The 493,845-nt window shown below is 40.4% G+C and overlaps 1 protein-coding gene across 2 annotated transcripts; it reads left to right on the forward strand.

Moving 5' to 3' along the window:
* The first annotated feature begins 78,192 nt into the window (after positions 1-78,192).
* Positions 78,193-475,422, forward strand: il1rapl2 (interleukin 1 receptor accessory protein-like 2). Of its 2 annotated transcripts, XM_026331028.1 has the most exons (18): positions 78,193-78,298; positions 269,728-269,897; positions 272,124-272,227; positions 314,828-315,014; positions 315,100-315,253; positions 403,020-403,094; positions 445,142-445,274; positions 450,468-450,613; positions 463,467-463,607; positions 466,469-466,529; positions 466,651-466,760; positions 470,569-470,714; positions 470,908-470,985; positions 471,104-471,220; positions 474,398-474,520; positions 474,659-474,898; positions 475,046-475,076; positions 475,324-475,412. In XM_026331028.1, the coding sequence occupies exons 1-18, from the start codon at positions 78,208-78,210 to the stop codon at positions 475,410-475,412; spliced, it is 2,196 nt and encodes a 731-aa protein (XP_026186813.1). In that variant the 5' UTR covers positions 78,193-78,207. The 2 variants fall into 2 exon arrangements, with proteins under 2 accessions (XP_026186813.1, XP_026186814.1); XM_026331029.1 differs by lacking the exon at positions 475,046-475,076 and having other exon boundaries at positions 475,324-475,422.
* The last annotated feature ends 18,423 nt before the right edge of the window (positions 475,423-493,845 follow it).

A 493,845-nucleotide genomic window follows, 5' to 3' on the forward strand; every position in this document is an offset into this window, starting at 1 on the left:
TAGAATTGGTGAGATGATGGCTGTCTTGAGTGATGGGGGTACGATGCCAGAACTGAGGGAAGTGTGAATAATGTGGGTAAGATGAGGAAGGAGAGAGGGGAGACAGAGCTTGACGAGGTTGGTTGGTAGGGGGTCAAGTTTGCAGGTTGAGGGTTTGGATTTGAGGATCAGGGAAGAGATAACCGTGGTGGGTGGAATGATAAAACTCGAAAGCAGGGAGGATACTGGTAGAGAGGGAAGGGTACAGTGGAGGAAGTTCGCAGTGTCACAGATGGGGGGAAATTGCTGGTGTATATTTTCGATTTTTGATGAGAAGAAATCCAGGAAGTTATTGCACAAGGTGGTGGAGAGTGAAGGGAAGAGAGGAGTATCGGGAGGGCCCAATAAATTTTTGACAGTGGAGAAGAGGGAACGCGTGGAGCCAGAGGCGGATACAATAAGCGAGGCATAGAAGTCAGATTTTGTTTGAGTAATGGTTTGCTTGTACTTCAGTATGTGGTTTAGGTATAAGTCCTTGTGGGTGGATGAACCGGTTTTTTTGAAGAGACGTTCAAGGCGACGGGCTTGGGTTTTGAGGAGGCGGAGTTCGGGTGTGTACCATGGAGCAGAGTGCGTAAAGGATACAGATCTAGTTTTGAGTGGGGCGAAGGTGTTGAGTAGATTTCGTAGCTCACAGTTGAAATTGGATAACATGTTGGAGAGGGACGGTGTGTAATTAGTACATGAAAGGTTGTTGAGAGCAGCAGTGAAGGAGGGGAGGTCGATGTTCTTTAAGTTACGGAAGGTGATGGTGCGGGAGAGGTGGGTTTTGAAGAGAGGTAGTTTGGAGTTAAAGCAGACTAGTTTGTGGTCGGAGAAGAAGGTGTCGAGGGTAGAACATGACTGAACTGTGACGCCAGAGCAGCAGACTAAGTCGAGGGTGTGGCCTAGAGAATGTGTTGGGGAGGTGATGTATTGTTGGAGCCCAAAGCTGTCCAGACAGGAAATTAGGTCTTTTGTAGCGGTGTTGTTGGGATTGTCGAAGTGGATGTTAAAATCACCAAGAAGAATTATGTTGGCTGACAGAGAGATGAGGTCAGCTAAGAGGTCAGACAGTTCGTCCAAGAAGGTCGGGTTAGGTTTTGGTGGGCGGTAGATAGTGGCCAAGAAGGTTGGTGTGTGACCATGAATACGTGCTATGAGAGCTTCAAAGGACTGGAAGGTGATAGTGGGGTGGATGGATATTTTGTATTTAAGGTTGTACAGTATGGCGAGGCCGCCACCGCGTCCCGAGAGGCGTGGATGGGTGAGATATGTGAAGCCAGGAGGAATAGATTGATTAAGTTCAGTGAAGTCGTTGGGCTGCTGCCAGGTTTCAGTTAAGCACAGGATGTCGAGATTGTGTTTAAGAATAATGTCAAAGATGAGGGATGCTTTTTGAGAGAGGGAGCGAACGTTAAGAAGCCCAAAATGAGTGTTGTGGAAAGGTGTCGAGTCCATGTTTCTGGGGATGTTAGCTAGTACAGAGTGGTTGATCTGGCGTATACCTGATTTTCTAGGCTGAGGTCGGGAGGATGACCAGATGGAGGGGATTGGTAGTATGGAGTCAGATAGTCAGGCATGTGGGACAGAATGGACAGATTGTCCAGTGTTAGTGTGTGGGGTACAGTGAACTGCATGTTGAATGTTGGTGGAAAGTATATGGGAGCCCAGGCGGTTAGGATGCAGACCATCTCCTGCAAAGAAGGCAGGTCGGTTCCAGAAGAGGTTGAAATTGTCGATGAATTGGAGATCGTAGGACAGGGAGACAGACTTGATCCAAGTGTTGAGACTGAGGATTCTACTGAAGCGGCCAGAGCCTCTTCCAAACGTGGGGATGGGACCAGACATGAAAATAGTCTTACCACAGTTGCTTAGGAGGTGGAGGAGAGAGATAAAATCCTTTTTAGTCAGTTCAGACCGGTGGAGTGACGTGTCACAAGTTCCAATATGAACAATCACTCTAGAGATGGAAGACGGAAGTGTTGGCAGTAATCCAGGAAGCATGGCCAAGATGTCAGAGGCCATAGCTCCAGGGAGACAGTGAGTAGTGGCGTTGAAAAAGCGTACATTCCTTATAATTGAGTCTCCGATGATTAACGTGGTTGGGGGGAAAAGGGGGCGTGGAGAAGACGCCAGTAGTTGGCCGTTTGAGTCGTGTCGTCTTGCTGACTGGCGGGGAGGCGGGGCGGTGACATCGGGTGCTGAGGTGGAAGATGGAGGCGGCAGTTCGGTTGGTCCGTAGCTAGGGAGCCCGTGAGTGTGCCTGAGCACGGCCTCGCGAAGGATCCTACGGCGCACTGATGTAGTAGCTGAGCGGGATGGAGACTGTTTTCCGCCGTGGCAACGGGCTCCGCGAGGAGCACTTGGACTATGGGGGGGGCGGCGGGTGTCGTCAGAGGGGAGCGAGAGCAGGTGACGGCGCTGAACGACATTGGCGGGTGACGGGGGTTGTTGGGAAACCGGAGCGGAACGATCCGGTACGTGGTTAGCGGATGAGGCCGTATGTAGGTCCGGGGTGGCAGAAGACAGAGGTGCAAATGGATTGGAGAGGTCTAGAGAGGGACGCGGAGACCCGTGGTGAAATCTTTTCCGCCCACGAACCGCAACCTCGGTCCAGGAGGACCGAAGACATGGTGTAGAGGAGGAGGAGGGTCGAGGACAGGTTGACGGGTCCCATGGGGCAGTGTCCTGGAGAGTGAAGGTAAGTGTGGAGATCTTCCTCGACTGCTCGAGGGCAACGTCCCTGAAGCTAGTCAGTATGGAGTCTTTCTGTTGGAGATCGTGAGAGAGGCGGCGTATTTCCTGCTTTAATTTGGTGATTTCATTGTTTGCTAGACAGAGTAGTAGATTGGCATTGTCCGAGTTGGTATTGTCAGGTAGTGTTGGCGTTGTTGTTGTTGCTCTTGGTGTTGGTGGCGTTGTAGGAGCCTGGCTGGTTGTGTCGATCGCCATCTTGTCGGTCGCCATCTTGTCGGTGCTCCAAGCATCGTTGTTCAGCTCATGGCTGTCGATACATGCTCCTTGACTCTTTTCCATTAAAAAACAATATACATCAAACACTTTTAACTTGATTTTGAAAAACACAAAACATTTAGAAAAAACACGTTTCATAATTTTTTTAAACAGCTTGATTTATTGTAGCTGTATGTCTGTTAATTGACACACCACGTGGTCAGCACGCACATTGACTAAAATAGCTCATAGACATTGTCAGCGTCTGCTAACGCTACTCTCTCAACTGTTTAAAAATCATACTAAAAAGACATGATAACATTAGGGCCGACACTACTTAAAAATAATATTACAGCATTAATTTACTTACTGGTTAGCTTTCTGGACTATCTGGACTGGCTTCGACTGAATAGCAGGCTGTTAGCTGCAAATTTTAGCCTGCGGCAGTGTCCTTCTTAGACAGAGAGAAGATTCTGAAAATGGACAACCTGGAGAGGAAATTAGAGTGAAAATGTGTGAGGCGGGTTAGCACTGTTGCCTCACAGCAAGAAGGTCGTGGGTTCGCATCCCGGCCTTTCTGTGTGGAGTTTGCATGTTCTCCCTGTGCTTGCGTGGGTTTACTCCGGGTACTCCGGTTTCCTCCCACAGTCCAAAAAACATGCATGTTAGGTTGATTGGTGACTCTAAAATTGCCCGTAGGAGTGAGTGTGAGTGTGTGAGGTTGTCTGTCTTTGTGTGTCTATATGTGGCCCTGCGACAGACTGGTGACCTGTCCAGGGTGTACCCCTGCCTTCCACCCGAGAGAGAGCTGGGATAGGCTCCAGCAGATCCCCGTGACCCTGAGCCAGGAAAAGCGGGTATAGAAGATGGATGGATGGATGTGTGAGGCGTTAATTTATTACAGATTATGGATGTCGGACACAATGCTTCTTCTTCTGTTGAATGCACTAAAAGCCTTTTGGGACACTTTCGCCCCCCACAGGTGGAGGTTGGATTTGCTGTTACCAGTTAGTTGAAATTGGTGGGCAGCAGCGCAGAGTTGTATATATATTCTCTTCATGAATCATTTACTTATGATTTATTTATTTATTCATTTAGGCTTTGCATTTATATCTTGATTGAAGATGACTGTATGGTTTGTATGCACTGAGTATGATTTATTAAAAAAGTGGAGCTTCCTGGCCCTTCCCCTTGGGGGCGTCATTGCCTGCACGGTAATATTAATTTTTCTAATCAGCATGCCTCCCAGGCCAGCAGCTAAAATGTAAACACGTATATGTCTCATGTATTTGGAAGTCATCCTGGAGGGAAAGCAAGGTCTTGGACTCTCTTTATACTTAAAGGAGCAATATGTGATATTTATAGGAACCTATTAGCAGAAATAGAATATAGTATCCATAAATTTGTTGTTAATGTGTAATCACTGAAAAACTGTTGCATTTTCAACAAGAGCTTTAAATCCACATAGGGAGCCATGCTAGGATGGCCTGGCTCTTTCTATTTGAAGATTTTCAATCAGGATTTAGAGCACATCATAGTACAGAAACAGCACTGTTAAAAGTCACCAACGATCTTCTCTTAGCCTCAGATAATGGACTTGTTTCTATACTTGTCCTCCTAGACCTTAGTGCTGCGTTCGACACCATTGACCATAACATCTTATTACAGAGACTGGAGCATGTGACTGGTATCAGAGGAACAGCGTTAAAATGGTTCCAATCCTATTTATTGGACAGATTCCAGTTTGTTCACAAGGTTCTGTGCTAGGACCGATTCTGTTCACCCTGTACATGCTTCCTTTCGGCAATGTCATTAGGAAGCACTCTATTAATTACCACCACTATGCAGATGACACTCAGCTGTATTTATCTATGAAACCTGATAACACAAACCAGTTAGCCAGACTTCAAGTGTGTCTAACTGACATAAAGGCCTGGATGACCAGTAACTTTCTACTGAAACTTCTACAGAAGTTATTGTATTTGGGCCTAAAAACATCAGAAATAGCTCTTCTCAAATTATAGCTATTTTTATTATATTTATATCTAAATTTTAAATCCTTCTTCTCACATACAAATCCCTTCATGATCAAGTTCCGTCATACTTTAAAGACCTCATAGTACCATATTATCCCAATAGACCACTTCGCTCTCAGAGTGCAGGTCTACTTGTGGTTCCCACAGAGTGGGAGGCAGACCCTTTAGCTATCAAGCTCCTCTCTTGTGGAACCAGCTCCCAGGCTGGGTTCAGGAGGCAGACACTCTGTACTTTTAAGGCTAGACTTAAAACCTTCCTCTTTGACAAAACGTATAGTTAGGGCTGGCTTCAGGCAACCCTGAACCATCCCTTAGTTATGCTGCTATAGGCCTGGACTGCCCGAGGGCCATCGGTGCACTGAGCTCCCCTACCCTAACCCTCCCCTCCCTTCCCTTCCCCTCTCTTCCCTTCCCCTTTCTTCCTCTCCTCCCTCCTCACATGTATATTCCACCACTGAATGTCACTAACTTCGTGCTCTCTCTCTCCCCTAGTTTGTGCTCTTTCTCTCCCTCTCTCTCTGTACTTTCTGCAGGTGTCCCTGGTCCTGGAGCTGTATATTGCTGATGTGCAGTTACTGGCCCCACCAACCTGCAGTGTCTATTTGATGTTTATTGTTGCTGTTCTTTTCTCTCTCCTCTATCCACTCACCCCAATCGGTCGAGGCAGATGGCCGCCCAAGTTTCTCCTCTCCACTGTCGCCAAGTGCATCAAACAAGTGCACTGTCGCACAAATCATAAGGGATTTGTTGGGTTTTTTTTGTAAAGTGCCTTGAGATGATTTGTATTGTGATTTGGTGCTATACAAATAAATTGAATTGAATTGAATTTTTTGTAAGACCTGTTTTTTGTCCTTCCAATGTAATCTAAGCAACCCATTGTACTGTAAAACAGTGTTTTGTTAGCAATGCTAGTGGTAGAAATAGAACTGGGTGGTACTGATAAAATTTCTGCTGGCGTCTAGAAAACAATATCAAAAGAGTGTCAGTCACTCTGTACAGGCATCATAGACCTTTAACTTTTTGTTGAGAACACACTCCAGTCACTTCCTAATATTCACAGTCACTAGCACTGTTAGTGTGGCTAATCAGTTAGCTGTACCCCAGATGTTCTGTGCATCCAGGGGTCATTTTGGCTGCAGTCACTTTCCTCTAGTCTCTGTCTGCTCTCTCCTAAACTGTGCTAAGTCTGGGCCACTTAGAATGTGCCAGATAGATCTTCAAGAGCCAGCCCACTGTGCGTTCACGTGTATGTGACAGTAGTAATAGAATGAGTTAGTCTGTGCATTATAAGTGCAAGTAGCCAACTGTGGGTGGATCCATATAACTAAAAGGTTAGTGATTGGCCACCTGCCCCTCTGTGCCTTTGGGGTAGAGCCAGTCACATTAGCAGTTTGGTGTCCCTCCAGAAAGCAATGGGCCAGATGAATTGCTGTTTGACCTGACAGTCATTCAAAGAGGCAAAAGTGAGGAAATGACCTGGATATCCACCAGATGTATAGTTAAAAAAGCAATAGGAAACTGTGCAGAACCTTCCTAACAGCATAGAGAAATTTACGCCACTGCAAATCACTGTAGAGATACCTAGTGAGCATTTCACAGATGGCACAGTGCAAGAGACTGCCAAATGCTTAATACTAAAATAGCACAAACCAAATGTAACCAAATGATATTAATTCACATTAAAATAAGAGTTTTGGAGAATGGCCTAACAGATTTTAGGAGGATATTTGAGGGAAACTAGAGATAATAGTTGCAGACGTAAAGATTATTGTACCTTGAAGGCTTTCAAATTCCATACTTCAGTAATTTTGCTGGTGTTGCCTTGTTCTTTGGACATTAGGTCTTCACAATGTGATAGAAGCCATAAAGCATTATCCATTCCACTCGTAAGTCACTTATCCTTGATATTAGACACCAAACTTATTAATACTGTACATGCACCCATACATCCAAATTTTGGAAACAAAATATAGTAAGATATACAAAGATACAGAGATAGTATGTAGTGTATCCAGACTATACCACTGAAACATTACTGTTCAAGACTGGAAATGTCAGCTGAGAATATACCTGGATGAGAAAAATGTTGAACTGCTACAATAACTGCGTGACAGACATAGTGTAACCCTGGTTCTCTGCACATTTAGATTATACAGTAGAATAGATCATTAAGTTTATGGCCTTTCAGAGGTAAAGAGCATAATTAATTTGCAGGACAGGCCTAATTGTGATCTCTGTATAACTGGCATGAATACCACGGAAGCTACTGCAAATAGCATATAGGAAAATGACAGGGTTGACAAGTTTTCACTTTTCAAATTCTATGTTTTACAGCAGCTGTCACAGCCCTGCCATTTGTTGCCTCTCGCCAGGAAAAGGAGCTTTATGTCTTTATGGCATACTGTATTAGAGAAATGAGACACTCTTGCACTGTCAAGTGTATGTGAGAATGTATAGCAAGTCCCTCTGCATTCATGTGCACATCATGTAGAGGGAGTGAGACAGAATCAATAACTGTCTCCAGTTAGAAGGCAACTTTGAATCCCTGTGTTATATGGGCAGGTGAGCTGTTTGCATGGTGTGCACCAGCTCATGTACATACTGTATATTGTGATAGTGAGCAAGTCTGTTAAACTTAGAAATGAAAGTTCAACAGCTGCCTTAAATATGTGAGTAAACTCAACTTAAGAACATGAGTTGAATTGATGTTGACAAACTGAACAAAAATCAGGACAATTTAGGCTTCTGAAAATTTATAGACTTAAGTTCAGTGTCCAAAACTCATTATACCAAGTGGAGTTTAAGAAATAAGTCCATATAAACTAATGGGGCTGTCAGTTTTTCCAGTGTGAAGACACACCTACTGGAGTTGTGTTATGGCAAAGAGTGGGTGTTAAGACGTTACACTTTATACTTTAACTGCACTTTTGTAAACTATATTAAAATCTTGCATGCTAAAAGATCCTTAACTTTGGTGCCATTTGTAATGATGAATTTGTTTGTTGTGATAATGTTTAGCACCAAGTCATCATGACAATCAATTTTTAGCATTATTATCTAACAAGAGTGTGTTGCTCACTGTTTCTGAATATGATATAAACTGCTTTAGACAGGGACATAGCTCAGTCCAGTCTGAAAGTCTTTTCTGCTGTGTCAGAAACAAACATATGTCCTGATATTCTCATACATGTTTTAGCCAGGAGCTCAAAGTTGGCTAGAAAAAGCCAACACAGTGTTCTCAGAGGATCACTAAATGCCCCCAATACCTAACACAAAAACACAAGAGGAAATACATGCACAAATGCACACACACACGCATCAAAAAGAAACACATGGACGCACACACACTCATGCACCATAAACAAATCAGAAGTGACGCCTCTGCCTGTGCATGCCAGGCACATGCTGAGAGTGTGCTGGAGAGAGGGAGGAAGATTGGGAGTGACTCTATGTATGTATGTACAGGATGTGACTAGTGCATGACAAGGTTATATAGTGCCCACAGTATGTGCAAAAGCATATATGCAAGAGCAATGGGATACAAGCAGTAGGAGATTTAAACAAATGGGATAATGAAGGAAGATATATTTATTACTCTGTGTGTTTGTGTGTGTGTGTGTGTGTGTGTGTGTGTGTGTGTGCGCGTGTGCGCACAGGCACACTTAATAATTCAGGAGTGTGTTAATGTACAAAGGACATGCTGACAAGTTCTCTCAAGGGCAGAACAACTTATTTATTTTACAGGAGAGAAGTCATTATGCTACAAGACAAAACAGAAAAAGGAGGAGATCGTTTGTAACTGAATAAGAGTAATGTCAAGTCAAATACAGAACAATTCATCCATCCACATTTTCATCTTTTTAAATTCTTGTGTACTATATTCTCAGGTACAAACCATAAACTCCTTAGATAAAGTGACTTGCATGGAATTAACTAATGAAAAAAAGTAAATGAAACCCAAAGAGAGGCAGGTGTAAAATATGTAGAATAATAAAAGAATCACACTGTACAGTAGATAATGGAAGTGGTGAAAATTAAGAGCTTCCAGGCTTCCAGTCTGGAATTCAAAGCTTTATTTAGCTGCTTAATAGGTACCTGGAGTGAGTCAAAGTTACCTCAAGCAATGACCCAAGCTAAAGAAAGCTCTGTAGTGTCATCCTTTGTGGACCAATCACATGTCTTTAAGCAGTAATTAGCAAACTGACTGTATTAAAAAGGTAGTAGCATTATATTTTTATATCGCTAACAATAATCCACAGTTTCACTGTGTAAGGAAGCATTTTGCTTTCTGACTGATAAAACAGCTGTCAACAATTAAATTGCAGACTATACTACAATTTCTACATCATAAAAACAGGATTTTCTGTATGAAGTTTCATAAACAAGGCAGTAAGTGTCTTCAAACCTTGTCATATATATGAGGCATTGTATTCAAAAGACTGCAGATGCAAACCCCCATTTGAAAAGCTGGAAAATACCCTGTGTCTATAGCTGTCCTTCTACAGGCAATGTTGAGTGAACACTGTGTTCTTTCCCAGCAGTACACATTGTGTAGATCACATATATTCACCTGAAGGAAGCTGCTCGAAACAGCTACTGCAGCCTTCACCAGCACTTCACTGTTAACAGGTGGTGGATAAGTGCTTTGCTTGAGGGTACATTATTATCCCAAATGGCTCCTTTGGAGAAGTTAGGGTCACAAACGTCTTGAAGCGCTAAAAGCAATCAGGAAAACCATCAGGGATTTGAGGCTATAAGGATTACTTTGGATACTGTTTGTTATTGCAAAGGAAACTATATTAGCATGCACAGAAATGATTTAGGGTCATATGGAAAGATTGATGTCATCTCTAAACTGTAGTTAAATAATAAACTGCCTGGGTTAGCATAACGACTAGAAACAGCTAGCCTGGCTCGCTCCACAGTTAAAAATATTACTGTAGCAGTGTTACCAGCATGTCTAAAGCTAGCGAATTAACAATTTGTATGTCATCTGTTTGATAGCTGCAGCAGTTGATTGGAGCAGTTCTCTTGTCACCACAGTGAAGTTACAGAGACACATACCAAACCTGTGTTCAATGTATTTAACAACTGCTACTGTAGGTGTAGATTTACTTTGATTTTGTCCGCCTGCAGTTTTTCATGAGCTGTATCCTTTATATCACTCTTGAATCGCATAATCTGTCTTAAACTCAAGACATCCAGAATATTACTGAAAAACATAATGAACGTCGTAGGCATGCAAAACACACACAGGCACTGATAAAGTCTTCTATAATATATCCATTTCATGCAAAGGATTTCAGACACTGTCTTGCAGTTTTAGCAACCAAAACCTAGTAGGCAAATGAACAGTTATATACTGCCACTGATATTGCGTACAGTGCATTTGTCAACATTGTTTACTGAATGGTGAAAAAACACATATATACAATGACTGATGCAATCCTGAGAGGCAGCTCTGAATCTCATGGTGGGTTCCTGCCACTGCAACAAGAAACTGTTCAAATAGATCACTGCAGAGGTGGAAGATAGCTGCCATACAATCACACTGTCATTCACTCTTAACATTGAATGCACATCATATGCTGCCTTTTTATATGGTCTTATTCTATGGGATTTTAATGGTAGTCTCTATATGTTGTATCTGAAAGAGTTTGTGTCCACTCTGCAAATATTTTTTGTCATGCCAGTGGAAACCAAGTGGAAGTGACTTCACTGTATGTATAGATCCTCAGGTACAGTATGATGGAAACTCTTTTGTCACCTACCTACTACAATGGGAACACACACATAGGGATGTGTGCTCATATTCCTACACATGAACACATGCAGATGCTCACACACCATGTACACAGAGAGAAAATCACACAGTATAGAGCATAGAGCTAATCAGCTGTCTAATCGTCTGTCAGTTCTCATATTCATTATCAGACTCTGGTCATATGGCTCTGCTTAGATCAGGAAGCTGTGTGTATTTGTACCATAAGTGCATGTGTATTCTGGTACCAAAGCACAGACTACAAAGAGGTAAAGGATAGATTTCAATAGGTTTATTAAAAAACACAGCAGCAGAATACAGAACACTTAAACTATATCACCAACAAGGCTGTCATATCAAGTTCATAGCACAAACTGAGCTGTCTCACCAACAGTCAGTACACAACAACCCAGAGATTTACTCTACAAACACAGATGCAGTGAATAAATTCCACTGAAGCTTGTACCAAGAATCCCACAAGACCGCCACATTAGCAACAAAATACGTTTGAAATGTCATCGTTTGTCTGTCCCTTCCAAGACTGCCTCCACTGTGAGTGTGTGATGTTTTGTTGACCCAGGCATCTACACTGACATCCTTCCTATATAGATTTTATGATAATGTCAACTGACTTCGCCTTTGCTGTTGTCACAATGATTACAGCCTATTGAAGGCTTTGCCACTCTTGTTCTTGGGCACTTGCTGAAACAACAGATGCTGTTCGTCTTTAGAGAACATCAACAATTTGAAAATTGGGCAAAGTCAAAAAATGTCACGATTCCCCTTTGGGACTTCCTGCCGGGGACCTTTACTTTGTAAAGACTTCCTTTTTCCCCCCTGCACTGGTCTGCTTTGTATTAATTACCTCAAGTGTTTTCACCTGTGTTCATTTATCCTTTGTTTCTCCCTATATATATGCCCTGCTTCCCTGTGTGTGTGTGTGAAAGCAGATGTTTGCGTATGCATTGTGTTGTGCCAGATGCCGTCCCGGATAGTCTGTGCTTACTGTGTCATTTGGTTATTATTTGTGTTGCCGTTACATTCAATTGTTATTTGCATTGTGCCTGAGACCTGGAAATCCCACAAGTGAATAAAAGGCTTGTTTCTTGTCCTGCAATTGGGTCCTACGGCTCTCCTTCTCCAGCACATCACCAACACGTAACAAAAATGGAATATGAGTAAAAAGTAAGTTTCTACAAAATGTTCTCATCCAACACCAGCACCCAAAATATATACTGAATACATGTAGGAATTTTACTTGTTTTAAAACAGTGAGCACATCATCACAGCACTGAGACTACACTCAACAAGGTGCCAAATGACATTCATCTGAACACTGACCCTGGCAGAGTCTCTCTCTCATCTTGGTACTGCCCTTAAATGGTTTAAATCCTATCTTGAAGACAGGAAGTACTTTATTGAAATTGGTTACTGTGTCTCGGACCAAATGGCTATGACATGTGGGGTCTCCCAGGGGTCTATCTTGGGACCCCTTTTGTTTAAAGTTTACATGTTTCCGTTAGGCCAGTTAATACACAGCAATAATATGTCCTACCATAACTATGCAGATGACACTCAGATTTACATTTCACTTATAGCTGGTGAATATGGATCAGTTGATTCACTGTGTCACTTCACTGAACAGATTACTGTGTGGATGCAAAACAACTTTCTCCAAATAAACAGTGACGAGACTGAAATAATCATCTTTGGGCCACAGAAACAAAGAGCAACTCTCAGCAGTCACCTCGAGTCTCTTTCTCTAAAATCTAAAAATCAGGTTAGAAATCTAGGGGTAATCATAGACTCAGACTTTAACAGCCTTAAATCAATTACATCAGCATTTTGCCATCTCAAAAATATTGCAAGATTCAAAAGGATCATGTCTAAACCAGACTTGGAGAGACTCATCCATGCATTTATCTCCTGCAGGTTAGATTACTGTAACAGCCTGTTCACGGGGCTCTCAAAATGAGCTGTAAGGCAGCTGCAGAACATTCAGAATGCTGCTGCTCGGGTCCTGACTAGAACCAGGAAGTACAACCACATTACTCCTGTTCTCAGGTCTCTGCACTGGCTTCCTGTCTCTCAGAGAATAGACTTTAAAACAGCACTGCTTGTGTATAAATCGCTTCATGGCTCAGCTCCACAGTATGGCACCACTGACATGTTGGTGCCATATGAACCATCTCGGACTCTGAGAACATCAGGGACAGGCCTTCTGCTCATGCCCAGAGTCAGGACTAAACATGGAGAAGCAGTGTTTCAATTTTATGCAGCTAAAATCTGGAATAGTCTCCGTGATGATGTTAGACAAGCCTCATCTCTGACAATGTTTAAGTCCAAGCTAATAACTTTTCTTTTTAGCTCAGCATATGACAACTGAAAGTGTTTTATTTGCACTGATTCTCTTTTAATTTAATTTAATTTCAAGTTCATTTTATACTATTTGCTGTTTCTTATTTTGATTTTGGCCTATGTACTTTTAATTTGTCTTTTATTTCTCTAAAGCACTTTGAATTACTTGAATTAAATAAGTGTGTCCTGGCTATACTAACATAGGGCTGGTGATGCAACTGAAAATCAACAGACCAATCTCTGATGGTAGACAAGCAAATGCACTATTGGCTGGTTGGGGAATGATCATGCTTATGCTTAATAAAAAAGGAAGCATGCAGGTTTGAAACAGATGCAAATGTGGTCTACTACATGAAACCTCTGCCATCAGTGCCAAATGGTGGGTGAGTTCATCCTCTATTGAGTTCTAAGTGCTTGTGGAACATTTTACAAAGGACTTCAGTTTTACTGATAAGATATTTGCCTACAGTGATGTCCTACAACTGAAGCGTGGACCAGGCAAACTTGAATACAGTGGTGTTCTGCCTTTACTGTTACACCTGGGTGCAATTATGCAGACAGATAACTCCGTGACAGGTGTATTATCCCTTTATTTAGACTTTATTCTTCACATGCATATGGAGTAAAACTGGAAGAAATAAAAACATTTACTGTCTCAGACACTTCAACAGAAAATGTATGAAGACTATGGTTCTCCTATATAAACATAAATTAAACAATGCAAAAATACATAACATGTGCAGCCAAGCATCAGGTACATAAAGAAGTGCAAAGTAACAAATGTCTCTTAAACTTATATAAATAACATTCAGCATCTCAATAACACTAAAGGTGAGCGAAGTACATTTGCCTAGATGTAGAAGCCCATTCGTCTTTGTTGCCAACATAAAAAAAGCTATCTGCTATTTTACTAAACATTTTCTCACTACTAATCACTGATAACTGTTTCTAAGACACTCTGGTAACTAAATATACTCACAGGCAATGCTTTCCATGAGCAACAACAAAGGATGGACCTGGATTCAGTTGCAGCAATTCTGAACTCTGTCAATCATACGGAACATGTGCTTCCTACTTCCTGTTTACCAACCTAAGCCCCTCTTGTTAACTACGGAAACACAAAAGTCTCAAAACCTAACGAACATAACACCACCTGCTGGCGAGGAATAATCCTGTCCAGCACAAGTGGGGAATGTCTTCTACCGCGGCTTACTCCAGGGGACACATAGCTGGTATGTCAAGTCATTTGTGGAGAGTCAGTTTCATTAAAGTATGTGCTACATTACTACACAGCAAACTGCTGAGGACAGGATTAGTAACATGAACAGAAACCATGAGCCCAGGCAGGATAAGGACCATGGACAGTGACAGTGCTTCAGTGGTTTTCACTAAATCACAAGGTTGTTTATGGTAACCATCAGTAAAATGTATTTCAGTTAGTTGTTTCAAAACTCACCACTTGCAGTCTCAAAAGTGTCGTTGTGCACACACATGCACACACTATGTCATGTCATCAGTGAGTTAGCTAAGCCTGCCAAACTGGAAATTTTCCATTATAGAATGGAGCTAACCTTCACCATGGCCTGCTTATGCATATATATTTGTGTGTATGCTCAGAAATATGTGAGGTGTGTCAGATGGCTGTGCGGTGAGTGTGTGTGTGTGTGTGTGTGTGTGTTTATATAATCACATTTCCGTGAGCTCTGGCCAGTTTTCACAGAGCTTGGTGGTGGTTCAGTGCCCTAAGTGCTCATTACAGGCAAAACAGTAATACATGTGTGTCTGTATGTGTGTGTGAGGGAGAGAGACAAAGAGAGAAGCTGAGAATGAGCCACTGTTGGAAAGAGCAATTAAGCAATCTTTCAAATGCCTGTTTACACTTTAACCCATTTCCTCTTACCTCTGTTTATTTTTTTAACCTGTCTTTCTTTCCACTTCCCACTTCAGCTGAGCCTCTAACCATGTACGCCTTCTTTCTCTAGGACCCTTTTAAACAGTTTCTCAGCTCCCTAATTGGAAAACCATCTCTAAAAATCTAATTATAATGTTTTGAAATCTAGGGAGAGACAGGGTGAGACTGTATGTGTGTATGTGGTCATGCATTTTATTAAGAATGGTTGGAAAGCCCAATCCCAAAATTAGTTTACTGATTTCCTCAAGGCTAGCCACATATAAGGGTTTGATATACACATAACCAGATGAATTTGATGAATACATAGAGTACAAAACATCAGCTTTCTCACAGGTCAAAGATCCTGTCTAAAGTAAAGAACAAGAAGCATAGCTGTTCTGTTGTAGGGTAGAGCTACATACTCAAGGTTTATGCAGAAACATGTATTTGGATAAGCAATATAGAAGTCAGATTTTAGCATGATTGTCTATAGTTTTCACTTACACAAGAACAAAAGGTTTGCTAATGAGTCATAATGTCTGAGTTTGGCCAGATTTCCCTAAAAGAGCGGGCCACGGTCTCCAGTAACTCTCCTAAACTCTGATTAGGTCCCACACAAAGTAGTAATCCTTTGGTGACCTATACATCCAGACATAATAATGTAGTTTGATATTTATGTGTTTTTTAGTTTGTTGTTATAGTAAGCTAATAAGTCAGATATGCAAATATTGGCACCCAACATAAATGCAGGCAAACACACTTTTCGTTTTGGAAAAGCAGTAACAAAGATGTGATCCCTCAAATTTCACAGTAAGAACATTTTTGCTTCAGCATGTGGAAAAGTCAAAAGCTTGACAGGCTGATTGTGCCTTTGGTTACTAAGCTATGACTGAACAGGGACACTTGTTTTGAGCAGCCTAGTGTAGGTTAGAATAAAAGACACATGGATTATGGGTAAGTCACTTGGTATAAACTACCACTAATAAGATTTAAAATGAAAAATGTCTTAAATCTAATTTGGTTCTGGTCTTGGTGTCAAACAACATCACATCAAATTAAAGCATACTGTTTTTCCTGTTGACCTTTTGAATTTACTGTTAATGTGACTCTCAATAAAATTAATTTTCCAAAAGATTAGTGTTATTGCAGGCGTTTGTGTGTGTGAGAGAAATCAACCAGTGAACACAACTGGACACAGCTGTTACATTTTTGAGCAGTTTGGGGTCAGTTGGAAAATGCGGTTATTCTGTTGGGATTTAAACAACTGTACTGTGGGCTATGGTTTGAGGAAGTGGTTAGATGTATACTTCAGACACACAGAGCCATAAACACAATCCTGAGCAATAATTATATGATAATAGGTTTAATTAACCATAACTGGATGGAATCTCAGGTTTGTTGCTGTGCAGACTGAAAGTGAATTTCCCATTTAACAGACAGAGCTGTAGCATTCATGTAGTGATGTAGCTCAGAGCAAACAAGTCAGTAATCATATTTCCTTAAACATCAATGTATTCCTTTAAAACAAATGCTGGCTCTTCACTGATGGGGTTAAACCCATTCGAGGAACACAACTAATTCTGTTTTTTCTTAAAAAGACTCTCACATCTAATCTCTTCCTTCTATTAAAAGTTGCAGATGCCACACTCTTTCCTTTTGGCAAAGTGCAGTTTTGCTCTGAATTTTGTTTTCTCTGCCATGCCATGTGAAACTGCCTCTGAATACCAGTTGACACTCTGCCTGTTGGCTTTTATCCACACTTCTGAGTTCTCCCTTGGACATTTTAACCAACAGCTGTTGATGAGGTGTGGATTCCTTTCTCAGATCTGTATAATTGGAGCCTTGAGAAGAAGTAACCATATCAGAATTACTACCACATTACTGCTGGAGGACAGCAAAGTTTCCATGCTATTCTTCCTTGAGTGTTCAGTGTTTATACTGAAAGCAACAAAATTAATAAATTACCACGTGCTGACCAGGACCTCACTTCAGAAATATATTTTCAGGAGAACTGGTCCTCTTTCAACTCCAGTGACACTGTGGTGCTGCAAGAGTAAGACACTGATTCAGGCAGTGTGATACACAAGTCAGCAACAAAACAAAAGGGAGGAGGTGTATGTTTTAGTATCAAAAACAAGTGGTGCTCACATGCGCCAACTGAGTACAACGTAGCTGCCTCTCACTACAAACGAGGCTTTTTCTCTGCAAGCCATTTTGCTCACTCTGGGGCTTTGCCTCAATCATTTGAGCTGCTGTGTACACCCTCCTCAGGCAAAAGCAAATGGCATGCTATGCCTGCTATCAGGACAGATAATAAAAACCAAACATCCTGCATTCTTCATTCAGTGTAACTGGAGGAATGGATTCCCCTACCAATAGGAGAGAATATAGAATACAGAAGAGCTTCTTTTACTCCACCATTAAAGGTTCATTCCCCTCATTCTCCCAGGTCCTTTACGGCTGATAGTTGAGGCTCAGATGGTTTCCGACATAAACTGATGCCAAAGGCAGACAGACAGTCTACACTTCAGTTTCACAATAGATCCAGGCACAGTTGAAGAGAGAAGTGACTCCATCATCACCACAGTCTCTCAGGTACGTGCAAACAATTGTCAGCGGGCCCAACTGCTGAGCACTCAAAAGTCAGGTTTGATTTCTATGTGAAGCAATGAGTCTGCTCATCTTCCCCAGGAGATGAAGAGCTCAATTGTCAAGCTAACTGAGTCATTCCAATTCCTGGTGAAAACCTTTACCAACAATCTTAAATGGGATGAGAACATTTCCCACAGAGACCATTTTACCTCAAAGTGAAAATATGTTTTCATCTACTCACCCTGTGCCTCAAACTTGGTACTGCCACTTGATACATAATGTGCCTGATACAATACAGCATCATGAAGCACAAACTGAAGTCTGTGGCATCTGGACGTTTCAAAATGCCTCCTACATGAAATCTGACTGACATAATCCTAACGATGGTGATGATGACTAAACTCTCAACAACTTTTGGATCGACTGCTGTGAAATACATACATTCATGTTCCCCAGAGAATGAGGCTTTTATCTAGTCCCGTCAGCTGGTCAAAGTTGGTCTTATCCACAGAAATATCTTTATGCATATATGGATAGGCACAGAGTTTTACAGACATTTATGTTCCCCAGTAGATGAATCTTTCAGTTTTCCTTTAAATGCACCCATGATGTTGATATGTGTAGCTGAAGATCCATCTCAAAGATTTTATTGTTAGTCCAATGTTTACTTCATGCAGACTTATCCCTCTTTATTCACACAATATTACAAAACCAAAAAAGGCAAACTCAGATTTCAAAATGCCATTTTAGTAACACCACATCCATATATTCCAGTTGTTTTCCTGGAAACCTTCCTATAATTTTTTTAAGTATTGCCAAATATTTGAAATGCCACACAGCTTGGTACTGGCTATAACAGAAATGGAGAAGATGATATCATATTTCATCATATTTTTTTTCTTAAAAACAAGAATATAACAATAAGAGTACAATGATCATTATCTCTGGTTCCCTTATTTTTACAATCGAACTGCATAGCCAGCTTGATAGTAACAATGGATGGTATTTCCATATTTCATGGAAATAATAATTTGGTGTTAATTCAAAAGGTGATTACCAGAATTTATGTGGAAAGTTTCAAGGCAGTTGGTTGAAAAATACAGGACCTGTAAAATAAGTTGTTACCATCATTTCAGCACTTCATAGTGACTTTACTCTGGTGTGTAAAAGAGGACCTACTTTATCATCATGCAATGTATAGTGTATTGTCTGTGTGAGAACATACAATCTGGGTGAAAATGAGATTAAACCAATCAGCACAATGAACATTTCTTTCTGTTAATATTGATAAAAACTGAAAACTGCAGAAACAATTGATGTTGTTTACACTGATGCTGTCAGGACATAGTTTGCAACCCAGCATGCAGCAGGCAAAAGCTTATCTCATGGATGGTGAAAGAGAACAGCCCCTTGTCTCATCTTGTTTCATTTGCCACACTAGATAAGACAACTGTTCTACCTCAAATATTACTATAGACTGAAGTAAGTTCAGGTCCTCTGGACCCAGATCAGACTTGTTTGGGTAAAAACGTTCTGCAGTGGTAGCCACCTAGTAACATTTAATACATAAATATGATTTGGTTTATTTGGAGATTCCTTCTTTTTTGGAGAGGTTTCAGTTGTGTGTGAGTAAAAAAGCTACAGAATTATGATTTTAGTAAAAAGTTTCCTTTGGAAAGAACAAATACTCACTTATTCTCCTCCCCATCCATCCCAGTCTCCTCTGCTTCAAGGGAAGAGGGCCAAGATATTTTCTGCATGGTGAGAAGCTCATTGGCTGTCTGCTGCCTTCCATCTAGGAACTGCATGACACCAGGGTGAGGAAAAGTGACCCTATACATCTAGACCATATACATCCCTATACATCTAGTTAAAGCTATACCCTATACATCTGTTTCAAAGCTCTCAATTTAGAGACATTCCACAATGCCCAAAGTCACCTGTCCACACTAACGTGCTCCTGGCAAGAACTAACATTCAAGCTGACCTGCTTTAACAAATTTATCATACACATACCCTCACTGTGCAGTTGTCTGTCCTTAATATCTGATTATATTTAATAGAATCCATGGTGCATGAGTTCACAGTATTTACGGTCTGTGGAAGCTCAGTCTTTGCAAACACTGACATATCTTACCCTCGAAAATGTACAGAACAGTCTCCAATGGGCCAAATTTCATCTGATGCAACTTATTCTTTTTGCTGTGATTTTTTTATGGTATATTGGAAGCATACATTAATGAATATTCATTATACTCTCTCCTAGAGCTACAGTTGTACAATTTGCAAAACAGCTCAAATGCACATTTGTAATGAGGCCTGGATGAACAGTGTGCATGTAGTCTTTTTTTGGTGAAAATGTCACCGTTTTTTGAGGTTTGCTCACCTCTGATGACCATTGTACCATCTGTGTGCAGTGGCTTTCTGCATAAAGGGCAGTGTTGGAGACTCTTTATGACTGAGCTGTGCATGGGCTGTCTGATAACTTTTATTTCACAGTGTAGTAACAAAGCCATCATTTGACAGACACGGTCGTTAAATCGGGAGGCTCTAAATGACATATGTTTACTGCATGTTGAAGTGACCATAGTAATTATGATACAGGAGACTGCTATCTGGTTCCCATTCAGCCATGATTTCTTTGAACCATGGTCAAGATTGTTTTCTAAGCTTAAGCATATATTTATGATTACTATTGCAGTGATGGTCATCTTACTTCAGGGAAATAAATATCCCAACCAGCTCTTTACCTAATCCCAACCCAATTAAGCCTTAATCATTGTGATGTCAGACCGTTTTCCTTTTTGCTTTTGGCTAAAGTCACTGACAGAGCACATTACCCTGGAGGGTCGTTCCATCAGGGTATTGACAAATGACATTTTGTTGTTTAACACAGTGTGATGTTTTCAAGAAAGATCCATCTTCTATAAACAAAATTCAGTCAGCTGCACATGTAAATGTCAAAGTTTCGAATTATTCGTTATTGTCTACAAGAGCAATGTAGAGCATATTTCATACAATTACCACAGTGGATTTTTTTGTATTAGTTGTCCAGTGTGTCATTTTCAACTTCCATCTGCGTCCATTAAAGCACCTACGTCCTAGTTTTTAGTTTTAGTTCACTTGCTAGTTAAGATTTGAGTTATGAATGTTTTATTGAATATGTTTTATCCACCTCCACCTTATATCTACATGAAAGCATGACTGTCTACAGTCACCTAATTCATTCTTTAGACATGCAAATTCATTACATTTTCTTTCGGCAGCAGCACAGTGGGTGGGTGGTCAGCACCCTTGCCTCACAGCAAGAAGGTTCCTAGTTTGAAAACCAGCAGGGGCCTTTCCGTGTAGAGTTTGCATGTTCTCCTTGTGCTTGCATGGGTTTTCTGGAGGTACTCTGGTTTCCTCCCACAGTCCAAAAACATGTATGTCAGGTTGTTTGATGACTCTAAATTGACCATAGGAGAGAGTGTGAGGTTGTTTGTCTCTATGTGGCCCTGTGATGGACTGGTGACCTGTCCAGGGTGTACACCTGCCTTTCACCCAAACAGAGCTGGGATAGGCTCCAGCAGATCCCTGTGACCCTGGTTAAGGAATAAGCGGGTATAGATGATGGATGGATGGATGGAGTTAAGTCAAATCAACACGACAGATTTAAAATTTTTAAGACACTCCTCTACCTCAACTACTACTCATTTTTCTATGTATCAAATTTAACAAATATAAGTTCGATTTGACTCTTTCTCCTCGCTTTGTACATTGTTACTGACAACTGTCAACACTGATTTACTCCCATTGTAGCAGTTTCTCAGTGACTTCGCTTACTGAGCTGAGATGCTGTGTTTCACCCTCCCTCCTCCGGTCTTTCCTGTCTGACACTTAGTTTTGTACCGCTCTTCCTCTTCTTCCGTTCCCCAGATAATTCCTGTCCACTGCCAAAAGGGGGCAACAAAGCGGCACTTTTCACCATCCTGAAACGCCAAAAAGCCCCAGGGGCAACACCTGCATAGTTTTAGTCTCTCTCTCTCTCTCTCTCTCTCTCTGTCTACAGTGGAAAACTCTTCTTATTTCTTCTTTAACCTCTCGTCTAGCTCTTGATTGACCTCTACCTATTTTTTCACTTTACTCCTGTCACTAAAATCAGTTACTGAATGTTAAAGCCGTAAATACAAGAGGAAAGTATGAAAAAGGCTTTAAAACACTTTTTGGACACACAAACGTCACACAAAGATAAAACTTTAAAATGAATCAACTTGCGTGCGTGCGTGCGTGTGTGTGCGTGTGTCTTGCAGTGCTGAAGGAACAGCGCCCTTCACGTGGGGAGTGAGAGCAGCTGAGTGAAGCAGCCGCCTGCCTGTCCCTTTCATTTCTGTTGGCGTTTAATCTCCAACAACACAATCTTTTCTTCCTTATCTGGGACATAACACTATTTGGCATCTGGAAATGTACGTGGGGGTTTGAATATCAACACGCACGGAGGAAGGATATTTCTCCTCTCTCTGTCTCTGGCTGCCCTGCGCTCTCTTGTGGACTCTCTTAAAGCACTTTGGATAAAAGCCTCCGCCCGAAATGGCATGTTTTATGTTTCTTATCTGTCCTTCACTGGACAGGCGATGAGGTATCTGATCAACACGAATAAGGGAGAAGAAGTGTTATATTTCTACAAGAGCAAAAAAGAAGCGCGTCTGATCCCTTCTCACCAGTTCTTCAGCCACGGAGCCAAAAGTGGGGTTTCTCTTTTCTAGTTGAAGCACAGGAGAGGACTTCTTCCGCCGGTCTTCTACTGCTCCTCCTCCTCTCCTTCATCGTTTGGCCTATTCTGTAGCTAAAAGCGAGGAGATCCGACTCCCTTTCCTCCTCTCCCGCTCTCCTCCCCTCGGGTTTGGAGGAGAACCCAAAAGTAGCGGCTCAAGGTTTCACGCTTTTCCTTCTCTCACTGCTAAAAGGGCTGACTCTTTCCAAAAGTAATTTCCAGTGGACCTTTTTGCGAGTTTGGCAGTGAAGTGCAGCTCGGGAGCGCATCCAGGGAAGAGAAGGTAAAGCACTGTGACCTGTTAGGAACGAGTTTTTAAAAGAAGGGCAAAGAAAATCGAGAGCAAACGCAGGAGAGAAATGGAGAACAAGCGTCGTCTCTTAGTTCCAAAACCGTATGTTCAGGTGGATTAGAACGAAAAGAGGAGAGACTTTTTATATTGCCCTTTACTGGACTGATTTTATTATCAGCTGATTGATTGAGTGTCGGGCATTATCATCCGGGAAACTTGGATTTGTGTTGGATTTTAAGACCAAAACTGACCCCCTCCACTACGTTTTCTGTCCTTTGATATGATCTTTCTCTAACAGCACCGAATATTCATTAATCAGTTTACTGAAGCGGCAAAGTAGGATCCTATTGATTGATTGTCTCATCATTACGGTCTTTTTTGCCTCCAACTTAACGCACAGAACAAAATATCCTGCTATAAAACTTATAACGCGGCTTAAAAGTGCGTTTATTAACAAATGATTATGTCCCGTCATGAATGTTACGTAATCATAAAATAGTCCCCCCTCGTTAGAATAATACCTGTTACCACGAGAGCAGAGAGTAGCACAAAGTGCTGTAAGAACAACTATAAACTTTGCCACAACAGCTCCACTGTATGAATGTACTAAGAAATTAATAAGGATTTTATAGCGCAAGTGCTTCGCCGGATTCCAGTTTGGAGATTGGAAGTTATTTTTGGCTACGCAAAGTAGAGCGACTCTTCCACACCACTGCCCGGACAGACAGAGACAGACTCAACACAGAGGTCTACCTACTTGTGTCTGTCTTACATCCCGTCCAGGACGAAAGGAGTGGGACATAAAGAGGGCGGAGGAGAGAGAAAGTGAGGGAGAAGGAGGGGATGCGTAACTGCGGTTAATTGGAGCAGACTTGAGCCTCCAAACATCTTAGAAAACAGGGACACAAGAGACAGGGATTTTTTCTGTTTTAGAGCCAGAGAAGCTGCCCGTTAGAGGTTACAGGGTTTTTTGGCCGAGGCGAGAGGAAGAAAAGACCTCTTCCATCCTGTTAGGTTTCCGTCTATCCTACCGTCAGGTTGGAAAGCAGAATTGTGATTGAAGAGGGAGCCAGAGGTGGGATTATTTCAGTAGATTTCAACATTTTCGTCTGGCCAAGATTCTATCACCAGCGCCGACTGGATTCAGGATTAGTTAGCCTGAAACAGCAGGTAAGAGTACGTCACGCTCCGATTTTACGCATGTGTGCACCCATGTCTGATGAGTTCACTTTGTGAACTGTTTGTGTAGATGCGGAGAATAAAAGAGGAAGAGACAGAGAGTTACATCCCTGGAGTGAGTGTGAGCGCGCCTGGTCCGTGGGTGTTCGTGAGAGGTGAGAGTGGCAGAAAGTGTCTTTACGCACAAGAAGAAGATAGATAGATAGATAGATAGATAGATAGATAGATAGATAGATAGATAGATAGACAGACAGAAAGAGAGAGAGCGGCATCATGGATGAAACACATCCCCAGCGCAACGCTGAGCATTCAGCAGGATAAACACACCTAAAGTCAGCTACATATGCGACCCCAACCCAACAGTGAGGGGCTCACTGTTCAGGGGGCATCCCGGCCTGTGTTTGAGCCCATTCAGTAGTCTTTCCACATGTTACAGAAACTGATCTGCTCAATTTATGCTCGACAAACTTAAGCCTGTAGTTAAGATGTACAGGTTGCATAGGCAAAATCTGCATGTTGTCTATGTGTAGGCACACACACTTTGAATAATAAAGTAGTGAATATATGCTGCATGAATTCCCTTCAGCCAGTCCTCCTGATACACCTTCAGGTAAAATGCTGCCGTTTTGGTTCCAATGTATAATTTTCCCATTTGTTCAAGTCTTCCCAAACACAGACCCTGTTTGTCTGAGTGCTTTACAGCCCAGCAGCTGCTTTCTCTCCCTCCCTCACTCTCAATCTCTCCGCCTCTTTCTCTCTCTCTCTGAGTGTACAGAGAAGGAGAGATTGTGCGTTAAAGGGCAGCGACAGAAACTGTCTTTTTAGTGTAACAGTGTGTGTTGATGTATGTCTTCTATTTGTGTGTGTGTGTTGATTTATATTGTGAACCCAGTGTCATATAGATTTGACCAGCAGGTAGATGGACCAGCAACAGAACGACTCTGTCACACTGACCAACCTTGGCCATTTATAAGTGTGGTGCTGGGTGAGATACAAGGCTGATAGAGTCTGATAAAACAAGAAAAATTCTATGTAATTAAAGTGAAAGTGCTTAAAGCGTAACATGTAAGATGAGTTTTTCTGCTGTCAGATTATTTTATCACATAGTAATACTGCTGCATTTGTGTGTTATTTGCATTTCACCATCGTAGCTGGAGCTAAATTTTATATACTGTAGAGTCTGTTTCCTCCAGTGGTTCCCAAACTTTGGGTCAGGCACCTTTGAGGGGTCACCAGGTCAATCTGATAATTAAAAGGAGAAAAAGAGATAAAAAAAAAACGTTAGCTACATAACTTTGTTTTCAGTTCTTTGGAGTTTTCTCTTGGGTAAGATCAGACAATCGACCCTCTTTGGCCTTAAACATTTACTCAATAAATAAGCGAAGTCTGTTAACAGTTCAAAGACATCTGAAATTTGAAAAGGCTGTTGTTTTGTAAGGCAATGCTTACCAACCTGAGGGTTTGGACCCTTCCCACAATAAATCTGAGAGGTGGCAAGATGATTAGGTATATATGCATTCACAGTGTAGGAAGGCACAAAAGTATTTCTGTTTTCCACATTTTTTTATATCTTTTGCAATCTCAGTCTTATTTTTTGGGCTTTACTGGATAATTTTACATTCAAGTCAATGAAATGATCTGAACCAAATTTAAGGAGTCATAGTTTCTTCACTTTTTTAACACCACTGCATACGATCAATTATACCACATGACTATACAGAGGCAGCTAGAGCTAAAATCAGTTCAGTGATGTTGATTTTAAAAATATATACTTTTCTTCAGCCACAAGGGACAGATGATAAGACAAAAGAAAAAATTGAGAGTTAAAAGAAGGTCAGGGAAGTGGAAAGCAAAGGAACAGGAAGGATCAATGTAAAAAAAGGAGGATGAGACGTAGACTACGGAGGAAGAGCAGAGGAGATATAGTGAATTGAGAGGAGAGGACAGATTTAGAGACATGAAGATGGGAAAGAGGAGAGAGAGATCCATAAATTCTGGAAGGAATGATGAAGCACAAGAGACAGGAAATATATGAGAGAAGGACGACTGGCCGAGACGACAGCAGGATGAAAGAGGGAGAGAAAGTGGGACGGGTGCTGGGACCAGCTGCTATTGAAGAGCTTTAAGCTGCATTACTGTAAATTTCAAATATTGTAAAATCAGCCTGTTCACACCAATTATTCTTACTACGGCCTGCATGGTTTACTGGAAATTGCCTCAAGAATAAGCTGAAGAACCGATGATTGAAAACTAAATTCAAAATGGGTTCCTAAACAGAAGAGAAGGAGCAGTAACTTCTAAACAAAGACTGACTCACAACTTTGCAAAAATCACCTCTAGCTGTTCTTTGGAGCAGTTTTAGTTGGAACCTTAACGCGTCCCATTGGCTGAAAAAACAATCTTGGCTCATTTTGTAGTTATTCTGGAGTTTTGCACATGTCACATGGTCTTCCTCACCAGATGGAAATATTTACTTTTTGGCTTGGCAAAAAAAAAAAAAAAAAAAAAAAAACTTCACAAACATGAACTATGATAAATTTCATCTACTGAGGAAGATCATGTGATATGAGTGTAAAGTCCAGAAGAATAACTGACAGTGCTTAGTTTGTTTTCTCAGCTTCCATCTCCAAGGACAAGTGAAGAACTTTGACCCCCAGTGGTCCCAGTGTTGCATTAATTGCTCAGTTTTTCATTGAAGTTATTTAGTTAATTAGTTAGTTCAGTCGCACGCGACATCAACAGAAACAGAAAGAAAGTCCGCCTACTCTAACAAGCTTCAACATTACACTTCACAAAACAGAAAAATAGTAACAAAAACATTAAATATTTTCATTTACATACATAACTCTCAGAAATAGAAGTATACTATGCTCTGTTGAATATTGAAAAAGAACTACATGTTTTTAACGCAGAGTTAGCACTATTCTATAATTTAACCCCAGCAAAAGAAATACATCTCCTTTTGATCCACTGTTCAGCTTTTTGTAAAATGACTCTACAAGTATCTCTCAAATCACATTTACTCTCAGGAATTGAAAATAACTTCTGGATACAATCTGGAAGTGATTTTGTTTTTGCTTTAAACATTATTAACATTATTTTGTAATAAAACAAATCTTTGAACTTTATGACTTGTAATTTTAGAAATAACTGATGAGTATGATTGTAATATCCAACCTTATTTATAATACTTATAGCACATTTTTGTTGTAAAATAATTGTCTATTGTTGTTTTAAAAGTCTAATCCCCACGGTTCTACATTTTATGTTAAATAAGAGGTATCAGTGAGCAATAAATTAAATGTTAACCATGATGATTTCACATGTCCCTGGCTTTGAACAGGATCACTGTTGACTTTCCCTTTTCAATATGTTGTTTCCTGGTTAGTTTATGATCAATCACAACTCCCATAAATTTAGTCTCACAAACCCTTTCAATTTCAAAATTACAGATTTTTAACCACCACCGCCATAAATACACCACTACTGTATGTTTACCTTGCTAATGACTGTGTTGATATAAAAATTCTAAAAATCAATCACAACATATAAAATGATGTGGTTCCCAGTGCAAAATTTAGTTTTATCTCCACTCTTTTGAACCTGGTTTCTTTGGATCTCTGCTGTTCTCTTGGCTCTGATTACCTGTCTTCTGCTTTACATAGAGACTTCTGATCAGTCATGTGTGATACTATTATGACTTGTGTATTGCACAGTTTCAAAGGCCAATTTTGATCAAAGTAATACCATGCAATGTAAGAATCCCTCCATATCTGTGGAGCTCTCATGCAAGCTGTAATGATGAAAGACTCTTTATTTCTGTGTCATTTGAAAGAACTTGCTCAATGGCATTTTGGCACAGAGAGAAATGCATTCAGCCTTGTGGTTAATTGCATATTGAATATCTCAAACACAGAAAGCACATCTTCCTGAGACAGACTAGAAATGGCAAGGTCATAAAAGTCAAGTTTAATTTTACTTTTGAGTTGTATTTTCAATTATAAATGTTGAGGTGTCAGGAACACAGGGCTTTAATGACAGCAGGGTGCTCTGTTAGTTGTCACCATCAGTGATCCATCACATATGGCTCAAAAGGCAGTTAGCATTACTAGTAATCAGTTACCTGTCACATTTTTTTTTATTTTCAGCCCACACACACACCCAGAGACACAACCAACATGTGTTTTTAGCATGCAGTAATAATATATAGTAATAAGTAATGCTATTGCAGTTTAAGCAGTCTATTGTTCTGACCAATAGCAGCCATTAGCCTGCTGCCTGCACTTAGCTCTTCAGCAGTATGGGGCTATTATTGAAGCATATTTATTGAAGACACAGTTGAGAGTTTTGTACTTGTGTCCCAGTCCGTGTGTGCAGTCAGATATGTCTGTGCACATGCCCCGATTTGTATCTCAATTTGCAAATCTGCAGAAGCCGATCTGTAAATGTGTATCTCTGTGTATATCTGTAGATGCAAAACATAATTATTTGTGAAAAGTCAATTTCTTCTGTTAAAGGGAGTTTTTCCTCTCCGCTGTTGCCAAGTGCTGCTCATAAGGGATTTGTTGGGCTTTTTGTAAAGTGACTTGAGATGATTTGTATTGTGATATGGTGCTATAAATAAAATTGAATTGAATTGCATTGAATTTACACCACCACCTGGAAAACAACACCATAGTTAGTGACTATATTGCAGCGGTTGCCTTACAGTGGCGATGCTAAACACAAAGCTACATTTGACATGTCACTAACTAAAGGTTAGGTAGTGGCACAAGTAACCATATGGTTCAGCCTCATCCGTCTGACCCAAGCAGCACTGGGAACATGGTAACTAAAACGTATTGTCTGTACAGCTTTTTTCTGGGCTGCTGCAATACAGCATTATAAAACCGTTATGTCAGTTCACATCTCTGCAGAGGTCAGGCTCGGCTCTGATTGGAGCCCTGCAGCTGATAAGGATTCAGTGATGCATTGTGTTGGTCAGCATGGTGGATGTCTGCTGACATGAAGGTTTGAAACCGAGATTCTCTGGCTGAAGGCTGGTGTGCACCACATCATGAAGTGTGTGTGTGTGTTTTAATTAGCCTAACACAAATGTAAAAGGGTTGTGAAATTTGGGTCTAATGGTTGATTCTGATTCATATTTCCAAATGGACAGCAGACTTTCCATACTTCAGGCTGCAGTATAACACAGGCCCCCAAAGACCAGAAGTGCCATTTAGTGGTTTACTACTATAAAGTTTAGTGTTTCTCACAGCATCCCTGAAAGTAAACACCACTGTCCCTCACTGCATCAGTCATCTTGCCAGTCATAGCGTCTGGATTGCAGGTATTAACTGTCATTGTGTTGGACGTTCTGGTCGCAAGCCTAATTCAGCCATGTAATATACTTGAAAAAAGGGCAATATGCTTTAATGAGAGTGGATCCCACAGTGAGGCCATATTTTTCTACTGTGTCCTGGCTTGGAAAAGCAAACACTTGGCAATGGAGTAATACCAAAGGGTTTTATCTTGCTTCTGGCTTTTTCAAGTCAGGGAAAAAGAATTTATGGCTGAACCTTATAAATATTCATTAGTATAGTATAGTACAGTATTTAAATCACAACAATTTACAAACTTCAAAAACTGTGGTTTCTGAAACTCCACATGTTGATATTTACTCTGTCTTCAAACATGTTACACCATCCCCTTCTTCTATACATATGGATACGGTCAAATAGGGTTATAGCAGAAATAAAGTGTGCATCTACACCACCTCATAAATATCTAATGAAAAGAGTTCTGCTGGGGGTGAATGCATCAGATTACACACTAGTTTATCAATCGTAATAATGCATCTGATATTTGCTAACTCTGTGTGTTTGTGTAGAGGGTGTTGCTGGGAGCACAGGGGTGGGGTGTTTTGGGGACTTCTGCCCCACCATCAAACAGCAACACACATCAGTTGTGATGGGAGCAGAGTCAGTGCACTGCCTGTAAGGAACACATCATAGCTCAGCTGATGTGGGTACACACACACCCTCACGCACACACGCACACACACACACACACACACACACACACACACACGCACACATATTCTCCTTCATATTCAGTGTTTATAGGGAAACTGTACATGTTTATGTGAGTTCTTATTGTACAGTCGGTTGTTTAACAGCAACTTGTGGTTATAGTTTTTTGCAAAGCTCATTCATGTTCTGCCAGGATAAACTGTGATAACTTTAGTGAACCGTTTAATTTTATTCTCTCAATTTTACTTTCTTATAGTTACAGCCTCACCTGTTAGCATGAACAGAGTGAACATTCTAACTGATTATAATGTAAATATAATAATTATAATAATTATTATTGAACAGTCGGACATTTAAGCCTTATCAATATTTCCTTATTAAGTAGTTTTTGCTGCCAGAATTTCTCGTGTGTTTAAATACAGTTACATCACTCTTCAGGCCTTATTTTCTTTAGGAATGTGGTTGTAGATACTGTGCATACTTTGGTGTATTAGTTTTTACCATTTAATCAATTATATTCTTAGCAAGTTGCAGTATGGGCTCAGTACTACAACACTCTCTTTCACCTCTTTCAACCTGCATCTTTCTTCTCCTTTAACAGCGTTCTGCCGTTTAGCATTTCACACTCCCTCTGTCTGTGTTTCATCCTCCTCTTCCTCTCCCTGCTACCTTTTTCTTCATACTGACACCATCTTCCTCTATTCTTCTTATTCAATCTCCTCCACTCTTCTGTTATCATGTTGAGTTGAATAGTTTTTTTATTTAAACACATAAAGAAAACATTAATTAAGAAGTACAGCAACAATCTGTTAGCAGTGGGCCCTGCATGGATTTTTTTCTCTGTGTATTTATTTCTATTGTCTTCCCTTCTCTTATCTCCTAACCACCCTGCTCTTCCTCTCCACGGCTCCCCAGTTCACCCTTCAGCACATCTACCAGTGTGCATAGCCTATCCTTAGTTGACTTAACATGGTCTGACAGGCCAATCCCTATGGATTCTGATCAAATAGAGCAATAGTATACACAGCAGCAACAGTGCAGCCTGAGCCTGCTAAAACAACAGCCGTTTTATGGCAAAGATCAGCGTCCTGCAAAACTGATTTGACACGTTTGTCTGCTGATTTTAATACAAAAGATGTGGTTAGCCTAGTATTAGGCTGGTAGCTCATCAGCACACCACAAGTCGTTTTTTTACAGTTAAAGGACCCACCTGGTACTCTTCATGTTTTATTAATATAGTAAATACAGTATATTTGGCATTATATTTCAAGCAGTTATTGTAGTCAACTACATAGGAGATTATTTTGTAAAGTTTATCTATGCAGATTCCACCACAGTTGTTGCCTATAAATGCCAAAAATAAACAACTCAGCAAACTGGTTTATCAGTGTGTCTCTGAATGCACCAACAGGAAGAGTTTTCACATCACTCCTTGCTATGTAAACATCTGAACAGAAATCTCTCTCTTCGATGAAACAATTGTCTCAAGCAAGATTTCACACACACAAGATTTCAGGCTGCATGGAAGTTAGGAAACCTATAAACCTTTAACATGGTAAAATTGGCTTAAACATGCAAAACCACAGCACAGCAATACTTATATTTGTGCAGACCAAAAACTGGATGTTGCGCCTAAAGTTCCTTATCTTTCTGTCCTATGTTGAACATAGCCTGTGTTTTTTTTTCAAACACAAGCTTGGGTGAATTCCTCAATAAAATCACCTGCAGAGGTGATTGGTTGGAATGAAAACCTGCAGGCTTCTGGTTTAGACTTTGTTAAACAGTCTGGTGTGCGGTTTTACACTTGAGTTGCTGCTGTAAATATTTAGTAACAGTACAAACAGAGATGGGCAATATTGTTGTTCTGCAAGCCTCTAATCATGCCTATAAGCTTTCAGCTCGAATTTCTACTCAAGACAGGTACATACCAAGTAAAGTCTCAGTACTCTACATATTTCTTTCAAGACCTTTGTGTTTTGGTCATGCAACATTGTGAGCTGTTGTTGGCTTTAAACTAAAATCTGGCCAGTTAGTTAATGCACTGCTGACATTTTGTAATTATTTTGGGGGCATTTTTGTTCTTTTATAGGAGATTTGAATGTAGCGGGATGACAGAAAATAATGAAGAAGATGGGGAATGACATGCCACAAGGGTTCCCAGCCTTGATATTTGTAGCTTAAGTCCCCAGGACACTGAAGCATTTTACATTTTATATTCCAAATCAAACTGCTTCAGCCCAGGTTAAAGTCACTAATCACTGGAGCACTGGTTGAGATTCAAGTCTTTCTTTTTCTGTCTGAAGTCATCCGATTCAGGCTGGAGCATAGTTGCTGAAGTTAGTTATTGACTGGAGTCTCAGGTGTAGATGCTTCCTAAATTATGACAATGGCTTGCTGGATTTAGACTGTTTTCTTTAAACACTCTGTACTAGTGAGCATCATCACCTGGGCAGTGCACGGTTCAGTTTGCTGTGTAGATCTTATAGACTGTGCACTTCTCAGCAGCTTCACTGAGCAATGTCTAGGCCTAGCTCTGATCAAAGACAGCTGCAACTAAATTTAAGTCAACCAGGATTACACATGTCACAGTCAGTTTAAATGGCTTCAAATCAACAGCAGAGCAATTAAAGCCAACAGGCATGACACAGTCACAGCCAGCTAAGGCCAGTGTTACTACATTTACATTTTATAAAGCCCCAGGGTCAACATTTTTTCATGGAAATAGTTTAAAAATGGATGTACTTATTATGTATATTTTTCCAAATATTCTCATTCTGTAAGATGAAACCACCATTCTCTGTTTCAGATTTAACATACCTACAATGTTTTTGATTTTTGATGCAATATATTTCAAATATCACAATAAATGAAGATGGCATTCACAAAAATATTGAGACCCTTGACCTAAAATGTTGTATTTTTAAGGCAACCAGTCAATTTTCCTAGCTGTTAACTACTACTACATAGTTTGACCTGTTCTTCAGCAAATTGCTCTAGTTACCTCTGGTTTGACCAGCGTCTGAACCACTTTCACCTCTAGCTTAAGATCAGGACTCATACCAGGTCTGGTCAGAGTGCTTCTTCTCATCCATTCTTGGTGTTTTTCTATGTTGTATATTATCTTGTTGGTGGAGCTATGACAGGTATGAGACAGACACTCTGCACTATGTTTCTGTCTAACCTTCAGATTTCATTGCATCTTGTGCAGATTCAAGGCACGCTGTGGCAGACACAGCAAAGCAACTCCGTAACATCGCTGAGCCTCTTCCGTGCGTCACAGTGAGGATTATGTGTTTTTTCTTCTGTGAATATATGAAGCTGATGTGACCAAAGACGCTCTCATTTTTTTTGATTTGTTTAAAGGACAAGCTCTCTCAGGAGCACTCTGGCTTGAGAAACATGCATTTTAGCAAGCTCCAGTCAGTGTTTTCTGTTTCTCTTATTAATGTGGGCTCAGTAAGTCAAGTTTGGATGCTGGTGATTTTGTTCTTGGAAGTCAGATTGTCTCTGTTTTCCTTGCTTCTTTTTCCACAACCTGAACCCTCCTTCTGTTCAGTCTGGGCTTGGTTTTCCTGGGAGGTTGTGTTGTGACACCATGGATCATAAACTTCTCAATAATACTGGCAACACTGGTCACAGGAAGATCAAGCTGTTTGGAGATGGTCTTATAGCCTTTACCTTGACTGGCTGTGAGTGTGTGATTGTGTGTGCGGAGCCTTTAAAACAGTAGGTTAAACCTGTTTGTCCTCTGGAGACTTTTCTTTCCCTGTGCCCTCAGTGCAACAGAAAGCAGCAATGGTGTATTTGCATGTTCGTGTTTTTGTATGTCTACCTGTGAAAAAAGAAACAATGGAGCCTTCTTTCATTCCCGAGTGTCCAGCTCTCGAGCGCACCCTTCCCTCCCTCACTCGCTCTCTCCTTCTCTCTCTCCATTTATCTCCGTCAGCTTCTCTCCAGAGCAGCCATGGCTTTATTAATGGAGAAGAGAAGAAATACAACATACTTTCTGGTTTCATTAAACCAGAGTGCAAACTAGCAGAGGGATTTATGAGAGTTATGGTTAATGTGATGTGAAACTTTCAGTGTAGTCATTTGATCATACTGAAACTGGCTTTCTTTAGCCTTGGTGACTAAATTTAAACATAGGCTACAGACTGCAGCAGGTTGTGACAAAATGCAGTTTGGAAAACAAGTTCATCTGTGTAGCTACACTGCGTTGACTGCAGCTGGAACATTATAATGCTGAGCTGCAACTCCTCCTTGGCCAGAGACTCTGCACTGGCATGAGCTATGGTTACTGTGATAGTGCCACAGTCAGAATGAAGCTGTAAGACTTTTGCTAAAATTGTCAGTCAGTTACCTTGTCAGAAGGTGCTCTCTGGCTTCTTCGTCTCTGCTGAATTTCAGGGATAAAGTGTCTTGGATCAGCATGTTACAAAAGTGAGCGTGTGTCACTGCCCATGAAAAAATTAGATGAAAGGGCTTTTTAAATAATGAAGAGAGAGAGTCCAGATCATGGTAAACCGAAGTTAAAGTCTTAATTAATGTGGTCACAGTTACTAGAAAATGTGTGTAATTGTAGGTGTTGATTTTTTAGCGCACAAAGCTAGGACAAGACAGTGATGAACCGGCTGTATCAGACTGTGGCTACATAGAAAATAAACAGATAAATTCACTGTTGGCTTTGGTCTTGTCCCTGCGTTTGTTGTAAGTAATGATAAGATAATACCAGTGCTAGTCGTATCCCTCCAGAAGCACAGCATTGGAACAGATAATGATCAGGTATGTTTTTAATATGATTTATAAGCTGTAGGTTGCTGGGTAGTACAGTGTATCAGTTGTTAGCACTGCCACCTCTCAGAAACACAGTGCTTGGTTAGGTTCCACCTGCTCTATGTAAAGTAATGTGAAGAAAAGCAGATTTGGTGTTGTTGAAATTACTATACACAAAGTACATGTGATAAAATTTGGTTGTTTTTGTTTGGAAAACCCATTTGTGTTGTGATAAACTCTCCTGCAGATCTTGCAAAACATACACAAGCATAGTATGATATTTCTATATGATATTCTGAATAGAAGAGGGACATTCTTGAAAGTTTTTACTTTATGCATAAATAATAAAATGTTCCATTGCTGCTAAAATACAGCTTCTCAGACTTTAACAGAAATAAATACATTTAGGTAAGGACCAGACATATAAACAAACCAGTATAACTGGCACAGCAGCACTTTAAAGGAAAAATGTGGCACCTCGCTTACATTAGTGGGTGACTTGCTCAAGATGGAGAGCAGCTTGTCCAGTAATCACCAGGTTGATGGGCCGAAGCCCCCTTTGCCACATATCAAAGTGCCCTGGGGCAGGTCGGTACCTTGCACGGTGTCTTATCCACCATCAGTCTTTGAGTAAGGTTTAGGGCACAGGTCTTTAGGAAAACAACAGCAAGAACCTGACGTTTGGGCTCAGTCAAACAGGCACACTAGCCGGCTCTGTAGAGTCGAACCCTGACTGTGAATATGTGCAGACTGGACAAACAAAAAAGAAAAACAAAATAAAATCATTCAGTTTAAATGTCTTTACCTAATACCATGTAATTCACATATTAGCCTCTTTATTACAACAAGCACTGGGCTTTACTTTATTGTTTTTTAAATTATGTAAAATCCTACTGTGCGGTGTTAAGTGTAAATTAGGAAATAGTAATAATAAAAGTATTTTCTTAAATATAATAAAGATTGGCAGTGTGCTGAGTTGTGTGTGCAAAGATTTAATTCAGGCTGCAAACAGCCCCAGCAAAACTTCATGATGCAGGGACTTTCCCTGAGATGCAAAACCCAGGGCAAGAAAAGTTTGAAAAACACTGGCCGCACCACTTTTAATACTTCAAGGAGATGATATAACATTATCTCACCTGGATTGTCATGGATGGCTAGAAAGAAGGCAATGATTAGGAAGGTTTTAGTGGGAAGATCAACCTGAGCCAATCTTCAGTTGAGACTGGAAACACCAGTAGGAGGGATTGAAGATCTGCATCAATGGCTCTTAGCTCAAAATTAAGACTAGATACCAATAGCAGCAGTGATTGCTCAGTAGCTTTTCATTATCTTAGTTTTGAAGAACAGTACCATCATGTTCTGCTGGGTAGAAAAAAAGCAATATGATGAAAACACTTTATTCAGTAATCACGGTTTTTCAGTTACTATTAATTTACTCAGTTTTGTGTACACTTTTTCAACAATGCGTACAAGTGTGACACCTTAAAACAAAGGTAGGGGAATGAGAGAAGAGAAAGAAATGAGGAGAGAGAGTTTAGAAAGAGAATCTGGCAACTGAACCCAAACCTGTTTATGTAAACATTAATCTTGGCTAAACTGCTGATGGGTTGGCTTTACAAACACACACATACGAACATGCACGCAGAAGCGAGGTAATAGCTTCAATCCTGCGTCTCTCAGTAGATATACTCCCATAAATACGACACACAGAGAGAAGTGAGGCCGCTTGTAATTAAGTTCTACATGTGCAAATCCAGTTGTGAAGCATTGCTTATGAGATCGGCTGTATAATCACATCGCCCCAAAAGGGAGAGTCCGCTTACTTAGCATTTAAATAGGTTCCTTTTCTCCACAACTGTGTGTGTATGTGATACGAATATTGCACTAGACACACACATGGTGTGTGTGTCTGTGAAAAAGAAAAGACTGCATATATGTGTGAGAGGGGGTGTGTTTGCGTGATAAACACTGTTTTATATATATATATATATATATATATATATATATATATATATATATATATATATATGTGTGTGTGTGTGTGTGTGCATCATAATGTATCATTTTAGTGTGAGAGTGTGTGGGTGTGAGAGTGTGTGATAACATATTCTCTTATGGCAATGTGTGGGTCTGTGCAATAAATCTTACCTGCACATTATTTCCTAGGGGTCCCAGTGGAACACTGTAGTGTCAATAGAGCAGGTTTTAAAGAGATGCAGAGGGAATATCAGAGAAAATTAACTGTAAGAGTACGAGCACGCGATGGTGTGTGTGTGTTTCCTATGCTCTCATGAAGATCATAAATTAGCAGGATGTTTCATTCAGTCTTAGCTTTTTAAATCCAAGGGTTTTGATGAAATTAAATGAAGGTTTAGGAAATCAATGTATGTCGATTTAACTATTTGTGAATGCACAGTAAATCATTATGTAGTTGGTGCCTGCATGTTGCCCAGTGGCGATGTTGCCAAGACAGCCGACTTCACAGAGGCATTGCTACAGAATTGCAGCACAATGCCAACTTGTGTCCTGAGGCTCATCTACTCTACTCATGCTCAGGGATTAGGCCTCATAAAATGCAACAGTTGTTCTATTTTCTTTTCTCCCAGTTTATTTCACTGGGACTTCAGTGCAAAATGAGTTGGCACCATTCCATTCTGAAGAAGGGGGGTCTTTAAAATGGATTATTAAGGGCTTTCACACTGTTACAGACTCCTAAGTCTGTGTTAGGTATTGATCAGGACAGGTGGGGCAGTCAGTGTGTCAATCAGGCAATCATAACTCTGACTCTATTCCTTCAAGAAGTAGCCAAGGATTGAGTGAGAATAAATAACCACTATTTATGTTTTGCTTCACTTTAGAAACACTGGAAGTCCATGTTTCTTAGAATCTTAGTTATAATATGAAATTGCAGGGCTAGTAAAAATATCTCTGTGCATTAGTGAGATAGTACTGTACCCACTTAGTACCAGGGGTGGAACAGATATACTGATGGAGTAGTATGCTTTCCTAGTGGCCTGGTGGTTATTGAGAACAGGTTCTCACATGATAGAAATCATCTAAGAAACCTGCTTTTTGTTTTTACTTGGCAGTACCTAGATGTATAATTTGCATCCCTATGATACATTTTCATTTACCTTTATTACCTTTATGGCTTTATTTACAGTTCACACGCAACTTTCATGTTTTAAATGGAGCTATAGTTGATATAGCTACATGATAACTGAACAGTCTCCAGCTGCTGTAGAAGAGATGCAGCTTAAAGCTCTGATAAAAGCTAGACCTCATTAGGATTTTTTCTTTTTTTTTTTTTTTTACTGTTTTCAAATGTCAGAAATTAGGTTTTATATTTCAGTTTGCCCAAAATGCAGAAGTTGCCTGTCATGTGCAACTCGCCAACTCATTTTAAATGTCATCACTGCTGCCTGCAACACATCATCACATCATTAAATTGTAGCACCATCAGCATCATTATGGAGCAAACATCAGTGGCCGTGGGTTTGCATGTCACTGCTGTGGGTGTTAGTTATTGCTGCAGGTTAATATGTCCTGACACAGAAAGCTGACCAGTGTTCATCAAGTGCAGACTGGACCATTGTTGGTTCACTAATAAAGCTAATGTTGTTGTTGAAATGGAAATGGACGCTCAAGGGTATGGAGTGATACTATTTTTTTTACACTCAGAGTTTAAATTAATCCTGAAGATTTTTCTGCACCTCATGGGCAGATGCGTCTTTTTGTGTTTGTATTGGTGATGCTTATTGTTTTTCTAAGTGTATATATTATCATAGCATGACAAAGATAACTGTCCACTCTACTGGTACCAGAAAACCATCATTTCTCATCATCATGAGTTTCCTCTTGGGGATTAATAAAGTTTATCTTATCTTATCTTATCTTATCTTATTTATGTAGCTAAAAATGATATCCCTACTCGAAGAAACTTGTATATAGGTGCAAAAATCATCACAATAACACACATACACATAATGACTCTTGGTTGGAATCAAATTAACTAGTTTTTTCCCAGTGTGTTTACTGACTGAGATCACTGCTTTTAATACAGATTTTCATGACTATTGAAAAGGTGTTGGACATAACCCTCGTGTTGTCTTCGGGTCAAAAATGACGCTAAACTGTGTTTAACAGCAGAGAAAACCCCTTAAATGTTGTTTTTTCAGCTTAATATTTTTTGACTTTTCCTATACAGTTTCTATTTCTTGATAACAAAAAAAAAGCACATAAACAGACCATTCACGGTTTCTAGTTTTCCTTCTATGGGTAAAAACGGCATCTCAACATTTTAGCTAAAGTGGCATGGCTCTAGGTTACTAATGGATGGATTGACATGAAATGTTGTACATAAGGTACCTGGGAGGAGAAATCCTACAGATTTTGGTGTCCCCTATAGAGAACAAATATTTCGTTAATCATTTTGGATTGACAGTATTGGCCAGTATTCCCATCAGCCTCAGCTGTATTAGTGCATTTGCAAGTGTTAGCGTGATAACATGCTAAACTGAGCAAACTTCCCCAATAACCAAATGTGCAACTTTCAGGTTTACTTTACTGTTGGAGGACTATGCATATTGACCTGGATAACGAATGACATCAGGGTCTTCACTCCACATGCCAAAGGTACGAAAAGTAGGGACTCATCTTCTTTATCCTTCACTGTAATCTAGTTCTCCCTATTCTGCCTTCACCCTTTACCTTTCTGGAGTTCACAGCATATGCAGTTACCACAGGGATTGTGTACAAAATATAACTACATATTTGCCCCTAGTGCAAATCAGGACCCAATGTGCCAATAGCTTTCACAACTCTTGTCTTCATAGCTAACATAAGGAAATGCTGCATTCTGCTCAGTCATCAAATCCAAATAATTTGTTAAAAATCCCTTTCCAAGTTCAATCTGCTCAGGACCTTGCCAGTAATTCTAATTGAACCTGCTGGATACTTAATGTATCACCAGCTAGTAATTCTTAATTGATGAGCTTACCAACACCAATCACCTTGATTTCATGCCTTTAACTGGAATCTGAGTAGATAATAGTAACAGAAAAGGTGGTGTTGTATGTGAAGACCCATTCCAGTGCAACTACATGGTGACCGTGACTCAGATTCCTGACAAAAATCCAGCTGATAACAATTCACAGTTGACAACTTCACATAGCTGCCTTCTGTTATTGTGTAAATATATGGTGGTAACTGCTGATTTTAACATTCATACTGCTAATGACAAAGGCTCCTCCTAGGTGAATAGGCCCAATCTACAGCTGTGATTCTTAAAAAATAAAAACCCAGCAGGTTTCTTAGCTCTTTAGGAAGCAGTCAGCTGGAAGAACCTCGAGCCAGAACCAAACAAGGTGAAGCTGCTTTTGACTGCTATGTTCCAAACAAATGGAACCAGCTTCTAGATGATATTAAATGTGCCTCAGCTTGAGCCGTTTTCAAATCTGAACTAAAAACTGTTAACTGTCAAAGTTTTTCTGTTGAACGTTCATTTACAACTTATTGCTGTACTGTAACTGCACGGTAGTTGTGTATCCTAGCTTCTTTTATCATGATCTGTTTGTATTTCTTTTGTATTTTAAACTGCTTTTCTTTGCATTTGTAAACTATTTGAAAATGTACAAAAATTGTGAAGCAAAAGAAAAAATCATTTATGGTATTTCTTCCCACCCATTTCCACGTGTAATACATCTCAGAGCTCTCAGTCTTGACAGTTTTTCTATCTCCTGTTTTACAGTTTGTTTCTCTAACAATCCAATTTCCCGAAAAGCTTGAGCTTTAAAACTTCAGTACCTGATGTGTGAGGTGTTTGAAACAGAAATGGAAAAGACACACATGTAATCTCCCTTACTAATAAAACAAGCACATACAGAAAGAGAATTAGAGATGATCATAATAGACATCCTGCCAGTCATTTTATCCCCTTCATTTACTCAAATATGCCACAAGGTGTCTGTAAATAATAGGAAGTGGGAGAGAAGCTGTTTATTATTCTTAAATGTCTCATGTTATCAAAGAAACATGCTGCCACGTTGATTTATGACTATTGAACACTGTATAAGAAGGCAGGAGGAGAGGGGGCAGATTTGAGGAAAAAGCAGTAAAGAGAGTTGGAGGGAGATCAATGTGATAGCAAGTGGAACCTCTGTTAGGCTCCTGAAGATAAATAAAGATAGGGGGATAGAAGGCAGGGAAAGAAAAAAGAAAGAAGAGAGGAAGGAAAGCAAAAGGAGGTATAGGGCTTTAAAGGGATGAGAGAAAGAGGGATAGGAGGCAGGGAAAGAAAAAAGAAAGGCAGAGAGGGGCAGTGGAAATAAATAGGTTATATCTGCTTATATTCTGCACAGCTGTCAACATATTGGTAGAAAAGAAGCAGATTGGTAAGAAAAAAGAAAAACTGATATTCAAAGGAATTTAATATCCTTTTAAAGAGCAGCTTATAGAACTCCTGATAAATTGAAAAAAAAAGTATTCTGGACTCTCCACACATTCCCCTACAGCCACTGGTTCGTCCACTACTCTCAGCTCTGTCAGCTCATTTCTCCAGGATTCCTCTAAGTATAGCATGTCTCCATCTGATTACTGTTGCATAACCATTCATTTATCAGGCCAGGAAACTGCTCTTTTTCACCAGCTGACATTTGAATTGGTCACTTATTGACAGGGCTTCACTGTCAACTGCTGACTAAAGGCAGTATTATTGCTACTGAATTACTTCTGGCTGCATGGCTGCAGTCTTTCCACACTCTCCATACTGTTCACCCTGTGGACAGGTGAGTAGTGCATTGTTAGGGTTTAAAATTATTTTAACTGGTCTACTTTTAAAAAGATGTAGGAAATAGATGTTTAAAATGGTCTTAGCAATTTTAAAATCTGCCTTTTAATTTCACTTATTTTTTTAAAGTAGAAACTATATATTCATATCAATATATCCTAAGGATACAAACTGTGAAAAAGAGGCCAGAAAAATAATGAATATGGGCTATTTGAGCTCTGATGAGTTGGAAAATAGCAATTTGGGGTTAATGCTCATATAATCATACTTGAATTTTCTGTTCAAGTTTTAATTCATGTTTACAATATAGAACAAGAGATGGAAGAAAGTGTGAGAAATGAGAGAGGGACAGTAGGAGAGAGAAATTGAGAGGATCAGGGTTACTAGGCATGTCTGCAGGTAATAAATCATATCACCATTTAGACTCCTTTTTCGTTTTACTTCTTTTAGCTGTCTCTTATTTCATTGCCTTTCCCCTCCAGTGCTCTCTTTCCTGACCTTGAAGTTTCTTTTTTCCTTTCCCTTTCTCTCTATACCACCCCTCATTCTCTTATTTAGACTCCCATTTTTCATTCCCACCTTCTCATTCTCATAATTGCTGATGTGTGACCTTAGCTGACATCTAGTTTATAGGTTCACCCTGTAGAGTTAGTAACTGAAGCTTGAGTACATAGACACCCAGCATGTAGCACTTGCCCACACACAACCAAAAGCCTTGTTTCATAGTTCAGGCTCTGGCAGGTTGCTCTTACACTTACTGTATGTGTGCCAAAGTGTGAAAGTAGGTGCACACTCATTTGTTTGCTGTTTGTTTGTGAGTGTATTCATGTGTAAGGGTCAAAGGAGAGTGCACATTAACACTGTCATTAAAAGTGCATTTGGTCTGTCGTTCATGCGTGATGTGTGCATGGTTTTACCCACAGTCCCACCCACACTGCCAACTCTGCTACAAATAGTGATTCTTCTCACCATGTTGGACAACTTTTAAGACCTTTTAAAAAAAGCAGCAAGCGACAATGGGGAGACTTTTTGACCACATTTTTTACTCCTTTCCTTTAAGAAGAATCACTCATTTCTCTGTGCATGTGCTGTCCTATGAATATTAACTGTATGTCAGTGAGTGTTGAACAGCAGCAACACATTCAGCAGGCCAGTGACCAAGAGCTTTAATCTAACCACATTATTTCTGTTGAGTGGCCTTTCGCATCTCGTATCAGCAAAAGGGTTATCTTTTTCCTCATGCACCGATGCCTTGTTCAATTGTTACCAGTAATGACAGTGTGTGGGACATTGGGATGTGAACGTGTTGCATAGGTTGGTCATCTGCCCTGGGTGTACTCCATCTCTCATCCAGTGTCATCTGGGATTGGCTCCAGCCCACTGTGGCCCGTGATAGGAATATGTGTCATAGAGGATGGATAGACAGAAGAGAGTCCAAGCTTTTGACTGGTGGTGTTTATATGTATGTAAAAAGTAGACAATGCTCACCTTTGAGGGACCAGAGAGCTGGAGAGTCCAAAAGAACATAAAAAACCCTCCTCTGGAGGAGTATAAACTGATCCATGTGGTCTAAAGGCTGGAGAAGTGTGCTGGTCACTGGAAGGTCACAATCTCTGGACTTCCCACTAATGACAACACCACTGTGGTCCCCTCGAGCTAATGCAGAGGTGCTCAGTGACACACAGATCAGGTTGCAATCAGCAGCCTCCATATGTATAAGTGTGTGAATATGATCAGGAAATGTTTGTAAAAGAGAGGCTGCCCTCAATAAATAATCAAGGACAAAAAGAAAATAACATGTTGAAGGTATGGATTGTACAGAGAAAGTAGCATATAGTACAGATGTGAATACGTTGCCTAAGTTGTGTTAATTTGTTGTCTGGGTAGAAACTATGCTTGCTGGCTAAACTTGGGTCACTTTACTTCATTGTAAGCTCCATTCGTTCAAAAATGTTGCTTCTGAACATAATCCAGCCAGCAAATACATTTGCTACCACATTGTTCATCCATCCAGCCAAGCCCACTTTGAAAAAAGGATGAATATATGGACACAGATTCTATCAATAGCTAAATTAGTATGTATTGAGTGATGGGACATTCTGACTGATAAAGTAAAACATCACTGTAACTGTCATTTACCTGATTTCTGTGCGTAAACTGAGATGTTGCAGAAGCAAAAAAGAAAAGGATGTAGCAGAAAAATGCTTCAAAAGTGTAAATGTTCATATAGAAGAATGCCAGTGACACTAACTTTAGTGAAATTGGAGTTATGCATTGTTAAACTTTTGTTTTTCTTTTATATTTTGTGCTCTCCACAGACGTATATTTGGAGTGAATCGTTATGAGCAAATGGATCATGTGTGCTTTACATTCATTAACCGAGCCCTGCCCTGCTCGCCTGCTGGATACACATCGTTACCTTTGCTCCTACTGCATGTTCTTTATGTTTTTAACTTTGTAATGATGAAAAGGAAAGCTCTGAAGCCTTTTCTCTCGGCAGGAGTTCGCCATCATTCTTATCAGACTGCTTCCTGGTTGATAATGACATAGCATAAAGTACAGGCTGTCACCGCCTGATCCTCCCTTGAGAAGTGCAAGAAGGGAAGGAAAAACATAAAAAGCAACATGACTGAAAGGATAATTTGGGGAGATGTGTTTATTTCTTTTTTCTTAACATGTGGAAAACTCATTTTTCATTGTCAGTGACTCCAGAACTTTTTGAGGGATTATGTGTGTAGACGTTTGAGTGGAGTGTAGACTCAAAGAAAAAGAAGCTGTTTCAGTGTTTATGGTAGTTCACACAGTAACAGGAGGGACAGTGGGAGGAGAAAACAGAATGACAATGCTGTGCTGAAACAGGACAGGCCATCGGTTGTAAGTGCTAAAGAGAAGCCTGCCTTCCCTGTTTGCTCACTGTGTCATAGAGAAAATTACTAACATCCTGACTACAAGTCTTCATTTGCTAAACAGATGCTGTTCAATGCCAACTGGGTCATTACACCAACTAAACTGTGTGTGAGTTGACTCGTGTTTGTGCATGCTATGTGTGTGGCTGTTGTGCTTTGACGTCCATATTTGTGTTATTGTGCGGCTTCGCTGCTGCATGTGTCATTTTGCAGACTGTGTGTGGGTATGTATTATGAATTAGTATGTTGTATTGATGAGGACATATGGTGTTTCCATATGCGAGTGTCATGGTTTGGAAATCTCAATTCTGCAACAGCCAGTTGCTGTGTTTTCTTCTTATGATGGCACCATCATACTATGCATTGTTTTATTGTTGATGTTTATTTTTTTAGGAGCTAACAGGGTCATTCAGGGGATCAATTGAACAGTCTCAGGTCAGATCCTCACTTGACTGCCACCATATGTTGCCTAACCAATCACATACCAACTGCCTGGTATACATTTATATTGAAAGCATCTGCCTTTATTAAGTGTGCACTAAAAACAACAAGTAGAACACAAAAAGTGGAATAAAAGAAATTTAATTTTCAAAAAGAGAAAAAATTGAAAGGCTGTTTTGCTTTAAATTAAGACCTAAAATCCTGTACCTCACATGGAATAACAAATAATATTGCTATCATAGCCAAAGCTGGTTATGACAGCAACACCAAATTGTTGCTGATGTTAGTTGGTGCTACATAGGGTTTTCATAGTTCAACTATATGTTGCAAAAATATGAAGCCCAGTAAACTACAGCCCCAGTCCTTATCCTTATAGTCTCAGCTTTAGCTCCTTTTCTGCAGTTTCAACACAATCCTTGTAGGAGCCTGTATTTAAACTGGCCATCTGTGGAGTGACCTGGTGATCTAAGGGTTGTCTGGGATCTTTTTTGCATGTGAGTCCCCACATCGCACTCCCCTTATTGCCTGTCATCTCTCTACCAATGCTTCAATAAAGACACCATGAAGCTAAAACAAAAACACAAAGGTATCCCTTAGGACCATTTAAAAAAAAAAAGTATGACTATGGAAACTTAGCATATGGCAGGCTTTATCTGAAATGAGCTCATGACTGAAGACATTGTTCCCCACGAATGAAAGTGATTTCTTAATGCCAACCCACCAACACTTGTTGCTTGAATCAGATTGAATTCATTTCATTCGCTTGTCAGCAAAGAAATGGCTTTACACTGTCATTTTAAACTTTTTTTGACATTACCAATACCTGCAGGAAAAAAAAAATAATGAGAAATTGAATATTTTAGTTGGCTATTCCTAACCCTCATTAACTTTCATTGTGTGCTGCCCTGGAGCAGAACAGATGTGGTACAGATCTGAAAGGAAGCTGCTTCTTTCAAAAGCAGCCCATAACAGAAGGCCAGTAAGATTGTTAGCTGGTTTGAATCTCGTTTGAATCCATTTCTGTACTTCATAGTGATGTTGTTGGCATCTACACATTATTTATCTGTTTATTCTTATGTTTTCAAGAATTGGGTTCAACATTATAGGCAAAGGTGGGGATTGAAATATTTACTGCTCTCCTCAGTGATGTCATTCATCATTCTCTACAGCATTTTAACCATCTGGAAAATACAGGGTATGGTCTGTAACAGACATGAATGTTCCACATGACAAAATGAAGGGGAGGCAGAGATACTGTCTCAAGTGAATATGAGTCAAAAGTCATACTCCTCCTTGAAGTCACAGCTCTATCTTAACACACTGACATGAAATGCATATTAATGGTTAATGTGTTACATTTCTCAAGGAAATTATTATTTCAATATAAATTGCAAATAGTTAGGCCTTTTTGCACTCAGAAGTGAAGACTGCTGCATGTTTGGCAAAATGTAGGATTTAGTTAACCTTCCATACTCTTTAACTACAAGGATGTAATAAATTCATATCACTCATTTTTAGCACTCTATCTAACACAGTCAGCATTGGCAATTAGTTATCAGAAGCACACACACAATCTCTTTACTTATACACACACACTCGCATGTAAAAAAAAAAGTAATATATTCACAATCAGGCTGCATACACATATGCTGTATGTGTAGGTATACCTGCAGATATGTACCGACATAAGCACACCTACATGAATGCATACACAGGGTAAAGATACACACACACACACACACGCACGCACACACACACACACACACACACACACACACACACACACACCCTCACACACACACACACACGCACACACACACGCATACACACATACCCAGGCCTTCACACAGACCACTGTGGTCTTAGAGGCTCCATGCTAAATGTGATGTTATTAGAAGTGGCTTAATGGTGCCATATTGTGTCCCTTCTCAAGCACACACACACACACCATAGACTTAGCCGTGACCACAGAGCACACACAATGGTTCTTGTCTTTGTCTCTCGTCTGTTTATTTATTCATTTAACAAGCAAAAATACATGTTCATAAGACTCATTACTGTGTGATGTAAATGTTCTTATTTTTATATAGGTAGCTATATATATATATATAGGTATATAGTCAGGTCAAGTTTTAAAACATACAAGTATAAAGTAATAGCCCTATTTGAGATGAGATAACCTTTATTAATCCCTGAAGGGAAATTCAGAATATTATTCAAATAGGAATATTATTTAAATATAAATACTTCTTCTGTAAGGTCCAGGGTCATAGTGGGTCTTGAGCCAGTCCTATGGACCCAAAAAGGGGCCTTATGTCTTTAATTTGGGATTTTCTACACTTCTTTGTTTTTTGATGGGTTCAAGATCAATTCTAGTTTTCAGATGCAATTTTGTTTTCTAGTTACAATTTTCTTTGGCTCTATACAATTAGATTGTATAGTCTTACACACTCATAGAGGATACAAAGTCAAAAGAACACTGCTTATTATCATATTTGTGCAAACTTGCCAATTGTTAATAAACAGAAACTGTTTAAATGATGTGAATGGAAGTATATTCAAACCACCATGAATGGCTCGCAGGTGACTGTGACCTAATGACTAGGTCAGTGACTTAATGAATGGAATACGCTGACAGTGACTCTACAGATGACTGTACAACTAGTTCACTGATTGACTGACTACTTGTAGCCAACTAAGTGACATGGTAACATGGTTACTGACTTGTTGACAAGATGCCTGACTGAGGAGAAGAGGACTGTACTATGTAAACTGCTGGGTAAAGTATTTGCCCACTACAAATTGTAGTTTTTAAATGGTGATTTCATTTATTAAGGGAAAAAAGCTGTCCAAACCTGCCTGGCCCTTTGTGTGACCCCCCCAGTTGCTAAATCATTAATTAACGGTGAATAAAGACATTATATGGAAAGCTGACTTGAATGTCACCTGCCACACCCAGACCTGTTGAATCAAGAAATTGAACCTGTCTGAGAAAGTGAAGCATGCTGAAATATCTCAAAAAGCAACACATCATGCATGCTAAAGAAATGTAAGAACAGATGAGAAACAAAGTAACTGACATCGGTCTGGAAAGGGTTACGAAGCAATTTCTAAGGCTTTAGGACTCCAGTAAACTACAGTGAGAGCCATTATCCACAAATGGAGAAAACAGTGGTGAACCTTCCAGGTAGTGGACAGACTACCAAAACTATTCCAAGAACACAATGACGACTTATCTAGGAGCTCATAAAATAACCCAGAACAACATCTAAAGAACTGCAGGCCTCAACTGCCTGCAGCTGTTAAGGTCAGTGTTCATGATTCAACAATAACAAAGACACTGGGCAAAAATGGCATCATGGGAGAGGTCCAAGGCAAAAGCCACTCCTGACCAAAAAGAACACTGAGGCTCATCTCACATTTGCCAAAAAAACATCTTGATTATCTTTAAGACTTATGGGCAAATATTCTGTCGACTGATGAGCCAAAAGTTAAACTTTTTGGAAGGTGTGCGTCCTGTGACATATGGTGTAAATTAAGACGGGATTTCATAAAAGAACATTGTGCACATTTGAGATGTGCTCACACTGCAACAAAGGACTAGTTTTCTTTGTTCTTTGCTGTAGCATTAGATAACTGACAATTGTTAGTTTGCTTAAGCCTCATGATTGCGTGTTGCAAGTGTTTGCATGTAGACTGTCTCATTCGTTCTTTCTCTAGTTTTTTCCTGTCTCACTCAGAGATTTTAGTTTCCCGTTTAACTCGGTTCTCTTTCTTGTATTTTTTCCCTATGCCCTGGCGATCCTAGGAGCAAATAAATCCCTTTTTTATGTTCTGCATTTGGGTCCTACCTCTCCTTCTTCGCTCCAGCACCCCGCACCACCAATTCATAACAAAACCAGCCGGTCATGCTCTAAAACCCTCCAATGTGGGTGAATTAAAACAATTCTGCAAAGAAGAGTGGGCCAGAATTCCTTCACAGAGATGTGAAAGACTCATTGCCAGTTATTGCAAATGCTTGATTGCAGTTGTTGCCACCAAGGGTGGCACAACCAGCATTAGGGTTAGGGCCAGGCAGGCCTTTTTCCCTTAATAAATTTAATCATCATTTTAAAACTGCATTTTATATTTACTTTATTTTTATGTTCGGAATCATTTAAGTGTGACAAATATGCAAAATAAATAAAATATATAAAAAATCAGGAAGGGGGAAACTAGTTTTTATACAGCACTGTAAGTGGCTGAACAAGTGACTTGCTGACTAAAACAGAGACTACACAGGCGATTTAATGGCTGATTTAAATGATGGTATTTGATTGTCTGACTAGATAATAACTTTATTTATTTATAAATGACTAGATATTTAGTGGGCCCTGCAATGGACTGGTGACCTGTCCAGGGTGTACCCCTGCCTTCCACCCGAAAGAGAGCTGGGATAGGCTCCAGCAGATCCCTGTGACACTGGTTAGGAATAAGGGGGTATAGGTGATGGATGGATGAATGTTTAGTGTATAAGTAATAACAAGGTGACTGTGTAGCTCAATAACATGATTACTGAAAAGTTGATGAGATGAATCGCTATGGGACTTGAGCAACTAGGTGACAGGATTACTGAGTGTGACACTAGATGACTAGCTGTTAAATTGTCTGGCTAGTTAATTATAGGTCTTACTCACTCAAGACTGGACTAATGGCGTGAACTGATTGTCTAGGCAATGTGGTGATTGATTTTAAGTGACTCAATGACAGGATGAATGGATAGGTTTATAAAGACATAATGAAAAGACTCAAGACTCAGCAGCTGACTATATGAACCCTGCTTACCAGTTATGTGGCCTACAAAGTAACTGATGGTGTTACTGGATGACTCTGGTTAACTGATTGATATTGGGATTGTGTGGTGACTGATCTAATGTTAATGTGAAATTATAATGACCAAAAAGAAAATTGTCCTGTGAAGGGAAAAATGAAATCCTCTGATTGAAACTAAAAAAAAAAAACAATGCTTGCTGGCTGGCTGAGTGACTCACTGGGTGTGTGGGTGTGTGTTCAGTCTGGTATAAAGTGAGGTAATTGTAAACTCCGCTCTGTAATCCAGGCTGACTAGCAATCAAGTGATTGATGCTGTGCTAAGTGCTGAGCAATAGCCGTCGATTTGCCCCTTTTACTTCTTTGCCGTGGGTGTAATATGTCTCATCTATGCCTTTCTGTCCTTCTATGTCTTTCTCTTACTCTTCAGTTTATTGCTCTCTCTCTCTCTGCCTCCTTCTCACATGCTCACTCATCCCATTACTCCATCTGTTGCTGCACCTCCTCCTTCTGTCACTTTCTCCCCCTCTTACTAGCAGCCTTTGCAGAGCAGTGACCATTTAAGGGAAAATCCATTTCTCTTTACCCAGATTATCACATTGCTCCTCTTAGTAATAGAACCAGGCTGCCTAGTCAATGGGATTGTATTGGAATACAATACCCTGCTGAATGGAGAAGTGGTGGATCATGAATAGCCAGAGGTAACACTAAACCTGTCTGGGTGTTGTACTGTGCTATAAAACGGAAACTCAGATTTAACAGGGCCTTAATAGAAAATAACTACTTTTCAACACAGGCTTTCCTGATCTCCATGCCTTTTCAATGGTCTTCTCAATGCTGGATGAAGAGCGGTTAAGGTTAAGCAACATCCACATTCTTTAACAAGTTTTTTTAATGTGATTTGTAACAAGAGCCACCGTTCATGCAAGATAAAAGGCTCATGTTCCAGGAGAAGCTGCAGCCACAACTGTAAAAGTCACCTATGACTTTTACAAGTAAGTCACGGCCAATTCTGTAATTGTCTGGTTTACTCCTGCATAGTGTTTCTCACACCTATTTTTCTTAATGGGGTAAATCTCCTCTCAGCTCTCTGCAGTGGTACATTTTTGCTGCAAGAATAATTTTAGACCTTTTTTCTTACATCTTCAGCTTTTTGTCCTTCTCACAAGAGAGATGAAAAATATGCTTTGTGTGTGTTGCAGACCTCGGTGCTTGAAAATGTCTCACTTTCAGAAATCTGTGTCAGCAGAGGTGGGTTTGCACTGCAGAGACTTGAGAAGGGGAGACCCTGGATGTCTGTTATCGCGGACAAAAATGTGGGCACTTGCCTGTGTTGCCACAGATGGTGTGTGTCTGCATGTGCCATGTGAGACTCCAGTCCAAATCAGCAGTTGCTAATTACTTCAAATAAAATCGCTCTTTGTCTTCTCCAATATCCATCTTTTGCTATCCTTTTTGTCTTCTATTTTGTCCTTGTCATTATTTACCCTCATCTTTCATTACCATTTTTTTTTACTTTTTCACCCTTTTTAAAATTTCAGTGTCACTTTATTATATCATCTTAACATGCATCCTGCAGTCCATTTCATGCTGCTGTCAACACTAGTCTGCACCAAAATCCCCCTTCCTTCTCCTCCACCTGCATCCATTCCTCCTGTCCCATTCTCTTTCAGTCTATTGTTATTTTTGTCATCACATTCTTCCACTCCTCTCTCATGGCTGAACTCCTATATTTTTCTAGTTCTTCCTTTCTTCCCTTATATAAGATTAACTCAACTGAACCTCTAGGTCCATTTTATTGCCATCTGTAGGTATTAAAAATACATGCAGGGGAAATTTCAGGGGGCATAAGAGAAAGTGCATATGATAAAAATACACAACTCTCTTTGCTTTCCAATTTTTCTTCCTGTTTCCTTCCAGTCCTTTCTCTTCCCCTCCACTGGACTCCAGTGCTCAACCTTCCCTTATGCCATGCCCACTACCTTTTCCTTTTCACCTCACCTTCAATTCTTCATCATTCTGCTCATTCTGAATGACTAAAAAAAGACAGAAAGCTTAAATATTGCATTAGAAATGAATGAGAGGAGTGAATCAAAAATTTCTGAATGCCGTTAGTAAAGGAAGAGTGCAGCTGAGAGAAACTACTCATCTTACTTTGAATTGCTTTCATTTTCTTGAGCAGTTTTACTACCTTGTTCTTTCATTCTATTTTAAATATAGTAACAGACATACTGATTAAAATATTGAAACTGTTCCAAAAGTGAACAGAGAGCTCAGTCAGGAGAAAACAAGCACCCGTTAAACCTCTGGCTTCTGCAGCAAAAAGACCCTGATGGAAGTAAAGAAGAAAGGTGAAAAAGCCCCGAGAGATGTCATCACACCTTTTCAGTTGACAAACATTTTGACACAGAAATTTAACGCTTCAGGAATTTGCAATCTTTTCTTCACTAGAATAAATGCTAATTCAACCAGCACCAATAATATGCGTGATTTTGCATGTGTGTTTTTTTTTCCTCTTTACATGCTCAGCAGGCACAGAGCAACATTAGCATTCAGTATCTGTCCCCTTAGCTGCTAAACACTTCACTCTTCACTAGCTAGTCACTAACTTTGTCTGGTGTTTGATGTTGATTAAGTGATTTATCACAATGTTGTAAAAGTGTGTGACACACAGTCACTTAAGAAATAGTACATATATCACCAGTTCCATGATTAATTATTACATTTTACAATATTATTGTACAGTTTACAGTGCAATATTTTCTATAATAGTTTGTGTGGCTCAACTTTAAACTTGATATTGTGTTAACTCATGGTATTTTGGACAGGGTCGCTTCATGTACGCTGCCGTCAAATACACATTGAGCCATTTCATTTCTCGCCCTCATTTGCTCTTCTGGATCCAGATGAGATGATCTGTTATATGCCCCTCAACCTCCGCTTACTACACTGAGCAAGTGAGAGTGGAGAGAAGGCAATGTTTACTGGCAGAAGCTCTTCTCTGCTCTGTTGCCCTGGGGGGAAACAATGTTTTACTCTCCTCCTGTCCGTTGGCCAAAGGAACACAAGATACTGGAAGAGAAGGAGTAAGAGTAGGGGAAAAGGAAGAGAGCAAGAGGGGCGTGAGCTGTCTTGGAACACACTCCTTTCCTCTCCTCTGCGCTTGGAAGACAAGCTATGTGACACAACTGATTACTTATCTCATTACAGTCTGACCTGTGTGTGTGTGTAGGAATGACCTCATATTCATGCTTGTGGACATGCGTCTGCTACAAAGTGACCTTTTTTTGCATCTTGTGTATATGAACCTGTGTCTGGCACACCAGGAAACATTAGAGGATCAAAGAACATTTGATCTGATGTAAGTGGGTTTAGTGTGTTCTCGACATTTGTGTGTGTGTGGTTAGCATCTCATATGTCGTATCATGTTAACAGGAATGTCTTCAGGCTCATCAGAGCAAATGCGTAGCTTATGTCACGTGTGCGTAGGCACTGTGCACTGGCCACCATTGCATGTGGTGTAATTAGTTCATCTCTGTGCATTCAGAATAGGATTTTGAAGGAAAAGACAGATGAGGGCAGAGGTGGAGAAAGCAAAAGCTAAGGAGGAGACAAAGCACTAGAACTGAAGGTGATCTTTGGCACTTTAAACAGGAGTATATGCTGAGGACAAAATTATCCCATGATACCTCTTACAGAAAAATGTTGCACTCATACAAAAATGATGTAAATCCCATGTTTCTAGCAGTAGGCTACAGTAAACTCAATTGTATCTGCAACAGCGTAATAGCAAAATATTTCAGAATAGAGTTGGTGGGGAAATAAAATCAATAGAATTGAGGAGAATCCCTTTTTGCACATAAAATTTGTGCTGTTGACAAAAAAAAACATCTTGACATTGGTAACTTTTGAGGCAAGTGAGAGCTAAAGAATCAAGAACACAGGAAGCCACCCAGGTTTTATTTAACCTGCCAGGGGACAACAGACAACAAATATACCTGTTTAATACACCATGTATTAACCTAGTGTCTGGTGAGCTAGCAGCTGTGCTGTAGCTTAGCTTGACTAGTTTGCTAGCACACTAGCTGTTCATTTACAAGCTACAACTGTTCATTACCAAGAGGTGAGAGGTGGCATGGAAAGTTTCTAAAATAAGAGCTAAAAAGGAGTGATAATCCCACAAATAAATTTTACTGTGTGCCTTTCTGGTGTCCATGCCTCTACTATATATCATAGTTATTTTATTACTATCACGGTGCTGTAAACAGCCCAGCCCAGTACAAGACAAATGAGATTGTGGTAGTCTATCCTGTGTACCCGTGGTCGGGCATTTGCTTGTGTGCAGGTGATAATATTCTGTCCTTTAGCTTAAGTGCAATGTCTCTTTTCTTTCTATTTTTCTGTCAGTTGCTCTGTTTCTTTTTCTCTCATCAACCAGAAGGTCACTTCTTACCTGCAGTCACACAACATAATAAACTGAAGCCTTGTGTGTTCATTTATGAATTTGTTCCTTTTTTGTTTGTTTGTTGTTGTTCCTGCATGTTTTTCCTTGTATGTGCATGTGTGCACAGAGCTGACAATTAAATTCATAGGCCCCAGATGGCCTCCAATCCCAAATTATCCTAATGTGAGTTTCCTCTTTGCCTTTAAGAGACATAATGCAAAAGCCTTAGCACTGGGGCCGTGAGCTGAAGCTGGTCTTTTTTGGCTTGAGCTGACATGACAATGTAACGTGATCCCCGGAAAATCCCCATGAGGAGTCCTATACAGTCTCCTCCACCATCTTTTCCAGTTCAGTCACTAAGGCGGGGGTACATTGACGTGACACTACAGATAAAATGGGGAGACAAATCTCCCCTCTCATTCATGGCCAGGAGAGACAGCGGTAGATGTTTAGCATTATCAAATCTGACTGCTGGAGACATGAGGGGAGCTGTTGTAAAACACCTGCTAAATTCACAACACACATACTGTAGCAGTTGATTTGTAAATTCATGCCATAACTTGGGGGTCAGGCGGGGAATGGGGGTGGACCAAGGCAGTACAGTGTGACAGAACAGAGAAAGAAATCAAGCAGGCGTGAAATAAATACAAAAACCTGACCTCGTCAAACACACTGCGGGTTGTTTCCAAAGCCTATGTTTGCTAAAGTGAAGAGCACTGAATTTGTTATTGTTCTTGAGAAAATAAGGCTATAGTTGCTGCTAAATTAACCTACTCTTTTGCTGCCACAAATTGCTACACTGGCAGGGTAGCAGTGTGAGAATGTTTGCTAAATAATAACTCTAAAAATGAAATTACTGTAAATGTATTTAAACTTTATTTTATCAGGGAGTCTCACCAGATATTAAAGCTCTGAAGTCTCCAGTCTGAAGTGTGCCACCACATAACCAAACACTCTGCAACTTTGCAATGTCACTTCCAATTCAGGGGCTTCTTGAAGCTTTCCAACATCCTGCAATTAGTATTATGCTTCCAATTATGAGCCACTGTAATGTGGGACAAGTGCATCTTAATAAGGAAGTTCTAAATATTTACATCTTCACTAGGAGCAAATTGGCTTGGGGCAGAGAGCAGGCCTGGGTAGTTTAGAGAGTATTATGAGAGAACGTTGTTTGATCTCGACAGACGGATAGATAGATAGATAGATAGATAGATAGATAGATAGATAGATAGATAGATAGATAGATAGATAGATAGATAGATAGATAGATAGATAGATAGGCAGACAGACAGACAGACAGCTTTATTACTTATTAAAAGTGACTTCTTGACAGGAATATTAATATGGTAAAATTTCAAAATGTTTGGTAACTGAAACAACTTGGTAATCATGACGAACAGATCATTATCATGGTTAAAAGAAACTGCAGACAGTTGGGGTTCAGTTCAATAAGAGGTAACCATTTGCCCACAACCACAATGTCATCTGTGAGTACGCCACACAAATACCAGTTTTGGTTTCAGTTTAATTAACAAAAATTTGCAGTATTATCTTTTAATCCAGATGGGACAATCACTGAGTCATATTTAGTGCATGGTTGAGGCCATTAAGGTCTATTGCAACTTGAGTGACTCTTTGATTGGGTGCAGAGAGAATAAAGGCCTGGAAAATGTGCTGCCATCAATTGGTTAAATAAAAAAATATATACAGGTTAGTTGAATTTAAAATCAGTCAGAGATGGGCATTACACAGTGTACACAGAATGTATAATTTTATTTATTGGTCTACCATTATTTTGGAAAGATTAATAATAAATGTTGCCATAATCATTGTAGCGGGTATAGAAAATGTATGGATGGAAGACATGTGAAAGCCATATTAGGGCTCTGGACCTGAATGGCATCCCCCTTTAAGTTCTACCTAAACCATAATTTTTTATTGATTGTGTTTTAACACTCTGAAGAGCAGTATTGAGTGCTGACTTAGTCACTGACTTCTGTAGCTCAATACATAATATGCATGTGTGTGTGGTAGCTGTGATTGCATCTATTTGTGCATTCCTGTTGTGTCTTAAATTGAACTAAATAATTACAAAAGTGGGTGTAAAGTGGACACCACAACACCTGTTCTGAAAAACTGAGCTTTGCACAGGAAACAGCAAGGTAGCATGAGCGCTGGTAAAAACAACACACCTTGAAACACTTGAGAGCATGTTTGATCACCTGTGCCTTACAAAGAAAAGTTAAACTCAGCAGTTCACAAGAAATGACATGTTCCTTTGTTGTGATTCCCTTCTCTGTTCTCTATTCTATTCTTCTCTCAGATGTTTGAAAAATGCCTCCGATAAATATTGAATGAACAAACGTCAGCACAACAGCTTCAAGTGTTGGGGACAATTCAAATGCCAGCCCGCACAGTGTGGGAAACATGCATCTTTTGGTGACTTCAGGTTCTCCATTTGAAAGAAAATGTGCTGAATGTAAAGCATTAAATGGTGTTTTCCCATAAAAGTAAAATGCTTAGTTTTTAACCACAAAAAGAGCTCTTCCAAAAATCTGTCATGCAAACTGTTCTGTCCTTTCACAGGGGTTTCCTACCAACTAATTTATTTGTTGTTGACAGAAAAATAAGACAGAAATGGAAGATAAAACACTGTGCTCAGTTTTTCACTTTATCTACATGTGAGAGAGTAGGCGTGACAGACAAAGAAATGAGGAGAAGAGACAGGGACAGAAAAAAACATGATTAGAGAGTTAGCAGAGAGTTAGAATACAGTTGTTCAGAGTTTTTTGTCATAGAGGTTTGATGGTTTGCAAAGCAGGACTCTAGCAGTTGACTAAAGTGTGGAGACTTGCTGTCGCCTCAGTTTACAGTACATACTGTATCTGCACAATTCTTGGTTTTGACTTTGTTGGGAAAAAAAGTGAATTTAGGTAGAAATCCTTTATTTGATGACTGTTGGTTTTTAGCTTCTAAATGAAGAAACATCATTAACCATATATGGAAAAACACAGTAGGCCTTTTTCCACAGAAAATATTTTTGAGCCAATGACAGAAAAACTCTTATAACTAATGATGGCTCTGTACGTAGTCATGTCGGTATGACAGCGAGCCAGCATGCACAATACCATAATCTTCAAACTGAATAGAAAATGCCATAGAAGTGCTATGTTGAAATGTCTTTGGAGAAAACGATTACCTGAACCTGTGGGGTGAAAGCAGAGGATGTCCAGTCAACAACCACAAGGCTTATTAATCATGTGTGCAATGAGATCTGTCAGTAATGGAGGCTGTATGAGAAGTTAATCAAACAGCTGTTGAACAAGCAGAACACAAATGTGCAAAGGATGTCTTTGCAGATTTGCCATGGTCGGCTCACTGAAGCCCCTGTTTTACCACTAAATCAGTTTGAGTGTATGTTCACACACCGCTCCAGTTATGCTGATTCGTCAGATGGCACTGGTGTTTTACTGGTGACCGCACAAAAACCCTTCTCCGCGCATGTACCTGGAACTTGATTTGGTACTATCTCCTGAGGGCTGCCGAAATTTAGCTCCTATTTTTATAGCATGCAGGGCATCACCTATGTGTACTTTCTCATGCTTTATACTTAAATCGTTATACGTTCCGATGATAAGTGCACCTTTTAGCCTGCTGGTAGTTGCAGTTTTAACCTTCTGAAGATAACTGTGAGCATTATAACAGATGGAAATGGCCATTTAATGGGGTGACAACATTTGGGAAGGCATCATAGAGATTAGAGAGACGTGACAGTTGCACGTTTTCAGCCAGTCTCCCCTAGAAGATATTTAAAGATTTGCACGTGGCTGAAAACATGAAAAGTGACAGAAATAATTGTGTAAGAAATAGAAATAGGGTTTGAGAGAGAAGTTCTGCTGACTTTCTCATCTCATGCACACACGGCCAAACCCCTCCAATTCAAACACCAAGAAGGTGAGGGGGTTGGTCTGAGGTTTTTTGACTATGTAACAAGCAGCTTTGATAAAATAAATCAGTAAATACTTTTCTTTGCTTTAATGTAACTACACTGTAACCATACAATGATAGAAGAGGATGAAGAACAATTGCTGGTGTGACAACTTTTAATTGTGAGGATAGTTTTCTTTAAAGAAGTCCTAGCTGGTCTGGTTTTGAGCTGGGTGGCTCCAGTGCATCACACCTTTATGTTTGAGTGTAGGTTTTTCATCTATTACACTGTATTGTCTTGGAATACAGGCTATTACAAACTCAAAGACCTACAGTTAAAAGTAAGGATAAAACTGACTTTAAGCATCACTTTAGAATTGATTTCTACTTCTGTTTATTGCAATATTTCTCTGTGGTGAAGGCAAGCGCTGCATAATGAGTATAGACAGCATACAGTATATACACTGTATGCATACAGACATTACACCACTATTATCCTGGTGTTGGCTTCAAACACTCTGTATATAGGAATGGGTAGTGCTGCAGTTTAAGACTGACACCCTTTCTGTGGTCACATCATATTGGCTTATGCTAATTTTTGCAGCATAAAAACACAGTTGGTAATGAGAAATTTCCACAGACATCAGTCTGAGTTTCTCAGTTATTTGTGTTTTGTTATTTCATTTCAGTATAAAGGGAAAAGGGGAGATTTTGTGTCAAGAGTGTTGCTCTCATTTGTTGTGTGAGGTATGATATCACTGACTCTTTGTCCAGATTTAATGATAAAAGTAAGTAAGTAAGTAAGCAAGATAGAAGGAGGAAGGGGAAAGAGGTAGGCTGGCAGGGAGACAAATATTGATGTTTCTTAACACAATATGTTGAGCTTAAGGAGCTAAAGAGGATAATAGTCAGAGATCAGGAATATTGACAGGTTGCACATTCTGCAGTGCATGTGTGCAACCTAATTAAATTATTCTCAATAAACCTAGACGCTCAATTACTGCCCGCAAGAACAATTATCGTACACATGTACTGTTTATATCTTCTTACATCACACATTTCATGCTGCTTCAGGTCAGGAGTCTCCAACCCTGGTCCTCAAGTGCTACTGTCCTGCTTGTATTCAAGCAGTCCCTGCCTTTACCCACTGCTGATTACCTGGATCAGGTGTGTTCAGCCAATCTGAGTTTTGGTTTTGTATCTTTGACTATTTCATGTTTGTAGGCAACATGCTGGTGCAATACACTGTGGCCTCACAGCAAGTAAGGTTTGACTCTCTGGCCTCTCTGTGTGGAGCTTGCATGCTCTCCCCATGTCTGTGTGGGTTTTCTCTGGGAACTCCTGCTTCCTCCCACAGTTCAAACACATTAGACTGAATGATGGGAATATGAGTCTTTCTCTGTCTCTCTGTGTGTCAGCCCTGTGATAGACTGGTGATCTGTCCAGGGCGTACTGCATCTCTTGCTCAGTGTCAGCTGGAATTGGCTCCAGACCACCAACCCCCATACCACAATGGCACGGCCCTGGATAGGAGAAGTGATTTAGGTAATGGATGGACTAGGCTTCGTAGACATCACCTTCACTGTCATGTAATATTTGTTATCCAAACAAAATTCAAATGGATTGAAAAGGTCAAATAAAAAAAAAATAAAAAAAACAAACTCTTGAATTAGAAACTTCATTCAGGTGATAAAGCTGATCTTCACTGAATTCAGCTGTTACTACAACCTCATTATTGTTAACTTGTAAGTCCTGTAGTGGCTTTCCGTGTTATTTTATTAAAGTTTCAAATCATTGTTCATTTACTTTTGCTAAGGCCTGTGCAAAGGAGAAATACATAAAAAAGCTTGTATCCTCCAACTTTAAAGTTTGAAATATGAAGAAAAAATACTGTATTTAAGTTTTTGTATATTGACAAATTTAAAGTAGTCACACCAGGATGTGAACGCTTCCAGCTTTCTTAGGATACATGTATGTACAGTAGTATACCTAAAGCGACAGCATCAAGACAGAATCAAAACCAGTATTGTTTTTTATCAAAAGGAAACCACTTTGATGTCTCCTTTTTTATATGTAAACTTTGGCATGTGTCAGTATATGTATGGTACTGTATGTATATCCTGGATATTCATAAAAACTTTTAGAGAGGATGGTGTCTGTGCTGAATGCACATTTCTACAATGTTTGTGAATGTCTGTGTATTGTGTGTGTGTGTTTGGCAGTAGTGGGTTGAATCAGCGTGGCTGGTGCCCTGTGTGGGTGGACAGGCAGACAGCTCCCTGCCTCCAACCTGACAGCAACTATCCAGAGACAGGGGGGTGGTTGGAGAGAACAAGTGACAGGAAGATAGAAGAAGAAATGTGATGATTGTAAAAGTTCTCAAAACGCTACAGATATGTTTTAGTCTACTGTAAATGTAAATATTAGGCCCCCTTCTTATATTAGTATTCAGATTTCAGCTGTTTTAGTCTGATCTCCCATTTCAATATTATAATTACGTTAATGCCAGCTTAACTTCTTTCGTGGTTCCCCTTTGGGACTTCCTGCCGGGGACCTTTTACACTGAAAGGACTTCCTCCTTCCCCTTGCACTGGTCCCTGGCAGCTTCACACTAGTTTACTTAATTTGTTACATCTGTTGGCAATTAGGTTTTGTGTTTTCGCTATAAATACTTCCCGCTTCCCTTTGTGTTTGCGGAGGCATTAATTGATCACTCACTGATTATTGCATATGGCAAGTGTTTAGTATGTTATGCTACCGTTTCATTCAGTCTACTCTAGTTTCTTCGCCCTCAGTCTGAGCCTCTTCTTCTCCCTCAGCCCAAGCCTCTTCATCTCCCTCAGGCGGAGCCCCTTCATCTCATTCTCAGCTTGAGTCTTCTGTTCTGCAGAATAGCCACCGGCGGCGGTGTCGTCGGAGAGGGTTGGTCGCATCTCTGGTCCTGCAACCTCAGCCCAGTGCCTTCTCACCACCAGAGCCCCGAGCTGCCTCCTCGTCTCCTGAGCCACCTACACCGCAGCAGTTTGAGCACCCAGCACAGCAGCAGACAGAACCTCTGGACCGCCAATGTGCGCCAACGTCCACGTCCTCGCTGAGATTCCAGTCCTGATTCCAGAGCTTCAGTGCGCCGACGACAGTGTCCCCGCTGAGGCTCGAGTCCTGATTCCTGAGCTTCAGTGTGCCGACGATAGCGTCCCCGCTGTGGCTCCAGTCCTGATTCCTGAGCTTCAGTGCACCGACGACAGCGTCCCCACTGAGGTCCCCTTCCAGTCTCCAGCCAGCCCTTCATCTCAGTTTCCAGCAGGCTTCTTCCTTGAGTTCCTGACTAGCCCTTTGTCTCAGTATCTGGCCAGCTCCTCACCTCAATCTCTGGCAGGTCTTGCGCCAGGTTTTCCAGCTGGCCTCTTGCACAAGTCTCCAGTGCTCAAATCTCCAGTGCCCCAGTCTCCAGGGCCTCAGCGTTCCGACGACAGCGTCCCCACTGTGGTCCTCCTCCAGTCTCTGGCAAGCCTGGCACCTGATTTTCCAGCTGGTCCTTCACCTGAGTCACCAGCAGGCCTCTCCCCTGAGTCTCTGGCTAGTCCCTCGACTCAGTCTCTAGCCAGCCCTTCACTGCCCAGTTTCCAGCAGGCTTCTCTCCAGAGGTTCCGACTAGCCCTTTGTCTCAGTCTCCGGCCAGCTCATCACCTCAGTCTACGGCAGGCCTCACCCCTGAGTTTCCAGCAGGCCCCTCACCTGAGTGTCCAGCCAGCTGTTCACCTCTTCAGTCTCCGGCTAGTCCCTCATCTGATCCTCAGGCTAGCCCTTCACCTCAGTCTATGGCCAGCCTTTCTCCAGAGTTCCCGACTAGCCCTTCGCCTCAGTCTCTCGGCCTCGGACCGTCTCTCGCCTCGGGCCGTCCTCCCGACCGGCCTCGGACCATTGTCCACCTCAGGGGTCGTCCTCCCGAACGGCCCTGGACCTTCTCTCGCCTCAGGGGCCGTCGTCCCGAACAGCTCTAGAACCCAGGATTCTGCCCTGATGGAGCCATGTTCAGGCTTTTGTTGCCTGATGGGGGGGTCGGAGATGATCCCCTTTGGGGCTTCCTGCCGGGGACCTTTTACACTGAAAGGACTTCCTCCTTCCCATTGCACTGGTCCCCGGCAGCTTCATACTAGTTTACTTATTTTGTTACACCTGTTGGCAATTAGGTTTTGTGTTTTCTCTATGAATACTTCCCTGCTTTCCTTTGTTTTGCAGAAGCGGATGTTTTTACTCTATATGCTCACACATATTTCACATTAGAAACCTGCACAACAGCTCAAAACTAATACACTGCACATTTTCTGGCAGGATTTTAATTTGGCATTCAACAATCTTTTACAGATTTTGGATTAAAAAACAAACCCAAGGCAGAAGTCAGACATATGTTAGTGGTGAACAGAACTATTCAGATCACTTAATTATATAACAAAAAGTGAAATACTGCAATATGAAGGTGCTCCATTACATGTTAACATGCTGAAATAAAACAGTATATCTGTGAAGTATTATCAGCAAATTCAAAAGTACTCACAATAGCCCTGTTATACTATCACAGGGTACATTACATAATTATGCTGAATATTAATGATGGATTAACAATTGCTATATAAGTACAGAATTTTTTTAACTATTTGCTGTTTAATATATTAAGATGCATAATATTTTATAACATCATCCAGTGTCTTGTATGAAAAATCGGATTCAGTAAAATTAGCATTTACTAAACTTCTCAAATAAATGTATTACTTTCAAAAGCACAGTGCTAACCTCTGAACTAAGCTATCTCAAATGTGTGCAGAACTTCAGTAGATACACTCCACCACTACCTACATATCAGCAAACTGCAAAGCCATAGGGTGGAATCTGAAACCCCTGTTGCATGTTATTCCTCCTATGTTTTCCCTCATTTCATACAGGCAGCTGAAGTACTTGAGTAGAAATACCACAGTGTAAAAATACTGTTCAAAGTAAGTCTACATTCAAAATTTTGAGAAATATTCAAATACACTACAAAACTGCATAGTACTTGAATAAATGTATTTAAGTACTCACAATTACTGCATAAAATGTGTTTAATGATAGTACCTCGTGGGTATTACTTGTTTGAATAACATTTATTAGCATGCAAAGCTTCTGTTTTACCTAGGCTTTTAATGTGAAACATATTTGAGGAGTGGAGGAGAGTAGTTTTATGATGAGTGATGAAGGAATTACAAATAATTAGTAAATGGCTTATTGTTGGTTTTTGCGCACTCTTGTTTTAGAGTTTGCCTATACTTGTATTCCAGTCTTTATTTTAGAATAAAACCCCACACTCGATCTGTCTGAGTGTTATTTGTGAGAGTGTATGGAGGGAAAACAGTGTGAGTGTATGGGTTCAGAAAAGGAGAGAGGGAGTGGGAGGGAAACATCAAAAGACAGATTGAAGAAGAGGAAGGGGCTGAAAGAGAGAGAAGCTGCCTTCTGCCTTGACAGCCCATATTGTATCAGTCTGATCTGAGTTTGGTTCTGATTGATGGCATAATTACAATATGGATATGAGGTATTTACATAAGGCAGTCACAATTATTCACAGCCCCTCCACCACCCAAGCACATTATAAATTGTGTTGGAACAAGAATTCTGTGAAGAGGCACTTCCTGAAGTCGTACTCTGGTTTTGAAGAGGAAGGTGTCAAGTGATCAGGTAATTACGGTGTATAATTAAATGTACATGAGCTACGCACATGTATTTTTTCCTGGGTTTCACCGGAACAATGTTTGGCATTTCCATGATCATTGGCATTTTGTTGAGACATTTTATGTCAAAATATTTGAAGGTTACTGAATATTGTTGGTTTATATGTTTATTTGTTGTCATGACAATTTCATGGCCACTTGGTAAAAAAAATACCAACATTTCTTAATGTTTTAAGAAATAACACCATTCCTCCACATTCATTTAAAACATGTGTGTCCAAAAGGAACAGGAGCTAAGAGGTCCAAGGCCAGATTTGACAGATAATGCTGAGGTAATATGCTTGATTTACATCTAACTTTTATGTATAATGATCAGGCATTTATGAAATTTCAAGATGTCATGAGTTATTTTTGACCCGTGAAGACATGAAACCCAGCACACAAAGGGCGACATGTGCTTTTAGCTTGGGCAGAAAGTGAAAAATGTAAAATTTTCAAATGTCAGAGTTATCAGAGAAGGTTAGCATTGAGCGACGGCATGTTATTCCTACAGTCTTAGACAGCTCCAATGATATTTGTGTAGCGCAAGCCTGCTTCCGCTCAGTGCTATTTTGGCAAGGGTCGCAGGGCACCATGAGGATGAACAAATCCCATCACCACTCATTCTGGTAAATCTACATAGACACAGTGAGTCACTTGTGAAAATGTGATTGTTGATGTGGCTGCAAAGGAATATGGCACCACCACGCAGAATACTGTGATGCATAACACTGGTCCATCTCTGCAGAGGATATCACACCAGTCATACTTTTCTACCAAAGCTTTATAGTTGACATATTATTTAGGTAGAAACGTTTAATAAAAACATTTTCATGTTATGTTGCTTAAAGATAAAAAAAAATAAATACATAAGCTAAATCAGGTGCTATATGCGCACATTTTTAGAGCAAGTCATTGAAAAGGTAAATGGGAGGCTTATCTACCAGAAAGTCTGCCTTGAAGGTCACAACATAAAGTGTTGATCTTGCATACAGAGAACAGCAACACACATATAAATTAAATTTTTGCATAAACAAGATTACATAAAATCAACTTTGACCAGTTGTTTCAACTGCTGGCCTGGTGCATATACCATGATTTTTGTGTACAGCTTTGTGTGTTTGTGTATGCGCAGTACTACTCACACTGTTGGGTCCAAAACCTGTTCATACACACTGTGGGGCCTTCCTCATCTGGTGCCCAACCATGCAAACCATGACATGAATTTTAGTGATGTCTTGGTTTATGTATCACTGAATTTAGGTCACCTTTGAGGTAGGGGTTAGCTAAATATTGGTTATGGGTTAATGATATGTTCAGTCTTCAGGAAATAAATGAAAGTCAAGGTTCAGTGCCAAAAGGAAAGAAAACAAATTTGTGTGTGTGTGTGTGTGTGTGTAAAACAAATGAGCAAACATGTGAGAATGGTATTTAATCAGTTCGACTGAAGCACTGCTGAACAAATGGCTTTTCCCTCTCCAACCTAACCTCATTTCTTCCTCCTTTCTTTTCCCCTTTTCAAATCCTCCTTTTTTCCTCTCTGTACCCCATTTCTCATCTCCTTGACTCTTCCCATGCTCGACAAAATGACTGTTGCCGTCTGACGTGACAGGAAATGTTGACTTAGCAGAGGTATGAGGACAGGGATGGCTCTGCAGAAACCTTTCTTACCTGTTAAATGGTGCCGTTAAACAGTGTAATAGTGAGGAAATGGGGATCTGCTGTGCATAATTAGATCATTCACTGAACAGGTGGCACTGCATACATTAGCACACACCTCATGCCGTGTATTCGTGCGTGTGTGCACATGTATGTGTTGTTAGTGTCCTGCAGCCTCGTATCTCTTCAGTATCTACGAAAGAGAAAAATGCGGGTACTGTAGCAGAGTTTTGCCCTTTGTTGCTTTCCCAAATATTAGACACAAATTATATTCCACTGAGTTTAATAAGCACCCCTGTTGTACTTCCTCATAATTTCTAAATATTTATACTAATTTATTATTTAGTGTCCCTTTTCCACCAAAACAGTGTGGCCACAGGAGATTTCTGTTCCCTGCATGTTGAATGCCGCCTCTGGTGCCACCAGCTCAGTTTTATTATCCATGAGAAATGCACTGAGCCTCGTGTTTACATAAGTTCCAGTCAATGTTAATTGATTCATCAAGTTAATGCAGATACAAATTATTCACTAATTTAAATTACAAAATTAGCAGTAGTAGTTCATCATGTAAAAAATTAACTACCATTTATATGTGAACCTTGTTTATGTGACTAGAGACTTTGATCCCCAGCTGAAGACATGAGGAAAAAATGTTTTGCTTTGTAGTGGTTTGGTGAAGAATGGAGTCACTGGGTGAAACGGTGTCAACACTCACAGAATAGAAATCGTTTGATATTTGCCCAAAAAGTCACAACTGATTGTGTCTATTAAAGCTTTCTACAGATTTTCTAACACACATTTTTGTTTTCGTTTGAACACGGAACACATGATTAGATATGATAGTCCTGCGTCTAATTGATATTCGTCGAATCAAGAACTATATATGTCTGCTTTTCACTTAATTGTAGTTTCAAACCAAACATTTAAAGCTTTAAATATCAGTATTTTTATATTAATAATGGACAGTTGTTAAATATTTTATTTGGAAAATTTGTTTTCTGGCTCAAAGAGACAACAAGGTCATAGAATATATGCCTTTGGTTACGCCTCTTATAATTGCTTTCAAGCATTTAACATGTCTCCACATTGGATTTTGGTCCATTCTGTTCAGTTTTGTGAAAGTCTCCAGGTCCTTGACGTCAGAAGGCTTCTTTGTCATCACTGGTGTTCAGCTCTCTTCACAGATGCTCAGCTGGATTCAGCACCAGACTCTGCTTAGGTCACTTCAAAACATTCACATTATTACCTTAGCAATACTTAGAATCATTGTCTTGCTGGACGGTCCAATACTGACCAAAGCCATTTTTTCTGCACACTGCCTGATGTCTTTCTCCATTCTCATGATGCCATCCACTTTGACATGGTTGCCAGGCCCACTGACTGATAATCATCCCCACATTCCCACCACATGTTTGACCTTTGGGATGGTGTACTTTGTATTAAATGCTTTGCCTTTCTTTCACCAAACAAAGGCCACATCCCTGTGGTCAAAGAGCTCCATTTTTGTCTCATCCAACCACAAAAGTGACAACTAAGACAAAGCTACATGTTATCAATGGACCAAATGAACTGAACCATGGACTGGAGACATGCAAAAAGCTAGTAAGCAATTATAAGAACTGTTTAGAGACTGCAATCAAAAACAAAGGTTTTGCCATTTATTACTTTCAAATTAAACATTATGGAAATACATTGTTCCATGTTGGAAAATAATGTCTTATTATTTATAAAATTATTTAGTTGTTATTGCTTAAACATTTTAATTGCAGTTTGTCATGTGTGCAGCCATCCTGTGATTGAGTTTGCACTGCTGACTGAAATGCCTGTAATACATAAAACTGATTGCCATGTTGCTAGATGTGTTGTATGAAGGTGGTCAGCTGCCTTGGTGTTGTATTGTGCCCTTATGTAATTTTGATGTGTAATTTGTTTCAAAGTACATGTCGTTTGTAAGAGGGACTGTGGCAGCATATCAGGCAGTGTGTGTGAACCACAACAGCTGTTGCAACAGAACACAGGTGTGAAAATGTGTTAACTGCCTCTACATTCACATGTCCCCCACCACCACAACCCTCACCCCTGCCTGAAAGCCACAGTGTGAGTTGAACCTTAAGGGAGATATAAACTTGCATGTGGGGCAGAAATCATTGACAGCGTCTGTCAGACTGGTAAAATAGCAAAATGAGGTCTGTGTGTGGGAGACACAGGGAGAAAACACATGGAAGAGACCATGTATGAGATGTCAGCTGGGGACATGTTTTGGAGCGACCCTTTTGTAGTTTCAGATGTGTCAAAGCTCTGCTTCCCTACAGTCTATTCCACAAGGGACTTAAAATCCTTTCAGGGCAGATAATTTGACCATGTCCTGTCATTCGATCCCTCATATCTGTTCCTTCGTTTACCCAGCAGATTCACACATCTGACCTTGAAATCTATTTGTGAAACCACCTTTATGATAAAATCAGACACAGTCCTGGAACATCACCTGAAACTAGTATTTTGAACCCCTTGCACTCTCTATTTCCCTGTTTGCTCTCTGGTGTAAAGCCAAGCGTTTCATTCACTAAGCAATACGATTTAAGTGATTTTGAATGTGATTGCTGGTGTCAGACATGCCAGTTTCAGGCCCTCCAAAATAGCTGCCATTCTTGCTCTATAATGTCTAGAATTTCCAGAGATTGGTGTGATAAGCACTTGTAGTCCCGGGGGCACAAGACGCCATAACAAGAATGTCAGAAAGAGTGGCAAGGCTCATACAAGTTAACAAATATGCAAATCAAACATCCTGACAGTGGCGTGCAAAATGGCAGCTTAGAAATACAGCTGGCAGACTTTGAAGTGAATAGGGTCCAGCAGCAGAAGGTGAGAATGAATCTGAGGACATGATTCGCAGCAAGGGACAGCAGACTATAGAGACGCTTCTTCATCTTTCTGCAGCTACATGCTGATGATGGGGTCAGAAATAAGCATAAATAAATGGTTCCAACCTTCCTACTGTCAGATCTACAGACTGCTGGTGGGTTAATGATGTGAGAAATGTTTTCTTGGCTCACATTAGACCCAATTAACATTAACAGTTGTGCTTCTCTGTGCACTCTCAAAGTCCTCAAACATTACTGCTGAACATGTGCATCCTTTTTTTGGCCACAGTCCTTTTTAAACACACTTTCCCAAAATAGAATAGCTGTGCTTTTATTTACAATTAATACAATACTACAATTAGGGGGAGAGTTTTATCCAACAAATAAATTTAAGTTAAATACTCTTTATAACCCTTAAGCCATCCATGGAGGAAGGGTTTGGTTGACAAAATGTCACACTTCAAAATGGGTTGCAGCTGTTTATTTCCCCTATTTATGTTTTCCTTAATCCTGTCAATTATCATTATTTCCCATTTTAGCCAAGAGCCTGTTATTGCAACCACGATGACAAATGTACCCTAATCATAATTTCAGTAGTGTGGAGTGTGTATCCTGCGCTCAGAAAATACTCCTACTCCTGATGGTTCTTGTCCTGTTCTGACTTAGAAAACAGGGTTATAACTCACCAGTTTGCCTTGCACACAGGACACAGATGTTCCTGTAGTTATTTTTGAGAGCCTTGTGTTAGTTGTGCAAGTTTTAATCAAGGTGCTCACATTAGAAGATGTGTGCATAATTGCACAGGGCTTGATGAGTGTGTACCACGTCACTCAAATTAAGGACTGTGGATGGAACGGTCATAACTTTCACGCCTGGTACTGCTTCATTTGGATGGGTGCAGGGACCTAATCAACTGAAATATATCTTATAAGCATATGTGAGTGACAGATGGTGGTCAGAACCTGTGCCTGAGCTAACTGCATTTTGTCCGCAGTTCATTTCTATCACTACATAATATGAGAAGATGGAGACAGGATCTAGTTTGTGAGTTAGGGGATACACAACTGTTTATAATGTGTGTTTATAGTGTTGCTTTAAATCAGTGTTGATTATATGTTCATGATCCTAATCAGAGTAAGCAACAATTCTTGATTCAAGTATTTGTTTAACATTAACATAATTGCAGTACATGGGCTCTGCTGTACACATATTATAGCTTTTATTTTTGAACCATCACACAGTATTTAATTTGCATGGAAACATCAGCAGATAACATCCAAAATGTACACATTTAGGCAATCTTAGCATTGATTAACATTTATGGGACATCCATATCTAGGTTATTAATGGCTTAATTGTGGCTGTCCTAATTTAAAGTCAAATTGAAATTATAAGTTTTTTAAAGCACAAAGTGCTGGTGTTACAGAACTACTCATTGCTATGATTTTTGACAGTTTTTTTGCCATCACCACAACTGGATAGCTAGAACATTTAATTTCTGTAATGTAACAGTAAATGAACAGAAGCTGATGCTGACATGGCAAGTGATGAAATAACAAGTACAAAAAGAAAAGTCTAGTGGAAATGTAATGTTTGCTTATACTGATAAATTAACCCCTAGAGCATTCTGTACATTTTTAACTTTCCTGTATTTTCTGAGCTTTATATTGAGTGTCATTTCATTGTTTTCCTGTCTAAACCACTGTTTAGACAGTTTTACTGTTTTGGTTCACTTTTGCTGCTTTCATAGCTTTGTTGTCAACCACAGTACCTGCTATGCAAAACAACACAGTCACAGTTTAGGCACTAAAAAGCCAGTTATTTCTTTCAGAAACAGGTAGAAACCAAAACAGAGCTAAAAATAATAGACTGAGTATTGGATTACATTAGCCAGGCAGTTGGAAACATGATTCCAATTATATAATAGCACTGTTAAACTGTTTGCTAACATGTTTGCTACATCAGTTTAACTTATGTCTGCTGCTCCCAACTGGCCCAAAATAAAAGTTATTGCAGCTTTAAGATGGGGATGTATTTTTGTCACAGTGGTTATTATTGTTCCTATTTAGAATATGAAATGGTTAGAATAAACCTAGTTATTGTGCATCTTTTGAAAAATAAGATACAAGTGCTGCAACAAAATGACCGACTTAGTGCTGAGCTGAAATTCTGCTGTGATTTCTATTTCATTGAAACTAATAACACTATTGAGTTTTTGCTAGCACATTTTATATAGCTGGTTGTGTTTGTCGGGGCTGCAGCTGCACTAAATTCTAGGGCCGATCTCAAAATTTCAAATGGGCTCAAATTTTGAACTGCAGACCTGAAGTTAGCATGATACATAATCCATTGTTGTTCAAGGAGATTTGAAATACTGCAGACAATGCACTTTGTCCCCTTGAAGGAGGGCTTCTGTAACCCAAGAGGCCAATGCTACAATAATGCATGTCCATTGATCTAGAAAAGTGCTATATTCTAGAGTAAATAACTTCCTGAGAAACACGAAAATATTTAAATGAAAAAGCACAAAGTATGAAAAGGTAAAAAAATATTCCCTATACAGTAATTTACCATGCACCATACAAGCATGCATACGAACTGGACAACAAAATTACATGACATCCAAATGAAAACAGTTTTACTTCTTGCACACATTAAAGCTTTCATCAATGACAATGTGGCTTAAAATTAAACCAGTTATTACAATCAGCATATTGTTTCTAATTATGATTTGAACTTTTCACCTTTCACCAAAATGTGCAGATTGAAACTGTGGGATTCAGAGCTTGACTTTTTTCCTATAATAACAAGAAAATACCACAAAGATGTGGCGTCAAGGGGCAAATGTAGGATGTGTATATTTCTGTTCATCTTGCTTCTGCACATTCAAATTACAGACCTTTAGACAGACACAGAATACATGCCCCACATTTGATATGATTATGCCCTTGGAACCTCAGAATAGTAGTATTTTATTGAGTGAAGACCCCTAGCCACAAACACACATAAAAGCAGTTTTTTCTGCATAGCACACCTCTTTGAGTGCATGTAATGTATGAGACTTTGGATTATACACACTCTGACCCTGCTTAGAGCTCCCTGTGTGCTGGTGTTGGGATATCATTATCAAAGACAGACAGGCAGAATACTGAAGCAGCAGAGAGGATGAAAGATACAAGGCATTGTAATGCTCTAATAGTGTTTGTTCTGCTCACTCTCTCACAGTGTGTAAGAGAGTGAACAGGGCAGATATCCTTTCACCCAAAGCCAACATCCACTTTCTTTTTCTCTCTGTCACACCAAGAACACATGTGCTGCTAGGAGCTTCCATTTTCATAGACCACACATTCATGGTGAATCAAACATCAGACAATCTGCTGCTGTTGTTTTAGTGTGTCAGTGTTCACATGTGGAAAAGAGGAGAGAGGGAAATTGACCTTCGCATGTGTGTGCGCGTGTATGTGATGGATCTGAAATGGTGCAGAGGGGGCGATGTCCAACAAACAAGATAAAGAGAGCTCAGTGTTGGTGATGAGGGGTCCCATGTGGGTGTGTGGAAGGCGTATAGCTTAATGTGTGTGTAGGAGCTATCAACTATCAGTTCGCCATAAAAGTTGTCGGCCTATCTTTTGTTTCTAAAAAAAACAAAAGATAAAATGCAACAATAATCAGTTCTTACTATTGTGACAACAGGCTTCATTATGTCACTAGCATTTTTAAGTGTGAACTTTTTGCATAGCTAAAAGAATAAAGACAAATTATATGTGATATACTAAATTGTGCAAAACTGTGCAGTAACTACAACTGAATTATTATTCATGCCTTAAAGTGACCTTTCACTAAATATACAGTTGCCAGTCAAGCCACCTAATCTAGTATGGCATATGCTTCTGATGGTGGCAGATTTACCTACTTAAGTTTATATATCAGTGGGTCTTAAGGTCTGACAAAAGCACAGCTCTCATTTTTCTCCAACTGTTTCTCAGCTGAAATCACTGCTTTGCTAACATATGCTGCTAGCTGTAGCAAGCTAGCTAATTACCAGTTATTTTGTGACTTAAAAGGCAGGCAGAGTCTAATGGCTGCTCAGTAGTTAAGAAAATGGGTGCTGCAATGTAACTGTCCTATATTCTCTTTTGTAATTAACATATACCATGTAGAATATGGACCAGTTGATTCACTGTGTCACTGCATTGAACAGATCACTGTGTGGATGCAAAACAAACAGAGACCATAAACAGAGACAAGACTGAAGTAATCATCTTTGGGCCACAGAAACAAAGAAACTGTCAGCAGTCACCTCGAGTCTCTTTCTCTAAAATCTAAAAATCTAACTAAGGTTAGAAATCTAGGGGTAATCATACATGGATTCATCAGCATTTTACCATCTCAGAAACATTGCCAGACTCTAAGGGATCATGTCTAAACCAGACTTGGAAAGACTTGCATTTATCTCCAGCAGGTTAGAACTGCTGGACTGTAACTGCTCACAGGGCTCTCAAAACGAGCTGCAAGGCAGCTGCAGTACATTCAGAATGCTGCCTCTCAGGTCCTGACTAGAACGAGGAAGTACAATCACATTACTCCTGTCGTCAGATCTCTGCACTGGCTTCCTGTCTCTCAGAGAATAGAATTTAAAACGGCACTGCCTGTGTATCAGTCTCTTCATGGCTCAGGACCAATGTACATCTCTGACATGTTGGTGCCATATGAACCATCTTGGACTCTGGGAACGAGCAGAAGGCCTGTCCCTGATGTTCTCAGAGTCAGAACTAAACAGGGAGAAGCAGCGTTTCAGTTTTGTGCAGCTAAAATCTGGAATAGTCTTCCTGATGATGTTAGACAAGCCTCATCTCTGACAATGTCCAAGTCCAAGCTAAAAACTTTTCTTTTTAGCTCAGCATATGACAACTGAAAGTGTTTTATCTGCACTCATTCTCTTTTAATTTAATTTCAAGTTCATTTTCTACTATTTGCTGTTTCTTATTTTAATTTTTGAATTTTAACTAGTCTTTGATTTCTGTAAAGGACTTAGAAATAAAATTACAGAATTATTTGTGCTATACAAATAAACTTTCCTTGCCTAGAAAGGCCTACTGTCACGAAACGAGGGTGTGGTGTGAAGGAGGAGAGGTGAGAACCCAAATGCAGGACCAAGGAACTTTATTAGTCCTGGGATCTCCAGAACAAACTCACACACGAAACAGGTACCGGATGAGACGGCAGAAAACAAGGAGAGACCGGGTGAAACGGTCAATACAGAAACACACTTATTCATTAACTTACTTCCTTCATTCGTTAATGATCCGGCGGGGAACAAAGGAACGAGGGAGGTATAAATAGGCGAAACCCAAAAGGTAATCAAACACAGGTGAACATAACGGGGACAGGTGAAACTCATGAACACAATTACACATAAAGCTGCCAGAGACTAGAACGGGGAGAAAACAGGAAGTCAATACAAAATACGAGTCCTCTGGCAGGAAGTCCCCAGAGGGACTCATGACACTTACTTGATTAAAAAACATTGGCTCTTCACTTCTTGCAAACCTTAGCCACTAAAAGCTCTGCTTTTGGAGCAAACTATGATTCTATAGATACCAGAATACACACACACACACACACGCGCACACACACACACGCACACACACGCACACACACACACACACACCACCTTTCACAGTTGCCTTAGGCCTGTGTTTGACAAAAGGTTTAGAAAGTGGATCAAAGAACTGTGATACACTCTCCTATCTGTAATGCTACAGGGCCTTTGTGTCTTCAGCTCTTTGTACTGCTTGTTTAATATAGTCTATGTCCTACTTAATTTAGTCTTTACATCTTTATTGGGAAGTTTTTGGCAACATAACACAATCACTACTCTAACCAGATGATTCTTCCAAAAGCAATTATGCTGTTTCTCAAAAACACTCAATTTCAGTGAACAACAGTTCAGCTTTGATACAAGTTTTTGTTGCCAAGATAGTTGGCAATTTGTCTTAGATTCAGTAAGCCAACATTCTGATAAAGTACGAAGGGGAAATATAAATTTTCTTCCAACATTTGATGATGTACTTTATTACTATTTCTAAGCTTTTAAGGGTCTGTCTTTTCATGATATGACTTTTCCAAAAGAACCTGATAAACACTTCCTACGTACAACTGCCTCACACTTTCTCAACAACAAGAAATGTTGTTGCCTAATTGACTCTCTTTACCTGACAACAGGTCTAGCTTTTTTCTGTCATAGTATAAACATAACCAGACACAATCTGTTTATCTTCACTGAGAAATGAAGACTGACTGTAGGCTTTGAGGCCAGAAAGAAGCAAAATAAAAACAAAGAAAGACTTGCATCTCCAAGTTCTGCTGACTGGTTTGTCCCATGTGTGTCTCACACTATGAACTGATTTGAAAAGAATCGTAAAATGCTGTGACTTGTATTGTTACTTGTCTTGATGCTAGTTATGCAAAGTAGCTCCCAAAGTTTTCACTAATGCCTGTTTTATCTGTCACAAGATTATTTTTGCAGTACTTTAGGTCTGACTCCCGAGCCTTGATTTGACTTTGTCTGTTTTTATCATAAATTACTCTTCAAGTGGTTCTGATGGTCTACACCACCAATAAAATAAACTGGTATTAGAGGTGGAGGAAAAAATGGTGGCGATATTGATGTCTGGCATTCAGTGTGTGTAACAACTATGGCCAATAATGACCGGATATTACTAGATTTTATTGGAAAGACTCATGTTGTAACTGTCTTGTAAATAAGTGAATCCCACCTTGCAGTGCAGGAAGACCCCAGTCCCTGTTTCCATCCTTGGAGACAAAGTAGAGATTGTGGACTGGTCAAACAATACAGATGCACTCTTCAAGAAAGGACAGAGCAGACTGTTCTTCTTCAGGAGACTCTGTTCCTTTGGTGTGTGCCACAAGCTACTAAAGATGTTCTATCAGTCTGTAGGAGCGAGTGCACTGTTCTTTGACTAATTCTAAACACAGACTAATTCCTCCTAAAGCCAAGACTGAGAGATTCAGGAAGTCTTTTGTGTCCACGGCCAAAAGACTCTATAATTCAACAATATAAACAACAACGCACACACACACACACACACCACATACACATGTATGCGCGCGCACACACGCACACACGCACACACACACATACACACACACACACACACACACATACACACAAACCCCCCAAAATAAATAATTAATTTATTATTTTTCTACATACAAGTTAATTACTTAATTACTTTATTAATTACATTAATATAATTTAAATAATCTCAAATTTAATAACTTTGAATAACTGCTGTAACAATTGAATTTCCCCTTGGGGATTAAAAAAGTACCTCTTCTTCGTCTTCTTCAAATTAATTTCACAGAAAAAAATTAACTACTACTAGTAATACTAATAATTATCATCATCATAATCATAATAAAAAGGACAATGGAGGAAAAATAAAAGCCATCATTGGAAAAATGACATTTTGACAAAGGTAGAATTTAAAAAGAGGGTGTAAAAAGGGGTTTTGTGTAAAAAATTAAAGCAATTTCATGAAAATGAACTGAATTGTAAACATTTGTTTAATTATTTTTCGAATACATGGTCATATTATGAAACGTTTGCGCTCAATGGTATAGTTTGTAGTTTTTATATTTAATAAGAAATATCAGGAATACCCATCCTGTTCTCAGGTAGCAAGAGGGGCATGTCCATGTGCATTTTGACTGACAGCAGCTGAGACCCAGCAGGTGGAGCAGACTTGAAGCTCAGTTGCTGTGGCATTGAACACCAGCATCTTAATGCACTGTAGTTAGACTTACAGGTATTTTTACAGGTTGAAACTTACTGACTAATTATTTACCAAACTGAGTTAGCAGCACTCAAGGTTTGTTTAGCGGCTGGGAACAGCAAGCTTATGAGCAGCCCAGGCTAAGGTGAGGATGGCTGTTCTAAAATTCCCACAAAGCTTGATATTAATGCTTGATAAAATGCAAGTGTGTATTATCACAGTATTAGCTTTCAGTATGACTAACATTGTGTGGCAATTGATGTTTATTAAAGGAGTCAACCACAGGTGCTGCCAGTAACCATAGATATGGTGCTGGGTATTTCAGAGGCAGTGCCCTGGCTCTGTGCATGCTGGCTTATTGGCACACTCCACAGAAAAGAGGATCTCATTTAAACAACCTGGATTGTTGGAAATTATTAATTCAAATTTGAATATGAATTCAAAACGTTCAAAATGCATCTGTGATTCTGGCAAAACACTGGTGAGTTTTTTTAATTTAGCTTATTCTTTTTTGGTTTTGCTTTTATAGCTAAGAGATTTTGACCCCCATCACATTAATCGTCAAAGGATAATAACTGTGTTTCACATATGAACCCCATCTCAGGTTTTGTCATCAGCTCTCCCACTGTTCATGTGAGTGAAATGTGATTTGAGTCAGCTCTGAAGCTGGAGTTCAAGTCCTTTTATTGTCATAGCTATGAAAAATACAATGAAAAGACTGCCGACATGGATAATCTTCTTCGATATTTCCCTGATTTACTGTGTGTCTCTCTGTGTACATGCTCTACAGTTATACACAGTTCTATTAATGTGATTTCACATGGCTGGCTCAGAGATGCTGTGTGTTTACGCCCACAGAGCTTTTGCCGTCTTTGTATTCATGGCCCATGGTCAAATCTAATTTAGCTCCAGTATTTTGATTTTAATCAGTTGAAAAAGTAGATGTTTTCAAAACCCCATCAAACCAGTGTTTCAGATCAATATTAATACATTTTTCTGCTATTCCTGTTGCTGTACTTCTAATAAAGCATTTTGTTTTTTCACTTTTAACAGCATATCTGCAGGGTTGCCCTGTTTTAGCTTTTGCCCTGTTTTCTTGGTTGTTAAGAGTGAAACAGTCAAACAGAAATCTAAAACAATATGAAATTACTATCAAAATGTGTTTACTCTCTAAATATAGCACCTGGAACTACAGTAAAGCATCATCTGACCTTTTTACCCAATTTTCAATTGACTTTAAAATGAGAAGTGGACATTTTGATAAAATATTGTAATCCTCTGTCAATTTAAGGCAGCAAATATTTTTGTCAGGTATATCCATGCAGTGTACACTTTACTATATTACAATTCCCATTAATGTGTAGCTCTCTTTATTTTTATTATTTTGCTTTTTGTTTTTGATAAGCGGTGAGGGTTGCTGACTGATTCGGTAATTTATATATTAGCGTGATACTGCTTACCATACTCATACATAAGCATGTATGACATTAGCATTAGGCCCACATATTTGTACTGTATTTACCAGAAAAATGGCATTAGTGCTTTGTGAATGTGGTTCACAAGGTGATGAACAATGGATTGCTTTACATAGTGGTCAAAACCTAAAGGAGACTGTTAAGAAAGTTTGATATAACCATGGACACAGGTTTTACTCACTAATACACCTGCATTTCTCTTCCTGGCCCTGTTCACCTATAAGTTCACTTCACAGCGTCATTTTCATGTTGGTGCTTGAGAACAGGTGCCTGTGTCATCGATGTGCCTATGTATGCCTTGTTATGGGAGCTTTTGAGGTCAATTTTTCTCTTCAAGGCACCTTGGCAGTGTGTGAGGTTGTGCCTCCCCACCACTCACCATTTAACATTAATGTTTTTATTCACAACTCTATGGTCATATTGTTCTAGTGGCTTAACCTTAACCGTAGAAGTGACCGACTGAGAAAAGTTCACTCTGCCTACTTTGTTGTTTACTCACAATGACAATATAACCTGCCAGTACCACATGATTTTTCGTGTGACTTAGTGTCAGTTTATCCAAAACCTATGACAACCCTATGAGGAGGACAGATATGATTTTAGTGCATGTTGGCAAAGACTGTACTTGTGCTGCCTATTTGGTACTGCCAGGTTTAAATGAAACTCAGAATGATGCATGGTATGTTGGCTTACACATTTTGTCCTCATCGTTTTCTTAAGGTGCCAGTGGAGAACAGAGATGAAGACTTTATCAATCTTCTTCCTCCTCCTCGACCTCCTTGCCTCAGGAGCCTGTGATGACGTTAAGTACATCTCCAAGAGGAACTCAGGTAAGATGAACAACCACGGTGTGTGTTGTCTCCAGCTACACTTGAGGCCATATTATTTTGCTGAAAATAAGCCTCTCTCTTTGTGAAAGTTCCCAGGTGTTGTCTTTTTTGAGGTTTTTGTCTTTTGCTGATATTCCCTTTTGTTTTGTTTCTCTTTTATCTGCAAACACTCTTCAATCTTCTCTCAATAATGCTACCTCTTGTCTTTTCTCATACTGCGCCTCCTCACCCTTATTTTCTCTATTGCTATCAAATTCACTTTCCCTGTCTTCTTTCCCGGCAGTCATCTGCTGCTTGTTGTGATGCATTGATATCTCTTAACGCGATGCAGCGGATATATATGTCTATTTTGCTGTAACAATTTCTTTATTTTTCATATTCCTAACTCTTTCTTCAAACTCTATCTCTGGGCCTTGATGTGTGCCTGTTTCTTTGCTTCCTTTGAGGCTGTGTAATAATCAGCCTGTCTTACAGCTGCTGTCGTTGTTCCTGCTGTTGTGTTCATTTGTGTATCAGGGGCCAGCTGATGACAGATCTGCTCATGGTCTTTTATTCTTGATCGATTTGTTGTGTCTCGCTGATGAGCCTGACACAGCGAGTCTGAGTGGGCTATCGATGTTTGTCAAGCTGTCTCAATAATGCTTTGTATGATACTCTGTAACTTAAAAGTGAGCTATACATTTCTGCTTAGGCATGTTTACATGTGACAGGCTGTGCTTAAGGTTCATGCTATTTATGTTTGAATAGTGTCACTTTTGATACAGAGACAAGTGTGAGCCTAGAGGCTCTGTGATTATCAATATTGCAAACAGCATTTGTTAATCTATTCTCACACACCCGTCTTCAAATTGATACAAACACTGAAAATTACTTTTTAGCAAACTCAGGTCATCTGATTACACAATCCAGTCAGAACTGGTAAGTGGTAATTAAACACATATCATCTAACAATTACATTACAAGACTTCTTCCAGCTACAGTACTGTCACAAAGGTCTATGGGCTATGAAAACATATTTCTCAATTATTTTCTCACCAAAAGAGATTCGATCATTCACATGGACACAATTTTCTCAGATAGAACAATACTGGGTTATTTAATTTGTGCTCTTTTAACTGATTTTAAAGTTAGCAGGACTGCAGGATTGCAAACCAATCACGCTGTAGCAATAGTCTGATATTTTTGACTGTGAGACTGTGTATTGTGTGTACTTGTGTGTACGCAGGCACTGGTATCTTTAGATCTACAGTAGTGTCGGTGTTTACCCTAACTAAGCCAACTCTCTGCTGGCTTTAGCTAAACATTTACCCCACTTTTATGGGGGTGGCACCAATTGTCTTGTTTTCTCTGGAAAGAAAGTGAAAAAGTATATAAATCTCCCCAAATGCTACAGTATTCCTTTAATAAATAATATTTAAAACAATACTTTTTACTTTGGTTGTTGTTTATTTAATGATGAATATTTGAAATCAGAGGGAAACACTTAAGACTAAGTCTTCAGGGACTTTAATGTTTCACAGATAAAGCTAAACTACAGTAGTGACCAACTATGATAATCTGATAAACCTGTGATAGTAAGACACGTTAAGCAACATACAGGTAACAGGATGCTTGAGTGAGGGGAAACCCAACCCTCTCTTGACTCCTTCCAGGAGGTGGTCAAAGGTCTATGTCATTCACAGAACAGCAGTCTACAGCTGACATTGAGTAGTGAAGTTGAGTTAAGCAGACTCATGGCAAAATTTTACAGGCAACCTACCTAAAGCATTATGTGGCAGTATGTCCAGGCTGCAATGTTGGAAGAGTTGGAAGAGAAAAGTGATCCACTTTTACCCGTTGGTGGGAATTAAAAATAACACAACACAGTTTTGTTGAAGTTGTTTTTTTGGTAAGAGTTTTATTTCTAAATGAGGGTGAGTTTCACTGCATTCTCTGCTGTTGTACTTTCTCTTCTCATCTCTCTCACACACAATGTGCTGACTATGTGGGTGAGCGGGTGGGAGCTGTTTGCTATTTGCTGTGCATGTACACTCACAGACATACCTGCAAGCTTCATGCCATATTGAACAGTGACTGTACAGTTGGGGGACTGTACATGTCAAGTGTCTGTGTGTGTCTATATGTGTGTGTTTGGCAGAGAGGTGTGGACAGACAATTATGAGATCAGAGCAGAGCCAAGCGGACATTTATGTGGGCGACCGCTGCATTTGGCCGAAGATAGACTGTTAGATATTTTCTTTCTCTCACTGCTTGTGTAGGTGTGTGTGTGTGTGTATGTGTGTGTGTGTGTGTGCATGTGTAACTGGACACCGTATGGATAGGAACTACCATTTCCTCGTTTTGGTCTCCCTGCTGTGCTTTGATGTAGCACCCGCTGCAGCAAAAGGGGACAAACTGTGATGAGACACAGCAGAGAGCACGGTGGGAGTAGGTGGGAAGAGACTTTGAAGTGAGTTTTATACAGATCAAGGCACAATAATAAATAAATAAATGTGATGCTTAGAAAGACTAATACCAGTCAATGAGATACTATGTGATCCCTGTAGGAAAATCTTCACTCCCATCACATGGAGGTCAGAAATCAGCTGTTCCAGGTTCAGTTTCAGGCTCAAGGACAGTAGGATTTTCCTACACTGACACTGCATTAAAAGCAAAGTACATTATAGGTTAACAGATGTGGTTAAGCAAAGAAATATTAGCAATTATGTGTCTTGACAGCTCAGAGTGAGCAGCTCAGCATTAAGTACACATACAGCAGCTCTTATGTAATTAAATGCAATGTAATGAATTAGAAGGTAAGGTCAAAGAAGATGGAAAGAAATAGCCCTGTGTAATTATGTGCAGAATGTGTTTTTCATATTTCTTCTTGTGTTTTCTCAGGCCTTTCACACCCTGTGGATTATTCCAGGATAGATGCTCTGTGCATCTCACTTCTTGGTGCATTGTACATTCAATATATCATTTGGTTGAAATATTTCAGCAGTTTGGTTCCAGCTCCTCAGTCATATCAGATCTTACAATTCAATCTGTTCTCATTTCTCTGAACAGCTATTTGGTGAAAATCTATCACTCTCATGGTAAAAGTTCTGTTTTAAAGCTGCGTTCAGTTGGAAAAGTTTGACTCTGTTTGTTTGAAAACATAGCAAAGATGCAAGGTCTTTTTTTGCTGAACATAATTATACGTCAGACTTTCTGAATGTGCTGTAGAGCATACGAGCATTCAATGACATTTCCTCTCCCATTGCCAACAAAGCAAAGGAGTCTAATATGTTCAAAACTATTACAAGTCTAATGCTGCATAATGTCCCATATGCAGTATCTCAAGAAGCTAATGGAAAAAATCCTGAGGGTTAAAGTACTGAAGGACTCCTGACTGATATATAGCCAGGAGTGCTGCACCATGGAATGTGAACATTAAACTGCATATTTGTATGCATATGTTTGTATATGGATTGATGACAGATAACAGAAAAAAAACTACTTGTGTAGGAATATTATAATACTGTGGCATTCACAACTTTCCCTCAGCTTGTGCAGTTCTTTCACTTTAGCAGGGTCATTTTCACAAAAGTGTTTTTCATTGTATCAACTATTAAGATGCCTCGCAGTTCCCCTCGCTCTCCTCGTCTTTCCTTCTCACTATTTCAGCTTGTCTAAGTCTCTCTCTGTATGATAAAACAGCCAAAGATTTTACACCTGTTGGAGCAATATCTTCTTTTTGTCTTTCTGTACCATTTTATAGTCATTTTGTGTGTCAGCAGTGTTTTTGTGGCTGTGGTTGTTATGCATCTCTTTATGGTCATTCTGCATTTATTTGTAGTAATTTGTAGTGTCTTTCTACCATTTGTGTACCTTTCTTCCAACAGTCACTTCAAACTGAGGCTGAGTACAGGGAGGGCCTCAGTAGTCCATCCATACGTTAAAAAACACATAACTACTGTATTATACAACACATTGTAGAACTGTAATGGAGGGGTTAACATCTCTCTCTAATATGCATTATTGCTGTTTAGTCAGCTCCTTTTCAGTTTCATTAAAACTCTCAGTATACATTCAGATTCTTATATATGTAGCGGAAGAGGTCTTGCATTTATTGTTTTTCCACTCATTTAGTCCGTTTTTTAGATCCAGTTTAAATGTTTTTTCATCTGCATTTCCATTTCTGAGGCAAGACGTATAATTGTCCTCCAGACTGTAGGCACGTTGTATTGTAAATCACAGTGAAGCTAATGGTGTTGAAGTAACTGCATTTACACAAGGGCAGAACTGTTTCTTAGATTAGCTCATTTTTGCTGAAAGTGCTAATGAGCTCAACAGTTGCTACACAGGCATGACGATGCTGAAAATAAAGCCTGGAAGTCTCTGTGTATACACATACACACACTTTCTGGACGCATTGATGCAGAATCACACTCATGTTTTTTACATAAACAGTAAACTTGTTTCTGCATATTAACACTCAAGCAGCCACACACAGACGCCTGAGTTCCATCAAATGCCCTATGTGTGTGTGTGTGTGTGTGTGTGTTCTTGTGAGTGCAAGTGCATTTTCTGACACATCTAAACCCTGAGATAAAAGAGCAATTAAATGTCAAAGCAGAGCTGAGATATTAGTGAACTGCTTGTGTGTGTGTGTTTGTGTGTGTGCTTCAGTGTGGTATGAGATGGCTGCACTGTACAGTATATAACATAGAAACTGTTTATATGTGTGGGTTTCTGAGTGAGACAAAAAGGACGAAACAACCGGAGATCTATCTCTCTCGCTGTCACATACACTCACACACACACACATGTCCTCTCTGACTGCACACTACAGCTGACTTTGCATTACAAAGTATTTGACGTTGAGCAGATTTTTAACTTCTGATGCAGACATTTTTCCACAGCAAAATGTTGACGCACTTGGTTTTTACGCTCGGCTGTGATCGACTTTGCTGCAAAATGAACATGAATGTCAGGCTCAATGAAAGAGTGACTTCTTTAAAAAGACTGTTAGAAAAATGTGCATTAACATGATTCCAAAGTAAATAAAAAAATTAAAAAGCAATAAAGTCAAAAATCCAGCAGAAGGTTCAACTAAATAACATTTTGTCCTGGGGATTTTGAATGAATGTTTTGCTGTTGCTTTGAATGCTGAGGTCAAAATGGCAAATGATTTGTTCATAACATTCACAGAATACAGACAGTGACAGAGAACAAGAGAAATAGAGCAGGGGTGAGAGAAAAATCTAAATTTTCTTGCTCTGCACCGCGTGGAGAAACAGAGAACAACACTGTCATGCTTGAGTAAATGGTGCAGGTGAATGACTTAATGTAACTTAATGATGAAATCACAGATAGTAAGTTAGATGATTGTTTTCCCCAGTTTTATTTGCAAATGAGTTTCAGCTTGTTGTTTCCAGAGACCAGATTGGGTAATTTTTCCAATTATCTGAAAATGTCAGTATCAAAAGCATGGACTCATTAGAGTTTTTGCAGTAAACCAGTGGCACAAAGGTTGAAAAGTGTAGATTTTAGTGTTTGCAGACCATTCCACAGCATCACACATTTTATTTTAATGAGCAGAAAAAATGGACAGTAGCTGTTCATTTACATTGTGATGTAGAAGGGTCAAAGGTCGGATGGAGACAGCATAACATGACATTGTCAAGTTATTTTCCTTACTCCCTCGATTTGTGCACAAAGTTCAGCAGTGTCAAAATGTGGCAAATTCTTGGAGTTACCAATGGCAAACATACTTGTACATATACAGTGGGTACGGAAAGTATTCAGACCCCTTTAAAATTTTCACTCTTTGTGTCATTGCAGCCATTTGCCAAAATCAAAAAAGTTCATTTTATTTCTCATTAATGTACACTCAGCACCCCATGTTGACAGAAAAAACCAGAAATGTAGAAATTTTTGCAAATTTATTAAAAAAGAAAAACTGAAATATCACATGGTCATAAGTATTCAGACCCTTTGCAGTGACACTCATATTTAACTCACATGCTGTCCATTTCTTCTGATCCTCCTTGAGATGGTTCTGCTCCTTCATTGGAGTCCAGCTGTGTTTAATTAAACTGATTGGACTTGATTAGGAAAGGCACACACCTGTCTATATAAGACCTTACAGCTCACAGTGCATGTCAGAGCAAATGAGAATCATGAGGTCGAAGGAACTGCCCAAGGAGCTCAGAGACAGAATTGTGGCAAGGCACAGATCTGGCCAAGGTTACAAAAGAATTTCTGCAGCACTCAAGGTTCCTAAGAGCGCAGTGGCCTCCATAATCCTCAAATGGAAAAAGTTTGGGATGACCAGAACTCTTCCTAGACCTGGCCGTTCAGCCAAACTGAGCAATCGTGGGAGAAGAGCCTTTGTGAAAGAGGTAAAGAAGAACCCAAAGGGCTTATGGCAGAGTGGCCCGACGGAAGCCTCTCCTCAGTGCAAGACACATGAAAGCCCGCATAGAGTTTGCCAAAAAACACATGAAGGACTCCCAGACTATGAGAAATAAGATTCTCTGGTCTGATGAGACCAAGATTGAACTTTTTGGCCTTAATTCTAAGTGGTATGTGTGGAGAAAACCAGGCACTGCTCATCACCTGCCCAATACAATCCCTACAGTGAAACATGGTGGTGGGAGCATCATGTTGTGGGGGTGTTTTTCAGCTGCAGGGACAGGACGACTGGTTGCAATTGAAGGAAAGATGAATGCGGTCAAGTACAGAGATATCCTGGAAGAAAACCTCTTCCAGAGTGCTCAGGACTTCAGACTGGGCCGAAGGGTCACCTTTCAACAGGACAATGACCCTAAGCACACAGCTAAAATAACAAAGGAGGGGCTTCGGAACAACTCTGTGACCGTTCTTGACTGGCCCAGCCAGAGCCCTGACCTAAACCCAATTGAGCATCTCTAGAGAGACCTGAAAATGGCTGTCCACCAACATTCACCATCCAACCTGACAGAACTGGAGAGGATCTGCAAGGAAGAATGGCAGAGGATCCCCAAATCCAGGTGTGAAAAACTTGTTGCATCATTCCCAAGAAGACTCATGGCTGTACTAGCTCAAAAGGGTGCTTCTACTCAATACTGAGCACAGGGTCTGAATACTTATGACCATGGGATATTTCAGTTTTTCTTTTTTAATAAATTTGCAAAAATTTCTACATTTCTGTTTTTTTCTCTCAAGATGGGGTGCTGAGTGAACATTAATGAGAAATAAAATGAACTTTTTTGATTTTGGCAAATGGCTGCAATGACACAAAGAGTGAAAAATTTAAAGGGGTCCGAATACTTTCCGTACCCACTGTAAGAGGAAACGTCTGACATGGACCTGCTTAAACTGTATTTCTTCCATGTGCAACCACATTAGTGAGCAGTAAATCACATCCTGTGGATGTACACACTACAGGCTCTGACCCCTATGGTAGATGTGACAAGACAAAAAGAAACTGATGCAGTACGTAACCTTTGATCAGAACATGCAAGATGATCCATAAAATTTGTGTGTATTTCTAAAGGAAAGTGTCTTAAAGCTCCTCTGTACACTTACACGGTACACAACATTTACACCAAAACTGCCATTCGTAAATATTGTCAAATATTAGTTTGCCCCCTGATCATCCAGCACTCTGTTACTTTGGCCACACGGTAAGCATGTAACACGCAGCTAGTGCATGCTGTATAGTAACCATGATGTGGGATGACATTGCATCATTTTTCTTGTTTTTGTGTGTACATCATGTATCATGGCATTCAGGAAAATAAATCTCTGTCATGTCTCTACACAGCCTGACTAATTACCACAAGTAACTTTGTCACAGACCATGCACCTGACTTTTCTCCACTCTGCGTCCAGCATGGTCCAGCTCACCATGCTCTTTCTCTCTGTTGCCCTTATTTTCCTGTTTGTGAGGCTGCTGCTTTCTGTTTTTTTCCTGTCTGTCTCAGTAACCCACACTCAAGCCTAAGTCATAAAAAGACTCATAAATGCTGTATGTTTCTATATAGTGGCTATTTCATCATCTCTGGACATATGCCAAACATTAGGCTCATTTATAATTCCTTACGCTGGGCATTTGACCTTTTGAGACCAGTGCAACATGATATTTGCTGTGTTCCTGCTCGTCCTGAACAAGAACAGTCAAGATCAGTTTTCTCTCAAGAGAAGCTTTGGTGGCCAAGCCTCTTCAGGCACTTCTGTCTGTGCGCCCACTGTGACAAAACACTGGGAGGGATGGGAGAAGAGAGCTGTTTTCATTGCTCCTGACTGCTGCCAACCTTCTTTGCATACACTGAGGATTTATTTCCAAATCCCACCATGTTTTAGCTGTACAGCACATTATTTAGAAATTACCAGAAGTCAGCACCATAGTCTTGACAGCAGCTTGTAACAGGAACCTCTGAATAATGCAATGTTTTTTTTAGGAATAGCTTGACATTTTAGTAAGTATGCTTATTCACTTTCTTGCTGAGAAGTAGAAGAAAGATTGATACCTTTATTTAGCTTAGCTCTGCATAAATCCTGGAAAAGGGAGAAACAGTTAGCCCAGCTCAGGCCAGTGGTCAAAAAACACCCATGCACCTGTAAAGATCAACAGTGAACAATTTTGTCTTGTTTGTTAAATCTGAGCAAAAACTGAAATGTATAGCTCCATATTTACAGTACAGAGAGGAGGGAGTCATCGGTCTTCAACTACCAACAAGAAAGCAAACGAGCAGGTATCATGCCCCCCCTTACAAAAAACAAACAATCAAACAAAAAATAGAATACATGTGAGAGCATATTGAGCAAATGACTGAAATATTTAAAAGTTGTGTATGTCAGATGAAAAATTAAACCAACTGAGAGAGACGTCTTTTGTCTTCTAGTGCACTGATGAATCTACTCTGCTTAATGTTTTTAATGTCTTTTTGTTGTTGCTTTCTCCTCTTTGGTGCTTCCTTCCCCAGTCCCTGCTAGTCTCTAACTGCAGTGTCCTTCCTCTTTTCTTTTCCCTCTCTGTTTTTGTCACTTTTTGTCTAATCGGCTTTAGAAGGGGGTTACTGGCATGTACCTAGCAGACAATAATGTCAATGAAGATGCCTGTTTATTGCAACAGAGAAAAGGAAGTAGATATGCTATTGTATGTTTCTATAGACCTTACCGCTACAATGAAGGTGGACATGAACTTTACAAGCTTAAAATGTGCCAATTAAAGCTAGGTAGACAGTGTTTATGTATGATGTGTTACCTTAAACATTTTTATTGGCCTTCCTGCACAGCCTGAACCTGCAGCTTCTCTGCTCACACATGATGTCAGAGCTCATTCTGATTGTTTAAACAGAATCCCTGAACATGTTTGTTTATTAACAATTCCAAAGTTCTGTTCGAACAAGTGGTTATATCCTTAAAGCTGATGTCAATTTTTTTTTACTTTGTACAGAAACCAGAACAAACACACAGACAGTGATTTAAAAGACATGCAATAATATGTCGAACAACAACCGGTCTGGGTGAAACTCCACACAGTGTCTTCCCAACTCAGGGTGATCTGAAAATGCCTCACCTTTACTTTTGCCCTCTTCTTCACTCTTCTTCTTCTCTCTCTCCACACACCTGTACTTGTCTGTCACTCTATATCCCCTCTCTCTCACGCCCCCCATGCCTTCATGTCTTTATTGTGCTCCAAGGTTGTATTAAAGATTCATCCATTCTCTGGTTCTGCAGTCAAATATTGATAAAGGCTGACACTGCCTTGACTCTGCACACCTACAGGGTCCATTCTGCACACACACACACACAACCTTTATTATCCATGCATTTATGCTGTGCCGAGAAGATACCGATATGACAGTTGCACAAAGAGCAAACGATGTTCAAACACAAACATGCTTGCATGTTTATGTTGCATAAAATCTAAACACAAATCATTTATTATGTTAGTGTGCCATTAACATGCTTTTTTTCTTTTATCAACTGAATGTACTGTAGTGTAATGTCCCATCACATTTTTGTGTGACATTTTCATGAAACTATGTTCAAGTTCAAGTTCACAGTTTGTGTGATGGGTCTCCCGTCAGTCATCCATGACGCACAAGAATATCTTCTTACATGTTTATGCTGCATTCTTATTTTGCATCAATATTGATTGATGCCAGCACATTGTTGCTGATACAGGTGCAGAGAAAGAAGGATAATTGACTTGGCAAGTGCCACTGCAACTGTATTTGGTCTTCCAAAAGCAGGTAAAGCAATAAAATCCATGTGATATCCAGGGCAGGAAAACAGAATTATAATATAACACATTTTTATTAGAAAGGCAAACTTAACTTTTACCTAGTTATTTTACATTTCTGTATTTGACTACATCTTTGTTATAATTTATTTATAGATTCTGAAAATGAGCAGAAGTGCTTTTAGGGCACATTTTCATTAGAGTCAAATCATTTAACGATGTGTGCAAATTGCACAAACTTAAAACCTCCATTGCACATTCACCGACAACAGATTTTTCTGTGAGACTGGAAAGAGTTTGTGTCTGCTGGTTAAAACATGTTTGTGTATGCATATATGCTGGGACTTTAAATGAGAGTAAAGAAGTAGATTTGCTTTTAAGCAATCCTTCTCAGCAGTTTATTGAGCATTTTAATGAATAAACAATATTCTAAACGATAATATGGAGGGAATCTGTAACTTTTTTGTAGCTTACACACTGTAAAGCTACATGTCATAGTGTTGGACACTAGACTGCTACAACAGCTGTGCTGGTTTAGCTTTAACACTAACAACTGGTTGACTTCATGCTTTTGCATGTCACTTTTCTTTTTCTCTAATATGGTTCAGTGGTGTTTTTACTTGAGCTTGAACACTTGTCTACGTGCATGTTTGCTGAGTTGTGTGTGTGTGTATGTGTGTATGTGTGTGTGTGTGTGTGTGTGTGTGAGATAGAGAGAGAGAGAGAGTGTGTGCCCACTTGACAGTAATGAATTTGGACAGGGGGCTCAGGGGAAACAGACTATATGCAGCCCACTATAAATTACCCTCTTAACACATGCACATGCCCAGAATGTGCAGGAAGATGCAAGCATGGACAAATATATTCCATCTGTATCCCACCAGCAGATAAGTGTACAAACACACACACACACACATACACTCACACACACACACATTTTTATCTCAATGCATTTCTCAGTCAAAGGCGTACATTTATTATAGTGTTATGAATTATAGAAACACAATCTCACAGTGGAACTGACCCACATCATATATGCACATATGTACAATAAGCACCACACACAAATACATACACAGAAAACAAATAAATGCACATAAGCACATTTGCAGTGGCAGCACTAATAAATAAATAGATTATATTTGCTGTGGACAAATAAGCCTGAGAAATTAATGTTGGAACACCTGCCTTATGCAAAGAACAAACACACACAGAGCGCAAGAAGAAATACACACAGGCTCAGCATCATGAAAACTGACCTCGTAAAAACCTAAAACAGCACACACAACCACACTGCATATATATGTACATACTATTTACACACAAGTGGAGATATAATAATAGAGATAGAACAAAAAGCAAAAATTGATCTGTAAGGCAAGACTTTGATGCAAATATATGATCCACACTGGAGCTCAGTCAAAAACTTCCATTAGATTATGTGTAGACAATCTGAGCAGCTTTTTGTATTTTTGCTGGGTGTCCATGCTTTTTTTTATCTTACATCATGTTACAAGAAAAAACAATGTTGATTGTCAGGGCTAACCAAATGCATTACTCAGTATACTTGTACGGTCAGAAAACTGAGAAAAACTGTTATGCTATGCTCCTCCTATGCTCCTATGAGACCCAGAAAAATTTTTTTTTCATATTTCGATTTTTTTTTTTTAAATAATTTTTTTTTAGTCTGTTGTAATGTAATGTCCCTTGTAGTAGACATCGGGTCTTGCTTTTTTACAAAAACGACAGAAGAAGCATCAATTTGGTAATTATAATTTTTCAATTTCTGTGCATTTCTGTCTAATTTTCCCATTTTATGAGCATCAGAAACTAATGTAAAACATACTGTATTGCATGATTACAAAATGACATAGTACTCAAAAATCTTTAACCTAATTTAATATAAAACCTGCTTAGTTGGCAAGAACACAGTGCATATGCATCATAAATATTACATCAGAAAGCAGTTCTCATCCTGTTCTTATTCCACAGGCCTTCAATACTGATACTGTGAAGTACCTTTTCTTGTTCCTAAACTTAATCAAGCAACGTTTGTTCCTACCCCTTATCCATGAAGTTTTTATCCTAAATTCAACTACGCATTTTTTGTGCCTAAACTTAGGCAGCTCTGGTTACCTGCCACTACCTGTTCCTAATCCTAACCATGTGCACTTGTTGTGCCTGAAATAAACAACACAGTTTTTGTTCCTAAACCTAGCCAGATAGATTTTGTGAATTACCTTCATCACGACATCTGGCATCGCATAAGAATGCCAAAAGTACCTTTTAGTACCTTTGTCCTGGATTGAGAATTGTTTCAGTTTTTTTTATTTTTTGAAATGCAAGGGAAGATTTTCTACTTCACAGTTTTTTATCAAAATTTTCCCTGCCCCCTTTGAGGCTCTTTTTCCAATAAAGAAAGCTGGTGTAAATGAGAAGATGCGAAAATGAGAAGTCTTGTCCCCTACAAAGGACATGGAATAAAATATGTATTTTGAACACCCTAAAACTAGCATACATTTTAAAACCTGTAATATACAATACTGTGAAAAAGTTTTAGGCACGTTACATGTGTTAGATTCTTGTCACAAAACACCATCAGGTCTTATTGATCCCAGGTTTATTTTGTAGGACACCAAACCCATAAAGAACCCATTAGAGTTCATGAAGAACTATTTTCAGAGGCCAGAAGAGCCAGAAGTCCTACAGCAGATGGTCTGACCCCCACAGAGCCCTGATCTGGGCAGTGTGGACTCAGTGTGGGATCACAGGAAGAGACAGAAACACTGGGACAGCCTGAATCTACAGAAGAACTGCAGCAGCTTCTCCAATGTTCTGCAAAGTACCAGGAGAAACTGCAGGTCAAACAAGAGAGCTGCTACTGGTTTAAAAGCGGAGAGCTGCAGATACTGATTAGATTTAGGTTTGGTTCCCTTTACTGTACTTTGGATGGAGTTAATTGATAAATGAAAACACCATCTATGTAATTTATATTAAAAGCATCCCCTGAGATTTTTGCACAGTATTCTAATATGGTTAAGCCTTTCATAAATAAAAAACAGTTTAAATAAATTTGATAATTTACCTCCCTTACTGCCTGGGAAGGTATTTGCAGCATTTATCACCACCACAAAAGACTTGAGTGACATCATTAGTAGCCCAAGATGTCCTTTTTACCGGGCATTAGGACACAAACTGAGTGCAAGCATGTGTCTAAAATTAAGTCTCATGTCGCCCACAGAGGCCATGAATTAGCAGGATATACCAGAAACAGCTGACAAGGTTAAGATGTATTTTTATGTTTTACTTAGTGTTCCCTGAATAAATATATTGCACCATGATAACACTTCTTTAAACTAAGATAATATCCAGAGTTTAGGTTTTTTTTTTTCGTTTGCTTTGACAATGCTAGACAAAGTCTTTGGCACTATGTTATGCTTGTCAATCACTAGGATCAGCCCTTCAGGGTAAAATAATAGATTTTTATTTGGTTCTCCCAACCAGTGAAGCAAAGGTTGTAATGACCAGGCAAGCATGTGCATACAAGGCTCCAGAGGATCACCTAGTCAGTGCTGGGTCTTGTGATATTTTATCAAAGATGGCGCAAACAATCTGGAATAGAGACTAATGACACCAGAGGAGTACAAGGAGGCAGCTGGTGGAATGGACAATTCCCAAAGACCCAAATTTCATGGCAGACTTTTGCCAGAAATGGAGATGGCACAGTAAAGTGATACTCAGAAAGTGATGCTATTGACTATGAATACAGGGCATTTTTACACTTCCTAAACTGATTGCAGCAGCTAGATGCAGAGAGGAATATCACTCCCAGCCAAGCCCTATGACACAATTTTATTACAGTGACCATAAAAAGAAAGATCATAGGCACTCTGCTATGCAGCTGCCCATGAGTTCATGACCGCCTCTGTCCTGAATGATTCAAATGAATTGGAAGATTCTCTGACAAGCTGACATAGACAGCTGACTTGAATGTCAGGTACCAACAGCTCCAGTTAGGAAGACTAACACGCTGGGGTCTACTATGATGATGTTTCAAAGACTGCACTGAACACTGACATAAAGGGACATCCATCTACTGCCAGATCCTGTGAAAAAGATTACTTCACCTAGTTATCGTTCAGACATTCTAGGTTGCAGTGGTGATGATGTAGAGCCACCAACACCTCTGAGTTTTAGTAGTCCCAACTTTGAGCTGAACTGAAATAGGATGCAGTCCCTGAACTGGGACAAAGCTCCTGACAGGTCAAATGATGGACAATCAAAGACTGTGATTCCAGAGTTGTACAGAGTTGATGCTGTATCATAATAGCTTTCTCTCTGTTTCTGATGCATCATTCTTTCACTCTTTTTCTTCTCCCTCTCTCTGGAGAGTATATTATAGTGATCCACGTTTTCTGTCTTTAACCTATTACTGCATCAACAAGACAATGAAATCAGTGATGAATGGCGACAAATTGGACTAAAATGCAAAAACATCTCATTATCTCCTGTTTCTCCACTCATGATTTGACCTTCTGCTTGGACAAGAGATACACTGTTTTCATCATGCACATTTGGTGTGAAGATTGTGGCAAACTGCTTTACAATGTGGTGTTTTGCATTGCCTTGTTTTATATGTTTATACATCTATTCCTCTTTCATTTTATTGATAAAGTCTTAAGACTGTATGTAGTTAGTAAGTAAAAATAACATTGACACCTGCACAATAGACATTTTGACTTAGTGGAAAAGGCCCACATGCTTATACTGATGGTGTTTCCTTACAAGTTTCCATTTGTTGTGGTTCCTATGTCTTCATGTTTAAATCATTTTCAATAGAGAGCTGGAACATGATGGTACTCTCTCATACGCAGTGAGGAAAAACATTTCAGACTTGTTAAAGAAATCACCTCATAACTCTTTTCATTTATTAAGGTCGAGTAGACCATTGGTTATTTTAAAGTTACTGTGGCTTAGCCACAGCTTGTCTCTCTCATATATTATTATCATATTCAAGTCACAGTGGTAAGTTTTAGTTCCTCTGAAAAATAAATATCTGAAAATCTCATAATGTTGTTTAACAGAAGCTACCACTTTTCTGATGCTGTTTGCAGAGTTCTTAAAGACTCCACAAATATTCTGGCTGCTGCAAGTCCTTGCTGATTTTGTACAAAACAAGAGAATTACTAGCAATATAAACATAAAACGTGATACAAAGTAATACAGACAAATAGAAGCAGCGTACATGCCATGTGTTTCATTGTGGAGTTTTGAGGGCAGTACAAACAGAGGAGATACATTTATCCTGCAGACACTGGGTGAGAGGCGGGGTTCACCCTGCACAGATCTCCAGTCTATCACAGGGATAACACAGAGAGGAAAATACATCTCAACACTCATACAACTACAGGCAGTTTAGTCTTCAATATATAAACTATCTATCTGTAATCTGCATGTGTTTAGACTGCAGGAAGAAGCCAGATTACCTTGAAAAAACACAAACAGACACTGGGGTAACATGTTTGTATGCATACATAATAATTAGAAGGTTTGAAAAGGGAACCCTCTTGCTGTGTTGACCACTGCCCCACCATTCCACCCTGCACTCAGTCCTAACAAGGTCTAATCAAATAACAAATGAAAGCACTTGTACTGGCCAAGGGTGTGTAAGGTGCTTTAAATACTGCATTTCCCATTTAAAGGTTCAGATCTTTAATTTTCTACGGTGAAGTCTGACCTGGCAACGCTGAATGTTAAGTGAAAGTGAACAGTTTCACTGGCAGCTTTGTGACACTTGCAGCGCTCTGCAAGCCAGCTGGAAAATCTGGGTTTCTATTCAATTATCTGCTGCTTTGTACTCATCTCTCCTCTCCTCTTTTTCCTATTGTCAACTCCTTTCTCTTCTTCTGTCAGCTCCCCTCCACTTTCTGGATCCTTCGTACGCTTCCTTTATCTTCTGCTTCCTCCATCCCCCTCTCCTCTCTTCTTTATTATTTCATTTGGAATCATCTCTCCCTCTCTCCTTCTCTTCCTCCCCTCTGTCCCCCTGTCCTCTTGTCCCTGCTCTCCCCTCCTCTGATCTGCTCTCCTGGCTCAGGCCCTGCTAAATTACCAGTTCTACAGAGCATTGGTGACAGAGTGCAGAACTTAATTACACACTGGCTGACAGCAAGGACTATGTGTTAGATTTTCTCTTTCTCGCTCCCGCTGCTTCCTTTCTCCTTTCTGCTCCTCCACACCCCCGACTCTCATCTCTGTCTCTTTGTCTTCTGTTTCCATTTCATTTCCTCACTTTTTCCCCACTGCTCTTGACTTTCTCTTTGTCTTCCTCCCTCTTATTAATGGCTGGTATAGCACTCCATGATGTTTCTATGTGCTTATTATTGGTTGGTGTAGTCTGGGGTGGCTGTAGGTGGAATGGGGGGTAGGGGGGGGTCAAAATGAGAAAAAAAAAAGCATAAGTTGAAGACAGGCTCCAAGAGAAAGAGAGAGCAGTGATGTAACCAAAAAATGAGAGGGAGGCAAAAGGAGCTGTAACACAGTAAATGGCTTTCCGCTGTGCAAGTCTCGAGGGACAAGATAGAGAGAAGAGAGGGAGGAACGTTAGAAAAAAAGAATGGACGAGGTGTGACACTGATGAACCCACTACCAAGTTTTTGACCTTACGTGTGAGTGTGTGCATGTGCATGTGCATGCCTGGATAAAAACACAGTGGGGGGATAGTAAGAATGCGGCAGATTTACTCCATGGGGAGTCCGAATGGATGACTGCACAAGTGGGACTGTGCGTGTGCGTGTGTGTGAAAATAAATGCTAAAGCATTTGACTGAAGGGCAATTAAAGGATAGTGTGTGTCAAGCGATGGCTGGTGATAGTGTGAGGACATGCTGCTGTGTAGCTGTGTATTGACATTGTAATTACCAATGAATAATGTATGTGTGTATTTGAGACTTTCTATTGGCATTCTAATTAGAGTGAATGATATACTCTACTTCTGACCAAAGCCACGCTGCAGTGTTCGCAAGCCACAGATACATGGCTGCTGTGAAGTAACTGATAGTTTTGTGCATCCTCCTCTCTTAGCACAGATTAGCCTGCATATGTAGCTTTGGGTCGTTGGGTTTGCTTTGTAAAGCGCTTTGAGATTGTTTTTTGTTGTGAGTGGAAAATATACAAATAAATTCAAATTGGATTGACGTTGCCACATTCAGACCTAAAAAAGATGATGGAAATGATATTATTTAATAAAATTTGGTACTACACTTTTTGCTTTGTTGCTTAGACTTAAGTGCAAAGCTGTATACTAATCTTAAATAAAGCTAGAGTCAGGAGACTATAAATACTATAAAAGTCTAATTGCTTTCCAGTTCTATCTTGATACTTAACTCAAAGACATTAATTTTCTTAAAATTACATTCGCTGGTTTCACTGGGTAGAGTTAAAGCATTACTGCCAGCCAGAGCATCATCTATCTGCCAATGTCAGTGTGTTTGTTAAAGGTTTTTAAAGTTAAAAGTTTTATGTTGTCTCTTATTTAGTATGTTTTACAGGGTTTTGATTTATTTATGATGTACTGATTTAACTGAGGACAAGGTCATGGATTTATGTGTATTGTTTATATTTGTGTTGTTTGTGACAAGACAAGCACCCACAAAGTCCCAGTGAGGTTTTTCTTGTTAAATAAAAGAAAACAAATATGGGACAAGAAGCATGAGGCAATTTGCTTAGCTTAATAAATTTTTGAAATGTTACTAATTAACAGCTGTTGTGTTAGGTGCACTTCTGAATGTTCAACCGAGCCAGGCCACCTGCTTGGTCCTGCTTCAGTCTTAAAGCTAAACTTTGCTAACCACCTCCCAGCTGTAGATGTATAGGCCCTACTTAATGTGCAGTCATGAGAGTGCTCTTCTAATCGGATTATTGCCAAGACAGCAATTGAGCCTTTTACCCAAAATTCAGACCTTAAAATTTATAAATAACAGTGATCTGAAGTTAAACCTGAACTTCCAGGTTATGTTCCATAAGTAAGAAAACTCAAGGACATTAATACACAACAGTAGAGATTTTCATCTCCAGACATCAGTGGTGTATTACACCGCCCCTGAGCGTCAGGACAGACAACACACATTACACCGCCACTGAGCGTCAGGACAGACAACACACATTACTCCGCCACTCTGCGTCAGGACAGGTATAACACATTAATCTTCAGGATGTCTATATACATTCAGAACAAATGACTAATAAAACACAGGTGACCCTAATTCAGGTGATGAACATTAAGCAACCATTGATTAAACAGGTAACACATGATATACACCAAAATAACAGTCCTTACTGGAAAGACAAATACCAAACCATAACCATAACTTATTGGTCAAGTTATGTAGATGCAGAGATTTATTCTGGTTTAGTCTGGATTTTTTTAACACTTTCAGCTCACTTAGCAATATCTCTTTACACAGTAGGTGTCTTATGGTTCCCCTGCAACTTCTTGTCTTGACCCTCCTTATTTTTTTGCATTTCATTCATTTACTCTAGTGGTTGACAGGGAATCATTAGCTGCATAATGAAAAGCAGCAGACCAGTCACTGTCTATTACGGCCTCCTTAGCCTAAAGACCTAAAGTGTAAACAAGACTATATTATGTTCTGTTGAAGTCTGAGTGGTGGGTGAAAGTGGCTTTATAATGCTTTACAGACACAAGAAAGACAATTATTGTTGTTTTCTCCTTGGTAAGTGATGAAAAAGCTGCTTAATATATGCCACACATAGTAAGCAAATAACTGAGGAATTATTGCAGCTTTTTTGTATGCTAATAAATGTATCTGTGCATATGTTGGCATGTTGGGGTAAAAGACTTTTTATTTCATCATAAATTATTAGATGAGTAGATTTGTATATTTTGTTCATTCCAGCTGTCTAATGTCTACTTAACTGTTTAGAGCTCAAGCATTTCAGGACATAAGTGAAGAGTCTTGAAATGCTCAATTGTATGAGTTTTTCACAAACTCAAATCCTCCATTTTCTGGGAAACCTATATGAACATTAACAGATGGTTTCCATATCTTCCAGGGTCCTTGCTTCAGGCTTGCATAACTGTCATAACTGTCCTGTATGTAAAAGCAACGTAAATTGTGATAGAAGACCAAACAGCACAAAGTCCCAGTAAGCCTCAAATCTTACCTATAAGTCTCTCATAGAGTCAAAGTGAAAACATGTAAAACACGGTCTCAGCTCTGCTAGCTTCTTGCACTCTTAGGTGTGTGAGATATTACAGTGGCTACACAAAATGTGTTGTAGAAATGTAAATGTAGAAATTCACTTCCTTATCCTTTAACATTAATAACAGGCTTTCACAATGCTCTGCCATTGATACTTGAAGTTATGCTCAAGTGTTTTTAAGTTTTGCCAAGCCTTAAGTCATCACATCCATGACTCAAGTCTGACTCAAGTTCAAGCTGTGTGGCTCATGCCCTCACCCTGGTGAAAACAAACAGAGAAGTTAGCATCAAAGTGTCCATTATTCTACCTATAAAACACTGTCGTGTACCCCAGAGCCAACTTAGCTCTAGCAGCTTTTGCCACCCACATTACCAGTTCCACCTGCTGGGTATATTATGGCTTGCAAATTCTGGTGTAAATGCAGCTTGAGGACAAGATTCTTCAGCTTGTTGGATCATTTTGGAGGATACTTCTTAGCAACACACATGCCAACCTTGAGACCAAGAAAATAGGGGGATGTCTAAGCCAAATTGGGGGGTCAGGGGATCCTGCGTTTCAACGACATTGTTACCCAGATTCTGGCAACTTTAAATGAATCAAATAACAAAATAGAGTACAGTGCAACAGCATTTTTTTGTATTTTTTAATTCTCAGTGAATACAGAGAAAATTATAAATAAAAATTTATAGGTTTTCATTTATCCAGGGGTGTCAGACTTGTTTTATTTCATGGGCCATATATAACACAGTGCTGGAAAATATGGAGTGTTGGCAAATATGCTTATCAAGTCAGGAGCGAACATCTCCTGTTTGGATTGAATCCACATTCTTTCATTGATTGCACCTACAGTGTTGAATTCTGTTAAGGTCTACCACTGCTTCTGTGGGTGTAGCATCTGGAAACTCTTTCAGTGAAGCCAAATGTAGGCCTGAGCACTTCTGTTGGTGTTTCGGCACCTGAGTGCTTATATGTAATGTTTTATGTAATAGCATGTCTTTATAGACCTAGTATTGCTCTTTGTGTCTGGAGCTCTGTGTGTGTGTGTGTGTGTGTGTGTGTGAGAGAGAGAGAGAGAGTGTGAGGAAGGTGTACATGACAACACACACACAGAGAGGTGGGGAACAGGTACATTTTCACAGCTAACAGCAGTTGGAACAGATTGGAACAGTAATAGACATATTAAAAAAGCTGCCATATACACATACAAATGGATGCATGGACCTCAGGGCTATATGGTTTTGTACACACACAAACACAGATACACATTGACCTTTCTAATGTGTTGTCTGCAAAAGAGTTTAAAGAATTATTAGCTGAAATGTAATCTTAGTGTGACAGGATTTTAGACTCCTTCTCATCCTGTCTCTATGCACACACATGTACACACACACGCTGACGTGCAAACAGAACCTATTTTCTTGTCTGTGTACCTGTATTACAGTGCTGTTATTGAGACACCCAGGAAAAGTGAGACTGAAGACGCTGGGGTGAGAGAGGTAATGAACATGTAATGGAGTGAGAGAGGGCCAGATATCGTTTGTGATTTGGGTCATACAGATTTAACAATACATATAGAGCCCATCTACAGAAATACAGAGTGTTCAGGTAAAGCTGAATAGGAAAAAATCACAGCTAGGGGTAGGTGCTCACTGTTGTTGCCAGTCAGCCAGTTTGGAGCCATATTACACAGGAAAAGATGCAAAATGTCTTCAGTATAGAGTGGTTTGTCATGCATATGGAGGGAACTGGTTTGATGCTGTTAAAAACACAAAGGGCTAAATTCAGCTAAAGCAACTGGAAGTAAGACACTTAACTCCTTCTTAATTGGATGTTATTGTTATTATGTCATTGTGTAACAGACAAAAATTATTGTCTCTAATGTCCAGTCTTGGTGTTGCACCTTAATGTTTAAAACAAACTGAATATATACAGCCTCAAAGGGTATATACATATAATTTTACCACCTTTCATTTGTAGCATGGCTATATTTTCAGAACATGACCAATGGTTTGTAATTTAGGTTTATTTCAACTTTAATACACACATCATCTCTTTTATATAATGATAAAATGCATCATTAGGTAGTAGCTAAGCTTATCAGGATTAAGTAGTGGGTAGATTTTATCATTCCAATGTTGTGCTTTAAATATAGATTTTATGTCCAACTATTGTGGGGGTTTTACATCATGTCAAAGGGTTACTTGGACCATGCATGGTATGTGGTTTTTAGTGTTTTATTGGTTTAGTGTTTTAGGGTTTTAAAGGCTTGTAAATAACTGCCAACAATTTGTTTAGTGCTGGTGGAGGCCTGAAGATAAGAGGACACCTGAACAAGCATGTAGGGTCTTTTCAAATATGAGTCCACCCCTTTTGACAAAGATATATAAACCTGATCCTGTAACACAAAGTCAGAGATTTCTGTAGACTTCTCTCCGGGCGAAAACCTGAGATGATTCATCACACTTGTGGTTGTTTCTGAGAATTAGCAGCTCTCAAACTTAAAGAAATTTCCACAACACTATCCAGATTTTGCAGCACTTCAGCAACATTTGCCTTCACTAATGAAAGCTCGACCTTTATTTCCATTGTTTAATTATTGTTAATTGGGACTGTGGAAGGGCCTTTGTGTGTTTTCTAGTTAAGCTATTTTTTGTGCTACTTGGGTTATTTTGGACAGACCAGGGAGCTCTCAAACCACTGATGTGTAATGGAGATGAGGGAAGTCTGTTTATTTCGTATGTGTGTGGACATACACAGGCTAACATGGCTCCAGCCTAAACATCAAATCAAGCTCTTTTCATCAGCTGTAGTCCTACAGCTGTGTCCACGACATAGATAAGACCAATTAAATATAGTGCTGTGTGCACTTCCTTCCACTGGTCCATAGAGGCCACTCAAGCTTGATGAGAAGTTATAGTACTTTCCAGTTCATGATTCTTAATGGGTGGGTTTAACTAACAATGTTAATAATACATGGTGTAATAGAACAGACACAACCTCTGTTTGTGTTACTTTTTGTGTCTGTTTGTTGTCTGTGTTTAATAGTGGAGAAATCAATTTTGGTTTTGCTGGGTCACAAATCACTGTTTCAGATTTGGTCAATTCCATTTACAATTTTCTCCCATCCCACTACACAGTGGAAAGCTCATTTCCTTCCACAATGATGAACTCCTATCATCACAAGAGTATGTCGCCCTCTCATGACAGGCGCACATTTTGACCTGTGGTTGTCCTTCCAATCCAGTCTTGACTTCCACTCCAATCTAAAAAGGAGAGCTGCTTTGATCACTGCACAGTGCAGTCTTCAAACCTACCTGAATTTAGCTCAAGTAGCCGCTCAGGAGAATTTCTGCTGTTTGTGTGTGGTGGGTGTGTTTAGCGCTTTTTTTGTCTATTTTCTCCTGTGTGTCGGGCCCTTCCAGGCAACATCAGGACTGTTGCTGGTCTTCAGTTCTGATTACACACTTCCTTAATCAAGGCTTCAGATGCTCTTTGAACCAATTCCTCCTTCCTGGGGCAACACATGCACACACATGCACACACACAGCTGGCAAGGCCATTCTTTGTGAGGTACCTGGCATTTTAAGTTAAAACTAGAAAAGACAGATTCCTAATGGCTAGGAGGTGCATTATACACATACTCTAAAGTCTATTGCGCACATACATTTCTACCAAATACACACAAATTATTCTTATACGATAACATACACATGTTAGCATACTGTACATAGTGCATTAAAGTGACTAAGTAAAACTAACACAAAGTAGATATGTGTAATGGAATAGTATGTCTCAAAAAGGATGACCCCAGAGAATTATCACTTGATTTTATTTGTATTAACTTTTTTAGTCCAGTCCAAGTCTTAATAAGCATTAAGTTGTCTTAAGTGTCATGTATTTATGCTGCACAGGAACAAAATGTGTCTTTTGTCTTTTGTTTAAATTGTTTATAATTATATAAATATTGGGATAACAACTGCAACAAGAAATGGACATAAAAGTGAAGTGTATTTTAATTCTTTAAGTTACTATGTAAATACGATGATGTTAATTGTAATGGTTGTAATGAAATACCTACTTTAATAGTGCCTCCTTTGTCCACTTAGTTCAAAATTTATTGTACTTTATACCCTAATTTTTGGTCAGTGCAGTCCTGAATAATGTAATTGTTTATACCCTGTTTGGACTATTGGTGCATGTGCTTCTGTAATGTGTGTGTGTGTGTGTGCAGCCTTATTGAAAATAGGCATTTTTCCCTTCCGACCATTTTTCAATTAAAAAACACTTATATCCCCAAGACTGCTTTGCCCTAGTTATTAGACAAACACACACTATCACACACACAGTCTTCAATTTATCTTAGCACTGTTCTGCCCTGAGCATCTTCTCCCACTCATGCCTAACTACACACACTGCTTGATTGAATAAGAGCACTGTATGTGTGAGTGCATGCATGTGTATATGTGTATGTGCGGGGCATTACATTTAACAGTGCACAACACATACATGCATTTCTGGTGTTATGTGTGTGTTTATTTATTTGCACCGGTCTATGTGTGTGTGTGTGTGTGTGTGTGTGTGTCTTCTGGCATGTTCTTTCTCATTGTGTCTGAGGTTGGAAGATGGTGCTTACTGTCAAAAGGAAAAAGAGAGCAACATCTATGTGGGAGCTGTCTTTAATTTGCCTGCATGTTTGTGTGTTGACCTCTGTGTACCTCCTGTGACAGTGTTTGAGACTAAACCCCAAAGGGATCCCTATGGTCAGGCCAGTGCCTTCCATGACAGCATCAACAACATTGGCTTTTAGATCAATCAGAGGCAAATAGGGGTAATAGTATTCTGTAGCTAGGGCTTTATGTTGAGCCTTGATATAATACTGTAACTTGAGTACCAGAGGAAGTACACTAAGTGACAAATGCAAAAAGCTGCAGTGTGATTGTTTACTTGTTGTTTTGCTGTTTACTTTAATCTATCAGCTCCTTGTTTCATCCTCCCTGTTATGGAGTGAGTTAAGCATACAATATACAGTGTTATTGTCAAAGTAGGTTTGTAACAGTGTACATCCTCTGGTTATGTATTTATGATCACAGGTTTCAGTGCAGCACAAATATGCATGTTAATGGATTCATGAAAGTATCATTGTGCCACTAGCTGTAAAATGTTTCCATGGAGTCAGAAATGTAGTCTGGCTTTTCTTTTTTATTTTCTGTCTTTATTTGCCTTTAGAGAATCTGCTTCATAAAAGGTCAATCTAGTTAGAATAGACAGCAACTTCTGAAATGTTTTTTTTTTGAGTTACTACTGAGTAGATACATTGACACTTATTTCTGCCAGCAATAAGATGCACATTCTTCTGCAGTATGAAGCCTGTGTGTTCCAGTTCGAATGACGGATGGTTTTAAGAATGACGGGTTTGAGGTGTCTGAAGTAAAATGTCACTTGGCTTCAAAATATGAAAGGGGAACTCCACAGATTGGGCACTTCAAGCCTGTTTCAAGGTAGTGGGGAGAAACTACTACTGCATGTTTTCAAAAAGTTGTGAAAAGCCTTTTATGTCTCCAGAGGAAGCTCCACAATGTCTGATAAATTGCTTTAGGTGATGTCACTGGAGTCCATTGGACTGCAAGTGTGAAAATGAAAAAAAATCTGGGGGTGTGGAGTTAGAATGACGTGAGCTTACCAAACCTCTGTAGTCTGTTTCTCGCTGCTTGAGGCTATGGGCTCTGTTAGCGCCTGTTAGCATAACACCTTTGAATGTTAGACCAAATTGTTGGTGGTTGAGTTGCATTGGGAATAACACAGACATTAGGTTTTGACAAGAGAGACGAGGATTTTGTTGTTTTTAAAAAAATGGCCATCATGAACTTTTAATTCTTAAGGTAAAGTTTTCCACAGGCCATTATGTTTGAAGACAAGAACTCTAACACTAAATATTAGGAAATTTGTGTTGAAAACAAAATGTGAGATGTTAAAAATGTTAGTGCTGAAACTTGGGTATCATATTGATACTGCCCCTGAATGTTGTCTTGCTGGTGCTGTGTTTTTTTTTCTGTTGTTGCCAGTGACTACAGTATAAAAGACATGTATATATAGATTCATTATAATATATACACACAGACACATCGGTTCATTCAACTGAGGGGACGCTACGTTGACTTCTATTCATTTCTTGGAAACTTACCCTACCCTTAACTGTAACCATAACATATCTAACCCCAAGCCTTACCTTACCCTTAACACAACCCTAACTTTGAACCAGGTCATCAAAATCTTAATGATTTCCACGTGGGGCCCCACGAGGTGAGTAATACACTGTACATGCACACACATGGGAGGGTAATCAGCTAGACAGAGGCAGGCACTGGAACACAGACACATCCAGCTCGTGCAGCTCACAGTTGTTCTGGGTAAGCATGCAAGCTGAACAGTAAATGCTGACCTTACAAATATAAACCTATGAACGCAGACTCACTCCATGTTTCCATCAAACACCAGTTGGCTGTGGAGAAAGTCACAGGTTCTCAGTGACATGCACAGGTCCAGTGAATCTATTTCTTATTAGATCATCTGTTTTCATAACTCAGGAGTCTGCCATAACTGAGCAGATGCTGTTTGGCAAATGAGACAGAAAAACTTGGGAGCAAGTGGGATTGACAGGGAGGAAAGACTATTATATTCACTCATTTCAGGAGCCAAACTGGTTTCAGAACATTATGTTTTTTTCTGCCAAACAATTGGCTAATCTAATTAGCATCACAGAACCAGGAAGCACTTTTCTGTCTTTTTTCAAGTGTTTACTTGAAATAACTGATTGTCTGTCTGAATGAGTGATAAAGTAGACTGTAGAAAACAGTTTATTTCTTGGTTTCCCCATCACTCTAACTGTATATCATTGTAATGAGGTTCTCCTTAATTACACTTTAATGGGTTGGAAACAGCTGCTACTGGTTTATAGCTTCACTCATCCCTCTATCTCTCCCTTTGCTTCATCTCTTTGCCCCCCACATTTGTCTTCTGTCTTTGCTCTGGGTCACAGTTTGTCTCACGATCAAGGTCAGGCATCAGCCAAGCTTAAATGTTCACTACCCATCAAAGTTTTTAGCATTTAAAAGGGAAACCCCTCATAGGATGAATGTAGGCTGCAGCAAATGAGCTTCTATCTATTTTGTGGTTGAGGCAATGAACAAGAAACTCACCAAGGCTATAATCAGGGAGAGGTAATGAGCCTGAGAGGAAAAGAATACTAGTATTTACAGGTACAATCAGAAGCAGTGACAGAAGTATATAGCTTGGTTTTACTGGTTATTTTTCTTCTCATTTTCTAAACATTTTTAATTTCTTTGGAAGAATCTGGCATGAAACCATTAATTCTCTATAAAATGTTGAGGAAATGAGATTTGGTAACTTTTGTTTTTGTTTGCTGTTCTATAGTACTTAATTCAGTTCAATTCAATTCAATTTTATTTGTATAGCGCCAAAACACAATACAATCATCTCAAGGCACTTTACAAAAACTAAAAACCCAACAAATCCCTTATGAGCAAGCACTTAGTGACAGTGGAGAGGAAAAACTCCCTTTAACGGAAGAAAAAACCTCCAGCAGAACCAGGCTCAGTTTGGGCGGCCATCTGCCTCGACCGGTTGGGGTGAGTGGATAGAGGAGAGAGAAAAGAACAGCAACAATAAACAACAAATAGACACTGCAGGTTAGTGGGACCAGTAACTGCACATCAACATCACCAATATACAGCTCCAGGACCAGGGACACCTGCAGAAGGTACAGAGAGAGAACAGAGAGAGAGGGAGAGGGAGAGAGCACAAGGTTAATGACATTCAATGGTGGAATATACATGTGAGGGGGCAGGAGAGGAAAAGAGGGGAAGGGAAGAGAGGGGAGGGGTAGGGGAGCTCAGTGCACCGATGGTCCTCGGGCAGTCTAGGCCTATAGCAGCGTAAGGGATGGTTCAGGGTTACTTGAAGCCAGCCCTAACTATAACTATAACTACAGTATCTCACAGAAGTGAGTACAGCCCTCACATTTTTGTAAATAATTAATTATATATTTTCATGTGACAACACTGAAGAAATGACACTTTGCTACAATGTAAAGTAGTGAGTGTACAGCTTGTATAACGGTATAAATTTGCTGTCCCCTCAAAATAACTCACACAGCCATTAATGTGTAAATTTCTGGCAACAAAAGTGTTGTGCACTGCCATAACCCTCTTGGGCATGGAGTTCACCAGAGCTTTACAGGTTGCCACTGGAATCCTCTTCCACTCCTCCATGATGACATCACAGAGCTGGTGGATGTTAGAGACCTTGCACTCCTCCACCTTCCGTTTGAGGATGCCCCACAGATGCTCAAAAGGGTTTAGGTCTGGAGACATGCTTGGCCAGTCCATCACCTTTACCCTCAACTTCTTTAGCAAGGCAGTGGTCATCTTGGAGGTGTGTTTGGGGCCGTTATCATGCTGGAATACTGCCCTGTGGCCCAGTCTCCGAAGGGAGGGTATCATGCTCTGCTTCAGTATGTCACAGTACATGTTGGCATTCATGGTTCCCTCAATGAACTGTAGCTCCCCAGTGCCGGCAGGACTCATGCAGCCCCAGACCATGACACTCCCACCACCATGCTTGACTGTAGGCAAGACACACTTTTCTTTGTACTCCTCACCTGGTTTCCGCCAGACACGCTTGACACCATATGAACCAAGTAAGTTTATCTGCTTACTGCAGTCCAATCAGTTTAATTAAACACAGCTGGACTCCAATGAAGGAGCAGAACCATCTCAAGGAGGATCAGAAGAAATGGACAACATGTGAGTTAAATATGAGTGTCACTGCAAAGGGTCTGAATACTTATGACCATGTGATATTTCAGTTTTTCTTTTTTAATAAATTTGCAAAAATTTCTACATTTCTGTTTTTTTCTGTCAAGATGGGGTGCTGAGTGTACATTAATGAGAAATAAAATGAACTTTTTTGATTTTGGCAAATGGCTGCAATGACACAAAGAGTGAAAAATTTAAAGGGGTCTGAATACTTTCTGTACCCACTGTAACTTTGTCAAAGAGGAAGGTTTTAAGTCTAGCCTTAAAAGTACAGAGAGTGTCTGCCTCCTGAACCCAGACTGGGAGCTGGTTCCACAGGAGTAGTAGTGTGATACTATTGAACTGTAGGTAAGAAAGCAACAGCTGAGCTTGTTTTGTATACACCAAGAACCAAAACAAAGATTCTTAGTAAGAAGGTCACAAATGTCACTTTAAAAGTGTATTATATGTGTAAATCTAAATCAGCAGTAAGAAGAGAACAAAGGAAACATAAAGCAGAGGCCTTAACATTAGCCACAGTGAGGTAGCAAAGGAAAGAATAGAAGACCAGAGAAAATAATAGAATATGTGATGTTATCTCTGCTGGAGATACAGCTGTAATATAACAGCTAACATTATGTAATAATGTTAGAAACCTCTGCCTTTCCTGATGCTGCCTAGCACCTTGAATGAATGGCGGCAATTCTGATGTTCACAGTCACATGTTATTATGGTTAAAACAGGTAGGATTGGCTAAAAATAGTTATATTTTGTATAACAACTAATTTAACAACTGATTTGGTTATGACAGGAGTAAAGGAGGAAGTTAGGTGATGTAAGAGCCACAAAACCATTTAACCAAGTTGTAAGGTGGACAAGTAGCCTACAGTAAATGGCTGTTTAGATTAGAACATTTTCTATTTGCTATTTTGCTACTATTTCATACCCTAACTACTCTAGTATAAAGAGTACCTACTTAACAACTTTACTTTCTGGACACATTCTGCATTACGCAACCATTTTCAATATGAACTTAGAAACAAGAGAAATAGCAGGTTAAGAACAGCTAAAAGGCTCATTTGCCCTACACAGAAATACAAAGGTTAAGTGAGATATTCTGCACTGCAGCACACACACACACACACACACACACACATACAAAGAACTTCTGAAGCCCCTCCTATTAGAGGCACCAGCTTTGTTCTGCTGAATTAACCATGTAAAACTGCACGGTTTTTTTTTTATTTTCATTTTTACTCTCTGACCTTCCATGCTCCCTTTCTTTGTCCCTCTTATTGTCCCTCATCTCTTTTGTGTGTTATCCAATAAGAAGGCCAATAGAAGATATGGTAACAGTAGAGACATGCAGAGCTGCTATTCATACAGAAGGTTATAAAAGTGAAATTAAGGACACAGAAAGTGTGTGTGAAATTTTTTTCACGCCATGCAATACTTCTGATTGAACACTAGCATTCAAGCATTTCAGGTTCAAACATCCACACACACACGTGCAAACACAATTATACGCTCCTACTGTACACACACACCCACGATGTGGTGTGTTTGGCGGTCTTAATTAGGCACTCCAGGGAAAAGAAGACACTTAACTGTCTGTAGCTCCACAGCAATTAGCCTATATCGATCTACCAGAGAGAAAGTGACACTGTAGGAAAAAGAAGACGGAAGAGACACCCATAGACAATAAAGGACAAAAATGAAAGAGAGAAAGTGATGGGGAGGAAATAAGCACACAAACACAGATTCCCAGTAATCCTTACACAAAATCACCATATCACATTTGAAAGAATGCAGTGTCAGCTCTTATTGTCATTTTTAAATTGAATTAAATTGAATCTACCCACAAATAAACAAATGAAGAGATAACCCTTCCTTTCGCTGGTTCTTACAGCAAGCAACAGGTTAAGCATCTCTTCGTCTTTAGCTTGTTTCTAGACGTATGATTCAATTATATTGTGTGATCAGTCATCACTGTGTGTGTCTGTGTGTGTGTGTGTTGTTCTTTTTGAAATAGATCATACAGAAGCCTCACAGACAAAATAACTTTCCATTGCCAGTGATGTGATAACCTTTAAGTGGCACTGTGAATGGACTAATCTTAAACTAAGCTGCTAATCTTAAAATGAGGGGATAATCTCTGACTGTCTGATAATCCAATATTAGGATTAAAACTTCATGCCAATTCATGCAAGGGGCTGGGTCACAGTAGACTGATAAGGGTTGTGTTTGTGAGCTATTAAAGAAGGTGACAGTGTGTGTGCATATGAATGGGTCAGTCTTCAGTTCAGTTTCGAAGTGTGTGTGCTATTGTTTAAGCTTGTGTGAAAGAGGGTGCGTCAAGGTGACTGTCTGGGGGTTAATAACTAGTGACCCATAGAAGGGACCAGAATGGGGTGCTTATAATGTGCACACAAACACAGAGAACAATACTCACACTTCACCCACACCTTGTCACTTCATTTCTATATTGTGTGTCTATTAAACTGTTCTGGTCCTGCCCTGTCCAAATTGATTTAACAGTTTTATTCTCATTAAAGATCAACACAATACTTTCTGTGTGTGCAGACTGTCAGTGAAAATAGATCCTCAGATTCTCTTCATTTCTTTCTTTCATTTTGGGTTTGAATTAAAGTGTTGACACCAAATGTTTTAGTTATAAACTTTTGACCAGTACAGTACTGTGCAAATGTTTTAGGCAATTTAGATGTTTTTGTTTCTTATCACACAACACCATCAGGTATCATATTGATCCCAAGTTAATTTTGTAGGACACCAAGCCCATAAAGAACCCATTAGAGTTCATGAAGAACTATCTTCAGAGGCCAGAAGAACCAGGAGTCCTGCAGCAGATGGTCTGACCACCACAGAGCCCTGATCTGGGCAGTGTGGAGTCAGTCTGGGATCACAGGAAGAGACAGAAACAGAGGGACAGTCTGAATCTACAGAAGAAATGCAGCAGCTTCTCCAAGGTGCTGCAAAGTACCAGGAGAAACTGAGTACAGGTCAAACAAGAGAGAACTGCTGCTGGTTTAAAAGGGGAGAGCTGCAGATACTGATTAGATTTAGGTTTGGTTACTTTTACTGCACTTTTGATGAAGTTAACTAATAAATGAGAAACTATTTATGTCATTCACATTTAAAGCAGCCCCTGTGTGTTTTTAGTGCCTAAAACCTTTCCTCAGTACTCTGGATAAGCATTTGGTTATATTCTGCATTCTGTATAAAATCATACACAAAGAAATTTTAACATTGTAACAGTGTTTTGTACAATGTTGCATTGTGGCAAATGCAGTTTCTTGTAGAGAGTTGGACGAGATGATTGAGACCATTCACATACAGACCATTCACATAGCTGGTTTTCAGTGAAATGTGTTCTGCATATTCACTGTCCCACGAGGATGGCTTTATTTTTCCATAGAAATGTCAAACATACAGATGTCGACAGATGAAGAACAATACTACGATATGACAGTTTACTATGAATATTCTCTATTTGCCTCTGCTTCTGCACCTCTCATGCACACTATCAATGAAGACCTAAAACTTTTCAAAGACTGGGGTAGAACTAACCAAAACTGTTTACAGAAATATTTAATGTATCACATTTATGCTGAGGAAGAAAGCCACAAAATATAATACTAATAAATGAGTCACACTGTATGCCTGTGTATGTGTGTGTGTGTGTGTATGTGTGTCTTAAAGGGTAGTGTTATGTACCATGAAAAGCGTACACACATACACACAGCGTAATTAAGTACATGCTATAGTACAAGCTTCTTTGTATGGAGCCTCAGAGTCCATTTAACACTGGAAATAGCTGCAGGTCAGGAAACTAAAACACTGACTTGTATATGTGTGTGATGTTTGTGTGGAGAGTGGTAGGTTTTTGTATGTTTTGCCCCTCGGTGTAATTGAGTTTTCAAGGAGCTCTTACTCTTTAAGGGAACAGTGTGTTGTGTCTGTGTTTATGGGAGGGTTGTGAGTTACATGCACACTTTTGTATATAGTTTGTTCTCTTATACATGCAAATATTCTTGCTTTGTACACTGGCATGCAACCACACAGTAACAAAAACATATAAAACTGCAAAATATAAACGTTACACTTTGTAGGGACTAGACTGCAGATTTTGAGTGACTGAAATATCACTAACACAAATAAATGCTGTCAACATAATAAAATGAAAATTAACATGCCTCTGTATCTTCTACGACTTACTGATTTTATCCTCTTTTCTTTTTCTCCCTCTGTTTCTCCTTAAATATTATGTCCATAAACCTACAAAGACAGAATATTATTTCCTTTAATAACATCTCCCTCCCATTATTTCTGATAATTTATTTCTCTCCACTTTGCTGCTTCACTCAAGGACCATGAATTGGTTTATACAGCACACACACATACACTGTTTAAATGCAACAATACATATCAATCAACATACTGAACATGCACACACACTAACACACACAAAGTAATGTAACCAAGTTGTTATGAGGTGCACTTGCTTACTGCTCAAGTGCCTGTTTGTTTGCAGGAGAGGTTTTCACTGTTAATCTCTTTCTATGACCTGGCCACGGGCTGTGTCTGTGCATCGCATGTGTGTGTGTGCGTGTGTGTGTGCATATGGCTTTCTGTTATTGTGCAGACAAATCTCCTGCAAACTGAGGGTTAAGACTTAGGGCACAGGTTAGATACAGACTTAGGTTAGGGTAAATCTTGGGTTAGGCATTCAGTAGTGAAAGCTGAGGTTGGGGTAAGGGCCTTGGGAATGCATAGTGTCAACGAGTGTCTCACAAATGCAGAAAGAGGTGTGTCTGTGTCTGCCAGAAAGGTCATTGTCTACCCCCCATTATTTTACTGCCAAAACTCCCCCCCAACTATTTTCTGGCATCAGCTTGTGGTCCCTGTTTCCTGTAACTGACACTACACAGGACTCCTATCATTCCTGCTGCACCTCCCAGTTGCTTTATAGAAATAGATAAAACTAAACAAGCTTTACAACAGCAAACATGCAAAGGAGAGCATTTTAATACACTTATTAATTTACATTTTATTTACCTATTCATTGTAATCTACATTGCATTGCTTCCATTAGAGGCAAAGCTATTGTAACAGTCTCATTTTACCGTGTGTGGGTAAAGTTCTTTAACTGGATTTGTATCACATTGTGTATGACTTGGTGGTCAGACAATTTCCTACGAAAAAAAGCTGTTTTGCAGACCCTGTCTATCCTGGGAGATGATGCCAATAAAAACTGTTGATAGAACTGAAAGAGTAGCACACTGGCAGTGGCAACTTTGTTATTTCACTCTTCAAAAGCATCAGAATTTACTCCTAAATCACCTGATTTTTAGGTCATGTGTGCAATTCAACAAGCTATAAATGCAGTATTTTTGAAAGATGCTTAATGAGACAGTAGCATTCATTTGAAGTTGTGTTTCTTGCAAAGTCCAACATATGCCCTATCTTTAGTACTTTCTTTAGCTAGCCAACATTAGTTAATACAGTGTATCACATGGGCTACTGTTGTGTTGAATAATTACTAATTCAAGGTTTGGTAAACATGAACATGTAACCTCTGAGTTGATCTGAGAACATAGAGATGGCATTTTAAATGCTTTCTAGAAGTTATGAGGCACTGGACCAGTAATGTGGTGGGTCAAATGCCTGCTCACCCAAATATATGGTCTCATATATTTACAGTTACAAAGAAAAAATAATTGCACTGTTTTCAGTTTATTGGTTTTCTGCATAAATTGGTCATGAAATGTGATCTAGTCTTCACCAAAGTTACAAATATCAATAAACTTGTTTGGGAAGAGCATAACGCCCTGTGCAAGAAGAGAAACATGTATTATTCTTCCCAACAGTGAATGACAGTGGATTGATTTTGGGCTGCTTTGCTGACTGTTGACCTGGACCACTTGCACTGTAGAGGGTACAATGTATTCCCAACTTCATTAAAGCATCGTATAGGATGATATCAGGGCTGAGCTGAAAGCAGCTTGTAAGGAAGAATGGTCCAAAACTTCTCCTGAACATTGTGCAAGTCTGATCCACAGCTAGAAGAAGCACCTGCTTGAGGTCATTGCTGCCAAAGGTGGTATAACTGGTTTTTAAAGCACTGGTATTATGACTTTTTCCAGCATTACTGTGTATATTTGATAGGTGTGTTGAATAAAGATATGAAAGGTCATGACTGTTTGTGTTCTACCTGCTTAGAAATATTGTGTTTTTTGATATTTGTGACTTTGGTTAAGATTAGATCACATTTCACGGCCAATTTATGCAGAAAACCAGGAAACAGAACAATAGAGTAGGTACTATAATTAAAATAACAGTGACATAATGGTATTTAATCATGCGTGCAACACCTTTATAATCATTTAAATGTAAAAAAAAAAAGAAATACTGGTCAAATGATATTTTTCCTCATCTAATCCACCTTATATCATGAAGAAGGCTGAGCTGACATTTTCTAAGCTAATTTATTGCCATGCTGTTCAATAATTATTTTATCGAATCAAAGTCTTTTCTGACCTCCTCTTAATTCAGCCCCTATTGGCTCAGATTAAATCACAGACACATCTACACACATTCTCTCTGTAACTCTGGCTGATGAGAAACATATTAACTAACTAATGACTACAACCCTGCTGGCTATTGATCAACAGCACTTAATTAGGAATGGTCAGCAGTTTCTACAGCCCTTCAGAGGGTTGTTAAAACACACAAATGTACATGGAAATTGCTTTAGATATTGCTCAGCATGCAGATATCAAAAGCACACACTGCATAAAGAGAAAGAGCAAGAGAGACAACTACAGCAAAGAAACAGATGAAACAGAGAAAAAACGATTTTGTGGGTGGCGTAATTACTGGTAATTACTTTAATTCAGACTTTTAAAAATGCTAGCTGTCAGCTCAGGATGCCAGTGGTGTGTTTTTATTGATTTGACACCATTAACAAGATGTGGATCAGCCACTAAGAGTTTAGATAACTGAATTTACTAAGTTGCAGTGTTTGAATTTATAATGCCTCAGCCATAATAAATTCAGTATTCATGCTAATGCTATGCTATTGTAGCTATATATAGCCTACACAAGCTTTGGAAGATACTAAATAGGTTTACGATGCACGTGCTTTTTCGTAAGACGCATTGTAAAAGTATATCAGGGTAATTTGACAGAAATAAAATGATTTTATCATGTGTTACAGAGGAAGTTCTCTGATTATTAGATGTAGCCATACATTTAATTCCAATTAACTTGTATTTTCCACAAGTGCCAAAACAGTTCAGTTTGTTGTAAATTTGTTGTAATGAAACTTTGCAGGCAGTATCAGAGAATTTTAACTTGTGCCACACAAATACCTCAAGGTTATATTACGGCAGCTTTATTTGAAAGCACTTTCCAAATAGAGGGTAAATCAAAGTGTTTTACATATAGAAAAATAAGGATTAGAATAATTCTTAGATTATTATGTGTTTGATGTGATTTTAATTTAACTTAGGGAACTCAGGGAAATCAAATTATAAATGTAAAAACACTGATATCTGTTACAATCAGCCACATTTTTAAAACAAGTGAATAAAAAAGTGACCAGCGGAACTGGTGGTAGAAAACAAGGGAATGAAATCTTAATGTTACACAAAATAACTTAATTCATTTAACTGTTCCATAAAAAGTCAGAAAAATAGCAACAAAGATATAACACAAATCATCAACAAAAACAAGTTCAAACACAAAGGAAATACATGAAATTATGTGCAAAATAAGGGGAACATCAAACTTAACTGTAACCAAGACAACTATATGACAAAATGAAACAATGACAGAATATATGAAACGACCATAAGAAAATATTACTTAAGACAACCAGAGATGGTGCCTGCTGTCATCTTCTTTTCCCTCTGGTTGACCTTTATCTACCACTAGTGTGACTAAAATGTTCCTGAGAATCTGTCTTCTTCCTGCTTTTAGTTCAAGTGGGCCTGAGGAGTGCACAGAAACACTTTCCACTCACTATTCTGAAACAAGTGTCTACTGGTGACCTGTCCAGGGTGTACCGCTGCTTTTCACTCAAAGAGAGCTGGGATAGGCTCCAGCAGATCCAGCAAAATTCCCTCTGACGGCATTTTGTTGTTTTTTCACTGAAAGTGCTTCATTCATCAGTAAGAACAGGAAGACGGAGGAAGCAAACCATGTTTCAATGTTCATATGGGCTACTGATAATTTGAGACAGACACAGTCAGTGGACAAGTCCATAAATTTTTCTAGATTAAAGTCTTTTGACAGATATGTTGCAAAAGAACATTTTGTGATTGTGTCAATTAAAATGTTTCCTTGTTACCATCACTTCCTATTGAACTTTACTAGAATACAAACTTAATCTCGCCCTTCAAATTGGCTTTCCTCCTACTCAGTTAATGTTGTATGTAGGAATGGGTTTCAATGGCTTGTTCTATTTGTATACATTTATTTGTTCCTTACCTGTATTCATTGCACTTTTTAACCAGCTGCTAGATTGAATACAAATGTTACAGTTTTTGCGTAGCTATCGGTGCATTCATTCTTTGCGTCATGGTGGTGAAAAATGATTGTTCCATTAGATATAAGTTTAGACATAAAGTATACATTTTTTTCTTTAAAAGAGACATCCCCTAAGTCTTTTACCCGTTGTCAAAACACCCATTTCTTACACTTTCCAATTTCACTCTCAGTGGCCTGCTACATTACTGTAACATCAGCACACAGTTTTGAGGAAGAATGTGTGTGTACAGGTAGAGATTTAATGGAATTTAAAAGTTTTTTTACTTTTATGATTTGATTGAAGCAACAGAAGTAGCAGAGCGCAGCAAGATGGCTTGTCCCCATAAAATGAAATGTCATACTGTGGCATCAAACGAGGTTTGTACATTGACACAATTTTAAGAAAGCCCAGAAAACTGAAGGGAGTACAGCGAGATGTGTGACAGAGTCACCACACAGGTACAAGAAGTCATTAAAGTGTAATCTTGTTTGGTGTCGAGAAGATGGGTGCGCACACACAAAGGTAGAAACACGAGAATGACTGCATGAGAATACACGCGTGACGGCAAAATGATCTCAACTCACAAACACACACAAACATGCACATCCCAAATAATGCATTTAAATATAGCTACACTATGTGATTCACAAGACCATGGTGGGGTAAGACTCCAACATGAGAGAAAATTGTGAAGTGAGTTTAGCCCCCTGCTGTTACAAAGAGAGAGCCATAAAATAGAAAGCTATGACAATTTTTCCAGCTGAGACGTGAGAGAGAGAGATGGTAAGGGACAAGATGACAAAGTTTTAGAGGAAAGAAAGAATGAAAGGCAAGAGAGAATCAGGGGAGGAGTGAAAGGACATTGATTGAGGGGAAACAAATGGAAAGGTGTAGAGTGACAGAAAAAGAAAAAGAGCCTTAGGTGGTAGGTGTTCCTTCTGTGTGCACTTGCACTCACACACACACACACCAGAGCACTTAGAGACACATTCCCTGCAAAACCTGAGGTCATTTTGGCACCCAGTGAGGTGTTATTTTGGCATATGAATCTTGGGCAGAGAGAAAAGATGAAACTATTAGGGTCACATTTGTCCCTCCCTCAGGGGTTGGAGAGGAAGAGACATAAAAATGGTTAAAGAGATGTAGTGAAAAAATTGGAGATTAAATGCCGTATTCTGTTATATTCCATATATTCTGCCATATTCCATATTCTTGAGGTTACCATTCTTCTGCAACAGCTTAATGTCACCTGATTGGCTAACCCCAGCTGTTTGTTTCTTAAAATTTGTATAAACGTGGACAGGAACTGACATGAGTTTACATTTTCTTGAAATTACCTTCAGAGTTGGCTGGAAACTTTTACCTAGTTGTGCTTGACATAGTGTAAGAACGTAGGTCTGTGCAGATGTGACTCCATGTTTGAACTTTTCATGAGTTATCCAGCATTACTCCCATCGCATTATGACATTTGCTCAAATGTGCTGTTTTTCCTCATATTTGTCTAGGCTGACCTGTTCAGGGTTTACCGCTGCCTTTCACTCAGAGAGAGCTGGGATAGTGACCCTGGTTAAGGAATAAATGTCTTATAGATAATGGACAGAAGGATGACTGTCTAGGTCATTACAAAACTCATTCAGATCTTGTTCAAACCGTATCCCTGTCACTAAATGTTGACTATACACAGAAACTATAGAGTCTCAGTGTGAAAGACAAACCCACACCACCCACTAAGCCTGAGCTGATTTCAAATAATCAAATTACTTAAACTGGGGAAAAGTCACCAGTTAGCACCAGTTAATAAACCTCCCACAGCCCGGGACCCATAATTTAACCCCGGATTTATTTTGATGTCATTACTAAGGGAAACATTCAAAAGGGCAGACTCGCCGCCCACCACATTAGTTTAGCTTGCATACCCCTGAGGCTAAATGAGGCTGTCAAACTGCAAGCAGACTGTGGCCACATATTGTTGGAGCTAAGAGGCCAACAGACGCCGATGATGAGGGAGTTGGTGCGTAGCAGCAACTGAAGGAGGAGAAATCACAGCCAAAGGGCTGGAAATGCAATATTTCAATGAGTGACACAGAAACATCTTTGCATTTAAAGCTCACCACTTTTTCAGACAAATTTGTGTAGGAGTGTACATTTTCCAGCTGTTTAGAACTGACACATTTTACACCTGTCAATGACAAGACAGTTGAAGAGACCATCTCCAGTCTGAGTTCATCCACCTGCTGCCTCAATGTTTAACCCACTAGATTTCTGAAATCATTACTAAGCAGTTTGTTACCACAACTCACTCATTTAGTTAATAACTGATTACAGTCTGGAACAATTCCAAGGGCCTTGAAAACTGCTGTCATCAAGCCTCTCCTGAAGAAGAGCAGTCTTGATGCTATAGTACTGAACAACTATGGGCCCATATCAAACCTGCTGTTTTTAAGTAAAGTCCTTGAAAAACTTACTGACTTTCTCCTGTTAAACAACTGCTTTAATGATCTTCAGTCAGGTTTTAGGCCCCATCACAGCACTGAGACTGCACTCATCAAGGTGCAGTCTCAGTACATTCGTCTGAACACCAAAAATGGCAGAATCTCTGCCTTAGTACTGTTGGATCTGAGTGCTGCTTTTGACACAGTGGACTATGTGATCTTGTTACAAAGGTTAGAGGACTGGATAGGCCTCTCTGGTACTGCCCATAAATGGTTTAAGTCCTATCTTGAAGACAGGAAGAACTTTGTTGAAATTGGTAACTGTGTCTCACACCAAATGGCATTGACATGTGGGGTCCCCCAGGAGTCTATCTTGGGACCCCTTTTAATGGTTACATGTTTCGTTTAGGCCAGTTAATACACAGTAATAACAATGTCCTACCATAACTATGCAGATGACACTCAGATTTACATTTCACTCACAGCAGGTGAATATGGACCAGTCGATTCAATGTGTCATTCCATTGAACAGATCACTGTGTGGATGCAAAACAACTTTCTCCAAATAAACAGAGACAAGACTGAAGTAATAATCTTTGGGCCACAGAAACAAAGAGAAACTGTCAGCAGTCTCTTTCTCTAAAATCTAAAAATTAGGTTAGAAATCTAGTAGTAATCATGGACTCAGACTTGAATTTTAAGTCACATTAAATCAATAACATTGTCAGCATTTTACCATCTCAAAAACATTGCCAGAATCAAAGGGATCATGTCTAAATCAGACTTGGAGAGACTCATCCATGCATTTATCTCCAGCAGGTTAGATTACTGTAACTGCTCACAGGGCTCTCAAAACAAGCTGTAAGGAAACCACAGTACAACCACATTACTCCATTCTCAGATCTCTGCACTGGGTTCCTGTCACTCGGAAAATAGACTTTAAAACAGCACTGCTTGTGTACAAGTCTCTTCATGGCTCAGCTCCACAGTACATTTCTGACATGTTGGTGCCATATGAACCATCTTGGAGTCTGAAAACATCAGAGACAGGCCTTCTGCTCGTGCCTAGAGTCAGGAATAAAGAGGGAGAAGCAGCGTTTCAGTTATATGCAGCTAAACTCTGGAATAATCTTAATAGCACTTTGAGTCACTCCGTGTAGGAATTGTGAAATAAACTTCCCTTGCCTTCCCCCGCTTCAAAGTCCATTCTTCATTCTTTTATTCTCTTGACTTTGGTCTAAACCATTTCCAGAGGGATATATATTGGGCGATTTAGCTGCTACATGTTCCACTGTGTTCACCAGCTCGTTACTAGTTTTGTTAGACTCATTTCTTGATGGTTAGTTAATGTGCTTATGAGACTGTGCCTGAAAACAAGACTGATGAGAGCAATGAGACTCAACCAAAACAGCAAATACTCAGGCTGCAAAAACAAAAGAATTAACTAAATGATGCTAACGTCTCTGCAGAGGTGTAGAGGACTGGTGGGATGGGTGGGTAATTTCTCAGTGGGAGTTACCCCCATCACAGTGCACATTTACAGTCCACTGAAAATATTAAAATATTGAAGAAGTGCAGCAATAAAGAAGAAACTTGTTAGAATAACATTTTTTTTATCACAATACACACATCATGCCTGAGTATGAAAACATGGAAAAACACTTTTAGTATAAAGGATGCAAACTTTTTACTCATTGTTGATCATCTGCATTTCTATAATTTACTCATGCAAACTAGTGTTTCTAACATTTTATCTTATACTTATAAAAGTAAACAAATTGCAGTAGTATTCCCATGTGTTCCCTCTCAACCAACAATTCTAATGTGTGAAACAGAAGGCAAAAAATAGACAGATCTTTTAGAAAACTTGCTCCAATCACATTGTTTATCACCTTTTGATAACTGTTCAGGCCAGAGTTGTTTATGTGCTGCACTGAGACAACTTTGGCAGAATGTAAAGGTCGGTGGTAGTCCCAAACTCTGAGGGCACTTTCCTAACAGTATAAATTGCGATTATACTTTCAGAAAAGTTTTAGTGTTTAAGTGTTATATTCATTCAAGTACTTCATTTAACAACTGCAATTTTGAGACAGGTCTATTGAGGTTGACTACTACTCAGAAACAGAACAGACTCTAAATTTCTTCCCGTTTTCAGTCATTCTTTATCTATACACTGTGCAGATGGATGTATATGTATGTGAAACACCTGTGAACTTAAAATGGAAGCTACTTACATCAATATGACCTCAAAAATACATAAGGCTCGTGTGTCTGTCTGTGTATGTGTACTTGTATGACCAACAGTGGGATGAGCATGTTGTATTTTATACCATGGGTATAAAATACAACATATTTGGTTGTCACTTTTCTGACACGTCTAGGGCTATTGTGAGGGTTCCGACTTGGTTTTAAGGTTCAGGTTAAAATAAGGTTTGAGTTCAGCCTTGAGGTAGGTGATAAGTATATAAGGCGTAGGGTAAGTAGTAGCTAGGGCAGTGGTTCTCCAACCCCCCCCCCCCTTTGGAAGTTGAGCTTTGAGTTGGTGAAGACTCATCCTCACCCGTAACGTTATGTTTAGCTTGGAGTCCTCTCATGTACCTGTCCGTGCACACCACCAGCGGGATATAGTGACTCCTATCACTCCTGCATGAAATTCAACAACGTTAGCGAAACTTTTAATTTGATCCATCCATCCTTAGGGGTCCCACCCTAACCATTGGGCTCGCGAATGCATCATGTCAGTGAATGTCCTCATAAACATAGATGTGCATGTGTGCATTTGTTATCACTGTGAAGTACTTTTATAGCTGTCTCCACCTCTATACAGTAGATTCATTAGAGCAGTGAGGAGGATATTTTAAACCTCTCTTGCATACAGGGTAGTCCGCATTGAGCGTATACTTGTATAGGTCTATAGCAGATAATAGGGCCATGCACTAACAATGCTACAAAACAAAGGCATGTATTTCCTGATTTTTAAGTTTGGACTTTATAATAGCAGTGATAGCAGTGTGAAATTTTTTAGTTTGGACAACATATTGCTGGATAAATAAACCATCTGTGGACTGCTTTAGAGTAACACATACCCAATTTGTATCCCTGCCTTGTTTCACTAGGGGAGGCAAAATGTTCCATGTAGATGTACTGTAATGCAAATTATCTATGGTTTAACATATTTTACCAGCTTGTCCCTCACACACATGCACACATACATTTAGTAACACACACACCTCTGGTTATGATAAATTGGCTGCATATAAATGTAAGGGGGAGACAATACGTCTTTGTTTCCTCATATTCTGGCGTATGATATGAGACACGCACACACACAGAGTAGCGTGAAAGCACTAATGCCTGTGTACAGGCACACACCTACACACAGACAGAATGATTTGTCTACTGCCATATACACACTCAAAGTTAATTTGTTACTGGAAGTATCATAATCCATCAAAGTACTCAAGTGTGTGTTTGTGTCTGTTGGGGACTCGTGGTACGTATGTTTGAGTGACCAACAATTTGGTGAATATGTTTTGAGGCTAATTTGAACCTTTCTACATTGATATGTGTGTATTAATAATACACAAAGATTAAAATAAACTTGTATTTGCAAAATAATGAGACATGCCATGTTAATCAAACATACAGTCAGTATTGTGATGTCATTTCTTCTGCACTGTAAGGGTAATTTAATGGAAATGTGGAAGGACATGTAAGTAATAAGATTTCTACTTTAATGGAAAGAAACAATCAGGAGAAAGAGGATGCGCAAGTGAAAGTAGTCAGAAGTTAAGCCACACTGCTAAGCTGTTTTTGCCAATCAGCTGAGCTACTTTTTCCTTTTATAATGTAAATGTAAATGTAAATGTAAACTTTAACATAACCATAACAGGCATAGTCAGTATAACTGGAAAAATAACAAAAACATAAGATTTGCAGCAGTGATTATCCAAAAATCATTATAGTGACTATGATTCATTTGCATGCTGGCCATACAGCTCTGTCTATCAGCTGGTTGGTCCAGACTGAAGTGTTTCTGCAGATGTGAGCTTGATGGTCTGTCTCTTGATGAGCTGTTATGATCTACAGATTATTTTTCCCACCAACTTCACCTGTAGCAACATCAGTTGCTCAAAATTTCCACTTGTTCGTTGAAATATCAGCAAAACATTTATGGTCTGTCCCTTTTTCCGGTTGAGAACCATGGCCTTGGACTTGGAGGTGCTGATTCTCATCCCATCCGCTTCACACGCCCCAGTTTCTCTGCCCCAGTGCACGCTGAACGTCCTGGCTCAATGGAGCCAACAGGATATCATCATCTGCAAAAATCAGAGATGAAATCCTGTGGTCCCCGAACTGGACTCCCTCCGGCCCCTGGCTGAGCTTAGAAAATCTGTCCATAAAAACAGTGAACAGAACCGATGACAAGGGTCAGCCCTGCCAGAGTCCGACATCCACTGGGAACAGGTCTGACCTACTGCCGGCAATGCGAACCAAGCTCCTGCTCTGGTTGTACAAAGACCGGATAGCCCTTAGCAAAGTGCCCCAGACCCCATACTCCCGGAGCACCTCCCACAGGATGTCACGAGTGATGCGGTTGAATGCCTTCTCCATATCCACAAAGCACACGTGAACTAGTTGGGCAAACTCCCATGAACTCTGTAGCACCCTGAAGAGGATATAGAGCTGGTCCAGTGTTCCATGGCCAGGACAAAATTGTTGGCATTGTTCCTCCTGAACCCGAGGTTCTACCATCAGCCGGATTCTCCTTCTTTTTAACCGGAAAAAGGTGGCTTGTCATCACCAGGTCAGGGGAGAGATGCCTCAGGCCATCAGGTGGAGGAGTTTAAGTATCTTGGAATCTTGTTCACGAGTGAGGGAAGGACAAAACGTGAGAATGACGGAACGGTGTACCATTGTTGTGAAGCAGAAGCTGAGCCAAAAAGGTTGAGGTGGCTCGGGCATCTGTTCTGGATGCCTCCTGGTCGCCTCCCTGGTGAGGTGCTCTGGGCATGTCCCACAGGGGGGAGGCCCCAGGGAAGAAGACCTAGGACACGCTGGCGGGACTATGTCTCTCGGCTGGCCTGGGAACAACTCGGTGTCTGGAGGAGCTGGAGGAAGTGTCCAGGGAAAAGGAAGTCTGGGCATTCCTGCTTAGGCTACTGCCCCAGATATAGTTTATATATTGAAGATTAAACATGACCCGGCTCCAGATAAGTGAAAGACAATGGATGGATGGATAGACATTCACAGTCTCCAAATAGGTTTGACTGCTGTCTTACTATTAAATAGGCGTTTTCTGCGCACGTCAGTCCTTTTTATATAGGTCAGTAGGTCCCTACTCACCTACTGGAACCTACTGCAACCCACTAGTAGGTTCAGTAGGTTGTTTTTATCCTACATATTTTCATTGTCTTCATTATGTACATTATGTAAGTTACGTCCTTAAGTTTAAACACGACAACTAAATATTTAGGCATTAAAATGTTGGTTGGTTATAGGCAATTAAACGTCTTGATTAGATTTAGGCATTAAAACGTCTCGGTTAAGGCTAGGAAATAAAACATGTTGGTTAGTTTTACAAAATAAAACTTTTTGGTTAGTTTTAGGAAATAAAACATGTTGGCTAGTTTTACAAAATAAAACGTTGGTTAGTTTTCAAAATAAAACTTATTGGTTAGTTTTAGAAAATAAAACATCTTGGTTAGTTTTAGGCAATAAAATGTCTTGGTTAGGTTTAGGTTAAAATGAAGAAAAAAACGTACAGAATTAGCATTAGCATTAGAAACTTACATCGCTAATGCTAATGGTAATCACCATCGACTCTCATAGCCTCCAATAAGTATAATAGGCTCAATAGTAAGACAGTCTTACGGCATCTCAGTTTTGTTTAGTTTTGATCAAATATCATTTTAAGAAATATTAGCCTGTTAGCACATTAAATTTAGATTAAGATAGTTAAATTAAGATAGTTAACATAGTAAACACTGTAGCTGCAAAAGCATGTTAGCATGTAGTAGGAATATAATCATGCCTAAAGGCAAAGAGAAATCTATTGGTCATTGTAGATAGATCTTTATGTTAGAAAGCAAAGAACTTTGGTCTCACTTTTGAGAAATACAAGGAAGGAATAGCCCTGATTTGAGGATGAAGATGTCAGTATGTCTGCATTTGGATGAAGTAGGATTTTTTATGTTGTTTGTTATTCATGTCTTATTCAGAGGGGCAGAGCAGTAATGTACTACTAGTAATCACTTAAAGCAGACATTTTCATCTTCTCCAAATAGGTGTTGCGAACATAAAAATGTACCAATGCACTGTAAAAGGGAATATTTGAATGACATGTAAATGACAAGTAGTTCAAAAAAGTTTTTGAAAAACTCGTTAATATCTCAAAGAGATCCATTCCAACTTCACAAAGCCAAGAATGAAAGACTGCAGAGTTTGTCGACACTGACAATAACAGCCAACTGCGCTGCTGACATTCTAGCAGCCAAGTTTTGCTGTGAAAACATACACAAAGACACTTTTGGAGCTGTGTGTGTGGCCGTATTTGTATGTATGCTTGGATGTCTTTTCAAAGCTTTCTTTCACTGCTTATTTGAGATGAATATGAACGCATGGGTGTATGGAGAGAGTCTGTGTGCATGTACTTTTGTGCGTATGTGTGTGTATATGCTTGGATATTGAACAATCAGCGGCATGGAAATGATGAAGCCCACTCACTTCTGAACAATCTGTGTCTGTATTAAATTTTCTACCTGATGGCGCCCTCACATGAACACACACAAATGTGTGACTGATCACACACATGGATGAAACCTACAATTCTCCCAGGCAGTATTACAAGTAGACCGGCGTCTCACACACACACACACATATTTATCATGTGTGCTCTGTCACATTTGGTCAGAGCAGAGCACATCTAACAAAATGGACGATTCTGTGTATATGTGTGTTTGTGTCTAGTGTAAAACACAATGCTTGGCCTGAGATTTTAGCAGAAGTCCTGGATCCAGATCACACACACTGGAAGCAAGAACAATTCCCACCTGCACACCCACATATGCATGCATGTGGTACACACATGCACATGTATTAGTGTGAGAAGAGAACTCTGTTTGATTTACCCTTTTCTACTCTTACTGCACATTCACTTTGTCTTTCTTAAGTACTTAACTTATATTAACTTAGTACTTAACTATATTGTATTAAATTCAACTGATCCCTAGCTATAACTGTGATACAAATATCCACATTATATGGAATTTATAGTTACTGTGCTCTAATGACAGATTTCAGTCCCTGTAGAAAGGCTTTGAACAGTCAAAGCTGAGGATTTCATGTTGTCCATGCTTTAGAGGCCTCTGAAATTTTAAGCAGCAATTTTCCACAGTCCCAACTCAAACAATAAAGGAAAACAATTTGCCCTGGTAGCCCCCTACTGTACTCCACCAATGTCTATAATATTGTTCTCTGACCTTGATATTTTTAAAATGTGTCGACTTTATAAAATACCATTTTATAGCTTGTAAACCATCTTCATGCTTCATGGTTTTATACAGCAATTCGACACGCATTGCTGTCACTAATGCCAGTGATTTGTTCTTGATGTATTTGATTTCACAAGTTTAAAGAGTCATAAAAGTAGAAATGCTGACTGTATGCATAGTTATCTGATTTGAAAAGATGAGTACTTTTCACCATGTGTCCAAAGGTGCATGCTATTCATTTATTGTTGTCATGAAAAACAACAGTTTATAAATAACTATTTTAAAAGAAAGCTTGATCTTAACTTACATTGTGACTAAATCAAAGCTAAGAATTCAATATTCTGCAACACAGAAAAAAACTGTTGTAGGCTAAATTTGGCTTGCGGCTTTCACATTTAACTGCCAGCCTCTGTTGAGCAGAGGTCCTGGAGCATTTTTCTCCCTCTCTCTTTTCGCTCTTTCTCACTGTCACACACACACACACAGACACAGGGATGTTTAGACCGAGACACTGACATGCTTGCATGGACGTAGACCAAAAATAATGTAACACATAATGATGAAAATATATGTGTGTGTATGTGTATGTATGTGTGTGTGTATTGGGGCGAAAGGAGCTGTCTCTTCTGTCACAGACAGGTACACCAATTACCTCTCCATATCTCTCTGTCTCTCTCTCCATCTGCCTCTCTCTCTACCTTTTCCTCCTTCTTCCCCTCTATTCACACCTGCTAATTATCTTTGTGTGTGTTCATGTCTGTATGTGTGTGTGTGTGTGTGTGTGTGTGCGTGTATATGTGACATTCTGTCTCCTATAGTGAAGCAGCCTTCTTGGGTCCAGCAGCAGCGTTTGCATTGTGGTCTCATACACACATATATAGATCAAATATAGATGTGAACTGGACCCATTTATTCCTAAGGTGTCACAGCAGGATTGATGCCGGAGGCTACGTAGGAATAGCTTTCACCACCACCATTAGCTTAAAGCACATACCTTCTCAGTTATAGAGCACATACATTTACCAGCAAGTTCCTTTAAAATTGAAAGAAATAAATGTATTATATTAACTCATATTAGTTGGCATGAATGGATTTTCCGAACTATAGCAAGTTGCATTATATGTTTCTTTGTTCAACATTTTCTTCTGCATAGTGTTATTTCGATATAAAGGACTGGCATCTTTTAGCAGAATGTAAAAAATCTGGAGTTTTCTACTGACCTCAAGTACTTTATATTTCAAAAAGAAAAGTACTTACAGTTCTTCAAAATGATTAGTTACATAGGCAAAAAAAACTGCATATAAACACATGGTTGTAGATTGTATGCAATGACATTGCATCTACATTCAGTTTTAGATTTTTAATCAAATTTAAAAATGTCTAAAGACATGATTTCACTCTGCTGTTATAAGGTATAGGGCATAGATTGATCTGCAAAAAGTTGCTGTATGTTTCTCTGGCAGATGAAAATGTTGTCATTCGGTCAGAGGGCTTGGACAGAAAACCAGATGCTACTGTACCAGAATGCTCTCTCCATCTCTTTAAGTTAAACACGACAGTGTTTGGCAGCTAAATGTCAGTAATGAAAATCTGGCTAATAACACAAACACACACACGACTTGAAATCCATCTGAACCATCTCCTCTCACCCTCTTCATCTTCTCCCTCTGAGCTGCCACCCTGTCGTCCTCATTAGATCATTTCTCTCCTCTCTTTAAAGGTCATAGTGAATAAGGGCAGTTGGTAAATAAGTGTGGTTTTAGCTGACTGCTAATAAATACACACCAGTGTAGATGTCTGCTGCCAAAAGAAGACCGAAAGAAGGATGGAGGGATGCAGGGATGCAGAGTGGGGGGAGAGAAGAAAAGATTAAGATTGGCATTTTCATTTTATTGCGGAGACATATAGATGGATGGAAAGACGTTGTTATGGACAATAAGACTGTGTATGCACACATACCCTCAGTCACAGAGATATGGCATTTAGCAGCCATTGTCTTTTATAAGCAGAGTAAATCTAATTCATGGACCGGAGTACGACAGCAAACAATGTTGGTTTGTCATCCAAATGTCAGCTAGTGGAATTCAATATGCAAATGGCTTAGACCAAGAGGGCAGACTGACTGACAGACAGGTTTGCAGCCGTTTAACTCTCTTAAGGTATGTTCTACCTACTTGAAGACCAACTTGAAGAAGTCATCTTTGAGCCAGCGAGGGAAAAAAAGAAAAAGAAAACAATATACTTAGCTACTGCAGGACACTGAGCCACATGTTTTCACCTGACCCCTCTCAGCCCAGTGTGGAGTGGGAGAGCTGGACAGTATCACAAATCAAACGTACGATGGTGGCGAGACAAAAGGACAGAGTGGGTCACAAATCAAATGCGCTGTATTGCAGGGACGAGGGGACAGCGGCTCTGACAGCAGGACGGTGCAGGAAACAAATCACGCTGACCCCCAGCTCATCTGACACTTGTCTGAGTGAAGGGGGTTGGAGGGATGTGTTGCTGCTGACATTAAAAAGAGAGAATGAGAAAGAGAAGGAATGATGGTGAGAGATGACTGTAGCATGACTGTTGACTCTTACAGAGGGAGAGGACAAAGAATGATGAGCTCTCTAGCCGTCTGTTAGCCTGTGGAGGAGTGTGGAGTGTAGCTGCACACACATGCACACACACGCCTGTGTACGCATGTTTGCTTCATTGCTGCCACTGAATGCATGTTTGTCATGCTGTGTGTGTGTGTGTGTGTGTGTGTGTGGTTTGACTGTAATGGTATTCCAATTGGGAGGCAGCCATGCAGAAATGGTGAGTACTGCCTGTCAGCTCAACATGCTGTCGATTACGGAGACAGAAAGAGAGAGAAGGAGAAAGTATTTGCTGATTTCTACACTGAAATTCTTCCACCCATCTCAGTTTCTCTCTCTCACCCTCAACATTCCCCATGATTCCCTTTGTGTGTGTGTTAGAGTGTGTATTCACCTGTGAAATGTGTCCTTTGTTTCCAACAGCATGCTTGACGGGCCTGCGGACAAGATAGCGCAGTCTGTGGCTGCAGCCCCCTCCATCCCTGAGCTGTGTGAACACACACACACAAAAACCCACACAGGTTAATTCAGTTTTATGTGGAGAAAGAGATTGTAACCAGGAATGAAATCATTTGCTAAAGTAAAGACAACAAGAGGCATGATAGAAAGCAGAGCTAGGAAAGAGATAATGCAGGCATGCAATAAAAGCATTTTAAATGGCTAAATGAATGAAGGCTTGCCAGATGCCAAAACTCTGCCAGTTAGTTTATAATACCATCACACAGAATATCACAAATATGGAAAGTTATTACAACAACATACATTTATATTACAAATGTATGACTAGGTATGTGGCTTTTCACAGAGGTTATTTGACTGGTAAAAAATGTCAGATTGAAAAGCTACAGCTCTAATACAAAGCAGGGCTGAACATAGAACAAGAATGAGGCAAAGATGGGCTGTGGGGATAGATCGCACCTTCCTGAAAACTTTAAACATTATCTTCATCTGTAGAATAGCATTCAGTTTGTGTGTGTGTACGTGTGTGTGTACGTGCACTGTTGCATTTTGACAAATCCCCTGTCGTTATCTGATCAATATACCACATAATTGAGACAAATTATATCAATATAGAAAACTGAATCAGAATCACTGCATGATTGACCCTAACAAGAATCCTAGAAACTCTTTTTGCAGCTTGTGACTCAAATGAAATTTTTTTTCCACTTTATCCTCTGGAGTATTAATTCAGCTCTACATTTCAGTCAGCACACGGCTGACTTATTTGCATGCAGTTTGGGTTTAGTTCAGCCTTTCATTGAACATGAAATGGTTTTTCAAAGCTCAGCTAATGCTGCAACTTAGATCAGAAACTAATATAAGCTGCAGCAGAGCTGTAGCTGAAATCAATTCAGTTTACCCATCTATTTTAATAGTTAACTCATCACTTTTGTCTGAAATGCACCCAATTAGTATAAAAATCTCATGTAAGTTAAACGAACATGGGCTCTTGAGTATCACCACTTCTACTTACTGCTGAGCTAATTTTGTAACAGAACTTGTTGCATTTGAGGTTATCTGTGCATTTTTGAGTGTGCAGTCGAGTGTAATGTGTTCTCAGGAGAGAAGGTGGAGCAGCTGTAGAGATGCCACTGAAAATAGTACTCATTCAAACTGAGATTGAGCTTTTATTTTCTGAAATTCTGCATCATCTTATGTTGTGGAATATAAAACGACTTAATAAAAAGAACATTTTAGAAAAACTATTGCTAAATAATCTAGGATCCAGACAATAGCGAGCAGTATAATTTTGCATTTTCTATGTGATTTGACAATTTATATATCGTAGCTCACTAAAGTAAATCAACCAATATATAAGCAACTTGAAATTATTAATGGTAATGTCCACAGCCTGAAATTCTGATCTTGAGATTAAGTGGGGTTTTTTTTATTTTAGGAGCCAATTATTCACTCAGACCTACACGCAAAAGAAACTTGGTGTTACTGCTCAGGTACTTCTCCTGATTGCTAAATGAGGACAGAGGACTAGAAGGCACAGGATAAGAAGGATAAATGCATTTTAGTGGATGTAATGTATCTCAAACCTACACTAAAACAGATAAAAGGTTATTTGAGCTTTGTACAGCTACAACATAGACAAACACTATGTAGAGTGCAGAAATGTTACGAGTGCTATCAGGGTCATCATATTTGCTTTTTGGGAAGATCAGACCTCCAGTTTGAGATGATATCTGCTGTATGGAAGGAGCGACAGAGATCACTGCCTCTGATTTTTAAAAAAACAAATGTCTGACTGCTTCCTAAGGAATTTAGGCCTGTTTCTAGTTTTATATTATGTTTGTTTTAGAAATCATTGGTTATTCCATGTAAAAATCTGTATGGCAGGGTGGTAATGAAAACTAAATGCACATCAGAAGCTTCAGCCCAGTCGCTGATCTGACACCAAATCCATCTTCAGTCATTATACATAGGCACAAAGACGCAACTCATAAAAGCATCCCATGAGCAATGATTAAAAATAATAGTAATAGTAAAACACCCCGGACAGGTCAGACATTACATTAGAAATGTTAAGACATTACATTAGAAATGTTAATTTTGTCTATCAGGTTTGTAGACACCCCACAGCTGACTACTTACACACAAACACTCATTTATAAGGTATGGTACAGTGTTGACAATTCTTCAGGCCATAAATGTGAAAATATGTTTAAATAATTATGAATAAAGCTCCAAAAATACATAATTGTCTCTCATGCAAACATTTACAAACACTGTGTACCTGCCAATATCAGCATATATGGCAGAGAGCACATAGGATTAATTGTAATGCTGTGACCATATGAGAAGTGGATAATTATTAACTTCACTACAAAGACACAACCACATTCTTACTTCCATGCAGACCCATGTTGAGATCATTGTCCTTACAGTCTGTCTAGCACAAATGAAAGTTCTATGAGGTTTAAAGCAACTTCTGCATTTTAAGCAATGCTTAAAAGCAAGACTTATTGCCTGTTGCTGCAGTGCAGTTTGATTTATTCAGTTTGATTTTGTTATGTGGTGTGGGGTGTGGTGATGAAGGAGGAGAGGTAGGAGCTAAATGCAGAACACAAAAGAATTTAATTTCCACCTGGATCTCCCAGGGCTCAGGCACAAAAAACAAGGAATACACTGTCCGGGAGAAAAACTGAACAGGTAAGTCAACACCAAACCACGACGAGTTCCTCATGAACATAAACAAATTGGAATGTGTCCAAAAAATAAGATTAGAACCAATTTAACGCTGTTCCCTTGATTCCAGTCACATGCTCCAGTCTCTGTAATAAGATGTCGTGGTCTGTAGTGTCGAATGCAGCACTAAGGTCTAGGAGGACAAGTATAGAAACAAGTCCATTATCTGAGGCTAAGAGAAGATCGTTGGTGACTTTTCACTGCGCTGTTTCTGTACTATGATGTGCTCTAAATCCTGATTGAAAATCTTTAAATAGTTAATTCCTGTGAAAGTGGTCTGATAGCTGCCTAGCAACAGCTTTTTCAAGGATTTTAGAAATAAATGGTAGGTTGGATATTGGTCTATAATTAGCCAAGACTCCTGGATCAAGACTAGACTTTTTGAGTAAGGGTTTGATTACTGCAGTCTTAAGGGCTTGTGGTACATAGCCTGATACTAGAGATAAATTTACCAAGTCCAATAAAGATGAGTTAATTAATGGCAGGGTGTCTTTAAGCAGTCTAGTTGGGATGGGGTCTAAGAGACACGTTGATGATTTAGATGAAGCAACTACTGATGTAAATTCAGAGAGATCTATGGGAGAGAAGCAGTCTAAACATAACTGAGGTCCTACAGATGATTCAAGAGCTACTGTAGTAGAAGATTCATTTATTGCAGGTATAGGAAGCATCTGCTGAATTTTATCTCTAATAGTTGTGATTTTATTTGTAAAGAAACTCATAAATTCATCACTGCTGAGAGCTAAGGGAACACTGGGCTCAACAGAGCTGTGACTTTTTGTCAGCCTGGCTACAGTGCTGAAAAGAAACCTGGGATCGTTCTTATTTTCCTCTATTAGTGATGAATAGTATGCAGTTCTGGCTTTACGGAGAGCTTTTTATATGTTAATAGACTAAATAAATTTGTGGAACGCCACTTCCTTTCCAGCCTTCGTGATGCCTGCTTCAAGGTACGAATATGTAAATTATACCATGGGGCTAATCTCCTCTGATTCACTAACTTCTTTTTCAGAGGGGCCACAGTATCAAGCGTTTCACGCAGTGAGGCTACAGCACTGTCAACAATATGATCAATTTGGTAGGGAGTGGGATTGAGGCAGCTGCCCTCCACTGTGTTGGCAAGTATTTGCAAAGTACTGCAGGCATCCTTTGGTTGTAGCTAATAGATGTTATTTTTAAAGACAAGTCCTACTGTGGCCAACAACATAGTGGGTTGTTTTCTATATATTAGCTATGCACCGCTGTTATAAACAACTGGCAGTCTTTGCTTCCGATCTCTGTTGTTTAGTACCTGGTCACAAACAGGCTTTCCGGATCTCAGTATGTTTGAGAGGATTACTAAACATGAAGCAGCAGGAGTCATTGAGTTAGTAATTGATGTTGCAGAATAAACATTGCTACCCACATTGACTGTGCATACAAATGGGGAATTGTGCAGCATAACAAGTTGAGTTGGATGAACCATCTGTTTTTGCATCTGTGTAAAATAGTTGCTGTTGCCTCACCATTGTTGCACAACAAATAACCTTCATGTGTTGCAAGTTATTGTAATTTCTTTTCTTGATAACTACACAGACACTGCACTTTATTCTTTAGAAGATGAATGTCCATTCTTGACCTAAGAAATAGTAGTTAAAAATCATCTTAATGACTTACGAGTGGGCCTTGAACTGAGCAAACAACTGAAAGAAGTGCGCAAACGCCATTCACTGATGAAGATGTGGTTGAAAGTGCTTGGCGAGTTTAAAAGGATGTTGAGAAACTCTATATGTTACAATTTTCCAAAATCTATGGAATTTAACATGATGGTGTGAAAACTTAAATTTTTTTTCGATATTTATTTTAGAATTAATTTTGGTGGGGTTAAGTAAACCTGTCCTCGGGGAATAGTTGTACACATGACACAATAAAAAGTACACACTAAAAAACTCTATGTAGATAAAAAATATCAACCATAAGCTTCCCATGATTTAAATAAAAATAGCTCATCATCCTGGCTAGCAGTGACTTAAATTAGGAGATATGACAAATAATAAATGTCCTGTAATTGTTGGTGTAAGGTGACGGTACAATATAAATGTGTTCATTATTCCTCAAGACACGGTTTGAGATGGAGTTGAATTACCATGCTCATCTCCCCTCTTGGTGCGTGCTTCATCTTCCACTTTCCATCTAAGTCTGTCTTTGTCCCACTCTGCCTTCATTTCTTTCTATCTAATGCCAGTCCACCTCCCTCACGTTCCTTTCCCTCGGCCCCTCAGTTTCCTCCCTGCTGTTTGCTAAAGAGTGTGAAGTGTGAAGATATGATGAAATATTTCTTGTCATCATTATGAATTAGCCTCTGCATGGATCTGCACGCACACACATGCACAAACGCACAGAGAGGCCCATGCATCATATCAAGGTCTCTCGAGTCAGTCTAACGGTGATGACATCGATCTCAGTCGGCTGTCAATGGGGGGACTGCCACACAGCAAAACAGCACAGCCAGGACATTTTCGTGAGAAGAGATAGGAGGGTCTGAAACTGTGTGTCTCACTGTGTGAGAGAAAGACTGGGAGGTTGAACTAAACATGCCACAGCTGCTCCTCATGACACAGAATCAAGATCAGATTCAAGCCTGAAAAAGCCGCAGTCCGTATTCCTTATGTAAACAGGAAACAAGCTAAAATACAGACTTGTCCTCGGTGAGTTTGACAGAAATATCCAACTGCCTACCTTTAATTATGACAACAGCAAAATGTCACCTGTCATTCAAGGGAGGGACTGGTACTGCAGGCAATGAATTATTGACTTGTAGGCTGTATGTTAGACTTAAGTCAAATGAGAGACAATCAAATCCGGGTTTTGGAACAAATGACAGCCCTACTCAGCCTCTGCTCAGGCAGTGAATAGAAGCTCAGTTAACCTGAACTGAATAGATTCCTTCATTTATTCTCAACCTTGAAAATAGTAGTTGGACCGAAAAGCTGAGAAGTGGACCCAGAACAGACTTGAACTCCTTTCCCTTGGGGATGGTGGTTAATATTTCACTGTAAATGTGCACTTATGTGGCTGTGGCTCCTGGACACACTGTGCAGCATGTTCAGTCCACCAGTCAGCAGCCAGCTGACTGAACCATCGCTGTAAATGAGCCTAAATGACCAATCACTGATTCCCATCGTTTGTCCACGTAAACTATTTCTTTGTTTTTGTTCCATGCACTTAATTTTAATGTGACTACTGACTACAGTTTTACATTTTTAAAATAATATATAAAAATGCAGATAATTGTAATAATTAATTAATTAATATGTAACTTGGCACATATCTGCTGACACTTTAACTTTTTGAGTTGGTTTGAGCTACTTTCCTTTGATAATAATTGGCAACACTGGTATGATGATTAGCTAAACAGCCACGTGTACTACATGGGTGGCTAGATAACATTAGCGAAACAGTAAAGTATTTATATACTGTATAAGCACTGGATTTCCCAGTACATCAGCAGAGAATTAAACTATAATGCTGTTAATGATGTAAAAAATAAAGCTGGTGAGTCTTCAACATGGATGTCAAATGGGATTGATGTTGCTTTAGAACTTTCTATAAGAGCAACACACTTTTGCTCTGACTATCTGTTACTGTCCAACTCCTCAGCAAAGCTGTACAGCCTGAAACGTACAAAAATTGTGCATCAGCTGGGTGTAGAGTAACTGGAGCTACATGAGCTAAATCTGTTCTTCATAATGGAGAGAAAAAGTCTTTTGCATGTTTAGTATATGGCAATATGCTATTTTTCTTCAGTGTCAGACAATGTTGGCCACATTTTATACGATTTCAATGTGAAAGTCAAAGTGCACCTTGTATTATACTCACATAGTGACTGAAAATGCAGTATTAAAATGGAGCCATATGTGTCACAGTGGCCAATATTTCACATACAAATGATGTTTTAATGTTATTTATTTGACAAATGCATCTATTCCTATCTCTCACTTGACAAAGAATATGCCTGGATACAAATTTAGACAGAGGGGGGAGACGTTATATGCTACATGTAGAAAAATGATTCAGATCAACCTAAGCTTAAAAACTTGCTGTTAAAGCCTTGCTCTAAAAGCCACAGCACAACAGCTCATTCACTCAAATCCACAACATGCAAAGGCCTTGCTGTGCAGGCAACAACTGCTGAGTGGAAAGACACACCATTCTGATTCAGGACAGAAATCAAAGTGACTTTTCAACCAAGAAACTAGTGTTATGCAATGAAAAGACATGAAATGAAATATGAAAGATAATATTATGGTGATTAAATTGCAAAATATGTTTTGTTTAGATTATTTTTGCAATCTGCACAGTATTTGCCTATGTAAAGTACCAATCAATTACTGTACTGTATTGTTTATTATTAAGGCAAAACTATACAAATAAATTTGCCTTGTTTATTATTAAGAGATTTTATTCTGAATGCTTGCGATTTGAATAATGACCTCTGCGAATGATTGATATTTAATGATCATGATTGAGATCTCAGCAATTATGGTCTACACTATAGCCACAGCATGACAGCATAAATGTGTGCATAAACACAAGTCCTGGAATTTTATGCATCTGGCCCCTATTGTCTGGACATGGCAGTAAAGATGAAAAAAGTTATGCATAGAAGACATTTTCGTTGTGTAACTGAGAAGAGTTTTCTGCTTTGTTAAGCCTAAATTTGCTGTTTAGTTTTGTGTAATCACAATGTTTTTCTTGGTGCTAGTGAGAGAAAAGGAATTTTTAAATCAAATTCAACAAAGAGCAAGTGGGTTTTGTGATAGCTAAATGAATTGCTGCTACCAAATATTAATGTTTTAGCAGTAAATATGACTAAATTCATTTTCATTTTTTGCTCATGCTCATGAATGCTGCGGAAAGGAAAACAGGCAAATCGAGCTGCTGTACAAAAGTCTTTTTAACCATTTCCTGCTATAGTGAACGGATAGTAGATGGCATACTTAAAGCATTACATTGAAATAACAGGCAGCAGCAACAAAACACTTATGACTTCACAGAATAGGACCTCAGTATATTGACATTTCAGATTCATTAGAGGGTCTACGCTTGGGTTGAAAAGAAAATCATAACAACTTGTGCTGTTTTGATCTGTAGCATAATTTGGTGGTTGGGAATTGGTTTCGATACCCATATTTTTTCCAATTTTGGATCCATTTTGGTCCCAGTGGTTCCAGTGTGGTGGCTGAGTGGTTAGCACTGTTGCCTCACAGCAAGAAGGTCGTGGGTTCGCATCCCAGCCTTTCTGTGTGGAGTTTGCATGTTCTCCCTGTGCTTGCGTGGGTTTACTCCGGGTACTCCGGTTTCCTCCCACAGTCCAAAAAACATGCATGTTAGGTTGATTGGTGACTCTAAAATTGCCCGCAGGAGTGAGTGTGAGTGTGTGAGGTTGTCTGTCTCTGTGTGTCTATATGTGGCCCTGCGACAGACTGGTGACCTGTCCAGGGTGTACCCCTGCCTTCCACCCGAGAGAGAGCTGGGATAGGCTCCAGCAGATCCCCGTGACCCTGAACCAGGAAAAGCGGGTATAGAAGATGGATGGATGGATGGATGGTTCCAGTGTGCTGTGTAGTGATAGCCTGTATTAATTTGTAGAATAAATTGTTATGTACCTCGTGGAGCGGCAGATAAGTGAGAAATGAATCTTGAATAAGTGTAAGAACAAACAAAATCTTTCCATAATGCTCTTTTCTACAGCAGCTGATTCTAAAACAGATTTTTAAAGTCAGACCTGCTGGTGGGAATTTGTGTATAGAAAAGAGAGAAACAGGTCAGAAAATAGAAATGTATAGAAAACTCTTAGGCCCAAGGGTTGTGTTAATGTGTGTTTATCAGAACAGATCCATACACTCGTGGCGTTCGGGGACAGTACCCCTGGATTGGCAGACCGGGGTGGGTGGTTCCTCTTTTTAATAAAGGGGACCGGAGGGTGTGTTCCAACTACAGAGGGATCACACTCCTCAGCCTCCCGGGGAAGGTCTATGCCAGGGTGCTGGAGAGGAGGATCCGGCCGGTGGTCGAACCTCGGATCCAGGAGGAACAGTGCGGTTTCCGTCTCGGTCGTGGAACACTGGACCAGCTCTATACCCTCTCGAGGATGCTCGAGGGCTCATGGGAGTTTGCCCGACCAGTTCACATGTGCTTTGTGGACTTGGAAAAGGCATTCGACCAGGTCCCTCGCGACATCCTGTGGGAGGTCCTCCAGGAGTATGAGGTCCGGGGCCCTTTGCTGAGGGCTATCCGGTCTCTGTACAAACAGAGCAGGAGCTTGGTTCGCATTGCCGGTAGTAAGTCAGACCTGTTCCCAGTGCACGTTGGACTCCGGCAGGGCTGCCCTTTGTCACCGGTTCTGTTTATTACTTTTATGGACAGAATTTCTAGGCACAGCCAGGGGCCGGAGGGAGTCCAGTTCGGGGACCACAGGATCTCATTTCTGCTTTTTGCAGATGATGTTGTCCTGTTGGCTCCATCGAGCTAGGATCTCCAGCGTGCGCTGGGGCGGTTTGCAACCGAGTGCGAAGCGGCTGGGATGAGAATCAGCACCTCCAAGTCCGAGGCCATGGTACTCAACTGGAAAAAGGTGGCTTTCCATCTCCAGGCTAGGGGAGAGATACTGCCTCAGGTGGAGGAGTTCATGTATCTTGGGGTCTTATTCACAAGTGAGGGAAGGACAGAACGTGATGACAGACGGATCGGGCCATCGGCAGCAGTAATGCGGTCGGTGTACCGGTCCGTTGTGGTGAAGAAGGAGTTAAGCCAGAAGGCGAAGCTCTCGATTTACCGGTCAATCTACGTTCCTACTCTCACCTATGGTCATGAGCATTGGGTCATGACCGAAAGGACAAGATCTCGGATACAAGCGGCTGAAATGAGCTTCCTCCGCAGGGTGGCCGGGTGCTCCCTTAGAGATAGGGTGAGGAGCTCGGTCACCAGGGAGAAGCTCGGAGTAGAGCTGCTGCTCCTCCACATCGAGAGGAGTCAGTTGAGTTGGCTCGGGCATCTGTTTCGGATGCCTCCTAGGCGCTTCCCTGGGGAGGTGTTCCGGGCATGTCCCACCGGGAGGAGGCCCCGGGGAAGAAGACACAGGACATGCTGGAGGGACTATGTTTCCCGGCTGGCCTGGGAACGCCTCGGTGTCCCCCCGGAAGAGCTGGAGGAAGTGTCCAGGGAGAAGGAAGTCTGGGTATCCCTGATTAGGCTACTGCCCCTGCGACCCGGTCCCGGATACGCGGAAGAAGATGGATGGACGGAAGTTGTAATTTCCTCCCACAGGTGGGAAAACACAAATCACAGTTCACACATTCAAATTGTGAACTGGAGTTGCAGGTGTGTTGCTCCAAACTAGCCCACCTCTCTGTAGGCTTTAAAATGCTTATCAGTTAGCAGTGACAAAGAGAGCTCTTGCTTTCATTTTTAATGGCTTGAATGAGTATGGAGTTCATACAGTCATATTTCAGCCAGAAATGTACTACATTTGTTTAAAAATGCTAACTTTGATTGCCATAATAAAACAGCCAAGAATATATTAGAAATTAAAATTTTCAGCATTTCAACTAAAAATTGAAATTGTGCCAACACATCAAGCTAGTTTCATGTTTTTTCATATTTGTTCTCTGACAATGTGAGCGCTGTCTGAACATTCAGACCTGAATTCATGTCAATACTGCTCTTATCTGCATATACTGCCAGTAACAGCACCTCTCCTAATGATAAAAATAAATATGGAGCAGACCAACAGCAGCAATGGGGGTCAGTGGAGAGACATTTGACATTTGTTGGACACTCCTGTCCTGTCCCTTCTAGCTTGGACAGGACAGGAGTGTCCAACAAATGTGTGTGAGGTTGTTTCCATGAGAACAGTCATGTCAAGGCATGATGTCAAATCAAGAAACTTCCATTGATAAGAGGTTTAACATAGTTAACCAAGGAAAACAAACTTATCTAAAATCAAATTACATGTGGAAAAAACTAAAACATGTTTTTTAAAGTAAAGCTTGACAGAACCTAATTTGGTTACTTTATTATAACCGACCAGTTTCAAAATCCCACATGTAGTGACATTGGGGCTAGGAAAAGTAGTCCAGGGTTAAACATTTTTGTGAGATGCTTTTAAAGATACGTGGGATGTGTTGGCCTTGTCATTGTAAAATAATCTAGTTTTGGACCGTCCACCTTTCAGCTGGACTGAAAGGTAGGACCGTGTGAAAACAGCTTATGTTGTTGATGTGTTGGAAATCCCAACAGGCCAAAGCCCAGAGGGGCAAGACAGCTCAGCCCATTGCACAAAATCCTCACAATTTTGTCAAGGTCTGAGTCCTAATAGCCTGTTGTCTACCCCGCCCCTTTTTTTCATACAGCCGAACAACACATAGCTAAATTAAACTAGCTGTTGTTCTTACATTTTAAGAGTTATATTGACGACCTTGGTGTCGTTTGAAGCAAAAGCGTCCCAGTTTTCTATCGGCGCGCTGTAAAATGTGAAATATGACTCCCCTCCCCCCCGATGTTTGCCTAGTGTTGTATAGGCATCATTTACAGTAGCGGTGGGGGTGCGTTAAAGCCCACTGTTGCGTCATCTAGCACGACGTATCATATGCTGTTGTAAAGGTCTCATCATTGGCTACAAGATGCGTCAGTCACCATTGACGAACAATTTGACTGGCTAATTCTCCTGTCAATCGAAGTTAGAATATGCCCCCTGACTGGGATTTTGCTCTGAAGCTGTGTATTCTATTGGTTTTACCATTAGTGACGCTGTGAAACATAACAAACAGGTTTGATTGAGGCCTCATGTGATTCACAGAAGCTTGCTATGTCAAACTTTATTGAATAAACGGACAAAACCGTTAAACGAAGCGGTTTACGGCTTTTTATGAGGAGGACGATGGATTTATGGATTTACTGTACAATATTACGTCTTTTGGACTAAAACATGGGTACACTTTGTTCTATGGATTCTAACAAACAAAACGATATGTGACACTCCATATTTGAGTACACATATGAACTAACGCGACAGAAAGGTAAGGAGCAGCGTATTGTACTGTATTTATACTTTTGTTAAATATTAAGAAACTGTAGTCACTGTGATTATTCAATCCAAAATTGCTTTATGTCATTTGAATCGTGAGACTTTAAGGTTTTATTAGACATAAAATTTTTTAGACTGTATACACATTTTCCGACGATCTTTTTGAGACATATCTGGACATACAAATATCGAAGTGGATCCGCTCTGGGGTAGGACTAAAAGGCTAATGTTTTTTTCTTCTCTTAGTGACACAAAATACTAAATTGATTGTAATTTTCCCTGAAACAAGTGACGCAATCTGCCTCATATTATGTTATTATTTTACAGTTTTGCCTGTTTTGAGAAATAATATTTTCACATTTATTCTGGAATAAAGTCTGCTTCTTTCTGAGACTGGAGGGAAAGGGTCGAGGGAACACCTAGACCACCTGGGGGGAAAAGTATCAAAAGTGAAAGTACAAAAGTATAGTCACACTTCACTTGCTCATCATTTTGATGTTCCAACTGGTGACGCTACTTTGAGCTACTTTTAACGACTGTATTTGTTGTTTTGATGACGTCTACCTTTCAGTGAAATTGTTTTAATTTAAATGACTTTACATTTTGAACTTCCAAACAAGGAATCAACAAAATCTTATGATTATATTGTAATTGTAATCTGATCCTGAAACATTTACATCTTGTTTGCCTCTGAAATGTAGGGAAGTCAAAGCAGGTAGTAGTAGAATCAGAACAATGAAAACATTCAAAAGTAAAAATATCTCAAACTTCAACTTAAATACAAGACTTGATGACCAAGTAAATTGTAAATAAAAGTCTTACCAACTAGTGATCTGCATTTGGGCCCTCTTTCCTCTATACATGTAACATTAGTCTCTAAGATCTGATGGTGGGGGCTGCCTAAATCATTACGATCATTAACAGATGAAATAAATAACACTCATTATCTCAAAACAATGGTGTTTGTCATGGTCTGGGGTATATTACAGGCAGGTGAAAGACCTGAGCAATCCTGACAAGCAGCAAATATTTATGGCCAGACAACGTAGTCAGTGCATGTCCAATTGTAGCTATAGGTTTTCTTATGGAAATGGATCAAGTGAAACATCATATAATGTCTATAAATTATAAACTGTTTCATTATGTCTGTAATCTTGAGGTTTAGTTCTCGATCATTTTCTTAGAAATTATATGGTTCGTAGTAAGTGGAAAGTGACCTTAAATGAAGACGTATTGGAGGTTGCTATTTTTGAAATCCTGCTGTTACTAATCATTGAGAAAAAGTCATTGATTTTCTTTATGGTGGTTGTTGTTTTAGTTCCATAGATTCTGCACATCTGGTAATGTTACATTATCTCTGATGACTTTAACTGCAGTCAGGTGTTTTTCACAAAGTTCGAAAGATTCAAACAACACGCACATCAAAGCTCCTATTAGGGTCACAAATGCTCTGTTGAGCCATGTAATTTTCAAGCATTATGTGACAGATGCAGAGGGCCTTCTGAGAACTCCTCCTCTCTCCTTTGCCACCTATGGATTATTTAATATTCACGACTTGAGATGAGAGAAAGGTGGTGGTGACAAGGGGAGACGGGAAGCATCCTAAATGTCACTTTTTTTCTGTGAGTAAATAGCACCTGTTGTATGATGAGTCACCCTGCACATTCATACTATTACACAACACTATACAGAAGGCTTTCATATAACACAACATCACATAAATAGATTTCTGCTTTACCTATAGTGCATGCAGCAGTGAAGGATATATAATTGGTGTTGAGTGTCAGCTCAGGTGCACCTGTGAAGGTCTGCTTTTATGATACACCCCTGTGTGTGGGCCAGACTGAGAAGGAGCAATTTCCTTTTGCATGGTTTTATGCCAGCTGAGTAATCATCTCAGTTTGATGTGGATGTATAAACTGCTCTTTGTTGGATTTTGCAAAGTGATATTTTGCATTCAGCTTTGGCAGTGTTATTTCTTGTAAACAGATGTAAAAATACAGTTAGTGCAGGTGTCCTGTAACTTGCATGTTTTGAAGGCCAAAGCATCTAGAGAGAGTTTTGACTCACAATCACTGCCCTCTTTGCCTTTTAAAGACTATCTTTTCCCCCAAAACAGTTTTTCATTACCCAGGGCCCACCTGTGGGCCCAAAGCTGTAGAAACTGTGTTTCCAGATGTATTACCAAAAATCGTTGGCCAAATTTGAATAGTAACAGTAAATTAGAAAGTGTTTCCTTTCCAATGATACCAAGCTCATCAATATAACCCTTGAAATGTAAGTACAACAGCTAGTTTAACTGGGTATGTAAAAGGACGGTAGGTAACTGTTTAAGTGAGCTACAAATGGGAAGATAGATATGAAAAGTGTGTAGGTAGAAAAATACTGTGTATACAGTAGAGTTCATGCAGTACAAACTTGCATACCAGGTCAAGGCCTTCGGACACTGGAGGTGATTGTAGATTGATGGATAGACAGTAAATAAAAAGATAGAAAGGAACAGTAATCAGCAAATTAAAATAGAGCGCTTATAGTCAGTGATGCTGATCTTAAAAGAGTTGTAATATCATATTGCTTACCACAGTATTTGCACTGTAAACTATGAAGAAAATTGCCTGTATGTATAGAACAGGATCAATAAACCCCAGTAATTACATGTACCCCATATAGCAGTATGAATGCCGTGTTCTGAGCGACTGGTCTGAAGTATGTAGAGGTGTGTCTGGTTATTTTGTAGCAGCTTGGTGTCGTTGCTGATGATTTAACTAAGCTAAACACACTGGATCATTGTGAGTAATGGCACTGTACTCTGGTGTGGAACACCTTAAATCAGAGGCTGTAAGCTTTATCACCACATCTGTCCTGCATATCATGTAGAATAAGGCAGCTACCCCTTGAAAGTGTTTGATTAAAATAGTTTCCTTAAATGACATTCTGTTTTTTCAAGAATTTAATTCGCCTTTGCTCGTAAAATCACCTAAGTGCCAGAGGAGCAATGATGCTTCAGGAACAGACCTGCCATATAGAGAAGTCTATTCTCAGCACAGTAACACCACCAACTCATTTCACACTCCCTTATCTGCATAAACCTCCCACCTGTTTGTTCCTCTTCTTCCACTTGTACACTGTACACGCTGCACTCGGCACCACAGGTGCTTGGCACTACAAAACACAGACAGGGAGAGTGAATTTCAAGGTCAGGAAACATTGGGAGCACTGCTTTTAGTGGTTGTTACAATCAGCAGCCTATTTAGAGGCCTCTGTCTCTCCTGCTTACTCTCTCACTAAAGTAACTGTGTTAGTCATTGCATACCAACACAATTACCAAATCCGTGTAAATCACTAAAAGCTCTAGCATAATATTTTCATGACCAGGGTTAGCTTTTTCAAGTTTCTTAAAAGAACTGCCAGTTCCTTCCTGTAGGTAGTGTACATGTGAACTGTTTATACATTTACTGAGGAAATCCTGTAAACCTGGAAATCGTTGCCATGCGTGAACTACCAAACTGAGCAGTGAAAATGAACTAACAGATTTGTACTCAAAGGAAAGTCTGTAATTTGTTGCAACAGTGCTGTTATTTCCTGTGATTGATTTTTACAGCGGATGCGTCTCTCGTTGTCCTATATGGATTCTGTCTCTTTCAATGAACAATGTACATACATAATACATGCATACAAAATGTACATAAACTTGACCAGAACCTGTTTCCAATATGACCCACTGATGTAAAAATGGTCAAGTGTATATATTCTGTATTCTGAGTGTGAACTTGCTTTAACCAGCAGCTATCTGTTGAATGTGAAACCCAGAACACATGGAGCAGTCAGGAGTTTCTATTGTGGTGACAAGAACCAACTAATCAGCTTCAGCCTTTCCACAGGACCCTCCAGTTCAAATCACAGCCAGGATGGAGGGACAGGTGGTCATTCTAGTACAGGGACACCAATTCTATTCAGGAGGAGGCCTATAGCAAAAGCGTCCCAGTAAGGCCTATAGCAGCATAAGGGATGGTTCAGGGTTACCTGAAGCCAGCCCTAACTATATACTTTGTCAAAGAGGAAGGTTTTAAGTCTAGCCTTAAAAGTACAGAGAGTGTCTGCCTCCTGAACCCAGACTGGGAGCTGGTTCCACAGGAGAGGAGCTTGATAACTAAAGGCTCTGCCTCTCATTCTGCTTTTGGAAACCCTGGGAAACACAAGTAGACCTGCACTCTGACAGCGAAGTGCTCTATTGGGATAATATGGTACTATAATATGGTACTATAAGGTATTTAAGGTATGAAGGAGCTTGATCATGAAGGGATTTGTATGTGAGAAGAAGGATTTTCAATTCGATTCTGGATTTTACAGGGAGCCAATGAAGAGAAGCTAATATAGGAGAAATATGATCTCTCTTGCTAGTTCCTGTCAGGACTCTGGCTGCAGCATTCTGGATTAATTGGAGGCTTTTTATGGAGATACTGGGACATCCAGATAGTAATGAGTTACAGTAATCTAGCCTTGAGGTAACAAATGCATGGACTAGTTTTTCTGCATCATTTTCAGGATGTTCCTAATTTTAGCAATGTTGTGCAGGTGAAAGAATGCAGTTCTAGAGATTTGTTTTATGTGTGAGTTAAAGGACATGTCCTGGTCAAAAAATAACTCCAAGGTTTTTCACAGTAGTGCTGGAGGCCAGGGCTATGTCATCTAGAGTAGCTATAATTTTAGAAAAGTTATTTCTGAGGTTTTTAGCCCCAAGAGCTTTACAATTTGTCTAGGGTGTTTTATTTTGATACCAACAAGAGAAAAAATGCTTGGAGACACATAAATGTGGAAATACATTTTTACATTAATTCAAACTCCAAACTGCTACCTGTTTCTGCTGGCATTAATTAATTAGCTGTTGGTTGTAATGGTCTTTCGTAGGCTAAACAAAATTTTAAATGCTGGAAATCCATTTTTATTTCATGGCCCTTCATGTCATGTCTTTGTCATGTAACAAGAGATAACCAATCAGCTTCATCCTTTCTGTAACAACATTCAGCTCTCTTGTTGTGTCACAAATGCGGGTGGTGTGGTGAGAAGGAGGAAAGGTGAGGACCCAAGTGCAGACAATACAAGGTTTTATTTTCCAGGGTTCAGGCAGGAAACTCAAATCTCCGCCGTTCGGCGGGCAGGCAGACAAACATGAATGGCACTACTCACACTAGGTGCTGTAGACAACTAATGATCCGGAGACGAACAAAGGAAACCAGAGAACTTAAATACTGAACACAAGACACAGGTGAAAGCAATCTACAACTGATAACGTAAAGCCACCTGGAACAAAACACAGAACAGAAACAGGAAACTAACCAAAATAAAACGTCAGGCAGGGCTAAGAACCGGAAACCCGGTTAGGATCCTGACATGTTGTTTTTGGGCTTGAAAGATGGGGTGCAGCCAAATACAGTGTTTTTTTTATTTTTTCCATGGTCTACATATAAATCTAGTAGCAGGGCTACTGCAAGGAATTTTTGGTGCTGGTTATCCATTTATATCCATACCAGTCAGCAAAATAACAAAATCCAGGAGACCTATGGGAGGGTTATGATTATAATGCAACTTATGTTTCTTATATTATTACAAATTTTAAAACATAAACCATCTGTAACACAATTTCTGCCTCCACTTGTCCTTTAGTGAAGAAAGTGTGTGCCATTCTGTGCCCCCGCTGCCCAATTGTGTTGTTGTGATTTAATATGCTGAGTAGTGTCATTTTTCCCACTGCCCATTGTGAATTTGAGAACAAATTCTCAATAAATTCTACCAGTGATGCTTGATTCAACATCCCGCGGCTAGTACCTGTGCAGATGTCAACAGTGCAACTTGGGTTGCACGTTGCCAGGTTGAGGTCACAAATGGGTTGAAGGTTGTAAGATGTGTCTATTGTGTGAGTAGAATGTGTTTCATACAAGCTCTGACAACTGAACCTCATAATAATTAAGTTGATAAGATTATTCACATAACGAGGTTGGGGCCACACTAAACGGGAGGGGGGTGGCAGATGGGTGTGAAATACGGGAGAGTCCTGGGAAAAACCGTCGTGTTGACAGATATGGTTATATTCTATAACTTCCTCATTATGATGCAGTGCACAGGTTATGGTTGCATAGTTGCAAATGCATGCTTGAAAGAAGGGGAAAGCGATGTGGCTGGCATTTTCCACGGGTTGTTAGACACAAGATGTGAACAGCCCCTAAGACAACTGCATAAATGGCTGTGCTAAATAAAGTGAAATGTTGGAGTCAAGCATGTGTATGGGTTTTGGTGGAAATATGTGTTTTAATGTGCGTTTGCACATGCATGTACTATCAGATTTGTATGTGTGCATATGCAGTGTCTATGTACTGCACATATCACTTTTTAGTTTATTTTCAACTAAATAATTCAAATTTAAAATCCACATCAATCACATTTAAAAATATTCTCAGACAAACTAGACAATGAGAGCACACAGTGAGTCATCTGGTCAGAGGAGGACAGATGTGTCGCTCACAAACAAGCGTCTTTGTACATGCACATATACAAGCTTCTACAAAATGCCCTTTGAGAAAGATAAAAGCTTACTTGCACACATGAAGAACAGTTTAAACACTTTTCACTTACTCTAATACTGTGTAGCAGCTATCACAACAAGAAATCCACTTACTATGATCTCTCATCTTACGCTTAAAGGATTTTCTCCCTTTGTCACAACTCTTTTTCTCTTTTTTCTTTTCAAAACTATATAAAAAAATCACTTTCTACTATTGTGACAGAAAACTGTTTTATCTCCTCTCCACCTAAACCCTAAGACAACATGGTGTTTTTGTTATGTGTCTACATCAATATAATTAATTGTCATGATTTCAAAAGAAGACTCCTTACTTCTGTGTTTTTTCCCCTCAATTTCTGCATTTTGCCTTTTTTTCCTTCAGCTTTTCAATTCTCTGTCTGGGCTATTGATTGTCTGTGGTTTTTGCTTTGTCATGTATGACTCTGACTGTTGAGTGCTTTGTGTCTGTAGGCGACTCCTGTCCTCAGTAATGAGTCCCTGTCAGCTCTGGTCACACAATATCTGTGCACTTCAACATCCAACATTTCATTTCTCTGCTCATCTGGGGGAGACGAGTTTAGTTAACAGTCACATATACAGAATAATATAATGTCAGCACCTTTATTATACCATTCAATATAATTTGATACATCACCTGGAGTGTAAGCATAGTATATGGTCCCACTTGTTGCTTGTGTTGCAGAGTAGCAGTACATTTAATAAAACACAAAAGCATTCAATATTATACACCTAAACATTAAGTGAACATGTAAATCACAGATCAGATCTTGGTGAATAAATTATTGAAGTTGAAATCTTTACTATTGCACTTCTGCCAGTATTCTTTCCCAACTGGGCATGCTCCAGCAGATGGTGTCCTGGAGGATCTGCTTCCAGACCTGGGTCAGGGCCTGTGATGGTACTTGGTGGCGTCAGATGCACCAATACATAATGTCCCATATGTGCTTGGATTTAGGTGAGGGGAACATGAGGGACAGACAATGGGATCACTGCCTTCGTCATGCAGGTACCGCCCAACAAGCATAATAGCAAAATACAAAACTTGAGAAGAACCAGTCAGGAAGGTTAAGGAGAGAGCATTTGTCTGTGACTATCATATGCAAAACTTATCCCTTTTTGGACACTGTCTTGCTTCTATCTTTCTGTTGTACCAGCTGTAATTTGATTCCACCAAAGCAGGTAAAACAAATTCATAATCACTTGTATTTCCTATATGGGCAGATTGATATCCTTGGTGTTTAATTGACTTGGTGTTGTATTGTTGTGATTAAGTGTTCCTTTGATTTTTTAAACAGTTTACTCCTGCAGCATTAATGGTAAAGCAAGCTAACAGGGTGAGCAGTCTTCTATTTAGAGCATGGGAATGATTTGGCTAAGAACAGGAAGATGGCTGGTGGTCATGCGATTGGCTGAGGGAGGAAAATCTCAAAGGGAGACAATGCAGGCTGCCTGACCACCCTGTAGACCATTCTCATGGTGGTCTCATAGTATTATAATAAATCCAGCACAGGTGATCACATTAATAATGACTGATTCCATGTACATGTAGCTCTGGGATGTTCTCAGGTATGGGACGAAGCAACGTCATTAGATATATATGCCTTCCCTGAAGCCACTTACCTGACCACTGTAGTCCAAAACGCTGTGAGAAAATTTTGAACTGAATGTAAATCAAAGCTAAGATTGTACTCACATTAGGTGATCTGTTCCATGCACGTTTGACCCCTGAAGTCTAGTTGATTTGACTAGTGTGAGAGCTGGGCCTGTTAAAGAGGTGGGCCAAAACGAATTCAGTCAAACAAAACAGCTGTGCAAGTCTTCCTTTCATGGTGATTCTGTAAAATGGCGTTTGTAGCTCTTTTAGTCCACCCTGTTCATACAAATAAGGCTATGCTAAACAACATCCCACAGTACAGTTCACCGACAGCACAAACAACAGCCTGAGAAAATGATCCTCTAGTTGAACCAGCACCTCTCTGAAACACAACAAAAGCAACATTCAACTTCATTAAGGATCATTTATTACACAACTGTTAATCTGCATTAGTTTTACCTAGGTTTACATACCTGCCAACATACATACATAAGTAAAGTCTTATGGGCCTGGTACCAGTTAGAATCTATATTGGTCACCCCACTATTTTGCAGGTTCTTATCAGTGCAAGTACAGCAGTACGCTTATATGGACAACAATAATCAACTATTGACCTTATTCCAAATAAGACTGATTAAGGTGTTTACATTCTCTCTAATCTCACGTTGGCATTGGCTAACATCATACAGTTTGTTATGGTACCATATACTGTTCTGGTTATTTCATTTTTAATTTTACTGAGGCTTAAAGTGCAGTTAGGCCTATTTATTTGTTATGCAATACGTGCACATAGACGACGACATCTTCTCCAACAATGGGCATATTCTGTACTTTCATTCTGCAACATTATGGCACCACGACATACACAGACGTACTGGATGAGAGTACAAAGTAAGGACTGGTGGGAAAGAATCGTTCTAATGGAATTTGATGGCACAGAATGGAAGGAAAACTTCCACGTGTGGTGTGTGTAGGTATCGTGTTGCAAAATGCAGCGAAAACTCTCACAGAATGTTCACATTGTGATTAAGTTTACATGCGTTTCATATCATATCAGAGTATTGTCTTAATCTGATTAATATTATTTTGTTGTTGATGTAAACGCACTCATTATCAGTCTTGGATGGAGATGTGGTAATACTGCCTGTTCCTGTCTCTGCTTCTTATCCTTATCTCCTACATATGTAACACATGCTTTCACCCAATTAGCTCATTGTTTTTTTCTTTTTCTGATGCATCTCTACTGGTAAAGTTTTTGTTGGATACTCACATTGGAAATGTGTGGGACTAGACCATCCATCCTTTAAGTTTAAAAGCAGCATGAGGTTTAAAATTTGCCAGAAACCATTTTTTTTTGCTGGCTTATAGAAGAAGTTATACAGTATGTTCCTTTTTGTTTGTTTGTTTGTTTTCTAATACTTCATTCCTAGTGTTATTCTTCAGCAGGTTCTGTATTCTCATAAAATTGACAGCAGCATGCTGTATGTCTTCTCTGAAGTTTCATATAAGCATGTAAGCATTATTCTTGATATTATGGCACCCTTTAAGGCCCAAGGAGCAAATATGCAACACAAATACCACTGTTTTTTTTTTTTTCCTTTTCATTGCTGTCTGAAAGTTTTCACTTGTGATAAGTTTTGGAAGCTTTTAGGACTTAATGAATTCATTAAGCCCTAAAAGCTTCCAGAACTTACTTTTTTAATTTCAAAACATGCACAAAAGGTGGAGTTGTAATTTTAACAAAGTACAGTTCTCAGCATAAATTAATACACCCCACTACATTTGTCAGAAAATCTTTAGTTTCCTTTCAGAATAAACATTTTCTATGAGATACTATACTACAAAATACTCCCACAAATGTGGGCCATTGAATGCAAACAAGATTTGTTCATTTGCACACACAAAAAAGTGATTTTCCTAACAAATTCATTCAAGCACACATGTTGCAAAAATGAGTACACCCCAATTATAGTCTTAAGACTACAAGATTCTAATTAACAGGCATTTAACCACAGGTAAGTCTAATGATTCATTTAAGAGGTGTCCAGCAGACAGGTGACTATAAAAGGACATTACTTAACAAAGAAAAGCCCTTCCCATTTCATACTGTCAGCAATGGCTCCCCATGGAAGAGAAATGTCACAAAATCTGAGAAAGGAAATCATTTCTTTACGCAAAAAAGATGAGGGCTACAAGAAGATCAGCAAAGCTTTACATATCAGTCAAAATACTGTAGCAAAAGTGATCCAAACATTTAAGAAAGATGGAAGTGCAACCATCTTACAGAGACGTCCAGGCCGTCCACGGAAGTTAACATCTCGACAGGAGCGTCTTCTGATGAGAAGGGTTGAAGAAAATCACCATGCAAGTTCACTGCAGTTAGCTAAAGCAGTAGAAAGCCAAACTGGAGTGACCGTTTCCCGTGACACCATACGGCGCACACTGCAGAGGAATGGCATGCATGGGTATCGTCCACGAAGGAAGCCTCTCCTAAAGCCCATGCACAAAAAGGCACGCCTAGAATTTGCTAGGGCCCATGCTGAAAAAGGTGAAGACTACTGGGACTCTATACTCTGGAGTGATGAGACAAAGATCACTGTTTTTGGAACTAATGGTTTTAAAACTGTATGGCGTCGTAAAGGTGAGGATTTCAAAGAAAAATGCATGGTGCCTACAGTGAAACATGGTGGTGGCAGTGTCCTTATGTGGGGCTGCATGAGTGCTGCTGGTGTTGGGGAGCTGCATTTCATTGATGGTATCATGAACTCAACAATGTACTGCTCTGTACTGAAGGAGAAGATGCTGCCATCACTCCATGCACTTGGTCATCGTGCACTTTTCCAACACGACAATGATCCAAAACACACATCTAAAGCTACTGTTGCATTTCTGAAGAAGAACAGGGTGAACGTGATTGAATGGCCAAGTATGTCTCCTGATCTGAACCCAATCGAACACCTGTGGAGAATTCTGAAGCGACAAGTTGAGCATCACTCTCCATCCAGCATCCAGGCTCTAAAAGAGGTTATTCTTGAAGAATGGAAAAAGATAGATGTTGCAATATGTCAACTTGTTCATTCCTTGCCTAGAAGAATTGGTGCTGTCCTTAAAAATCACGGTGCTCATACAAAATACTAGATGTAGTAGTTTTTTGTTGCGGGGTGTATTCATTTTTGCTTCAACCAATTTGAGTAAAACTGAAGATTTTGTGATCTAAGTTAGATTATTAACCTTAATTTCATGTTATGGAGTTAAATAAGTGTTCAATAAAACTCAGCCTTGTGAAAAGTTTGAAAATTGTTCTTTTGTTCATTGAGCTACTGATTAAATTAGTACTTTTTAAAGGCGGTGTACTCATTTATGCTGAGCACTGTATATTCCATTTGTCATTCACACTTACCAGATCTCTTATAAAATTTTGGTGTTTCATAGCAGATGCAAAATGCAAATGCAGCCTTACTAATAAGATAGAGCCTCATATTTATCTTTTTGAGAGGTGAGATAGAGAGTCATTGCCAGGGTGTGAAAGTTTCATCAGTCTGAAATAATTTTCTTACTGATTTTGAAAGTCTTCTTTCTCCTTATGTTGCAAAATCTGACCAGAAAGCAGGGATTTTGACTTATTTAACCTTACTAGAGATCCTTTTCAGATAGAAGAATATTGCTGAATGTCACTGCCTTAGGTTGGCAAAGGCATACACCAATACTTTTGATGCCATGGTTTTTAGCTACAGTACAAAATTCAAGCCACAGTCCATCCCATCAAAATCTGCATAAACTTCAAACATAAGCCAACTGAAAGCCAACACATGGTAATATATAACAGAGTTTAAATATAAAAGGCCAATAAAATTTTATTACTTGCTTTTTGATTTGAGTTTCCGACTTTAGCAAGTGCTTAATAAATAGCAGCAGGTAGAATACTCTAGACAGCTTGCCAGAAGGTCATCTGTCTTCAGCTGGAAGATCCCTAAATTAAATTAAATTAAGTGATAATCAGCATATATGTATAAACAAATTATTTTTAATTAATTTGTTTTCATTTTTAGTGGTATATTGTCTTACACAATATTGTCTGACAGAGCAGCACAGACACAACATTTACTACTAGTAAGCAGGTACACTGATCCCTCACATATCATAATGAGATATAAATAGACAATTCACTAATAATATTACAGTTACTAATCCTAGTAGTGTTCCTTTGTCATTTTTCTTCTGTTACTTTGGCTGCTGCTGCCCGATGAGGGTGGATGAAAGTTTCATTTCAGGATCACATCTGAGCTTTCAGATGACAGACTGCTTTGAATGTTTGCCACTGAAGTGTCAGGAGACCTCCCAGTAACTCTAACAGCTTGTCATGTTTTGCAGTCGATGCGTCTCGTGTGTCTGACAGCACAGATACTTTCACTTGCACAATACAGATGCCAGTGCAGGTCAAAGAGTATTTTATCTTCTGTGCATGTTACTATAGTAAATGCGTTGGGCTCCAAGCATTGCCAATGGGTCAATTATGTTCTGCTGAATGCATTTAGTCCCAACACAGATGAAGGACTGGACAGGCACATCCCTGCTTGGCTTCCAAGACTGGACTTTATCAGGCACTCACACTGCCTAATAAACACAAGGGAATATCACAGATTAAAAAAAACACTCAGGAATTGAAAGCTGGCCTCCTATGAGAGTGTATTGTTCTCCACTTTTCAAACTCTTCCTCCTGTTACCAAACAACACATCGCAATGTGCCAAGAAACAGTTGAGCTTTCATATGGAAGCTCCCTATATAGATTGCCTCCCTCCTCTTTGGGACCACATGATGGACTTGAGGAATAATGAGGACTTGAACTTGGCTTCACACTATGTCAGCTAACTTCCATGTTTGTTGTAGTTTTGTGTTTCTTTTGTTTGTATAAATGCATTTTTATTTTTGAAGCTTATGTATTCAACTTAAAGTTTCCATAAATGCTTCTGTGTGGCTCGAGGGACGGCTTGGTTCAAACATCCCCAACAGGATGAATTTTAATAACTTTGGAGATCCCTTACATTTTTATTGAACACTATTAATTAGGCAAAATGTGACCAATACTTTGGTTTTTGAGCAAATACATGCAAAATTAATGACAGTCCCAGTGGTCTCGACAAGCTAACATAGTCATGAAATGATATGAGACTGGGTTGGAATACCTCCTTGAACAGAAAATGATCAGGGTTTATCCTAAAAGTAAAAAAAAAAATGTGTTTCATAGCAAAATAAGAAAAAACACATACATTCTCAAATTAAATGTGATGCATTATTGTAATTGCCCTGAACAAATATGAACCTGGTTGAGATGGTTAGTATTTTGCACCATTAAAACATCACCAGCCTTCTTACCTCCTTTTAGCTCGTCTTTTGCTTAAATATGCCTTAAATCAGCTTTTGGAGTCAAAGCTGAGACTTTGTTGTGGTTGGTCTTGACAATCATGTAAATGCATCAAAATGTGGTTATGGTTTCATTATGAAGCCAGAATGCAACATACAGTACATATTGCAGCTCAGGAAGACTTTGTTTCCTGATGTATTCTGTTAAAAATAAACCTATACTACATGTTTTACAGTACAAGAGTGAGCTTTTGGTGAGTATGTTTCTTTTCTGACAGAGAGAGGTAATGTAAATCCTGAGGGAAGATAGGGTCTCACTAAAAGATTGACACAATCTCCTGTCAAAATATATCTGTCTCTACTCTGTGTCAGCCATGCTTTCTCCTAAACACACACATGCATGGTCCTGCACAAAACATACCCACACTTTATGAAGAGATATATGTCAAAAAAATCTCTCCAAGATTTGGCAGGTTCACCCCTTTTGTTACGATATGTCCTGGACACAGACCTGCAAACACATGCACAGCCACAGATAGACACATACATTTACACAGTCCATCTTTTTCTTTATGCACATGCACACCCATAGACACATACAGAGTCTAGTGGGAGGTTGGTTGACTGGTAGAGATTGTGTCAGGGCTGTCTCTGTCAATCAGGATCAAACTCCACCCCCAAACCTCTGACCTCATCATCGTCGTGACAACGAAAGGCTGTCAGAGAACTCTGCTGAGATGGCAACTTCATTGAGGCATGGACCTTTTGCATAAATTTGTGTGTGTATGTGTGTACATGAAAATACATGTGTGAAATATGAAATATCTATCTATGTCTGTCTGTCTATCTATCTATATCTATCTATCTATCTATCTATATCTATTTATCTATCTATATCTATCTATCTATTTATCTATCTGTCTATCTGTCTATATATCTATATCTATGTCTATCTATGTATATCCATCTATCTATATCTGTCAATCTATCTATGTCTATATCTATCTATATCTGTATATCTATGTATCTATCTATCTATCTCTTTCTCCCCTTGACTATAGTGAATATATAATTAGTAATTCATTAGGAGCAGTAGACTTATGCCACCCTGAGATCTTTTTACTTATTTGAGTTTGAAGTAACATACTTTTACTAAGATTAAAATTGTTTCCTTCACGCCAAAAGAAGTAGTAACATTAATATCAATAAATATGCTGTGTATGGTTTTACATATACTCCCTTTTACACGCCACATACTGTAGTTTATCTCTATGGTTTTGCTAAGCTGAGATGGCTTTTATTAAGTTAAAGTATAATGGTTTAGATTCCACAAATAGAAACAGGCCCACTGATGAGGAAAGTAGAGAAAGATATGGACCAAACAGACATCAGTAAACAGGGATTTTGAGGGATAACCTTAATTTTGAGGCATCACATGTACATCATCAAGCTTTTTAGTGAGGTGTTGCTCCTTTGACCTACAGCGTCTAAAAATGTTGATTAGTTTTCTGTTATTGTGGTTATATGACGACTGACATTAACATTAATAATTCAATAATAAAAATGTCTAAATTGGCCAGCTCTGCTTCAGCTTTTTTACATGTTGTGCCTGCTGGAGCACCTACAGTTGCCTGGATCACTCCATGCTGGCTCACCTATTGAAATAGATAGTGCCACCCTGCTAGATTCCAGTATCCTCTCATCTACCTCAGGCCAGGGAGCAGTGTCAAACCACCATCCGACCCATTTTTAGCTGTATAATGATGTGAGATATGAATAGCTAATGGGTAGCATGCTAATCCATGTTCCTCTTATGCCTCGTAGTGGCTGGTGGTTTAATGTTAGCGTGCTAACATACTATCTATTTTTGTTTGTGTGGTAGGAGGCAAGCTGTGTTTTTAATGCTAGCATGAAACAGAGACACAAATGTGGGTCTGGTGTTCTGTCATGCCCCCCAGGCCAAACACTGACTCACTATGAGCTTTTCTTTCTTCCTCTAAACACCTTTGCACCAAATACCATGATACTGGCAAAATGTTGCTCTTAATGAGCATGTCAATTTTTTGTTTAGTCTAACAATGTTTAAACATGTGAAAACAATCTGCCAACTGTGCTGAGCTCTTATTACTTTTTTTATTGCACTTTAAGTGAGATTCCTCCTTTCATAGGGCCAAGTTATGAGTAACTCCTCCAGCCTAGTTTCTAAAAGCATCACAGCCCTAAAGGCCTTGTTCCATTGGCAGTTTTATTCTGCTGCAATGAAACTGCTCAGTGGCCAAAAGCACAGGAGTGTGACTGTGCTGGGCAGCTTTGATTAGCCAAAAATAAAAGACTAGCTGTCTCCCATGGATGAATGTGTGCATATGAATGTGATTCAGGGTGCTGAATTTGCATTCTACACAAAATGAGACATTTCCTCTAGGAAGGGCACAGAAAAATTAGGTTTTGATAACATAGTAAACTATAAGCTTTAATGCTGACATGATAAGAAATAAATAAAGCAATTGCGTTACAAAGCTGCACACATGATAACGTTAAATTTTTTGTAAAGCCATTTCACATATATTAATATTTAGTTAGTTACTGTATGAATCATAATCTAGTGCAATTGGTCAGCAGCTGGAACAGGTGGTATGCTGAGTGGAAAGTGTCTGGGATGATTTGTTTGTTTTAGGTAGTGATTTAGTTACAAAGGGCAGGTACCAAAATTGTTGAACATGCACTGCAGTTATTTCGGATGCAACAGAAGATGTGAGCATTATTGCAGTGTTGCAATGGAGGTTTTGTGTCACTCTAAATGTACTGAGTTGGTTTTCAAAGAAACATTTTTGCTAAGCCTTTTTAATTGTGGTGGTGACATACTATTCAAGTGAATTAATGTAAATGCAGGGAAGTTTCAATGGTATTATCAGTGCCACGTTATGGGGGTTTATAGGTGTGTGGTGTCACCTGGTATCAGTGATGAGTTTATGAATTTTACACATTGGCAAGAAATGATATTAATTGGATAGAGCTCAAGACCCTCTTAGGCCCCCAAATGTGTTTCCAAAGCTAATTGTATTACTTGCACTATCTATTCATTCACACAATGTCAGCAGAATGGAAAGAACAGAAAAAACTTCAAGAAAGTCACACTCCTATCACACAGATGGCTCAACTCAAAAATTATTTATTGTAATTTTAGTAAACTTCTATTTTGAGTAGGAGAACCATAATCATATGCTATAAGAATAAAGATTGAGTAGCCCTACAATGAATAATCCTGTGAATTACCTGACACAAACATGGGTCAAGGCAGCATTACAATTTAGGAATTCTGAGTGGTTTCTTGGGCTGTAGACAAAAAATATTTAGGCTGCCATTTGTAGTCTTCTTGAGCCGGACAAGATATCACAATACACAGAGTGCGAGAAGAGTGGGGGCTTAGTAGGGGTCTCAGCTCATTTCTGGCCCTGGCTCAACCTGGTGGGTTATTCTAGCCATTTTCACTGGAGAGGATCTGGGTTGATAGATACGGTATAGCTTGAAGCTGAAAACTTGTAGTACTGTAACCAGACATGTATTAAATGATTTGCTTTAAGAATGTGTAAGTAAATAATCAAATTTTCAATATCATAGCAAAATCAATACAATATTTCAACTTAGTAATTTGTCACAATTCATATTAATGTCCACTAAATGCATTAGAGTTATTGATGTGTTTGGTCATGCATGTAATGAGGGATTCTGTCAAGGATTCTGAAGTGAATCTAGATGGACCAATTTTCCCCAAATATCAGTACATCAGCAGACCTGCTCAGAATCCACCCACACACAGACCCAGTCACAGTCAGTACTGTGGAAAGTACTGTTTGAACTTCTATTACCTTTACTTTAGGCTGTGTTCATTTATGCCTTTCATTATATATCACCTTTGATTTGACAGAGGTTGCTGCATTTATCAGCGATGGAGACTGTCTGTAAAGATAGATAGATAGATAGATAGATAGATAGATAGATAGATAGATAGATAGATAGATAGATAGATAGATATTTTAGTCAATGTAATAACATTTGATTTTCTTACACATTTACTGTCTGCCATTTTATCATATGATGACCACAGTCAGCTGTGCACCTCCATTAAATGAAACAGGACACTCATTTGAAGACAGTGATGTACATATTTTGGACAGAAAAGATAGAGGGAGCTGAGAGAGGGGTCAGGGAAGCTATATATGTCAAGGTGGAAAAACCCTCCCTTAACAGGGATGGAGGGCTCAGACATAACCTGTCTTGAATCTACCAGGCTGCCCTTTCATCTGTTCCCAGGAAATTAAGGAACAAATCAAATGTTGTGTGTTGTCCCAGGGAGGACAAATTCTTGGTGAATCAGAGGGGTCACATGAGACTACCATTAGATCCTGACCCTCAACTTCTATTGTTCACCTAACGAGCTTATTCAGACCAGGTGTGAACTCAGGAGTGTGGGTCTAACGACTCTCACCTGATTTACATATCTCACCTAATGAGCCTATGGGACTAGGGGTGGAGTTAAACCAACCTGAAGGACAAATTGGAGGTTCCATACCAGCTTTCTCTTAGACTGATGAAACTACTTGGATGGGTGGTGAAAAGTCCAGTTGCCATGACTCAACCTCTAGATAGAGGTTGAGTCATGGCAACTGGACAGCAACAATTCAAAGAACACACGATAGAACACACAAACCAAAAACCACCGAACATAGAAATCATCAGCAAACACCAAACCCAGAGGGGAAGAATAAAAACATAAACTGGAAGTGAAGTTCAAAGTAGAAATCCAAAAAGCAGATACTGAGACAACCAAGACAAGACCAACAAAGAATCACGCTGGCAAGAAACACAGGTAAGATTGACAAGAAGGATCTAGCAGAGAACAAAGGGACACAGCAGGCATAAGAACAAAAGCTGACTAATTAAACACAGGTGAAAGCCATGAGGAACATAAAGCTTCAGCACAAAACTAAGGCCCAAGAAGTAGTAACAAAATAAGAGTCAAAGTCAAAGTCTGCTTTATTGTCAATTCTGCCACATGTAGAGCACATACAGAGAATTGAAATTTTGTTTCTCTCAGACTCTTGGTGCATGTACATAAACTCTAAACACTAAATAATGCAATGTAAAACCAACTTCAAACCAGGAAGTCCATGGGAGTCCTAACAACATTTAAAGATGATTTCATTAGCCATTTTCTAAGATGGTTCATTGCCTTGGTGAGCTTCTGGGTAACTTGTTTTTTTTTTTGATAGAGGTAAATCACTCTTTCATCAACATATAACAAATAGACAAATAGAAGGCAGGTCTTTAAAAAAATGAAGTAGGTGAGAGTGGTCCATATATAGATCCTTGTGGAATACCAGCACGGATATTAAAAAGAATATATTTAGAGTGGTGCTTAAACTAAACAAAGGTATAGTTTTGATCACTATGGAGCTGAAATCTGCAACATAAAATTCTTTTTAAAGGTTTCTCCTATTTCAGTTTGGTCTTGGGTTATGCCTAGACTGAATTTTAATTTTTTAACACTCATTCTAAGTCTTGTATCTTGAGGTTACAGTGTACCTTTAGGGATAAATTTCTTGCTTTGTGCACTGCCTCCCTTTTTCATTTACCAGTGTCCAGCTTTAACTGCACTGATATACTGTAGGTGTTTTTCATACTATTTATTGTATTCTTTATTATACTTGCACAGTACTTGTATTCCTTAATGACCTTTCTCTCTAAACAAGGGATTAAACTGCACTGCTTAAACAACAGCAGTGGCTCTCTGGGATTCCCCCTGCTCACACACACACACACACACACACACACACACCCTTAAACATAATGCACTCCCAAGACCCTAACCCTAAACCTTAACCATCACAACTAAATGCCTAACCCCAACCCTAATCCTAACCCTAAACCTAATTCTAATTTAAGCCTAAAACCAAGTGTGAATTATGTGTTCACAGTGGGAATCTGAGAAAGTGAGAATTGTAAAAAATGTTCTTTGATAGAAATATACTTAAAATGGTCTTCACAAAGATAGAAGTATAAGTACAAACACACACACACACACACACACACACACACACATACAAACATTCCCCTATACAGTAGGCCACACCCTCTCATCCCAGTGTGCACTTCCCAAAAGATGGAGTCGAGCAAAACTGTCAAATCCCACAGACAGTGGTGTACTGGGCCGGTTCGTAAAGAACTCTAGACACACACACACACACACACACACACACGCACACATCAAGCCAGAATACTGAGGTAAGCGGGTATTTGACAGTAGACCTTCAGGGAGATAGAAGAGCTTTTGCTGTCCAGAGGGAGGGACAAAGGAGCTGGAGGGAGGTGTTGGGAGGGATTGGGGGGGGGGTGAATGGGTGAATGGTACATGTACCCTTCACAGGAACACTACAGTGACTGAGAACAACGTTGGAACAGTTAATGCTGCTCATGCCGTTAGACCCTTTTTATGCTTGGAGTCAAAAATATGTTAATTGGTGGTGTTACTCCTATTGTTCAACAATTTGGTGTGTCCATTTGGTTCTGTTGTTTATTAAAGAACATAGTTGAAATACAAGAATCTTCAGGGTCCTATGTGGGCAGGCTTGAGGCCAACTCCGGCAAAAAGGTTGAATAGAAATGAACACCCTTCAGTGTTGGAGAGTTGCATGAAAGACCGGTAGCAATGGGACATTTGACGTTGGAACATGAAGGGAATATTTAGGGAAAAGAATGAGTTGCTGCTCTGGAGTTTTGGTAAAAGCGAGACTTAGAATAGGGGAGTGTGTACATGCGCACGTCTGTGTGTGTTACACCTCCCACATTTTCAGGCTGTTGTCCTCTACCTGTGTCCTGAATATTAATGAAAACTCAACGCTGGCCCAGTCTTTGTTGTTTTGTTGGTGCTTATGATGTTTGCTGGTCTTTGAGCAGCAACACAAACTGAATCAGGATCTAATGACTTGATAGTAACTTGTAAATTTTCAGTGCATTATTCAAATAGTTAACATTGGCAGCCAGTGTGAATTAATTGTGTATTTAAGGTTTGATCAAAATCTATCTTTCTTTCTTTTTCCATTCTTTCTTGCCACGCTGACTTACAAGTTTAGCTTTCATTTCTTTGACTTTGGGAGAACTTAAAAAGTGAAGAAACTGCTGGGAATGAGCTTCATTAACAAAGCACATACTTTAAAAATATAAATTCAGCTACAATACTTTGTAAAGAATGATCAAACACCAAAAGGGGGCTTGGAGTGTTTTTTAGTTAGTGTAGATTTTTTTAATGAGCTATAATGATTCAAAGGAGCCTTTGATTCTTCCAGAAAATAAATAAAAAAATATGTAGTAAATCATAAGGAGGCCAAAAAGGATTTTTGTTGCTGCCAAAACATTACAGATGTAAAGTATTTCTATCGTTTCTATCGTTTATATCGTACCTTTGTATTGTGTGCCCATAATTCATAATTGGGCTGTGAGACACTGCTTGGATTGAGTCATGTTTTAAACTGAGAAGTCAATTTGATGACCATATTAAGTAAAATTGAATTCAAAGAGTGAAGTCTTACAGTAGAGTATGAAAAAGTATAGCATTTCAAAAGCTCCACCTCTGATGCAGCATTTACCTACAGTTTTTTCCAACAAGGGATGGGTAGTGATGAGGTCAGAGCCCTGAGGCCAAATCAATCAATATGATGTATATTCAAATATTACTGCTTCTACAGGCTGGTTAATTATTGATTAGAGTGCTAATGAAAATATTTGAAAGGGACATTCACTGTCATATATTTACTAGTTAGCCTTGGTGGCTATTCCTGCTAATGCAAATGAGCCAGTTTGTCCTCCACATGTACTAAACCACAAACAGAAAGCAAAGACAATGGACATCCAAGCATACAATGACACCAGTGAATTAACTGATATCTACCACAAAGCATTATACATTAGCTTCTGTATGTTATCAGAAAATTAAGGGTGGAAGAGAAACAATAGACAAATTACACATTATCACACATGGGGCTGAGGCTGTGGACTCTGAACGTCCTACTCATCACCTCCTTCACAGGAAAAAGTGTTGCCAGTGAATATAATTCCAGCAACAATTACATTTCCTTCAAATGTTTATTGAAAGACACGTGGTTATTGGATGAGTAGCAAACAAGATGAATAAAAAATGATAACATTATTTTGACCAAAAAAAAAAAAAAGACAGAAAGCAATGTTTCCTACATCCTACAGTATGTTTTGTAAAATAGTCAGCAGTTGATTAAAGTTTATGGAGTTGTAGTCAATAGGCTAAAAGATATAAAAACACTGGCCCTTTAAATTTATCTGAATTACTAGTTTAATTACTTGTACTAGTGAGGTTTGGTCCAAAGTCCAACACTGCAGTTTCTTTGAGTAATTCTCTCTTGTCAATACTCTCCCCTCCTCGTAAACAACTGTGTGTGTGTGTGTGTTCTCATACACACACACACACGCACTGTGACATTAGTGGAAAAATACAGGTAAACAGGCACAGAGAAAGTTCATATACACACACACAACACTCAACCAGCTATGCTTACATACAACATACATTACATACAACTTCCATTCATAGAGGCAGTACTGGAAAAAATACTGTTTGCGATGAAAAATACATAGCAGTGAACAGAAACATGCCAAAATACACATGCACATACACACAGCAGAGTAGATGAGGCTTATGTAAGAAATTTTAGAGAGTGGATGGAGAGAGAGGCTTTTAACCAAAGCAGAAAAAGCAGTGGAAACATCCACTGAGAGAGAGAGGGCAGAGAAACTTTCCATCCTTTTCTGTCATCTCTGTGTTTTAAATGGTCCTCACACTGTAGCGCTCCTCTTCCTCCCTTTTTCTTTTGCCGTTAAACCTCATAGCGTTGTGTGACTTTTATCTCTGAAGACTTTATGGATTTATAAACTCTGTCCCACCACGCAACCACACACAGGTGCGATACAAATCTGTCTGTTTTTATGGAGCTATCTATTGCGCTGTCCAAGACTGAGACTCTGTGTCTCTCATCTCTGTGAGGAATGGAGGAGAAGCTTTGACTGGAGAAGGTGTGGGAGAGGTCACTCAAATTGCCATGTTTATATACAGTTCTCTGCTTCAGGAAGCATTAGTCTAAACTGTGCTGCTGATTTACTTCAGTAGCATATCAGTAAGCAGCAAACACAAATTTGAAATTATGTCTGGACAGCTAAATGTTGCTTACTGTCAATGTGACATTTACTGTGAGTTGCACAGCTTTCATATTTGCCATCATCTAAATGTCACAACTACCATTTATCATATCGTACTCACTTGCAGTTTTTGCGGTAAATCCAGTAGTTACTTTGTATGCCAAACCACCACCAACATGAGTTTTTTTTATTACCATAATAACTGCCTGTGGCACTGTTGGCACAGTAGGACAGAGATGATAAATTCAAAAAATTGTCAAGGACTGAAACTTTTCAAGTTTCACAATTTTCACAACCCCCCCCCCCCAAAAAAAAGAAATTTTGCAAATTTGTCCATCTTTGTGTCTCGTACCTGATTGGAGTCTGCCTGTGGAGAACTGAACTGATTGCACATAATTTAGAAGGACACGTACCTGCGTATATAAGGTCCCACAATTCCCCCTGCATGTCAGAGTTAAACGTGATGAGGCACAGATCAGGGCAAGAGTAAAAAACATTTCTAAAGCCTTAAGTGTCCCCTGAATTGACCTGAACTCACTTTACATTGACTCAACTGGTGCTTGTTGATTTGGGGACAGACATGGTTACTGGTGTTAACAGAACATTGTGGTTTCACAATAAAAGCCACCCCATTTTTTGCAAGTTGAATGCTTTTATTGTGATGCAGAAGGAGTAAAATTATTTGGTTTGAAGTAGTCGTAACTTGAACCAGCTCTGCAGGAGAGGAAACAGTAAGGCTTGTATCAGTGAGACCTAACTACATTATCACAGAATTGCATCCATTTACCACTAGCTATGGCAACTGCTAATGTCTATAGCTGGAAAATTATAGAATGACAGCTGCTGAAAAATTGCAGACCATCACCAATGGGTAAAGATTTCATCATACTCTTCAAGTTTAAAAATTGTAAGTATTTAGGTAGATGCTAAAACAAGTTGCAGATCCAAGCATTAGCTTTTCCAGAAACAGTGTCAGAGGTAATACTGTTCATTGGAACTAGGCTTCACTCTACAACAGAACCGGTGATTTTTACTTTGTAATTTGCACGGACTCACCCGTAACACTATTTGCTGTTACGTAGTAATCATGTCAGGACACAGAATAGTTTTCTGTCATATTTCTCCCTTTGTTTGTGTCCAGTTGATTTGTAAAGGCTGTCTATCCAACAATGCTAAAATGCAGCATACAAGTCATGTTCAGTGAGTCTAGTCCAGTGCGTGCGTGTGTGTGTGTGTTATAGAGTTTATGGGCTGCCATTAAACCACTCCAAAACAAGAAGAACTAGAACAGGCCAGAAGCCCTTTCTCTGTGTCTTTTTGTTTCTGTCTTTTGCTGTTTCTCTGTTCTGCACTTAATTGTCTTCTTTGCTTTATATGTTCTCTCAGTGTTTCTTTCCTCTTCTCATTCATCCATCCGCTGTGTACATCAGCCCAGCCTTCCAGCTATTTCCAGGAGAATGACACAAGACTAAAGTCCAACTGAGTTCATGTATTTTAATGCACACACACACACACACACACACACACACACACACACACACCCTCACACACACACACACACACACACACATACACACAAACTCAGTCAATTACAGTGCTGTAATGGGAAGCCTTTTAGTTAGCCTGACATGATTTCAACTTCAAGTCTCTTAAACTATAAAGCTGTAACATACGCTGCCTTCAAATGCTGTGGAAAATTTCACCACTCCATAAAGTTAAACACCATATGATATGACCATTAAAATTTCTTGTGATGAAATATGATTAACATCAACTGTTTGTGAAACACACATCAGAGCTTCCTGCTATGTTTGAATTTGAGAGTAGGAGTAGAAATGATGGTTAGCACTGTTGCCTCACAGCAAGAAGGTTCCTGGTTCGAAACCCAGCAGGGGCCTTTCTGTGTGGAGTTTGCATGTTCTCCCTGAGCTTGTGTGGGTTTTCTCCAGGTACTCTGGTTTTCTCCCACAGTCCAAAAACATGTACAGTATGTCAGGTTGATTGGTGACTCTAAATTGCCCAAAGGAGTGAGTGTGAGTGTGTGAGGTTGTTTGTCTCTATGTGGCTTTGTGATGGACTGGTGACCTGTCCAGGGTGTACCCCTGCCTTTCATCCAAAGAGAGTTGGGATAGGCTCCAGCAGATCCCTGTGACCCTGATTAGGAATAAGTGGGTATAGATAATGGATGGAGTAGAAAGAGTCTTGTAGATTATGATTTTTTTTACATGCTCTTACACAAGCAGCACACAGCACAATCAAAAACCAAAGTCCATCAACAGAAGTGCTTCTGGTGGTTGGGACCTTCAGATGACATTATGCTGTGAAGCTTCAAAATGCTTAATTTATTAAAGGTGTTTTTAGCTGTCAGAGATGGCCTTCCCTGTTTAAAGAACCTGTATGGGATGTAGGTCTGCAGTGACTGACCTCACTGACTGCACATTGGCTTTCAAAGTCAGGATAGATTACTTCCAGGCAGAAAAACTGCATCTTCACCCCCCCCATCCCCAACCCACCCATCCCATAATAACTTTTATACCCCATTTATGACAAAGCTGAAAAGGATAAATGGAAAATAGTAACTTTAATACCATGACCTGTTTATACATCATCCCATTTTCTGTTTTTTTCACCCTCTGCTTATGCCTTGTTTACATGGTAATAATATTTGATGTATTTGGGGTATGTGTAACTGGAACATTAAAATTCACATGTAAATAGATTAGCCTGTGCAAGACTTTATTAGCATATGAGCTTTTATGTGGGAAAATGAGAGCTTATGAAGACACTGAACATCACACACACTGATGTTAATTACTGTTACAAGTTGTGGTGGGACCCAAACGTAAAGACAACTGGATCGGCTTTCAGTTGCCTCTACTCCACCACATAACCCAGAAAACCTACAGAAGTGGCATGAAAATCACATTTTTCTTACTTTACATACGGTTTATTTTCCATTAGCCTCTGTACCACAATATGTTGTAGATGTGAGAATGAGAAGAAAAAAAAAACAAAATATCCAAATACACAAAAACAAATTTATTGAGTATATCTCTCAGCACATCATTTATCAATAATTGAAAAACTGTGGGAGCGTTAGTCCAAACAGCATAACTAAATATTCAAAATGTCCCAGAGGTATATTAACGCCCTCCCTGATGCACACCAGATGTTAAGCATTGCATTGCAGAAAGCATTGCATAAGTCCATTTTTTTTAAAAATGGTGGCATCATGGAGAAAATCAAAAGCTGAGTCAATTAGTGGAAGCAGATATGTATTTTTCACAGTTATGTCATTAAACCTTGATAGTCAAAGCATGGACTTCTTTTTTCTCCACAAAGAAGCCACACTGGGGACGAAGAAGGCCTGATAAAACCAGTAGCTAAAGACTCAGAGATATATTTCTCCATAGCTTCTCTCTCAGGTTTAGAAAGGCTGTACAACCTGCTGGTGGATAGAGGCATGCCAGAACCTAGATCAGTTTCACAGTCCTAAAACTAGTGGAAAAGATGGAGTCTCTAATACAAAAGGGGGATCATTTCCTGATGATTACCTGACACTAATAAGGATACTGAAAGGGTTCGATGGGTCATTTCCCCTACCAGTCTTCCATCCAACACAGTTACTTCTGTTTTAGCAGTCAGAGGTTCCAAAGGAATATTATGTCCAATCAGTAAAATTGTTGTCTGCCCCAGAGTGCACTAAAACCATTTTAACACATGAATTAGAAAAACAGTAATTTCCATTTCCAAGGCAGCATTACTCACTAATCTCCCTTCAACAATTAGTGAGCTTGATCTTTTAATAATGATGGGCACTTTTGCTTTGTAGGGTCTCTGGTCTCTGCAGTACAGGCACCAACGTTCCAGTCTTCGCCACTACCAATCTTTGGGTTTAAGTCTTGTGCTTCCCAGCTGCATGGGTTCTTCCTCCTGAGTAGAAGCAAGAGCTGGCATTGAAAAATCCACTATCAGAAGAGGAGCTGGCCTCTAGTCTTCACCGGGAAGTCGCCTGCCTTGGCTTTTCCCTGTCTCTCTCGAAATCTATTGTCTAGTCATGTAAAGAGTGTAATAATCTGCTTAAAAGAACTGCAATCTTCGCTAACAACTAACTCATCTTTCAGTTTCTCACTCAAACCTCTGAAGAGTTCCTCTAAGATGCTTATCACTCCAACCATTTTTAGCTGCTAGTGTGGCAACAGAATCTCTACTTATCTGGCTACTTATCTCTGAATCTTGTACCAGAAAAATCAAATACCTTATATAACTCTGATTGTGTCTAAATCTCCAATTTGGTTGATTTATTTTCAGCAAAGCTACAGCCCAAGTCTGAGAGGAGACTCATAATGAACGCAAACTTAGATTTAGCTGTAGAATAGTTGACAGGTTGTTGATCAGAAACTAGCTTACACTAGTATAGGAATTTGGTGCACACTCCAGTTTCTCCCCCTGAATATCAGAATCAGAATCAGTTTTATTGCCAGGTACAGCAAAGAACACTTTACAGTACTAGGAATTTGTCTTGGTTCTGGTGCAAACATATATACAGATAAGTGAGTTTGTGTGAAAAATAGTGCAATTTAGAAGGTGAAAGTGAAAGTTGTGCAGACAGTGCTTGTCTCATCTTCTCAACCTCTGCGGGGTCCATTTGGTCAGAAAATTCTGTTATGGTTTGTGGTAAGACCCAAATTCAGAAACGACTGAGTAAGAGCAAAGAATGATTTATTTACAAAACTGAGAACTTGAAGGACACAAACAGAAGAACTAGCTAGCATAGCATCAGTGTGCACCACACAGGCAAAATGAATCTTCCACGCTGAACCAAGAAGTGTAGCTTAAATAGGCCGCTGATTATAGATGAGGCACAGCTGCGCCCAATCAGCTGGTCTATCACAACTCTCTCACCACAATCTGCAGAGAGAGAGAGAAAGGGAAAAGCCAACACACAAGCAACCCACAACACAATCATAACAGATTATGTTGCATTTACAACATGGGATTAAAACCGTAATATCATAAAAGCAGGCTTTGTTTCCATAAGAGCAGCCTCTTACATACATGTCCCTCAGCTCCTGCCTACTGTTGCTTCTGTCATACTTTCTGTTTACAAACAACAGTTTAGATGACAGTAGTAAATTTATGACCGTCATGTGGTTGTGAGATCATCCTTAGCCCAATTTGGGACCAACATAGACAAAAGCAAGGCTTCTCATTCCTAGCTCGCAAACAGCTGGTTAGTTATCTGATATAGGCTGTTGTCAGTACTTTCAATTTGTGTGAATTTAACTTTACAAAAACAAACCTCTTGGATGAAAAGCCATGTGTTTGTCAAATATCGGGCTACAGTAGCTCCGATAGGCCTAACGAGTTTGGCAGGGTTGTTGGAATGTTAACTTCCCTAAATTCAAGCAGGACAGAGACAGATGTTAACTACACCCTGATAGTGAACAGAGCTTAAATTTAATTCAATTCAATTCAATTTTATATGTATAGTGCCAAATCACAATACAAATCATCTCAAGGCACTTTACAAAAACTAAAAACCCAACAAATCCCATATGAGCAAGCACTTGGTGACAGTGGAGAGGAAAAACTCCCTTTAACGGAAGAAAAAACCTCCAGCAGAACCAGGCTCAGTTTGGGCGGCCATCTGCCTCGACCGGTTGGGGTGAGTGGATAGAGCAGAGAGAAAAGAACAGCAACAATAAACAACAAATAGACACTGCAGGTTGGTGGGACCAGTAACTTCACATCAGCGATATACAGCTCCAGGACCAGGGACACCTGCAGAAGGTACAGAGAGAGAGAGAGAGAGGGAGAGAGCACAAACTAGGGGGGAGAGAGAGCACAAGGTTAGTGACATTCAATGGTGGAATATGCATGTGAGGGGGGAGGAGAGGAGGAGAAGGGAAGGGAGGGGAGGGGTAGGGTAGGGGAGCTCAGTGCACCGATGGTCCTCGTGCAGTCTAGGCCTATAGCAGCATAACTAAGGGATGGTTCAGGGTTACCTGAAGCCAGCCCTAACTATATGCTTTGTCAAAGAGGAAGGTTTTAAGCCTAGCCTTAAAAGTACAGAGAGTGTCTGCCTCCTGAACCCAGACTGGGAGCTGGTTCCACAGGAGAGGAGCTTGATAGCTAAAGGCTCTGCCTCCCATTCTGCTTTTGGAAACTCTGGGAACCACAAGTAGACCTGCACTCTGAGAGCGAAGTGGTCTATTGGGATAATATGGTACTATGAGGTCTTTAAGGTATGAAGGAGCTTGATCATGGAGGGATTTGTATGTGAGAAGAAGGATTTTAAATTCTATTCTATATTTTACAGAAAGCCAATGAAGAGAAGCTAATGTAGGAAAATATGATCTCTCTTGCTAGTTCCTGTCAGGACAGTTACTATTGCTAATTACAGCTATGGAAATAATACTAAGTTACTACTGAAGGTGGTAAGCTAGTGAGGTGGAGTGGTGTTTGCATCTTAGATTAGAACAAACCAACACTGTTAAACCAATTTCTTAACACTTTTCAAAGTGTTTGTATATGGTGCAGTGGTTGTATATGCTGCAGTATACGTCAGATCCCAAGGCTCGGGTGTAGGCAGTTATCATGTATGGAAGATATCATGTCTGTGTCAGGAAACAAACTTCACTTACCTAAAAGTCTACTCCTGAGCTTTGGGATCTAATGACTGTAGTGTATATTATAGTATATAGGCTATCACTATCACTACAGCTCCACATACACTGCTTTATAATGCTTAATCAGAAGGAGTTAAGTAAATGCCCAATTAGAGAGTAAAAAATCAGATAATACACTGATTATACACTTTTTATGCACCTTATATTCTCTACACCATATTTCACAGTATGAAATCTTTAATTTGTCCCTCCCCCTACACAGCCCCATCAACAGCTATCTTAAGGCCAAAACTTTACTGGCTGTTAGGGCCATCAGACCATGTTATGTGCCAAGGCTTTATACCCAATGTTTTATTCACTAAAGGTATTTTTGGCTGTCAGGGGAAAACAGCCAGAGAGGGGGGCACATGCATCTATGTGCCTACATTTAAAACCACAAAGGTAGACACAATGTTCTTACCCTAATCAAATTATTAGTGCCCACACACACAGAGTAGGAGCTGGTCTTTCACTTTAAAAATCATTTAAAATGCAAACAGAGAGTGGACGCCCATCCAGACGGAGCAGGTTGATAGAAGCAAACATTTACAGACTGGGAAAGCAGCTGCATCATGGAAACAGCTTAACGGTCAAGTGCAAAACTAAATGCTTTTTGGATAACAACAAACATACTGTTTCAAGTCCTTAGCATGTGTGTTGCAAACATTTCAGAAGAGGAGTTCAGTCTTTGAATAACTTGGCTGATTTAGCGGGTTAAAACTTGTATTTGAACACATGCATGTTCCCACAGCCAGATGTTACCTGCTTAATTGTGATTAAGGAGTTCTCAAATTAATTAGTTTCTACTTTGCTGTATTATTGTTATGACACACTCACCCCAAAGAGTAATCCTTCTCCTTGCTGCAAACAAGAGCATGAAATCAATTAAATTTAAATATAACTTTGGGAGCTTGATAAATTTGGGCCCTTTTCTTTATGAAACTCACCATTCTTAGTGATGGACTGTATGATACTGCCCTTGAGTACACTGCCTACTTGTCTGTCTAGTTTTAATACTTTCTTTCATTTTATATTGTATTTTGCTTTTAATTTACTACATCAAATTGAAACACTGTACTTTTTATTCTAATACATTTATCTGACCAGTGACCACTGAGGTACTTAATGATTTGTTTTCTTCAAAATATACTATCACTTTCTAAATTATGAACTACTACACCTGAACAATAATAAAATGCTGCTTAATGCTTAAAGTTAATGCATCAGCAGTGACGTTTAAATAGTCTAGTAGTGACCTCCAATAGAGTACCTTACAGTGGGTACGGAAAGTATTCAGACCCCTTTAAATTTTTCACTCTTTGTGTCATTGCAGCCATTTGCCAAAATCAAAAAAGTTCATTTTATTTCTCATTAATGTACACTCAGCACCCCATCTTGACAGAAAAAAAAAGAAATATAGAAATTTTTGCAAATTTATTAAAAAAGAAAAACTGAAATATCACATGGTCATAAGTATTCAGACCCTGTGCTCAGTGTTGAGTAGAAGCACCCTTTTGAGCTAGTACAGCCATGAGTCTTCTTCGGAATGATGCAACAAGTTTTTCACACCTGGATTTGGGGATCCTCTGCCATTCTTCCTTGCAGATCCTCTCCAGTTCTGTCAGGTCGGATGTTGAACGTTGGTGGACAGCCATTTTCAGGTCTCTCCAGAGATGCTCAATTGGGTTTAGGTCAGGGCTCTGGCGATGCCAGTCAAGAACGGTCACAGAGTTGTTCCGAAGCCACTCCTTTGTTATTTTAGCTGTGTGCTTAGGGTCATTGTCCTGTTGAAAGGTGAACCTTCGGCCCAGTCTGAGGTCCTGAGCACTCTGGAAGAGGTTTTCTTCCAGGATATGTCTGTACTTGGCTACATTCATCTTTCCTTCAATTGCAACCAGTCGTCCTGTCCCTGCAGCTGAAAAACACCCCCACAACATGATGCTCCCACCACCATGTTTCACTGTAGGGATTGTATTGGGCAGGTGATGAGCAGTGCCTGGTTTTCTCCACACATACCACTTAGAATTAACGCCAAAAAGTTCAATCTTGGTCTCATCAGACCAGAGAATCTTATATCTCATAGTCTGGGAGTCCTTCATGGGTTTTTTGGCAAACTCTATGCAGGCTTTCATGGGTCTTGCACTGAGGAGAGGGTTCCGTCGGGCCCTTCTGCCATAAAGCCCCGACTGGTGGAGGGCTGCAGTGATAGTTGACTTTGTGGAACTTTCTCCCATGTCCCTACTGCATTTCTGGAGCTCAGCCACAGTGATCTTTGGGTTCTTCTTTACCTCTCTCACCAAGGCTCTTCGCCCACGATTGCTCAGTTTGGCTGGACAGCCAGGTCTAGGAAGAGTTCTGGTCGTCCCAAACTTTTTCCATTTGAGGATTATGGAGGCCACTGTGCTCTTAGGAACCTTGAGTGCTGCAGAAATTCTTTTGTAACCTTGGCCAGATCTGTGCCTTGCCACAATTCTGTCTCTGAGCTCCTTGGGCAGTTCCTTCGACCTCATGGTTCTCATTTGCTCTGACATGCACTGTGAGCTGTAAGGTCTTATATAGACAGGTGTGTGCCTTTCCTAATCAAGTCCAATCAGTTTAATTAAACACAGCTGGACTCCAATGAAGGAGAAGAACCATCTCAAGGAGGATCAGAAGAAATGGACAGCATGTGAGTTAAATATGAGTGTCACTGCAAGGGTCTGAATACTTATGACCATGTGATATTTCAGTTTTTCTTTTTTAATAAATTTGCAAAAATTTCTACATTTCTGGTTTTTTCTGTCAAGATGGGGTGCTGAGTGTACATTAATGAGAAATAAAATGAACTTTTTTGATTTTGGCAAATGGCTGCAATGACACAAAGAGTGAAAAATTTAAAGGGGTCTGAATACTTTCCGTACCCACTGTATATGATAGCATTAGTACTGTACCTTTATTTGAGTTAAACCTCTCTGTGCTGTCTCTGCATGTGTCTCAGCACCCTCCTGTCAAACCATCACCTTACATGTGCACACATGCTTTGTTTTGAATATTCTCAGATTCCTTCTCCATCAAAGCTACTCTTTTAATCTGAAATTCATTGCATTTATTGGGTTACTCAGGCAAATTGACTTGGCAACCCTCCGCTAATGGATAATGGAAGCATAGATTTATATGTGCGTGTGTCTGTCAAGACTTATGTGCTACTGACCAATGCAACCTGATGCATGTATTCAAATTTGGGGTTGAGTTTCAAGCTGTGTGTGTAATACATTAATGAAAGTTTATATTCATGGGAGAAAATTGCGTGTGTGTGTGTGTTTCGAAAATGGAAATGTAGAATATGATCGTATACAGACTAGAGCTTGGGCTTCATATGCACAGTCAGACAGGACTGAGTCAGGTCACACTACCTACAGTGGTTTACCTCCTTTTTTTAGTTGACATGGTGCACAGCATTATGGGGGTTTTAGTCCAGGGCTTTGCTCGGATTGGCTGCCTGGAGACTTTCTCAAAGGCATGCCTGTTAACCCGTGTGAAACAAAGGAAATAGCATGTCGAGTGTCAGCATCCATGCAGTAAAGCGTGTGTGAACTCCTGCATATATTGCCCATATTTGAGCTGAGCCACTAAGTTTGTCGGTCTGTTTATTTCATGGCGTGAGAGATTATTTTCATATAGTCATGGTGGTGTGCCGACCTTACTCATAATGAACATCACACCTCGCTGAGTTTGTTTATGAGCATTGTTTACTGTTTACTGTTACTGTACTCAGTTTACTGTTTTTTATTTAATGAGTCGTGTTTCCTTCTCTTCCATTTCCATTTCTCTCTTTGAATTTGCTGGTGCCCAACTGAAATCATTGGTTTATTTAGCTAATCGGATCATTTAGCCATTCTAATTTCAAACTTCAAAATGAATTTAACCACACTTCCTCTTCCTTTCTTTAATCCGTGTCTGTCTCTCGTTCCCTCTGGGCTTTCACTTTTTTCTCTCCCTCATTCTGTGTTTTGCTCTCACATTTCTGAGCTTATTTATATAATCAACTCATTCAGCTGGTTTTCTTTTAACAGCCTCTTTTTTCTGTCCGGATGTTCCCTATGTCTCTCTTTCATGACTCACTACTTTGTATCTGTTGTCTGTTCTTCTATTTCTGTCCCTATTGCCCTCACCCTCTCCGTGTCTTTTTGCCATTTTGAAAAGCCCACTAGTTGAGCTTTATGGCAGTCTGTCTAATGCCTCGATAGTGTCTAATTACGTACGTTACATACACAATCTGTCATCCCTTATGATGCCTCCTTTAAGATGTCAGATGGTTTTCTAGCATGTGGGGGCAATAGGAGATGCTATTCAAGGTGAGGATTACTACATATTGAAAGAGGAGATGTGGTTATATCATGTCTTCTGTGACTCTGAAGTCTCAGAAAATAACTCTGATGAATTCATAGTGATGTTATCAGGGGTACTTTTAGCTTGGAGACTACAGAAGGAATTCTCTGTTAACAAGCCATCCACATGAAGTTTGAATGTTTACCAGGCTATCTTTGGGTCTAAGGAGGAGAAGCTATGTAGTTGCATTATGGGGATTTTAGGATCCAGAAATTTTAAACTCTTTACAACCAATCACATGGAAGTTGACTCTTCCATATGTCTTAGGCTGCACCCAGTAAAGATCTGAGGAGGCAGAAAATGAGGAAATATGTTTTTTTTTAGAGATATGAGTATCCTTTCCTCTGAAGCAATGTCCATTTGTGATGATAGTCCACAGCTATCAGTCTGATTTCTGCTGTAAACTATTTAACAAATATACAGTCATTAAACATCAACTTTATTCTGTATGTCTGTTATACTCAAACTACACCATATTTACTATGTGAATATTCTTTACTGCACCGAGGCTGTGTGCACATAAACCATTTATAGTGCAGCAGAAGTTTTTGTGAATTGCATATTGATGATATATTGATACTCTGTTTTTATAGTTAGAGTCAATTAATATGTTTATTGCCAAAACACACTAGACTCTTCCCTTGGCCATAAGGTCCAAATAGGAATCACTACCAAGTCTTAAAGAGAAAAACCTTTGTAATGTATGAAGGAAGTGACTGGTAAAGGATGCTCTTGTTTCCTTACTGATGGTTCCTCAAAGATCCCTCCTCACACATTGATCCTTGCTCCTTAGAGGAGTAATGAGAGCTCTGAGGCTGCCTTCACAATGCAGTGCCTGAATGTTTTCCAGGTCAGGTGAGGTTCCAGGTGTGGGGAATGATCAAATAAGAGAATTGGGATGTACATAAGACTTAGGACATACATTTTGACCAGTCTGTTCTAAATCTGCCTTTTCTTTGCCCTTAGTTTACACAAGGACAAGGTCTGCAAACTACCATCAGTATCTTATAGTCAAGTCATTACATCAGGTAATAAATTCAAGTCAGTACAAGTTGGTGTCAAAATCAGAGCATCATATCAGCACACAGATTACACTACTTTAAATATACGTCAATATATTTTAAAAAATCACTACTTAAAATAGAAATCCTGTCAGCTCTGTTCAGACTGCTCCCATCATGGTCAACCACAGGAACCTTGCTCATCAGTGCATAGAGAAAAGTAATTAACCTGGACAGCTCCTGCATCTCATCCAGTCCCTGGATCAGCACCCTGGACAGCAGTTCTAACACACTTTATAGCAGAGTGTACTAAAACATCCATCAGAGCTGCATGGCAAAGTGAGGCTGCTGCAGACAGTAGCCTGACCTGGTAATACTTCTGAGCCATTAACACATCTTCCTCTTTATCTACATCACTAATCAGTATTTTACATGGTTAGATGGTTAGTTTTTTTCCTCTTACTGTTGTTTTGTGAGTTTATGGTGAACACACTAGCAGAGTGGGTATTCTGTAAGATTACTGTGATTTCACATCACACTAACTTCCTGTATTTCTGCACATTGACACTCACAAAAGCTCAGATGTCTGCACCATCAGAACACAATAGCTACGCACATGCTGAGGTCATGCAAGTGGATGAGGTCAGGATCACACATTGCCATGAGCGATGCATACACACACACGCACACACACACACACACACACACACACACACAAATACAGATACTTTCTCTGTCTCATACATACAAACACCTATTGTCTGCATCCATTAGGTTTGTTTGCTGCACTGACCTAGCTTGGCCTAGACCTACTTTGTGTGTGTTTGTTAGTGCGTGTTGTGTTCTGCTGTGGTCTGAAGGTACGAGGCACTGTTGCTGCCTGCACATGCACAGACCTGAAGAGGGGTGTTGAACTACCTGTCCTGGTTGAATTATTGTCTGTTCAAATAAAGAACACACTGCACCTGAAGAGCAGCATTGCTCTGTGCGCGTGTGTGTGTGTGTGTGTGTGTGTGTGTGTGTGTGTGTGTTGCCAGTGGGGACGTGGCTCTGACAGCGGAGACTCTTGCTCTAGGGTGAAGCTTTTCTTAACCTCTATTAAACCTGGCTCTGTCACTGAGGGCTCTTTCTTCTAAGCAGGCTGCAGCAGTTTAAAAAAGAAACGCAAAAGAGAACACAAAGAGATCAGTTGATTACAGGACGTCTGCAAGTATGATTAACTTGAACCAAAGGTGGACAAGTTGTCTTGTCCTTCCTGCTCATGCTGGTGTGTGAACAGAGATGGTGTAGCTGCAGTTATCAGGAGGGTTTTAGCTAGAAGCTGTAACAGCTCATGGTGTTTTTGTGCAGGAAGAATGTGCAGTAAAGAGAACCTCAATTTCATGCACTTGTGTCAACACAATTGCAACACAATTTTTAGCAACACATGCAGGTTTACTGTGGCAAGCTCCAAGCTGTGGCTTAGTTATGTTGCTTTAGATTGGACATAGAATGGCTGTAGAATTTTCCTTCAAGAGAATGAGCATGTGTACGTGTGTGTCTGTGTAGGTGTGTGTGTGTGTGTGTGTGCTGTTTTCGAGGTAAACCTGATCACAGTAAGATCCTGTTGCCTTTATCTATTCCTGTAACCAAGTCAACATAGGACTAATCCGTATTGTTTTGGTTTTAAACACATTTTAAAACAGTGTTAAATTGCTCTATTTTAAGTAATGTTTTAGAGCAAACCTGATAGTAACAAAAAAATGTGCATATCTTGTTGTTTAGTTAAATTTGCAAAATCACATCAGACACACAGCATATCCCACAATTGCTTCATAGTGAAAGTGGTGAAACCCAATGGTTTTGTAGTGGAAAGCTTTCAGTATGAAGCAGAATCTAGAGGAAAATCTATGGTTTGCATCAACAATAAAATAACAAATGTAGTTCTGACAGGAGCTGCTGGCATGAAGAGTGATTCCAACACCGATTGGTTGTAAAGTAAAAACAAAAAATCAGCTACAAAATTCCAAGCCAAACGCAGCGAGACATTTAAAAACTACATATTTTCTCAACCAATCAGTTTAGCAGAAGACCAGAACCTGTCTTTGTCAGATTGTTTATTTATTCAGGTGAAATATAAAAGTCCTTTATGTTTTCTCCTGCTTGCAAAGTTAAAATCAAAGCTATTTGAAATATCAGATCAGATTTACAGTAAAGCATCTTGTCATGGTTTAGCTGCTCCAATTCTGAGATATGTTTTTATATTGCACAGGATTCAGTATCAGTGGTAATAATTATTATTATCAAAATCAATATACATCATTCAGAAGATTGTTACTGGACAAAGCATTTTTTGTTACCGAGTGTGACGCCATACGCATGAATTATAACAAGTGCTATTCCTCACCTAATCTCTGTATACAGTGACACATGAAGAACTGGGTAATGCACACTGTGACATCATTTATCAAGGCAGCACTTAATGCAACGGTGCACCAAGACAATTCTCATGCACAGGTTGATCGGAATATTAATAGATTAGCTCATGCTGTAATCTGCATGCAGTATTGATTGTGAAACAACTTTAATGGTTTTTAATGGTTTTATTGATTAGTCAATAACTGTGACAGTCCCCATGGGAAGAATGCATTGATTGTGCATATATAGTAAGAAACACAGCACAGCAGGTGGGTCACAAGAGATAAAATAAAGAATAAATCTGAGACAATCTAACTGGAGAAAGTTTCATCTTGGGAAATGGATTTTTCCATTCTGGTTTCTATGTGACATGTTAGGTCTTTAATACCACCAATTCACCAATAACATGGGCTGAAGCAGGGGAAAAAATACATAATAGGTTGAACTTTGACCAAAACAGCTGTCACAGGTGTTTCTGGTCTTTCTGCTGATGACAGAAAGACAATGAACAACCTTGGGGTGAGAAATTAAAACTCGTCACAGTGGAACTTAGGATCTTTTAAAGTGTCGGATTTTTGTGTGTGTGTGACTTAATGCCTGACTTTCACACTGACTCCATTTCACAGCTCCACTCAAGTGAGGAGCAGAGTGCTGGACTTTGTGAATGCAATTAAAATAAAGGAAGTTGAGAGAAAGAGCTTTTCATTTTCCTCTCTGAGAACAAAACAACAATAACTGGTGAACACTGGGAGAGAAACACACACACATTCAGTCCATTAAAGGTGTTATTGTTCCTTGCTTTATTGTTACCTTGACATTTATCTCTTTTACTTTGTTCTCTTTACTTTTATAGCCTCTATTTCTTTAATCTCAGCAACTATGTTGATTCTGCTGCTGTTATTCCTGCTGAATTCCCATTCACGACTCAGTATTTGAATGAAGCAACGACAGTGAAGGGTAAGAGAAGTTGTTAGATATGATGGCAACAGTGAGAACAGTGAGATATGATGGCAGAAAGAGGGCTGAAGAGAGACTAAAGAAGAGAGAAAGCAGATGACGTATTCTAGGAGAGAAAACAGGATGCCAGTTTGCTGTGAATTCATCCTGGGAAGGATGGGTGGGTTTACATGTAATATAGAGAGGGGGGGATGGTGTAGAGATGGAAGGAGGAGAGTATGTGAGAAGATGAGCAGAGGGAGACATTCAACTGGACTTTGTGCCTATTAAAGACAGGAAATCAGATCTACTGTGATCTACTAATGTTCTGGGCAGCTCAGCAGAATATAGTTACATCAGTAAAGCCTGGTTTATTTGGTGCCACATAAAGACAATGGAGGTTTAAGACTACAAGTGTCTGGAAGCACTCCTTGAGCAGCTGTTTGGTTAAAATTCAGGTAAGCATATGAAAGTGCCACAACAATGATGAACTACTATATTAAAATACAATTATTGGTTAAAAATAATGTCGGTTGCTAAAAAATGCATGGTATACATAGGTTACTATGATTTCATGAAAATTGTTTTAAGTTTATAGGTTATTAAATTCAATAGTAAGAAATCTGTTTGAAGAAGCCTCTTCTCCTGTTTACAAAATCCATCACGACTTGTGCTTTGGCTTACAGAGTGTCACTGGAAGATGCATCTTCTCTCCATTGCAAACAATGAGGCAAACTTTGACCTTTGACTGTGATTTTAATACATTTATGTCATTTATTATTCTCATTCCCTATGTGAATTGTTTCAGTGGTATTTTACTGTCTGTGTATGTACAATCTTAAGGAATGACATTAATCTAGACACACATCCATCCATCATCTATACCCACTTATTCGTAATCAGGGTCACAGGGATCTGCTGGAGCCTGTCCCAGCTCTCTTTGGGTGAAAGGCAGGGGTACACCCTGGACAGGTCACCAGTCCATCACAGGGCCACATAGAGACAAACAAGCTCACATACTCACACTCACTCCTATGGGCAATTTAAAGTCACCAGTCAACCTGACATACATGTTTTTGGACTGTGGGAGTAAACCGGAGTACCTGGAGAAAACCCACACAAGCACAGGGAGAACATGCAGACTCCACACAGAAAGGTCCCTGATGGGTTTCAAACCAGGAACCATCATCAATCATATATCAATATTAAATTTAATGTTTTTAACAAAAAACTTTTGACTTTTGAAGCTCTTAGTAATTGACTCAAGGCACAATACTGCAGCCAGACCACCCTGGTCAACAGACCAGTATTTTGGTCAATATTAGCTTATTGCACATCAATGTTGCAATATATTTCAGCTGATTTAAAACAAAAGATTACAATAGAGAAAATCAGCTTGTGTGAATGATAATTTATTGCTCTGTCTTTCCCTCTCTCTCTCTCTCTCTCACACACACACATACTGGCATTTCTCACTTTCTCCCTACTACCTTTCTTTCTGGCTCATTATCCCTCACTCTCCCTCTGCTTTGCTTTGCTTAGAAATCATGTGTCTTTTCTGTCAATACGGTATCTACCCACGCTCACCGCTATATATAGGCCCTGCCGCCTTCCCAGAGTCCCCCTCTCCTCCTCCCCCACCCCATCCTCCCCCGCCTCCTCTATGCAGCTTCCCATCAAGCACATTCATTTCACTTCAAAATAAAAGTGGAGCACTAGGAAAGATATGAAGAGAGAGGGAGAAGAGGGGAAGAAAAGAATGGGAGGACTTTGGAGAGAGAGGTGGAACAGGAAAAGACAGAAGTGCAAAGTAGAAAAAAACAGAGGACCCTGATTTGGAAGGAGAGCAAGTAAATGAGATGCTTAGGGAAAAAGTTACGAGAGGAGGTAGTGGGTAAGTTGGAGTGATAAAATAAAATCACACTCAATTTTTCCATCTGTTCTGTGTCTTTTTCTGGCATTTTGCTCATACATGATCATTCCATGGTCACCTCAGACCTTCTAACTTTTGGCTGCCTGTAATCCTGCTGGTCTGGGAGCTGAAAAGTGCTCTCCTCTAACATTTGCTGGAACTGTATCTGCATGAGAGTGCCAACTGAAAAACTACACAGAAGGACCAAAAAAGTTAGAGTTGGAGCAGCGAAAAGTGATTCAGGGTAGAATGTAATTAAAGCCCTAAGTTCAAGTCCTGCTATTGGCAATCATCCCTCCTGCTGAAGTGTCCTCGAGCAAGATATTGAATCTCTTGTTGTTCCATAATGCTGTTCCATAGCTACCCCTGAACTTTCAGCACAGGGAGGAAAGAAGATCCTTTTTCCTACCAAGAGAAATAAATCAGTAAATAAAAGTAATTATTTAATTAGAAGCTTTTCTTGCTTTTAATTAGTGAAGAAATAATTATGAATCAGATGTGATTGTTAGAACCAGTTATCACTTAAAGGTCTAATTAAGCAGAAGACTGTAACTGAAAACACCTATGTGGACAGGCCAGTGGTGTGCACATGCTTTAAAAGAAATTGTTCACTGGACAAATTTACAGTGATTAGAAAAAGAAAAAAAAAAATTTAAATTCTTAGATTAAAAACATTTTATGCATTTTAGATTTTAAATAAAGGACCACAGTTGCAGTTAGTGTTCTGAAAGCAGCAGGAAGTTTGTTATTGCATTTCTTCTTCTTTTCCTTTCAGCTGCTCCCTTCAGGGGTCGCCACAGCGAATCATCTGCCTCCATTTAACCCTATCCTCTGTATCCTCCTCACCCACACCAACTATCCTCATGTCCTCCTTCACTACATCCAAGAACCTCCTCTTTGGTCTTCCTCTAGGCCTCCTTCCTGGCAGCTCTAACCTCAGCATCCTTTTACTAATGTATTCACTGTCCCTCCTCTGAACATGTCCAAACCATCTCAATCTGGCTTCCCTGGCTTTTTCTCCAAAACATCTAACATGAGCTGTCCCTCTGATGTACTCATTCCTGATCCTATCCATCCTCGTCACTCCCAAAGAAAACTTGAACAACTTAAAGTTTGTTATTACATTTGTCTGGCTGATTTGGTTCACAGTTTGTACCATAAGTGCTGTTGGCCCTGGTTTGGTGACCGGTCCTCCCTTGACTGGAAGATCCCTGGGGATCTTTGAAGGTCCGTGAAGGTGTGTGTGTGCAGGGGTCACATCCAATCCCTGCTGGGGCAATGGCCTGTCGGCTCTGTTCGCTCAGTCCTTCTTCAGTGGGGAGGTTTCCTGCTTCTTGCCTGCCTGTTGTTCCAGGGCCTCCCTGGTCAGTGCCGTCTGAGTGGGTGTTGGCCACCTGTTGGGGTGTGAGGGCCCAGGGGGGGTGTGGGCCTCTCTGGACGGGATTGGCCCCTCACTGGGGGGGTGTGTGGTGTCCACGCCCAGTGGGTCTCCGGCTGGGCTGGATGGGCTGGGGTTTGCCTGTCATGGTATACACCTGTCTGCAGCTGGGGCCAGGGTGGTGTTGTGGCCTCCTGCTCTTGCTGTGTATAACAAACTCACACACACACACACACACACACAAACTCATATATACACACATATACGTATGCACACATTAACACATTCACATGCAGATACTCTATGGTAGTTGTCATCTCTGTGAATCATTGCCGACACTGTAAATTGTATTATTAATATATAATAATTATTATAGTCATTATAATTGTTATCCATCCATCCATCTTCTATACCCGCTTTTCCTGTTCAGGGTCACGGGGATCCGCTGGAGCCTATATAATTGTTATTATTAACAATATTGTATTGCAATGTTATCATTGACAATAGTGTCTCACATTGTATTGCTGACATAGTATAATCATTTATATTGTTTATATTGTAAATGCATGACTGCAGTTGTTTTTATTGTTTGTCTTTCTATATTCTCTATCTACTTTCTCTCTCTGTCCCTGTCCCTTCTGTCCCCTGACTCTCTGACTTGTCTTGTAGCTGGCATCATCAAAATAAACAAGATGTATTGAACAGCAACAGTTGGTTCAACACCTCTTGGAAAAGCAGCTCTGTTGGCTCAACAAGGCATCCAGATTCTCATGCTGTATGCCAAGCAAATTGACAGGACACGTTTAAAAGGGGAAAAAAAATAACACGTGGACAGAATACACAGTTTTATAGATTCAATGTGACTTATACTTCACATAGTCCGTTCAGTAACCTCAGAATATTCATATGTACAGTACACCAGCACGTACATTGCAAACAAAACAACTTTAAATGTTAGTAATTTGACAAAATGTGAAAATACTGTACAGTATGGAATTTCAATATTGTGCAGTTCTGCTTCTACTGGAGTAATGAGATGATGTGTAAGGATATAAACAATTCAACCATGAAATACAGGAAGAAAGAACTATAACGTAAAATCAACATGTAAAAGCAGTCCAGCTAAAATTAAAACAGAACAATGACAGGATAATGATAGCTAATAAAAACTCGATGGAAATAAAAAAACAACAAAATGTAAAAACTCACTGGTGTTTGGGGTGTTCTTCAGTGATGCCTGACAGTAAATCTTTCTTTTGCTGGTGCAGCTGTACGGGTCACTGATCTGACCAATGGATTACTTTTGAACAGCTACATTTTCTAGTGTAAAGGAAGGGAAAACGTGGTGTTGATGTGTACAATTAAAGTGAGAACTTAGTGACCCTGGAAGTACCGTGTGTTACTCCCCTGTCAGTAATGAGTAGGACACAGTGTTGTTTGTGTATATGTGTGTGCTGACTCAGTTTTAAAACTTTCTAAGTGTATTTCCCTATTACATGCACTTGAGGTGGAATAAGTAATAAATGCTCTAACCTATTCTGTAATCTATCTGCTCAATCGCCTGATGTTGTTGAGAATTGCACAGAAGTTTCATGAGTTAAGGTAGCATGTATTTTAAAACACATGCACACTCCTTTAATAACATACTCGACCTGCAGCCTCTCATTTGTTTCCACTTGAGTGAAACTCCCAGCCTATAACAGCTACAGCCGTTTACATTCATTGTTCTTTATCTTAAGGCCTCATACAGAAACCTTTATGATTTTAGTAGTTGAAGTTGGCAAGAAGCTGACACAAATCTTGTTTTATTATTATCTTATATCTGCAATGTAGCAATAGAACGCATCTTTAGATTTCCATAGAATTAAAGTATCATGTATTTTACATTAGTATTAAAACACCATATAGTATCCACTGCACATGTGTTTATGTACATCACTACAGGAGTAAGTGCTAAAGGACTCATTTTAATGTAAACAAATGAATGTAAACAAAAGAAATTTCATAAATTTAGCAGATAGGTTTTGTGCCTAAACCTAACTGAACCTTTCTGTGGGTTGTATTCACAGATGGAGAGTAGAGACATACACTGTCAGTTAGGTTGGTGTACTTGTTTAAGTATGATTCCACTCTCAGAGAAGGTTAAGATTTTGTGTCCAGTATCTCTTTACAGGTACTTCTTTACACTAAAAAGATGTGTGGTTTCATTTGCCAGCAGCACTGAAAGATTAGCATGTCAACTGTCAAGAGCCCTTGGTGATAAACATTGTGTTTTTCACACAAGTACTCTAAGCGACATAAAAGAAAAGGCGGTGTTGTTTTAGATAATGTACTCCTGGGGGCAGTCATGGCCTAATGGATAGGGAGTCGGACATGTAATCTGGAAATTGCAGGTTCGAGTCTCAGTGAATAGCCAGTGCCCTGTCCACCTTCAATACCATGACTGAGGTGAGACCCTTCAGCAAGGCACTAGACCCCCATCTGCTCCCTGGGCGTTGCAGCACTGGCTGCCCACTGCTCTGTGTGTGTGCACTTTGGGATGGGTTATATGCAGAGCACAAATTCCAAGTATGGGTCACTGTAAGTCACTTTCACTTGCACTGAATGCAGCATTGTGGCTTGTGGTGTCTCCTGAAATATCATCTATGCCTTTTTGATGGTCATGTGTCTAAAATGAGCACCCTGAATATATATTCTCGTCTTGATTTGCAAAGCTGATGCTGCAGTGGATGTAGGGACAATATGTGCATCTCTAAATAAGCAAATTCTCTGTGTGCCTGTTACATACTAAATGTGTGTGGAAAGGCAGCATTGTCTGGGTGGTAAAAAAGAAGAATTGAAAAGTTGCACCTGCATGTTCACCCACATACTTTACCTGCACTTTAGTGCTGCATAAATGGTTAAAAATTGAGAGGGAACCCTCAGCTGTTTTTTCCCACCTGAATCTTAATGGGCCACTGCTCCCATTATAATCCATTCAGTGTCATTCTAATGTTGAAAATGAGACAGTGTTTCAGAGAGATGCAGCTCATGTGCTCAAACCTGAGGTGAGCAGACTCCTGACTCCTGTGGTTACAGGTCAGACACATGGCTGCCCCCTGATGCAACCTGGAGGGAAGAAAGACAGGAAGGAAAAACAGATCCGCTCTGTTTTTCCTTCCTGTCTTTCTTCATTTAAGAATGAATAAACAATCAAAATTTTTAGTTAATGTAGTTGATATGTTTGTGGGATTCATTCTAGTATAGACACTACTGTAAAAGCTCACAATAAAACCTCTGTTTATCAATTCTAATCTCAGTTTCCTTCAGTAGTGGCTTATGATTGAATACTCCTCAGTCCTTTGGCTACAGTCATGTATCTGGGTCACAGAGAAGACTGGGTAGGAAGGAATTCTTTGACAGAATAAAAAAAGATAAGAGGGAGGAAGAAAGGAAAAAAATCAATGTTAGTTATGATCCATCATTTCAGTTTACATTGCTGCCCCTGGTCTAATTGCTTATTCTTAGTCTTTAAATAATAAGAAGAACCTTTATTTGTCACACAGCAGGGAAAGTTACAATAAATAACAATTTAACACCAGCTGCAAATTTTCAATGAGCTCCAGTGGTTTAATGTCCTCTAGCCACCTCTAGCCGCAGTGATCCAGCGGTGAACAGTGTCACACTATGCTGTGACAATATGCGAAAGGGAGATGTGTTAATTAATTTGTTTATTAACATTAAAATAGCGTTTGTTGCAATACATGGTAATTAATTGTCTAAAAGTGTTTAAAAGATAAATAATGTTGTTAAACATGATAAATCACTGTAATTCAATTATCGGCTATACAGTATAAGATGTTCTAAAAGAAGCAAAGAAGTGATGAGGGCTCATTTTAGAAAATGAAAGCTATCAGAATTACTGCATTATTTAGGCATGTTTTTTTTTATCTGATCAGGCTGCACCAACTAATTGATATTACTGATAAAAACTGATTATTAAAACAGTTGGCACAAAATACATTTATCAGTTGAAATATTGACTGAAATATCAATTCAGGCTTAGATTTGATTCCATCCCAGGCCAGCGATATTGGTGGACAACCAGGTGCACGGTTTCTATGCACTATGGTTGCTATGTGGTCGTCAAGAGATGCAGCGAGAGTGAAAGTTGGGCTTGATGTGAGGATACAGAGAATCCATCAACTTATCCTGCTGTTATGTTATCACCTGCAGGCCAGGATAGGGAAATATCCTGGTGGTCCCCATTGTCTGTCTGCTACTGGCTCACACCACAACAATCGAGCTCTCACGAGCCAAGTCCAGCTAATGTCTAGTCCGTGTTACTCGGATAATTGTGTTTGTACATGCAGATTACCATGATAATTTCAAGCAATGTTTATGCATGTCTGAATCTGAATCAGAATACATTATTAATCCCTTGCAGGAAATCGTTTTGTTGCTCCATATGGAACCATATGAGTTATAGAAAAAAGAATGTAGAGTGCAGCTCTCCCACAACATGACTGGCCTCGTGGATGAATTTTTTGAGTACTGGCACGGACTCATGAAACATCCCCAGCATCATCTGGTATATTACATATGTAGCAAACCTGTTGTTTAAGGTTCTTGACAATGAGACATTGAAAACAGACTCCTCTATATTCTTTTGTAAAAATCTGATAATCAACCAGATCTGCTGGAGCCTGTCCCAGCTCTCTTTGGGTGAAAGGCAGGGGTACACCCTGGACAGGTCACCAGTCCATCACAGGGCCACATAGAGACAAACAACCTCACACACTCACACTCACTCCTATGGGCAATTTAGAGTCACCAATCAACCTGACATACATGTTTTTGGACTGTGGGAGGAAACCGGAGTACCTGGAGAAAACCTACACAAGCACAGGGAGAACATGCAAACTCCACACAGAAAGGCCCCTGCTGGGTTTCAAACCAGGAACCTTCTTGCTGTGAGGCAATAGTGCTAACCACTAATCCATCGTGCTGTGCCCAACTGATTATTTGAATATTAAAATAAAAGAGTTGTTGCAACTGCATGATTGGCGATAGCGACCCCAGATCAGTGAAACTGTGGACTAGGTGGTGTTGGTGTCCATTCTTTTATCAGTGGTTGGATGGGATAAGGGATGCTACACATTCATGGCATTTGAACTCATATCAAGTCAGACACGAAAATCTGTTTTGCTTGAAACCCAAAGACAATTTGATATTAAATGCCTTTCCACTAACCTGACACGATGGGTGGGTTGTGACACAGAACGTGAGGATTTGTTAGACAGAACTATCTGGGAGGGCACCCTAAGACAGGGCAAGAAAGGGAAGGTGCTTTCAAACAATTATTTGGCAGGTGACTGGGTAAATCATCTGTCAGTCACTGGCTAAAACTTAGTAATTTTAACCAATCACAGCAGTCAGTTACATGTAATAACCGTGCACCTAAGATTAAACACAAGATATCACTGAGAACACTAATGAGCTACAGTTGCTACCTAACATTATCACTGATAAATATGGGAACATTATCTAACACGTTGTTGCTGCCACTGTTTTTTGAAACAGCACCACTATGAAATTACAAACTGCTGAAACATGGATTCTCAGGATTTTGTGAATTTACAAACTTACAAAACTTAAAGTACTGAGAGTAACCTTTCCACGGCAGAAACCCCAGGTTGTGCAAAGCAATTTGATATTCAGCATTTGAATTTTTAGTTGTCGAACGTGCAACTGAAGAAACAGTTCTGAAAAGGCCACTAGTGTCACCTAGTGTCAAAGTGGAACACTACAGTGGTTTATGGAAGAGTTTATGGAAGTTTATCTACGGACAGCTATGTACTCAGCTCATGACGGAATGCTGGTGTCTCACTGTCTCATTCAGTCTCCCTTTTAATCTACTTTCTGATTTTATGTATATTCAGCCTGTTCCATTATGCTGAATCCATTGAAATATTACTTTTAAAGTTCTAATATTCATAAAGAGACTTGTGATTGCTACATCATTTTCATTATTTTGGCTGTGTAGACCACCAAAATGGACTTAACTTGTAGCCAGCCTGTTTAAGTTTAGGTCAGTTTTCTCAGTAATACTGCATGAATGATGTAGGAATTTCAACCATTTTATACATACAGATTTTCTTTCCACAGTCTATGGGAAGCATGTTCTTTATTTTTAGAAACAAAGCACAAAGTTTTCGTTTCTGTCTGCTGGACCTTGCTACGGGCGAGTACAACTTGCAACCTGGCACATCACTGTTGAGCCCTGCATGTACACAGACTTAGGCAGGCATCTTGTTTATTAGCATATGTCCCGCAGCTACAATACTTTATAACAGTAATCACTATGTCTTGTTGCTCTTGAAAAAATATTAGCTACATGAACACTAACACCCACCTAAACAAGCTGAAGTCCCACAGGAGCTTAACAGAACAGGTGTGTTGTGTTTTTTCACACTGTGTTCAAACTGATGGTAATATTAAGATTCAGAGCCACCGTACAGTTCATTAAGATGCATCCCACAGCTAGGTGAATTCACCTAAAGTCATAATATTTAGCCGCACCTGAATATTAGTCTGGTCCAAGGTTGAAAGGAAGCAAACGGGATGTTAGAAGTAGTGCCTGTGCGTTTTGAATAGAATGGGACTTGATGTCTTACTCATATGAGTGTTTGGAGCTGCATGTAACAATATTAGAATAATTAACAGCTTCACAATGTTTACTTTGATACGCAAAAACTAAATGCTTCACTTGCACATATACTCTATATATACGGGTATGAAGCACTTGCACATATATCTATCTATATTCTCATGCATATACATTCATACAGATATAAACATACATACTTGCATATGCATACTGTTACATATGCATATATAGAAATTGGTTATTCATTCATTTTTTGATGGTTTACAAACTGATTATTAACTTCATTCAAACCGTATTCATAATTCATTAGTGACTATAATACTCTCAGCCCTTTGGACAGACCAGCTCTTTAATTAGCTGCTGTAAATTAATGTAATGAGATTACATTTTATACTTTTGGGGAGTGACACTGGGTGGAGTAATCCAAATAAAAGATGTGGTTATGTAGCAGTATGAATGAACAGAATACCTTACTGTCAGTGGAGCAGGGATTATGGTGAACAGTGTTATAGAGCAGGGATACCATGTTCCTGTGTGTCTGTGTGTGTGTGTGCGCGCGCGTGTGTGTGCGTGCATGTGCGTGTGTGTGTGTCGTCCTGCTGGAAGGTATTTATTTAACGTGGATGAGCTAATAGTCAGATTGTTCTGATTAAAAGATATTTCTTCTCTCTCTCTTCCTTTTCCCCATATAATATTTCTGACTGTTCCATGTTAGCAGTCTTAGCTTTTTTTTCTTGACTTTCCTCATGTCCATGAGGACTCAAATGTTTCTCTTCTCTTCTGTTCTGTTCTCTTCTCTTCTGTTCTCTTCTGTTCTCTTCTCTTCTCTTCTCTTCTCTTCCTGTTTTCTTGAGAATGAGCTGCTCTGTTTCTATCTGTCCTGCTATGTATGAGCATTTTTCCCATGTGTGCAAGCTTTTCATCGCGATGTCTATGCATCTGGTTGTGTGTGTGTATAATGTCTTTCTGTAGGCATATTTTTTATATCATTGTAAGGACATTTTAGTCTGTCCTCACATGTTGTCCTCACAGTTTTGGGCTCCAAGTAAGAATTAGTTTAGGGTTATAGTGTCCTCACAACTATAGTATGCATGTGTGTGTGAGTGCATGCCTGCTTCGATTGCTGGGGAGAATCGGTCCTTGGAAACAGAGACAGTAATTTTATGTCTCAGCCACACACACACACACACACCAGCCTATTCTCTCTGTCACAGTGTAATGAGGCAGAAATCAGAGTCAAGCTGTGAACTTATGAAACAAGATGTAGATGAATGGAGGTCTTGCCAAGACTAGAAGGCCATCAAGCTGTTCTGTTTATTGCCGTCTCATCCCCCTCACACATACACGGCTGTATTGTCAGTGAAAAAGGCTGTTAGTGTTTAAAGGCACAATCTGGAGCGCCTTTGGATTGAAGTATTTCCCATTTGTGTTTCTGATGAGTTTGGTTCACACACAGAAATGAGATTTTTGGAAACTTTGTCTGCTGTGACTTTAACTGTTGGTTTGTTTACAGAACCCAGTGGCGTATGGCAACCTTCAGGATACGTGTTAGAAGCGATGCAGTTGTGAATAGAAAGCTAGATAAATTATCATCTCCAAGGATCATCAAAAGACCTCACAGTCAGCAATTAACGCACACATGAATCTTCACAGGGATTGTATTTGATTTATTCGTTTATTCATATCATTGTTTTGTTACTGAACTTGCACAATCCTCATATACAGGTTGCATTTTTACACCCATTCAATACACATTACTGTATGAACTTGTGTTCGCTCTAGAAATATAGCTCATACTTTGTGTTTTTCCTCCTTTATCTCTAATTTTCCATTAGTTGAAGAATAATAATGGGGGTTGCTTAGTGGTTAACCTACCTAGTAATAACATACATTTCCAAAATCCCCCAGTTTTTATTCCTCTTTTTCCCCTTAGGTTTTACTTTGTACAATGATACTGAGTAATAAAATAAACTCTATAAATCTGTCTTTTTCAGTAAAACATTTGTATTTTTGAATGAATGCCAATGGCATGCTGCAGTTTCAGCTCTGCCACTGTTAAGTGTGGCTGTGTGCAGCATGAATACTGCCTGTCACAGTGAGTCACAGGAGCGACGACAATCAGTTTTCTGCATCCAGCTTGACTCATAATATGAGATGACACACACAAACACATAGCCAGAAGAGGACCGAGGCAGGCTAACCACAAAAATCAGTGAAGTATCCTATTTATAGTGATTACGTAACTATTCTATTGGCGCTGCAGTGATCTAAGATGATCATTATCAGTTGAGGTGTTAAGGCTTATTTATAGTAGGAAAAATTTAAACTCAGTATTTCTATATTAAATGTACAAATTGCTTCAAGAACTACTTCAATATTTATGGAAATTCATTTTAACATTAAGAACATTAAGAAAGACACCAACATCACATCTTTGGGCTGAATGCATAGGGCTACAGGACCAAAGTAAAGTCACACAATAACAGAATAATTTTGTCTCCCATTGTGTTTGTGTCCTGTGTTGCAGAGCTTTATCTCTATGGGACTTTGATTTACACATGCACCCTAGAACATAAGAAAACAGCAAAAAACATCCCTCTTGATTAATTACAGTTTATACTTCCTTAAATTAGGACTCTTAAAACAGCACATGCCATTTTAGTTGGAAAGGTTTTGAAAATGGCATTTATAATTTCTAACTTGTACAACATGTACAAGGCTGTGACTAAAATCCTTCATTATTTCTTTGGTTTTTCATGACCATCTATCAGATGACACATGTTGGATCAATACTGTGTGGGATCAATAACCAGTTTGATTATAATTAATTAAGTGGGCAGCAAGCAGCATCCCTATGGCAAACAAGACAGTGGAGTTCAACAGAAACTTTCCTGTGTTGTGTTCTGATTATGATCCTCAATAATCTATTCACATGAAGTAAAAATGAAGGAAATATTTCTTAAAGTGAAACTCATACAAATTTTAGCTTGGGTTTCTGTTGTATGACAATAGCTGCTGCCATGTTCCTTCCAAACCTCATTTAATGTACTGATTAGTTAGACGGCTGTTCTGTAATAACACGCTGAAACCTTACAGATTCTAATGAAACCTTTTTGTGATAACTGAATGAAGTTTGTTTTCCTGATGTTCTAAAAATAATGCCACTTTGACACAGACTTTGGTCTTATTTCTATCATTCCCCCGTCGTTTTGGTTTAAAATAACAGTCAGCCCCGGATTAGCTAACTTGTTCCAAACTGACCCTTTTTAATGCTGGGTTTAACATTTAGGGCTGGCAAAACAATTCCATTTGGATAATTATGCCTAATATTAGGAGAATTAAAGAGAAGAGTAGAAGAGTAAGAGTAAAACATTATGAGATCTTTTGATTTCAGTTTTTAAGACAGTTTTGTAATGTGTCTAGCTGCGCACATTTTAAAGAGACTAATGATGAAACATGTCATTTATTATAGATATAAAAGATTCATCTGGACTAATAAGGTTTAAACACCTCATGCTTAGACTGTGAAAGTTTGAACCTTAATTGTACAGAGAGCTGAGTTCAGTTCAGCTGTGTTTATTATCAGAACCATGATGGCAAAGGTCATTGGAACCAAAACAACAATCTTTCAATCAAAATCTGAATCAAAAACATGTGTATGTGCATAAATGTAATGAAACAGTAACTGTGTGTTTATGATGGTTTCCATGGTATAACTACGTACGTTTGCGGTTTGCGTAGGGTTGGTACTCACTGCTCACTCAGGGCACTGGGGAAATGACGCTGAGAACTGCAGTTGGAGAAGGTATCTAACTAAACTCTACAGGTTCCTCCGTGTCCTGGTAGCCTGGTTTTTGCTTCTCTTCATTTCATTCTCTTTATACTTTTTATGTCGTTTTTCCTATAACACTGTGGTGAGAAACAGGCAACAGGTCTGTCTGTTACAATTGTTGTGTGACAAAATATTAGATTGAATGAATATACTGACATGTGAGTTAAATGCATTCCTGGTGTGTAAAGGCTAAAGACCCAAGTTGCGATAAAATATTTCCCTTTAGACACTGCTGCTCCCAGCTTGTAATAAGTTCAGAGTGTATGACTTATGCAGGTTTAAGAGGCCAGTAGTGCCTGAATAATTGGAGAATCTGAGTCCAGACACATCATATTAGATGGTTCATAAGTGGTTTAAAGGTTGATGTCCTTTATACCTCTGGAAGAGGAGAAGAGGTCTTGAGTGATTAAAGAATCATAGGATCGATCAATAAAGCATGGAGAGGCAGAGAAGGAATTAAAGAAGAACCTATTTTTCAGTGAAGACTGACATATTTCAACCTGTTTATTTCATTTTTTCATTAAACTTTGGATTCAGAACCACTATATGTGAAAGACATTCTGCATTTGCCACCCTCCCTACTTCACCACCACCTCATGATGGTGGTGGTGATGTCACAACAAGACATAGCAATGCACACACCTATTTCTCCACATGTATACACAAAAGCCTTTTCATTTTGTACAAATACAGATTTGTCACATACATCTTTATATCATGCACCTAAGCTGTCATAGAACCTCCATTAGCTACTTATTCTTTGCCTGATTACAGAATTGGCCAGTTGTAGACACTTTCTCAATTACAAGTGCTTTTATATTCCTGTTCTGAATGGCCAAACTTGAAGGCAGAGTGAAGGCATGTTTATATATAAAGGGACAGAAATGGAAGCAGAAAAAAGATTAGAAATCATGGAAATTGGTGATGCCAGGGTATGTTGGTTGTTTGAATTTTTGAAGGCTGCGAAAATTGTTGGGTACAGCAAAAAGTACTATACAGGGCATGAAGGGTCACTGAACACTGTGATGAGCATAAAAATGATCAGAATAATAAACTAGGGCTTTCACAGCAGATCTCAGGTCAGTTGATGACCTCTCCATAAAGGCCTGACATGTGATAGTGTCTTCTGTCCCTTTTCATCACTAAGACTGACAGAATATCTTTTGGTGGGATGGCGTTCATCTGTCCAGTAGGGTTCACGAATGCTGGCAGTGGGCTGCTGGTCAAGTGTCATCTAACCACTGAGTCTTAGTCATAAACATTGACAGCAGATTTGGGAATACCTTGAAGCTGAGTCAGAAATACTGTTGTGTTTGCTTGTCGATAGTCTCCAGGCATTTTGTTGGTCATTTGCAAAGATATTTAGCACCAAGATTTTGGAGATTTGTATACTGTAAGCATTCCACTGGCCCTCTGAAAATGACCTGTAGGCATTCAAAGCTCATGAAACCATTTACAATCCAACTCACATACATGGACATTAAACAAAACTCTGGCTTGATTTTCTTTTAGATTTATGAAAAGCATTTTGATGATGTGACAGTTTCCCTTGTTTCTTGTCTGTAACATGCCAGTTTCTATTTGGGAACAAAGAGCCTCTTTCATCAACTCTGCATCACATCTGTCAGCAGGCCATTCATCTAATTGTGTGTGTCGTTGTTGGTGATTTTTTTTATAGGTGAGTCAGTGTTGGTGTTTTGCATTTTTGGATGTACATTTTGTGTCTTTTCTAAGCAATGAGTCAGTGTTTGGGATGTGATTGTGCATTATCTCTTAGTATGTCATTGCATCAGGCTGTTGAATAAATGCTTTACAAATCCTCGTCCAAAATACGACAACAATAAAATAATTAAGCGTAGTCGACTTGTTGATTCATTTACACAGCAGTAAAGCCTTAGGCTTATTTGGTTAGGACTGCAATCAGCTACAGTTTGATTGGAGAGATTTCGTACATACACGCATTTCTCAGCTAACATAAGGATTCATCCACCCACTCCCATATCACACATACAAATACACACACACACACACACACACACACACACATACTCCCAACAATACTCAAATAGGAGCATACACTTGCAGCTGGGTAAAAATAAACACACACTGTTTGTGGGTGGGATACATATCTAAAAATCTATTTTGTGTTCCAACTCAAAAGCTTCCAAAACAGCGACTTCTCAGCAGCACATATAAACACTTTCTGAGGGATTATGTGCATGTTTGGGTGTTTTTCAATACGTATGTGTGTTTATATCATATCACTGTTTGCATTTGTTTACCCTCCCAATCCTCTGAAAACTGTCCAAATCTGTTTGTGCAGGATTATTTCTGCATCCCAGCTTGTAGGAAACTTTTCTCAAAGAAAGCCTTTGAAGGCTTTACCATACAAAAAGCGTTACCATACGTGATCACTAGTTTATCTTGTTTGCAGGATCTTTTAGTACTCTTTTCTGCAGGTGGAACATATTTTCATTTTCATTTACTATAATGTGATAAGAATGAACATGTGGATGATGTGGTGATATTGAGGAAAATTCCAGCTTTTCAGGAAAAACTGAGTGATAGTTGTGGGGAAAAACTGAACAATAAAGCATTTGTAGTGGCTGCACTAGGTGCCAGTTTCAGAAAATGTTGTGTGCACACTGGAGACGTTGTCAGCCCTAAGAAAAAGATGAAAACTGGATGTTGCTCCTATAGGGTATGAGCTCCTATAGGGTAACAGCTTCTTTTAAACAGCAAATATTAAGGTACAGAAAGAATAAACAGAAAATCATAACGGGAAGGTCTGGAGGAGATGAAGTGTAATGCAGTTGACAGTGATATGACTGGAATGTACAGTAGTACATTTTTTAATCTACTTTTCTACCCATCCATCTATTTTTGGTCACTGTGGCTAACTAGTCCACACAGACCATTCCCAAACCAAGCCAAACTAAGCTCCAAGACATTTCCAGTCTAGAAAGAACATAGGGTTTGACCCACTTGAATGTTCCCTCTAAAGGCCTGGTCCAAGAAGCAACACTGTTGGACACCTGAGCCACATGTGGCACTTCTGCTTTGAGCTGCTTCTCATTGTCTGAACTCACATCAACAATAATGTGTAGCCTGTGATGGTGTGATGATAAACAGTGTGTTCACTAAAGGCCACTAAAGACAGAAATATTGAGTAAACAACAAAATTAAATCATATACAAAAGCAGAAGACAAGACATGCTGTTGAGTAAGCGTCCATTCCAAGGTTAGATTTTTAGTTCTCGGCTTTGTCCTAATTTTGAATGAAGTTTTCTATCGTGGACTAGAGTATTGATTGACTGGTAAACTGGCATCTTCATCTTTAGGATGCGATCAATTTGAACAAATGGTCAGATGCCTGCATTGAATGAACGTAAAAGTGTGGAAGTAGATTAATCTTAGCACAGTGCCTGGACTCTGACCAAAACTGTCTAAGAACAGTTTAGAAATGCCATTAAAGCATGAAAATCTGAACACATGCAGTGTAAAAATAAACTGCTCTAATATCTGCCGGTCTATTTACAATGGATAGTCACGTGGAAGAACAGTGGAAGCAACGGGTTTCTTAGGGACAGTGGTGTTTCTTTTCCTTGGTTACACAAGCAGCAGCTGCCAGATTTAGCCCCCAGTTTGATTGCCGTTCACTACATAAGTGTAGTATTTGTATAACTATGCCTGGGCCTATTCAACTCTGAGTGTAGTTCTATATACAGACTCGACTATACCTCGGAAAGGCATCTAGCCCAGTCAAGGGCCATCTTCATCAGCCAGCTCTGCCGCTGTTCACCCCTCTCCTTTTTCTCACCAGCCTACAGTACTGAACACAAGAGATCATGAGAGCCCTTGCTGGAAACACAAGGGCCAAACTTCATTTTAGAGACAGTATTATCATTGAATACCTTTGAGCTTAAGATTCAAACTAGAAAACATTAAATATATAGACTGTTTTACACAGAAGTCATTGTGAGAATGAGTTAAAATCACCAGAAAAGTAAGTTTTACTATAGTATATACTGATATAACTAACTGACTGGCTTCCAGTCCTGATATCTCCATACTATTAAACCTTCTCCTTCCAGACCTTCGCTATTTTCACATCATACTGAACACAGTACATTTTAATCCACCAGAAGTGTATTGATTTTTGTGTAGGCCAAAACTCCACCTCTCTCCTCCCAGGTTGGCTATACAATAGTTTTTGGTCATAAAATTACCCACTAAGTTGTTCATCATTATAAAACATAATAAGGCCTGTTCTCTACTGTTCAATTTCCTCACAGGACACCAAAATTCATATATTGACAAGAAATAATACTGAGTTGTAAGACTTGAACAGCCATTACAAAAACATAATCTCAGACCAGCAGCTGTAGATGAGGCCTTCCCAGGCTGGTCCTCGAGGGTCACTGCCCTGCTTGTTGTCCAGCTACTGCTGATTATACAGATCAGGCGTGTTCTGTCAATCAGAAACTGGAGGATACCAATTCTCTTTGTTTTCCCCACTCTACCCTCACCTGAGATAGTATCCCCCAGCTTCTGATTGACATTACATACCTGATCCAAGTAATGAGCAGGACAGTAGCCCACAAGGAACATGCGTTGCCCACCCCTGTTGTAGAGTTTTGCACTCATGGTTTCTCATGTATGCTGTCAAGAAACTTGAATGAACACCAGGCAAAGAAAGTAGAAACAACAGTAATTTGTGTCCCTAGAGATCCCAAAGATGAGTCAAGAGTTTAAACAGCTGATGCTGAGAAAGAAGAGAGACACATGCGAGTGGACACAGGAAGATAAGAGGAGCCATGAAGTGAGTCAGAGAGGGATGATTTGTGGGTCATGACTGCATGATTTTCTGTGAATCTGTCTCTTCCTCTTCATTACTCAGATGACCTGCCCTGACTGGTTGCTTCAACTAGACTCAGCACTCGCTGACTGGATGGATGGGTGGCTAATTGACTGGCAAACTGACAGATGGATGACTGATCCGGTGTTTGTATGCCTTTATTCAGGGTGGATGGACAATGATGATAAATGAGCAGAGATGTATGGATTGATGGATGACAGTGCAGTAGATGTAAGAAGAATTGAGCTGATAAATGGACCAACAGAATTGTCCTTCTGTTTATTGGAATTTAGTCTCTAATAGTGTATTTTACACTTATTTTATGGTCATGCATGAATGAGAACCTCTGATTAAATTAACACATAGCTTCTTGTTGCATGCTTCTTTATTGAGTTGATATATCTCTGTGTAAAAGGCTTGCAATGCCTGCTGCTAGTGAGTGAACACATTTTACCAACATCTCAGTTCATTATCAAGCCCTCCTGACTACTCTCAAGAAGTTGCTACAACTTTGTCTATTTAAGCGCACCACCAATGAAATTAGGGATGAACAGTACTCATTTCAGGTTGGCTGCTTTGGGACTATTCGTCAGTGGCTATGGCATCATGACCAGCTGGCAAAAAGAAAGGAAGGGAAGAAATTGGCATAACATCTTGTCTCTGTAGCACAAAATCAGCAGCTGCTACTTGTCCATCAGTGTCTACACAAAAAGCATTCAGCTACAGTACTCCGGACACTCAGAGGTATTTTGACAGAGCCGATGGTCCAATTAATCCAAAATAGGGGAAAAAATGCACGAGGTGTAAAGGGAAGGTGGAATAGCAGGTTCATGCACATAAAATGTGAATGAAGCTATTATGTTATAAACAGCTGCTATAGTTAAAATCTATACTGAGCTCACATGCTCACATCCCTATTACCAAAACAGCATCACAGATATTGAACGATCCTGAAAAATCACACCAGACAACAGCCTCAGTGTTTAAGTTGTGTCTTCTCTGTGTGTGATATTTTAAAATGTTATGGAAAGACTGTGGCTACTAAAACAGGAACATCCAATGAGCAAAGGGACTGACAGCACAACCGCTCTGTTCTTGTAAAAGCTCAGTGTTCTTCCTGTATCAGTCACTTTTCAAGTTTGCATGGAAATTTGCACCACTGAAGTGCAATATCAGCAGGATCCTGCCTTATTACTATTTCAGGTGATAAAATAACCATAAAATAACTGACATACAGAAAGCCTGGGACAGATCATTTCGAATACTGGTTGTTTTCTGCATCTCTGAGCAAAACATAATGAACCACTTTATTTGATGGAAACTTGGCTGCAACAGTTGCATAACCACAAATGTCTGCCACAGGACACCTTTCTCTAAAGATGGTGTGTTTAACAATAAAAAAATCCTTTAGGTGAAAATGTTTTGGTGATAAACATAAATGGTGATGTGCTGACATTTCTGGTTAGCACAGCCTCTGCTGTACAGCTCTCACTGCAGTTTGTGTTGTACAGCCTTTTCTACATGAGGTTAGAATGTGAATAATGTATTTGCAGGGTGGGTGTTCAAGGGAGTGGAAATTAGTGTGATACTGTCCCAGGCTGAGTCTGTGTCAAGACACTGCACACTCTCCCATCTCAGATATTCCTCCACCTTTCCAACCATCCCTTTTTTCCACCTCTGTCCTGCCTTCCCCCAGCTCTTTTTTCCTCTATCTTCCTCCTTCTCATTCAGTGACTCCCTCTATCTCTTTGGGCATCTCTTCATCCAGCTATCATTACAGCATCAGACACGTGAGGTCACTGAGTTCATTCAAACAAACAGATAGAAGAATATCAACTTCTCATCAGGGGAATAAACACTGTGGTTTGTCCTCATGTGGTATCAGTGCTCACATCCAGCTGAACTCTGGGTGACTGGCGCAGCCTTCATAATCTGGCTGTATAATGAAATGGTACTAAACAACAACAACAACACACTGCAGTGGCAATGGCTGGTGTTGATGGATGTCAGTCAACTGCAGTGGCAAACTGCTTCCCACTTGCCTGAAGGTGATTTTAATTTACAAGGACAAGAAAAAGGACAGAATAGTGAGAGAAGTACTTTTAGTAGGGCTGGATGTATGTTCAGTGTGATTATGCTCTGTTTTGAGGACTAAAATTAAAGTTACATTAAATGCTTACTGTTGATAACAAACCAGTTAGAAATTTCATGTCACTTAATCGCATACCTATGAATATGACCTTCTCTTGATTTGTGTTGGGAAACACACTGTGACATTGTGCTTTGTTTTGGGATAGTGCACCTAGTTTTTGTTGCAATTGTTGGTTTATGGAATGTTAGGGTTTCCTACCAAAATCTGGTCCCTTTCTCTCCAAAATGCTCAAACCTAGATTTGTTAACCTGCAAGTATAAGTTCCCCTAGCAAGGTTCATTTGTCATACAAAACTGTAACTGTATTGAGATTATGTTTAGTCACTCTGCACTTTATTCCGCCTCAATATTTGTTTTTTTCTGTCATAAAGTAGTTTACATGGCATATAGTTTCTCTTCACAATCCCACAATGCAAAGGTCAGCATCCACCCATCCATCCATCCCAGACTTAACTTTTCTCAGGGAATAATCATTTTTGCGTCACTACTTCAACCTGAGCAGGTGAAATGGTAAGCACTTATTTGACTTCATAGATAACAAACTGTCTGGCTTCCTCATGTTCGTTAATCTCCATTTTACATTTCACATTTCAAGATGCCACTGCATCTTTCATATGACCAGTTTCAGGCCCATTTAACATTCTTTTGAGAAAGACCTTGTGAGGGACCGACCGGTTGACAAACGAGCCACAGGTAGATTCTTAAACAAGAAAAGGGATTTATTTTCCCCAAATGCACAAAAATAAGACAAATTTGAAAGAAGTAAGCAAAGTTCTGGGCCCATAAAAAAGGTCAACTGAACAAAACTTAACTCAGGCAAAAAAGTTTAACCTAAATGTAAACTGAGCTGACTGAACAAAGAAAAAGACTGCCTCTCTAACTGAACACCTAAAGGAACTTATATACTGGCTGATCAGGCCAACTGAAACGAGGGGGATTTACAAGATAAAACATAATTAACTAAATTACACATACTTATAACTAAATTTACAAGTCTGTCAGTTTACAATTAATTAAACTAAATAAACAACAACTACATCATATCTAAATGAAACTTCACAAAAGAAACCAAATCTTTAGACTAAGGACTTCATCTTTACCCCCTCTGGTTTTCCAGTCAGTGGTCTGGTCCTCTTTGTTGCCCTCTGCATAAATTCAGGCTCCACCTCAGCAACCTTTTTTGCCAAACCAGGAAGAGAACAGGTAACTCAAAGACAAAGAAACATAAATTAACAAATAGACAAAAGACAAACCAATGCTAACTAAATGTGCGCGCTTCATTTAGCAAACAGGGCTGTCTTGAAATAAAGTAAATTATAAACCAAACAAGGTGACTTATTTACCCTACTAAAGTATTAAACAGGTGACAAGCTGTGGGTGAGTAGTCGAACCTTTATTGGGTGGCTGTAGATGCAGCCATCACAGACCTACTGAAGACAAGTCAATGCATATTGAGAAAGACTGCAGTGAGTCTATGAATCCAGATTTCATTAGGCTATGGGGAAATAAAACTGTAGATAATGGACATCCCCACGGAGCTTAGTGTGCTAACAAGGCTCTGTTCAAAACCTAACATTATCACCTTCATGGAGGAGCATTTATTACAGGACTATTAGATTACATTAGTTTTAGCCAACTGAGTGTCTCTGGAAACCAAATTGTCATAGGTCAGCTATGTAAATACATTGAGATGGACTGTTAAGATGACTTAGATGGCATTTCTCTTTGCCAGTATATGACAGCTCTTCAAGAATACATGAAACCCTCTACAAGTAGGGAATGAACGTTACACTACCCCCCATTTACTTATTTATTTTTTATGTCAATAAAAGTTATGCAGCAACTCAATCTACAAAGATAGCTGACAAACTAAATACAACTCCTGTGACAGAGTTTCTACAGAAAGATAGATCTCTGACTGGTAAACCAGCAACAAGAGCAGTGTGTGTGAAATAAAATAACTGGACAGTAGCCTGTGGCCACCAAGTCTGAACAAAGAAAAGAGGAACACTTCAGGAACTGAAAATTCATGTGACTTTTCCATGAGAACAGCGTGGAAAAAAATAAGGCAGTATCAGTACCTAGTATTAGGAATTCAGAATTTCCAAGTTGTTGATCACACCTGTTTATGCATTCAAAAGCCTTGGGGCTTGCAGAATTAATTCATTTAACTTGGTGACCAGAGGAATCTGCAGCATAGGAGAGAAGCCAGATCATCTGTTCATTCAAATCGTGCTGACTCTCTATTGCTTCCTGCCTCAGGGTGGTCACCTAACCTCCACAAACAACAAATCCCATCGCTCGCTTTCCCCACTTCATGAATTCTGGCATTTTCATTTGAGGTAATTATGTGCATCCTTATATCCTCACAGCATCCTGTCCAGCAGCACTGCGCTGATATGTGTGGTTGTGCACTACTATAAGTGTGTCTGTGTGTGGGCATACATAAGCGAATCTGTTCATCTGTTGTACAAATGTGCCTTTGTCTGCAGAATTAAGCATGTGCCACTATGTGGAACAATAATTGCACAGACATGGAGGAGAAAAGAGAAATGGAGGGTAAAAGGGAAAATCAGAAAAACAGAATAAGAAGAAAAGAGGGGAGAGTACGGAGGAAATGGTACAAACAGGTGGAAAACAAAAAGAAAATAATTAATGATCACTGAAAACCATGGTGTCAATTATGTGCTGTTATCAGCATCTCCAACAATAAAGACAAACAGCAGAAAATCCAAAAGAGAAAATCCACAAGCCACTGAATAAATTCCAACTTAAAGCCAGCTATGGACTATTGGAAAGACAAAACAATGTCACAGATGTGAACTGAACCTAAACATACAATGCTTGTTGAATTCAGTACAGGAACCTCCAGGCATTTTAATTCTATAGGTTAATCACTGCAAGCTAGCAAAGTAGCTCGTAATGCTGGGGATGGTTACGCTGCACCATAAGGCAAACGCCGAACAAAACCATCACTGTTTAATCAAGAGCCTGTATCATGATGAATTAATTTATATAAAAGCCTAATTAGATATATAGCCTCATAGAGAAGATCTAACAGGAGGATGAAAAAGCACATTTCCATTTGCTTAAAACATCTGACTCAGTCTGTTTAGGGTTTTTAATTTGATGTGAATGCCTCGATTACAGGACTAATTCGTTATGCAATGAGGATTCTTGCTGGTTTGCTCTCAGATGAATGGAGTTAGTTGTATTTCAAATCATTTTACTAATGACAGACAAACTTAATTTCCCTCAGCTATTAGTTTCCTCATCTTCTGGCCATTACACAAATTTTATTAGTTAATCTCAGTGGGGATAAAGATTATTTTCCACTTTAGTCTTAATAGTAATATTGGCTTTAAATTCACTTCAGAGAGGATTAAAAAGCTTTAGATGAGTGTTGAATTTGTACCTATTTGTTAACTACATTTAGTTAACAGTGCAGGACCCACCCTAACGGGAACTTAGCATTTCAGTTTTTATTGTGTTTTAACTAGTCAAAATACCACACAGATGATCTAGAACCGTTTGGACCCTTGAAGGCTCCCTGGCTGGTAATCTACCTTTGGTTCAGGGCTATAACTGATGTGTTTGTGTACAGGAATGGTGCTGTTTCAGACTTTGTGTTCAGGAATGATGTTGCTGGTTGATGAGCACACAGATAATTACCACCAAACTCTGCAGTTCCTCTCAGCATGTTTCAGTTTTATAGCACATTTCAGCTTATTGTTCAGATTTTCTGGCCCACAACTTTACCGCTTTGGTTCACTCTCATCACTCTAATTACTGTCATTTCTGGCCACGGCCAAAAACCTGTTTCCAGCCCCAATAAAATCTGCCTAGTACTGCATAGCAGACAGACACAGCCCTCTACAGTAGCTACTGAACAAAGTTCAGCATTTAGCTTCCTTCAGGATTTGTTGGAGACCAAAAACAGAGCTAAAAAGACTGTGACAATCAGACTTGCATACCTTTGGTAACCAGAAATAAACCTTCACATGAACAATAATGCTTCTCTTTTTCTGCTGTTTGCACTGTAACACTTTGCAGAACTTAAAAATATACCACCTTGGTGGTGCCACACTGGTAAACAGCACTTTGTGCTTTTAGCTCTTCCTGGATTTGTCCTGGGAACACTGAGAACGGAGGGCTAAAAGCAAAACATACTGCACAAATTTTATCCACTAAAGTCTCATTTTTCTACACAGAAAAATTTGCAGTATGCAAGGCAAGGAAAGATTAAATCATTTACAGAAATGAGAAAGTTAAATTAAGTTTCACTGTTGCCGTTAGAATATAATAATAAGTATACATATACTGTCTGTCTTTTTGATTTTATTCAGGATGATGAAATATTTAGAAATTCTTTCATGTGTTTCTCCATTATTTTGCATTGACATAAAATCCTGGTTGTATTGCAAATATATTATATGAAACTTCAAATCCACTATCAGTGAAAACCTGGTGTAAACATTAGAGTGCTATAGTGTGGGTGATAAATCATGTCCTAACAGTGGCTGAAGAAGTGTGAGCTGGAGAAACATCAGAAACAGAGACAGAAAAAAACTGAAAAGTGACAATCAAAAAGACGGACGGGAAGTTAAAGAGGCGAAAAGCGATGAGTTTCTCCTCAGCTGTATAATTGACACCATCTGCCACCACCACAAGCCACATAGACAAGTAGCTCAAAGACACTGCCCTTGTGTGTATGTTTGTGTTTACTTAGCTAATGATGACAGCACTGGGGGCTTAGCATTTTCACACGTGTCTACCTGTATATTCTCTGCTAATGATGAGTTTGATGGGGTGCAAACCCAGACACATACATACACAAAAAAAAGAAAAGAAAAACTCAAAGGCAGCAGCCTTGACTATAAAGTGCTGCTGTATTTGTTTGGTGGGGACATTTTAATTTGACTGTAACTTTTCTTTTAACACAGTGATATTCAGCTTTAACAAGCACAGATAATCATCTCAACTGAGCGGGGCTTATTATTGTGTTTTGCAGCCCCGTGTTCAATCAGGATTCTCTGTGGCACATGAAGCAAAATTAGAGACTTTGAACCGCAAATACATGTCAAAAAATATCTTAGCCAATAACCAAGTCAGCTGGAATGTGCTTATTGAAATACACCTTTTTAACGAGTGTCTGCACTGTTTAGTTCTGAATCAGATGTGTTTTTTTTTAAGTTGGGAATTTATGAGAGAAGTTTGTTCTAACAGGAAGGAGTTGAATATATGTTTCATCAGAACTGTGTGTTTTTGCATTATGAAACTTTTTCACTGCAGACATTTTGTCATAGCAGCAAAAAGCTCAGTAGCATCAAGTGACCAAGTAAGCCAAGACACTGAGCCAGCATGCACGATATCAACTATAGCTCAGCTAAATGGAATGCAGTGTTTTTAATGTTATCAATTGAACCTTCTGCTTTTCCTGCTATGAAACTGTCTGCTGTATAGAAGTATTTCTTCTGCATTGGTACTGCTGAGTGTAGACAGATTTGTAAATACTGAGCATGCTGTGGAAAGATTTCTTGACTTCTTTCATCTCAGTTAGCTCCTCTGTGTCTGTTGCCATTCTAAATAGTGCATCCTGAAAATCATTCTGTTGAAGTGTTTATCCATAACTATGTTGAGAAAAATTACTGCAGGCTCATTCAAACTCCCAGCCTACAGTTTTGCAAATATGTGGGTCACTTAACACATGGATGTATTCCACAGAGGGACTTTCAAATTGGTGACTGAGGGAAGGATGGACTGGCAAAGGGATGAATGAATCAATGCATCTTCTCACTACCAGCTTAGACAAATAAAAGACACATTAGTGTGTGTTTACAACGGCTGCCTAATTTACTCTGCCCACTACTGTCAAATCACAGACACACACTATATCTGACTCTGTTACACACACACACATACACTTGAGAAGTATTGGTTAAGTAGATAGTGCAGTGTCAGCAGTAGTGACATGTTATTAGCTAGAAGAGGAGAGCCTTTTGACATGTGATTGTGTGTCTGTGTGTGTGCTTGTCAGTTGTTTGACTTCCATTGTTGTTTGCTGTAAGACTGCTGACACTTCATTAGGCATCCATTGCTATCTGTGTGTGTGTGTGTGTGTATGTGTATGACAACTGACAACTGCAGTTTCTGTAATCACAATATAATGGCAAGGCTACAAAAAATCAATCAGTGGACATAATTAAAATAGACAGAAAAGTGAGGACAGGTATAGAACAAAATTCAACAGAGAGAGGTGCAAAATGAGACAGAAAGATGAAGAGAAAAGAAGCATGAGGACACAGCCAGAAAAAAGTGAGAGTGAGATAATGGCTGCTGAGGGATCATTACCACTTCCATAAAAGTAAAGTACTGCAGTTAGAGTAGTGAGCCATCACCCATACTGATGTTAATCCTAAGTGCTTCAGTCATGCTAATTCGATTGCACTGACAGCCATGACAGACTTGAGAATGTAGAGGACATTATCCATATGATAACTGACTCCTCTGACACCCTGTGGGCTTAATAAACTACTCTCCATACAGTTAACAGTGATATCAGGGTAATATTAGGGCTGCAAAGAATCCTTGAGGAAATCAATGAATTCGATTACAAAAAATCATCGAAGCAAATACTTTGCGTCTAGGATTTGTTTAATTACAATCACTTGCATTATCGGACCACACGGACCGTAATCACTGTTGCACAATGCATTTCGGTATCAAAAGTTGGCGCTATGGCAGAGAGCAAAACCATCAGTAAAAGGCAGAAAATATCCAAAGTTTGGGATCATTTCAAACTTTAAAAAGATGACAACATGGTGCAGTGTGTGTATTATAAAGTAGAACTGGTGAACCACAACAGCACTTCGTCAATGCTTCAACATCTGGACAGAAAGCTTCCGGTTGTGAACCAGACTGGCTCAAAAGGTAACATAATTTCAAGATAACCTGTCGCTTCTGTCATATATTACACAATAGTGTTATTGTTTAAAAATGCAAAAGTCTACTTTATCCGATTACTCAAGTAATCGCAGAAATATTTGGTAGAATAATCGACTCCTAAAATAATCGATAGCTGCAGATCTAATTGATATGCAGTCCCCCAACATGGCCGCCTCACACCTTCAGTAAAGCTTGGGGAATCAATGGTATGCCTGTCGTTTGCTTCAACAGCCACAGCCAGCACTAATGTAGGTACTAAGTGGTGTTGTTGTGCTGTGACAGTCATGTCAGTGGCTGATGTTGAGACCATTAGCAAAGTGCTTTAAAGCATTAGAAAGGACAACAGGCAGATTATTAAGGTCATTACAAACACTTGTCACCATGCAGCCTGATGGGACCATGGTCCCACGGTGTAGTGGGTCCTGATGGAAGAAATGTCAGGTGTTATTTTTTCATGCTCATCAAAACAAATGCTCTTGATGAAGTTGCCTCAGCAGGTTCTGAGTTCAAGGCCTTTGAAAATCTACTAATATTTTCTTTCCTTTGTGTATGTGCAGGGTTGTAAGGCAAGGTGCATATGCATACATGCATATATTGCTGGTAGATGACTTTGTTAATTGAATAGCCTAATTGTATACCTACAATTCTATATATGTAGTTCGTAATTGCAAAAAAGAAGAATGTCACATTTGCCATCAAACCTTTCACGTGTTAAAGTTGGCCTGCAATATACCAATATGGTGTTTTATGTCATGACATGAGATAAGATAAACTTATTTCCCAAAGGGAAACTCATGCATAAGCATTCAAAACTGTGAAGTGAACTTATTACTCAAACAGGACTTCCATCAGTCGAAACAACAGCAACTCCTCAATGGTAATTTGCTTTCTAAACAAAGCAACATTCCCACACAGCTGCTGGCCTTTGATTTTTAATATACAGTAGATGATTTCAGTCTACCTTTGAGTTTAATTTATGGGTAGAAATATCGTGTTACTTTTAAAAAACCATTCTGAGAATAGCACAGTTTTGATAATTACATACACTCATTTATTTCCTTGGCAGATATGTTGCAAACCAGGCATCATATACAAGGAAAGTTTTTTGTTTTTATGAGAGCCCTTGTGTTATTAAAAAGAATATCTCACACAAAACTGCACTCTTTTGATGGTTTTAGTGTGTATAAGAGCAGTCTGCTGGTGTTACTGCTGCAGCAGCCTGAGGACACGGGGCCGTAGACATTAGGTCACTGAACAGGTGTTTAATGGAGTCTGGACAAATACACTCAGACCTCTGCACTCACTCCTATCTATCAAATGCAGCCACACACGTGCAGTAAACAGTGCAGGACAATGTGAAAGAGACCTGCTACTGACATCTATCCATCATTTATCTCAGCTGGGGACGTTCACAAACTCATGCACACACACCTGCAGGTTTTTATATCCGCCTCACTAAGGGAGGCCCAATAATGGACAACAATATGTTCCATCCCAGAATATTTCCCTCTGTCCACTCCATTAAAATGTCATAGGTCTGGATGTTAATATCTCCCTGCTGTTGTTTAGCATTGACATTTCATGACTGTCCTGTAATTTTCTCACAACTGCAATCAAATTATCTTATGTTCTTATTTATTTCATTGAATCATATTTATTCATATGCAAGAAAGTCAAAATTTTAGTGAAGAATAACCTGCAAAGTTTAATATTTTACAATAATGTGACATGGCATTATGATTGTTTCCATTATGAATAAGTCAACAGTCAGGGTTAAGTAACACAATGGATCATGGCAGTGACAGAGGTGATAAAAAGGTGAAAAATGTTAATCACACAAAGACTTGATTTGATGGAGGCTAGCTGAGAGGAAAAGATGTGTGGCTATGGTGTTACCCAAAGGCAGACGACACCACCATGTGCACCACCAATGTGAACTCGCTATGTTTGGGTGCTCTGTGGAACGTGCAGAGTGCCTCAGCTATTTTGTATCAGATTAAGGTGTGTACATACAAGAGTACTCCCAACCACATTATCTGCGTGTGTTAGTCCGGTTTTGAGAAAATCGATTTAGTACGATATCCGTCAGAATAACATTTTTATTTATATTTCAAAGGTCTGACTGCAGTTGAACCAACTCAATTGACTAAAACAACCTCATGTAAATATGGTATATGTCACCAAATACCCCCAAATGAATAAAGGGTTTCTCCTGTGCCACTATCTGGTGTGAATGGGCATTAAGTCAGAAGAGATCACTTGCCAATCAGAACTAAGAACCATATGCTACACATACATACAACATCACTAATACAGTAAATTGTGGACTACATGTTTCTCAGAGAGGAGATTAAATTCAGAACCAATTTCTGTGTTTGAATAAAGACGAATGAGAGGATGGACTAGCTTAAGATATTGGGGCATGTATGTTCAAAATCAGCACTGAGATTGGATGCAAGAAATGATTACAGATTAATCACTGTGTGCTGCTGAGTCTATTAAAAGCATGGGGAATTACAAGATAAGGACAAGAAACACAAGAGACAACCAAAATCAACATAATGGAAAGATGCAGTTGAGGCAAAATGTGTAAAGGTTAGCATCAAATCAGAAATACATAGAGCACTGGAGTCAAGAATATGGAGACATTTTAGCAGTGACACTAAACTGGGATTTTACAGCTTTAAGGGGAAAAGGCAATGAAAATCTAAGCTGTCAGTGGTACAATGTTGGATCCCGACCATCACATGTAAAGAAGTACAAGGTACCATTGTCTTGGAGTGACTTATTGATGAGAACAGACATCAGAGCCACACATCGAGGAACAGACACTGATGTGAGATGGATTTTAAGAGGTCTAACGTGGAACAAACAGCAGCTAAAGTACTGGTGTTCTCAAAACCTCATCTGCCTGAAAAAAGCCTGATAGCAATAATAGATGAGTTATATTTATTAGTAATGCTGATTACCACTTCTGTGTCACAGCTGACTGCTGTACCTTTACTGGTTCATCACCATTAGCAGGTGAACCTTGAGAAGTGTCCATAGAAAAATAAAAAGGAAAACTCCATGTATTGTATATCCACATACTGAAAGCTTTAGACCATTCATCTGTGATTTTACACCATTATACAGGTGAAATTGGGCTCTAAAGGAATAGCTTGAGATTTTAGGAAAGTGTTTGCTTTGTTGCCATGAGGTAGGTGACAACATGGCAACTTGAGTGTGTGTCCATATAAAAGCACAATCTGTCATTTTCATGTATTTATGAGTTTTTTATGGATTGAACAAATTTAGCATTGAAAGTCTTTTTGTCTGGACTGCATGGTATAATTTCTATTTCTGATTTCAGGATAAGCAGTAGTCTTCAGTCATTTGCACCACTTACAAAGATCACTAACCTTGTTGCAAATATTTTTGAGAGAGGGATAAAATCTGATATACTACTAGCACTATTTAATAAAATAGATATGAGTCCAAAACCAATGAATATGCAAGTGTTTTAACTGTTAGACACATGATTTGCATATTAGACTGTTGTCTCCTATTCATATTTAAGTTAAGTGAAACCTTCACCTTTAGCAGATGAATGTGAAAGAGCTTTCTAATGTCAAATTCTGCACATTCAGCACAGTAAAAGTCAAAAATCCAAGTGTGGAAGTATAGTATAGTATTCTTGATTATGGGTTTCCAAAAAACATAATTTAGCTAACGATTAGAAGTGCAATATTATATAAAGGACTTGACATCAGTACTCACACAAAATCACACTCTATTCAGCCAGCTGCTTCTAAAAATCAATAAAATGCCTATCGCAATAAATCAACATCAGTAAAAATTTCATTATCAATGGCCTAGGGTTAGCTTAAGGGATAAACATCACCAGCATATTATCTTGTAATTCTCAAGAGGTTGTCTTCTCCATTCAAACAATGACATTGTTAATTAAACTAAACTCATTTGGAGAGCCTTCTCCATCTTTCTCCCTCTGTTTCTGTTTGCTGTCTCTCTCTCTCTCTCTCTGTCTCTCTCTCCTCTGTTCATCGGTTTAAAAAGGAATAAACTGACTTTTAATCCTCTCCCTCCAAAACAAATCAATGGCAAGATTAACCAACTTCTAACCATTGTACTGTGAGACAAATATTGAAGCCATTCTGTGGTGAAATGAAGGTAATATCAAAGTAATTATACACTGTAAATGTGGATGGGCAATGTTATAATTATAGAGTGATATTTTACTCCCTTTAAACCAAATCTTTTCCTTATGGAAACGTTGACTAAAAAAATGAAATGACACATTAGTAAATTCTGTTATGATGAATAATTTATGAGTTTTGGCTGTATTTTTTCTTTTGCTCTTGGCAGCCAGTTGTTTTTGATAATTTGAAATTTACTTCAACTGTGTAATCCATCACAGCAAGCATTAAGTTCTGACCCATGACAATGCAGTGGGCACACTAATTTGCAGTAAAACTACATAGCAATGATGTCACATATTATACAACTTACATATACAATACTGTGCACAAGTTTTAGGCATGAAAATACACAGACAATATTTTTAATTCATTTAACTTCATCCAAAGTGCAGTAAAAGAAATCAAACATAAACCTAATCAGTATCTGCAGCTCTCCCCTTTTAAGCCAGCGGCAGTTCTCTGGTTTGACCTGCTCACAGGTTCTCCTGGTACTTTGCAGAACCTTGGAGAAGCTGCTGCAGTTCTGCAGTTCAGGCTGTCCCTGTCACGGGGAGTGGGTGGTGTGGTGTGAAGGAGGAGAAGTGAGGACCCAAATGCAGGACAACAGAGGCGTTTATTCTCTCCTGGGACATCCAGGGCTCAAGACAATGCAAAAACTAGAGAACCGGATCAAACGGTAAAAACTAAGAAAGACCGGGTGAGACGGTCATCACAAAAGCGCACTTCTACTAGCGAACACCAACTAAAGGCAACTAGCAACTAATGCTACGGCAAAGGACAAAGGAAGAAGGGAGCTATAAGTAGGGGAGAACACAACAGGTAATTGAACACAGGTGCAACTCATAATCAACAATAACTAACATAAAGCTGCCAGGAACTAGAACACGGGGAGAAGGAAGTCTTAACACAATAAAGGTCCCTGGCAGGAAGTTCCCAGAGGGACTCATGACAGTCCCAGTGTTTCTGTCTCTTCATGTGATCCCACACTGACTCCACACTGCCCAGATCAGGGCTCTGTGGGGGTCAGACCATCCTGAGATCAATCAGGCACCTGATGGTTTTGTCTGACAAAAATCTAAAACATCTGAAGTACTTAAAACCTTTGCACAGTGCAGTAGATAGTGTTTTGGCCCATTGCATGACTTTGCTTTATAACAAAATATTTCCAAAATAACTGACATTCACCCTAAATTGTATGTAATGTTTAGTGCTAATCTGTAAAAGGTAGCATGCTGAAATGGTTAACATATTAACACTGCAAAAAATGATTTGCAGGGGTTTATTTTGCTGAGACTGTCTGCAAAGAAGCTATACGATATTAGCATTCAAACAGGCAAATCATCAACCTCACAACAGGCCATGCTTAGTAAACTTTCTTTGGAATTCTCATTCAGAAGGAATTAGTGATTCTGTATGTATGCAAAGCCACTGTGGATAATAAAAGGGAGAGCAGTACCATGAAAAGTATTGCTGCCATAGAGACTGAGAATATGTCCATCTGAATTGTCTCAAAATGTCGAGACGTTAAAATCCAGATGATAAATCTTAGCAAAACTGAGAAATTTGGACAAACCGTTGAGCATTCTCGTCCACTGCTAAATATACTATAGCTGTTAGCATTGATGTGTACTGAGATGTGTGTGTGTGTGTGTGTGTGTGTGTGTGTGTGCAGGGCTTTAGTAGTGTAAGCCAGGTTTTGAGCCTGTCAGTGTCTCTATAGCCTCTAATCCATGTGTGGAGTGAAGGGTGACCATCTCTCCCTTGCTTTCTCTCTCTCTCACCCAGTCTGTCTATCTCTACCTAAGCCTCTTTTCACCCCAATTTAACACCAATCGTCCCTTTCACAAAGCTGCCCATAGCCCCAGTGTAACCTCTGCATGCACGCACACCTGCACACTTGCTGTAACACCTCTATCATTCCATACAATGGCAATAGCCTCACCCTCCCCCACTGTAATCTCATCTGTCTAACAATTTCTTACAATGTTAATCACTATCAGTTTATCTGTCTCCCTTTCTGTCACTCTTTCTTGCTCTTCTATTTGTCTTTCCATCAGGAGAATGATGAAGAACCATCTGAAGTAAGAGTCTAGAGGGAAGGAAGAATGTGATTTTGGGATAAAGGCAATTTTGACGAATTTCACAGTCTTTGTCAGAAGTTAGACGTGGGTCATTTTTATTAGAAGTTGGGTTGGAGAAATCTGCTATCCAAAGCCTCTCCTGATTGTATCAGGAATAAACCTGATGGGCTTGCACAGGTTATTTGAGGGTGCAGATTCGGTACCTTTCTGTTGCATTTGCAGTATTTGCAGCTTTTTGCTGCCCATTCTGTGCCATACTTCTAAAAGATGTCTTAACTTTTGGTAGGTCTACTTTGTGTGGTATTTAGCTCTTTTAACCAAAAGGTTATCAGCCTCTGCCTGTGGTAAGCCACCATGTTAGTGTGTTGGTTCTGGCCATCAGCAGTAAGTGAGAGTTCACTGTTTTGTCCAAGGACACGTTGACAAGGGGTAGCTGAGAATTAGATTGTAGCTCCTGAGCCACACCATATAAAAGTATGGTTTCAAAACACTGAATCCTTTGTTAAAGACTCACTTGGTAATAGAGGTTCTTTCCAATCTCAAAAAAACTAAATCTTTTCTAAAGGGAGAAGCCATTGGGGTGTGGGGAAGGCATGCAAAGTACAACCCATGTTAATTCAATTTAAACATTATTTTTTATATGAAATGTTATTGGATGTAAATTTAATTTACATATACACACAGTATTTAATCATGTATAGTTTACTTGAGAGAGATATAATTGATTTACAGTATATGATGGATGGTGGTGTATTGTCACTACACAAACTCTGTCTTTTACTGTTACACTTGCTACTGCTCACACACATTTGCTCTGGATGCACAGTAATGTTGAGGCTGGACTCAGATGAGTTTTCATCAGTTTCTCACTTGTTTAGAGACATTTTCAGTAAGTAAATGAAACTAAAGCTGTAATTTTTCTAGTGGAAATTAGCCCCTTGTATGGAATTATCAGACGCTGCCATGGTTCAATCAAGCTCTGGTCAGCCAAACCAGTTATGGATGATCAGAGACCTCATTTTGGTTAGTACACTTTAAGATGAAAGCTGCATTTTCCTGAAGAAAAATACAAGGTTTTCAACTTTAAAAAGACTTCCGATTATAAGGGTGTGAGTCAGATCTGAATGTCCAAAGTAGAATTACAATCCATGTTAATGTTGTGTGAAAAGGAAGCTTGATACACACACAACACAGAAACAGCATTCTCAGAAAGGGAGAAAAAAAATTAAATAAATTAAATTAAATAATAAAATAATTTGTCTTCTCTCTAGCTGTGGAACCTTAGCAATGAAGATTATGTAAGGAGCTCCATAATGTATCTCCCCAGAATAGTTGACTGTATGAACACATATTTTACTTCCTAGAATACTTGCATAGAGAGAGAGGCCCCAGATGAAAAATGTAGTGTGTGTATCGGAGAATGCAGGTCTTCCTACAAAACACATGAATTTCACTGACTGATCGAGTGAAACTTTTTCTTCTGTTTCAAACCCTCATCTTTGTCAGGTTGAAGGGATAAAGTATCTTCAGCAGTTTATAGAGAGGAGTATTAAAAGAAAAGCAACGGCACACAGAAGGATGATACAGATGTAGATGTAGATGATACAGATTAAGAGAGCAAGATAGGACGTGTAAGAAGAATAGATACGGAAAGAGTAAGCAAGATGTAAGAGAATATATTTTGTCTTTCAAAGTTGCCCTCTGTGCAGTTGGGAGGAAGAAACTCTTCATGCCTCCCACGCATTTTGGCCTCAGGCCTCAGTATCTGTGTGAACATCCCTGTGTTCACACCCAGTCAGATCACTTCCAGTGCTACAGTGGACTGCAGCGTTTGGCTGGAGATGCTGGGTGCAAACATCTCTGTGTGATTATGGTATCTGAGAGGAGGCCCAATCTTTACAGGGAATGGGCTCTGTATCAAGGCCAAATTGAACTTTGCAATAGTGGTGCTTTGTTGTGGTCCAGCATGAATGTGCATGGATACGCAGAAGAGGTTTAAGGCACAGACGCTCAGAAAGAGATGCTTTTGTGACTTACAACTGTAGCTACAGTGGAACTGCACCTTTTACAGCACCATGGTTATGAAATGAACTTGGATGGGAGTTTTCATTCAGTTAGTTATGCTTCTTCTTAGCACCTGTGCATGGACACAGAAAGGATTTCAGCCACAGAAAATTGGTATGGTATTGGTAGGTATAGCAGAACCTTAATCCCCCTGGTTAAACACATAAACCAAACTAGAGCTGTGATGTATTATTCCCAAAAACTCCTGAAAAACCCTACAACTCTCAGGATGGCCCGTGCATCCCAGTGTCACATCAATTGTAGTTATGTTCAAAGCCAATATCTGCTTTAAAGAGAGACAAGCTGTAATGGATGAACATTGGATTTTCTAGACACTGCAGATCAGTGATAAATGTTTTAATCATCATTGTGTCCAGGCTGAAGTTCCTGTGGAATTTTTGCTTTTTCCCATTGTCCGAGTGACAAAAATCAAATAAGTGTTGAAGTGTTTACAGAGAGGTCTACACATAGGTGACACAGTGTAACGTTTAATGATATTCACTGATATAAACACTCCATGATAGAAATAGAGAAATCTAGTTGAACAGCAACCTTTTACAAAGTACTTATCTCAACCCAAGTATGATCTTTCTACTAAACAGATGTGTTTATTATTTATTTTCCAGCAGAGAAACATATGCTAATTCTTAATTTATGCTCCTATCAGATGTGTCAGAGGCTACAGTAGGGACAAACAACTTGTACTGCGGTTTAAGAGGATTGATTAAAATGTGTGTCTTTGCAACAGCCTTTATTCTTCACAACAAACATGTGGTAACAGATGTGAATCAGAAAATGTGTTTTTAGGACAGGTTGTGGTGTGTAGAGCCAAATAAAATTAAATGACAGAGAGATTTTTACTCAGCAAGATAACATTTCTTTAGGTCATTTTGCCCCCCATGAATCCTTTGATTGGTCAGCTCTTAGCCAACCAGCTGGAGACAACAAAGAAGGCGCTTGTAGATCCCTGTATGGTAATTGGCTCCTCACTCTTAGAAATCCAGAGAGGAAGCGAGCAGGGCAGACAGATGCACATATTAAATAAAGAAAATAAATGTTAGTATATTTTTAAATACTGCACGGAATATATCATTGAAAAATCCTGTTTTGATGGTCCCATATGGGGCAAACATGAGCTGCATAGCTAAACCAATAGTGTATGCATGTATGTGCTGTGCAACTGTGTGCTGCCTCTAATTGGCGACTGCAACTAGGCTTCCTGCAGTGATTCAAGCTGACTGCACACACACTGATGCACATATGTGTGTGCGCAGAGGCGAGACTACAATTAATGATGGCAATAATGTCAATACAGTCACACCAGTTAGGGAAATGAGAGGAAAACAAGATGGAGAGAAAAAAGAAAGAATGATTTGATATTGTCTTACAGTGTCTCTGTGATTCCACAGTCTAAATTTTATCTTCGTATAATTTTCTATTAGCTCAACAGCTGCTACAAGTTGTCATTTTCTGACATTTGAGATAATGTATGCCACTCAGTGCTGTTTAGAAAATTAAATACCCTGATGCTCCCTCTTCATCTGTTCACAAAGATAGACAGCGATACAACAGTGTTTTTAAGTGGTCCAGCAAAATCTGCTTACCAGCACCTGTAATGCTCACAGATTAACACATAATATCTTGTCCAAGACATAGTCTGGCACAAAATCTACTGTAAAATGGCAAATTGTCATTGTTTTTCTAAGGAAGAAACATAAAAGATGTTACATGTGGAATCAGTCTACTCATGTCACTCTTCATTAGCAAGTAAATAAGTGTGTTTCAATAGGTTGACATATCAACATTTAGTGTTTTCAACTTCATACATAGCACACGTCGGTGATTCGCTGTGCTTCGCAATGAGATCAATAGAATGAAAGAGTCAAACCGTTTTCAGTGAGGTCATGCACTGCTGTAGCAGTAATGCAGCATCATGCAGTAAATATTTCCCAGCGACTCTCATCCATTAAATAACTCAGTTTTGCCCTTTTATATGAACAAGGACAAATGGACCATATATTCATGAACACACACATCCTCAGCTGAGCTACAGTATGTGCCTGATCAAAAGTGAAGCTGACTATTAATAAAAAGAGGTGTCTTTATGTTTGTATAAGGTTGTCATTAGCTCCTAGCATTTCATGGGACTGAGCAGATTTTCTGCTTCTCATGAACCAATTAAGAGTGCAAAAGGGAAATCCTCTCTGTCTCATGTTTAGATTTGCTTCTTTTCCCCTCTTCTATTGATTTGTTTTTCCCTGCCCCTCTTCCATTTTTCTCTTCTTCTTGATCAAGTTTCTATAACTCGTTTATCCTTATTGTTTCTATTCTTCTTTAATCTCCTGTAGTTTCTTTGCTTTCGCCATTTTGTCTTTCCTGTTCCATCTGTCATCCTACCCTTCTATCACTTCTGTTTTCTCTGTCCTCATCTCCTCATTTCATTCGTGTTCTCTCCTGTACAAACCTTTCCTCCTCTTTGTCTCTCTCCTCACTCTTCTCCTCTTCTCTGTGTTTCCGATTAGTTTTTATCATCTCTTTATTATGTTGTAGCTGTAGGGGAGAGTGTTTGTGATAGTAATCTCTGCTGTCCGATTATATCTTGTTGCTCTGTTGCTGAACCATGAGATGGTTTATTGATATTTTGTAAGGGAAGATATTTTCTAAAGACGAGCGTCTCTTGATTTTTATCCCAGATCTAACTAGGCAACTTGGGGATTAACAGCTCCTTTCAACTAAAACATGCTCCGGGGCTCTTTGTTCAAAAAATTCTAACACTTAAACTACAAGTGCTGTATCATTTTATAAAATATTTTAGGATTGCATACCAAAAGCTCTAGGGATGCAGTCAGTTTGAAGAGATAAAAGATGTGAATCTTTAGTTTGTACTGCAATCCAGTTAATCCAAATGTTAGACATTTAAATAGTCCAGACTGAATTGGATATTTGATAGTACTAAACGTTTCAATTCAATTCAATTCAATTTTATTTGTATAGCGCCAAATCACAATACAAATCATCTCAAGGCACTTTACAAAAACTAAAACTAAAAACCCAACAATTCCCTTATGAGCAAGCACTTGGCGACAGTGGAGAGGAAAAAACTCCCTTTAACGGAAGAAAAAAACCTCCAGCAGAACCGGGCTCAGTTTGGGCGGCCATCTGCCTCGACCGGTTGGGGTGAGTGGATAGAGCAGAGAGAAAAGAACAGCAACAATAAACAACAAATAGACACTGCAAGTTGGTGGGGCCAATAACTGCACATCAGCGATAAACAGCTCCAGGACCAGGGACACCTGCAGAAGGTACAGAGAGAGAGAGAGAGAGAGGGAGGGAGAGAGCACAAACTAGGGGAGAGAGAGAGCACAAGGTTAGTAACATTCAATGGTGGAATATGCATGAGGTGGGAGAGAAGGGGGCGGGGGGGTAGGGTAGGGGAGCTCAGTGCACCGATGGTCCTCGGGCAGTCTAGGCCTATAGCAGCATAACTAACTAAGGGATGGTTCAGGGTTGCCTGAAGCCAGCCATAACTATATGCTTTGTCAAAGAGGAAGGTTTTAAGCCTAGCCTTAAAAGTACAGAGAGTGTCTGCCTCCTGAACCCAGGCTGAGAGCTGGTTCCACAGGAGAGGAGCTTGATAGCTAAAGGCTCTGCCTCCCATTCTGCTTTTGAGAACTCTGGGAACCACAAGTAGGCCTGCACTCTGAGAGCGAAGTGGTCTATTGGGATAATATGGTACTATGAGGTCTTTAAGGTATGAAGGAGCTTGATTATGAAGGGATTTGTATGTGAGAAGAAGGATTTTAAATTCTATTCTATATTTTTGCAGGGAGCCAATGAAGAGAAGCCAATATAGGAGAAATATGATCTCTCTTGCTAGTTCCTGTCAGGACTCTGGCTGCGGCATTCTGGATTAATTGGAGGCTTTTTATTAAGATATTAGGACATCCAGATAGTAATGAGTTACAGTAATCTAGCCTTGAGGAAACAAATGCATGGACTAGTTTTTCTGCATCATTTTGAGACAGGATGTTCCTAATTTTGGAAATGTTGCGCAGGTGAAAGAATGCAGTTCTAGAAATTTGTTTTATGTGTGAGTTAAAGGACATGTCCTGGTCAAAAATAACTCCAAGGTTTTTTACAGTAGTGCTGGAGGCCAGGGCTATGCCATCTAGAGTAGCTATAATTTTAGAAAAGTTATTTCTGAGATTTTTAGGCCCAAATATAATGACTTCTGTTTTCTCCGAGTTTAAAAGTAAAAAGTTATTGGTCATCCAGGCCTTTATGTCAGTTAGACAGGCTTGAAGTCTGGTTAACTGGTTTGTGTTAACAGGTTTAATAGATAGATATAACTGAGTGTCATCCGCATAGCAGTGGTAATTAATAGAGTGCTTCCTAATGATATATCCTAAAGGAAGCATGTACAGGGTGAACATCGGTCCTAGCACAGAACCTTGTGGAACTCCATAACTAACTTTTGTTCGTGTGGAAGGTTCATCATGGACATGAACAAACTGGAATCTGTCCGATAAATAGGATTGGAACCACTTTAACGCTGTTCCTCTGATACCAATCACATGCTCCAGTCTCTGTAATAAGATGTTGTGGTCAATGGTGTCGAATGCTGCACTAAGGTCTAGGAGGACAAGTATCGAAACAAGTCCATTATCTGAGGCTAAGAGAAGATCGTTGGTAACTTTCAACAGTGCTGTTTCTGTACTATGATGTGCTCTAAATCCTGATTGGAAATCTTCAAATAGTTCATTCCTGTGTAAGTGGTCTGATAGCTGCTTAGCAACAGCTTTTTCTAGGATTTTAGAAATAAATGGCAGGTTGGATATTGGTCTATAATTAGCCAAGACTCCTGGATCAAGACTAGGCTTTTTGAGTAAAGGTTTGATTACTGCAGTCTTAAAGGCCTGTGGTACGTAGCCTGATACTAGAGATAAATTTACCAAGTCCAATAAAGATGAGTTCATTAATGGCAGGGTGCCTTTAAGCAGTCTAGTCGGGATGGGGTCCAAGAGACACGATGATTTCGATGAAGCAACTACTGATGTAAATTCAGAGAGATCTATAGGAGAGAAGCAGTCTAAACATAACTGAGGTCCTACAGATGATTCAAGAGCTACTGTAGTAGAAGATTCATTTGTTGCAGGTATAGGAAGCACCTGCTGAATTTTATCTCTAATAGTTGTGATTTTATTTGTAAAGAAACTCATAAATTCATCACTGCTGAGAGCTAAGGGAACACTGGGCTCAACGGAGCTGTGACTTTTTGTCAGCCTGGCTACAGTGCTGAAAAGAAACCTGGGATTGTTCTTATTTTCCTCTATTAGTGATGAATAGTATGCAGTTCTGGCTTTACGGAGAGCTTTTTTATATGTTAGTAGACTGTTTTTCCAGGCTAGAAAAATTTCCTCTAAGTTTGTGGAACGCCACTTCCTTTCCAGCCTTCGTGATGCCTGCTTTAAGGTACGAACATGTAAATTATACCATGGGGCTAGTCTTCTCTGAATCACTAACTTCTTTTTCAGAGGGGCAACAGAATCAAGCGTTTCACGCAGTGAGGTTACAGTGCTGTCAACAACATGATCAATTTGGTAGGGAGTAGGATTAAGGCAGCTGCCCTCCACTATGTTTATACTTGGCATGGATGCAAATAAAGATGGAATCATTTTCTTAAATTTATTAACAGCGTTGTCGGGTAAACATCTACTGTAGTGGAATTTTCTTCCAGACGCTGCATGATCCATCATTTTAAATTCGAAAGTTATTAAAGAATGATCTGACAAAACAGGATTTGGGGGAAAAATTATTAGATGTTCAATTTCGATGCCATAGGTCAGAACAAGATCAAGGGTGTGATTAAAACAGTGGGTGGGTTTATTAACGTTTTGAATGAAACCAATTGAATCTAATATAGAATTAAATGCAATGCTGAGGCTGTTATTTTCAACATCTACATGAATGTTAAAATCTCCCACTATAATGACTTTATCTGATCTAAGCACTAAATCAGACAGGAAGTCAGGGAATTCAGTTAAAAACTCTGAGTAAGGAACAGGTGGACGGTACAAAATGACAAGTAGAACTGGTTTTTGTGTTTTCCAGTTTGTATGTGAGAGACTAAGAGTGAGGCTCTCAAATGAGTTATAACTGTTCTGAGGATGAAAGTTTAATAATAAGTTTGACTGGAAGATTGCAGCTACTCCTCCACCTCGACCTGTGCTTCGAGGAACATGATAATTTTTATGACTGAGGGGGGTTGATTCATTCAGACTGACATATTCATCCTGCTGTAACCAGGTTTCAGTAAGATAAAGTAGGTCAATTTGGTGATCAGTTATCAAATCATTTACTAACAGAGATTTAGAAGAAAGGGACCTAATATTTAATAATCCACATTTGACAGTTCTGTTTTTCTGTTTAATAAGAGGAGTGGTTTTAATTTTTATTAAGTTTTTATGAATAACTCCTCTTCTGTTAACTTCTGATTTATTTGATTTATATGTTCGAGGGGCAGACACAGTCTCTATGTGGTTTAAAGGGGGCGGCGGCTCTAAGGAAACTGCAGAGAAGCGTTTTAGACTGAGTCTCTGCATCCCGGTCCCCACCCTGGATTAATAATAATAATAATACATTTTATTTCATGGCGCCTTTCAAAGTCTCAAGGTCACCTTACAGATAGAAAAGGAAGCATACAGCATGATATACATAGAGTGCATTAAAACAACAGTAACAAGAATACATAAACGGCGGGAGAGAATGTAAAGGCAAAAGCGTGGATTATCTAGGAAGTGGGCGAAGTACAGTACAAGTAAATTGAAATACAGAAACCCAGATGACAGAACAACAAATATGAAACAGTATGAGACAATATGAAATAGGCAGAGGGTGGTAGGACATCACGGGCTGCTTTGAGAAGTTAAGAGAGTTAGGTGGAAAACGCTATACGGAACAGATATGTTTTGAGTGATGATTTAAAAGTTGATAAGTCCGGAGACGACCGGATGCGATGAGGGAGAATGTTCCAAAGGCGGGGCGCAGTGTGGCTGAAGGATCTAGCGCCCATGGTGGCCAGGCGCGCTGTAGGGGTGCAGAGGAGAGTGGAACTGGAGGAGCGGAGAGGACGAGGCGGAGAATAGATATGAAGTAGTTCAGTGATGTATGGTGGGGCAATAGAGTGGAGGGCTTTGTAGGTGAGAAGGAGGATTTTATAGTTTATACGGAAGGACACAGGGAGCCAGTGAAGTTGTTTAAGGACAGGGGTGATATGATGTGAGGATGGAGTTCTGGTGATGATTCGGGCAGCAGAGTTCTGGACAAGTTGAAGTTTGCGAAGTGATTTGAGAGGTAGACCAGTGAGGAGTGAGTTACAGTAATCCAAACGAGAGGTGACAAAGGCGTTAATGAGTATTGCCGTGCTATCGGTGGTGAGTGAGGAACGGATGCGGTTTATGTTACGGAGATGGGAGTAGGCCGACCGGGTAGTGGTATTGATATGCTGAGTGAAGGAGAGAGTACCGTCTAGGATGACACCCAGGCTTTTAACTTGGGGGGAGGGGGGGACAGTATTGTTGTCAATTTGAATGGAGAAGGTGCTGGTTTTAGAAAGGGTGGATCTGGTGCCCACGAGGAGAATTTCAGTTTTGTCAGGGTTGAGTTTCAAAAAGTTATGGGTGAACCAGGATTTGATATTATGTAAGCAGGTAAGGAGGGAGGGAGGGGGGAGGGTAGAAGATGGAGCAGCAGAGAGGTAGAGCTGGGTGTCGTCTGCATAACAGTGGAAATTGATGTTATGTTGCCTAAGGATATTTCCGAGAGGAAGGAGATAAATAATAAAGAGGAGGGGCCCCAGGACAGAGCCCTGAGGCACGCCACAACTGACAGTAGAGGGCTGGGAGTGGAAGTTCTGGAGATGGACGGACTGGGTGCGGTCAGATAGGTAGGAGGTGAACCATGAGAGGACCGAGCCGGCTATGCCGATGGAAGCAAGGCGATGGAGGAGAATATTGTGTGAGATGGTGTCAAAAGCTGCAGTTAGGTCAAGGAGGATGAGGATGGAGACAAGGCCAGAGTCTGCGGCTACTAGGAGGTCGTTGGTGATTTTGACCAGGGCAGTTTCAGTGCTGTGAAGTTGGCGGAAACCAGATTGAAAGTGTTCGTATAGGCTATTGGCGGAAAGGTGGGTATGGACCTGGTGGTGAACAACTTTTTCCAGGATTTTGGAGAGGAACGGGAGATTGGAGATAGGGCGGAAGTTGTTAAGGTCGGCAGGATCGAGACCAGGTTTTTTTAGAATTGGTGAGATGATGGCTGTCTTGAGTGACGGGGGTACGATGCCAGAACTGAGGGAAGTGTGAATAATGTGGGTAAGATGAGGAAGGAGAGAGGGGAGACAGAGCTTGACGAGGTTGGTTGGTAGGGGGTCAAGTTTGCAGGTTGAGGGTTTGGATTTGAGGATCAGGGAAGAGATAACCGTGGTGGGTGGAATGATAAAACTCGAAAGCAGGGAGGATACTGGTAGAGAGGGAAGGGTACAGTGGAGGCAGTTCGCAGTGTCACAGATGGGGGGAAATTGCTGGTGTATATTTTCGATTTTTGATGAGAAGAAATCCAGGAAGTTATTGCACAAGGTGGTGGAGAGTGAAGGGAAGAGAGGAGTATCGGGAGGGCCCAATAAATTTTTGACAGTGGAGAAGAGGGAACGCGTGGAGCCAGAGGCGGATACAATAAGCGAGGCATAGAAGTCAGATTTTGTTTGAGTAATGGTTTGCTTGTACTTCAGTATGTGGTTTAGGTATAAGTCCTTGTGGGTGGATGAACCGTTTTTTTGAAGAGACGTTCAAGGCGACGGGCTTGGGTTTTGAGGAGGCGGAGTTCGGGTGTGTACCATGGAGCAGAGTGCGTAAAGGATACAGATCTAGTTTTGAGTGGGGCGAAGGTGTTGAGTAGATTTCGTAGCTCACAGTTGAAATTGGATAACATGTTGGAGAGGGACGGTGTGTAATTAGTACATGAAAGGTTGTTGAGAGCAGCAGTGAAGGAGGGGAGGTCGATGTTCTTTAAGTTACGGAAGGTGATGGTGCGGGAGAGGTGGGTTTTGAAGAGAGGTAGTTTGGAGTTAAAGCAGACTAGTTTGTGGTCGGAGAAGAAGGTGTCGAGGGTAGAACATGACTGAACTGTGACGCCAGAGCAGCAGACTAAGTCGAGGGTGTGGCCTAGAGAATGTGTTGGGGAGGTGATGTATTGTTGGAGCCCAAAGCTGTCCAGACAGGAAATTAGGTCTTTTGTAGCGGTGTTGTTGGGATTGTCGAAGTGGATGTTAAAATCACCAAGAAGAATTATGTTGGCTGACAGAGAGATGAGGTCAGCTAAGAGGTCAGACAGTTCGTCCAAGAAGGTCGGGTTAGGTTTTGGTGGGCGGTAGATAGTGGCCAAGAAGGTTGGTGTGTGACCATGAATACGTGCTATGAGAGCTTCAAAGGACTGGAAGATGATAGTGGGGTGGATGGATATTTTGTATTTAAGGTTGTACAGTATGGCGAGGCCGCCACCGCGTCCCGAGAGGCGTGGATGGGTGAGATATGTGAAGCCAGGAGGAATAGATTGATTAAGTTCAGTGAAGTCGTTGGGCTGCTGCCAGGTTTCAGTTAAGCACAGGATGTCGAGATTGTGTTTAAGAATAATGTCAAAGATGAGGGATGCTTTTTGAGAGAGGGAGCGAACGTTAAGAAGCCCAAAATGAGTGTTGTGGAAAGGTGTCGAGTCCATGTTTCTGGGGATGTTAGCTAGTACAGAGTGGTTGATCTGGCGTATACCTGATTTTCTAGGCTGAGGTCGGGAGGATGACCAGATGGAGGGGATTGGTAGTATGGAGTCAGATAGTCAGGCATGTGGGACAGAATGGACAGATTGTCCAGAATAGTGTGTGGGGTACAGTGAACTGCATGTTGAATGTTGGTGGAAAGTATATGGGAGCCGAGGCGGTTAGGATGCAGACCATCTCCTGCAAAGAAGGCAGGTCGGTTCCAGAAGAGGTTGAAGTTGTCGATGAATTGGAGATTGTAGGACAGGGAGACAGACTTGATCCAAGTGTTGAGACTGAGGATTCTACTGAAGCGGCCAGAGCCTCTTCCAAACGTGGGGATGGGACCAGACATGAAAATAGTCTTACCACAGTTGCTTAGGAGGTGGAGGAGAGAGATAAAATCCTTTTTAGTCAGTTCAGACCGGTGGAGTGACGTGTCACAAGTTCCAATATGAACAATCACTCTAGAGATGGAAGACGGAAGTGTTGGCAGTAATCCAGGAAGCATGGCCAAGATGTCAGAGGCCATAGCTCCAGGGAGACAGTGAGTAGTGGCGTTGAAAAAGCGTACATTCCTTATAATTGAGTCTCCGATGATTAACGTGGTTGGGGGGAAAAGGGGGCGTGGAGAAGACGCCAGTAGTTGGCCGTTTGAGTCGTGTCGTCTTGCTGACTGGCGGGGAGGCGGGGCGGTGACATCGGGTGCTGAGGTGGAAGGTGGAGGCGGCAGTTCGGTTGGTCCGTAGCTAGGGAGCCCGTGAGTGTGCCTGAGCACGGCCTCGCAAAGGATCCTACGGCGCACTGATGTAGTAGCTGAGCGGGATGGAGACTGTTTTCCGCCGTGGCAACGGGCTCCGCGAGGAGCACTTGGACTAAGGCGGGGGCGGCGGGTGTCGTCAGAGGGGAGCGAGAGCAGGTGACGGCGCTGAACGACATTGGCGGGTGACGGGGGTTGTTGGGAAACCGGAGCGGAACGATCCGGTACGTGGTTAGCGGATGAGGCCGTATGTAGGTCCGGGGTGGCAGAAGACAGAGGTGCAAATGGATTGGAGAGGTCTAGAGAGGGACGCGGAGACCCGTGGTGATATCTTTTCCGCCCACGAACCGCAACCTCGGTCCAGGAGGACCGAAGACATGGTGTAGAAGAGGAGGAGGGTCGAGGACAGGTTGACGGGTCCCATGGGGCAGTGTCCTGGAGAGTGAAGGTAAGTGTGGAGATCTTCCTCGACTGCTCGAGGGCAACGTCCCTGAAGCTAGTCAGTATGGAGTCTTTCTGTTGGAGATCGTGAGAGAGGCGGCGTATTTCCTGCTTTAATTTGGTGATTTCATTGTTTGCTAGACGGAGTAGTAGATTGGCATTGTCCGAGTTGGTATTGTCAGGTAGTGTTGGCGTTGTTGTTGTTGCTCTTGGTGTTGGTGGCGTTGTAGGAGCCTGGCTGGTTGTGTCGATCGCCATCTTGTCGGTCGCCATCTTGTCGGTGATGCAATCATGTGATGCAATGTTATGATGGAGTATTTACCTTCCACTTATACACTATGCCATGTTGGATTGTCAGGCTTTAGGTCGGCTAAGAAACTCGGCCAAATTTCTAGAGATGAGAGCTGCACCATTCAAAGTGGGATGGATGCCATCTCTCGCTATCAGACCGGGTTTTCCCCAGAAAGTGGCCCAATTGTCTATGAAGCCCACATCGTTTGCTGGACACCACCTAGACAGCCAGCGACGGAACGACGACATGCGGCTAAACATGTCATCGCTGGTCAGATTGGGGAGGGGTCCAGAGAAAACTACGGAGTCCGACATTAATTTAGCAAAGTTACACACCGACTCAACATTAATTTTAGTGACCTCCGATTGGCGTAATCGGGTGTCATTGCTGCCGACGTGAATAACAATTTTCCCATATTTACGATTAGCCTTAGCCAGCAGCTTCAGATTTGACTCGATGTCGCCCGCTCTGGCCCCAGGAAACATTTGACTATGGTCGCTGGTGTCTCTAGCTTCACGTTCCTGACTATGGAATCGCCAATTATCAGAGTCGGTTTCTCAGCCGGTGTGTCGCTGAGCGGGGAAAATCTATTAGAAACATGAACAGGCAGGTGATGAGCCGTGGGCTTCTGCTTAGGAGTATGTTTCCTTCGGACCGTCACCCAGGCTAATTCTCCGGGCTGCTCCGGAGCTGCCCTTGGACCGCTAACAGACCCTGAGCTCGGTGGCTCCACACCAGCTAACGGGGCTAGGCTAGCTGGCTTTTGTTCGAAGGTGCGGAGCCGCGCTTCCAAATCAGTGATCCTCGCCTCCAAGGCTAACAGAACCTTACACTTAATACAGGTATCATTATCGCTAAAGGAGGCAGAGGAATAACTAAACATGTGGCACACTGAGCAGGAGAGAGAGAGAGAGGGAGAGGCCATGTTAGCAAGCTAACTAGCTAGCTAAGCTAACCGGTAGGCCAACGAGCGCTAAGTCAGGAAATAGCAACAAACACCGGTCAAAACAGAAAGGTACCCGACCAGCACCGAAATGCAGCAGCCAGTGAACCGTTCAAAGTCTAGCCGGTTCCCAGGTGTGCCAAACCACAGCTAGTCTGCCGCCAGTCTGCAGACGAACCACACAACACACACAACACGACACGCCTGCAAGACAAAAGTGATTCGCTTACCCGGATGTTCAGCTACCACGTTTGAAGACAGTGTCATGTTGTGAATACCAGATATTTCTCTACACGCAAATTAATATGGTTTATTCAGATTTTCCTGTGAAAACACAGCAGACAAAAGCAGCTCAGCAGTGACATTTCATGGTCCCCAGAGGATGAACCCAGCAGACTTTGGTGATGCATTGACTTGTCCTCTGATGCCACATGTTGTCAACATGTTGAAAAGCATGTTGACTTTTGTGGATTTGAATGACATATCTAGAAAATGGATGAAATGCCAAACATTTTAAAATTCAGTTACATCCTTTTTAATCATCAAATTTGAACAAACCATAGAAATATTGAAAATGTCAATAAATCAATTTTTGCTCAAATCAGGGAGCTGAATTTAGTCATTTCTATTATAATGCTTGAAAGATTGCCTTCACTCGGGCCTTTCATAGCCCCATCCCAAAACTGACACCAATTTTGAATTGCCTGTTACAGAACTATGCAAACATCTAAGTTTTAGTGCTTAGACAACTTTGGTAAGAACAAAGACAGCAGGAATAAACAAAGAAAAAACTCATCAAAAATAAAAGACCTTTTAGGTTGGTTTTCTCATAATTTAGCACCTGCATGGTCTATCTCTATATCTAGTTCATTCTAAAATTGATATTACACTTGGCTATTCCTCTGTTGCTCCGTGCCTACTACAATGAGCTAAGTAAAAACTGGACTAATTTTTCAAATTAATTATTTCCATTGTCAAACATGTATATTTTAAGCAATCTTTACTTTTCCTTCCTACAGAATTTTGCATTTAACCCTTTATAACCTACCATAGAACAAGTCCACCAAAGCATATCTTTCCATTTTTACATGTTGCAGCGCCATTTTTGGAGCACTTCAAAATGGTATTCATCAATACAACGCTTGTACCACCAATTTTAAGGATATGTACTAATTACATAAACTACATACCAACTACATGAACAGCTAAAAAGTGCAATAAACCACAACAAAAAAAGAAAATCTTTGTTTTACGTGACAACATATGGAATGTAGGAAGTGCTGCTGCAGTACAAGAACTGGCAGAGCAGATCTTTAGCAAAGCCACGGTTTGCATTATAGTGGTTTTGTTGTGTTTGCGTTTTTATGAAATTTGTGCAAACTCATCTTCGATGGGAAAGAGAGCTCTGGGACATGTTGACTACATGATATGAAAGTGTAATTCCTCCACTTTTATATGCAAAAAGAAATATTGCTCGAACTTATTTGGTTGCAGTTCTACAGGCCTTTAATAATAGATATGTCAATGACATTGCAGGTGCTTCTGTCAGTCTAAAAGGGTTAATTATACATATGCTAAAGTACATAAGTTTAAAACTTTTTGTGCTTATGGTTAAAATATACGCAATCGTTGTAATGTGCTTTCAGTGTACTCCTTAAGTTTCTTAAGATGCACATGATTATGTTTTCCCTCCCACCACCTGGAACCAGTGGGTTTGTTCCCAAATGTCCTCTCATCCACCTGGTGTGCAGGGGGGAGTAAATGAGGCGCTCCCAAAATGAAACTGTTTGGAAAAACAAAATTTCTCACATTCTGACCTCAGACCTGCTGTCCCCTTAATACCCAATTCTCTGTCCGCAACCCACTGCTTCCTCTTAGCTTTCCTCCTCCTGCTCTCAGCATGCACATACATGGGAGGAGATGTCAGCTAAGATGGATGTTTAAGTTGAACCAATGTCCCATAAGGCAATATGTCCTTTTATGTGTGAGTGTGTGTGTGTGTGCGTGTGTGTGTGTGTGGGCAAAGAGCACATCCTTTGGGCTGTGCCATAGAATTTGGCACTGTTCAGCTCTGCTACTTCCAGTCTGCTATTGAGATAGTTAAAATATGCACACACACACACGCTCAGCCTCAGCCAAACATCTCTATCTTACTGCTCATCAGCTTGGAAACTTTTTCAGGTACTGTGTAGAACTGCAGCTTGGAATAGTGACTGAGATCATTTGAAATCACTGAAAACCTGCCATTGTTATTCAAGAACATTGGGTATAGCAGCATTTTGATTTGATTTGAATTGTAGCTATGTTGTAATTGTCTCGTGTTCATTTAACACTAAGCCATGTCAGTGTGTGTTTATCAGGCTACATTCCTAATGAGGTAAGGAAGGTATAGTAAATGACACATACTTTAACCTGATACATGATTTTGTCCTATTAGTCAGCCTGCTACTTAATATTATGTGCACATTATAAGCATATGCAGGGCATGAATAGCCTGCAGCATGAACAGTCCTGTAAAATAAATGAATGAGCTTTCTCATGACTTTGACAACCTCTCAGATTTCGTTATGCCTGAGATGATTGCTGCTTCCTGCTTCCTGCTTTCTAATTTTATTGCAGTATCCAACAATTTGCAGATCAGATGTTACATATTCATGAATTATTCAAAATATACTTTCTGTGTGTCAGCACTGATTTCACACCTTCTTTGACACACATACACACACAGTAAATCATCTGTATACTGTAGAAGCAGAATGTCACAGCCTAGACATGTAGCCACAGCGCAACATGTACATGTACGTACTGTACTGTACTGCATTCTCATACTCACATACCCAATAATGCACTTTCCCTTCATAGTGAATGCACTCACACATACAGACACACACACACACACACACACTCAACACCTGCATACCTTTAGTCTAAACCTTGATGACTAGGTCTTTTCCTATGTGATTGGAAGTGCAGTGTCTGCAACTCTTCCTGTGTCCTTCAGAAGCAAAGAGAGAATCACTCTCTCTGCTCTTTTCCCTCTGTCTTGATATATATCTTCAGCTCTTTTACTTTTTGTATTTCCACTATATTTTCCTCTACTGACAAGGACTTTTTACCTCATTCTTCAAACTTCTGCCTGGCAAAAAAGCACAATTGAAAATGCCATTTAGGAATTGGTATCTCATGAGGAAAGTGTCACTGGTTTGTATTAGGATGTATTATGCTGCAGCCTAATGAAATGTAACAAAACGTTCTTTCACAAGTGACCTACAACATGTGCAGCAACTGAATAAACTTAAATTTCTAGATGATATTAAACTGGTTAGAATAATGATCATAACCCTGAGACCCTGAAATTAAAATGTATGCAAGATTTTTTTGTGCAGCATAAAAATAACAAACCCAGGTTTGACGAGATTCACATCTCAGCCTAATTTAACACCATGTTTGAAAAATGAAACTCTTCAGCCTTTGACACTCAGCATGAACAAGGGAAAAGTCCCTGCATGAAAGATTTGTTTATTATTTCTTTATTTATGCAGGTTAGTCTCATGCTCAGTACACACTGATGGAACAATGAAGGTAACAAAAGCCTGTGAGCGAAAGCTGTGATGGTGCAGTTTGGGTGTCATACAACAAATATGATGGTCTTTCACAAAGAATAGATTTGGAAATAAATGTGTACAAGTGTAAGAGTCTGCAGATGTGTAGTGATGGCTAGTTGACCAGAGAGTATAGGGTACAATGGTGAGTGAGAGCTTCGCTGCCTGTAATGAATCTCAAAACTCCATGATAGACAGTGTCCAGCATGTCTAAAGAGCTGGCAGAGGTGTACTTATACTCAATGTCACCATAGTCAAAAGAGCCAAAAGGGTGACAGAAACAAGCTGTTTCCTGGCATTAAATGAAACACAAGATTTGTTCCGGAAGAAGCACAGCAGTTTTAACTTAAGCTGCTTCAGAAGGTTATCAATGTAGCACTTAAGTGAAGTTTTCAGTAATTGTTATGCCAGGAAGATTTTTATGATGTTACAAAGACGATGGGTAACCCCTTTGTAGTGGTGATACGGAGGACTGCTGGCACTTTCTTCCTGTTGGAAAATAACATACCTTTGTCTTACTGGGAGTTTCGACCATTTATCCATTTCTTGTTTAGCCCTATTTAGTGCTGTGATAAAGTTTTTGTCAAACTAGCTGTTATAGTTACATGTTACACATCCTCCCAAATAACTAAAACTATCCTTGCTGACTGTAAAAGGGGAACCCCGAAAAGCCATTTGCCAAGCTTTCTCATCAATTGGAAATAGAACACTTTTAGTCAAATTTAGCTTGTACACTGACACTTGTCCAAATTTAGAGATAAGGCCAAGAGGAATCGGTATGGTGGTATTGGGATCTGACAGAAAAAGGAGGAGGTCATTGGCATAAAGAGCCAATTTGTGTACTTGCCCTCCTCTTTGTATACCAGCTAGATGAATTGATTCCCTCATCATAATTGCCAGTGGTTCAATTGCGATATCAAATAGCAGAGGGCTCAGAGGGCACCGCTGTCTTGTACCACGGGATAGAGGAAAGAAGCTGGACATCACCTTATTTGTTCGTACTGATGCATGGGTCAGTGTTCTGACCCAAGAGCAAAAAACCGGGCCAAATCCAAACTTATGAAGTGTAGTGAACAAGAAATTATATTCAATCGTATCAAATGCTTTTTTGTGCATCGAGGGCGATTACTACTTCAGGTTTGATATTGTTACATTGGTAAATTATGTTGAATAAATGACACAGGTTGTCGACGAGTTACGTGCTATGTCAAACATTAAACATTGCCATCTTCCCACAACAAAGCCCATCTGATCCGGGTGTATCACAACATTTTCAAGTCTACCTGCCAGAATCTTGTAATCGCAACACAGCAAACTGATTAGACGATAAGACTCACATAGCAAGGAGTCTTTTAATTTTTTTAGCAGCAGTGTAAAAAACTTTTGTCATGGCTGTTGGCAAAGACTTTTTGTCTAATATCTCCTTAAAGACTTTAAATAATAGTGGAACTAATTTAGGGGCGAACTTTTTGAAACACTCTATTGGAAACCCATCCGGGCCTGGGGCTTTAACGGATTACTTTTTAGTTTTTTTTATAGCCTTATGTATTTCTGATTGGGTAATATAATTTTCCAACATAGATTTATCGGAATTCTCTAAGGCAGGCATTGACAAACCACTGAAGTCCTCCACTAAGGCTGCATCACTGGCTTCAGAAGTGTACAAATTCTCATAGAAGGATTTAAACTGGGTATTAATGTCATTTTGGTTTGTGAGTATCTTTCCATGTTTGTCCTTAATCGCTGTAATAAAACCTACGGTTGCTGATTGTTTAAGTTGATGGGATAGCAATTTGCTGGCACGGTCAGCATGCTCATAATAGGTGACTTCAAGTGAAAGTCTGTGGCTTTGTCATTAGTGACTGTGTAAAATTCTGTCTGAAGCAAAATTCTCTCCCTGTATATGACGTATGAGGGTGATGGGGGTTCATCCACTACTTTAATCCGATCTATAAGCTCTGTAGCACGCCTCATCCTCTTCCTGCCTTACCCAGTGACACAGGGTATCATTTGCCCTCTTAGGTAGGCCTTCAGGGTTTCCTAAAGTGTACAGTTGCTTATCTCAGGTGATTCATCTATCTCGGTAAATAAATCTATTTGTGTGTTAATGAAATCAACAAATTTTTGTTCAGATAGCATTGTGGAATTAAACCTCCATGAGAATGTGGAAGATACATTTTCCGGAAAGCTTAGCTGTAAAGTTACTGTAGAATGGTCTTATATTACAATACTGTTATAATCTACTTGGGTGACCCTAGGCAACAGTTTTTGATCAATCAGAAAGTAGTCTATTCTTTAATAGGTTTGGTGCACTGGGGAGAAGAAAGAAAACTGCTTGGAGGTTGGGTGTTTGAATCTCCAGGGGTCCACCATTCCAAATGCTTTAAGAAACGTATTGATACACCAGGCAGATTTGCTGAGCGTGGTAACTTTGAAACTGGACTGGTCCAAGACTGGATCTAAGGTGCAATTTAAGTCTCTAGCCAATATCAAATTATGTGAATGTGTGAATCACATTCTGTGGGATGGATGGGTACTGGAACAGTACATCAGTTTACTATATAAATTGTGTTAAATGCTTACCATGCCAGCCCACACAAGAACCCATGTGGAAACTAATGTTTGACATAGCACTTAACGCTTCAGTCGGCATTATAGCAATATAAGAACACAACACCCTAAAGATACAAGGTATAGACATGAAAATTATATCACTTAGCCAATCTCAATCTCAAAACTATGTATTAAATGCATCTCACATTTTAAGGAGATTATACACCATGTCATTCGTCCTGTATAGGCGTTACCTGTAAAGATTAAAAGTAGATGCTAATGTTCATTATTATCCTGCTCCGAAACTGTCCACTCAGAGCCGCTCTAGGCTCACGCTTCCCCTTGCATATCCAGGTGAAAGGAACACGATCACAGTCAATTTCAGGTTTCACACACTCTTTAGTTCTCTCATAATAAACTCCTTTGCCAACTTTGGATCCTTGAAGGTCGTTTCTTGCCCATCCGCTGTGGTAATACTTAGCGTCGCTGCATACTTCAGGCCGTAGCGGACTCCATCGCAGCCGCAGAGCAGATTTCTCACCTTGGTAAAAGCAGCGCACTCTTTACTCACGGCTTGGGTGAAGTCCAGCAGAATACGGATGCGGTCACCGTCAGCCGTTGTTGTTAATTTGGCCTCGGTTGCCTTCTTCAAAAGTAGTTCCTTTTCTGTGAAGTAATGACATTTCACCACAAATGCTCCTAGCCGCAGGTCGTCTTGTGTAGGCTTGGTGCAGAGTGTCCTGTGAGCCCATCCAGAGTCAGCAAGCTGTCCAGTCCAAGGGCTTCTTTCAGTATATTAGCCACATATTGAGATGGATGCTTGCCCTGCTCACGCCCCTCCTTTACCCCGGTGATGCGGACATTATATCCCAGTGATCTAGCCTCCAAATCCTCGCATTGGGCTTTCAGCCGGGTAACGTCTTTTTCCATAGTGGACAGGCTTGACTCGAGGGCTGCAATGGAGTCCGCGTGAGTGTCGACCCTTCTCCAATTTAGGCGTTCGGCTCTCAGCTCTGTCCATTCTTTTATTGAACTGCTCAATGGTGTTGCAAAGCTCCATCTGAGTTTGTGTTGCTTTTTCCTCTATTTTCTCTAGCAAGTCTTGCCTTAGTGAATTGATAGCGTGCAATATGACAAGTTGATCGCCAGCAGTGGTCTCTGTATTGGCTGAACAAGCTATGTCAGCTGAGTTAGCATTAGCTTCGGAGGCTCTCATCTCCTGATCCAACCTGTTGCTGTGAAGTTTTTTAGGCATTATGCCCATAAACAGGAGTAGTCGTAGTTTAGGTTGCGTATATATGGTTGTGTGAAGCTATATCGCGTGATCTTTAGAGAGTAAAGATCACGTCCTTACATGGCGCTGCATCACCGGAAGCCACACCAAACCAAAATAAGGTGAAAAGACATGGACTAAGTCACAGGTGAGGTAGTGAAAAGTGTCCACTTGGTCAGCACGTTTCTCCAGACTGTCAGTGGCCACACCAAAAATTGAGATGAGGATTAGCAAATATTTGCAAATACTTGGAAATGGATGGATGGAGGCTAGCAGAGCAGACCAGGCTCATTTGTGACCTTCCACTGTGTAAAACCAAAACCCAGAATATCGATAAAGTAAAATCAACAAAGAGACTGCCATCTTGTTTTTGTTTTTTGCAACCAGTTTCTGCACAGTACTGACCTGAGGTAGAGCTGCAGTATCAGGTGAACACACTCCTATGACCTGCTCCCTGTACTTAAAAAAGCTCCCCTCCCCTCTTCAGCTAAATCAGATCCAGATTAAAGTTGACAGAGAAAATTCCCAAATTCAGATGGTGCCTCTGGGGGCTGTTGTGCTGCCATTCTTTATATACAGTCTATAAACCCACTGCACGTTGGCTATGTAGTGAACTAGCCTGTGAGCAAGCAAGATGGCAGACAAGCTAGTGAGTGAAGGTTTTGTTCTACCCTAAATGTACATGCGAACATACAACAAACTATACATCAAGCCAATAATTGCTGATCAGAAATTAGCCAGCCGGGAGACATAATCCCTCCAGCGTGTCCTGGGTCTTCCCCGGGGCCTCCTCCCGGTGGGACATGCCCGGATCACCTCCCCAGGAATGCGCCCAGGAGGCATCCGAAACAGATGCCCGAGCCACCTCAACTGACTCCTCTCGATGTGGAGGAGCAGCGGCTCTACTCCGAGCTCCTCCCTGGTGACCGAGCTCTTCACCCAATCTCTAAGGGAGCGCCCGGCCACCCTGCGGAGAAAGCTCATTTCAGCCGCGTGTATCCGCGATCTCGTTCTTTCGGTCATGACCCAGAGCTCATGACCATAGGTGAGAGTAGGAACGTAGATTGGCCGGTAAATCGAGAGCTTCGCCTTCCGGCTCAGCTCCTTCTTCACCACAACGGACCGGTACACCGACCGCATTACTGCTGCCGATGCCCCGATCCGTCTGTCAATCTCACGTTCCGTCCTTCCCTCACTCGTGAACAAGACCCTGAGATACTTAAAGTCCTCCACTTGAGGCAGGATCAGATACTTAAAGTCCTCCACTTTAAGTATCTGATCCTGTATCTGATATATTTAAACAAACCGCATTGTTCCTCCTGGATCCGAGGTTCGACCACCGGCCGGATCCTCCTCTCCAGCACCCTGGCATAGACCTTCCCCAGGAGGCTGAGGAGTGTGATCCCTCTGTAGTTGGAACACACCCTCCGGTCCCCTTCATTAAAAAGAGGAACCACCACCCCGGTCTGCCAATCCAGGGGTACTGTCCCCGAACACCATGCGAAGTTGCACAGGCGTGTCAGCCATGACAGCCCAACAACATCCAGAGACTTGAGGTACTCGGGACGGATCTCATCCACCCCCGGTGCTTTGCCACTGAGGAGCTGCCGAACTACCTCAGTGACTTCGGCTTGGGTGATGGATGGATCAGCTTTTCGAATCCCCAGCCCCTGCTTCCCTTATGGAAGATGTGTTGACGGGATTGAGGAGATCCTCGAAGTATTCCTTCCACCGTCCGACAATATCCCCAGTCGAGGTCAGCAGCTCACCACTTCCACTGTAAACAGCGTTGATAGAGCACTGCTTCCCCCTCCTGAGGCGCCGGACGGTTTGCCAGAATTTCTTCGGGGCCGACAGGTAGTCCTTCTCCATGGCCTCACCGAACTCCTCCCATACCTGAGTTGTTGCCTCCATCACCGCCTGGGCTGCAGCACGCTTGGCCCTGCGGTACCTGTCAGCTGCTTCGGAAGTCCCACAAGCCAACCAAGCTCGGTAGGACTCCTTCATAAGCTTGACGGCATCCCTTACCTCCGGTGTCCACCGCCGGGTTCGGGGATTGCCGCCACGACAGGCACCCGAAACCTTACGGCCACAGCTCCTAGCCGCCGCGTCGACAATGGAAGTGGAAAACATGGTCCATTCGGACTCAATGACCCCAGCCTCCCCCGGGATCTGGTAGAAGCTCTCTCGGAGGTGTGAGTTAAAGACCCCTCTGACAGTGGGTTCGGCCAAACATTCCCAACAGACCCTCACAGTACGTTTGGGCCTGCCAAGTCTGTCCCGCTTCCTTCACCGCCAGCGGATCCAACTCACCACCAGGTGGTGATCAGTTGACAGCTCTGCCCCTCTCTTCACCCGAGTGTCCAAGACATACGGCCGAAGGTCAGATGAGACGACTACAAAGTCGATCATTGACCTCCGGCCTAGGGTGTCCTGGTGCCATGTGCACTGATGGACACCCTTATGCTTGAACATGGTGTTCGTTATGGACAAACTGTGACTAGCACAGAAGTCCAACAACAGAACACCACTCGGGTTCGTATCGGGGAGGCCGTTCCTCCCAATCACGCCCCTCCAGGTTTCACTGTTGCTCCCCACATGAGCGTTGAAGTCCCCCAACAGAATTACGGAGTCCCCGGAAGGAGCACCTTTCAGCACCCCCCCGAGAGACTCCAAAAAGGCCGGGTACTCTGAATTGAGGCCGAAACAACAGTGAGAGACCTATCCCCGACCCGGAGGCGCAGGGAAACTCTGGGGGGAAAACTCCAACACATTGCGGCGGAGCTGGGGAGCTATGAGCAAGCCCACACCAGCTCTCCGCCACTCACCGCGAGCAACTCCAGAGTAGAAGAGAGTCCAGCCCCTCTCAAGGAGCTGGGTTCCAGAGCCCAGGCTGTGCGTGGAGGTGAGCACGACTATCTCTAGTCAGTACCGCTCGACCTCCTTCACAAGCTCAGGCACCTTCCCCCCGAGTGAGGTGACATTCCATGTCCCTAGAGCCAGTTTCAGCATCCAGGGATCGGGTCGCGGAGGTCCCCGTCCTCGACCACTGCCCGATCCACTATGCATCGGCCCCTTATGGATCCTCCTGCGGGTGGTGGGTCCACAGAAGGGCGGCCCCACGTCGCTCTTTTGGGCTTTTCCCGGCTGGGCCCCATGGGGGGAGACCCAGCCACCAGGCGCTCGCCTACGGACCCGAACCCCAGGCCTGGCTCCAGGGTGGGGCCCCGGCTTCGCCATGCCGGGCGACGTCACAGACCTCATTTGTCTTTCCCATAAGTGGTCACTGAACCGCTCTTAATCTGGTCCATCACCTAGGACCTGTTTGCCTTGAGAGACCCTGCCAGGGGCATATAGCCCCAGACAACATAGCTCCTAGGATCATACAGGCACTCAAACCCCTCCACCACGATAAGGTGGCGGTTCAAGGAGGGGTGCACCAGAAGTGAAATTCCCAAATATATACATCCATCCAGCCATCCATCAATCATCTATACCCGCTTATTCCTTTAACCAGGGTCACAGGGATCTGCTGGAGCCTATCCCAGCTCTCTTTGGTGAAAGGCGGGGGTACACCCTGGACAGGTCACCAGTCCATCACAGGGCCACATAGAGACAGACAACCTCACACACTCACACTCACTCCTATGGGAAATTTAGAGTCACCAGTCAACTTGACATACATGTTTTTGGACTGTGGGAGGACACTGGAGTACCTGGAGAAAACCCATGCAAGCACAGGGAGAACAGGCAAACTTCACACAGAAAGGCTGGGTTGCGATCCCAGGACCTTCTTGCTGTGAGGCAACAATGCTAACCACTCATCCACTGTGCTGCCCCCAAATATATCCCATTATCCCAAATAGAACTGCTGAGCTGAGGACCTCCCATATGACTGTCTTCACCTGCAGTCCCTCTGAGCAGCTATTGAAGCAGCTATTGAAGAGATGACTTTCAGCACTTGTATTACTTGCACAATAACATGTTTTCTGTTGCAATTCATAGCCTACTGTCTCATCTGAAGTGAAAGGCATGGTTTACCCATGGCCACTGGTGTCTGAAAGCTCTGTAACTGGGTGATCCAGGATGATGCATTCTCCCCTGACCAGCATCATTTTGATCACTGAGCCACATTTTAGGGATAAAAAACCAACTGCTAAGATAAGACATTTTCCCATCCAGAAGCGTCTTAGTTAAAATTTGAAAGATAAAGATGTTTCTAATGAATCAGAACTTATAAAGTAGCCAATAACACATAAAACATTATAGCTGTTTGTACAAATAACTTCTAAATTATAATAATGGAATGATTTTTAATTTTCGTATAAGGGAGACATAACATCCAGTAAAAAAGGGGCACACACAGAGGAAACTTACAAAATACCAATTTATCTAATCTAATTTTGAATGAGAATCATCTCTGCTAAGATTAGTTGTTGATTTTTTTAATAAATCCCCTTAGACAACTTGTTTCTTTTCACAGTTCACCATTAAGACAAGCTGTCTCTCCCTCTCTGTCTGGCTCCTTATCACTCTCTTCTTTTCCTGCTTAGTCTTTCTTCCTGCCACTCATGTCCATCTTCTTTTCAAGAAAACATGTCTGTCATCCCCCGTTGTTTCTCTCTGCTCGCTGCTCTACACTTTTTTGAGAAGTCAAACATCTCTCAACCTCAATTTGCCCTCCTCCATTTCATTCCTCTCCATCTCATTGTCTTTTCTTCTCTTTCCTCCCTCTTTCCTTCCTCCACATTCTGGACTTTTTCTGAGATATTCTGTCTACTAATCAGGAACGTGTTGGAAACCTGTTCATGATTGACTCAGCCATCATAATGGTCTATTTCTGACCAATATGACACCCAGTCTTACAAACCCCCTTCAGCTGTCTGGCTACTTCTGCCACTCACTTTGCATTATTCAGACTGACAGACAGTGTGACAGCCATTTACAGCAGCAGAGCTGGACTTGGGCCTGACAAATGCTGTATCAATCTAAAATTTGAAATAAGAGGGTCCTTTACTGACTTTTGGGTCCAGTTCAAATTATGGTATTGATATTCGATAGTTAATTATGTCATGTATGGACTTCCCACAAATCAGTTGTCAGTCAGATGTGTGTGTCCAATGTCACTACACATTTTCTTACACTTTTAGTTTTCAATTGCTGCAACCTTCTCTGAATTTGCTCAGCCTTGAGGGCCTATGTTTTCCATTTGTTTAGTGCTCATGATGATGCCTGTGGGTTAGTGACGGCTCTTCCTGACAGCTGAAAGAGAGACTATATGAATCTGGGACGTGTATAAATACTGCTTTTTTTTTTACTGCTTTGTATACTACTAATTACCTAAAAAGCACCAGTTTAGTTGCTGCTGAACTGCATTTTACCATGTAAACAGTCCTGATCAACACTCAGCCCAGTATAAAATCCTTTAACATTGATGTTATCTTGTTTGATGTACAGTGTAGAGCACTATAGAAATAAAACATCCAACACCCTTACTTAAAGCACTTAAAGTATTAATTCATTATTATGCAGAATGTCAAATCCGTCAGTCCTGTTTGGTCATTTTACTCAGTTCTAGCTCCAGAGTGCCAGGTACAAATTAATTGATTTTTAATCATTATTCCGGTGAGATGATTGATGATATAATATTCAATTCAATTCAATTCAATTTTATTTGTATAGCGCCAAATCACAATACAAATCATCTCAAGGCACTTTACAAAAACTAAAACTAAAAACCCAACAATTCCCTTTTGAGCAAGCACTTGGCAACAGTGGAGGGGAAAAACTCCCTTTAACGAAAGAAAAAACCTCCAACAACGACGGTTGGGGTGAGTGGATAGAGCAGAGAGAAAAGAACAGCAACAATAAACAACAAATAGAGGGTAGGGGAGCTCAGTGCACCGATGGTCCTCGGGCAGTCTAGGCCTATAGCAGCATAACTAAGGGATGGTTCAGGGTTGCCTGAAGCCAGCCCTAACTATATACTTTGTCAAAGAGGAAGGTTTTAAGTCTAGCCTTAAAAGTACAGAGAGTGCCTGCCTCCTGAACCCAGGCTGGGAGCTGGTTCCACAGGAGAGGAGCTTGATAACTAAAGGCTCTGCCTCCCAGTCTGCTTTTGGAAACTCTGGGAACCACAAGTAGACCTGCACTCTGAGAGCGAAGTGGTCTATTGGGATAATATGGTACTATGAGGTCTTTAAGGTATGAAGGAGCTTGATTATGAAGGGATTTGTATGTGAGAAGAAGGATTTTAAATTCTATTCTATATTTTACACGGAGCCAATGAAGAGAAGCCAATATAGGAGAAATATGATCTCTCTTGCTAGTTCCTATCATGCTGTGGCATTCTGGATTAATTGGAGGATTTTTATGGAGATATTGGGACATCCAGATAGTAATGAGTTAGAGTAATCTAGCCTTGAGGTAACAAATGCATGGACTAGTTTTTCTGCATCATTTTGAGACAGGATGTTCCTAATTTTGGAAATGTTGCACAGGTGAAAGAAAGCAGTTCTAGAGATTTGTTTTATGTGTGAGTTAAAGAACATGTCCTGGTCAAAAATAACTCCAAGGTTTTTTACAGTAGTGCTGGAGGCCAGGGTTATGCCATCTAGAGTAGTAAAGTTATTTCTGAGATTTTTTGACCCAAATATAATGACTTCTGTTTTCTCAAAGTTTAAAAGTAAAAAATTACTGGTCATCCAGGCCTTTATGTCAGTTAGACAGGCTTGAAGTCTGGTTAACTGGTTTGTGTTAACAGGTTTAATAGATAGATATAACTGAGTGTCATCTGCATAGCAGTGGTAATTAATAGAGTGCTTCCTAATGACATATCTAAAGGAAGCATGTACAGGGTGAACAGAATTGGTCCTAGCACAGAGCCTTGTGGAACTCCATAACTAACTTTTGTTTGTGTGGAAGGTTCATCATGGACATGAACAAACTGGAATCTGTCCGATAAATAGGATTGGAACCATTTTAACGCTGTTCCTCTGATACCAATCACATGCTCCAGTCTCTGTAATAAGATGTTGTGGTCAATGGTGTCGAATGCAGCACTAAGGTCTAGGAGTATATAAGTATAGTATAGTATAGAAACAAGTCCATTATCTGAGGCTAAGAGAAGATCGTTGGTAACTTTCAACAGTGCTGTTTCTGTACTATGATGTGCTCTAAATCCTGATTAAAAAACTTCAAATAGTTCATTCCTGTGTAAGTGGTCTGATAGCTGGTTAGCAACAGCTTTTTCTAGGATTTTAGAAATAAATGGCAGGTTGGATATTGGTCTATAATTCGCCAAGACTAGATTAATGGCAGGGTGTCTTTAAGCAGTCTAGTCGGGATGGGGTCTAGGAGACACGTTGATGATTTCGATGAAGCAACTACTACAGAGAGATCTATGGGAGAGAAGCAGTCTAAACATAACTGAGGTCATACAAATGATTCAAGAGCTACTGTAGTAGAAGATTCATTTATTGCAGGTATAGGAAGCATCTGCTGAATTTTATCTCTAATAGTTGTGATTTTATTTGTAAAGAAACTCATAAAGTCATCACTGCTGAGAGCTAAGGGAACACTGGGCTCAACAGAGCTGTGACTTTTTGTCAGCCTGGCTACAGTGCTGAAAAGAAACCTGGGATTGTTCTTATTTTCCTCTATTAGTGATGAATAGTATGCAGTTCTGGCTTTACGGAGAGCTTTTTTATATGTTAGTAGACTGTTTTTCCAGGCTAGAAAAATTTCCTCTAAGTTTGTGGAACGCCACTTCCTTTCCAGCCTTCGTGATGCCTGCTTTAAGGTACGAACATGTAAATTATACCATGGGGCTAGTCTTCTCTGAATCACTAACTTCTTTTTCAGAGGGGCTACAGAATCAAGCGTTTCACGCAGTGAGGTTACAGTGCTGTCAACAACATGATCAATTTGGTAGGGAGTGGGATTGAAGCAGCTGCCCTCCACTATGTTTATACTTGGCATAGATGTAAATAAAGATGGAATCATTTTCTTAAATTTATTAACAGCGTTGTCGGATAAACATCTGCTGTAGTGGAATTTTCTTCCAAACGCTGCATGATCCATCATTTTAAATTCAAAAGTTATTAAAGAATGATCTGACAAATTTGATTTGGGGGGAAACTATTAGATGTTCAATTTCGATGCCATAGGTCAGAACAAGATCAAGGTGGGTGATTGAAACAGTGGGTGGGTTTATTAACATTTTGAATGAAACCAATTGAATCTAATATAGAATTAAATGCAGTGCTGAGGCTGTTATTTTCAACATCTACATGAATGTTAAAATCTCCCACTATAATAACTTTATTTATTTTTAAGTTAAAAACTCTGAGTAAGGGACAGGTGGACGGTACACAATGACAAGTAGAACTGGTTTTTGTGTTTTCCAGTTTGGATGCGAGAGACTAAGAGTGAGGCTCTCAAATGAGTTATAACTGTTCTGAGGATGAAAGTTTAATAATACGTTTGAGTGGAAGATTGTAGGTACTCCTCCACCTCGACCTGTGCTTCGAGGAACATGATAATTTTTATGACTGAGGGGTTGATTGATATTCATCCTGCTGTAGCCAGGTTTCAGTAAGATAAAGTAGGTCAATTTGGTGATCAGTTATCAAATCATTTACTAACAGATTTAGATGAAAGAGACCTGATATTTATTAATCCACATTTGACAGTTCTGTTTTTCTGTTCAATAAGAGGAGTGGTCTTAATTTTTATTAAGTTTTTATGAATAACTTTTCTTCTGTTAACTTCTGATTTATTTGATTTATATGTTCGAGGGGCAGACACAGTCTCTATGTGGTTTGAGGGGGGCGGCGGCTCTAAGGAAACTGCAGAGAGGCGTTTTAGACTGAGTCTCTGCATCCCGGTCCCCACCCTGGATTGTCAGGCTTTAGGTCGGCCAATAAACTCGGCCAAATTTCTAGAGATGAGAGCTGCACCATTCAAAGTGGGATGGATGCCATCTCTCGCTACCAGACCGGGTTTTCCCCAGAAAGTGGCCCAATTGTCTATGAAGCCCACATCGTTTGCTGGACACCACCTAGACAGCCAGCGACGAAACGACGACATGCGGCTAAACATGTCATCGCTGGTCAGATTAGGGAGGGGTCCAGAGAAAACTACGGAGTCCGACATTAATTTAGCAAAATTACACACCGACTCAACATTAATTTTAGTGACCTCCGACTGGTGTAGTTGGGCATATTATCCTCAATATTATCCTCTTTCTTAAAAGGCAAAATATACACACTTGGTTTAATTTTCATATAAGAGTGTGTGTATAAAGGGACACATCACAAACTGTGAAGACAAAGGAGATGTGCCTGTGATGGACTGGTGACCTGTCCAGGGTGTACCCCCTGCCTTTCACCCAAAGAGAGCTGGGATAGGCTCCAGCAGATCCCTGTGACCCCGTTTAGGAATAAGCAGGTATGTACAGTGGGTACGGAAAGTATTCAGACCCCTTTAAATTTTTCGCTCTTTGTGTCATTGCAGCCATTTGCCAAAATCAAAAAAGTTCATTTTATTTCTCATTAATGTACACTCAGCACCCCATCTTGACAGAAAAAAACAGAAATTTAGAATTTTTTGCAAATTTATTAAAAAAGAAAAACTGAAATATCACATGGTCATAAGTATTCAGACCCTTGCAGTGACACTCATATTTAACTCACATGCTGTCCATTTCTTCTGATCCTCCTTGAGATGGTTCTGCTCCTTCATTGGAGTCCAGCTGTGTTTAATTAAACTGATTGGACTTGATTAGGAAAGGCACACACCTGTCTATATAAGACCTTACAGCTCACAGTGCATGTCAGAGCAAATGAGAATCATGAGGTCGAAGGAACTGCCCAAGGAGCTCAGAGACAGAATTGTGGCAAGGCACAGATCTGGCCAAGGTTACAAAAGAATTTCTGCAGCACTCAAGGTTCCTAAGAGCACAGTGGCCTCCATAATCCTCAAATGGAAAAAGTTTGGGACGACCAGAACTCTTCCTAGACTTGGCCGTCCAGCCAAACTGAGCAATTGTGGGAGAAGAGCCTTGGTGAGACAAGTAAAGAAGAACCCAAAGATCACTGTGGCTGAGCTCCAGAGATGCAGTAGGGAGATGGGAGAAAGTTCCACAAAGTCAACTATCACTGCAGCCCTCCACCAGTCGGGGCTTTATGGCAGTGTGGCCCGACGAAAGCCTCTCCTCAGTGCAAGACACATGAAAGCCTGCATAGAGTTTGCCAAAAACCACATGAAGGACTCCCAGACTATGAGGAATAAGATTCTCTGGTCTGATGAGACCAAGATTGAACTTTTTGGCCTTAATTCTAAGCGGCATGTGTGGAGAAAACCAGGCGCTGCTCATCACCTGCCCAATACAATCCCTACAGTGAAACATGGTGGTGGGAGCATCATGTTGTGGGGGTGTTTTTCAGCTGCAGGGACAGGACGACTGGTTGCAATTGAAGGAAAGATGAATGCAGCCAAGTACAGAGATATCCTGGAAGAAAACCTCTTCCCGAGTGGTCAGGACCTCAGACTGGGCCGAAGGTTCACCTTTTAACAGGACAATGACCCTAAGCACACAGCTAAAATAACAAAGGAGTGGCTTCGGAACAACTCTGTGACCGTTCTTGACTGGCCCAGCCAGAGCCCTGACCTAAACCCTATTGAGCATCTCTGGAGAGACCTGAAAATGGCTGTCCACCAACGTTCACCATCCAACCTGACAGAACTGGAGAGGATCTGCAAGGAAGAATGGCAGAGGATCCCCAAATCCAGGTGTGAAAAACTTGTTGCATCATTCCCAAGAAGACTCATGGCTGTACTAGCTCAAAAGGGTGCTTCTACTCAATACTGAGCACAGGGTCTGAATACTTATGCCCATGTGATATTTCAGTTTTTCTTTTTTAATAAATTTGCAAAAATTTCTACATTTCTGTTTTTTTCTGTCAAGATGGGGTGCTGAGTGTACATTAATGAGAAATAAAATGAACTTTTTTGATTTTGGCAAATGGCTGCAATGACACAAAGAGTGAAAAATTTAAAGGGGTCTGAATACTTTCCGTACCCACTGTATGTATGTATGGATGGATGTATGGATACATGAAGATTTACCAGGGAGAATATGTCTATTGAAAGTTACAATTACATTATGGTAACTGTAGGATACAGTTTGAGTGTGACTCCTACAGAATCAAAGTTTATCTGGAAAGTCATAATGTGACTTTTGAGAGCTTACATACTTACAAGCAATATTAATTTGAATACTCCATCTTTGCATCATATGAAAAGATTTGTTACTTATGTTAAATTTGGAATAACTGTGGCTTATGTATAATAAGAAACAATATAAATAAGAGCCTATTCTTTGAAAAGTGTTTCCCTTTCCTTACATAACCAGTAGCACATTCATGTGCAAAACCAACGGATGTAATAATATGTCAGTAATGATGTCTAAACAATTCGCCCATATCTATTTATTTGCTTGTCTGGCAGCATGAGCTATTATTGTGCTCAAGTCTTCCATCAGGAAATCACAGGATATTTTTTTTCTGTTGTAAATCAGAGAAAAACATAACTCTCACTGCCACTCCAAACATGCAATCTGTTTTTCAGAGCTGTACTGTATTTGAGTACATCACACTAGCTCACATCAGCAGACTGTTACTACAGTTAATGTGAAGGTAAATGACAGCTGTCAAGGGAAAGCCTGCACAACCAGCAGTCTGAACAGGTACAGGCTATATACAGTGGTGTGAAAAAGTGTTGGTCCCCTTCCTGATTTCTTATTTTTTTGCATGTTTGTCACACTTTAATGTTTCAGATCATCAAACAAATTTAAATATTAGTCAAAAATAACAAGTAAACACATCATGCAGTTTTTAAATTAAGGTTTTTATTATTAAGGGAAAACAAAATCCGAAACTACATGGCCCTGTGTGAAAAAGTTTTTGCCCCCTAAACCTAATAACTGGTTGGGCCACCATCACACTACCAACACCACCAGATTTTATTGTTGGTATGATGCTCTTTTTCTGAAACAGTGTTACTTTTACACCAGATGTAATGGGACACACACCTTCCAAAAAGTTCAATGTTTGTCTCGTCAGTCCACAGAGTATTTTTCCAAAGGTCTTGGGGATCATTAAGATGTTTTCTGGCAAAACTGAGACAAGCCTTTCTGTTCTTTTTGCTCAGCAGCGGTTTTCGTCTTGGAACTCTGCCATGCAGACCATTTTTGCCCAGTCTCTTTCTTATGGTGCAGTCATAAACAGTGACCTTAACTGAGGCAAGTGAGGCCTGCAGTTCTTTGGATGTTGTTGTGGGGTCTTTTGTGACCTCTTGATTGAGTCGTCGCTGCGCTCTTGGGGTAATTTTGGTCAGCCGGCCACTCCTGGGAAGCTTCTCCACTGTTCCATGTTTTCACCATTTGTAGATAATGGCTCTCACTGTGGTTCGCTGCAGTCCCAAAGCTTTAGAAATGGCTTTATAACCTTTTCTGGACAGATAGATCTCAATTACTTTCTTTCTCATTTGTTTTTGAATTTCTTTGGATCTCAGCATGATGTCTAGGTTTTGAGGATCTTTTGGTCTACTTCACTTTGTCAGGCAGGTCCTATTTAAGTGATTTCTTGATTGCGAACAGGTGTGGCAGTAATCAGACCTGGGTGTGGCTAGAGGAATTGAACTCAGGTGTGATAAACCACAGTTAAGATATGTTTTAACAGGGGGGGCAAACACTTTTTCACACTGGGCATGTAGTTTTGTATTTTGCTTTCCCTTAATAATAAAAACCATTTAAAAACTGCATAATGTGTTTACTTATGTTATCTTTGACTATTATTTAAATTTGTTTGATGATCTGAAACATTAAAATGTGACAAACGTGCAGGAAGAAACAAATCAGGAAGGGGGCCAAAACTTTTTCACACCACTGTATATCCAGCAGATACAAGTGCACCCAGCATCTGTATCTGTTATTTTATCATCAGTAGTGGTCTTCAAAACATGTGGCTTATAGGCTGGCAGTGTTCTAGATGTGTGTTTGTGTGGGTAAAGTGTGTGTGTGTGCCTGTGTTGACTGGTTGTAGATTGTTGTTTGAGAGTTAAGAATTAAGAGAGAGTAGTTTATTATGATGAGTGTAAACTCGTCTGAACATCCACTGGGAATTTTGACTAGTTAGGTCAGTATATCCTTAAGGCAAACAGACCATGAGCATACACACACAGAATATAGGCACACTGACATTCATCATAAGTGGATGTATGGCTCAGTTTAACATCCTTCCATCATCTATACCCCCTTATTCCTATAGCCTATCCTAGCTCTCTTTGGGTAAAAGGCAAGGGTACACCCTGGACAGATCACCAGTCCATCACAGGGCCACATAGAGACCAACAACCTCACACACTTACACTCACTCCTATGGGCAATTTAGAGTCACCAATCAACCTGACATACATGTTTTTGGACTGTGGGAGGAAACCAGGAAACCTGGAGAAAACAGGTTACCAGTACATCACAGGAGTAAAAAGGGTAATGATAAAATAAAGGAAATGCATAATTTAGACAGTTTGTTTGTGACATTTTTTCTCCATAGAAGTTCACGGTGTTGCACTGGAATGACCACTATCTTACTGATAACATGGGCCTCACTTCCATTGAACAGGGAAATGTTACGTTACACACTGCCAAATCATTTCAGCTATTTGCTAAGTATTACGAAGCAAAATTGTGTTTGATAACAGTCAACATCACCTAATGTAAGAAACACTAAACATGTCACTTGTGCAATTAACAGGCTGGCTGGCGAGCAACCTATTAATAGTGACCCCTTTCACATTACGCAGGCATCTTATTGCTCGTTAATATAAAAATATTGGTTACAGTAACTTTCAGTGTCATAGTCACTTTCAGTGGCATAAAAAGATTATTCATTTTACTCACTGAATTTTAAAGTCTTGTACCGAAGCATGAACGGGTAATTGAGATTCAGCACCCTCAGTGACATTACTTAAATCAAATAAATAATATCAAGTAAATGTTTAATAGTCAGAGCCTTAAGCAATACTATTTTCAAAGGAGGATGTACAAGCCAACAACCTGACAGAAATCGTGCCCTGAAGAAAAATAAACTGGAAACATTCTCAAAGCAAACTTTGCTCGAGCATGTCATTAAGGTGTAGCTTCTAAAGATATACTTAGGGGGTGTTTTCAAGGGGAATTTAAAGTTTTTCTTGAGTAAATGTCAAACTCAACAAGACATTAGGATGAGACCAGAAAGTTCAAGCAAGTACACTCATCGAGTTAATGGGGACTGTGCTGTACACATGAAGTCCAGATGAGTTTTGTGCCAGCAGATTATCATGAACAACAGTAACAAGTGGTCATTTAGTGACTTTTAGTGACTGTAGGGTTAGTGATATACAAACTGGTTTGGTGATATACAAACACATCAGTGTGTTTGTAATGGTTTCCATGCCAATGACGGTCTAGTATGGTTGCCATGAAACATGGAGTGTATGATTGTTACCATGACTACAAATAGGTAAGTGTTCTGCTTCTGATGGATCATATTCTTGGTAAAAGCCAACCTTCTCACTTAGGTTGGAGGACTTGTTGCTTACATTCTCTGTTAAATTAATCTGTTTGAAAATCTGGTTAAACTGTTTACAGCCTGTCTGAATAGTTGAAACTAAGGGTCAGTGACCTCATTACATGTTACAGTGATGCCACAGCAATTATCTAAGTGAGTGTGATTTTACTATAACACATTGAAATGATCACATGTCTTACAGTGGTAACAAAGGTCTGGTAAGCATGCTGTTGGGCGGGTCCTATAGGCTCGTATTCTGAGGTTCTGTAGGAACAAATAATGTATATTTTTGCCCAGATTTATGTCTTGTTGGGTTGAGTACAGTTGCTTGTCCAACACTTGCATAACACTCATCCCTACTATCACCCAATAATTATTAGCCTGAGCTTCTCTTTTCCTCATCCAGACTCTTTAATTGGATCACTTGTCATATTAATTTCATCAAGGGTGTATGCAGACAAACAAACATGGTCTTTAATGAATGCAAGAGTTATTAAACATTTGTACTGTCAATTACATGCATCTCATTAAATAACAATGGTAATTTGTGCAGCACTTCACTAAACAAATACTTGTGACAGAATAAATGCTATTTATGGAGCAGTGGGATGGTTTCATGCAGGATAAATTAGCTTTCTGATGGGAAAATTAATTTTTTATTTGCTTTCAGTAGAGAGGACCACAACTCAGGTTTTTACTTAAGTAAGAATACTGTTACATTAACATACAATACTCAAATAGCAGCAAAAATCTGGCAACTTCTCTAAATTTTAAATTTGATAAAGGGCCAGATTAATTTTAAAAAAGGTATTTCATTTTTTTATTTTATAAGATCATTTTATGTTTCAATGTATTTAAAAAAGCCCAAAATAACTAGTAATTACTAGGGGTGTGAATGTTTAGGCATTACAGTTCCTTAATGTTTAATACCCAATAGGTACACCCCCTCCGGCACACGGCTGAAAAACATAGCCAAATTAAACTAGCTATTGTTCTTACATTTTAAGAGTTATATTGATGACCTTGGTGTCGTTTGAAGCAAAAGCGTTCCAGTTTTCTATCGTCGCGCTGTAAAATGTGAACTATGACTCCCCTCCCCCTCTAGCGTCGAGCGCTGCTTGCCCAGCGTTGTCAAGGCAACATTTACAGTAAGGAGAGGGTGCGTTAAAGCCCACTGTTGCGTCATCAAACATAACGAGTCATATACTGTTGGAAAGGTCTCATCATTGGCTACAGGATGCATCAGTCATCATTGACGAACAATGCGACTGGCTGATTCTACTGTCAATAGAAGTTAGTCTATGCTCCCTGACTGGGATTTTCTCTGAGGGTGTGAATTCTATTGGTTGTAGGGTTAGTTACACTGTGAAACGTAACAAACAGTTTGATTGGGGCCTCATGTGGTTCACAGAAGCTTGCTATGTCAAACTTTATTGAATAATTGGCGAAATCAACCGTAAAACGAACCGGATTCCAGCTTTTCACGAGGAGGACGATGGTTTTATGGATTTACTGTATAATAATATGTCTTTTGGACTAAAACATGGGTGCACTTTGTTCTATGGATTCTAACGATATGCGACACTAGATGTTTGAGTACACGTATGAAGTAACACGACAGAAAGGTAAGAACCAGCGTACTGTACTGTATTTGTACTGTTGTTAAATATCAAGAAAATGTAGTCTCTGTGATTATTCAATCCTAATTTGCTTTATACCATTTGAATCATGAGAATTTAAGCTTTTATTAGATATAAAAATTGTTAGACTGTATTCAAATTTATCCGATGATCTTTGGCGATATATCTGGACATACAACTTTCAGATCGGATCCGCTCCAGGGGCACCCAAGGAGCTTTAGTACAAAGAGCACAGCAAAACGGCAATTCTTATCTTTGCTGATATGCTCCACACATGGACTGAAACGTCAAATGTTGCATATCAGTTTCTTTGTAAGAGGGAACAAAATGCCTCCAGATTTTTAGTCCAAACGACGTAATATCCTTCATTAAACCATCGTCCTTCACTTTTCAGTCCTCATTAAAAAGTTCTTATTCCGTCTGTTCTCAGGTTGTTTTCACCATTTATTTACCACAAACAGACTTTCATTCTGATTCAAATTCATAAAATCCAAAATGTAATAATAGCTTATAATAATAATAAATAATAATAAATAGCTTTTAATGAAGCGAGTGCCACTCGTTTCGTTTGTTCAGTCATTTCCTGACGTAGCTCATGCACCTAAACATACAAGTCATACATACGTTTTTGTAGCACATGTGCTATATGCATGCATGCATGTAGGCCATTTTCACTCTGGTAGTGTCTGACTGGTGGACTTTATTCAAGCAAATATAAAAATCAATTATTAACTTGTCTGAATCGATTCAGAATCGTTTCAAAGTGAACAATGATGCGAAAAAATAATTTTTCCCACCCCTAGTAACTACAAATTGACAAATATATAAAATGAAGTCAGCAGTACAATATTTCCCTCTGAAATATAGTAAGGTAGAAGTATAAAATATTGTAGAATGGCAATATTCAAGTAAAGTACAAGTAACTCAGAATTGTACTCCAATAAGTAAATAAATGTTCCGCATATACACCATATCAGCAGTGTGTGTGTTAGCCTGTGTGTATTAGGGGGAACTGCAGGGGCAGCAGCAGGTAATTAAGGTGACCGGACAAGAGTGAAGTTGCCAGGTTTGGTGGCATAGTATCCCTCAGCTGCACTTCCAGATTTCAGAAGGACTGGCATAAACACAATCAGCCAACACCTGCCAACCTTTGCTGTTCAGGTGCACAAAGTCCTGTACACGTCCTTTCTTCTTCATTCCTCTTTTTAAAAAATCGTGTATATGTTATTTTGCATATACATGTAAATTAATGTTTAACCTAAACCCTAACCTTTAATTAGTAATAGTTCTAAATGATCATTATACAAAGTTGCCATTTCCAACTTCCACTGGTCGAAAGACTGGTGTGTACTGGCATTGCCACACTAGCCTCTCTTAAACTTTCACTTTCATGCAATATTTCCATCTATGTCTATTATTTTGTCCTGAAAATAAATCATGTGACCTTGTCTGTGACCTTGATGAGAGAGAGTACAAGATGCAGTTTCCCTAGAGTTGATAACATAAGATTGATAAGGACAAGCTCATAGGAGAGTCAGTGAAATATAGTACAGTAAGTATATATCAAGTAACTACTGCTGTTTCATTGGTGTTCTCATGTGTATTTATTAGTCCTTAAGTGCACCTGACAGCTCACATAGACAGAAAAAACACAGTGACATGAGTTGTACTTCCTTGTAAGGAAGTTAAGGCTGTTTCTGCTGCTGTTCAGCAGTTTTACCATAAAACAGGTGCAATTTCACAGTGGTTCATTTAAAAGATTCAGCAGATAGACAGGTAGAGAAGGCAAGCGATAAGGAGAGCGAATTGGGGAGGGGGGATCAAAAATGATGATAAAGCTGAGGGATAGATAAGTACAGTAGGTGGAGAGAGAGGAAGGTACAGAGAAGAGATTTGGAGAGTGACAGGAACAGAAAGATGGAGAGAGGAGGAAAGATAAGCTCAAATCTGTCAGCAGCATGTAACAGGTGTAGGAGTCCATTATTCTACATACATCTCCCTTTCTCTCCCTCCTCTGCTGTCATGAGTGTGTTAGAAAAAGGTCTTTGTTCTCCCTGTTGTCTGCTCCCTCTCTTTCTTTTCGCACATGGTATCACTAACATTGGCTTCATCTCTCTGCTAACTTAATGGCCTTTTGTAATTGCAGACATACAGCAGGTCTTCATCTCAAAATGCTGAGCAGCGCTTTTATTACAAGCAGTCATATTTGCTCCCTGGTGCATCAAAGGGAGCATTAGCACTATGACTGATGGACATGTAAACTTAGAAGAGTACTCCTCAGGCAGCATGGTGTTGTGCTGGTTAGCACTGGAGGGAAGAACGTTCCAGCTCTGAATCCTGTTGGGCACTTGAGCTTTTCTGTGCGGAGTTTGCATGTTCTCCCTGTCTGCATGGGTTTTGTCTGGGTACTCCGGTTTCCTCTCACAATCCAAAGGCATGCAGGTTGCTGTTAGAGTAACCGGTGACTCTAGACGTGACTTGTGATATCTCATAGGTGTGAACGTGAGTATCAGTGTTTGTATGTCCCTATGGATGAATCCCAATTCTCTTATTTTATTGTTCCCTGGTCCTTGCTCCTCGGTCAACCAAAAGAAGTCATCCAAGTCCACCGTGATATAGGTCATCCTAAAGCTCTTATTCCTGCTCTGAGTGCTGAGGAGGCTGCCTGGAGGAGCTCTAATCAAGGATACATAAATTTATCCTCAATGGAAGTCAGTTAAAGATTAAGTCAGTTACAGATTAACATCCCTCTTTATCTCAAATCCTTGCATTTTACACAGGTGGGACTACAACGCAAGGAAAAGAATCAAGTGACAGAACTGTGGATGTATTTAGCGGATTCACCCTACAAGTCAGCTCTGTGATGGATTGGCGATCTGTCCAGAGTCTACCCTTCCTCTCGACCAGTGTTATCTATAATTGGCTCCAGTCCTGCCACGTTAGAAGGATAAAGGATGGATGGATGGATGGATAGGAATTATATCCCCCATTTAGCTGAACCATATGTTACCAGGCCACTGAATTGTCTGTTATCAGTTGTAGGGTTCTGATGGGTCAGTTGGGCCCTACTACACCTACCAGTAGGCTTAGTAGGTGCTTGTCAATCATGTGACTATTTATTTTCATCTTTATTCACAAATATGAATTAAGTAAATCTTTTCCTGAATCGTGATAACAGTGATGAGTGATATAACAGCCTAATACTGTAACTGCAATCCTGATAAGTGAGAATGAGCCATTGAAAGGTGTAACAACATCCGAACTGGGTTTTTAGTCAAAACTTCTTGTGTTACCTATAGTAGCTACACAACCCACAATGCAACAAGCCGCTGAGAGTGATGAAAATGAACCAAAATGGTAACTTCACTGTAAAACTAAAGCTGAGCTGAAAGATTCAGAGCTAAATGATGATAGTGGTTAGGACACATTTCTCAAATTCATTTGAGCCAGTGTTTATATAGGAACATGGACCAGTGAAGTGGTAATTATTGAGCATTCTGAATGTGCAGATTGTTTGCCCTTCTGCTCACTGGTCTAACTAACGAAGATGCCCAACAACAGCACAGGCTGCAGTCTGTAAACAGCTTTACTGCATTGATACTCTAAACAGTGGACCCAGATGAGAGATGATCTGATGATTCTTGTTTGCCCAAGATTTTTCCCCACAATTACTTTGTAATTTGGAGGAAAAACAGATCAAAGACTTGTTTTAAAAAACTGAGTGGACATATAAAATTGGCTCATTTGCAGTATTTTGTAATTTGTTAAACCAATTTTATTTTTTCTTTAAATAAACCACTAGTTGATTACAGTGCACTTAATAAAGCAGAGCATGATGTGTACTTAATATTTTTGTTTGTTTGATTGTTTTAACTTGTACTGCTGTCGCCTTAGCATTATTGTCCCAACATTCAGTTCAGACTTGTGTTACAGAATCAGTCTTGTAAAACTGTCATCAAAACCTTCAAAGAAAAGTGAGTCTTACACTTATTCATTTATATAATGAAGTTCATGTGTAAAAGCATCTCTTACTTATTAGTTATTCATTCTCAGGAATCCCATCTCACTTATACCGTTATCGAAATTTGTCACGCTCTACTGCACTGTTACACAGCTCTCTCTCACGCTATCTCTGTAGGGTCCTGTCAGTGAACAGATGTGCAGCTACTTCTCTTTAATAATGGTGGGCAGGGGGAAAGCAAAGCAAAGCAAAGGGTACCCTGTGTGTGTGTGTGTGCAACATTGAAGAACTGACAAATGCAGGAGTGACTGTGCAGCACACTCCATCGACAATGACAAATGGAGCTAGCAGTAGACATGTATATCTAAATCCATGCATGCATTGACACAGAGTAGCAGCTTGAAGGAGGACAGCGTGTTTAAAGCTTGAAAATTATTTACCTCTGTTTAAAGAATCGTTTTTGGAATTCATTCAAAGCTGAATTTTCTTATGTCTGTCATTTTGATGGAATACTGCAAGCATTTCCACCTTGGCAAGTTGTTTAAACAAATATTGAATCTTAAACTCGTGTTTGTGAAAAAGTCTCATTGTGATGAAATAAGAATTTCCATGTGCGGCTTGGCCTCTACAGGAAGTTGTATTGGATTGTAAATCTGATGCAGGGTGTATGTAGAATCATATGTCATCCCTGGCATTGGGATCGTATAGCATTTTATACAATCAATTAAATCGTTTTATGGAATCCAAACCCCTTTTCCATACCCTATACCACACTCATTTGGCTTCATCATCCAATAATTTTATATATTTACTTTATGTGGCTGAGAAGGCCAAAACTGTTTTAAGTGGCAGTGTTGGTATTGCTGACAAACTAGATAACATTATATAAAGAACCTCATATATATTAAATGTAATTTAAAAAACATCTGACACAAAAATAGAAGATATTTATAATATATTTATAACAGTATCCTGCCTAATTTTCACAACATATTTTTTTGAGAAATCTGAGGAATGCAAGACCACTAAACTGATAAGCTAAAGTTATTAATATGATGATTATTTGAAGAAAGTTTAAGTGGAAGACCCCAGCTCCTATAAGACAGTAGGATTTTATCACTAGAGTAGGTACAGCAGGGTAAAGTTACATTTCCAGCACTTTGTTTCCCTCACAAACACTCTGTGTGAGTACAGACACTTTCTCACCTAAAATAAGTTTCATTTTGGCCATTTTATAAGCAGTTTATTTGTGTTTACAATGTGATTTTCAACAAGCCCTGCTGTTTGTCACTGCCTGGCTGCCAGTCACATGACCCTCCAAGAGCTTATTGAACAGTGTGGCGAAACAAGTTGTTTTTGTTATTACTGTCACTTTTTCTTTGTCCATCAAAAGCAGCTCTCTACACCAGTACAATACACACATTGAGTCAAACTATATTTTTGCAGCAGCAGTTTTAGTTTTAATAAATGTCATGTTTTTTTTCTTTTGTCCGACAACATGGATTATGTGAAAGAGCAGTCACTGAATGGTGTGTGTGCAAATAAATTTCAGTCTGTTTGGTAGCATTAGACAGAGGTCAGATTGTGGTCAACTCCATTTATTCAGCCCCAATGCTCATGTGTGAACATATGTTTGTGTGTTAATATGAACGTTATGTTGTGGGCATTGGCTATAGGTGTTTATGTGTGCACGATGGCTTTGTGCGTGTGTGTGCGTGTGTGCCTTGCCACTATAAGCCTTGTATACTGATATATGCTGTTACTCCATAGCACTGAATGAAGGCCATCAGCCACACATACATTAATATATTCATACAACCCACAAAATAGATTGCTGTATTGTGTATGTGTGCGCATGTGTGTGCGAGCGTGTGTGTAAGTGCACAGAGTTGACTGGTTTGAGTGACTCATTTTGAGGAGTAATTTTGAAAATGGCAAACACACTTTCTTTCTCGCACTTCTTGCTCTTTCACATACACAAACACACACACTATGTCCTCTCACCATATATAAAGCTCTATCTAGGCTGAAGCCTTTTCTCATAAAATGTGTTCAGAGAATAGAAGTAACCATCAAGTTGGCTGTGTGCAGAAATTGAACATCAGCACAAACCATTGGGCCAAATGACGGGTACAATACTTCACCTTGCTTGCCTGCAGTGGTGATAGTGTGATAGAACTGTGTGTATCTATATATGTATGTACAAACATTATATACATATTGTAACGACTGTGGGTTCTTCTTGGAGCTACACTAAGCTATCTGGCCACTGGCCCTGAGCTATACGGCTAGCAGGGAGCTAGCACCTATCGCCAAACTCTTTTCGATAGCCGAGAGAAAGAGAGAGAGAGCGCTCGTGTCCCATACACTGCACGACCCCGAGTGTCTCTGACAGCTGGAGCAATTGCTTCGAAAAACCAGCAGGAGGCAGTGTTGTCTTCCCACAGCTGATTTATTAGAAAACGAACAAGCAGAATTCGCTCTAACACATGCATGTGCTGTCACCGAGCCCCTTTTCCCCACACGTCACTCTAAGTCACGGTGACAGCTACATTTCCATAACCCAACATGAACATAACCCAGTTCCCAAAACATAACCCAACCTAACACAGTAACATTGAACATGACACAGTGTTAACCGACAACTAACATTTAACAACACCCATAATGCACCTGGCCGTCAACTGCGACTGCCGGGTCATTACAACATATATATATATATATATATATATATATATATATACATATGTGGCGCCATAACCAAGTGGCCGCATAGTGTACAGGAATTTCTGTGTGGAGTATGGGCTGGAGGTCAAAATGGGACACACCTCCAAAGGTATCGGAGAATGACCGAGCTAAGATCCTGTGGGACTTCCAGATACAGACCGACAAACTGGTGATGGCTAACCAACCATACATAATAGTGGTGGACAAACAGCATTAGAAAGCCGTAGTGGTAGATGTAGCAATCCCAAGTGATAGCAACATCAGAAAGAAGGAACATGAGACGCTGGAGAAATACCAAGGGCTTAAAGAAGAGCTAGAAAAGATGTGGAAGGTGAAGGCAACAGTGGTCCCCGTGGTAATCAGCACACTCGGGGCCGTGACCCCCAAACTGGGAGAGTGGCTCCAACAGATCCCAGGAACAACATCAGAGCTCTCAGTCCAGAAGAGCACAGTGCTAGGAACAGCCAAGATACTGCGAAAAACCCTCAAACTCCCAGGCCTCTGGTAGAGGACCCGAGATTGAGGAAGACACACACCCCACCCATAGGGGTGAGAAGGGAAAATTATATATATGTATATGTATACATATCGGTGCGGGTAGACCAAATGGTCGGGGGTTCGAATCCCGACCAGGGCATCACCAGTGTGGGCCCTTAGGCAAGGTCCTTAACGCTACTAGCCTACCTCAGTACAAATGAGTGATAGAAATACTGGAGTCATACCGGCTCGGACGTCGCCCAGGTCAACAAGGTCCGTGTCAGGTGCTAGGGGACCAGGGCAACCTGATGAGAAATGGGCTACTGGAACAAGACACTCGTGGACGAGGGCTGATAACAGAGAACTGTTGGAATGCTACTACATGAGTAACCCCAGTGATAGGGGCTACATGAAGAGGATGTGGGACCTATGGAAACTCCGAAACCCACCATCCACACTAGGGCCAAAGCATCTAGTAGCTCAGTGTTCCAACATCCGCAAACGGCAGCTGCTATCACAACTAGAGATTGAAGAAATACAACACAAATGCTACGGCAAGGGGGAGCCAGGACGCCAGGTCAGGGGGGAAACAACACCACCCCCACCCGAGATTGGGTACCAAGCCCCAATGACAAGCCCCGACATGCTCAACACAAGAGCAGCTGACCTGAGAGTGAAGATCGTAGGCAAGATGGACACCTGGAACCTCCGCAGCCGGTTACCAAGACTAAGTGAAGTACTCTCTGAAAGTCTACTAGAAGATGTGAATGCAGCATTACGAACAATCCCCACTGTGACCATCACCGAGACCAACAAGCTGATATACACCACGGCAACAGTGATCCTTGAGATGCTTGGCCACAGAATACATTCCACCACCAAGGAGCAGTACCCTGCCTGGAGAAGGAGGTTAGAGGCAAAAATAAGGGCAACACGGAGAGAAGTCAGCCAACTATCAGAACTGCAGAGAAGGGGGATGAAGTTGGGTAAGAAATACAGCAGGCTGTCCATACCAGAGGCCCTGGAGACTGCCAAACAACGACTCACAGCCCTGGCCACACGCCTGAAGAGGTACACCAGAGAAATAGAAGCACGGAGAATAAACAGGATGTTCTCCACCGAACCATCCAAGGTGTACTCTCAGTGGGAGGGCAGTAACACGAGGGCAGACCCACCAAGGCTGGAGACTGAACAATACTGGAAAGACATATGGGAGAGGGAGGCATCACATAACACCAGTGCCCAGTGGCTGGCAGACCTGAGAGCAGACCACAGCAACCTCCCTGAACAAGAACCAGTAACCATCGCAACGGCAGATATCCGAGAAAGGGTCTCCAACATGAAGAACTGGACAGCACCGGGGCCTGACATGATCCACACCTACTGGCTAAAGAAGCTAACTGCCCTCCATGAACGCCTGGCAGCTCAAATGAACCAGCTGCTAATGGATGGGACTCACCCAGAGTGGCTAACTGAAGGCAGGACAGTCCTGATCCTGAAGGACCCCCAAAAGGGAGCAGTCCCATCCAACTACCGTCCGATAACCTGCCTCTGCACAACCTGGAAGCTCCTGTCGGGCATCATAGCGGCTAAGATGAGTAGGCACATGGCTCAATACATGAGCGGGGCCCAGAAAGGAATAGGTAAGGACACCAGGGGAGCAAAACACCAACTACTGGTGGATAAAGCGGTCGCTCAAGACTGTAAGACCAGGCAGACCAACCTGTGCACCGCCTGGATTGACTACAAGAAAGCCTACGACTCAATGCCTCACACATGGATCCTGGAATGCCTGGAGCTGTACAACATCAATAGGACCCTAAGAACCTTCATAAGGAACTCAATGGGACTGTGGAAAACAACCCTAGTAGCCAACCTCAAGCCAATAGCACAAGTCTCTATCAAGTGCGGCATCTACCAAGGAGATGCTCTGTCCCCGCTGCTGTTCTGCATAGGCCTGAACCCCCTCAGCCAAATCATCACTAAGACTGGCTTCGGATACCGACTGCGAAATGGGGCAACCATCAGCCACCTCCTGTACATGGATGACATCAAGCTGTATGCCAGGACTGAACGAGACATCGACTCACTGATCCATACCACCAGGATATACAGCAACGACATTGAAATGTCATTCGGACTGGACAAGTGTGGTCGAATGATAACAAAGAGAGGGAGAGTTGTCAGGACTGAAGGAGTTGAACTCCCAGAAGGCAGCATAGCGGATGTTGAGGGCAGCTACAAGTACCTTGGAATCCCACAGGCAAATGGGAACCAGGAAGAAGCAGCAAGGAAAGCAGCCACAGCCAAATACCTACAGAGGGTAAGGCAAGTCCTAAGAAGTCAGCTAAATGGGAAGAACAAGGTCCAAGCCATCAACACCTACGCCCTGCCGGTCATCAGATACCCCGCTGGCATAATAAGCTGGCCAAAAGAGGACATAGAAGCCACTGATGTCAAGACAAGGAAGCTCCTCACAATGCATGGAGGACTTCACCCCAAATCCAGCATCCTGAGACTGTACGCTAAGAGGAAGGAAGGAGGCCGGGGACTGGTGAGCGTCAGAGCCACCATCCAAGATGAAACGGCCAAGATCCATGAGTACATCAGGAAGATGGCCCCAAGCGATGGAATACTTAGTGAATATCTCAGGCAACAGAAGCCCGATGCAGAGGACGAAGAGCAAGAACCATCATGGCAGGACAAACCCCTGCACGGCATGTACCACCGACAGATACAAGAAGTGGCTGATATCGAAAAGTCCTACCGGTGGCTGGAAAAAGCTGGACTGAAAGACAGCACAGAGGCACTGATCGTAGCGGCACAAGAACAGGCCCTGAGCACAAGATCGATAGAGGCCGGGATCTACCACACCAGGCAGGACCCCAGGTGCAGGCTGTGCAAAGATGCCCCTGAGACAATCCAGCACATAACAGCAGGTTGTAAGATGCTAGCAGGCAGAGCGTACATGGAACGCCATAACCAAGTGTCCGGCATAGTGTACAGGAACATCTGTGCCGAGTATGGGCTGGAGGTCCCAAGGTCAAAATGGGACACGCCTCCAAAGGTAAGGGAGAATGACCGAGCTAAGATCCTGTGGGACTTCCAGATACAGACCGACAAACAGGTGATGGCTAACCAACCGGACATAGTAGTGGTGGACAAACAACAGAAGAAAGCCGTAGTGGTAGATGTAGCGATCCCAAGTGACAGCAACATCAGAAAGAAGGAACATGAGAAGCTGGAGAAATACCAAGGGCTTAAAGAAGAGCTAGAAAAGATGTGGAAGGTGAAGGCAACAGTGGTCCCCGTGGTAATCGGCACCCTCGGGGCTGTGACCCCCAAACTGGGAGAGTGGCTCCAACAGATCCCAGGAACAACATCAGAGATCTCAGTCCAGAAGAGCGCAGTGCTAGGAACAGCTAAGATACTGCGAAGAACCCTCAAACTCCCAGGCCTCTGGTAGAGGACCCGAGATTGAGGAAGACACACCACCCATAGGGGTGAGACGGGAATTTTTTTTTTTTTTTATATATATGTATACATATACATATACATATATGTGTGTGTGTTTTGGATTGAGAGCCCCTTTGCTGTAGTGTGTCTGAGTCTTTTCCCCTTTTTTGTGTGTGTGTGTGCATAGGTGTTTGTACCTCTTCCGAATGTTGAGATCATTACCTGTGTGTGTGTGTGTGTGTGTGTGTGTGCGTGTGTGTGTGTGTGTGTGTGTGGGTCAGGTCAAGCTATTATTATGGCAGCAGCTGTAGTGGTGTTGCAGGGGATTGTGGGAGGTGTGCGAACATGCTGGAGGCTCTGAAGGGCTTTATATTTGAGTGGCAGGCCTGAACTAAATAAGCTATGCCCTGCACAAACTATACAACGATGAATGGCCCTCGCCGCGAGCGAACCACCTCCCCGAGCGAACTGCCTCCCCAAGCGCCATCCTGAACGGACCACCCTCCCAAGGAGACTGCCCCCCCTCGATTGTTACCCCCGAATGGACCACACCCCCCGTGCGCCCCCCACCCAAGGAAACCACCCCCCTGTATAGATCACCACACTGGCAGAGCTTGTAATCCACATAGTCCCACTTGACCAAATGCCCCTCGCAGCATATTTGAAGGATGTCCCAAGGAGTGATAAATGAGAGTCTGTGGTGGCTTCCTTGTCTGTGCTGATCTACTGAGCGTTGTCTCCTGTGATGCAGCATGTCCGTCCTGTTCTGACTCCGTTTCAGAGTGGTTCAGTGTCTCTTTCATGTTCCATCTGTTCTCTTTGTTCATTGTCATTTTCTGGGTTATGGACAGGTTCGCTTTCACTTGGATCTTGATCCACAACTAAAGTGTCTCTGTTTGTAATCCCTGGGGGTGAGTTTCTCACCCCCAGGCATACACACTCCTGAGTGTGTTGGTTGAGCTTGAGTGATTTCATTTCTCTGTGGCCCAGCTATTGTTGGGACTCTAAGCCAGTAGTGTGTTCTGGAGTCACTCTCAGAGTCTGATGTGTCATTGCTGTCTCTGTTACTTAGGCTGGTTCTGCGAGCTTTGACTCTGTTCTTAATAGGTACTTTGTCTCTCTCCTGATTTATTGTTACAGGTAAGTCATTAGCAAGGTGGAGTAGGTTTCTGTGGAGCACTCTGATTCTCTGAGGGTTGTTCTCAGGGTGCACCTTGTAACCGGGACTGTCATTGATTTGCTCTTTGACGATGTGTACAGTTTGCTCCCAATATGCCCTGAGCTTTACTGGCCTAGGTTGCCTACTACAACTCTATCTCCGGGCTGCAAGACAACTCCTTTCACATGTTGGTCATAATATTTTTTTCCACGGGCACTGGACTTCTGGCTGTTAGTAAAATTAGAAAAATAGATTAAATCCATAAAACCAGACCTTACGAGTTCTCATGATGTTTCAGCTATGAAACCCCATGAGACTTCCTACACTAGGGAAACCTCAGTTTTACTGAAAGTCTTCACCGACTAAACTTGCAAAGTATTAGCGACAACGACCAAACAAATATACAAAACAATACGCTACACTGGTAAAGAATTAGGTAATAACCTTATAATATCGTCTACGGGACGTTTCACCATTTACTGACCTGAAAAACACGATATGTTGTAAAGAACAGAAATTGCACGGTGCGCTGCCATTCACATCCAGATTACATTTGCGGGGAGGACAGGAAATCCCACCGTCAAACCAACCTGGGGCAACACCTCCCTCACAAGGTCCGCTTTACCGTTTTACCGTTCTCTTAACCTTATTAAATCCAGGACAGCAGACTACTGAAATCACACAGTAATATGTCTTAAAAATATAAATGGTGGCATCAAAATAAGATGTACATGTAAATGTTGTAATTACCAATTATAAAATAATAAATCAACTAAAACAATGTAGTGACATTTTTAGGAGCGCCACAAAAACATGACTAGTTCCGCAACACCACGCATTGTCTATTAAATTCCAGTGGACTGACTGATAAGGAAGACTGTTTTTATTTTTTTGTAAATAGTGCAAATTTGTTGCAGAAATACTGCAATTTACACAAATTAATTCACTGCTATTTGAAATATATTTGTTTCTTTGAAGATATAAATCACAGAGAAGGAAAATACCTATTTTATATTTTGTATTTTTTAGTGTTTTTAATTTTTACGCTTATTTTACACACAAAATAAATATAACCCAGTGTCTGAGTTTTAACTTTGTGTGCAAATGTGTATGTGTTTTGCCTAAAAACTGCACTTTTTCCAAACTCTGAAACTTTGCTATTTTTCCAGGGTTACTTTCATCCTGCCATTGGGAGCAGCCATATGCAGATAGAGCTGACGGGGATGATATATCTGCCCATGCTAACACCTCGCCCCCACATTTAATGTGTCTACAGACACACATCTGCACTCTCCTGCACATACGCACACTGCAGGCTGATACACACACACACACACACACACACACACACTTATGAACACACACACTCACAGGCACAAATGCAAAAGCAGTGATGAATGAATGATTGGGACTTTGCTTTGGTTATGACCTGCAGCTACATATGGCCCCATCCTTCTAATGAGTTTGAGAATGTATGTGTGTGTGTGTGTGTGAGAGAGAGATTCTGACCTGTGTTAAACATCTTCTAAAACAAAAGGCATTAGTCCGATAGACCAAACTAATGTAATTTTCTACTAATGTGACACCCTGAGTACATTTGGGTGTGGGTATGTCTATGTATGGGAGAGATGCTCTGTGTTGGGTAGTATTGAATGGATGTACCTTTAATTTGTGCCACCTCATTACTTTACATCCACCAAGTAATGCTGGTCTCTTCATCATTTCATTTTAAAACAACATGTCACAAAATGTGTTTTCATTCCTTGTAAGTACATTAAATTGCCTAATTTAATGTACTCCAGACTTACCCTACTCATAAGTCTGACCCTAACGCTAACTCTAACATTTCCCTAACCTTCCACCAAGTCGTCACCATGAAATTCTCGGATTTACATGGTGGAAACCAGCATCGGTCCCCACAGTGTGAGTGTGTAAGTAGGTTTTGGTTCCCATCTGATGCCAGGTGCACACACAGAGACACACACACACACATAGACAAAACAATAATAATCTCCATCAACCTTTCTCAATAATTAAATGACTGTTGTCTATTATTGTGTATTATTGTGTATAAAAGAGGGAGAAGACATTGTGAGAGTTGAGAATTAAATCATTTGCAAGGGTGAGAGACTAATTGTGTGTGCAGGAAATGCGCTTGTGTGTGTGTGTGTGTGTGCGCGCAGCAATACTACTAGTAAATCTCCCCTACTGCTGTATAACTTAACGCATATTGCTAAATCCATAAATATAATAAATATAATCTTGTGTGGCCATAAATATGCACCACAAACCCATGCAAATGAAGTCTTTAAATCTTTGATGGTGACTTAACACAAATTACACCTGACACATTTTGCAGAGTGCTAAAACATGTTTTTAATGACTTACAGTCGTAGCCACAGCAACAGTTGACATCCCACTTCTTGATTGGGGGAAATCAAATCTATAACTACTGACTTTTGACTGCACAGTGCAACAAGAATCTAATGATAATGCTACAGCCTTTTATGCATTATGTGTTGTAATATACAGTAAAAGTTCATTAGTAAATTACTGCTGTCCATCTCAAAGGAGTTAGAATTAGTCAGCTGCTTCTTTGAGTTAAATTGTTGTTCTCTGCTGACATTAAACTCTTAACTCATATTTGTACAATTCATATTTCTAGCATCAGAAAGTATTCAGACACCTTCACCCTTTGCACAATTTGTTGTGGATTTAAATTGAAACTGACTTAATGTCACTTTTACAAAAGTATTCAGACTATTCAATGTGATACTCCCAATTCTGGTCAAGTGCATTTCTCTCGTGTTTGGTGTTCACCTTTGACAAACTGAACTGACTGATTATAATTTGGAAAGATAGCTTAGTATTGGTTGAACAATTCACCCTGCATGTCAGCATAAACCATGAAGTCCAAGGAACTCTCTGTAGACCTCTGCGTAAGGCAAAGATCAGAACAAGGGTAGAAAGCCTTTTCTAAAAGCTTTTGAGTGTTCCCAGCACAGTGGACTCAAGAATTTTAAAATGAGAGTAAGATCCATCCAGTCTGACGGAGCTTGAGAAGCTCTGCCCATACCAAGCTGTGTAAAGCTTGGTGAATTTGAAGAACAAATGTTTAATTACATATTTTCTAATTTGTTTTTGTGTTATCTAAAATTGCAACACAAGAATTTGTGCAACTTTCAAAACACACTATAAAAAATATACTATATACTAATATTCTAGGTATCTATACTGATTAATGCATAAAATATGGTTTGTACTTGAACCCTACTTACAAAAATAGAAAGAAAGGAAATGAGTTTTGTGTGAATAATGGCTCAGATTGAAATTAATAGTGAAAAATGAACAGGGCAGAATATTGAAACAAAAATTCAGATGGTGTTTGCTCCTATTCAGAGTCCATTATCAGTCTATATGAGAATAATGTATCTGTACTTATTTACACCCCTAGTATACACACTGATTGCTGCCAGTAGTGCATAATAAACAAGCATCAGGCAATACTGATTCAAGGCTGAAGTGCTGTGTGTTTTAGGCGGGATGTTAGATCCAGGGGCTTTACTTGTTGCTGCATGGAAGAGGCTGTAATTCAGAGAGAAGGCCTTGTGTCAAGTGCCTAAGAGCTGCAGTTAAAACAGAGCACAGCTATATGAGCTAAAGACAATGAGAAAAAAATTGACTGAGGGAGGAGGAGGAGCAAGGGGGAGGAGGAAAGGATGGAAGTACATTTAGGAAAGCTCCTTGTCATTTTCTGTCCTGACCTCTATGTCTCACCAGCTCCTCCATCTACAACCTGTTTTCTGTTCTTTCTGGTTGACCTAGTCCCACCCCCAACATCGCCACTGCACACTTCCTCTTTCTTCTTTCCTCCCCTTTGATTTGGTCTTGACCACCTCTTTTTATTTTATTTCTTGGAATTATCTTTTGCCATGTTTTTTTTTTTTGTTTTTTATTTTTTTGCAGTTATTGCTCATTTTCTCTCTCTTTCTAATTTTAATTCTAATTCTAGAATGGCACCTGTTAGGTGGCAGCCTGTTACAGCAGCTCCTCTGTTTGTTTTTCTTTTTTGCAAGTTTTTTACTGAATTATCATCTGTTAATCCAAGTCAGATCAAGATATATGCTTTCTCTCTGATAACGGATGAAAGTGGATGAGTTGGGTTTCTCGAATTCCTGTGGAAAGATATATGGAGATTATGGAAACTGCATCAGAAAATATACATTTCTGTGGCAACGGCATCTATACAAAGGAGCGACTGTTAGCTCTCAAGGGAACAAGTCTGCTTTTTGGTTTAAAACCTGAAATCCCCCAAGACCTAAGGAGGCATAGGAGGGGCTGCAGAGCAGGAGTGAAGCATCAAGAAAAACGTAGGAGATTTAAACCATTTCTCCCAAAAATTATTATGGGGAATGTGAGGTCACTCTGCAACAAAGTGGATGAACTTACAGCTTTAGCTAGCAGCCAGCAAGAGTACAGAGAGTGTAGCTTGCTTTGCTTCACCAAGACCTGGCTGAATAAAAATATACCGGACAGCTCACTTGAACTGCCTGGGTTCTCACTAGTGCGAGCGGACAGAGGGAAACAGAGTGGTGGTCTCGCAGTTTTTGTTAACTCTAAATGGTGCAACCCTGGACATGTAACAGTGAAAGACTGTATCTGTACTCCAGACAATGAGCTGTTGGTGGTTGGACTGAGACCATACTACCTGCCCCGTGAGTTTTCACACGTTTTGTTGTGACTGTTTACATTCCTCCATCAGCTGCAGCACAGAGGGCATGTGACATCATCCACACAGTTGTCGCCAGTGTCCAAACAAAACACCCCAGTGCCCTTATACTAATTTAATGGGGATTTTAACCATGTCAGTATTTCGGGAGCTCTGACCAACTTCAAACAGTATGTGGACTGTGCAACACGAGAAAATAAGATTCTTGATCTCCTTTATGCCAATGTGAAGGAGGCATACAGCTCTTCAGCCCTACCCCCACTTGGTGGATCAGACCACAACTTAATATATCTAGTACCAACATACAAGCCTGTAGTAAGACAACAGTCTTACTACAGAGGTATGTGAAAGTTTGGTCAAAGGATGCTGAGGAGGCCCTGCAGGAGTGCTTCAGGGTTACAAACTGGGACCTTTTCATGGACGCTCTGGTGAGGATATTGAAGGCATCTCTCACTGCATCACAGATTACATCCACTTGTGAGGACAATATTGTTCCATCCAAAAAAGCTTGTTGTTTCCCCAATAATAAGCCATGGATAAATAAGGACATTAAAGGCCTCCTCAATAAGAAGAAGAGGGCATTCATGGCAAGAGACAAGGAAGAACTCCGAGCCGCACAGAAGGAACTCAAGAGGAAGCTGAGGGAGGCAAAGCAGCTCTATAGAGACAGAGTAGAGCACAAGTTGAGACAGAACAATATCAAAGAGGTGTGGAATGGGATGAAAATAATGACTGGTTATAAGAAGTTGCACACTGCTGTGGAAGGAGACTCAAAGTTTGCTAATGAACTTAACCTGTTCTTTAATAGATTTGACACCACCTCTGCTTCTTACTCTGATCCATTGTCCTCACACACCATCCCTCCTCCCTACACCACCTTAGCTGATGCCTTGGGGTCTCTTCACATCCCCCCCACCCAACATCTCTGTCAATGCTGCCTCCCCATTGCCCACTGATACCATCTCCTCTATCAGCAGCCATACAACTTTGAAGTATACCTCACCTCCAATAACTCCTCCCCTGCCCTCATCATCTGACTCCTCATCAACACAATACACAGGCCCAGCCTTTGCCACAGAACAGGTGAGGAAGGAACTAGCTAAACTAAAGGCCAGCAAAGCAAAAGGACCAGATGAGATCAGTCCCAGAGTACTTAAGGTGTGTGCTGGACAGCTTGCAGAGGTTTTTCAGAAACTCTTCAACCTCTCTCTGAGGCTCAAAAAGGTGCCTAAGTTATGGAAATACTTCCTGTATTGTCTTATTACCAAAAAGAACCCGTCCCAGTACCCTTAGTGACTTCAGACCAGTAGCGCTAACATCACATGTCATGAAAGTGTTTGAGAGACTGGTCCTGCAACACCTGAGGTCCCAGGTGTCTGAATTTCTGGACCCCCTGCAGTTTGCATATCAAGAACACATCGGAGTGGAAGATGCCATCATCTTCTTAATGCACAGAGCATACTCCCATCTGGAGAGGCAGGGCAACACTGTGAGAGTCATGTTTTTTGACTTTTCAAGTGTTTTCAACACTATTCAGCCCCACCTGCTAAGTGCAAAGATGCAGGATATGGAAGTTCCCGCAGATATGGTTGAGTGGATCAAAGATTACCTCACTGGGCGGCCACAGTTTGTTCGCTTAGATGGCTGAGGAACTGTGGCGAATGGGAAGTTCATTCAGCCACAGACTAATTCCTCCTAAAGCCAAGACTGAAAGATTCAGGAAGTCTTTTGTGTCCACGGCCATAAGACTATAATTCCTCAATATAACAATAACGCACACACACACACACACACACACACACACACACACACGCATGTACGCACACACACATACACACACACAAACCCGCCCAAATAAATAGTTAATTACTGTATTACTTTATTAATTACTTTATGAATTACTATTAATCAATATAATTTAAATAATCTCAAATTTAATAACTGCTGTAACAACTGAATTTCCCCTTGGGAATTAATAAAGTACTTCTTCTTCTTCTTCTTCAATGTCAAGTAATATATGAAGGGGAACGCAGCATACAGAGTCCATAATGGAAACAGGCAATCATGTAATCCACTCCATTATCTATACTGCTCATAAAATTGAGGGTCACTGGTGGGGCTGGAACCAATCACAATCGACTCAGGAGAGAGGTGCCGTCCACCCTGGACAGTTCACCAGTCTATCACAGGACAGATACACAGAGACAGACAAACAGTCAATTAGCCAATTAACTTTGCTAAGAAGTAGCTGAGAGTGAGTACTCATGCTGCTAGTGGTAGCAACGGTCTGTTTGCCTCAACAGAGAGGTAGCTGGTTGTACTTGGTTAAGTTAACCTTTGATGTAGGGTTGTGTTGGGCTGTGTTGTAGGTCCTGGGATATGAGGGCTGGGAGAGTGGTGGTTCTGGGTTGCTGAAACTCACTTTTGAGTCTTCTCAGTGTCATGAGCCCAATTCAACTAAACAGCAATTAGCCTATTCAGATGGTGCAGAGTCAAATTATACAGCGATGGTGCCTGGCCAGTGGGGCAGGCTTGGCTCTCTGGTCAAGCTGGAGTTGGACTGGTGGAGGAAACCAGCATACCCACAGAAAACCCATACAAACACTATGCCCAGGTTCAAATAGTGTCCGCACCAGGAACCTTCTTGCTGCTGCTGAGGTAGCAGTGTTAACCACTGACACACCCAATCACATTATTGTAGAAATCAAATTAAAAGATAGTAAATTAAGTTTATCTGTTCTTGATCAGAGGATTAATTTACTTATTCTGTTTAATACAGTATGTAAGTACAGTACAGTAAGTTGTCTCCATGTTCAATATTTCTTTCAATATGTTGCTCTGATATTGCCTTCCCAAAAACACACAAACATATTCTCAAATTTATATTCAATATTATTTTTGCCTTGAAGGTAAAGTGCAATATTGCCAAAGAAACAAGATAAAATATGCTCCCTGTCACTCACAGTCCATCTGTTTCTCTCACAGCCTCTCTCTATAACTCTACATCTTTTTTCCATGGTATGAAGGCTTTTTATCTCATGTAAAGTTCTATGTGTTTCTGATGACTGCTTATGTTTTACTTCTCAAGCTAACTGATAGAAACAGAGAATATTAGAAATTCACTGTTCTCCATTTAAAGTTGAGTCCTGTTTGCTTGTCCACTTAAAAGTGGACTATGTAGTGTTTATCTATCACCATGTTCACATCAATCTGTCTTTCTCTCTGCTCTTCATAGTGGATGGCTGTATAGACTGGTCGGTGGATCTAAAGGAGTACCACGTTCTGGCAGGTGAACCTGTTCGAGTTAAATGTGCCTTGTTCTACAGCTACATCCGAACCAACTATACCATGGCCACCAATGCCAAGCTGCGTCTCATCTGGTACAAGAACAAAGGGGATGCAGAGGTAAGATCTTATTGAATTATAGCTAAGAAAGCAGTAAAGAAAATGTAAGCATGCAAGAAAGATGGACAGTAAAGCAGAAATAGCTTATTAACAGATTTCACATGAAGAATCCTGAATAATAGTAGTGAGGAGAACAATCTGAACAATCTCAGCAATTGGGAAGTAGACTCAAGACAATTTACAGGCACAGGCAGCATTTAGACACAGGGCCATTGTAGGGCGGGGCCAGCATGGATAGGTTGGCTTGGTCTAAGCATATTACAGCTTTGTAGGAGCAGCTGGGAGGAGTAAACTGGTAGGAGAAGAGATTCAAAGGCAACAGGAGGCTGCTAGATGTGCAAGAGCAGTCTGGAGAGATGAGGAAATGTAGACATGAAGAAACTCAGCTGGAGATTAGTGTAGGACATAGGGGTCGGTTCAGACTAGATTTATGCTAGAACAACCAAAATCTTAGCAGATCAGTGGGCAAGGATTCAGTTCCAGTGTAGCTTCACTTTGATGCCTTCTTTCAGAGTATAAAACAAGCGTATCTCAGGGGGAATACACCTGTGGTAACAAAGTACTGAGGAGTCCAGCAGGCGCTTTGAGGTAAACTTACTGGAAGCTAATGGATGGTCTTCCAACTCCTCACCTCACACAGTTAAATTCAAAGGCCATAACCTGCATCGCACATACTGTTATGAAGTGGTGGTGCTGCAATGAAGGTGAGGAGATGTAGTACCCAAATGCAGGACACAAAAAATCTTTATTTCCCTCAATAATCAGGGCTCAAGCACAAAACATAGAATCCCTGTCCGGGAACGAAATGCCACCTTTGGCGAGGACAGGCAGGCAAAACATACAAGATCATCGCAAGTATTGTCTGACACAGTGCTCCAACAAAGAACAAAGAAACTGAAGAGGCATAAATACCTTCAGAACAAAAGACAAAAACAGGTGAAAGAAATCACACTAACAAACACAAAGCTACCCAAGATCAACACAGGAGAAAACAGAAAACTAACCAAAATAAAAGTCCAAACCTCACTCCATGACACATACAATAACACAATAACTCATCCACTACTACTTCACCCCGCTGCCATCTGGACGTAGATACACCACCTTTAGATGTAATAGAAAATGCTTGAAAAATAGCCTCATACCATCAGCCATCTCTGCCCTAAGCCATTAGTAACAGTATTTTTCTGTTGTTTGTAGCACACGTGCATTTCCGTTGGGGTGGTCTTATCTTTTGAATGTAGTGTGTGTATGTGTAATTGTTTTTCACCATGTAGAGAATCTGTGAAAATGAATTTCCCCTCTGGGGACAATACACTAACTAACTCAAAAGAAACAAGATAGGATTTTGTTTGTTCATGAGAGTGGAAGAGTCAGAAAGCAAGAACCTTTGAACAGACTTGATGCATGGCACTTAAAATCATGGTCAGACTGGAAAGTAATTTAAGATTTACTGTAGGAAAACAGGTCGTGGTCCCCCAGGAAGTAGCTATCAGTGATCTAAGATGAGGTGTTGTGGTCAGAAGCCCAGTGACTTTTATTGCTGACAGTACTGTCAATAATGCAGTAGAAGTTTAGTGTTTCAGAGCGAGCAACAGAGGCAGAAAAGTGGGGCCAGCCAGGGAAGGTCGACTGTAGGGGTTTTCTTCTCTGTTAACTCAGTTGTGTATAAAAGGGCAGAGCTTAAAGCAGGTAGTGAAAAACACTTAGCCACTTGCACTGAATGGTTGGCAACACATAGAGGGGGTTGTGAACATGATGTATGAGCTAGGAATAGGATGGAATTTGCAGGGGATATTATGGATGGGTGAAACAACTTGGAAGTGCCTATTTTTACATGTTTTAAAGATACAGGACTAGAATAGGATAAATTATTAAGATTTATTAAGAAGAACAAAAAACCCTGAACCTACACACTCCGGTACAGTAAGGGGCAGGATACACGTATATGCAGTGTTTGTAAGATAAGAAAAAAGAGGAACGCTTTCAAAAAAAGGTGATTCTGTTAAAGGTTCTAATCTCATTAAACTGTGTTTCACATACATTGAATTCTGGTTACTGGTTTTCCATCATCTACCCACTTAATCCTAACCATGGTCACAGGGATCTGAGATATGTGCGTCATTTACCATGGGTGCATTTGCATTTATTAGTGAAATGACAGTCAGTACTTTAGGTTCAATAGTAAATACAAATGTCTTTTTGTGTTTGTGGTATTTCCTGTAGGAACCCATTATCTTCTCAGGCCACAGGCTGAGTAAAGAAGATGACTCCATCTGGTTCAGATCTGCTGAAATAGAAGACAATGGATTCTACACCTGCGTGCTAAGGTAGCCTCTACACAAACCTACACATAAGGGCAGCTTTGAGCACTAATTTGGCACGGCCATGAAATAACCCTTAAGTAAAAACGGCTAAAAATTGGTTCAGCGAATAAATCAAATTCTCCAAGGAAGTGTGATTTAGGATTATTCCTCAGTCAGCTGGATGCATTGCTGATAACACTTCATGACATGAAGCTCCCAGGTGGGACCTAGGTTGAGGTGCAATGAGCAAAACACAGACTCTGTTTTGAAGTTGCACTCCCAACAACACTATGCTGGCTTCATAAGAGTAAATATTTTACCAGCATGCTAACAAAATATTTCTGGCCTGAGTTTGACCTGCGGCAGGGCTCTTATGGGTGCCTCTGTGTTGTTGATTTCATACCATGTGAGCAACCTTGGAACAGATTTAAGAGTGATTTGCCTCTACTGAAGTTGTGCATTTACACTACATGTACATCAACATCAACTATTTTCAATTCTATTAGCGAAATGTGTTTTCACAAAGGCTGTCTCGTCATTACTCCATTTGATCTACTGAGGCCTCTTCTGTCTAGGTATTGCAGGTGTTTGTCGTGTGTGTGTGTGTGTGTGTGTGTGTGTGTGATCATTTGCTCTGCCAGTTATGTGGAGCGTTGCCAGTTTAGTAAATTCAATATTTACATTATGGCTGTTGGCACCCTGCAGACTGGCCTGAGTCCTGTGTGCTCCTTCAGGGGATATGGCTGCATGTGAGTTAGTATTTATAGTGATGATGGGGGATACTGGAGCTGTTCCCTCTGTAGCCTAAAACCTTAATTAAGTCCTCTTGAAAATCTGTAAATATTTGCTATTTTAACCATCATACTCAACCATTAGAAATGATTTATGTAACAGTGAAGTTTTTTTGTGTATGTCAAATCTCTGAAGAAAGATGTGGTTGTAAAGAAAGCATGACCATAATTATGAGATACAGACCTGTGTGTAAAAATCACAGCATTTTCCTTTAATTTATTCCAGTTTATGGAAAATAGACTAAACTAAGACCACAGTGGAAATCATTATAGGCCTATACCAAGCACTTGTAAAACTGATAACCCCCAGAATTTAGATAGCACTTCTATGTGAAATAAAATTTGAATTTGTAACATAATTATTATTTGAATGGTTGAAAATAAATTGTGAAAGTATAATGTATGGTTTTAACAAATCTACAAATTGTAATGGATGTGCCTTATTTACAGCTAGATTAACAGATGTGCAGACAGACAATGCTTTCCACGCACTGTATTTGTGGTATCCAGTACTTATTCATGTCCAGGGCGACCAAAGATTCTTGGCAGCTGTTTGGCTTATATTGTTTTAGAAGCCACATACTTGGCTGAGTGTCTGTGAACTCCTGTCAAGGTCTTTCTGCACTTCCTTTTTTCAGCTACAAATCTGTTCCCCATTGAAACAGTGCAAGAAAAAGCTGAACATAAATGCTGGAAAGTCTTAAGTCACTGAAAAAAATTGGTTGAATCTGTGTGGATGGTGCTGAATGACTCTAAAGCAAGATTTAAAACTTTGAAATACCAATTTGTAACAGTGAAAAAATATATATTTGTAAATGTTATTTTCAGATTTGCAGCACTGCCTTTTTTAGCTTCACATCATTTTTCCCTGTCAAAACAAGGTTAGAAAGGGGAAATTTGAAACTTTGGAAAGATAGTGTTGACACAGAATCTTATTTAATTTTTTTCACATATTCACATATTACTTTCCAATGTGTGAATGTTTTAAAATCAAATTTATTTTCACCTTTTCAAATTGTAATTTCAATGTTCTGTCATTGATTTCACTGCATACATTTTCCACAGACCTTTTAACATCTCGTGAAAGATCTTATTTAAACTCTTCTTTTTAAGCAAAAGAGGAAAAAAGAAACTAGTTCACTTTACATTTTCACACTCAAATTAGGTATTAATTAAATGGTTGTGAGTGTCTGTATATAAAGGATAATGCCTGACAACTTGTAATTCCACTATCATTTTGATTAATGTATACAGGCAAAGAGCCATCACACAAGAAGCAACAAATTGCTCCCACTGTATTTATACTGTCCACTTACTAGAAAATGTATCCACACCTGCCAGCCAATTAGAACTGAGAATATTCAGCGATAATGAAATAAAATTACATAGGACTGTTGCTGAGATCTGTCAAAACACCATTGCTAGAGCCTGATTTTGCAATGCTGCGATGTTCCCAGATCCCAACGGGTCAGTATGTTGTCATAACTGAGAAGAATATTGGCCAAAACTATGAAGCCCTGAACCAAGTTGTAATAAACCAGAATTATCCGTTAAACAAGTTAAAGTTATTGCCCCAGATGAACAGCTCTCTTGTTGATCTTTACCACAAATCACCATCTCCCCTCTCCGCTTGATCTTCCCTGTCTTCCTCTTCCTGCATGTGATGCCTTCACCCACCCTCAGTGTCTCCTGCTGATTTCCTTTTTCACTTCTCCCCCATCACCTTCTTCCACCTACTCCATTTTTTCCCACACCTAATCTCCTGTCCCTTCATTTCACCAGCTGCCTCCATTTTCTACACCTTTTTCTCCTCCACCTCCTGTTTTTCTTCTCTGCACCATGCTCCTGTTCCACCCTCCTCCTGCTCTCTCCCTTCTACTCCTCCCTGTCTGCATACAATCCTCTGACTTTAGCTCCCCTTCATCAGCCTCCCCTTCCTCAGCTCTCCACCCACCTCATTTTCCTGCCAGAGCCTGACACCTATCCTCCTTAATAAGGTCTCTCTCTCTCTCCCTCTCTCTCTTTCTGCCTTTCCCTTGCTCTCTCAGCATGACAACCTAATTAGGGCTTGTTGTCTGTCACTGTCTCAGGTCCTCTTATTAACACACACAACAGACACACACACACGCACAGAGGTGCAGAACCTCCTGCCCTAGTAGGGAGCTACCAACTCTTACTTCGAGGTTAACTCTCGGGTTGTTACCCTGCAAAGGGAGAATATATATAGTCAACTGTATTTATTGCTTTTGATCTGATGCATATTGTTGTTGCTGTCATAAGGAATTGTCAATTGGTGCCCTTTATATGGGCTCACTGCCAGTGATGCAAGTCATGTCCATCTGACATTACTAAATGACTGACATGAGGTGAAATGTGTTTGTGCGAGAGAGACAATTTTTTTGTTTTTTTTGTTAAACAACCTGAACAAACTAAAAATAGTTTTATATGGCACTTCCACTTAGTTCAACATTGGTTTCATTCACTTTTAACAAAATCAAACCAAATAAACAAACTAAATTATGACTTGAATAGTTCCCTTCCAAAACTAGTAATGTCCTTCACAGGAGACAATCCCACTTCAAAGTGGTGTAATAGCTTAACTTTAGCATTCACAGTAGCAACAAATACAAGTCCAATTGTAGTAAAATGCATTGGGTGAACTCACTGTATGTATGTTTAATTTTTTAGGCATTGTATGAAAAAGTACTGTTGATCGTAGCTCATGAAATGCTCACATTGCAGGAATTAAACTGGCTTCTGGACATATTTTGTTCCATCCAACCATCCATCTTCTTCCGCTTATCCGGGGCTGGGTCGCGGGGGCAGTAGCCTAATCAGGGATACCCAGACTTCCTTCTCCCTGGACACTTCCTCCAGCTCTTCCAGGGGGACACCGAGGCGTTCCCAGGCCAGCCGGGTGACATGGTCCCTCCAGCGTGTCCTGGGTCTTCCCCAGGGCCTCCTCCCGGTGGGACATGCCCGGAACACCTCCCCAGGGAGGCGCCCAGGAGGCATCTGAAACAGATGCCCGGGCCACCTCAACTGACTCCTCTCGATGTGGAGGAGCAGCGGCTCTACTCCGAGCTCCTCCCGGATGACCAAGCTCCTCACCCTATCTCTAAGGGAGTGCCCGGCCACCCTGCGGAGGAAGCTCATTTCAGCCGCTTATATCCGAGATCTTGTTCTTTCGGTCATGACCCAATGCTCATGACCATAGGTGAGGGTAGGAACGTAGATTGACCGGTAAATCGAGAGCTTCGCCTTCCGGCTTAGCTTACACCAACCGCATTACTGCTGCCGATGCCCCGATCCGTCTGTCAATCTCACATTCTGTCCTTCCCTCACTCGTGAATAAGACCCCGAGATACATGAACTCCTCCACCTGAGGCAGTATCTCTCCCCTGGCCTGGAGATGGCAAGCCACCTTTTCCGGTTGAGTACCATGGGCTCGGACTTGGAGGTGCTGATTCTCATCCCAGCCGCTTCACACTCGGTTGCAAACTGCCCCAGCACATGTTGAAAAAAGCAGAGATGAGATCCTGTGGTCCCCAAACTGGACTCCCCCTGGCTGCGCCTAGAAATTCTGTCCATAAAAGTAATAAACAGAACAAAGGGCAGCCCTGCTGGACTCCAACATGCACTGAGAACAGGTCTGACTTACTACCGGAAATGCGAACCAAGTTCCTGCTCCATTTGTACAGAGACCGGATAGCCCTCAGCAAAGGTCCCCGGACCCCATACTCCTGGAGCACCTCCCACAGGATGTCACGAGAGACCTGGTTGAATGTCTTCTCCAAGTCCACAAAGCACATGTGAACTGGTCGGGCAAACTCCCATGATCCCTCGAGCACTCTCGAGAGGGTATAGAGCTGATCCAGTCTTCCACGACCGGGACGGAAACCACATTGTTCCTCCTGGATCCGAGGTTTGACCACCGGCCGGATCTTCCTCTCCAGCACCCTGGCATAGAGGTGAGAGTGTGATCCCTCTGTAGTTGGAACACACCCTCCGGTCCCCTTTCTTAAAAAGAGGAACCACAACCCCGGTCTGCCAATCCAGGAGTACTGTCCCTGAACACCACGCGTTGTTGCACAGGCGTGTCAGCCATGACAGCCCAACAACATCCAGAGACTTGAGGTTCTCAGGGCAGATCTCATCCACCCCCGGTGCTTTGCCACCGAGGAGCTGCCGAACTACTTCAGTGACTTCAGCTTGGGTGATGGATGGATCAGCCCCTGCTTCCCTTATGGAAGATGTGTTTAGGGGATTGAGGAGATCCTCGAAGTATTCCTTCAACTGTCCGACAATAGCCCCAGTCAAGGTCAGCAGCTCTCCACGTAAGGAGAAGTCCGTTTTTTCCTGTCTCACCTCATTACAGGTAATGCGGTCCCACCTTGTACACTGTCCACTGTTCACATGTAAATAATCTCAGGTGAACCAGGTAAATATGTGCACACCCCCGAGAAATGACATAAAACCTCAAACTTCATCATAGAATTTACTCACTTTTTCTGCGCGTTTGGATGATGGCGCGTCATGGACGTGATGAAGCGCTTCTTGTATTCCACACAGAGACAAATAGTTTAGCTTGTCCTCAGAGTAAAAACACTGATTTTAACTCAAATGAGGATTGTTTGGCTCCTCATTGTGTTGTATTGTGCTGCAGTAATCCGTCCCATCTACATTGACTGAAAGGCTCATAATGCGCGTCTTTGTCTGGTCGTTCAGTGCGTCTTTTGTCTAATCAGGTAAATCACATGACTATCCATCCTCAGACACTCTCCCTCTTGCATATGGCCTTTCTGGACAAAAAGTGTCTTAGAAAATTTAAATCAGTGTATTGTTTACTGTGAATGTGTGAACAAGATGACATTCACAGCACTCTGAAGTAAACACTTTAGCTTACAACATGCTGGTCTCCAAAGTCTTGTGAACCAATGTTCTGTTTGTGTTTTATGGTCTTATTTCAGTGAGTAAAAAATTGTAGTTTTTCACTAACCATGCATAAACACTTTTTTCTCAAAAACACAATCATGTATAAACTTGCTGCTCACATATTATTGTAGCCAATTTTGTGCTGATTACAGTGTTATCAGACTTTAGACATTAATATGTTTAAAAAACACTGAAAAAAGCACAAATGTCAGGACATGTCAAAATTTGTCCAGGCCCCAAAAACCCCCTCAGACCCCAGAGGGTTAAGGCCAAAGCTCCTAGTTGCTGCGTTGACAATGGAGGTGGAAAACATGGCCCATTCGGACTCAGTGTCCCCAGCCTCCCCCAGGAACTGATTGAAGCTCTCTCGGAGGTTGGAGTTAAAGACCCCTCTGACAGCGGGTTCAGCCAAACATTCTCAACAGACCTTCAAAGTACGTTTGGGCCTGCCAAGTCTGTCCCGCTTCCTCCTCCGCTAGCGGATCCAACTCACCACCAGGTGGTGATCAGTTGACAGCTCTGCCCCTCTCTACACCCAAGTGTCCAAGACATACGGCCGAAGGTCAGATGACACGACTACAAAGTCGATCATCGACCTCCGGCCTAGGGTGTCCTGTGCACTGATGGTCACCCTTATGCTTGAACATGGTGTTCGTTATGGACTGTGACTAGCACAGAAGTCCATCAACAGAACACCACTCGGGTTCGTATCGGGGAGGCCGTTCCTCCCAATCACGCCCCTCCAGGTTTCACTGTTGCTGCCCACGTGAGCATTTAAGTCCCCCAACAGAATTATGGAGTCCCCAGTGGGAGCACCTTCCAGCACCCCCCCAAGAGACTCCAAACAGGCCGGGTACTCTGCACTCTGGGTACTCTGTGAGAGATCTGCCCCCGACCCAAAAGCGCAGGGAAACGACCCTTTCACTCCGGGGAGAAAACTCCAACACGTGGCAGCTGAGCTGGGGAGCTATGAGCAAGCCCTCACCAGCTCGCCGCCTCTCACTGCGAGCAACTCCAGAGTAGAAGAGAGTCCAGCCCCTCTCAAGGAGCTGGGTTCCAAAGCCCAGGCTGTGCGTGGAGGCGAGCCCGACTATCTCTAGTCGGTACCGCTCGACCTTCTGCACAAGCTCAGGCTCCTTCCCCCCCAGTGAGGTGACATTCCATGTCCCTAGAGCCAGTTTCAGCATCCAGGGATTGGGTCGCCGAGGTCCCCGCCCTCGACCACTGCCCGATCCACTAAGCACTGGCCCCTTATGGATCCTCCTGCGTGTGGTGGGTCCACAGAAGGGGTTGCTCTTTTGGGCTTTGCCTGGTTGGGCCCCATGGGGGAAGACCTAGCACCCAGCTCGCCAATGGGCCCCGACCCTAGGTCTGGCTCCAGGGTGGGGCCCTGGCTTCGCCATGCCGGGTGACATCATGGTCCTCGTTGTTTGCTTCATAAGGAGTCAATGAACCGCTCTTAATCTGGTCCGTCACCTAGGACCTGTTTGCCTTGGGAGACCCTGCCAGGGGCATATAGCACCAGACAACATAGCTCCTAGGATCATTCGGGCACTCAAACCCCTCCACCACGATAAGGTGGCGGTTCAAGGAGGAGACAGATTTTGTTTTCTGATATAAAATATTTCCACACTGCAGACATTTTATCCATGCCATGTTACAAATTGACTTAAAACAAAGGATTTGGCCCAGGTTTGTGCTCAATAAAGCTGATACTGTTCTGGTAAAAAAAAATGCCTTGAACAGTCCCAGTAGCAATCTTTGAGATCAGATCGGGACATTGGAAATGCAAGGCAAGTTTATTTATATAGCACAGTTCATACACAGAGTAATTCAAAGTGCTTTACAGAAATAAAAGAGAAGTTAAAAGTACATAGGCAATAATTAAAATAAGAAATAACAAATAGTAGAAAATGAACTTGAAATAAAATTAAATGAGTGCAGATAAAACACTCTATATGCAGAACTAAAAAGAAGAGTTTTTAGCTTGGACTTAAACATTGTCAGAGATGAGGCTTGTCTAACATCATCAGGAAGACTATTCCAGATTTTATCTTCATAGAACTGAAATGCTGCTTCACCATATTTAGTCCTGAATCTGGGCTCAAACAGAAGGCCTGTCCCTGATGTTCTCAGAGTCCGAGATGGTTCATTTGGCACCAACATGTCAGAGATGTACTGTGGAGCTGAGCCATGAAGAGACTTATACACAAGCAGTTTTTGAGGTGTGGAGTCAACTGTTTATCATGTTATGAGACTGTGGTTTGTGCTGCTGTTAAACTGTATTGCTTTCACAGTTCAACTGCACCACAATCTGCAGCTTCCAAGATGACCATAAAGACAAAAACCCAACATATCTCAATAAGGGTCACATCAAGATAGTAATTTAGTATGTTGTCATTTCAAACACATAACAAGACTCAGGTTTAATGTGCAGGCTCGTGTGTTTAATATCATTCTGTCCCTTTCTTAATCTCATTTTGTTTTGTCTTAAATAATTTTATTCTTGTTTTTATTGCTAATTTTTTTTTTCTTTGCCTATGTAAAGCACTTTGGATTGCCTCTGCGTTTGAAATGTGTTATGTAAACAAACCTACCTTGCCATATGTCCACTATAATGGGACTCTAGCAATGTGTTTTCAAACCCACATGCAGTATGCATAGCCTTTATTGTAAATGCTGAGCTTCTCTACTTTGGTGTCTGACAGCTTACTCTGTCCATCGACCTCTTCTTCTGTAGCCCTTCATGTATTCACATATTCATCCATCCATTCATCTGTCCATGCCTTGTACTTGTCAGTGGTAGTGGGTGTGTGTGTGTGTGTTGTCTATATCTTATAATCTCTATTGAATTAACAAGCTGTGAGAGAGAGGGTCAAGGGGAAAAGAATGAGCATGTCTGTGGACCTTTCTTTTATATACCTTCCATAGTTGGCATTTCTATTGCTTTATCGCTCTCTGGCCTCCCAACGGTTTTTTTTCCAAATTGTTTGTTCACTAATTTTAATGTTCTTAGTGTGTGTGACATAAGCTGGTTCCAAGAGACACAGCTGCATTAAAAGCATGAGGAACTTCTGCTGGTTGTAAAAATGTGTTTCTGAAAGTCAAATGGTGTTCTAGAGGTTGAGTCCTGGCAACTGGACTTTCTGTTCTTTCTCTTTCTGTCCAGTTGCCAGGACTCAACCTCTAGATAACCTCTCCTGGACGACTGAGAATCTGCACAGTCAAATGGTGTTGTATCAGCCGAGTTTATAGTCTTCTTTAATGTGATGGATAAACTTCACACAGAAGCCATTCCTATTGTCCTGTAAGTCAGAACAAATGGTTTGCAGGAACACAAAATATTATGGCAACTTTTTCTCAAAGTTAAATTCTCACAAGACACAGCTCTGTTGGTGGAGGGCAACATGATTGCCATTGACTGAGCTCTAAGCCCTTTCAGGACTTCTACAAAGAAGCCATATAGTTCAGCAGTATGTCCTGGATTCTCCCAAAAGAAAGCAAATGAGAAATCCTGTTCTCTCTGAGGTCACCAACAAGGTCCTGAAGGACTCATACATCCTGCCTTCAGTGTAACTAGTGATATCAGCGTAAAACAAGACAGAAAACTGCTGAATGTAAGCTGCTTTCACACATTTGATGCAGTTTTTAGATTTTCAGTTTCTAGACAAAAAATTGTCATGTTTTTACGCCACTGCCCACCTCTCAAATTTGTTTGGCAAGTCAAACGAGGTTTCCTGGTCATTAATAGCTGGAAGAACAATTAACCAGTAACAAATCTGGAGGCAGCATTAAGGACTGAAAGATCATTTTGCTACATAGCTACAGTTGTAGCTATTTACAGCGTCATACTTTTTCACCATGTTGTGTTTGTGGTGCCCTGGCGGTGGCCACTGGCCAACACCACCAGCCCGTGCAGCCATCTGTGGTTCCGTTGCGCATGTTTGCTGGGAGCGGTAACCAGAGGCAGCATCCTGCCACCCACACGGACGACAGGCCAGACTCCCACGGGACATTTCCACCGCCACCCTCTTTGTCCCCTCCAGCAATTTCCAGCCACCACTGTCTGTCACAGCTGAGACATTCTCCTGTGATGACCACTGGCTGCCAGCTCCTCCTGTTAAATAGCCAGATCATCACCAGGGAACCAGACTTAGCTGCTAAAATCAAGTCCACAGGCAGACTCCCTTGCACCAGTCTCATACAGTCAAAGGTAAGATTTAGCATTGATATGAGACGAGCAACTGTTTGACACCTTAAGAATGTGTTGCTGAATACTACACAAATATTAAGAAGCATCGTGTCTACAATACACTACTGTAAATTTCAAATGTGCAGATATATAGTAGCAGCAAGAAGATGGATTTAGAGCCAGCTAAAAGTTATTTTAGTATAGTGTCTGACCAAACATGGTAAATTTAACTAATTGGCTACATTGTGATGTTGGTGTTGATATTTCATTTGTCTCTTCCATTTGTTGTGCTAGCAATATTAGCATCACTGTTGTTATACTAATATCCTTACTTCATGTTAAGTGGCCATTTAATATAACCGTGTTGAAAAATGATACTGAAGCTTTCAGGTTGAATCAACAATATCACTACTGCTGCCACTTACAGTGTGTAGTTGATTTTTCTGATAACTGATAGATGCATATGCAGTAACTATGCATACAGTATGTGGGTTGTTCAAAATCTAGGTTTTAGATGTTCAGCCAAAGTGAAGCATATTGGTTATCCAGTCTGATTATCAAGCTAAATTAACTTCTCAATATCAGGCACAGAGCAAGTTGTTACATAAATGTGTGACAGAAGGGGTGAGATGTTGGCATTAACCCTGTACACACCCTGCAATGATGCAGTGTGTTTTTGTGTTTGTCCTCAGTTTGACAGTGACGTGCCATAGCATAGATATCCCAGAGAACCAATTCAATAAAGGAAATTTGACATGTAAAATCACATTCATCATATGATGCATTCATTTTTCTTTCAGGATAGACCTTCAGCACTGGGCAATAGATGACAATCTTTAAAAGTGTTGTATTTCAATTTCAATTTCAATTTTATTTGTATAGCGCCAAATCACAATACAATCATCTCAAGGTACTTTACAAAAACTAAAACCCAACAAATCCCTTATGAGCAAGCACTTGGTGACAGTGGAGAGGAAAATCTCCCTTTAACGGAAGAAAAAACCTCCAGCCGAGGTCGGGCTCAGTTTGGGTGGCCATCTGCCTCAACCGGTTGGGGTGAGTGGATTGAGGAGAGAGAAAAGAACAGCAACAATAAACGAGAGAGAGAGAGAGAGAGAGAGAGAGAGAGAGAACAAGCACAAGCTTAGTGACATTCAATGGTGGAATATACATGTGAGGGGGAATGAACGTAATTTAATCGTAGCACCCATTCTGCATCTAATCAAATCAAATAAACTTTGTTTTGAACATGTTATATTAACACAATATACATTTGTGGATATAATATCATTTTAATGTGTAAATCTAATTTATTTGCATTTTATTGAATCCAAATGTTTGTTTTTCCTTAGTCTAATCAAATTCATTTTAACTCTCTCTACATCAGTAAAACACTTCAGTAGAACAAAATTCCGACTTATTACATCTAGTTACTTTCTAGTCTGTTTTCTTAATATAATTTTTGTTGACTGAACTTTGGTAAATGTAATAATATCTTGTTTCAATTAGATTTGTTTTCGTTGACGTGTTCACCATGCAAACTGTCACTATTGTTACCCTTTCTGTTCTAAGGAGGGATGATTTATTCAAATTTCAAGTTATTAAACATCTGAGAGGGCTGAATAGGAGTTCAGCAAATAACAAGCAAATTTACAGCAGTTTGATTCAAAAAGTGCAATACAGATAGGCACTACAAAACATGCAACATGAACTTTGTCAAAGCCACTGGACAAGTGCTGCAAAAGTTGTGCAATTATGTCATTAAATGCTGCTGAAATAACTGAGTCTAAAAGCAATGTCCCTAGACTGTGTATAACAATAACTACATTTCAAGTTTTTAAAATGTCTTACATTTAAACACTACCCTTTTTGAAATTGCTTAACTTTGACCTAGAATAAAAGATGACCTTACAGCAAAGTACTTGTGAGTGCAAGAAAATTTTCCCAAAAAGACAAGCAATGCAAAAAAAAAGTCTGATGAAAAACTGTTTAAAAAAGTGCACAAAAATGAGCACATTGCTATGATGATACCACATCAAAAATATCTTTATAACTTACTCAACAGTGTAGTTATTTTATTTAACTGAATCAAAAATAATCACTGTATTAATTTTTGAGAATGACCGCTCCACTCAAATTATTTGCAACAAGTGTGTAACAACTGTTTCAGTCACAGTTGTCCGTGCGGTAAAGCACTGTGATTGTAGTGATACTCAATTAACAAAACAAAAAAGTTCTATATCCAAGACTTATACTGTCAAAATGGTGAGGAAAAAAAATACACTAGGGGAATACAAACAAATAACTGTGGCATGAATAACAACATCTGTCCATTTACATAGGGATAAGGAAAGATCTTTTGTACAACTCCAAAAGTACATTTGCCAGACTAGACTGATATCAGTCTTGTCCAAGCACACTTATTTCAGAAGCTTGCTTTAGAGGAACTGTGCCTTGGATGACAACCGTTGCCCATTAAGGTTCAGAAAGATCTTCTGCAGGACTTCAAAAGTGCATTTAAGCTCTGATGGGTAGGTTAGATTCAAACAGTATATCAGTCCAAATAGCAGAGCACAAGCCAGTGCAATGCTCCCCAAGCCACTTATGACTGTGTTCGATCAGCACACCGATGTCATGTGGGTCATCGTCAGGCAGTGCACCCTCCTTTAGGATGACGTACACTCCCATCACAGTCTGCTCCATGGCACTGTTTGGCTCATGGTCTGTGTCCTGTGGTATAACATACAAGAAGGGCAACAACACAATGTAGGTGCAAGAGCAGGAGACAGGAGGCAAGCCCAGAATTGACTGAAATATGCATTTTGAATAATCCCCTTTTTTTCACATAACTCACAGAAAAGTAAATGAACTTGTAGCTTTCTGAGATAAATGAGATATATGATCTGTGTACATGTGGGTTTTAAGTCCAGCCCATGTCTTAAATGTGCATGGACAACTTAAATACAGTGGGTACGGAAAGTATTCAGACCCCTTTAAATTTTTCACTCTTTGTGTCATTGCAGCCATTTGCCAAAATCAAAAAAGTTCATTTTATTTCTCATTAATGTACACTCAGCACCTCATCTTGACAGAAAAAAACAGAAATGTAGAAATTTTTGCAAATTTATTAAAAAAGAAAAACTGAAATATCACATGGTCATAAGTATTCAGACCCTGTGCTCAGTATTGAGTAGAAGCACCCTTTTGAGCTAGTACAGCCATGAGTCTTCTTGGGAATGATGCAACAAGTTTTCAGGGCTCTGGCTGGGCCAGTCAAGAACGGTCACAGAGTTGTTCCGAAGCCACTCCTTTGTTATTTTAGCTGTGTGCTTAGGGTCATTGTCTTGTTGAAAGATGAACCTTCGGCCCAGTCTGAGGTCCTGAGCACTCTGGAAGAGGTTTTCATCCAGGATATCTCTGTACTTGGCTGCATTCATCTTTTCTTCAATTGCAACCAGTCGTCCTGTCCCTGCAGCTGAAAAACACCCCCACAACATGATGCTCCCACCACCATGTTTCACTGTAGGGATTGTATTGGGCAGGTGATGAGCAGTGCCTGGTTTTCTCCACACATACCACTTAGAATTAACGCCAAAAAGTTCAATCTTGGTCTCATCAGACCAGAGAATCTTATTTCTCATAGTCTGGGAGTCCTTCATGTGTTTTTTGGCAAACTCTATGCAGGCTTTCATGTGTCTTGCACTGAGGAGAGGCTTCCGTCGGGCCACTCTGCCATAAAGCCCCGACTGGTGGAGGGCTGCAGTGATAGTTGACTTTGTGGAACTTTCTCCCATCTCCCTACTGCATCTCTGGAGCTCAGCCACAGTGATCTTTGGGTTCTTCTTTACCTCTCTCACCAAGGCTCTTCTCCCACGATTGCTCAGTTTGGCTGGACGGCCAGGTCTAGGAAGAGTTCTGGTCGTCCCAAACTTTTTCCATTTTAGGATTATGGAGGCCACTGTGCTCTTAGGAACCTTGAGTGCTGCAGAAATTCTTTTGTAACCTTGGCCAGATCTGTGCCTTGCCACAATTCTGTCTCTGAGCTCCTTGGGCAGTTCCTTTGACCTCATGATTCTCATTTGCTCTGACATGCACTGTGAACTGTAAGGTCTTATATAGACAGGTGTGTGCCTTTCCTAATCAAGTCCAATCAGTTTAATTAAACACAGCTGGACTCCAATGAAGGAGCAGAACCATCTCAAGGGGGATCAAAAGAAATGGACAGCATGTGAGTTAAATATGAGTGTCACTGCAAAGGGTCTGAATACTTATGACCATGAGATATTTCAGTTTTTCTTTTTTAATAAATTTGCAAAAATTTCTACATTTCTGTTTTTTTCTGTCAACATGGGGTGCTGAGTGAACATTAATGAGAAATAAAATGAACTTTTTTGATTTTGGCAAATGGCTGCAATGACACAGAGTGAAAAATTTAAAGGGGTCTGAATACTTTCCGTACCCACTGTATATACAAAGAGAATGATGGCCGCTTCCATAATAATGATGTAGTTTATAATGTTTAAGTAATGTGTACCTACAACTCTCCTTTGCGACACAATGCCTGCACTGCCACATACATGTCACGGAAAGAGAAAGAAAAATAAAATTTAGTAGTCAAAGATGGTTAGTTACAAGATATGAGTGTTTATATAAAACTACTAAAATATAGAGGAGACACAAACAAACAGAGCATGGGGACAGCCTTATTTTGTCATACATTTCTGGTAAAGAAAAAACAGAAATTCTAAATTAATTCAACTGATACTTCCTCTGTGAAAGGCTAAAAGTGTGTAAAAGTAAAGAAAAGGTGAATTTACCTCAGCAACTATTTAAGCCTTCATGAAGAAAACAGGAAAACAGGAAAACACAACTAAGCAGTATTTCACAGAGTCTGGTTTCAAAAATTGGGCCAAATACCAAGAGAAAGATAATGTGCTAATGTAATGTTACATACACAGAAAAAAAACACTGTGGGACACTATGACAAACTTACTGCTTGTAGCTGAATGTTCTGTAAAATAAAAATAGAGACTGTAGACATTGTATCCTTACTGAAGTTTTTCACTATTGACTGTGTGTTGAATTTATCATTATTTTCCCTGCATAGAACAGTGCATAGTTTCAAACAGTAACTTAACTTTCAGTTATTTTCAATTGAAAGATATTTGACTGCTTCAGTATATGGCTGGCTGAATTGCATCTTTGGATTGACAGTTAAAATTTTAATATTGTATTCAACAGGTTTTATAGTGTTTGTGGTATTTTGTAAACCTGACAACAGTGTCTATGCAACAAAAACGTTTTTATGTTATATATGGTTGCCCCGTTCTAACATACAGGTCAAAGTTAGTCTGGCGATTAACAACAACAATACAAACATTGTGGCACACTAAGTGAATTTCTAATCGGCCTTTGAACGTTAGCTTGACTGAAAAGACTTTGGACATGATGTAAGTTTGGGAGCTAAACACCAGCAATTAGCGTCAATGTACCCAGAGGATAGTCACAGACACATAAAGCTAACTGTAAAACAAACTAACGTTAGCATTAACATACTATGTGCTGTGTTCAGGTCTGCTTGTCCCCTTTCCCCAGATGTTTCACTTGCGTTTTCCCCCACAGTTGCGATTAAGGTTTAGATTTTGTTACTGTTAACGTTAGGCATAACAGAAACACCTGGAATTTAACGCTAGGTTGAACATATCAAAAGATGACTGGTTGAGGCAAGGAATACGGTTAAGTTAAGGTAATGAGAAACTTAACGACGGGAAGCAGATTATGAAAAGTAGTCTGCCATGAAACATCACCAAAGTGTCTAACTAATTGTATTAATCACCAATCCCACAATACTAATTACAAACAAATATACATTTATTACTTACCCTCATTATCAAGGATGCCAAACGATTAGACCCAGCGCGCATGTCCTACATAACCTCCTGAAATTCGAATCCCACTCGTTTGGACCTGCGTATTTCTGGGGTGTTGAACATGCGCAGTAGTTACCGATAGCAGAGTCATTGGTTTGATGCGCTTCATTCAAACTAGATCAACAGGTGTTGATCTAATTCATCAGATTTTTTTGGGATTTATTTACAACTAACAAGAATGAATCATTTAACAAACGTAAACACATTATATTCTTATTATTCAAACATGATTCTGTCTTGCAAAGCAAACACAGGCCTTAGTTGATTTTTTTCAGCAGCTCAGTGCACCAATGGTCCTCGGGCAGTCTAGGCCTATAGCAGCATAACTAAGGGATGGTTCGGGGTTACCTGAAGCCAGCCCTAACTATATGCTTTGTCAAAGAGGAAGGTTTTAAGTCTAGCCTTAAAAGTACAGAGAGTGTCTGCCTCCTGAACCCAGACTGGGAGCTGGTTCCACAGGAGAGGAGCTTGATAACTAAAGGCTCTGCCTCCCAGTCTGCTTTTGGAAACTCTGGGAACCACAAGTAGACCTGCACTCTGAGAGCGAAGTGGTCTATTGGGATAATATGGTACTATGAGGTCTTTAAGGTATGAAGGAGCTTGATCATGAAGGGATTTGTATATGAAAAGAAGGATTTTAAATTCTATTCTGTATTTTACAGAGAGCCAATGAAGAGAGGCTAATATAGGAGAAATATGATCCTAGTTCCTGTCAGGACTCTGGCTGCAGCATTCTGGATTAACTGGAGGCTTTTTATGGACATACTGGGACATCCAGATAGAAATGAGTTACAGTAATCTAGCCTTGAGGTAACAAATGCATGGACTAGTTTTTCTGCATCATTTTGAGACAGGATGTTCCTAATTTTGGCAATGTTGTGCAAGTGAAAGAAGGCAGTTCTAGAGATTTGTTTTATGTGTGAGTTAAAGAACATGTCCTGGTCCTGGTCAAAAATAATTCCAAGGTTTTTCACAGTAGTGCTGGAGGCCAGGGCTATGTCATCTAAAGTAGCTATAATTTTAGAAAAAATATTTCTGAGGTTTGTAGGCCCAAATACAATAACTTCTGTTTTCTCTGAATTTAAAAGTAGAAAGTTACTGGTCATCCAGGCCTTTATGTCAGTTAGACAGGCTTGAAGTCTGGTTAACTGGTTTGTGTTTAGAGGTTTAATTTGGTTAATTTGGTTTGTGTGAGGGCACCCAGCCCACTCTGCTGTGTAGCTGCAGTTTTTGCGGTCTACCAGTTTTACCTTGAACAGCGGGAGGAGGTGGCGTGTATGTTCGAGTTTATTCAGAGATACAGTATGTGTTAAACTAACTGTTAGTTCTTCTTGGCAACCTGCCTTTGAGCTCATAAGGAATAATTCAAATCCAAAAACGTGATTATATGCTGGAGAAAACTGATAGCCATCACTGTTGTATGGTTAATATCAGTGTTGAACAATTGTTAATGACATTTGCAGTTTTATATAATATTATCAGGATGAATACAGAAGCAGCCAGAGCCAGTCTTTGTCCCTGACAGGCTAATTAAGTGAGTCCCAAATTGAGGTGATCTAGACAAAAATGCAAAATAAGAACAAACAGGTGCCATAATAATTTGTACTATAGGCATCTTCATACGAGAAAGTCTGCACAAAGTTTATGAAGTAGATTTTCCATTACAGTAGTGTCCTAAAAATAAAGTTCCCAGTACTTAATCATGAACCCAGTTATAAAGGAAATGCAGCATATTTTATTATTGCAGCATTTTTATATTATTTTCTTCAAATATAGAATAGTCACACCATTAGGTAATTACAAATGTGTACAAACAGCAGCATTATATTAAAAGAAATTAAACATTAATTGACAATTGACAAAATTAAATCAATCCAATTAGTAGAATTAAAGAATTTGCTCTAACTGTAACTGAATTACAATAACATCTCTAAAACTTCAATAGCCTTGCTGCCAGTACTTACTGATCTAGACCTACTGGCTTTTAAAATTCTGAAATGAGTTTCTTAGATGGCATCCTACATTTAACAGCCCATCCACCCATCCATCCATCTTCTATACCCGCTTTTCCTGGCTCAGGGTCACGGGGATCTGCTGGAGCCTATCCCAGCTCTCTCTCGGGTGCCTCAACAGGTCACCAGTCCATCACAGGGCCACATATAGACACACAAAGACAGACAACCTCACACACTCACACTCACTCACACGGGCAATTTTAGAGTCACCAATCAACCTAACATGCATGTTTTTGGACTGTGGGAGGAAACCGGAGTACCCAGAGTAAACCCACGCAAGCACAGGGAGAACATGCAAACTCCACACAGAAAGGCCAGGATGCAAACCCGCGACCTTCTTGCTGTGAGGCAACAGTGCTAACCACTCAGCCACCATGCTGCCCCATTTAACAGCCCATTAGTTTAAATTATTTTAGATAAAAAATATTGGAGATATTTTTGCAGTAATAATCATTGAATGTACCATGTAAAAGCTCCGTTGTATGACAGTTTTGGGTTACTGGGGTGTGTTTCACACCTAGTACCTAATACAAACTTATAAAAGTGAGTAATGGGGTCAGATAATGATATTTGAGCAGGCTCCAATAATATCTTTTTATAATATAATGAACCTGTGGGATAATCTGGGCTCATTTATGGTGTGTCCTTTGAATTGAAAGGCTCTATCTGTTGCCTGGTTATGTGGATTCTTTTGAGCTAGAAAGAGGGGTCATCCTGGAGACACTGTTAAAAAAGCCATTAAAGCATTAAAGATGGAGTGACATTCCCTGTCAGGAGACAATAACTGGAAAATAACATTGTCTGAAACACAAGGTACAGGGAAAGAGAAGGGTGCACAGGGAGAAGGGGAAAAAAATGAAAGCATGTGGGTGGGAAAGAGAAGGAGGAGAGGGTGAAGAGAGATTCAAGGAGAAAGTTGTTACATGAGGGGCACTGGAGAGAGAAACTGGAAGCTGATGAGGGTAGAATCACACAGAGACTGAGTGAAAGATAGAGATGGAAGAATGAATGAGAAAAAGAAAAAAAACAATTTTCTCTGCAGGTCCAAGGAGCTCAGGAGGTGGAGATGGCTTGCTGTGACTCCTCAAAGCCCTCTATAGACCCACTATGATTAGGACTCAATCGCACACACATACCTTAGCACATATATCACTTAGAAAGAAATTGATACACACAGCAAGAAACCTTTTTGAGGCTGCAATGCTGTGAGAAAGACTTTGCAGCAATCGTCTATCCTGCATTACTCTACTTTCTGCAGGGACGAATAATAAGAGATACACTGAGATACACACAGATGGGGATGAAGAACGAAAAAGATGGAGGACAAAGTGACAGAGGGAAGGACTCAGAGAATGTAGTATTAAGTAGCAAAGAAGGTAGGGTGAGAAGAGAGATTTCATGAGATAAGATCATTCAATTCAATTCAGTTTTATTTGTACAGCGCCAAATCACAATTCAACCATCTCAAGGCACTTTACAAAAAACAAAAAAAAAAACCTAACAAATCTCTTATGAGCAAGCACTTGGCGACAGTGGAGAGGAAAAACTCCCTTTAACGGAAGAAACCGGGCTCAGTTTGGGCGGCCATCTGCCTCGACCGGTTGGGGTGAGTGGATAGAGCAGAGAGAAAAGAACAGCAACAATAAACAACAAATAGACACTGCAAGTTGGTGGGGCCAGTAACTGCACATCAGCGATATACAGCTCCAGGACCAGGGACACCTGCAGAAGGTACAGAGAGAGAGAACAGACAGAGAGGGAGAGAGAGAGAGAGAGAGAACAGATAAGATAACCTTTCTTCTTTACTTCTTCTTTACTTAAACTCATAACATTAGATGAAATTGTGACATGTTCGTTGTGAGAGGCCAAAACTGTCTGACCTCTGTTATGATAACTGTATGATCTGTTTGTCTGGCTGCTCAGTTGTGTGGGTGTGTGGTTGTTTCATTTGGTGACATTTGGCAGGATGATTGTAGTGGTAGGGTTGGTGGCTGATTGGGTTGGCAGTATGGCAGGCAGTTTGGCTTGCTGGTTTGTTGGTGAAATAACTGACAAGGTGACTGGTTTTCTGTGTGTTTATCTGCCTGGTTGACTATTTGATTAGTTGTTGGGCAGGCGGTTTGGCTAGCTAGCTCAGCTGTTTTTATGACGCTGGCTTGCTGTCTGGCTGGTTGTTTTACTGTTTGGCCCCTTCACTTAATTAGTGGACTGCCTGTGAACATGAATCGTTTGTGATGTTGAGAGTTACAAAGTTGGTTTCATAGTTAGATTAACAGAGGTCAATAATGTGAACAGAAGACAGAGGAAAATTAAAAATGATATACTAAAGAAGATAAATAAACCTTAAAGCATAAATCTTTTTTAGAATAAGGCACCAGAGTGTTCAGTCTAGAATCAGCACATATCAGCCAATTAACAAGCAAAGCTGCGACACAGAAATGACAATGATTGTTTATATTCAATGTGTTCTCGTCCCTTGGCATCAAATGCTTACCCTTTGTCAAGTCTATATGAGACACCAAAGTACCTTTGGTGATGCTGTGAGATGCCAGACATCAGTGAATGTGTTAGCTATAAGCACAAAAATTACATGGTGCAGTAGTTTTTTTTTGCTGTGGGGGGTTGATTACTGGCACAACTGTGTTAAGACTGTTTTCTATTGTAAACACTGAATCAAGTTACCCTTTAAAACACACAACATACCTGACAAACATCAGTATATTTTTGAGTGAAGGTATTACCTTATTTTAGTACCAAATGCAAGTCATATGGAGGTCAGAGCAGTAGTTTTGGGCTTATACAACATGGGAGTTTGAGACCAGAAATCAGGGTTCACATCATGATCCATGCACACAATAAAATAAGGATGTTATGCCTTCTGTTTAAAGTCACTGTGGACCTTTCTGTTTTAAACCAACAACACAGTTCCCTAACCTTAGCCATGTGCTACCTTCCTAAACAGAGCCATACAAAAGTTTCATAAAGTTTTAGTGGAAACAAGTACATTTTCTATTCCAAGAGTGGAAAACAAATTAATTGCATTGTCAGTGAATACTTTACTGGTGTATTCAGTTATAATATATTGTGATTTCATTAATCACTCTTCATTATGTTGCTAAAAATACATAATCTGGGTGCCATTATATCTCAATGCCAGGGAGCCATTAAAAGACACTTAACACTTTCCTGACAGGGGGCTTTTTGTGCCTGCGTGAAAAACAGTATTCCTTTAGCAGCTAAAACATCACTAGTGGCACATTTTTATACCTCTGCAACAAATCTCATGAAGGAATCTTGAATGAGTGTTTTGGCATGCTGACTGTCTGACCTCTGCATTGGACACCAAGTAGATTTTGTTCTCTAAAAGTAACCAAACCTCAATGATACAGATAGCAGGCAAAACAAATTCTTGCCCAGAATCACCTCACCTTCTGTGAATCACATTCACCTATTTGCAGTTGTTAGTGAAGTAAAACTAATTTCCTGTTTTTTCTTGTAGATCTGTATACCTCTTTCTCACACTTAGCAATTCCCTTGTGATATTTCTAGTAAGCTGAACCACCTGTCTCTGTTTGCATTAGATGATATATATACTCTCCATGGACACTCTCCCACAGGACACACACATGTATTTGTCACAAGGGTGTTTTCCAATGCCTGCCAAACGTTTAACCTTTCTCTTCATCAGATTGATAGACTCAGAGCAGGTGATAAAGCCATAGAGATCCAAAGAGAGCGTGGAAGAGAAACAGACAATGGCAGCGAAAAACAGAGAAATTGAAATTGGAGCAGAGAAGGATAGCAAGCGGTCATTTAAAGTTTCTTTGGCAGTCCTCTCTGACTTGGCAGCCACTGAGTCTGTACCACTCTCTTGCCAATGTGGGCCAACATATGCCAGTGCATGCCAATTTGAGCCAATGCCTGCTGCCCTGGCCAGTCTTTTGAAAAAAAGGAGACCTTGGTTTTGACACTTTGATGTTGAAAGGGTTTTAAGGTGCACAGAAATACGGTCTGACTGGGTAGAGATATGGAGGAAAGGAATAACACTGAGGTGAAATGTGGGCAGAGGAGAAGGCATGAAAACCATGTGTCGTACTAGTCTACTATTAGACAGTGCTGTATAAAGCAAAGGGGGTAGTTTGATGCTCAGAACAGCCTACATGTCCTTCAGGAAGACACTTATCAGCATATTCATTCATTATTGGTAAAGTGAGCATGATTTCACCTCTTGAAGTAGCATACATTAACCGTTAAATTGTCTGTACTCAGTCTCTGACTGTGGCCCAGTGGCACATGATTACATTTGTTTATTTGCCAAAGCGTTTTTCAGAGGGATGTACAAATGGTTTTCAAGAAATAATGCAAAAAACTGGTCCCATTTTCTACCTGATACGTGGCCCCTGAAGATTACAGGAGACATAAGCACATAGGAAGTTACATTTTGATAAAAAAAAAAAAAAAAAAAGTAGGACACCATCAAGAAAAAACATATAAGGTGTGTAAGTACTGTTGGAAATGGCAGATATTATAATATTTTTATTTAGTGAACTTCATAAAGGCAGCGATAGGGAGAGAGGGCAGAGGGAGAAAAGGTACACTGATATTGACCAAACATGCAGCTTCATTTTGGACCATTTGCAGAGGTTATACTGTGCATGATGGTAGCCCTGCCATAATGTCTTTACAGTAGTTCAACAGCTGAGCAGTGTATAACACCTGATGTTTCTGTTGTTTTAAGCAACAATTAAATGTTATTCATGGTGCTGAGGTTTCTTGCAGACTTTACTGGAGAGAGTGAGAGCAGAGTGATAGGCTAACCAAGACTGTTTCATCAGCCAGTCATAAAAGCAATAGTTTGAATATAACATTTCTTTAAAAAAAAAAAAAAAAGGGAAACTGTTTGTAAAATTGTAGATGTTTTTAAATCATATAATTTGAAAAAAAAGACACATGAAAACATGACAAGACTCTGGCTTTATGGTCAGAAATGTGTCTGTATACCTCACTCTCTGCTTCTATATCCAGACAAACTAGAAATATTCTGTAGGACAATTCTTTAAAATTACATTCAATGCAAAACTCACTCAATTCTCACTTTCTAAAACAGTGATTACCACATGGTGTGCCATGAAGCAATTCCAGGTGGGATTATGTAACATCCACATGAAATTTTGCACTGTCATCCATGGTATGCGCAGCTCCCTAAAATGTTTTAAGCCACTTCCGCTGCTTTCCCCTGCCATAACTGTTGTCTGACTCTGCACAACAGTTGAGTCTGTTTTCCCATGATGATCCCTGTCTGACAGTCCTTAACTAGCCAGTCAAAATTTCATACAATCTTTGGAAACTTTATAAGAGAATGTGCAAAACCTCTAGCAGTATATATATGCAAACACTAATGTGTGATAGTTGTTTGGTAGTTTAGAGCTTGTTCAGTCACTTTCTGAGTTACAACAGAAATGTTAACCTTTCAAACAGCTTTTGAAAATCAGAATGAGTCCAAGGTCTGGTGTCCCAGATATAACTCATCCATGTCTAAAAGATGGATATACACTACCCTCCCAAAGTTTGAATAGACCTCAAAATTGAGAGGTTTTAAAACGTAGCTTGCTTTTATATCATATATAGTTTATTGATATTCTATATTATTTTGGAAACCTCATGTCTTGACATAGCAAAGTAAAATGGACATGATGTTTCCTGTCATTACAGACCAGGTGAAGGGTATGATAGAAATTCACTGCCATATAAGAGAGTAGGAACTGGAATTGGTCAGATTTCTGGCAAAACCCAGCGTGCTGTCCTGACATGTCATTCAGTTTTCTGAGAGCTAAGAGGCATAAAAACCTGGTGTGACAATTAAGAAATTTAATTAAAGCTACAATTTAAAATCTCATTTCTACTACACAAGAATTCACAGATACAAAATCAGTGATTTTGTGAAGTTGCATTTTAGTTTTGACTTACACTACATAAAATGACAAAAACATTTTGAGGAAATCTACCACTACACTGTCCCATAATCTCTCTCCCTATAGTAAACCAACTGTGCAGTGAAGTCTACATTACAGTACAAACACACACATTAACATAAAAATAAATACATAGGCATAGGCACAAAATGGGGCTTTTGCATCAATTTAATTTTAAATATTGGCCTCTGGGTAAATGCACTCAGCACCACACATAAATTGTGCACACAAACAAACACCTTGTCCAGGTGACTCCACACACTGCCTTTCATGCTGCATAACACAATCTAAACCAGGGGTGTCAAACTCATTTTCACCGAGGGCCACATCAGCATAATGGCTGTCCTCAAAGGGCCAGATTCAAGTTACAAGTATAACAGTTGCACAGAAAAAATATGTTTGCTCGTTCCTCTGTTATAACATAAATCCTTTTAATTTATCAGGTTATGAAACCCAGATAACTCCATCAATCAAGGATCAAACTATCCAAGTGAATAAAGAAAAATAAAATCAAACACAAGTTATGACATTAACTTTGTTCAAACGTCCAACAGCTCCTCAGTGACAGAGAGATCCGACTTCACGCCTCTAATAAAAATTGATAACTGCGCTGTATCCGTGTTATCTGTGCTTTCATCAACAGCTAATGAAAAAGCTGTGTAGCTGCGTGTCTCCTCGGCCAGCTGTGTTGCCAGGTTTTCTGCTAGTTCTGTAACTCGGTCCGCGATGGTGTTTCTTGATAAACTGACATTTTTAAAAGTCTGTATCTGGTCGGGACTTACCTGCTCACAGACCTTCAGCATGCACTGCTTCAAAAACGCTCCCTGCCGTGTAGTGGCGGGGAGCCGTTACCTCGCGGGTATCACAGTCGACAGGCACTGTGGGAAATGTAGTTTTTGGTCAAAGCACGCTTTTGACCTATTTTTTTTAGACACTCAGACCTTTTATGCTCTCGCGGGCCACATTAAATGACATGGCGGGCCACATTTGGCCCGCGGGCCTGAGTTTGACACCCCTGATCTAAGCCTTAAACTAAAGGGATTTTTTTTTACATGTTCACTCATGTCTAACCTGTAGAAACTACAAAGGCACAGTGACTTTAGAAAGTATTCCAATCTCTTCACCTTTCTTCAGATTCTTTCTAAAACCCATTTGGCATGTTCTTCAGTACGTTGGTGTCACGTCCGTGTGTAGTGCAGACCAGAGAACAGGATGAGGACCCAAGTGCAGACAACAAGGCAAGCTTTATTCCAGGCTCAGGCAGTGAAACCAAAATTCTCTGCCACATGGCGGGCAAGCAGGCAAAGGCAGATACAAGACACTCACACACAGGTACGGTGAACTTAACTCAATGATCCAGCGGGGAACAAAGGAAACCGGAGAACTTAAATACTAAACACAAGACACAGGTGAAAGCAATCTACTATTGATAACTGAAACATAAAGCCACCTGGAACTAAACACAGAACAGAAACAGGAAACTAACCAAAATAAGACGCCAGGCAGGGCTCAGAACCGGAAACCAGGTTCAGATCCTGACAGTTGGTACCAGCTTTGCACAACTGCATTTAGGCAGTTTGTTTCATTCTTTTCCCAATTGTTTTCTTTTCCAGTGTTTATAAAAGCTGTTGCACACTGCACCCACTCCACTGCATGCTCCACACGTGCAGACACAGGGCATTCTGCAATTGGCAAACAACAACAGGATTGACTGTGTATTTGCTAAAACCACTGTAAATAATTTTACTTGATAACCACAACCACAGGGGGGGCAACCACAGGGGGGCACAATCCAGTGTCTTCATGTGCCTATCCCAAGTCCAGGCTTGTATCAGGAAGGGCATCCGACGTAAAATTTCAGCCAAATCAAACATGCGAATCACAAATACGACTTCCATACTGGATCGGTCGCAGCCCTAATTAATCAAATTAACAACGACTGCCACTGGTGCTGTTGACCTACTGGGTGCCAGTGGAAATTGGACTACTGTTGGTCGAAGAAGGAGAGGAGGAAGGCATGTTTGTAGGCAAAGACAGAAGACGAAGGGCAGGAGTGGAGGACTCAGAGCAGGGACTTTGAATGTAGGGACTTTGTCAGGGAAAACTAGAGAGTTGGCTGATATGATGGAGAGAAGAAAGGTGGATATCTTGTGTGTTCAGGAGACCAGGTGGAAAGGTAGCAAGGCCTATAAATTAGGAGCAGGGTTCAAGCTGTTTTATCATGGTGTGGATGGAAAGAGGAATGGAGTAGGAGTTATCCTGAAGGAGGATTTTGCTAGGAATGTTCTGGAGGTGAAGAAAGTGTCAAATAGAGTGATGAGTCTGAAGCTGGCAGTTGAAGGTGTGATGTTGAATGTTGTCAGTGGTTATGCCCCACAGGTAGGATGTGAGTTAGAAGAGAAGGAGAAATTCTGGAGGGAGATGGATGAGGTGATTCAGGGTATCCCTAGTGGCGAGAGAGTGGTGATTGGGGCAGACTTCAATGGACATGTTGGTGAGGGAAACAGAGGTGACAAGGAAGTGATGGGTAAGTTTGGTAGTCAGGACAGGAATGCAGAAGGACAGATGGTGGTAGACTTCGCAAAAAAGATGGAAATGGCTGTAGTGAACACATTTTTCCAGAAAAGGGAGGAGCATAGGGTGACATATAAGAGTGCAGGCAGGAGCACACAAGTTGATTACATCTTGCGCAGACATTTCAACCAGAAAGAGATCAGTGATTGCAAAGTGGTGGTTGGGGAGAGAGTAGTCCGACAGCATAGGATGGTGGTGTGTAGGATGACTCTGGTGGTGAGGAAGATGAAGAGGACAAGGGCAGAGCAGAGGACCAAGTGGTGAAAGTTGAAAAAGGAAGAGTGTTGTGTGGCTTTCAGGGAGGAGCTGAAACAGGCTCCTGGAGGTCAGGAGGTTCTACCAGATGACTGGGCAGCTACAGCTAAAGTGACCAGGGAGACAGGTAGGAGGGTACTTGGTGTCATTTGGAAAGAGGAAAGCAGATAAGGAGACTTGGTGGTGGAATGAGGAAGTTCAGGAGTGTGTAAAGAGGAAAAGGTTAGCTAAGAAGAAGTGGGACACTGAGAGGACAGAAAAGAACAGACAGGAGTACAGGGAGATGCAGCATAAGGTGAAGGTAGAGGTGGCAAAGGCCAAACAAAGGGTGTATGAGGATTTGTATGATAGGTTGGACACTAAGGAGGGAGAGGTGGATTTGTACAGGTTGGCGAGGCAGAGAGACAGACATGGGAAGGATGTGCAGCAGGTTAGGGTGATCAAGGACAGGGATGGAAATGTGTTGACAGGTGCCTCAAGTGTGATGGAAAGATGGAAGGAATACTTTGAAGAGTTGATGAATGAGGAAAAGCACAGAGTAGAAGAGGTCTCTATCTGGAGCCTATCCCAGCTCTCTTTGGGTGAAAGTCAGGGGTACACACTGGACAGGTCACCAGTCCACCACAGGACCACGTAGAGACAAATAACCTCACACACTCAGACTCACTCCTATGGGCAATTTAGAGTCACCAATCAACCCTGACATACGTGTTTTTGGACTGTGTTTTGGACTGTAGCTTCGATGGGTGGTTATTGGTAAATGACATCAATATTTACAGTGGGAATTTGCAATAATTGCTTTTTATCTACCTCAAAAACCACATACACCCAATTATAACATGCTTTTAACTCTACCACAGTGTTGTCCTTCAATCTATTAAATAAAACTTTAAGGAAACTGGCTACTGAAGATGTCTTGATTTTTATAACATTTGGTTTGGTTGGGATTTAGAATCATGTACAAAAAAAATGATTTGCAAATCTCATAAACCTGTATTTTATTCACAACAGAACATAGAAAAGATATAAAATGTTAAACCCTTTGTGAGATTTGATGTGTAAATACCACTATATGCATTACTGGAAAGGAGTAAATGAAAATGGAACACAGCAAAAATAAAAAAATTTCAGTGTCACCTAAAAAAAGGCACTTTCAGGATGAGTATATTTTGAGAATGATGCTTCAATAGCCCTAAAGCTTTATGAAATCATAATGAAACATATTAACATTTTATCTGCAAAAGTTTAATCTGAGAAATTCAATTCAATTCATTTCAATTGTTTATTTGTATAGCGCCAAATCACAGTACAAATCATCTCAAGGCACTTTACAAAAAGAAAAAAACCTAACAAATCCCTTATGAGCAAGCACTTGGCGACAGTGGAGAGGAAAAACTCCCTTTAACAGAAGAAAAAACCTCCAGCAGAACCGGGCTCAGTTTGGGCGGCAATCTGCCTCGACCGTTTGGGGTGAGTGGATAGAGGATAGAGAAAAGAACAGCAACAATAAACAACAAATAGACATTGCAGGTTGGTGAGGCCAGTAACTTGCACATCAGCGATATACAGCTCCAGGACCAGGGACACCTGTAGAAGGTACAGAGAGAGAGAGAACAGAGACAGAGGGAGAGAGCACAAACTAGGGGAGAGAGAGAGCACAAGGTTAGTGGCATTCAATGGTGGACTATACATGTGAGGGGGGAGGAGAGGAAGAGAGGGGAAGGCAAGGGAGGGTTAGGGTTAGGGTAGGGGAGCTCAGTGCACCGATGGTCCTCGGGCAGTCTAGGCCTATAGCAGCATAACTAAGGGATGGTTCGGGGTTACCTGAAGCCAGCCCTAACTATACGCTTTGTCAAAGAGGAAGGTTTTAAGTCTAGCCTTAAAAGAACAGAGTGTATCTGCCTCCTGAACCCAGACTGGGAGCTGGTTCCACAGGAGAGGAGCTTGATAGCTAAAGGCTCTGCCTCTCATTCTGCTTTTGGAAACTCTGGGAACCATCCATCATCTTAAATTCAAAAGTTATTTGTCAGAATGATCTGACAAAATAGGATTTTGGGGAGAAACTATTAAATGTTCAATTTCGATGCCGTAGGTCAGAACAAGATCAAGGGTGTGATTGAAACAGTGGGTGGGCTTGTTAACATTTTGAGTGAAACCAATTGAATCTAATATAGAATTAAATGCAGTGCTGAGTGTTATGTTCAACATCTATATGAATGTTAAAATCTCCCACTATAATGACTTTTTCTGAACTAAGCACTAAATCAGACAGGAAGTCTGGAAATTCAGTTAAAAACTCTGAGTAAGGGACAGGTGGACGGTACACAATGACGAGTAGAACTAGTTTTTGTGTTTTCCAGTTTGGATGTGAGAGACTAAGCGTGAGGCTCTCAAATGAGTTATAATTGTTCTGAGGATGAAAGTTAAATAATAAGTTTGAGTGGAAGATTGCAGCTACTCCTCCACCTCGACCTGTGCTTTGAGGAACATGACAATTTTTATGACTGAGGGGGGTTGATTCATTCAGACTGACATATTAATCCTGCTGCAGCCAGGTTTCAGTAAGACAGAGAAAGTCAATTTGGTGATCAGTTATCAAATCATTTACTAACAGAGATTTAGATGAAAGAGACCTGATATTTAATAATCCACATCTGACTGTTCTGTTTTTCTGTTCAATAAGAGGAGTGGTCTTAATTTCCTCTTCTGTTAACATCAGATTTATTTGATTTATATGTTCGAGGGGCAGACACAATCTCTATGTGGTTTTGAGGGGGGCAACTGCTCTGAGGAAACTGCAGAGAGGCCTTTTAGACTGAGTCTCTGCGTCCCGGTCCCCACTCTGGATTGTCAGTCTTTAGGTTGGCTAATAAACTCGGCCAGATTTCTAGAGATGAGAGCTGCACCATTCAAAGTGGGATGGATGCCATCTCTCACTATCAGACCGGGTTTTCCCCAGAAAGTGGCCCAATTGTCTATGAAGCCCACATTGTTTGCCGAACACCACCTAGACAGCCAGCGACAGAACGACGACATGCGGCTAAACATGTCATCGCAGGTCAGATTGGGGAGGGGTCCAGAGAAAACTACGGAGTCCAACATTAATGTGGCAGAGTTACACAATGACTCATCATTAATTTTAGTGACCTCCAATTGGCGTAATCGGGTGTCATTGATGCCGATGTGAATAACAATTTTTCCATATTTACGATTAGCCTTAGCCAGCAGCTTCAGATTTGACTCGATGTCGCCCGCTCTGGCCCCAGGAATACATTTGACTATTGTCGCTGGTGTCTCTAGCTTCACGTTTCTGACTATGGAATCGCCAATTATCAGAGTCGGTTTCTCAGCGGGTGTGTCGCTAAGCGGGGAAGATCTATTAGAAACGTGAACAGGCAGGTGATGAGCCGTGGGCTTCTGCTTAGGAATATGTTTCTGTTGGACCATCACCCAAGCTAATTCTCCAGGCTGCTCCGGAGCTGCCCTTGGACCGCTAACAGACCTTGAGCCTGAGCTCGGTGGCTCCACACCTGCTAACGGGGCTAAGCTAGCTGGCTTTGTTCAAAGGTGGGGAGCCGTGCTTCCAAATCAGTGATCCTCGCCTCCAAATCTAGTAGAACCTTACACTTATTACACGTATCATTATCAATAAAGGAGGCAGAGGAATGACTAAACATGTGGCACACGGAGCAGGAAAGAGAGAGAGAGGGAGAAGCCATGTTACTAGCTAGCTAAGCTAACTGGTAGGCTAACGAACGCTAAGTCTGGGAATAGCAATAAATACCGGTCAAAATAGAAAGGTACTTGACTAGTAGCGGAATGTAGCGGTTAATGAATTGTTTAGTTAGTTTTTAGGAGTGTTAGACTATAGATAGTCTGTTGCTAATCTGTAGATGAACTATACAACACACACACCACGACAATAGGAAGTGAATCACTTACCCGGAAACAGTTCAGAGAGTGAGATAGAAAAGTTGAAGGTAGTGGTGGGACGCTCAAGCCCGTCTGCTCGACACAGTATCGATCTTTTGAGCCGGAAGTGTTTTTAATAGACTGTTTTTCCAGGCTATATAAAATTCCTCTAAATTTGTGGAACGCCACTTCCTTTCCAGCCTTCGTGATGCCTGCTTTAAGGTACGAATATGTAAATTGTACCTGGAGCTAATCTTCTTTGATTGACTAACTTGTTTTTCAGAGAGGCCACAGTATCAAGAGTTTCACGCACTGTCAACAACATGATCAACATGGTAGGGAGTAGGATTGAGGCAGCTGCCCTCCACTGTGTTGGCACATGGCATAGATGAAAATAAAGATGGAATCATTTTCTTAAATTTATTAACAGCGTTAAACTGAAACAGAACAAAATTTGAGAGGTTTTAATACAGTAAAGTCCAGACGAGGATTCCAAAATGGCCATGTTGGCACAGTTCGGCACTGCTACATGGGGTGGTGTTTAATTTCTCCCCTGGGTCCTAGACTCCACAGAGACGCTCAGAATGATTTGAGTGTAACACAAAACATCTTTCTGAACACAATGTAGTGTGGATTTACTGGTAAAATAGAGTTTTTCACAGCAAAACAACCAAGGTAAGAAAAATTTTACAGATATCATTTGGCAAAGGGATTTCTGCTGTTGCTGTGTTTTGACTTCTATCTCTCCGATGCGTTGTTGTACCGTGTTTTCACATCTTCAGAATCTGTGGAGTCTCTGCTTTCATTTGAGGTGCATATTGTGTGCAAGCAGTAGACCTGGAAGATCAGTAGAAATGTGGCAAGTGGGTTGACACAGTGGTGCTTTGTGGAGTTTGATATTTAGTAATTCATTTGTAGCCCAGGCTCTGCTGTTTAATTTGATGTGGAATATCACTATACTCTTTTGGTGTCACTGTATTGTTTCATGCTGTGTTTACTAATTGCTCCCCAAAGTCCCCATATTTGGGGACCCTCTGGCTCAACTTAATCATCTACAGTACATAATATTAATATCAGAGAATCAGGCCTGAGTCTGTGATGGACATCACTGCATGGACTCAGGAATACTTCCAAAACAAAGTACCAATCTGTAAGATGTTGTGCCTGCAAGATGGCGGCACGCACAGACGCAGCGGCTCAGAGCTCACTTTTTCAGTGCTATGTTTGTGTGTTTTTATATATCTTTTTAATCTTTTCAACCACGGTCAGTCGGGCGAACAACTTCTACAGCCGACAAGACCTTCTGTTATTGGGATTACAGAGCGAAGGGACTGTTACAACAAAGTTTCTTCACAACCACAACATACCAGCGGACTTAGCAAGAACACTGGGATCCCTGCGGTTTCTAATACCCGGAAACAATGGGAAGCGGCGACGGCGTTGGGGCAGGAGGCAGAAACGAGGCCGCAGAGCGGGCGCGTGGGAGCGGCTGAGGAGAACACCACACAAACCTCTGCTCCCCAGCCTTTTCCTCACAAATGCCAGATCAATTGTCAACAAAATGGACGAGCTGAGGCTTCAGCTGGTAGAAAACAGACTCAGCAGGGACTGCTGCGCTCTGATAATAACAGAGTCGTGGCTACACCCAGGAATACCTGACACAGCCGTGGAGCTAACAGGCCGCATCCTACACCGCCACGATAGAAACCAGCACTCACAGAAGCAACGAGGTGGCAGTCTCTGTATTTACATTAGTGAGAAATGGGCTAATGACACCAAAGTCACTGTTCTCCAGACTCATCTGACAGTCAAATACAGACCCTTTTTTCCTCCCAGTCAGATGTTTTTTTTTTTCTTAAAATCCTACATTTTCTCAGTTTAAACATTTGATATGTTTTCTATGTTCTATTGTGAATAAAATCATGGTTTATGAGATTTGAAAATCATTGCATTATGTTTTTTATGTAAATTGTATACAGTGTCCCAACCTTTTTTGGAACTGGGGTTGTAGACTGGTCTGTAGCAATGTTTTTTTTTTTTTTTACTGGTTTCTGTACTGAAATGCAAAAATCAGTCTAGGAAGATCAAGGATTATACATTTCCCATTGTGCACATGTTTAATTAAGCTGGTTGACATATTTTCCTTACATTTCCCTTACATTTATGATCATGCTATTTCTGTTGGAACTTGTCCTTCAAGAGAAAGATGAGATTTTTGCTGAGCTTACACATAAAAGAATAGATATGTCCTTTTGACAGTGCACTGACATCTCCTAAAGTGGAGCATGAGTTGCAGCTTCACCTACACACACATTCTGCACAGGAAACACACTGATACAACATGGAACCACCATTGTCAGGTGTTTGCAGCACTGAACAATTTAATGTAATTTTTATGTGGCAAGCTACTGTGTTTCACTGTGTGCACGTTGTTTGAATTGTGTGGATCCTATTCAGTTACATTATTCATCAAAAGAGTGCAATTATTAAAGAAGTTCCTGTGTATTTTAATTTTACTTAGATTTTTTTAAAGTCACTGTAAAATGACTCACAGTTGTACTCTGGTGTAATGAATGAATGTCAGCATTAGCTGTGACTTTTTTTTAAAAAAGATTCAATTTATTTATAATACCCTTACAGTTCACTGATAGAAACATATACTTTGCAGCCTTTGGTGGAAAATGTCTGCATTAAACACAGAAAAAAGCTATGCACAAAGAGAATTTAAAATATTTTAAATGAGGCATATACAACCTGTGGGATAATACATAACTTTATGCGTGTGTGTGTGAATGTCTCAGCATGCACAGGTGTCTGGTCTCTCTCTGCTTGTTAGTTAGATTGATAGTCAAATTAATCTGCAGCTCTGTCCAGGTATAAACACGCTGCCTGCTGGCCAGGATACGTCCCCCTCTATTAGCGCCATAATTCAACGCAGCCTCCAGCAGCCTGCCCTGATCATGGAGGGTAATTGCAAGGAGGGTGAACTTAATTTATTGACAGGAAGATATGGTGGATTACAAGTTGACCTGGAGATTCATTTATGGCTCATTTTGCATTTTAGGCAATTGGAATTGTGTTTTTTGTAAAGGGCTCTGCAGCATGCACAAACACACACGTAGTAGCTACACCAATATGAAATATTAGTGGTCAGGCAACAAGTGCCTAAGGTTGTGAGAGTGATGCTGTCTTGCTTGAGGACACTGGAAATGCCTGTGGATACAACACACACTGTCTCTGTGCCACAATGATGCTCTTAAACAATATGTTCAAGCTCAAAGTGTCACACTCTGCCGCAGTAAGATGCCACTTTCACACCTAGTGGCAGAAAGGGGAACTGCATTTTGGATTGTATATTAGCCTGGTGAAGAATTAAAACTTTTGAGATGAGGGCTACAAGTAATCCAGTTACTAAGGTGTCCTGTTTTAATTAAGTCTTTGTTGTTTAAGTTTGAAACTGAAAATTGCAACATGTAATGTCATTTCAAGTAGTTTTTGTCTGATTTTGCTGCCTTTTCAGTTGGTTTCTGAAGTTTCTCAGTTGCATGGAAAGATGTTTTTGCTCACCACTGGCATGTGTTTCAGCATTGCACCACATTCCTTGTTTTTCATGTTTTATTCATGGCTGTCTTCAAATGCAAATAAAGCTGACCAACTATACCCTTACTGCGGCATGTTGCAAAATAACAAGCCACACACAGAGGACAACACACAGACTGTATAGAGACCAGAGGTGCTATGTACCTGACTTAATAGCATAATGTAGAAATTAGCTGATAACAGAAGGGTTATGAATGTCAGCCACTCATATTAGGTGCAGAATGGCAGCCACAAATCTTTTAACTGTTTAAATCTATTTTTTCCTCTCTTTTGCTTCCAAGAGGACATAATGCCACTTTCCTGGACAAATTTTAGTGGCATTAAATTGTTAAGCCGGCCCAAATTTATTTGTAAGGCTTGTCTGTTACAAAGGTCCTGCACTGAGCAGCAAAGGACAATTCGGGGGAGAGTTACCTTTACAGCTATCAAACAAGTAGGAATTGTGGTGTTTGGACATATAAATTGGTGTGCTTTCCATCATTTACTGTACAAGTTTAGAAAAGGTCAGGTCACTTTTTGCCAAAAGTAATATTACTCTCGCGTCAGCATTATAAATATAAAGATTGTCACAGTTAGCTTTGTTTAGCATAAAGACTGGAAAAACAGGAAACACAAATCCTGTTTCCAGGATTTATGCTAAGCTAAAGTTAACTTAATTCCCTTACTAGTCCCACAATGTGGAAATTCTATTGCCACCCAAGGTCGGCACACAAGCCTGGGGCGGTGGGCAGCTGGTGCCTTTGTCAAGGGTCTCACCTCAGTCATGGTATTGAGGGTGGACAGGATGCTGGCTGTTCACTCTACCCACCAACAATTCCTGCTGGACCTGAAACTCGAACCCATAACTTTTGGGTTACAAGTCTGACTCCCTATCCCTACTGGCTGTAATTGTATTTTGACTGTATAGTTACGAGAATGAAATCTGCCTTGCAGGGGTTTTTCAGACACACTGGAACATTAAACCACAATTTCTTCTCATAAGAGATGAAACATATGTCCTTGTGATGTACAAAATTAACTGAAATGGTTTGACAGGAATTTTAAAGAAGTACTTTGCATAGTTTACATTGTTCATGCAACCAGATAACTCTGAGTGTATGTAAAATACAAAGGAATAACCCTTCTCACTGGCCAGTTCAATTAGAATTGTAATTTGTTTTATCTTAGCATTAACTTAATTTAGATTTTATAGTATTAAGTCATTGAGATACAAGTACAGGGAAACACAAACAGCATCAGTTTAATTATGCACATTTATTTCTAACAGTATGGTGACAAATACTAAACCCTGACAAATACTAAACCCTGAAACACAAAAACAAGGGAAATGGAAGGATATGAGTCAGTGAATTAATGCCAGGGTTAAAATCCGGTTGAGCCCTAAAACCATTTGTTACTGAGAACCTTACCTTGTTAGATTCCTATAGAGTATTCAAAAATCTAGAACTACATCTAAGAGTCTGTGGTTTTATCCGTCTTTGTCTTTGGAATATATGTGTGTGTCTGGATTAGGATCTTCCTGCTTTGTGTTGCAGGGAGCTGATATGTGGCATTCTCCTACTTGGTGATACCTTTTAAACTGACTGCTGCACTTATGTTGGTTTGCCAGTTCATCGGTTTGCAGTGCAGACATTCAAGGTTGTTGGCTCTGTGAAGGTCTTGAAAAGTAATTTGTGCCATAACGGCACTGCAAGACATAAGACATGATTTGGGTTTTTATTTGTTTGGCAGGTTTTGGAGGAGTTTTGGAGGAAGTACTGGTTTCTCTGAACCCTCCCCTACAACCTTCTCTGTCAATTGAGCCTTCAACAAGAAAGTTAATATGCATATCAGAATAGTCCTTTACTAAGTTTGCATAGAGTGTATTCCTGCACAATGCAAATTACACTGAAAACAACTGTCTTGTATAATGTGGAGTTTCAAATCAACCTAAAAACCCAGGTACTTTTTTTTATTTGAGTGAACTGGCCCTTTAATCTTGTACACTCCTTACAGGCTGACTGGTGGATGTAATAATCATATTATCAAATCTCTTTTTTCCCTGTTGTACAGTATGTGCTCTGTGCCCTGCTAGGGGACAAGGGAGGCAAACTGCTCTCTGTATATCACAGCTGCCATGAGCGAGCTCAGAAATGTCCCTTTTCTAGCCCATAGATTGATAGAGCAATCTCATTGTGATCCTATGATAATAATCTAAAACTGGACGTCTGATGTAGCTCCACCTCCAATCCCAGATGTAGCAATCTTCCACCTCCACCTGTGATACTGCAGGTACCCTTGCATCGCTGGCTGCACCACTTAACAGCAGGCACGAAAAGGAAAAGAAGAACAGAGGGAAGAAACAGAATCTAAAAGCCCAGGGAGAAGATTAGATTAGGACTTTATTTCCTGAAAAGCCATTATACTGCCAATAACATGGACATGTGTCTCATCAATGACCCTAAATACAAACGCTGTTAGCACTGCTTTGTTGGCTTGCAAAGTGTGCACATCTCATGAGAGTGAAATAACCTGAGGCTATGAAATGCAAACACACCTCTAATATGATCAAGATGAACCATGAACACCGTGCCTGCTCAGTCTTTTCTGTGGCATGATATTAACTCTGTTTTTCAGTGTTGCGAGATTGTTGCTCATTTTCCTTTTTCTTGCAGCAGGTTTGCTGTCTACTTAATGAAGTCCTGTGTCACATAAATGTCTTCTTCCTCTTGAAAGACATTGACATTAACAGCTGTCTCTAGGGTTGAGATGTTCCATTAACATCTTTAGTGTGGAAATTGGTAGAATCACTGCTCCTGGCAAATAACCCACCTTATACCTAAATCTGTATCAAAGTGATGTAACATCAGTTATTGAATTTTAGTGTTGCTGACCATCTCCATTTAGCTTATCAAAGGTAACTGACTAGTGGTAACCTTGCATTTAGAATACACACTTAAAAGGGGCTATTGAGCATCTTTCGTTACTTTTGCAGAAAAAAAGGTTATGTTTTTTTAAACATATTTTAAATAAATACAGTAGTTGGTGACATGAGCTGACAAGGGCACAATTTAAATGGGTTTAAAATGGAAACTGATCATGACAAATCTTGCAGAACAGGGTGTAGTCAAAGAGAAACACTAAACATGTTTGACTTCCAAATTTGATCTATGAGGTTCAAAGGAATCTAGGAGATATTTTGGAATAGATAATAAAGCAATTTGATTTAGTGGTACCTTTGCCTTGTCTGTTTTAATTAGTGACTTCTTGTTTTTTCAGAATGCCTCAAAAGGCATAAACATAATTATGTGTGGGTCATGTACATTATAATTAGTTTAAGGTTATAAGGCTATATGCTTGTCCTCCTATAGCAGACCTAAACAATATATAGCCATCATCAGCTACAGCATTACTTGTTTGCCTTGCAGGTACTGTCTAACATCAAAGTAACATTTTTATTTGAGGTGCAAAGACCCTTTTGTCATTAAAATACACCACTGAAACAAGGTGTGCAGCTCTAGCACATAGTCTTCAGGGCTGTTTTACTAACTGAAGCATTAAATGTATTCCACACAGTGCCAGATATAAATACACACCCACACAAAGACACACAATTTACATTTGTAAGAGATGCACAGCATGCAGTAAATGCATCTGACAGTGTTTGCATTGTAGTCCAATTAAATCATAATGTTTATGACGAGGTATGCATAATACATTCTTCTTTACATAGATGCTGTTTTGCCATTTAGTATTGGGCTTCTGGTTTCTGGGTTGGACAGACACAGGAGGAGACACAAAAGCCGATGCAACCGTGAAAAGGAGAAGAAAATATGGAAGGACACAGCAGAGAGGAAGACGAGGAAAATGTTTCAGTTCACCTTTTCTTAGTTCATCTCAGTTCACTGTGCATTACTGGCATGAATGTATAGAACAGTGTCATCAAAGCAACAAGATAAAAGAGCGTTTTAACATAAAATCCGTTTCTGCTTTCCAAAGTGCTTTTGTATCAGTGCATTTGCGAGGGTGGACCTACATTTCTTTCAATTGAGATATTTCATCACTGATGTTGAAAGTTCATGTGAAAAGTTAATGTGTGATTCATTCACATGCATCACACATAATTGCATATCAGTATGGAGTATAATATGTATTACTTACAAGCAGATTTGGGACAAAACCATAGGTTAATTATGACCTACCATAGAACAAGTTTATTAGCATATCTTTCCATTTTTATATGCTGCAGTGCCATTTTTGGAGCGTTTCAAAACGCTATACATCAATACAACCCTACAAAATTTTAAGGATATGTACTACATGAACGTGAAAGTGCAATAAGTCACAACAAATAAAGAAAATCTTTTTTTGCAAGTATATTTTTTTTCATAATGTGGAACGTAGGAAGTGCTGTAAACGGCAGATCAGATCTACAGCAAAGCCACGGTTTGCATTATAGTGGTTTTGGTGTGTGTGCATTTCTATGAGATTTGTGAAAACTCATTTTCGGTAGGAACCAGAGCTCTGGAACATGTTGACTGCATGATATGAAAGTGTAACTCCTCCACTTTTATATACAACAAGAATTATTGCTCTTATTGTTCTTATTTGATTGCAATTCTACAGGCCTCCCGCCAGCTTTTTAGGCCTTACCAGGCGACCAGCTGAAGAATTAGGGAGGGACTTGTGACATGTCCACAGCTGGATCTAAACCATGGACAAAACACAGACAATGTGCATCCATATGTTCCTTGATCCCTCTGCTAATACGGCACCATGTTATGATTTTGAAATTCCAGGTCAGGTCGAAAGTCAATAAAATATTATTTTCTTGTTTACCTTAAAGATTCAGGTAACATGAAACCTGAAGGAACAGACTTTGTATGTCATTACCTGAGTTCCTATCTTGTGAGCAAGCAGTTTTCTATTCTCACACTAGACACAGACATAGAGAGACATTAGCATTTATTTGGGGTGATGCTTCTGGATGTAATATTCATTATCCTTATTGGCTCTGTTTTTCAACTACCTTGGAGAAATATATGTTTTTGCTTTTTGGGACCCTTTTTGCAAAGTGGTCTAACCCTTTTTTATATAAAAAGTGGTCTTTTAGGGAACTAAAGTAAGATTTAGTAATTACCCACATCATGTACTCATTTCTACAGTCTTTCTGTGTAGATAATGATAGATAAATAATAGCAATAATGCTCTCAGCCTTATAATATCAGCATGATACCCTGCATGTTTGTGCCAGCTGTCTTTTATTTTTCAACATTTTTTATTTATTTATTTCAAATCCATTTAATCCATGAATCTTTTTTTTTTAACAAGAACTGACAGTGTTAACTAAAATGACTAACATTAGGAGCATAATATGCTTCATCAAATTATGTAATACTGTTGTCTATTTTTCACATTATTTCAGTTCCCAAAGGTTACTATTATTTCATTTTAATTTCATTATTTTAGTGGAAAATATGACATCAACAAACTTTTTGTCATAGTCTTAGACACAGCTTATTGAAATGAACACTGGCAGTAATATGGACCATGAAAAAGTCTAGTTAAATGAAAAAAGATATCATAAAGTGCTGGATGTGTGTGAGAGAGAGAAAGGGTCAGATAGTCAGCCACATAAGAAGCTGACTGAATCACTGGAGGAGAAAACAAGATGCTACAGGCTGGAGATAGATTGATGAGGAGGTGAGTGAGCGATGGGGGGATAAATAGCTTTGCAGGCCACCGGTTTAAAGCTCAGTGGTCCTGGTTAGGTCAATGACTAAAATAAAATCCATGTGTCCCCTGTAAGACACATACACACCTAAACACTCATACACAGCACTGCCGGGATAAGTGGTTTAGGTTCAGTTAAATGAGAGGTTGTGGTTAGGGGACAATGAATGTGGTGCGTGTGTGTGTGTGTGTGTGTGTATGTCAGAGAGCAAGTAAGAAGTAAGAGAGATCAGTGTGGGCTTTTGTGTTTGGAGGTGAACTTGGAAGAACACACACAACAAGGCCTACTCACACACACACATACACAATTAAAATCACCTTGAGCAGATTTTCGGTCTTCAGATCAAAAATGATGTTGAAAACATTGCATCATCCACATCATAATAAGTTTGTTTTTTTATTTCATTCAATAATTTGGCTCAAGGACACAGAGTCACACATTTAACAACATAACAGCGGGATGCAGAGTGATAGCTCTGTGGTACTGGGAGGGTCTTACTTTCCTCACTGTTACAGAAGACTGTAACACCAATACAAATAATAACTCACATTTTCTCAGTACAGTGCATAGAGGAACTGCCTCAAAAATTATTGCCTCAGATCTGTTCTTCTACTCCTGATCCATTTAAGAGCGGAACCTGAATGGTATCAGGAGTGCAAACACAAAGCAGGATTGAATAAACCCTGCAGAACAAGTAGATTTTAGGACAGGTTTGGGATTGCTGTATATGTCCCAGAAATAGCAAAATTTCATTATTTATTTTGGTGGAATTAACTATGTTTTTGACCACTTAGGAGCAGAGCAACCAGCCGTAAACCAAAAACTAGCATAATATCACCAATATTTTTGCTGAACTCATTAGCAAAATGCATTATTATTTAAGTATCCAGCAAACATGGAGCAGCTTTATTTGGAGTCTTGTCTTTGGATGAGTTAAAACGTTCACTCCACTTTTAGCTCAGTTTTGGTTTCCGCCAACTCTTGGGTCAAAGTCTTTAGCTTTCTGAATGTTCTTGTTTATTAGGTAATTGCCCACTTTTCTGTCTGGTCTTGGGTGCAAAGCTCACAGTGGATTTCAGAGCTTGCTCACAAAGATAGTAACAATGTGACAATTGAAAAGAGGTTACTGAGTGGACTCAAAGACTACAGTTATGCATTATGGACCTAAAATAAGTAAAAGATGCTCTGTAAAATTAGTAGGAAGTGAATATTAGAGACAGCCTGGAGTTCCCAGTTATTCAACTTGTATGTCTTGTAAACTCCACACAGAGTTGGGCAGCAGCTTGTGGCTACAGTAATACTGTGACACACCCATTTGCTGCATTATTAATGAGAAACAAAGATGAGCTGTTTATGTGTGATACTTCTGTAAATTCCTGTGTGAAGACACAACAAAGTATAGTAATAGAATATCTTTAGTTTGTAGGTTGGCGATGTTAAGGTTCGTGTAAATGCTTGGTTTGTCTGCCTTTTATTTACACATCAACAATCCTTTCAAATATTATATTCAAGTTGACTTCAGAGGTGTAAGATGGCTTCAGTATCCATGTGCTGCTCAGTGATGCTGAGTGTGGCTTTAAATTTGTATCATGTACAAAAAAACAACAGCTGGGCAATAATCCTAGGCAACAGTGCTTCCATTTAGCTACTCGCTGCACTTAGTTTCTCAAATTTAGCAACAAGATACTCTCCAATAGCTTTGCTGCAAAGCTTACATTTTAATTCAGCATGAGTATTACAAGGACAGACAAACTGTGTTGATCCTGAATTGTGCTAAACCATATTGCAAACATCTGTGAAGATATGGCAACATTTGCATAAGTAGCATATACTATGAAATCAGTGCATCATATATTACATATTACACTGATCTATTTGAACCGTCGGTACATTATCATGTAATACGATATCACGGTTACTGGTAAGTTCAGCATCATCATTTTTTGTGGTGGCTCTGGTCGAAAGCTCTGTCAAATTCATATTGTTGCATGGAGTGGAGGAGGTAACAATTGACAATCAGCATTATGAGAAAAATGAGAGTTTACTCTAAAGCTTTAGTCAAAGCTATAATGGAAATTAAATTTAACAAAAAAATCACCATTAATGCCAGAAGATTTCTTTTCACATGGCAGCTTGCCGCCCTAATACTATGTTATTAGTAACACCTTTACTTTTCTTGACAGTTCTGACAGTTTAATTTTCAAATGGGATGAGAACTGCCCATCCAGCAAAAGCTGTGTGGACAGAAGAGGTTATAGGGAACAATTGCCCGAAATTATTCCTGCACAGAGTTTAATTCTTATGAAATTATGTTTTCTTTCTGTTTTAGAGGTTGTACAACCTATAATTTGTTCTTGAAACCAGTGCCTATAATGTTGTCAATGAAACGCTTCTGTGTCAGAGGGCCTATAATTTCACCAAAATACCCACAACAGTGACAAACAGTTTACCCAATCCTTCGACCATGAAAGCAGCTCTTACACTGTTTCACATGAACTTCCAGTGTTGGACAAATTGAAAAATGGCTCATGTCACTGATGTTATTGACTCTTACAGTACACAGATAAACAAATCTTTCAGAACAAATCCACTCTGATTCATTCGAGGATAAAGCTGAAGACTGTAAACATGTTCTTTTGTAATGTTAGTTTGTAATTGTTCACATCCACAATTGAAACCTCAGGTTTCATTGGTGATTTTTCACTTTTTACACAATTCTTTTTCTAACTGTTTAGGAACTCAACATACTGCATGAAAGTGTCCATGTCGATGACGGTGGAGGAGAGTGATGAAGGAAAATGCTTCAGCAGCAAAATCCGCCATCTGGAGAAAGCTGAGATAACCCACAGCAAAATGATTACCTGTCCTGATATAGAAGACTATATGGCTCCATACAAACAGCCACAGATGACCTGGTATAAGGTAACACACACACACACCCAAACACAAACGCTGAAAGCAACCATCCTGTAGGCAGTTGTTGATGTCTACCTGGCTCTTCTGTCAGGAGTGTGAACGGGTTGAATGGAGAAGCTCTATCAGTGTGAACACCACACACATCTGGATCCCTGAGGTGGAGGAGGGAGATGGAGGAAATTACACCTGTGAGTTGCAGTATGGATCCAGACTGGTGCGGCGGACAACAGAACTCAAAGTCACAGGTAAGACATGCTGCATGGATTTATAGTCCATATATAGCATAGTACATATATGTCGTGTGTGTATTTTTTGGGAATGTTGCACATTACAGAGTATGCAAAAAATTATTTGAATAATTAATAAAAATAAAAATAAATAATTAATTTACTGATAAAAATATTTTTAGTAATTTCACTTTCTGAGAGACATTCAGTAAGCAGTCTGTGTGGCTGTGGAAGTAATAACAATAATAATAATAATACATTTTATTTGTAGGTGCAAATTCTCAGCACTCAAGGTTGCTGCACAATTAATTAAAACAAAGAACAATAAGTTAGACATGATAAACAAGAGAACAATATAAAAAGTGGACATTGTATGCTGGGAAATGTGCTGGCATTAGCCAGTTGCTAATTTATGATGTAAAAATAAACAAACTTTTAGTCAATAATTGTGTTTGGCATTTTGGCTGGAAAACATTTGGACAGTTAGCAAAAAATTAGCAGCAGACCACAGGCAGCCTCGGCACTGATTGGTTCGTTGTCATCAGCACTACTCAGGATTTAGCATGCAAAGTTTTCTTGGCTAAGTCTGTACAAGTCTCAGTGGAGTTTGAGCTGTTTTTATCTTTATTTATAACAGCACAGAATATGCATAATGTGATTTTTTTGGTGACCTCGGGGTAAAAAGACCTGTTTATTAAATGGCAAAATTCTGTGTGACCCATGTGTCAAGTGTTACAGAGTATGATCTTAATTTTTATGGTTTTCAGGGACTACATTTATAATACAGCATGGTTTGACAGAAGATCCTATACATGTTTTTTACCTGTCTAAAAGTAAAATGATCATAATATAGTTACATTTTAGTTACTGCATTGGCTTACAAGTGAAATGCCACTGAGATAATGTTGGTTCATCTGCTTTTATCTTTACCCTAGATTAGTCTACTGTATATGCTGCATGAACGCATGGCATTCACCTGGTAGGGCAGGATTGTGTATATTACATCAATGCAGGGTTTGAGTCAGGTTCACACATTCAGTATGTGGAAACAGTGACCTAATTCTGTACTTTGGCTCCATCTAATATTTCTGATTTGAAAGAATTGTACAAATAATGAAATGTATGTACATTATACTACTCAGAATGGTGTATTATTAAACTGACAGCCATCACAGAAACAGAATGGTCTTAAACCATGGTAGAAATATTTACTCTACTTACTTTCAATATACAAAGGATCTCTCAGTGACTCCAGAGCATCCATTATTTTGACAGATGCCTAGACTCAGCAATACATCATTCATCATTACCACAGCACTTTTAAAGTTTGCGGAAAGTATTTTACAGTATTTTAAAAATACCAAAATGCAACACACCAAAGTATTTTGATACAAAATATGAAGGCATTTTCCTTATTACTGTCAAATACAAATTACAAAATAATATTTGAAATATGTATTTTAAATATATGTATCAGAAATACTGCCCATCCCTGTGTGCACATGCCTGTTTGTGTTTTGTTGTTCCGTGCGCTGTGTGCATGTCGGCATCTGTGAGCAATGGCAACATACCGTGCCTATTCTCTATGATGCACACACTTTAATGCGCACCCTGCCTTTGCTTCTCTTCAGACACTGTTCTGCACTTGTGCTCACACACATGTGAAAACATACTGAGTGATCATCCTGCCTGACATAATGTGCTGTGATAAGCAGCAGAGAATCAAAGATGGTAGGGCTTTAACGGTATCCTGTTAGAGTATGCTGTCTTGCATTAAGGGCTCCATATCGCTTACATTTTGAAACATGCAGAGCTTTTTCATCTTGCTGTTTGTGCTGTGGTGCAGATGTATAGTTACTTTTTTCAGTACAGTTGATATGAGCATGCATTGCTTCATTTCTCAAAGAATTATTCAGCACCACATTTCCTTGGTTCTTTTCATCTGCTGTCATGTGGAGGGAGATAGTGGAAATGGGGAAACCACAGCTATTGATGCATATTTTTCCACCATGTATATATGGTTTATGTATTGTTGAAGAAATTAGTTTCTGTTGATTCCCCTGATTGTTGCATTGGATCATCTCTTGATCAGATAATGTGTGAGTCATTTCCTCTGCATGCAAAGTTTCCTTGGTTAAGTCTCTAGAAGCTTGGCACACCTGAACTTGGAACTATTCTGTTAATCCTGAAAGATCTGTCAAAGCTCCATCAGATTGGATGTGTCTGTGAGACTTTCAGTTTCTCCACAGATGTTCTGGGGGGCTTAGGACTAGGCTTTGACTGGGCCTCTCATGGACAGTCAGAGGCTTGTCTTGACTTGTCCTGGTTGTTTGCTTCAGGTCACTGTTGTGCTGTTACATGAACCATCACTACAGTGTCAGGTTGCTCCAAACTAGAGCAGGTTTTCTTCATGGATCGCTCTGTATCTGGCTGCATTAATTCTTACATCAAATCTAACTGCTGTCTGCCTGAGGCTATGTCATCAAAGGGATGGATTATCCAGGTGGTAAGCAGTGCCTGGTGGTCATCAGACAGAGAGCTAGGAGTTCTGCTCAGAAAGTTCCAGATATGCCTCATCAGACCAGAGAATATTTTTCCTCATGCCTTCAAGTATAATTTGTCACACACTAACCAGGCTGTCATCAGCCTTTTACTCAAAGTGGCTTCTGTCTAGCCACTCTGCCATTAAGGCCTGATTGATTGAGAGTTGCTGAGATGGACGTCCTCCTGGCAGGTTCCACCATCTCTGCAGAGGATTTCTTGTGAAGTGACTGTTGAGTTCTTGGTCCCCTTTCTGTCCAAGCTCCTCCTTGCACAGTTAATCATCTTAAGCAAATGGATGACTCTAGGAAGAGTCCTGGTTGTTCCACATTTCTTCTATTTTACAGTCAGTGAGTCTACTCTGTTCTTGTGACCACCCAGTGCTTTAGAAATGGTTTTGCTCTGATTTGCACCTCACCACAGTTTTATCACAGTGGAAAGGTTCTTTGGACTTAATGGTTTGATTTTTGTTCTGACATGCAGGTTGAATTGTGGAGTGCAGACCTAGTAGTATGTAGATCAAAACATTTTTAGATAATTTTATCTCTTTTAAATGAAATGAAAACATTATAGTTTGCTTGTGTTACGCTGCATAAAGCTAATGTGTGTGAAACCTGTGCGTGTATGTTTGTGTGTGTGTTTTGTGTTCAGTACTGAGTGCATTTAGCCAGAAGCCTGTCTTCAATGGAAAATTGATGTGCAAGCTTGATTTTCTGTCTATGTACTGTATGTCTGTCTTGGACTCAAAACTGAAGTCAAAAGAAAGTGTGGAGAGACTGAAGTTAATACCTTATGAAGCAACTGTAGGTCTAAGGAGAAATATAATGAAATCATTTTTAACAAAAGAATCCATATTGAAATATCTTACATCTCTTTGATTGTTTTTTACCATTCACAGTCAATTCCTGTCTTGAAGTTTTATGTCTACATGCTACTCAGTTTGCCTTCTGTTATATCCCTGTGTGTGTTCTTTCATCATCAGATAAGTTGCAGAAATGAGCAGGGAAGCGCACTAACATATGGGGATAGACTCACTTAATGATGTAATACAGGCATGGATGAACTGAGCTCCGCATGTGTGTTTCAGCTGGATGCTGCACACGCCAACTGCTGTGAGGCCAATTTATCTCGTCTTGTTTAGGAAACAAGACTCTGACTCTTATTACTTTCTTTCCTCTACCGGCCGCTCTCTATGTTCATGCACATTAGATGTGTGAGCCTTTCTGTCTGCCTCTTTTCTCTATTTCTGCACACATACACACACAAAGCTTCAGGCCATTTCTGTGGCCGTTCCTGGCTGATGCTCATGGACCATAGCAAGATGTGTCTGTGTGTGCATAAATATACAATGTACTACATGTGTGAGTAACTGTGTGTATGTACATCTTTGACATTTAACTGCTTCTTCTTCTTCTTTTCCTTTTGGCTGCTCCCATCAGGGGTCACCACAGCGAATCATCTGCCTCCATTTAACCCTACCCTCTGTATCCTCCTCACCCACACCAACTATCCTCATGTCCTCCTTCACTACATCCAAGAACCTCCTCTTTGGTCTTCCTCTAGGCCTCTTTCCTGGCAGCTCTAACCTCACTACAGATGACAGTGTCATCTGCAAACATCATGGTCCACAGAGATTCCTGTCTAACCTCATCTGTCAGCCTGTCCATCACCACAGCAAACAAGAAGGGGCTCAAAGCTGATCCTTAGTGCAGTCCCACCTCCACCTTGAACTCCTCTGTCACCCATACAGCACACCTCACCACAGTCTTACAGCTCTCATACATGTCCTGCAAAACTCAAACATACTTCTCTGCCACTCCAGACTTCCTCATACAAAACCACAGCTCCTCCCTCACCCTGTCATACGCTTTTTCCAAATCTACAAAAACACAATGCAGCTCCTTCTGGCCTTTTCTGTACTTCTCCACCAGCATTCTCAAAGCAAATATTGCATCTGTGGTTCTCTTTCTTGGCATGAAACCATACTGCTGCTCACAAATGCTCACTTCTGACCTCAGCATAGCCTCCACTACTCTTTCCCATAACTTCACTGTGTGACTCATCAACTTTATTCCTCTGTAGTTTCCACAACTCTGCACGTCTACCTTGTTCTTAAAGATGGGCACCAGTACACTTCTCCATTCCTCAGGCATCCTCTCACTCTCCAAGATCTTGTTAAGTACCCCAGTCAAAAACACTACTGCCACCTCTCCTAAACACTTCCATACCTCCACAGGTATGTCATCAGGACCAACTGGCTTTCCACTTTTCATCCTCTTCAACGCCTTCCTCACTTCATCCTTACTGATCTTTGCTACTTCCTGCTCCACAATAGTCACCTCTTCTACTCTGTGCATTTTCCTCATTCATCAACTCTTCAAAGTATTCCTTCCATCTTTCCATCACACTTGTGGCACCTGTCAACACATTTCCATCCCTGTCCTTGATCACCCTAACCTGCTGCACATCCTTCCCATCTCTGTCTCTCTGCCTCGCCAACCTGTACAAATCCACCTCTCCCTCCTTAGTGTCCAACCTATCATACAAATCCTCATATGCCCTTTGTTTGGCCTTTGCCACCTCTACCTTCACCTTACACTGCATCTCCCTGTACTCCTGTCTGTTCTCTTCTGTCCTCTCAGTGTCCCACTTCTTCTTAGCTAACCTTTTCCTCTTTACACACTCCTGAAATTCCTCATTCCACCACCAAGTCTCCTTATCTGCTTTCCTCTTTCCAAATGACACACCAAGTACCCTCCTCATTCATCAACCTGTCTCCTACCTGTCTCCCTGATCACTTTAGCTGTAGCTGTCCAGTCATCTGGACGAACCTCCTGACTTCCAAGAGCCTGTTTCAGCTCCTCCCTGAAAGCCACACAACACTCCTCCTTTTTCAACTTTCACCACTTGGTCCTCTGCTCTGCCCTTGTCCTCTTCATCTTCCTCACCACCAGAGTCATCCTACACACCACCATCCTATGCTGTCTGGCTACACTCTCTCCAACCACTACTTTGCAGTCACTGATCTCTTTCAGGTTGAAATGTCTGCGCAAGATGTAATCAACTTGTGTGCTCCTGCCTCCACTCTTATATGTCACCCTATGCTCCTCCCTTTTCTGGAAAAATGTGTTCACTACAGCCATTTCCATCTTTTTTGCAAAGTCTGCCACCATCTGTCCCTCTGCATACCTGTCCCGCATACCAAACTTACCCATCACTTCCTCGTCACCTCTGTTTCCCTCACCAACATGTCCGTTGAAGTCTGCCCCAGTCACCACTCTCTCACCACTAGGGATACCCTGAATCACCTCATCCATCTCCCTCCAGAATTTCTCCTTCTCTTCTAACTCACATCCTACCTGTGGGGCATAACCACTGACAACATTCAGCATCACACCTTCAACTTCCAGCTTCAGACTCATTGCCCTATCTGACACTTTCTTCACCTCCAGAACATTCCTAACAGTACAGAGAGTGTCTGCCTCCTGAACCCAGACTGGGAGCTGGTTCCACAGGAGAGGAGCTTGATAGCTAAAAGGTCTGCCTCCCATTCTGCTTTTGGAAACTCTGGGAACCACAAGTAGACCTGCACTCAGACAGCGAAGTGCTCTATTAGGATAATATGGTACCTGGTAGACCTTAAGGTCTTTAAGGTATGAAGGTGCTTGATCATGAAGGGATTTGTATGTGAGAAGAAGGATTTTAAATTATATTCTGTATTTTACAGGGAGCCAATGAAGAGAAGCTATTATAGGAAAAATATGATCTCTCTTGCTAGTTCCTGTCAGGACTCTGGTTGTAGCATTCTGGATTAACTGGAGGCTTTTTATGGAGATACTGGGACATCCAGATAGTAATGCGTTACAGTAAACTAGCCTTGAGGTAACAAATGCATGGACTAGTTTTTCTGCATTATTTTGAGACAGGATGTTCCTAATTTTGGGAATGTTGTGCAGGTGAAAGAAGGCAGTTCTAGAGATTTGTTTTATGTGTGAGTTAAAGGATATGTCCTGGTCAAAAATAACTCCAAGGTTTTTCACAGTAGTGCTGGAGGCCAGGGCTATGCCATCTAAAGTAGCTATAATTTTAGAAAAGTTATTTCTGAGGTTTTTAGGCCCAAATACAATAACTTCTGTTTTCTCTGAATTTAAAGTAGAAAGTTACTGGTCATCCAGGCCTTTATGTCAGTTAGACATGCTTGAAGTCTGGTTAACTGGTTTGTGTTAGGTTTCATAGATAGATACAGCTGAGTGTCATCTGTATAGCAGTGGTAATTAATAGAGTGCTTCCTAATGACATAGCCTAAAGGAAGCATGTACAGGGTGAACAGAATCGGTCTTAGCACAGAGCCACTATGTAACGGTACTTCAGCAGTTCACATTGGCGGCTGTAAAGGAATACATGTACTGTATCTCCCATGGTGGAATCAGGGACTTCTACAACTTCAGCTTGGTTGCTCTGACAGCACACCTACTGTAAATCATTTTTGGTGAAACCAGCGCCCAAGACATTTGTCAGTGTGTGCCAGGCCTTAGCTAAACTTCTCTGTTCTTGATCCTGCACAGCAAATTTGAAATCGCAAATTCAACACCCTCAGAGTTAAAATTAACATCTTCCCAGTGTTTATATGGGAACCACTGTAAAATTGTTAAATTAACACTTTTGAAAGAGTTAACATTAATAACACTGACAGTGTTACATAAAAACTCTTACGGTGTAAAATTTTAACACCACAATGAATAACAAGAACACTAAGTCAGTGTTCATAGTTCACTTATTATGGACTCTTGTGGAGTAAATGGTCAACGATGGTAATCAGGTAACACTTGGTGGTGACAATTTATAGTAAACTAATATGTTACTATATACAGTATTGTTCAAAATAATAGCAGTACAATGTGACTAATCCAGGTTTTTAGTATATTTTTTATTGCTGCATGGCAAACAAGTGCTGGCTTCATCCTTAAATAGGGGCCACCTGATTCACACCTGTTTTTTCACAAAATTGATGACCTCACTGATTGAATGCCACACTGCTATTTTTTTGAACACACCCCTTTCAACTAATTGCCCAATTGCACAGCCTTAAGAGCGTGCATATCATGAATGCTGGGTCTTGTTTGTTTTCTGAGAATCTACTGCACCTACTGGTAACTTGTTTGCCATGTAGCAATAAAAAATATACTAAAATCCTGGATTATTCTGGTTAGTCACATTGTACTGCTATTATTTTGAACAATACTGTATAGCCTACTCAGATTAACACTATTAGAGTTGAAATGCATTATCTGTCAGGTGTAATCATCCAAATATCATTGTGCAATAATCACTCAGAAAAGTACTACAATTAAAGTTTATTTTTCTTTAAACAAAAAAGCCTTGCATTAATTTTGAGAAAGCGGGGTAACCCTGTAGGACCTTGTATAATGCCAAAAACATGTCACCTCATTGCCCCTATACAATACTCCCATCTGGCACAACATAGAAAAATGAGTCTGTACCATAAGACATCTGGACAGCAAAGGGCTTCAAGTATCACAACTCATGAGGTGACACAATTGAAACATTATGTACTTGGTCAACAACATGAAAAGCATGAAAATGCTCTACAAATGTAGTCTCGATTTCTGAAATACAAAAAAACATTTTGCAGAAAGATGCAAACAATCTTACTGAACACTGGCATCTCATGTACATAATCTGTGCAAACAACAAGACCTGTGTGAAATTCAATCTCATTATATTTAATCCAAGGTGTGACACTTATTTCACTTAACATATCAATTTGAAAATGCTCTGAAATCAAGTCACCATTTTCAACACCAGTCAGTGTTTTTGATTTGACAGGCCCAGACTCAATACCCATGGCAGTAAGTGATTCCCAGTGATAAGCAACAGCTATCTGGTGTTTCTTCGCAAGGGACTTTGTTATATTCTTGAAGTTTTTTATACTAGACTTAAAGAATTTGTGTTTAGCTTCATACCTCATACTCCAAACATGTACTAAAGGGCCGATTTGATGAATACACTCAGGATAATGGATCATGAAGTGATGTTTTGGGATCAAATTATTTTGAGGATACAAATCTGTAAATAACCTGTGATGCTCTTCAATAAGATGTTTTAAAAACTCAATCATCCCTTCTGTAATGCATGGGGAAAAGACAATATTAATAATATGCAACAAAAGTAACAATAAATGCCAGTGTCTGTCTCCTTCTGGGACAGCATCGCCAAAGATTAGTAGGAGGTTACGAATTAGGCATAAAGTTTGACTGGCATTAAGCCCAATACCACTGCCAGTACACAACTTGTTTATGTATGTTGGACAATTCTCTTTGTCCATGAAACCATAGTTGAATGAATAGACACGTTGGAGTATGTCATCATAAGAAATAAAGTTGTGATTCTCATACTCAAACAACAACTTGATTTCATACTGTGCTACACCTTCTTGGATATTGTGCATTATGTCGAACACAAAGTTGTCTGATATGTTATAGTATGCCAAGGAATTGAGTATACTATTGCGTTTTATTCCAAAATAAGAATTTTCCCTTGGATTCTCCACAAGATAACTGTAATGGTCCTCAGTACTTGATTTGGTGCGCAATGTCACATGTGGATCATTTTCACTAAACACTGTTGAAGCTGTTGCTTTGTCAATAAGATACATCCTACAGTAGTAATTTGCAGTGAAAGATTCCACATAGCCAAGAATTGAATTAAGACCTAAATTGTCACCTGTTACTTGCGCAATGGTGCCATAAAGAGGTTGATCAGTAAATGACACTTTCATTCCACCATGTTCTAATACCTTTACATCATCTACAAATGGAGTTAGTATTTTGTCAATGCCGTATTTTTTGGCATCTTGGGAATGGAACAAAGAAATGAGATGGATATTCATCAAGGATTAATTTAGACGGGGTGATAAATTGCAAAGTGTAAAATATAAACATCCAAGTTTATGAATGCCTTGTTTTGACCCCAGTGGATTTGATGTTTCAAAATCATCATAATAAACTTGAATTTGCAGGACATTATTTGATTGCAAATACAATGGATGATGTCTGTAGTATTTATCATCACAAAAATCCTTGTAAAAGTTACCTAGAGCAGGAGATTGTGTGGGATTAACCTTTGAGCTAATCTGATGACACAGTTCTTCGTTCTTGAAAATGAACTCTGTTTTTAACAAAGGTATATAAATAAAATTGTCATTTACTGGTACCTGTTCATATACTCCAGATACTTTGTTTCTTTTGGAATCATATCGCACTCCTAAATGAATTTCCACCAGTTCAACAACATCCCATTTCTCACTTCTGCACTTAACACTTGTTCTTTAAGATTTGCATGAATTTCATTGATATACTCCTCCATGCTTTCAACAACAGATAATACAACATTGTTAGCAACACCGCTGCCCTGTAACTTAGCTATAATAGAAGCACACATTTCTTCAGCTCCTGTTCATGAATGTAGTTTTAACATCTTTGCCACTAGTCTGTCTGTTTTGTGCTAACACAATTATATAGTTTTGTTACAGAGTATTTGCTAAAACGTAACCTATACAAAGATTTGACTGTTATCTGGAGAAATGTGTACATGTTGTTTAAAGCATTGTCATAGCTTACACTGAAAACGAAGTGAGCTTTAAAGAGTTCATCAAAGGCTGCCAATGACGTGGTTCCCTGGCAGGGGATGAGCTTCTTGTCCATCACAATGTAGAAAGTGCTGATGGCCTGCTTGCTGATTCCAGATGCGAGAAGGTATGGCTGGTGATGCCCCCCTTGATTCTGTAGGTGTTCTTCTAGGCTCCTGCATGACTGAGGGAAATATTACACAGCAAGTTACACTGTAATAGTCTTTAGTGTTTACTACATTTTTCACTTAAATCACCTGCTGTGGCACCAGTATATACCTTGTGAAACACAACTAGGCGGTCCATAGCCTGAGCAGCACTGATCTTCTGTGTTTTCCTTTTACTAGGCTGAGGTGGTAGAATGTGCAAGAGCAGCAGGAAAGATGCCATATCACTGTCCCACTCCAAATGAGCCAAATGTCTCAGTTTTACTTTCATCACAAGTATGTTTACTTTCAAAACCTCATACCATCTTTTTGTTTTCTGTTACATCACAATTTAAGTACTGCAGGTGACGTGTTTGAAAATAAAACTGATTTAGCTGAAGACCTGGGCAATCTTCTGAGTACTCATCATGGCACTGATTTCTGGCAGACTTCAACAAAGTCTGGAGCACTGGGGTGGATGTAATGCTCTCTGCTTCTCTGATCACCTTTCCTTTATAAAACAAATGCCACTTCTCAAGTAGTTTGGCAGCTGTCTCTAGCCCAAAGAGGAGCCTAAAATACCTAAAAGTATCTGCAGCAACACAGAAAACCACCCCCCAAAAAAACCACACTGAGGCAGCTCCCTGTCACATCTTAGGCCACATCCTCCTGTTATCTGCATTTTTGGGTCCTTCGACACAAGTTTTGTCTTTCTCTGAATTGTCTTCAGCCGCCAAGCCAAAAATCCTGAGCCACTTTGGCTGTCATAATAATGCTCCTTACCAAGAACAGAGACATTACTAAGATAAACTTCACAACCAACCAAATAGCAGGAACTATTTGACATGCATAGGTAGAGCTATGCAACTAGCTGAAAACAAGTCATTCTAATACAACATTCCTGTAATAAATCCTCCCTCATGGTAATGTTCGTTTTTTGTCCAAACTGTTTCAGAGAGGTACTGATTCAACTCCACATTCTGTAGGCTACAGTTTGTGCTGCTGTTGAGCTGTACTATACTGAGGAGGAGAGTCATTCTAACATTTGGCCTACCCCATTTTTTAATCTGTGGATTAAAATATTAAAATGTAAATACTGCAAACACCTCTCTCATCACAACACAGTTAAATTGTAGCTCGTCCAAACTGACAATACATTTGAATTAACACCTCTCAAACTGTTAAAACAAAGCATCACATCGTAATTTCTTATTGCAAATATAAATTAGGTAAAATAAGGTTATTTAATTAAAATAACTCATGTATCCTTTTGTGGACAGGGGATCTATGAATGCAGGAAACAATGTCACAATTCCAAGTGCATATTTCTCTTTAGTAACTCGCTGAGTGATTCTCCTTCAGCGATAAAAAGAGAAGGGGAGAAACTGTTAGTACATTACGTACTTAGGACATTACAGTCTACTGCAGGGCTGAGCACACTACTGTCATTGCAGCAACCACTGACGTCGTAGGACAATCGGACAATTTTACTCGTAATAAGCCATCAGTGACTGAACTCCAAAGCAAAAATACTTTGGTCCATGTAAATTTTAGTACTCATGCAGCATTTGAATTTATTTTAAAGGCATTTTTTTTTTCTATTAACAACTTTATTGATCCCTGGGGGAAATTGCTGTTGTACAGCTGTCTGTCTACATGACAGTTCTGCTGTGACTGTTGCATTGGTTGTTCTCCCATGGAGTGACAGCAGACACTGACAGGCCGGGACGCTCAGGAGCTGGCACGTAGGCTGCTGAGATCACCACTGTCTCACCTGGCTGAGCAGATCTAACGGTGGCCAAGATGTGTGATCAAATTTACATATAAATTTCATCTGGATAAACTCACCACATATTCTAAATCTAAATTGTCTAAACAGGACAAAAATCAGAACAGCTTTGAGTCCGCTTCAAATTCTCTGCCATGTTTAGTGTCATGTGTCATCGGTCACTAACGGTCCAATGAGTGTCGTAGTGTCACATTGCAATTAGTTATCAGATGCCATTGGAGAAGACTACAATTTAAAAAATATATATATAGAAAATTCAACCCGCCATTGTGGCTAGTGGGAGTGACTGTATTACTTGCCACTGCTGAAATCCACCCACATTTAACGGGTTGGCGGGTGTTAATGTCAGCCCTGCACACAATTCTGCTTATCAATCAAATCTATGCCCTACTATCACAAACTTACCCTTGAGTTTCAACAATGTGTGCTGCAAGAATATTAACCATCTGCTGCCTTCTACTGTCACACAGCGTTCCAGTTTCTTCATATTCTTCAAGCAGTGCTGTCTCTCCTGATTTTGTCCGTAGAATCGCTCTTATCAGCTAAAAAGATGGAAACATTGATTTAGAGTGTAATTTATTATGAGGTACTGTATGTAGTATTTCTAAACAGTTTGGCTAGAGTTTATCAGTACTGAAATTTAAAGTTGTTCTATGGTCCATAAGAACATGATTATCAGTGCAAGTGAAATACTTCTGCTAAAATTAATGCTTTTGCAATTTTAATTTAGAACTAGAGTAGTATCTACTTTCAGTCATTAGCATCATACTAGAATCATAATACTTAGCAAAATCTGAAAGGACAAATTTAATTTTAACCCTATAACGCCAAATGTATCATATATGATACATGAGTTTTTGAGCCCTCAAAATTACTAAAAAATTGCATTGTATCACATATGATACAAATTGAAACTCAATAATATTTAATAATAATAATTAATATTTGAATTTGTTTTGTTTAGAATGACCAATAAAAGCTCCACTTTCAAAGAATTTGAATTTTCTGTCAATTATTTAATGGCTTGAGCTTTACACGGTTAACACTAATTGCTGGGGATGTTAACTGCTTTTGAGATTGGTTTGTTTTATTCTTATTGTCAAATGGCAACAAAACATGCAACAGCATTAAGCAAATCAAAAAGATGACAGCAATACAATGCAAATTTAAACAGCATCTAAACAATCTATATTTAGTTAGACATCTTATTATAAACGCTTATCTCTGGCTGAAGAACTCTGCAGTGCCTCTTCATCACTTCTAATTCGCTTGGGTGGTCTTGATGTTTCACTGTCACTGCTCATAGACACAGAGAGTAAACTCCCACTGGATGAGGACTGTGGTGTGGATGGAGGTGATGACTGAGATGTACCTGATTTTAAGAACAAAAGATATAATTAACAATTGACGTAATTTGCAGCATAGTGGTGGATAAAAAAACAAATTTTCACAGTGGACATGACCCTTGCTTTCACTCATGCATTAAACTGTGGGTATTTTGTAAGCTCGTTCATTTTCTGCAGTGAGGACTCGTCTCAATAAATCAATTTTCAGAAGATTTATTTGCATTGAAGAATCATCAACATGTACGTGGACTTATCTTTGTTCAGAAAATCGCAGCCTGCAAGCAGTTACCTGCAACCAACTTCACAAAGAGAGAAGTGCCTAACTTAGCATAACACAAACTTATATATGGAAATGTGCTTCTATCTATTTAATCTAAACAGTTGGGGAGGCACTGTGGTTTAAATTTAGCCCTCCCATCGTTGGTGGCCCCTCGGCACGATATCGCATCCCATCCGATGAGCCTACACCCTGTAGGTGGCTTCAGTCTTCTTCTGTCCAGCAACCCTGTCAACTAGAACACTATGTATTCTAAGAAATTAATGCTAACTCCGTGTTACACCACATAGAGCAACAGTTCTAACTAGCTGGCTATAGCAGATTACACTAGTGAGACTACACCTTTCCTGTTTATGCCCTCACACAGGAGCTCACTGTTTGACTGTTGCTTCCCTTTAAGCATTATGCAATTAATCAATACTATCAATAGCTTAATACTATTATTATTACTACAAATATTAAAGTATTCAATTATTAAAATATTATTATCCCAACAATATCTATCCAGACTGAGCAGTAAGAGTTCACAGAGAAACATCTACTTTGCTCATATGACCTGCCACTAACAGACAAAAACATGTCCCATTTTGTACAACAGACATTTCTTGTTTTTAAAGCAAACAATTATCACTACAAGTTAAACTTGTTTCTACTAGCTGTCTTAATATTTTAAGTGTTAATCTTAAAATTGCATGATATTTGAAGTCAATGCAATGGATGCATATGAGATGAGTAGTGCTGTTAATGCAGTATAAAACAACATTATTTTTTAATTCACCTTCGTCATCATGACTGTGCTTGATAACAAAGCAAATCCCCTCCACGGTGGATAACTCTGCAAACACTTCTTCATCCACTTCTGTGCCAGAATCATCTTCCACTGTAATCTTGTTCACAGGGATGGAGAACTTATCTCTCACTAAGTGAAAAGACAAAAAAAACAAATATAACATTGTTTAAATTAAAATATTTAATGATCTACAATCCTTCTGAATTCAATCCTCTAGTCAGTCATATAATTGAGAATTTACCTTCAGAAATGAATTCTTCAAAATCAGCAGCCTGTAATTTGATCTATTTCTTGTGGGTTTGATACTGCACCTTAATTATCATTTTAGCATCTATAACATCTGTCTGTAGAGTAACAAAGGACAAATGGACATTTGTTAGATATCATTTCAATGTCATTTCTAAGGAAAAATAAATATTGGGATTGAGTCTACATAACTATTTAAAAAAATTTAACTACACTCAAATGCTCTCTCTCTCTCAATAAGATACTTTTTGAAGTTGAAGCTGATGGGTATGAAGATGTTCTCTTTCTGCCTGACAGGTCTGGAACCTTAAATACTGCTCTTCACACTTCTTGTGGTGACTCTTGTACCTTTGTATCCCGTCAAACAAACGCTCTAAAACAAACAGAATATACCCCTTATGACTTCCCCCGTTATGGCTCTCTAGCTTTACTGAATACCAAACAAATTTACAAAGTGCATACAGCACCTGTTCATCAACTAACATTACACGTTTTTACAATAACTTAACAAGTACACGTTAAAATTTCAGCTTAACTTTTTTACCTGAAGAATGGGTTCTTGACCAGGCTGACTGCTATAAATTAAGAGACACATCAAGTTAATAAAAAGTTGATTAACGTTAACGTTACAATTGAAGTACAATAAAATAAATTACAGTTATGTCTGTCGGATCACGCAGTTTGAATGCCATAACAGACATACGTTAATTTAAAGTTAATTAACTAGCTAGCTAACTAACATTAGCCTACAGCTGATACGGTACATTGAGTGACGTTACCGATAACAGTAACGTTACTGTGAAGTAATTAAGTATAAATAAATAATTAATGGTATATTATAATATATTATAATAATTAAGTAAACGATATTGAAAACATGGCACGTGATTTTGCGGATAAAACCGTAGGACACAACTTTGTCTGTCCAAGCACTGTTCGAAGAAAGCTGTTAAAATTACATTCTCCTCGAACAAGACATATAATTTTTAATAGAGTGCACCTTAACTTTAGCCCGCATGTGTCATAAAATGAATGTCAACCTAACTAACGTAGCTAACGTTAGTTAGCTAACGCTAGTTATCCATCCATTCATCTATCCATTTCCTATACCCGCTTTTTCCTGAATCAGGGTCACGGGGATCTGCGGGAGCCTATCCCAGCTCTCTCTCGGGTGGAAGGCAGGGGTACACCCTCGACAGGCCACCAGTCCATCGCAGACGCTAGTTATCGTTATCATTATTTTCTACATCCGTCTGCTTAAGTTCAGCAAGCAAATGACACTGGGAACTTGTTAGTAATATTGCATGTTTTCATTATAAACCCTATAACCAGAAAAATGGTGGCTGTCGAATTTCTCCACAAGCATACCTGTCCAAATGCCCGGATGTTACAGTAACAATCCTTGGTGATGAACACAAGGAACTCTGATGTTACACCAATGACAATGTGTTTTCTCACTAGCACTGAGTTAACTCTGTCACCACCAACACCAGAACCTCAACACTTTACTCTAAAATTACCTAACACTAGAATTTTGGCTCCAGTGAATTTGCTGTGTGTAGTTACTGTAGCTCTGTGTCTCTTGGGAGCTGGTTTTATTGCTGTGCTTTCAACATTAAATGGAAACTAAAGTGAAAACACAAGCAGAGCCAGCAGATCATGATGTTGATTCCAGCAAAATACACTTAGCTGAAAAGAAGTGCTGGAAATAGACCCAAATCTGAGTTTAGGTAAAAAGGCCCGCAATGGAGATGATATATTCTAAATGATGTGAAACTGTTTATGTAATTCATTCAAAGCTTCTTATTTTTACATTTTATCAGCATTTTAGCAGCATTTTAACAGCATTTTATACATTTGCAGCTTTTAATTAACTACACTTGTAGTGTACACTTGTAAAGCTGGGTAATCTCCTGTGCTCAAAATGCTGCTCCAGTCTCGTCACATAAGTACACCTCAAACATCAGTAATCAACAATCCTGGCAAACTGGATTGCCAGGACATTGCCTCGACATGACACTCAAGTCACAACTGTGAGTTAGAGTAGTCAGGGTGTGATGTAAGTCATTTCTCACTGGCACATGATGTGATTCCTAGAAGCTGCCAGACCTTGATCTGGCTCACTGGCGGACATTTTTCATTTCATTTTCATTTTAGACTACTGTTGTTTAGACCCATTGCAATAGATTACTGCAATAAATATTATCACTTCAAAAAATCCTACTTCTGCAATAATTACAGCTGCCGCCATTAATATCTGCAGGTATTAGAGTAATGCTAGTTCTATGAAAAACAAAAAAGACTGACAGGGCCATTGATAAGATCAGTCAGTCTATAAATGTATTGCAGAGGGAGTATTATATAGTATATGTATATATATATATATATACACACACTGTATATCATATGATATATGATATATATATATATATGTATGTATATATATATATATATATACATACATACATACTGTTGGAATATCTTACCTTATGACTTTCCCCGGGTTCATTAATGGAGAGATATAAGAGGACGGAATGGAAGTTAGGAATCGACACACCGGTTTATTGTAAAAGTGCAGAGACGTCTCCAGAGATCTACTCACACACGCAGGCAGAGAGAGCTAAACAAGAGATGGAAACTATACAATGTTTAAGCTGTTGGGCAGCGCCCCACCAAAAGGAATTTATGGCATTACCTTATATGGCGTCTTCTATGTGTTCTGGATGGGGGTCGCTTGAGCAAACTAAAACCAGTTACATCCTTTTGTCTTATATGAAGCCCCCATAGGTGCGTCTGCATTCCACAAGTCCCCCTTTTGGGCTCTCCTAAGAGCCCATCTAAACAAATTGGAAAGTTGCTATCCCTCTCTTGATCTTCTTTAGGAGATCACATCTCTCAATGCTGTATTCTATTCAATCAATAAGAAAATATAAATTGATACTCTAAACTAAACAAACTAAATAAATCAACAACTAAAACTACCACTCAAAAACACAACTAACAATCCCTTGAGGCTGCCTCCCTCTGCGCTCTGATTCGTCGGCTGGAGGCTTGGCACGCCCCTTGTCGGAGAGGGACGCTCTTTCTCACCCCCTCCCTTTTCGTACGGTTTCTTCTCTCTTCGGACTGAGGGTGGACTACCTCAGTACCTGACTCGCTCCCCGGGGATTATTCTGCCCCTTTCTGAGGAGGGTCCTTCTCTGCCTCAGCCGAGACAGAGGTATGTTGTAGCAGGTCCTCCTGGACCTCGGTCAAAGATCTGGATGGCGGTTCTCCTGGTGCACACTGCGACCAGTGGTACCAGGTGTCTCCTTTTCCCTTTAACCTCACTGCGTGTGACGTTCTTTCTGTCACCTGGTAGGGTCCTGTCCACCGTGGCTCCGACCACTTCCTCTTAATCACCTTCAGCAACACCCAGTTGGCGTCGGGTGGAGTTTGTGTTCCGTCGCCCTGCTGATCCGCCACCTGATGTGAGAAAGCTGAAACGAGAGCTTGCAAAAAGTTAAAATATGCTTTGGCTGACAGACCCTCATTCTCTACAATGGTTACTGGGCTAGTGGTGTGGGCCCTGGAAAGGGTCTCCCTGTTTGGAGTTCGAAAGGGGTAAACCCAGTGGATTGGTTAACAGAACAGCGAATGGACATGAGTGCCAATGGCAATGCATCAACCCAGTTCAATTTAGTCTGTGCACAGATTTTTGCCAATCTGGTTTTTACAGTTTGATTCATCCTTTCCACCTTTCCTTGAGACTGTGGATGATACACCGTTCCAAACCCATGTTTCAACCCCATCATAGCCTCCACCTTCTGCAAATCCTGATTCTTGAAATGTGTCACATTATCTGACCTAATTTTCTCTGGGAAACCATGGTTGGGGATGTAATAATTTATCAAACATTTGATAACCGTTTTACTGTCTTCCCTTTTGGTGGGCCACGCTTCTGGCCACCCTGAATATGCATCCACACACATCAGTACGTACCTGTACCCTCGAACGGTGATGCCCATATCTGTGAAATCAATTACAATCTCTCATCCCAATCCTGTCTGCTATGTTAATACCTTCATGTGTATATGAAATATGTGGTTCCTCCAGAATCCTACTTAGCCTTTGTTGTCTGAGGGAGGAGAGTGTAAATGTTTGGGAATTTATATAAGCCACCACACTGTGAGTGGTGAGCACCCTGAGTGGGTGTCCCATGACAATGTGGGCTGTCTTCTGTAAGATCCTCGCCACTGCTGCAACATGCTGTGTGCAGGCGTGATGTCTTCTTTCCATGGTGTCCAATACAGTGCTTGTGTACATCAGCACTCTCCTAACTCCCCCTTTTTTCTGGAACAGGACGCCGTTGGCAACTGTGTCCTTTACAGAAACATCCAAGAAGAAGAGCTGAGTATAATCAGGAATGGCCAGATCTGCGGCCATTGCCAGAGCTTGCTTGCGGGAGATGAAGTTCCGTTCTGCCTCAGTTGTCCAAATGAGCGGTGCGGAAAGGTTCCGCATGCCCTGTTCCTTAACTAGCTGTCGAAGTGGAGCAGTGAGGTTGACATAGTCGGGGATGTAAGAGCGGCTGTAGCCCGTGAGCCCCAGAAAAGAAAGCATATCCTTGACCAATACCGGCCGGGGGTGGTGCAGGATGGTTGACCTGTGTGCAGGTGATAATCCCGCCCCTGCTTGCGAGATCTGTCTGCCCAAAGAGGCAACTTGTTTACGGCACACTTGTAGTTTAGATTTGCTAACCTTAAAGCCCCTCTCAGCTAGATGACGCAGCACGGACTCCGTGGCCTGAAGACTGGTCGCAACGGAGGGTGCGGCGAGCAGAAGGTCATCAACGTACTGGATTAAGGTGATGCCTTCCGGCAAAGCGCAGGAGTGAAGCACCTGTTTCAAAACCTGATTGAAAATACCGGGCGAGAGAGCGAAGCCCTATGGGAGTCTGGTGTACCTGAGCTGGCGTCCCCGATAAGTGAAAGAGAAAATGTCACGATACTCTTCTACCTAAGGTTTGTGTGGGTATTGGGGAATCCAAAGGGGAAGCCCCCCTTGGACCTCGAAGGTGACCGCGGGACAGTCCGTTAAGCCCACGTCCGTGGGAGACTGAGCCCATAAAAAGTCCGGCAGCTGAGATAACCCTCTGGGGTCTGAGGGGGTTTTTGGGGCCTGGACAAATTTTGACATGTCCTGACATTTGTGCTTTTTTCAGTGTTTTTTAAACATATTAATGTCTAAAGTCTGATAACACTGTAATCAGCACAAAATTGGCTACAATAATATGTGAGCAGCAGGTTTATACATGATTGTGTTTTTGAGAAAAAAGTGTTTATGCATGGTGAAAAACTACAATTTTTTACTCACTGAAATAAGACCATAAAACACAAACAGAACATTGGTTCACAAGACTTTGGAGACCTGCATGTTGTAGGCTAAAGTGTTTACTTCAGAGTGCTTTACCTGAAAACACAAAATACGCACTGAACGACTAGACAAAGACGCGCACAATGAGCCTTTCAGTCAATGTAGATGGGACGGATTAGTGCAGCACAATACAACACAATGAGGAGCCAAACGATCCTCATTTGAGTTAAAATCAGTTTTTTTACTCTGAGGACAAGCTAAACTCACAAGACTTTGGAGACCAGCATGTTGTAGGCTAAAGTGTTTACTTCAGAGTGCAGTGAATGTCATCTTGTTCACACATTCACAGAAAACAATACACTGATTTAAATTTTCTAAGACACTTTTTGTCCAGAAAGGCCATATGCAAGAGGGTGTGTCTGAGGATGAATAGTCAAGTGATTTACCTGAGAACACAAAAGACGCACTGAACGACCAGACAAAGGCGCGCATAATGAGCCTTTCAGTCAATGTAGATGGGACGGATTAGTGCAGCACAATACAACACAATGAGGAGCAAACGATCCTCATTTGAGTTAAAATCAGTGTTTTTACTCTGAGGACAAGCTAAACTGTTTGTCTCTGTGTGGAATGTAAGGAGCGCCGCTTCACGTGCGTAACGCGCCATCATCCAAACGCGCCGAAAAAGTGAGTAAATTCTATGATGAAGTTTGATATTTAGTGTCATTTCTCGGGGGCATGCACATATTTACCTGGTTCACCTGAGAATATTTTCATGTGAACAGTGGACAGTGTACAAGGCGGGACCGCATTACCTGTAATGAGGTGAGACAGGAAAAAACGGACTTCTCCTTACGTTCATACGGATTAAATCAAAAGTGATGATTTGTTTTCGACTTGAATTGTTTCACTAAAAGAAAACATTTCAAGCTTTCTAGCCATATAATTCTTATTTTTATGAGGCAAGTATTCGCTGAGATTCTGGTTGTTTTATATACGCGTCTGTGAAGAGAAATGACAGAGACAGAAAAGGCCGAGAGCGCACCCTGTCGGCTTTCTTTATTTAAAAAAAGCACAACGTTTTGTTGTTATTATGATGGTATACCACTAAAACTAGACCCTTTACAGATTTGAATGATATACTTCTTTTATCTGTACGATCAGAATTGACGGAGTAATTTAAGTTTGTTTCGGCCTTATCAGAAAAAGATGCGTCAAAACGCGCTGGCGCGTTGTAGTTGACAGTTGTAGTTAACTGTCAATGTGATCTTTCGAACAGTTTTTCAGTCCAATTTTCCCCTCCAAGACCGGACGAGCCTCCAAATTGTTGGAAAATCTTACCTTATGACTTTCCCCAGGTTCATTAATGGAGAGATATAAGAGGACGGAATGGAAGTTAGGAATCGACACACCGGTTTATTGTAAAAGTGCAGAGACGTCTCCAGAGATCTACTCACACACGCAGGCAGAGAGAGCTAAACAAGAGATGGAAACTATACAATGTTTAAGCTGTTGGGCAGCGCCCCACCAAAAGGAATTTATGGCATTACCTTATATGGCGTCTTCTATGTGTTCTGGATGGGGGTCGCTTGAGCAAACTAAAACCAGTTACATCCTTTTGTCTTATATGAAGCCCCCATAGGTGCGTCTGCATTCCACAATACATACACACACACACACACAAACAAACAAACACACAAACACTGAATAATAGTAGTAGTAGTTAAGGCCACTGATGTTGATGCAGGAAGATCAAAGGGTTGGGGGTTCGAATCCTGACCAGGGCATCACAGTGTGGGCCCTTAGGCAAGGTCCTTAACGCTACTAGCCTACCTCACTACGAATGAGTGATAGAAATACTGGAGTCATACCGGGTCAACAGGAGGACCAGGGCAACCTGATGAGAAATGGGCTACTGGATGACTGATTGAGAACAAACCTACCAAGGCTGGAGACTGAACAATACTGGAAAAACATATGGGAGAGGGAGACATCACATAAGACCAATGCCCCGTGGCTGGCACACCTGAGAGCAGACCACAGCAACCTCCCTGAACAGGAACTGGTAACCATCACAACGGCAGATATCCGAGAAAGGATCTCAAGCATGAAGAACTGGACAGCACCTGGGCCTGACATGATCCACACCTACTGGCTAAAGAAGCTAATTGCACTCCATGGAAGCTCCTGTCAGGCATCATAGCGGCTAAGATGAGTAAACACAATACATGAGCGGGGCCCAGAAAGAATGGGTAAGGACACCATTAGAGCAAAACATGAACTACTGGTAGATAAAGCAGTCACTCGAGACTGTAAGTCCAGACAGACCAACCTGTGCATTGCCTGGATTAACTACAATAAAACCTACAACTCAATGCCTCACACATGGATCCTGAAATGCCTGGAGCTATACAACATCAATAGGACTCTAAGAACCTTCATAAGGAACTCAATGGGACTGTGGAAAATTAACCCTAGTGGCCAACCTCAGGCCAAATGCACAAGTCTTCATCAAGTGCAGCGTCTACCAAGGAGATGCTCTGGAATCCCTCAGCCAGATCATCACTTAGACTGGCTTTGGATACCGACTACGAAATGGAGCAACCATCAGCCGCTTCAGGACTGAAGGAGTTAAACTTCCAGAAGGCAGCATAGTGGATGTTGAGGGAAGCTACAAGTACCTTGGAATTTACAGGCAAATGGGGACCAAGAAGAAGCCGCAAGGAAAGTTGCCACAGCCAAATACCTAAAGAGAGTAAGGTAAGTCCTAAGAAGTCAGCAAAATGGGAAGAACAAGGTCCAAGCCATCAACACCTACGCCCTGCCGGTCATCAGAAACCCCGTTGACACAATAAACTGGCCAAAAGAGGAAACAGAAGCCACTGAAGTCAAGACAAGGAAGCTCTTCACAATGCATGGAGGACTTCACCCCAAATCCAGCATCCTGAGACTGTACACTAAGAGGAAGGAAGGAGGCCGAGGACTGGTGAGCATCAGAGCCACCATCCAAGATGAAACATCAAAGATCCAGGAGTACATCAGGAAGATGGCCCCAAGCGATGGAATACTTAGTGAATATCTCAGGCAACAGAAGCCCAATGCAGAGGAAGAGGAGCAAGAACTATCATGGTAGGACAAACCCCTGCACGGTATGTACCACCAACAGATGCAAGAAGTGGCTGATATTACCAGTGCCTGGAAAAAGCTGGATTGAAAGACAGCACAGAGGCACTAATCATAGCTGCACAAGAACGGGCCCTGAGCACAAGATTGATAGAGGCTGGGGTCTACCACACCAGGCAGAACCCCAGGTGCAGGCTGTGCAAAGATGCCCCTGAGACAATCCAGCACATAACAGCAGGTTGTAAGATGCTAGTAGGCAGAGCATACATGGAACGCCATAACCAAGTGGCCGGCATAGTGTACAGGAACATCTGTGCCGAGTATGGGATGGAGGTCCCAAGGTCAAAATGGGACACACCTCCAAAGGTGAGGGAGAATGACCGAGCTAAGATCCTGTGGGACTTCCAGATACAGACCGACAAACTGGTGATGGCTAACCAACCGGACATAATAGTGGTGGACAAACAGCAGAAGAAGAAGAAGAAGAAGAACTTTATTAATCCCCAAGGGGAAATTCAGTTGTTACAGCAGTTATTAAATTTGAGATTATTTAAATTATATTGATTAATAGTAATTCATAAAGTAATTAATAAAGTAATAAAGTAACTATTTATTTGGGGGTTTTGTGTGTGTGTGTGTGTGTGTGCGTTATTGTTTAAGAAAGCCATAGCGGTAGATGTAATGATCCCAAGTGACAGCAACATCAGAAAGAAGTAACATGAGAAGCTGGAGAAATACCAAGGGCTTAAAGAAGAGCTAGAAAAGATGTGGAAGGTGAAGGCAACAGTGGTCCCCGTGGTAATCGGCACCCTCGGGGCTGTGACCCACAAATTGGGAGAGTGGCTCCAACAGATCCCAGGAACAACATCAGAGATCTCAGTCCAGAAGAGCGCAGTGCTAGGAACAGCTAAGATACTGCGAAGAACCCTCAAACTCCCAGGCCTCTGGTAGAGGACCCAAGATTGAGGAAGACACACACACACCACCCATAGGGGTGAGAAGGGAATTTTTTTTTTTCATATAGTATCATATATCATATGATATATATGTATATATCATATACTGTATATACATCATATAGTATCATGTGAAGTAAAGCATTGGTCAACGTTGGTGGACAGTCATTTTCAGGTCTCTCCAGAGATGCTTAATTGGGTTTAGGTCAGGACTCTGGCTGGGCCAGTCAAGAACGGTCACAGAGTTGTTCCGAAGCCACTGCTTTGTTATTTTAACTGTGTGCTTAGGGTCATTGTCCTGTTGAAAGGTGAACCTTCGGCCCAGTCGGAGGTCCTGAGCACTCTGGAAGAGGTTTTCTTCCAGGATATCTCTGTACTTGGCCGCATTCATCTTTCTTTCAATTGCAACCAGTCGTCCTGTCCCTGCAGCTGAAAAACACCCCCACCACCATGTTTCACTGTAGGGATTGTATTGGGCGGGTGACGAGCAGTGCCTGGTTTTCTCCACACATACTGCTTAGAATTAACGCCAAAAAGTTCAATCTTGGTCTCATCAGACCAGAGAATCTTATTTCTCATAGTCTGGGAGTCTTTCATGTGTTTTTGGCAAACTCTGTGTGGGTTTTCATGTGTCTTGCACTGAGGCGAGGCTTCCGTCAGGCCCCTCTGCCATAATGCCCTGACTGGTGGAGGGCTGCAGTGATAGTTGACTTTGTGGAACTTTCTCCCATCTCCCTACTGCATCTCTGGAGCTCAGCCACAGTGATCTTTGGGTTCTTCTTTACCTCTCTCACCAAGGCTCTTCTCCCACGATTGCTCAGTTTGGCTGGACGGCCAGGTCTAGGAAGAGTTCTGGTCGTCCCAAACTTTTTCCATTTGAGGATTATGGAGGCCACTGTGCTCTTAGGAACCTTGAGTGTTGCAGAAATTCTTTTGTAACCTTGGCCAGATCTGTGCCTTGCCACAATTCTGTCTCTGAGCTCTTTGGGCAGTTCCTTTGACCTCATGATTCTCATTTGCTCTGACATGCACTGTGAGCTGTAAGGTCTTATATAGACAGGTGTGTGCCTTTCCTAATCAAGTCCAATCAGTTTAATTAAACACAGCTGGACTCCAATGAAGGAGCAGAACCATCTCAAGTAGGATCAGAAGAAATGGACAGCATGTGAGTTAAATATGAGTGTCACTGTAAAGGGTCTGAATACTTATGACCATGTGATATTTCAGTTTTTCTTTTTTAATAAATTTGCAAACATTTCTACATTTCTGTTTTTTTCTGTCAAGATGGGGTGCTGAGTGTACATTAATGAGAAATAAAATGAACTTTTTTGATTTTGGCAAATGGCTGCAATGACACAAAGAGTGAAAAATTTAAAGGGGTCTGAATACTTTCCGTACCCACTGTAAGCACTCTCCTCATTCACCTCATTGTCCGATCTCGTATAGACGACGTGGACCTTACACTTGCGAGCCAAAAGAAGGTAAGTCACGATTCTCCAGTTCCTATGTTTTTCTTCTCTGCCCGTTCATGTATCCTTGTGATTAACGTGCTCTCTGTTTAATAAAGACACTTGGGTGACTTCACTTATCTCTGTGTCCGCTGGCATCCATTACACACCTGAGGCTTCCTGTTATAGCCTCTCACCTTTATTATTCACCACCAGGAGACACCACATGCACGCTCAAACACGTATCAAATTATTAAACAAAGTTTAAGGTTAATGTGGCTCCTACAATAATAAGAAGAAAACGGACCTGAAGTGGGAGAAAAATCATAGCGGTAATTGAGAGTATCATATAAGTTTTCTGGGATTTTTGGGATTTCTTGGGAGTGTACTCATATCTCTCATGTACTCAGACATGGTCAAAATCATGATGTTTATTGGATGAAATGTTTGAAAAATTGATTTTGACATAAATGAGACTATTCTTCAGGCTAACGATGTACTCTCTTGGCTTGTGAAGTGAATGATTGATGTCTATAGAACTGTAGTTATGTGCCATAATGCACACAGTGGTGGTCAAATCCTTTAAAGTTGAGAATTGTTTGGAAACGTGCTCCTCCCAAGCTAAATAAATTTTTACTTGTTTATTCTCACACATTCTGGGTTTGATGAAATGACCACCCATACAGCAATCAGCCGCCTCTCGTTACACTTTTATTTTAAAGGAATTATTGGCTGTAGAGACTAATGTGACCCTCCAGAGCAGTTTCCTAAATTTGTAGTTCCATGAGACCAGCAACAGCAGGTGACAGCAGCTGTGTTGCCTGTTTAGAAGTTTGTGCGGGTGTGTATTTCAATCTCCATCGCTCCTCCATTAGTTTTGCTGTGTCCTGTTAGGGCAGGCATCTTTGCCTCTTATCATTTTACTGGCACATAGTGTTTTGTGAAATTGCATGGTTTCACCCACCTTACACCTGAGCAACGGTCTTACCAACCAGTGCTTTGGCACTTGTGAGAGTGAGCGAGTCGGGAAACGTGCTGTGAATGCAGCACCATGGAAATGCATGTACAAGCATCTACTTTCACACTCTGAGTTTGTGACTGGTACATTGGAACACCCCACTGCTCTGCACCTTGTGTTCACATTGGACAGACAATGTACTGTACCACCTGTAACAACTGTACAACTTACGTTCATTACAACTAGCTACATGCTGAAAGACTTTCTACTCACGATCTTTGCATCACCTAGAGTTAATTAGCACCTCACCTCAAAGTGACTTGACTTCTCATTGACCTTGTATAAAATTAAGGCATTTCCAAAATTCCTCTCCATGTCATTTTCACCTTGCTGTTGTGTTCTGTTACTTACCTGGCAGTTCTGTCCCTGCTTTCTATTCTATGTGAAATCTCCCAGTTAATCCAGTTAGCATTCATTTTCCAGATTTTCTGTAGGTGACATCATTGTCTAAATTTGTTCCTCTGAATGCTTTGTCTCAACCAGCTCCTCATTAGAATTACAGCCTCATTCCCTCACTCTCTTTCCTCCCATAGCCGTTTTTCAAAAAAGGCTCATTCATATTTCAGAGGCATTTCAAAGTAAAATGTGTGTTAGCAAAGTACACAGCATTCAGGCTAAATTTAACACTGCTGAGAAAGACAGGGCGACAAAGAAAGAGAGAAACAAGAAAAATTGGCTTATAATATGGACTGTATGGTGCAAATTGTTTAAGACCTTACTGGAATAATGTTAAGCCGAATGCAACATTATTTTTCCTTTGTGACAGTGAACCACACACACTCAGGCACACTCTGTAGGGCACAGGACTGATGTCACTTTTCACCCTCTCTGTCCACATCTATTACTGTCTGTCTACATTATTTTCCCTCTCCCTCCCTCTCTTCATTTCTTGCCCCCATTGTTTATCTCTGTCTGACTCTCACTCTTTTGTTTTCTCTTCATCCTTTTCAGTTTTTGTTTGCTCTTTCCTTCATCTTACTCTCCTGTTCCACCTTTCACTTGCTCTTTCTCTTGCTCTTTCTCTTTTGTGTTGTATGTGTGTGTCTGTGTATGTGCTTTTGTGCGTGTGGTAAAGGCCCATGACCTAGTTAGAGACTCACCTCCTAATTCATTGTGAAATTGGCTCTGTTCTCCAAAGACAGAGGGACTTGATGAGGTTACTACACACATACATGCTCTCTTCCATTAACATAACTTTGCAACTTAAATAGAAAACAAGGCAGGGAGATAGAAGGGAAAGACACAAAGAGCAGAATATCCCATGTTCTTATATGGTGTTTGTGAGGAAGAATTCATTTATTTAAAAGTTTGAACTCAAGGGTTAGTCACTGAAACATTTAAAAGATGCATCATGCGCATTTTAGCATTCGTCATCTGGATTATGGTTCCCCAAACCCCCAGTTCATGGTGCTTAGAGTCAGGGCACAGTTGTATTTCTAAAAAGGTCATGGCATCAAAGTGCCCGCAGCTTTCCTTAGCCAGCGGTGAAGCACATGAAAAATGTTCACAGCTCAAATAAAAACTGAAAGACAACACTTTAACTGCTGTCTTATTGCAAAGAGAAGAGTTTATTAAATAGATGTCATAGGCCTGACAGGCTTGTCGAAAGCTGACAGTCATTTAGAGATTATATCTGCATTCATTTGAGAGCTGCTTCCTTCATGTCCTTTCATATTACAATAGAGGATGCTCAGATCTCTTCATTAGGAAGGTGTTTTTGAACCTTTTTAGAAAAGATCTACAGTATGTTATGATAGGAACTGGCTTTTCATAAAAATTTAAAGTGTACTTATCAGGGTTTAGTATGTATGGCATGTTCAGCTACATAGGACTGTGATGTACATCCCGATAAAACCTGACAGCACAGTGGTAGACAAGGAGACTCCCAACATACACAGTAAATAGCTGGAAATAAATGGAAGAAGTCAGCTGTCAGTCATTGTCACTTGTCATGTGTCACTGTATATTTTAGCAGCCTGCTCTTTAATTTTACAGTAATATATACAATTTAAACATCTAGTATTGTAAAGTATACTAGTCCCCCATGGTCTCCTCCCGGTGGGACATGCCTAGGGAGGTGACCAGGAGGCATCCGGAACTGATGCCTGAGCCACCTCAGCTGGCTCCTCTCGATGTGATGGAGCAGCAGCTCTACTCCAAGCTCCTCCCAGGTGACCGAGCTCGTCACCTTATCTCTAAGGGAGTGCCCGGCCACCCTGTGAAGGAATCTCATTTCAGCCACTTTTATCTTGTCTTGAGTAGGAACGTAGATTGACCGGGAAATATAGAGTTCCGTCTTTCAGCTCAGCTCTTTCTTCACCACAACGGACCGGTACATCGACCACATTGCTGCTGCCACTCCACTGATCCAGTCCGTCTGTCAATCTCACGCTCTATCCTTCCCTCACTTGTGAACAAGATCCCAAGACACTTAAACTCCTCCACTTGAGGCAGGATCTCTCCCCTGACCTGGAGGTGGCAGGCCACCTTTTTCCGGTTGAGAACCATGGCCTCAGATATGGAGTTGCTGATTCTCATCCCAGCCGCTTCACAGGACAACATCATCTGCAAAAAGCAGGGATGAAATCCTGTGGTCCCCAAACTGGACTCCCTCTAGCCCCTGGCTGTGTCTAGAAATTCTGTCCATAAAAACAACGAACAGAACTGGTGACAAAGGGCAGGCCTGAACTGGTTGGGCGAGCTCCCATGAACCCTCTAGCACCCAGCAGGATACAAAGCTGATCCAGTGTTACACGACCGGGACAAAAATCACACTGTTCCTTCTGGATCCAAGGTTCTACCATCGGCCGGATTCTCCTCTCCAGCTTCCTGGCATAGACCTTCCCAGGGATGCTGAGGAGTGTGATCCCTCTATAGTTGGAACACACCCTCTGTCCCCCTTCTTAAAAAGCATCCATGCTCTAAATTCTTGGTGTTGGTTACATTGGCCTAACAATCATGGTAATACCATAATAAATTTGGTTTTCATGTGCCCTTACCACATATCAGCATGCTTACTTTTAACACAGGCCAGTTTATGCACAGAGGTAAGGCAATAAAAAATTGTGAGAGGTGGTTGGGAAATTAAAAAAACTGTGAAAACTGTGTGGCACACCTTTTATTTGAGAAATGCTCACAGACAAAGGTGGAGACCATCCTGGAATACACTGACCATCCCATTCACAACATCCTGATGGAGCAGAGAAGCAGCTGCAGTGGACGACTCACCTCACTGAGCTGCAGGACTGAACTTTCATAACCACTGCCATCAGGCTCTACAACACCTCAGACAATAGCAGACCAATGTGAACTGGACTATTGCTGGCTACTTTTTCTACTCATTATTTAGACTGCAAAACTACCTGAATTTCCCTTCAGGTATTAATAAAGTTTGTCTCATCTTATCTTGTTTCAGCCTCAGAACCTGTTTTAGACTTGATTTTATTTTAAAAAGCTGAAAGTGATCAAACTAGAAAAAGGCTAAAAATTGATGATGCCACAAAAAAGCAACCTTCCTCAGAAAATCTCTGACAGTAAAAGTACAAATCAGTCCAGTTTCGTCATGAGTGAAGTCACTGCAAACATTAGATGTTAAACCTATGAAACAACATTTTATTCTAAAAAGGATAAATGGATTAACTAAATTAAGCTATAAATGATATAATTTTTTACAACAACTTATTTATACTAATGTAGGAAGAGAAGCAAAAAAAGAAGCAGGATTCTCAGGAGTGTGTTGTGTTGTGTTGTGTTGGGGCGCTTTTGATGATTGTAACTTTAAAGAAAGAAAAACAAACAGTATTGTATATGTCATTCCTTCTCTGTTTCTCTCTGTTAGGCTGAGACAGCAGGAGAGTTGGTTTATGACAATAATGTCTGTCAGTTTGTAGAAGGGCTGATGTGATGTGGACTTGTGGTCTAGTCTTATGTCAACCAATACAAACAGGATATTTGGTTCTCTTACTGTTTTAGATATATGTATATAGTTTATTCTCAGTGGTTTTCTTATTTGGTGTATGTTCAAACTGGTGTCATAATGTGTGTGTTTATGGTTGAGGTGACTTGATACCCTTTGTTTTTTTGTTTTTTTCCACTTGAAACATGATTCAACTCGATTCAACCAGTGGTCTGGAAAATAAGAGCGTCAAGAGGTTCATTACGCGCACACACACACACACACACACACACACACACAATTTGTCCATTGATGTTGAAGAAGGGCACAAACACATGTTTTACAACTGCACACACTTGCTCAAAAGACCATCAGCTTTCTCCCCTTGTCACTCTGTCTATTCTTTCACCCCCCAAAACACACACATACACACACACACACACACAGGCGCACAGAAAACCCAGTGGTCAAGTTAATTGCATTAGGCGACCTTAAGATGCAGACCCTTCTGTCTCTCACACATCAATACCTCTGACAGAGAGGCAAGCAGGGAAAAACAAGAGAAAGAACAAAACAAAAATAAGAAACTGAAAAAACCCCAAAACAGGTTGAGAAGAAAAAAGGTAAAGCGATTATGTAAATTGTTTTGTGCTAGGTTAGCCGAAACTTTGTTTACTCTGGGGAAACTTTGACAAACTTTATCCATAGCATTATTGTCTGTGGCAAGAAATTGTCTGTTTCTGTTGTCTCGCAGAGAAAAGCAATATGCAGGGAATAAAATTAATTTAGAGCTCAAACACACCCCTACCAAGCTGAAAATTGTATTATAAATAATCTAACAGTAAGTTGTATTCAGATGGTTTAGATCCAGCACTTAGAGATGTAGTTTTTTAATGTGTACTTTACATAAACTGTGCTTTGACAGGATTGCAGTGTCACCATATTACATGGGCGGTAATAAGATGGTGCAAATGAAACCACAGATATTATAGTGCATTATTATACTGTAATTATAAATTGATGACCTGCACCTAGTCTTGTTTACAAGGACAACCACTATTTCTACAGTCTGCCTTTCACACTATAAATTTGATACTAGAAATGATCACCACAATGCTGGAAATGAGTAGGGCAACAGTCTGCTTGTACTATTTGCAGCAAGTATTTTGTTGAAATACATCATCTGACATGTTAAAGTAAGTTCTATTTAATCCTTTCTGACCGCCAGAGGGTGGTGCTGCAAGCACTGAATGTTCCCTTCGCGCATGCGCAGTTCGAGTAATTATATCAACAAAGTCACGTGTGACCCTGGATGACCCCCAGAGGTGATATATTCCGGCGTCATCCAAGGCTCTGTTCCTCTTTTCTTCTTGCGCGCGGTTCGCATAGTGGCCGATTGCTTAGCAAGCGGCACACTCCTTATCAGTTGCTGGGAGCTCCGTGACCCCAGTGGTCGGAGAAGCGGGATTCCGCCCTCCAGGGGCTGCGACTGTGGATTCAGGATTTTCTCGCTGATACATTACCCAGGAGGTAATAATTGTGCGCTTTTTCGCTGTGGGTGTACCGCAGCAGAAAAAGTTGTTTTCTGTTTGGCGTGCCTAATTTGTTGGTGAGGGTAGCGGTCGCGCTCCCCTCTCCCATTTTTTCGGCATTGGACACATTGGTTGTTGCCTCGGGGAAAACGCCGTAGTTATTTTTCGTAGGAGTAATTTGTGTACTGGTGGTGACGGTAGCGTTTCTGCTCCCCTCTCCCACTTGTTGTTTGCTGCATGGTTTGATTGCTGCGCAGGCAGCCATAACGGCGTCCCGGTTATCAATATCACAAACATTTACTTGTGGCGGTAGCGTTTCCGCTGTTTGCTCCCACTAGGTGACTTCCGCATAATTTTTTCGTTGCAGTAGAAGCACCGTAGTTATTTTTCGGTTCGATAGTGTGACTGTATACTGGTGACAGCAGCGTTCATGCTCCCCTCTCCCACTTTGCTTTGGCGCAGCGTGGTTTTCACTGTGGTTGAACCGCTGCAGTTGATTTCTTTGACAGGGCTACAACTGAAGCCTCTACGGGGGACGGTAGCATTTCCGCTCCCCGCTCCCTCTTAGGTCACTAAACTCATCATTTTCTTGCGGCGGTGGAAGCGCCGTAGTTGTTTCGAATAGGAGTGATCTCATCACCTCTTGGTGACGGCAGCGTTCGCACTCCCCTCTTCCACTTTTGTTTTGCAGCATTGTTGCTCCCCTGCGGTTGAGACACCGTAGATGACTTCTTAATAAAATAATAATTAATAAAAATAAAAAAAAAGAGGGAAGTACAACCGGTACCTTCAGCCTCTACTGGTGACGGCAGCATTCGCGCTCCCCGCTCCCAATTTGGTTTTGCTACATCGTTTCTCCCCTGCGGTTGGGACGCTGTAGCTGCTTTCTTTATAATTTACAAAAAAAATAAATAAATAAATAAAAAGAAGGGAATACACAAGGCACCTTCAGCCACTACTGGTGACGGCAGCGTTCGCGCTCCCCGCTCCCAGTTTTCAGCAGCTGGATTGTTCCCCTTCTGCTGCGGTTGCAGCGACAGGGAGGTACCAGCCACCTTGCTCTGGGACAGACAGCGAAGCCTCTCAGCATGGAGGGGGCTCACTGCTGTGCGACCTGTGGTGACATACTTCAGCCGGATGATGGGCACGACCTCTGCCTGGCCTGCCTCGGCCCGGATCACCTGACAACCCATGCATGAATTGTAGCTACTTGCCTCGTGCACGGAGATTAGCCAGATTGGCACTGCTGACACCGGGGGACGAGGGTGACCTCCCCCCCCCACAGGGCAAGAGGCGTTAGGGCCACCGCGGCGGTCAAGGCGCCTGGCTGAGCCTGTGGTAACAATGCCCCCCCCCCTAGGAAATGGCCAAATGCCGGACATGGGCTTTCCTCGAGGGTTGACCGGCTGTCAGCTGAATTAGCTGAGATGAGATCTGTGTTCTTGGCTCAACACCCAGATCCTCCAGCAGCGGCAGCAGCGGCAGCAGCGGCAGCGGCAGCGGCGCCATCCTCTCCACCTGGGCCTGGTTGGGCCCCGGAGGACGATGTCCTTTCATTGGCTGCCTCAGCTTCCCAGTTTAGGGATGATGCTGTGGAGGGGACCTCTCGGGCGTCAGACACAAGTTCGGTATCCTCTGGTCGCAGCTCACTGAGTGCCACAGGGGACATTTCGATGCAATGCCTCATGCGCATGGCGCTGGAGTGCTTGAAAATAGAGGTCCCACAGCAGGTTGACTCGAACCCGCAGAGTGCCTTTTTCAGGCGTGGACGGCCCCCTACGTCCTTTGTGGTTCCCCCCTCCAGAGAATATCTGGGGGAGCTACATGCCTGCTGGAGGGACCCGAGAGCCAGGTCTTGGCTTTCAGCAGATGGTCAAGTCCTAGCATCCCTCATTGTGACACCTGAGGAGGCTCTGCGCCCCACTGTCCGGTGCCCGCGGCCCCAATGCCGGGTCACGGATGACCTGGTGACAAGGGCCTATGACGCTGGTGCACGTGCTGGCCGTCTGGGCAACTCACTGGCGCACCTGATGTTTGCCTTATCGGCCTCCTTGCCGGACACCACAGATGCGGCCTCCGCTACGGCATTCAGCGATGCAGCATTGCAGGCGTTTGCCCTCTTAACCCGTGAGCTGGTTAGGATGTTGTCGTTTCTTGTCCAGACTCGGCGTCAGATATGGCTGGCACAGTCAGCACTGACTGAGCAGTGTCGAGTCTCCGTAGTGTCCCTGTGGAACGGGGACAATTGTTTTGGGCAGCTGCATCGGTGGCGCTGGAGCGCACCATTCAGGCTCGGGAGACCAGACAGCAGCTGTCGAGCCTTAGTAGACCCATGGCTCCCCCACCTACTTTCAGAGTTCGGACAGCAGCTCCGAGGGACCGGCGGCCGCGTAGGACCCACCCTGCTACTGGTCCTTACCAGCATCAGTGGGTGTTGAGGGTGGGCAGGGGCTTTCAGGATCAAGCCCGTCCTTCGCCGGAACAGCCTTGGGCCCAGCGTCCTCTCCGTTGCCCCCCCAAAGCCCCTAAGGGCCGTGGGGGCAGGGGATGAAACGTTCGGGCCGGCAGACGGGAGCTTCACCCAACGGCACCTCGGCTGTTGGGCTGCTCTCACTTCAGACCCACAGGTGGTTGCCACCTTGACTCATGGGTACAAGTTGCAGTTCTGACGCCGGCCCCCTATTTCGAACCGGGTCAAAATGACCATCATCAGAGACCCTGGCGCTGGATCAGGAGCTATCTGCCCTCCTCGCCGAGGGTGCGATCGAGGCAGTAGACCCTGGGTTACAACCCAGAGGGTACTATTCGCCATACTTTCTCATTCCAAAAAAGACAGGAGGATTCCACCCGATTCTTGACTTACGGAGGCTCAACAGGTATTTGAAAGTTTTTCCGTTCCATATGCTGACCGTGACAGAGGTATTGCAGACCGTCGCCAGCGGGGACTGGTTCACCTCTATAGATCTCAGGGACGCTTACTTCCACGTCCCCATTTCACCACTGCACAGGCGGTTTCTCCGCTTCGCATACCAGGGACGCCACGGGCAATTCAGGGTGCTCCCATTCGGGCTGTCGCTTTCACCACGGGTGTTCACTCGGTGTGTAAAGGCGGCTCTTGCTCCCTTGCAAGCCCGGGGTGTCCAGCTGTTGCTGTACCTGGACGATTGGCTGGTCTGCGCCAAATTCCAGGCTCAGGCCACTCAGGACATGGCTCGTCTGTTGTCCCACGTGACCAGGTTAGGATTCCGGGTCAAACTGGACAAGAGCTGTCTGATCCCCTCTCAGACGGTGACTTTCATCAGGATGTCCTTGGACACAATCTCCATGATGGCTCGCCCAACCCCGACTCGGGTGGGCGACATCCTTCGCCTGCTCCGTTGCTTCAGGCGGGGCAGGTCACTGCCCTACATCATGTTTCTGCGTCTTCTGGGCAAGTTAACCTCTGTCTCACAGGTTGTCCCTCTGGGCTTGCTGTGCATACGCCGCCTTCAGAGATGGCTGAACAGCTTCCGCCTGGATGCCAAGCGTCACAGGCGTCAGAAGCTCTGGGTATCAGGGCAGTGTCTTCGTGCCCTAGCTCCTTGGCGGAGACGGACCTACATGTCCGGGGGGGTTCCCATGGGCACTGTAGTGTTGCGGAGAGAAGTTGTCTCTACAGATGCCTGCCCCACAGGATGGGGAGCAGTGTGGCAACACAGGACAGCACAGGGGCAGTGGCCTGTAAGGGAACGCACCGACCACATCAATGTGTTGGAACTGCAGGCGGTGCATCTAGCCCTCAGGTATTTTATGCCACATCTGAGGGGAAGACACGTGCTTATACGGTCAGACAATACTTTGACCATCTATCACATCAATCACCAAGGGGGGACCAGGTCAGCACAACTTCTGAAGGCGTCCTGGGACCTTTTGGTATGGGCTGCCCCACGCCTGTCCAGCCTATGGGCAGTGTACCTACCAGGGGAGAGGAACCAGCTTGCAGACTACCTCTTTCGGCAGGTACCCCCTCCAGGAGAGTGGCGTCTCCACCCGGAGGTGGTACACGAGATCTGAAGCCTCTATGGCAGGGCAGAGGTGGATCTGTTTTCCTCGCAAGAGTCGACGCACTGTACCCTCTGGTTCTGCCCTGGTGAGGCTGACAGGCCCCCTGGGCCAAGATGCTCTAGCCCATCCTTGGCCTTGGGGTCTCTTGTATGCCTTCCCACCACTATCCCTAGTGGTTCCAACAATCCAGAGGGTTCTTCAGGAGGGTCACAGACTGTTACTGGTGGCCCCCTTCTGGCCGGCGCGGCCACAGTTCCCACTACTGCACGAACTCTGTGGCGGCAGGCCATGGTGCCTTGCGCACAGGGAAGACCTTCTGTCCCAGCTGGGAGGGAGGATCTGGCACCCCAATCCTCGACGTCTCCAGCTGTGGGTTTGGCCGTTGGAGGGTCCGAACTGCAACAGGCAGTTCTCTCCAACCCTGTCTGGCAGACCATCCTGAACGCGAGGGCACTGTCCACTCGCCAGCAGTATGAGAACAGGTGGAAGCTGACCGGGTAGGCGACATCCTTCGCCTGCTTTCAAGCTGACCTTGAAAGTTTATGTGGCTGCAATATCATGTCACCAGGCTTGCGTTGGCCACAGTACAGTGGGACATCATAGCCTGATGTCTCTTTTTCTGGTGGGCGCCCGGCGCTTGTACCCCCCAACGCGCCCACGTGCGCCGGCATGGGACCTGCCGCTGGTGCTGGAGGCCATGTGCAGGCCCCCTTTCGAGCCGTTGTTACAGGCAGAACTGAAGTGGGTATTGCGTAAAGCTGCGTTTTTGCTGGCCATTACCTCTGAAAATCGCATCAGCGAGCTGCATGCCCTGTCGATCAGTGACACATGCCTGAGATGGAGTCCGGACGACTCGGGCGTTACGCTTCGGGCCGAACACAGCCTTCCTCCCGAAGGTGCTGTCTACTTCGCACTGCAACCAACCCATAAGGCTTGCACGTTTTGACCCCCCACCGGAATCGGGGGGGACAGGCTGAGATTGTTGTGCCCGGTACGCGCACTGCGGGCATACATAGCAGCTACAGCTGCGGTACGAACATCTGACCAGCTGTTCTTGTGCTATGGGGGGCCTAAGAGGGGTCGCGCTCTCTCTAAGCAGCGCCTCTCCCACTGGATTGTCGATGTCATCTCGCATGCCTACAAGGCAGACAATCGCACCCTGCCACAGAGCGTAAAGGGTCACTCCACTAGAGGTGTCGCAACATCATGGGCAGCCTTGAGAGGAGTGCCCTTGGCCGATATATGTGCTGCTGCTTCATGGACATCACCCAGCACATTTTCCAGGTTCTATAGGCTGAATGTAGTAACCCCTCAGCCGCTGGATGTGGTCCTCCAACCAGAGGCCTTGGGGTCTTCTCCGTGAGGGGGATACTCAGGATTCTTTGTGACTTCGGTGATATACGTCATTCAGTGCTTGCAGCACCGCCCTCTGGCGGTCAGAAAGGATGAAATAGAACGAGAGTTACGTATGTAACTGCTGTTCTATGAATCCTGAATGACCGCCAGAGCTCTCTTGTCCCTCAGAATCCTCGCGTTCCCGCGAGAAGAATCTGTAGGAACAGAGCCTTGGATGACGCCAGAATATATCACCTCTGGGGGTCATCCAGGGTCACATGTGACTTTGTTGATATAATTACTCGAACTGCGCACGCGCGAAGGGAACATTCAGTGCTTGCAGCACCACCCTCTGGCGGTCATTCAGGATTCATAGAACCGCAGTTACATACGTAACTCTCGTTTTAAGGCATTTTTGCTAACTAGCAGTTTGAGTTCAGGTAGCATTCAAAACAGTAATTTATTTGATACGAACCATTTTTGTTGTGCAACACTAATCAAGACTTGTGGACATTTCTGTTTCTTATGAAGCCTGTTTGGTCTGGGTGAGTTAAAACTGGGGTGATTGCTAGTTATCTATTCTGGTGTCTAGGGTGATTTTTAAATCTGTCTTAAGAAGTGACAGGGGCAGTAACTGGAAGGGTGGATAAGGTTTTTCCTTGGTTTTAACCGGAGTGTCATAATGGCTGTATTCATACTTTTTGTGTTAAGGTCCTGGTGATATGTGTTTTGCATCATATTTAGTGCTTTACAGAGTTCATCAGTGGTGAATGGAGCATCCAATATGTCAGAATAAAGTTGGTAATTCAAAGTTTGCTGTAAAAGGTCTAAAATATGTTAATAACTGGTGGACTATGAATCTGTCTGCAGAGTTCAGTATAGATGGGATAAAATGTTTTTTTCCTTTTTGTGTTGCAGATGATTCGCCAAAGATTTACTGATTTACTGGTACTATACTGATATTAGTGTTTGTATTTGGGTTGTTTCACATAGAGGGTGATTTTTTTTTGTTCATCCTAGAAAGAATGCTGACTCTTTATTAATAAAACAAATAAGTTTGAAGTCTTGGAGTAATAAAATATTGAAACAACATATTTTAGAAGATTTAATATGGGGTTCAGTATTTCATGGAAGAGAAATGGTAGTATGGTCACTGATTATAATGTATTAAATAGTGGTGTCTGCTATGTATTGGTGAAAAAGAATGACTGACAGAGAAAACCTGGTGTATGGAGGTAAGGTAAGTATACTTTCTAGATGGGGGTCATAATATTTCAGTTTTTGTTTTATTATGACAGTAAAGTCCCAGTGTCTTGTTTCCAAAGTGTCATGAACTGCAGTGGTGTTGGAGTGGAAGTGCGGAGAGAAAGAGAGGCAGTAGGACCCAAATGCAGACCACAAAGGTTTTGTTCCTCCAGGGCAAACAATAGTACAACCCAGGGAACCGGGTGAGACGGTAACTGAGGGAAGACCGGGTAGGACGGTCGTCATAAAACAAACTCACTTCCTAACAAACATCAACGATAACTATACTCCTGTCAACCACAACTAATGCTTCGCCAGGGAACAATGGAAAGAGGGAGGTATAAATAGGGAGAAACACAACAGGTGACAAAACACAGGTGAACGGGATAAGCAATAAACCACAGGTGAAACTAATGAACACAAATTGCAAACGTGAAGCTGCCGGGGACCAGTGCACAGGGAAAAGGAAGTCTCTAAACAATAAAGGTCCCCGGCAGGAAGTCCCAAACGGGGAGTAGTCAATTTCAGGATTGATAATAGTGTTGAAGTTGCCAGTTCTAATAATATTTGTAGAGGCAAAAGATAATTGAACAGAAAAAGGACAGAGAATCATTGTTGGGGCTGTATCTTTTAAGAAGTGTGTATTGTTTTGTATGGTTAACTATCTTTTGCTTCTGCTCATATGTCAGCACACATCTGTTCTCCTTTCCACATCCTTTTTTCCTTCCACAATCCTTGTGTCTGTCCTACCCACACTGCTATAACAATCTGTTTGTCTCCCTTAGAGGAGTTTAAAAACAATATCTTCTCTCTGTCTCTTTGTGTATTTGTGTATGTGTCTTCAGAAACAATCTTTCTCACTGTCTCATCTCTAAGCCACCTAAAGGTTGGTTGGTTGTTGCCAGTACAGACAATGCCAGATGCAGTGTTTTTGAGGCCATAGTCATTTTCACGTTACAGTACAGTATGTGCTTTTATTATCCCATTGTGTTCACAGTTCATGTTTGAACTTGGAACACAACATAAATAAGAAGTTAAATTTTCAGAACTGTGTCATTTTTATCCAAAAATGAAACCTCAGACTTTAAAAATATTTCTATAAACTAGTGATATCAAAGTTACGGTTTTCCTCCATGTGCTGAGGGGAAATGTTGGGATTTCATAAAAACAGTTGCCGCAAAAAGCTTTTAGCTGAGGTGAAAATGTTGGTGTGTCGATAAAGGCAAAATGTGAAACAGATTAAGCTTGTGACTGATATATCAACTCCACCCCATAGCCTTTCTCAGTTAGGTTAAAGTTAAGAAATATGACTATTGTCTCAGCTGGGTGTACATATGATAATGGTGTTTGTGTATGTGTGTTTGCAAGTTTGTATGGATATGTGTGACTGATTACACACTCATGTCTAAAGACAGTGTGGCAACAAAAGGCAGAGTTTATCCCTCCAATGTGCAATCTGTCTGATCAGTAAGTATGTGTGTGTCATGATTTGGTGCTTTTTCTGCTGACACACATCTCACTCATTCCCCATCTTAGAAAATGCACTCTTTACCAACTCATTTAATATGATCCCAACAATTAGAAGTCAGTGAGCAGATTATAATTCAATTATCTGATTATTGAAGTGTTTACTTACCTTTAATTTCCTCTCATAAGGTTTGCTGAGTGTGCTCATTTGTTATAAACACTAAAGTCAATCGCAGCAGTTTCCTACTGTTAACCAATAAGCAGCTACAGCAGAGCAATTAAAGGTTAAGAGCACTGAAACAGAAAGTGGCAATTCAGAGTCAATGTCTGGTGTACTGGCATTTGATGTGCAAACAGCAGAGAATAAGAGGAGGAAAGAAAAAGGTAGGAAACTTTAAAATAGAAAACTTTAGAAATATGTCTTGAAAAAAGAAAGTGAGATAAATACAGGTGGAAAGGAAAAGAGTTAATATAGCAAAACAATATGTATAATAAAGCATGCCAGCATAACATTTGAGCGACCTGAATATCTTTGGCATGGTACATCATCTGACTGAGTTGTTTGTATCTTTTTAACAAGGGAGGATAGAAGAATGTTTCCGAGAAGGTTATTTCCATCATGTGTTCTCTGGTTCTTTAGCTGTGTGTCGGCTGCATTTCTCTGTGTGTTGCTGTATTTCTTTGTGTATGAGGCCTGAATTGGCCAACCTGACCTACAGTGCCTTCACATTCACTTAATGTCATCCATTTTCCAGCCAAACTGCCTTATCCGTCTTTGTGTTATTCAATAAAATCTGTGCTTCGTTTTGCCTGGGCCCCTTTTTTTGTGTGTATTAGTTTAACTGCAAATAAGATAATTTCATTTGTTTTCACAGCTGTTTCAACTGGATGCAAAAAATTTAATAATACATTATCTTGTCCAAGCGTGTGCTGTCATCAGAACACGTAATGTTTTTATTCCTAACTTTGCACTTGATATTAATATATACTTGAAAACCCTGGTAAGTGGTGCACTGATGGACAGTAAAGTAGGAGTGAATATCATATTGTCAGAAAGTGGGACATTAAGGCATTAACTCAGTTTAGGTTGAGCTCACTTTTGCACAAACTTTACACACAAAAATCCTTATGATGTAATGTGCAGTATGATATTTTGTCTGACACCACACTTTGGGCAAATTAGGTGTTTTAGTCCCACGAAATGATAATAGCATACAGTAACAGTCAAAAGTTTGGACACACTTTACCATAGAATGAGAAAGACTGGTACTGTAAGTCTCAGTCTGTTGATGTTGTCAGCACTATGGCAGTGAGGTTTTTACTGTCTGTGTTGACACACTTGACACACTAGTACATACTACCATGTCAAATGCATACCATTAAAATTTTCAGCTATTATAATCAGCTCCAGAGGACTGGAAAGAAACTTTATTTCCCCAGCTGGTAGCCTATATATACTGTAATAAACCAATGCACATGAGAAAGAAATGACTTCTGTTGAAGACTTAATTAGAAAGTGTAGATTTAAAAATATGATTCATGGTCTTGATGCATACTTGATATGTTTTTTTTTTTCCAGAAAAGGTTTTTGGAGAACTGTTTAGTATTTAATTTCAGTGTAATTCCCCTTTAATTATGCTGTGGTTAGTAAAAGGGGTGGAAAGAGGAGAGGCAGAGAAAAGAAAGCGAGCCAAGAGAGACAGAGAGAGGATGAGATGAAATGCGACACAGGTCATTACACTGGACTTAATGAAGCCTGTTTGCCTTGATAACTACCCATTTCATTAACGGCTGCTACACAACACCCAGTTTGCTCAACACATACACAGGCAAATGCAACACCATCCTGCACCAACCGCCTGGCCCATTGTCTGGGACCATGGAGTGAGACGTGAGGTGAGATGAGAACGTGATTAATGAGATGCCACTTAATTATAGGCTATTACAAGTACCTCTTGGTACCTTTGTCTCATTTCTTTTCTTATTCTGTCCCTCGCTCCATCTCTTTCAAGTGTCTAATGGTTTTTCTCTCTTTCTACTTCACACTGTAAACAGTATCCATGCTGCAAGTCATTTCATTGAACTGACATGTAATGTTAGACCATAATTACAAATATGGTAACAAAGGTCCATGATCATACTCATATTTGTAAATTGATTCAAAAGAAAAGTGTTTTACACTAAAAGCTTATTCATCTGAAATGCTGCTCAGATCACCTTTCAGTCAAACAGTTTTGAGAGTTTGCTAGTTCTTTCTATGTATTATCTATGGCTATGTCTATCTATAGTAGTTGGCAATATTTGGGCTTTGTGCACCACTTGCTCCAGTTTGGCACGTCCCAAGAAACAAATAAATCATGTTAAATTAGCCTAGTACAGTACAATAACTACACCTCAGACTCTCAAGTGCTATGACAGCTTGAATGCATTTTGTATAGACATGGGTCACTGAAGTTGTGCTCCTGCGTTGGCACAGCATGTATGGACATTGTGTTAGGCAGTGTTTTGATTGTTGTTTGGGAGCATCACAGTTTTCTGCTGGAAACTGTCAGTTATTAATCAAATATGATAATAAATATTTGCTGTGTATCAGATTGTACTGGTTGAGATGATCCAATCAAAGCAACAACTCTGCTGCAATGTTCCTTAAGGGCATAATTAGTTGTTTGTTAAAAAAATATGGGAAGAAATGTCTTTTGTTTTCCCGATTATGCTGAAAACATGGAGATAGAACCAAACTCCTTGATAGGGTGCACCAAATTATGACTTTTGTGATGCCAAACAGGCTGTTGATTGAATTAGGTATATCAATAATTCATGAAGTAGGTGAAAGATATTTATTTGATAATAATACCAAAGTGCTGAATACTCTTCAAATATCTTATTCTTTCTTTAATTTGGTATTATCACCCTAACTGGTTGATCGATGCATGACTCAGACCAGTTTTTTTCTGTCACTCTCTCTCTCTGTCTCTGACTCAGAGCACATTGGTAAAACAAGGTTGGGTTTTGTTACCAGGATGAGGTTCCTCACGCTTATAAATCATTAAACCAAGCTAGAGACACATACAGTGTCTCTCTTCCCACCTCTTTTTTCCCTTTTCCTCCTCTAGAAAGACAGCAGGCTAAATGAAGTATGGGATGTAGAAGACAGGTATTTTCTGAACTCATTGAGTCTAATGTAGCCTCCTTTGGGATGAAAACAAGTTGAAAGTGATTATGTCAATAAAGTCTTCATAAGAATAGTCAGTCATTGTGCATTGGCATGCATTGGCATTGGCATCATTTAATTCCTGACGTATTCCACCTGACTTCATGTGATCAACCAGGATAACTGAAAACGTGTGTGTGCTCCTCATACTGAAGAGTTAAAGAGCAAAAAGAGTGAAGGAGAAAACACAGACAGTTAGAAAGGAGTGTTTTTTTATTGTTCTTCCACCTGCACCAATCCACAGGTTGTTTTCCATCCTTATCCAAGATACAGACAGTGAGAGATTCTGACATCTATTCAATAAATCAGCACAATCAACATCAGTGTGTTCAAGCTTTGACAAGCAACACAACAGCAGAGACAGAGGCAGCTGTTAATCTGACATGGATGCTCAAATATTCCCTTGTAACACCAAAGAGGTCAAAGCACAGTGTGTTGAACTGGCTGAAACTTTTCTGTTAATACAAAGCTTCACCTCAGTCATTTGCTTTTTCTTCTTTATTCACATGTTTATTTTTGTTGGTTTAGCATATTTTTTGTATTTCAATAATTTTCAATCTTTTATCATTGTTTTCTACAATTTAACATAAGGCTGCACTACAGGGTTAGTTCAAATACCCATTGAGATTTTCAAACTAGCACCTTTCCTTTCCGGTTATAACCAGTTTTTGCCTGCCCCATTGTAAATAAAATTTATTTTATTTATTTTTAAATTTGGTCCATTCAGCACTCTAGATGATTTGACAATTCGATGATATTGTAAACTGAGAAATGTTACAGCTAAATTAAATGTGAATATATCGATGTTTTGCTAATGTAATTAGACAAAGTAACTGATGTGAGCTGAACACTGTAGCATCTGTGGTCTGGTCACGGAGTTGAGAGCCAAACACAACTTTATCGGTCTTATAAATTCTTAAATACGAATAGACAGTTTCTATAAAAACGATAGAACACAAAGCAAAGGAAGCCAAAATAAATCTGAGCCAACATGGGACAGAATCCATCCTCCTAGTGGACAGTCTGCGTAATCTCATTATTTCAGAAGGAATGAGACCCTGAAGTACAAATTTAGAAATTTGGCTCGTCTCTGTATACCTACAGAAGGGGCCCAGATCAGGAGGATCAATGAAAGCATTAAAATATACTTAAAGGACAAAATAACCTGATTACCCCATGAGCACTGACACCCAGCAACTTTGACAGAACAGTGTGGTTCAGCATCCCTCTATTTTAGGCCAATCTACATTAATCAGCACAACAGCTTCACTTATACAGTAATTTACTGTAATTTATTTTACAATTGGATGTACACAGTCTCTCTTCAAATCCCTTCACACAAAACAGACTTAAATCTCAGGTTCTGTGGTTTCTGTCTGTCTCCACTACAGTGTGTAGCATCTGGATTTCCACTGTCTCTCATTCCACCCCAAACTGAACTTCCTTCAGGAGGAAGTTTTTCTCTCTCTATTGTTTGTGTACAGATATTTTGGAAGGTGACACTACCTTGTACTGTACATTACAGATTTTTCATTGATTTTAATTCACCTACATATCAAAATTGACTATTTTTTTTTACATCATTGACCAAACCGTTTAACTCTGAACTAACAGGTTTTGTGCATAAGTCTAACCAAACCTTAATTAAAGCTGTTTAAGATCAGAAAACAAGTTTTAATTAGGAAACAGTGTTGTCATCTTGATGATGGTGCCATCTGATGAGACAAGCTTATAGTACCCCTACTTGTTACTCCTACTTGTCACTGTTTGAAACTGCCTTCAGGATTACTTCAGCCTGATTAATGCTTTGTCTGTGCTGGATACATACAATTATTTGTCCAGCAGAGACATAAAAATGACATAGTCATTGGGTTTATAATTTGCTATTCATAAATTAGTTATGTTTGTCATGTAATACCACAGTTGGGGAATTTTTGCACCAATTCACTAAAGGCACTTGTTCAACGTAAAACTGTTCAAACATTCAGTTTGAAGCAGTGGAAGAGAAATCCTTTACGTGTCTTTTTGAGAGATTTTCTGCAGCTACGCACATCAAAACATGAGCTAGGGTCAGTCTCTTCTACTGCAAAATGTTCTGCTGTGCTCTGTTCTATTGTCTCCATTACTACATTGTGGCCACAGGCTAATCCAAGTCAACCAGTCAGTGTAACAGTGTATATATTTATATAGTGGTGAACGTGGTTACGTGCTCACTAGTATTCTGTGTTATCAGGAGAACACTGCAGCTTTAAAGAACCTCAGCATCAGTTATTTAATGTTGTGCTCCAACACAAAGTGTTGATAAAACTGAAAGCTTCTCATAGATCAGGATCGATTTTCACAGACAGAGCAGAACATGTTACTGCCATCAAACATACACAAATATTCAGCGATGCCATGCATGCACAGACAGGCAGCGCAGGCTGTTAAATACCAGCTGGTCACACATGTAATTGAGAAAACAAGAAGATTTATAGCATCATTATACCCAGTGGACACATTTACAATAAAAGCACATAAAATATTGAATGAAAGGTTGGAGAGAGAAGGGTGTTAAATGTAATTGAAGTAAGACTCCCAACAATAGAAAGAGTCAGTAGCTCATACACAGCTGACATTTCAGAAACTGGCCTTCAAACTGTGTGTGAATATGCAAAGTGTCATGTGTTTAAGAGTGTGCTAAATTCAAGTAATAATATATTGCATTAATAAGTGTCAGCGTAAAGAGCTAGCAGAGCCTCTGGCTTGGTTTTAGTCTTCAGTCTGAATGAAAAGCAGTTTTTAAAGGTTACAGTCAGACAGGGGGGAAGCCATATTAGTTTTATTAAGCATATCCAGCCATATTAATGACTTTTTTATGAATGTGTGGCGGGGCAAAATATCACACTTTTTTTTATCTTAGTAAAACCTTTTTTCTAATTTAATACAGAAATACACATACAGCACAGTTAAACTGCTCAGCATAACTCTCTTACACAGACACACCACTTTTTATGACTGAAGGCAAAGATACACAAGCATATCTTTTCCAAACTAACATGAATCCCCCTCTAATGTATTCTGTTGCATTGTTTAATCTTTGCATCTTGTATAGTACTTATCTACTTATCTGCCTATTCCCAGATGCTGGTCAGATATGTGCTTGGCAGAGTTTGTAGGAACTGTGTTTTAATTAGACAGTTCTGTAGAGCACGGTTTATTTTAAGTGACAATGTTTAATGCCAGTGCCGGAATCAGGTCAAGTCAATTTTATGTACATAGTCCAAACTCACAAATTTGCCTCCAAAGGCCTTATTTATGCAGCATGCAGCGGCATCTATCCTTGCTTTTTGAGTAAGAAAAACTATATGTGAAGGGAAAAAAAGGATCTCGCCCACCATGGGACTGTGTTCTGTCTCAGGCCAACTATCAAACTTCACATTTTAATTTCATTGGCTCAAATCTAATGTGAATGGGGTTGCTACTCCCCCTACTCTGCATTTTTCGTTGTCCTGTCCTCTCAGAGTAACTTGTGAAACTACAGTGTCTGTAGAAAAACAAAGTAATAATCCTATGATCATCGACAGTCGGTTTCTTTTACTACAAAGTCATATTTTTGGAGTACAGCTGTCTTTAATTCTGAGGCAGTTTCCCAACAATCCTACAACCCTTCTGTTGTACCAAACTGCGCAAAATGGATTTGGTCAGTGGGATATTTGGTGCTATGGGTTTGGCTGTGTGCACCACATACACAAAAACTCAACTTATTTCTTTGCTCCACTTCAGTAGTTTTCATAGTGTCTTTCTTTCTTACATACTGTGTAATTGGTCCAGGAATAAAAATAAAAAGCTTCTGTTCAAACTAACAGAGCAGGAAAATTGTTATTACATTTAAAATAAAGACCATGTAAATTGGCAACAAGGGAACAATACTCCACTATCTTAATTTTCCACTCTTTCTTCTGGATCTTCCTTGTTCTGTCTTTGTCCACCTTTCACTCTCTAGTTCCCACCCAATATTGCTCCTGTCTTTCCTTTTTCTTTTGTTTTCACCTCTATTTTCATTGTCCTCCATTCTTTCTATGATCTTTCTTCATTCTTTGCTTCTCTCCTCTTTTTCTTCATCATTCTCTTCTCATCTCTCTCTCTCCTTCAAACCTTTTTCTCCTACTCTTTATTCCTCCTCTTGTGTCCCTTACCTGTCTCCCCCTTTTCTCTGCTCCATTGCTCCTTCAGTTTTTCTTTCATCATCATTTCCTCCCCATCCCTCCCCCACCTCCTTCATCTCATCCATCTCTCACTGAGAGGCTGCGTCAGGGCAGATAAATGTTCAGCAGATGTTATGTAGAAGCCTCGCCTTGGGTGGCATAACTAAATAAGAGTGTATATTTGCCTCAGTGTGTGTGGCGCCTTGGGTGGCTACAACTAAAGGGAAGGGGAAGAAGGGGAAAAAACATGCCTCAAGTTGTTTCCAATACACGTCGCTGCCAGCCCTCTTTGTGTGTGGGTGTGTGTTTAGAGGTTGTTTTGTAGTAAGTGTGATACTCTGTGTAAAAATGATGCATTACTATGTGCATGAGTATATATGTATGATTCTATCATGTTATTATGACATCACAAACTACTGTACACTTATACAATATCTATCTATTTTAGTGTGTTGCTTAATTTCCTAGTTTTGTGAAGTATTAGGAATGTGGTATGGAAGATGACAGCAACAGAGGGGGGATAAAGGAGGAGAAACCTCATTCTGGCTGGGTTTTTTTTTTTTTTTTCTCTCTCTCAGTCTGGGCTGGTGTGTTCATACGATGGTCCCTTATTAGCATTTGGCAGTCTTTCTAACTGTTCTATATTCAGCACATTAGCTCGATTAACACTAGGGAAACATGTAGAGTAATAAAAATGAGCTCACTAAGTGGACTGGCTGGCTGACTGAGTGCCTCAGTCAATAATGACTAGCTGAGAGATTGACTAATTGACTTCATTACAAAATCATTACATCATTGACCAAACTGTTTGTTGAGTTGCTGACTAAGAGAACAAGTATCTGACTGACTGACTTTATTCTATACACTGAACGGAGCCCTTGAGTGTCTGAGTTTTGTGGTGTTGTTCATACTGTCACTGTATAGTAGAAATAGTATACCACTGACAAGAGTCTTGATTTCAATCTGGTGATAGTCTATAGTTCTCTCAGTTGCATGATTCCATTAAAACAATAAACCAGCAATGTATATATTCAATTCTATCTATCTATGTATTTACTAACAAGTACGGCCCAAACTATGACTTCAAATTATTTCATATTACATATCAGATATATATACATACATCATGTACCCTTGGTTTAAGTAAAATGTATTAACTATAGTGTCCAGCTGATAAGAAAACTATTTAAAGGTGCAATTTATAATATTTAGTGTAATCTATTATCAGAAATGGTCATGGTCAGTCTTTCAGTGCTTAAGCCAGGTTATGTAACATATTTAGTCCATAGTTCAGTCCATAGTTCTGGACTTTTTATGGAATTTAGGGACCAATACTTACATTTTGCCAGATCCCCTAGGAAATGTCCACACTAGGACTTCCACCTGTTTTTTTGGGGTTTTTTTGTGAGCCAGCATGTCAATGTCATGATCCTTTGTAAGCAGAGTAGACTTCAGTCAATCAGTCAGTGTGTCAGTCAAGTAGTCTCCCTTGGGTCATGTTCTGTGTTCTGTGCATCCAGTGACATTTCATGATTTGTCCTGATGGATCAGCACCCTCCCAGATCAAGTACCGTTTCTGATGTATGTAACATAAAATATAGCCACTTCTTTAGCTTTTGTCACTGCCTGAAAGTTCAGGTTCATGAATATTCAACAGTTCATACAGCTTTAAACTTCATGCAACACTGATTTCTAGCACTTTTTTTAGGCCATCCAATTTAGTTTTAATGTCTGGTAGTGGCTTATTTCCTTGTGAAAGTATACACCACTATATTGATACCTTTTTGAAATTCATTCCAGGGCTACAACTTTTTATGGCATTCACTTAGCCTTGAGATTCAGTCAGTAATGCAAAACACCTCTGATTGATGCACTCTGGACAATGTGTGTTAGCCTACCTCTTTTTCTTGTGTCCAGGTCTATCATCACTGCAGTGCAGAGAAAAATAATCTTTTGTGTTTGGGAAAGTGACTTACAGCAGGCAGCAAACATCCAGATGGCAGCTAGGATCTGATTCACAGAGATCAACAAAGTCTGCTTGTGCTGCTGTACTGTGCTCTGTTGCATACTGTCAGAGAGTGACTCTATTAATTTAATTTATACACAGCAAGAGGGATACAGAAACACAATGACCTAATCACATGGAGTCTGCCCACACACAGAAATATGGCTGACATTATATATGTATGTGTACAAATACACAATATATGTGCTGTAATAAATATTCAGTGCCACTTAGCAAAGCACAATAACTAATGTGCACATGAGCACACAAACACACATGTTAATTGGCAGTGTGGTTGGGGCTATTATGAGTTAATTACTTTCCTTAACCTGATTCAGTCTTTACTACAGGCAGAATTAACTAAAGGCAGTGTGTGTGTGTGTGTGTGTGTGTGCGTGCGTGCGTGCGTGCGTGTGTGAGTGTGAGTGTGAGTGTGTGTGTGTGTGTGAGTGTGTGCCTTCAAGTTATTGGGACTAAAAGAAACTGTTTCACAGCTATGTGTGGATTTTCCCTTGACACAGCTGCATTGACCCCTATTAAAGTGTATTAATAGGCAAGCTAAATGTTCAGTATAAGAGCTTACAGCGAACATACTAAGTCTGTGTGACTGTGTGTGTGTGTCTCCACAATTGCACAGACAGGGTTATCTAGACTAGCTTGTGGCTTAAATTAAGATTTACTCGTCTAGAATTTGCTGATAGTTTCCTTTTACATCACCTGTATTATAACGATGTTAAACAGATACTGTTGTTCTCTGCATTACCTCCTGGGACCAACACTGTGTCTTGGCTTCACTGGAATTTGTGAATCACCATACAATACCTTTCTGTTTAACATCACCACTGGATCATCTGGTAGTGTTAACCAGCAGCCAACCAGCTAACCGGTATGACAGGAAACAAGACAAACACCCTATATAAGTCTTAAAAAACATACCTGAAATATATGACAGCCAGATTCACCAGTTTCATTCACCTGTCCAAAGTGGGATCAAACACTGCCAAAGTTCCTGTTAGGAACTAAAGTAACTGCTTGCTAGGCCTTGTGTCAGATGCATTTTGAGTTAATGAGACAGAACTTCTACAATAGCCTACTAACTCTACAACACGTGATATGGTCAATCGTCCAGTCAGCCCATCCACTAGTTTATACTTAAAAATCACACAACTCTAAGCTCCCAGATGAAACCTCCTTCAGGAGGTCTGATGTAAAGTGTTTGATAACTTTGGTGATCTCCTGATTGTTACTCTAGTGCTATCAGTCACATATGGCTTTTCTGCAAAACTAAAGATATTTCATACCAATTAACAAATAAATGCAAATATGCTAAACAAATATAGTGAACAAACATGACTTCTTGTTTAAACTATTGCAAGATTTAAAATCAAATGTGATGCTACCAAAACTCGGAATATTTGTTACACAAGGTGTACAGCTAAGCAATTCAAAACTTGCATTTCAGTCAGAAGAAGCAGTCAGAGCACAAGGTTACAGCCTGCCCCTGAATAACAGTATAGCTCCAGGCTTATCTGGCCTAATAAACCAGTCACCAACAGCTGCTTTGGATATTGATCAGCCTCTGCACCACTGGGTCAGCCTCAGCCATGATTCTGAGAAAATATTTGAGTCTGATGCTGACTATAGCGAGGTTGATCATCTAATCTGAAATCTAAACAGCTAAATTGGTGTGACAACATTACCTGGATGGAGGACAAACCAGGTGATAATCAAAAAGATTAGCATTTGAGGTTTTGGCTGCAAGGTTTGTATAGACCAGTGGTTCTCAATCCTGGTTCTTAACGCCCCCTATCCTGCTTGTTTTCCAGCTTTCCGTACCCACTGCTGATTACCTGGATCAGGTGTGTTCAGCCAATCAGAAGCAGGAAATGCAGGGATAGTTGGAAAACAAACAGGGCAGGGGGCCTAGAGGACCAGGATAGTGATCCACTGGTATAGACATACATGAATCCTAGACCATAGAGCCTGCTGACTTTTAATTGAAAAGCAGGCAAAACTCGCTATGACTCTTAACTTAATGAAATGTATTGCATGGTAAAGCTGAGTGTTTAGCTTGATGTTAACTGTGGAAAGAAATTTATAGCAGTCATAAGAAGATGTGATGTGATGGTGACTCATTTTGCTGCATCAAACTGTGCAATGTCTCCTCCCTGGATAATTCAAATCTAAAAATCTTGTTGCATGCATTCATTTCCCTTGTTGTTTCGACCTCAAACACTTCCAGTCATGTCTTAAAATATCTCTTATTTTTAAAATCAGTGATGAACAAAAAAAACACACACTCTGGTCAGTCCCAGTTGGCTTAAATTTATATATTTTTTCTATTCTCAGGAAAATGAAAACCACCATAGAATCTGCCTAAATGAACTTTCTCCCCACCAGCATATTAAACAAATTCTGCAATGAGGATACAATTAGTTATAAATTCTTTGAACAGCAAATTCCAGTAAGCACACTGTACAGTAATATGAAACAGAAGTGATTCATATACATTTCAGTAAGTATCACCACATACTGGATTTATTTTGGATGTTGCTCATAGATATGAAAACAATAGTCACAAGGAGTGTGACACAGCTAGTTAGGGTATAACAACTATATCAACATGGTGCTGGTGACTGTGTACAGACACTGTGGATGTAATAACCTTTCTTTCTGTAAGGAGGAGTGTTTGGATCTAATTGTTTTGTTGCATCACCTGTTTTAATGCCTAACCTGCCAGATGAACACATTTTTGTACCTCATCTAATTTTGATTTGTGTTTTTAAATTCTATCAAGTACCTTTTTGACTACAGCTTTAGGATCTTTGAAATAAATTCCATCTGAATCACAAATAACTTAAAGTTACACATTGTTGCTCCTGATAATTGTTGCTCCATAATATTAAAAGACTGGTCAACAGTCTTTGTTCCTATAATCTCATTTGGAATAAAATCAGTGCATCTGTGCTCCAGTGCAACTAATGCTGCTGATGATAGAAGTTGTTTTTTCACTAGAGACACTATTAAAAAGTAATCAGACTGTAGAGCTCCTAAAATGGCCACTAAATTTCATGTTTTTCAATGGTATGTGATGATTTTGTTCCAGGTTCTTCTCATGCAACTAAAAGGAATATGTTTCTATTGTACAGTGTAGATTGGCTAAAGATTGCAACAAACAAGTTCAAATATGTGATTTTAGGCCAAGTAAAAATTAAACCAAAATTTTTTTAGAGACTTCAAGTGAAAGTAAAAGCACCTTTAGTATAGTGATTTATTTAAAGACAATATAGGACACTAAATCTGGAAATAGAAAAATGTGATCACAATAAAAGTACACGAAGTATGTCAAATTTGAAAAACTGAATGCGTGTGTGTGTGGATGCATGTGTGTGTGTGTGCGTGTGCCTCTGTTTCCGTGAGTGTGTGTGTTTTTCCTCCTAGACTGAACAGCTTTGTATCTTTATTATCTATTCGTCTGGTTCTGGTGGAGTCATTGATGCCAAGAGATCAGTCAGGCCCCCTCCCTAATCTGCAGTATGTTCAGTTTGGCATACCTGCTAATATTTGATACTTCTGGGGCACCTCAAAGACACACACATACACAGATTTTCAATATGCTGCATTTGGCAGATTGCCTTATAATCGGTGCCTTTTGTACTTGTCCACTTGTGCCCAAACACATGCACACGCTCATTTGCATTATGGTGCTCATGAGGTCTCCTGCGTATTCCATTCATAAAATGTCCCAGAAAAAAAACAAAAAATTATTTAGGAAAATTTTCCATTCTTTCGATGACTGGGTGGACTTTTGGCTGTTATTGGAAGAGCTGAAAATCCCACAGATACACACACACGTTGGCAGTTTGCAGTGTGTGTACAGAGCCGGACAGGTGTAGTAAGCCATATGTTGACTTGGTTAAAAGGTCAGGCCTCTTGTGTCCTTCATTAGAGGATCCAGGTAGATTTTCAAATCTTGTTGTTGCAGGTTAAAAAGCCAAGTCTCACACAGTGTCACTTCACCATTATATCATATGAGACCAAAAATGTTCTCCATCTCTGTGTTCAAAGAATCAGATTATATGTTTTGTAGGCAAGAGGCAGGCAGAGAAAGAGAGAGAGTGCATTACGACAAAAAGAGGAGGCACAGCTTCTAAAGTGTTTGTGTTGTGTGTGACAGGATCTATAAAGCAGACTCTGACAGCTGAGTCAGCATATCTTAAACACACAACACCCACTGTATTTATAGTTTGAACAGACACCCATGCACATAGCCATACACAAACTATGGCTCAAAATGGTTTAGTGTGCGGCCTGAGAAGAGAAGAGTTTAATGTGTACCCATAACTAAACAATATTAATTTTCAAAACAACTTTAATGATATTGTTGTTATGAGAAGCCCATAAACTGGAAAACAAATTGATTTATGTGCTTGATAGCAACTGTCTGACTGCTATTAGTTGAGCCTCATCGGAGAAAACTCGGAATATTTGTTACACAAGGTGTACAGCTAAGCAATTCAAAACTTGCATTTCAGTCAGAAGAAGCAGTCAGAGCACAAGGTTACAGCCTGCCCCTGAATAACAGTATAGCTCCAGGCTTATCTGGCCTAATAAACCAGTCACCAACAGCTGCTTTGGATATTGATCAGCCTCTGCACCACTGGGTCAGCCTCAGCCATGATTCTGAGAAAATATTTGAGTCTGATGCTGACTATAGCGAGGTTGATCATCTAATCTGAAATCTAAACAGCTAAATTGGTGTGACAACATTACCTGGATGGAGGACAAACCAGGTGATAATCAAAAAGATTAGCATTTGAGGTTTTGGCTGCAAGGTTTGTATAGACCAGTGGTTCTCAATCCTGGTTCTTAACGCCCCCTATCCTGCTTGTTTTCCAGCTTTCCGTACCCACTGCTGATTACCTGGATCAGGTGTGTTCAGCCAATCAGAAGCAGGAAATGCAGGGATAGTTGGAAAACAAACAGGGCAGGGGGCCTAGAGGACCAGGATAGTGATCCACTGGTATAGACATACATGAATCCTAGACCATAGAGCCTGCTGACTTTTAATTGAAAAGCAGGCAAAACTCGCTATGACTCTTAACTTAATGAAATGTATTGCATGGTAAAGCTGAGTGTTTAGCTTGATGTTAACTGTGGAAAGAAATTTATAGCAGTCATAAGAAGATGTGATGTGATGGTGACTCATTTTGCTGCATCAAACTGTGCAATGTCTCCTCCCTGGATAATTCAAATCTAAAAATCTTGTTGCATGCATTCATTTCCCTTGTTGTTTCGACCTCAAACACTTCCAGTCATGTCTTAAAATATCTCTTATTTTTAAAATCAGTGATGAACAAAAAAAACACACACTCTGGTCAGTCCCAGTTGGCTTAAATTTATATATTTTTTCTATTCTCAGGAAAATGAAAACCACCATAGAATCTGCCTAAATGAACTTTCTCCCCACCAGCATATTAAACAAATTCTGCAATGAGGATACAATTAGTTATAAATTCTTTGAACAGCAAATTCCAGTAAGCACACTGTACAGTAATATGAAACAGAAGTGATTCATATACATTTCAGTAAGTATCACCACATACTGGATTTATTTTGGATGTTGCTCATAGATATGAAAACAATAGTCACAAGGAGTGTGACACAGCTAGTTAGGGTATAACAACTATATCAACATGGTGCTGGTGACTGTGTACAGACACTGTGGATGTAATAACCTTTCTTTCTGTAAGGAGGAGTGTTTGGATCTAATTGTTTTGTTGCATCACCTGTTTTAATGCCTAACCTGCCAGATGAACACATTTTTGTACCTCATCTAATTTTGATTTGTGTTTTTAAATTCTATCAAGTACCTTTTTGACTACAGCTTTAGGATCTTTGAAATAAATTCCATCTGAATCACAAATAACTTAAAGTTACACATTGTTGCTCCTGATAATTGTTGCTCCATAATATTAAAAGACTGGTCAACAGTCTTTGTTCCTATAATCTCATTTGGAATAAAATCAGTGCATCTGTGCTCCAGTGCAACTAATGCTGCTGATGATAGAAGTTGTTTTTTCACTAGAGACACTATTAAAAAGTAATCAGACTGTAGAGCTCCTAAAATGGCCACTAAATTTCATGTTTTTCAATGGTATGTGATGATTTTGTTCCAGGTTCTTCTCATGCAACTAAAAAGGAATATGTTTCTATTGTACAGTGTAGATTGGCTAAAGATTGCAACAAACAAGTTCAAATATGTGATTTTAGGCCAAGTAAAAATTAAACCAAAATTTTTTTAGAGACTTCAAGTGAAAGTAAAAGCACCTTTAGTATAGTGATTTATTTAAAGACAATATAGGACACTAAATCTGGAAAATAGAAAAATGTGATCACAATAAAAGTACACGAAGTATGTCAAATTTGAAAAACTGAATGCGTGTGTGTGTGGATGCATGTGTGTGTGTGTGCGTGTGCCTCTGTTTCCGTGAGTGTGTGTGTTTTTCCTCCTAGACTGAACAGCTTTGTATCTTTATTATCTATTCGTCTGGTTCTGGTGGAGTCATTGATGCCAAGAGATCAGTCAGGCCCCCTCCCTAATCTGCAGTATGTTCAGTTTGGCATACCTGCTAATATTTGATACTTCTGGGGCACCTCAAAGACACACACATACACAGATTTTCAATATGCTGCATTTGGCAGATTGCCTTATAATCGGTGCCTTTTGTACTTGTCCACTTGTGCCCAAACACATGCACACGCTCATTTGCATTATGGTGCTCATGAGGTCTCCTGCGTATTCCATTCATAAAATGTCCCAGAAAAAAAACAAAAAATTATTTAGGAAAATTTTCCATTCTTTCGATGACTGGGTGGACTTTTGGCTGTTATTGGAAGAGCTGAAAATCCCACAGATACACACACACGTTGGCAGTTTGCAGTGTGTGTACAGAGCCGGACAGGTGTAGTAAGCCATATGTTGACTTGGTTAAAAGGTCAGGCCTCTTGTGTCCTTCATTAGAGGATCCAGGTAGATTTTCAAATCTTGTTGTTGCAGGTTAAAAAGCCAAGTCTCACACAGTGTCACTTCACCATTATATCATATGAGACCAAAAATGTTCTCCATCTCTGTGTTCAAAGAATCAGATTATATGTTTTGTAGGCAAGAGGCAGGCAGAGAAAGAGAGAGAGTGCATTACGACAAAAAGAGGAGGCACAGCTTCTAAAGTGTTTGTGTTGTGTGTGACAGGATCTATAAAGCAGACTCTGACAGCTGAGTCAGCATATCTTAAACACACAACACCCACTGTATTTATAGTTTGAACAGACACCCATGCACATAGCCATACACAAACTATGGCTCAAAATGGTTTAGTGTGCGGCCTGAGAAGAGAAGAGTTTAATGTGTACCCATAACTAAACAATATTAATTTTCAAAACAACTTTAATGATATTGTTGTTATGAGAAGCCCATAAACTGGAAAACAAATTGATTTATGTGCTTGATAGCAACTGTCTGACTGCTATTAGTTGAGCCTCATCTGGCGGAGGTTAGCTGTGCTATGGTCCAGTTTGGTTTGGATCACTATTGAACAAACCAAAGCAGCCAACAGTAGGATTTGGAAATAATGAGCACATGTTGCTCAGAAGCAGCTGGCAACAGCCAACCCACTGATGGTTTGTCAAAATTTTCCCAGTATTAGTTTCTGCAAACACACATTTAAAGACAGTAAGTAGTGCTTGGTCAATGCAATCAGAATGAAAATGCTCTTACAGACCTGATATGAATGAGATGCTCCAGCAGTATATTTAAAAGCTAGGAAGAGACAGAATAGAGTCGTGACCATGAGGCTGTTGTCAACCCCGGCCAGAGTGTGGATGAGTTTGGCTCAGACACAATCCAGCCAGGTTTGGCCTGCCTGTAAAGACAATAGCAATATTGGTCATGAGCCAGTACTGGAGCTCAAAAGGCTGTCTCTGTCTGTGCAACTGATATATTAGGCCATGACAAAGTTTTACCTCCCCTCCCTGCCAGTAAAGTCAAGTTAAAGTTTGTGTGGCACATCTACAAGTAAACTCAACAGTGGAAAAGAGGGACATACCATGAAGCCTGAAAGCCTTAACACATGGTAGTATTTATGGAAATGGCTCAGTATTGAATTATGAAAACATATAGTGTATTTGATGGGATAAACAATGTGTGCATTTAGAACAAAGCATTTATGTGCTGTGGCTGGAAATGCTGTTTTCTATATCTGATTTTTTAATTTATTCTAGGGAGAAAAACAGGCTGGGCAAAAAACTGTGAGGTGAAAAACAGAAATGTCTGACCTTTCAGTGTTACTTATCATCCAATCTAAGGAAAGGTCTTCCAAATGAAAACCACTATAATATTGACCAGTTTTACAACATGCCATTATCAAACCATTGTATCAGGGAATATACTGACAGGAGTGAATCATTTTTAATAAGACACTGGTGTCTAGTTCACATACTGGTCTAACTCTAACATGCACGTATAACTGTCCTTCAGATTACAATAAAAACACTCCTTGGTGATCTTTAATATAAGTCTTTACTACCTTTACTACATACTATTGTATATTGTACATTTTCTATTACCTGAAAGAGTTGTGCTAGCTTGAAATCATAAAAGGAACATATATTTTAATGTCCTGTAATTATAGCTCTCATATTATAATCTCTCTTTTGAAAGTGAGGTTGAATTTAGTGGTGCATAATTAACATGCAGTACAGCAATAGTTAGAAAATTCTGTCCCAGGGATAAAATACAGTTGTTTGTCTCTATGTGGCCCTGTGATGGACTGGTGACCTGTCCAGGGTGTACCCCTGCCTTTTCACCCAAAGAGAGCAACCACACACACGGTTGGCATGGGTGCACAATCCAGTGTCTTCATGTTCCGGTCCCAAGTCTGGATAAATGCAGAGGGTTGTGTCAGGAAGGCCATCTAACGTAAAATCTAAGCCAAATCAAACATGCAAATCACAAATATGACTTCCATACTGGATTGGTCGCGGCCCAAGTTAACAATGACCTCCACTGGTGCTGTTGACTTACAGGGTGCCAGTGGAAATTGGACTACTATTGTGTCGAAGAAGGAGAGGAGGAAGGCGTGTTCGAGGGCAAAGAGAGAAGAGGAAGGGCAGGAGTGTAGGACTTAGAGTAGGGACTTTGAATGTAGGGACTTTGTCAGGGAAAACTAGACAGTTGACTGATATGATGGAGAGAAGAAAGGTGGGTATCTTGTACCAAGTGGAATGTAAGTTAGAAGAAAAGGAGAAATTCTGGAGGGAGCTGGATGAGGTGATTCAGGGTATCCCTAGTGGTGAGAGAGTGGTGATTGGGGCAGACTTTAACGTACATGTTGGTGAGGGAAACAGAGGCGACGAGGAAGTGATGGGTAAGTTTGGTAGTCAGGACAGGAATGCAGAATGGGAATGGCTGTAGTGAACACATTTTTCCAGAAAAGGGAGGAGCATAGGGTGACATATAAGAGTGGAGGCAGGCATTACATCTTGCGCAGACGTTCCAACCTGAAAGAGATCAGTGACTGCAAAGTAGTCGTTGGGGAGAGTGTAGCCAGACAGCATAGGATGGTGGTGTGTAGGATGACTCTGGTGGTGAGGAAGATGAAGAAGACAAAGGCAGAGCAGAGGACCAAGTGGTGGAAGTTGAAAAAGGAATAGTGTTGTGTGGCTTTCAGGGAGGAGCTGAAACAGGCTCTGGGAGGTCAGGAGGTTCTTCCAGATGACTGGACAGCTACAGCTAAAGTGATCAGGGAGACAGGTAGGAGGGTACTTGGTGTGTCATCTGGAAAGAGGAAAGCAGATAAGGAGACTTGGTGGAATGAGGAATTTCAGGAGTTTGTTAAGAGGAAAAGGTAAGCTAAGAAGAAGTGGGACACTGAGAGGACAGAAGAGAACAGGCAGTAGAACAGGGAGATGCAGCATAAGGTGAAGGTAGAGGTGGCAAAGGCCAAACAAAGGGGGATTTGTATGATAGGTTGGACACTACGGAGGAAGAGGTGGATTTGTACAGGTTGGCGAGGCAGAGAGACAGAGATGGGAAGGATGTGCAGCAGGTTAGGGTGATCATGGACAGCGATGGAAATGTGTTGACAGGTGCCACAAGTGTGATGGAAAGATGCATGTAATACTTTGAAGAGTTGATGAATGAGGAAAATGTTAGAGAGCACAGAGTAGAAGAGGTGACTATTGTGGAGCAGGAAGTAGCAAAGATCAGTAAGGATGAAGTGAGGAAGGCGTTGAAAAGGATGAAGGAGGCCTGAGAAATGGAGGAGAAGTGTACTGGTGCCCATCTTTAAAAACAAGGGAGACTTGCAGAGTTGTGGAAACTACAGAGGAATAAAACTGATGAGTCACACAATGAAGTTATGGGAAAGAGTAGTGGAGGCTAGGCTGAGGTCGGAAGTGAGCATTTGTGAGCAGCAGTATGTTTTCATGCCGAGAAAGAGAACCACAGATTAAATATTTGCTTTGAGAATGCTGATGGAGAAGTACAGAGAAGGCCAGAAGGAGCTGCATTGTGTCTTTGCAGATTTGGAAAAAGCGTATGACAGGGTGCCGAGAGAGGAGCTGTGGTTTTGTATGAGGAAGTCTGGAGTGGCAGAGAAGTATGTTCGAGCTGTAAGACAGCTGCATGTATGAGAGCTGTAAGACAGTGGTGAGGTGTGCTGTATGGGTGACAGAGGAGTTCAAGGTGGAGGTGGGACTGCACCAAGGATCGGCTTTGAGCCCCTTCTTGTTTGCTGTGGTGATGGACAGGCTGACAGAATAGGTTAGACAGGAATCTCCGTGGACCATGATGTTTGCAGATGACATTGTCATCTGTAGTGAGAGCAGAGAGCAGGTGGAGGAAAATCTAGAGAGGTGAAGGTTTGATCTGGAAAGGAGAGGAATGAAGGTTAGCTGCAGTAAAATAGAGTACATGTGTGTAAATGAGAGGGACTCAAGTAGAACGGTGAGGTTACAGGGAGTAGAGGTGAAGAAGGTGGAGGATTTTAAGTACCTAGGGTCAACAGTCCAGAGCAATGGAGAGTGTGGAAAAGAAGTGAAGAGACGTGTGCAAGCAGATTGGAACAGGTGGAGGAAAGTGTCAGGTGTGATGTATGACAAAAGAGTGTCAGAAAAAATGACAGGAAAGGTGTACAAGACAGTGGTGAGACCAGCAATGTTGTATGGTTTAGAGACAGTGGCACTGAGAAAAAGACAGGAGGCAGAGCTGGAGGTAGCAGAGCTGAAGATGTTGAGGTTTTCTCTTGGAGTGACGAGGATGGATAGGATCAGGAATGAGTACATCAAAGGGACAGCTCATGTTAGATGTTTTGGAGAAAAAGCCAGCGAAGCCAGATTGAGATGGTTTGGACATGTTCAGAGGAGGGACAGTGAATATATTGGTAAAAGGATGCTGAGGTTAGGGCTGCCAGAAAGGAGGCCTAGAGGAAGACCAAAGAGGAGGTTCTTAGTGAAGGAGGACATGAGAATAGTTGGTGAGGGTGAGGAGGATACAGAGGATAGGGTTAAATGGAGGCAGATGATTCGCTGTGGCTACCCCTGAAGGGAGCAGCCGAAATGAAAAGTGTAGTAAATAGTTTGTAAATAACATGTATAGTATCACATGTAAGGAAATTGTGATTAAATGATTTATAACACACAATGATACGGTTTTCCGAAAACATGATTTTAAAATGTTTAGTATATGTCAACACTTGTGGTGACTCCAGTGAAGATATAAAACAATACAGATGACCATATCCTAAGCTTTATATAGTGGTATAAACAACCTTTCAACCAGCTGGTCTAACACTGGAGTCAGACAGCTTTATATGCGGTCACACCCTTAATCAGTGACAATGTCAGCAGTCATGCAAAGATGCATCAACACAGGAAAACACATGAAAGCGTCTTATCTAAATCCTTCACACAATATCAAAACATAATCATTTTATGTTTATAAAAATGAATATGTGCCTCAAACCAACAGCCCCAAGGGATTAGTGTACAAGCAGGAAAGTTCCTTCTAAATTAATCACAATTTGCAATATACTGCATAAATATTTTCCTAAAAAGGTATAAATTAATCTCAAACAAATCCAAGAGGAACCTCCAAAAAATTTGCTAGACACTAGACAAATAATGTCAAACGAAACAGTTTAGAGCCCAAACCCCACAACTGAAAAATATAAAGTCACTGGATATTACAAACCTCAAAAGACCACATGTGCAAGTCATAGGTCACTTGCTTTTGTACAGGCCATAATATCCTTGACAGAAATCAACCTTCACATATGTTGTTTACATAAAAATAACTGCTGAGTGTACCACATTGGTGGTTTCCATCCATGTTAAAAGGTGAAATCATTACATGATAATTTTATGTGGTTGTTCAGCTGTCAGTCTCATAAACTATACAGTAATTTCATATTGAGCTGTAAGAGTTGAATGTGCAGCATTATGACGTTACTATTAAACTGAAAGAATCATTGCTGATTAACAGTAAAACAGCAGCTGTACATACATACCATGAAGTTGTTTGACTGTTCAAATCTCATCAGTGATTATGCATCATTTGGACTGAATTCAAACAAACACTGGTGCATTTGTGTAGTGAATTTAAAAAATACCAGAATTTAAATCCCCAGTCTGGAGTGTGCTCTTTTTTGGCAGCAAAAGCACAACACAGCATTTTGTTGCAGTTGTTTGGGTATGCATTTGTAATATAGTAACAAGTAATGTTTCATAACTATTGTTAAAATGTAATAAATATAAAAAATGATAATAACAAAGCTACATCAGCTAACCAAATAGTAGTATTTCATGAAATTTTGAGGAAAAAATGTCAACTATTACAGGCAGTGGCAAAAGGTGATGATGACAGTTATCTGGATTTAGTTCAGCTTCTGATTGAAATTTAAATGTGTGAATGGGATCAAATTACAAAAGTCAGAAATATAAAGATTCTCATATCATGCCTGTGGAAGCAGTACTATAGCTTATTGACACTTTTTCACTCTCGTGTGAGTCTGATTATCTGGTACTCTTATCCTGTTAGGTGAGGTGGGAACAGCTGAAATGAACATATGAATACAATAAAACGTTGGTTACGTATCGTAACCCAAGATTCTGTGAATTGGGCGCAGCCCTCTGGGCTATCGCTATGGGTCATATCCCCTCTTCGTGCCTGCGCACTGAAGAGAAATTAATTTATGCCCACCGGGTTGGGCTCCCCTCACGCATACAGAGTGTTCACATGTCCGCAGCTCCCATATATAAGGTGGCGGTACGGGCGAGCTCTTCCCTAAGAAACGAACCGGTCTTTTCTACAGCCGGCTCAAGGGACCAGTAGTGCCCACAGCCCAGAGGGCTGCGCCCAATTCACAGAATCTTGGGCTATGATACATAACCAACGTTCTGTCTCATTGGTGCGCAGCCTTCTGGGATATCACCATGGGTCAAAGCCATAGCCAGAAATGCTCTATGCCTCACTGGGCCTGGCCACCCTTTGTTGTCCGAAAAACAAAGGAACTGCGAGTAACCACCTGACCTGAAGCAAAACAAGCACCAGGTGGGATACGTAAGCACTGGTTTCATATAAGGCTGAAAACAGATGGATCCCGCTGTCCCGCATCCGTGTAACAAAACACCCATCCACGAACTAGGCTTGCCAGCCTAGTTACGACTGGGAGGTTCCCAGGACAACGTGAGTGAGGGATGAGCTTGCAACATCCCACAAATAGAAGCGCACGAAGGAACACAGGGGAGGCCCACAAGGCCGCCGTGCAAATGTCTTCCTCTGACAAACCATGCAGGAGAGCACTCCACTAGACTCCTCTAGTGGAGTGTGCACAGATGCCGACTGGAGGCTCCCTGCCCAAGGTGGAGTAAACTTGTGCAGTGGTCTCACATAGCCAGTGAGACAAACGTTCTGCAGAAAGAGGGGAGCCCAGCGAACACTCTCTGTAATGTTACATCTGAAACTCTGATCTTTCAGAGTTTCCTACGAGATCTCCTTCTTGTCTCCCTGATCACTCCCTGCCGCACTGCAATCCTCCCTGATCTGAAGACACTCCAGGGATCCTGATAGGACTAACAGATCGCTGACCCTCTTTGTGGAGGCTAAAGATAAAAATTCCCTATAAAAAAAGACTAATTCCAGGATGGGTTCGAGCTAGTCATCCCAGCTGGGAGTTTCCTCGGCGGGGACAGGGAAGGTGAAAACCGTTGGAGCTTGGGGCATAGCAGAAGGAGGAGGCCTCTCCTAGGTCTGCCAGCACACTGCCAGAATGAAAAAGTTTGCTCTCTGGCAGAGTGCCTCGAGGAGCAGCCGCTTGCAGAATGCACAGTTCGTCCTTAGGGTGAGAGCTCTGCTGGTATGTTCCGCTCCCATGCAGCCCACGCAGCTGGGGTGCAGGTTGTCCCTGAAGATTCAATTCAATTCAATTCAACTTTATTTGTATAGCGTCAAATCACAATACAAATTATCTCAAGGCACTTTACAAAAACAAAAAAAACCCCAACAAATCCCTTATGAGCAAGCACTTGGTGACAGTGGAGAGGAAAAACTCCCTTTAATGGAAGAAAAACCTCCAGCGGAACCAGGCTCAGTTTGGGCGGTCATCTGCCTCAACTGGTTGGGTTGAGTGGATAGAGGAGAGAGAAAAGACAGCAACAATAAACAACAAATAGACACTGCAGGTTGGTGGGGCCAGTAACTGCACATCAGCAATATACAGCTCCAGGACCAGGGACACCTGCAGAAGGTACAGAGAGAGAACAGAGAGGGAGAGAGCACAATAGGGGAGAGAGAGAACACAAGGTTCATGACATTCAGTGGTGGAATATACATGTGAGGGGGGAGAAGAGGAAGAGAGGGGAAGGGAAGGGAAGGGAGGGTTAGGGTTAGGGTAGGGGAGCTCAGTGCACCAATGGTCCTTGGCAGTCTAGGCCTATAATAGAATAACTAAGGGATGGTTTAGGGTTACCTGAAGCCAGCCCTAACTATATGCTTTGTCAAAGATAAAGGTCTTAAGTCTAGCCTTAAAAGTACAGAGAGTGTCTGCCTCCTGAACCCAGACTGGGAGCTGGTTCCACAGGAGTGGAGCTTGATAGCCAAAGGCTCTGCCTCCCACTCTGCTTTTGGAAACTCTGGGAACCACAGGTAGACCTGCACTCTGAGAGCGAAGTGGTCTATTGGTATAGTATGGTACTATGAGGTCTTTAAGGTATGAAGGAGCTTGATCATGAAGGGATTTGTTTGTGAGAAGAAGGATTTTAAATTCTATTCCGGATTTTACAGGGAGCCAATATAGGAGAAATATGAACTCTCAAAAAGTCAAAAGTCAGCTTTATTGTCGATTCATCACATGTTCCAGACATATAAAGCAATCGAAATTACGTTTCCCTCCATCCCACAGTGAAGACAAGACATATAGTAAAAGCTAAACTAAAATTTAAAACTAGACATAGTTAAAAAAGAAATAGTAGACATATCTCTATATATAAACATCAATAAATAGACATTTGAATAAGTTTGTACAGTAGAGGACATGGTAGTGCAAAGACAGTAGGGTCATAGTAGCATCAGAAGTATTCAAATGGCATTCAAATGATAGTGCAAGACAGTTTGATCAAAACTGAGGGACTGAGGGGAGAGAGTTCAACATCCTAACAACCTGGTGGATAAAGCTGTTGCTGAGTCTGGTGGTGCGGGAGTGGAGGCTCCTGTACCTCTTCCCAGATGGCAGGAGGCTGAACAAATTGTGAGCTGGATGACTTGCATCGCTCACAATTGTGGTCGCCTTGCGGATGAGGCGGGTGGTGTATATGTCTTTCAGGGAGGGGGGTGGGGCACCAGTGATCTTTCGGGCTGTGTTTACTATGCGCTGCAGGGCTTTTCTGTTGTATTCAGTGCAGCTCCCGCCCCACACAGTGATGCAGCTGGAAAGGATGCTCTCAATGGTGCCTCTGTAGAAAGTGTTCATGATGGGTGGTGGAGCACTTGCCCGCCTGAGTCTGCGCAGGAAGTAGAGACGCCGCTGAGCCTTCTTCACCAGAGATGCAGTGTTGGTGGTACAGGAGAGGTCTTCACTGATGTGCACCCCCAGGAATTTGGTGCTGCTCACTCTCTCCACAGCGGCACCATCGATGGACAGTGGCAGGTGTTCGGTATGAGCTCTCCGGAAGTCAACAATGATCTCTTTGGTCTTGCTCACATTCAGCAGTAGGTTGTTGTTCCTGCACCACGTGCTCAGAAGGTCAACCTCTTTCCTGTAGTGAGTCTCATCTCCCTTGGTGATGAGACCCACCAGAGTAGTGTCGTCCGCAAACTTGATGATGTGATTGGTGCTGTGAGTTGTCGCGCAGTCGTGTGTCAGCAGCGTGAAGAGCAGCAGACTGAGCACGCAGCCTTGAGGGGCTCCTGTGCTCAGTGTGATGCTGCTTGAGATGTTGTTGCCAACAAGCACCACTTGAGGTCTCTGACTGAGGAAGTCCAATAGCCAGTTGCAGAGTGAAGTGCTTAGTACTAATTTGTCAAGTTTGCAGATGAGTTGTTGCGGTATTATTGTGTTGAATGCTGAACTGAAGTCATTCTCACATACAGTGGGTACGGAAAATATTCAGACCCCTTTAAATTTTTCACTCTTTGTGTCATTGCAGCCATCTGCCAAAATCAAAAAAGTTCATTTTATTTCTCATTAATATACACTCAGCACCCCATCTTGACAAACAAAAACAGAAATGTAGAAATTTTTGCAACTTTATTAAAAAAGAAAAACTGAAATATCACATGGTCATAAGTATTCAGACCCTGTGCTCAGTATTGAGTAGAAGCACCCTTTTGAGCTAGTACAGCCATGAGTCTTCTTGGGAATGATGCAACAAGTTTTTCACACCTGGATTTGGGGATCCTCTCCAGTTCTGTCAGGTTGGATGCTGAACGTTGGTGGACAGCCATTTTCAGGTCTCTCCAGAGATGCTCAATTGGGTTTAGGTCAGGGCTCTGGCTGGGCCAGTCAAGAACGGTCACAGAGTTGCTCCGAAGCCACTCCTTTGTTATTTTAGCTGTGTGCTTAGGATTGTTGTCCTGTTGAAAGATGAACTCGGTATGCAAACTGGTGGGGGTCCAGGGTGGGGGGGAGGATGGATTTGATGTGTGACATGACAAGCCGTTCGAAGCACTTCATGATGATAGGTGTCAGTGCCACAGGACGGTAATCATCGAAGCAGGATGGCGCAGGTTTCTTTGGCACAGGTATGATGGTGGCGGCTTTGAAGCATGATGGAACTGTGGCTTGCTTCAGGGAAGTGTTGAAGATGTCTGTGAAGACCTCCTTCAGCTCCTCTACGCAGTCCTTAAGTACCCGACCAGGAATGTTGTCTGGACCTGTTGCTTTGCGGGTTGATGGTGACAAGTGTCCTCTTCACGCTGGCAGTGGAGAGGCACAGGGGCTGATCATGGGAGGGGGGAGGGGTCTTCTTTGGCCTTGTGTTGTTTTGTTCTTCAAAGCGTGCGAAGAAACTGTTTAGATTGTTGAGCAGAGAGGGGTTGCTCTCGCAGCTCTGTGGCGCGGGCTTGTAATCTGTGATGGCCTGAATGCCCTGCCAGAGGCTCCGTGCGTCTCTGCTGTCTCTGAAGTGGGTGGTTATCTTGTGTGTGTAATCCTGTTTTGCTTTCCTGATGCCACAGGACAGGTTGGCTCTCGCTGTTTTCAGTCCAGATACATCTGATGGCTGTGTCTCTAGCTCTCAGCAGCCTGAGGACATGGCTTCTGGTTAGCCCGAGTGATGATGTTTTTTGTGTGGGTCACATCATCGATACACTTGGAGATGAAGGAGGTCACAGTGTCAGTGTATTCCTCAATGTCTGTCTGGTTGTTGTAGGTTGCTGCTTCTTTAAACATTCCCCAATCTGTTTTTTCAAAGCAGACTTGAAGAGCAGAAGATGCTCCCTCTGGCCACACCCTTACCTGTTTCCTAACAGGATTAATAGCTTTCACTCTCTGTCTGTATGCTGGCATTAGCATAACAGTGATGTGGTCAGAGAGTCCGAGGTGGGGGAGGGGGACCGCCTTGTAAGCTCCTTTGTGTGTGTGTACACTAAGTCCAAGATGTTGTTCCCCCTTGTTGAAAAATCAACATGCTGGTGTAATCTTGGAAGGACAGTCTTGGGGTCAGCATGATTGAAATCCCCGGCGAGGATGATGAAACCGTCTGGGTGTGCTGTCTGTTGTTGACTGATAGCCTGGTACAGTTCATTTAGTGCCTCGTTTCTATCGCTGCTGTTGTTAGTGGGAGGTAAATAAACCGCCACTAGCAGGATTGCGCTGAGCTCCCGAGGCAAATAGAATGGTCGGCACTTTATGACCATAAACTCCACCAGTGGTGAGCAATGTTTGCACACCACCACAGTCTCGGCACCACTCGTTGCGGATATAGACACAGACTCCTCCGCCACGCATCTTTCCTCCGTCTATGAGGGTCCTGTCCACCCGATAGCATGCTAACTGCTCCAGTTGTACAGCAGAGTCGGGAATGTTGTCATTTAGCCAGGTTTCAGTGAAAATAAGCACACAGCAGTTACTCACTGTCCGGTTTGCTGACCTCAGCAGTCGTATGTGATCCATTTTATTGTCCAGTGATCATACATTTGCCAGGAGAATGGATGGTATGGCTGGGCGAGTAGGGCTAGCCGCTAGCCTGGCTCGGATGCCTCCGCACTTGCCTCTCTTCTGCCTCCTCGCACACCGCTTCCGACGCCTCCTTTCCGGGGGAGGAGTAGCAGGCGAGTCCGGTGTTATCGTAGGCCGCAGTAGTCCCAACTCTCTTAATGTCTCTGTTGCATAGTCCAGAACGTTGCAAATCTTGTTTCTGCTGATGTCTAGCAGAGCCTGTCGACTGTACTTTTGCTTCAGACGAGACAAACACGTAAAACATTCGGACAAACACTTCTTAAACGAACATATCGTCGCACAGTTGGGACAGAGAGCAGCCGCCCCGCGTCTACACGCGCCGCCATTTTTCTCTCTCTTGCTAGTTCCTGTCACTCTGGCTGCAGCATTCTGGATTAACTGGAGGATTTTTATGGAGATACTGGGACATCCAGAAAGTAATGAGTTACAGTAATCTAGCCTTGAGGGAACAAATGCATGGAGTAGTTTTTCTGCATGGAATGGATGGACCTAATTGTACCTAATTTTGGGAATGTTGTGCAGGTGAAAGAAGGCAGTTCTACAGATTTGTTTTATGTGTGAGTTAAAGGACATGTCCTGGTCAAAAATGACTCCAAGGCTTTTCATAGTAGTGCTGGAGGCCAAGGCTATGCATCTAAAGTAGCTATAATTTTAGAAAAGTTATTTAACAATAATAATAGTTGCAATACAATTCAATAACTTCTGTTTTCTCCGAATTTAAAAGTCGAAAGTTACTGGTCATCCAGGTCAGTTAGACACACTTGAAGTCTGGTTAACTGGTTTGTGTTAACAGGTTTCACAGATAGATACAGCTGAGTGTCATCTGCATAGCAGTGGTAATTGATAGAGTGCTTCCTAATGGCATAGCCTAAAGGAAGCATGTACAGGGTGAACAGAATCGGTCCTAGCACAGAGCCTTGTGGAACTCCGTAACTAACTTTTGTGCGTGTGGAAGGTTCAAAAGATATAGCCAGTACCACACTCGCCGCAGATTCTGGTGACACTGCAGTCTGCCAAAGTCATGTCGTTCCCCGCCTTATATATGGAAGCTGCGGACATGTGGACACTGTTTGGGCGAGGGGGGCCCACCCCGGGTGGGCTTAAAAGAATTTCTCTTCAGTGCGCAGGCGCGAAGAGGGGATATGACCCATAGCAATGGCCCAGAGGGCTCCGCACCAATGAGACAGAACTACCAAAACTCTTGGTGGTACCAGAAAGTGCTGAAAAGCAGCTACTGAGCCCTTGTTTTTTATTGCACAGTTACGTGAAGAGAGATATGAAAAAAGACTAAATGTGACGTGCAATGAAGCTTCCAAGTCCAAAGTAGTGACTCTTACAAACCTGCAGCTGTCTGTGCACTGCTCTGTTCTGAATATTTCATACACCAGTTTTTATACCTGTGTAAGTGCTCCTGGAGATGTATCTGACTATGTGGGGCTCATCCATCCTGTATGATATGATGAAAACTGAGAGGGCCACTCTGTATGCTTCAAAAGCTTCTTATTATTCTCTTTTGTCTTTTTCACTTCGTAAACACTGACAGCTGATGCTATTTTCCAGCTGTAAAAATGCCCTGTTTTATATGACCCTGAGACTGAGCCAAAAAATTGGAACTATGAAAATCCAATAAATTTCTTTCTGCTGAAAAGTTGGATAGCATTGGAGAATTTATGTGTCACACCCAAAGCATCTGATACTTGTCTTAAATCCTTTCTGTATAGTGGCATCAAAGACAAGCCAATGCAAAGTAAATACGTCTCAGTCACTCTACAGTAGAGTTGGCAGTGACATGGTGATGGATGAAGCTACACCTTTCCACATCTCATACATGCTAACAGACATTTTGAATTACACAAAACAATCTGCAGGAAACGTCTGGACACAGTTGTCTTCCTGTTCTGATTTGGTGCTACTTTATGTGAGAGGACAATTTGCTGTGACTGAGAAGTCTGTTTTTTTTTTCCCATTAACAGTCCCGCACATGTCGTGGAAATTTCTTCAAGTTTGAGAGTTGCTAATTCTCAGAAGCAACCACAAGTTTGATGAATCATTTCAGGTTTAATCATGGGCGCCCGGAGAGAAGTCTTTGCAGAATTCTCTGACTTTGTGTTACAGAATCAGGTTTATGTATCTTTGTCATAAGGGGTGAACTCATTTTGGAAAAGACCCTACATGTTTGTTCAGGTGTCCTCTATCTTCAGGCCTTTACCAGCACTAAACAAATTGTTGGCAGTTACAGGCCTCTAAAACCCTAAAACACTAAAAACATGCATTCTTTAGGCCAACACATCTTTGACCACCTGTTCCATGCTGTGTAAAACCCCCACACACATTTTAGATGTCACTAAAGCATTTAAACTAATTGTCAGGATGTCGATTTAGTCCTGAATCACTCACATAGACAAGTGTTTCTGGTATTTAGTCCTGCCAGCCTAAAAAGTATTTGATGGTACTGCATTGCTGGTATAAATTTGTGCACATTTCAGTAAGTAAATTTATGGTAATCGTCAGGCACAGGTACAATGAAAATATGAAATAAATTCATTGGCTAGATAAACATCAATATATTTTAAAAATGGGTGATTTTAATGTTGTTTGAAGGAAAATACAGATAGAAAGAAATGTACTTTCTATTAGAAAATGTTGATTAAGGTTTGCTCAGAGTGAAGCAGATTTTAAGATGTGCTTTATAACTCCTGTTCCTGAATAGACAAGAGGAAAATTGTAGGCACTTGATCAAAAATAACAAGGGGCTGGAGTTCCTAAGCTTTAGGATCAGTCTCAGTCCATGCTCCCACACTAACACAGTATAGACAGAGTGCACACACAGAGCTAAATACAGGGAAGAGGTCACTGTATCAGGAACAGACTTAGCAAATTAATCACAACATGAAGTATGTGGTTTAATGTTATTTGAAAAGATGAAAATGTCAGCATACCAAAAGATCTGTGTGGAATGTTTTATCATTTGAGGTTTGACTGATGCTGTTTTAAATATATCATCTCCACTACAGCACCTGGCTGGAGAATCAGTGACACCAGCTCTTGATGTGAACCAATTCCTACTAGTCACATAATGATAGTGGATGAAAATGGGCAATCATTTACGTTTTGCCATTTTTTATTACCATTTATGCTGTATATTGATGGAATCACACTATTTTTTGATAAAAATGAAAGATCATGTTATGCAAAGACATTGATTTCTATATTGAATGGCTTTTATTGCCTGTTTATGATCAGGTGGCTTCACTATTGATGAACAACATCCTGCTTTTCCTTTCAGATCAATGCTTCTTCATCCCTATGATTGATTTTCATCATGAATATGTACTGTGGCTTCACAACGTTTCCCTTCTCTCCGGCCTTTATTTGTCTGCATGTTCTTCTCTGCATATAAAACACTGATTTTATGATGACAAATGAATACAGCATTGACCTGCACAAGTATTTAATGAAATGGATGTGGGAAGCATGTTTCTCATTAGCACTCAAAGGCTTGAATAATTACCCATCATGCATCACAGCGAGGTTGAGTCTGTGCTAGAGGACAGTCTGCATCGATCAGGAAGTGTGTGTGACCCTGTATTTGTTGTTTATGTTTGTGTGTGTGATGGACTTACCTTGTTCTTTGGCAACCACCTCTATTTTCATTAGAAGTACGTGTGTGTGTGTGTGTTTACCCATGTGCTTCTCTCAGGCTGGAAACAATAAGAATTTGTGAACCAGACTTGTGGATGATATTTTCCTAAAGACACAAATTGCAGTAAACAGAAACAACATGCTACATTACAGTGAGCATTTATATTTGTTTTTACTTAAATGTAAAAATGACATTCAGAGGCATGATAGACAGCTCCCCTCTCACACAGTGAAGTGATATTTCACTCAAAAATCTGTCGGACAATTGATGGTGGATAAAGGTGTGTGTGTGTACAAAATAATGGTGGTATGTAAATGTACAGTTTAATGACCATGACCTGGCTACTGTCAGAAAATGTGTGTGTGTGTTTGTAAAAAGAAAGAATTTGTCACTGTCTAAAGTCTGCTCAGCCATTTTCAGCATTCATTTACTCTCTCTATCCATGTTAATGTGTGTGCATAAATGAAAAATGTATTAATTAGTGATTATGGCCTTGACAGTGACAGTGCATTGACTGATGACAAAATGAACAAGCTCATTATTAAAGGTCTTATCACCTCTTACCAGACACAGTTACACACTTGCATGCACAGACACAAATAGACACCTCACTTTTGTTCAAAGTCATATATGCATTTTTTTATTATAATCAACATTTTGGGGACAATTCACCTTTTTTAGAAGCTGTACAGAGATTTTTATAGATCAACGTTACCTAATGTACCAAAACTCACACTCACACTATGGACATCATATATGGACATTATCTGGCATATATTGTAAATGGCCATTCTGTTACAGTAGATGTAGTAGGGAAATAATAGCTGTTTTAGCAGAGGTAGTACCATTATTAGTGGTAGCCCATTGTATTTTCAGCTGTATTAGTACCATTGCCGTAGATTTGGATTTTGGCAATTATTCAAATACATGTTTTATTTAAATTATAAATAAGCAAGGTAAGCTTCACCTGTCAGACATGCAAACCACCCTGCTCATAGAAACCTGTTACACTGAGCACATTAATGGAATTAACCTTGTTTTGTAAATGGCATTAAAAAAACTAAATGGTTTAACATTTAAAGTAGTATGCTTTTGTGATTTAGCTTTGAGGTGTAATCATCTTAATTCAATTCAATTCAATTCAATTTTATTTGTATAGCGCCAAATCACAATACAAATCATCTCAAGGCACTTTACAAAAACTAAAACTAAAAACCCAACAATTCCCTTATGAGCAAGCACTTGGCGACAGTGGAGAGGAAAAAACTCCCTTTAACGGAAGAAAAAAACCTCCAGCAGAACCGGGCTCAGTTTGGGCGGCCATCTGCCTCGACCGGTTGGGGTGAGTGGATAGAGCAGAGAGAAAAGAACAGCAACAATAAACAACAAATAGACACTGCAAGTTGGTGGGGCCAGTAACTGCACATCAGCGATAAACAGCTCCAGGACCAGGGACACCTGCAGAAGGTACAGAGAGAGAGAGAGAGAGAGGGAGGGAGAGAGCACAAACTAGGGGAGAGAGAGAGCACAAGGTTAGTAACATTCAATGGTGGAATATACATGAGGTGGGAGAGAAGGGGGGGGGGGGGGGGTAGGGTAGGGGAGCTCAGTGCACCGATGGTCCTCGGGCAGTCTAGGCCTATAGCAGCATAACTAACTAAGGGATGGTTCAGGGTTGCCTGAAGCCAGCCCTAACTATATGCTTTGTCAAAGAGGAAGGTTTTAAGTCTAGCCTTAAAAGTACAGAGAGTGTCTGCCTCCTGAACCCAGGCTGAGAGCTGGTTCCACAGGAGAGGAGCTTGATAGCTAAAGGCTCTGCCTCCCATTCTGCTTTTGAGAACTCTGGGAACCACAAGTAGGCCTGCACTCTGAGAGCGAAGTGGTCTATTGGGATAATATGGTACTATGAGGTTTTTAAGGTATGAAGGAGCTTGATTATGAAGGGATTTGTATGTGAGAAGAAGGATTTTAAATTCTATTCTATATTTTACAGGGAGCCAATGAAGAGAAGCCAATATAGGAGAAATATGATCTCTCTTGCTAGTTCCTGTCAGGACTCTGGCTGCGGCATTCTGGATTAATTGGAGGCTTTTTATTAAGATATTAGGACATCCAGATAGTAATGAGTTACAGTAATCTAGCCTTGAGGAAACAAACGCATGGACTAGTTTTTCTGCATCATTTTGAGACAGGATGTTCCTAATTTTGGAAATGTTGCGCAGGTGAAAGAATGCAGTTCTAGAAATTTGTTTTATGTGTGAGTTAAAGGACATGTCCTGGTCAAAAATAACTCCAAGGTTTTTTACAGTAGTGCTGGAGGCCAGAGCTATGCCATCTAGAGTAGCTATAATTTTAGAAAAGTTATTTCTGAGATTTTTAGGCCCAAATATAATGACTTCTGTTTTCTCCGAGTTTAAAAGTAAAAAGTTACTGGTCATCCAAGCCTTTATGTCAGTTAGACAGGCTTGAAGTCTGGTTAACTGGTTTGTGTTAACAGGTTTAATAGATAGATATAACTGAGTGTCATCCGCATAGCAGTGGTAATTAATAGAGTGCTTCCTAATGATATATCCTAAAGGAAGCATGTACAGGGTGAACAGAATCGGTCCTAGCACAGAACCTTGTGGAACTCCATAACTAACTTTTGTTCGTGTGGAAGGTTCATCATGGACATGAACAAACTGGAATCTGTCCGATAAATAGGATTGGAACCACTTTAACGCTGTTCCTCTGATACCAATCACATGCTCCAGTCTCTGTAATAAGATGTTGTGGTCAATGGTGTCGAATGCTGCACTAAGGTCTAGGAGGACAAGTATCGAAACAAGTCCATTATCTGAGGCTAAGAGAAGATCGTTGGTAACTTTCAACAGTGCTGTTTCTGTACTATGATGTGCTCTAAATCCTGATTGGAAATCTTCAAATAGTTCATTCCTGTGTAAGTGGTCTGATAGCTGCTTAGCAACAGCTTTTTCTAGGATTTTAGAAATAAATGGCAGGTTGGATATTGGTCTATAATTAGCCAAGACACCTGGATCAAGACTAGGCTTTTTGAGTAAAGGTTTGATTACTGCAGTCTTAAAGGCCTGTGGTACGTAGCCTGATACTAGAGATAAATTTACCAAGTCCAATAAAGATGAGTTCATTAATGGCAGGGTGCCTTTAAGCAGTCTAGTCGGGATGGGGTCCAAGAGACACGTTGATGATTTCGATGAAGCAACTACTGATGTAAATTCAGAGAGATCTATAGGAGAGAAGCAGTCTAAACATAACTGAGGTCCTACAGATGATTCAAGAGCTACTGTAGTAAAAGATTCATTTATTGCAGGTATAGGAAGCATCTGCTGAATTTTATCTCTAATAGTTGTGATTTTATTTGTAAAGAAACTCATAAATTCATCACTGCTGAGAGCTAAGGGAACACTGGGCTCAACGGAGCTGTGACTTTTTGTCAGCCTGGCTACAGTGCTGAAAAGAAACCTGGGATTGTTCTTATTTTCCTCTATTAGTGATGAATAGTATGCAGTTCTGGCTTTACGGAGAGCTTTTTTATATGTTAGTAGACTGTTTTTCCAGGCTAGAAAAATTTCCTCTAAGTTTGTGGAACGCCACTTCCTTTCCAGCCTTCGTGATGCCTGCTTTAAGGTACGAACATGTAAATTATACCATGGGGCTAGTCTTCTCTGAATCACTAACTTCTTTTTCAGAGGGGCTACAGAATCAAGCGTTTCACGCAGTGAGGTTACAGCGCTGTCAACAACATGATCAATTTGGTAGGGAGTAGGATTAAGGCAGCTGCCCTCCACTATGTTTATACTTGGCATGGATGCAAATAAAGATGGAATCATTTTCTTAAATTTATTAACAGCGTTGTCGGATAAACATCTGCTGTAGTGGAATTTTCTTCCAGACGCTGCATGATCCATCATTTTAAATTCGAAAGTTATTAAAGAATGATCTGACAAAACAGGATTTGGGGGGAAAATTATTAGATGTTCAATTTCGATGCCATAGGTCAGAACAAGATCAAGGGTGTGATTAAAACAGTGGGTGGGTTTATTAACGTTTTGAATGAAACCAATTGAATCTAATATAGAATTAAATGCAATGCTGAGGCTGTTATTTTCAACATCTACATGAATGTTAAAATCTCCCACTATAATGACTTTATCTGATCTAAGCACTAAATCAGACAGGAAGTCAGGGAATTCAGTTAAAAACTCTGAGTAAGGGACAGGTGGACAGTACAAAATGACAAGTAGAACTGGTTTTTGTGTTTTCCAGTTTGTATGTGAGAGACTAAGAGTGAGGCTCTCAAATGAGTTATAACTGTTCTGAGGATGAAAGTTTAATAATAAGTTTGACTGGAAGATTGCAGCTACTCCTCCACCTCGACCTGTGCTTCGAGGAACATGATCATTTTTATGACTGAGGGGGGTCTTAGTATTTATAAGGTACTGATTTGAGCCAAGTAGGCAAGGAAATCAGGTAGAAGATGCCAATTTTAACTGAATTGAGCTTTATTTTAACTGGTTATAATTATATGATGGATACAGAACTGGATACAAAAAGATCCTTTGTGAAAAGGTCACAACATTTCTAGTATGCACTAACTATTTAGTATAATTCTGGTTTATTACAGCCACTGAGGTGTTTACAAGGTGGTGATGTCAATGACCATAGTACAGAAATTTTGACTCCAACTATACCGGACCATTACATTTTCTCAGCCGCTGATTCAGACGAGCTCTTTGCTGCACTCTTAGACATGTGGAGCTGACAATAGCTAATATTGTTACATATAGTTACTATATGTAGTGTGTCCTTTTGTGGTTTATGTCATATGCTATCATTTTACTTTATCAAAAAAAGAGTAAAAACATTCACATAGTTAATAATTTATTGAGCTTGCTGAGTCTTAATTAAGCTTTGTGACTGTGGGGCGCCATGCGTGTGTCCTCTTTTGGCCTGCTGACACTGATGGAAATTATCTGGGCAAGTGGAGAACAATGACATTTCTGTGGTTTGTATTCCCAGAAGATGACAAAATAAGACCTGGGTTGTAATTATCAGATAGTATTCTTTATACAATGTAATGAGATATTTAACTAAGAGTTTAGTTGTTCAACCCTGATCATGAAGGTAATAATAATAATGAAAATAGAACTGATTATGAAAAGTGATTTTAAATGATTCATCTCATTTATTACTCTTTAACATTCCTGGATTGACTGTGTTTATTGTGTATGTGTGTGCTAGTATGTAAAAGTTGAGGCATTTCTTACCACTCCAGTGTCTTTATAGTTATTGCACCTGCTTAGTCTGAGCCTTCGTAGTAGAGATGGAGAGACATGGAGCACTATAGCCTTCAGATAGCAGACAGATAATTAGTTAAATCGCCGTAGGTGGTTGAGCCACCCCACAGCCCTGACACTGGAAATGTGTGTTTCCATCCAGGCTGTTGGTGGGACCTGCGGCAGTTTGGTAAGATTCCCTTAACTGATTTAAATCAACTAATTAGAATCACTAACTATGTATTCCCTTACACACATATTGGCCCACACTGTATAAGTCTGTATGCTGCTTATTGGCTGTCTGATTTCTTAGTTTTTGATTCTTCTACTTTTAATTCATATTTTCATTCTTCTTTCTTTTTTTGTTTTTGTTTTCTGGCTCTAACAGTTTTCTGGTACCACTTTTGATGATCCTTGGGGTCACGGCCAAATGGATTTTTCATTATTACCATATGAGGAGCATTTTACCTTCTACTGAGACTCATCAGAGGGCACGGATTGCACTTTCTACATTATGTACATTGCAGGAGTGTGTTTGTTCACATATTTCATGAACATGAAAGACAAGTAGACACCTCTGCTCTTTGGAGTTGTTCCAAACAGCATTATTCTTTATCCATTTTAAATCTGCCCATTAAAGCTATTTGGCAAATGAATCATCTATGAGACACAGACTAATCCTGCACAGAACACTGACAGCAGTTGCAAAAACTACTGCTGAGAACTACCTGGCTCATTGTTATCAGTAGGAAAGTGAGAGCAGAAGAACCTCATAAATAATTAATAATTAAATATCCACTCTGATGTAGGAGTGTTTTTAGTCCTAGGGTAACGTTCAGCATGATTCCTAGGAGTGATTCTGAGATACTTGATAAATATGGGCCCTGTTAAATTCGTTCACCTGGCACCTGTCACATCCAAGCTTATCAAGCATTGCTCTTCTTCCTCTGCACCTTCTTCCCCTCCCCATAGAGCCCTTCATTCTTAATTTATGCCTTTAATCATCCAGCTCTATGTGCAAAGTTGAGGGAGAGCGCTTGTTTGCTCCATCAGGGTGTCCCTCCAGTGTGGCACTGCGGCTGAGCAGATGGTTTTCATGATAATGATCTACAATGCATATGCCGATGTGCGTGAAAAGAGACAGGTGTACTTCAGTTGTAATGTTTCTCCCACCTCAGTGCTTGCACCAGGGTCACATTAAAGCCCATTGATCTCACACACACACTTCCTTTATGCAGTGTGTTCTACCCTCAGGCTTTTCCTGATGAACTCTTCAGAGAGGTACGTTTCACACTACAGAAACGAATAGTGTGAAATTACCATTAATCTACAGTTGTATTATCCCTGATATTCTTCAGCTCTCTGTTCCAGATGAGCTTTTATTTTTGGTCTGTTTTTGACTATATTGATAATTTAATTAATATTTTCTAAGTAGAAAATGAATAGGAATTCATACATGCTCTATACTAATGTTTAGAGCAGTAAAGGTGTAAGGACAGTCTATTTATTGAATTGTAACTGAAATCAAAGTTTATAGTGTTAAATCCATGTCAACTAAATGTTCATCACTAAAAAAGAGATGCAAAATATAAACCTGCAAGTTTTGCATGCATAAATATCCCACTCACAGGTGCAAATGTGACATGAGACATGTGACATGAGAGAGCAATTGTAAATTCACATGAAAAACAGCCTTGTGTGTTTATCATATCACATAAAAAATGGCTTTTTTAGTTTTCTGACTTCTTGTTGTCCCTTTGCTGCTACCTGCGTTCCAGTAAAATGTTTGTGCACAGGTTTTGACAATTTGGGGGTGGGCTCATGGTCGTTGCTATCAGAGAATGTTATTGTTGATGACTCTTGGTGTTTGGTGATAGGCTGAAGTCTAAATCACCTGAATATGTGGACAAACTGGAGATTTATGAGTTTATCCAATTATCTAACTTTTGTTGTATAATTGGCAGCGAAGTGATTAAGACTCCTACATTCTTAGCAAAGTTTGTGGTGTGGTTGAACTAAATTGCTCTCACCTTATAGTCTAGCTGAATATGAACAGCCTGACAATGAAATGCTTTGAATTGATCTCGTAGCCACTGCTAGTTAGAGAATGCCTACTGTAACTTTACCTTTTCGATAATTGACAACACAATAGGCCACATGTACATGTACTCATGTACCTGCCAGGTATCCAAGTCTTGAGATACGGCCATCATAACAACATACTGTTTACAATGACAGGCCATCTAGAGTGGTCTGGATGTAAAACTTTCCCTTCTTTATTGATGCCTACCTACAGTCCATGAGGACTGCACTTTTTTTGTTTTCCGAATCCCCACTTCAGCTGTGCTGCAGCTGTGTTAAATATGAATAGAGCATTCTTCCCTACATTTTTATCAAGCTTATCAGGTCCGCGCCGCAGGCAAAAACAAATTACAGATATTCACTACAAGGTGAGATGGAGAGATTTTAGCGTCCCCTGTGCCTCTTGTTTTAAGTACTCAAACTAAATCTCAAGAGATCAGCTCTTGATCAGCGCCAACAATTCATTGACTTTGCATTTGTTTTCTGCACAAACTCTCAAGCACATTTCTCATATACAGCTACTTCAGCTGGTTCACATACCAAACAATCTCTCACCACAAAGAAATAACTATGAAATGTGTGTATACACAGGGCCACAGATAAAGACAAATACAACATGAATGTAGAAATTTATATTTATGTATACATACACGTTCACACACACCCACACACACGGTGCATTTTGCATTTCAGTGGGTCCATTCTGATGGCATGCATTCATTCCCTGACTCAAAGCACATGTGCAGCATACTTAGCATACTCACACGCACACACACAAACACTCTCCAACTGTGAAAGCATTAGTTTTTAATGCCACCATAACTCCTCATCCATTTAGAGGACATGAATTCTTGACAATACACTCATTTGTACACACACAGACCCAGGACTACACAAAGAACCAGAGCCTACATACAGTGAAAATGTTGTAGCAGTGAACACAGAATGATAACAGGCCACGATGGGTGAAAGGTTATTTGTAAGAGCTTAAATAGGCAGAAAAATTGTGAAATATGTTGACGTCCGTACTGTTCTGCTTTTATAAAAAGGACATCAAAATAATTTGAACGTGGGAAAACTGGAGCTACAAACAGAAAATGATGGATGCAGTATTGAAGAGCTAAAGGATGTGAGGGACACAGAGAGAAAAGACAACATACAAAGACAGTAAAGACAGGAGCAAAATGATTTTCTGGATGGTTAATGGACTCATTTATTTGTTTACTTTAGGGCTTCACTCAGTGAGAAACTGTTGCTTAAAATATGAAAAAAGCATAGAGCTGTTTTCTGTCACACTAGAGAAATAGTTTAAACTTCCCTCAGGGAAATTCAAGTATCAGTGGCTAGTTTTCAAGCAAAAAAAAAAAAAAAAAAAGAAAGTCAAAATACAGTAGTTAAACCTGACAGGAATAAATGATTCTTACTGTGAATAGGGCATGGCATACAAGTCTAAATGTATCTAGACTGAACATTAATGTCTCCCGCGTCTCTGCCCCGCCAGACATTTCATAATTCCCCAGAAGGTCAAATCAATTTGATATACAGAATATAGTGTCTGATTATGCAGACTGAACAGTATAAAATGTACACGTTTTCATTATTGTTGTTGGTTAGAGAACAGGAAGGCTGACTCTATTCTCAGCTAACAATGTATGCTTCCTCCGTTTGTGGTTTTTAACTTATTTCCACTTTCTGTTATTTTATATTGCTTTACTGCTGTATTTTAAATGTAAGCCAACAATATAGTTGTTTGCTATCTTTCCAAAAAAGCGTACTACAGTAACATGAATATACATTTAACCCACATCTATCAGCTGCAACAGTAAAAGGTTGCTTACAAATTCATGCAATATATATTTATATTATGCATCAGTATTAATAACACAATATTGCACATTCAGTATAATTTCATAATTTCACAGAGGTCACTTTGAACAATCACTGCCTTGATTCATATTTCTGACAAGCATTGTAAAAAAAAGCTTAAATATACTTTCTTGATCTTCAGACTGGGGCAGCACAGTGGATTAGTGGTTAGCACTGTTGCCTCACAGCAAGAAGATTTCTGGTTTGAAACCCAGCAGGGGCCTTTCTGTGTGGAGTTTGCATGTTCTCCCTGTGCTTGCGTGGGTTTTCTCCAGGTACTCTGGTTTCCTCCCACAGTCCAAAAACATGTATGTCAGGTTGTTTGCTGACTCTAAATTGCGTGTGAGTGTGTGTGGTTGTTTGTCTCTATGTGGCCCTGTGATGGACTGGTGACCTGTCCAGGGTGTACCCCTGCCTTTCACCCAAAGAGAGCTGGGATAGGCTCCAGCAGATCCCTGGGACCCTAGTTAGGAATAAGCGGGTATAGATGATGGATGGATGGATGGATCTTTGGAGCTTTCATCTGCTTCCCAGATTGTTCATTCAGCAAATGTGATCTAAACATGGAACTTTGGTTTCTTGATGGCAAAGCTGATACATTAGGAGGAGAAGGAGAAAACGTGAAGGATGCTGTTTGGCATCAGATTAGAACGGCCATCCTGGTCTTTCTCCATCTGTCCACAGACTCCTGATGATGATAAATTTGACCATTGGGCTGGGATCATGTGCTGTGCCCAGTTTTTTTGTTTGGTGTAGTGATGTAGTCTTCCTCCTTTCAAGAGCATCCATTCAAAACCATTCTTCACCTGAGACATGAGTTACAACCCCCCCCCCCACCCAAACTCCACTCTCCCATTTGTCCGTTTCCTTGCTGTTGGGCACTTATTGACTGTCCTTTCTAAGAAGTTTAAAGTGGAAGTGTGAACTTGTTATGCCACCCTCACTAAACCTTTTGCAGGAGCTCAAGGTGGCTGTAATGTACTGAGACTTCAATCTAGATAACGCTATACAAGTTTTTTTCAAAGTTTTCAAGTTTTTTTTCAGAGTATTAATTCAACAAATTGGCTGTACCTTAAAGTTACACAGCTTTTTTATGAATAACACTGAATGTAAGTAGAACTTTGTGTTTGAAAAAAAAACTGCTTGTATGGTTTAATGATTTACCTGTTAACCTGAACAATAAGTGAACTCGGTTTTTCTTTCTGCAGCATAGAAATCGGCTGCAGTATTATTAATATAGAGCCCAGTACTTACATCCTCCTTGCCTGAGTGCACAGCTCTCTGACAGCCCTTATGAGCTTGGACTTGTGCAGAATGTCTCTCAAATGAGATTTGCAAAGTCTCCCTCTATGACTAAATAAAAGGTCCACTGTCACAAAGGTCAGACGAGACAGAAATTCTTGTGTCATTGCACTAAACAGAAATCAGCAAAAGGTCAAAATGAAGTGATCCGTCCATTTGTAGCATTATAAAATTATAACATTATAAAAGCTACATTGCAGGAATAATTAACATCTTGTTGATAAAATGGACATTTGATAGTAAATATTGGTTCAAATATTCTGTTGTGTTCTGTTGTAATGGAAAGGTTTTGTAGTGTAGTGAAAATGCTCATGGAAAAAAGGTCCCATATTCATTCCATCTGTGCCGATAAAGAAGAGGATAAGAAAGTGTTTGCTTTAATCTATTGTCAGCATCTGCTGAGCTGATCAGGACACTTCATAGAATCACATACTAGTTAGTCAGATGACTTTCAAATGGCCTAAACCTTCTGAGCTCACATCAGTTCAGATCTCATCACATGCCTGCACTCACATTCAGAAACAAAGTTCAACAAAATGCCACATTTATGTCCCCTGTAATGTCGACATTACAAACGAGCATTACAAATTCTGAGTACTCTGTCTGAAGTGCTTTTTTTTCTTCAGTGATTATTGTACTCTCTGACCTTATGTGCCGCACTACATTGCACTGCCTAACTAGAGAAGATCAAGTCTGTTTGAAATACAGAGTGCATGTGAGAGGACATGCACCACACTGACAAAGCTGTAATGAAAGACTTTGTAATCTTGCTAATTACAGTAGTTTGTCTGTACAATTTTTAAATATTTGGGTGGAGATCACATTGGACCCAACTTTTTTGCAGTGACTTTTATAGTATAATGTTTTGGGTTTTTTTGCCATGCAGGAATTGAGAATTTATAGTGGACAGTGGCTATGTTTGTAAATGCAGAATGCACATTTTGTTAAGCCCCGAGTCTTGCTTTCCTGTTTTGTATTTTATTTTGGTCAGTTTCCTGTGTTCTAGTTCTAGTTTCCTGTGTTCAGTATTAACCCCAGTTAGCTTTGTGTCCGTGCTCATTAGTTAGATTATGTTCACCTGTGTCTTGAGTTCTGTATATATGTCCTTGGTTTTCCTTTGTTCCCGGCTGGAACATTAGTTACGTTACCCTTGCTAGTTACCTTGATTTATGTTCACGGAAGAAGAGCTTTTGTTTCCCTGTCTGCCTGACTGCCGAACGGCAGAGAACCAAGTTTGCCTGAGCCCTGGACGATCCAGGGAGAATAAACCAGCCTGTTGTCCTGCATTTTGGGTCCTCCCTTGTTCTTTCCTTCACCACCACCACCAGGGCGCAACACATTTGGCTTGTGATATACTGCAGTTAGTTATTTAATTAAATAATTGTTGATTGACAGAAAATGAAGCAGTTTTATTATAACATAATTTATTAGTATTTATCAGCAGTAGCTAATCAGTAGATCAGTCTGTCTTCAACATATTTATTTTATTAGTTATAACATATAACTAATAACTAACTGTTGTGGTTTAACTGCTCACAGATGACCAAAAACCTCGGTTTGTGTAGGTTTAAATGCACTTTTTATGCTAAAGCAGAAAAGTATATCATTCTTCAGATCGTACAGATTCACAGTGAATCATTGGCCCTCACCCTAACCATCACAACAAAATGCCTAACCCTGACCCTAACCTAAAACCAAGTCTTAACCCTCAAAGAAGAGTCTGAAAAATGTGAGGCCTGGAAAAATAAATGTAAATAAAATAAAAATAAAAATAAATATTTTATATAAAAGTGCTCCAAATGGTATTCACAAAGACAGAAATACAAGTGTGCACACACACACACACCTAAACACACTTTTCACAACAAAGTACTATAATTTTCAAGACATGCAACCATTATAAAAAGTTCAATGGTCTCAAATACATGTGTGTATGAAGCTGTCTTCTAAAAGTAAACAGCAACCCCATTATTATCATCAGTTCACCACATACCTTTTGATATTCAGATTTTTTTTCAGAACAACAGAGAGCCCAGACACTGGCAAACATGAGCTTTCTCTTCCTTTCAGACAGAGCCGGGTTTTTTCCCACATGCCATTAGTGGATTATGTGTTACGACATTTTGGTAATTTTGTGGCCAGTGGTGGTGTGTGTAACTGATGGACAAATGGTACAATACAGCCTGCACATGGTGGCACTGGTGTCATTTCCTTGCTGCTGGAGCGATTTGCTGTGTTTCAGAAAGGACAGTTTACTTGACAACCATAAAACAGCAATGCCTACTTTGTGGTAGGCTCTGTTCAATTTGTATCATTTGAAAAAGACATGGATGTGTGTAGGAGAGACACACTGCACCATGACTTAATGACACTGCTCTTGCTGTGCCTCCGTCTCTTTGACCTACCAAAATTTCAGACAGGTATAAGTGTACACCCAGCAATAATGACACTTACCCAGATTAAAGCCACAAAAATCCAGTATGTTCTGTCATGTCTGAAGGAAATCTACTCTCTATCTCTTCATTATAACTGTGAACAGTAAAAAAAGCTTTTTTTCAGTTTTGCTCTGGTAGATAGAAACAACCAACCTATGAGATGGGATGGGAATAGCAGAACGAACAGGAGAGAAGAAGGTCTAGGTGAAGGGTTGTCTCATTAATCTTAAAAGGGTGCAGCAAAGCCTTCAGAATGCAAATGAAACTATCAGTCTTATCAGAGAAACAGAAGCGTGGACAGGGTTATTGGGGGAAAAGCTGAAGCACAAGGTGGAAAGTGTCTATAGAATATTCTTGTCACTTTGGAAAAGTCACAGAAACAGCATTTAAACCAATGTGCAACAGTAAATTTCTATTACAGGTCAGACTAATGAAAAGTTTTCAGAAACCTTATTTATCTCTGATATGAGCACAGCAGTGTTCCCTCTGAGTCTGATGGATACAGAAGGTTCAGTAACACTAGTAGACCAATATATAGACAGAGATCACAGTGTTTTTTGGATACATAGAGAAAACTGAGCTTCTACCTGCTGTCTTGTGCCTGGTTCCTGGTTTAATGGGGGAAAACATACTTACTGAAAGCTCTGGTCTGTTTCATGTCGCACATGTCATAGACTCCAACACTAAACTAATTTTGCCTCACAGCAAGAAGGTCGTGGGTTCGCAACCCGGCCTTTCTGTGTGGAGTTTGCATGTTCTCCCCGCGCTTGCGTGGGTTTACTCTGGGTACTCCGGTTTCCTCCCACAGTCCAAAAACATGTATGTCAGGTTGATTGGTGAATCTAAAAATTGCCCATAGGAGTGAGTGTGAGTGTGTGAGGTTGTCTGTCTCTATGTGGCCCTGTGATGGACTGGTGACCTGTCCAGGGTGTACCCCTGCCTTTCACCTGAGAGAGAGCTGGGATAGGCTCCAGCAGATCCCTGTGACCCTGGCTTTCAGGAAAAAGCGGGTATAGAAGATGGATGGATGGATGGATGGATGGACCTCCTTCCTGTTCTTTACAGCCCAGCTAGCTAATCTCTAATGTTTCATAAAAGCCCCAAAGGTGGTTATTTTTCAGGTGTGTCTTGTGAGGCTCATTATCAAGCGCTCCACAGGCCTTGGTATGGAGTGTCAAATAAAAGGATGTTTTGGATGGTCTGGCTTTCTTCGTTAATTGGTCAGAAAAGATTATCTCATCTTCTTCTGAGTCACAGTGTCTTTAAGGCAATGACATAAAAACAATTAGAATCTGTTTTGTCATGAACCCTTGTGGGCTGGTGGGCAGCCACTCTAACATTATCCTGTAAGATATCTTCTTAAACCTGGGAATTAATTTTCTCCGTGATGATGACAGCTCTCCAGACCCAGGGATAGAGAAACAGCCCCACATCATGGTGCTCTGTCCACTGTACTTCACCTTTGACATGATGTTTTCTTGTTGGGATGCAGTGCATTTTACAACAGATGCACTCCTGCGTGTTCTTCCCTCAAAATTCACTTACTTTCATCAATCCATAAAATATTTGCCCAGAAGTGTTAGAGAGAATCAGGGTGCTCTTCGGCAAACCTCAGTCCTGTGGTGATGTTTGCTTTTGAAGAGCAGCAGTTTCCTCCATGGTTACAGTGCTCAATCTTTTTCTTATTGGCACTAAATTGTCTCCATGACAGTTTATCCAACTATAGACTGTTGAATATCAAACTCGAAATGTTTGAATGTTTTGTATAAGTCAAAGTAGCTCTAACCCACATTTCCAACCTGGTTTCATTGACTGGGCTCCAGGTTTGCTAACTCCTGACTCCAGAATGTTTGATGTTTATTTGACCTGGACCCTACAGTGATCTCTCTGTTATTACTTAAAATTGACTATTTTGGTTTGTAACATAGATGAAGATCTGAGTGATTTATTCTGGTCAGTGCCAGAAATCACCTTCTCATAGTCTCAAAACAAATTCTTCAGAAGAATGGAACTTGCACAGCACATCAGAGACAATTATTAGAGACTCAGAGAAGGTAGAGGGAAAAGGTGTTCGACAGCAAAGTGCACTGGTGTCTGATGGTCATCGGAGTAGAAAGCAGGGAAGTCAGTCAGTGGGCTTGTCTGAAGAGAGACAGAAATAAATGGTGAGGTGAGACAAGCTGGGCACTGAGCTGCCTCTGTGGCTGAGGCATCTTGCACATGTGACAGTCATTGAGCTCCAGTCGCTTTATGTTTGGCTCTGTGATGCCCAAGGGCAGTGATCAATTGGTAGAACAACACTTTGCTCACTCCCTGGGCTTTTTACTGTGTAGCGCTTCATTAACAAATATGTTTTTCAGGCTAATTCTAATCATATGCTGCCTAGTGTCTATGTGCTTTCTGTCACTCTCAAACTTTCTAACCCTTCTTGTTTTTCTAGCTGGATCTGTTCACATACCGAGTTTTCATTGTCTTTATCAATGAAGTGCTGATGCATTAATGTAGAACCCTAATTGTGTTTTGGTTGTTTGAATTTTTCACTTATTCCCTTTACCAAGGACCATCTATGGATGTCATAAGAAGCTTTTTTTTTTCAATCTTCTCACTACCTTGATTCTTTTTTCTTTCCAGGTCAGTGTGGTGGATAAATTGAATCTGTAGGATTTTAATGTGGGGTCTCCATTAAATTAGCGTTTTTTTAGATGTAAGATTTATTGCGTGGGATTGAGAAGACCATAACATACATCAAGCAGAGCCAAAACTCTTACTCACTTCTGACAATTAACCTTTCCTCTGCATATCTTTCCTGCTGTTTTTCTCTCAGCTCTCCAGACCACTCAGCCACCCAAGGTGCTTTTTCCCCCAGAGAGACAAGACACAGTGATAGAAATCACACCTGGTAAGAACCAACACTTACTTTCTGTTTATTTATGCTTCATTAAAGTGGTACTCCTCAATTTATAGTTAGTGCGAAGTGTGGAGTTTCTTACCATAAAGAGTTAAACTGTTACTGTCACATTAAAGGTGGTCAGTTCAGCTCTGTGACCTCAGGGCATAAATGACCCAAGAGCTGGAATCGTCTTGTTGCAAATATCCCGCAAAAGAAAACGTAGGTTTTGATTAATAGTTCAGAAGTGGGTTAAACACCTTAAAAGCGAAACTGCAAAAGTGTAAGTGTAAACACACATATATTTAGCATTTTTATATAACATGTATTAACCTGGACCTGGGCCATTTTTAAGACTACTGCTCAAAAATGACACAAATAAAATCTTTGTTTATATAGAAACAACTTATGACCAGAAAACAGCAAAGGTACCACAAACTTCATAATCATGGCTTCATAAATTAGACATTTATTTCTGCAATTCCTTGGCTGGTCTTTTAGTGAGTTTTAATGGTAGAGAAATAGGACTTATATTATTGGAATCTGCATAGTGTTAGTTTTCAAATGGTTCATGTCTCATTAGCATGTGTTTTATGGAATTTGTCACATTTTAGGTCTTGCACCTTCAGCTTGTTTTTGATATGTGGCCGTTTAACTGCTTGTTGCTTGAATTGTGTTTAGTTTTCCTAAAATTGTTTTTGATGAGCTTTTAGCAGACTTTCTGCTGATTATGTGAATGTATAGCACATGTATATTGCTACAAACGTCTAGTGTCATAAAAGCACAGATGCAACCGGTTAAGGAATTGGTTGCAGTAGTCAGTCCATTCATTTCAACAAAAGTTGCTCATCTAGCACAGTGGATGTAAAGTGTGTTTGGAAAAGGTCAAGGTTATGTCACTGACAGCAGTGTTAACTACATCAATGCAAAACGAAAAACTAAACTCTGTAAGCAGCTGTGACTAAGCTAAGTTTATTAGTCCACTGGCCACTTGCAATTCTGACTGTGGCCACTATGCCAAAATCACTTCAGCACCCAGCACTGTTCCACTGGGTTCGACCACTTTACTGAGAGACAATGCTTTCAGAGGTCAGAGGTCAGGTTAAACTGCAGAACAGCAGGCCTGGAGCTGGTGGGGATTTGGCGTCTTGGCTCAGACAGCTGAAAGATGGTGCATCTGCCAGCATTAAGCCGCTCTGCTGACCTTCTGCTCTCTGCATGTCTGTGCTCTTCCCATTCCAGTCCTGCTGCGTTTTTGTTCTTTTATCTCCCCTAATCAGCAATTAACAGTGACTTATGAGCAGATATGTGCTCTACAATTTAGTTTGTGATAAAACATTTACAGAGCCCACACAGGACTCACTGCAGTGCTGCCTTATCTACTGATGAAAACCATGACATTTTCAAATTTAGTCTTCTCACTTTGATTTGTCTGGGTGTTTTTCAGAGTGGGAGTCAAGGCTATTTGGGCTGGCAAAATACCTGATACATGTTGCCAGTCAACACTGGAATGAAAGCAAGAGAAAATCAGTTTTCTGTCATGAGTGTGGGCAAAAACCAAAAAGAATTTTTACTTAAAAACAAAGGGCAGATGAAGAATCTAAGAACGATGTGAAGAAACAGGAAATGAAAAATTGAAGGGATCTCATTGTGTAGTAAGTATTGTCTGTTGTGTTCTGTGGGTCTGTTTCACCAGCTTCTTTACCAGCTGTGTGTGTGTGTGTGTGTCTGTCTGTCTGTCTTCAAGTGCATCTGCGTGTGTCCTGCTGTTCAGCAGCCTCTCTGACAATGTTAGGCAGAAATGTGTTTGGTTGTGTGTACAAGTGTGTGCTTTTGGGTGTTGTGTGTGTTCCATTAACTCCAGATTGATGTAGTAACAAATGGGCCCTAATGCCTACGTACACTGATTGCAGCAGGACACCTTTTAATGGGCACCACAACCTCACCAGCATAACCCCTCGCTACCACCACTGCACACAATCCCACTTACAGCAATAAAGACGTGCACATATGCACACACTGTACAGACACACACAGCGGGACCCTGTGGTACATTTTTAATTATCATCTTGTTTTTAACCTGAGGGAGATTTATATCAGCACAGTTATGTTTTTTACTTTCCCCTATGATCTTTTTTTTTTTCACTCTTTTCCTCATCATCTCTGTATTTTAACTCTCTCTGCTGTTAGTTTTGTTACCTTTTTCTTTTCTTTGTTTTTTCTCTCTTCATTTTCTTCTCTGCCACCTCGCATGTTTCCTCCCTCTCATCCAGTTTGAGCACTGTTCTGCAAAGCTGTGGGTTATAAAGAGAATTCATTATGCTTATTGTTATTTTACTGATGTGGGCCACAGGCAATAGTCAAAAACAGCACATAATTAAATAATGATGGTTAATATAAAAATTAATATAAATATAAATATATAAAAATGAATAATGATGCTTGAGAAATAATTTTCACATCCCCCAAATTAAATACATTCACCCTTTAAAACCCTGCACTGTATGACGTGTGTAGGTGTGTAATGTTATCTGTACTAGTAGCAACTTAGTCTAAAAATGGCTGAGATAAATATTAATCTAAATCTAAATGTCAGGTGATTTTTTTTTAGAATTAGTACTGTAATATTCAACTAACATTGGTTTTTGTCCTAATGATATAATAATAATATATACAATATTCATTCCATCATCTAGACCTCATACTAGTACAGAGGGTCTTGGAGCCAATCGCGTCTTAAATTGGGTAAGAGATGGTTTACAGCCTAGACAACATTCATTCTTTCCTCATAAACATACTTTAGTTTCATACTTTCATTTTTGTTTCTTATTGAATTTGTATTTTATGGTCCTACATAATTTCATGTGTTCAATCAGGGATGTAAGATAAAAAATATTAGTGTGTTTAAAACAAATCATGTAATTTGATTAATCCAAGAGGAAAAATTTCATTAATTTTATTTACTTTCAATAAACATCAGCGGCATATTCAACTCATTAATTTGTCAACTTTAATTAACTTTCAATAGAGAATGAACTGCCATTTTTTTTCTCAGAGTCAGAAGAATTAGAATGAAGTTAAAAAGCCAAGCAATGACTGTGGACCAGAGACTGGAGATACTGTAAATGAATCAATGAGAATGCACATAAACTGAGCCATGACAATCTGTGCTATGACTTGAAGAATGAACATAATTTGATGGAAAAACGTTTATCAGACTTTAAGTGATTTCTCACTGTAGTGTTGGAAAATATGGACTCATCATGTTTAAGCTTCAGTGCACTCTAAATCTTCATGTACCCCATGTCATGGTTAGGATTACTCATAATGCCTTCTGAAAAGCTTGGATATCCTCCAACACAATCAGTCAATTTACATGCACAGTTAGGTTGAGATACTATTAGAATTATTTAATTGGACTACTGTCTTTGTGCCAGTATATAAACACGAGGGGAATCAATTTATTGACTGAATGAATTCTGCTTTGATAGGTGGTGATATGCTCCCTTTCAGCTTGTGAGTATTTACACCTTTATACAGACCAAATAATAATAATAATAATAATAATAATATTTTATTTATAAGTGACTTTCAAAACACCCTAGGTCACCTTATGTGGAAATGCAATAATATGTGAAAAATATGTTTTTAATGTACTAAAGCAAATTTATAGTGCAGCTTCGAGTGTATTAAGTGCAGCTTAAGTTTTTTCATTTTAACACAACTTCAAGTATGATTAAATGTAACAATTGAAAAGTATACTCAATATACTTTTAGAAAATATACATGAAAAAAATATATAAATATACAGTGGGTACGGAAAGTATTCAGACCCCTTTAAATTTTTCACTCTTTGTGTCATTGCAGCCATTTGCCAAAATCAAAAAAGTTCATTTTATTTCTCATTAATGTACACTCAGCACCCCATCTTGACAGAAAAAAAAACAAATGTAGAAATTTTTGCAAATTTATTACAAAAGAAAAACTGAAATATCACATGGTCATAAGTATTCAGACCCTTTGCAGTGACACTCATATTTAACTCACATGCTGTCCATTTCTTCTGATCCTCCTTGAGATGGTTCTGCTCCTTCATTGGAGTCCAGCTGTGTTTAATTAAACTGATTGGACTTGATTAGGAAAGGCACACACCTGTCTATATAAGACCTTACAGCTCACAGTGCATGTCAGCGCAAATGAGAATCATGAGGTTGAAGGAACTGCCCAAGGAGCTCAGAGACAGAATTGTGGCAAGGCACAGATCTGGCCAAGGTTACAAAAGAATGTCTGCAGCACTCAAGGTTCCTAAGAGCACAGTGGCCTCCATAATCCTCAAATGGAAAAAGTTTGGGACGACCAGAACTCTTCCTAGACCTGGCCGTCCAGCCAAACTGAGCAATCGTGGGAGAAGAGCCTTGGTGAGAGAGGTAAAGAAGAACCCAAAGATCACTGTGGCTGAGCTCCAGAGATGCAGTAGGGAGATGGGAGAAAGTTCCACAAAGTCAACTATCACTGCAGCCCTCCACCAGTCAGGGCTTTATGGCAGAGTGGCCCGACGGAAGCCTCTCCTCAGTGCAAGACACATGAAAGCCCGCATAGAGTTTGCCAAAAACACATCTCAAGGAGATGACTCCCAGACTATGAGGAATAAGATTCTCTGGTCTGATGAGACCAAGATTGAACTTTTTGGCATTAATTCTATGCGGTATTTGTGGAGAAAACCAGGCACTGCTCATCACCTGCCCAATACAATCCCTACAGTGAAACATGGTGGTGGGAGCATCATGTTGTGGGGGTGTTTTTCAGCTGCAGGGACAGGACGACTGGTTGCAACTGAAGGAAAGATGAATGTGGCCAAGTACAGGGATATCCTGGAAGAAAACCTCTTCCAGAGTGCTCAGGACCTCAGACTGGGCCGAAGGTTCACCTTTCAACAGGACAATGACCCTAAGCACACAGCTAAAATAACAAAGGAGTGGCTTCGGAACAACTCTGTGACCGTTCTTGACTGGCCCAGCCAGAGCCCTGACTTAAACCCAAATGAGCATCTCTGGAGTGACCTGAAAATGGCTGTCCACCAACGTTCACCATCCAACCTGACAAGAACTGGAGAGGATCAAAAGGGTGCTTCTACTCAATACTGAGCACAGGGTCTGAATACTTATGACCATGTGATATTTCAGTTTTTCTTTTTTAATAAATTTGCAAAAATTTCTACATTTCTGTTTTTTTCTGTCAAGATGGGGTGCTGAGTGTACATTAATGAAAAATAAAATGAACTTTTTTGATTTTAGCAAATGGCTGCAATGACACAAAGAGTGAAAAATTTAAAGGGGTCTGAATACTTTCCGTACCCACTGTACATGCATAGTAAATATACTGAAATATAGCTAAAGTTAAATATAGGCATACTATTATATTTTAAAAAGAATTACACAATTTAAACAGAAAAAACATTATACTTTTGGAAAATATAACTTAATATACTTCAAAATACATTTAAAGTAAAGTACACTTTTAAGAAATATGCTAAATTACTAATGAAGTAATGATATCATTTCAATATACTTTGCAAATATTTACTTTGAATATGCTGTTTTTTTGTATCATTAACTCTTTTACTAATCTTGTACTTTGGAGACTCACCAAAAATGTACTTTTTACTATGTTTCAACAGAAGCACAAATATGCTTCATAATTTGCGTGAACCCCCTTTATATGCTAAAAGTATAACTGAAGTATGAAACAATAAATTTTTATATTATATTCATATAGCCAAGTTTTGACTAACACAACACAATGTGAACATACAACTGTAGATTCTAGAAAATATCCTTTAATACAGTACATGTTTAACCGTGCCTGACTTTCTGAAATACTTATAAAAGGCTCAGCACATCGGTGCAGCCAAATGTGTTGCTTCCAGCTTCTCAAACACAATGAATGTCTGCTACTGTTTAAGATTCAGTGTAATATTTTGGGATTTTGTTCACTTTTGGCAAAACCAAAAAAGAAAAGATACCTGATGCTTGTTAACATTTTACTAAATGATTGTTGAGCTAACTGAAGAATAGCTTGATTCACTGCTGATAAAAAGAGCCATTAGTTGCAGCCTGAGGTTAGACCACAGGGAAACTGATGCTTTCAGCAGTTTGCGCACATATCCAGGAGTATTAGGTGCCAGTGTGTGGTTGACTGTGAAAGACAATGTAAGATAAGAAGGCAAGCTTTCTGTCTTTTTCTTGCTACTTTCCTCTTGTCTCTCTCTGCCTGTCTCTGTCTCCGTCTTCTCCCATCGTATTTATCTCTACGCCTGTCTCCCTCTGTCCCTGTGAGGTGCTCTATCTCACTTTCCTTCCGTCTTCTTTCTATATATCTAACTGGTCTTTTCTCTTCCAGCTCATTCAGTCTTTCATTCATGTGCTTTAAAATGGTGACATGTCGTGTCATTATTGCCTTTCAAACTGTCACAGAGAGATAACGTGAGGTAGGAGGGGTGCAGGAAGGAATGAAAAAGATTTTATATTTCAGATTCAAAATATCAAAATTCTGAGATTCTGGTTGTGTTTGCAGTTGTAAGTCATCCTCAGCTATGTAATTCAGAGAAGAATAACACAGCACAAAGGCTCCAATGTGTCAAATTATCAGAAGAATGTTATGTATTTTATTAATTGAAGTCTGCAATAAAAATCTTGTCTCTGTATTAAAGCCTTAGGAACTTGCACTTAGAAAAGAATAAAAATAATTGAGAAGGTTAAAGATTGATTTAAGGGGGAAGAGAAACAGTACAAAGTAAATCCATCCATTCATCCAATATTTATACCTGCTTATTCCTAACCAGGGTCACAGGGAGCTGCTTAGTACAAAGTAAGTCGGAAGAGAAACCATGGTGGAGAAAAAAAGAATTAGGTGTAGGTACAAGGGGGTAAATGAGAGAAGGATGGAGGGAGGGGCAAGAAAGTGAAAGTAAATGTGCTAAAACATCTGATATGCACAGTTTAAATGAAGGGAACGTAAAAGAAAAACATAGGTGAAACAAAAAATAGCAGGTTGGAAAGACATGAACAAAGTAGGAGAGGATGGTGGAGAAAAGTTAAGGACGATGAAAGGAGAGAAAAGACAAGGGTGAAGACACCAAGACATTTAGAAGGTGGGAGCAGAAAGGAAGAGGGTCATTAAAGTGAGAAAACCTGAAGGATGATGGCAGAAGGAAGGATGATGTGACAGGAGGAATGGGTTGAAAGGGCAGAGAGTTAAACATAAACATGACTAAAGTTGATTTCAGAGATGGAAATAGACCTCCAAACACCCAAGGTAGATATGATGTGTGCATGGACCAAGCGTTTAGAGTACATGTGTGCATCTGTTGACTGTGCAGAACATCATTGTTGCTGTGCAGAAGACACAGTGCTGTCCTCTCTGTCTGAATGCCCCTCAAGAGTTCAAAGCATCAGACAGACTATAAGAAATGAAAATTACAATATTTAATCTGGAGACTATGATTGTGCCAGTCTGTCTTGTAAATGTTGAGATATTTAATTCAATCAGACCTTAACCTGCTTGTGGCGCCACAGGAAAAGTCAGTCAGACTTATCCCCTGGGGACCATGAATTCACATGGCAAGCCTTTCTATAGTAGTGAAGAGGTTTCCTTGAGGGCTAAAGTGGTGGACCAACCAACCAATATAAAAAATCCAGAGAAAGAAAAGATAGGTCACTAGAGCTAAGCCGGAAAGATAAGATGTAAAAATGAGTGGAGATTTAAGAAGAGAATGAAAATGTAGGAATGAGAGATGAGGAGGAAGGAAGGTATGAGAGAAAGGACATAACCACAAACACTAGCTAATAATACTACTGTACTACTGTGCTGTGGGAGTATCTGAGTTGTCTCTTTGTCACTGTCAACACACGTATAAACTGTTTCAATCTTCATTGCTTTCTCCATTCAGATCTCTGTAGACATTGATATATACAACCTGTTGAAACCTGAGACAGAATAGAGGAAGTTGTGGACAAGGAAGAGGAAGTGCATCAAAGGAATTGAGAAAATAATTGCGGGTGAAAGTATGAACGATGTGTGAAGAATTGATTTTGTTCTTTCTATTGTGCTCACTTTTATTTGTCATCTGGCAGCCTCATGAATATGGTGATCAGCTTTTGTTTGCTACCTTTATGGAGAAGGAGAAACTGATGGGGAGAGACAGGTTGGAAGGTTCAGGAAGAGGGAGGAGGTGTTGTTGATGGAGGTGAGGTGGTCATTGAAAGATCTGTTTTCATGGGCAAAAATAACAGCAGTAAGAAAGTAGCAGGCTTGATGCTGCAGGATCACCAGTTTAGGCTCCTGTGCAAGCCAGGAAACTGACCCATTAGTATTGTTGCCAAAGGTCAACTACTAAGACATGATTGTTTTTGTTCTTTTTATAACTTTACTGATGTGGTCATGTCACGACCACCAGCTCTCGCCTGCTTTGGAGGTTCTCTAATGTTATGCTGCTGTGTGCCTGTACGCGTTGTGTTGTCTGTGCTCATCACCAGAACAGACATCACGTGACCATGGTTGGTGAATCGAGATTTACGTACCAACACCACTGGAACTTGCAATCCACAAATCATCAGCTGCCACTCCATCCGAGGTCCCTGCCTTTCCACCTTCCATTTGGTCCGACACTGATCCACCCAACCGGTTCTCCACTTCCCACTGGCACATTAGTGTTTCATGAGCTGCCTAACAAAGTCAGGGGCGACTGTTCTTGAGCAGTCTTTGATATGTTGTAGTTAGTTTTTGATGGATCATAGTAGCGCGTTGTATAGGAGTTGTTCTGTACTCTTGTCCGAATTGTTGCTCAAACTATTTAAACTCTTAGTAGTTCGTCACTAGTGACACTGGCTCTGAACTTCTTCTGTTGACAATTTGGTGGAACTTGATTTGCGTAAAGATTCATCCACCAGTGAGTGTGTGTGTGCAGTGACATATTCCCCATTTTAGCACTTGTTTTTTGTGAGGTATTGTCGAGCCTAAACTGCTCTCCCTTAGTTGTACATCTCTTAGTTTATTTATTGAGAAAGGGCACCCTGTGGCATTTTGAGTTTGGGAAATCTCTGTTAGTAAATTGAATTTTTGTTTCATTTTACTCTGCTTTTACTGTGCTTTAAGCATGGATCAGGTGCATATGGCATTTGGTTTGTGGTTTGTATTTTAATTTGGCACCTGACTTGTGTTTCTGTTAGTTGTATGATTTTTTTTTAGTTTGTTTCCTTCCTCCAACCTGGACAATAAATATCTCATAAGCACAACATTCTGTAATTCCTTTCTTTTATGGTACTTCTCCATGCCCTAGACAATCCGGTTGGAACAGATGCTAAATTATTTCAAATAGATATGTAGACATAATATCTGAGGATGTGCACAAACAGCACAAAGAAATTCAAAATACACATAGTTGCCTCAAACATATAGTCAAAAGCAAGTATATCAGTGGCTTAAGAATGATTCTGCAGCCATGGTGGTGTCCATCTATTTTATTACACCACAGTTATAAAGAGACCATATTACAGTGGGGTCACAATAACAGCTATGCGAAATATTCCTGGTGTCCACATAATGTAGTTGTCAGTAATTTGATGAATTGTTCACAGTGTCTCAGAAGGAGCAATGTAAAGATGCGTGTTCTCAGTGTTCAAAGCAGCAGTAGTAGATATATTGACCACTTGGGGGCATTGTAACAAGCTGTAAACGAAGACATTATCAGTTTACTGTTCACACATCCAGCTGACATAGAGCAACATTCATGTGAAGTTGTGTTTCCCACATGGTGGATCTACTTTTGCAGTTCTGCCAAATGCTCCACTGTTCTGCAGCTAGCCTTGAATCTGCTGTTTGTTGCTGAGTAGATAGGATACCATAGCTTTATCTGAGATGTCTGTCTCATTATGTAACATTAGCTTGCTAAAACTGGAAAAAAGGTTGGCAAGCCTGAACTAGAACTTTTAAACCACAAGCTGCAAAGCACAGTCAAACAATGAGCTGAAAGACACTAAAATGCTTTCAAAGGGAGTGATGTTGCATCTCTATTTATTCTTTTTGATATGAAAATTATGTGCTGATATGGTGATATTTTTAACTAAATAGATCAGCGTTTTTCTTCATTGCCTCAACTGGTGAGACAGAAAGAATTTAAAACTCTATTGTAGCCAGGATCCTCCATGTGTGCCATGTTAAATATTTTTTACACTGAGTCACTTATTTAAAAATGTTACTCAAGCCTTGAATGATTTTCCTTTTGATGATAATTGTTCTTTCACATATGGCCAAACTGTTAAGGTTTAGGAAGACATTGAGTGAAAAAAGAATCAGTTTTTTAAATTCAGGAATAAGTTCAGTAGTGCCTGTCATGCTGTTTGGAACACTGTGATCTCTGCATCTCCATCACTGTCTAATTATTTGTCCTGCTGTCTTTCCTTTCTCACTCTCTCATCTTCAAACTCTCGCTCTCTAAGGGAAAAGGGTCCTGTGGAGCCAGAATTGGATTTTTATTAAGTAGAAATCCCCTTTGAAAATTTACCTAACCACTGTGTGTGTGTGTGTGTGTGTGTATGTGCGTGTGTGTGCGTGTGTGTGTGTGTGTGTGTGTGTGACTGCATATGAGACTGAAAGGATTAACGACCTGAGTGTCATTCCGCGTGTATGGTTGGATTTACACAATGCAGCACCTTCAGTACCTGGAGTGTCTGCATTAATCCTAACATATTGTATGCTACTAGTTTACATGTCAGATGAAATTAGGGGATATGACTTAAAAGAAAGATGATTTATAATCATATTGGATTCTTAAGAACTTGTGACAAGATTGTAGGGCCGAGTTATATTGCTTTCTTGTGTTTTTCTGTGTGTTCCTAATGTAGCAAAGATTTCTAAGACATCTGATATCAGTCATAAAATTAATTGCATAGATTAGTCATTATTAAAAATAAAATACTGTAAATAATAGTGTTAAATGCTTTAACCTTCAAATTGTAATCCATGGTATGTGGTGGTACATGTGGTACTGTAAATGTACACAGTGTGATAATGTACAGTACACAGCACCAAGCTTCACAGAGACTTTTTCACTTGTTGCTACAAAAATAAGGTGATGTCTTCCCTTAATGCCTCTTTACACCCACAATCCACCCACGCAGGGGTTTTCACCTATTTTGTCTGAGATGGTCTGAGCATGTAGAGACTGTGCTTCCTCACCACACTGTGGGTAATGTAAATGCCAGGCATTAACAAGAAAGAAGAATGCATGGAATAGAAATAACAATACTTCAGGTACTCCTGTAATTTTGATCCTTTTTGTGAGTAAGGGTTTGTGCAATAATAAATCTAGGAAGGACTCTTTTCTGTCTCCGTATACTTGTTGCTGAAGCTCTTGGCCTCAACTCTTAGCCTTCTACAGTAGATGCTGAATTCCCATACCTGTGTGCACTCTACTTGTTAGAGACGTCTCTACCAAATAGTATCAAGTGGTTGTGTATGGCAGGAGACTTAACTATGTTTTTTTTTGTTGTTGTTTTTAATTTAGGTGAAACTAAATTAATGCAGAGGGGATAAATCTCCCTCTGGCTGCACAGATGTTCTTGCCAGGCACCCATTGCTGCAGTTCTGTAAGAAGTCAGGGGATCTGTCATATCTGATAACTTTCTGTTGAGACAGTAGTTGTTGTCAGCAGACATTAGGTAGCAGAACTGGTAGGACATCTGCTCTAGTTGTGTATGAGCATACAGTATGAATACATACATATTGGCTTTTATCTTTTGTCAGGTTGGCTCATGTTGTCAGAGTTGCTGGGATGTGGTAGGTTTACACCTTTGACAAGCGTTATGTTCACTCATTGGTCCGCCAAGATGGCCATTGTGACTACATGGCTATTTGGGAAAGGTACAATAGTGGCTTTGAACATGTCAAGGTTTGCAAAATGAGGGGCACCCAGGCGCAGATCCGAATGAGTAACAGTTTATTCACTTAGTCAAGGAGAGGAGACGGGCAGCGTCTCGGACCGAAGGGCGTGTTCCGATGAGACAGCGGCGGGCTGAGGGCTAGCAGGACAGTAGAAGATCCAGATTGTGCCATAGCTCGCCGAATGGCAGGCGTCGAGAGGCGTCGCCAACTGATCACATGCCGACAGGTAATCAACCAGGCAGCCGAGGAGAAGAACCTGTGTAGGAGAAGGTGCCGGTAAGTACAGGTGTGGCATTCTCTTTCTTTACAGAAATATTGGCCTATAATTCCTACTACCAAGGAGGTACACTAACGAACTGGCGATGTGACTGAAGAGGACCGGGACTTTTATGGTGGTTGTGGTAAATTGAATGCACACCAGCTCTCCTCACACCTGCCTGGAATCTAGACAAGCAAGACAGGGGAGAGAGGAAAAAGGAGAGACACTAGGAACGAGCGGCTGCCGCCTCATGACAGAACATGTGAAAATGAGATCAATAACTAGCTCTGAGACTGTGTTTTGAACCCAAAATATTCTTCTTCCATAATATGCTGCTTTGGAGAAAACTCAATGCAAAAAACCTTCTAGTGCAGTGAATGTGTAAAACAAGCGTTGAAACATAATCATAATCATGTTTCTCAGATTCAGTCCCTTACTTATATTAAAATTCCTACCAGTCATCACGAGGCACTAACTAATTATTTTTAGAGAGAAGAGAAAATTAATTTTAATAGTTTTTTTTCTTTAGAAAAGCATTTATGTCCAATCTGAGTTGTAAATTCTTAGAACCCCATCCTTGTCTAATAGAAATTGGTTTAGGAATACTTGTTTTTAGTTATGAAAATGTATACTGGCCTGTAGTCTATTAATGTAATGTCTGTGTAACAGAGAAAAAAAGGAGCAGATGAAAGAAGTCCTCATTTACTCCACCATACATTTTCTCTTGTTGTGGCAATATAATCATATTTTCTTATGTGTGTTCATTCAGCCAATGTGAGTATGGCTGCATTTGTTTACGTGTGTGTGTGTGTGTGTTTGGCCACTGAGGGCAGCACTTTTCTTTTTTTTTAATCTCACTTGACATTTTCACACTTTTAACAGCTGAGGGAGCAGGAGCGAGATGAGTAAGGCCAACGATGGATCCTAAGTGGAATAGTTTGTTTGTGTCACTTTCAGATGTGTAATGGAGGTTAAGAGGCCTCTAAAACTCACTCTCCTGCTATAATAGGCAATGCTGATCATGTTAGTTGACTTAAAAGGGGAATATGTGACCTCAAGATGTTGCTGTAGAGCAAGTTTTTTCACAACTTTGAAGCGGTCAGCGGTGTTCATAGAGATAGAGTCAACAGAGGTTATCTAAAAAAAGTACAGCCTCAAAAGTAAATTTTAACATAGATCTCATTTTAATGGCCATTCTTATTGTAGGCCATGCTGAATTACACTCGCTGTCATAGAGGTTCAGGAAATATAGACTATGACAAATATACTACATTTTCCAGAATCAAGAATCAGACATAAATTGTTTTCTTTTACAAAAATCAAAATTATGATATGCAAATTTAAACAAGTGTAAAAAAAAAAAAAACCTATAAAAATGTAAATTTATACAAATGTAAAAGACAGTAACAGTAAGAAAAGAAAAGTACAGTAAGTAGGTGCATTTTGCAGGATAAGGATTTTTACAGTTAGTGAAATGTAGTCTCCACGCAGCATCTTTTGAGTCTGCTGTCAAAGAGTCCCAGTGTTTGCTCCAATGTTACAGACAGGTTTGTGGAACTGTGAACTTTTCCAGGGACTATCAAATACGACTTAGTTTTCAAAAACATAGAGAGAAAGCTTATTCAGGCTATTACATAGCTGCTTACCAAGTACCAAGTCCAAGTAGAGCTACGTGTGTAGCATACTCCAGCTAATCGAAGTGCGTCATTTCTGTTACTTTCTGCCACGCTCACAGACAAAGTGAAGTTATTTTCTAAAATTTAGAATAATACACTGTTCAAAGCTCAGTAAAAAAGCTTATCCCAATGAATTTGTTTTGACAGGATCTGTCATTCTCCAAACAGAGGTGGTAAAATCAATATTAGTATGACCTGTTGTTATGAAGCGGTGGTGTGATGGTGAAGGAGGAGAGGAGAGGGCCCAGGTGCAGGACAACTTCTTTATTTTGCCTGGATTTACCAGGCAGAGGCAAAACAAAAACAATCTCCATCACTTGATGGGCCGGGCATAAAACCAAAAAGAACTAAATAAAACACACTCCTCGAATAAAGGTAATACATACATTAACCACAATGCATGTGGTACCCAAAGCAATGCACCAACAGAGAACAAAGGAACTCGAGGCCAAAATACTTTTAGAACAAAAACTAACACAGGTGAAAGAAACACAAAGCTACCTATAATCAACACAGAGAAAAACAGGAAATTAACCAAAATAAAAGTCCAAAACCAGAACTGAAAAATCCACATCATAACACCTGTAGTCAAAATGATCACAGCTGTGAAATACAGAGGTTAAAAAGACTTACCATTAAACAAAAAACACAATAATCCCTTGTTTTTGCAACAGGAAAACTGGATTTGGTGACTCGTAGTAGTTTACCCAGTCATATTAAAATTAAACACCTAAAGGCAAACTTTAATGGACAATATCAAAGCATAACAAAACTATTTACAACTCTTAAAATCTAAATATACATGTAATAAAAAGTAATACCAAAACATTTCTATCTAGTCTACCTGCATATGTCAACCTGGGAATGCAAACACGAACAGCCTGAAACCGCATTCAAAATTAAAATTGTCCAGTCACTTGTAGGCCTACAGCTCTTCAAACCACAGGTGACTCCAACAACCCACAGGCAGATCCAAATTAAATTTTCCATGCAATACTTCATTTTAGTTTACTTTAACCATTGGACATGAGCTGGAGAAGTAGAGCACTTTTGGATGTTTAGGGACCCTTGGGTAACAGCTGTCAATCAGTCATCATCTGCCACCCAGTTCTGTCATGAAACCTCCCCAACACACACACAGCCACCACTGAGACCAAAACTATTAGCACTTCTAACCTCATGTGGGCTCACTTGCCTTTTCTTTCCTCTGTCCTTTATTTTGTTTCTCCTCTTGATTCTTGTTTCTTTATTCCACTCACAACCAACCACCCCAAAGGCTAAACCCATCTGCTCATTCTTATCATTTTATTCATAATGTCTGTCTTAATTTCCAGTGGTGGGGGGTGATTATTTATACCTGAGCATGTCCACACAGATGCAATGACTCTTCTGACTTGATATGAATAACCAGCCATGAACTGGGAACAAGGACTGACTGAGCAAACACACAGTCCAATGCATTTAATCTTTGTGAAGATTAAATCTAACCTAAAGTTGCACTAATCAGTACTTTCAGTGGTTCAGATGTGAATTATTAAAGGGGTGGTGATGAACCAACAGAAAGTGATCAGCCAACCTTAACCCTTCCCCTCTCACTTTTTCTGTTGTGAATGTTGCTGCCCTCATCAGCTGTGTAGAAAACATTTGTAACTATCACATGAACATGCTTTAAGGAGGCAAGAAACAGATGAACATTAATAATAGTAATTCATAATTCAATTTTATTTGTATAGCGCCAAATCACAATACAAATCATCTCAAGGCACTTTGCAAAAACTAAAACTAAAAACCCAACAATTCCCTTATGAGCAAGCACTTGGCGACAGTGGAGAGGAAAAACTCCCTTTAACGGAAGAAAAAACCTCCAGCAGAACCAGGCTCAGTTTGGGCGGCAATCTGCCTCGACCAGTTGGGGTGAGTGGATAGAGCAGAGAGAAAAAAACAGCAACAATAAACAACAAATAGACACTGCAGGTTGGTGGGACCAGTAACTGCACATCAGCGATATACAGCTCCAGGACCAGGGACACCTGCAGAAGGTACAGAGAGAGAGAGAGAGAGAGAGAGAGAGAGAGGGAGAGAGAGAGAGAGAGAGAGAGCACAAGGTTAGTGACATTCAATGGTGGAATATACATGAGGTGGGAGGAAGGAAGGGAGGAGAGGGGAGGGGAAGGGAGGTGGGGGGTTAGGGTAGGGGACCTCAGTGCACCGATGGTCCTCAGGCAGTCTAGGCCTATAGCAGCATAACTAAGGGATGGTTCAGGGTTGCCTGAAGCCAGCCCTAATTATATGCTTTGTCAAAGAGGAAGGTTTTAAGTCTAGCCTTAAAAGTACAGAGAGTGTCTGCCTACTGAACCCAGGCTGGGAGCTGGTTCCACAGGAGAGGAGCTTGATAACTAAAGGCTCTCCCTCCCATTCTGCTTTTGGAAACTCTGGGAACCACAAGTAGACCTGCACTCTGAGAGCGAAGTGGTCTATTGGGATAATATGGTACTATGAGGTCTTTAAGGTATGAAGGAGCTTGATTATGAAGGGATTTGTATGTGAGAAGAAGGATTTTAAATTCTATTCTATATTTTACAGGGAGCCAATGTAGAGAAGCCAATATAGGAAAAATATGATCTCTCTTGCTAGTTCCTGTCAGGACTCTGGCTGCGGCATTCTGGATTAATTGGAGGCTTTTTATGGAGATATTGGGACATCCAGATAGTAATGAGTTACAGTAATCTAGCCTTGAGCTAACAAATGCATGGACTAGTTTTTCTGCATCATTTTGAGACAGGATGTTCCTAATTTTGGAAATGTTGCGCAGGTGAAAGAAGGCAGTTCTAGAGATTTGTTTTATGTGTGAGTTAAAGGACATGTCCTGGTCAAAAATAAGGTTTTTTACAGTAGTGCTGGAGGCCAGGGCTATGCCATCTAGAGTAGCTATAATTTTAGAAAAGTTATTTTTGAGATTTTTTGTCCCAAATATAATGACTTCTGTTTTCTCTGAGTTTAAAAGTAAAAAGTAAAAATGCTGCTTTATGTCTGTTGGATGTCTGAATAATAACTGTTTTATGAACAGATTTTTCTGCTGCCTTAAATTGGCCAAAAATATGACTGCAGCTTTAAACTTCCATAGCCTGTGCATGTGGCTCAGGACACAAAAAGTACATTCTTCACCTTTCTGGTATAAACTCTTTGTATTGTGGTGTAGAAAGAAGAATTTCAACCAGTGTGAGGTTTGATGCTATCCAGTATGAATTCAGATGTTAAAGCAATGTCCTCCACTTCTTTTGTGCCATAAATCAATATAGCAACTTTTCTGTCCCTTTGGAGCCGGTGGCAGAGCTTGTTAAATGCAATATTGTCAATCATATTCTAATGATTTACTTAAAGAGCCTGCTAGAGAGTCACACAAAGCTACATTGGAAAACAGGGAGCAGAATCTGTGTTGTAAGAGACTGTATCAGATCTGAATCTGCCAGTGACGTTGGATTTAAAACAAGGCCGGCATGACTGGTCATTTAATTAACCTTGTCAAGCATATCTGCTGTAATCTCCAATCTAATTTCATCTGTTAATTTAAAACTGTTTTTAACGAGGCCAGCCCCCCAGCCAATCAAATGTCAGCTATAAAAGTATAAAGGACTTGGTTAATTAGAGCTGTCAGGAAATGGCCAAATATGGACAAAGCAGGAGGCTGAATTTCCTTTTATTACTTTCCTGGGAGAGTTATTAATTCTGTAGGAATCACCTCAGGTTACGTGTGTGTGTGTGTCTGGGTGTAACCCAAGAAGAGGAGAGAGAGTGAAAGCTAAGGAGAGTGATAAAATCAGATATGGAGAGACAAAAACAGACTGAAAAAAAGTGAGAGAGAATATTTAGTTTATTCTGAATAATCAAATATGTTTCTTTCCAACTTTGTGGCAGCTTCATTTCCTGTTAGACAGGAAATTGAGCCTTAGCATCTCCAGAAGTGATTCTCTCATATTTATCTAATAATATTGTAATGTCAAATATTGAAAATCTGAACAGGGCTTTTTGGAGGATTTAATATCACTGTAAACATGTTAAATATGATTTTTTTATCATTAAAAAAGATTTATTATGAAACTATTTCAAATCTGTAGTTTCCTTAACTGTTGAACTTTAATTATATTTCCTTTTTAATTCAGATTTCCCATAATAAGTAAATAAGTATTTGCTATTACCTTTAAAGACAGATTGTGTTTGTACTGGACAATGTCATACGTGATGATGTGTGTACTTGTACTTCTATCTTTGTGAGGACTGTGTGTGAAGACGTTTTGAACGATCCTGACATTTTGACACCACAAGGTTAAGACTCGAGATAGATTTAGGTTAGGGTCACAGTAAGGATATGAGTAATGCAATACACTAGTGATACACCTGTTCATTTCTTTTCTGTACAGTCACATTGATGGCAGAGGCCACCAGGAGCAATTTGGAGTTCAGCATCTTGTCCAAGGGAACTTTGACCTGTTTACTGGAGAAGTCAGGGATCAAACCACCAGTTAGGGGTTACAATTAGGGGACGACCCGCTCTACCTCCTGAACCATAGCCACCCTCTCAGTGAGTGTACTCACAAAGATAGAAGTGCAAATATTTTAGTGTCTAAGTTGCATCAGATCTGGCCTGTGACAACACGCAGCACAGAGAGTTGGTGATGGTGGTTGTCAGTGGTTTGTCACTGCGTCTGTACTTCAAAGTACAACATTTGGTTTCAAAGTTATGCCTGTAATATTGGGACACCTTATGTTCAGAAAATTATTTAACAGTATAAAAATCCTCCATTACAAATAAAAGTTCTACATTTGTTATATATATAAAGTACCAAAGTATTCATTCTCAGTATTCATTCTGGTGAAAAATGATGGATTTTTGTTATGCTAAGACCACACACAGTTTATACTCAACAAGCAGTGCATGAAATGTATTGATAGCCAATATCTAGTGTCTGGTCTTTCATGGATATTCTCTGAATCACAGGAAGTGATGCATTATAGTTTAGCCTTCTTACAGAAACATACAATTTACTGACTAGGGAAGATGACACGGTTTACATGGAAGTGCAGCACAAAAGCTGCACAACATGGTAACAAAGATAAAAGGCAAATTATTTCAATAATTGGTATTTAAATCTCAAAGACTGTAACTGGAAGAATGGAATACACTGCTTGCCTAATAATAGCAATGATTCCAAATGAAAACGGAGTCATTTTGTTAGAGGCAGGATGTCTGTAAATAGACAAAATGAAAGAGTCAACAGCCTCCCAGGTTACAACTGAGCTGCCCATTTACTGACACGTGGATGTGTGTGTGTCGGCATGTGTATGTTTGGCCTGAGAATGTGAATCTGTATTTTTGAATGTGTTTGGTCTTGGTGTGTGTGTGCGTGTGTGTGTGTGTGTGTGTGTGTGCGTGTCTTTATGTGTATAAGACACCATCTGTGTTGCCATGTGCAGCTGCGTTCCCTTGGAGCCCAAGACCCAAAACTCAGCTGTTACCAAGACAACCCCCATACACCCCATACCTGGTCCACACACACACACACACACACCTAATTTTCAAAACCACCTAGAGGTCTTACACTGTGAGCAAATGAACAGAGATGTATCATAGATTTCTGATGAGGTTTGTATGTGAGTGTGTAAGGACAGAACAGATGGACAGTCTGTCTTTAGGTTTTACATTACTCTCTACTTGACTGTCTCTGTGTGTAAGATATAAATATGATTTCAGTCTCTAAAAAGCTAAATGTGGGATAGCTTTTCCTCTCCGCTGCCCTCAGTCATTTAATCAGCCACACACCTGTAATAGTACTCCCATTAGTCAGAATAAGAATAGCACAGCTTCACGTTTGAGATAATAGTAGACATATAGTATATAGTACTAGTAGTATGGGTGTTGATTTTTTGCATCCAGAGTTCCAGAAGTAAAATTACTTTCTACATAGAAATTATTTTTACTTGGGCATAAATGTCTCCAGCCTGAATCATCAGTAGAAAAAGAGGTTAAACGTGTTAAAAGGAAAAAGTCAAAGGTAACCTGCGTGCATTAAAAATGTATATTTATAAGTAAACTGCTATTCTGCAGGTATGTTTCATTAGGACACATTGTGGGTTGTGTTTAAATCCCTTACTGTTTTTAGCACCATATTTACGATAAGCTATAGCAAAAACTACTCAGCGTTTAAGGACTAGTGAATGAGGGAGTGATGTCAAACAGCCATGCAATCACTGACATAAAATTTGTTGCCTGTTCTAACAACAAAGAATGAAGAAGCATTTTACATTTTTTGCAGATAGTATATGTGCTACCTGCAGTATGAAATACAACATTGTTATTTAGCAGCAGAGTCAAGATAATTGAAACTGATGCTGATAATATAAATCTGCAGTGTAGTCATGCACACAGGGTAGGTAATTTCAGTAGAGGCAGCTGCATAGGATATTTGCATGTGCATGACAGCTAACAAGCACCATATTAATATTTAGAATAAACAACTGACAGGTGTGGATACATTTTCTGTAATTATGCTTGCACAGAAGTAATATTACAGTAGGATAAACACTATTATCCACATGAAGTATTTAATCCTGCAACAAGCTGCTGCTGATTAAGTAAAAACTGCAAAACTGGAAAAAAATTCAAAGGCTTAACACCGAGGGGATGAATGCTACATACTTCATGGTGTTTTATTCAACATAGTATTAATATTGTGTAATGTTTCAGACACTGTGCATATCTAATACGATCCTGTCTGTCTTGTCTGGCTGTCCTCAGATGGTCCTCAGCAGTTGTCAATTTTTTTCTCTGTGCAGAGCGTTTGTATTTCATCACCTCTACAAGTCTATAGAGAGTCACCTGCTGTTCTTCGTGCACAGCAAGAGTCCACTGTAACAAAACACTGGATTTACAGGAGGAAAGACCAGATATAAAAGGATGTAGGATGTACAGAGTGCATGCAGTCTCACTCTTGTGAAATGACAAACTATGCTGTTTTTCCTGCATTGTTGTGTCTTATAGCCTTTTGGTAACTCCTCTAAACATTAAACTATTTACTATTTCCCCATTTTACTTTACTTTTCATACTTGAAAAAAATAGAAAATCATAATACATACATGAGGACACCATTAGAAAACCTTAAAGCAAGAAAAAAGGGTCTGCATGGGTTTTCTCTGGGCACTCCAGCTTCCCCCCTAGATCATGCAGGATAGATTCACTGGTGATGTTAAATTTATTTAAGTGTTTTTATCTGTGTGTAAGATAGCTTCTCTCTAAACTCTGGACTGGTGCGGAATGGTTGAATCGCTACAGGTCTGTCCGATCAGAACTGGTACTGTCACACCACTTGGTTGAGGGTTGTAAATAAAAAAAACTTAGTCACTTCCAGTCACTGCTCATTTAATCTTGACGAATCGGTTTACAACTCAGATCAAGAATAATATGGGTGTGAAAGGCATATGTGTGTGGTTTTCTGAAACACAGAAAAATATGCAATGAACTTAACATTAGTCTACAGTAATATGATGATATATCTAATACAACAGTGTGATGTCATTACTGCTGACTAATTACAGGAAGATAATTAATTACAAAGCATTATAATCTTAACTTCTGTAGAACCGCAATATGCACTGTTACCATGCTTAAACAAAGAGCGTGTATTAGCGGGTATTGTATAAAGCTACATACTAGCCTCCCTTAGCTCAAAAACACCACACCTCCGTATACACTAATAGCATTACACTGCAAAGGTAGCATTAGCCTAGTTACGGAACAATATAATCTAACAACTTCATTGTTAACTCAAACGAACACTTAGCACAATTACTGCTAAATGTACTTACATTTCCATACACACACAGTATGAGACACACCACCACTTTGGCTTAGCTAATACTTGCAACTAACTTGCTTCGGTGAGCTACTCTCTGCCCGCTCGCAGTGGAAGCACGTCTCTCTCTCTCTCCGTGCTCGCTCGCTCACTCACACAGCCTCGCGATCACTCTGCTGCCATCTAGTGTGCTGGCGATGTTAATGTCCCAAATTCCAAACAGGAACACAGAACAGTCTGTTTGGTTTAGTGGCGTTTTGTACAGCCGCCCCAAAATTCCCAACGGGAATTTGAACTCCTGTATGGCTGGAAACATTAAGTCCATTACAGTTAATCCTGTAAAGCTGGCAGACATATGAGCTTAGTCACAGGTCTGGTATAGGTCCTGGTTTTGACTTGCACCTCAGCTGATCGCACTCTGTTATCTGTGCCTGGGAAGACTCTTGTCACTTTCCCAATGGGCCAAAAAGCTCGCGGCAGTTGTGAGTCAATGATGAGCACTGTGTCATCAACTTGGAGGTTCTTTGCCTCAGTGTTCCATTTCTGCCTGATCTGGAGGCTGGGCAGATAATGTCTGATAAAGTGTCTCCAATGCCAAGACTTGGCTATGGCGCCATCTCCGTTGACTCAGCAGCTCAGAATCTGGATAAACCACCTGTGGTAGGGTTGAGTCCCGCTGCCCCATGAGGAAACAGTTGGGAGTGATGGGATCTGGATCTGCTATGTCAGCTGAAGTATAGCCAAGAGGCTTTGAATTGAGGATGCCCTCAACCTCCACGAGAACAGTCCGTAATACTTCTTCTGTAACAGTCTGTGCTCCAAGTGTTGTGTTCAGAGCAGCTTTAAGGGATCAAATTTCTCACTCCCAGCATCCACCAAAGTGTGGAGCACTGGGTGGATTGAAGGTGAATCTGATCTGCTGAGAACTTAATTTCGCCTGAAGCTCTGTTTCCAAGGCCTCGAAACTTTCTTTCAACTCTCTTTCTCCTCCTTTGAAGTTAGTACCCCGATCGCAGAGAATCTCATGCGGTGTTCCTCTCCTGGCAATGAAACGCCTTAAAGCCATGAGAAATGAATCCGCATCGATGCCTGTTAATAAGTCCAAGTAGACTGCTCGAGTGGTTAAACACTTAAATACAATGCCCCATCTCTTCTCTCTCCGTTTTCCAACTTTGATGAGGTATGGGCCAAAGCAGTCTATACCCGTGGAATAAAATACTGGTTGGAAGGTGCGCAGCCTTGCTGAGGGAAGATCTGCCATTTTGGGGGGATGAGGCTTGGTCCGCCAGCGCTGACACTCAACACACTTCCTCTGTAGGCAGCCGAAAGCTCAGGATTCTTCCCAAGCCTCTTCTCTAGGCTTCGTAGTTGTGGCAAAACTGCCTCTGGTGGTGCCATCAGGCGTGGCATAGCTTTAACTCTTAAGAGTGGTGTTGCATACCTTCCAACTCCATTTATATTGACTCTCACAGTTTTCTCTTGGAGCAGGTTGACGGCTTCTTGATCTTGTCGGGATCTGGTGACTAACTTCTCGTTTCTGTAAGGAAGTGCATCCATTTGCCACAGCCTTTCCACCTGAGAATAAAGCTCAGCTGAGGGGGAGGTTAATGTGAATAAGCACTGCTGTGAAGAACTGTGCATGAGTCCCACAGCAGGCCCCTGAAGAGTCCATCCTAGGTGTGTCCTCACAGCTGCAGGGCCCCCAGGAGGACCAAGTCGCACAGGAGCAATTGGGGTGATTAAGTGAGGGCAATCAGATCCAATTAGCAGCACAGGATGTACTTTGGTGAACTGTTGCAGTGGCAGACCAGCCAGGTGTCTGTATTTTTGCTGCAACATCTTGACAGGATGAGTGTGTTCAGCTAGTCCCAGTGGTTTGGCAGTGAATGCATGCTGTATTCTGTACACCTTCTTGGGATGTGCTGCAGGTGATATGGAGAAGGAAACAGTGGCCCCTTTGAGGACTTGTAAATCTTGCCTAACTGTACGAAGAGTCAATTCCCCCAGCTCTCCATCAAGTCCAAGCTGTCGGGCTGCTGCATGAAGAAGGATGGTTCGCTCTGATCCATCATCTAGTACAGCATAAGCTTCGAGGGACTTGTCTCCGTTCCTCAATAAGACTTTACTGACCTTTAGAAGCACCCTCTTCCCATCTGTGGGGCGATCAACATACAGTATCTCACTGGTTGAGTTCACAGGGCTGGACCTTTCAGCTGTAGTTGTGTCTTTAGTCTTTTCTGATCTCTCATTGACATCATGGAGAACTCCAATATGCTTCCGGTTACAGCTTTTGCAGAGAGCTTTCAATGTACACTTAGCGGCTTGATGGCCCCTGCCACAACGCCAACATCTGTTGTTGGTCTTAATCCAGTTCACCTTTTGTTCTCGACTCAGCTGCTTGAAGTTGGCACAGTAATTCAGGAGGTGCAAAGTGTTATCACAATAAGGGCAATACATATTTGACTTCTCCTTCTTGCTGTGGGTTTGCTGAGCTTGCACCTCTAGGGCTTTAGGTTCTGGGGGGTTCTCTGTGCCCATGAAAACTAAGGTGCTCTTTGCTTTAGTATCTCTGTATTTATCTTTCCTTTTAACTGGGTCTTGTTTGGGATGACTGGGATAAATGTCCTCTTGTACATTTAGTTCGCACTCCACCCAGTCAGAAAAGTCCAGTAAAGTGGGGAAGGAGACATGCAGGGGGTGGATATATCTCCTGAAGCTAGATCTGAAGACATGAGGTAGCTTGCTGAGCAGCCTGTCCACATGAGATCCACACTCCAACTCGACTCTGCCTTTGCTCCCGAGCTGCTCCAGCATGCTCACCAGGGATCGTACACGAAGTGCAAACATGCGAAATGCCTTGATATCATCAGTGTGGACGTTTGGGCCATCCATCAGCTGAGCGATGTGCTGGAGGGCTAATCTATGAGGCTGACCATACATCTTGGTGAGGGCTGCCATAGTGTCTGTGAAAGGGTACCTGGAGTTACTGTAAGAGTCAGCCACTAGTAAGGCTTCTTCAAATCTAAGGTGGTCTTGCAGAATCTGAAACTTAAACCTCTCTGTTGCATCACTGGGTAGGAGGTTCTCCAGGGCTATTCTCAGCCGAGCAAATTCCCGTGGGTTTGATGAGGTGAGATGAGGGATCCTCAAGAGAGTGTGTGTATCTATGTGCCATGATCCGTCTGGGTGATAGCAGGGTGACACTGAACAATCTTGCTCATGGTAACTTCGTCTGTGATGCCCTGCACTTGCATAATCATCTATGTGTGGTGACGTGGATCTGTAAGGTGAGGGAGTTCTAGAGGTTGAATAGTGGAGTGATGCGTAATGGACAGCAGGTCTTCTTGGTTCAGAATATGTGTTCTGTGGGTGAACATGTTCTGGTGAGCGGGCATGTGTTGCTCTTGTGTAGGGTCGGGGTGGGAAGCATTCTCTTTCTGAAGATGCACAGCTGAATTTCTTCTGTGAATGCTCAGGCTGTCTGTTAAATGACTAAGAATAAGAGGGAGAGCCCTTTAAATCCGTCTTGAGTTGCCTTAACCCATTACAGGTAATGCGGTCCCGCCTTGTACACTGTTCACTGTTCACATGTAAATAATCTCAGGAGAACCAGGTAAATATGTGCACACCCCCGAGAAATGACACAAAATATCAAACTTGATCATAGAATTTACTGCGCGTTTGGATGATGGCATGTCACGGACGTGAAGAAGTGCCTCTTGTATTCCACACAGACACAAATAGTTTAGCTTGTCCTCAGAGTAAAAACACTGATTTTAACTCAAATGAGGATCGTTTGGCTCCTCATTGTTTTGTATTGTGCTGCACTAATCCGTCCCATCTACATTGACTGAAAGGCTCATTATGCGCGTCTTTGTCTGGTCGTTCAGTGCGTCTTTTGTGTTCTCAGGTAAATCACATGACTATTCATCCTCAGACACACCCTCTTGCATATGGCCTTTCTGGACAAAAAGTGTCTTAGAAAATTTAAATCAGTGTATTGTTTACTGTGAATGTGTGAACAAGATGACTTTCACAACATTGTGAAGTAAACACTTCAGCCTACAACATGCAGATCTCCAAAGTCTTGTGAACCAATGTTCTGTTTGTGTTTTAAGGTCTTATTTCAGTGAGTAAAAAATTGTAGTTTTGCACTAACCATGCATAAACACTTTTTTCTCAAAAACACAATAATGTATAAACTTGCTGCTCACATATTATTGTAGCCAATTTTGTGCTGATTACAGTGTTGTCAGACTTTAGACATAAATATGTGTAAAAGACACTGAAAAAAGCACAAATGTCAGGACATGTCAAAATTTGTCCAGGCCCCAAAAACCCCCTCAGACCCCGGAGGGTTAACTCTCTGCGGAGTGCAGCAGACTCCTCTAGGATTTCTTGATATGCTGGGAGCAGGTCAGCGTACGGTCTTGTTCCATTCCCAATGTCTTGTCCATTCTCCCAGCTGTCAACAATCCTGAGCCCATGATCTGATGCTTGTATTAGTGGGGAGTTAGATCTGGATGTACACTCTGCATGCTCCAGTTCTCTATCCCTTTCCCTTTGGTTGGGACTAACTGGTTGTGACAACTGCCTCAGAGCGCCAGATCCGGCTCGAAGGACCATGTAAGATAGCTTCTCTCTAAACTCTGGACTGGTGCGGAATGGTTGAATCGCTACAGGTCTGTCCGATCAGAACTGGTACTGTCACACCACTTGGTTGAGGATTGTAAATAAGAAAAACTTAGTCACTTCCAGTCACTGCTCATTTAATCTTGACGAATCGGTTTACAACTCAGATCAGGAATAATATGGGTGTGAAAGGCATATGTGTGTGGTTTTCTGAAACACAGAAAAATATGCAATGAACTTAACATTAGTCTACAGTAATATGATGATATATCTAATACAACAGTGTGATGTCATTACTGCTGACTAATTACAGGAAGATAATTAATTACAAAGCATTATAATCTTAACTTCTGTAGAACCGCAATATGCACTGTTACCATGCTTAAACAAAGAGCGTGTATTAGCGGGTATTGTATAAAGCTACATACTAGCCTCCCTTAGCTCAAACACCACACCTCCGTATACACTAACAGTACAAACCAGTGCCTACTCTCTGCCCCCTCGCAGTGGAAGCACGTCTCCTTGCTCGCTAGCTCACTCACACAGCCTCGCGATCACTCTGCTGCCATTTAGTTGCTGGCGATGTTAATGTCCCAAATTCCAAACAGGAACACAGAACAGTCTGTTTGGTTTAGTGGTGTTTTGTACACAGTGTGACAGACTGGTGATCTGTTCATGGTGTCAGCTGGGATTAGACTCCAGTATAACTGCAGCAGTACAAAGAGAAAGTGTCAAATAATGTGTCTGCTGTCTTTGACCCTGACCAGTATGGCTAAATCCGTGGTAATAAGTATATTTGAATTATCTAGGAGATGTGGGTGTTTTTGTGTGGGTGAACAGATCAGCTGTACTTATTATACTTCTTATTAATAATTACTTTGTCCACAGCTTGATGGATGTTTTGGTTAGGAGGTATCTCTGAGTAAACCATAACCTTTGCCAATAAAGTAATGATCTTTTATGTTGATGTGATCCCTTCACAAGGATATCATCCTATACTACATTAAAGGGCTCCGATACAGTAAGTGTAACCATATATAGGACCTATCCCTGACCCTAGAAATGAAACAAAAAGTCCTTAAACCTAAATTAGGTTATAGGACACTTATCCCTACCTTGCTATGACCCATAGAAGACTCCTGTGGCAGAGGCCATACATGGCCTTTGTTGTCATGGTTAGTATAATAAATGTGTAGTTAAGGTTATAAAACCATTATGGGTTGGTTAGGGTTAGGCATTAAAACAACTTGTCTAAGTTTGGAAAGGCCATGGTTTAAATAAATTATAAATTTATTTAAATTTAAGGTTAGAGGATTTTCACTGTTATAATAACAATAACAAACATGCAGCTAAAGTTTGAAATGGTAATAAACTGTGGCCTGTAATAAACAGTCCTGCATTTTGTTGGTCCACTTTTCATCCCAATCTCATAATTGCTACATCCACTAGAGGTCTCCTAGTATTATTTATAGTCTTCTGAACACCAACCAGATGTATCTTGTGAGCCCCTGCAGCGGAGAGAACCGTTGGTATGTGACAGGGGTTTTAGGCAGAATTGATAATTAGTGCCCCCTAGATTAAAACATGAGTACACTCTGACTCCAGAGAAACTGTCTGGACCTACTAGAACCACTATTGTTTTCTCAGTTTGTGCAGCTGTTGCAGTGTTTTTCATTCAGCAGCACAGAAGCAAGATTTAAGTGGAAATGATCGGTGCAATTCAATTCAATTCAATTTTATTTGTATAGCGCCAAATCACAATACAAATCATCTCAAGGCACTTTACAAAAACAAAAAACCCAACAAATCCCTTATAAGCAAGCACTTGGAAAGGAAAAACTCCCTTTAACTAAAGAAAAAACCTCAAGCAGAACGAGGCTCAGTTTGGTTGGCCATCTGCCTCGACCGGTTGGGGTGAGTGGATAGAGGAGAGAGAAAAGAACAGCAACAAAATCAACAAATAGACACTGCAGGTTGGTGGGGCCAGTAACTGCACATCAGCGATATACAGCTCCAGGACCAGGGACACCTGCAGAAGGTACAGAGAGGGGGGAGAGAGAGAGAGAGAGAGAGAGAGAGAGAACAAGGTTAGTGACATTCAATGGTGGAATATACATGTGAGGTGGGAGGAGAGGAAGAGAGGGGAAGGGAAGGGAGGGGGGTGGTTAGGGTAGGGGAGCTCAGTGCACCAATGGTCCTCGGGCAGTCTAGGCCTATAGCAGCATAACTAAGGGATGGTTCAGGGTTACCTGAACCCAGCCCTAATTATACGCTTTGTCAAAGAGGAAGGTTTTAAGTCTAGCCATAAAAGTACAGAGAGTGTCTGCCTCCTGAACCCAGACAGGGAGCTGGTTCCACAGGAGAGGAGCTTGATAGCTAAAGGTTCTGCCTCCCATTCTGCTTTTGGAAACTCTAGGAACCACAGGTAGACCTGCACTCTGAGAGCGAAGTGGTCTATTGGGATAATATGGTACTATGAGGTCTTTAAGGTGTGAAGGAGCATGATCATGAAGGGATTTGTTTGGGAGGAGAAGGATTTTAAATTCTATTCTGTATTTTACAGGGAGCCAATGAAGAGAAGCTAATTATAATGCTAATAATGTTCCTAATTCTGGCAATGTTGCTCAGGTGAAAGAAGGCAGTTCTAGTGATTTGTTTTATGTGTGAGTTAAAGAACATGTCCTGGTCAAAAATAACTCCAAGGTTTTTCACAGTAGTGCTGGAGGCCAGGGCTATGCCATCTAAAGTAGCTATAATTTTAGAAAAGTTATTTCTGAGATTTTTAGGCCCAAATACAATAACTTCTCTTTTCTCTGAATTTAAAAGTAGAAAGTTACTGGTCATCCAGGCCTTTATGTCAGTTAGACAGGCTTGAAGTCTGGTTGGCTGGCTTGTGTTTACAGGTTTCATAGATAGATACAGCTGAGTGTCATCTGCATAGCATAGTAATTAATAGAGTGCTTCCTAATATAACATTGCCTAAAGGAAGTATGTACAGGGTGAACAAAATCGGTCCTAGCACACAGAGCCTTGGGGGACTCCATAACTAACTTTTGTGTGTGTAGAAGGTTCATCATGGACATGAAACAAACTGGAATCTGTCTGATAAATAGGATTGGAACCATTTTAATGCTATTCCTCTGATACCAGTCACATGCTCCAGTCTCTGTAATAAGATGTTGTGGTCAATAGTGTCGAATTCAGCACTAAGGTCTAGGAGGACAAGTATAGAAACAAGTCCATTATCTGAGGCTAAGAGAAGATCGTTGGTGACTTTTAACAGTGCTGTTTCTACACTATGATGTGCTTTAAATCCTGATTGAAAATCTTCAAATAGTTCATTCCTGTGTAAGTGGTCTGATAGCTGCTTAGCAACAGCTTTTTCAAGAATTTTAGAGAAAAATGGTAGATTGGATATTGGTCTATAATTAGCCAAGACTCCTGGATCAAGACTAGGCTTTTTGAGTAGGGGTTTGATTACTGCAGTCTTAAAGGCCTGTGGTACGTAGCCTGATCTAGTCGATATTGGGTCTAAGAGACACGTTGATGATTGAGATGAAGCAACTACTGATGTAAATTCAGAGAGATCTATGGGAGAGAAGCAGTCTAAACATAACTGAGGTCTTACAGATGATTCAAGAGCTACTGTAGTAGAAGATTCATTTATTGCAGGTATAGGAAGCATCTCATGAATTTTATCTTTAATAGTTGTGATTTTATTTGTACAGTATCAAGCGTTTCACGCAGTGAGGCTACAGCCCTGTCAACAACATGATCAATTTGGTAGGGAGTGGGATTGAGGCAGCTGCCCTCCACTGTGTTGGCACATGGCATAGATGTAAATAAAGATGGAATCATTTTCTTAAATTTATTAACAGCTAGTCAGATAAGCATCTGCTGTAGTAGAAATTTCTTCCAAATGCTGCATGATCCATTATCTTAAATTCAAAAGTTATTAAAGAATGATCTGACAAAATAGGATTTGGGGGAAAAACTATTAAATGCTTGATTTTGATGCCATAAGTCAGAACAAGATCAAGGGTGTGATTGAAACAGTGGGTGGGTTTATTAACATTTTGACTGAAACCAATTGAATCTAATATAGAATTAAATGCAATGCTGAGGCCGTTATTTTCAACATCTACATGAATGTTAAAATCTCCCACTATAATGACTTCATCTGAACTAAGCACTAAATCAGACAGGAAGTCTGGAAATTCAATTAAAAACTCTGAGTAAGGGACAGGTGGACGGTACACAATGACAAGTAGAATTGGTTTTTGTGTTTTCCAGTTTGGATGTGAGAGACTATAAGTGAGGCTCTCAAATGAGTTATAATTGTTTTGAGGATGAAAGTTTAATAAGTTTGAGTGGAAGATTGCAGCTACTCCTCCACCTCGACCTGTGCTTCGAGGAACATGACAATTTTTATGACTGAGGGGGGTTGATTCAGTCAGAGTGACATTTTAATCCTGCTGCAGCCAGGTTTCAGTAAGACAGAGAAAGTCAATTTGGTGATGAGTCAAATCATTTACTAACAGAGATTTAGATGAAAGAGACCTAATATTTAATAATCCACATCTGAATGTTCTGTTTTTCTGTTCAATAAGAGAGTGGTGTTAATTTTTATTAGGTTTTTATGAATAACTCCTCTTCTGTTAACTTCTGATTTATTTGATTTATATGTTCGATGGGCAGACACAGTCTCTATGTTGCTTTAGGGTGGCGGCTCTAAGGAAACTGCAGAGAGGCGTTTTAGACTGAGTCTCTGCGTCCCGGTCCCCACTCTGGATTGCCAAACTTTAGATTGATTAATAAACTCGGCCAAATTTCTAGAGATGAGACCACCATTCAAAGTGGGATGGATGCCGTGCCTCGCTACAAGACCGGGTTTTTCCGCAGAAAGTGGCCCAATTGTCTATGAAGCCCACATCATTTGCTGGACACCACCTACACAGCGATGGAACGACGACATGCGGCTAAGCATGTCATCACTGGTCAGACTGGGGGGGGTCCAGAGAAAACTACGGAGTCTGACATTAATTTGGCAAAGTTTCACACCGGCTCAACATTAATTTTAGTGACCTCCGACTGGCGTAATCATACGGTGCCCTGGAAGGGACATGGGAGAGAAAAAAATAGATGGTTGTAAAAAATTTTAAAAAAGGTTTACTATTGCGAGATCTCGTAAATATTATCATTGTAAATCTACTTCCGAGACACACTGTCTCCATGGAAACCACAGCGATGGAGTGCACATGTCACGTCCATAGGTTTTTATTTTGAGATTGCCCTCAAATATAAAGACATTAAATCCGTGCTCGATAGTAAGCGCGGTTTTCACATGAGTGAGAGACACCTGAACTTACTTCTGGGTTGCTGGCGTCTCTAGCTTCACGTTTCTGACTATGGAATCGGTTTCTCAGCGTGTGTGTCGCTGAGCGGGGAAAATCTATTAGAAACGTGAACAGGCAGGTGATGAGCCATGATCTTCTGCTTAGGTGTATGTTTCCGTCAGACTGTCACCCAGGCTAATTCTCCTGGCTGCTCCGGAGCTGCCCTTGGACCGCTAACAGTCCCTGAGCTCTGTGGCTCCACACCTGCTAACGGGGCTAGGCTAGCTGGCTTTTGTTCAAAGGTGCGGAACCGAGCTTCCAAATCAGTGATCCTCGCCTCCAAAGCTACCAGAACCTTACACTTATTACAGGTATCATTATCGCAAAAGGAGGCAGAGGAATAACTAAACATGTGGCACACTGAGCAGGAGAGAGAGAGAGAGAGGGAGAAGCCATGCTACTAGCTAGCTAAGCTAACTGGCAGGCTGGTAGCAATAATACCGGTCAAAATAGAAAGGTAATGTGACTAGTACCGGAATGTGGAGCAGTTAAGTTTAGTTAGTTTTTAGGTGTGTTAGACTAAAGCTAGTCTGTTGCTAATCTGTAAACGAACTATACAGCACGACACGCTTGCAATAGGAAGTGATTCACTTACCCGGAAACAGATCAGAAACGGCACAGAACACAATGCATTGGTTAACTCCATGTCACTGGAGCATGCTGCTGCCTGAATTAAACAATGTTTAATTAGCCTTTTTTCGCTGCAGCTAGCTGTCAAAGCTGCTAAGTTCTTGGCTGCAATAACAGATGTGCATGTAAGATCGGTACAAAAGATCAGTACACAGAAAATGAACAGGGTTGCAGAGGTTTTATCACCTAGTGGCTAACTTTCTTTGTCAGCTGCCTTCTGCTTATGTTAAAAGAACACATAGCTTAAAATAGAATCACCTTCTCTTCCACCATCGTGCTACATGCCTGTTAAAACCTTCAGGCTCTATGCTCATAGGATGTACCACTCCTTCATCAGGGAATAAAATGTACCGTATACTAAATTTAATGAGAATCTGTCAAATAGTTGCCAAGACATCTCAATCAAAGCCACTAGTCATTAGAACACTTTTACGGTCCAGTTTCCTCTGTCTTGCTCCAAAAATGTTGTATTATTGTTGTATTGTTCTTCAGTAGCTCTGTCCTTCTCTGCCCCTTCCAGTCTTCTGACTCCCATTCATAAACTCCATAAACTCTGTCATCCTCTTCTAAGAAAGTGAAAAAGGCATAATAGTATGAACTGCTAAATTAATATGTCTTGTGTGCATTACCACTGTGAACGGAATCAGTGCATAACGGTCTTTGATACAGCAAGCTAATTTCATTTTATCCATCTGTACTCGAACACCCTGGATCCAGTGCTCTCCTGGCACCACTGGATCTCCAGGGAAAAGGGACAATTCAATTTAATAATCTTTGTTTAACTTTAATTTCTGTGGTAAGTAGGCCAGGGTTTAATGAAGGGGCTCAATCACAGATGACATGAAATATAAAAATATATCACAGTGTAAGTCCATTAATTTAGGTCTGTTCTTGTCAGGCCATTTGATGTAGGACTGTGTGTGTGTGTGTGTGTGTGTGTGTGCGCGTGTGTGTGTGTGTGTTTGTGTATACACCTGTATTTCAAATTTGATGAGCATTTTGAGCATGATAGTATCAACAGAGGTGCCAGCAGGAACTTTGGAAAGGACTTGCCATATAGTGGACAAACTATTATATATTATTAGTGACCTCCGACTGGCGTTATATTGGGTTGAACATGGCAAAATACATTCAGAAATAAAAAAAAATAACAAGACCTATGTGAACAGTTGCTCACTCACACCCACTCCTATGGACAATTTAGAGTCACCAATCAACCTGACATATATGTTTTTGGACTGTGGGAGGAAACCAGAGTACCTGGAGAAAACCCAGGCAAGCACAGGGAGAACATGCAAACTCCTCACAGAAAGGCCCCTGCTGGGTTTCAAACCAGGAACCTTCTTGCTGTGAGGTAACAGTGCTAACCACCAATCCACCGTGCTGCCCGCTCTTTCTACTCCTACATGGAATTATCAACCACCTAACTGCCTCTTATATGAGACTGCTCACACTCCCTCCTTTCTTTCTGTCTTTGTGCCTTGAATTTTAGCTTTCTTGCGTTTTCATTTTTTAGTTTGTGTTACTTGTGATATTGACTCCTAGCCTGTTTTTGTTTGTTTGTTTGTTTTTTAGCAAGATATGTGATTGTCTCTGACCTTGTTTTTATTTATGGATTATTAGTTGCATTGATATGCTGTACCAAATAAAGAAGTCTAAAGTATAGATGAATCTACATTTTGAAGCATTCACGTCTTCTTTCAAGCTCTTGTCTGTTCAGTTTGCTAAACTGCTTTTCACGATCCCCACAGTTATCAGTTAAATGGACAAAGAATCAAATAGTGTAAATTAAAAGAAAATGAAAATATAAATTTAAAAATAAATATGTATCTTAATTCTACATTGCATCATATTGTTATGTGTCGGAGAGAAGGAGGGAAGAAGGAGAGGTAGGACCCAAATGCAGAACCAAAAAGGATTTATTCTTCCTGGGATCACCAGGGCATAGGGAAAAAATACAGAACCAAATGAAATGAGTAACTAAGAATATCCAAATGAGACGGTAACTGAGTTAGACGCATACACATTCCTAGTCACAAAACATTGGCAATGCTTCCACACAAGCAAAGGGAAGCCAGTTACAAATATAGGGATGGAACTAAAGATAATTAAACTCAGGTGAAAATGGTTAGGGTTAATGAGAACGTGAAGCTGCCAGGGACCAGTGCAGGGAAAAACAGGAAGTTCTAACAAAGTAAAGGTCCCCGGCAGGAAGTCCCAACATGGGAGTCATGACAAATATAAGAAACAAACTAACATCCATATACAGATGCATCATAATAAATTAGAATATCATCAAAAAGTTGATTTATTTCAGTAATTCAATTCTGATATACTTCGTGTTTCTTTTAATTTTGATTATTATAACTTACAGCTAATGAAAACCCAAAATTAAGTATTAAGTTAAGTATTAAGTATTAAGTAATTAAGTATTAGTATTAGTATTAAAAAAATTAAAATATTACTTCAGACCAATAAAAAAAGGATTTTTAACACAGAAATGTTGGACTACTGAAAAGTATGAACATGTACAGCACTCAATACTTGTTCAGGGCTACTTCTCTGCTCCGGGTGTATGTTCACATTGTGTGTGTGTGTTCACTTATATGTGTGTGCACTTTGGAATGGGTTAAATGCAGAGCACAAATTCCGAGTATGGGTCACCATACTTGGCCACATAAGTCACTTTCACTTTTCACTTCACTTTCACTTTTCACTTTTGCATGAATTACTGCACCAATGCAGCATGACATGGAGGCGATCACTCTCTGGCTCCGCTGAGGTGTTACGGAAGCCCAGGTTGCTCTGATAGGGGCCTTCAGCACTTCTGCATTGTTGTGTGTGGTGTCTCGCATCTTCCGCTTCACGATACCCACTGAGTTCTGTATGGGGTTTAGGTCAGGCCAGTTTGCTGGCCAGTCAAGCACAGGGATATGGTCCTTAAACCAGGTATTGGTACTTTTGGTGTAGTGGGCAGGTGCCAATTCCTGCTGGAAAATGAAATCATCATCTCCATAAAGCTGGTCAGCAGAGGGAAGCATGAAGTGCTCTAAAACGTCCTGGTTAGATGGCTGTCCTGACCTTGGACCTGATAAAACACAGTAGACCAACATCAGCAGATGACCTGGCTCCACAAACCACCACTGACTTTACAATGGACCTCAAGCAACTTGGATTCTGTACCTTTTGTGTCTTACTCTCTTTGTGCAGGGTGTCAATGATCGTCTTCTGGACAACTGTCGAGTCAGCAGTCTTCCCCATGAATGAATATACTGAACCACACTGACCAGTTAAAGGCTCAGGAAACCTTTGTAGGTGTTTTGAGTTAATTAGCTGATTAGAGTGTGACACAATGAGTGTCCAATAATAATATTTTTCTGAAATACTGAATTTTGGGTTTTCATTAGCTGTAGGTTTTAATAATCAAAATTAAAAGAAACAAACACTTGAAATATATCAGTCTGTGTAATGAATCTATATATGAGTTTGACTTTTTGAATATAATTACTGAAATAATCCAACTTTTAGATTTTATTCTAATTTATTGAGATGCACCTGTATATGCATGTGGTTAGGTGTAAGATGTACTTCAGAATTCATAAACTGAATTACATTGAACAGATGTTGAGGATAGCCACTAACTGACAATTGTGCAGATTGGAAGATAGTTCCCTTTATTTTTTTGATTCTGGCTGGTAAGGGAATAAATCAAATATAGAAACCTTCAGTTTTTTTTTTTACTCAGTGAGAATATAGTCTGAACTATCGAGAGGAAACAACCTCAAAACATAAGGCTTAACAGGCAGAAGGAAACAGATGTTGATGTCTGATAACCAGCAGTTCCTCACGCTTGGATAACAACATTAAAAAAAGAACCAAGGGCAACCTACTGGACTGCTGCTCACATTCAGCTGCTCCTTTATGTGCATCTACATGCAAGGAATGTCTGAGATGCTGCCTTAAAGAGCACAGGCAAGTCAGGCAGACTAAACTCAAGTTCCAAAAACTGGAATCAGATCAGTTCACACTTGTGAATCATGTGGCTTTTGTTTACAAACTTACTTGTGATTGGGCAAAGTGAGTTCCTCCAGGATTGTTCACACCAAAGGAAATAACGTCTAAGTGTGATCTCACTCAGCAGCAGTGTGAAGTGATGATGTACCAGCTTGAGAAACCTCCTATCAATCACTTGTACAGAGTCTTTCTTTGATACTGATGAGAACAACACAGCATCAATCTTTCATTGGGGTTTTTATGAACACCCCACTGCTTTAACCACAAATAGAAATGATGACTTGACTCGCTCTGTGAAATGCTTGTGTTCTGATTGATCCAAACACAAACACAGTCACTCACGCCAACCTACATACACCCTCATGCCACACAAGTGCAAAAAAGTTGATGATTTTAATCACCATAACATGCTGAGAACACAAACACACCCTCGGGGTGCTAATCAATTACTGTGCTGCACACATACACACACCTTACACACACAATCAAGCTAATTATACTCTAATCCATTTTTTTCAATATCAGTGTGTGTGTGTGTGTGTTTGTATTAGAAAATGTGCTGCCTGCCTCAAAACAAAGGCAAACAGTTCACACCATTAGAGACACATACATGCAAGACGTATGAGGCCTTTCAGACCACTTAGTCAACTGCAGTGTTAGAGATTCTAAATCTCAGGCAGAGTTCAGACAATAATTGCCCATAGCTGTGAATATGAGTGTTTATCTGTCTCTGCATGTGTCAGCCCTGTGATAGACTGGTGATCTGTACAGTACCCCACCTCGCACCGAGTGTCAGCTGGGATTGGCTCCAACCTCACTGTGACCCTGGATTTTCCTGGATAAGCAGTAGATGATGATGGATGGATGGATGGATAAGTGGATGGATGGATGGTTGATGGATGGATGAGTGGATGGATGGATGGATGGATGGATGGATGGATGGATGGATGGATGAGTGGGTGGATGGATGATGGATGGATGAGTGGGTGGATGGATGGATGGATGGATGGATGGTTGATGGATGGATGAGTGGATGGATGGATGGATGGATGATGGATGGATGGATGGATGGTTGATGGATGGATGATGAATGGATGATGGATGGTTGATGGATGGATGGTGGATGGATGATGGATGAAGGGATGATGGCTGATGGATGGTGTTATGTGTTGGCGACTGAATGGCCCAAACGCAGATCAGAGTTCGGTAATTTCTTTTATTATTAATAAACAGTTCAACACAACGGTGAAGAGAAGAGTCTGGGGCCGAAACTCGCTGTCGAACCGGTCCTTGTGGCTGCAAGGGAGAATGCCATGGACGGAGCGTGATCCGCAGGGCAGCTCAACAAGTTTCCCGGAAGCGAAGGACCGATACAGACTTGGAGGTGGCAGGTGAAGGAGAAGCGGGGTCGAGAGAGGACCGGACAGGCGCCACCTGCATAGAGAAGAAGTTACGTTAAGCTGTTTCTTGTTTTCAGTTGAGAGCTAGGAGCTAGATACTACCAGGTAGCCAGACTAGACAATCTGGCAACTGGCTGAGAGAAAACGAGAGCTTTATGGAGCGGTTGGAACTGGAACGCCCCCTTACTCCTGCTGCACCTGCAAACAATCAACAGACGGACAGACACGGAAGGAGAGGGAATGAAACACATGAGGGAGACAAAAGGGAAAGGCGGCCACACCGCCTCACGTGGCAGGAGGCCGGTAGTGCCACCTCATGACAGATGGATGGTTGATGGATGGATGGTTGATGGATGATGGATGGCTGGATGAGTGGATGATGGATGGATGGATGGATCAGTGGATGGATGGATTGATGATGAATGGATGATGGATAATGGATGGATGATGGACGAACAGATGATGGCTGATGACTATCTTCTGCAGGTGTCCCTGGTCCTGGAGCTGTATATCGCTGATGTGCAGTTACTGGTCCCACCAACCTGCTTTGTCTATTTGTTGTTTATTGTTGCTGTTCTTTTCTCTCTCCTCAATCCACTCACCCCAACCGGTCGAGGCAGATGGCCGCCCAAACTGAGCCTGGTTCTGCTGGAGGTTTTTTCTTCCGTTAAAGGGAGTTTTTTCCTCTCCACTGTCGCCAAGTGCTTGCTCATAAGGGAATTGTTGGGTTTTTAGTTTTAGTTTTTGTAAAGTGCCTTGAGATGATTTGTATTGTGATTTGGTGCTATACAAATAAAATTGAATTGAATTGAATTGATGGATGGATGGATGAGTGGATGGATGGATGGATAGATCTTTTTAACCACAAATCTACATTGTTTTGGCTGGTCATGGTGCTAATATTGTACCAAAGAGTGATCATCCACTAGAAATTGACTGTGGTATTCAGCAGCATGCACAGTACGCTAAAGATTGAGTAACAAGGTATTGACTGTAATCACATTTTGGCAAAGAGAGAAGTTAACTTTACTGGTTATACTGGCCTATTAGAGTTATTTAAAGTGATAAAAAGGACTGGATGTTTTATAATATTTAAAATACAACCCACAGGAGCTAAATAAAGCTATTCTGAGGCAGAAAGACATTTTCATTTTGGCAAGAAGAAAAGTCCATTTTACCCATTATACTGGCACATTAGGGTTAGCCTATTTAAACTGGGAGAGCAGACTACATGGTTTGTAATCTTTAAAACATAACCTGCAGGAGTGTAATAAAAGTAATATGAAGCAGAAAACCATAGTCAGTAACAGGGAATTAATTATCACTTTATGCCAAGCTGAAATGTCCATTTTACTGGTTGTACTGGCTCTTCAGATGTACTACTGGTTGAAAGAACTGGAAAATTTATAGTCTACAGTACAGAGCAGAAAATTACACAGTAAAAATTAATACATTTTATATATAGCCTACAGGATGAATTATTGTGTAGTTTTCAAATATAACATACAAGGAAAAATACATATGCACATAGACAACGATAAAGAAGTGTACTTTTAAGTATGTTTAAATGATTTGCTTGTGAAACTGGCTGGCTTATGGCATATACCTACATGAACATTTATCAGAGACAAATGTTGTATATCTGTCATGAACCAGGGAGGTAATCAGGAGCACAAATCACCCACACAGAATTCAGAATCAGACAAGAGCATGATTTATTCTTTCAAAGAGATATATTGGCAGGGAGGAGGAATGGCAGATGGTGACCAGTAGATGGTGGTAATGTGCCGGGTGAGTCTTATGGAAATTGTGTGATTTCAGCCGGGCCAAAACACGGTATGGACGCTCTGGTATCAGCTGATGGGTCTGGGAGAACTGGGTCTTGCCCGCAGAGCAACATCTTCAGTCAGTTTTAAGGGAAGAGAAGAAACCAAAAGATTAGGCAGCTCGTAGATCAAAAACTGTCACTCGGATATCAAAATTCCCGTAATAGGGATCTCAAAAAGTTCTTAAACAAAAACCAAGGCTGGAACCGAGCCTGGTCGGGAAATACAAAAAGAACTCCACCAAAGTGTCTCTCTTCGACAATAGATCCACTTATGCAAAAATACTTGTCCAGGTCAAAAAACAGTAAAACAGAAAACACTTAGCTATGAGCTCTTCCCTGATGTCCTTCATTTAAAGGAATTCCAAGTCACAGGGCTGGCAATGAACAAGCATAGAACCGTGCATCAATCGACTGGTTTCAAGGTAGACAACAGACAACCTGGCAGTTGGTTTGTGGCAGGGGTGCACTATTTATCTAAAACAAAGAGTGGACACAGGTGAAAGCAATCAGGAAATGAAATCAAACTACACAACATAAAAAACACTAGATCCTCTTGGCTCTCCAAAATAAAAGCATGAAAAACAGAAGCCAAGATGCGAATATAATCATGTAAATATAGTCTTTAGTGCACAGTACATTCAGCATTTACAATTTACAGCAGCACTGTGAACTGCTTTGCCTACAATTATAATTATTTACTTGCAACTTCCTCAAACAGTCAAATTTCCTAGAGACATCTCTTCATTCTATGCCAGAGCAATACACATTTCTTTGCTGGGCATTGCATTGTTAATAGACTGTGCACGCCGCTGCAGGCCACATTCAGTTTCATTGGATGAGCATGTTTGCATAACACAGAGTGAAAGTCTGTCCAATATGGCCTAAGAGATAAATAGATGTCAAAGACTTCAATCTTCAATCTTACTCTGAATGAATTATGCAGTGAAATCACACATAAACCAATCATTTGACATTTTGATATAAGAACACTAGCCAACTACCTGGATTTCCTGCTCATTCTGCATAATAGTATCAGCTGCAGTAAATGCCTGAACTGTAAATATATTTAGTGTTAACATTCAGCTTAAGTGCTTGTCTGACAACAAACATCGAGATATGCAGACAACTTTAGCATTCAGTGTTGGGTCTTGACTGTGCTGATAGAGCTATCATTATGATAGTGCTGAGGTCTATCATAATTATCTGCTAATTGACTGCCTAACGAGGTAGGACTCATTAGAATGTTCATTAATACTCCATCATCGCTATTGATAGCTGTAATCACAGAGTGGTGCTTTCAAGGTCTTACAGGAGAGTGTGTGAGAGCATGTGTGGATACTGTCTGCACACATCTGCTCAAGTGTGTTTGCCAGGATTGACAGTAGTGCCTTCCCACTCATTGTAGGCACAGTATTGAATCACACAACCTGTTGCATTCAGCCCTTCCACTACAGTGAAGATAATCTAAAAACAAGGCCATTTTAGTTAGTTCCCCCGAGTATTACAGTACATCTGTAATGAATGATTGTACACCTGACTTCTTACTTTCTGGGTCATTCTGCACCAACTCATCACGTAGGTTCATCAAACTGCAGTGCAACGTTTAACTGAATTCCTAGAAAATCAGCAAAAGAAAATGGGAAATAATCCATCCATCAATTGCTTTTATGCAAATATTAGGATCTGGTTTATGGAGATAAACAGTTGGAGCTAATTGTGGAATTGCAGAATCAAAAGCCACAACCAAATTATGTGATCATAGGGGAGCACCCATAGAACCTCAAATAGTAAAAAGAAATCATGATGGAAATATGGCATTTTTGTTTGTTTATTCATTATTAATTTGAGTTTAGTATGAATGTTAGTTACCTTGACTTTTACTGTACCTTTCATTAAGCTTCCAACTCTACCTGCAAGCATCCCTCAGCCTGAAGAATGTCACTAACCTTGTGCTCTCTCTCTCTCCTAGTATGTGCTCTCTCCCTCTCTCTCTGTTCTCTCTGTACCTTCTGCAGGTGTCCCTGATCCTGGAGCTGTATATCGCTGATGTGCAGTTACTGGTCCCACCAACCTGCAGTGTCTATCTGTTGTTTATTGTTGCTGTTTTTTTCTCTCCTCTATCCACTCACCCCAATCGGTCGAGGCAGATGGCCGCCCAAACTGAGCCCAGTTCTGCTGGAGGTTTTTTCTTCCGTTAAAGGGAGTTTTTCCTCTCCACTGTCACTAAGTGCTTGCTCATAAGGGATTTGTTGGGTTTTTAGTTTTAGTTTTTGTAAAGTGCCTTGAGATGATTTGTATTGTGATTTGGCGCTATACAAATAAAATTGAATTGAATTGAATTGAACTGAATTGAAGAGCAATCACATTTGAGTTTTAGTGGAGCAGGTTTCGCTGTCTGTCATTAGTATTGTAAAAGTTTTGCATTGTGTTTTGCAGGAATGCCTCTCAGTCTGGACTGCAAGGCTTTTTTTGGGTACAGTGGAGAAAACAGAAGGCCAATCATCTACTGGATGAAAGGAGACAAGTTTGTTGAAGAACTAGCAGGACACATTAAAGAAAGTGAAGTCAGGTAAATACACCAACATCTAGAAGCAACATGATTTACTCACAGATGAGGAGGAGAGAAAAAGAAAAAAACTGCAGTAAATTGTAAATTGACATACATATAATTGTAGATATCATTTTTGTCATTTTTTTCACCACTCCTGCATGACATTGACAGTATCAATTGCCCCCTCTCAGATTTATAGGCTTCTGTTGTTAATTAATTTCTGAAAAGACTCCAGCTACGGTCCTTATACAATCACTATATAATTTGCTCTCTTATGATTTATGAGTCATTGAGACCTCCGACACATTTCTTCTCAACTTCCCTCAAAAATTATGAATACTAATAAAGCTAATTTGAATGTATTTTCTCCCCTGTTGGGACCAATTACAATGGGCTCAATAGGAAAAAGCCTGACTGTCTGCAGGGCATCAGATGGAAACTGTCCACACACACACACACACACACACGCACACACACACACACACACACACACACACACACAAATTAATAACTGATATATGTTACGACCCTAAAAAAGAGAGCTAAATAACTTGATCAATATCAATTTAACTTGAAAATGTACAAAAAGTAGGTCAAAAGTACAATTCTGCTGCAATTTCAATATCCACTTATCATCAAATATGGCTAAAATGAATGGTTTTAGTGTCTGGCAGGGGCAGTGCATGGAGCTCAGGCATGACACGACATCTTGCTCAATTTTGTTGGTTGGACTGATAATGCTCATCTGCCCTCTTCAATGGACAAATGCAGTGAGACAACCGGGAACTGTGTGTGCTATAAAACTATATTGTTTTTCAAGAGTGCCAAAGCCACAGTGGGTACTGTGTTTTTACTGTGCAACACAGCACATGTCATCTGCCACCTTTTGTCAGGCAGAGAGAAGACCTTTATAAAACACATGCAGTTTGGTGCTTGTCATTGCTGTAATAACTTTGTCTCTGTAGGGCTTTGAAAGTGTTCTGTGGAAGCAGTAGAGAGGGGAGAGAATAAAGAGGACTGGAACACATGAATCTAAGCTAACATGAAAACCCCACTTGTTAAGGCTGGTGTGCTTTATTCACTGAGTGAGAACCAGACATAGCAACTCCAGTTGCAAAATCAGCCAGTAATAGTCTTATGTTGGTGTACTGCACATTATCCATAAAAGAACTTCATTAGACCCTATTTTATTGTCATGCCCCTCTTCAGTAATTAACCTACACTATGACAACACTGGACTGAACAAAGTATTACAAAGGATACTACTGAATAAAAAAGTTTAATCAAAAATTACCATGAAGAAATGTTATCATAACCATAAATGATTATATGACCATAATAACCATTTTGAACAGCCTCTCTTCTTCTATGAAATGCAAGCTGCTGCTGTATTACTTTTAAAGCGACTCTATGGTAGGGAAGCCACTATATAGCTTTTCTTAAATGCATGCTGACATTTAAGTTGGAGTTTGGAAACAATCTGGAGTGGGTTGATTTCCTATCTACATTGACCACACTGTCAGTTTGACTTATTTTTGTCTTTCCATGTTATTGTTCACCCTGCTCTCTTTTCAGCACACTTACTCTGCATTCATATCTGAAACTGAAGAAATCACTGTAACACATGAAAAAGATTCCACAGCTGTTCTAACCATCACCCTGACCCTAAAGTGGTCAGAGCCCTTATTAGCGTTGTATAAAAGCTTATGGAAGTGAAATCTAGGCATAATGTTCCCTCTTACAAAAAGCATTTTATTTGATCAGCTCAGCCCACCAGTTATAATGTAAATGTTTATTCCACCCTAAAGGGAAATCTTTGTGCATTCCTTGTTCTCCTGCTCCCTCCACAGAGATGTCAGAGGTCAGGGTCATCCTTCACAGCAACTCCAGAGCTGGCAGGGTTTACAGCAAGGATGAATCAGCAGCAGGGCTGTTTGCTGACCCAGGGCTTAAACCTATGTTCTCCACTTGAGGGTTGGTTTCTGTAACTACTAAGCCACTTATTGGCCTCTCAAAGTGTTCACTCTTGGGAAAATAATGTTGTAGATAAAGAGAATAGGAGTGTACATGAGTGTGTGTTTAAAATTGAAACTAATCATGCCCTGTGGTATTAAATTAACCTTTGCCTGATGAGTTCTCAATCTTTCAGCCCAGTCCTCAGGCCACCTCTGATCCAGTGACACCACTATTCTAAATTTAACAATCACACTACAGCAGATGGACTCCCGCTGTGATGCACATTAATTTGTTCACGTTCAGCTCCCTCCACCCATCCTGCTGCAGCAGTGGCCTTTGTCTGTGTACACAGGATCAGGCCTGTGTACACAGACAAAGGTCTCGTGGCCTCCATGATAATGTGAATGCCTGTAATTACCAATGTTTGTTTCCCAGCAGTATGTGAGAGAACTGTTTACACTTTCACATCATTATTACTTCACCACCTAAAAAAGTAACCAGATGTGAATGTGTCAGACAGAATAGTTTCTTCATGATACATTTCCAAATACTCACCTTCTGAAAAACTGTTTTAAAAGATGTAAATGCATCTTATGGGGAGATGCAAGATATTCTGGGTGTTATACAAAACAAGACAGAATAAATAGTTAATTATTAATGAATGGAAAGGAGTGAGTTTAATAAAATGTTAATAATTGGAGAGAGTGGAGGGAGGTAAGACGGGAAAGACAAAGGGTCTAAAAAGGGTGTAAGCTGGTTAACAGAAAGAGTTAAGAGAATAAGAGAATAAATATGAGAAATATTGAGAGGAAGGGATGTGTCTGAGGATTTTAGCAAGTCACTCCTTTTAACAGTGATACTCTGTCCTGCTAGACATCAGAGTGATGCACATACTCAGCCTAATGACACCAAGCAAGGAAGAGGAAACACACATACAGAGATGAGCTCATTAATTTGGCATATTACCTCAGGAACCTTTGACGTTTTTAGTCATTACACTTTGTTTATTGTTGACCATCATAAAATCCCACGTTCAGATTCCATTTCCTTTTTCTGCTTCTCAGTGCTAACGGGTAGAGAAAATCATATATATCCAATTCCCCCTTGACTCACACACACCCGGTGTGTGCACCAAGGTTATTTGATGCAAGCACATGGATAAAAGCCTCTATAGGCTTTATCCAACTATATATGCTGTATAGTTTAACAGGTACAATACTATTTTATAGTGAATTACCAAGCGACCCGCTGTGCCAACTCCTGCTTGTTTCACCTGGACTGAATCTGGTCAGTCTAATCTAGACTACTCTAGGTCAAAACTGAAGTTTATACCATAAAGGGAAAGTTGCCTGTGTGGTTTTGGTTTTTGACACTAGTAGTAAATCTGCCTGGAGACATGCTCATTCATTTCAAAATCCCACCTTCAGCTGGTTTGGTGTGGCTGATCACTGTAGATTCAAACCAAGTTACAACATAATGCAGCTCATCCTCAAATACTTTATCATGTAATTTGAAAAAACACATTACATGATTTTTTTAAATTGTTCAAATACTTAGAGCATTTGAAAGTCATTTTTTAAAAGATCTTACACGACATCACCTATTGCAACCTCTGGTAAATACGAATGTTCATTTATTGCATACAGTACTGGAATTATTGCTTGTGTTTCATAACCCATTTTTGCTGTGATTTGAATATCTCACCCACTGCAAAACACTGCTTCATGTTTTGAAGATCCAACACCTGCTCTATGATTACAACTTAATCCAATACTGTAATGCTGGCTGCAGACACAAGACTTCTATATTTGAACAAGGCATTAGTCTTTGGTATTTTTGCCCACATGACATGCTGGTCCAGCTATGTCTTAGTTCACACTCATCAAACACTAATTTTCCCAGCCATGTCCCAGGTTCAGACAATTTGCTGTGATGTCCAATGTGGCTTAAAAATAATCTTCCTCTCCGAACCACTGGATATATTTTGTTAATAGCTGATGGGTAAATGAAACGATCAACCTTTGTTGTAACTGCGTAGTCGCTAAACACCACTCCTTTAAACAGTGATTGAAAATGAGATTTGTATCTTTTTGTTTATTTTTTATTTCCTTTTATAAAAATCCTCCTTCAGGACTGACATCCACTGTGCGGGCGCAGGTTTAGTATGCTATATAGTTTATTAAGGTAATGTTACCAGTGCTGCTCATTCTTGAATTTGGATCATTTAGTCAAGATTACTTATGAATATGCATTTATTCTCAAATCCCACTGTTGAAATAAACATAGTCATCAAAAATCACTGTTGCCTCACAGCAAAAATGTCTCTTTGTGTGTGAAGTTTAAATGTTCTCCCAGTGTCTGGTTTTCTCTGGGTACTCTGGTTTCCCCAAAGGCATGCAGTTTGGGGTTAGGTTAATTGTTGACTCTAAATTGCCCGTAGGTATGAAAGTGAGTGAGTGTCTCTGGGAGTGGTTGCAGCCCCTCACCACCTTCTACTGGACAAGCAGTACAGAAAATGGATGGATGGAATTTGCCAGGCATTTCATGACAGAAATAACCACAGACCCACACTGCAAGACAATACAACATTCAAATTAACTTTCAGTTCTTCTCTTCTGCTAGAGCTATGCTAAACTGAATGGGAGGAATTTCCCAACTTGTGATGCTGCTGAACCATCTGTTCCAACTGTTCTGAATCTCCCACTGCAGGACCATGAGCCTAATCTCAGATATCACTATTATGGCTGAATCTGACTTTAAATTAGGCTTTAAGGTGCACTCCATGACCCAAACATTAGTTCAATCACCTCCTCCCAGGCTTTCAGAAGAGTGTGACCTCACCATAAGGCGAGAGGCGTTTTCCAGCTGTTGCCCGTGTTTTGTGCATATGCCTCCCTGTTCCCTCTGTGCTCCTTTTAGTCTGCTCCACACTGCCTTTCTGTTTCTTTTTAGCAGAGATTTCAGACGATTAATTTGGAAACCCTGGAATTTCTTGTTTCTATAATTAATATTACATCTTCTCAGTTTTTCCTTGATTCTTCTTCATTTTCCCCTCTACCTTTTCTGCTTATTCTTTATTTATAATAGGTCATCTTGGAGACAGGAAACTCCAGTTGATGCTAAGGTTACTCATACTTGTTTTTTCTCTTTCTTCTCTTTTACTCTGCTCTTCTCACATCCTCCTCATCTTATATATTAAAAACATTTTAAATGTTCTGCTTGTCACCTGTCATCTATGTTTCTTTGTTTGTCCAGGATCTTGAGGGAGCATTTAGGAGAGAAGGAGGTGCAGCTTTCCTTAACGTTTGATGCTGTGGATGATGCAGACCTGGCCAATTACACCTGTTACGTAGAGAACCATATAGGGAGGCGCAGTGGGAGTGCTATACTGCAGAAGAAAGGTAGATTACTTTCTCTGAATTTCTTCTTTTTTCCAGTTACTTTGAAAAGTTCAAAGGAGTGCCACAAATGTGGAGAAAACCTTCCAAAGTTTTTTCATCCCATTTTTGTTGCTTACCTTAAAACAATAACATAAATGACAAACACCTTGCAGGCAAAATTAATGCAACCAGCAGCACATTGTATGGTTCAAATCTGTTTTGTTTATATGACTGTGCTTGTCTGTACTGGCAGAAACTATTTTGATCATCACCATAACCCTTAAATTAAAATATATAGCACTACAGTAAAAACAACAGTTGATGTTTACAAGGAACGACAGGGAATACTATACAGTGGGTACGGAAAGTATTCAGACCCCTTTAAATGTTTCACTCTTTGTGTCATTGCAGCCATTTGCCAAAATCAAAAAAGTTCATTTTATTTCTCATTAATGTGCACTCAGCACCCCATCTTGACAGAAAAAAAAACAAATGTAGAAATTTTTGCAAATTTATTACAAAAGAAAAACTGAAATATCACATGGTCATAAGTTTTCAGACCCTTTGCAGTGACACTCATATTTAACTCACATGCTGTCCATTTCTTCTGATCCTCCTTGAGATGGTTCTGCTCCTTCACTGGAGTCCAGCTGTGTTTAATTAAACTGACTGGACTTGATTAGGAAAGGCACACACCTGTCTATATAAGACTTTACAGCTCACAGTGCATGTCAGAGCAAATGAGAATCATGAGGTCGAAGGAACTGCCCAAGGAGCTCAGAGACAGAATTGTGGCAAGGCACAGATCTGGCCAAGGTTACAAAAGAATTTCTGCAGCACTCAAGGTTCCTAAGAGCACAGTGGCCTCCATAATCCTCAAATGGAAAAAGTTTGGGACAACCAGAACTCTTCCTAGACCTGGGTCTGAAAACTTATGACCATGTGATATTTCAGTTTTTCTTTTGTAATAAATTTGCAAAAATTTCTACATTTCTGTTTTTTTCTGTCAAGATGGGGTGCTGAGTGTACATTAATGAGAAATAAAATGAACTTTTTTGATTTTGGCAAATGGCTGCAATGACACAAAGAGTGAAAAATTTAAAGGGGTCTGAATACTTTCCGTACCCACTGTATGTGGCTGAGAGTTGAGCCCTGTGGCACCCCCTGTCTGCTGTAATGATTTTGTATATTAGGAACAGCATACTCATCACAGTTATTTCAGTAAGGTTGATCATTATGAACAATGTGAAGTTTCTGACACTTTTTGTATCCATGCTAACTCTAGAATTGACTTTGATTGACATTGACTAACAAAACTTAAAGATTAAGAGCTCTAGCTCCATAATTAATGGAACAACAGTGATTGATCAAGCTTCATTTTCAACTCCTGAAAAACTAAACAAATGTATTTGACAAAGTTCTCAAGATAAATATTTTGAATACCCAGTATGATGCAAATATCTAGACTTGACAGGCAGTTGTACAAAATAAACCTCTGGTTTCAAAGCTTCAACAGCATATTTTACAAAAAGCAGTGGGTGTTTTTTACCCTGGGGTACTCATTTTAATGCCAACCATGCCCTAGTTATCTGGGAGATATTTAATTTTGCTTTTTAATTCTGTTAAGAAGGAATCACCCCCCACCCCACCCTACTGAGGAACTGAATGTTTGTAGATGTAAACAGTCTCCAAGATAAATGTGCAAAATTGTAAAAGATTTCAAAAGCATATTTCCAAAAGTTAGGGTAGCTGCTCCTAAACAGCTGAATGAAAGAAAGTAGTTCCACCTATAAAATGCCCCAGTACTGGACTTTGTTTGATTGGCAGGTGATCTCCACTAAGTAAGTGCGATGGAAAAAAGCACCACCATTATGAATGCTGAACAGCACAGATGGAGACAAAATAAAAAAAACTTAGATCTCATAGTTACCATTTTAAATATTCAGCTGAAAAATGCATGAGGGTACTGCTCCCTTTGTAAAACATTCGCAGCCATCCTGCAGTATCTTGCTTCCCATCTGATGAGCAGAGAGAATGGGCCTGTTTGAGTCAGAGGCCACGACCCAGAGAAACAGAGAGAAACCTACCGAGACTAACAGAAACACAGAATAGCTAAACAGCTCTAGAGGAGGCATTTTCTTTGTTACCTCAGCTCTGTTTAAGAGAGCCACACTCTATGAAGTAAATATGTGTGATGCAAAAAAGCAGTAATAAGGAGGGATGTGGAAAGAGATATACAGACAGAAACATAGGGGATGGAAACTAGAGAATAAGGGAGAAATAATAGCTGCAGACAGACAATAATAAAGATGGCGACGGTGAGGCATGTATGAGAGAATTGGGAGAGACGAAGTGTAAAGGAAAAGAAGGAGAGCGAGGAACTACAAAAAGGTCTTTCTCTCTCCATGTCTGACTCCTGCTGAACGCCCTGGGTGTCAAATCTATCTTACCATACTTAACTAGCACCCTGGGGACTCTCTCTCTCTCGCTCTCTGTCTCACACACACACACACACACACACACACAGCATCATACAAACAAACACCTCCAAAGGGGGTCAGGATCAGAATTGTCAGGTTTTGATTACTTAACACTGTAATTACGTGGACAAATACAGGAAACTGTGTGTTTTTGTGGGTGTGCTGGTGCACAGAACTTGAACATGAACACAATAGACAGTATTGCTGTAGTTTACATTATATTTTGCTTGTATATGTGCATGTGTATGTTCAGATCTGATGTATATACAGTGGTGTGAAAAAGTGTTGGCCCCCTTCCTGATTTCTTATTTTTTTGCATGTTTGTCACACACTGTTTCAGATCATCAAACAAATTTAAATATTAGTCAAAGATAAGTAAACACATCATGCAGTTTTTAAATGAAGGTTTTTATTATTAAGGGAAAACATAATCCAAAACTACATGGCCATGTGTTTGCCCCCTAAACCTAATAACTGGTTGGGCCACCCTTAGCAGCAACAACTGCAATCAAGTGTTTGTGATAACTTGCAATGAGTCTGTTACAGCGCTGTGGAGGAATTTTGGCCCACTCATCTTTGCAGAATTGTTTTTTGGTAGACAGCAGAATTCATGGTTCCGTTTATCACAGCAAGTCTTCCAAGTCCTGAAGCAGCAAAACAGCCCCAGACCATCACACTCCCACCACCATATTTTACTGTTGGTATGATGCTCTTTTTCTGAAAGTTACTTTTACGCCAGACGTAATGGGACACACCTTCCAAAAAGTTCAACTTTTGTCTCGTCAGTCCACAGAGTATTTTCCCAAAAGTCTTGGGAAAATGTTTTCTGGCAAAGCTGAGACGAGTCTTTATGTTCTTTTTGCTCAGCAGCAGTTTTCGTCTTGGAACTCTGCCATGCAGACCATTTTTGCCCAGTCTCTTTCTTATGGTGGAATCATGAACAGTGACCTTAACTGAGGCAAGTGAGGCCTGCAGTTCTTTGGATGTTGTTGTGGGGTCTTTTGTGATCTCTTGGATGAGTTGTCGCTGTGCTCTTGGGGTAATTTTGGTTGGCCGGCCACTCCTGGGAAGGTTCTCCACTGTTCCATGTTTTCGCTATTTGTAGATAATGGCTCTCACTGTGGTTCGCTGCAGTCCCAAAGCTTTAGAAATGGCTTTATACCCTTTTCCAGACTGATAGATTTCAATTACTTTCTTTCTCATTTGTTTTTGAATTTTTTTGGATCTCAGCATGATGTCTAGGTTTTGAGGATCTTTTAGTCTACTTCACTTTGTCAGGCAGGTCCTATTTAAGTGATTTCTTGATTGCGAAAAGGTGTGGCAATAATCAGACCTGGGCGTGGCTAGAGGAATTGAACTCAGGTGTGATAAACCACAGTTAAGTTATGTTTTAACAGGGGGGGCAAACACTTTTTCACACTGAGCATGTAGTTTTGTATTTTGTTTTTCCTTAATAATAAAAACCTTCTTTTAAAAACTGCATGATGTGTTTACTTTTAATTTGTTTGATGATCTGAAACAAAGTGTGACAAAGATGCAAAAAAATAAAAAATCAGGAAGGGGGCCAACACTTTTTCACACCACCGTATACACAGAATAGCAACGGGTTTGTTTAAAACCATGTTCCTCTATTTAAGATGATGCACTTCCATATACACACACAGTGTAAAGGAAGACACATAATGTCTACAAAAAAACAGCAACTGATTAGCAACTGAGTGCAATTGCTACTGGACCGTGGAAATGAAGCCTCTTAAAATGGTTCCTAGTCCCACACAGTTATTTTCATTACTGATCAATCTGCCATTATTTTCTCAATTAACTGATTATAAGTTTGGTCAATGAAGTGTTAACAATTAGTGAAAGGAAGAAATCTTAAAATGACTTGATTTGACTGTCAGTCAGTCCAAACCAATTAGTTACCAAAATGGCTTTTTACTTGCACAATCCATATATAAACTAATCATTTCATTTTAATTCTTAAAGAGGTGTGTTGCTGTGACTATTGCTCTGAGCCATGTCTTCCTCAGTTTCTCTATCTCCACCTGATTCTTACTTTCCCTAGACTCAGCAATATAGGTATTTGATGATTGGTGCAAAACCTAGGCAATAGAGTTTAGTACTAGATTGTACGACCGTTTGCACAATCCACACTTCAGTGCTTCCAGAGCTTAAAACTTCTTTGACTTGTGTGCTGGTCTTTACCTACATGTCCTTCTCTGTGATCAGTATAGATCATAGCTTTAACCTGGAAAGGAGTCCTTGTTGCTTTATGAGCATAATCACAAAGTAATTAATATTAGATTTAAAGGCTATCATATTATTCTGTTAACACATCACATGAACTAATTTAACTAATTAAATAACTCCCTTTCACAAAAGAAAAAACCTCCAGCCAGTCAAGTAAGTTAGTAAGTAAGCCAATCAAGAAGAATGGCACAATAGCATATTGGACCAGAAGGTCGTAAGACAAGATGCAAATGCAGCTGTGATCAGTGGATGAACATGTGCATGTAGAAGCTATGGTCTGGCTTACAGTGCACAGTTATAACCAGGTGGCAAAATGAAGGGGAAGGGTTAGAAATTAGTTCAAATCAGTAGCAACAGAATATAACAAGGTTCATCTGCCCTGAGTATGATGTGTATTCTAGTGTAATAATTACTACATTCATTAGATCTCACCCAGTAACTATTACATGTTGCTGTTATTATTGCTGCGTTATCCTGCTGGCACAACCAACATATGGACTTTTTGTCCTTTATCAGAGTAAGAAGAAGCAAAATCATCTGTGTGGAAAATCAATACTAGCTCACTCTATTTAAAATCTTATACAAAATGCTGTGCCAGTTAGAAAAGCAATGGAAGCTTGGAGAATGGTTACAGCTAAAAATGGCTACTTGGTAAATCACCTTTAGTAGAAGTAAGGTAGTACATAACATGTATTAACCTACACATTGAGAGATTTCATGTACAGGAACTTATTTGCCAACATGTACTATACTTTCTCATTCCAACTCACTACGGTGCCCATACCTATAGGTGCCCATACCTATATCAGCACCTAACAATGTAATTTAATATATACAGTATGTGTGTTAAAAAATAGCTCTTGTAGTGGTGAATCCACAGTAAATTATCTCCCAGGTCTGCTGTATGGACCACTGAGGCATCATTCTGGTCATTGTTTTTGGTTTAATGGCCTGCAGCTTTACTTGTTCAGTCAGTTAAGAAATCAGATAATAATGTTTTAGTGTCTTTAAAAGTGGCAAAAGATGCAATGACCATGTGGAGATACAATGAATGTTTTTCTTTGCTGTCTACGTTTCCACCACTTGAAACTCACAAAGACTTCCATGACAAGACCTCTAAGATAGGCAGAGTCAGGGCCATAGTATTACAGTGTCCTGAATAATTGCATTGAATGAAACTCACTGAACACGAGCAGTCTGTATGGTGCTGGCTACTTTTATACTAACCCCAGTAACCAGGACAACTAGCGAACAGACTGTTCTGGCCCATCCTGGCATGAGGTCTTGAAGTTCATAGCCACACATTAGACTGCCTGAATACAACATGACAGCCTACCCAAAGCACAGGTTATCCTACATTAGCGCAACTTAGCAAAGCTTGGTTTCATGCAGTGTGTGTGCGATTGAATTAGGATGTGCTCTCACCCTGCAATGAGCCAAGGTAATGGGTTGATGCATCTATGTTGCACGCATGCAATCACACACACACACCTACAGGACACACACCATACATATCCAATTATTGCAACTGACAGAGCAGAAAGAGGTGCCTTCAGCCACCATGACAAAAGCCTTACTAGAATGAAAAATGAAGGGATAGACGCATACTGAAGGGAGACGAGGGTACTGCTAGGAATTAAAAAAAAAAAAACATAAGGACAGAGAGGGATGTTTCATCATAATCTTAATGGGTCAATTTTACACATGAAATTCAGTTTTCTCAAGCACCAGAGTGAGCATGAGATTTAACAGTGTTGAAACCTGTGCCTGTGTTGGAAATAAGAGGTATTATGTTTAGTTGCCTTTCAAAAAAAGGTCTACCAGCTCTTGTCAGCCCCCCAGCTTTATAGAAAAGTAGCATTACTATTTTAGTGTACATTTTAAGTTAGTTTTACTTCAAATGTCTAGTTTTCACCTTTATTTATGTATTTCTTATATCATGGGACTCGATGAACTGAAATAATTAAGTTAACTAAAAGTTCTTATTTACACTGAAGACACTAATCTTTTCAATAGTGGTGGCCTCTAGTGGCAATCAGAGACACTACATGTTAAGCCATGGAAACATGTTTCTTAATTGGAAGCTGAGCATAAACTTTAAAGCTATTTTTATGTTAGTGATATGTTTGTTGTGAAAAGAAGAGAGCAGGGAAGAAGTTATGTAGGCTTAAAAAATCTCATTGAAATTTAGTCAATTCTCTTTTTATGCCTAATGAGTAAAAAGTATATTTAAAATGCAGTGTTCAAATTCAACTCCCCTTTTCCTGTGTCACTATTAGGAGATGACATCATGTGACCCCCTCACCTTATGACAAATATCAAAGAAAGGTGAAGGGGCAGTGGTGATGGGTTGGACACAGGCAGTGAAAGATGGAGAGAAACATGGAGGTTTCCAAATGTGTCCCATTACTAATGGAAGCAATATGGGTTTATGTCACTGCAGAGCAAATATTTGGCGATTAGTTAAATTTCACTATTTTTCTTCCCCCCCACAGACCGCTGCTCCTTCTCTCCCTCTCCCTCCCATCCCATCCCCTGCTCTGTGCCCTCTTGGTGTGTCTGGGTACAAGTGAAAGTGTTGTAGCTGTTTAGAATAGAGTTGGAGAGACGTCTACTGGTCAAATGTGGTAACTTCAGGTGGATTACAGGCTGTGGTGGGAGATAAAAGGATGCATTGTAAAAGGTTATGTGAAGCACTAATGACCATTTTCAAGTACATTTCAAGAACACTAACCCTGCCCCTGATATTTTCAGGTGTGGTAGTTTGATGCTACAACTAGAAAAAGAAGCAGACCTAATCCTAAATCCATAACTAAAATAGGAAAAATAACAGCTAAAATGAAAATGTATCAGTGAAAAAAGGTGAAAACATTGGCAGAACAAACAGAGGAACACACCAAATCAACACAAGATGTCATGTACAAGGCTCACCAAGCTCAAAGCCTATATTTTAATCTAAAGCTCTAAAGCACTGTTCCACAGTAAGATGGTGCTTCTTTCACAGCTGAGCTCCCCTGAATGTGACAGATCTGTTCTAAATCTTTAAAGATACAAATGATTTTCATGGCAGGTGTTATAGGTCAGGATTCTTTTGAAAAAAAGGGGCAGTACTGGTTAGCACTGTTGCCTCACAGCAAGAAGGTTCCTGGTTTGAAACCCAGCAGGGGCCTTTCTGTGAGGAGTTTGCATGTTCTCCCTGTGCTTGCCTGGGTTTTCTCCAGGTACTCTGGTTTTCTCCCACAGTCCAAAAACATGTATGTCAGGTTGATTGGTGACTCTAAATTGCCCATAGGAGTGAGTGTGAGTGTGAGTGTGTGAGGTTGTTTGTCTCTGTGTGGCCCTGTGATGGACTGGTGACCTGTCCAGGGTGGACCCCTGCCTTTCACCCAAAGAGAGCTGGGATAGGCTCCAGCAGATCCCTGTGACCCTGGGTAGGAATAAGTGGATATAGATAATGAATGGATGATTTTTTATCCACAGGAGTTGTAGTTTTTTTTTAGCTGAAACTTAATTGATAGGCATGCTGCTCTCTTCCTCCACTCGCTGTAATGTAAATCTGCTCTCCTGCCATTTTGTCCCTGGCCATCTGTCTAACTTACAGTGTTGTTTTGCATATTTGAAAGTTACTGATTATTGTGTGAAATACAGTGGGTACGGAAAGTATTCAGACCCCTTTAAATTTTTCACTCTTTGTGTCATTGCAGCCATTTGCCAAAATCAAAAAAGTTCATTTTATTTCTCATTAATGTTCACTCAGCACCCCATCTTGACAGAAAAAAACAGAAATGTAGAAATTTTTGCAAATTTATTAAAAAAGAAAAACTGAAATATCACATGGTCATAAGTATTCAGACCCTTTGCAGTGACACTCATTTTTAACTCACATGCTGTCCATTTCTTCTGATCCTCCTTGAGACGGTTCTGCTCCGTCATTGGAGTCCAGCTGTGTTTAATTAAACTGATTGGACTTGATTAGGTAAGGCACACACCTGTCTATATAAGACCTTACAGCTCACAGTGTATGTTAGAGCAAATGAGAATCATGAGGTCGAATGAACTGCCCAAGGAGCTCAGAGACAGAATTGTGGCAAGGCACAGATCTGGACAAGGTTACAAAAGAATTTCTGCAGCACTCAAGGTTCCTAAGAGCACAGTGGCCTCCATAATCCTCAAATGGAAAAAGTTTGGGACAACCAGAACTCTTCCTAGACCTGGCCGTCTAGTCAAACTGAGCAATCGTGGGAGAAGAGCCTTGGTGAGAGAGGTAAAGAAGAACCCAAAGATCACTGTGGCTGAGCTCCAGAGATGCAGTAGGGAGATGGGAGAAAGTTCCACAAAGTCAACTATCACTGCAGCCCTCCACCAGTCGGGGCTTTATGGCAGAAGGGCCCGACGGAAGCCTCTCCTCAGTGCAAGACACATGAAAGCCCACATAGAGTTTGCCAAAAGACACATGAAGGACTCCCAGACTATGAGAAATAAGATTCTCTGGTCTGATGAGACCAAGATTGAACTTTTTGGTGTTAATTCTAAACGGTATGTGTGGAGAAAACCAGGCACTGCTCATCACCTGCTCAATACAATCCTTACAGTGAAACATGGTGGTGGGAGCATCATGTTGTGGGGGTGTTTTTCAGCTGCAGGGACAGGACGACTGGTTGCAATTGAAGGAAAGATGAATGTGGCCAAGTACAGAGATATCCTGGAAGAAAACCTCTTCCAGAGTGCTCAGGACCACAGACTGGGCCGAAGGTTCACCTTTCAACAGGACAATGACCCTAAGCACACAGCTAAAATAACAAAGGAGTGGCTTCGGAACAACTCTGACCGTTCTTGACTGGCCCAGCCAGAGCCCTGACCTAAACCCAATTGAGCATCTCTGGAGAGACCTGAAAATGGCTGTCCACCAACGTTCACCATCCAACCTGACAGAACTGGAGAGGATCTGCAAGGAAGAATGGCAGAGGATCCCCAAATCCAGGTGTGAAAAACTTGTTGCATCATTCCCAAGAAGACTCATGGCTGTACTAGCTCAAAAGGATGCTTCTACTCAATACTGAGCACAGGGTCTGAATACTTACGACCATGTGATATTTCAGTTTTTGTTTTTTAATAAATTTGCAAAAATTTCTACATTTCTGTTTTTTTCTGTCAAGATGGGGTGCTGAGTGAACATTAATGAGAAATAAAATGAACTTTTTTGATTTTGGCAAATGGCTGCAATGACACAAAGAGTGAAAAATTTAAAGGGGTCTGAATACTTTCCGTACCCACTGTATGGAAACAATACAGTTGCATACACTTTGTCCCTCGGCAGTTTGTTTCATTTATAAACGAGTCCCTTTGTGAGATAATTAGTAATATTAAAGGTAAGTGGTGATGTGTTTGGTCAAATAAGACGTAGGAACAGTGGCTAAAACTTTACTGTTGCAGAGTGTAAACATAAAGGATTAAGACTAGCAATGACCTAGTGACCACTTGGTGGTAGCACACTAAATGTTTTTATTGCTCTATCAATAAGAAACCCTTCTCAACAGTTACAAACATTTGTGCTTATCCATATTATTTTTAAGCAGGAAATATTTCACTACCATATATTGACATTTATGGAGCAGTAACCCTTATCACAAAGCCTTTCGACCAGTGGATCAATAACTTGTTTAACATTTGAAGCTGTTCATGTGGTTGTAATATTTCACACCACAGTACATCTCTGACATGTTGGTGCCATATGAACCATCTCGAACTCTGAGAACATCAGGAAGAGGTCTTCTGCTCATGCCCAGAGTCAGGACTAAACGTGGAGAAGCAGTATTTCAGTTTTATGCAGCTAAAATCTGGAATAGTCTTCCTGATGATGTTAGACAATCCTCATCTGTGACAATGTTAAACAGCTAAAAACCTTTCTTTTTAGCTCAGCATAACTGAAAAGTGTTTTATCTGCACTCATTCTCTTTAAATTTAATTTCAAGTTAATTTTCTATTTGCTGTTTTTTATTTTGATTTTTGACTTTTAACTTGTCTATTATTTCTGTAAATCACTTTGAATTACTCTGTGTATGAATTGTGCTAAACAAATAAACTTGCCTACACACACATTTTTTGCTTCCTAGTCTACATATTTCCTCGAACCTCCACCAAAGCCCTCACAAACTTGTATTGTACGGTCTGACCACAGAATCAATGGAAGGGAGGCACAGCGTAAAGGACAGTATGTGGATCCTTTGCATTTTGAAAGTGTTATGGGATTTTGTTTAGTTAAGAATAATATTGTTGTTACTTTATGCTATATGCCAAATAAAAAAACACACTGAAATGAAATTAAAATTCCTGACATAATATGGTAGTGCATATGTTCATAGACATCGATTTCAAAATAAAGTGGTCCCAGGAAAGCTCATTGGCATTGGATTATTGTGAGAGAGAGATAGTAATGGATCATATTTCCTGTGGTGTCATTCAGCAGCCCTGTTCCATTAATCTCCCACACACTTATATTGCCTATGATAGCACTTTCACTCATTCATTCTCACACACACACACAGAGACTATCTGAGGTCTTGTATGTGTGTTGGTCTAACATGCTGATGTGAGGTCATCTGTCTCTCCCTGTCAAGCCAATATACTTTGTGTTTAGGCTGTACATTTGTACATTTGTACATTTTGCATTCTCTGCATGTCTGGTAAAGACTACACAAGTTGTCCTTCTTTTTCTGTCAGTTCCACTTTGATTCAAGAGGCTTAACCTGCACCATATGTTCACTGCCAAAAGCAGCATTAATAAAACGCAGCAATGACCACACAAACCAGCAGAGTCATGAAAACTACAAAAGCTGCAGGTTCACTAGCTATGTTTCAGATGTCATCATTGACTGTCTTCTACACAGCTGAAGTCTCAGTGAACACTTCAGTAAAGTGACTGTGCCCTGCTCTGTTAGAGGTGAAAGAACTGGCTCAAACCATTTAGTCTGCAGTCTTTATCTATTTTCTATTAGAACAGCAAAGGGTACTGTTACCATAAATCAGGACTCTCACCTTTATATGGGTTATTCAGATTCAGCTGGAGCCTGAGAGGATGTTTCGTACCATACCAGACACAGTGGACAACAATGAACCGTTACTGACTTGGCATGCCATGAAAAAAACAGCCAAAGAAGATGTCACGCTCAAAAACATACCTGGACACACCACATCAAATTGGGATTCATGCTTTGCTGGACATGTTTTAATTGAAAATGCTCTAAGAATGAGCACAAACCGGTTGGTTTTGCAAATATTTGTCTTTGATAGATTTGACTCAATGGGCTGATGAAGCAAAGTGAAGAATCAGCTGTTGGTTTTTTAATTGCACTTCTGGCATCCCTTTCAAATTACCGGGAATCATTACACTCAGTTTTGACAACAAAAATATTGGCTCATTGAGCTTTAAATAAATGTTTCACTGTGATATTTTTTTTGTCTCCTTTGACTTCCTTTTTGAACGGGACTAGTCCAAAAAGAATTGCTATATCAGCAACTGAAGCAAACAAATCTAATTTATTAGCACCTAATTAATTAGTTCCTCACAGCCAGCTAGTTTCATGGTTTTACAGGAGTCAGATTAACATGTCTCACACATCTCAATGACCATTGTGTGTGCGTGTGTGTGTGTGTGTGTGTGTGTGTCTTTTTGTCTTTTTCAGTCAATTCAGTTCAATTCAGTGTGCTTTATCTGTAGGAATGGTAGGCAGGCTGTTAAGAAAGCCTCTAAATACAGCTGTGAGTCATCGAATAAATCACATCAAATGAAAAAAAACAATATCTGCCGTGTGTGTTTATCTCTGTGAATAAATGAGTTTGAGTCTTTTATCTAATTTAGAAAATTTTCCAGTTTGAAAGCAATTTTAGTTCTCATCTTTTATATTTCCTGAAGTCAAATTGTTGCAGATTGACGCTGTTTACTCAGATGTGAGCAAACCACTTTGTAAAGAAGCAACTGAGAAAATCAACCCAAATAAATCTGAGCTTCAGTAATATAGTCTGTTAGCTGTGTTATATAATTGGGGAAAAGGTGATTATGTTTTTACTTTGCCATTAGTATCTGATTTTCAGAAGATTTTCTAATAGAAATCTCATCTAGCATCCCCTCACCTCTGTCGTTGTAGATATGTATCGCTTGGAGTTGGCTGGAGGTCTTGGGGTCATTTTGCTGCTGCTGGGAGTCCTAACAGCACTTTATAAGTGTTACAACCTAGAGATCATGCTCTGCTACAGGAGACACTTTGGGAGTGATGAAACTGAAGATGGTAAGCCTTCCTTAGTGCTCACTTTCACTACAGGATACATACATGATACAACACCACTCAGACAGACAGCTCACATCAACATACAGTGCATACTGGAAAAGCAGAGACCACTGAAGGGCAGCAGTAAGTCAATGCTCAAAGCCTCCATGTTGCCAACATGTTATTGTGCTCTACGCTCACACGCTCACAACACACTTCTGATGTTATCACACCACTCGGGCATATTATCACTTGTTATCTGAGTATAGTTATGGCTCAGGAGGTCATACCACACACCTTTGTTGTCATGATTAAAGGTCGTAACCTTTATGAAAGCAGACAGATAATTTAATCTATCACTTTGAAAACCTTGTGTTAACATGTTTTAGTTTGCTTTACCCTAAAACCAATGAGAGCCAGTCAGCATTACACAGCTAAGGGATCACTGGGACTCAACTTGGCTAACCCCTACTGTACAAGGTATAAATTCAGATTGTCACTTCTTGTCCAAAAAGACAAAAAGAACTGGATAACACCAGCAGCACTGACACCTGTAAATCTGTAAGTGGTTATTTGGGTGTAGAGGACAGTGAGTCACTACTAGTACAGTATTGATGAGGTTCAACGTTAATGCTGCTATAATTAATTGATATATTGGACAATGTGACATTTGTTTCTAGTTTTATAATGCTTATTAAATAAATATATTGGAGCATCACCACAATAAATTCCTGGCTTTGTGGTTACAGTAATATTTACTGACTCTGGCTGCTTCACTCAATCCAACTATTTGAGTGGGTTTAAGAATCAACATAAAAGACAAAGTTTCACACTGGAATCAAATACTTCTCTCCTGTGAGAAGGTCTGGTGTTTTGTGATCCACCCATCCACTCTAACAGTCTTTTCTGCTCTATATACCATGTCAGCTCATTTCTTCATGTGATTGTGTCAAAATTACCATGGACACTAGAGGCCAGTTCGTTAGCACATCTATTGATGTTTGAGGCCATAGAAACAACAGGTACTGAAAAGTGTAAACAACAACTGAATTCAGTCTTATTCAGTCTCAGTCTGTAGAGATTCTCAGGGTTCCAGTTAGGGGTCTTTCAAAAATGCTACAGGTGGAAACTGGACATGTTTAAGGTTCTTGAAAACATATAACCTCTCATCCATGAAGCTTCTTCAGTTCTGACTGACTGAGTCTGTACTGTACCACACACACTGTAAATGACAGAAGCCTGATTGTAAATATACAGGAAACCTACACACAGATCAGTATTTACTGTTTAATTGGCATCATTCACTGGAGCACAAACTGGGAGTTATCAGTTATCTGCACCAATGGGCTGAGAATGTGGTTACAGGGGCAGAAGAAAGGATACAAACACATCCAGGAAGCACAGGGACTGCCTCAGCTAGGCCTTTACCAAAACCACAGAAGGTCCAGTAAGAACCCTTCCAAGAGGGACAATCATATTCCCTTACAAAAAAGAAATCTGATATTAGTATGCTGGTACTTCTTTTAAAGTTATACCAGGATAATATACTTTTATTTTACTTTGTATGTATTCATCAGGGCAGCACAGTGGGTTAGTGGTTAGCACTGTTGCCTCACAGCAAGAAGGTTCCTGGTTTGAAACCCAGCAGGGACCTTTATATGAGGAGTTTGCATGTTCTCCCTGTGCTTGCGTAGGTTTTCTCCAGGTACTCTGGTTTCCTCTCACACTCAAAAAAAACATGTATGTCAGGTTGATTGGTGACTCTAAATTGCCCATAGGAGTGAGTGTGAGTGTGAGTGTGTGAGGTTGTTTGTCTCTATGTGGCCCTGTGATGGACTGGTGACCTGTCCAGGGTGTACCCCTGCCTTTCACCCAGAGAGAGCTGGGATAGGCTCCAGCAGATCCTTGGTTAGGAATAAGGGGGTATAGATGATGGATGGATGGATTCATCAAACAAAATTATATCCTAGTATACTTGGCCTATAGTGATAAGTATGGTGCTCGGCCTGTACTTATAGTTATACTTAAGTATACAATACTTGGCTTATATTGACAAGTATACAGAAGTATTTAAGTGTATTTGGTCTAAACTTGTACTCTGTTTTGATTGACATATTCTTAGTAAAATTAAGTGTAAATAAGTATTCTCGTCTTATACATATAATTTAAGTTTTTTTGTAGTTGCAAGTGAAATAGCTCAGAGTAAATAGTACAAGGGTGGAGCTCAACCATTAGTAACACATAAGTCACTGGCTACCGCACTGGACTTATGATTTGACTCATAACTGCTCCTTTAGCCATGTTCCTATCAGTTTGGTTCCTACCAATTAAAGTACCATAAAGTATACTTGGGAAACATATTTGAACTTTACTTAAGTTTACTTAACAAAATAAGCTTTAAGTATACTTATTTTTGGTAAGGGTTGTCACTCCATACATTGCTGGAGTAGTTGAAAAGCTCATGGTGTTCTTTTACAAACACCACATTTCTGTGCTGATCCATCCTAAGGACAAAACACCCAGACAGACAATGTAGAATATGCAGTTCAGTGCATGCAGCAACTGCTTCACAAGCACATGGCACAGGACAGGAGAGACAGTGTTTAGGACAAGACCCAGCATCCACCTGAGTCCACAACTCTGAAGACTCACAGTTCACACCAGTCAGTCAAAACTGAAGAAAGCTCTTGGATGAGAAGTCAAAGTGTTTCCAGCAAGACTAAACATACAGTTAGAAAAAACATCAATTTTGTGTCTGGTCACCACAGTGATTTGTGGTAAGTTATTTCTGAAACATAAATTACCAATAATAGGATACTGTGAAAGTGTCATCCTGTCATGTCCTTACATTCTCTCTCTTGTTTTTTTCACTCTCTTCACAGATAATAAGGAGTATGATGCCTATCTGTCCTATACTAAAGTGGACCTGGACTCTTTGGGGAGGTCAGCATATATCCCATAATTTAAAAAAAAATGCATGTGTAGCGTTCACCAGGTGTTTATTTAATTGACATCTTTGAATCTGACTTCAATCTGGAGCCTTCTTTGTTTTTCTTCCTGGCAGGACGAGCAGTGATGAGGAAACATTTGCTTTGGAGATCCTGCCGGATGTTTTGGAGAAACATTATGGATACAAGCTGTTTATACCAGACAGAGATTTAATACCCAGCAGTAGTAAGTATCGACCTATCTACCTTACCCACTTCTTTGCATGCACACACACATCCTGTCTATCTCTATGGGCACTGCAGCCCCCAGTACCCAGAGTTCATCACTCTGTCACAATAAAAAAGAATGTATGTGTATCTTCTTCATAACGCAGTTACAAACAGACACACACATGTCTGTATATGCTCTCAGGTGCACAGTGCATGTGCACTTAAACAACAAACATACACAACACACTGATACACAGTTCCCAACCTTTTAAGAAACTAATACACACAAACTGGTTTTCCCATCCCATCTCATGTTGAGCTCTTATTTTCACAGATGCTCATGCATATGCTACTGTAAAGAATGCATAGAGTGCAAACACACACACACACACACACACACACACACACACACACACGATACAGTACACATCAAGTTGTCACTCTCTAGCCAGTTTGAGGAGGAAATAAATGTTTCAATAAATTTGTCAATGCTGTGACTTCAGACACACACACACACACAAGTGCACACACTGTTGTGCTACTAAGAATGACACACACACAAACACATACTCTATGCACATTTAGGCAAACCCACCTGTCTGTCTCTGTCTATCCCCTTTCATTCACATATATTTATATTGTAAGATAAAAGTAACTTGCACCGTCACACAATGTGTTTGTGATTTTCATTTTATCTCCTAAAGTGGGTAAACAATTACAGTGAAACAATTTAATGTTGTCCTGGGGCTGCAAAAATGACAGGAGTGTGGAATAAAACTGCAGATATCCTGTCAGTGTTCTCAGCAAACACACACATCCATCTATCACTTCTACTTTCATCTATGGCCTTACTCGCCGCAGGGACAGTGAATCTTTTGATTAGATTGTACTGGGGTTCGTCTGTTTTTGTCTTGCACGTGAATTAAATGTGCACCTACACTATTTATTGCACAGTAGAATGAATCATTAAAGCTTCAATAATGTATATTTTTAACAACAGGTCACATGGCTACCTGTATTTCAGTGGTAGCCATTTTATAGAGACTAACCCACAGTCATCACTAAACTGTGCAGTTTTCCTCAGCTATGGAGCCTTTTTCATGTCATTGTTTTGGTTTATTGTTGTGCTTCACTCTCACAGGCTATAATTAGCATTGTTTTCAGCAACAGCTGTTATCAGCAAAAAGGTGTAAAGTCCCATTATACACAACATGAAAACCCTAAATGGCAAAAAGACAATGTTAGTCACTGGCTGAAAAACATTTAGCAGCTTAAAAGCTTATGTTCCTTCATGTCAGCTGAATTTGTAAATAGGCAGCTGCTTGCATCACAACCTCATACTGTAAAGTAATGAAGATGTCAGTGTTTTTCTTTAAAGCTTGTATTTCTTCCCACAAGTGGTCATAAATTGGTGAAGCGTTAAAGTCAGAATAAAGTGACATTTCTTTACAAAATCATGCCACTGTGTAATAGTATACACAATATGCCATTTAGTTTTTGTGCCAAATGCTGTTTTTGCTGTTACACTTCACTGGGATTTTGTTGATATTCAGACGTGTGTAAAACAGCACTTTTTGTAGTTAAAACACCACAAAATGAGCAATGAAAAGACACTTTCTTTTTTTTTTGTGTCTCCTGAAATACTGTGACAATTTCCAAAACACAGTAGTGTTTAAATTAAATGTGGTTTCATAGTTGGAGTGGAGCAGATCATTTCCTGAAGCATCTGAACAATAAACCTATAATTCACTGGGATTTTACAGATATTGTGTTGCCACAATTGTGTTGGTTATAAATCAATGACAGGTGTTTATTCAGATAGTCCTCTACTATTTGTTGACTACACGCTTCACAGGACTGAATGTGTAATGATATATAATATCCCTATAAAGACATGCTGACGAAGTGTGCCATTACTTGTTGTTTAATATATTAGCCTATATCTAGTTAAGGCATCTTATTATTAACCATCTACTTCAGTGTTTTTTGTTTGTTTTTGGTTGTTTTTGTGCCACAAGCTGCCCATGGATGAGGGCAGATCTTTTCCTTGGTTTATTATATTGCTTTTAACTCCTAAGGAGCACTTCTATTTGATTCTTTTTTCACATGTGCTCAGTGCTTTAAAACATTGAGGTCCTTAGTTAATTCAGCTGACTATCAAACTAATGCAAGAACTAAAATATTAAGCCATTATCCACTGTGCAGTTAGCATTTTGTTACTAAAATCAGTGTAGCCCAAAAATGTCCTAAAAAAGAATGTAGCTGTTAAGACAACTAATATGTGGCCAGAAAGAAAGCAACTAATGTGTGATTTCTGCATTGTGTAACATTCTCTCTTAAGATGAATACATAAATGTACTTAAATAAGGTTCATTATGAATCAACATGCTCTACACAGTCTGTCCTCTACCTGAATTATGCCTTCTTCCACAAAAAAAAAACATATTTATGAGGCCCCAAAGCACTCTAAAAACAAATGTCTACTGTGCATAACTACACACAGAACACGGTCTAAGCTGCTCATGCCCTAATAGTTACATACTGTAGTGGCTTTTCATTACTTACCAAAGCCATTGACAGAGAAACACAGTAATGTGACCTAAAATACACCATTCAATTATCTCCTCCATTAGTGCACAAGAGAACGAGAGACAAACAGCAGGAACAGAAAGAGGTGGGCACGGGGTCACCCGTTTATGTTGTTTCATAATCCCCCAAAAAAGAGTGCTGGAAGAGGAGGTGAAGGGCCGGAAAGAGGAAAGGAAGTTTAGAGTGAGGACAAACATGAGGAAAAGATAAAGTGTGAAAGGCAAACCAGACGAGAGGAAAGAAGGCACTGAATTTTATGATGTTCTGTACTATTTGTGCCCCTCAAATTGAGCATGAAATTGAAATGTGCTGTTGAAGAGACTGTCATTAATTTAGTTAGCAAATGAAGAGACGGTGAAGGAGAGAGACATTACAGAGGGAGGGATTCTGTTATTCACTGAATCACCATTTTCAGACGTCACCACTAAACACAAATATGAAAAATAATGAACAATTGCAGCAATGCATGCTACAAAAAACTGTTCCAAATACATAATTTGAAATTGCACTTTTTGGAAACTTACATTGCTACCAGACTTGATATGTAGCAACTGTACTGCAGTTTTAAGACTGTAGTGCTCAATTTTCACATCTTCTCATCTGTTCATCATCTTCCTCAAGTTCACATTTTACTCTGTAAATAAGAGCTGATGGTTGTGTATCAGCACAACTGATCCCCATTTAAGAGCTGACTTCACTGTCCCGTTTCAGAGCCAGGAATCTTGCACAAGCATTTCTGCCACTCTGCTTTATACTTCTGTCAGTCAATCCTGTCATTTATGGACAAACTTAAATGAAGTGATGAATGGATGGATGTTTGAGCTCTCCTCAGTTTTCCTGTTGTTATAAAAATGTGTACTGGTTCAATGTACTGTGGAATAAAAACATCATGTCAACATTTGGAGATTTAAACAACAAAATCAAATGTGGTTAGGATAGATAGCACTGTGGCTGAGGTTTCCACAAATGCATCACACTTGCTTTCATCCTGTGCTTCGATGATGTGTACATCATTTGAAGCTGATCCCGACTCCCTTTGTTCATTGCCTTTTCTCAGCATTATAATAACAAAACAAAGTCCTACCTCCTGTTGTGCTGTATTATGTAAATAAGGCTTCAGTCTTTAGTAAGTTTTTCACTTCTGGCACTTTCTGCCAGAAAAACTTTTCTGGTTTTCCTGTCTGTAATTCTCTTCTTGCTCTTTTTCACTTTGTCTCCACATCACTCTCTCCCAGCCTACATTGAGGACTTGGCTCGTAGCGTGGAGCAGAGCAGGCGTCTGATCATGGTTCTCACTCCAGAGTATGTCGCCAAACGAGGGTGGAGCATCTTTCAGATTGAGACACGCCTTCACTCTATGCTGGTTACTGGTGAGATCAAGGTATGAGTCAGGAAATATCCAGGATTTCTGTATAAGGTGTAAGTAGATGTATGTTTTAATTTTTTCTGGCTTGATTGCATTATTTTGAAGAAGTTGTAAAGTGAATTTCATAATACAGAGTGTGGCTTGAAAAATTTATTGGATATTGTCATGCTTCTTGCTTCTCATACACCCTGTGTTCTTGTATGCTTAGGTGATCATGATAGAGTGTGCAGACCTGAAAAATGTCATCAACTACCAAGAGGTTGAAGCACTCAAACATACAATCAAGGTATATACACAGAGATGGGAAGAGAGAGAGATGAATGGAGGGCATACTCTGAAAGGTATCACCAAATACTAACAAACTATAGCAGTTAAAAAAAGTCATGTCCCTTCTTTCTCCTCAGGTTTTATCCATCATCAAGTGGCGGGGTCCTAAGAGCAATGAGCTATCATCAAAGTTTTGGAAACAAGTGGTCTACGAGATGCCAGCTAAACGCAGAGAGACATTGTCAAGGCGCCAGGTATGTTTTTTTTTTTTCACGTTATGTTGACTTTCCTGTACAAAATTACATTGACAGTGACATTTTACATTACCAAAGAAAAGAAATACTACAGTAAAGATCTGCAAGAGGCAATTTCATTCACTTGCTGAGGATAAAATAGTTTTAACATAGTGTATTAAGGCATAAAACATTATTTCTCTGCATAGTCAGGGTTCAGTCTGCATATTTACTTAGACATTCACTTCAACATTTTGAAATGCCTGCTAAACACAGGTAATATCTTAAAATTGGAATCACAGTGGGGGGACCCTGTACATGTTTACCATGTGTTAATACCTCAGGTGATGTATGCCCTGATTAGCTGCTACTTGTACTGTGTGAAACGACAGCTAGCAGAGTATAATGTACTTCACTGCCTCAACAGTTGATGCAGTAGAACTGGGACAATGATAATAAAGGATTTCCAGTTCTATTTTGGCTACTGATATACTGCAGGGTTAGGGTTACAGTACTGTGCAAAAGTGTTAGGCACTAAAAACACACAGGGGCTGCTTTTAGTACAAATGACATAAATAGTTTCTCATTTGTCAATTAACTTCATCCAAAGTGCAGTAAAAGTAACCAAACCTAAATCTAATCAGTATCTGCAGCTCTCCCCTTTTAAACCAGCAGCAGCTCTCTCTTGCTTGACCTGTACTCAGTTTCTCCTGGTACTTTGCAGAACCTTGGAGAAGCTGCTGCAGTTCTTCTGTAGATTCCAGGCTGTCCCAGTGTTTCTGTCTCTTCCTGTGATCCCAGACTGACTCCACACTGCCCAGATCAGGGCTCTGTGGGGGTCAGACCATTTGCTGCTGGACTGCTGGTTCTTCTGGCCTCTGAAGATAGTTATTCATGAACTCTAGTGGGTTCTTTATGGGCTTGGTGTCCTACAAAATGAACCTGGGATCAATAAGATACCTGATGGTGTTGTGTGATAAGAATCTAAAGTCTTAAAACATATTGAATATGGATATGGATATGGAATATCCGAGTTTGGTCTGAGAACAAAGTTACATGGTGCCTTAACCCAAAATTTTAGGGCCTTCTAAAGGTAAAAGTATAGCCATTGACAGTTATTCATGCTTGGCTATACAACACAGTGAAGCTGGGAAAAGGTGAACTGCCTCTTCATTTATGGGCAGAGGAACACCCTTCCTAACTTCTTGAAAAATTGCACAAGAACGCTGAAGAACTCCAGTGATCCATCGGAGACATACAATAAATGCCAATCAGCTGTGTTGTGACCCCTCACAACCAGCAAAATCTCCAGGATTTATCAACTGCATGGATGTCTGTAACTTTTGTTCACCTGTCCTACTTTGTTGTGATAATGGTCAGTGTCACCTTAAAATGAGCTTTAGCAAAATGATTTTGACAAGGACACAAAATATGGCTATGATTGCTGCTTCTGTAGTTTCTTAACCCCTGGTTTTAATGACTACGCTTGTAGGCACATTACTTTATACATAATTCATTTTTCACATACTGTAATATGTGCCATATGGCATCAGTTTCAAGAAATACTTTAAATTATATACACATATATATACAGTGGGGCAAAAAAGTATTTAGTCAGCCACCAATTGTGCAAGTTCTCCCACTTAAAAAGATGAGAGAGGCCTGTAATTTTCATCATAGGTATACCTCAACTATGAGAGACAAAATGAGAAAATCACATTGTCTGATTTTTAAAGAATTTATTTGCAAATTATGGTGGAAAATAAGTATTTGGTCAATAACAAAAGTTCATCTCAATACTTTGTTAGGCAATGACAGATCAAACGTTTTCTGTAAGTCTTCACAAGGTTTTCACACACTGTTGCTGGTATTTTGGCCCATTCCTCCATGCGGATCTCCTCTAGAGCAGTGATGTTTTGGGGCTGTCGCCGGGCAACACAGACTTTCAACTCCCTCCAAAGATTTTCTATGGGGTTGAGATCTGGAGACTGGCTAGGCCACTCCAGGACCTTGAAATGCTTCTTACGAAGCCACTCCTTTGTTACCCGGGCGGTGTGTTTGGGATCATTGTCATGCTGAAAGACCCAGCCACGTTTCATCTTCAATGCCCTTGCTGATGGAAGGAGGTTTTCACTCAAAATCTGACAATACATGGCCCCATTCATTCTTTCCTTTACATGGATCAGTCGTCCTGGTCCCTTTGCAGAAAAACAGCCCCAAAGCATGATGTTTCCACCCCCATGCTTCACAGTAGGTATGGTGTTCTTTGGATGCAACTCAGCATTCTTTCTCCTCCAAACACGACGAGTAGAGTTTTTACCAAAAAGTTCTATTTTGGTTTCATCTGACCATATGACATTCTCCCAATCCTCTTCTGGATCATCCAAATGCTCTCTAGCAAACTTCAGACGGGCCTGGACATGTACTGGCTTAAGCAAGGGGACACGTCCGGCACTGCAGGATTTGAGTCACTAGCGGCGTAGTGTGTTATTGATGCTAGCCTTTGTAACCTCTGTGGTTCTGGGATTTTTGCTCACCGTTCTTGTGATCATTTTGACCCCACGGGGTGAGATCTTGCGTGGAGCCCCAGATCGAGGGAGGTTATCAGTGGTCTTGTATGTCTTCCATTTTCTAATAATTGCTCCCACAGTTGATTTCTTCACACATTTCTTCTGGTGTCCTTTGATAGCTCTGGTTTTGGCCATAGTGGAGTTTGGAGTGTGACTGTTTGAGGGTGTGGACAGGTGGCTTTTATACTGATAACGAGTTCAAACAGGTGCCATTAATACAGGTAACGAGTGAAGGACAGAGGAGCCTCTTACAGAATCAGACAATGTGATTTTCTGAATTTTTTTTTCTCATTTTGTCTCTCATAGTTGAGGTATACCTATGATGAAAATTACAGGCCTCTCTCATCTTTTTAAGTGGGAGAACTTGCACAATTGGTGGCTGACTAAATACTTTTTTGCCCCACTGTATATGTGTGTATATCATAGAAAAACTTTTATACATTGCACAGATCAAATTATTCAGTACAGTAGTAATCAGCACTTTGTCCTATCACTATGTTAATTTTAGAAGTATAAAATCTTTTTCACTGATTTATATTTATAGAAATACAAACATTTACATAAATGTTTAGTGTGTAAATCTGTGCAGTGAAAACTATGTACAGTAATTGTGTTTCTATGGTATCAGGTGATGGACTCAGGTGAACAGGGCCTCTTTGGTGACCTGCAGACCACTGTCTCTACCATTGCCATGACAACCACCTCTGCTTCCTTAGCACCTCCTAATGAGAATCGCCATGGACATCATCAGGTGAATTCTTTTTGTTTGTTTTGTTTTTTCAAGTCAGTGTTACTGCTTATAGGTTTGGTCTTCAAAAAGTGATGTCAGCTATAATACCACGATAATACTGTGATAAAGTGGTAAAATGATCATGGTTTTTCACCACAGGTTGCTTTGGTGACAGAGATCCCTGACTATAACCAGATGACCTTGCCACTGGGAAGCGGCCACACAGCTACAGCTGCCCAAATGAGGCATTTCTGCCGCAGTTACGAGTTTCAGCTTCCCCCACAACCTTCCTCCTTGTCGCCTCCACTCCCACCTTCTTCCACCATGCAGTTTTCCACTCTGGGCCCCGGGGGCCGCCATGTCTATTGCAACATCCCTATGACACTGCTGAATGGACAGGTGGGAGGACGGACAATGCCGCTTACAGTATGTTTTTGTTGTTCTTAGTTAGTTTCTCTTATCTGCATCTTATCTGTAAGTGTGTCTGTGTGTGCATGTGCTCAGAGTTTAAACACATTAAAAATGAAACCCCTCTTTTCTCCCCAGGGGTTCAGAGCAGTTCACTGGGGAACAAGAGGTCTGTTTGGATAAATGAAAATGTAGAATAGTATAAAATCATAACTTCATAACTTCAGCCACAAATATTTATTCAGTCTAAGAAAGTGGGAAATTGTTGTCATATAGCAGTGTAGTTGTCATACATGAGCCATGGTGTATTACTGGCATACTCTTTAAACTGTAGAAGGCAGTACCTGCTCTCTTTTTAATTGTACCCCTGGGTTTTGGAGGTGCTGCTAATCACTGCTGTGCTTTCTGTCTCCCAGGTGCCTCAGAGCAGTACCCTTGGGAAGAAGCCAGAACTCCACCTGAACAGCAGCTTCGTACCACTCACCAGCAGAGAACTAAGCTCTGACATCTGGTAGATAGACTTCTGAACTAGTGCTGGATTACAGACTGCTTTTGGACATGGAGTAGACTGGCTGGTTAACTGGTTTTCATTGTGTTTTTGAACAGTGTACAGACTTTGTGTCAGGAGAGAAATGCAGATTTGTTTGGGGCCTTCTCATCCCATCCTGTGAACAAGAGACTGTTGAAAAGATTCACAGCGTTGGGTGTACTGGCAGCAGACAGATTTATTCAGATTACCTTTGGAACCACCTACTGGTTACAGACTGACTGGAGCTGGTGTTTAAGATACTGTATGTAGCCTTGAGCACTGAAAATGGAGGCTGGTCATAGAAATTTGGAGAGTTTCTGGACATGTATCAACATGTGGATATGATGATCTGCTGTCCACAGACAAACAAGATACTATGTTGGACCTCAGAGCACAACAGCAACAAAAGAAATGCAAGTATCTTGCTCACACACGAGCTCTGAAAACCAGGTGATATGTCAGCTACTTAACTACTCAGAAATATTGGCTTACTGACAGACTAAAAGTAGCATGAATGTCAGTCGATAGTTCTCCAAACATCAATCTTCGTGTTGACTAGGAGGCTTGTCAGCACGCCTGGCACAGGCAATGATTTTGGAATACCAGTCCACCTTAAAACAAGTCAACCTCGAGAAACACCGCTCCTGGCTGGTTAGGCAGCTAGCTACCTACCTGTGTGGCTCCTAGAAGCTGAAATGGTTGACTTAAAAGACATGGATTCCAGCAGGAATATGAAAATAAAAGTGATGCATATATGACTGAAATTGCTGAACTTAATTACTGAGAAAGCACAGTTAGATGAAGTCAGTGGAAGCTAACTAGTTGTACAAACTACTGTACTAAGAGGCTAGTTAGTTCTTCACCTAGGAGGGTGAAAACCAGCCAGCTCATCACCTTGTAACCCAATTCATCAAGCGTGAACTGGCCAAGAGATGAACAACCCACATTACCAACAAGCTACAAGCATAAAAGACTGCTTTTTCTATTTGCATGACACCTGTTTAGATACAAAAATAATCGAATAAACATAGATAAAAGAGCAAATGACACAATCATTTGTCGCAGACTCTTTTAATATGTCTTATGTTACTACAGTATATTTGTTTAATGTCCAGCCATGAAGTAATGATGAAAACTGATAAAGGGAAAATAGGAGGTAGCTATCCCTCCAAAACTTTTGTTTTATTTAAGTTTTATCCTTTTAGGTTGGTGGGAATTTTTACCAGTCTTTGTTTTTACTGTTTGTTTGTTCTAATAATCTTTGTACAGTTTCCATAACTTATGCATAGACCTAGACATGACAGTAATTTGTTCCCTACATTTTCTATTAACACATAAGGAGTGTGTGAACCAGATTCTCTTTTTGCTTTCATTCTTTTCATCTTTATGTTGGTGGATGGTTGGAAAGATGGACTGATGTATGGATGGATGGTTCTCATGGCAGTACAACCCTGCTAACAGACTGATGTTTTTCAACCCCCACTAGCAGTCAGCCAAAGGGGACTTCACTGCACAAAAAGACGGACTCCGAGACCACATTCTTCTTTGTGAGCTTTAAGAAACCAACATATTATTTAAGCAAAGTGAACAAAGGTACTGTCATTGTCTTCTTAGAACCAATGAATTCTGGGTATTTAAGATTGTTTGATACAATAATTATTTCAGTTGTTATATTTGATGGCAATATACAGTATAGTGGTTGTCTTTTTTCTTTTTCTTTGATTATTCTTTGGATATATTGGTTGAAATAATTTATCTGAGAGCAAATAAAAATTCTACAAGTTGTTTTATACATTTTAGATGCCTGTCGTTTTACACATTCAACTGTTACTTCTTCCACCCTGTCCTCCTGTCTGTTTTATATTTCTTCCTCAAACAAATTTTCTGCAAGCTGTTTCTTACATCCTGTCTGCCAGCTGTCATCTTCCTCATGGGCCCTTCCATTGTTATTTGTATTTCTTAACCAGCCTAACACCACCTTCCCACTCAGCTGGGCTAATCTGGGCTCATCTGAGGAATAGTGAACTGAGTGGAATTTGAGCTACACTGAGTTGGGAATGTCAAAAGCTGAAATGAATAGAAACAAATGTAACATTTTACGATGCATTGGCCAAATCATCACAATCCTCCCTCCTTTTATGGTGGTCAGAAAAGTTCATCTAATGAGAGCAGCAAATTTATTTATTACAGCACCTGTGATGTTCCCTAGAAAACAGACGGGTAAATATGTTAACTAAGACTGTTGTCTTTCTGGACAGCACAGTGGATTAATGGTTAACAGCATCACCTTACAGCAATAAGGTTCTGGGTTTGAGGACACAGCTGACTATGGCATTTCTGCTTGGGATTCCTCCGACTACTATCACTTCCTCCCACAGTCCAAAGACGCAGGATTAAAGTCTCCATAGCTGTGAATATGAGTGTTTGTCTGTCTATATGTCAGCCCTGTGATAGACTGCTGGGTGCACCCCAGCTCTCTCCCAGTGTCAGATGGGACCGGCTCTACAAATTTGCTTTATCCATTACATTTTGTGCTTGATTCCTTTTGCTAGACAACTAAAGCATACTGGGAAGTAGGAAAAAACAGTAGTTTCAGATACGTGTTAAAAACATGTACTGACTTATCTGTTGGTTAAATTTTGTGCTTTACTAATAATGAGTCAAGACCACAGTCTTTCCATGGCCTTAACCGACTGCTGACCTAAGAACCTACCACTGTGCCGCCAGCTGCAGGCAGCTGACAACAGCATGCTAAACAGGTACACTGGCCACAGCAGCAATAGATCACATACACTGGAAGATACACAGGAAATCGCATAGATGTTCATACCAAGCTGGTTTCATATCATTTGTCTTTACATCCAGTGAGTCAATGTATCTCATGATTCACAAATAACTAAAGTTGGGTGCATGGAATTAGCTTCTTCTACTGGCTTCAATTTTTTTTAATTGAAGCTACTGAAAGAATGACAGGGTGCAGTTTTGTGTGACTCATTACACAGGCACTAGTAAGGTATTTTTGAAAACATGTTAACTTAGTTTAACTTAGTTTGAGACAAATCATTTTCAAGTTTAACTGCTGTCAAAACAGGAAATGTGCTACAATAAATGCAATATAAAAAACAGCATTTAAGTGTCCATGTGATATGCCATCGAAATGTATATGACAGTTTAAACAGTAGATATACAACAAATGTTTTCTGGTTGTAATGGTGTTGAAGAAATGTCTCGGGGGAGTTCAGAATTTATGTTCAGTCACATTGACTATGTTTCTCCTTAAAACACACACCCACATTACTACAAAGTATTCATACTTAAATGTTGCAAAGCTCACAGGCAGGTATTGTCATTTAATTTTCCAGAGGAGTATCCTGTCTGTGTCTGTGTCTGTGCGGAAGACTGGCCTAATGTGCTCGTCTCACACCACAAACCACAATGCAGCTGGGCCACTAGAGAGCTACAGTACAGCTACATCGTTATTTTAACAAGCTGTCTGGCAGCTGCCACATCAGTCGGCTATGAAATTATTCTCTGCTTTCTGAAAATGCTGGAGACTTCTATTTCTAAAGGGTAAGTCTAGATTTAATTCAGTTTATTTAAAATGGATGGACCGTAAATGAACCCACAGTACAGTGAGATACTTCTCTTAAACATGACAGCCTTTATAACAGATCTTCTCTGGCTGTGGTATCCAAGCCAGGCTGATTGCAATAGAAACAGCACTCGTCAATAACAGTACAGTTAATGTCTCTGTTAGCATTGTGCAAATAGATCACCTATGGTTATAATGTTTGAGTATTCAACAAAAAAGTAAATATTGCTTTTAATGTAATTATACCAGTGACACAAAAGTGACATTAGTACTAGAATTTACTTTATAAAGCAGGTTTTTATATAGTGTGATATCTATGAAGAGGAGAGAGTGGAAACCAGAGGAGGGGGGGGTTGCCTTTATAATATTTATTTTTTTGTCCCCAGTTGCATCTGTAAAATGTTATTTTGCAGATGGTGAAACATTACTAACTGTAGATTGGTATGTTTTGACTGCAGCTGATCTCATGTGAACCCTCAGACAATGTAGGGTGACAAAAACGGTCTCTACTGTACATGGTCTTGTTAAAACATGCTCAGACATGGCTTTGAATGTCACATGGGAAAGGTCCTAACATGTCAGAGTAGCACTGTTTAACCTTTACTTCACCCTGAGAAGTTCCCACACCAAATGTAATGAAAAATGTAGTTATTAGATCCATATTATTTATTGGTGTTCAATTTTTTTTATTTTTGTTGTTTTTAGTGTGTTTGTCTATATACATGTACACAACAAGTGAAAGAAAGTGGGACTTTGATGTACACAATGTGTTTTTTTAGTAAATTTAATATTTGATATCTCTACTGACAAACTTAATCCACCTTGGTATTATCTATATGTGCCAGAACAAAGTCAGTATAAAAGACAACGCTGCATAGTCAAAAAAGGCCTATTATATCTAGACACAAGTACCCCTTATCAGGAGGGCTTTGAGGTAATGTCAAAATTTTTTTTAAAAAAAAGGAAAATTGCGCTTTAATCTCCAAAATGTCAAAACACTTTCTGTTAGAACTTAGTTGTCAAAATAAAAGAACATGTAAGTGTTAAAACCAATAGTATCTATCGGAGGTCATGGGCATGGCAGTAGCTCCAAATTATGCCAACCTAACCATAACAAATAATTTCAAGTTGGTTAATAGTTATTTGCAACCTAAAATGGAAATGTATGGTTAGAAAAGACTGTTACATACAAAATGTACTACTTTCAGTGTACTACTTGGAAACATTGCCCCAATGTACTACAAAGGAAAGAGTTTTAATGATTTGAAAACATGTAAATAAACAATCATTTATCTCTTTGGATTTCTCAATATTGGACGGATTAAGTGAACATAAATAGACTATCACAACAAAAAGTATGCTCTGGCACAACATTTGGCTGATCATTCATGTCTCTTGAGAGCAGATGTAATAGAAGTGATCAAACACACTATTAAAGGTTGATGTTATTGTGATGTTGATGTCCAGTTGTTAGTGACTGCATTACTTCTATGACACCACCTATGAGAAGTAGTGTGTGTAAAGGATATGCTTTAATGCTTCTATCCTGTGAGGTTGAAAGCAGTCAATATGCTTTATCATGAAGCTCAATCAAATAAAGCACAAGGCTCTCATTTGTAACAATAATTGGCAAAGACATGAGTTCTATGGGCAAATTGTGAAGAGCTTTGGTTAAAATTTGAGCTGTCTAAGTAATGGAACTTTTTTTTTTCCAAATTTACAATGGAAAGCAAACACACTAGTGAGAGTGCCTTTTCATAACCCAGTGTTCAAGACTAGAGCATTAATGGTGTTAGTAAATTGGGAAAGGAAAATGTGTAGTTATTTATAGCTGTTTATATTGTCCTACAAAAACCCTTCTGCGTATGATTTTTCCATTACTCAGTAATGTGATTTTGTAGCCTTCTGATTGTTGCGTTTTGCCAGATGTCAGACCCAAGTGCAGTATTGAAACAGACTGATGAGAAGCAGAGTCAGGAACGTGTTTAATGCTGGATCAGGAGCGATGTACAAAGCGATTGTGGTGGCAGGACTAAACTATACATAAGGCAAGTAGGCTATTTTCAGATTGCTAAGCAAGACTGATTCACAGGTCGTTACATATCCCTGTGCGATGAGGAATCTTCTGACACCCGCTGTCTGTCGTGCCGAGGTATAAATGGAGTCAGGTGAGTAGCAGGCAGGCAGGCAGCTCACGGGACCTCAGGTGTTCCTGGTTACCTGATTCAGACACACCCACACGCTCATTCACTCAGGAGGGGAGAGAGAGCAGAACCTGGACAGACAAGACTAATTATGGCGTGATCAGACCCTGAGAGTGCCCCCCCCCCCCTCAACGGCCACCTCCGGGTGGTCTGCCAGGTCGCCCCAGCTGACCTGGGTTACAGGCATAGAAATCTCTAATGAGATCCCGATACACGGTTGGATTGAGTGGGCTGGTGGTCAACGGCTTAACCAAGGAGACATGGAACGTGGGTTGCACCTTCATGGTCTGGGGCAACTTAAGCCATACGCAGTGGGACCGATGACCTTTTCGAGCTCAAAGGGACCAATGAACCGAGGCGACAGCTTGCAGCTGATGACCTGAAGGGGCAAATCCCGGGTGCTGAGCCAAACTTTCTGGCCCGAACAGTAAGTGGGAGCTGGCGTGCGTCGGCGGTCCGCGATGTATTTTTTCCTCACCTCTGTACGGCCTAGAGCTCTCCGGGTCTCTACCTATGTCCGGTGGGCACGGCGGATGTGTTCCATGACAGAAGGAATGGCGACGTGGGCTTCTGAGGATGGGAACAGAGGTGGCTGATACCCTAAGGCTGCCTCGAATGAGGCGATCCCTGACGCTGCTGACACGAGGGAGTTATGAGCATACTCCACCCAGGGGAGTGGTTGTGACCAAGAAGCGAGATATTTCCCTGTGACACAACGCAGGGTGGCTTCCAGACTCTGGTTGGCCCGCTCCGCCTGGCCATTGGACTGGGGGTGATAACTGGAGAAGAGGCTGGCGGTGGCCCCCAGTGCCCTGCAGAAACCTTTCCACACACGGGAGGTGAACTGGGGGCCCCGGTCTGACACTATATCGGTTGGGATGCCATGCAGTCGGAAGACGTGCTGGATTAGGAGGTCAACTGTCTCCGCTGCTGAAGGTAACTGGGATACGGGGACAAAATTGACAGATTTGGAGAAACGGTCAATGATGGTGAGTATGATTGAGTTACCCTGCGACGGCGGTAAGCCAGTGACGAAATCCAAAGCTATGTGTGACCAGAGGCGGTGAGGGATGGGAAGCGGTTGAAGGAGTCCAGATGGGAGTCGGTGAGAGGGCTTATTGCGGGCACAGACGGCGCAAGCTGCCACAAACTCATCCACGTCCTTCTTCATTCCTGGCCACCAGAAAGGCTGTTGGAGAACATGTAAAGTGCGTCGACCCCCCTGGGTGACAGGCCACTCGTGCTTGGTGTCCCCAGGACATGACGGAGGTGCGGGCTGCCAAAGGCACGAAAACCCTTCTTAGGCACATTGTCAGGGACCTGGAGTCCTACTGAGGCTCGTCGAACCTCTGCCTCAATTCCCCACTCGAGGGTGCCGAGGATGCAACATGGGTCGATAATAGGGTCCAGGGTACTTGGTTCTGGACAGTGTTGTTCGGGAATCCGAGATAGAGCATCCGGCTTTTTGTTTCGGGTTCCTGGATGATATGTGAGTTGAAAGTGGAACCAGGGCAGGAATAAAGCCCACCGAGCTTGGCGGGGATTGAGTCTTTTGGCCATACGGAGGTACTCCAAGTTCTTGTGGTCGGTCCAAACCAGAAAGGGATGCGTTGCCCCTTCCAGGTGGTGCCTCCACTCCACTGAAGAGCCAAGACAAGGGCCAGCAACTTGCGGTTACCCACATAATTTCGTTCAGTGGCTGATAGGCATCTGGAAAAGAAGGCACATGGGTGTAATTTACCATCGTCCTTGGCACGTTGGGAGAGCACTGCCCCCACCCCAACGTCTGATGCATCGACCTCTACTACGAACTGCATGGCCGGGTCCGGATGTATCAACACCGGGGCAGATGAGAACAGCCGCTTCAGCTCCTAGAAGGCCTGATCCGCTGCTGGCGACCAGGTGAATGGTACCTTGGGATAGGTAAGCACAGTGGGAGGTGTAACAACCAAACTATAATTACGCACAAACCTTTGGTAGAAGTTGGCAAACCCAAGGAAGCGCTGCAGTTTCTTAGTGGTAGGAGTAGGCCAGTTGACCACTGCCTCGACCTTGGCAGGATCTGTTCTAATCTGGCCTTTCTCCACCACATAACCCAGGAAACTGATGGAGCTCTTGTGGAACTTGCACTTTTCAGCTTTAACAAAGAGTGTTTTCCAAGTCTTTTCAGGACCACCCGTACATTTTGTATGTGCTGCTCAAAAGTCTGTGAAAAGATAAGGATGTCATCCAAGTATACAAACAGAAAATGATTTAACATGTCTCATAACATGTCAATCAAGGCCTGGAAACAGCTGGGGCATTAGACAAACCAAACGGCATTACCAGAAACTCAAATGAACCAAAAGGCGATTTAAACGCTGTCTTCCACTCGTCCCCCTCCCTCATCCTGATCAGATGATAGGCGTTCCTTAAATCCAGCTTGGTGAAAAACTTCACTGAGTGAAGGGGGCTGAACGCTGAGTCGATGACAGGGAGAGGATACTTGTTTTTAACAGAAATGTTAATACCCCGATAGTCCACACAGGCGTAATGTTCCATCTTTCTTGGGGACGAAGAATATGCCTGCTGCCACATCGGAAGTTGAGGGTCTGATGAGACCCGATGCTAGGGACTCAATGTATTGTTCTAGTGCTTCTCTTTCAGGTTTAGACAAGTTATACAATCTGCTGGACGGCAGCGTAGATCCGGGTAGCAGGTCAATGGTACAGTCGTAAGGCCGGTGTGGGGGCAGGGCTTTGGCTCGGTCATTACTAAACACCGGTTTCAAATCATGGTATTGAACGTGGACTAGGGACAAATTAACATTCTCCCTGTTGCAATCAGGATTTATCGGGTTTATGTGTGCAGAGGTTAAACTGAGCGTAACAGAACGTGCTCCAGGAGTTGATAATTTTCGTTCGCCAGTCTATGGTGGGATTGTGGCGTTCTAGCCAAGGCAACCCTAACAGTAATGGAGTGGAGGCAGTGTTCATGACAAAAAGCTGTAGCAGCTCGTGGTGGTTGCCTGACACTTTTACTGTGAGGGGAGACGTTCGGTGTGTAATTTGGGTCAGGATGGTACCGTCCAGTCCCTTAACTTTGCGGGGTGCCGGTGTTATGCCGGGTTCTGCATGCCTGCCGAGATTTGCATGCCCCATTTGGGAATAATGTGTTTTACAGTCGCTTTGTGAGGGGGATGCATAATAGGGCAAGGGTGATTTCTAAATTGCCGAGATATGCATCCCCTACAATATGCACACGTGTTTATGTTATGCTTGTATAATGGTATGAACAAACGTGATATTTCAATTAATACCAGTATGTTTTACGTAATGTGAACCTCACAATGAAAAAAAAAAAAGCTGTACAACAGTGTCAGTGGCTTAAATAATAGGGGATACATATCTCGGCAAGTTAGAAATCACCTTTGCCATATTATGCATCCCCCTCCCAAAGCGACTGTAAGACACATTCCCAAATAGGGCATGCAAATCTCGGCAGGCATGCAGAACTCGGCATAACACCGGGAGTATCTCTAGGGGGATGTGGTGCTTATTCACTAAGAGTGAACTGATGAAATTATCATCCGAGCCGTAATCTATTAGTGCGTGTGTATTGATGTGATAATTGTCCCCGCGGCGAGACGGCGATTCCTCTCTTGAGGAGTAAGCTGCGCTCCTCAGGCACCACACGGGTCTCCGACCGGTCCGGAGACGCCTGCAGACGAGGCGCCGAGGCGGAAAAGTGAGGTTTAGTATGGGTGTTTCTTGGCCGCCCAGCGCTTCGGTGTGTCAGTGTCCTCTCTCTGCGTTGTGCTGCTAGCTGATCGTCGATAGTTATAGCGAGGGATATGAGTTTGTCTAGGGAGGTGTAATCATCCCGGGTAGCGAGCTCTGCCCGGAGTTCGCTGCGCAACCCGCGACGAAACATTCCCTGTAGTGCGTGGTCTTCCCAACCAACCTCTGCCGCCAGAATGCGGAAAAAGATCGAGTAATCCGCCGCTGAGCTCTCCAGCGGAAGGCGGCGTCGGTGGCTGGGCGGCCTGGGTAGTTAACTGGGATACCGCGTCACTGATTGTCCGTAGCTGATCCACAACTGTTTGTAAAGCTTGTCCTTGTTGTTGAACCGCTACCCCCTGGGCAGTGAGGGCAGCGCGCGGCTGTTCTAATTCCGCTGGGTCCATGTTGGTCAGAAGATTCTGTTGCGTTTTGCCAGATGTCAGACCCAAGTGCAGTATTGAAACAGACAGATGAGAAGCAGAGTCAGGAACGTGTTTAATGCTGGATCAGGAGCGATGTACAAAGCGATTGTGGTGGCAGGACTAAACTATACATAAGGCAAGTAGGCTATTTTCAGATTGCTAAGCAAGACTGATTCACAGGTCGTTACATATCCCTGTGCGATGAGGAATCTTCTGACACCCGCTGTCTGTCGTGCCGAGGTATAAATGGAGTCAGGTGAGTAGCAGGCAGGCAGGCAGGCAGTTCACAGGACCTCAGGTGTTCCTGGTTACCTGATTCAGACACACCCACACACACACACACACGCTCATTCACTCAGGAGGGGAGAAAGAGAGAGAGAGCAGAACCTGGACAGACAAGACTTTAATTATGGCATGATCAGACCCTGACACTGATGACTGATTACTGTATATGTGCCATATGTTCAGTAAAACAGACTGTTATGTTATGTTATGTTATGTTATGTTATGTTATGTTATATACATTAACATATTAATGTAATAATAATGTGTAATTAACATTATGTTATGTTGTATACATACAGCATGTTAGCATACTTTTCTCTACCAATGTAATACTGCTCACAGTAAGCCCATGTCAGCTTGTGTATTATGGTGGCTTCTGATGGATGCAGGTCTTTATGGAATTTCCCTCCCTTGCTCTAAACAGTTACACATAAATCACCACTAATGAGGAATACCTACATTACTGAGCAAGGAAGAGGCAATATTAGCAAAGTGCTTCCTGATTCCAGTCCAGTAATGGACAGTAAAGTGCTTCTGATATGGATCCAAGAGGCATTAAAGATGTCCATTTTCACTTTTGTCTTGGCAGTGAAAAGAATCCATGGACAAGATGCAAAAGGTGGTTGTGTCTTCTGATAACATTCCTGCTTATGGGAATGGTAATGTTTATCTACAGTTCAAGCCCTGAGTCATGGCATTTGACCCTTGGGTTGACTATAGTGTGGCCAACTTAATCTTACAACAATGTGATTACTACAGTTAGCAGTGTAAGTATGTTTACTAGCCTCTGTGTCATGTTGAAACAACAGCAGCTATAACACACAAAGGCTACATGTGATCATCTGTTCTGGTTTTCCCTGTTGTTCTGATAGTACAAAAAGTCATCCACAGTAAAGCTAGATTTATATGTATTATGTGTAATATGCTGAATATTACCTTACCACTGAGCAAACATGCTCAAAGTGTGTGTTGCTATGTTGTTGTATGAAGCTAATATTAGCATGTAGACAAGGTACATGAAAAATAAAAGGGAAATCCTGTAGTACTGAGATGCAACACTCAAAACACACCATCCTCCTCTGCTTGAACAGGTCAGACACACCACAGACCAGTCAAAATCATCAATATTTTGTGGCATACCCACACCAGTACACCTTCATACTGGACGAAATGAACAGATGTCAGCAGGAGAGCCCATTCTTGGTTTTTGATCCCAGTCGCACCCAACAACAGAGAGGCCCGTGAGTTAATCCGCAACACATGTGGCAAAGAAACTTTAGTGAGGGGCAAAGTGGTCAGCCACTACTTCCTCCTGGGACTGTCCAGGGAGGGAAATGGAACAAAACCCCCTGACAAGCAAGTGAGTGATTTCATTTTTGTTCTCACTGAGTTCCTACCCTGAGTTCCCTACCCTGTTACACGATCACAAACAAGAACAAAAAAAAAAATTACATAAGAAGACATAGGGTCTATTAGAGGAAACTAAGTTTTTGTCTTCCTGTCTGAAACATAAATAGGTCAACACTGGCTAAGCAACAGCAGATGCTTCAAAAAGTATAACTGAGCTGCCAGGTAATAGCTGTAGCCAAACAAAATGCACTAAAGAAAGCAGACAGAGGATTTTACACACATGGATAAAATTGTTGATACCCTTCCATTAACCCTAGAACACTTACGTAACATTTAGTAACACCAACACTAACACTGGGGATATTTTACCCAATATAATATACCTGATAAAAAATACTTCTCATCAAAATATATTCAAGTACAACAATAATTGTACTGTAATTGCGAATTGAAGTACTCTTATTTTATTTTCCCCTATACAAAATCTCACAAAACAAAAATGTTAAAAAAAAAATGCCCAAGCAATATTGTTAACCCTAATGGTCACTGAAATTACTAAAGTAATAATATATAAATTTACTGAAAACAAACTAATAAAGTTGGCCTGGCCAAAAATGATGGTACCCTTAACTAAATATTTTGATGCACAACCTTTTGAGGCTGCAATCAAGCGATTTCTATCAACAGGAATTTTGGCCCTGTCCTCGTCAGCCAACTGCTCCAGCTGTCCCAGGTTTGAAGGTTTGCCTTCTCCAGACTGCATGTTCCAGCTCAGGATTTAGATCAGGGCTCATAGAAGGCCACTTAAGAATAGTCCAATGTTTGTTCTTAGACATTCTTGGATGTTTTTAGCTGTGTGTTTTGGGATATTATCCTATTGGAGGAGCCTTGACCTGTGACTGAGACCAAGCTTTCTGACACTGGGCAGCACATTTCACTCCAGAATGCCTTGGTAGTCTTGAGATTTCATTGTACCCTGCACTGATTCAAGACCTCCTGTGCCAGATGCAGAAAAGCAGCCCCAGAACGTAACCAAGACTCCTCTATATTTCTCAGTAGTGATCTTTTCTTTGTATGCTTCATTTACATCTGTGAACATAAAGCTGATGTGACTTGACAAAAAGCCCCAGTTTGGTCTCATCTGCCCAAAGGACATTCTCCCAGAAGCTTTGTGGCTTGTCAATATGCATTTTGGCAAATTCCAGGCTTGCTTTTTTTATGATTTTCTTTCAACAGTGGAGTCCTCTTCGTCTTCCATTGAATTCACTTTGGCTCAAATAGCCACGGATGGATGGGCCGATCTGACACTGACACTGATTGACCTTGGAGTTCACCTCCAATCTCTGTGGAAGTTGTTCTGGGCCCTTTGGTTAATTCAATACAATTCAGTTTATTTGTATAGAACCAAATCACAATTCAATCATATCAAGGCACTTTCCAAAATAAAAACCCAAAACATTTGTATTATCCATCTCTTCAATTTTATCATCAATTTTCCTTTTGTGTCCACAACCGGGGTGTCAAACTCGAAGGCTTTAGTTTAAAAGGACCAAAGATGCTCTCAGAACTGGTACTTAGTGCAGGTATGATTTTATTAACAGAAATAAAAAAACACAGGAACAAAGGCTCGGCTCAGAGGAGAACAAAGGGTTAACACCAGACAAGACGAAACACGGAACCTGGGATACAGACACACGGACATAGAACTTAGAGGTGCCGAAGCACGAACACAGATTACGGTCTGGTCACTCACCCTCTCGGGGACACAGACTCAAACAGGGATCTCAGAGGAAGGTCACACAGACTCAGGAACACAGAACTCGGAAGTGTAGATGCACGAACACAGAACTCGGGGAAACTAGGACTACGGTCTGGTCACTCACACTCACGGGGACACAGACTCACACAGGAACTCGGAGGACGGTCTGGTCACACACACTCACGGGGACACAGACTGACACGGGAAACTCAGGAGAAGGACCAGGACAGAACACGGAACATCCACCCTGAGTCACGCACACACGCACACAAAGGGCAAGGGCTATCGTTAGGGTTAGGGTTATGTGTTCACAAATGTAACTGGCCTAACTTGGACATACTGAGGTTATTAGTTTATTGTTTTGTGGTCATTTGGTTCTCTGGCCACTCTCCTACAAGGAGAATATTTTATTTAACAGATGGCCACAATGACTCCAAATAAATGCTAATGTTGCTAAATAAATTAGCTTGTTTCTGCAAAAAACAAGTGAACTATTGCTTTAAAATCAGTCTCTTGCTTTTTTGTAGGTGTCACTGGAAAGCCAGGCACATCATGACATTCGCCAGAGTAACTTCTTAGACTGCGACGATAACCTCACCATGGTTATGTTTGAATGGCTCAGCATCCATTTCTCCAATGCCTCCTACGCCATGAAGGTTGACTCAGACATTTTCCTTAATGTCAACAACCTTGTTGACATGCTGCTTAACAACCAACCCAACATCTTTACATGACAGGACTGGTGGTACGGGGTGCGTATGTCATTCGAAACCATAACTCCAAGTGGTTTCTCCCTGTTTCTGCCGTCCCTCAGTCAGTGTGCCTTACAAAAAACTGTATTAAAGTTGGACCCTGTAAGTGCAGCACCTGGTTACACTGTACAGTTTGTTTATATTGCAAGTTACTGCCTTGATGATACTTTTTCATCTGTGAAGTATCAGCTGAATTTCTGATACCAAAAGAGATACTGTAAGATAGACGTGAAAGTTTGCTTAGATGTTTGTACAGATAGCACAAATGAATAAGATGTTAGTTATTTAAAGATGTTTTAAAATGAGAGCAGGTTTTTTCAAAGTGCCCCTGTGTCAATGCAGCTTACTTGCCCAGAACAAAACTCCCACTAGAACAAGTGCCTTTAGCAGTCACATTGATTACTACTTTTAAACAGTGGAGTTGTCATTTACATAGCCCTTACATAGACCAATTATCTCAATAAAATCAAAATGACATGCAGCATCCTTCTCTCTAGGAGTATAGGAGTAGAGCTCCAAAGGCTGTCATTCTGCAAAACCAATAATCTACTTATCCACGACATAAAATATATACGGTACATTATACTTTCATGATGTACTTTTCCAGATTTACTACAGCCTTGTGTCATTCAGTGGACTATCAGATTGCAGTGGTCTGCAGCTTTATTTATTCATTTATTTATTTTGCTAGCTGGCCAGATTAGTTGTAACCAAAATATTACCAGCAAAATAGCTTATTATGTTGAATGGAAAATCAAAACTCTGCTGTATGACTTTTATCTTTGATGATTTGTCCTGATTTTTTGTCATTCAGTATTACTTCAATAATCTCCTGCTTAGTTTTTGATGAGGATTGCACAACATCTTAAGTAATGGTATGGTAATTATTTTTAATGAAATTAACTGAATGGTCTTCGCAGGTTAACAGATACAAGCTGTTAAAGCAGTTGCCCATTATATGCAAATGGAGTTTTTGCAAGTAGGCTTTCACAAAAATCACTGGAAATGCTCAGTCTTTGTTGAAACTGTCTAAGAGAAATGCTTGAAAAAGGCCACAGTTTGTGTTGCTATTGATTGTATTACACTGGTGCTGAAATATTTGGTCTACTCTGCATGAAGAAATTGTTTAGACTGAACATTATAGCCTTATATACTATAAGGCTAAAATAGTACAGTACTATATATAGTACATCTGTACTATACTATACATATATACTACATTCTGTGGTTGTTGCATGAGACTGCATTAGTCTTATATATGAAATGAATTTGGATGCAATTTTTAAACCCAGAGGGATGAATCCTAATGTCTCAGATAATGTCTTTTGAATTTGTCCATATATGTTAGCACTACTCAGTCACCAATAATGTATGCTATGTACGTGTAAGTGATGAAAATGTATGAAACACTTTATCTTGCTGGGATAGCCATTTAGTGTAAGAGCCATTCATTTATAATCATAGTAGATAATAGCTACAGAACAATAATTAATTTCTCTAGGAAATCCCAAGAGTATTCACAGAAATCAGGTATGTCCACAGCCCCTACAAGAACATCAGTCAACAAGATATTACACGTAAATGCACTGAGTGACGTGTTTCCATATGCCGTGAGAAAGAACCAAACTTTATCTTCTCTTTATCACACTGTGCTTCCTCCTGGCCCTATCTGCTTTATCTGTGTTTCAATGATAATTAAAGCAGAACTGTGGCTGACTGAATCTTCTGTGAGTCACTCACACATATCTCATCCTTAGCTCAACATCAACAGAAATGACATGTAAATTCAAGGGAAGGTTTCTAAAGTCAAACCTCTCAAATTTCATGTTTGTGTGCAAATCTATCCAGATGCCCCATGAAGATATCAGGGTCCGTACTCATAAACATTCCTAAAACAAAGATTAGCTCCTAATGTCAAATTTTTTAAGATACCCAAGACATGTGTTATGGTTCGGTGTGGTTTGTGATGAAGGAGGAGAGGTAGGACCCAGGTGCTGGACACAGGCAGGTTTATTTCCCCTGGATCATCCAGGGCTCAGGCAAAACACAAATTACCTCCACTACTTGGCGTACAGGCAGGTAGGCAGATCGGGGAAAGCACCTTCAGCGGAAACCATCACATACATTACCATATTAATGCTTCGACTAAGAACAAAGGAATGCAGGGGACATATATACACAGAACCAAGGACACAGGTGAAAGTAATCAAACAAGACAAAGCTACCTGGGATCGAGACTGGGGCAAAAGGAACTAAGGTACCAAAATAAAAGACAAACAGGAAACCGAGACCTTGGGTCTTAACAACGTGTGGGTATTTCCCAATAGTTTCCCATAAAATCTAAAAGTAGATCCTGGTAAAGTTACTCATGAAGCAAGTAAAACACCTAGGTTGCAAAACAATAAGAGGTAAACTTTACAACTACACTGGTAGGGAAATGAACTGTTCATGAAGAAATGTCATCTAATTCAATTCAATTCAATTTTATTTGTATAGCGCCAAATCACAATACAAATCATCTCAAGGCACTTTACAAAAACTAAAACTAAAAACCCAACAATTCCCTTATAAGCAAGCACTTGACGACAGTGGAGAGGAAAAACTCCCTTTAACGGAAGAAAAAACCTCCATCAGAACTGGGCTCAGTTTGGGCGGCCATCTGCCTCGACCGGTTGGGGTGAGTGGATAGAGGAGAGAGAAAAGAACAGCAACAATAAACAACAAATAGACACTGCAGCTTGGTGGGACCAGTAACTGCACATCAGCGATATACAGCTCCAGGACCGGGAACACCTGCAGAAGGTACAGAGAGAGAGGGAGAGAGCACAAACTAGGGGAGGGAGAGAGAGAGCACAAGGTTAGTGAAATTCAATGGTGGAATATACATGAGGTGGGAGGAGAGGAAGAGAGGGGAGGGGGGGTTAGGGTAAGGGAGCTCAGTGTGAGGAGAAGCTGGAGAACTGTTTAAGTTAAAGGTTAAACCATACTTCTCCTAAACTCATTGCTCTGAGCCTTTTACAATCTTTCCATATTTTCATGAAAAACTCCATCCATCCATCATCTATACCCACTTATTCCTAACCAGGGTCACAGGGATCTGCAGGAGAGGAGAGGAAAGGGGAGGAGAGGAGAGGAGAGGAATCTGTCTGTTCCTACTCATTTTTGTCTCTCCAAAATGGCTTCAGTTTTTGTATTTGCAACTGAACTTGAATCTATAATTATCCATAACTTTCTGATTTGTTTGGATTATTTTTTTGTCTCATACGTCTGACTTTGCTGTGAGTGTAGTATTTTACTGGGCAGTGTTAAGATGAAACAAAGAAAGTCTTTTGGTTTTGACAGGTGGATCAATTGTGTTTTAAATTTTGCAAGACACTATGTGTAGAGTTGTGCCTATTTGCTCCTTGTGTGTGAAGTTTCAGAATTTAATTTATTTTGATTTTGGAGTCTAAGCACATGTAAACTGTAATATGTCCTGTCAGGGTGGGGTAATTAATCAATTATGATTACATTTTGAGTTTCCAGTGATTATGAAAGCAGTTGATAAAAATAATGTGTTGCAGCAGGGGAAAGTTGTACATATATATGGTCTTTTTAAATTTGTAAAGATTTGTACATCTACATGTGTTTGTAGTGTGACAACTGAGATGACTGAGAATCTTCACAGATGCATTAGGAATAGGAATACTAGGAATACTATTAGAAATACTATAGTATTTACAAGTTTTTTCTAGTGCATCAAACATTTAAAACATGTTTGATGCACTAGAAAAAACTTGTAAATACTATAGTCTTTTGAAAAATAGAAAATGAATCTAATTAAGAGCCCACCAGCTAGATTATCACTCAAATAAGCATTAAAAAATTAATTATTTAAGTATTCATGACTTTAGGATGAACTGCATTAAATGAAATGATTTTGGCCATAAGTAATTGTCCACCTGTAGCTCTACTACAGGTATAAATATCAGCATCCTATATTGATTACCAAAAATGGAATGAATTTGAACAAATTTGATATAAACACACCATACAATAACTGCATTGTGTATATGCACTGTCTACTGATGACATACCTACATATAATCTGTATCCAGGGAGGTTTTAGAGCGTTGGATTAGAAACCTGTCCCTAATTGACTTCACTCTCCTTGGTCCTCTGTGCACAGCTCGCTGACATAACCTGGACAATAAATTATGAAACGCAAACTAACATGGATATCAAACTATTGACTGTTTAAAAAAGTCACAACATAAAGGACCCTGGAATTTTCCCCGTTATAAC

The sequence above is a fragment of the Mastacembelus armatus genome, chromosome 10 (genome assembly GCF_900324485.2).
Source record: "Mastacembelus armatus chromosome 10, fMasArm1.2, whole genome shotgun sequence".
Taxonomy (NCBI): domain Eukaryota; kingdom Metazoa; phylum Chordata; class Actinopteri; order Synbranchiformes; family Mastacembelidae; genus Mastacembelus; species Mastacembelus armatus.

Coding starts and splice junctions, on each gene's coding strand:
- il1rapl2 (XM_026331028.1), top strand. CDS start 78,208: ATGAAGACTTTATCAATCTTCTTCCTCCTCCTCGACCTCCTTGCCTCA. Junction 470,986..471,103: donor CACTCAAACATACAATCAAG/GTATATACACAG, acceptor CTTTCTCCTCAG/GTTTTATCCATCATCAAGTG. Junction 474,521..474,658: donor ATCGCCATGGACATCATCAG/GTGAATTCTTTT, acceptor TTTTCACCACAG/GTTGCTTTGGTGACAGAGAT.